The 550,008-nt window shown below is 38.7% G+C and overlaps 4 protein-coding genes, 1 long non-coding RNA gene, 6 other non-coding genes and 6 pseudogenes across 17 annotated transcripts; 8 read left to right on the top strand and 9 right to left on the bottom strand.

Moving 5' to 3' along the window:
* Positions 1-39,525: 39,525 nt before the first annotated feature.
* LOC143686796 (josephin-1 pseudogene) lies at positions 39,526-40,118 on the bottom strand (annotated as a pseudogene).
* A 71,111-nt stretch (positions 40,119-111,229) lies between these two features.
* LOC143686278 (uncharacterized) lies at positions 111,230-150,934 on the top strand. Its single transcript, XR_013176998.1, has 6 exons — positions 111,230-111,347; positions 112,911-113,029; positions 116,024-116,125; positions 148,134-148,253; positions 148,362-148,444; positions 150,784-150,934. It is a non-coding gene; the product is annotated as an uncharacterized LOC143686278 (long non-coding RNA).
* An 88,680-nt stretch (positions 150,935-239,614) lies between these two features.
* CRH (corticotropin releasing hormone) lies at positions 239,615-241,610 on the top strand. Its single transcript, XM_077163205.1, has 2 exons — positions 239,615-239,860; positions 240,582-241,610. The coding sequence occupies exon 2, from the start codon at positions 240,596-240,598 to the stop codon at positions 241,130-241,132; it is 537 nt and encodes a 178-aa protein (XP_077019320.1). The 5' UTR covers positions 239,615-239,860; positions 240,582-240,595; the 3' UTR covers positions 241,133-241,610.
* An 894-nt stretch (positions 241,611-242,504) lies between these two features.
* TRIM55 (tripartite motif containing 55) lies at positions 242,505-284,816 on the bottom strand. 3 transcript variants are annotated; one of them, XM_077166902.1, is made up of 10 exons: positions 284,492-284,816; positions 283,738-283,910; positions 277,971-278,136; positions 275,231-275,326; positions 263,847-264,080; positions 263,463-263,485; positions 263,246-263,370; positions 261,775-262,004; positions 260,068-260,352; positions 242,505-243,541 (listed from the first exon to the last, which is right to left on the bottom strand). In XM_077166902.1, exons 1-10 carry the CDS (start codon positions 284,657-284,659, stop codon positions 243,419-243,421), a joined length of 1,623 nt encoding a protein of 540 aa, XP_077023017.1. In that variant the 5' UTR covers positions 284,660-284,816; the 3' UTR covers positions 242,505-243,418. The 3 variants fall into 3 exon arrangements, with proteins under 3 accessions (XP_077023017.1, XP_077023016.1, XP_077023018.1); XM_077166903.1 differs by lacking the exon at positions 242,505-243,541 and adding an exon at positions 256,171-258,785; XM_077166901.1 differs by lacking the exon at positions 260,068-260,352 and having other exon boundaries at positions 242,506-243,541.
* Positions 284,817-299,542: 14,726 nt separating this feature from the next.
* On the bottom strand, positions 299,543-299,615 carry TRNAA-AGC (transfer RNA alanine (anticodon AGC)). Its single transcript has one exon. It is a non-coding gene; the product is annotated as a tRNA-Ala (tRNA).
* Positions 299,616-299,744: 129 nt separating this feature from the next.
* TRNAY-GUA (transfer RNA tyrosine (anticodon GUA)) lies at positions 299,745-299,829 on the bottom strand. The gene is given in 2 exon segments: positions 299,745-299,780; positions 299,793-299,829. It is a non-coding gene; the product is annotated as a tRNA-Tyr (tRNA).
* Positions 299,830-300,545: 716 nt separating this feature from the next.
* LOC143688686 (uncharacterized) lies at positions 300,546-537,970 on the top strand. Of its 2 annotated transcripts, XM_077166900.1 has the most exons (4): positions 300,546-301,070; positions 339,586-339,659; positions 534,444-534,577; positions 537,809-537,970. In XM_077166900.1, exons 1-3 carry the CDS (start codon positions 300,830-300,832, stop codon positions 534,546-534,548), a joined length of 420 nt encoding a protein of 139 aa, XP_077023015.1. In that variant the 5' UTR covers positions 300,546-300,829; the 3' UTR covers positions 534,549-534,577; positions 537,809-537,970. The 2 variants fall into 2 exon arrangements, with proteins under 2 accessions (XP_077023015.1, XP_077023014.1); XM_077166899.1 differs by lacking the exons at positions 534,444-534,577; positions 537,809-537,970 and adding an exon at positions 366,509-367,579.
* Positions 300,675-300,747, top strand: TRNAR-ACG (transfer RNA arginine (anticodon ACG)). The gene has a single exon. It is a non-coding gene; the product is annotated as a tRNA-Arg (tRNA).
* Positions 323,913-456,920, bottom strand: DNAJC5B (DnaJ heat shock protein family (Hsp40) member C5 beta). Of its 4 annotated transcripts, none has more exons than XM_077166898.1 (7): positions 456,683-456,920; positions 448,604-448,659; positions 416,365-416,483; positions 411,160-411,287; positions 365,976-366,189; positions 353,081-353,252; positions 323,913-324,243 (listed from the first exon to the last, which is right to left on the bottom strand). In XM_077166898.1, the coding sequence occupies exons 4-7, from the start codon at positions 411,276-411,278 to the stop codon at positions 324,149-324,151; spliced, it is 600 nt and encodes a 199-aa protein (XP_077023013.1). In that variant the 5' UTR covers positions 411,279-411,287; positions 416,365-416,483; positions 448,604-448,659; positions 456,683-456,920; the 3' UTR covers positions 323,913-324,148. The 4 variants fall into 4 exon arrangements, with proteins under 4 accessions (XP_077023013.1, XP_077023011.1, XP_077023012.1 ...); XM_077166896.1 differs by lacking the exon at positions 448,604-448,659 and adding an exon at positions 430,086-430,181; XM_077166897.1 differs by lacking the exon at positions 448,604-448,659 and adding an exon at positions 418,876-419,042.
* Positions 338,380-338,570, bottom strand: LOC143689327 (U2 spliceosomal RNA). The gene has a single exon (XR_013178768.1). It is a non-coding gene; the product is annotated as a U2 spliceosomal RNA (small nuclear RNA).
* On the bottom strand, positions 340,013-345,134 carry LOC143686276 (rho GTPase-activating protein 5-like; annotated as a pseudogene).
* LOC143686275 (protein-L-histidine N-pros-methyltransferase pseudogene) lies at positions 442,782-444,193 on the top strand (annotated as a pseudogene).
* LOC143689202 (U6 spliceosomal RNA) lies at positions 458,484-458,590 on the top strand. The gene has a single exon (XR_013178663.1). It is a non-coding gene; the product is annotated as a U6 spliceosomal RNA (small nuclear RNA).
* LOC143689153 (U6 spliceosomal RNA) lies at positions 490,008-490,114 on the bottom strand. The gene has a single exon (XR_013178618.1). It is a non-coding gene; the product is annotated as a U6 spliceosomal RNA (small nuclear RNA).
* On the bottom strand, positions 496,753-497,463 carry LOC143686274 (prefoldin subunit 5 pseudogene; annotated as a pseudogene).
* On the top strand, positions 501,551-502,404 carry LOC143686273 (RRP15-like protein pseudogene; annotated as a pseudogene).
* Positions 534,758-537,761, top strand: LOC143686795 (TSSK6-activating co-chaperone protein pseudogene; annotated as a pseudogene).
* Positions 537,971-550,008: the final 12,038 nt, after the last annotated feature.

Genomic DNA, 550,008 nt, shown 5'->3' with positions numbered 1-550,008 from the left:
CTTTTGATTAGGTTGTTGCCATGGTGATGGAACCCACCCAATTCAAGGTGGGTCTTAATCCTTTTACTGGAGCCCTGAATGAAGAGAATAAAAGCTAGAAAACATAGAGCTCAGAGCCAACACAGCAGAGAGATGAAATTAAGTGACACAGGCATTTGGGGATGCTAAGCTAAGAGATGAAATCCATAGTTTGCCACCAGAAAAGCTAATTGAGGGCACCCAGACTTTTAAAGAGAAAGCCACCAGAATCAGAAGCTGAAAGCAATGAACTAGGAGCAAGGACCACCAGCCACCAGTCACATGCTGTCCCAACTGACAGAGGTGTTCCAGATGTTGGTGGCCTTCCTTCAAAGTCAAGGTATCCTTCTGTGGATGCCTTAATTTGGACATTTTCACAGCCTTAGAACTTTAAATTTGTAACCTAGTAAATCCCCTTCGTAAAAGCCAATCCATTTCTGGTATATTGTACCCTGGCAGTGTTAGCAAACCAAAACACCTTGTAATAGTGTCATCCATTTGTTTAATTCATGGAAAAACATTCTTATATTTATCCTGTTAATCACCTTCATCATCCACATCAGGATTCACTATATTAAATAGTCTCTTTCTCTTCAGTCCTAGGAAGGCAGGCTATTTTTTTTCCCTTTGTGAGTTCCAACTCGGATGTTGTAGAAACAATGGCGTGGCAGCATGTGACCATGATGGGCCAGAACAGTGGGATCCAGTGGTCTAAATTCACTTGCAAATAACTGGGCCAGTACTGGGCTGTCACCTCCTCTGTACTTGGGGTGGAGGACTCCGATGGTCATCCAAGGTGGGGATCTGACCGCCTGAAGCTGCTTGCCTAGAGGCTGGTGGCTTGGCGCCAGGAGCCATGGCTGGAATTGGTTTCTCAGTCTCTTCATCTCACATTTCCCTAAATGCTGCAAAGAACTCCCCAGAACAATTGATTTGGACAGTTTCTGCCTGTTTGTTCATGGCTTTTGGGAGAGAATTGAGTCCTGCATCTCCCTTTCTATTCTGCCATTTTTCCAGAAGTCTCCTGCCATTTTTTAAAGATATGTTGTTTTGATTCAACTCTCATCCAGTTACTGCTACCCTTTAAGTTTTCCCCCCAGATTTCTGAGGAAAATGATTTTGTCACTTTTTGCTAGTTGTTCAAGGATTCTGTAAGGGCATTGCACTCTGCAGTGTTTTAAACCACCATTTCGGTTGGCTGGAAACCTGATTTCATTTTTTTTTTTGCATGGGCAGGCATCAGGAATCAAACCCAAGTCTCTAGTATGGCAGGTGAGAATTCCACCACCGAGCCACCGTTGCGCTGCCCCTGATTTGATTTTGATTGAGATGTTCTGCCTTGAATAATTTCCTCAGAAAAGGTGCATGGGTAGGTGGTAAAATTCTGAGTCCTCTTATATTTGAAATGCTCTTCTTTTGACTTCTTTTCTGGTCTAACCTGACCTACTGTAGGGCATACTGATCCTTCTGTTCCTTTCCTTTGCAGACACACCACATAGGTGATTGTACATTCATCAGGCATACACAAAGTGAGGGAAGTCCTGGGGAAGGGGTCTGCTAATTAGTGAGCTTTCAGACTCCCATATAAATGATATTCTGGCCAGGTATAGAATTCTTGGATCTCAATCCTCTTCAGAAAGACTTTAAATAGTATTACATTTTTTTCTGGATGCTAGTATTATCAATGAGAAATATGATAATACTTTGGATTCTTTTTTCTTTTAAGTAGAAAAAAAGAATTTAAGTAAACTGATCTCTTTTTGGGAGATTGTACAAATTTTTCTTCATCTTTGGAATTCAGAAATTTCCAGAATATGCCTAAATATGTGTCATTTTTTTCATCAATCCTGTATGGCACTTGGTGTGCCCCTGCCGTTTGAAATGTCAAGTCTCTTTTTAGCTGAGGAAAATTTTATTTTTATTTGATTGTGGGTTCTTCTCTAGTCCTCTTGTTCCTTCTGGAATACCTATTTATTTTCATTGTGCATTATGTTTCTTGAAACTGTCTTCCGTATTTTTTTCATAATATTTCCTTTTATTTGTATTTTTTCTTTCTCTTGTAACATATATTCTCATTTGATCTTGTAGATCTTCTAGATGGTTATTCCTGATTACTAGTTTAGTTTTCAGCAGTACTCACTATATTTTTTTGATCTTCTCTTGGGTTTTTAAATTCAGAAGTAATGTTTATCTTTTAATTTGCCAAAATGTGTTTCTTCTCTCTAAATAATTCTACCCAAGAATAGTTATTACATTTTTATTGACGTTCTCCTCAGTCTTTTTTCCCTATTAAATTAGCCTCAACCGGAGCCACTTGTTCAAGATTTTTTTCTGTGATCTTTGTTTGCCTGCTCAAGTCAGTTTGTGTGGGTCCCTTGGGTTCCTTTATGGAGTGGGATTTGGTGTTTGAGTACTACTGTTATTCTACTGCTGGAGAAGTGCCTTGTCTCTGGCTTCTGGTTACCCCTCAGGTAATCTCAGCATTGCCCCAGGCTTGGTGGGAGAATCCTGTTATCTCCGCAGCAGCTGAACCTTTCTGGAGTTGCAGACAAGATGCCAGAAGCCTCCCTCACTGGCTGTTCTAATTCAATTTCCCTGTGAACTCCGAGTCTCTAATGTGGGTAGGATTGCCTCTGACTTTACCCGTGAGCCCCTGACCCCTACACACGTGTGCGCACACACACACACACACCCTCATACACACCCTCTTCTTCCTTATTACTACTTATTTTCCTTTTAAAATGGTATTGCATGAAGCATGAAGCAGAGCAGCATTAGTAATTTGGCCCAGACCTATCTTTCTTGCCCTTTTTCCTGCTCTTCCTCCATAATGAAGTATTTCCTAAGTCCTGAATTACTCTTCTGTTCCCTGAACACATGATATACTTACTCATTTCCAGAGGTTATGTCAGTGAGAGAAGCACAGACCCAGGCTGACATAACCCCCAAATCTGTCTTCCAATTACGTTTTTAAAAAGTGAAAAAGGAAAATGAGTCTTGGTCAGGATCATGTAGCTAATTTTAGTTATTAATGTGATGAATATGAATCTTGACAGGAAGGAGTGAGAATGGGAGAATGGTGTTGACAGGAAAGTTCTTCCAATGAGATGCAGGAGTAGAGGCAAGACACTTCAGTGGCGTTGTCAGTTCATTCATTCATTTGGTCACCCAATGTGATGGATTTGAATTGGGAGGTGGCAGAATAGAAATGGGGGAGGAATATTTAAATAGGGAGAGTAGCTTCATAAGATCAGGAAATGTGAAAGTGTATGATGTGTTTAGAGCTGCTGAAACATTTGGTAGGCGGAGGGATAGCAGGAAATGAGGCTACGAAGATTAGGTGGTATGTTATGAAGGAATTTGTATGTCATGCTCTGTTCTATACTTTATTCAACCTGCTGTGCTGTAACAGCCATGCCAGGTTCTGGGCATACGGGAATGTGTGATGCAGCACTTCTGTTCTCTGGGGCCTTGAACTTTTTTCTACAGGCACTAAGGAGCTGATAGAATGAAGTGATTTAAGCCCATAGATTGATAGAAAATTCACTCTAACAGTAGATGGGGAAGAGACTAGAAGCATGAAAACCAGATAGGAGATGGCTGCCATGGCTCAAGTGAGAAATGATGGGAACTTGGACAATGGAGTTGGTTGGTGGTTGTCAGGAGGAAATATATATTTGGGGGATAAAATGCACAGGATGAGGAGAAAGTCATGGAGGCTTCTAGGTCTGCCTTCTTCCTGACCTGTGGGCTAGACCTAGGTAGGGAGGCATACCAATCATCTCTAGCCACATGTCCTTCCTTGTCTGGCCTCAGTTCTTGCTTCTGTTTCTTGTGGGTTCTTGGAGAGAGTCTAGCCACCCTTCCCTGCTCCCCATGGCTCGAAGTATTCATAACTGTTTGCAGGAAATATGAGTATGCCAGGGCCTGTTGCCCCATACTCTGCCAGGTGAGAGTTTACAGTCAACTAGTTAATCATAGTTGATTTATTGGTAACCTTCTGCAGAGGAATTCAATTATTTTCTAAGTTTTTATTAGAGCAGTTAGAGATCCCTTTGAGGCAATTCTTGAATTTATCTCATTTAGCCATCATAAAAAGAATTGCTAAATAAGGCAATCTTGTGATCTATGTTAAAACACTAAAAGATATATATAGTTTGAAATATTGAAATATTTGGAGACTATTGGTTTTATTGTTTTATGATTTTCAAGGACTATGCCTTTTAAAAGCTATAAACATAAAGAGGAGATGGTAACTGCCATTATAACACAGGATATTTTAACAAGTATCTTTTCCCTTTTCTTCCTCTCCTTTTGGCATCTTGTTTAAAGTTGTTTTCTTACGATATGAAACAAAAGGTTTTATTCCCTTGACAATGTATTTAATAGCAGGCAATTTAGCAGACATTATTGATATCTTCCAAATTGTTTCTCAGTTACTTCCAAGCAAATAAGTGTTGAGAACATTTTGTTACATTATATTTTCTAGTCTGTTTACAGCTCCCAGGTTAGCCATAGACTTCAACAGCACATTGCTGATTTTCTGTTGAGCTTCTGGAACAATGTTGTATGCTATTTGCAGCCTCAGAAATGGATACATGATATGATATCTTTATTTCACACCCATTTTGAGCTAGTATCAAACATGAGTCAATAAATATGTGCTGAGTGCCTGATGCAACAGAACGTCAAGTCCACAGAAAAGATTTGAGAGAAAAATGACAAGATGCCTATATTCTGGGGACATTTAATATGACTGAAAAGACAAAATGCCATCACGAGAAAACTCATGGAAAGTGTGGCAGAACTTTCCAGGCATTGTAACATACCTTGGGATGTGCATTTGCACTCTTCCCATCATAGCATGTATGGGTCCCATTGCTTTTTACTGGGCATGTGCATCGTACTTACAATTTGCAGAAAAAGAGTAGGAAGTTAGCTGCCTTGATATTTTGGGAATCAGACCCAGGGCCTCCAAGGAAGAAACAAGGTCTGGGTGAAGTATCATCTAAATAAATAGGGAGGACACAGGTTGAAAGGATTTCTCAGTACTTATGATGTCCTTCCTGACATGCTTAGTAGCAACAGTGGGAGATTAAAAAGGGATATAGCTTTAAAACTTGCCTGTCAAGGAGTCATACATAAGCCCATGCTTTTCGATTAGAAAAATTCAATTTTCTGCTCTTTGATGATGCTGCCTCTTTCTGGCTTATGCTTGGAGAAGAGGAACAATCTCCATAGTGACCCATGGGCTGAGATTAACGTCTTTGGATTGGCTCCCTGGCTGTGCTCTTTTCCCAAAAGCACCAGAGTCAAGGCCAGAGTGGATATTTTGGGTGTCCCAGAGAGTCCTCAGGTGAATCTGTGCCATTTGCCCAAGGTAGATTGAATTATGTGCTCTCCAAAAACACAAGTTCTTAATCTTGAACCACATCTTGTGTGAGCCCATTGCAAATCTTATGTCTTGAAGATGTTACTTTAGTTAAGGTGTGGCTCAACTGAATGAGGTTGGCCTTTAACCTGGATCCCGAGAGCCCTTTATAAGTGGAAGAAATTCAGACAAAGAGAAAGAAAACCATGGAAAGGAGCTAGAAGTCAGTGGAACCCAGAAGAGAAAGGAAAGGGTATTGCCATGGGATGGGAGAGATAAAGAACCCAAGGATTGTCAGCCTTCCAGAATGCTGCCATCCCCAGGAGGAAGCCAGTCTTCAAGCCTCTGAAACTAAGCTAATGAATTTCCATTGCCAAGCTAACCTATGGTATGCTATTTGTGAAAGCAGCTGAGAAACTGAGACACTGTCTTTGGGGCCTGAGTTCTTGGGTTACACTTTTAGAGCTCAGGAAGGACAGACTAGGGCTTTCTCAGAGCCACACAGTCCTAGTTCCTTAAGATCACTCATTTCCCTATCCTTGTCCTCTCTTGCTGAATTCACATGCAACCTATACATCAAGCTTAATGTTTGTACAACTAACTTATACAAATATAATGTGATATTGTAGAATTTGAGACAAAAAGTGTGTATTACAGTTTAAAAGGTAAACCTTTTGTTCATCAGAACTGAGGTGAGAAATACATAGAATTTTGGGGAAAAAGCTAGAAATACCACAAGTTTGGGCTCTGTGATTTAAAAATGGCCCAAATGTTTCCTAATGATCCTCTTACACAAAATCTTCCACTATGTGCTGAATCAGGAGGCTTCTGATGTAGTAGATTGGAAATGTAGCTACAGGGGCTTGAACCAATGAGAACCATTGGTTTAGGTTAGAAATGGTAATTTGAGTTCTGAAAGGGTCAGATAGGTAATGGATGTGAATGAAGCCAAATGGGAGCTAATGGGGATGTACAGGTGACCCTCTCCTGAGCGTCTTGCTGAGATCCCAGCCCAGAGTTGCCAGAAGTTCTGACAAACTATTTGCAGAGATCTCTGGGTTTACTGCTTCCTTACTCTAGATATTTCAGAAATGTACCACAGGTTAATCTGGGCCTAAGTATAACTACTTAAAACCTGTTAGGTGTCTTACAGGATCTCCTGGAACTCAGCATTTCTCTGTTGAGAACCTGGGTGATTCTTTCAACTGTCTGATAATTTTTTTTTCTGAGTAACCACTTACTTCATAAGGATTTCCCAGTTTATCAGTCTTTAATATGGTCTCCTATACTCTTAAACCTCATTAGCAAGTAAAGAACAGTAAAATAGAAAAAAAGATCAAGATCAGAAGGAACTGAAAAATTGTCACGGGAATACAGATTTTTAAATGTTGACACCAGTGAATCAAATATGGCTCATAAACAGCAGCGTCTTTCCTGAAACATCACGCTCATCTGAATCAAAGTTGTTATAACTCATAGGAGAGATCCATCATAAAAGAGAATGATCAGAGTTGCTATGGAGATGGTGCAGGATTTGCTTCAGAAGATTGCCCAGAAAAATACTTCCTTGAACATGGGTAAATCCCATGCAATACATATCAGTTTATGGCTCTTATAAAATGAATTGGGTATCAGGGATTTCTAGGCCTCTGTCCTTTGGCTGTGTCCATCATGTGTAGCCAGAGTAAGTCCATTAGAGATATGAAAGTAGAAACTTCCAAATTTCACTCCATGCCACGGGAGGGTGGATGGTTTTCAGACTTGAGTACACATGAGATTAGCAGAGGGTGCTTATTATCAAAGTCAGTTTTATTCTGATTGAGGGGGTCTGTAGTAGACCATGTTTTGAGAGACATTGCTTTAAAATGAAAGAATGGAAAGCATCTTAGGGTTTGGGGCTTGTTTTCTGTGTAAATGGTCCTTTTCACACTCTTTGGGAGTCATTCCTTCAGCTACAAAATGTTAAGATTTCTTGGAGAAAGAAAAAATAGGCTTTCTCACTGTTTAGAGCTCTTTGTTTATTAGTGATGACTCCAAAGTTTGTACTTCCAACCTAAAATTTTATCTGAATTCCAAATGTGTATATCTAGCTGCCTCCTGCACTTCTCTACATGAATGATTAATAAATAACTCCCACATCACATAGCTACCCTAAAATCTTCCTTGTAACAGCAACTCCATTTTTCCAGCTGCCCAGATAAAAAATTAGTAATCCTTAATTGCTTTCTTTCTCTCATATCCCACATCCAATTGGCCAACAAATCCAATTGCCTCTGTCTTCAAACTATATCCAGAATCTGATATAGTTCTCCCACTTCCACTTGATACTTGGTCCAAACTTTCAGCATCTCTCACTGGGATTATTGCAAGCCTCCTAACTGCTCCATATTTTCAGTCTTGTTCCTCTATAGTCTGTTCTTACCACAGTATCCAGAGTGATCCTTCTAAAATTAAAGTCACATCCTATCACTTTCCTACTCAAAGCTTTGCAGTGACTCCCCATGTCACTCAGAGTAACAGCCAAAGAACTGAGGCTGTTCTCTAACAAGGTTAGAGATCTCTATGACCTCTTCTTATACCTCCTTCCTACTTGCTTATTCTCTCTAGGATCAGTGCCCTCCTCATGATTCCTTGAAGTCACAGGACCTTTACACTAGCTGTTCCTTATTGCACTAGCTGCCTGAAACAGTCTTCCCTGAGATATCTGAATGGTTGCCTTCCTTACCATCTTCAACTCTTTGCTCAAACATTACCTTCTCAAAGGTCAGTCCTTACTCTTTTATTTAAAATTGTGACCCCACTCCCCTCTTGTCTTTCTTCTCTACTGTGAATCTCCCAATCCCCTTTTCCCTGCTCTGATTTTCCATAGTACCTCTCCCCTGTAGCATATAGATTATCTGTTTATTTGTTTATTGCTTATTTTTCTTTGTCTCATTAGAATATAAGTGTCACAAGGGAAGGTATTTTTGTCTATTTTGTTCACTGATGTGTCCCTGGGGCTTAGAAAGGTGCTTAACACACAATAAATGCTCAATAAATATTTGCAGAGTGAACTGGATAAAATAAATATTCATGAAGTACTTACTAAGAGTTAAGAACTGTTACAAGTTCTTGACAAGTTATAAAAATTTAACAGTGATTTAGCCTACCCCTAACCACTTGGAGCTGTAAAAGAACAGAACTGAAATGTGCAACACTTCATGCAGGGGACTGAAGTACAATGGGCTGATAAAGCAGCCACAGCAGTCAGAGACAGAATAGGAAGCGGGCAGCTTCCCTAATCAAATGACAGAGTGAATCACAAAAGGTGCTATGTGCAAGAAAGCCAAAGTTTCCAGAAAAAGTATATCATAGTGTACAAAAGTACAGGAATTACAGAAAAGTGAGCCTGAAGAAGAAAGAATAGGCAGAGGAAGGAGGAAGAAGACTTATATAAACAGCAAAGAATAGGAGCTTCCAGTAACAGTGGCTTAAACACACAATAGTTTATTCTCCTACGTAAAAGAAATCCACAGTAGGAAGCCAGGCCGTGGAAGGAAGCATCATGACCCCCTCAGGGACTCAGCCTGATATCTTTTCTTTCAGTATCCTCAGCACATGCCTTCTATCTTAAAAATCATCTCCTGGAAGGAGGCAGAGGGAACGATGAAAGGGGTACATCTCCCAGCTGAAGGGTCTTCCAGAAAGTGACATGACGCTTCTCATTGGCCAGAACTTATCACATGACCGCATCTAGCTGCAAAGAAGTCTAGGAAACCGGTCTTTCAATATGGGGAACATGTCTCTGACACAGGAAGAAATGGATAAATCTGTTTTTAAGAAGAGGAACCAGGATTAAAATACAGAGGATCAAAGAGCCTGACGAAGGCCCTGCCTTAATCATGCCTGGGAAGAAAGATTGGTTTTTAAAATGATACTATATTCATAATTTGATATCCTTAGTTCTTTGTATTTAACTGTTTAATAAGTGTGTCAGTTATTTCATCCCTAGTTTGGTTGTGTTTTTCAGTTTTTCTGTTTCAAGCCTCAGTATAAAGAGCATCAGCTGTGGAATAGCAGTACCCAAATCTGGTTCTTGGACTGAGGGGCAGTAAATGTTTGTGTGGTGAAGGGTAATTAGCAGGGAGGGTGATTTCATATTTACAAAATTCATGTCCCAAAAGGGATGTTAGAATTTAAAATTGAAAAGGAGCATTGGTAATTAATTAAAATACCTATTAATGCTTTTGATATGGAACAGTTGTCTTTATATCCTTTGAATAAAAGAAGTACAAAAGAAATCAGGAGAATTGACATATTGTTTAGACTACATTTCAGGAATCTTTGTACAGAGGAATAAGCATCATTTGTTTATAAGTTTATTTTCATATTACTATCTTAAGTAAAAAAATGAATAAATGAACAAGATTTTTAAAAATGAAGATGGCACTAAGGAATATGCAGTGAAAAGTAAGACATTTCCCGTCTGAAACCATCAGACCCCTGAACTTCAGACTTCCAGTGCCTCTCCCCAGAAGCAACCATTCTTACCAGTTTCTTGCATAAGGAAAGGTCCTATAAAACCTGTGAACCAGATTTCATGGAAAAGGAATGTTTGCTTCTTATTGTTACTCAGTGAAAACTTGGATTTGTAAGTATTGAAAGAAAGTGAGCTAAAATAATACTCCCTTTTAGGAACCCTAAGGGCAGAGAGTCTCTTGGCCTCCCAAACTCCTTTGGGTGTTTGTATAACATATTATTTGTTGTGGCTGATGCATGGGTAACTAGATGCTTTAAATTCCCTATTAGAAACTTTTTTTATTTTTCATTTTAGCATTTTTTAAATTGTGAAAAATAACATATATACAAGAAAAGTAATATGTTTCCAAGCGCATTTTTTGGGCATTTTTTAAAATAATTTTTTTATTAATGAAACAGCATATAAACACAAACATTCTTACCATACAAATGTTCCATACATGGTGTACACAATCAGTGGCTCACAATATCATCATATAGTTGTGTGTTCATCACCATCATCATTTTTTAGAACATTTGCATCACTCCAGAAAAAGAAATAAAAAGAAAAAAGAAAAAACTCATACATATTTTCCCCCTTACCCCTCCTTCTGATGAACCACTAGTATTTCCATCCACCTGATTCATTTAACCTTTGTTCCCCCCATTATTTGTTTATTTTTTTATACATATTTTTTACTCATCTGTCCATACCCTGGATAAATGGAGCATTAGACACAAGGTTTTCAGAATCACACAGTCACGTTGTTAAAGCTATTTATCATTATACAATCATCTTCAGTAAACAAGGCTACTGGAACACAGCTCTATAGTTTCAGGTACTCCCCTTTAGTCACTCAAATACACCATAAACTGAAAAGGGATATGTATATAATGTATAAGAATAACCTCCAGGATAACCTCTTGACTCTGTTTGAAATCTCTCAGCCACTGACACTTTATTTTGTCTCATTTCTCTCTTCCCCCTTTTGGTCAAGAAGGTTTTCCCAATCCCTTGAAGTCAGGTCCCAGCTCACCCCTGTTTGGGTGGTGACTCTTAGGCCTAATTTTAAGTAGGCTTAGCTTATGCTTTACAGGAATAAGTTCCACAGGGGCAAACCCCAAGATCAAGGGCTTGGCCTATTGATTTGGTTGTCCCTACTGCTTCCTATTAGATTTGTAAACTGCTTGAGAGCAGGCCCCCTGATTTTTTTGTTCTTAACACCCTCGTTTGCCAATTCAACAAATATATATCCAGCACCTGCAACATAGCAGTCACTGTGCTGGACTCTGGGATGATAGAAGTTACAGTTATGGAACATGTCCTCTAACCTTTTGCAGCATTATGGTCTGGTGAGAGACATTTGTATTTCTCACCACATCTCATAATTGCCTTCTGCTTATAAATAATAAATATGTATTGACTTGGGTGATGTATTGACTTCGTGTGTCCTCAGTGGTTTCAGACAGTGTCATTTGGGTTACTGGATAGCAATAAATATATTATGAACAAATGTAAGCTCCATGAGATCAGGAATAATGCCTGTCTTGTTTGCTATTGCATTTCTAGCCAACAGGCTGGTGTCTAGCATATAGTGTGTGCTCAATAGTTTTTAAAAGAATGTTGATGGCATAGTTTGTTCTTAAAGGGCAAGCGTTAATACTGATACATTAATGAACGGAAAAACTGAGGCATTTAAGAAAAGCCAGAAAAGTAGTGACAGAGGGATAGAACTGGGATCTCCTGACCTCTAGTCCGGTGCTTTATGCCCTTGATCACACTAATATATAAAATTAGAACTGTTGTTCCACCTTTCTTTCTGCGAAAGATGTGAACTTTAAATAGGTGTAATCACACATAGTGTGGGAAAGGCCTAAAGCATTTAAATTTCCTAAAAATGATAATTAATCAGATTCTAAAATAATCTTGTTATATGCTATTCTTAAATAAGTAAGATAGTAGCATATGATGATGAATTGTTATTTCTGCTGTGAGGGGTGAGGTATTACAGTGCTGCCTGCTTGGGAAAGCCTCGCCAAGCTGTATCTAACTTTTAAAGACTATTTCTCTGCTAATTCAACTCAACCCCGTTCTTAGGGTTTGATGATATTCACCTCTTGACTGCCAGTAAATTATTTAGGCTTTTATATCTTTTTGAGCACCAGGTTTGGAAACATTTAATGCCATGTTATATGAGTTAAAGTTCAAATCACTTTATTTTATTAGGAATTCTGGCTAAATTTTTCATAAGGGAGAATGTTGAGGCCTTTATTAAAACATTTTTAGATTATTTGTGGATCTTATAGCGAAGCTATTTAAAAAATTTCAGATATTTCATTTCCAAAACACTTCCAGTATAAATTCAAGAAGCACAGACTGAACACCCAGGGAGATCAAACTCTAAATTTACAACCAACCTTAACTAATCAATTACTGAAACTATCATGGGTCCATTGATGGCAAGAGATTAGATTACCTTAATTTTTAAGGTAACCCAATGTATGAATAGGTAAAAGGAATTTGATATTTTAAGAAGAATGAATTGAACTTAAAGAGTACACAGTGGACCCTTCCCAATGTTATCAGTGCTGGCTCCAAAGTTATAAAGGACTTAGATAATGTTGGAAAGAGAATAAGCCTGAAGGTCAGACCCTAATCCACCTTGGCCCTTGTTGATACACAAACCTTCTAGGTGATGAAATGTGTTTTTGTTTTTATGGCAATAGAAACTTCCCAGAAGCCTTCAGACTTACCATAATTTGTCATAAGAATGCTGGTATTCCATCAGTTTTTGTTTTTTTATTTGGTTGTGGTTGCTTGTGCATTTTTCCAGCATTCTTTTTGCTAGAGTTAGGAGCAGGAAGGTAAGATAGCCAAGAAGTGGCCCTTAATGTTTACTTCTTCACTACCAAACAGATGTGGTCTGGGTGAAATATATGGATGTGAGTGTTGTGGTAGGGTCAAGGCAATAAGCAGGGATCAAATTGTCAAAGAAAGGCAGGTGAATTTTGGCCAAAAATTTTTTTGGTAACTAACTCAGGTTCTTTTTTTTTTAATTTTTAAAAATATTTTTTATTGAGAAATCTTCACACATATATATTGCATATATGATGTACTATCAATGGCTCACAATATCATCACATAGTTTGTATTTATCACTATGATCATTTTTTAGAACATTTGCATCACTCCAGAAAAAGAAAAAGAAAAAAACTCATGCATACCATACACCTAACCCCTCCCTCTCATTGACCACTAGTATTTCCATCTGCCCAATTTATTTTACCCTTTGTACCCCCATTATTTATTAATTTATTTAATCTATATCTTTTTGCTCCTCTGTCCATACCCTGGATAAAAGGGGCATTAGACACAATCATATTGTAAACATTATACCTTTATACAATCATATTCAAGAATCAAGGCTACTGGAATATAGCTCAAGTGTTTCAGGTACTTGCCTCCATCCACTCCAATGCAAAATAAACTAAAATGGGATATTTATGTAATGCATAAGAATAGCCTCCAGGATAACTTCTTGACTCTATTTGAAATCTCTCAGCCACTGAAACTTTATTTTGTCTCATTTCTTTCTTCCTCCTTTTGGTGAAGAAGTTTTTCTCAGTCCCTTGATACTTAGTTCCAGGTCATTCCAGAATTTCTGTCCCATGTGGCCAGGGAGATTTATACCCCTGGGAGTCATGTCTCATGTAGGAGGGAGGGCAGTGAGTTCACCTGCTGAGTTGGCTTAGAGAGAGAGAGGCCACATCTGAGCAACAAGAGTTTCTCTGGGGGTGACTCTTAGGCCTATCTTTTTTTTTAAATTTTTTTTTATTGTTTCATATAATATCTATATATATATATACATAAAGCAAAAAAATAAAAAAGCATAGTTTTCAAAGTACTCTTCAACAAGTAGTTACAGGACAGATCCCAGAGTTTATCATGGGTTACCATATGATCGTCTCATATTTTTTGTTCTAGCTGCTCTAGAATATAGGAGGCAAGAGGGCTTAATATTTTTTTATCATCACAATTGATTTTTTCCTTTTTTTTTGTGGAAAATGACATATATACAAGAAAGCTATATGTTTCAAAGCACAGCACCACAACATATTTCAAACTTTGACATGGGTTACAATTTCACAATTTTAGGTTTTTACTTCTAACAGCTCTAAAATACTGGAGGCTAAAACAGATATCAAGGTAATGTTTCAACATTCATATTAATTTGTTAAATCCTATCTTCTCTGTATAACTCCACCATTACCTTTGATCTCTCCATCCCTCTCTTTAGGGCTAGGTTTTTGGTCTATGGCAATTCTAAATTTTTCATATGAAAGAGTCTGTCGCTAATATGGGGTAGGGAGATGGAACTATTTGATGTTCTGGAGAGGCTGGGCTAGGTTTCAGGACTCATCTGGACAAGGGACCCATCTGGAGGTTGTAGGTTTCTGGAAAGTTACTCTAGTGCATGGAACCCTTGTGGAATTTTATATATTGCCCTAGGTGCTCTTTAGGATTGGCTGGAATGTCCTGGTTGGGGATTAGCAAGTTATGATAGGTAGCAAGATCTAACTGAAGCTTACGTAAGAACAACCTCCAGAGTAGCCTCCCAACACCATTTGATCTCTCGCTGCCACTGATACTTTATTAATTTCACTTCTCTTCCCCCTTTTGGTCAAGATGGAGTTGTTGATCCTACGGTGCCAAGGCTGTATTCATCCCTGGGAGTCATCTCCCACATTGCCAGGGAGACTTTCATCCCTGTATGTCATGTCCCACATAAGGGGGAAGGCAATGATTTCACTTGCAGAGTTGGCCTTAGAGAGACTGAGTAGGCCTACTTTTAAGTAGGCTTAGCCTATTCTTTGCAGGAATAAGTTTCATAGGGGTGAACCCCTAGATCGAAGACTTGGCCAATTGATTTGGGTGTCCACACTGCTTGTGAGAATATCAGAAATTCTCCAAATAGGGAAGTTGAATATTTTCTCCTTTTTCCCCATTCCCTCAAGGGGACTTTGCAAGTTACTTCTTTATTCACTGCCCAGATTACTCTGGGATATATTGGGGCACCACACTAATCTGGAAAAACCGACAAAATCTCACACCCTATTAAAGATTCCATGTATTTATGGTGTTCAACTAAACTGACCATACATGTTAAATTAGGAAATGTACTACCCAACATGTAAATTTAGCACCAAATAAATGCCTCTCCCTTTATTATCACACAGAAATTGAGGTTTTAAAATATGGATGCTATCATCCATTACCCTGTATTCTCATCTACCTTAGTCCCATCCGGATCAGCTTCAATCATATCTCTACTCAAAGTTTGACCACTTTTTCAACTTTTTAAATAGTTCCTGACTTTCATAGCTTCAGAGCTCTAACTCTGCATCTCAGGTGCCACATAAATACCTGAAGTTTCTGGGAATGAACATGTTATATACAAACAGCTCAGTATCTCAGAATTTAGAATTAACAGTTACACCTCCTGAATAAATGTGACTGCTATAAGAGCTTACAATCTAGGACCCTTTACAATAGGCCCCAACCTGATAACCTATGCCCTCGACTTCAGTTCACTGAACTTTTATAGTATAGTTAGTCCATATGATTGAGGCATGATAATATTTGTCTTTTTTTTCCTGACAGTTCATTCAACAAACTGGCCTTAAGATTCATTCACCTAGTTGCGTATCTCACAACTTCATTCATTCTTGTGGCCACTCAGTAGTCCATTGTATTATATACCACAGTTCACCCTTCCATTTCTCAATTGTTATACACTTAGGCCACCTCCGTTCATTATGGATCAGAAACACTGCTGCCATAAACACCAGTGCACAAATGTCCATTCATGGCCCCACACTCAGTTCCTCCAGGTATATACTGAGCAATGGGGCTTTAGGATCATATTTCACCCCCACCCCTAGCTTCCTGTGGAACTACCACACTGCCCTCCAAGGGGTTGCACCTCTCAGTTTCCCTACAGACAGTGACTAGGTACATCTCTTTACCTGCATTTTCTCTAGCACTTGTTTCTCTCTGTTGATTTTTAAACAGTTTTATTCCCACATCATATAATTTAACCAAGTATATAGACATGCCTTTGCCACCACTCTTTATTTGAAGACATTTCCTTTTCTTCCAGAAAGACTCCATATCCCTTTCCTGTGCCACCCACCTGTTGACATTTAATTTTGGTATAATGCCTTTGTTATATTCAGTGAAAGCATATTACAGTGTTACTGTTGACTATAGACCCTAGCTTGCATTGATTGTGCTTTTCCCCATATACCATATATTTTCAACACCCTGCAATATTGACATTTGTTTGTTCTCCCTCATGTAAGATGTTTTTTAATTTGTGCAGTTAATCCTCATAACTGTCCACTCTAGGCATTCCTAAATTATACCATCTCAGTCTTTGTTCTCTGTCTTCCCTTCTGGTTTCAGGTACAGCTAAAGCCGTACCTGAAAGAGAATAAACACTCACTCAATTGTGGAAAAGAAAAGAATTTATTCACTATCTTGCGTGAACGGGTGTGCAACGGAAATGTGGTGGCCGGTGTGTGGAGGGACTGAAAGCTGCAGCATTTATTCCCTAAACCGAGCATGCAGTTCCCTTGCCTGTTTCTCTGTTGATTGGATACTTCAGAGGTTACAGTCTATCTGAGCAGTCTAACTAGTTCAAATCTCCCACTGAACATTCGTACTTTTGATTATGCTTTATATTCCAGTGACCCTGGCCGTTGCTTGTTTTTACCCATATAAGAATCTGGCGACAATTCTAGGTTTGTGTCAGAGGACCTCTCCTTCCCTTGCCTACAAAACCTGCCTGAGCTATTTTTGCAGCCTTTTATTTCATTAGTTCTGTATCTCTCATCCTGTGCCATTTTGTGTGAAAGGTAAACTTAACTTTATTCTTACAAATCTGCCCCCAGCCCTTCTCCCTCTATCATACTCTGAATACTCACATTCAGCTTCATTGAGTGCACTTACAATATTATGCTACAATCAGGTAGTATTGTGCTATCCATTTTGGAATTTTTATAGTCAGTCCTGCTGCACAGTCTGTATTTCTTCAGCACCAATTGCACAATTGCGACCCTATTTCTGTCTCCTGATAACCTATGTTCTTAACTTTAATTCTCCAAGTTCACATGTTAATGTTAGTTCATGTTAGTGAGACCATATAGTATTTGTCCTTTTGTCTCTGGCTAATTTCACTCAGCTTTATGCCCTCAATGTCCATCCATGTTGTTACATGCTTCACAACTTTATTCTGTCTTACAGCTGTGTAATGTTCCATTGCATGTATATACCATAATTTGTTTAGCCATTCATCCACTGATGGGTATTTGGGCTGTTTCCATCTCTTGGCCATTGTAAATAATGCCCCTGTAAACACTGCTGTTCAAATGTCCATTTATATCCTTGCCCTCATGTCTCTGAATATATACCTAGCAATGGGATTGCTGGATCACATGGCAATTCTATTCTTATCTTCCCAAGGAACCACCAAACTGCCTTCCAGAGTGGTTGTACTATTTATATTCCCACCAACAGTGGATAAGTGTGCCTCTTTCTCCATATCCTCTCCAGCACTTGTGCTTTCTGTTTTTTTAATAATGGCTATTCTAGTGTGTGAGATGATATCTAATTGTGACTTTGATTTACATTTCCCTAATAGTGAGTGAAGTTGAGCATCTTTTCATGTGCCTTTTAGTCATTTGTATTTCCTCTTCTGAGAAGCATCTGTTCATGTCTTTTGCCCATTTTTAATTGTGTTGTTTGTCTTTTTGTTGTTGAGTTGAAGAATCTCTTTATATATTCTGGATACTAAACCCTTATCTGATACTTGGTGTTCTAGTTTGCTAGCTGCCAGAATGCAACACACCAGAGATGGATTGGCTTTTAATAAAAGGGGATTTATTTCATTAGTTCTTCAGAGGAAAGGCAGCTAACTTTCATTTGAAGTTCTTTCTTATGTGGGAAGGCTCAGGGTGATCTCTGCTGGCCTTCTCTCCAGGCCTCTGGGTTCCAACAACTTTCCCCGGGGTGTTTTCTTTCTGCATCTCCAAAGGCGTGGGCTGAGCTGTGAGTGCTGAGGTGAGGTATGCTGAGCTGCTTGGGCTGTACTACGTTGACCTCTCTCATTTAAGCACCAACCAATTAAATCAAATATCATTCATTGCAGCAGGCATGCCTCCTAGCTGACTGCAGATGCAATGAGCAACAGATGAGGTTCACATATCATTGGCTCATGTCCATAGCAACATAACTAGGCACCTTCACCTGGGCAAGTTGACAACTGAATCTAACTACCACACTTGGTTTCCAAATATTGTCTCCCATTGCATAGTCTGCCTTTTTACCTTCTTGACAAAGTGCTTTGATGCATAAAAGTGTGTAATTTAGAGGAGTTCCCATGTTTCTATTTCTTTTTTACAATACTTGTGCTTTGAGTGTATGGTTTAGGAAACTGCTTACTATTATAAGTTTTATAAAATATTTCCCTACATTTTATTCTAAAAGTTTTATGGTCTTACCTCTAATGCTTAGGTCTTTGGTCCACTTTGAGTTAATTTTTATATAGGGTGTGAGATTTGTATCCTCTTTCATTCTTTTGCATATGGATATCCAGTTCTCCAAGCACCATTTATTGAAGATTCTACCCTGTCCCAAGTGGGTTAACTTGACCACCTTATCAAAGACAAATTATCTATAGATGAGAAGGTCTACTTCTGAACACTCTAATTGACTCCATTGGTCAGTATATCTATCTTTATGCCAGTGCCATGCTGTTTTGACCACTGTATCTTCATAATATGTTTTACAGTCTGGTAATATGAGACCTCCCACTTTATTTTTCTTTCTCAAGATATTTTTAGCTATTTGGGGTACCCTTCCTTTCCAAATAAATTTGGATATTGGTTTTTCTATTTGTGTAAAGTAAGTTTTTGGGATTTTAATTGGTATTGCATTGAATTTATATATGAATTTGGATAGAATTGACATCGTAACTATATTTAGTCTTCTAGTTCATGAACACAGTATGCCCTTTCATTTATTTAGGTCTTCCATGGTTTCTTTTAGTAATTTCTTATAGTTTTCTGTGAATAGGTCTTTTGTATCCTTAGTTAATTTTATTCCTAAATATTTGATTATTTTGGTTGCTATTGTAAATGGAATTTTTTTCTTGACTTCCTCCTCAGATTGCTCATTACTAGCATATAGAAACACTACTGATTTTGGGGTGTTGATCTTGTACCCTGCCTCTTTGCTGTACTCATTTATTAGCTCTAGTAGCTTTGCTGTAGATTGTTTGGAATTTTTGACATGTAGTATCGTATCATCTGCAAACAGGGCTTTACTTCTTCCATTCTAATTTGGATGCCTTTTATTTCTTTTTCTTGTCTAATTTCTATGGCTAGCACTTTCAGTACAATGTTGAATAACAATGCTGAAAGTGGGCATCATTATCTGTTCCTAGAGGCAGAGCTTTCAGTCTTTCCCCATTAAGGATAATGTTAGCTGTGGGTTTTTCATATATTCCTTCCATCATGTGGAGGAAGTTCCCTTCTATTCTCCTTTGAAGTGTTTTCATCAAGAAAGAATGTTGAATTTTGTCATGTACCTTTTCTGCATCAGTCGAGATGATCATGTGGTTTTCTGCTTTGATTTGTTGAAATGATATATTACAATAATTGATTTTCTTATGACGAACCATCCTTGCATATCTGGAATAAATCCTACCTAGTCATGGTTTATAATTCTTTTAATGTGCTACTGGATTTGGTTTGGAAGTATTTGTGAGAATTTTTGCATCTATATTCATTAAAGAGATTGGTCTGTAATTTTCTTTTTTTGTAGAATCTTTGTCTGGCTTTGATATTGGGGTGATGTTGGCTGCCTAGAATGATTTGGGTAGTTTTTCCTTTCTCTTTAATTTTTTTGAAGAATTTGAGCAGGATTGGTACTAATTCTTTCTTGAATGCTTGGTAGAATTCAAAAGTGAAGCTACCTGATCCTGGACTTTTCTTTTTGGGGAGCTTTTTAATGACTGATTCGATCTCTTTACTTATGCTTGGTTTGTTGTGGTCATCTGTTTCTTCTTGAGTTAATGTTGGTTGTTCATGCCTTTCTGGAAAGTTATCCATTTCATCTACATTGTCTAGTTTATTAGCATTGCTCATTGTAGCCTCTCATTACCTCCTTTATTTCTGCAGGGTTGGTGGTTAAGTCTCCTATTCCATTTCTGATTTTATTTGCAAATTCCCTTTTTTTCCTGTCAACTAGCTAGTGCTCTATCAATTTTATTGATTTTCTCAAAGAACCAACTTCTGGTTTTGTTGATTTTTTCGATTATTTTCATGTTCTCAATTTCATTTATTTGTGCTCTAATCTTCATTATTTCTTTCCTTTTGTTTGCTTTGGGATTAGTTTGCTGTTCTTTCTCTATTTCATCCAAGTGAACAGTTACTTCCTCAATTTTTGCTCTTTCTTCTTTTTTAATATAGGCATTTAAGGTGATAAATTTCCCTTTTAGCACTGCCTTTGCTGCATCCCATAAATTTTGATATGTTGTGTTTTCATTTTCACTTGCCTTGAGATATTTACTGATTCCTCTTGTAATTTATTCCTTGACCCACTGGTTGTTTAAAGTATGTTCTTCAGGCTTCATTTTGAATTTATGAATTTTCTGGTCTTCTGCCTGTTATTTATGTCCAACTTCATTCCGTTATGATCTGAGAAATTGTTTTGTATGATTTCAGTCTTTTTAAATTTATTGAGACTTAGCGTGCAACCCAGAATATGGTCTATCCTTGTGAATGATCCATGAGCACTTAAGAAAAATGTATATCCTGCTGTTGTGGGGTGTAATGTTCTATAAATATCTGTTAAGTCTAGTTAATTTATTGTATTATTCAAATTCTCTGTTTCTTTATTGATCATCTGCTAGATTTTCTATCCATTGATGAGAACAGGAAGTTGAAGTCTCTAACTATTATGGTAAAAGTTTGTTTCTCCTTTCCGTGCTGTCAGTTTTGCCTCATGTACTTTGGAGCACTCTGGCTTTGTGCATAAATATTTATGATTGTTATGTCTTCTTGTTGAATTGTTCCTTTTATTAATACATAGTGTCCTTCTTTGTTTCTTTTAGTTGTTTTACATTTGAAGTGTAATTTGTTGGATATTAGTGTAGCAACTTCTGCTCTTTTCTGATTGCTGTTTGCACAAAATATGTTTTCCTAGCCTTTCACTTTCAACCGATTTTTGTTCTTGGGTCTAAAATATAGATGGGTCCTGTTTTTTTTTTTTTTTTTTTTTTTTCTAAGAAGATGCTGTAAAAAGAGACATTTGGAGATGCAGAAAGAAAATGCCCCCAGGGAAGCTGTTTGAAACTAGAACCCAAAGGACCAGCAGATGCCAGTCATGTACCTTCCCAGCTGACAGAGGTGTTCCAGACAGTTTCTTGAGTCAAAGGATCTTTTTCTGGATGCCTTAATTTGGAAACTTTTATGACTTTAGAACTATAAACTTGTAACTTAATAAATTCCCTTTATAACCCCCCCCCATTGCTGTTCTTAATATTTTTCCCTCCTACCATCCCGTTCCCTCTCCTCACCAAAGACATTCCCCTACAGAGTAGGGGCCATGCCACACCCTTCCCTTAAGGCAGATGGTGCTTTCTTATTTTTTAAAAATTTTTTTGAAGGGGTTTCATGGTCCGGGAATTGAACCTGGGTCTCCCACATGAAAGGTGAGCATTTTACCACTGAACCACTCATGCACCCATTGGGTCCTGTTTTTTAATCTGTTCTGCCAGTCTATGTGTTTTGATTGGGGAGTTTCATCCATTACCATTTAGTGTTATTACTGTAAAGGCATTACTTTTTCCCACCATTTCGTCTTTTGGATTTTGTATGTCATATCTATTTTTTTTTTCTTTTTACCTTTACTGGTAGTCTTCATTTCTATATTCTCTTCCAGACCTCTCTCCTGCTGTGCTGGTTTGAATCTGTTTTGGACCCCAGAAAAGCCATGTCCTTTAATCCTCATTCAATATTGATGGGTGGGAGCATTTTGATTGTTCCCATAGAGATGTGATCTACACAACTGTGAGTGGTAACTTTTGATTAGATGATTTCCATGGAGGTGTGTCTCTACCCATTGAAGGTGGAGTTGCTCACTGGAATCCTTTAAAAGAGGAAACATTTTGGAGACAGTCCCTTTTGTAGAGCCACAAGAAAGCCAGCAGATGCTGCCATTTCATGATGTGTCCTTCCCGCTGAGAGAGAAATGTTGAATGTCATCGGCCTTCTTGAACCAAGGTATCTTTCCCTGGATACTTAGATTGGACATTTCTATAGACTTGTTTTAATTGGAACATTTTCTCGGCCTTAGAACTGTAAACTAGCCACTTATTAAATTCCGCTTTGTAAAACCCATTCCGTTTCTGGTATATTGCATTTTGGCATCTGGAAAACTAGAACATCTGCCTTTTCCTGTCTCCCTGTAGTGCATCTGTTAGTATTTCTTACAGAGTCGATATTTTGGTCACATATCCTCTGTGATTGTCTGATAATATTCTAATCTCTCCCTCGTTTTTGAAGGGCAATTTTGCTGTATATAGAACTCTTGGTTGGAAGTTTTTCTCTTTTAGAATCTTAAATATATTATACCACTGCTTTCTTACCTCCATGGTTTCTGCTGAGAAATCCACACATGGTCTTATTGGGCTTCCTTTGTAGTAATAGATTGCTTTTCTCCTGCTGCTTTCAAAATTCTCTCTTTCTCTTTGACATCTGACAATCTGATTAGTAAGTGTCTAAGAGTGTGTCTATTTGCCTCTATTCTGTTTAGAGTATGCTGCACTTCTAGGAACTGTAATTTTTATGTCTTTCATAACAGAAGGGAAATCTTCAGTGATTATTTCCTCCACTAGTCTTTCTCCTCCTGCCTGGGACACCCATAACACATATATTTGTACGCTTCATGTTGTCATTCAATTCCCTGAGACCCTGCTCTTATTTTTCCATTCTTTTCTTTTGCGTGTTGAATTTCAGATGTTTATTCCTCTAGTTCACTAATCCCTTCTTCTGCCTCTTCAAATCTGTTGTTGTAGGCTTCCATTATTTTTTTTTTTATCTCTTCTATTGTGCCTTTCATTCCCATAAGTTCTGTGATTTGTTTCTCAGACTTTCGATTTCTTCTTCTTGTTTGCTCAATGTCTTCTTTATATCCTCCCCAACTCATTGATTTGATTTTTGATGAGATTTTCTATGTCTGTTCAAACATCCTGAATTAGTTGTTTCAGCTGCTGTATCTCATTTGAATCATTGGGTTGTTCCTTTGACTGGGCCATATCTTCAATTTTCATCATATGACTTATTTTTTACTGGTGCCTAGGCATTTGATTTCATTAACTAGTTTATTTTGGAGGCTGTTTTCACTCTTTTACCTAGGATTTTCTTTCTGGATGGCTTTTTTCTCTATCTGTTCTTTGACATTCGGTTCAACTTATTCTAGATCTCTAGCATAGGTTCTGTTGAACTGATCAGAATTTTTCAGTTCTTGTTTTTCTGTTTCTTGTCCTGCCTATATGGAGTCTTTATTTGTTTGTTTATTTGTTTGTTTGTTTACTTATTTATTTATTTGTTGAGCAGGGTCTCCTCAGATATTATAGGCCCCAATTAGATTTTTCCAGACTGAACTGGCCTCCTTTTAGGAGGAAAGAGTTGCCAGCATCAGGTTTCCCTGAGTGTGAGACCCAGCACATTGTCAGATTTTCCTATGAAGCCTCTAGACTCTGCTTTTCCTATCTTGCCCACTATGTGGTTCTTGTCTGCCCATGTCTTGCCACCAGGGTAGAGTGAGGTGGTGCCTTTAATTTCAGCAGACTCTCCCTGCTGGCATAGGTTCCTGCTGGGGGTGTGGTAGAGACAGAGGTGAGGTTGAGGTTATAGGTTGGCATTAATTGCTTTTTGCAGTTCCTGGGACCTGAATTCCTTGCAGGAGGAAGTATTCCACTTAAGTTGGGCACCCCCCCTTCTCTTGGGGAAGGTACAGCCTTTAAGGTATTAACTCCTTTAACCTGACTAGTTACTTTGTCTTTCAAACAAGCTTAATTCTGCCTTTGTCTGGGGCAGTACTGGAGCCTGAGAAGGCTTCCAGTTTTATCTAATGAGCTGTTAAGGAGTAGAAAAACAGCAAAAACAAACAAAAAATCGCTATTGCAGTTTTGTCAATTAAGAGCTTAAGTTGGTGCATGGCTCTATGTATCTCCAGGCTCTATGTGTCCCCTTTTCTCGGGGCCCAGACCTTTTCCTGTCTTTTATGATATCAAACTAAAAAAGCCTCTGTTGTTTGGTTTGTTGTTTTTTTTTTTTTCCTGTCAGCCCTGCCCTCTCTCTGACGAGGCTTATTCCAGGTTTATCTGTGCTGGGAGCCTATTTTCAGTAGTCAGAATTTGTTAATTAATCCTGCAGTTGGAACTTGGTTGAGCTAAACCCTTGCTGCTAGTAAAATCTATTTCCTTTCCCCTCAGGAAACCATCCTGCGGTGCCTGGGGGAGGAACACTGGCCTCTGAGGCTTGGGAGACTTACAATTCTGTATGGGGTCTCATCTGGTCCACCTGGTCCAAACTGGTGTACACTGTGTATCTGGTTATTGATGTAGCTCCATCTATACTGTTCCTGGCTATTTACTAGCTGCTCTAGAGGATGAGCTAAATTCTACATCTCACTAAGCCACCATTTTGCCCTGCCTTTCCTGACTCAGTTTTGATGTGTGGGTGGCCTTAGTGCTGCCCCAGTATGTATCCCAGAGAGTTCCTGGGGTCCTTCCTACAGAATGTCATCTTTTCTCCCCACCCAATCATGTGTGATGAAAGACCAGGAGCTGAAGTGGGAGAACCTCTTTGTTAATAAGCTCCTCCCCTCTGCCCACCAGATTATTGTCAGTGCTCTTGAGAGGGAGGTCAGTGATTCCCATCATTTTGGAAGTTCACATGTACTGGCATCCTTCAGAAGAGGGTATGACATTTTGCAGTGTAGGTGGGAAGAAGCAATCAGAATGGGGAGAGCTGAGGCTGGAGGTGGGAGGAAAATATAGAAGGGGAAATCTAGGGTCATATATTTTCCCTAACATCTAAAATAGCAAATGGAAAGTAAATACCTCTGACAGTCCTAGCCTCTGTTAACATGAACAATTTATTGAGAGTCTGCGATGGTTGAGTGCTAAGTTACTTTCAGGTAGAACCTTGTTAAATTCTTACAACACCCTACAAAGTAGGCATTATTCTTCATCTCCACTTTACAGATAAGAAACAAAGGCTTACAGGGAGGTAAGTAACTTTTCTAGGGTTATACGTCAAGAAAAGAGTAGAAACCAGAATTCAAACTCAGGTATGGTTTGATTCCCAAACCACTCTGCCATTCTGCATCTCCAGAATAAAGTATAGCCTTTACCTAACTACAGGACAGCTCTAGAAAAGGTCCCCCATGTAATTTGAAGACCACCTCCATAAGATTAGTCAATTGGCCAGCTGGAACCCAGGCCACTAAACCTTTTCTCTTGTGCACCAGAGAAGTATGGTAAAATGATGATTAGGTATAGATTCTGAATATCTGTACTTTCTTCACATCGTAGGATTTGCTTACAGAGTATGGATTCTTATTGTCCAGCAGGCATCGAGCCATGATTAAAAGGGAGAAGACTCCCAGCCTCTATTTTCACAGTTCCAAATATTCTTATGCAGTTGTCATCAAGTTGTTACTTTAATATCACAGTCAATCATATATAGCCTTACAGCAAAACACACCTGACATGCTCATTAAATAAATATCACATTTGCATAATCACTGTCAATAGAAAGATACACACTCAGAGGCAGCTGTAAAATAATGAGGCTTGTTTAAGCAGCAGCCACCCTCCTTGGAGCACATGTTCCAGGGAATTTCACGGGACACCACAGACTCCTCCTGGGCTCCCTACCCTCACTTCTTAGAAGAAGAGTCTAAACAAGTGTTTTTTAACTGAAAAATTATAGAGGGGGTGGAAGGGAGCAATCTGCTGAAAACTTAAGCTAGTAGAGATAGAAAGTGACATTATGGAGAAAAGGATATTTAAGAGGGAATGTTACTAAATAAGAGTATCAGTGAGGGTTCTTCAGAGAAGTAGAACCAACAGGACATGTGTATTTTATTATGAAGGGTAATCTTCTTAAGGTCAACTGATTGTAGACACTAATCCCATCTACAAAATACCTCCTCAGTGACAACTAGGCAAATGTTTCTCCAACAACTGGACACCATAACCTAGTCAAGTTGCCACATAAAATCAACCACACAAGGAATGAGGCTAAAGGAGGCCTTCACACATGGCTATCATTTCATTTGGCAGCTGGCTGCATGTATTCGAAGGGGGTCAGTTTACTCAGTGCTGCTTCTGAGAGCAGAACAAGGCCTGCTGACCCAAGGACCATCCATGAGGGGAAAGGCTGGAATGACCAGGGTCCGCAGTCTGACTGATGTCCTGGGGAGGAGAGTGCAGGAAGGCTAGGGTAGGCCTGGTGCTCCACAATGTACAGGGTTCTTTCACTACATCATCTCATTTGATCATCCCAATCACATCATGAGATAAGTGTCATGACCCCTGTTTTGCAGATGAAGACACCAAGGCTTCAAATGTTAAAGCAACCTGCCCAAGGACGCATGGCCAGCAAGTGTCAAAATGGGGTCTGGAACTAATGACTCCTGGTTCTAAGATTAAAAAGGTGTGCAGAGCATTTCCCTGCTTTGGGTGAGGGTGAGGAGTGGTGGGGTGCATGGGAAGTCTAGCAGCAGAAAGCAGAAGCCCAGCTATGGAACTAGGATTTGGTTCTAGGACCTCTGGCATCAAATGAGAATCTCAGAACCCTATTACCAGAGGAACCTGGGGATGAGGCATGAGGTTGGGAAACAAGACAGCAGCTAGTTTAATAATACACCATGCTGGGTGTCTTTTTAAACAAAATCCTGCTTGGTGAAAGCAGGATTATGATATCCATTTAAAGGATGAATTCAGCACTGGAGCATTCCTGGATCTACTGTAGGCAGAAATGAAGTGGCCTCTGCCACAGGGATAAGGAGATAAATAGATCTCATAGAACCAAGGAGAGGGGTGAGGGTGGGGTAAAACACCACACCAACACTGCCTAACAATGAAACCCACTGCCTTATAAATAGGCTGAATGACCTTCAGGAAGGCAGTGTTGGGAGATAATAAGGTTATATGACATGGAAGTCCCTTCCAAATCGCAGCATCTATAACTCTAAATATGGAAGTGCTACTGGTATGATCTTCATTATCAGTGGATTTATTGTATGATGTACCTCATCATACCCTTGCCATCCCCTCCCCCCCCCAACCACCCATGGCTCCTCAGAGGCTCTGTTACTGTTCCTCCAAATAGTTCCTATAATGGGCCCAGAGGGAACCCAATCCTAAGTACAGCCATCTGTGAAAGGCTGATAGCCCTATCCCATCAATCATGGCTGTTAACCACTAAGCTTTCTGCAGACCAAATACATCTTGAACAGTGGAATATTCTCTATCTGATAAGTTTCACAAGGGCAAAGACCTGTCTTGTTCACCACCAAATTCCTAGTGCCAGTCCCAGAGCCTGGTTCATAGTTGATTGATTGTAGGTGAATAAATGAATGAATGAATGAACAAGGAGAGCAATAAGCACAGCAGCCAAAGAAGACTTGGGAGAAAAAGGTGATATTATCTGCAAGATCATTTTATCCTATTCAAGTTGCTGCTTGAGCTAAAACCCAGATGCCTCCAAGGAACATGATCATCTCCACTTTGGCCCATGTTGTGAAATGGTGAAAATAAGAATGAAGTCATACGTAGTAGGGCTCCCTGGAGTAGTTCCTCCTCAGGTTTAAACTATCTACAGACTTTCTTTGTGCACTCGCACCTAGCATAATCCCTTGAATGTAGAATGTGCTCTACAAATGTCTCTGATGATGACTAAGTGCTACAAGTCCTTGCAGAATGGCAGTTTTGTGTATTCAGTGTGTGAATATACCCTGAGCACACAGCATGATGTAGTTTTAGGGTTTGCTGAGATTGTGAATCATGAAGGCTTGTCTTATGCTCTAGTGTAATATACATTCTCAACTGATGGGTAGTGCCCCTGAAACTGGGGATGGGCATGCAGAAATGCTTTTGACAATATTTATGAAGTAGTTTCAGCTTTAACAGAACCATACTCAGGATCCAATTTTTTTTTTTTTAAACATAGATTCATTCAAGTGACCTTTTTGTGACTCCACTTTATCTGAGATTCCTTTAGGGTAAGTTTCTATGTACAAATTTGGGATAGCTTTTAAAAACTAAGAAAAACCTCATTCTAATCTTGCTTGTGAGCCCACCACCCCATGAAACAGTTTCTCTGAGTTCATCAATGACCTCATGTCACTAAATTTAGTGTTAAACTCTCCCACCAAGAAATAGTTCCCTCTTGACTTGTGTAAAATTACTTTCTGGTTTTCCTTTCATTCCTGTGGTTTTTCCCTTCTGTTTCCTTTCACAGCTCCTCTTTCTATACTCAGATATTTTTTAAAAAATATTTTCATTGAGATATATTCACACACATACAGTCTATCCAAAGTGTTCTAGTTTGCTAGTTGCTGGTATACCAGAAATGGAATGGCTTTTAAAAAGGGGAATTTAATAAGTTGCTAGTTTGCAGTTCTAAGGCTGAGAAAATGTCCCAGTTAAATCAAGTCTATAGAAATGTCCAACCTAAGGCATCCAGAGAAAGATACTTGATTCAAGAAGGCTGGTGAAATTCAGGGTTTCTCTCTCAAGTGGAAAGGCACATGGTGAACACAGTCAGGGTTTCATCTCGGCTGGAAGGGCACATGGCAAACACGGCATCATCTGCTAGCTTCCTCTCCAGCTCCCTGGGAGGTATTTTCCTTCTTCACCTCCAAAAGTTGCTGGCTGGTGTTCTCTGCTTCTGTGGCTGCATCATTCTGCTCTCTCTGAATTTCTTCTTTTCTTCAAAATGTTTCCTCTTTTTATAGGATTCCAATAAACAAATCAAGACCCACCTGAATGGGTGGAGACACGTCTCCACCTAATCCATTTTAACAACCACTTTTGATCACTCAAGATCACATCAAGATGTGACTCCCTAAGTCACATCTTCAGGGAGATGATCTAATCACAGTTTAAAACATACATTACTGAATAGAGATTAGAAGAAACAGTTGCCTTTACAAAATGGAATTAGGATTAAAACATGGCTTTTCTAGGGTACATACATCCTTTCAAACCGGCACATCAGTGGCTCACAATACAATCAGTGTAAACAATCAGTGGCTTACAATATCATCACATAGTTGTGTATTCATCACCATGATCATTTTAGAACATTTACATCACTCCAGAAAAAGAAATAAAAAGAAAAATGAAAAACTCATACATCCCATACCCCTTACCCCTCCCTCTCACTGACCACTATTAATGCAATCTACCCATTTTTTACCCCTATACCCCCTATTATTTATTTATTTTTGTCCTTATTTTTTTACTCCTCTGTCCCTACAGGGATAAAAGGAGCATCATACACAAGGTTTTCATAATCACATAGTCACATTGTAAAAGCTCTATAGTTATACTCTTCTTCCAAGAATCAAGGCTACTGGCCCAAACAGCCCTACAGAGAGGTATGCAAAGATCAAACATGGTGGTGGAATTATACATAGAAGATATGAATATGAATATGAATCGTGGATCATTAAATTGCTATCTCTTTTAGTCTCCAGTATTTTAGATAAGCTAGAAGTAAAAACCTAAAATTGTGAAATTGTAACCCATGTGAAAGTCTGAAATACGTTCTACAACTAATTGTGGTGCTATGCTTTGAAATTTATAGCTTTTTTGTGTATATGTTATTTTCGCACACAAAAAAGATTAAAAGTCGATTGTGATGATAAAAAAAGTAGTTAAGCCCTCTAGTCTCCTATGTTCTGGAGCAGCTAGAAGGAAAAATATGAGAGGATCGTATGGTAGCCCATGACAAACTCTGGGATCTATCCTGTAACCACTTTTTGAAGAGTGCTTTGAAAGCTATTGCTTTTTTATTTCTTTGCTTTGTATATATGTTATACTACACAATAAAAAAAGTTAAAAAAAAAAAGAATCAAGGCTACTGGATTACAGTTCAACAGTTCCAGTGCTTCTCTCTAGCCACTCCAATACACCATAAACTAAAAAGGACTATCTATATGATACATAATTATAGCCTCCAGGATAACTTCTTGACCCTGTTTGAAATCTCCCAGCCACTGAAACTTTATTTTGTCTTATTTCTTTCTTCCTTCTTTTGGTTCATTAGGCTTTCTCAATCCCATGATGCCATATCCTGGCTCATTCACTGGAGTCCTGTCCCACTTTGCCAGGGAGATTTATAACCCTGGGAGTCATGTCCCATGTAGTGGGGAAAACATAAGTTCACCTGCTGAGTTGGCTTAGAGAGGCCACATCTGATTAACAAAAGGGGTTCTCTGAGGGTGACCCTTTGGCATAGTTATAAGTAGGCTTAGCTTCTCTCTTGCAGGAATAACTTTCATAGGGGCGTATACTCAGCTATTAAATGTTGGAGCTTATATCTAGGGCCTCTTTTTTTTTTATTTATGTATGGAGCTTTCCATTTTTAATATTTGGTTAAACAAAATCTTTTGTAAACAAACCCAGCACAAGGCCAATAAAAAATGGAAAAAACTGATTATATATATAGAACGGAATGATCAAAAGTTACGAATGTTTGCATTTGTTTGGTGTTTTTTGGTATTTAAAAAAAATTTTAAAATTAAAAGAAAAAAAAGGAATAAAAGCCAGGAAAACAAAGCCTAGGATTGTCCCTTACTGGGTATAAGGTCAGGCATGCTCCCTTCCTTAAAGGTGGGGCTTTTTGCCCTTGGGCACTGGCATGGGTCCCTGTTCCTAAGCACCAGAATTGGATTTGAACAGAGAAACCAGCCCTGAAACCTTTAAGCACTTTTGCATAGCTCATTGATTCCAAGTGCATGGGAAATCCTTTGAAGTGCCATTTGCACAGGCCAAAAAGACCTGTAGATTGGGGTTTCCTTTTCCCAAGAAATGGCTTATGATCACTGACAGTGCCAGTGGACTGAAGGTCCTGCTTATGATGGTCAGTAAGATTGGCTGTAACTTCTTGCTGGTGGTGGTTGGAACGTCATTGTCAGGGGTAAGCAACTCCCTTTGATGCCAAGTAGATCTGGTGTAGAAAATGGTGCAGAAGAGATTATGGCCAGTTGCTAGGAGGGTATAACACAGAAGCCACTTGATGGCCTCTGTTTCTCAGCATAAAAAAATAGCCTTGCTGGATTGAAGATGCATGTGCAGAAAAAGTGCTGATGTAAAATGCACTCCAGTCGCAGTGCGAAGAAACCCTCAGCTTCATCCCACTAAACTTGCTCAGGCTTGCCATGCAGTCCTTGGCTTGTCAAAGCAATCCAAAGTCTTGCTTTGCTGCTGGAGTGAAATCTGGCCAGTGGGGCAGCTCTCAGACCTACCATGACCATTGATCTGTAAGGGCTAGCCAGGTCATCCCTGCCACCCATGGGCCTTGAGGCAACCACAACCACTCTGGTGACCTTTAGTATGGTATGATAACTTATTTCCCCTCTTTTTTCTTTTTCCCCAAAGTTACAGGATAAAAGGGGCCAACTATTTAATAGAGGTAGGGGGTGGGTCAATTCTCAGTTGATTTGTAAAGGAAATTTCAGAAAGATGATAAACCCAGACCTTATAACATAATGTATATAACCATCTGTTCTAGTTTGCTAGCTGCCATAATGCAATATACCAGAAAGAGAATGGCTTTTAAAAGAGGGAATTTAATAAATTGCTAGTTTACAGTTCTAAGGCCGAGAAAATGTCCCAATTAAAACAAGTCTATAGAAATGTCCAATCAAAGGCATCCATCCAGGGAAAGATACCTTGGTTCAAGAAGACCTATGAAGTTCAGAGTTTCTTTCTCAAGTGGAAGGGCACATGGCAAACACAGTCAGAGTCTCTCTCTCATCTGGAAAGGCACATGGTGAACATGGTCAGGGTTCCTCTCTCATCTGGAAGGGCCCTTGGCGAGCATGGCATCATCTGCTAGCTTCTTCTCCTGGCTTCCTGTTTCATGAAGTTCCCTGGGAGGCATGTTCTTTCTTCATCCCCAAAGGTCACTGGCTGGTGGGCTCTGCTTCTCGTGGCTTTGTCGTTCTGCTCTGCTCTCTCCAAATCTCTCATTCTCCAAAACGTTTCCTCTTTTATAGGACTTCAGAAACTTATCAAGACCCACCCAAGTGGGAGGAGACATGTCATCACCTAATCCAGTTTAACAACCACACTTGATTAAATCACACCTCTAGGGAGATGATCTAATTACAGTTTCAAGCATACAGTATTGAATAGGGATTATTCTGCCTTTACGAAATGGGATTTAGATTAAAACATGGCTTTTCTAGGGGACATACATCCTTTCAAACCAGCACCCCTTCTAACTTGAAGGCTCTGCTCCTTATAACTATATGACTCAGAGCCTCCAAGGTAGGACTTTTACTGACTGATTCCAGCTTCTTTGAAACTCAGAGAATCTTATCTTCACAATACTTTCTTCACCCAACTCAGTCTCGCCCAAATGGAATTTGATCTTGGAGGCAGACTTATTTTTTTTTCTGATTTTGCCAATGGGCTAACTGAGAAAACTGCCCTTTTGCCTTGCCTTTTGTCTCTGAGCCTTCTAAATCAATGTAGTGAAATGATAGGAATAAATAGAGTAAGAGCTATTGAAAATGAGTCACCCCATGTCTGTTCCAGTTTGGTTTTAGCAATGTCCTCTTAGGTATCTCACCTGTCACATTAGAATACTGCAGGACTCAACCACATGGCTTAGAATATTACAGAGCTTTTCTTTATAAAACTCGAGGATGGCTTTTAAAAATGGGGCTGGTGTGGTGGCAATGAGGGTTGGAGACATGCCATACCACTGTTGGGGCTTTGGAGGTGGTTTCCTGAGAGACCTTATGCTCTGGGTCCTTCAAGTTAGTCATATGGGCTTTGTGTGTTCTGTCTTTGGACCCACCGATTTGACAGGAAACAGCATGTAGAGGCAGCACCTCCAGGTGAGTCTGGAGCAACAGTGACTAATTAACTTCAGCTGAATATGTGTCAAGTCCTCATAGGAGAGGAAAAAAATAGGCTAAGACCCATCTCTCTTTCTCCACTCTCTTTTTTTTTTTTTAGTATTGTGCTGTCCTTTTTTTTTTTTTTTAGAAATCATACCATTCTACATATGCAATCAGTAATTCTTAACATCATCACATAGATGCATGATCATCGTTTCTTAGTACATTTGCATCGGTTTAGACGAACTAGCAATACAACCGAAAAAGATATAGAATGTTAATATAGAGAAAAAAAAATAAAAGTAATAATAGTAAGAACAAAACAAAACAAAAACCTATAGCTCAGATGCAGCTTCATTCAGTGTTTTAACATGATTACTTTACAATTAGGTATTATTGTGCAGTCCATTTTTGAGTTTTTGTATCTAGTCCTGTTGCACAGTCTGTATCCCTTCAGATTCAATTACCCATTATCTTACCCTGTTTCTAACTACTGCTGGACTCTGTTACCAATGACATATTTCAAGTTTATTCTTGAATGTCCGTTCACATCAGTGGGACCATACAGTATTTGTCCTTTAGTTTTTGGCTGGACTCACTCAGCATGTTGTTCTCTAGGTCAATCCATGTTATTACATGCTTCATAAGTTTATCCTGCCTTAAAGCTGCATAATATTCCATCGTATGTATATACCACAGGTTATTTAGCCACTCGTCTGTTGATGGACATTTTGGCTGTTTCCATCTCTTTGCAAATGTAAATAACGCTGCTATAAACATTGGTGTGCAAATGTCCGTTTGAGTTTTTGCCCTTAATTCCTTTGAGTAGATTCCCAGCAATGGTATTGCTGGGTCGTATGGCAATTCTATATTCAGTTTTTTGAGGAACCGCCAAACTGCCTTCCACAGTGGTTGCACCATTTGACATTCCCACCGACAGTGGATAAGTGTGCCTCTTTCACCGCATCCTCTCCAGCACTTGTCATTTTCTGTTTTGTTGATAATGGCCATTCTGGTGGGTGTGAGATGATATCTCATTGTGGTTTTGATTTGCATTTCTCTAATGGCCAGGGACCTTGAGCATCTCTTCATGTGCCTTTTGGCCATTTGTATTTCCTCTTCTGAGAGGTGTCTGTTCAAGTCTTTTTCCCATTTTGTAATTGGATTGGCTGCCTTTTTGTTGTTGAGTTGAACAATCTCTTTATAAATTCTGTATACTAGACCTTTATCTGATATGTCGTTTCCAAATATTGTCTCCCATTGTGTAGGCTGTCTTTCTACTTTCTTGATGAAGTTCTTTGATGCACAAAAGTGTTTAATTTTGAGGAGTTCCCATTTATTTATTTCCTTCTTCAGTGCTCTTGCTTTAGGTTTAAGGTCCATAAAACTGCCTCCAATTGTAAGTTTCATAAGATATCTCCCTACATTTTCCTCTAACTGTTTTATGGTCTTAGACCTAATGTTTAGATCTTTGATCCATTTTGAGTTAACTTTTGTGTAGGGTGTGAGATATGGGTCTTCTTTCATTCTTTTGCATATGGATATCCAGTTCTCTAGGCACCATTTATTGAAGAGACTGTTCTTGTCCCAGGTGAGTTGGCTTGACTGCCTTATCAAAGATCAAATGTCCATAGATGAGAGGGTCTATATCTGAGCACTCTATTCGATTCCATTGGTCGATATATCTTTCTTTATGCCAATACCATGCTGTTTTGACCACTGTGGCTTCATAATATGCCTTAAAGTCAGGCAGTGCAAGACCTCCAGCTTCGTTTTTTTTCCTCAAGATGTTTTTAGCAATTTGGGGCACCCTACCCTTCCAGATAAATTTGCTTATTGGTTTTTCTATTTCTGAAAAATAAGTTGTTGGGATTTTGATTGGTATTGCATTGAATCTGTAAATCAATTTAAGTAGGATTGACATCTTAACTATATTTAGTCTTCTAATCCATGAACACGGTATGCCCTTCCATCTATTTAGGTCTTCTGTGATTTTGTTTAGCAGTTTTTTGTAGTTTTCTTTATATAAGTTTTTTGTCTCTTTAGTTAAATTTATTCCTAGGTATTTTATTCTTTTAGTTGCAATTGTAAATGGGATTCGTTTCTTGATTTCCCCCTCCACTTGTTCATTGCTAGTGTATAGAAATGCTATACACTAGCAATGTTTTGAATGTTGATCTTGTAACCTGGTACTTTGCTGTACTCATTTATTAGCTCTAGTAGTTTTGTCGTGGATTTTTCCGGGTTTTTGACATATAGTATCATATCGTCTGCAAACAGTGATAGTTTACTTCTTCCTTTCCAATTTTGATGCCTTGTATTTCTTTTTCTTGTCTAATTGCTCTGGCTAGAACCTCCAACACAATGTTGAATAATAGTGGTGATAGTGGACATCCTTGTCTTGTTCCTGATCTTAGGGGGAAAGTTTTCAATTTTTCCCCATTAAGAATGATATTAGCTGTGGGTTTTTCATATATTCCCTCTATCATTTTAAGGAAGTTCCCTTGTATTCCTATCCTTTGAAGTGTTTTCAACAGGAAAGGATGTTGAATCTTGTCAAATGCCTTCTCTGCATCAATTGAGATGATCATGTGATTTTCCTGCTTTGATTTGTTGATATGGTGTATTACATTAATTGATTTTCTTATGTTGAACCATCCTTGCATACCTGAGATGAATCCTACTTGGTCATGATGTATAATTCTTTTAATGTGTTATTGGATACGATTTGCTAGAATTTTATTGAGGATTTTTGCATCTATATTCATTAGAGAGATTGGCCTGTAGTTTTCTTTTTTTGTAATATCTTTGCCTGGTTTTGGTATGAGGGTGATGTTGGCTTCATAGAATGAATTAGGTAGTTTTCCTTCCGCTTCGATTTTTTTGAAGAGTTTGAGGAGAGTTGGTACTAATTATTTCTGGAATGTTTGATAGAATTCGCATGTGAAGCCGTCTGGTCCTGGACTTTTCTTTTTAGGAAGCTTTTGAACGACTGATTCAATTTCTTTACTTGTGATTGGTTTGTTGAGGTCATCTATGTCTTCCTGAGTCAAAGTTGGTTGTTCATGTCTTTCCAGGAACCCGTCCATTTCATCTAAATTGTTGTATTTATTAGCGTAAAGTTGTTCATAGTATCCTGTTATTACCTCCTTTATTTCTGTGAGGTCAGTAGTTATGTCTCCTCTTCCATTTCTGATCTTATTTATTTGCATCCTCTCTCTTCTTCTTTTTGTCAATCTTGATAAGGGCCCATCAATCTTATTGATTTTCTCATAGAACCAACTTCTGGCCTTATTGATTTTCTCTATTGTTTTCATGTTTTCAATTTCATTTATTTCTGCTCTAATCTTTGTCATTTCTTTCCTTTTGCTTGCTTTGGGATTAGTTTGCTGTTCTTTCTCCAGTTCTTCCAAGTGGACAGTTAATTCCTGCATTTTTGCCTTTTCTTCTTTTCTGATATAGGCATTTAGGGCAATAAATTTCCCTCTTAGCACTGCCTTTGCTGCGTCCCATAAGTTTTGATATGTTGTGTTTTCATTTTCATTTGCCTCTAGGTATTTGCTAATTTCTCTAGCAATTTCTTCTTTGACCCACTCGTTGTTTAGGAGTGTGTTGTTGAGCCTCCACGTATTTGTGAATTTTCTGGCACTCTGCCTATTATTGATTTCCAACTTCATTCCTTTATGATCCGAGAAAGTGTTGTGTATGATTTCAATCTTTTTAAATTTGTTAAGACTTGCTTTGTGACCCAGCATATGGTCTATCTTTGAGAATGATCCATGAGCACTTGAGAAAAAGGTGTATCCTGCTGTTGTGGGATGTAATGTCCTATAAATGTCTGTTAAGTCTAGCTCATTTAAGTAATATTCAGATTCTCTATTTCTTTATTGATCCTCTGTCTAGATGTTCTGTCCATTGATGAGAGTGGTGAATTGAAGTCACCAACTATTATGGTATATGAGTCTATTTCCCTTTTCAGTGTTTGCAGTGTATTCCTCACATATTTTGGGGCATTCTGGTTCGGTGCATAAATATTTATGATTGTTATGTCTTCTTGTTTAATTGTTCCTTTTATTAGTATATAATGTCCTTCTTTGTCTCTTTTAACTGTTTCACATTTGAAGTCTAAGTTGTTGGATATTAGTATAGCCACTCCTGCTCTTTTCTGGTTGTTATTTGCATGAAATATCTTTTCCCAACCTTTCACTTTCAACCTATGTTTATCTTTGGGTCTAAGATGTGTTTCCTGTAGACAGCATATAGAAGGATCCTGTTTTTTAATCCGTTCTGCCAATCTATGTCTTTTGATTGGGGAATTCAGTCCGTTGACATTTAGTGTTATTACTGTTTGGATAATATTTTCCTCTAACATTTTGCCTTTTGTATTATATATATCATATCTGATTTTCCTTCTTTCTACACTCTTCTCCATACCTCTCTCTTCTGTCTTTTTGTATCTGACTCTAGTGCTCCCTTTAGTATTTCTGGCAGAGCTGGTCTCTTGGTCACAAATTCTCTCAGTGACTTTTTGTCTGAGAATGTTTTAATTTCTCCCTCATTTTTGAAGGATAATTTTTCTGGATATAGGAGTCTTGGTTGGCAGTTTTTCTCTTTTAGTAATTTAAATATATCATCCCACTGTCTTCTAGCTTCCATGGTTTCTGCTGAGAAATCTACACAAAGTCTTATTGGGTTTCCCTTGTATGTGATGGATTGTTTTTCTCTTGCTGCTTTCAAGATCCTCTCTTTCTCTTTGACCTCTGACATTCTAACTAGTAAGTGTCTTGGAGAACGCCTATTTGGGTCTAATCTCTTTGGGGTGCGCTGCACTTCTTGGATCTGTAATTTTAGGTCTTTCATAAGAGTTGGGAAATTTTCAGTGATAATTTCTTCCATTAGCTTTTCTCCTCCTTTTCCCTTCTCTTCTCCTTCTGGGACACCCACAACACGTATATTTGTGCGGTTCATATTGTCCTTGAGTTCCCTGATACCCTGTTCAAATTTTTCCATTCTTTTCCTGATAGTTTCTGTTTCTTTTTGGAATTCAGATGTTCCATCCTCCAAATCACTAATTCTATCTTCTGTCTCTTTAAATCTATCCTTGTAGGTATCAATTGTTTTTTCCATCTTTTCTACTTTATCCTTCACTTCCATAAGTTCTGTGATTTGTTTTTTCAGTTTTTCTATTTCTTCTTTATGTTCAGCCCATGTCCTCTTCATGTCCTCCCTCAATTTATCGATTTCATTTTTGAAGAGGTTTTCCATTTCTGTTCGTATATTCAGCATTAGTTGTCTCAGCTCTTGTATCTCATTTGAACTATTGGTTTATTCCTTTGACTGGGCCATATTCTCAGTCTTCTGAGCGTGGACCGTTATCTTCTGCTGCTGGCGTCTGGGCATTTAGTCAGATTTCCCTGGGTGTCGGACCCAACAAGGTTGTAAGATTTTTCTGTGAAATCTCAGGGTTCTGTTTTTCTTATCCTGCCCAGTAGGTGGCGCTCGTGGCACACGTTTGTCTCAAGTGTTTGGAATGGATCCCCCCGGTCACCGATCTCCGCGGCCTGGGGATTTCCGATCCAATTCTCTCCGTTGGTTCAGGGAGCCACGCGAGGTGGGGGCGTCAGCCGCCGTGGCTTGAGGAGACACTGTGGCTGGTCGCCGGCCACAGTGGGCCCAGGGAATTCGCCACCGGGCCAGGAAGTTGCCCGCAGGGGAGGGGCCTCGGTCACCGGCGGCCGCAGCCTGGGGAATTCCCCACCGGACCAGGAATCCACCCGCGGGGGAGGGCCACCGCGGCTTGGATAGCCCTCTGATCCGAGACTCGTAGCCGCGGACTCGAAGCCGAGACTCGAAGCCGCCCGCAAAAGAGGGGCGCCGGCTGCCTCGGCTTGGGAAACTTGCCTCTCTGAGACTCTCAGCCGGCCCAGGAAGGAGGGAGGGAGTAGCTCTGGCGCCGCAGCTGCCGCTGCTTGGGAAATCACGCGCCACTTGGGGATCTCACCGCAGCCGAGTCTCGCAGTCAGACTAGCCAGTCCAGACTGGGGTACGCTGTGTGTCCATTCCCTGCCGTAGCCCTGGGAGCTGTTCCGCACTGTTTCAGTTCACCTAGTAGTTGCTTTGGAGGAGGAACTAAGATGCACGTACCTTACTAAGCCGCCATCTTCTCCTCTCCTCTCTCTTAAAGGGTCTTCTATTGCTTGCCCTAAGCACAGAGCCCCTACCTTCCTTCCCCCTACTTCAAAGCAAAAAAAAATTGGTTATTGTAACAGTTCCCGCATCTGTCCTATTGCACTGTCAAATCTATGGAGGGAACCTGATGGATGTTTGGTGTGGTGGTAAGGATAGACCCACTGTATAGGCCACAGCACATCACAGAGGCTGAAGGGGTGAGGTGAGTGGGAAGTTGGGTAGAACTGCATCACGTATCATCCCTCCATCTCTGGTGGGCTTCCACCTCTTCTGGTACCGCCAGCAGGGATTTATAGTTCTTTTCTTCCAAGTGATGTTTTAAAAATTTCCCAAGCTCACCCTTGCCTCCAGTCTACTTGGGTACCTTCAATCTGGATTCAAGATTGAAGTAGGCACCTCCCACTTCTCAATGGAGATCCAGTGCTGCCTTTTGAGAGGGAACTTCAGTGGACCCCAGTACAGGCTGAAGGGCAGATTCAAGATGAAGCCCATGTCATTAGTGAGAGCAGTGGTACTGACACCCTTGCGCCTGTCCCACCAAACACTTCAATACCCTTTGGTTTGAAGTGCTGCCACAATGACACTCATGTCATAGTTCCCATTTCCCAACATGCTTTTCTTCTGGGGTGTCACCATGGTATAGAAAATCTCTTGCAGCGTTTCTTGGGTGAAGGCGTTGCTGTCCTGGGAGATGTTATTGAGGGCATGGAGGACACAATGCTCCCTGCTCTGTTTCTCATAGTGAATTTGGGGGGGTGTTGCCCGGGGCAGCTCCACTGATTCAGATTTGGTTTTGTCTCCTTTCCCTGGCATGCAACTCATGTTTTTCGTCTTAGGTTCCAGACAGGGCTAGAAACACCCCACCCTTCCTTCCTGAGGAAGAATGTAATCTTAGTCTTTTCCAGGGTTCATAAGGTCCACCATACTGTCTGGTATCCATGATTTATGCTTTGTCACTGGGAGGAAAGATTGTAATCAAAAGGAAAAAAAATCCACCTCTTGTTTCTTCTCAATAGAAAAGTAACTTTTGAATTAGTTTATTTCGCTATCACTGCCAAAGTGCAGAGTGAAAAAAAAAAACCATAAAAAAATCTAAGATCTTGTTTCCTTTTCCATATCCTCCCTACCCACCCTCCTCCCAAACCCACAATTTTCTTGCTGTATTTTCTGCTCTGCAAATGCCAAGCAAGCCTTAAAGAGAGAAGATGGAACCCAACCATTCACATTACTCCTTTTTTTCCATATCTTTCCAACCACACACCACTGTCCTGGAGACAAGGTCCGGGTGGTTATTAAAATGCAAAGTCCAAGCAGCTCAGCAGGGCTGGCCAGCATGGGATCGCTGGCTCTGCTGCGACCTTGGGTATGTTCTCTATCCCCTTTAGTGCGGTGGGACCCTGCAGAGCGTGGACCCAGATGGGCATGACTCCCTTGAAAGCATGAACTCTCTTCCCCCTGCTGCAACTCTGAACCAGACGCTGGGAGCCCTCGCTCAGTGTGTGCTCTGGAAATGTCCTCCTTCAAGTTGCATGAAAAGCAACATGATGTTGACCACTTAATTTATAGGCTCGGCTACGTGGACAACACAGACTTCAGTGATATTAAAACAGAATATTAGGAAAGTAATTAAGAGAGTTTTAAAAATAAGGCATAGTTATATCACCAGATAAGATAGCACCAACACCTGAAGATAAGTACTGGAAGTCTTGGAGACAGCATACAGGGTCTGATTAGTACAAATCCACAGCACAGAATTCTTTTCTGGGATAAAATTCTGATGAGTTCCTCTCTCTCTTTCTCTTAAGATTCTCCTCCTTCTTTATCTCCTCCTTCTTCTTCTTCCTCTAACTGCTTGCATACAGTTTATATGGTATTTTTACAATAGGGGCCAAATTCCAATTAGCTTACGTGACTTGCCACAGGTGGTCCGCTGGGAACTGGTTAGGGACCAAGAGGAGCTTCCTGGGACCTAGATAACTTTATCAAAATATGTCTTCTTCTGGGAGGATAGCCAGTCCTCCCAGCTGGAGGGCACATTTCAACAATTTATTACCAAGGTCACGCAATGGCAGCATCAGTTGAACAGAACAGACTCTACAAATTTAGTTTTCCCTTTCACTGCATTGTCCCCCAGCCTCTTCTTTCTTAACACTATAATCACTCCATACCCGTGACTTCAATTGGCTTCTATATGCCGATGACTTTAAATTTGTATCTTCAGCTCAGATCTCTTCTCTAAGCTGCAGACCCATCCACTGTCCTGACATCCTCATTTGTATATTTTAGAAGCGCCTCTAGCTCAGAATGTCCAGAATTGAACTTGGAACCTTTCTCCCAAACCTGGTGCTCTTTCAGTGTTTTGTGCTCCAACCAATGGGAGCACCAACCAGCTGTTGCATGAACTGTAAACTTCGGAGCCGTTTTTGACAAGGCCCTCTCCCTAACCACCATCACCAAGTCCTGTTGATTTCACCTCCTAAATTCCTCTCAAAGCCCTCTCAGTATTTCCATCTTCATTGCTGTCATCTTAGTCTAAGCATTTATCATCTATCACTAGGGCTATTGAAGCAGTCACAGTCTCTCCTATTTAGTTCAGTCCTCATATATTACAGATGAGGCAAAAGACTAAGGGATATTAAGTGGCCTGTCCCAGGTTAAACTATATTCTTGTTGCCCAAGTCAGTGCTCTTTCTACCACACAACCTGCACTGCTTTAGTTTGAGCATGTTATCCTATTATGATGCAGTCAAGAGAACGCCACAGAAAAGAAGGAAGCAAATAGCCTGTGACTTCAGTGAAATTCAACTTTAGTGAAACCATTAATTTTACATAAATTCTTTCAAAAGCATCTAGCTTATAGTCAGAGTCTGGTAAAGCTAATAATAGTGTCATTCTTTGGATGAAAAGTCTTTAGAACATCTTAATTCCTTGAAATCATACTTGAAAAAGGCTTGTGTAGTCTCCTTGGCTGTGATAGGATGATAATGTGAAAGAAAGATTAAAGGTCAGTTGTCAAATGTAGCTATTAGCCAAAAATTCTTCCAGACAATGTTTCCTGAAACCTTTTGAGCCTTGACATGGTTGACGAGCTGAGTGAGTTAGAGCTGTGAATCATTAGATTCTCCTATCGGACAATGGTTTCCTTGAATAACCGTGAGGATGCGTTCAGGTCCTGAATTGTCTGATATTCCTTTGTTAAATTGCTTCAGAGTGTACTTCATCACCTTTTTTTTGAGAGAAGGCCAAAATGACAGTGCTCAATTTTGAAAAGCTTTGGGAATAATTAGGGGAAAGTGCTTATTTCATGAGTTAATTCCCTTCACTGCCATAGAAATCTGAATTAATGCTTTCACTCAGTTGGGTAGATATGAACAGTCTATAAGAATGATCTTGAGATGGGAAATGATGAAGTGATCATTGTCAGAAGTATAATTGATGTCATATTGTGAAGAGCTATGTTAAATTCTATGGGTCTATGGTTAGGTATTGAAGAGAAAGCAGTTTCAGTCTCTTTATCCTCCAGGACTATGTAGAGTTATAGAATTTTAGAAACAAGCCTTAGAAATGACCCCTTCAAAGTACTTTTCAAGTTTACCAGAGATTTCCATGGCAACTAAATTACCGCATGACTAAAGGAACTGTGTGTAATGACATTTTTCAGCTCTTGTACGAGTTGCCTGTTTATTAAAGAGGAAGTGCCAGGGGTTGCGATTATCATGCTTTTATAAACATTTTCATTCTCAGGAGGGAGTATATTCTCTTAAGGAGATGAAGGAAGTATGTCACAAGCCTCCATGTTCATCTTGATGTAAATACCTAGAGTCATTGAGAGAATGAAATTGTTGAATGGGACATTGTTGCTGCTTGCACTATAAAGTCAGAAAGGCAGGGTTTTAACTGGGTTACCAAGGAACTGTCTTGGGATGACCTGGAAGTAGTGTCTTTTTTACATTTATTTTTTCAGTCCATCTATGTTCCATTCATTGAATTTCGGGCCCTACTGGGTGATTTTTTTCATGATCTGACAGTGGAAGCAGAACCAAAGTCAGCCTTGTTACACATTTTTAGAGCATGTTATATTATCAGCGCCCTGGGATTTCACTTGAAGTTTTATAAACTAAACTTCCTATTTGTCACTTATGTGTTTATTCTTAGAAAACTCCTTGTTTCTTTGTAATGTATTATAACCATTGATCTTTAAAACATACAAATCTTTAGTGAAGAAAATAGTAACAAAGCCATTTGAAATGAAAGTTTTTGTTTTATTTTGCTTTCTAAATTAAAGTGTTTTATAGCAAGTGCAGGTATGTATCATTTCAGTCTGGATTCATTTACTTGTGCATCCAGGTGGTTTTTCTTTCTTGCAATTACCATTTGCAATCTCCATTTGCAATGACCACACTACTATATATTTAGAACTACAGATTTGTTTGCTGGTTTGAAAGTATTATGTACCCCAGAAAAGCCTTTTTTTTTCTTTGCATGGGCAGGCACTGGGAATTGAACCCGGATCTCTGGCATAGCAGGTGAGAACTCTACCTGCTGAGCCTCCGTGGCCCATCCAAAAGCCATGTTTTAATCCTGACTCAATCTTGTGGACGCAGCTGTTTTTTTTTTTTTTTTTTTTTTTTTACTTTTTTTTCCCAGCCGTTTATTTTAATCCTAGTTTAATACTGTAGGGCAGTAACTTTTGATGAATTTATCTCCACAGAGATATGACATGTCCAAATGTGGATGTGACCCTTTTGATTAGATGGAGATGTGACTCCACCCATTCCAGGTAGGTCTTGATTGGTTTACTGGAATCCTTTGAAAGAGGAAACGTTTTGGAGAAAGGCAGAAACGATGGAAACCTCACAGCTGAGAGAGAGAGAGCCAACAGAAACTTCAGAGCTGGCACAGATGCCGACATTTGGAGAACAGAGACACTGATGTTTGAAGATGTGTAGAGCCCAGAAGACATTGCCATGAAATGTTAAGTAGGCCAGAACCTGGAGAGAGCCAAGGGAAGCCAAGAGATGAAAGCCAGCTCTGGAAAAGTCCCGGAGAAGCAAAGTAAGTAACCCTCACAGGAACAGAGGCTGAAGGCAATGGAGCCCAGGAGCAAGCGGATGCCAGCCATGTGACTACCTAGCTGACAGAGGTGTTCCTGACTCATCGGCCTTTCCTGAGAGGAGGTAGCCTATTGTTGGTGCCTTGGTTTGGCTAATTTTATAGGCTAAGAGCTATAAACTTGTAACTTGTTAGATTCTTCTTTTTGGGGGCCATTCCAGTAACTCGCAGCTTGCAAACTAGAGCAATTTGTATTGTATGTTTGGAAGGGACTTTAAGGATCCCTTTAAGAATAAATTACTTTAAGGGTAATCTAATATGACCACTGTTTAAGTTTGCTAATGACACAGTTTGCATATCTGTGTCTAGGCATCTGCTTTCTATATTGACTTTCTCCAGGCTCTAGCTATTTCTGTGAGTCCTTGCTTAGACACTTGGGGTATTTTTGTCTGATTTTCAAATGCATGCATCCTGGTTTCATTTCTCTGCTCTGTGTCGGTTCTGAGTTCTTTCTCTCCATGAACTCCTTTAAGGACTCCAGTAAACTAATTAAGACTTACCTTGAATGGGTGGTGTGTTGGTTTGAAAGGAGTACGTACCCTAGAACAGCCATGTTTTAATCCTGATCCATCTTGTAGAGGCAGCCATTTCTTTTAATCCCTATTCAGCACTGTAGGTTGGGAACTTGATTAGATTATCTCCATGGAGATGTGGCATGCCTAATTGTGGGTATTAACTTTTGATTAGAGGAAGATGTGACTCTACCCATTCCAGGTGGGTCTTGATCAGTTTACTGGAATCCTTTAAAAGGGGAAACATTTTAGAAAATGCTTCAGAGTCATGAGAGGCAGAAGAGCCCACAGAGCCAGAGACCTTTGGAGATGAAGAAGGAAAATGCCCCCAGGGAGGCTTCATGAAACAAGAAACCTGAAGAGAAAGCTAGCATATGTCCTTATATCGCCATGTACCTTTCCAATTGAGCAAGAAACCCTGAATATCGTCAGCTTTCTTGAACCAAGGTATATTTCCCTGGATGCCTTAGATTGGACATTTGTATAGCCTTGCTTTAATTTGGACATTTTCATGGCTTTAGAACGGTAAACTTGCAACTTAATACATTTCCCTTTTTAAAAGCTGATCTGTTTCTGGTATATCACATTCTGGCAGCTTGCAAAGTAGAACAGGCAGTATCACATCTCCATCTAATCAAAAGGTCCCACCCACAATTGGGTATGTGACATCTCCATAGAAAAAACCTAATAAAAAGGTCCCACCTAGGTGTAGGTCTGCTCCTACAAGATTGGATTAGGGTTAATGAAACATGGTTTTTGTGGGGTACATAACAGTTTCCAACCAATCCCAGTTCTAATCTTTCACTGACAAACCACTACTACCCCTAGAGGCAGACCATTCCATTACTGAACAGCAATAATGGTTACAAAATTCTTTCTTTTATTAAACTAAGTTTTAATAAAATTAGCATAAAACTTCCACCATCTTACCTTGCTTCATTTTCTGGCTCAATGAAAGAAAGTACAATATGCCAATGACAGAAAGAATGATAGACTTCTAGTGGATTATTTAAATGTTGCTGGGCCAAAGGTTAAAGACTTGTGCAGAATGGGGTGAGATTAATCTAGAAGGAAGTTGGACTTTGAAGTGCTGATAACCTTATTTTGGGTTCATGACTTCCTTCCAGTTTCCTCTAAATGAGATGCATCTTTGGTTATTTTGAGAGAGAAGAGGGCAACTGGCCTAGAGAAGATGGGTTGAGGGGTTAAACACTAAGACAACCTTGGGATTTGGGGATACAGGATTTTAGTCTTAAGAGTTTTGCAACCCTGAAGCTTAAGTTGTTAAGTTGGTGACACATTCAAACAGAGATTCCACAGAGTGGAGGAATATTAGGGAATCTTCATAGATTCTTAGACTCTCAGGGTAGTTATGGAAATTCCTACTGCTGTGAAATTCACCAATTCCTGTGACAGCCATTTAGATTTTGTACCACTTATTGAAAACTTCTTCCTATACTGAGTAAAAAAAAATCTGTCTCCCTGTAATTTTGATGTGGTCTTGGTTCTTTCATCTGTATGACATCCTCAAATATTTGAACAGAGCAATCTCATGTTCTTTTCAAGATGATTCTTCTCACAGCTGTATCTTCCTAGTTATGGTAATCATTTGAAATTAATTTAAAGAAAATTCATTTTCCTGTGTTCTTCCTTTGGACTTCAAAAATTTTGAACTATTTTCTGAGAATATTCCTTTTCCTGGCCACTGTGCTAAACACTTTATTTTTAGAATCCAGTAAGTATTTCTAGGTATTTTCTCATTCAATTCTCACAATATTCCCATGAGCTAGGTATTATTAATATCTCCATTTTGCAGATAAGGAAACTAAAGTCCACAGTGGTAAACCAACATGCCTGAGGTGGTAGAAGCTGATATTCAATTTCCTCTTCTCTGATCCAAATTCCATGATCTTAATTACCATAACGGACTGGTTCTAATTTATCTATAAGCCTATTAAGGGCCTCATCTGGAACTAAATATATGACTCTAGGTATGATCCTATGCATGGAGTAGAGTAGAACTCCATTTTTGTGTGTGTGTGCGTGTGTGTGAAATATAGCATATATACAAAAAAGCAATAAATTTCAAAGTACATTGTAACAAGTAGTTATAGAACAGATTTCAGAGTTTGGTATTGGTTACAGTTTCACATAGAACTCTATTTTGGAGACTCTGCTTCTGGTACTGAATTTAAGATTTCATTGCACTGTTGGAAAGTACATTGTGTTATTGACAACTCAATTCCTTGGTTTTAAAATAGGTGCTAATATCAGGGTATGTAATACCAATTGTGCTTGTATGCTTTATATTTTTGGACATGAATGTCAGAGTTCATTGCTGTATTTATTAACTTTCATCTTGTTATAAATGGATCATCATTTAGCTCTAAACTTTGCCCCCCAAACCATTAACTTTCTTCCTGGCTTCCCATCAGAGGCCAGTGTTTCTTAAAAGTTTCACTGGTAGGCTCTCTATTGTGTTTTCATTTTGTTGACAATTTAAGGAATATCATGAAAGTATTTTCTGCGTAATCTGGATAACCATATGATTACTGAAAAGGATGCCTTTATTCTGATAATTTAATTTTTAAAAGCTTATATGAATAGGCCCACTTACACCACTGTAATTCAATATTGTACTAGAAGTTCTAGCCAGAGCAATTAGACAAGAAAAAGAAACAAAAGGCATGGAAATTGAAAAGGAAGAAGTAAAACTACCTGCTAGAACTAATAAATGAATGAATTCAGCAAAGTTGCAAGGCACATGGTCAACATACAAAAATCAGTTATGTTTCTATACCCTAGCAAGAACAACCTGAAAAGGAAAATAAGACAATTCCATTTAAAACAGTATCTAAAATAATAAAATATCTATGAATAAAATTTAACAAATAGGTGAAAAACTTGTACAGCGAAAGCTGCAAAACACTGCTGATGCAAAGTGTTTTGTGGACTGGAAGACTTAATATATTGCTAAGCTGTCAATATTACCCAAGATGATCTGCAGATTAATTATAATCCCTATCAAAATTCTGGCAGCATTTTTTTCAGAAATAGAAAAGCTCACCCTCAAATTTATGTGGAATTGCAAGGGGCTCCAAAAAGCCAAAAGAATTTTGAAAAAGAAGAGTACTTTTGAAAGACTCACACTCCCCAATTTCAAAACTCACTACAAAACTAAGATAATTTAACACTGTTGTACTGACATAAGGTGTGTTAGTCAGGGTTCTCTAGAGAAACAGAACCAACAGGAGAGCTCTGTAAATATGAGATTTATAAAGGTGTCTCATGCAACCGTGGGAATGGAAGAGTCCAAAATCCATAGGGCAGGCTGTGAAGCTGGTGGCTCCAATGAAGGGTCTGGACAAATTCCATAGGAGAGGCTCCCTGGCTGAAGAAGCAGTGGAAGGGTCTCTCTTCTTCCTTAAAGCCTTCAGCTGATTGGATTATCCAATTATGAGAGACATGGCTTAGTTGATGGCAGATGTAATCATGACAGATGCAATCAAGTGACTGAAGATTTAATACACCAGCCTTACAGTTTATCAACCAGCCACAAATATCCTTGCAGTAATGGTTAGACTGGTGCTCACCTAACCAGACAACTGGGCATAATCACTTGGCCAATCATATGTCTATATCTATATTTCTATAAACCAATGGAATAATAGAATTGAAAGTCCAGAAATTGAACAACAAATCTATGGCCAATTGATTTTTTAAAAACTTTTTAAATTGTATAATGTAACATACATATACAGCAAAGAAAGAAAAAAGCAATAGCTTTCAAAGCACTCTTCAACAAGTAGTCTTTTTCAGATCCCGGAGTTTGTCATGGGTTCCCATACCATCATCTCAGATTTTTCCTTCTAGCTGTGCTAGAACATTGGAAGCTAGAAGGAATATATATATATATATATATATATATATATATATATATATATATATATGATGATTTTTTTTTTCTTTTTTATGATAAATAACATATACTGAAAAGCAATAAATTTGAAAGCATAGCACTACAATTAGTTGTAGTACAGATTTCCAAGTTTGGTGTGGGTTACGATTCCACAATTTTAGGTTTTTACTTCTAGCTGCTCTAAGATACTGGGGAGTAAAAGAAATACCAATTTAATGATTCAGCAATCATATTCGTTTGTTAAACCCTACCTTCTCTGTATAACACCACCATCATGTTTGATCTTTTTAGCCCACTTTTTATAGGTATTTGAGCTATGGCCACTCCAACTTTTTCATATTGGAAGGGGCTGTCAGTAATATGGGGTAGGGAAATGGAACTAGCTGATGTTCAGGAGAGGCTGGGCCCTCTAGGTTTCAGAACTTATCTGGTCCAGGGACCCAGTTGTAAGTTTCCGGAAGGTTATTCTAGTGCATGGAACCTTTGTAGAATCTTATATATTGTCCTAGGTGTTCTTTAGGATTGGCTGGAATGGTTTTGATTGGAGTTTGGCAAGTTATGATAGGTAGCAATGTCTAACTGAAGCTTCCATAAGAGTGGTCTCCAGAGTTGCCTCTCGACTCTATTTGAACTCTCTCAGCCAATGATACTTTATTTGTTACACTTATTTTCCCCCTTTTGGTCAGGATGGAATTGTTGATCCCACAGTGCTATGGCCTGACTCATCCCTGGGAGTCATCTCCCACACTGCCAGGGAGACTTTTACCCCTGGATGTCATGTCTCATGTAGGGGGCAGGGGAATGATTTCACTTACAGGGTTGGGCTTAGAGAAAATGAGGCCACTGAGCAACAAAAGAGGTCCTCCAGAAGTAACTCTTAGGCATGCCTATAGGTAGGCTAAGTTTTTCCGCTACCTACATACACTTCACAAGAGTAAGCCTCAAGATCAAGGGCTTGGCCAATTGATTTATTTTTTTATTTTTTTATTTTTTAACATGGGCAGGCTCTGGGAATCTAACTTGGGTTTCCAGCATGGTAGGCGAGAACTCTGCCACTGAGCCACCATTGCACTGATTGATTTTTAACAAGGGTGCCAAGTACATGCAATGGAAAGAGAATAGTCTGTTCAACAAATATTTCTGGGAAAACTGGATATCCATATATAAAGAATGAAGTTAGACCCCTATCTCACATCATATACAATAATTATCTCAAAATGGATCAACAACCAAAATATAAGTGCTAAAACTATAAAACTCTAGAAGAAAACATAAGGGAAAATCTTCAGGACCTTGTATTTGGCAATGGATTCTTAGAAATGGCACCAAAGACATGAGCAACAAAAGAAAAAAATAGATAAATAGTACTTCAACAAAATTAAAAACTTTTGTAAATCAAAGAACATTAACAGGAAAGTGAAAAGACAACCTACAGAATGAGAGAAAATATTTGGAAACCATATATCTGATAAGGGCTTAATATCCAGAACATATGAAGAACTCTTTAACAATTCAATAACAAAGGGACAAACAACCCCATTGAAAATGGGCCAAGGACTTACGTAGACATTTCTCCAAAGAAGATATATAAATGACAGATAAATACATGGAAAGATGCTCAACTTGATTAGCAATTAGGGAAATGCAAATCAAAATCACAGATACCATTTCATACTTACTAGATCAGCTATTATCTAAGAAATGGAAAATAAATGTTTGACAAGTATATGGAGAAATAGAAACCTTCATGCATTGCTGGTGGAATTGGAAAATGGATACAGACACTGGGGAAAGCAGTATGAGGGTTCCTCAAAAAGTAAAATAAAGAATTATCATATTACCTGGCAATTCCACTTCTGTGGTATAAACAAAGAAATTGAAAACAGGAACTCAAATCTACTTGTATTCCAGTGTTCACAGCAACATTATTTTTTCTGCCAAAATAACCAGGCAGAAACAACCCAGTTGTCCATCAACAGATGAATGGCTGAACAAAATGTGGTACATATACACAGTGGAACATTAATCATCCATGAGAAGAAATGAACTTCTGAGATGTGCTGCAAATAGATGAATGATGAAAACCTTATGCTGAGTGAAATAAGCAAGTCACGTAAGGACAAAAACTGTGAGACTGTATCTAGAAATAGCAAATTTATAGGGACAGAATATAGATAAGAAGACACCAGAGTGTGTTGGGGCGGGGGAAAGGGGAAGTTGTTGTTGGTGGGTATAGATTGTAAATTCTAGAAAATTTTAAATAATATTACTAGAAAAGAAAAAAATGATGAGAATAGAGAGCAATGATGCACAAATGATGCATTTTACTCCAGGAGAAGGTCATATGGCATCATGGTATACTGAGCAAATACAGTTTTACAGTAGTTGGAATTTGATAGGTAAGTTAAGTCATGATGGAGCAGAAGGTAGTATAGGTATGTGAGACACAAAAGAACCTGTGCTGTACATAGCTCAGGACCATATTCATATATTTTGTTTCAGTAAAATATCATGTATTATGTTACATTAATTCAATTTACATGTTATTTGGTTTTGTAATAATAAAATAAAATAATGGTTAACATTTACTGATTTTTTATGTGGATTATTTCATTTAATCCTCAAGGAATGTGTATAATAGGGATTCTTATCATGCCTGTTTTACAGATGAAGAAATCAAGGCCTGGAGAATTAAAGTAATGTTCAAAAAACATAATTAATAAAATGATGGAACTAGTGTTTGCGCTAAGACATTCTGATTCTAGTGCCCAAACCCTTAACTATTATGCTTATAGATTTAGTAAATTTATTTTGTTTTTAGAGCTGTATAAGATCTAGAAACATAGGGTATATATATATCTAGTTATGTATTTTTATATATTTCTTCAATCAAAACAATGTAATTTAAATTCAGATGTTTACAAGCATTTTTCTTTCCAAAAGAGGTCATTACATTATTTGTATTTGACAGACTCTGTCAAAGGCATATTTAACCAATATTCTCTCTATGGCAAGTAGAGCTCAGGATGTTAGGCTTGGGTGGGGGGTGGAGTTGGAGTCTCACAAGTGCTTTTGAGAAGCGTAGCACCAGAAGAGTTCCAAGTTTCCTTCCAAAGGAAGCATGCTGTAAAGTAGGACACAGATTTTTCTAGCATTTTGGTAAACCAAGTTGTTTTACATATGTAAATTTTACTTTATCAATATTAGCGTTCTAAAATGTTTATTAAACCTTTCTAAAATATATTTTCATGTCTCCAAACTATTAGAGAAAACCTTTGTTTAGGGACTTCAAATCATCTTTCAGTCAACAAATGAGCAAAGCCACCTACTACCTGCAGACGATATGTAGCATGAGCAAAAAGTACACCTTTGTGGTTTTTAGCCATACAGGATAAAATAAGCCAATTCTGACTGATAGAGCATAGTATTTTTTTATATAACATTAAATTTTACTTTATTGAAGTAGTCTGTGTATAATTAAATAATAAGCCAATTCTGACTGGTAGAGCATAGTATTTTCTTATATCACATTAAATTTTACTTTATTGAAGTAGTCTATGTATAATTAAATAACACTAAAATGCTCTGTTTTGAAAAAGTTCTTTCCTCATCCCCTAGTCTGCTTTGTAGAGGCCATTATTTTTAATCTTTCACCTCATTATATCTGTGTCTTTGTGTGCGGGCATGCCTTCATATTTATATTGCAGTTTCGTTTTTCTATTTTTTTATTAGAGCAGTTGTAGGTTATAATGTTCTTTCTTGATTTATATAGTTTAGATGTTATCCTCTTTTCTTTGCAGTTGACTACTTAGCTCTCCATACCATGATCACCTCAGTTCTTAGCTTCTAACCTTCCAGTTTACTCTATTTTTTGGTTAAATAGAGAGTAATTTTTTCCCTAGAGGTGATAATTGCCTAGATTTTTCAGTTTGTATTTTTTCATTTCTTTAAATTTCTGTATATTTACAGTTATCCTCTCCTCCTCTCCTCCCCATATCTGGTGGATGATTACCAATAGTTTTCTCCAGATCCAACATATCAAATAATATACGAGTTCTGCTTCCCCTCACTAAAGCCCTTCTTCCACAGCCATCTGTTCTGCTGCTACAATTAGGAAGACTGAACGTTCTCTAGGCTTGGGAATTCCTCTGTAATTTTCTCATGTGGGATGCCATATCTTCGTTTTTCTTGGAACTCCCTTAGCTTGAAGAAGACTCTACTACAGTTGCTTCCTAAAAATGGATGCACAACAGGTAACTTTTTGCGTACTTGTTTGAGTACTTTATTCTATCCTCACATTTATATTATAGTTTGGCTAGATATAAGAGTATAGGTTGGAAATGATTTTCTCTCAGAACTCTGAAGCCACTTTTCCCATTTTCTTCTAGAATTCAGTGTTGTTATTGAGTAGCTAATGATATTTTGATTTCTAGTCCTTTGAATATGACTTTTCTGGGAACACTTATCTATCCATTATGTTCTGAAATTTCATCATGATGATCCTTACTATAGTTTTTTTTTTTAATTCATCATGCTGTTCACTCCGTGGGAGACTTGTACTCTGTGGTAGACTTATGTCCTTCCATTCTGGGAATTATTTGATAATTTCCTCACCATTATTTTATTTTACAGTAATTTCTATTAGTTGATTGTGGAACTTCTGGACTAATCCTCTAATTCTTATCTTTTTTTGTCTTCATTTCCAACTCATTCTCTTTTGGTCCCATTTTTTTATTTTCTGTGAACTTTTTTCTTTCAATACTTCTACTTGATTTTTCATTTTGGTTATAATTTTAACGTCTAGGAGCTCTTTTTTTCCTCCAATTCTTCTGTTTTCATAGCATTCCAGTTTTGCTTTATGAATTTAATGAATTCTCTTATTCTTCTAAAGACGATTATAGATTTTGAAGGCACTTGTTTAGTTTTTCTATATTGTTGTGTTTTCTCTACTCTCTTTCTTTTCTTTTGTTTATTTTGGTCTTTCATGTTGGAAGTGTTCCTTAAATGTTCTATTTAAGGCTGTCTATTCTTATGTAAAACGGAAGCTCTGAAATGCTGATCGGGAACTCAGGGTGATTGTGGGAGTCTTGCCAACTAGTGGGTTTCACTGCAGAGTGATCTCCAAATGCATTATCAGGGAGGTGTTTTGCGGGGAGAACTTCAGTAACCTTATAAAAGAATAACCAATATCGCCATCTCTGGGTATGTGCACCTGTGGGTATTCTGGGAGCTGGGTGGAGGAAGGGGCTGAGGTCCTCACAGTTCATTAGCGGACTTTCATTATCCGCACCCCCATCCATACTTTTAGCTCCATGCCACGCCATTGTAGTTGGTGTACCCAAGATTAGACTTTAGATCTTCTCTGGCTTACTTTCTCCAGACGCTAATCCTCCTGTTTTCTGTGGGGGAATAATCCTCACTTAGCTGTCTATGCAGTGTAGATGAGGGAAGCAGGAGCGCAACCACTCCATATTGGGTTTAAAAAAAAATTATTTATTTTTAACACAGTAAAATATACATAATATAAAAATCATTGTCACCACCTTAAGTGGTCAGTTCTTTGACATTAAGGCATTAACTATCACCACTATCTATTTTCAGAATATTTTCATCTAAAACACACTCATTTAGCAATATATTCCCATTTGCTTCCCTACCCCCCCACTCCTAGTAATACTTATTCTACCACCTGTCTCTAACAATTTGCTTATGTATTTCATATAAGAGAAATCATACATTATTTGTCCCTTTGTGTCTAACTTATTTTACTCAACATGATGTCTTCAAGGTTCATCCATGTTGTAGCATGTACTAGTACTTCACTTCTTTTGGCAGCTGAGTAATATTCCATTGTATGTATATACCACATTTCATTTATCCATTCATCTGTTGATGCGCTTGAATTGTTTCTGTCTTTTGGCTATTGTGAATAATCCTGTGATGAACATTTGTGTACAAATATCTGTCTGAGTCCTTGGTTATAATTCTTTTGGGGTATATATCTAGGAATGGAATTACTATATTGTAATTCTGTGTTTAACTTTCTGAGGAATTACCAGATTGTTTTCCATAGCGGCTACACTGTTTTACATTCTTACCAGTAAATGTATGAGGGTTCCCATTTTTCTGCATCCTCACCAATGCTTGTTATTTTCCTTTTTTTTTTAGTAAATACCATCCTAGAGTGTGTGACGTGGTGTCTCATTGTAGTTTTAATTTGCATTTCTCTAATGGCTGATGGTGTTGAGCATCTTTTCATATACTTATTGGCAATTTATATATCTTCATTGGAGAAATATCTATTCAAATCCTTGGCCTATTTAAAAACGTGTACTTTTGTTGTTGAGGCATAGGAGTTCTTTATATAGTCTAGATATTAAACCCTTATCAGATATATGATTTGAAACTATTTTCTTCCATTCTATAGACTGTATTTTCACTTTAGTAGGAAGGATTCACTTCTGCCATTTAGCTATTTGATTTCTATAGTCTTGTATGTTTTTTGTTCCTCAATTACTCTATTGCTGTCTTTATTTTGTATTTAGCTACTTTTTTCAGTGTACCATTTTGATCCCCTTCATCTTTTTTTCCCTCTATTTTCTATAGTTATTCTCTTAGTGGTTACTTTCATAATTACATAATTATAATAAACATCTTAAACAATTACAGCCTAATTTGCTAGTACCAACCTAGTTTCAGTAGTATACAACTCTCTACTCCTGTATATATCTCTGTCCCTCTCCTCTTTATATTGTTCTTAATTCAGACAACTTTATACATTGTATGCTCATTGACATAGAGTTTAAATGCTGTTTTACACATTTGCCTGTTAAGTTGTTTGGGGGAAAGAAGCAATTACAAACCAAGAGTACAAGAATACAGGATATCATATTTACCCATGTGGTTACTTTTACCAATGTTCTTTATTTCTTCTTATGGCTTCAAGTTATTTCATCCTGAAGGAGTCCTTTAGGCATTTCTTGTAGGGCATGTCTTCCAGCAATGAACTGTTTATGCTTTTATCTGTAAGTGTCTTAATTTCTCCTTTATTTTTGGAAGATAATTTTGCCATATATAGAATTCCTGGTTGACATGTTTTAAGGACTTTAAATATGTAAACCCACTGTCTTCTGGCTTCCATGGTTTTTGATGAGAAATCTTTTGTTAATCTTATTGGGGACCCCTTGTATGTGACAAGTTCTTCTCTCTTGCTGCTTTCAGAATCCTCTTTGTCTTTGGACTATGGCAAACTCATTATAACATGTCTTGATGTAGCTCTCTTATTTAGAATCTATCTTACTTGGAGTTTGTTGTGTTTCCTATATGTATATATTCATGTTTTTCACTGGATTTGGGAGATTTTCAAACATTATTTCTCCAAATGCTTTTTCTGCCCCTTTTCTCTCTCTCTTGTTCTTCTGAGATCCTGATGATGTGTATGCTGGTATGCTTGATGGTGTCCCTCAAGTCCCTCAGGCTCTGTTCACTTTTACTCATTATTTTTTCTTTCTGCTCCTCATACTGGATGATTTCACTTGTCTTACCTTCATGCTCGCTGATCCTTTCTTCTGCCTGTTCAACTCTGCTGTTGGATCCATCTAATGAAATTTTTAAATTTCAATTACTGTACTTCGAAGCTCCAGAACATCTATTTGGTGCCTTTTTATAATTTCCATCTCTTTGTTTTGCTCAGACAATGTTTTCCTAATTTCCTTTAGTTCTTTGTATCTGATTCATTTAGCTCATTGAACATATTTAAGACAATTGTTTTAAAGTGTTTAACTAATACTTCCAATGTCTGAGTTTCTGAAGGGATGGGTTTCTGGAGAATTCTTCTTTTTTCCATGAATGGACCAAACTTTCCTTTTTATTGGTGTGTTTTGTAAATTTTTGTTGAGAATTGCACATTCTGAGTATTGTGTCGTTATGACTCTAGAAATCTATTTCTTCTACTCTTCTGGTATTGCTGTTTTTTGGTGGTTGTTGAGGTCTGGAGCTATCAATCTGTGACTTTTCTCAACAATTTTTGTTCCCAAATGGGGAATGGAAAGAGAAAAGAGAAAAAAAAATACGTACTGCCTATTCAAGACTCCTCTGCTGCTTTTGCTTCCAATGGGGGTTGGAAGGAAGACTGCCTTCAGAGCTGGCTCTCTAGTGACCTGAAATAACTGCTCTAAAGCAGTGATCAATGATCAGACCACACCCACATGGATTTTGGAGGACTAGGTCCTTATAATCCACCCTGGCTCCTGCAAGCTGCACCAGGAGTCCAGGCTGTAGTCCTCACTACTGCCTGTCATGAAGTTGGGGTATGGGGGATAGTAACCACAGCAGAGGGTGAAGTTTGCTAATATTTACCACAATTTACTAGCTCTTCCTCTAGCTCTTCCCTGGATGCTGCATAATGTTCTCCTCAACTCCAGGGTCTCAACATTGTTGATTCAGACAGCACAATAGTTGGTTTGGTGGAAGGACTGATTCCTGGGGCTTCCTACTCTAACATCTTTTCACAATCTCCCTCCTCAGTTCAGGTTTTTAATCCATCTGCCTGCTTTTAACCTCACTTTCCACCTTGTCTTCAAATGCTGAGTTTCTCAGGGATTCTGCAAGGTACATTGGCTCTTTTCTGGCCAGAAAATTCCCTTTCTGCAGGCACCAAGATTGGAACACACACCATTCATTCTTTTAAGATGGCTGCCTTAAACTTGATTTACATCTTCCAAAAATATGTTGCATCTCTCATTTGCTGGTAACTTCTATTCTCTTTTTCTTTCTGTTTGGATACCATTTTAATTCCTTTTTTTAGATTATATTTTGGGAGGAAGAAGAGATAAATTACAACCCTTCATCTTTAGCTGGAAGTCTCCTACTGCCTTACTATTCAGAGGAAGAAACCAAAGCTCTGAGAAGTTGGTGGACTTCCTCAAGGTCACACTCCATAGCCAGAGTTCAGAGCACTCTGGAGTCAGACAGCCAGACTTTTATTATTTGATCATGGACAACTCATTTAACTGTTATAAGCTGAGTTTCCTCATCTATAAATTAGGGATAATAATAGTCCTCCCTGTTAGGGTTGCTATGAAAATTAAATGAACTACTTCATAAAAACAGTGCCTGACTGAATAATATGTACTGAATACATGCTAGCTGCTATTATTGTTATTATTATTTGGCCCAACCTTACTCAGCTCCATGTAAACACAAACACTACTGTTAGGAATATAGAATCCATTGGTCATCAATGATCTTTTGCTATTCCTAGTATATGTGCTATCCATTTTGAACATCTTTTTGATGGTGTATTTTCTCTCCTTGTCACATGTATAACAGAGCCAGAGTTATTCTTTTTTGTTGAGCCCATCATAATTAATTTCAAACTTTGGTCTTGTGAATGTGTTTGGATGTGAATGGATAAATTTATCTTCATAATGCTACCCAAACCAAGTATGATACAAGAAAACACCAGACTTAGCCTAGAAGAGGTTGAGTTTAAACTATCTCTGGCTATTAGGTGACAGCAAACAAGTTGAGAGATCTTTCTGCCCTCCTAACAGAGTTCTGAGGGAAAGAAAGGGCGTTTTGTGTCTTAGCAAGAGTTATCCAGCACTGAGACGTCCTTTCCAAGAAGGCCTGAGGGTGGCGCTGTTGTACTTCTCCGAAGGTGCTAGGGAGCGTGCTCTAGTTTTGGGTGTTTGATCTTTGAGGAGCCAGCTGAGGTTGCAGGAGATCATGGATACCTGGCCAGGAGGGTCTATTCAATATTAGTCAAAGCTGTTACTGTCCCTCATTAGTAGATCTCAGACCTGTTCTATGAAACACTCAGAAGAACAACCTCCTAGGGAATGGATGTGCTTTGGAAGAGGGAAGAAGAGGGCATATATATATATATTTATCTAATATATATATATATAATATAATATATAAATATATATATATATTTAATATATATATATTAAAAGACTTATTATAGGAAATGGCTCACGTGACTATGGGGATTGGCAAGTTCAAATTCCACAGGACAGGCCTCATGTTGGAAACACCGATGAAGGTTTTGATGAATTCCCCAGGAGATGCTGACTAGCTGAAATAGAGATAGAAATTCTTCTTTCTGACTGCTGAAATCATCAGTTCTCCCTTTAAGGCCTTCAACTGTTTGGATAAGTCTTCTCTCATTGCTGAAGGCAATCTTCTTTGCTGATTGTAGATGTAATCAGCCACAGATGCAATTACCTGACTAATGATGTAAATCCACTAAATATTATTACAGTAACAATCAGGCTATAGCTTGTTGACCAAACAACTAAGCATCATAGCCTAGCCCGGTTGACAAATGAACTCAGCCATCATTTTGGGATATGGGTGAGATACTTTTCACTTCTTTTTTCTGTTTACATTTGCTGCCACAGCCTGTGCTTCATTCATCTCCCCACTGCAAACACACACACACACACACACACACACACACACACACACACACAAGAAGAGTCAAAGCAAGGAAGAGAAAACTGAGGATGCAAGATGTATTTGGAAGAACAAGAACATAGATTCCACATCACTACTATTCAAAGAGATGATTGCTTTTACTTTTTTTAAATTTATTTTAACCTCATGGTTCTTTTAGTATTATTATGACCATCTCAATGTAGGAATGATTCCATGTTCCCTTTAAGTAGAATATCTAAACCCTTTCCCTTTCCAGAACATTTGCTAAAATCAATGATAAATTTTAACAAATTTAGAACTGATGTGTTATCCATTTTCTATATCATTGTGTATTATCTCTAGTGCTAATATTTGATTCTTGATCCTTGAGGTCAAGACATTAAGCACTGACCCAATTTTGGTAAAAAAGCTTCTGTGGGCATGGACTCCTTGTCGGTTACAGGATAGAAAGTAGAAGTGGTTTGTTTAAATTTTCCTGGGGAACCATTAAGAACAGATACCAGCACTTCCAACAGTTACTTCCTTATTTGAATTATTAGCATAAATATTAGAAATATAGAATTCAAAAATTCAAATGCATTAGGATGAGTATTTTTGAGGCTCTCACCAATATCCTCCACCTTAAGCATAAAACAATGCCCAACTTACAATTCCATTAGAATTTGGGAGGCCATCTTGGTGCTCCACCAACATAAGGGCTTGTTACGTTGGGAAAACTCTCTGGAAACTTTTGAGTCTTCACTTGTCCTTTTAGATTTGGTTTCTAAGTTGTGCCATTAATTTATTGCAAGAAAGCCAAATGAGAGAAATTTATTGTTGTTTCCTTTGTGCATTAGCATTTTCCCAGAGAAAGATTTAAAGTTTAAAGTTACTTAGGTAGACATTGAGTGTGAAACCAGCTATTTAGAGTTAATGGAAACCTTTATATTTGTCAGTATGGCCTGTATTTAGTTCACACTTTAAAGCGGTGCATAGTGTAAGATAAACAGAAGAAGAGAAAAGCACATGGATTGGTAAATTGATTATAGAATTAAGAATAATGAGTGGTTATATCTCCTAGTATTCAACCTGTATTTTGGGGGCTCATCTTGGTGTAGATATTAACCAAGATCTTAGTTATTATATTTTCCTCCTTCTAGAATTCAGGCCCAACCATGACACAATGTTGCTTATGTTTAACCATTTTAACAAATGTTTGATATAAACAGAAGAAGAAGTTATTACCCATGATGAGACTGTAGAATGATTTGTGGACTTCTTTCTGCCTTTCATTCTACCTGGGAAGATAGTGAAAAGTTGGGAGTGAGGGCTGTGGAGTCCTTGGTCTTGGTTCAAACGGTGTTGTGGGTTGGGTTTCCTGGACATAGTTCTGCAAGCAGGGTATTTGTAGGCATCAACCCCTTGGGCAGGAGAGCGAGGAAGCAGGCTTGGGCAGAGGGAGAAATGGAACCATAATGCATGTTCAACAAAACCTCAGCCATTCTCCAGTGGGTCCTAGGGTCTATCTGGCCCCTCACAGTTGTTCCTCAGAGATCCAAAAGGGCCATACTTCTACCCTAATTGGCCATTGGGTGTGAATCATCCTGGGAAGAACATGCACCTGGGCAAGGAGCTCTCTGCAGCCCAGGCAAACTCTGAAGGCAGACAGCTTGAGGTGGGCACAGACAGCCCTGCCCATAGCTGGGACAGTGTGTCCTTGATCATGGGGATCTGAGTGGCACATCTCTGTGTCCAAAACACCTGGATTCCTTTTTAGAAGCTATGCAATCTTGGACATGTTACTTAACTTCAGTGGCCCTCAGTTTCCTCCTCTGTAATATGGGGCTAATCATAGTACCCAACTCATAGAGTTTTTGTAAGGATTCAGTAAATGATTATAAAACCTCAGAACTGTGGCTGGCACATAGTAAGCATTTAAGAAAATGTTAGCTATTATTCTATTTAGATGCTTTTTACCCCAGCCCCCATCGTAGCCCATTTAATGGAGAATGGTGTAGCATTTTCGGATTTTGCAAAATGTAGCCCATACTCGGGAGAAGGTCATGACAGCCCTTTTCAAAAGGAATTGTAATTGGGATACTTCATGTTCTCCCCTTGTCACTTGATATTATGCCATATATACTGCTAGTAGAATGTGCTAATGACCTCTGAGTAATAGAATATTAACAACCCCTCATAGCTGAATATCATATTCAGAGAGCTATTTAGAAGAGATTTGGAAATTACATGATTCCGTTCTTAATGATTGTGCATTCCCCTCATAAAATAATATTTTAGAATTGATAATTAAGGAACTTGGTCTTTAACATTCCAGTGATTCATAAATGCACATTCCTACTGTGTTGTAAGAGCCTCGATGGAAGTTTAGGGACTGCTGGAGTTTTCAGTTTTTATAGCTTTGATTTTTTTCAAGTTTTTTTGAAAACCATCGAATATATCAAATAAAGGCTTTTAAATTCCATTCATGACTGAATTTGAAAAGATTATGTTCTCATCTGAGAAGTGGTAAATTACCAGTGATGATGATTCAATTGAATTAAAAGCTAGGGAGGAATACTGAAAAGGGGTGGTGGTGGCAGTTAGGAAAATGAGAACCTGATAGAAACAAAGGCGAGTTACTTCTTTCTTTGTTTTTTTGGTTCACTAGTAAATTATTAATCTAACACCCACTGCATCCTAGGCAGGAAGCTGGGTGCTGAAGTGACCAGAATATGAATCCTTTTGAGGAGCTTATGGTCTATTAGGGGTGTTTGGGGGAGATGCACATAATATTAAGGATAACGTAATAAAGGTACGAGGTGACATTGTCTGAATTTAGGATCTGGGCTTGGGAATGGAAAAGAACAAAATGATGTAAGAGATAGTGTGGATGAAGAATAAGCAGTACTTATCCAACAATTCAGCAAAGAAACAGACAGAGGAATGTTCAATAAGTTAGAATTTAAAGCCTGAGTGCAGGGAAGAATAGTAATATCCTTAGAAGAAATAGGATATTTGGACACTATGATAGAATTGGTTTTAGACAGGTTAGTTTTAAGTGCTTTGGAACTTCCAGGTGCAAATACTTATAAACCAGCTATTCAGGCTTGTGAGGCAATTCACGGATCAGAAAAGAAAATGAACTGAGATTATATTTATAAAGTTAAAGTATATATTTGCTAATATTTATTAAGTTAAGCAGTTTGAGAGCAAATGTGTATTACAAATCCCAAAGAAAGATTTTCATAATTCTATCATAATATTGAATTTTACTCAATTGAAATGACTGAAATGAGCCATATAATTACCTGCTTAATGCTTCATTTACTAGTATGCCTTTGTCTGATTGGCTTATAAGAACAAGTGTACAGATGGACATGCAAGGATGTTCACTGGCATTCCGTGAACAATGGCAAGTCTCTAAAAGTGGCAAGTCTCAAAAGTATGAGGACTGCTAGTCTTTTAAAAAATGTAAAATATCACATGCTTGTCAAAATTCAGCTAATAGAGAACTAAATGTAGTGAAGAGCGAAAAGCCCTCAGTCCCAGCTGCATCCCACTCCCCAGAGTTCAGGACCACTAGCATCATTCTTGCCTTTTAAATGTAAATATAAACACATATATGCATATTTTATGAAAATGAGACCATGCTCTGTGTGCTGCCTTGCATTCGACTTCTTTTTGCAAAGAATAATATATTACAGAGTTTTTTCCTTATTGAAACATGTATATCTATCTTATCCTTTTTACTTAGTGCATAATATTTAACATTGTATTGATGATTCATAATACATTTAACCATTCTTTATTTATATATGTTTACTTTGCTATTTTTCAAATTACAGACGGAATGCCAGTGAACATCCTTGCATGTCCATCTGTACACTTGTTCTTATAAGTATCCTAGAAGTGAAATCACTAGGTCAAATGGAATCAGCATTATATTTTTTGATGTGTTTTGTCAAATGGCACCCAAAGAGGTTATACTAATTTATACTCCCTTACAGAATCCTTTGAAATCAGATTGTTATCCTTTTGTGCCTATAGCTCCCCATTGCATCTCATCTCATCCATTATTTGAGAGAAACTACAGCAAAGGCCCTTTATTGTGCTACTTCCCCCCAAAACAAGTTTCTGAGGGGTCAAGAGCTCAGGTCAACGCTTGCCATTTGTTCTGTGACTATCCCCAGTGTCTGCTGGCAGTGCCACAGCTGAAGCTCATTATTCTGATGCCAACAGGTTACTTGGGGAAGGGGGCAGAAGAGAGGAACATGGCAAGGACCTGCCACTTTCAGTGTGAATATTTAAAAGCCATTTAAATAGATTTCCTTTGATCCCCTAATTTCCTATTGATGACAGCACTGAAACTACTTGTCTCATTTTTCAAATCAAAGCTTCCCAAAGCAAATGGCTTGGAGACTGAACAGCTCTTGAAGCCTATTAATCACAAGGGTGGGGGTAGGGGAAGTGGAAAAGTGCTTAAGACAGCCTCCCCCTTCAGCCAGACTCTTCACTGCTGCTTCTTTGAGGCTGGTTTCTGGCGAAGAAGCTTTTTACTTTTCCTTGAGAAATGAGTTGATAAATATCTCCTTGTGGTGCCCATGTGCTGCTTTCTCTCGAAGGCCTTTGCTGGAGCCTGAACTTGTCTGAGGCTCCGTCGTCAGAAGATGCAGCTCTGAGAGGCCTTTGTAACGCCCAGAGGCTTAGCCCACACTGGCAGCCACTGCCAAGCTGAGCTTTAGGAACCAGAGGAATGTGGCTTTGAATCCTGTCTTGGCCTGGTCTATATGGTCTCAGTGTCCACACTGGGAGAATAATACCATCTTACAGGGTTTTTTTTTAGGGTGAGTGATAATTGTCTTTCTGTTTGTTATTGGAAAATTCATACCCCAGCCCTGCTGTGTTGGCTCCAGAATTTTCACAGAGCAGTGACTGAGTGAATCATCGAGTAGGTTGTGTTGGGCTGATAGGTCTCGGCTTTGTGGAGGCACCTCCAGGGCCCTTTACATAAGATAGTAGAAACATCAATAACTCCCTTCAAAGCTTGGGGTGGGTCCTGTTGGAGATTATGGCCCCTTGAAGCAGCCATTGATCCTCTGCTTTAGAGGAGCCCTATGATACTTGAGCAAGTTACTTGACCTTTCTTTCCCTCAGTTTTCTTTTTAGTAGTGAAAAGATCACATATAATTGCTGTGAGGATTAAGGAGAACTTTATATCCTGCTTTCCTACTATGCACCTCTCATTACCTCACTTACTTGACATTTTACTTCTTTATCTTTGTTATTGTATGTTTGCTATTGCTTGTAAGCTCCATGAAGCCAGGGATTTTGTCTGTTTTGTTCCCTGCTCTATCACCTAGAATGGTGCCTGGTACATAGTAGATACTAATTAAATATTTTTTTTAATGAATAATATGGAATGCATAGAACAGAGTACACAAGCTATAAATGTGAGCTACTCGTATTTTTTTTTAATTAGCTATTATTTGTAAAATGAGCATATTAAAATACCTACCTCATACAATAGGATAAGAGCTCATATAAATAATAATGCCTGCCACAGCACACACAGGCCCTCATTTAAAGGTAGTAGATCATGTAGGAGTGACTGTCATTCTGTTTCAGCTGATGTATTTTGTGAAGGAAGTTCTTGTAGTGTTATCCTCTCCAACTCTATGCTTGTGCTCACTGCTTTTTTTAGATTCTGGCTTCATCTGTGGGTTGGAGGATAAGAAAGAGAGGTACAGGGAGAGGTTTGAACATGGAGTGGATGTTAGAAAGTGGTAGCCATTTTAAAGTGAATTCAGTTCATGAATTCTCATAGTTTGCCTGAGCTGCAATCACAAATACCACAAAATGATCGGTTTAAACAACAGGAATTTATTGCCTTATGGTTTGAGGTTATGAGAAGTCCAAAATCCAGTTCTGGCACTGGCTGCAGCAATCCTAGGGGTTCCTTGGCTTTCTTCCATATAGCAATGGTCTGTTTTTTCCCTTCTGGTTTCCTGCCGACTTTTGGCTTTTCCCTGTGGTCTCCTCTGACCCTGGCTCTTTTTCTTCTCTTCATAAATCCTCCGGTCATCAAGAGTAAGGCCCACCCTGTTTCTGTTGCCCACAGCCTAACTAAAAGTTATACCTTCAAGAAGTCCTATTTACAAATGGGTTCATACTCACAGGGTTGTGGTTTAAGATTAAGAACATGCCTAACTTAGGGTATATAGGTTCGACTTACTACATGCTTCCAAAAACGTATTTAGTGAGTTCTTAATGATTTTCTTGGCACTGTGTAAAGCAAAGAAAGATGACAATGGTTTCCTCTTATGGCCAGTTAGGAATCAGCAGCTTTTCAAAACCAAAGTGCCAGTTCTCATAAGTGCCCTTTATGGAAGCCTTGAATTGACCTAGCAGTTCCCATCTGCGAATAAATTCTCTAGATATTATCACTGATACATACAAAGATATACACATACTCATGGACATTTATCGCAGCATTAAAAAATTTTAAAACCAATCTAAATGTCCTCCAAGAAGGGATCAGTTAAAAAATCTTATGTTCAAATAATAGAATATTATTTGGCTATTAAAGATAATGTGTGGAAGTATCTTTATTGATATGGAAAGATACTCACATTATATATATTTTTACAGAGGTTATATAGTATGTTCTAAATTTTGAAAGATGATATATGTAAACGATCACTATACATAGATATTAATGCAAAATATAGAAATCTGGAATGATACATATCCAAATGTTAACAGCATCAGAGGGATAACTCTACTGTCTTCCTAGAGGTTATTTGTATTTTCTAAAGTAAGAATTTATTCATTATGTAATTCATTTGAAATATGCTTAATTTTAAAAAGTGTTGCTCCATAATTTATCTCAAGAAGGTGACACAAGAAAGTGGCAATATTTCCCAGGAGAGGAACCTGGACAGTTTAGGGCTTGAGAGGTAATTCAGATCAGATGCTGGGGGTCTGGAAGGCCAGCTTAAAGTGTTTAGATAATTCATCTGACAAAAGAAACCCCTCTCTAATAAGGTAGCAAAATGACTGCAACCACAGGAAGATAAATTGGCCTATAGTTCCCCTGTGGTCAACAGTGGAGATGGATGAAAAGGAAGGAATGGATGTAAGGATAATCCTAAGGAAACTAGAAACAGGAATGGATGACTGATAAAAAGAAACTGAGTATGAGAGGAGGGAGCAAAAGCAGACTTGAGTTTGGATGATTCAAGAAGTGGTAGTACCAGTAATAGAAATAGACAATCATGAAAAGAGAATCAGTCTGGTTTGAAACCTGTTAGATTTATGGTATCAGTAGAACATAACAGAATTTGAGACTAGAGGCAGGATAAGATATAGTTCTCACTCACTCATTCATTCATGCAGTGAATATTTATTGAGCACGTAGCATATGCCAGACACCATAGTAGGCATTGAGGATACAAATATGAAAAGCATAAATCCTGCCCCTATGAATTCTCTTTTGCTATATCCAACTGTTTTGATCCAAATCCAAGAGGAGAACATTCATCTAGTGATACATAATTATAAGGATCAAGGTCAATATTATAACTACTTTAACAGGAATGTGTATGTATTCACATTAAAATATCCCTACTATGATTACAGACTTGTACTAAAAGGAGTTTCATCATATAAACATAATTGCTTACCACTTATGACCCAGAGGAAGGAAATACTGACTTGATCATCAGAAGAAACAGTTTGAAGATGTGTGTCTTCGACTTTTTGTCCCTGTAAGGTCATCTCATCTACATATTTATGACTGTGAAATGGCACTGAAAGAAAAGCCAAAAGTGCCAACCCCAATGTGCTAGAATTTGGAAGCTTCATGCTTTTCACTGGGGATCATGAAAGGGTGTAAATTTTGTAGAGTTTTAGCTGGAGTGGCAATCTGGAGCTATCTTCAAAAGGGAAACAATACCGCCTACACTCAGCCTCAGATGAAGCAGGGATGACTGTTTAATGAAATTCTTCTTATTTTTCTGTTAGAAGAAGCCAGGCAAGTGGGGAGAAGAGTCTTGTGAAAGGGGACATAAGCTTAATTATACTCATGCACTTCAGCTTCCTCATTTTCCTTATGCACACAGTAGCCCTGAGAAATTGAACTGGAATTATCTTCCCTACTTTGCAGTAGGAAATTGAAGCTTGGCACAGTTAAGTGACTAAGATTTCATTACCTGAACTAGCAAAGCTGAGGTTTGACCCATAGCTTTATTACAAATCTAGTATTTTTTTCACTCTACTAAACTGTTAGGAGATACCAGTGTCCTGTCCCACCTCTGTGCCTTTGCTCAGGCCTCCAGTTGAGCTTAGATGCCCTTCCCTCCCTCCAAGGAAGGTGTCCTTGGATGCTACCTTCTCTATGAAACTTTCTCAGACACCGTCAGCTAGTACTACTCGACAGCTTTTTGTCTTTCTCTCTTATGGAGGCCCCCTTTCTTTATGGGCTGTCACATTTCCCCTGGCAATATAGTAGCTATTTAGGTAGATGTTTTATCTCTGTGGATAGACAGTAAACCTCTTCAGGATTGGCCCCAGGCCTGAATCATCTTTATTTCCCCATAATATAATGCCTTATAGGCATTTAATAAATTACATTGAATGAATGAGTGAGTGTATGAATGAGTCTTCCACTCTTTCAACAGGAATCATCTAAATAGCTGTTAGGAACCCCCCCTTGTCTTTCAAATTCAGGACAGGACTGATGCCACCTGGGGGTTATGAATGGGGATAATCAGATGAAAAAAAGAGGACAATAGTGTGCAGATAAGACATAGGAAGATGTATTTGTAGTATTTGTGCTTAGCAGTAGTATTGGGGTGAAAACTGAGGCTCAATGTATGAGATTTCCTGAAGCATTCATAGAAGAACCTCCGGTCTTTTAGCTCATGTAAATTGGAATAATTAACACTCTGGGCTGTGTAGTTGTATTATTTGGCTTAAAGAGAAGAAACAATGCATTATGTCAAGTGTATTACCGGGAGGTCAAAAAAGGCCAAGGATAAATTGAGACGTGGCCATTTCCAGTTATTTTCCCTCTGGGCGCTCACCATAACAGGCTGATGTCCTGAATTATCTGTTTTGCAGTCACATGATTCTGTCTGCTGCCAGACTGCCCAGCGTGTTAGAACGGGGCAATTAATTCAATAGCTTGGCAGCTCACTTCCCACAGACTCACTGTTCAGCAGAGGAGTGAGAGAGAGAACTGAAAATTAAGGATGAGGAAGCAACCGGAACTGTCACCATGTCCCTGGATGAAATCATCCTTGTGCCAAAGAGGTATTAATCACTCTCTCAAATGTCAGGGGACAAGGCAAGGGGAACAATTCCACCTAAACTTCTTCTGCAACTGCCTCAAAGGGCACATAAAGACTATTCAGCTTTTAAGCTTGGAACCAAGTAATGTGGGTTTTAACTAGCATTGGTCATAAAGAATCTGCATGTGTGTTGTACGGTGCCTCTTTTGGCATTCTCTTGCACTAACAGTTTCCCTGAGAACCAATAATTAGTTCCCTTATTGTGATCAATGTAAAAAGTCGGAATCAGGAAAAATCAGGCTAAAGTACATTAACAATATTTTGAACCAGGTAAATTAAAGCAACAGGGCTTTAGAATTGAAAAAGCTAATCATTTGAAGGCAGTTTTTATTTTTTTGCAGGAAAACATTCTTGAAAAAGGCATCATAGACAGATTATTATAAATCAGATAGTATTTTCTAATAGGAACAATATGATACCCAGGGATTTTATAACAATATCATAAAAACAAAAGTTAAAAAAAAGGGGAGGGAGCATTGATAATATTAATTCCTCCATAGTAATTAAATATATAAAACTCTGATCCAGGTCAGATCTACTAGAGTAAGCAAGTGGGATTATACATTTTTTTTCTTTTTCTTTTTCATGGGCGGCACCGGGAATCAAACCTGGGTCTCTGGCATGACAGGCAAGAACTCTGCCTGCTGAGCCACTGTGGCCCGCCCAGGATTATACATTTTAAAACACTTTATAAAATATAAAATACTATACAAATTCTAGATATTGTTAATAAACAATGGAAACAAGGGTGCACCAACTTATATTCAAAAGTGTTGCTTTAAACTGAACATAAAGCCTACCCAAAATAGAGCTTTATTAGGTCAAATTTTTGACCTGTGGCTAATATCACTTTAGAATAAACAACAATTAAACATATAATTAGTTATAATTTTTCTTGGCTTCTTAGAAAATTCTGAACTTGCTTTCATTTTTTTGTTAAGGGGAGTAATTTGAATGATTTTGGTCCTTTCCATAAATTCCTTTCTTTCTTACTATGTTTCTGCAGGGGAATTAGGTAGTTAAAATAATTCAATTGGGGCTATACTTCAGTTACTGGATACTAGTTCAGCTGACTACTTCTGATGATTGTTCCTCCTATTTTCAGGAGTAAAAGGCTGACTCACCTCCTGCTTGCCTGCAGTTTATTCAAATGTACAGGTGTTCTCCAGGCTAGTGTATTAGTTTCTTATTGCTGCTGTAATAAATTACACAAACTTAGTGGCTTAAAACACGCGTATTTATCTATAGTTCTAGAGGTCAGAAGTGCTAAATGGGTCTTACTGGGTTAAAATCAAGTGTCAGAAGGGCTCTGTGCCTTTTGAGGCTTCAGGGCAGAGTCTGTTCCGTTGCCCTTTCCAGTTTCTAGACGTGGCCTACATCTTCAGAGTTTAACACTCTATCCTCTGCTTCCATCATCACATCTCTTTTTCTGACTTTGTCCCTCTTGTCACTCTCTCATAAGGAATCTTATGATTACATTGGGCCCACCTGGATAATCCAGGATGAACCCATTCCCCCATCTCAAGATTCTTAATAAATCACATCTGCAAAGTCCTTTTTCCATGTACATTAACATATTCATAGATTCTCTGGGAATGAGGACATGATTATCTTTGGGAAGGTAGTACTCTGTCTACAATAGGAGACATTAAGTACATACTATTTACTGGACACTGTTCAAGTTAATGAGGATACACATAGTCAACAAGACAGATAAGATTTCTGCCTTAATGGAGCATATATATATATATATATATACATATTTTTTTTTGGGGGGGGGGTGCATGGTCCAGGAAGTGAACCCGGGTCTCCCACATGGAAGGTGGGCATTCTAACCACTGAACTACCCATATATATTTTTTAATTATGAGAAATAACATATACAAAAAGCACATCATAGCAATTTGTTGTGGAACAGATTTTAGAGTTTGGTATGGGTAACAATTCCACAATTTTACATTTTTGCTTCTCTAAGACCCTGCAGACTAAGATAAATATCAATATAATGATTCAGCAATCATACTTACTTATTAAATCCTATCTTTTCTAATTCCACCTTCTTCTTTAATCTTTCTCCCAATTTTTAGGGGTATTTAACATTTTCATCTTGGAAAGAGCTGTCAATAATATGGAATAGGTGGATGGAACTAGTTGATATTCTGGAGAGGTTGGCCTCTCTGAGTTTCAGGACTCCTCTGGTCTGGGAACCCAACTGGAGGTTATAGGTTTCTGGAGAGTAATCATAGTGTTTGGTACCTTTATAGAATCTCAGATAAAGCTGTAGGTGTTTTTTAGGGTTGGCAGGAATAATTTTGGTTGGGGTTTGGCCAACCATGATAAGTAACAATGTTAGCTGATGCTGTCATGAGAGTAGCCTCCAGATTAGCTTCTTGATTTGATTTGAACTCTCTCAGCCACTGCTATCTTATTTCTTACAATTCTTTTCCCCCTTTTGGTCAGGAAGGCATTGTCGATCCCATGGTGCCAGGGCCAGGCTCATCCCTGGGAATCATCTCCCACATTGCCAGGGAAACTTTCACCCCTGGATGTCATGTCCCACATAGTGGGGAGGGTAATGATTTCACTTACAGAACTGAGCTTAGAGAGGGAGAGGTTACTTCTGAGCAACAAAAGAGTTCCTCTGTAAGTAACTCTTAGCATAACTATAGATAGGCTTAGCTTCTTCACTTTATAAGTAAGCTTCACAATAGCAAGCCTCAAGATCAAGGGCTTGGCCTACTGACTTGGGAGTCCCTAATGTTTGAGACAGTTTCAGGGGTTTCCCTGGTGGTAAAGTTTAATAGTTCTGTATTTTTCTTCTGTCCCTCAGGGGACTCTGCCAATACTTTTTTAATGAGCTTATATTTTAAGAAGGAAAAAAAATAAGATAATGTGATAGAGAGTGACTAGGTCAGGGAGAGGTGTGTGTTGGAAGCCATGTAGGTTGAGTAACCAGAGAATACTTTTCTTAGGTGATATTTTCTCTGTGACTTTAATGACAAAGTCAGTTATACGAAAATGATCTGGGAAAAGAGGGCTCCAGGCAGAGGGAACAATGGCAAGTACAAAGGTGCTAGGACAGCAGTGAGCCTTGCCAGGTAGAATGCAGGATGTCCAGTTACACTTGAATTTCAGATAAACAATGAGGAATTCTTTTTAGTATAAGTATGTCCCAAATGTTGCAGGGGTCATACATACACTAAAGAATATTTAGTATTTATCTGAAATTCAAATTTAAATGGCCATCCTGCATTTTTACTTGCTAGATCTGACAACCCTAACTTGGGGTGTTCAAGCAACAGAAAGAAGGTCAGTGCTGCTAAAAAACAGTAAGGGAGGCTGGTGGGTGGTACGTTTGAAGATATTGGTAAGGCCTGGATTGTTTAGGGTCTTAGAAGCCAAAGAATTTGGATTTATTTTGAGTGAAATATGGAGCCATAGGATAATTTTCAGCAGGGAATTAACCTGGCCTGAATTGCATTTTAACAGCAGCCCTTTTGCTCCTATGTGAAGAATGAATTGTAGGAAGGCCAGAGTGGAAGCAGGTAGTTAAGAGATAGATGTAGAGAGATGATCGTGGCTTGAAACAGGGGTGGTAGCAGTGGAGACAGAGTTAAGTACATGGATTTGGAAGAGAAGTAAACCTCCCAGGACTTTAGAATTGAAGATGATTCTTAGCATTTTGGCTTGAGCAACTAGAGGGTGTTAAGCATGGAGTCGTTAAGGATTCTACATGGGGCAGTGAGCCAAAGCTTTATAGGTTTATTGAGGGGAGAAAGCAGGGAGAAAGCAGGCAGGTGGGAGCCAGCAAAACCTGCCAGGGAAAAGAAAGGAAATGGCTCCAGCTCTCTTTCTGAGAGCTTGTGGTTTTAAAGGAAAAACTGCACCAGGAGGGGAGAGTTATCAAGTAGGGACAGGTCTTGTCCGCATGGCTATTTATCATCTCCTGATGGGTGCAGAGCCTTCTGATGGGTGTGGTACCGGTATGCCTGGGGATCTTGGTTCTGCAAAAGAAGCCGAGGGGTCCCCTGGCAAAAAAAAAATCCCTTTTGTATGTGAAGTTCTTTTTCTGACACCTGACAGAAGGAAGGAGCTCACATTAAATAATTTGGGGAAGACTGTGAGAAAACAGGTTTATGGGAAGGAAAAACATTGAAACATTGATTACACATCTAAGTAAAGATATCAAATAGGGAGTAGCATATGTTAAGTCTGTTCTTCAGCAATTTGTTAGAGTCAAGATATAAATTTGGCCATTTTTAGCATATACGTGATTTTAAAGCCATGGGACTAGGTAACATAGTGTAGATATGGAGGGACAAAGGACCCAGGTACCAGACATTGTACATCACTTTCACTATATCCCTGAACAAAAGTGATATACCTGCTGACCTTTTACTTTCTATTACCTGCAATATTTACTGTTCTGAATGTACATAATAAAATAAAGTAGGAAAGCTTAGCACATAAAACAGTATCATTCAGTATTGCAGTAATTCATTTGTTTATTTTACAAATATTTATTGGGCATCTCTTCCTCTTTTTTTAAAAATACTTTTTCTTTTGAAATAATTTCAAACTTACAGTTGCAAAAATAATACAAAACAAATACATAAAACTCCGAAATAGTCTTTAGACAGATGCCTAGAATTACCAGCTTTTAATATTTAGCTACATTTATCATTCTACTTATACCTATGTTTATTTATCTCTAACTGTCTATATTTGAAATTACAGTGATGCACGTTTTAAAATAAAATAGTATGCAACCATTGTAAAGGGTGATTGTGAAGCTTTAACAGCAACACAAACATTTTATGAAATAATATGCTGTAAAGAATATCAGAACACACAAATTTATACTTACACTGCTAGGAAAACATATTTGTGTGTATCTAATAACTTGAAGGAAATGGAGGAGTAAACAGTTGCTAGGGTACAAAATCTCATCAAAGTAGGTTATAGGCATGGTCTGTCCTAAAGCAGGGTGAGCAGAGGAGTGAATATTTTCTTCTTAATATCCCTGTCATGAAGGAATTCAATTGAAGCAATATAAAAGCTCAAGGATCATACACTTCTGTTTTTCATAATTCTAGGATTGTTCCAGGATGTGCCCTGTAAGTTACTTATTTTTGTATCAGCTTGTTTCTCTTTCATAAAAATTTCCACTGAAGAAGGGGAAGGGGACTGGGAAACTACCGCTTTATGGGTGTAAAATTTCTGTCTGAAAAAGTCATGAAAAAGTTTTGGTAACGGATGGGGGTGATGGTAGCACAACATTGTGAATGTAATTTACACCACTGAATTGTACTCTTGAAAATGGCTAAAATGGCAAATTTATGGCATATATATATATGTTACCACAATAAAAACAAACAAATAGTAGGATCAAAGGAGAAGGAGGAGTTATAACGGAGCAGATGGGATTTAACAAATGTGTATGACTGCTGAATCATGGTAATATTTCTTTTAGCTTTCAGTGTTTTGAAGCAGCTAGAAGGAAAAATTTGAAAATGTGGGACTATAACCCATTCCAAACTTTGAAATCCATTTGGTAACTACTTGTTAAAATGTACTTTGAAAATTAATGTTTTTTTGTATAAATGTTTTATTTCACAATAAAATATATTTTAAAAAAATAAGTAAATAAAATAAATTCCCATGGAATGTTCTAATTAGTAAAAATCCTGAGTTGATAAATGTTCTGGTTTGCAAGCTGCCAGAATGCAGTATACCAGAAACAGAACAGCTTTTAAAAAAGAGAATTTATTAAGTTGCAAGTTTATAGTTCTAAGGCCATGAAAATGTCCAAATTAAAGCACCAACAAGAAGTTACCTTCACTCAAGAAAGGTCGATGAAGTTCGGGGTTTCTCTCTCAGCTGGAAGGGCACATGGTGAAGTTTGCTAGTTTTCTCTCCTGGCTTCTTGTTTCATGATGCTCCCCCATGGGTATTTTCTTTCTTCATCAGCAAAGGTCTCTGGCTGCATAGGTCTGTAGCTTTTTCCAAAATGGTTCCCTCTTAAAGGGCTCCAGTAAGCAACCCCACCTTGAATGGGTGGAGACACAGCTTCATGGAAACCATCTAATCAAAACTTACCACCCACAACTGGGTGGGTCACATCTCCATGGAACGATCAAAAATCTCCCACCCAGCAATATTGAATGAGGATTAAAGGACACGGCTTTTAATCAACACAATAGATTCAAACCACACATTTCCACCCTTTGGACCCCCAAAAGACAGGTTCTTTCCAAATGCAAAATACATTCATTTTATAACAATACCAGAAAGCCTTAAACCATTTTCAGTAACAATGCAAATACAATACAAAGTCAGAAACTACAAAATCTCATCAAAGTTAGTTATAGGCATGGTCTGTCCTAAAGCAAAATTGTCCTCTGGCTCTGGACCTGGAAAACTCAGAACAAGTTATTTGCTGTCAACATACAAAGGAGGGACAGTCATAGGATAAATACCCCCATTTCTATAGGGAGAAATTGGAAGGAACACAGGGGTCACTGGACCCAAGCAGTTTCTAGATTTCAAAATCTGAGAGTCATTCATCTTTGGGGCTTTAGATAGCGGCAGTCTCACCCTTCCCAAGGGCCTATGCAGCGCCCACGTCTTTCTGAATGAAATCTTGGGGGACATTGGGGATCCACCTTTTTCTTGGTTCCATCCTCTCGAAGCATTAGGGCCACATCCCGGCTCTCTGCCATCTCTGGGGCACATGCTCAACCCCTTCATGTAGTGGCAGCCAGGCTCTACCCAATCCCCAAGGAATGTGCTCCACCCTCTCCAAAGCCTTCTCTGTCAAGCTCCTCACAACTCTTCCAGAATCTCCCCCTTATCCATTTAAAAAAGTGTTCTAGTTTGGAAGCTGTCAGAATGCAATATACCCTGAGATAGAATGACTTTTAAAAAGGGGAATTTATTAAGTTGGAAGTTTACAGTTCTATGGACATGAAAATGTCCAAATTAAGGTTACCTTCATTCAAGAAAGGACAATGACGTTCACGGTTTCTCTCTCAGCTGGAAGGGCATGTGATGAAGTCTGCTAGCTTTCTGTCTTAGCTTCTTGTTTCATGAAGCTCCCCCAGGGGTGTTTTCCTTCTTCATCTGTAAAGACCTCTGGCTGTGTGGATGCTGGGCATCTCTTCTCTATTAGACATAGGCTATATACACTTTAGATATGGTCCTGTTCTCAAGGGGCACCCACTGTAGTGGGAGAAACAGACATATAAACAAATAACGAAAGGAGGTCCCAGTGAAAGATGGAACAATCTAGTTATGTGTACTCTCCTCCTTTCTTTAAAATCAATCATATTGGGTGTAAATAATATAAAAAATGAATATTTCATCTATAATGAAACTAGGAAAGAATGCCAAACAGATTATAAAACATTTCTATTAAGTATCGTGAAATGTCTAGCCAATGGAAGAGGATTCTAGAAAAACAATACATTACTCTTTAGATTTCCTAACTTGGAGTAACTGCTTGAATGGAGACAAGGGAAACTACAATAGACTTTGCAGCTCACTTGCCAGAGTCTCTTGAGCAGCCCAATCACTAAGCAAAGGTCTTGTGATCTACTAGATTTCATTGACCTTGCTCCTGGGCTCATAACGAAGGGGCAACCCTGAAAACTGAAGGGAGACCTTCGCCCCAAACAGACCTGATTGGAAAATGTTAAGAGAAAATGTACAAAAATTTAAGTGGCCAACTGTCTAAGATTGCTTATCCACACAAGTTTTTACATTGCTGATTAGAATTATACTTGCTCAATGGTGAGTAATAAGCCAAGAGGATTCAACATGAGACCAATTCACAGATGCTACAGATAAGAGAAATAACAAAATTTAGGAAAGGTAGGTAAAGATTATATGTTAGCTAAATTATCCCAGTAATCAGAAGAAAATTACGGAGAAATTAATGGAAAAATGGACCCTGTAACAAAGAGCTCCAAGAAACATTACAAAAACTTTACAAACGAACTGGCAGAGCTCTGGAAAGATTGAAAATAAAAATAAATCCACTAAAAATATGAAAACAATCCTCAGATTCAGCGAGAAATAAGATACTACTGAGAAAAACAAGGTCATATAGGATGGGCTTGAGAAAATCTCACAAAATATGAAGAAAAAGAACATCCACAAAAATAACATGGAATAGAAAGATGGTAGCAATGAAAGACAGAAAAAAATGATCCAACAGAGGCATAATTTATTTGAATAAATGGAGAAAGAAAATTGTCCAAAGGAGTAATAGAAGAAAAAAATCCTGAAATTAAGCATCAGGTATACAGAAAAAATGAATTATTAATGAATAACACTGAAACTATCCTGGTGAAGCTATTACATTTCAAAGTCAAGACAAGTTTCCAATGCTCACCTCAGCAAAAAAAAAAAAAAGACGTCACCTACAAGGAAGAAAATATAGGTCTTTTCTCAGATTTGTCTATAGCAACATTAAATGCCAGAAAAGGCTGAAAAAATTTCTACGAAGAATTTAGAGCTAAAACATTATGAACCAAGAATTTTATATTCAACCGCAAATAAATAAAATAGAACGGCATCCCCAAATATTTCTTGTCTCAAGCATTAATGAGTCTTTCTTGGTAAAAAAAAAATTGTGGTATTCTTCCCCCAAATCCATAATCTCAGTTTAATCGTGAGAGCATTCAGACAAATCCTAATTGACAAATAGTCTACAAAATATTGATCTGCATTCTTCAGAAGTGCCAAGATCACAAAAAAAATAAGAAAAGACTACGAAACTGTCTTGGATTGGAGTTGTCTAAGAAGACATGACTATATGCAACGTTATATAATCCTGGCACAGAAAAAGGACAACAGTGGAAAAGCTGATGAAATCTGAATAAAATCTACAATTTAGTTAATAGGATTATACCAATGCTTTTTGTGATGGTTAGGTTCTGGTGTCAACTTGGCCAAATGATTATGCCCTGTTGTCTGGTCAAGCGAACACTGGCCTCCCTGTTGCGGCAGGGACATTTTGTGGCTGGTTGGTAAACTGGAAGGCTGGCGTATTAAGTCATCAGTCAGTGAATTGCATCTGTGGCTGATCACATCTGTGATCAATTAAGGTGTGTCTCCCCCCCCCCCCAAGAACAAGATAATCCAATCAGTTGAAGGCTTTTAAAGAAGGAAGACTCTTTCACTGCTCCTTCAGTCAGGAAGCCTCTCCTGTGGAATGTGTCCAGATTCTTCATCAGAGCCACCAGCTTCACAGCCTGCCCTACGGATTTCGGGCTCTTCCATACCCAAGGTTATGTGAGACACCTTTATGAATCTCATATTTACAGATCTCTCCTGTTGGCTCTGTTTCTCTAAAGAACCCTGACAAACACACTATTTTTTAGCTTTGTAAATATGTCATTGTTATATAAGTTGTTAAAATTAGGGGAACCTGGATGGAGGGTATGTAGGAACTCTGTATTTTTATCTTTGCAACCCTTCTACATGCTTACAATTTTCAAATAAAATAAAAAGTTGTAAAGCATTTCAGTTGTTAGAAAGAAAGGAATAATTATTTTTAACACATCTCATGGCTAATCATGGTACTCCAGTGTCCCATGATGCCTCATTTGGTTGAGAGCAACAGCTTCTTTTGTTTGCTCAACACATATTTATTAGGCAGCTACTATGTGCCAGGCAGGATGCTAGGCAGGAATAACAATGGTAAACTGAAAAGACACTTTCCCTGTCCTTTTGCAATTCACAGAGGTTATTTTTCCCACCCAGTATAGTAGTGATTTGCAGGAATTCACCTTTTAAAGGTTTTAAAATGAGCTATATCCTATATTCAGATTTTTTACATTAAAAATTTGCCTCCAGTTTTACTAAATGTGGGAAAACTATGCTACTTAATTCTAAATGCTCATAAGTAAAGTTAGGATTTTAAAAATTTTTAAAAGGATGAGTTAGAAGTTTTCTTATGCTGGAACATAATATTTGGCTCTTTTGCCTGAGATCAAACATGGACCATTTCAGTTAAAGAATTCTTTAGGTTTACTAGTGACTGAGGACAGTGTTGGGAGAGATTTTGATGACAACCCGTATATTATTTGACTTACTGCATTGGCAAATCTAAATGTAATATATGTAAGGATGAGTTCTAAAAATGTAAACATTGAATTTAATAAAAAAGAGCATAGTAAAATACTTTGAGTACAAAATATAAGAGGAAACTGAAGTTAGTTTAAAGGGAACCCAGGAATTCATGGCTTTATGATAGCACTTTGCCTCATGCTTGCTGAGTTTTTCTTGCAATCACCTGAATAAAGGATGATCTTAAAATAAATGAACAGGACATTGTACTTTCCCAATGCAGAGCTGCAGCTATATCAGGAGATGTGTAGGAGGTTGTAAGAAGACTGCTGGGTGAATTTTAATTCAAAATTATTTAAAACTATCATGTTAATTCTCCATAAACAACAACTAGGATAATATAAAGCTATTTTCAGGTTTTGGTTCTAGATATTTAAGAAAACTGTAAGAGTCAGATGCATTAAAAAAATAAAATCACTGAAGATCTATTTGTTTAGAAAAATTACTTACAGTCAGGATTAGTCCTATAGCATACAGAATATACTTTCTGGAACTAAATAAAATGGAAACGTTTCATTTCAGTCAATCTTGAGTAACATTGCTTCAGTCAGTGAGATGTGTGACTTTTGTGTCTACTTTGATTTCCCTTCATCATTAGATTGTTTTTCAAGGTGAATTTTTACAGCTTTCACTTGGCCGTATTTCTTCCTCCTTCTCTTGATGATATTACCCCAATATTTTTCATTTAGATAATCTGACAAACAGTGAATTATGCAGATCTTAAGCATATAGCTCAATGAATTTTGACAAATGCATATATTTGTATAACCACCATTCCAGTGATAGAACATGTCCATTGCCCGATATACTTCCCCGTTCTTGCAATGAGTCATTTCCCAATCCCCATAGGCAACCAGTGTTCTGATTTCTACCACTAAGCATTACTTTAGCTATGTTTGAACTTTCTGTATTGAATCACATAATAAGTATTTCTGTGTGTCTGGCTCCTTTGCTCAACATAATACTTTTGAGATTCATTCCATTTTCATGTGCATCTATAGTTTTTTCTTTTTTTTATTGCTAGTAGTATTCTACTGTATGTGTTGTTTGTTTGTTTGTTTGGTATGCTGTATGGTGGGGTCACATTTCATTCTTTTTCCATGTGACTATCCTGTTATTGCAGCACTATTTGTTGAATTTTTGTTTGTTATTGTTTTTGTTTGTTTGCTTGTTTGTTTGTTCTGGGAAGTGCATGGGCTGGGAATTGAACCCAGGTCTCCAGCATGGCAGGCGAGAATTCTATCACTGAACTACCCTTGCACCCTGTGCTGGTTTGAAAGGAAGTATGCCCCCTAGAAAAAGCCATGTTTTAATCAAAATATAATTTCATAAAGATAGAATAATCTCTAGTCAATACTGTATGTTTGAAACTGTAATCAGATCATCTCCCTGGATGATGGGATTTAGTCAAGAGTGGTTGTTAAACTGGATTAGGGAATGACATGTCTCCACCCATTTGGGTAGATCTTGACTGGTTTATTGGAGTCCTATAAAAGAGGAAATATTTTGGAGAATGAGAGATTCGAAGAGAGCAGAGAATGCTGCAGCACTACGAAGCAGAGTCCACAAGCCAGCGACCTTTGGAGATGAAGAATGAAAATGCCTCCCAGGGAGCTTCATGAAACAGGAAGCCAGGAGAGAAAGTAGCAGATGACACCATATTCACCATGTGCCCTTCCAACCGAGAGAGAAGCCCTGACTGTGTTCGCCATGTGCCTTCTCACTTGAGAGAGAAACCCTGAACTTCATCGGCCTTTTTTTTTTTTTTCTGGTGTTCAGTAATTTTTATTTTAGTGAATTATTTCCTATTGGCCTTCTTGAACCAAGGTAACTTTCCCCGGATGCCTTAAATTGGACATTTCTAAAGACTTGTTTTGATTGGGACATTTTCTCGGCCTTAGAACTGTAAACTAGCAACTCATTAAATTCCCCTTTTTGAAAGCCATTCCATTTCTGGTATATTGCATTCCGGCAACTAGCAAACTAGAATACACCCCCTTTCCTATATGTTTAAACCTTAATTAGCTTATCCACTCTTATTCTGCTGGGCTTTGAATTATTTCCAGTTTATTGCCTATTATGAATAACCTTGTTATAAATATTCTCGTACTTATCTTTTCATGGACATATGTTCCATTTGTCTTGGGTAGATATGTAGGCGTTGAATTGCTGGGCCATAGGTGGATATATATTTAACTGTATAAGAAAATGACAATTTTCTGAAGTGCTTGTGTCATTTTACAGTTCTGCCATTAATACATGATACTTTCAGTTGCTCCCATCTTTGTTAACATTTGCTATTAATTTTAACCATTTGGATATGAAATGGCACTACATTGTGATTTTAATTTGCATTTCCCTAATGGCTAAAGACATTGAGAACATTTTCGAGGCTTGTTGGTCATTTGTTTATAGTCTTTTGTGACCTGTCTATTCAAGTCTTTTACTTCATTTTACATTTTTTTTTGTCTTTTTGTTATTAATTTACAGTTCTTTATGTAGTCTGAGTTTAGACCTTCTTTGGATTTTTGTATTGTAAATTTTTTCTCCCAGTGTTTCATTTATATGACATCTTTTTTTTTTTTTTTTTTTACCACCTAATGATGCAAACCTTTATTCTGCATAAAGGTCTCTGGAAAGTGAAGCTGTGTTGGGGAACATTAGAGATGAGGAATAATCCATACATTATACAAAACTCAAATACAGAATTGTTTTCTAGCTATTACCAGATACTTCAAATTACTAAGGCTTAATTGGAAGTAAACCATAATTTGCCATGCTAAAAGGCTAGAAGTGAAATATGACAGAATTTAAACCAGTAGGTATAAACATAACATCTGTGTGTATTAAAAAAATCAAACATTGGAAAAATCAATTACTGAGGAAGAGCTCTGGCCTCAAATACATCTCACTTGAAGTCCAACCATGGAAAGCTTGTCATGATTTTTTACCAATTTTAATTCATTGTATGAGAATAAATTATGAATGACAGATGCATTCAGTGACAAAAAAGGGGCACTTTTTGGCTAAAACTACAAAACAAACTGGTTTTCTGAAAATATGTAGGAAAACATTTCAAACCATTTTCAAAATATCTAATTGGTGCTCTGATCTTCAAAAAAACTTACCTACTCTGTAAAAATTTATCTTGAAATACAAATGAAGCAAAACAAATTTTATAAAAGGAAGGGTTATTGTATCTGCCGTTCAAGTCAGTGTAACAAGACTGTGATCATCTCATGAACCAAAGTGACACAAACAATTTGGAAAACACATGGCCACAGAGACCACCCATACAACTGTCCTCACCAGGCTTTGCCATCAGATGATGGCCTGGGCAAACCAGGTTCAGTATCAGAAGTCAAAGTTTTACCAGTCTTTCAAATATATTCCAAAAGTTGTTTTCCTGTATTCACTACCTTTTGATTTATTTTCAAATGAGTGGTTGCTGAATACTCAGAAATGTTCCTTCACTACATATAAAATATCTTAGATGGACTTTCTTTTTTCTTGATTTTTTATCATTGTTTAAAAATCTTCAACATAGATTGAGACCCATGACAGTGCCTATCACACATAGATATATCCTACTGCTACCCCTGAAAACACTGACATTTTTATGACGTCTTTTGATGAGCAGAAATTTGCAAGTTTAATGAAGTGCAAATTTTAAACCTTTTTTTTTAGTAGGTAGTAATTTCTGTGTCCTAAAAGTCTATGCTTACTCTTAGACCACAAAGATAGTCTCCCATATTTACTTTTTAAAAAATTAATTCTTTTAAGTGTCTTCCTAATATATGTATTTCTATATCTAAGCATTCATATATAACACAGAAGCAGATATGTAATATGTATATCATAGGGGATTTTGTTCATAATATGTTTTTTGGCCGGGTTAGGAGGAGGAAGGGAGAAGTGAGGGGTGGGGCACACGGGCTGGGAATCAAACCCAGGTCTCCCTCATGGTGGGTGAGAATTCTTTACTCAAGCATCCACTCCCATGTTTACTTTTTTTTTGCCTTTTGGATTTTTTTTTTATTTTATTTTTTTAAATACCAAAAAAACACCAAACAAATGCAAACATTCCCATTTTGATCATTCCATTCTACATATATAATCAGTAATTCACAATATCATCACATTGTTGCGTATTCATCATCATGATCTTTTCTTGGAACATTTGCATCTATTCGGAAAAAGAAATAAAACGAAAACAGAAAAAAAATTCGTGCATACCATACCCCTTACCCCTCCCTTTCATTGATCACTAGCATTTCAAACTAAATTTATTTTAACATTTGTTCCCCCTAGTATTTATTTTTATTCCATATGTTCTACTCATCTTTTGACAAAGTAGATAAAAGGAGCATCGGACACAAGGTTTTCACAATCACACAGTCACATTGTGAAAGTTATATCATTATACAATCATCTTCAAGAAACATGACTACTGGAACACAGCTCTACAGTTTCAGGCAGTTCCCTCCAGCCTCTCCATTACATCTTGAATAACGAGATGATATCTACTTAATGCATAAGAATAACCTTCAGGATAACCTCTTGACTCTGTTTGAAATCTCTCAGCCATTGCCACTTTGTCTCATTTCACTCTTCCCCCTTTTGGTTGAGAAGGTTTTCTCAATCCCTTGATGCTGAGTCTCAGCTCATTCTAGGGTTTTTCTCAATCCCTTGATGCTGAGTCTCAGGTCATTCTAGGATTTCTGTCCCATGTTGCCAGGAAAGTCCACACCCCTGGGAGTCATGTCCCACGCAGACAGGGGGAGGGTGGTGAGTTTGCTTGTTGTGTTGAAAGGAGAGAGAGGCCACATCTGAGCAACAAAAGAGGTTCTCTTGGGGCTGACTTTTAGGCCTAATTTTAGGTAGGCTTGACCTATCCTTTGTGGGGTTAAGTTTCATATGAACAAACCCCAAGACTGGGGGCTCAGCCTATAGCTTTGATTGTCCACACTGCTTGTGAGACTATCAAGAATTCAACTTGGGGAAGTTGAATTTTCCCCTGTTCTCACCATTCCCTATGGGGACTTTGCAAGTACTTTTTTATTCACTGCTCAAATCGTCTGGGATTTATTGGGGCATCACTGTGGACAAACCAACAAAATCTCATGTCCTACTCAAGGTTCCATGAACTTATGGTGTTCAGTTAAGCTGTCTATATAAGTTATATTAGGAAATGCACTAATCAAAATATGAATTTTGTACAAAATAAATATTTTTTGCTTTAGTCTCGCACTAAAGTTGATACTTTAAAATATTAATTACATATATTTTCAGCACCCTGCAGTAATGACATTCCTTTGTTCTTCCTCATCCCATGTTTAATTTTTTTTTTTTTTTACATGGGCAGGCACTGGGAAATGAACCCGGGTCCTCTGGCATGGCAGGTAAGCATTCTTGCCTGCTGAGCCACTGTGGCCCACCCCCCATGTTTACTTTTAAGAGATTTATAGTTTTAGATTTTATGATTAGGTCTATGGTCCATCTTGAATTGTTATATGTGCTCTAAGTTATGGATTGAGTTTTATTTCTTTTTCAAATATTTATCTATTTGTTCCAACATCACTTGTTGAAAAGACTTTCCTTCCCAATTGAGAAACTTTGGCCCCTATTGAAAAGTAAATTTTGAAATCAGATTGTGTGACTCCGACTTTGCTCTTTGTCAAGATTATTTGGCTTTACTAGGAATTTTTCATTTTCATATAAATTTTAGAATCAACTTGGGTACTTGTACAAAAAATTATTTGGGGATTTTGATTGGGATTGCATTGACTCAGTAGACTGATTTGGGGAGAATTGGCATCTTAATAATGTTATGTCTTCTAGCCCATGAACATGAGCTATGTCTGCATTTATTTATATCTTCTTTCATTTCTCTTAGTGGCATTTTGTACTTTTCTATACAGTGGTCTTACATATATTTTATTAAATTTGTCCTAAGCATTTCAAATTTCTTGGTGCTATTATAAATTCAGTTACTTATTTAATTTCATTTTCCTATAGTTTAATATGAGCATATAGAAATAAAATTTATTTTTGCAACCTGAGTCTGTATCCTGTGACCTTGCTAAATTTATTTATTAATTCTAAAGTTATTTTGTAGATTGCTTAGGATTTTCTGCATATGCATTCTATCATCCATGAAAAAAGAAAATTTTACTTTTACCTTCTCAATCTTTATGCCTTCTATTTCTTTTTCTTGTCTTCTTGAACTGACTTGGTCCTGTTAATATAATACTGAAAAGAGGTAATGAGAAAAGACGTGCTTTCTTTGTCCCGGTGTTTAGTCTTTACTTTGAAATATGTTAGCTGTAGGCTTTACTTTGGTGCTTTTCATTAGACTGAGGAATTTCCCTTTTTTCTCTAGTTAGATGAAAGTTTTAACATAAGTGTGTATTAATTTTCTTAAATGCTTTTTCTGCATCTATTGAAGTGATTGTTTTTTCTGCTTTATTCTATGACCCACATTGACTGATTTTCAAACATCCAACAAATTTGTTCTACAATGTAAAGTAATAATTCATTGTTGTTTTATTTTGCATTTCTCTGATTGCCTATGAGTTGGAATATCTCTTCTATACACTTTAGATATTTCAGTTTCCTTTTTTGTAAAATGCCTGTGCATATCTTTTGTTCATTTTTCTATTGGGCTTGCTGCCTTTTTCTTATTGAATTGCAGGAATTATTATAATTCTATATATTAATCACTTATCACCTTAAGAAGCTTCAAATATCTTATTTGTAATTTGCTAGCTTTATCCATGGTCTCCTCTGTTGGAAAATAATATTTAGTTTTGAGGTAATAAAAGTTATCATTTATTTTGTTAGATTACTAAAATATTTTCTTCTATTAACTTTGCATTTTATCTTTCACATGTAGGTCTTTAATCTATTTGGAGTCTATGTTTGATTATGGTAGTATGTAGGAATCATTTTTATTTCTCTTCAAAAAATTAGCTGTAAGCATATGATACTTTCTAAAAAGTTATCCTTTTGTTACTGTTTAAAAATTTTATTGGATTATGGCCTGAGAGCTGAGTATACAAGATATTGGTTATTTAGAATTTATTGTTCTTGATAGTGCCTCTCACATGGTCAATTTTCAAAGTATGCAAAAAGAATAATCACTATCCCATAGATCTAAATTTTTCTATTTTTCCTTTCAATGCTGATTTTGGAGTGGGGAGTCAGTAGCTGATGAAAATTCAAAATTTTGGAATAGGTTATTTTGATTTTTATACATTTAAATTTATATCCAATTAGTGACCTGATTTTGGACCATTACATAAAGATGTTTTCAGTGGAGTCAACATATAGATTTAGACATCTCTTTCTTTGCCATAGAAATAGTGTACTTTGTTTCCTTAATTATCCTAAAGAGTGTGATCTTTGGAAAACGTAAAAATCCTGAGACAACAAATTAATGCTCTAACCACAAGATTTAGTTTATTGGGTCCATCTTTTGGGGAAGACTTAGTCTCTTTCACATCTCGAAACTCTGCTTCTCACCTCTCTTCACCAGACACACAGCAGAACTGAGACTGAGTTTAAATGGCTTATCTTATTTTAACTTTGAGGGCTTATGCAAGTAATAAATATGTGAGTAAATTACTTTCCAAGAGGAATGGGTTCTGTTAACTGGAAGACGTTTTTTTCACCTGAGTTGAGGTATGCAAATTTGAAAAGGAATGAGTTCAGCTAAATTGTTTTTTGGAGGAAAGAGGATCAGAGAGGAAATGCAGAGAGAGAGAGAGAGAGATTAAGAGAGAGAGAATTGCCAGGGAAGAGATATTTTGGGAAAATTGAGATATCAAATGGAATATTTTTAAGTTGACTCCCACAGGGTATATGATATAACCTCTTTTCTCAGTTTCTCCTATGAATTTTTGAGTAAAATCTACATTAAAGAGGAGAGGAAGAGGGGACAAATGATAATGTTATTGTATCATCAATAGAGTTTACAATTAATAACGCTCTGGGTATCTTGCAAGTGCTCTATTGGCAATAATCCCTAGATTTCCTCTCTTCAGGTTTTAGATCATTACTTTTTTTTTTTTTATGTTCAAGGAAATCTGCTGCTTGAAGTTGTCCTAGTTTCTCTCTACCCTCCCACCCCCCACCAGTTCTTCTAAGGAGTTAGTTTTAAAAACAAAAGAATGAAATGATTAAAAAGTATTTCATTAATCTGTGGAACCTAATTATAGAAATTTAATGTCTTTTAGGAAAATTACTGAATTATCTCAAAATCAGTTTCTAAATCCAAGTCATATTCACTGCCCATCATCATTCCTTTCCCTCCCCTCCCAACACTTCTCCATTTGATTAGATTCCTTTGTAGGATCTGAGTCAGGACACCATACATATCATCTTAGTTCCTCCTCAACAGTCACAGTTGCTTCACTGCACCAGAGAAACCATGGCATCCTGCGACCTAAAAGAGATATTTTGAGTCCTTGAGCTCTTGTACCAACTAATAATCAGAGAAGTACTTGGAGAAAGAGACCCAGCTCATTTGGTTCATTGATCTGCACTATCCCATCCCCTCCCCGCAGGCCTGTGCAGCAGATGGAAAGTTTCCACTAAAGGCCTGGGACTCTAGGAAGGCTTCCCTGTTGGTCAAGAGCTGGAACAGGAAACATGACAGGACTGAGACCTCTGGTTAACAAAGGAGAGGTCCCATCACCTCCCACAGTGTAGAAGCAGACAGAACCCAACATTAATACAGCATTTCCTTTCTGTCCTTAAAACTTCTTTCAGTGTTTTTTTGTGGTATACATCACTTCACCTACCAGCTGTGAGAGCAGGAGGAAATGCAATTAAGAGCATTATTAATCACCAAGTTCCCACTGAGAAGGGTCAAACTGCAGCAGAATTTGACAAAGCAGCAACAATGCTATCATCAATGGAGTTATAAAAGTAGATAACTCAATGATCTTGGAGCTATATTTGGGCTTATTCTTTCTTAGCCTTAAATATCCTCATTGAAAGTGAACATCCCAGAGGTGATTAAAACCTTGCTTCCTTTGAATTGTTTGAGTTCTAACAATATTTGAGTTTGACAAGCTTTGAGCCTCCTTTGGGAGGCTGTGGCAAAGATGAACTAGAAAATGTATCAGTGCTTTTATAGAAGAGGAAAGATCTCATTGCCTTTTATTATAATGTCTATACTAGAATTTCCTCTTCACTGAAATCCATGGAAAATTAGAGAAACATTTGGAGAGTCAATTGAGTATGTGCATTAAAAATATGTATGGAAATTATGTTCATTTTATAGAATTATTACAGTTCAAAAAGTTTGAAGTGGATGATGTTTCTTCTGGTAACCGCACTTCATCCCAAACCAATAGTCATGCAAGGAACCACTGACCACTGCCCTGAGCGTTCTGACTTCCCTGAAGGCCACACTTTTCTCTCTATGGTTCTTACTTATTAATTCATTCACTTGCTCAATCAGTCAAGAATATTTATTGAGCATGTATTATGGGCTGTACAGAATAAAGCAGATATATTTTCCTCCCTTATGAAGCCTATAATCTAGCAGAGAAAAATATTGGACAAGTACAATAAAACAAGGGTTAAAAGGTATACCTGATGTATCCCACTGATTAAATCAACAATTATAAATTAGTTCTCACAGAACTATTTCAGAGGTTTGATAATGGACAAAGAGTCAATAGTAGAGGGGTATAGGGGGAAAATGAAAAATGCTTGCTATAGCCAGTAGTTAACAGAAAGATATCAACAGTACCACAGCACTGCCAGGGGCAACTAGTTTGGGGGTGGGGATGAGAGGCAAGTGATAAGGGGTAGTTTTGATTTGATAGTTGGTGACATTGTGTTTCTTGGGTCTTTGTCATATGGACCAATAAAATTTGTCTAAAATTGAGGGTGCTGCTGATTGTACAACCAAGTAAGGATACTGTAAGACCTGGTTTGTTTACTTTGGACATTATCCACGATGCCCAATAGACGAGACAGCTGAAGGGCACAAAGACTGAGAAGCACAATGGTGAACCGTGATACATTTATATGATGGGGGCTACAAAAAGGATGTCGAGAGGCACACAACAAACTGAATAAACCTTGGAGACAATGTGTTGTGCAAAATAAGCCAGAAACAAAAGAACAAATATGCTAAGGTCACTTTCCGAAAATACTTATAAGAAAATTGGAGCCTAGATTATAGCAGCCACACTTAGCTGGAAGTTGTAAATGTATTCTAGATTCTGAGACACCGAGCTATATGTGTTTCAGCTGGTATTTCCCTGGAATTTTGAATAACTCTGTGACACCTAAGACCCAGAAATGGGGTGCCACAACCCTGGCAGTTAGCATAGCTATATATAATAACAGTTAAAATAACTGAAGAAGAGATGAGACTTCAGTTAGAGTTAAAAACAAAGTCAATCTGGCTGAGTCTAAAGTAAATCAGAATACAGGATAAAAGATGATAGTGTATATACTCTAGAGCTTCACAGCTATATGAAACCAAAGGTAGAGAGGTTTGTTATGTCTAGAAACTAAATTTTCTGTAACACATAATCTAAATCAACCTGTCTGAATAACTCATTTAAACAACCCAAACTCCTAATGTTCAGAATGGGAACAAGGCGTTGTAATTCTGTATAGTTTATTGTAATACCAGGAAACATCTCATCTCATATTATGGTGGGCTGATAATTAATAAGTATTGATAGAGTCCCTTGAGGGTCAGAAGGGGTTGGAATATATATATGTGTGTGTGTGTGTGTGTGTGTGTGTGTGTGTGTGTGTGTGTGTATATTTAATAGTTCCATATATTTCCCATCTGAGAGACCCCAGATACCCTCTCAGTCACTGGGAACTCCCAAGAAAATAGGCCAACTCCTTGATTTTGAAGCTTGCCCTTATGAAACTTATTTCTGTAGGGGAGAAGCTAAGACTACCCGTAATGAAGCCTAAGTGCTGCTTCCAGGAAACCTCTTTTATGGCTCAGATGTGGCCATAAAAAGCTCTCTCTCTCTAAGCCCAACTCTGCAAGGAAATTCATTACCCTCCCCCTTTGTGGTACATGACATTCAGGGGTGAAATTCTCCTTGACAACATGGGGTATGACTTCCAGGGATGAGTCTGGTCCTGGCACTGTGGGATCAACAATGCCTTCTGGACCAAAAGGAGAAAAGAAGTGTAATAAAATAAGGCCTCAATGGCCAAGAGAGATAAATAGAGTCAGGAGACTATTCTGGAGGCAAATCCTATGCAAACTTCAGTTAGGTAGTACTAATGGCCATGGTTTGCTAATCCCCAACCAACATCACTCCTGTTGACTCTTTTTTTTTTTTTTTTTTTTTTCTTGTTTTATTGTATTCTGTTTCTCCGTTTTTTTGTTACATGGGCTGGGGCCGGGAATCGAACCGAGGTCCTCCGGCATAGCAGGCAAGCACTTTGCCCGCTGAGCCACCGCGGCCCGCCCTCCTGTTGACTCTTAAGAACACCTAGAGCATGAGCTGAGACTCTATAAAGGTTTCACACACTAAATTTGCTTTTCTGGAACCTATAATTCCCAGAGGGTTCTGAGGTCAGATAAATCCTGAAATCCAAAGGGATCAGCCTTTCCAAACTTATCAGTTAATTACATCTGCCTGACCTTTTAGTATTGATACCTATGCCAGTTTGAATCTGTTGTGTACCATAGAAAATCCATGTCCTTTAATCCTCATTCAATATTGCTGGGTAGGATCATTTTGATTGTTTCTATGGAGATGTGACCCACCCAATTGTGGGTGGTAACTTTTGATTAGATGGTTTCCATGGAGATGTGTTTTCACCCATTCAAGGTGGGGTTGCTTACTGGAGCCTTTTTAGAGGGAGCCATTTTGGAAAAAGCTAGAGAGCCACCAGAGCGAACAGAGCCCACACAGTCAGAGACCATTAGAGATGAAGAAAGAAAACACCCCTGGGAAGCCATTGAAGAAGCCTTAAGCTAGCAGACATTGCCATGTGCCTTTCCAGCTGAGAGAGAAACCCTGAATATTATTGACCTTCTTGAACCAAGATATCATTCCCTGGATGCCTTGGCCTGGACAATTTTATAGGCTTAGAACTATAAACTTGTAACATTAAATTCCCCTTTTTAGAAGCCATTCCATTTCTAGCATATCACATTCCAGCAGCTTTCAAACTAGAAAACCCCTTTTCAATATGAAAAAGCCAGAATGAGCATTGCCTAAAAATCCCTTTAGATTGGGAGGAGGATAGGAAGGAGAAAGAGGAGTTACAACAGAGAAAATGGGATTAACAAAGAAATATGACTGCTGAATCACTATATTAATATTCCTTCTAGCCTTCAGTGTTTTGGAGCAGCTAGAAGGAAAAATCTGAGACAGTGGAATGATAGCCCATGACAAACTCTAGGATCTGTTCTGTAACTACTTGTGTGCTTCGAAAATTATTGCTTTTTTTCCTTTGCGTTGTACATATGCTATATTTTAAACTAAAAAATGTTTTAAAAAAGAGTTCCTGGTGCAGCGAGAATACATAAAGGGAAGTGCTAACTAGTCCTCCTATCAAAATACCTGTACTGCCTTCCCTTACTTGTTAGCTTCTTTTTATTATCACACTACTAGGTGCTGGTGGTCCTGTGATGCTAACAACTGACATTTTTTGAGGGATATATATATATTAGACACTGTTCTAAGCATCTTCAAGAAGTTTGTTCATTGGGATTTGAAACCAGACACTCAGAATCCATGATTAACTATATGCTATAATGCCCCCTGTTATTTGTTTATATTAACACGTACACCTAGTGGGTTCTCAGTAAATATTTGCTGAATGGATAAATAATTGAATGAATGAATTAATAAAATTACCCTACCAGATGACAGTCACATTATTGAATTGCTGTCATGTTAGTGGCTGACAGAGGCTTAAATATCATTTTCCCAAATTACTCTTGTAAGTTCAATGTGTGCCATATTATACAGGCTGTAACCCTTTTGGCCTTTCCCATTTCTACTTGTTATCTGTTATAGTGGCTTCCTATTGTACAATTCCAGGATGGTACATATGCAGTCTCTGGCCCTTCTTCTCATCCTGGATCCATGACAGTTATCACTAATCAATCATATCTCTCATTCCCAAGTCCCAGTGGCATCTCCAAATCCTCCATCTTGCACTTCTGACTGCTAACATCATGTCAGTGTTTAAGAGGAAACCTATTCAAATACACCTGGCCCTAATCTCAAGGCAAAGGGCCCATTCAATGACAATTTTGCCTGGCCCATGAGCACCTCTGTAGCTCAGCTCTGGGTGAAAGCCCAAGAGCCCTCCCACTGGCTGTCAACAGACCAATTTGGACATTTCAATTAAGGCTGAAACGCAGACAAGCTTGCCTTGTCCATGAATGACAGTAAACTTTGCTAAAGTGTGGAGACCTGTGTGGACAGGTATAGTTTGGGATTTATCAAGGAATGAAATATATTAACTTGGCTCAATAGTGAAAGGCAGGATTTGGAAACTGAGAGAAAGGATGATGGTATTCAGGGTAAGGGAACAGCTCTTACTTGTTCTTACCCAGCTCTTCACCTAAAGGCAGTGTGAAGAGCAGCCTGCCAGGGTGGCCTTTGCAAGGCACTATTAACACCCAGCAGCTTTGAGGCCATCCAACCCCTCCTGACTCTTAGGCCAGTGCACAGGGGAGATGCTCAATGTACAGAAAGTCTCTACCTTGGGGTCCCAAGGTTTCCAACTTTGGGGCTGTAATTGATTGAGATCTCCAAAAGGCACCTAAAGAGGGAATCTGATAGTCTGCAGACCATTAAATATAATGAACGGAAGAATGTGGCATGTTTTGGTTTTGCCAAGGTAAATGAGATTCAAAATGAAGCTTTTGGAAAAGACACCAACAAATCTGGAGATATGAATTCAAGGTAGAGTCATATGATTCATGATGTCAGAAAAAATTCTCTATTGCAATAGTTCTCTTTTTTCTCTCCACATTTTCTTTATTCTTTTTCCCTTTTTGTAAAAAAATCAAATATAATAAAAAGGAAAGGAAACAGTATAATGAACATCCAGTATAGCCATCTCTTAGCCTTTTTTTGCATGCTGTATGGCAGGGTCACAGTTCATTCTTTTTCCATGTGAATATCCCGTTATTGCAGCACCATTTGTTGAATTTTGTCTGTTTGTTTTTTGTTGGTTTCTTTTTTTTGGGAAGTACATGGGCTGGGAATCAAACCCTCTCCTAGACTTTTAATTAACATTGCATATTTACTTCCATTTTTTTTACTGAATTATTCAAACATAAATTATAGCTCTCACATCATTTCACCCCTAAACCCATGAATATGTATGTCTGAAAATAATCTTCTCATGTTTTCTTACATGAGCTGCTAATTATATTACCTGTGATATGGTAGGAGGTGGTTGACTTAGATGCAAAGGACCAACCACCTCCCAAATTACATTACTGACTCTAAAATGCTGCATCCTTTGGGGTAGAAGCTTTGCAGCATGTTTTGCCATATAAGAAAAATTTTGGTTAAGGTCTTTTTAGAGACTTTTTTGGGAATACTTCTGCTGAGATGATAGAATGGGGAGAGGGGTGAAGGAAAAAAAGTAAGTTTAAAAATCTTTAATCTTACAGTCTCCACTGAAATACCCTGACAGCAGATGAACATGAGGAAACACAGGAAGAGAGAGAAGGGAGATTTCAGGCAGGGCCAAAAAACAAACAAACAAACAAACAAACAAAAAAATGTTCACCGAACAGTAAATAGAGACCCGGTCCCAGACAGAAGGAGGCTGAAATTACCCTGTTCCCATGATATTTGCTTTCATTTACACCCAAAATTCTTCTTCTCCGGTCTCCAAGGTGATCTCCTTCATAGAAGACTATGAGAAATAATCAGTGTTTAATCTCTTGAGATCTCCCTGAGAGAAGTGCAAAGTAGAACATGATGGTTTAGGGATGAGATGAACTAACAATTTAGCTGTGTTCACTAGAGCAGCCACTGAAAAACAAAATAACCAGTTACCCAGCAAGGAAAAAGTGTTAACAGAATGCGTAGATAGAAAGCCAGGAAAAGGAGATAAAAGTGGATATTTTTAAGAACCAGATCTATGCTTGGATTAATATTTCCTTTTTTTTAGTATCCCAACATTTCCCTCTTTGCATGATGCCCAAGTAGACTAAGACCATGTAGAAAAAATCAGCCAAAAAGTATTTCTTTATGTTCATCCTAAAATGATTCTAAAAGGTATATTAAAAAGTTTCAAACTTAGTGTAACAGCTAAGTAAGATCAGTTAAGCCTGTCCTACATGAAGTAGTTCTCATTTTTCTGAGATTTGGCTCTGTCAAAAGCACTGCTACTGCAAAAAGAAAGTAGCATTATTCATAGTATAACAATTCCCAAATTGGGCAACACCAAGTAAGGGCTGATGTTACAAAGTTTGGGGAGCACTAGGAACTTATAGCCTCCCCCCCTTCAAGAAATAGGGAAATAGTGGTTGTCAGGCGAGTTCTGTTCTAGCGACTTATTGGTAATGGGTTATTGCGACATGAAGGCAACAGGAAAATTATCAGAAGCAGATTGACCAGAGTTTAGGTTGCTTTTTCTCCTATTTCCTGTTTCATTCTCCATGCTGTCTGGCCTAAAGCTGGGTTGCATCAGCACAGGGCATCCATCCTGTATTACTCCTTTGTCGGAACCGTGTTGTAACCCAGGGTCTGAAAATCAATTTAGAGTTACTTTCGCAGCTACTTTAGATCATTCAAAACCAATCAGTACTTGCCTATTTCCTAGTCAGGGGTAAGGGCTTTTGAGGTGGGGTTCATCAGGTTTAAATGGCATATTATGGCATTAAATACAGTATATTGTGGTCATTAAGAGCAGGAACCTCAGGGACTGACTTCTACTACATGCCCTACCTCCACTATGTACTGGCTTTTGATCCTGGCCACATTACTTAACCTCTGTGTTCCTCGTTTTATTCATCTGTAAAATGGGGAGAGTCTCTCCCTACATGGCTTAGAGCAATGCCCAGCATATGGCAAGTGCCCTATCAGGGTTAAGTATTTGAGTTGTTCACCATAATTTTTCTGCTCCAGGGTACAGGCTGGCAGCTGTGACTCACTTCTGTCAGTTGCACTCATGGAAGAGTTGTGAACAGGTGGAAGAATCTTTCCTTAAGAACCATTTGTCTTGTTCATAATTAAGTAAATGTAACCCGTGGGTCCCTCCCTTGAAGGATGCAGGTTGTATGATAATAAAAACACTTGTTAAAGACTTATGTGCAAGGCACTTTATCTGCATTATGTCAGTAAATCTTCATGAGGATTTGGTGGGGAAGCTCTATGATTTTTTCCATTTTACAGCTAAGAGGACAGAGGCACAGAGAGGTTAATGAAGTGCCCATGGTCTAATAGCCAGTAAGTGGAGAGTTTTCAAACGCAGGAACTCTGACTCCAGAGCTTGTGTTCTTAAGCATGATACCAGCCTGGCTTCACCTCTTCTTATTCTAGTTAGAAAAAGATGGACTATATGAGAAGATACCTTCCACGGGTCCTCTGTGAAGACAATAGCAAGATTTCTACTTGCAAACAGATTGTCACAAAGAAGTTTTACCTTTCCAATGATCCTTTACTGAAGTAGTTCCCTTTGTAATTCTTAAGCAATTCCACGGCACCCCGTTGAAGTCATCATGGTGGCAGCCATCAACATTGCAGCCACAGATTGAGAAGTCCCCAGCATATCTTTAACAGTTCCAGAAAGTTCTCTGGCAAAAGATCAGTGCCACATCTGTCAAGCAATATTGACAATCTCAACAAAAATGTTATTTCCACTGTGCCTAATGCTTGTCTTCTTCTTTCTGTCTCTGGATGGTTCCTGGAGGGCTTTGATGATCAGGGCAGGTGCAGAAGTTATCACCTCAATCTGGGCCTCTCTGTCTTTAGACCCTTGGCAATGTCACCGACCCAGGGGGACAATCTTGGGGCCATGGCAGATGTGGCACCAGCTTCCTCAGCAGTGCACCTCAGGTGTATGACTTTGATCTCACTGGGGTCAAACTTGGGCAGCAGAGTGGGGGTGGCCGGGGTTGGATAAACCCAGATATAAGACAACTAAAGAAATTTCCACCTTGGCCTCCTCTGAACCAAAAGCTGATGGAGAGGAATCATGCATGGGGCAGTCATAAGGACTACCTGATTCTCAAAATCACTTAAAAATTTGATGCAAACCTGTAGTAGCAGACTACAGTAGCAGAATGGGGAGATTTCAGTAATCCCCATTCAGTGAGTATTCTTTGACATCAGTTCCTCGCGGGCTTGGGGTGGCTGACCATAGAGCTCCCAGCCAAGTCTCCTGCAGTGTCTCCTGCTGTCTGGAGTCCTTTGATTCAGCTGCTCCAGAGGTATCCTTTCACTCTGTGTTCTACTGGTCCCTATTATTACATGTAATTCTCCAGCTAGTATCTCATGGGGAAGTAGGAATTCCCTTTGAACCAGGCACTGATTGATAATTGTTTTAGTTTCCTATCACTACTGTAGCTACTTACCACAAAATTAGCACCTTCAACAACAAATTTATTATCTTACAGTATGGAGGTCAGAAGTCCAATGTGGGTTTCACTGGGCTAAAATCAGGGTGTCCGTAGGGCTGAAGGCTCTAAAAGAGAATTCATTTTCTTGTCATTCCTAGCTTCTAGAGATAGCTTGCATTCCTTGGCTCATTGCCCCTTCCTCCATCTTCAAAGCCAGCAATGGCAGGTTGAGTCCTCATGTTGCATCAGTCCAATTACTTCCCTTGTTCCAACTAATTCTGGCTGTAGTCAGGGAAGTCTCTCTGCTAAAGGTCTCATGTGAATAGATAGGTCCCATTCAGATGATCTAGGATTGTCTCCCCATCCAAAGGTCCTTAACCTTAATCACATCTACAAATTCCCTTTTGCTACAATACACATATTCACAGGTTCTGAGCATTAGTGCAAGATATCTTTGGGATCTGTTATTCCATCTATACAGTATGAAACTAAAACTGGAGTATCTGGCATCAACAGTTTAGAGTCTAAACAATGTCATCTCATAGTGGTTTTCCAAATAATTACACATGAGCCCCAACTTGCCTTAATTAGCTGGAGGTCCTGGATCCGAGGTGAGGGTAAGAAGGGGTTCTCCTACTATCAGTTCAGGAACCCTAGGAAATTAATCCTTACAGTTAGCCTTGTTTAATACTGCCTTGCAGAGAGGAAAATGGCCAGTACCCTTAAAAGCACTACTTCTGACTGTTACTGCTGTTTTCAGTCTCTGCTGTCTTCGCTGCCCAAACTGGTCACCCAGTAGGACCATTGAAGGGCTGTCTGTCATGGAAAGCACAGCAGTATTGAGGTTGCCAAAAGAGAGCTCCCTGCCACTGTCACTCTGTGGCATAATAACTGGGGCAGGGTAGGGGAGGATGATACCTTTTTAGCCTGTGGGAGCTCTGAGCCCATACAACCCTAGGTTCTCAATGATAACTTTTCTTTAATGATGTGGCTTTTTCAGTCTGTTCATGGATCAAGAGCTAGTCTCTGGAGCTAGTTGCCTCCAAGGCCTGCTGAGATCCAGGCTTTCTTTTGACCTCCTCTTTGCCTAACCCCAGAACTCAGGGTAACCCTGAGGGGCACTCATTGAGCTTACCTGCCTCCCAACACTGATGAAGTGACAGTTATGGAAACTTTTAAACAGGAAGAAAAGGAGTCGGGATTCTCAATTCCTTTCTGTTGACCCCCACTCTAAGCCTCTGGACTACCTGCCCCTCTTGGATGATCTTTTAAGTTTGGTTTTTCAAGGTGGGTTGAGTGGGGCAAACCAGAGTTGGGTTCTAATACCAGCATAGTTTGTTGAGTGACTCAAGGGTTGTTATGGTTGTAACGGTATACTTGGTGCCTTGTCATCCTCCTGGCTTAATCATAAGTTTCCCTTTGAGCAACCATCCCAGTTAGCTCTGCCCTGGGTAAAACCGTGACTAGCACCTCTATATGGTTTGGATTATCACAGCCACCTCGAGCTTCTCTAAACAGTCCCTGCCATTTCTGCCCTTTTGTGCCAGATAGTTTACTGGCAAGGTCAGTACTTCCATATGGTTTGGATGATAAGAAGCTGCCCTTAGCTTCTCAAAATGGCCCTTGCTACTTCTGCTTTTCACGTCATGTGGTTTAAAGTTGCTGGTGCCTAGTATCTGTGGGAAAGCCCTATCCCTCCCCTTGGGTCACAATAAAGGCATGAGCCTGAAACTCACATGTATGCTTCTTCCCTCCTCCCAACTTCACAACCCTCACAGGAGCCTAGGTTAGGTCAGCCCAGTGGAACCCTCTGCTACTGTCATTATCCCCACTTTCTTTTCAGGGCCTTTATTTTAGCAAAGCTGTCCTTTCATGTGTTCTTGGCTGGCTGGCTATCTGTGTTTGGGCCTCATCACCCTAGAACTTTCTTTATGACACCCAAAACAATGGTGGCTTGCCCGGAAAAAGAGAGGTTGCTACCATTAGAAACCAGGCAACGATTAGCAATTTCCAAATGGTAATTTTTTCACTAAAATATATTTTTTCTAGTTTGCTAGTTGCCAGAATGCAACACACCAGAAACGGATTGGCTTTTAATAAAAGGGGATTTATTTTGTTAGTTCTTCAGAGGAAAGGCAGCTAACTTTCCACTGAGGTTCTTTCTTATGTGGGAAGGCACAGGATGGTCTCTGCTGGCCTTCTCTCTAGGCCCCTGGGTTCCAACAACTTTCCCCAGGCTGACTTCTTTCTGTGTCTCCAAAGGCCTGGGCTGAGCTGTGAGTGCTGAGATGAGGAATACCGAGCTGCTTAGGCTGTGCTACATTGTGCTCTCTCATTTAAGCACCAGCCAATTAAATCAAATGTCATTCATTGCAGCAGACACACCTCCTAGCCGACTGCAGATGTAATTAGAAACAGATGAGGTTCATGTACCATTGGCTCAAGTCCACAGCATCAGAACTAGGTGCCTTCACCTGGCCAAGCTGACAACTGAATCTAACTACCACAATATTTAAAATTACATTTCCCTGGGTTCTGGGGAATGAATCATATCCCGCACAAAAGGCATGTTCAGGTCCCAACCCCTAGTCCCATTTGTAAGTAGGACCTTTGAAGATGTGATGAGTTAAGGTGTGCCTAAACTTAATGAGGGTGAGCCTTAATTCTATATGGTTGAAGTCCTTAAAAACAAAGGAAATTGTTTAAAAAAAAAAAAGGAAGGTGAAGCCGCAGGGGGAAGCCAAAAGTCAATGGAATCTAGAAGAGAAAGAAGAGGCTGCTATGTACATTGTCATGTGACAGAAAAGTCAAGGAACAGGGATTGCTGGCAGCCAGCCCCAGAATACCAGTCTTCAGAGAGAAAGCGTCCCCTGGTTACCTTGTCAACATTTCAGTTTTGGACTTCTCCTACCATCAGAACCATGAGCCGATATATTCCCATTGTTTAAGCCAACCCATTATGTGGTACTTGTTTAGCAGCTGGGAAAATAAGACCCTGGGCATTACCATAGGGCAGAAGTTTTCAAATATTTTTGTCTCAGGACTCTTTTCCTCTCTTAAAAATTTTTCAGGCTCCCAACTTTTGTCGATGTGGGTTGAATCTTTTGACATTTATCATATTAGAAATTAAAACAGGAATTTTTAAAAATGTGTATTAGTTCATTTGAAAATAACTATAGTAGGGTAGACCACGGTGGCTCAGCAGGCAGAGTTCTCGCCTGCCATGCTAGAGATCCGGGTTCAATTCCTGGTGTCTGCCCATGCGAAAAAAAATAACTATAGTAAACCATTTACATATTAATATAACACATTTTTGAAAACTATATTTTTCCAAACCAAAAATAACTGTGAGAAAAGTTACTTTGTTTTACTTTTTTGCCAAGTTCTTTAATGCCTTGTTTAATAGAAGACAGTTGGATTTTTCATATCTGCTTTTGCATTCAATCTTATCGTGATGTCATGCTTTGGAACCACTATTCTGGTGCAGATTCAAAGCATTTTGTTTGTGGGAATGCACCATGAAAATGCAAAGTGTTTGCTCTTTCTGTACAGGGCTGCTAAAACAGGAAGTAATTCATCACAACTGACTGAAACACACCCAGGACTCAGCGCCACCCAGAGATAAAATGTTTGTTCCCACATCCAAAGTTTTGGAAATTACTTTCCCACAGAAACTTGTAGGAAAAAAAATTCATAATTTCACCAAATACCAAAACAAATATGACTCCTTGCTAGACAAACTTCTGTCATCTCCAGAATTCTCTGAGACACACCTGGGAAAATGGAATATGGCACTATATTAAAAGTTTTTACATACACTCTTTCAATCTAATAAGTTTATCTTTGAGAGGTAGGTATTCTGAGGCTGAGAGAGATTGGACAAATGATTTGCCAAATATGGCACAGATCTGTTGAGGTGCAAAACTGGGAATCCATCCCAGGTTTTACGATTTTTCAATTCTTTTCGTTTCTTTTTTCAGTACATTATAGTGCCTCTGGATAGTTTTATCGCATGCCCATCAGGCTCTAAAGAAGGCATGTTTGATGGGGGTGGAGGGAGGGAAGAATATAGGGAAAAGTTTTAAACCTTGGCTGCAGTACTTACTCTCCCTGGTCAATGCATCTACTCTTATAGCTTCTATATCCACCACTTGCTGTTAACTGTAAAGTCGCTTTCTCTAATCCACATCAGTCTCTAGCTTCAGATCTATCTATTTGCATTTTGTTAATTTAGTTTCCTAGGCTTCTGAAAACAGACACCATAAAATGAATTGGCTTTTAACAATGGGAATTTATTAGCTTTCAGTTTTGAGGCTCAGATAAATGTCCAAATCAAGGTATCATCAAGGCAATGCTTTCTTCCCAAAGACTAGTTGCTGGTGGCCCTTAGGTCCTCTGCCAGGTGACAAGGCACATGGAAGCATCTGCTGGTCTCTCCCTTCTTTTCCAGATTTCATTGCTTTCGGCTTCTTGCTTCCATGGCATGCTCCTTCTCCCTCTCACCTCCCTATCCACCTTCCCCTCCTCCTCCCTCTCTTCCTCTCTCTCTCTTCTCTCCATTCCGTTTATAATGGACTCCAGTAAGAGGATGAAGACCCATCTGGAATGAGGTGGGTCATACCTCAACTGAAGTAGCTACATTGAAAGATCTAACTTCCAAAGGGTCCATGCCCACAGGTACAGATTTACTTTAAGAACATGCTTTTCTGGAGTATATACAGTTTCAAACCATTACAAGGGTCCTACAGGCTCTTAAAACCAAGCTTGCCCAAAATAAAACTCATTTCTACTGCTATCCCAACTTACTTCTCCTCTGGTGTCCCACTTCAGCAAATAGCACGACCTTTATCTAATTGTACAAATCAGAGTCTTAAGAGTCATGCTAGATGCTTCCTTCTCCTTATCCCTTATAGACAATCAATTATCAAGTTAATTTCTTACCACTGTCGTATTAAATTGGGATTGTTGCAGTGACTCCAGGGTCTCTCTGCCTCCAGTCTTCCTCTCACCAATCCATGCTCTACGATCTTTGTCTTTTGAAATGTTGATCTAATTGTATCATTCTACCTCTTAAAACCAGTGGGTCCTCATTGTTCTTTGAGTATAACGTTATTTTCCACCTCACCTCTTGCCACCCCTTTCCTTGCATTCTACCCACCAAATCATACCAAATTTCTCTTAGTTCCTAAAATGATAAATGCCCTTTATCTTGTTTTCTGATTTTACAAGTGCAATATCCTCTCCTAGAACAAGTTCCCCCATTCTCCATCTCTGTGCCTATCTAACTCAGTTTTTAGGTTTAAATCAGACTACCACTCTTGGAGGAAGTTTTTCAATATCCAAAGGGATGGTTAAATACTGCCTCTAGGTGCTCTCATGGCGCATGAAACCTTACCTTGGCACTCACCACAGTATGTTGCAATTGCCTTTTTTGCTTGTCTGTGCCCCCATTTGTGGTATAAACTCAGGGCAGTACAGTTATCAAATTTCAGAAATTTGACATTGATATAAAGTTTACAGTCTATATTCCAACTTTTTCAAATGTGCCAACAATTTCCTTTGAGCCCTTTCTCCTCCCTTGTTAGATCCCATCAAGGATCATGTATTGCATTTAATTATCATGATCTCTTTAGTTACTCTTTTTTAAAAAATGTGGTAATATATATACAACTTAAACTTTCACATCTCAGCCACTTCCAAGCCTACCATTCAGGAGGATAAATCGCATTCACTGTGTTGTGATATTCTTCCAATACGAAAACATTCCCATCTCCCCAAACAGAAACCCTATACCCAATTTGCATTAACTCCCCATTTCCCCTGTCCCCTGCTTCTGGCAATCTTAACTCTTAATTTCTGTCTCTATGAGCTAACATAAGAACTTCAATATCTTCATTGTAGTTACCACAGGGTTTAAACTTAACATCCTAAATCATTAACAATCTCTTTTGCTTTAATACCCACTTAATTTTAATGTATATACAAACTATTTTCCTATACCCTTCTGCCTTCCCGCCATGTTTATGTAGTTCTTGTCACAAATTACATGTTTTTTCATTTTGAGCCCCAAACCACTAATTTCCATTAACATTTTGTGGATTTGTCTTTTAGATCCTGTAGGCAGTAAAAAGTGGAGGTACAAACCAAAATCACAATAGTATTGGTACTTATATTTACCTATATTTTCACCCCTACCAAAGATCTTTATTTCTTCATGTGGCTTCAGTCTATTGTCCTTTCCTTTCAACCTTCAGAACTCTCTTTAGCATCTCCTATAGTGCCAGCCTAGTAGTGACAAACTCCTTCAGCTTTTGTATACTGCAAATGTCTTAATCTCTCCCTCATTTTGAAAGACAGTTTTATCAGTTATAGAATTCTTGGTTGGTAGCTCTTTAAAAAATATTTTTATTGTAAAAACAACGTACAGACATACTAACATTCTTGACATACAAACATTCTATACATGGTGTGCAATCAATGGCTCAAAATATCATCACGTAGTTGTGTATTCAACCCCATGATCATTTTTTTTGAATATTTGCATCACTCCAGAAAAAGAAATTAAAAAGAAAAATAGAAAAATTCATACATACCATGCCCTTTACCTGCCATCTCATTGACCACTAGTATTTCAATCTACTCACTTTATTTTAACTTTTGTTCCCTCTATTATTTGTTTATTTTTATCCATATTTTTTTTACTCATCTGTCCATATCCTAGATAAAAGGAGCATCAGACACAAGGTTTTCACAATCTCACAGTCACATTGTAAAAGCTATATCATTATACAATCATCTTCAAGAAATATGGCTACTGGAACACAGCTCTACAGTGTCAGGTACTTCCCTCTAGCCACTCCAATACACTATAAACTAAAAAGGGGATATCTATATAATGCATAAGAATAACCTCTAGGATAACCTCTTGACTCTGAAATCTCTCACCACTGACACTTTATTTTGTCTCATTTCTCTCTTCCCCCTTGTGCTAGTTTGAAAGGATGTATGTACCCTAAGAAAGCCATGTTTTAATCCTAATCCCATTTTGTAAAGGCAGCCATTTCTTCTAATCCCTATTCAGTATTGTATGTTTGAAACTGTAATTAGATCATCCCCCTGGTGATGCGATTTAATCAAGAGTGATTGTTAAACTGGATTAGGTGGAGGCATGTCTCCACCCATTTGGGTGGGTCTTGATTAGTTTACTGGAATCCTATAAAAGAGGAAACATTTTGGAGAAAAAGAGATTCAGAGAGAACTGAGCAGAACGACATAGCCACGAGAAGCAGAGTCCACCAGCCAGTGATCTTTGGAGATGAAGAAGGAAAATGCCTCCCGGGAAGCTTCATGAAACAGGAAGCCAGGAGAAGAAGCTAGGAGATGATGCTTTGTTCACCATGTGCCCTTCCAGATGAGAGAGGAACCCTGACCATGTTCACCATATGCCTTTCCAGATGAGAGAGAAACTCTGACTGTGTTTACCATGTGCCCTTCCACTTGAGAGAAACTGTGAACTTTGTTGGCCTTCTTGAACCAAGGTACGTTTCCCTGGATGCCTTTGATTGGCATTTCTATAGACTTGTTTTAATTGGGACATTTTCTCGGCCTTAGAACTGTAAACTAGCAACTTATTAAATCTCCCTTTTTTAAAGCCATTCCGTTTCTGGTATATTGTAGCTAGCAGCTAGCAAACTAGAATACCTCTTTTGGTTGGGAAGATTTTCTCAATCCCTTGATGCCAGGTCCCAGCTCATCCTTGGATTTCTATCCCACGTTGCCAGGGAGATTTACACACCTGGGAGTCATGTCCCACATTGAGTTTGCTTGCCATTTCGGCTTAGAGAGAGGCCACATCTGAGCAACAAAAGAGTGTCTCTGAGGGTGGCTCTTAGGCCTATTTTTAAGTAGGCTTAGCCTATCTTGTGCAGAGACAAGTTTTATAGTGGTGAACCCCAAAACAAGGGCTTGGCCTATTGATTTGGATGTCTCCATTGCTTGTGAGAATATCAGAAATTCTCCAAATGGGGAAGTTGACTATTCCCCCTTTCTCTCATTCCCCTTAGGAATTTGCAAAAACTTCTTTATACATTGTCCACATCACACTGGGATTTATCGGGACATCACACTAACCTAGACAAACCAGTAAAATCTTATGAGTTGGCAGTTTTTTGCTTTTAGCACTTTAAATATGTCATCCTACTGCCTTCTTACCTCCATAGTTTCTGATGAGAAATTGGCATTTGATCTTATTGAGGCTCCCTTGGACCTGGCACATTGCTTCTTTCTTGCTGCTTTCAGAATTCTCCCTTTATCTTTAGCATTCACCAGTTTGATTATAATATGTCATGTTGTGGATCTTTTTGAGTTTAGCCTGTTTGGAGTTCGTTGAGCATCTTGGATGTTGGATATATCATACCTTTTGTTAAATTTGGGAAATTGTCAGCCATATTTTGAATATTCTTTCTGCCCCTTTCTCTCTTCTCCTTCTGTGATTCCCAAGATACATATATTAGTATGCTGGATGGTGTGCACAAATTTCTCAGATTCTGTCACTTTTTTTCATTCTTTCTTCTCCCTGCTCATTAGACTGGATGATTTCAATTGTCATCTTCAAGTATACTAATTCTTTCTTATACTAGCTCCAATCTGCTTTTTATCCCCTGGAATTTAAAATTTCTGTTACTGTGGCCTTTACCTCTGTTTGGTTACTTTTCATAATTTCCATCTCGATGGATATTCTCTGTTCATCTGTTTTCCTGATTTCCTTTAGTTCTTTGTTCATGCTTTCTTTATGCTCTTTGAACATAATTAGGGCCAGTTTTTAAAAGTCTTTGTTTTAAATATCCCAAGTCTGATCCTCCTCATTGATCACTTCTAATGTTTTAATCTTCTCCTTTGCCTGGGCCATCTCTTCCTGTTTCTTTGCATGTTTTGTACTCTTTTGTTGAAACCTGGACAGTTTTATGTTTTCATGTGTTATTTCTGAAACCTAGACCCTGAGGTGTCAATTCCTTATGCTTGTATACAGCTTGTGTTATGAAGCTTTCCGTGAATAGTAGGAGCTAATACAAAATTTGAAAGGACAAAAGAGAATAATTTTCCCAGTTTTTGCAAATTGACTTGTGTGAATGTTCTTCTTCAGAGGTCATCCATACAGTGAGTTTAGGGAATTGTTCTGGGCCACAGCACAGTGGACTCCCTGATCCTTTCTGTGCATGTTTGTTCTTGGGCAGTGTTCTAGTTTGCTGGCTGCCAGAATGTGATATACCTGAACTAACATGGCTTTTTTTTTTTTTTATTAACGGAAAGAAAAAAAAAAAGAAATTAACACAACATTTAGAAATCATATAACATGGCTTTTAAAAAGGAGAATTTATTAAGTTGCAAGTTTACAGTTCTAAGGTTGTGAAAATGTCCCAATTAAAGCAAGTCTCTAAAAATGTCTAAATTAAGGCACCAACAAGAGGTTACCTTCACTCAAGAAAGGCTGATGAAGTTCAGGATTTCTCTCTCAACTGGAAAGGCATATGGCAATATCTGCTAGCTTTCTCTCCAGGCTTCTTATTTCAAGAAGCTCCCTCAGGGGCATTTTCTTTCTTCATCTCCAAAGGTCTCTGGCTGCATGGCTCTCATGTCTTGTCACACTCTCTCTCTCTCCAAAGATGCTTCCTCTTTTAAAGGATTCCAGTAAACTAATCAAGACCCACTTGTAATGGGTGATGTCACAACTCCATGGAAACCATCTAATCAAAACTTACCCCCCACAATTAGGTGGGTCAGATCTCCAGGGGAATAATAAAAAAGCTCCAAGCTAGCAATATTGAATGAGGATTAAAGGACATGGCTTTTCATGGGTCCATCACAGATTCAAACAGCACAGGCAGGTACACGCGGCCTTAGGAATTCCTACATTTACATGGGTATGAATGTATCCTCTTCCTGAGGAAATGGTTTCCTCATAGTTCCAGGCACTAAACTGTCAATAGGCCATAATACAATTTGTTATTTACATCAAACATTGTACAGACATGTTAACATTACTATATTTTTCATTAAATAACAGAGTTATGCATTTGATATAAAACATTGTGTTTCTCAGAATCAGGATCCATGATTGGGGGAAATGATACACATTATAATATTTTGAGTGTATCACTTTTTATCATTTTCATAGTGGTTGCTCTGGGTATTTAAATATACATATGTGCAACACCATCTACTAGTATCAACTCAACACTGAGTGAAGTGCAAACCTTACTTTTCCTACTCCTCTTGAGTATCAGATTGTGATATAATTTTTGTTTCAATTACCAAATATTTAGAAAACTCAAGAGAATGATGGTCTATTGTGGTTAAACATATTTCTGTTCTTTCTATTGTTTATTTTTTCCTTCCTGATAGTCTAAGAGTCCTTCTTTATTTCTTTTCTGCTTGAAGTACTGCCTTTAACCATTCTTTAAGGATAGGTCCACTAACAATAGGATCTCTTAGTTTTCCTTTGTCTGAGAATCTACTAATTTCCTCTTCATTCCTGAGGGATTGAATTCATGGTTGACAGTTCTTTTCCTTCAGCACTTGAAAAAATGTTTCACTTCTTCTGATCTCCGCGATTCCAGATGATAAATCTGCTGTCATTGTATTGGTGTTCCTCTATAAGTAATGTATCATTTTTCTCTGGCTGCTTTCAAGAGTTTTTCTTTGTCTTTAGTTTTCAGAAGTTTAAGTATGATATGTCCTGGTGTGGATTTATTTGTTTACCCTATTTGGGGTTTGTTCAGCTTCTTGAATCTGTGGGCTTATGTCTTTTGCCAAATTTTGTAAGTTTATAGCTTTTATTTCTTTGACTGTTCTTCAGTCACCCTCTTTCTCCTCTTTTTCTAGGACATTAATGATATTAATATTGGATATTTTATTATTGTCCTACAGATCTTCTCATTCTTTTTTTTTTAGTCTGTTTTCTCTCTGTTGTTCAGACTGAGTAATTCTACTCATCTGTCTTCAAGTTGACTGAGTCTATCCTCTGTCATCTCCACTCTATTATTGAGCCTATCCATTGAGCTTTTAAATTATGAATACTGTATTTCTTGATTCTATAATTTCCATTTAGTTCTTTCTAATGCTTTTATCTCATTGCTGAAATTTTAATTTTTTCCATTTGTTTCAAGAACATTTTTAATAGCCCCTTGAAGCATTTTTATGTTGGATACTTTAAAATCACCATCAGATAATTCCAACATCTGATTCATTTTAGTTGGTTGTCTTTTACTCATTCAAGTTGTGATTTTCCTGTTTCTTGTTAGGACAGTTGATTATGTTTGTATCCTGGACAATTTGGCTATTATGCTATGAGACACTGGGTTCTATTTAAATCTTTTGTTTTAGTAGGGAGTCATCTTGTTTAAGGTTAATGTGCAGGTATTGAACTACTTTTGTGGACTGGGGTTTCAATAACAATTTAATTTTCTGAGTTTTTGCTGTGCTACTTTGGTTTGCTCAATTTATCTGGTAATTTTGAAATTTTAATTGCTGCCTGAGAGAGCAGAAGGAGCTGGCTTGGCGGCACTCAAACTGGCATAGTGGTCTCATGGAACTAGCTGGGAGAGAAAAGTCTCAGACCTGGTGGATGAAGAATGTTTCCTGGTCGGGCAGTTGTGTCAGTAGCCTGTACCCTTTAGCTACCTGGTATATCTCAGGTAGAGATAGAGGGGAATCTATGGCCAGCATGGAAGGAGGGTGCTTTCCCTAGCCACACATTGTTAGTGGGACTCAGATTGATCTGGACTCATCAGACCTAGAAATTTTTTATCCCAGTGTCTTAGTTTGCCAGGGCTGCTATAACAAGGTACCAGAGACTGGTTGGCTCAGAAAATAGAAATCTCTTGCCTCACAGTTTTAGAGATGAGTAGTCCAAAATTAAGGCATTGGCAGGATCATGCTTTCTCCAAAATCTATGGTATCCTAGTGGTGGCTTGCTGATAATCCATGATCCTTAACTCATGTCTGATTCTGTCACAAAGCTACCTCTATTCCCATCTGTCTCCTCTGTTTCTTACCACTGTGTCCAAATTTCCTCTGCTTCTAAGGACTCCAGTCATACTGGATTAAACCCCACCATGATTCAGTTTAGCCTCATCTTAACTAATAGGATCTTTTAAGATTCTCTTTACAAGGAGGTTCACATCTCCAGGACCAGGGGTTAGAACTTGACCATGTCTTTATGGGGGATGTGACTCAATCTGCAACACTGAGAATCTTGATAACTTTCTTCATAGCTCTAATCATTATTTGAAATTATAGTTATTCATTGTTTCAGATGTTTATTGTCTGTTTCTTACACTGGAATATAAGCTCTATGAGGCAGTGATTATTGTCATTTTTAAATTACAGCTGTATTTCCAGCACCTAGAACAGTACCTGCACAATTAAGGTCTCAATAAATATTTGTTGAAGCAATGTATGTATCCCAAGAGATAGAAAAGATTAATGAGGAGGTGAGAGAAAACTAAGTTCTTAAACATCTATTGTCTATTTGAGCAATAGGCCTGTAATTTATTTCCCTTTAATTTCCTAATATCATTTTGTTCTCTTCTAAGTCACATGCCATTTTATGCATTGTGAATTCAAAGTATGACTCAGATTTTGTCTACAAGGAAACTGTGGTCTAGTTGAGTAGACAGAAAGGTTGATCTAGAGAAGCTGTTATGTATTCTCTAACATTGGCAAGGTTGCTGTAAGAAACATTTAAAAGATACCTGGTCCAGGGAAGTCTGTCCCATCTCCTCAGCTTCTCATTTATCCAAAGAGTTCCAAGTGGAATAAGAATAGCCAGTGCTTCCTAAACTTCGAGTAACGATTCCTCTTGAACAATTATTTTCAAAAGGAGTTTATGACCTTAAAGCTTTTTACTTGAGTGGAAAAAATGATAACCAGGATATATAGAGTCCAGTAGAAGAAGGAAGTGAATGGATTTCTTTCTCCTTGCCACATTTTCACAAATATTTGTTTCCTATCAATCAGGTACACTAGGCTAGAGATAACAGGATAAGAAAAGACAGTCATTGCTCATAGTCTTGTGTTGGGGGAGGTGTGAAAACTGTTACAAAACAGCAAAGTGGTTGCTGCACTGCAGGTAGGGATAAAGTGCTGGGAGAGCATGGATGAAGAAACTCTACCTTCAAAGGAGTCAGGGAAGGTTTTCCAGAGAATCTGGGCTTTGAGATGAGCTGGAAGAATGACAACTTTGCAGATGACTAACCAGAAGGAAGCAGGCTTGCTGGAAGGATGAACCCATGAGGATGGTCAAGGGGTGCATAGTGTATTTGAGGATCTAGAAGTTTAGTATTGTTGGCTCAAAAAAGTAAGATGATTGTGGTAGTTAGGTTCAGGTGTCAACTTGGTCAGGTGATACCGCCCCATAGTTCTGTTGCTGTGAACTTGAAACATTAGCATATGAAACGTATCTAGAGCTGATTACATCTGCAGTTGGCTAAGGGGAGTGCCTTCCTCAATGAGTGATGTTTAGTTTAGCTAATTAGCTGGAGGCTTGAAAGAGAGAGTTCAACACAGTATAGCCAAGCTGCTCAGCATACTTCATCTCAGCACTTGTAGCTCAGCCCAGACATTTGGAGATGCTGAAAGGAATCACCCCGGGAAAGCCATTGAAACCCAAAAGCCAGGAATAAAGGCCAGCAGACGGCCCTGTGTGCCTTCCCATGTAACAGAGAACCTCAGATGAAAGTTAGTCTGCTTTTCCTCTGAACACCATAAATTTTTAACTAAATAAATCCCCTTTCATTAAAGGCCAATCATCTCTGGTGTACTGCATTCTGGCAGCTTTGGCATGCTAAAACAATGGTCAAGAGGTGGAATAGAAGAAGAAAAGAAAGCCAAGGACCAGATGATGGAGGGTCTGCTGTGCTCTGCAAACATTTGGCAAAGTGTTTGTCCTTTATTGCCTAGCTGGTTTTCTGGCCTCAATTAGAATCATGTTGGGAACTCTTATGAAAAACAAATGCCTAGTCCCACCTGAGAGATTCTGAATCTTAAGCTGTGGGGTGAGGTCTAAGCATCAGATTTGTTTTAAAACTTTTTGTTGGGATAAAATATACATAGAGGTATTCAACCTCTATGCTAGTCCTACCCAGCCATTGGCTGGTTTCCAAATGTGCTGTTTTTTTCCCATGTCTTTTTTTCTTTTGCACATCCTGAGCCGAGAATGTCCTTATTCTAGACCCTATTTCTCTAATTCTTTATTGTCTATCATGACTCAAATCTAGTGTCACTTCCTCCAGGAAGCCTTCCCTAAACTTTCCTGGCAGAGTTATGTATCCCTCCCTTGTATTTCCATAGTACCTTGTACATAATTCTCAGTGATTATACTGATTGTCTGATTGGTTTAGTTTGGGTCTTGGCTAGAGAAAAGCAGGGTATCATGACTGATCTATTCCACCCAGATTGATTCCAATGGGGAGACAAAACTGGGTGTAACTATCAAAAGAGGGAATGGATACTGGGTATCAAAACAGCAAATGTGCTTTCCAGTATACTGCACAGATTTGTATTATTCTTGAAAATACTTAAGATGGTTGCCTTTCCTACCAGACTGTGAATTTCTTAGGGCTAATACTATGAGGTATTCAGCTTTTAATAATTAGTTATAGTCAGGTTCCTGGCTCAATAAGTAATTGTAGAGTCAAGGGTCTTTTCCCTCAGTCTTAAAGACAGGAGTCAGTTCAAAATCTATTCTGAATATCATTCAAACTTTCTAAAGTGTCTCTACTTTATTCTCTCTGAACCCCACCAGAACAATAAGGATGAAAAAATCCATATCATGACTTTTAAATCACGATCAACCAGAAACCCCCTGAGAATCTAAATTAGGTTCCTTTCCATTTGGTCTCCTGAGGAAGGGATTCTAGAATGTAGGGATCAAAAAATGGAAGGAAGGGAGAATGCAACTGGGATTCAGAATCCACTGATTCCATGAACAAGCTCTCTGTCACTTCACTGTCTGAGCTCACACAGGTGATAAGGAAGAAAGCAGAAGTTTCTGGAATATGGGTAAGATGCTCAGAGCATATTCATGGATTGAGGTGACGGGCCTTCTTTTGGAAGTCAAATATGTTGCTTTGACTCTTTCCAATCTAGTGAACATTTTCTAAGGCTCTGCTTTTAACTTACACTCTTTTTATTTAAAAATTAGAGGGAGGAAAAAACTGTCAGTCAAGGAGGTTTACATTTAGATACTAATTTATATACAATTTTATCTAAGTTCTAGATCATTTCAAAGTTATTATTTAATGAGTATCATATCAGTCCCTGGAGAAAGGAATGTGTTCCATCAAACTCACTCCTTCAGGGGCAGGCATGGATTTGGCTCTATGAGCAGTGATGTTTTTCATAAGGTGCACTTTGCCTCCATATAGGGAGGCATAACTCATAAAATAAGGCTCTTATGCCTTAAGTACCTGTTCCAGGAATAAACCCTGTTTTCTGTGGTTAAAATTTCTATTGTAAGCCAGCTAGGTCCTTGTACACAATATGGTACAATTAATTATTATGTTGTCTGGTCATATTAAATGTTATAAAATGCTTTAGAATAGAAGATGAGAGAGAAAAAGAAAAAGGAGAAGGAGGAGGAATGAATACATGGCATAATAACACCTAATAGGTCTTAACTTCTTTCTGACTCAAAAAGAGAATGCCTCCCTTAATGCAGATTCCCACTGGTGCTCCAGGTAGGAAGATGGAGGAGATAGCTGCACTATGGTTTTCCTTGAACTGACCATCTCTGTTGATGTTTTCTCTGAGTGATCAAAGCACTTTTCAGTGCTGAAGATCAATGAACTTAACTTCGACTTACTCTCCTTCTTTCCTTCCTTCCTTTATCCATCAAACTCATCTAGGCAGCTTGGACTACTGGATTCTAATCCAGTACTGACCAACAATCCCTCCTACTGCATTTCTCCCATCTGAGAACTCATGGCTGGCTTACAGTCTAAGTTCTTTGGCCTGGTATACAAATAGACAATGTAAGGAAAGTCATGTTTTAGGAATAATAATCTGGCAGCAGAAACTAAAGGCAGTGAATAAATTAGTTATTTTGTCAATTAAAATAGCTTGGTATGATGTGGACCGCGAACAGGAAGACATTGTGCTAGAACTATTATTCTGGGAGAATATGACCATAGAATATCAAGTCTATTAAGAACCAAGCCTTATGCTAAATACTTCACATACATTACTTCATTTGTGATAAAAGTAATTCCCCCTGTCAAAGCCTTTCAGAGCACCCAAACTCTTCTGCCATGGCACTTTTCAAAACTGGTAACTATGCATTTATTTCTGTAGTTTTTTAAATGGTTGCTTCTCCATGCTAAGTCCTAAATCATGTACCTGGCCTGTGGTAGATACTCAAGAACTTTGTTGAATGAATATGTGATTATATCTTAATTATAACTCTGGTAGAGTCTAGCTAGATGCATGAAAAGAAAAGCTGTGGAATTCTAGGAAAAAGTGAATAACCAAAGTGCACAATAGAATAAGGGAGGGCAGCTCTGGGATATACAACTGTGACTCTAGAACTTGGTTTTTAGAGTGATTCAACTCCCAATGCTTTGACAGGATGGCTTGCAGTTTAAATTGTTGAGAGAAAGAGACACTGATCGGTTCAGCTTGATCCAGGGAACCACTAATGATCCAATCGTCTATGACCAGAAGGATGGAGTCACATACCATTGAAGGTAATGGGGGAGGCAATGCTCAGGGAAATAGGTTACTAGGCTTGAGAAGATTATTCAAATGGTGTTTGCCAGACTGCTGGGCTTGGAGAAGAATATGACACTATGTATACAGATAGATGCTTTGAAAACACATCCTGTTATGGCATGATGTGTGGACGTCATGGTTCAAGTTCCACACTTAATACTTTCTTCCTCTGTGACCCCGGGCAAATTACTTAAACCTTCCCTGTTTCAGTGTCCTCACCTACACAGTGAGCATCATAACAGTACTGAACACTTAGATTTGTAGTGAGTTTTTAAAGAGATAATGCATGTAAAACATTTGTTCTTGGTTGCTAGCTGCCAGAATGCAATATACCAAAAATGGAATGCTTTTAAAAAGGGGAATTTAACAAGTTGCTAGTTTACAGTTCTAAGGCCAAGAAAATGTCCCAATTAAAACAAGTCTATAGAAATGTCCAATCTAAGTTATCCAGGGAAAGATACCTTGGTTCAAGGAAGCTGATGGTGCTCAGCTTTTCTCTCTCAGCTGGAAGGGCACATGGTGAACATCTTGGCATCTGCTGGTTTTTTCTCCAGGTTTCTTGCTTCATGAAGCTCTCTGGGGGGAGTTTTCCTTCTTCATCTCCCAAAGTTGCTGGCTAGTGGACTCTCTGCTTTGTAGTTCTACAGTGTTCTGAAGCTTTCTCCAAAATACTTCTTCTTTTGTAGGATTCCAGTAAACTAATCAAGTCACACGTAGGATGGGTGGAGGCACGTCTTCATCTAATCAAGTTTAATACCCACAATTGATTGAGTCACATCTTCGTGGAGATAACCTAATCAAGTTTCCAACCTATAGTACTGGATAGGGTTGCTCCCACAAAATTGATTAGAATTAAAATATGGCTTTTCTAGGGCACATAAATCCTTTCAAGCTGGCACAACACTTAACACAATGGCTGGCATTAGCTTCATCACTGCAGTGGAAGATGAGGAAGTTCAATCTAGAGTATCTCTTTCTTCAATAAAATAAGTGTCCTGACCCGCAGGACAGTCAACGGGGTCCGCCACCTGCTGAGGGAAGAATGGCTATGGGACAGAGAGACGCAAAAAGGACAGCAAGACAGGATTCTGATCAAGCTGCAAATTTTATTAAGCAAGCCAGGTGTATATATACCGGCTTGGGGAGGGAGTAGGGTATGTGGGGCATTATGATAGGAGGGAGTTCGCACCAGCGGGAAGGGCTGGTTAGATAATTGGTGGGGAGTTCGCGCCGGCGGGAAGGTCCCGGCGGGAACCTATTTCCGTGAAGAACCTTGTTGTACTATATAGATGCCATTGCATTAGCCGGGGTGGCCATGTTGGCTCAATCGCTATCTTAGGTTAGCCTCTGGTCCCCGACAAATAAGAAATAAAGTAAGGAATCCCATCAGGACTCTGCTAGGATTATTCGTTTCTGGGAGTATGAAGGGCTTGATGTGATGAAGAATTTCATATTTGGGAAGATGTGATTTGAGCAAATCCAAACTGGATCATTTGATACCCAATTTTAATAGTTTATTAAAACAGCATAGTAGATTTAAGCATCATCACACATCCCATTAAAATATCAGTTCTTCAGTACTTGCGAGTTCCACAGGTTGTGAAGGCTAGAAACTCCATCTTAAAGTCAGGATCTTCCTACTCAGACCCAATGTTGAAGAGCCAGGCAGGTCCCACAGGCTGGTGCTAATAAGAAATAAGGAGGTAAAGCATCTAGTCTTCAAGGTTCCTGACTAATCACTCAGCTATTGAGTTTGAACAGATAAGGTGAAAATCTTTATCTCTAGCCATTGTAGCAGGCAGCACATGTGATTGGATATGTTTATGTATCTATTTAAATGAAAGGTCGTTGATTTAATTTCTTCACATTTAGTGAACTCATAGTAACCTGAAACTCGTTTTACAAATGTCAACCTGTGCTTCTCAAGGCCAGATGACTTCCTCTGTGAAGTGTCAGAAGGGATAGCAAGAAGCAGTTTGGAAAAGGGCCATTCAGAAACTTGGAGAAATGTGACTATACTATCAAATGAGCAGTTTCCTTTCAATTTAATTGTGTCCCTCTTTTGGACCCCTGAGGTCTGAGTTGTTATTGCATTACATCCCAAGGGATATGTTGATAACCTCCATTTTTTCAATTTACATAGGTTAATAGTATATTCTTATTATAATAATGATTTTAATAATTCCTTTGAGTTTATGTTTACCTTTTTGAGCCTACTTTTCTCCTTGGTTGTCAGGGTGTTTTTGTTCGGTTGTTTTTATTTAAATACACGCCACACTGCATTTCTTTTCAAAATATGTGTCTTCAGGTTGAGAGATACAGTGAAAGGGTCTTCTCTTTTATAGACATCTCGTAGATTTCAGATGTTCTTAGTTTTGGAAGTTATTTAGAGATCTGCTGGCCCACACCCTTTTTATTATGACAGAAAACTAGAGGCCAGAAAAGTTATATGATTATCCTAAGTCACTCATCTCATTTAGGGGAAAAGATGAGAGAGACAGAGGGGAAAAAAAAACCAAAGTCAGTAGATCCAGAGGGTAATAAGTGTGATGAAGGAAGTAATTATGTAATAGATAGTGTGGGTGAGAGGGAGGTGGCTGGTGGCAGTGATGCAGGGGCCTGGCCCCTGAGAGGGACGCAGTCCATCCAACTCTTGCTATAGGCCCGCCCCACCCCTATTTCCCACAGCCATCACTGATCACTTCAGACCAATGGGACATTACTTCTCTCTGGACTTAATTTATTCTACTTCTATGGCATCTGTCTCATACTGCCTTCTGTTCTCATTTTTTTTAATCTTGCTTTTCGATTATAAGTTCCTTGGGGCTAGGGCCTGGATTTTTTTCATGTTTTTCCCACATTGTAGCAAAATGCCTTGAAGCACATCACTCTTAATTTTTAAATTGAATACCATTGTTGAAAAACTTAGCAAATTACATTTTCTGTTTTTCTTTTCCCTTGACTCTCAGGTCATTTGCATGAAACATGATCTGTGCTGCAGAGGAATCCTTGGGCTCCTGCTGAGTAACTCAGGCCTGCTTCTTTAATCCTTGATGGTAGGAGGCACAGCGGTATGTTTAGGATAAGATGAAGGGTGTCTGGTATTGTGTCCTGACCTCAAAATGAGAATTAACAGCGGGTCTGGATAGATTCCCAAGTAACATGAGCTTGTTCTTGTGTAAATGTCTTTAATAATAAACGATGAGAAATGCAGACGGTACAATAGATTTATTTTTTCATTATGGAAAGTCCCTGTGGGTTTTCAGTACCCAAATGTTAAACAAAAAGAAAGGAAAGCTATGATTTCAGGCCTTTGATAGCACATCATAAAACAATTTCAGTTTCATGTGAGATAATGACTTCTTTGGGATTTCTGGAGGCTGTGAACGCACCTGGTTTTTTGGTTTAATTGCAGACAGTTTTGATAAGTGTGATGTTAGATTCTCTGTGGTTGGTGTACCGAAATGGAATATAGATTATGGTTAGAAATATGAATTAGAGTGACCCTGAAAACCTTCAGAAAATCATAACTTTAGGTCTTCATATGAAAAGTTAACTTTAAAAAATTTTTTTTAACTTTTTTTATTGTGTAGTATAACATATATACAAGCAAAGAAATAAAAAAACAATAGTTTTCAAAGCACTCTTCAACAAGTAGTTACAAGACAGATCTCAGAGTTTGTCATGGGCTACCATGTGATCCTCTCGTTTTTTCCTTCTAGCTGCTGCAGAATATAGGAGGCTAGAGGGCTTAAATATTTTTTTATCATCACAATCGACTTTTTTTAATGGAAAAAATATATATACAAAAAAACTATAAATTTCAAAGCATAGCACCACAATTAATTGTAGAACATATTTCAGAGTTTGACATGAGTTACAGTTCCACAATTTTAAGTTTTTACTTCCAGCTGCTCTTAAATACTGGAGGCTGAAAGAGATATCAGTTTAATGTTTCAGCATTCATATTCATTTGTTAAATCCTATCTTCTTTGTATAACTCCACCATCACCTTTGATCTTTCCATCCCTCTCTTTAGGGTTGTTTGGGCTGTGGAAATTCTAAATGTTTTATATTGAGAGGGTCTGTCACTATTACGGGGTAGGGAGATGGAATCATCTGATGTTCTGGAGAGACTGGGCTAGTTTTCAGGGCTTTTCTGGACCAGGGACCCATCTGAAGGCTGTAGGTTTCTGGAAAGTAATCATAGTGCATGGAACCCTTGTGGAATCTTATATATTGCCCTAGGTGTTCTATTGGATTGACTGGAATGGTCCTGGTTGGGGGTTGGCTGGTTATGATAGGTAGAAGGTCTAACTGAAGCTTACAAAAGAGCAACCTCCAGAGTAGCCTCTTGATTCTATTTGAACTCTCTCTGCCACTGATACTTTATTAATTGCACTTCTTTTCCCCTTTTCGGTCAGGACGGAATTGTTGATCCCATGGTGTCAGGTCTACATTCATCCCTGGGAGTCATCTCCCACTTTGCCAGAGAGACTTTCATCCCTGGATGTCATGTCCCACATAGAGGGGAAGGCAATGACTTCATTTGTAGAGTTGGGCTTAGAGAGACTGAGTAGGCCCTACTTTTAATTTTTCCTCTTAGCTACTCCAGAACATTAGAGACGAGAAGGAATATATATATATATATATATTTTATATCATCACTTTTTTTTTCTTTTTTGTGAAAAATAACATATATAATTAAAAACTAATAAATTTCAAAGCACAGGACAACAATTAGTTGTAGAACAGATTTCAGAGTTTGGATGGGTTACAATTCCACAATTTTAGGTTTTTATTCTTAGCTACTATAAGATACTGGAGATTAAAGGAAATATCAATACAATGATTTAGCAATCATACTTGTTTGTTAAACCCTTCCTTCTCTGTATAACTCCATCATCAGCTTTGATTTTTCTATCCCATTCTTTAGGGGCCTTTGGGCTATGGCCATTCTAAATTTTACATGTTGGAACAGGATGTCAATAATATGGAGTGGGGAGATGGACTAATTGATATTTTGGAGAGGCTGGGCCCTCTAGATTTCAGGACTTATCTGGTCCAGACACCTATCTAGGGGTTGTACGTTTCTGGAAAGTTACCCTACCTCATGCAGCCTTTGTAGAATCTTATGTATTGCCCTAGGTGTTCTTTAGGATTGGCTGGAATGGTTTTGGTTGGGATTTGGCAAGTTGTGATAGGTAGCAATGTCTAACTGAAGCTTGCATAACAGTGACCTCCAGAGTAGTCTCTTGACTCTTTTTGAAGTCTCCCAGTCACTGATACTTTATTAGTTACCCTTCTTTTCACCTTTATGATCAGGATGGAATTGTTGATCCCATGGTGCCAGGGCCAGATTCATCTCCCCATGCCACCAGGGAGACTTTCACCCCTGGATGTCATGTCCCATGTAGGGGGCAGGGCAATGCTTTTACTTGCAGTGTTGGCAGCCTCTTCATTTTATAGATGTAAAAGTGAGAGCTAGAAGGATAAAGGAATGTAGTTGAAGGCCTCATAGCCAAGCCACGATTGAAACATGCTTACAACTTAGAACTTTAGACTTTTTCATGTTGCCTTACATTATTGAAATGTGGTGAAAGTTTGGTAAACTGCAGTGTTATACACACATAAGCTTATCATTCCCATCATCTTATTGTGCTGCCTCTTGTCCCAGCCTGCCACTAGTATGACATTATACAAGTCAGTTGATCTCCTTGGTCCTTGGCTTCCTTGCCTATAAAACACGTGGAGTTAGCTGATATTCAAGTTCTCTTCTATTTCTAAAACTCCACTCCTCCATGACTTTTTTTTTCTTTTAAAGATTATAGAGATAGTAGTTGAAAAAACCTTGGAATTTACCAAGAACCTCTTCACTTTTGTCTCCTTCGATTCTCCTTCTTCAGTCTCATCTCTTGTTACTTCCTCCCCATCCCCTCCTCTGACCTACTACCTAAAATGAACTTATGGCTCCCCAGTGCCCAGGCACTGTTGCAGTCTCAGAGCTTCTGCACATGATGTGCTTTCTGCTGTCTTTGACCCCCTTCATCTACTATTTGTTCTCTAAGCCCCAGTTTGAGTGTCACTTTCTCCAGGAAGTTTTTCTCGATGTCCCTTTCTAAGGACCCCCAACATCATTGCCTCGGGCTGTTGGTGGTCACTGTACCATGTTATAACTCTACTTAGCTAGGCTCTGAACCCCTCAACTCCGTATCTCAATGCCTGTACTTGCCTGAAGCATAGGAGAGGCTCAATAAATGCTTTTTTGAATGATTGCTGATTAGCTGTCTCTAAGAGGTGACCTGCTGTTCCACACTGCTCTCTGTGTCGTCTTTCAGTGAACTTTGACATCTAGGCACTGCCTGGTGGGCACATTCAGCTCTGTCTTGGATGGAATAATGAGGGTGTTGAGAAGACCCTTGGGACCATTCTGCTAATGGAGGGAGCTCATTGTCTATGACTTCTGAGTCGGTGTCATCAATAATGTCTTGGGGCTAGCTGTCTGCCACACGTGGGGTACCAAACCTTGTTTCAATGAGGAAGCTCCTGAAAGATATGTAGGCGTGGCTCCCTGTGAGTTTACATGATTTGGTGTGGGGAGGGAGCCTTTTTGGAGTTCTGGGGAAGTAGGTGTGATGCTTCTTCCGTAGCTGGAGGATGGGAGGAAGTAAGCCAGTCTCTAAAATTTTCAGTTCTTTTTTCCCTCTTTGTTTTCTGAGTGATTTCTAGGTGAACTCAGGCTGCTGTAATTACTGCTGATTTCTGGTACATTGCTGGCAAAAACAAAATGGCTGCCCTGGTAGCATCAAAGGCTCCAGGAGTGGGGAAAAAATGGTGCAAGTGGCAGTTTTGCTGGCTTAGGTGCCTAGAAGCCCAGCTTACCTAGATAGTCCAAGAAGATACTTAGCAGGGGTGGGGGTGCTCAGAGAGGAAAACCTCACTTGGGAGCTCAAGACCAAGGAAATGACATGGAAAGAGTGGGCGTGGTCCCAGTGAGAACCTGGATTCTGCTGTGAGAAACTTCCTGCTGAAGGATGAATGCGAGTTGACCACCAAGCTTGAGGAAAATGACCTCTTACCACCTCAATGTGTCAGAATTCTGAAGAAATCCAAGGTGAAATAAGATGAAGAACACCAAACAGAAATAAGAAAAGTCAAGATTTTAGTAACCTGGTCAAAATTAATGAAGGGTATACACACAGCAGGCTACTGGATTCTCTAGGCTCTTCTCTTTTCTCCGGCTTTCCCTCTCCACACCTCCCTCTACCTGTTCTCTTGCCCTGGGGCTGAGAAACAAATAGGGGTATTCCTTTCTATCATTCATTTATTTAGAAATGTTTACTGAGCTCAATGACTGCACTGTAGGAGTCTTACAGATACAACATGAAACTAGGTGGGGTTCTTGCCCTCCTGGAGCTTAAAGTGTTTTAATCCTTCCTCCTTCTTTATTCTACTGAAAGCTTAATCTTCCCATCAGCCCTGTGTGGATACTTCTGTCTTTTCTTTGGATGCAGTGGGGTGGATGAGGTGGGGTATCCTCAAGGCAGGTCCCCACAGGGAGACCAAGGTAGGTTCTTGGCAACTAGGAATTAGATAGCAGACATGAAGGGGAGGTAAGGGTTCAGCTCAGCAGCTTTTGGATCAAAGAGGGCCTCTGAGGCTTGGTGAGACTGGTTACTCTTGGTTGGAGCAGTCACCACAGAAAAGCATCTGTTTGAGTAGTTGTTTTAATTGAGACTCTAGCAGGAAATAGATGACACACTGAAATGGCTAATTGAGAAGAGTTTAATGAATGGACTTTTTACTGGGATCTGGGGAAGGTCAAGGAATTCAGCAATGGGTGAGAAAGTGCCCAGGGACTAGCCACAGTGGGAAACATCTTCCATTTTATGATTAAGTGTGGTAGTTCATGGAGCTGGCTGACTTGGGATAATTTGCCAGCTGGAAGACTTAAGCATGTGGCTTTCATGTTGTGCCATTTCCTTCTTTATTGAAGCATCTATAGGCATTATTAAACCTACTTTACATGAGGCATGTTAAGCATACCACACATACAATAAGTGAGGGAACTGAGATTTGAACTCACATCTGCCTGATTCTAAACACCATGTTCCTTCTGGCTTTAGCCATTACACATGTCATTCTGTAGGCTGTGAGAAATGGGGGAAGGGATAGCACCATCATTACCTGTTCCTTTAATCAGGAAAGCAAAATCGACTTTGGATGCCCCAAGCAGACTTCCACTTACTTCTCATTCCACATGGCTTCCTTACAAGACGTCCCCAGCTGTAAGGTAGGTTAAGAAGGCAAGTGTTTAGCTTTTCCAAGCGACCAGGAAGCATGGAATTGGAAATGAATCTTGGGTCAGTCACCTCATGGCTGACTTCTTTTTCATACAGTTTTTGTGGCATAGTCTGTCTTTAAGTAGGTTTATACAATGTATCTAGTTACAATTACATAATGAAAGACCACTTGCTTTCTGGGTATTTAAGGTGGCAGCATATCTCTGATCTATCATGCATTGATTGTGCAATTTAACTCTGAAAGCATTTTTACTTTCTATGTCTCTGGATTCTTGAGGGACATGTCTTTCTGTGGCTGCAGGTGCTAACAATAGTGCCAACAGTGACAGAATTTGAGATGAGTGGAAAATCCCTGAACACACTCCCTGGCACAAAGCAGCATTCAGTAAATGGTGACTCTTATCATTGCTCATCATTTCTACCTTCAGATAGGACTTGGATGACAGAGGAAGATCTTGGAGGGAAGCAGCTGGCTATGCAGATGGTGTTGACAAATGGCGTTTGGATGTGTGAACCCTGGCTTAAGACACCCTGGCTAAGGGTGGAGAATGGATGGAGTGCAGAATACATTTGCTCAGAAGGTAGCAGAGAGAATGCTTTAAGCTGATAAGGAAGGAGAGGGAAAGAAGACAACAGTTAGATAAATCAGTAAAATCTTATCTGCAAAGAAGAGGAATAATGAATTAAAAGGATGAAAGTGAGAAGCAATTTGGTAAGTCATACAAAAGACAGCTAGGGAGGGAACTGGGGATTGTAGTAGCCCATGAGTTGACCTTTCATTGGACTGATCTCACTGTATTGCAGTTGTGTCATATTTGTATTTACTTTGCCTTGTAAACACAATCTGAGATAAAATAAGCACCATTTTAATTTTCTGAAAGGGGAGAGAAGTAGATTCCAGACCTGCAGATAGCATCAAGTCTAACTGAGGGGCTTAGATGAAGAAGAAATGTTCTGAGTCACCTGCATGAGGGGTCTAGAGATAAAAATAGTATCATTTATAATGTACTTCCCTGTGCTGGGCACTGTTCCAGGAAGCTTACTTAGATTACTCCATTTAATCTTCACAATAGCCCTATTGGGTAGTGTTCTAGTTTGCTAGCTGCCGGAATGCAATATACCAGAAATTTGATGGCTTTTAAAAGGGGGGATTTAATAAGTTGCTAGTTTACAGTTCTAAGGCTGAGCAAATGCCCCAATTAAAACAGGTCTATAGATATGTCCAATCTAAGGGCATCCGGGGAAAGATACCTTGGTTCAAGAACATCGATGACGTTCAGGGTTTCTCTCTCAAGTAGGAAGGCACATGGAGAACACGGTCAGGGTTTCTCTCTCAGCTGGAAGGGCACATGAGGAATACGGTGTCATTTGCTAGCTTCCTCTCTATCTCCGCAGGAGGCATTTTCCTTCTTCATCTCCAAAGGTTGCTGGCTGGTGGACTCTCTGCTTCATGGTTCTGCAGCATTCTCTGTTATGGATTTCTCATAGCTCTGTCATTTTTCTCTGCTGTCTCTGAATCTCCAGCTTTGTCCAAAATTTTTCCTGTTAAATAGAATTCCAGTCAACTAATCAAGACCCACCTGAATTGTTAGAGTCACATCTCCACCTAATTCAGTTTAACAACCACTCTTGATTGGGTCACATCTCCAGGGAGATAATCTAATAAAGTTTCAAACATACAGTACTGAATAGAGATTAGAAGAAATGGCTGCCTTTACAAAATGGAGTTAGGATTAAAACATGGCTTTTCTAGGGTACATACATCCTTTCAAACCAGCACAGGTAGTTACCATTATCATTCCCATTTTACAGTTGAGGAAACTGAAGCACAGGGAGATTAAATGACTTGCCCAAGATCACTTAGCTCATAAGTGGTTTAAACCCAACCATGCTGGCTCTGGAGGCCAGGCTGATTCCCTATTCTATGTAGATAAATTATGTAGGTTTAACTAACCTTTTTCTTTGATGGGCTTACTAGACTAGAAATTTGGGGAAATGTTGAAATGTGCACTTCCTTTTGAGAATGTTAGATTCTATTGTAGAACATTGGTGTAACATTTTAAGATGTATGTGTGTCAACAAGCAAACTCACTGCCCTCCCCCTGTCTATGTGGGACATGACTCCCAGGGGTGTGGATCTTCCTGGCAACATGCGACAGAAATCCTAGAATGAGCTGAGACTCAGCATCAAGGAACTGAGAAAACCCCTAGAATGAGCTGAGACTCAGCATCAAGGGATTGAGAAAACCTTCTCCACAAAAAGGGGGAAGAGCGAAATGAGACAAAATAAAGTGTCAATGGCTGAGAGATTCCAAACAGAGTCGAGAGGTTATCCTGGAGGTTATTCTTACACATTAAATAGATATCACTTTGTTAGTCAAGATGTAATGGAGAGGCTGGAGGAAACTGCCTGAAACTATAGAGCTGTGTTCCAGTAGCCATGTTTCTCAAAGATGATTGTATAATGATATAGCTTTGGCAATATGACTCTGTGATTGTGAAAACCTTGTGTCTGATGCTCCTTTTATCTACTTTATCAACAGACGAGTAAAACATATGGAACAAAAATAAATAGGGGGAACAAATGGTAAAATAAATTTAGATTGAAATGCTGGTGATTGATGAGGGGGAGGGGTGGAGGGTATGGTATGTATGAATTTTTTTCTGTTGTCTTTTTATTTCTTTTTCTGAATTGATGCAAATGTTCTAAGAAATGATCATGATGATGAATATGCAACAATGTGATGATATTGTGAATTACTGATTATATATGTAGAACAGAACAATCAAAAGTTAAGAATGTTTGCGTTTGTTGTTATATATATATTTTTTAATTTTAAAATTAATAATTAAGGAAAAGAATTAAGAAAAAGATGTATGTGTGTGTTAAACACAGATAGGAAGGGATGGAAGGATAAAAAGATACCTAATATTCATAAGATCCTGGCTATTAAATATTCATTATATACTAAATATGCATGGCATATATGAGATACTAAAAGAGGCATGAAATATTCAGGAGACACTAAATATCCATGAGCACATAATATTTATGAGCCCCTAACTGGGCTACCTGTTGGTAATACCATTCTGGCCACGTGTACTCTGCTTAAGAAATAAAAGTAAAACCTATGGCTATTTATCAGGTTCACTGGAGAGCTGTAGCTGTCACCAGAGGTACTTCTCTCTCTGTCTCCCAATGGAGCAGATATGTGTCATATGTCCAAGGAACCTTCTGTCCATGGGCCTCCAGCTCATATTTCAACTCTGGTCCTTGTAACTACATAATACGCATAATCTCACACAATGATCAAGTGGGATTCTGCCCTTATTGTTTCAATCAGTTCCAATCCCATTCCCTCCAACTCTTGAATTATTGTGCTATAAACCTTTGGACTGGGACTTTGAAACTTGACTTTCTGTAAAAAAGTCGTTTCCACAATTATTTTTACTTCAATCTATAGTAAGAAGTGCATTTTGCATTACAGTCCAGTAAACACATACTAAAATGTACATTTATTGAAACTGAAACAAGAGTTTCACTAAATTTGTCCTAACCATATTTGATGAACTCTGAAGTATTCCATTTCTTCCATTAAAAAGTGAGATGTATTGTGTGTAGAATTAAAAGCATTAAAAAAAAAAGCGAGATGTACACTAAACTGAATTACATCTCACTAATGGCCATGACCCAGAGTTGGAAGAAATAATGTTAGAAGGATTTGGGCTTGACCTCTGCACTTTTTTGCTGTCAATGCCCTGTGCTAACTTGGAGAGAAGCCTCTGTCTAAACTGATCCCGTGGAGCCCAACCCCTGACATCAACCAGTTGCTTTAATTTCCTCCGCACAGATGGGCCAGAGAAAAATGAACAATTACTAGGGGAACTAAAACTCATGACCCAGATAATTTGCATCTATTTCTTCATGTAATTCTCACAATCACCCTATCCATTGGCATATTTTTATTCTCCTTTCACAAAAGAAGAAAATAAGGATCAAAAAATTTGCATGATTTATCAGTGGTTACAAAGGTAATAAGTGGGATGATTGGAACTTGAATCCAGGACTGTTTGATTAACAGCCTTAAGACAAGATGCCTCTCTCCACTGTTCCAACCAGATTCTCACCCACAAATCTCTCCTATATGGAAATCCTGGGGTCCTGGTTCTCTTCCATTTTCCTTCTTGATCTCAAACCCTCTCTTTGCTTATATGCCACTGGAAAATCTAGAATGTAAAGATTTCAGGTAGCAAGGGCCTTTGCCTTGTACAGGAATGTCTGGTGACTATCCTCAGCCCTGTGGGTAACATTAAATATAACCTAGCTTTATTCTCAGAAGTGTTTCTCAAGCAACATTTTGACTGATGCAAGAACTGACATTGCAGAAGCAGCTGCCTGTTATATTCTCTACAGGAACATATGACAATCTTCCTCCTCAATTAGGAACAGAATGTATGTATGATTTATATCCCTAAGCAATGTCTCTCCAACAGGTGATGTCTCAGTAGTTAGCATTTGAAATACACCTTTAAAAAGCCTAAAGTTAGCAAAATAGAATATGAAGGGCAATGTGGCAGACACACCAATTCCTGGTAAAATTCCTTATTTTCAATGTTTTCTTTATGTATGAAATAAATATGTAAGTGTATATACACAGATGTCTAGAATTATAGCATTTCAAAGCTTCAATTGTCTTTGTTCTGTTTAGGGGTCAATGTGTTTGCATCTGAAGGATATTTTGAAATGGGCTATAGGTAGTTTTGTTGTTGAAAAGGGCACAAATAATGCAAGAATAAGTAGAAAAGATCCTAGAATTATTCTATAAGGAATGGAAGCCTGGTCACTTTGAAAACGCAACATTTTTTTTTCTAATCACAAAATGAATACACATTTATTGTAGATAATTTTGAAACAAAAAAATGTATAAAGAAGAAAATATCATACTCTTAATACACAGAATTAAGCACTGTTAACATTTGAGTATATGTCCCTCCCATTTTTTTCAATGTTTCTGTAAACATGTGTTCATATGTTTACAAAATTAGGATCAAGCTCATTATACTGCAGCTGAAAATATACTTTTATATCTTCTGATTTTTTTACTTAACGTTGTGTCAAGAACTTTTCCCCATACCATTAAATATTCTTTGGAAAGATGTATTTTTCAATTTATTTATTCTTTTCTTGGACTTTCTGGTTTGTTTTTAGAATATGAAAAGTTATGGTTAAATATTGCTGTTTTTAAAATGCAAATTGTGAAATTCCTACATACATGAAAAGCAATGTGTAAAGTTGGGAAACTGTTAAGAACATAAACAGTTCATGAAAAAGCAATGTAACATGAACCTTTGCCTATTTGCAACAGGTTAGTTATGAGAGCTCATCACAAGCAGTGAGCCTTATTTTTATAGACAACAAAGATATTGTTTACTCTCTATATTTGAGTTTCAAAACACACTTCCTCCCGACACCCCTTTCTCTGTGCTTTTATTGAAACGCTACCCAAGTTCCAGCGGAGATTGAGGTTAGTCATGTTGCTGATCAGTTAGAAGATTATTGGTGTCAGCTTCAGAAAGAACACCCTTTATTAATGGCATTCCTTGACTAATAGATTTCGCTTTAAATGTCAAGTTTCCACAGTAAGATGTTTTAATAAACCTTGTAGTTTCTATTTTAAAAAAGTTATTTCATAAAGAAAAAGTTTGAAAGGGAAAAAACACCAGCATTTCCTATATTTCCATTCACTTTGTAATGTGATGAAGCAAAAGCTACCAGAAATTACACTGGCCTGGGCTTGGTCTTGGGGATACAGAGGCCTGATTTTTACCCCAGGAGACACTTCCTGTGGTGGCTGCTTTTTAATTGTTCACCCTGGACTGGAGGTCTTGGATTTTCTGGGTCTGCTTAATATTCCCCATAAAGGTCTGATTTTTGTTCTTATAAAAATATTATTTTTAATATTATATATTATTATAAAAATAACAATGTTTATTATTAAACTAACTTTGTAAAGCAGTGATTTTTATGTTCCACACGGCTCTCAGTTGGTATTCTTCAAAATTACCTGGAAGTTTGCTGACCATGTTGCATCTGGGCCTTAATTCTAGAGATTCTAACTCAGTAGGTCTGGGATGGGGGTCTACATTTTGAGAAGAGCTCCTCCCCCTCTTATACCAGATTAGAAGTTTTTAAAAGTCCACAAATAGCCTTTCTAAAGAATGCTGTGTTTCCTTCATCCTAATAACAGTGTTAGAACAGCAGTGACTTTCAGAAGTTTGCAGGAAATGAGGTGCTTACAAGAGGTAGCTCTGTAACCCAGGGCAGCTATCAGCAGCCCCACTTATATAAAAAATGTAAAAGTTTTTGTGCATTACTTCTGCCTTCTTCCTGCCTTTTACTCCTCAGTGATTGAATTGGCATTCTCTGTGACGTGCAGGGAGGTGCCAGAGGATGTTTCATGAAAAATGAGCAAAGGGGAAGAGATACTTACTTGGTTCTTGCAAAAACATCACAACACAAATTGTGCTTCACAATTTGTGGAGTGGAGGGGCCATGTGAATCATTCTGGACATCAACAGGTGAATATGCTGTTCATTGTGAGCGGGGTGTTGGAAATAGGGATAACAAGTTATTTACACCAATGTGTGTGTTATATGGTCAATACTCAGGCTTTTAAAAATATTTGAGCACAGTGTGATCTAAGTGTATGTGTATATAGTGTTTGGGAAGTCAGTTGGAGTAAGTAGAATGTACCTTTCTGGGGATAGTCAGTTAATATTTAACCAAATGGCATGCTCTACAGGCAGCCCTTCACTGCTCCAGCCATCTTTCTTTCTGAGCAACCCCATTTTTCCCTTCATCTGTTGGACCGGTGCCTGATACTCAAATGCAATATGGTCCTCTCTAACCAGGTCCTGATTTGGGGGGATTCTGGTTACTTGACACTTCCTGAGAGAATAACTGGATTTTGCTCTGGAATTCATGTTTTTCTTGAATATATATATGCGTGGTATGGTCAGAGCACTTAAAAAGACAGAGCCTGTGACATCATCTAGCTTACAAAACAACTACTTTTGTGTCAGCTTGCTAATAAATGCTTTTATTTGTGGAAGAATTTAATCTGAGAACTGTTTTATTTATAACTGGCCACAAAGACAAGCATTTATTATTAAGCTGGTACAAACGTGCTTTCATATAACAACATTCATGATATCAACATTACAATTTAACAGTCTTCTGAATTGTTAAAACAAACCATTCAACATTACCAGAAAGTTCTTTGCTCCTCTTTGCCTTAAAAAGAAACCCAATTTTCTGATAAGAATCTGAGTACAGAGTGGATTTAAATGTAATAGTAACTAGTATGTATTTATCTGGCAAGTTGAGTGCTTTGTCTTCTGAAAACACCTGTGTCAATACTTCATATTGTTTGAAGAGTCTTCATTAAATAGCTGAAGAAGGAGGACTCTTCTGTTTCTGGCAAAAGAAGTCTCCAAAGTGTGGAGTAGACACATGTTTCCTTCTTTCTCCTGCTAAGTACAACTAAGAACCCTGGACAGTACATATAAAACAAATATAAGAAGAATCTAAGGTGTAAAGAAAATGATAGATATGCTAGGAACCGTAGGACCCAAGAAACAACACAATGGTTCATTTCCTGAGTTTTATTTTTGCCTCATCAATCCCAGAGTTAGAGCTTAATAAGCTGGCAACCTGAAAATACCAACAAGCACAGACCAAAAACAAAAACAAAAACAAACTAATACAAGCCTGATCTATCAGCCAAAGCACAAGGAAAAGGGCAGCCTAGCAAGACAAAGCTTTTAGATGATAGCACACAATGAAATTTAAAATACAATACCATTTACAATTGTTCAAATAAAAAAAAAAGAAACAGGTAGAAAGCTAAAAAACATTACATGACATGTTTTCTACTAACTACAAACACTGATGAAAAAAATCAAGGATCCAAATAAATGGAAGACATTGCAATCATGGATAAATTGCCACAACTATAGGCATTTATTAGCAAACTGTACAAATGTACTTTCACATAGCATTATTCACAAAACCCAACATATGTGGGAATACCCATTATAGTAGATAGCAACTCTTTCCAAATTGATGCGCATGTTTAACACAATTCTTATCAAAATCCCCCTAAATTTTTTATGGATATAGACAAGATAGTCTAAAATGTATATGGATAGGCATAGGAAATAGGATAGCTAAAACAGTTTTGAAAAGAATAATAAAGTAGGAGGAATCAGTCCACCCAATTTCAAGACTTAATAAATAGCAAAAGAAATCAAGATTGTGTGATATTGTTGGAGGGATAGAAACATAGATCAGTGGAACAGAATAGAGAAGCCAGAAATAAACTCACACAAATAGGTTCCAGCTGATTTTTGACAAACATGCAAAAGCAAGTCAATACAGGAAGGAGAGATAGTCTTTATAACAAATGTTCCTGGAGCAGATAGATGGACATCCATTGGCAAAAAAATAATCCTGGGCATAACTCTTACACCTTACACAAAAATTAATTCAAAATGGATCGCAGATTTAAATGTAAAATGTAAAACTATAAAACTTTTAGAAAAAAATGTGAGAAAATCTTTGGGATCTAGGGCTAGGCAAAGAATACTTAGGTTTGACACCTAAAGCAAAATTAATAAAAGGCAAAAAAATGATAAATTGGACTTCATCAAAATTAAAAATTCTTGCTTTACAAAAGACCATATTGAGAGGAAAGAAGAAAAGCTATAAACTCAGAGAACATATTTGCAAACTGCATATCTGATGGACTAGTAGCTAGAATATATAAAGAACTCTCAAAATTCAACAGTAGGGCCTGCTCATTCAAGATGGCAGAGTAAGACACTTCAGGGCTCTGTTCACCCCAAAGAATCTTTGAGAAACCAGCAAAAACTGGCAGAAACATCTTACTCAAAGCTCCAAAACACCCAGTTAAAGGATTGCAGGATAGTGTGAGCATTAACTCAAGAAAAGGGCTACTTAAAGTGGTAGTATCTCCTGGTGCTTTGGCTGGTCCCTTCCACACCCCTCAGTGGCTCAGTGTGGAACCAGCCCACACTCTCAGTCTGGTTCTAGAGCATAGTAACTCTGTGCACATACTGGCTGCATGCATGTCTCATCCAATCATCTGGTGGTGGCCTGAGGGATTTGATGGGTCAGAACTTGCCCTATGAGTAGAGAGCAGCTCATGGAACTCTCCTACAGAATGCTGGGGGAGAACAGTCAAGTTATGCTTCCTGGAGTAAGGGATTGCTGGCTGTAGGACTTATTGTGTGATGCCTAGGACCCTGAGGAAACTATTTCCTAGGGACAAGGGGACAATCAAAATTGTATAAACAGAGGGATTCCTAGGGTAGGTACACATGTCTGAGATCAGAGAAAGGATCAGGGAGGTCCCTATGCTTTGGTCTAAAGTTATTTTCTTAACTTTTTGAATGAAGAAGTCCTGACAGAGAGTACTCACACAGGGCAATCTGCAAAGAGTGGGAAAGGTGTTTTTTCCTTCCCCCTCCTTCTGCTCCTCCTCCTTCTGACAATCAGGGAAAGCTCTGCCATAAAACTAGCTGGATGCAAGCTTAAGGAACAGACACCTCGGTCTAAATTCCAGCATTAACACATGAAAATATCAAAATGTCCAGGTTTCAACAAAAGATTACAAAACATACAAAGAAATAAGAAGTGATGGCCAAGGCAAAGAAGAAAATTAAAGCCTTGGAAATCATCAGTGAAGAGAACCAAATCTGGGAAATACCAGAAAAAGACTTTAAAGGATGGTCCTAAAAATGCTCAAAGATCTAAAGGAAAAACATGGACAAAGAACTAAAGAAAATCAGGAAAGCAGCAGATGAACCCAAAGAGAATATCAGTAGAGAAATGGAAATTGTAAAAAGGAACTAAACAGCACTGAAGACCACAGTAACAGAAATTTGAAATTCCCTATAGGGATTTGACAACAGAATGGATCTGGCAGAAGAAAGAATCAGAGAACTTAAAGATAAAACAATTGAAATCATCCAGTCTGAGGAGCAGAAAGAAGAAAGAATGAAAAAAAGTTAACAGACCCTGAGGAACCTGTAGGTCACCATCAAACATACCAATACACAGATTATAGGAATTCCAGAAGGAGAAGAAAGGGAGAAAGGGAGAGAGAATATTCAAATAAATAATGGCTGAAAACTGCCCAAATTTAACAAAAGGCATGAATATACACATCTAAGATGCTCAACAGACTCCAAACAGGATAAACTCAAATAAACCCATTCCACAGTGTGCTAGTTTGAAATGATGTATGTAGCCTAGAAAAGCCATGTTTTAATCCTAATCCCATTTTGTAAAGGCAGCCATTTCTTCTAATCCCTGTTAAGTATTATATGTTTGAAACTGTAATTAGATCATCTCCCTGGAGATGTGATTTAATCAAGAGTGGTTATTAAGCTGGTTAGGTGGGTCTCCACCCATTTGAGTGGGTCTTGTTTAGTTTACTGAAATCCTATAAAAGAGGAAACATTTTGGAGAATGAGAGAGATTCGGAGAGAATCTTTCCCAGGGAGCTTCATGAAACCGGAAGCCAAGAGAGAAAGCTAGCAGATGACTCCATACTTGCCATGTGCCCTTCCAGCTGAGAGAGAAACTGTGACTGTGTTCACCATGTGCCTTCTCACTTGAGAGAGAAACCCTGAACTTCATCGGCCTTCTTGAACCAAGGTATCTCTCCCTAGATGCCTTTGATTGGACATTGCTATAGACTTGTTTTAATTGGGACATTTTCTTGGCCTTAGAACTGTAAACCAACAACTCAGTAAATTCCCCTTTTTAAAAGCCATTTTGTTTCTCATATATTGCATTCCAGCAGCTAGCAAACTAGAACACACAGTTATAATTGAACTGATGAATGCCAAAGATAAAGAGAAAATTCTGAAAACCGTAGAAGAGATGCAATGTGTCTTGCACAAGGAAACCTCAGTAAGATTCAATACTGATTTCTCATTGGAAACCATGGAGGCAAGAAGGCAATGGATTGACATATAGATATAAGAATTCTATATCTGGCAAAACTGTTTTGCAAAAATGAGGGCAAGATTAACACGTGCCCAGTTAAAAAGAGCTGAAGGAGTTTGTCACCACTAGTCCAGCCCTATAGGAGATGATAAAAAGAGTTCTGAAGATTGAAAGGTAAGGACAATAGACAATAGACTGAAGCCGCATGAAGAAATAAAGATCTCTATGAGGGTGAATACATGGGTGAATATAAATGCCAGTCTATTTTATTTTTGGTTTGTAACTTCACTTTTTACTTCCTACAGCATCTATAAGACAAATCATAAATGTAATGAGAAATTCATGGTTTTGGACACCATAGTTTAGTATATAAACATAATTTGTGACAAGAACTATATAAAGGTGGGGGCACAGAGGGGTATAGAAATGTAATTTATGTATACTATTGAAGTTAAGTTGGTATCAATGCAAATGAAATTGTTACTGATTTAGGTTGTTAAATTTAAGCCCCATGGTGACTACAAAGAAATAACTGGAGAATATGCAATCTCATAGAGAAAGAAAGTAAAGTACAGGTTGCCGGAGCTGGGGGCAGGAGTAATGGGGAATTAATGTATAAAGGATTAGGGTTTCTAACTGGGGAGATGGGAAGTTTTAGTAATGGAAGGTGGTGAGGGTACCAAAATATTGTGAATGGTGATTATTCCATTTAGTAGTATGCTTGGGAGTGGTTGAGATGGGAAAGTTTATGTTGTATATATGTTCTCACAATTAAGAAAAAAATTGAAAGAGTGATTAAAAAGACAATGACAATTAAATATACTATACGATTCTGATTGGTACCTTTTTTTCCATTGGAAAAAAAATGAAATATGTCCTGTAAGCCTTATATGTATGTTAAATGTATTTAACTTGATAACTGTACTTAAAGCAGTTACATAAGAATATTCTTGTTTTAGGAAATATACAAGGCATATTAAGTGTTCACGGAGCATGATGTATACAACCTACCCTCAAGTGTTTAGAAACTGGAGTGATAAATAGACAGACATGCAGAGAGAGCAATAGAATGATATGGCAAATGTGGCAAAAATGTTAAAATTGGCAGATCTGGGTATCTGGAAGGATGGGGGTATGTTGGAGTTCTCTGTTTGGCATTTGTATTATTTTGTAACTATCCTGTAAGTTTGAGAGTATTTCAAAATGAAAGTTTTTTTTTTTAAGTCATTTGTAAATAATCCAGTTAGAAAATGGTCAAAAGATATGAAGAGATGTTTCTCCTAAGAGGACATACAGATGGGAAGTAACGCCTGAAAAAGTAGTTCAACATCATTAGCCATTAGGGAAGTGCAAATTAAAATTGCAATGAGTTATCACTGCACAATAAATTGTTAATAACACCAAGGTAAGGATATATAGAAACTGGATCACTTACACATCGATGGTGGGAATGTAAAATGGTACAGCCCCTCTGGGTAACAGAGGGGTTTTCTTAAATGTGCAACTACCATATGGCCCAGCAACTGTATACCTGGGTCCTTGTCCCAGAGAAATGAAATCTTATATTCATACAAAAACCTATCATGAATGCTCAAAGAAGTTTTATTAGTAACATTCCCGTATAACCAATAACTAAATTATCCTTCCATTGGTGAATGGTTAAACAAACTATGGTATATCCACCCATACCACGGTATAGAACTCAACAATAAGAAGAAATGAACTATTGATACACATAACCTGGATGAACCTATCCTGATTGTGATATTATACTCTATTTTTGTATATTGTACTATAGTTTTGCAAGATGTTACTATTGGAGGAAACTGCCTCACAAGGTCCATAAGATCTCTATTATTTCTTACAATTACATGTGAATCTACACATACAATTGTGTAGATTAACAAAAAAGTTTAATTAAAAAATTTTAAAATAACTAAGGAAAGATTGAAGCCTCTGTCTTCGGTTATGTTTTCTAGCCAAGGTTAGTTTTAAAAACCTGGGGTTTTTATGTTTCATGATGTCTATCTATGCAGCTATGAAGTATTTTTGATAAATATCAATACCTAATAGCCATAAGAGTTTCCACAGCTGACCAAACTTTCATTTGTTTGATCTGGACTTTTTTTAGACAGCGTTGTTTTCAATCAAGCTATAATTAAAAGTGGTTAGGAGCCATTTTCGTCTCAGAAGCTTTTGCATTTCTTTCCCTCTTGTGCACTGTGAATAAGCTGTTATTCATGTTATTTCTAAGATCTTGGATTAATGTCATTATAACTCCCAATTTCTAGGAACATTTATTACTGTTGTAATAGTTACTATTTCCTCCAGGACATTGATTTTGAAAAACCATTTGGGTCCTTTAGTGGAGTTTCCCATGTTTGGCCCTGAGCAAAATTGGACAAAAGGTGCAATTGGCTCTCAGTTTCCTCTCTGCCCCTCCATTTCCCATGCCGTAAAGTGAAGCCAAAGAAAATGTGCTGGAAAGGCCTACATGCAGTTGTGGCTGTGAAGTATCTTTGTAAGCCCCTCTGGGTTCTCAGCCACATGCCCAGGAAAAAGGACTTGAGTGTCCCTCATTACTCCTTGTTGTGAGACAAGGTAGAGGATGGAATAGAGAAAACTAAAATCCCCCAGGGTCTTATTAAAATGTCTAGGTCCAGAGAGGTGAACCCTTCAGGTTCTGCCTGCCTTGCTGACCTCCAAACCCAGTGATGGTCTCAGGGCATTATGAATTGAATTGTGTCTTCTAAAAACATACATATAAGTCATGGTCTGTGACTATTTGGCTATAGAGTCTTTGAAGTTGTTATTAGTGAAGAAAAAGCCGAATTGGATTAGGGTGGGCTCTAATCCAATATGACTGGTCTTCTTATAAGAAGAGGAAATCTGGACACAGAGTGAAGACAGCCATGTCTTCCTTCATGATGGAGGAAGAGATTGAGTTATGTCACAAGCCAAAGAACACAATGGGTTGCGAGTAAGCCATCATTAGAGCCCTGCTGTGTTCACAGGAAGTGTGGCCCTGCTGATACCTTAATTTCAGACTTCTAGTATCCAGAAAGGTGAGACAATAAATTTTTGTTGTTTTAAGCTATCCAGTTTATGGGATTTTGTTACAGCACATATTTTGAGGTGACTAATCTGAGTGGTCCCTCCTCTCTGGAACCCATACTGTCATCTTAATGGGGCAAACCTCCTTTGGGTTTAATCAGACTTTGGTCCAGATCAAGCCTGTAGCATTCAAAGCCCCAAATAATGCTACCTTGCATGTTCACAGAACATTTCTAACAGGAGGGGAATGGTGTTTTTTAGAGGCATTTGGGGGGTATTTAGTTTGTACCCTGTGTCCAATTGCTTTTCAATCCTCGAGGTCTGTGCTTCTGCTAATGTGTCTAACTGCAAGGGTAAGAGTACTACTATGTACTGCATTGGAAAGGTCAGCCTTGCCAGAAAGAGATTCTCTTCTTGTCAACCTGATTTATCTTTGCTGTTTCTATTTTTACCTCCAGTTTTTGCTCACTGGATCTATTAGAATTAGTTCACTAATTCTATTATTTACTGAAATTTGGAAGGTGGAGGCAGAAGAGGAAAATATTTTAAATTTGAATTCCCACTGTTGGACTCAATTGCAAGATATCTTTCTAGTTGGAAATATTTGAATAAGACTACATTTTTATTTTATCTTTAGCAGATTATCCTTGTATTTTAGTTATTCTATGATCTTTCAAATCCTCAGTTAGTTTGTATGTATCAAGATTGTTTTGTAGCATAGGATTCTTCTAGGAACTTATTTAGCTAGTTATATTCAGCATTCGTAATGTATTATGTGCATATAGATGTTGTTTTTGATAATAAAAGTTTCTTAGGATGTGGGTTGACATAACTGTTCATAACAGAAGTTTTGGTTGATAGAAAAGAAATTTCATTTGTGAGAAAATAAAACTTCAAAAACAATAACTACTTACAATATGTATTTATAAATTACAGCCCCTTGTAGGGTTCTGTATTAAACAACACCTGAAAGAAGAAGGGAGGCAAAATGAGGACTTGCCCCCTGGAGAACGTATGTTTTTCTTTGCTTTCCCAGGCTGGAAGCTGCAATTTCTTTAATTGTGAGTTTTTAGAAGAGTATTATTATGCATTTCCTGGACAATATATCACCTGGTGACTCACAGGGCTGGGGTGTGTAGGGCAGGCACATTAGGTTGCTCTAACTGAGAACAAGACAACATGATGTCACAAAGTCAGCTCCATGTAATGCGTCATCCACAAAATATTTCCTAGCTGCACTTGCCTTGATTCTAAGTCTCAGAAGATGCTGCAGAACGCTAGAGGAAGAATCTGTCTTATGGGATTGCCTACCACAGGCATTAAATGAAAACCAATTTGATCCTTTGGAGGCACCTTTACTCCCTAAGGATCCCAATGTACTCAGCTCCCTGCCTCAGGAGTATTAGTCATACTTTCTGAAATGTTGCCTCCTCTGGGTTCAAAAAGCAGCTCCCCCTACAGCAGGTTTTCTTCTGATGCGGATATTAAATAGTATTTCTAAATTAAAACAACAGGAGGGCAGGCAACGGTGGCTCAGTGGCAGAGTTCTCATCTGCCATGTCGGTGACCCGGGTTCGTTTCCCAGTCCCTGCCCATGTTAAAAAAAAAAAAAGAACAGGAGAATTCTAAGAAAGCAAAATTTAATTTCCCACATGGGAATTTGATAAAGATACAGAAATTAAACTCCATAGATATAAAGAGAAAAAAACCCTACTTTAGTGCTGAGTATCTAGTGCGAATTCAAAGGGATTGAGTAGGATAAAGGAGTCAGAGGAAACAGATTAGAGCCTCAGTTGGAGAAAGGGTGATCGGTATCAATAACTAGAAGAAGAAACCAATCAGTAGGTTGAAATGAATGAGAAAGCCATTAAGTCATCATCCATTTTAGAATGCATGCCTGGTATTTTAGAAATGCTTACTAGAATTGCATCGGTCATCAATGCAGTTGGCTGACAAGGGGCAGTTTCCTCTCAAAGCTCTTTATGTCCAAATCTTAAAGATGGAGTTGTCCTTGAAACAGCATCTGCTCCATCTTCTGAATCCAAGATGAATTGTCTAAAAACATCTCTGAAAGATGAGGATCTATCCTACTAAAAAAAATTCCAAAGAAGGAAATAGCATAGAACCAAAGGTAACATGTTATCTAATTTAAATCCCTCAAATTTCAACTGAACTCTTGAGTTTTCTTGTTTTTCCTTTAGAGAAGCTGAGAAATTGCTGGTCACTGCCCTTTGTGTGGAAGCCATTCCCACACTTGAAAAACCTTATTACACTGTTCTTTACTAGGGTCATTGTTTGAAACTGTTGTGCACCCCAGAAAAGCCCTGCTCTTTTAATCCTAATCCTAATCTGATCTTGTGGGGGCAGACCTATTGTTTAGGATGGAGATGTGGCACACCCAACTGCGGGCAGGACCTCCATGGAGGTTATCTCCATGGAGGCATGACCCCCACCCATTTAAGATGTAATCTTAATTAGTTTGTTGGAGTCCTTAAAAGAGCCAACACAGGGAAACACTTGGTAGAAGGCTCAGACACAAATGTTTGGAGATACTTGGAGAGTAGACATAGAAAGCCACTGGAATCAGAAGCTGGAAGCAATGCAAACCAGAAGCAGAGAACCAGGAGATGCCAGCCTAGTGCCTTCCCATGTAACAGACATCGGCCTTTCTTCAGAGTCAAGGTATCTGTGCTGGTTTGAAACTGCTTTGTACCTCAGAAAAGCCATGTTCTTTAATCCTGATTCAATATTGTTGAATGGGATATTTTTGATTAAGCTGTTTCCATGGAGATATGACTGACCCATTTGTGGGTGGGACCTTTAGATTGGGTGGTTTCCATGGAGATGTGTCTCTACCAATTCAAGGTGGGGTTGATTACTGGAGCCCTTTAAGAGGGAACCATTTTGGAAAAAGCTTCAGAGTAACAGAGCTGACACAAGACCCAGATGTTTGAAGATGCAGAAAGTAAATGCCACTGGGGAGCTGTTTGAAATCAGAAGACAAAGATCCCAGCAAACAATAGTCACACAGAGGTGTTCTCCACATATTGGTATTTCCTGAGAGAAGGTATATTTCTCTGGATGTCTTGGTTTGGTTTTTTTGTGGCCTTAGAATTGTTAAGTTGTAACTTAATAAATCTCCTTTAAAAATCCAATCCATTTCTGGTATATTGCATTCTGGCAGCTTTAACAAACCAATACAGTATCTTTTTCTGAATACCTTAGTTTGGACATTTTTGTGGCCTTAGATCTGTAAAATTATAACAATAAATCCCCTTTAAAATCCAATCCACTTCTGGTATATTGCATTCCAGCAGTATTAGCAAACCAAAATAGTCATTAATCTCATTTTGTTAAAGGTTTTTCTAGGTTTCATTTCCCAACTCTCACCTTATGAAGGTTAATGTGAGGGTCTAATATTGAATGATATCATTCAATATCAATATATGGGAAAGCATTTGAAACCTGTCAGAACTTTGTATATTTACAGCATTATTAATGTTTCTTATTTTATTATTTATATTAATTTATTATTATAATATATAACTATACTAATAATATATATTATTATTTACATTAATTTATTATTATTTCTTATTTGTACTGAAGAATCTACAGAGCCCTTCACTGAGGAGATGGCAGAGAGCTGAAAAAGTTTGCAAAATTTTTTAATTTACCGTGTGCCATAAGAGCCAGTGACTTGTTGTAGACTGATAACAAAATACAGCAGAAAAGCAAGTTTGATTGAGTTGGGTTTATGAGCATCACCTGTGGGAAGTGCCCCCAGGCATGGCATCTTGAGAGAGTTTTGCTGGGTGCCTGCGTTCCTGGTCCACTCACAGTCTGTGAGGTTTAAACACAGCTACTTCTGTTTTTCTGGGAGTGCTTAGGATTAACTCCTCTTTAGAATCTTTGTTTTAATTATGTCATAATATTCTATTAAGTGGAGTCACCTTATTTTGTTTATGTTCTCTCATATATGAATTTATTTTAAATCTAGAGCTAATAAGTTACCATTCATACCATTGATGAAATGAATTCATCAAATATTCTTCAACAAGACACAGGGCTTTAGAACAGAACTGTAAGGGTGCTCACTGATGAAACTTTCCTACCACCCCATTATAAGCCCCTCTCAGGTCTGCTGCTCCCCTCTATACAGGAAGAGAGCCCTGCTGCTCATATAGGTTTCTCCTTTCTTCAACCAGCTATGACATTTTTCCCATCCAGTCTTACCAGAATCATGCCCTCATCAGCTAGGTTTTCAAGTGACCAGACTGTGTTTTTTTTTTTTTAAATGGTTCAGTCAGCCCATGTTTTTCTGCCTCTAAATAAAGTGTGGGCTTTGGTAACTGTCTGTTAAATTTATATCAAGCTTCCTAAAAATAACTGAGGTCTGACTTACTGAGTTTAGTTGGTGTCAGGGGCATTGTAATTGGTGATAGCAGATATGTTTTTTCAGGAGAGGTGACCAGGCCCTGTATGTGATGGATGATGGAGGAACTGCAGTGAGTGGAGGAATGTCAGGATGGCAGGAGAATGGCCGTGGTAGCACTGAGGGGTGGTGGCTTAGCAGTGGAGGACAGAGCCTGGGAACAGGTCACATGATGAACAGCACAGGGACTGGCTGATCTGAACAGTGGGTCAAGTGAAGTCAACTTGCAGTGTGATCATGAAGGATGGAATTTAGATCTGCTCATGTGCTAGGTTAAATGTTTAGGAGATGAGATGAACTGGAAAGGGAGTCCCTAGTACAGTTGATATTTCTGAAGATGGACAAATTGGAACAGTAAGCATTTTAAGATCCAATCCAATGGCATATAATTCATATGATCTACTGAAACGGAAAGTGTTATTATCTAGTACATGTTAGATAATTTTCTCATCCAGTCATGAGATTTATATGCATTTTGAACTCGAGTATGTAAGCAACAGCCAAGACCAATGAGCAAGAGGAGATAAAACATCACCGTCATCCCACCCACTTGCATGCACCCAGGGGTTCTTTGTATGCACACATACAGGGGCTGCTCCCAGAGAGAGGCAAGAACAATGTGTGTGTTTACTGTGTGCACACTTGCATTAATGAAATGTGAGCTCTCAGTGGCAAGACCCTCTTGTAGACTCTTAGAATAGATGTGCTAGTTTGAAAGGATATACATACCCTGGAAAAGCCATGTCTTAATCCTAATCCCATTTTATAAAGGCAGCCATTTCTTCTAATCCCTGTTCAATACTGTGTATTTGAAACTGTAATTAGATCATCTCTCTGGAGATGTGACTTAATGAAGAGTGGTTGTTAAACTGGATTAGGTGGATATGTGTCTCCACCCATTTGGGTGGGTCTTGATTAGTTTACTGGAATCCTATAAAAGAGAATGGCAAGAGAGAAAGCTGGGAGTTTCAGAGAAAGCAGAACAACATAGCCAGGAGAAGCAGAGAGTCCACCAGCCAGCGACCTTTGGAGATGAAGAAGGAAAACTCCTCCTGGGGAGTTTTGTGAAGGGAAGCCAGGAGAGAAGGCTAGCAGATGATGCCACGTTCACCACATGTCTTTCCAGATGAGAGAGAAACCCTGACTGTGTTTGCCATGTGCCTTCTCACTTGAGAGAGAAACCCTGAACTTCATCAGCTTTCTTGAATCAAGGTATCTTTCCCTGGATGCCTTAAATTGAACATTTCTATAGACTTACTCTAATTGAGACATTTTCTTGGCCTTCAAACTGTAACCTAGCAACTTATTAAATTCCCCTTCTTAAAAGCCTTTCCATTTCTGGTATATTGCATTCTGGCAGCTAGCAAACTAGAACAATAGGTTATTCCTACTGTTTTACCTGCTCTCATGCAAATGGTGTGCCTATGGTCATCAGAGCTTTCTTGGATCTACCTGGGTTTGGCCCTATGGAAACTGTCACCATCATCAATCAGGGCCTCCTTGGGGGAAAATGTCTTCTTTTTCCCATATGTACATGTCCCCTTGATCAGGAACTAGAGGGTGGCAGTTGGGAACCAAAGAACCTCATTCTCAAATGTCAACCCATTTTAACTCTCCTTTTTACTGGTCATGCTAGGGAAAACATGTGCAGTTACCCCTGGCCTGCCAGGCTGGGCCTGTGAGGCTTCTTCCTCTGCAGCCTCTGATGTAGGCAGTACTGTAGGATGAAGCTTTCCAGGCCTAATTTCTCCTCACATGCCTAACTCTCAGGTTATGCAGGGATTAAGAAATGAAAGGGATTTGAAGAGAGGTAAAGGCAACTGCACATGTGCATAATTGTAGTTTTCCTTGCAGCACTTCTACCCATAGGTGATTAATTGATCATAGGTGTTTGAACCACATCAAGTCAATCAAATCTTAAAAGAGAGACAATCACCCTCCCAATCCATCTTTATTATTCCCAAAGCACATTTTTTTTTTCTCCAGGCTTTGAAAAGTAGTAAGAAGGGGATAAGTAGATGCTGTCATTCTGTCCTGGGGTAGGTGTAGAAAATAAGAAATCCAGGGTATTATTCCTGGTACTAAATGAGTTCTTGCCCAAGAAATATGTTAACAGCTGTAATGGTCACCCTATTCAATTTTAATGAGAAACTAAGGCTTCCCACCATGTCTGAACACATATTATTAAAGGAGAAGAACCTTTACTCCAAAGGTGACTTTTCCACTTTGGCTGATTACATGAGCCAAGCTCATCAGAATGGACTCATTTCTTCCTTTTCTTGGCATATCTCATTCCAGCGATTACCTTAAGACCAAGTCTATTGGATATATCACAAGGATATTCCCAAATAGTTCCATAAAGTGGATTCTTTTAATCCCTAAGGAGAAATTGATAAGTAGATGAAATCAAACCATAGGCTGGTGAGGGTCTGTGTTTGGATAAAGAGGTGACTGTGATTTGGAAAAGGAGGCTGAGATGGGTGGATATCTGCATTGTCTCAAACCTCAGAGCGGGACTAGTTGAATTTTTGTTTGTGCATATTTGTCTTTATAATGTAAGAGGAAGAGTGATGTCTAGAAGCCTCAGTGGGGACCAGAAAGAATGTCACCTACCTTCTTGGTCTGTGGGAAACAAGTGAATGAACAGTTTCCGCTTGTGAGACCTTCAAGGAAAATGATATCAGTAGTCATTCAATGAATACTTATTGATCAATATCTTATGCACAAAATCCTGGCCCAGGTGCTGGGAAAGCAATATTTCCATACATGTGATCTGGGCCAATAGCATGACTCAGTCCTGAAATAAGGGCCGTTTGAAGTCAGGTTTCATCAAGCCAATGAATCTCAACTAGGTGAAGGCAGAATTTATGGAGTTTGAGGATGTCAAGTAATTTGCTTGCAATAGATAGGGTCCAGGTGTCAGAAGGGAAAGGGTTGTCAGGGAGGGAACAGTAAGAATTTCTCTCTCTTCATTTTTTGTCTGTACTTCTCTCTGCAGCTGCTTCCTACTTCTTTTCTACACACCAGCTTTCTCTACCTCCTTTGGTAGAAAATGGCTGCCTCAGCGCTCCCCAGTTTTTGTTTCTTCTCTATTCAAGGAACCACCCCACATTTCTTAGCTCTGATTCCAAATTCCCAACTCTGGTACAACTTAAGCTAGGTGTCTTGACCCTGATGCTATCTCTCATTGCTAGGAATGTGGGTCATGGAGCACAGATATGTTTGGAATGCTTAGCTTGGACAGTAGATTTCCCATAAAAAGGATATTGTTCTGAACTGATTGAACATACTGAAAGGTGTTGTCTACAGGCCATTTTTCAAAACTCTAAGGGTTGAAGAGGAGTATATATGGGGTATGAGTCCTCCAGTGCAGAGTTTGTATTGGGGGTGGGTGGGTATCTCAACCAGAGAAGCTTGATAGCTATGATATTCTTGTTTCACCATGTGCAGAAATCCTCTTTGTTTCTTAGACACGCTCCCTGAGCATCCCAAGGCAATCTGTCAAAACACGGGCGGCTGCTGGTGCCTATGCGTTGCTAGACCTGCATCCCTCTCCTTACTTCTTATTACTGACAGCAATATCAGCCTCATTATTGATGATGGCAGCTTTAACCTTTGGTGTCTGATGGATGGAGCCTCAGCCCTATTTATGGATTATATTTAAATGGAATGCAGTTAAAACCAAAAGAACCTGTGTGGATCCTTGGCTTGGCATTTCTGCTTGGACAGAAGAAAGGAGAGGGTTATTTTTAGAGCAACTGGAAGTAGCCTGGAGGGGGGCTGTGAAAATGAAATAAATCAAAGCTTATTACATTATTCCATTATTCATTTGTTCCATTTATTTATTAATGCACTTTTCAACATAATATTGTCTACTCTTTGCCCAATAATGATACAGTGATCTGGTTGCTACTCTCAAGGAGATTTCCATCTAGTTATAAGCAATTTCCATCAAAGTGGAAATTGAGTACTTTGATAGGGGAGTAGAACTAGTAGGAGGGACCATGGAAAATGTACCAGCTTGGGCCTCAGGGGACATGATACAGCCTCTAGAAGGAGATGATGGGTCACTGAACACCTATAGGATGCAAGGACAGGGTGGAGAAATTGTCCTAGGATGCCATCCCTTTGAAGACAAGAGTTCATGGTGTGTTAGAGGATTTCTGGAAGCACAGGAGCACAGGCATGGGCTCCAGAGCTATAATTTGGAGGCCTTGTAAGCCTGGCTGAGATGGTTAATGCACTCTTGACTAGTCTATGATGTCCTACTGTTGGTCAAACAGTGGCCTAGTGTATCTAAAGATATGTTGTTGATTTTATTAACATCTACAGTTGAGTTTAAGTAAAGGAGATTACCCTTGATAAAAGGGTGGGCCTCATCCATTCAGTTGAAGGCCTTAAAAGTAAGAACTGAGGGTTCCCAAAGAAGAAATTCTGCCTCTAGACTGCAACATCAACTCCTCTCTGCATTCTCAGCTTGCTGGCCTGCCCTTTGGACTTGCCATTCCCCACAATCATGAGGGCCAATTCCTTGAAATAAATCTTTCATTATAAATACATTTAACTGTATACCCTGTTGGTTCTGTTTCTCTGGAGAATCCTGACTGATACCCCTGATAAGGAGGTTGGGCTTTTTCTCCCAAGGCCAATGGAACCTCTGAAAGCCTTTAGCGGTAGAGAGGTGTGCAAATGTCCTTGACCTCCTGACCACCCATGGCTCCTCTTATAGCGCTTCAGGGTTAACCAACACTTTGTAAATGCCACAAAGCCAGCTTTATAAACATTCCCAGCCCCATTCCTATTTTACCCATGGGTATGAATTAGAAGTGAATTACTATGAAAAAATTCATGCTTTTGGTCATGTCTTTGGGATCAGCTGAGGCCATTTCTCAACTAACTCTCTCTCGCTCTCTCTCTCTCTCTCTCTCTCTCTATCTATACTGAGTTTCTGGAAACCCTTGAGATTAAAGCCTTGGATGCCTGTCCAGCATGTCCTCTCTCTCTTTGGCATGGGGAGTGACTTTTGGAGGAGCCCATGGAATATTTTTGTCTCTGATCTCCCTGTAGGAGCTGAGTTACTTTCTCTGTGAGGCATGTGGGAACAAGTGTCTTTCTGCAGAGTCTATAGATCATATAGATCATGTGGAGATCAGATCCCAGGCACAGCTGTTCTGGTGGCTGTGTAAGGATCCCCACAGGGCCCAGTCTGCTGGAGGATTACTCAGGTACAAGAAGGTTATTTTCTTTTCGTTATTCTGTGCTTCCACTCAAGTATCTTTCTTCTTGCCTCATCCTCCCATTTGCTTCAACAAATGAGGGGAGGTAGGAGACCTGGGAGAAAATTGAGGAAGATTCTAATTCTGTTAGTAAGATCAGTTTATGTTGTCTATCTTGGAATTGCAGAGAACAAAGTCAAATCTCTTTCAATTCACATTTTGATTTTTGATTTTTATTTTTCAAGGTCTGAAGGTGCTGGAGGTGATTTAGCTAAGAAATGAGGCCTTGATAGTGGTGGTGGTAGCACAACATTGTGACTGTAATTAACACTACTGAATTACATATTTGAATGTGGTAAATATATGTTACTAGAATAAAAATTAACAAAAAGAAAGAAAGAAATGGGTCCTGGAGTTGGGCCAACCTAGGCTGGAATCCTGCATCTACCAGGCACTGAGCATATAAGTGTTTGGCAAATAACCTCAGATTCTTCTCCAATAAAGTGGAAATGAGGGTGCCTGGTTCAGAGGGTGGCTGTGAAGTTTCAGTGGGACTCAGTAGGTTCTCAATAAATGGTAGCTATTATTGTTAATAAAATTATCTAAATAAAAACCTAGCTATGAGAACTATTATAAAGAACAGTGGTAGAAAGCCAAAGCTCTAATTCTCATATCCTTGAGAATATTGAAGAATCTCTGCAGAATGGAAGTGGCACAGTCCTTCCTAAGTGAGCACATTACCCTCTGTGCCAGCACTTTTCCTCTCAATCCGAGAATCACGCTGTCACCATGAAGGATCTTAGGGATCTTAGCACATCAAAAGGATATGTATAACACAATCCACCACAGCACATTGGGAACAAAAGAGTGACATAAACACTGTAGACATCACCGTTGCCCGCTGAGTGAGAAGCGCTGGGTTGGAAATGAAAGTGTCAACACAGGCACAATGTTGGGTGCGCCAGTTATTGAAGGACAGAGAGTGACCAAGGCTTCCAACTGATCTTTGGCATTATTACCAAAGTTGAGTGGAAAGAGAGTGGCTTAAAAAAACCTTTTTTTTTTAAACCCTATTATTAACATCTTGCATTAGGATGATATATTTGTTAGGATTGATGAAAGCACATTTAATAATTGTATTAATAACTATAGTCCATGGTTTACCTTAGGGCCCACTGTTTGTGCTGCACAGTCCCATGGATTTTTTTAAAAATTTAATTTAGTAACATATACGATCTAAAATTTTCCCTTTTAACATTCAAATATATTCATAACTCAGTGCTGTTAATTACACTCACAATGCTGTGCTAGCACCACCACCATCCATTGCAAAAACTTCATCATCCCAAACAGATGGTAGCTTTAATTTCAAAATCTGAACAGCCCAAAAGAAGTGATGCTCCTTGATGCTCCAGTAGACTACAGGGGCAAGGCCCAGCCCCAGTTGGCAGGCACCTCAGGGGGGTGTCCTTTGAGCTACAATGACTGCCATGCCTCACAACTACCTGTGTGTCCAAAGGGAAATGAACTGCAATAGCTCTGAGTCTTCTGCTGTCATCCCACCTCCAGGGCCCTCAACTACAATAGCAGTTTCTTGGAGTCAGAGAAAGATTAGTGAGGAAAACAATCAGAGCAATTTTCCTTCGTTTTGGCAACAATTACCGACCAGAGCTTGAAGGATTACATTTAGGGTGATGTTTTGCCATTTCTGAGTTTTCACTCTGTGGGTTCCCATCTTTGTCAATATTTCCAGCTGTCAGGACCAGGCTGGTTTGCGACAAACTAAGTTTTCTGGCTAATCTAGTTGTCCTTGAGGCCAGAGCCCAGACAGAGGTCCCTGCTGTCCATGTGTTCCTTTATAATCCTGTGGGAAAGGTAGGGCCAGCACCACAGCTTGCAAAGCCCCTCACCGTCTGCATTCATTCATCTACCCATATTTGCTGTGCAGAATATAACTGGCACTGTACTAAGTAGTATTGGGGGTGATAAAGGAAAGCCTACTTCTCTCAGAGCCATAGCCAAGTGGGGGCAGAGACAAGTACACTCTACAAGATGGTGTGATAAGGACCAGGCACAGGTCTCCGTGGAAGTACAAGGAAGTCCACCCAGCCCAGCTCGGCGAGGAGGCAAAGGTGGCATCGTGGCTCTAAGAACTCAAGGTTATCCAGGAGGAGAAAAGGAAGGAGGGTGCCCCGGGCCCAGGCATGGAAACAGGGAACATGGCGGGTGTGCATTGGTATAACTGGAGCACAGGAACAGGCAGGAGTGGGGCTGTGAGGGTAGTTGAGGCTGGAGAGGAGGGTACTGCTCAGATCATGAAGATCTTGGCCTAGATGTCATATCAAGGAATTCAGATTTTATCCTAAAAGCAGTGGGGTGCCCCAAAGTGTCTTCAGCACAATCTGACTTGCCCCTTTGACGAGACCAGCCTGTGAGATGTGAGAGACTGCAGCGGGGAAGGAAATGGTGCTCTTTGGAGACCACTGTAGTGACTCTGGCAAGAAGAGATGAGACTCTGAATCAAGGTGGTGGCTAAGAGAATAGAGATCCCCCATGAGTCCCATAAGCACTGGATTCCAATCCAGGAAGTAGAGCCTGCCGGGCAAGAACCCGCAACGTATGTATTTGAGGAGTCACCCCAAAGAGATACAGGGGCATGTCTAAATTTGGGGACTGCTGTGATGCTCCCGAGGGGCACTCATGGACTGCAGAATATGGGACTGGAGGAATTTGGTTGCCTTCATCCATCTTCCTTTGACACTCACTTTCATTTAGCAAGTATTTTGTTGGGGGTTGATTATGAGTCTGACACTGGCCATGCAGACTGTGCTCCCCTGATCCAGCAATCTCTGCTTAACTGTCTCCCCAGAATCAGCTGCATAGTAGGAGGCCCAGGACTCTGGAGAAGGGGATTAGAGTCTAAGTGGCAGGGGGTGTGGCAAGGACAGATGTTAGGGGAAAAATCATGCAACTCCACCCTTCTGTCCTTTTTGCTCTTTGTTTTATTTTTGCCACAAATATTTATGGAGGCAGCACTTTATCATGATCCAGAAGCCTGGCCCTTCCCTCTGTGACCTGGGGCCTTCCGGCACTGAGAACATGGCACGGGTGAATGGATGCATCATGGGCCTGCACCCAGGAAGCACTTAGGAGGTAAGCTCCCTCATTATCATTGCCTCTTTCAACCACCCTTTGTCCTAGACACTGGGACACAGTGGTGGAGAAGAGGGACAAAGCTCACTCTGGTGGATTCATTTTCAGGCAGAAGGGACAGCGTAAATAAGAAAGCAATGAAGACGAAACAAGTTCAGATGGGGGTCCCCGCTATGAAGAACTGAAACAAGGTGAGGAGGTGAACAGCACCTCCCTGGGTGTGTGTCAGAGGTGCTGCTGGTTCGACTGGGTGGAACTGGGCCGTGCAAAATCAGGGAGGCGCTGCATCGCGGGCCCAGGAAACAGCCTGGTGTGCTGGCGGCTGGAGTGCAGTGAGCCAGGGGAGAGGATGGGAGGTCATGGACGAGAGGCAGAGGGGCCAACCCCATAGAGCGTGGTAGACTATAACCAGGACTTGAGTCTTATTTTAAATTAAATGGAGAACCATCAGAGGGTTTTAGGCAAGGGAGATAGATGATTTAACTTATGTCCTAAAAATAGGCCCTGTCCAATTCAAAGATCACCAGCATCCACTCAAACCTGGAGCTGGGTTGGTTTCAGACAAAATTTGAGGTTTAGCTGGGTACTGTGGAGTATGAGACTGGAGAATGCAGCAAGATAGAAGGCAGACTCTTTCTCTTCATCATCTGAAAACATTGCCTAAATCTCTTTCCCTGCTACATGGCAATAGGTACAAGAGTCCTCTATCCCCTCCTCTCTCCTGCCTGGATGGATGTGGGCAGCTGTCAGACCTGAGTTCTCTTGGACATCCTTTCTGGCCCACATTCTGTCCCTGACACACTGGTGCTATCTTCCTTCCCCAACAGTGCTTTTTTACTAGGTGGGGCTTCTTCGCTCCCTTGTGTCGGTTCACCTGAAGACAGAGGCCAGCACAGCCGTCAGCTTGTTCACACTTCTCAGGGCTCAGCGAGGCTGGGTGGTGCAGACTGGTTTTACAGATGCCCTGCCTTCCTGCGTGACTCCCCTGGCAGGGCCCAGGCTAGTGCAGCTTCTATCGGAGAGGGAGGGCAGCTTCTCCTTGGGCGTATTTTTATTTTCCTGGGCATTCAAGCAAATTCTCCCCCCCACCTCCCCGTGGAGTTTGTCAGCTTCCTTGTGATATCCTTACCTTATTCCTTAATGTTCTAAGATATCTAACAAGTATACATAAAATATAGATTAGAAAAAGTTGAGAAAGAAGTAGGGAAACCAAGAATGGAGACAAAATGGTAATTCAAATTGAGACCAATTCAAAATGCAGGTTGTATGATCTTTATATTTGCTTGTGGGTGGACGACAAATTTGCCTCTCTCACAAACAACATAAAGGGTCACCCCTGTCCCTGCCTGCTATGGAGTTAACATTGGTCCCCGTGGCTGGTAGATTCCTGGGAGCAGGGGCAGCAGAGGTGTTCTGGGTCCTAGCTTCAGGGGGCCAGGTAAGACTGCACTTCAAATGCACATCCCTCCTGGGGCTGCGGCTGGGCAGGTGTCCATGAGGCAGGGTTTCCAGAAGTGGCAGGACTGGCGTGGTGAAAAGATTATTGCCTTAGTTTCCTAGAGCTGCTGTAACAAAGTACCACAAACTGGGTGGCTTAAAATAACATAAATGTATTGTCTCATAGTTCTGGAGAACAGTAGTCCAAAAATTAAGGTGTTAGCAGGGACACACTCTTTTCAGTACTCTGGGGAGGAATTGTACTTACCTTCTCCTGGCTTCTGGCCGTGGCCTGTATTCCTGAGCTTGTGGTTGCATAGCTCTAGTCTCTGCACAGTCTGCCTTCACCTGGCCTTCTCCCCCATGTGTATCTGTCTCAGTGTTTCTTCTTTTTTAATAAAGATGCCAATCATATTGGATTAAGGGCCCACCCTAGTCCAGTATGATCTTAATTCAATTCCATCTGCAGTAACCTTATTTCCAAATAGGGCCACATTCTGAGGTACTGGGGGTTAGGATTGCAACATATATTTTGGGGGGACACAATTTAACCTATAACAATCATGTACTTTGGGGTGAGGTATCTCCCAGCTTTAATCCCACTCCTCTACGTACTCACTGTACAATGCTAACCAAGTTTCTTAAGCTTTCTGAGCCTCAGTTCGTGCATGATAAAATGGCTTGCAAGAAACTGAAAGGTAAACGTACTCATAGAATTGCTCCATGAGTGAAGCTAAGCATGTCAACTGGCAATCAGGTAACATTTATGAAAGCCTACTCTGCTACATGGAGATCTATGCTATCTTATTTATCACAACAAGCCTGGAAGGAAGGCATTACTACTCTCCTTTTAGAGTTATGAACTACAGACTCAGAGAAGTTAAGGAATTTGCTGAGCAGCCTGCCTTTAAGAGGAGAAAACTGTGCTTTGAGGAAGAAGTTAAATCCTGCCCATGGAATAATCATAGTAATACTAATTATAAAAATGACAGGTGGCGCCAGACACCATTTTTCGGCTAAGCGCCCGTTCTTGCAAGATCGTGGATAAATTCTTTTCTTCTCCACAATCGGGTGAGCATTTATTCTCTTTCAGGTATGGCGTTCTTTCTAACAATTTGGAGGCTTGTCAGGGATCGGACGCTTCAGAGGAGGACCTCCAGGGAGGACAAAGGGAAGGCGTGCCCCGCTGGCAGCCAGAAGGATCCGAGACGGGATGCTTGGATCCACTGATTGTAAAGGACAAAAGGGGAAAGGAAAATAAAAGAAAAATAAAAAATAAATTATAAAATAATACGTAACCCTTATTGGACGCCTTCTTGCATTAGGCTTTATGCATAAGCATTTAACATGAATCATCTTATTTGATCCTTACAATGACTCTCTGACACAGGTATTGTTATTATGCTTGTTTTTAAGTGAAGACATTGAAACTTAGAGAGGTTATCTCAGCAAGGCGGGAATCCACAATTCCAGGGACAAGGACAGGAACCTTGGTTCCTCTGCTTTTCAATAACTAGTTATTGAGTGACTTATATCTCCCAGATACCAAACCAGGCCCTGAGGATTTGATGGTATACAAGACAGAGGTGCTACCCTCATGGAGCCTGGCAATCTAGCAGGGGAGGCAAAGACTTTTAAATACAGTTAGACAGGACTGGGATGCTGATCTCCTGTCTCTAATTCTGGGCTCCTTCTCTTACACACAGTCCTAGTTAAGCCCTTCTTATTTCTGTAATAGCCAGATGGAATTTCTTCAGAGAAAATGGTCTCATTTTCTGGAGTAGTGGGATTTGTTGTTGTTTTTATTTGCCCATCTTAGATATAGAACCCTTCATTCTATTAGAATCTTCCTCACAAGCTCAACTTTGACTGAGAAAAAAAGCTGTTCCTTTCTGGTTGAAGGTGAGTGCTGGGTAGCCTCCTCTTATCCCCAAATGATGCTGGGAGGTACTTCCCAAGATGCAGGGTAATGCATGTCCTTTGAAGGGGGAAACAGAAGTGGGGCATTTTGATTTAAAAAAAAAAAAAGGCTGTTGAAAGCCTTGTCATTTAGCTTCTCTTTCTCCCTTTGGTTTCACCCTCTATTACATTATTGTTGCTTGCCAGCATCTTTACATGAAGGGAGATAGGCAAAATCGATGCTGCTAGATAATAGTTTTTTAAAAAGGTTCATTTGGGAGGATGCTGTAGGAAAATAAAGCATGGGGATTTTCCATTGATTCAGTTTATCTGAGCACTGTCATTCCGATAACCAGTGAGAACCAGGAACTGTTAAAAGGGCTAGGCAGTTTTCCCTATCTGATCACTTTTTGTTGTTTTCCAAAATTGTTTTTAGTTTTCAATCCACCTATCCTGAGATCCGGTCACTTGAAAACTTGAAGCTAATAGAAGAGAGGGGCTCCAAATAGAGAATATCTTCCTCCCCTGTTCTATATGTGTCTTGATGCTTCCATGAGCCTAATGAGAGGGGACCTGCAAATGAGGTCATCTTCAGGTTTCTTTCCATAGTCAGGAATTTAAGCCTGCTCTGAGGAGAGAGCATCCATCTTCATAAAGGTGAGATTCACATGCTCCTATGTGCAGGGAGAGCTGGAAAATTCATACCTATCACATTTACATCACCTTTTCCTGTTCTATCCATTTCATAAAGATTTTTTGATTACTTGCCAGATGCCAGGCATGCTGCCAGCAGTTGAGGATGCAAGAATGAAAACACTTACACTTCTAAGGAGCTCACAGCCTTGTAGGGGAGATAGCTGTGTGGCATGTAGTTACAATATTGTGTGAAAATATGAGGATAAAGAAGCGGCCAAGGTGATATGGGAATCAGAGGAGAGAATCTCAACTCTGCCCAGGACTGGGGAGAGCAGTCAGAGAAGGCTTTGCAAAGGAGATAACTCTGGGACTGAGGGGTAGGAGATCCCCTGGGGTTCAAGGACACTGCAGGCAGAGGGAACGCACAGGCATGGGGGCACAAGGCACCACCATGTGTTTTGGAATTGTGTGTGATTCCATGATTGAGCATAGGGATGTTACTGGGGGGGATGCTGGGGAAACATGGATCGGGAACCTGGAGAGGCTGCCTGACCAGGGAATGAAGTTGCCTGAGCACCCTAGCAAGAGAGTGGAGAGTGGCCAGGAGGGAAAGGGGCCCAGTAGCAGAAGTTGGAAATGGAATTGGAGGACTGGATTATGATTAATTTAGAAGACAAGACTTGGTTACTAGCTGGTTGTGGGAGGTAAGGGAAAGGGGAGAGTATAGGATGGCATGCAGGTTTCTGCCTTCATCACACACACACAAGAAGAAGTGAAGTCAGGGGACAGGACAACAGAACAGGAAGTTAGTGAGTTCAGCTTTGATTTCAGTTGTAATGACTGTTGGAAACTGGGTGGAGATACTTGGTGGGTTTTTGGAAACACAGAGTTCAAAAGGTTGGCAGAAATTTGGGGATTATATGTGTGTAAATCGTTGTTGATGATAATGGAAGTGAGTGTCAAGTGAGAACAGAAGATGGCTGAAAATACAACTCAATATTTAAAGAATAAGTAGGGAAAACGAGATAGATGAAAGAACTGAGAGGAGGTGGTCAAAGAGGTTGGCCAGTAGAAAATAGGTCATGGAAGGCAAGAAAAGCAAGAGTTCCTTAGAAGGAAAGAATGGGCAACCTAGCAAAAAGTCTCCTTTGGGTCTAGCAAGAAATGATTGGGGCTACAATAATGATTACATATTATTGGCTCATATATATTATATATATATATATATATATACAAAATAAAGGTCTTGATGGAATTATGGGATTAGAAACCATTTTGCAGTTGGCTAAAGAGTGAATAGATACAGAGAAAGTATTGACAATTCTTTGAAGAATTTGGATGAGAGATAAAGGATAGAGAATGGCAACCAAGGCAGTAATTGGGTTGAAATCTTTTTTTTTTTTTTTTAAAGATGGGGCAGGCTTAAAGGGTGGAATAGATGGGAAAGGGAGAGAGTAAATGTAAAATGAGGTAGGGGGATAATTTATGGAACTATCTAGGGTAGAAATGGTTCTAGAATATTGGGGGAAGGATTAACCTTGTAGAAGGAAAGGTATTTACTTTTCCCCTGGGGAGAAGAACAGGAGGTAAGCATGGAAACACCATCAGTAAGTTTGTTGGCAGAATAATCAGAAGTTGAAGGAAGTCCTACTTGATGACTTCTATTGTCATTCTGTGATGGGAGTTTGTATCTACAAGAGGAGCAAATGAGTTTTGGGATATCACATATCTATTGGAAAGAACTTTCTGAGGAAGTGAAGTCCATAAAAAGAAGAAAACAAATAGGGCCACTGTAGCATGGGTTGCTTTGGAGGGTTGCTGCTGCTGAGAAGGATGGCTGCTCCATTGTTCTGTGGGTCCTCAGGTTGGGATCCCTCCTGTGGACAGGCTGCATTTGAATAGAGGTACCTTTACTGTCTACTTGGCTGAATCAAATGGATGGCTGGAAGTTAAACGGCCTCCAACAGTAAGATGGGAAAAGCTGAGCATCTTCTGGAATATCTTCTTTGGCCTTCTTGCTTTGATTATTATTTCAGCACATGCATAGACAGGAAGAAATTATACATATGTATTTCCCAGTGGCTACTGCTAAGCCAAAGGGAAAAGAACATTTACATTTCTTAAAGAATTGATTAAGATTCTAAAGCCACACTGAAAAGTTAATAGTAAAAATGCACAGCTTGACAGACTTTGCTTTTTGGCATGAGAGTACAGACCAGATTGACTCTAACTGTGATGCAGTTTTAGATTAAGTGTTTGTAATGAGACATTCATAGCCACTCATGAGGCCTTTTTGATCCTTTGGGGAATTAGACACAAAGGAGGACACGTTTGTGATTCTAGCAGAAATTAGTATATAAACAGACCTCAACCTGTATTTAGAAAAAAGTTCAAATAGGAGGATGCATTTTGTGAGGTGAAACTTGTTACATAAATTAAAACTGAATACAGAGGGGAGAACTCTGGGGAAGTATACATAGGCTAAGTGTTATTTTTCACTACAAAGCATTTGCTACTGGAAACCAGCATTAATATTGATTAGGTTTCAAGTTAATTAATTCACCTTTGATTTTGATTTAATAAGCATCATGTTAAGTAAATACCAACTGTGTTCTTCAAACAATAGAACAGGAGTTTAGCTGCCGTGAAATAGATGGATACATATTTCTAATTGAGTCATTAAACTCAATCATTGGCTTGAATACTTGAAACCACAGTGACAGGCCAGGCCAGTCAGGTAGGGATTTGGATAAAATTAGATTCCATTATGCTATTAATAGCAGGAGTGGACTATAAAGTAGTAGCTAAATTTCCCTTCTCTCTTCATACCTTTGTTCAGACCTTTCATACTTTTGTCCATATATTGTTCAAAACTCTACTCTTTCTGTGATTCATAGCTATGTCTCACTTAAACCCGTCTGTGTCTCTGAGAGGGATTTATACTTGGTATTTATATTTCACTATTTACAAATCTGTGGGATACTTCGTGGTGTCAGCTCCATTTTTTCCAACTATTGGTCTGCCTTTATGAAATCTATAAGTTAAAAACAAAAATGCAAAAGGAAAGGTGTTATTAAGGAAAATAGCTAGAATTGAGTGGATCCAACTGATCAGTTGATGTTGGTAGTCATTACACTGCTGCTGCTTTGGGACAGAGCAAAATATATATATATTCTTTTCAAAATTGTACGGACTCTGGCTGTTGTTCCTTCCTTCCCTTGTCTTTCTAGAAGCAGCTTGTCTCGAGGGCTCTCAAGGCCTCTCTGTGGTTTTCAAGGGATTGAAGCTTCTCATTTGCCCTAAATGTCCCTTTCTCTCCCCTCAGCATAGGGATAGATCAGGACTCAACAGCAAGTGGGAAATGATCAGTGGTTTTGTTTGTTTTCTCTTTTTTACCACTCAGAAGTGAATAGAACCCATTTAGGGCTATACAAAAGTCCTTCCACCCAGGTTTCTGAGTAGAGCCCAGCAATAAGGGGAGCTGCCTCCCTGTAACTCTGAACATACAGCATGGGAGTAGCTAGTCAGAAGCACACTAAATAGGACTGGGACATTTAAAAAGGCTGCATTTCTCTCTATTCCTTCCATTCTACCATTAGGCAGCAGGTACCACTCTATGCTCAGATGGACCCATTCAGAGATGTTCCTGCTGGATCTCTGGAGAAAAGATCTGTTCAATTGATACTTCACCAATAAGGCTACTTACCACAGCATTGTCTGTTAAACTTTGGATTGAATGAAAGGACCTGACAGATGGAAATGAGGGTGGAATCTCTACGGAATCTCCTTGGTGGAAAAAAATCTAGGTAGTGTTTCTGACTGTTGACTGGGGCACAGGGAAATGAGCTTCTCCCAAAGGGAGTAGGCCCTTCCCTAGATGATGAGGTCCCAGGACTGGACAGAAAGCCTTGTGGCAGAGTGGATGAGCAGTGCAGTGGTTGCAATACATGCTCTACCTCCACTGGGACTAGGGCTCAATAATCTTAATTTTGTTACTGGATTCTCCTTTCATAATTCAGGAGAAGTTTCAATTAGTTTAGAATCCTTATCAAGTGGTAGTATATTTTAAGTTACAACTGCAGTGAGATTGTACTTTTTAATATATTTTTGCATTCCTGAATTAAGGGTCATAGACGTTGACTATATAGCTCAAAGATTACTGTTTCTTAAATAAGAGTTTTGAGGTCTCTGACCTCATCTCTTACTGCTCCCTCAAGCCCCCAGCTCTGTCCTCTCTCCTGCAGGCACACTGGTTTCTTTGTAATGCCCGGGGGCCCAGATACTGACTGTCCCCTCTGTTCAAAATACGCCTTCATCTAATGAATTAGAGCATGCCTATAGTTCCTTCAACTTTTTCAGGTCACTGGTCTACTTTTTCTTCTTAGGGAGGTCTTCTCCAATCACTCAGTCTCAAATTGCAGCCACCCACACTCTCGTTCTCCCTTAGCCTATTGCATCTTTTCTTCTTCTACATAGTTAGTACTATGGCCCTCTAACATACTATATGATTTCCTTAGTATACCTATTCTTTATAATCTGTCTTCCTAACCCTGAATCCTGCTTTTTCCGTGAGAGCAGGGAGCTCTCTCTTTTTTTTTTTCCCACCGATGATCACAAGCACCTACAACAGACTGGCACACTAGGTACTTAAAATATTATTTTGGCAAATTATACACCAGTGTGACCACCACGTCAGTTAAGATGCAGAACATTTCCTTCTATGCCCAGAAAGTTCCAGTTCATCTAGAGGGAATTAACGCCACATCAGAACCATACTGTCTTGTGGTAGTTTATAAAAAGTATCAAAGTCGAGTAGTATGAGCCCTTTAACATTGTCCTTCTTCAGGATTGTATTGGTGATTCTACATCATTTGTGGGACCACATACATTTTAGACTCAAGTTGTTGATTTCTACAAAAAAAGCTTGTTTGGATTTTGATTAGGAATTATGTTAAATCTATAGATCAGTTTGGGAATTATTGACATCTTAATGACACTGAGTCTTCTAATTCATGAACACAGCACATTTTCCCATTTATTTAGGACTTCCTTAATATCTCTCGGCAATATTTTATAGTTTCAAGATGAGGTCTTTACACAGCCTTTGTCAGATTTATTCCTAATTATTTTATGTTTCTGATACTACTGGAAAGAATTTTCGTTTAATTTTCCAATTTTTCTTGCTGCTATATAAAATACAATTAATTTTTATATATAGACTTTGGTAAATTAATTAATTCTACTTTTGGTTTGTTTTTTTTAGTTTCTTTAGGGTTTCCATCTACAAATTATGTCATCTATGAAAAAAGATAATTTTACTTCTTCCTTTCCAATCTTGGCTTTTATTTCTCTGACCTTTGTTTAATTGTACTTATTGCAGTACTGAACAGAAATGGTAAGAGTGGATATTCTTGCTTTATTCTTAAGCTTATTAACGGTTTCTACTTCCTCAGCTGTGTGTTCACCCCACAAAATCCTTCTTACTTTGTATTCATGCCTCTCTATTGGTGCTTTCAATGTTTGCTATTGATTACTAGTATTTCTAATTCAAATGTAATAAAAATTCAACTGCATCATTCAGGAATTTCTGCTAATCCTACAAAACTGAGCCCATATATTTGTAGAGCCTCCCCTGACTTCCCCAAACATACTTAGAAGCCCCCTTCTCTGTGGTCCCTCATAGTTCTTCACAACATCCCTGCTTTATAACAGCAATCATATTGCATTGTAATTGTTCATCTCTCTGTTTCTCCCACTAGACAGCCATCTCTAGGGATTTTGCCTATTTTATCTTGGGTTCCCAGAACTGTGCTTAGTGCCCCCCAAAGGCCCATAGAATGAATATATGTTGAAATGAACGTAAAAGCTTAATGGGTAGACACATTCTCACCTTCCTTTTTGCAATGGAATTTTCCTCCTTCCCTTTTTGATGATACCCGTGTATATGCGTGCATGCATGTGTGTATGTGTGTGTGTGCCCAGCCATATTGCTAAGGATTTCTTGTCATATCTTCCCCTTTTACCTTTACATGGTGCCTCTGTTGTCAGTTCTTGTAATTACTGTGGAAGAAAAGGTTCTATGTAGAAAAGAGTGGGGATTTCTTACAAGGGGTATGAAGGTAAAGGGTCCGCAGGTGCTGACTATCTGAATTAATAGAAGAGGTGCTTATCCAAAACTCAATTTGCTTCGTTTGGCTGTTGTTACGGAGTGTCATGTGACAATAAGATTATTTTAAGTTGAAACACACTAACGAATGCCCCCCAGACTTAGGATACTGTGATAGATTAAGCTATGTACCCCAGTTCATACATGTTCTTAAATTTAATCTGTGTCCCTGTGGTGAACCCATTGTAAAAAGAACCTCTTGGAGATGTTATTTTTAGATAAGGTGTGGCCCAACTGAATGAGCACAGGCCTTAATCCTGATTACTGGAATCCTTTATAAGCAGAAGAAATTCAGACACAGTAGGAGAGGAAGCCACAGGCGTGGGGGGAGGAACCAGAAGACAGAAGCCTTGAAGTCAGTGCAACGCGGAAGACAAAGGAGAGGGGATTGCCATGTGACGCCAGGTGGCAAGGCATCCCTAATGTTGCCGGCGGCCAGTACCGGAATGTTACAGAAGGAAGCATCACTTTGCTGATGCCTCAATTTTGGACTTTTCCTAGGCTTTAAATCATGAGCCAGAAAATTCCCATGGTTTAAACCAACCCACTGTGTGGCATTTGTCATAGCAGTCGGGAAATTAAGACAATACAAATTGTGTTTGGATTCCAAGGGACTGGGTAGCTAATGAAGGTAAACTTTTTGTTGATAAACCCGCATACTCTTTTTCTCTCTTCCAGCTTTCACACCAAAGTAGTGATCATTTGGGGAAAGTCTGGATGAATTAATTAGGTGCTTTTACATGAAAATATTTTTTCCTTCTCAAATATGTTTCTCTCTATACCTTAAAAAAACGAGAGCATATTCTCTTAAAGATTTCAGTTGAAGTGACTTTTTGTTTTCTATCATAAACACTCTCTGTACTGTCTTCTGGAAAATCACCTGGTGTTTTCTCATGGAGATTTTACATTTTGCCATTTTCTTTTCCCAGATTTATGGATTTGAGCTGAGGGAAAGATCTTAGAAAACCCAGAATCTTTCAGTACAGTCAAATTTGTCATGTCGTCCCAACCAGAACAATTGTGTGATTCACATTTTGTATTTCCTTATAAAATCCATTGGCTATGTAGCAATTCTGGTAAGATATAGAACTAAACTGAGCATTGTATCACTTTAAGTACAACAGCATATAACTGCTCTCTTGGCGGATGAAATTCACTTCTTTAGGCAAAAAAAATTTATTATTTATTATTACACTGGTAATGTGCCTATAAGATTGGTGTGCTAATAGGCGAATGTAAATTAAAAATAAAATACAAAAATAGCAAAATGAAAATTATTCAAATTATACTTTATAGGCTCATAGAAATTTAAAGTTTATTGGAGAAATCAGAGAAAATCTAACTTCAAATCCTCATTTTATAGCTAAGTTTAAGAGGCACAACTGATATGTTCTAGGGCTTGCTTTTTATACTATTGTTTTACTCCCAAAAGGAGATAAAATTTTGGTTGTTTACATATTGTTATTTATTAATTATAAACTACTACATGACTATATTCTTATAAAAGATTATTATAAAAGATTCAAGCAATATGTAAGGATATGGAATAAAATACATTTAAGCCCCTGCTGTTTTATATATATATATAAATATATACATATATATATACACTCATTACACTCATACACATTCTCCTCTAGTGACAGTTAATAATATACTTTTCTAGTCATTTCACTACTCATTTACATACATCTATGTACATATACGCATATATACGTATCAGGATAGTGGTTATTTTGTTTTGTTTTGTTTTGTAAAGAAGCATCTGTGACTTGTTCTTTTCCACTTGATTTATCCTCAACATCTTTTGTGCCAGTAAAATTGGTCTGCTTTATTCTTTCAAATGGCTATATAGTATTCCATAGTGTGGATTATTATAACCACTCTTCTATTGATAGACTATTTTAGGCACACACCCCCCCTCAAAGTTCTAACTACTAAAAATAGTGTTGAAATAAACTATCTTCTACGTACAAGTTTGTGCGTGTTGTGTAAGTATTTCTTTGGAACAACAAACGCCTAGACCTGGAATAGCGAGGTTAAAGTTGGAATGATTGTCCCAAATTGCCCTCTAAAGAAGGCTTTGTTGCTTACATTGTCACAAAAAGTGTATGAAATATTGTTACTGTTTAAAATTTTTTGGTCAATTTTATGGCAAAAAATATCTTGCTTAATTTGCATTTCCATCTCTGTTTGTGAGGTTCGTCATTTTTCACATAGTTATTGGACATTGCACTTCATCTGTAAATACTGGTTCATATGATTTGTCCATAATTTTGTGTGCTACTTTTCTTTTTTCTGAATAGGTAGGAGCTCCTTATGTATTCTGGGTATGATCCTTTATCTGTTATATATATTGTAGTTATTTTTTAACTGTCCATTTCTTGTCTTTTAATCTTGTTTGTGGTAGTTTTTTTGCCATGCAGAATTAAACTGTGGGTTTTTAAAATTTTTTTAGTCATATCTCTTAATCTTTTCCTTAATATGATATTTGGGTTTTATAGCTTGTTCAGATATGGTTGCCCCATCATAAGATTATGTATAATCAAAAATGTTTAAAAAAACGTTTTGCTTTAAATATCACCTTTTACGCCATCTGGAATTTAGTTTTATGTGGTGAAATTAGGCATAAAATTTAATGCTTTTCTTCAAATGGATAGCTAATAATCTCCAAACTACTGAATATTCCATTTTGCTCTCCCTCACTCCCTGTGATATGAAATGTCATATCTAACATAAACTAAATTCACGTATTTGGAGGAGCATGTATGTATGTGTGTGGAGAGAGACAAGGAGAATTTGAGAGATTGAAATGGTGAAAAGGAGAATTATTTTTGGGTTCTGAATTATATTCCATAGGTAAATTTTTCTATTTCTGAACCTATGCTATACTACTTTAATTGTATGTTTTGATATCTTATGGGAAAAGTTCTTGTTCTTCTGTTTCAAAATGTATTGTTTACCCTTGTTTGTTTGTTTTTTTTCTTCTTCAGAGCGAATTTTTGAATCATCTTGTAAAGTTCCCTAAAAATATTTTTTCAGATTTTCCTGGGGATTACAAATCTGAATTTGTAGTCAAATTGATCTGGGGAAAAACGACAACTCTAAAATAGTGGCTTTTCTCCTTTTTTATTCTAATCTTCTGTTATGTTGTCGAACCAATTTTGATAGATTCTATGTATTTCTTGTAAGATTTATTACTATGTTGGTTTCTTTGTTTATTTATTAGTTGCTAGTTGGAATAGAATCCTTTTTTAAACAACATTAAAATATGGATTATTGCTGATATATAGATTTTGAAGGTTTGTTTATATCCTGAGACTTTATTGGTCTCTTTTAATTCAAATAGTTTTCCACTTGATTCTCTTGGAATATCCAATCCTATTTTCTACAAATAATGAGAGTTTCATCTCTTGTTTCATTTTGTCCTTTTAATTAATTGGATAAGAGCTCCAACACAACTTTGCTTAGCAGTCTGTATCCTTGCTTTCTGACATTAACAAGAATTTTTTAAACATCATCTTTAAATGTAATATTCGTTTTAAGTTTCAGGAACATAAACTTTAACTTCAGAAATACTCTCCTCCTATTCTTAGGGTATTAATTTTTTTATTCAGAAAATGGTTTCAAATTTTATCAAAGGTCACTTTTTTTTTTTTTTGGCATGTCATCTGTTAATCTAGTGAATTACACCAATAGACTTTCTGCCAGTGAATCCTTGCAATCCTGGGGTAAACACATTTTGTTCGTGATAATATTTAATCACTATATTGGTGGATTCCATTTTCTGATATTTCCCATGAGATTTTTTATAATTATGCTTATTAGTGAGAAAGACACATAGTTGTGTGTATATATTTGTGTGTGTGTGTGTGTGTGTGCATGCATTTCTGTATCAGGGTTAGGCTAAACAGTAGAAAGTTGAGGTTTCTCATTTACGTTTTGAAATAGGGCAAATATCATAAAATTGACATGTTTATTGAATATTTTATAGAATTAACTCCAAGTTTGGTGATATTAGTGCCTTTTTCAAAGTCTTTTGTTTTGTTTTGACATGGGCAGTTACCAGGAATCAAACCTGGGTCTCTGGTGTGGCAAGTGAGAACTCTGCTATTGAGTCATTGTTGCCTGCTTTTTTTTTTTTTTTCACATTTTGCATGGTTTTTTTTAGTGCCTTTTTATTAGGCCTAGATCTGGGACTAAATAACAGAGGAGAACACCTACATTGTTATCTCTTTTTGAATCAATTTTGATAATCTCCTTTTCCTTGAAAGTGATTTCATTTAGGCATTAAAATTTATTTCCACAAAATTTTACATATTATTTCCTTATAATTCCAACATCTTCCTGTGTATTTCTATTTGTAATCGTTCTCTTTCTAATTTTTAATATTTAAATTTATGTCTTCTTTTTTGTCATCAGAATTGTCATCTATTTCATTTGTGTTTTGAAAGAACAAGCTTTTGATTTTATCTTTTCTATGATTCTATAAAGTTTTCCATTAATTTTTCCTACATTGTACTTCTTTATTCCCTCTTTCCAATTCTGTTGAAGTTTAGTTTGTTGTTCTGTTTCTAGCTTGTGAGTTTCATGCTTAGTTGATTTATTTTCTAATATCTAGAAGTTTTAAAAGAATATGTACTATATTTTATGATACATAAAGATTTTATCTATTACAGTAAGCTTGTCAATTGTTCTATTAAAATACACTCCATTCTTATTTTTGTCTGCACAGTTTGTCAACCCCTGAGAAAGATAGGTTGAGTTTTTCCACTATGATTATGATTTTGCTATTATTTTCTTCGATTATTTATTATATGTTGATATTTTAGTGAAAAGTTGGCAGAGGTTATGATAGTATCTAATAGCCAGGTGCTATAATAATTCGGTTTGGCAGGGTATTTCTTCATAAGGCCACAAACATTGATTTCTACTAAACGACATGAATTGTTTAGATTTAATAAATCAGAGTAGTGACATATTGCTTAATAACTTTATCTCTATATTGACATTCCACCCTGTGGTTATGATAATTTTTTATATTGTCTTTACTTCTACCTAGATTGCATATTCTTTGAGGGAACAACTTTTAAAAACTTAGTTGAATCTTTAGACCCAGAGCATTGCACTAAAAAATGTAGACTCTCTATTCTCTCTTATAATCAGTCCTTTAAGAGCTGATGAAAGACATTTCACTTTTACTTTTCTCCCTTCCTCCTCTCCTCTTTCCCAGTCCTTCTTTCTTTCTTATTTTAGGATTATGGGGATTTAATTAATACCATGATAGTTTTATTTAGTTCAGCATATCTTTTTAATTATCGTTGGTTTTGATGCTTTATTTTCAGGCTTTTGATTTTCCTTTTTTAATTTTTATTTTCTATCATCTTCTACTTAAGAATTTATAATGCAGTCATTTTAGTGAGAATAAAGAATATATTCTCATTATTATTTATAGAAAATGAGCTAGAATCTGCCACAGCATTTATTATAAGCAATTACCCAATTAATATTTAGTGACTATTTTATTGAAATTACTTTGTGACAGACACCCTTATGTTATGTTAGTTCTTATATAAAAAATTACCTCATATTTCCCAAATTAAGGAATTTAATATTCTCATGGCAGTGAAAGGGACTGTGTTAGTTAGAGTCAGTTGTCAACTTGGCCAGGTGAGCATACCTAGTCTTGTTGCTGCAGACATAAGCCAACGGTACGTGAACCTCATCTGTTGCCAATTACATCTGCAGTCAGCTAGGAGGCATGTGTGCTGCAATGAGTGATGTTTGACTTAACTGGCTGGTGCTTAAATGAGAGATTGCAATGTAGCACTGCTAAGCAGCTCAGCATTCCTCATCTCAGCACTAGCAGCTCAGCCCAGGCCTTTGGAGATGCAGAAAGAAGTCACCCCGGGGAAAGCTGTTGGAACCCAGGGGCCTGGAGAGAAGACCAGCAGAGACCATCTTGTGCCTTCCACGTAAGAAAGAACCTCAGTGGAAAGTTAGCTGCCTTTCCTCTGAAGAACCAACAAAATAAATCTCCTTTTATTAAAAGCCAATCAGCTAGCAAACTAGAACAGGGACAATCAGTATGAAATAGAACCTGAAAAGAATTTAACCCAAAATTCCTCTCGTTCCTTTCCCAAATCACTATTTTCAACACATTCTCTCCCACTTGAGAATTTACATTCAAGGTAGACAACAGCTTTGAAGGGCACAAAGCTTATATAATTTTAATATTTCTCATTAATAATAAGAATACAAAACTAGATACAGAATTATGTATGGCAAGAAATCACAAGAGAACAAAATTTTAAAAGCTAATAAATATGACAAATATCACAAAATTAAATTCCCAACACAATGATTTTGTATTTCTCATCTTCATTTTAACTGCAAATTCTTTATCATCCTTTCATAGGAAAACAACTTTGTAATATTTTCTAGGCCAAGAATAGAAAGACAAAGCAGTCTTTCTATTCCTGGTGATCAAAACATATTATTACCATTAGTTTAGAAAAGTTCTTTCGGCTTTGCAACTAATTATTGTCATATCATGTAAATTTTTAGAACTGTTGGCAAATATTGGAAACTTCTATCAAGTTTCTTTCATCTATGAGTTGTTACAGTTGTGCTCTGCTCTAGTTTGTAAATAGCTGCTGTTACAAAATAGGATTAGGATTAAAACATGGCTTTTCTAGGGTACATACATCATTTCAAACCAGCACATTCCAACGTCTGGACCCTAAAAAAGACATGTTTTTCCTATATATAAAATGCATTAATTCCATCACAATATCAGAAAACTTTAAAGCATTTCAGTAACAATCAAATGCAATATAAGATTAAAACCAGTACAAAGTCTCATCAAAGTTAGGTACAAACGTGGTCAGTGCTCAGGCAAATTCTCCTCTGTCTCTGGACCTTTGAAAACTCATAACAAGTTATTTGCTGCCAACATACAAAGGAGGAACAGTCATGGGATACATATATGCATTTCCATAGGGAAGAAATAACACAGGGATCACTGGACCCATACAGTTTCGAAAACCTGCAGGGTAAAATCCATTAGATTTCAAAGACTGAGAGTCATTTATCTTTGGGGCTTCTGAGAGTGGCAGTCCCACCCTTTCCAAGGGCCTACGCAGAGGCCTGCCTCTCTCAAATGCAACCTTGGGGGACACTGGGGAGACCACCTTTTTCTTGGCTCTAACCTCTCCAAGCATTGGGGCCACAACCAGGCTCTCTGCCATCTCTGGGACACACGCTCAACCCCTCCATTGGGTGGCAGCCAGGCTCTCCCCAAACTCCAAAGAACGCGCCTCACCATCTCCAAGGCCTGAGGCGGCATGATTCTTTCACTGGTAGAAGGCCCACCTTTGGGGCAAACTCACCCTCTCCACAGGCTTGAGTGGGTCTGCTCTCCTGGCCCAAGGCTTTTTAATTAACGGAAAAAAAGAAATTAACCCAACATTTAGAGATATACCATTCTACACATGCAATCATTAATTCTTAACTCATCATCACATAGATGCTTGATCATTTCTTAGTACATTTGCATTGGTTTAGAAGAACTAGCAACATAACCGAAAAAGATATAGAATGTTAATATAGAGAAAAAAATAAAGGTAATAATAGTAAAATCAAAACAAAACAACACAAAACAAAACAAAAACCTATAGTCAGATGCAGCTTCATTCAGTGTTTAACATGATTACTTTACAATTAGGTATTATTGTGCTGTCCATTTTGAGTTTTGTATCTAGTCCTGTTGCACAGTCTGTATCCCTTCAGCTTCAATTACCCATTGTCTTACCTGTTTCTAACTCCTGCTGAACTCTGTTACCAATGACATATTTCAAGTTTATTCTCGAATGTCCGTTCACATCAGTGGGACCATACAGTATTTGTCCTTTAGTTTTTGGCTGGATTCACTCAGCATAAATTCTCTAGGTCCATCCATGTTATACATGGTTCATAAGTTTTATCTTGTCTTAAAGCTGCATATATTCCATCTATGTTATATTACCACAGTTTGTTTAGCCACTTTGTTGATGGAGATTTTGGCTGTTTCCATCTCTTTGCAATTGTAAATAATGCTGCTATAAACATTGGTGTGCAATGTCCGTTTGTGTCTTTGCCCTTAAGTCCTTTGAGTAGATACTAGCAATGGTATTGCTGGGTCGTATGGCAGTTTATATTCAGCTTTTGAGGAACCGCCAAACTGCCTTCCACAGTGGTTTGCACCCTTTGACATTCCCACCAACAGTGGATAAGTGTGCCTCTTTCTCCGCATCCTCTCCAGCACTTGTCATTTTCTGTTTTGTTGATAATGGCATTCTGGTGGGTGTGAGATGATATCCATTGTGGTTTTGATTTGCATTTCTCTAATGGCCAGGACATTGTGCATCTTTCATGTGCCTCTTGGCCATCCGTATTTCCTCTTCTGAGAGTGTCTGTTCAAGTCTTTTTCCCTTTTGTAATTGGTTGGCTGTCTTTTTGTTGTTGAGATGAACAATCTCTTTATAAATTCTGGATACTAGACCTTTATCTGATATATCATTTCCAAATATTGTCTCCCATTGGAAGGCTGTCTTCTACTTTCTTGATGAAGTTCTTTGATGCACAAATAGTGTTTAATTTTGAGGAGTTCCCATTTATTTATTTCCTTCTTCAGTGCTCTTGCTTTAGGTTTAAGGTCCATAAAACGCCTCCAGTTGTAAGATACCATAAATATCTCCCAACATTTTCCTCTAACTGTTTTATGGTCTTAGACCTAATGTTTAGATCTTTGATCCATTTTGAGTTAACTTTTGTATAGGGGTGAGAGATGGGTTTACTGTTCTTCTTTTGCATATGGATATCCAGTTCTCTAGGCACCATTTATTGAAGAGACTGCTCTGTCCCAGGTGAGTTGGCTTGACTGCCTTAATCAAAGATCAAATGTCCATAGCTGAGAGGGTCTATATCTGAGCACTCTATTCGATTCCATTGGTCGATATATCTATCTTTATGCCAATACCATGCTGTTTTGACCACTGTGGCTTCATAAATATGCCTTAAAGTCAGGCAGCGCGAGACCTCCAGCTTCGTTTTTTTTCCTCAAGATGTTTTTAGCAATCGGGGCACCCTGCCCTTCCAGATAAATTTGCTTATTGGTTTTTCTATTTCTGAAAATAAGTTGTTGGGATTTTGATTGGTATTGCATTGATCTGTAAATCAATTTAGGTAGGATTGACATCTTAACTATATTTAGTCTTCCAATCCATGAACACGGTATGCCCTTCCATCTATTAGGTCTTCTGTGATTTCTTTTAGCAGTTTTTTGTAGTTTTCTTTATATAGGTTTTTTGTCTCTTTAGTTAAATTTATTCCTAGGTATTTTATTCTTTTAGTTGCAATTGTAAATGGGATTCGTTTCTTGATTTCCCCCTCAGCTTGTTCATTACTAGTGTATAGAAATGCTACAGATTTTTGAATGTTGATCTTGTAACCTGCTACTTTGCTGTACTCATTTATTAGCTCTAGTAGTTTTGTTGTGGATTTTTCTGGGTTTCGACGTATAGTATCATATCGTCTGCAAACAGTGATAGTTTTACTTCTTCCTTTCCAATTTTGATGCCTTGTATTTCTTTTTCTTGTCTAATTGCTCTGGCTAGAACCTCCAACACAATGTTGAATAATAGTGGTGATAGTGGACATCCTTGTCTTGTTCCTGATCTTAGGGGGAAAGTTTTCAATTTTTCCCCATTGAGGATGATATTAGCTGTGGGTTTTTCATATATTCCCTCTATCATTTTAAGGAAGTTCCCTTGTATTCCTATCTTTTGAAGTGTTTTCAACAGGAAAGGATGTTGAATCTTGTCGAATGCCTTCTCTGCATCAATTGAGATGATCATGTGATTTTTCTGCTTTGATTTGTTGATATGGTGTATTACATTAATTGATTTTCTTATGTTGAACCATCCTTGCATACCTGGGATGAATCCTACTTGGTCATGATGTATAATTCTTTTAATGTGTTGTTGGATACGATTTGCTAGAATTTTATTGAGGATTTTTGCATCTGTATTCATTAGAGAGATTGGTCTGTAGTTTTCTTTTTTTGTAATATCTTTGCCTGGTTTTGGTATGAGGGTGATGTTGGCTTCATAGAATGAATTAGGTAGTTTTCCCTCCACTTCGATTTTTTTGAAGAGTTTGAAGAGAATTGGTACTAATTCTTTCTGGAACGTTTGGTAGAATTCACATGTGAAGCCATCTGGTCCTGGACTTTTCTTTTTAGGAAGCTTTTGAATGACTAATTCAATTTCTTTACTTGTGATTGGTTTGTTGAGGTCATCTATGTCTTCTTGAGTCAAAGTTGGTTGTTCATGTCTTTCCAGGAACCCGTCCATTTCCTCTAAATTGTTGTATTTATTAGCGTAAAGTTGTTCATAGTATCCTGTTATTACCTCCTTTATTTCTGTGAGGTCAGTAGTTATGTCTCCTCTTCCATTTCTGATCTTATTTATTTGCATCCTCTCTCTTCTTCTTTTTGTCAATCTTGCTAAGGGCCCATCAATCTTATTGATTTTCTCATAGAACCAACTTCTGGCCTTATTGATTTCTCTATTGTTTTCATGTTTTCAATTTCATTTATTTGTGCTCTAATCTTTGTTATTTCTTTCCTTTTGCTTGCTTTGGGGTTAGCTTGCTGTTCTTTCTCCAGTTCTTCCAAATGGATAGTTAATTCCTGAATTTTGCCTTTTCTTCTTTTCTGATATAGGCATTTAGAGCAATAAATTTCCCTCTTAGCACTGCCTTTGCTGCGTCCCATAAGTTTTGATATGTTGTGTTTTCATTTTCATTCGCCTCGAGGTATTTGCTAATTTCTCTTGCAATTTCTTCTTTGACCCAGTCGTTGTTTAGGAGTGTGTTGTTGAGCCTCCACATATTTCTTGATTTCAGACCCCAGCCTCCATGGTTTTGCCTCTGAAGTTATTTTCCTCCAATGTATCCCTCCTCTGTCCCTCTCAGTCTTGGCTGGCAGTGGTTCTCCTTATACAGGTCCTGCAACACTCTCGTTGGCTTTCTATGCAGTAGCCTTGGATCATGCCCATCAGATATAAGGAGTTTCCACAAATCCTTCCTGGATAACTACATGTTCAATCCCGGCTTTCTCTGAAATGGCTGGCCGGTTACACATTTGGCCAAGACCTCATGTGGGGCACTATTCTCTGGGGTCTCCCTTCCTGGAAGCCCAGAATTTTCCAGAACATCAATTTCTGGTTTCTTTGTACCCAAGAGTTCAGTTCTCATTTTATCTCTTTCCTGTCGTATTTCACTAGAAGCTGTGAGGAGAAACCAGGCTGCACTTTCCACATTTAATTTGGAGATCTCTTCTGCTAAATATCCAAGTTCATGGCTTTTAAACTCTGCCTTCCAGCCAAAGCCACTAGTCAACTTTGCCAGATTATCTGCAATTTCAAAACTAGGCTCACTTTCCTTCCAGTCTGCAATAACACATGCCTCATCTCTGTCTAAAGCCCGGTCAGAAGTATCTTTAGAGTACATATCTCTACCAACAGTCTCTTCAAAGCATTCTAGGCCTTCTCTATCAAGCTTCTCACAACTCCTCCAAAATCTTCCCCTTATCCATTTAAAAAAACCATTCCAACATGTTTGGTATTTGCAAACCACAGCAGAACCCCAATCTGGGTACCAAAATCTGTTCTAGTTTGCTAGCTGCTGGAATGCAATATACCAGAAACAGAATGGCTTTTAAAAGGGGAAAATTATGGTTCTAAGGCTGAGGAAATGTCCCAATTAAAACAAGTCTATAGAAATGTCCAATCAAAGGCATCCAGGGAAAGATACTTTGGTTCAAGAAGGCTGATGAAGTTCAGGGTCTCTCTCTCAAATGAGAAGGCACATGGTGAACTCAGTCAGGGTTTCTCTCTCAGCTGGAAGGGCACATGGCGAACACGGTGTCATCTGCTAGCTTTCTCTCCTGGCTTCCTTTCACGAAGCTCCCCGGGAGGCATTTTCTTTCTTCATTTCCAAAGGTCGCTGGCTGGTAGACTCTCTGCTTCTCGTGGCTGTGTCATTTTGCTCTCTCAGAATCTCTCATTCTCCAAAATGTTTCCTCTTTTATAGGACTCCAGAAACTAATGAAGACCCACTCAAATGGATGGAGTCATGCCTCCACCTAATCCAGTTTAACAACTACTCTTGATTAAAACACATCTCCAGGGAGATTATGTAATTACAGTTTCAAACATACAATGCTGAATAGGGATTAGAAGAAATGGCTGCCTTTACAAAATGGGGTAGGATTAAAACATGGCTTTTCTAGGGTATATACATCATTTCAAACCAGGACATGCTCCTTCTTTATAGTACAGATCCGTGCCCTGTACATAGGGATTTGATTAATTGTTTTAAGAAATAAACAATGAGAAAAGGGAGCTGGGAGAGCGGAGCTGTTCAGAGTACGGCATTGGAGTTGGATGACACTGTGTTTGAATCCAGCACTACTATTTACTGGATGATCTCATCTCTTGGTTATTAAACTGTGTTCGGATAAAGATTAAACTCTCCCCCTGTAGTGGTGTGACAAAAATAATAACTAACACATGAACAGTACTTTTAAGCCACATTTAAAAAAATTTAAACACATTTTTAAATTTAGAATAGTTTTAGATGTACAGTTTACAGCCTCTTTTCACACGTATTATCTCATTCAGTCCTCTTAATATTGAGGCAAGCATAATGAGATTTAAATGTGTAAGAGTAGTTTATCTAATATGTGGCTGCACATTTTAGGTTGTGAGCCTGAGGCTTAAAGACAGCTCCATGCTAAGGAGCAATGTCTGTGATAACAGTTTGTGCTAGTTTGCTGGGGCTGTTGCACCACAACCTGGGTGGCTTCAAACAATGGAAATCTATTGTCTCACAGTTCTGGAGGCTGAAAGTCTACAATCAGGGTGTCAGCCATGCTTCCTTTTAAACTGCAGGGGGTATCCTTTCTTCCCTCTTCCTAGATTCTGGGGGTTTGACGGCAGTCCATGATGTTCTCCACCTCAGGGGTCATACGGCGTTCTCCCAGTGTCCATCTGTGTCTAAATTTCCTTTTTTTAATAAGGACACCAGGGCCTGCCTTACTCCAGAATGACCTAATTTTACTTGCCTAATTCCATCTGTAATGAACTTATTTCCAAATAAAGTCACATTCTCAGGTACTGGAGATGAGCATTTCAATACATGTTTTTGGTGGATACGATTCGATTCTTGGCACAAGCTTTTAAACAAACAACATAGAACGAACTTAATGCAAGTGTCTTTAAAAATGTCCCTTTTCTTTTTATCAATCCATTATCATTGGACCAACTTCTCTTTATGAGTTCAGCACATTTCCTTGACAATTCATTTCTCTAATCTAGATTTTTAAATGTCTTATCAAGTCCTCACAGGACAACTGACTCCAGTTCTCTCAGGGCGGGTCTCATGGAACTCAACAAAGCACTGAAAAGCTGGGTGACCTCAGAGACCAATTTCATTAAATGACTTCTGAGGACAAGAACATGACTTTGAAGCTGACCATGTCACATCTATCTTTTCATACATTCTCCATAACTAGTTCGTGAAGGAAGATTAGTTTGAAAGTAGGAAAATTATTATTAGAATAAATCATTACATACAGGGAACTGTGGATGTCTGTTTGCTCTGTTACATAAAATATTAAATACTAATAGAATGAAGAGTAAGAAGGCAGTAAAGAATAGAAATATTGGCAAAGCCATTTGTTCAAACTTTTAAAAATTTCCTATCATGTTTTAAAATAAGACAGAACTCAATTTGAATCCTGGTTTGGTTGCAACTCACTATATGATTCTGGGCAAGTTATTAAAATTGTGAAATCATAGTTTTCTCACCAGAAAATCGTGGATAATGGCAAGCTGGCTGGGTGGTGACTGTTATCAAGGAGAAGGAGTATAAAGAGACTAGTATATCATTTGGTACATTGTACGCATGTAACAATGTTAGCTTTGTTGTTATTCCTAGTAAATTAGAGGGCTTGTGCTTGTCAAAAGAAAAAAAAGATTAGAAGGTCCTGTTGGCGCTTTCTAGTAGTTGCAATGGAAAAGCAGAACACAGCAATCCACTGGTTTATCTGGAAAAATCTGGCATATGGGGTAGAGAAGACAAAGTTATAATAAAATTTGTATTGAGCAGGCAGTTATGGGTGGCTGAGGGAAAGAGCAGGGGTTGGGGTTTAATTCTAGCTGGGTGACTTTGGGTAAAACATAGCCAGTCTGACTTTCAAGCTTCCCATTTGTAAAATGGGAAAATGTATCTTCCTCTCCATGTTATTGTGAGGAGTCTGTGAGATAATATGTGAAAACACAGGGTGGAGTGTGGCAGGGTGATGATTAAATCATTTTTAAAAAATCTTAAAATTGAAACAGTCTGAAGGGTGCCCAGGTGGTTCAGTGGTAGAATGCTTGCCTTTCATGCAGGAGACCTGGGTTAGAGTCCCAGACCATGCACCCCCCCCCCACACACACACAAATTGAAGCAGTCTAGCTATGAAATGTGCTAGCTCAAGAACCAATAAATTCCCTGTCACTGAAGGTATGCAAGCCAAGGATAATTAACAGCATGGGAATTGGGGATGAGAAATTTGCATGGGGGTTTACTGCCAGATGGGAGATTTGTATACACTGAAAATGATTAATAAAATTTCATCCAGTTTTAAGATTATGTGCAGGCTAGCATCACTGCTCTCTCCCTAGCCATTAAAAATGCAGATGGAAAAATTGCTTCATTTAGTTGTGACACTATTCCCAGCCTAAGATAGGAAGTCATATCATTCCCTATCCCCCTTGAGTTCTAAAATAGTACCTGTATTAAAATTCCCTAGAAATGGAATGTCTTTTTAAAAGGGAATTTAATAAGTTACAGGTTTACAGTTCTAATGCTGAGAAGATGTCCAAACTAAGGCACCAACAAAAGGTTTCCTTCACTCCTTGAGTGAAAGGCTGATGCCATGTGGAACACCCTGTCAGGTGGGAAGGCACGTGACTGGCATCTGCTGTTCTCTTGCTCCTGGGCTCCATTGCTTTCAGCCTCTGTTTCCTGTGGGGGTTCCTCACTTGGTGTCTATGGGTCTTCACTTAGCTCCTCCAGGATACAACTCTGGGTTTTGGCTTGCTTAGCATCTGCCAGGGCCAGAGATTTCTTCTTTTCAGGTTCTGGCTATTTCTGTGAGTTCTTGCTTAGCACCTGGGTTTTTTCTGTCTTGACCTCCAAATGTCTACATCAGCTCTGTCTTTTGTCCAAAATGATTCCTCTTTTAAAGGATTCCAGTAAACTAATCAAGACCCACCCTGAATGGGTGGAGTCACATATCAGCTAATTAAAAGGTCGCACCCACAATTGGACACATCACACTTTTGTGGAGATAATCTAATCCAAAGTTTCCACCCTATGATATTGAATCAGAATTAAAAGAAACAGCTACTCCCACAAGATTGAATCAGGATTAAAGCATGGCTTTTCTGGGGTGCATTATACTTTCAAACTGGCACAGTACCATTTACATTTTATAGATCATATGTTTCTGAAAAAATGGTACTATATGAGATAGTTTCTTATGTAGTATGATTTGAGAGGGACAAAAGAAGACTCAAGGACATCAAATTACTTTTCCATTGGTCCTGCTACCCTTAAAATCCTCTATTATTGTCATTCCTCTATAGAGAGCTATCAAACCATGAATGTTATTTAGTGTAACACCTTAAATGTTATTTAGTGTAACTAATACCTTAAGCCATTATCAGCCATTACTATTATGTACTAAAGGAGCTTTAAGAATTAATTAGCAGGTGGACCAGGGTGGCTCAGCAGGCAGAGTTCTCTCCTGCCATGCCAGAGACTCCCGTTTGATTCCTGGTGCCTGCCCATGCAAAAAAAAGAAAAGAATTAATTAGCATGTACTTGTAGTCAGGTAGCCCTGGAACTAAATTTTAAGGGTGCTTGACCAAGAGGGCTGAAATATACAATTAGATAAACAGAATTCCTTTTTTGGGGGACACTTTCTTGGGGCATGGGGTTTAACACTCTGGCAAGGACCCCAAGGGATGAGGCAAACTTGCTGCTAGTGAGGCTCATAGAAGCCTGGAAAAAGTAATGTCCCTTGCAGAGCAGAGGGCAAATGCATGAGTTGCCTTGGCCGATAGGAGAGGAAGGAGTATAAATGCTCAGAGAGGTAGGAATGCTGGATTGAATGTATTATCTGAGGCCAGATGACCCAGGAGATGATTATGTTTCACAAGAGGGCCCAGAGGACATGCTATTTGCCAAGACCATCAGGAATGTGCTAGTGAGAGGGGCACCAGCATCAAGAATTTCAGTGTGGCCTCCTCTGCAGTTCAGGGATGATGATATGGTAGGAGAGGTAATCACAGAACTAGTTTTGTTAATACCCATGAAGATGATAGGGCCCCAGAGTGACAGAGGCTGGGTGGCAGTGCTCAACTGCTAGATGTCAGGACGTCACACCTACTGTATTGACCGGCAAGGATAGAGGACCATCCAAGGGGACTTGGTCCCCAGGAACGTTGGTGTCAGTCAATAGAGCATGGCATCCCGAGGGGTGAAACAAATTGGCAGCCTGCTGGTTAATGTTCTCATCCAAAAAACAGTCAAGAATGGAGGAGCAAAATGCTGAGGGTAGTACTCCAATACTCAATTTCCAGACTTGAACCAGTTTTATATCCAGAACCCTATTGACTGAGGGTTGTAGTCGTCAGTAGTGACAAAAGGTGCAGTATGGAGTTTATGGCAAACCCTAGTTGTGGAATCACAAGGCATTTTCCTGAAATTGTAGGATTTTGTAGCAAATAATTGAAATACATTTTGAGAAACTGTTCCTGAGTCCTGGTCAAAACAAAACATCAAGTGATCATGCATCTTGAACTTCCCATTAGAAGCTGGGTTCATTAGGAGCAAAGTCATAAAGTCAGATGGGTCCGGTAGCAGTTCATCAAAATATGCAAATAGTACAACATGATCAAGCATAAGCAGCACCAGAGTGCACAAGTCAGCTTCATGAATATGTAATCCAATCCATGTCACCTACCATATTTACATTAGTACCTTCTTTCTGCTTCCATCTGCGACCCTATGGGGATCTCCCATATTACCACTTGAAGGAGAGAAATTGCCCAAGCTTGGTTCACAGATGAGTCAGTTTGGTTTATTGGTGAAAACTAAAATAGACAGTGGATGAATTATAACCACATTCAGGAATGGTTCTAAAAAACAATGGAGATGAAAAATTTTACCAATGGGTGGGGCTGCAAACAGTGCACCTACACTTCCATTTTGTGTGAAAGAAGCGGCCCAAGGTGAGAATATAGATTGTTGGGCAGAGGCCAGTGGTCTGGATGTCTGGTCAGGGGTCTGAAAGGAAAAGGACTGGAAGATTGGAGACAAGGAGGTCTGGGATCAAGACATGTGAATGGGCATATGGAAGTGGGCTAAAGTGTAAAGATTTCAGTGTCACATTAACACCCAACAGAAAGCATCTAACATGGAAGAGACATTGTGTAACCAAGTAGCCAAATGACTCAGCTGGTTGAGTTTAGCAGTCTTTATCATCAGCTACCTCAGAACTGGCATGGCAGCTGCAAGAAGGTGTGGGCCAAGTGGCAGTGATGGAGGCTTACTTTGGACTCCAAAGCATGACCTATCTACCTACTGCTGCCTCGGAATGTCCAACTTGCCTGCAAAAGAGATCAATGCTGATCCCTGCTATGGAACTACTTCTTGAGGGTACAATTGACCACTTGGTGGCAGGTCAACTACCTTGAGCCCCTTCCATCCTGGAAAGACCAGCAATTTATTATCACAGGATTAGATACCTATTCCAGGCATGGGCTTGCCTTTCCTGAAGACCCTCAGCCTGTTCCAGTACCCAGGGGTTTACAGAACAGCTGAGCCACAGGCATGGTCTTCCACATGATATAGCATGTGACCAGGGGGCTCACTTACATGACAGAAAGTGCAGGAGTGGGCCCAGAACCATGGGAGCTATTGGATATATCACATACTAAATCCAGAAATGGATGGCTTCATAGAGAGCTAGAATGCCTGGTAAAGGCACAGCTGAAGAGCCAGCTTGGAGGCAATATCTGAAAGGATGGAGTGTTATCCTTCAGGTTGTATTGTCTACATTAAATCAGAAACCTATATATACCACTGTGTCCCATAGGAAGGATACATGGTTCTGGGAACCAAAGAGTAGAAGAAGTGGCCATACTTACCATCATTTCCAATGATCCACTGGACAATTTTATGCCTCTCATCCCCACAAGAGGAATCCCTGGTCCCCACTGGGGTTGTACTATTCCCAGAGGCTGCAGCAAGGGTCCCAGTGAACTATAAGCAAAGGCCACCAAGGTCCTTTGGACCCTTGTCCAAGAACCAGTAGGCAAGTTATCATCTTGGTAGGGGGAATTGTCCCTATTCAGCAGGCAGAGCTCAAGCTGCTTCTACACAATAGAGCTGAGAGGAATATGTATGGAACCCAGGCAATTCATTTGATGCCTCCTAATGCTCCCTAGCCCCATTTTAGCTATTAATGGACACATGCAGCAACCCTATCCTGATAAGAATATATAATTGCTGAGACCTCAAAACCTTCAGGAATGAAGGTTTGCATCAGACTGCCAAGCAAGCCACCAAGCCCTGTTGAGGTGGGAGCTGAGGATAAAGGAGATTTGAATGGATAGTGGAGGTGAGAGATCATGAGAACCAGTTGTGGTCCCAAGACCAATTGCAGCAGTAGGCACTGTAGTTTCTATTCCAAACTTCTTTTTCAAATTTTCCCTTGGGAAGCAAGATCCATGAATCTTCCTGAATCTATGTGGTGATGTAGAGTTTCACAATGGGGTAAAATGTGCAATTCAGATCCCTGCCGTGGTGGGGTTCTCTAGGAGGCCACACTACCTCCCTCCCCAAGCTATTCACCACCCATGTCTGAACACGGTGGAGGTATTAATATGGGCCTGTCCCTGAAAGCTGCAGGTCTCCTGTAATCACTTTGACTCAAGAATTCTTCAGCTGAATGTTTCTAGAAACCATGCCACCATCCAGGACTTCCTACCCACTCCCCTCCCAAACCCTCTCCTTCACTGGAGTCAGACCTGCATTGCGGTCTGAAGGTACTCCCTGCCTTCTCCTCTTCCCTCCTTCCCTCCTATTCTTCAGTCATATTTTCCCCAATAAACATGTCTGTCTTGCTGTCTGCTTCTCAGAGGACTCAGTAACACATAGGTGGTAGAAAATGAGTAGCTTTTGATTCAAATCTTGTCTTTGCCACTTGCTAACTAAATGCTCTTCTATCCTTCAACCTCTCATTTTCTTCATCAATAAAAATACCTTGTTTCTAAAATTAGACTGAATATTAAACAACTTAACGTTTGAGGAGCACCTATCACATGCTTCCTATATCTATTACACAACAAACAATTAGTTCCTTTCTCATCACTGAGCAGGGCAGTGAGGGGATGGGATACTATACTAGTACATTTCAATAAACGATTGCAAGAAAGTGAGAGTGGAATAAATACCAGCAATTGCCCATTATGAGCCTGGCTCCCTGGGTTAGGCACCACGGAAAGCTCTGAGTACCTGGGAGCATAAAGATGTCAGGGGCCAAAGATGGGAGGAATGGGGCACAGAGGTGAGACCAAACTTGATTGTGTTAAGGCCAGTCCCCAGATCTATGAAAATGTTAGTGTAGTGTTTCAAAAGAACTTTAAAAGCAAACACGAGAAAGAGAAGTGGTTCCTGCCTGTTTAAGCAGTGTTCCAGCCTGACCTCCACCTCCCACCCTTAGGAGCACAAGCCTTCATCTCAGGGTCCTCCAGTGCCTCCCACAAAGGATGCTGCACATCTGATTCATGCTCGGACAAGAGTGCGCAAATGGATCCAAACAATGTGATTATGACCGTGGAACTTTCTGAAGAGCCCCTGAGCATTTAATCAGCATGAAAAATTTAGTCCATTTCAAGTGAAATGTTCTTAAGTCCCACATACTTCTGGATTTGCCTGGTAATATGAAATAAAGTTTCCTATAGTGTTTGCCAGGTGACTAGTTCTCTGATTATGCTGGGGCCCACGATAAGAAGCAACTGGATCTTTCTACAGAGGATACACTCTTCGTGAATTTACTCACTAGGGTGGCATTGGGAACAAGAGATAAGGGAGGGAAAAAATTGAAATAGGGAGAAAGTGACTTCAAAATTAAGGCAAAATCTGTCTTTGAGTTCTAGGCCTCATTGGGGGGATGTGAAGATTGAAGTGAGTGCAAGAACACATCTAAACACATAGAAGGTGCCAGGCCTTTAAGTGCTTGATAAATGCTTATCTTTGATAATAAGGGCAACATCATCTTTTTCATGCCACTCTTTCTCCCTATAATACCCTCCCTTCCTCTTCCCTCCTACCTAAATCTTCCTATCTTCCTCACTCCCTCCTCACAGCCTACTGACTCAGGTTCAAACAACACTAATACTTGCTTTGATTAATGCCTTTAGAAGTTAGGTTTTACCCTCATTAGACACAGACCATATTTTGTCTTGTATTCTGTTCCAAGTGCATGTCTTCCTTAGGGATGGCTTTAGAAATGGGATGGGAAGACAGTATCCCTGGGATTCCATTCTTTACTAGCTATGTAGCCTTTCTGAGCCTCAGTTTCCATATCTATAAAATGGGGATCTACTACTTACTTGTACATTTGTTGTGAAGATTTAGAGATGTGTATATAAAGCATCTGGCACATAGGAAGGAAATTATGTTATTGCTTTTTTTATTTATAATTTATCTTTGTATCTGCCAGAGAATCAAGCAGGAATGGCATAGTATTTACTTCATAAATCCTTGCAATAAAATTGAATTGTGTTCTTGCAACCATGTTATGGATAAAAATTGTTATGAAACCAGTATTTCCCATAATTTCCTGGGCATAAGAATCCCCTGGAAAATCTGATTTTTTTTAGGTTTGGAGTAGGGTATTTAATATGCATCTCAGGGAATTCTTCTTTAAACTCTAATAATGCATAAACCCCTCAATTATTAGGTAGGGTATCTGTTTCATAAAAGGAACAGATTTCTATTGGCCTCTCAATAGTTGACTCACACTGCTGCCCAATTAACTTGGACAAAGTGATCCCTGTGAAGAGGGTGGATTTGTTGTGGATAAGTCTTATTGCCATCTAGCTACATTTGGGTCAGGGCCATTAACGCCTATAGTGGGTGTTGTGTCTCTAAACAGGTATGAAGAAGCATTTTCTTAATTGAAGGAAATCTAAAATTTCAATTTATTTCAAAGTGGCATAATGTGGTGATTAGAAGCCTGGTTACCTCCAATGTCTGAGTGGAGATCTCTGTTGGCTCACAACAGTCAAGAGGTTTCATAGTCGAGACAATTATGAGTAGTTCACTGTGATAATGTTGGCAGTTAGAGATTAGAGAGCGCTAAGGAGAGAATACCCATGGAATGAATGGCTTAGAAAAGGCAAGGTGCTACTCCAACACCAGGCATTATTATCAATAAAGAGATTGTGTCTTTTATGAAGCAGAGGTTTTTAGAAAGGAGGTTATTTTACATAGCCTTGGTTTTCTTTCCATTCATAAGTGCATAGGAAAATGTTTTTAATGAGGCAAGGAGTTGACTAAGAGCAGGAAGAAAGATTTAAAAGCATATTACAAAGCTATACTGGTGAAAACAGCATGGTAATGGCATAAAGATAGACATATTGACCAATAAAGTAGAATTGAGAATTCAGAAATAGACCCTCACATCTATGGCCAATTGAAATTTGACAGGGTTGCCAAGTTCATGCAACTGGGAAAGAATAGTTTCTTCAACAAATGATGCTGGGAGAACTGGATATCTATATGCAAAAGAATGAAAGAGGACCCTGTTTGGGTTTGCTAAAGCTGCTAGAATACAATATACGAGAAATGAATGGACTTTTATAGAGGGGATTTATTAAGTCACAAGTTACAATTGTAAGGCCATGAAAATTTCAAAATTAAGGCACCAAAATGAGAATATTTTCTCAGTGGAAAGGCAGCATCTGGGTACCTCTGTTCCATAGGAAGGCATATGGCAACATCTGCCAGCCCTCCTGGCTTGGTTTCAAAAAGGCTCTCTCAGTTCTGGTGGGCCCTTCTGTATCTCTAAACATCTATATTTGCTCTCTGTGTCAGCTCTTTTTAGGACTCCAGTAAACTAATTAAGATGCACCTTGAATGGGCAGGGTGACATCTTTATCTAATCAAAAGGTCACAATCACAATTGGGTGTGTCACATCTCCATGGAAATAATTTAATCAAAAGGTCCCACTCACACGGGGGGGGGGGGGGGTGTTACAGCTCTATGAAAACAATCTAAGCAAAAGTCTCACCCAGGGCGGCCATGGTGGCATATCTGCCATGCCGGAGACCCGTGTTCAATTCCTGGTGCCTGCCCATGCAAAAAAAAAAAAGTCATACCCAAACAATAGGTCTGCCCCAAGATTGGATGAGGATTAAAAGAACATGGCTTTTCTGGGACACATAGCAGTTTCAAACCAGCATGGATGCTTATCTCAGACCTTATGCAAAAATTAACTCAAAATAGATCAAAGACATAAATATAAGAAACAGAACAATAAAACTCCTAGAAGAAAACTGCAGGGAAGCATCTTTAAAATTTTGTGGTGGGAAATGGTTTCTTGGACTTTATACCCAAAGCGTGAACAACAAAAGAAAAAATTGATAAATGGGACCTCCTCAAAACTTCAAAAGAGTTTGTCAAAAAAGTGAAAAGGCAGCTGTTCTAGTTTGGCAGCTGCCAGAATGTGATATACCAGAAACAGAATGGCTTTTTAGAAAAGGGAATTTAAGAAGTTGCTAGTTTACAGTTCTGAGGTCAAGAAAATGTCCCAATGAAAGCAAGTCTATAAAAATGTCCAATCTAAGGCATCAGGGAAAGATATCTTTCTTCAAGAAGGCCGATGAAGTTCAGGGTTTCTCTCTCAACTGGAAAGGCACATGGCGAACATGGTGACATCTGCTAGCTTTCTCTCCAGGTTTCTTGTTTCATGAAGCTCTCCCAGGGGTGTATTCCTTCTATGAACTGATGTTCATGGTGGCATCATTCACAATTGCCAAAAGATGAAAGCAACCTAAGTGTCCACCAACTGATGAATGGATAAACAAAATGTGTTACGTACATACAATGAAATATTATTCAGCTGTAAGATGGAATGAAGTCCTGATACATGCAATGACATGAGTGAGCCTTGAGGACATCACACTGAGTGAAATAAACTAGACACAAACGGACAAATATTGTATGATCTCACTGATATGAAACAATTATAATAAACTCAAAGAGTTAGGATCTAGAATATAGGTTAAGAGATAAAATGGAGGTAGAGATATTTAAGTGCAGAATTTCGATTTAGGTTGTTTGTAAATATTTGGAAATGGATAATGGTGATGGTAGCCCAGTATTATGAGTGTACCTAACAGCACTGAATTATGTTTGTGAATGTGGTTGAAAGGGGAAGTTTTGGGTCATGTATGTTAATAGAAGGAAAGTTAGAAGATAAAACCTGGGACTGTATGATACAGCAGTGAACTCTTGTGGAGCATGGATTGTGGTTAAAAGTATAAGGATGAGCGACCCTCCCCACGTTTGGAACCCCGGGCCGGCTGGCATTCTTCCAAGATGCTTAGGTTGCCGAACCTCCCCTACGGCGAGAGTTTTCCAGAGTTGAGGGACCCACAGCAACTTTCGCTGGTGGAACCCACAGACAGGCGTGTGCCACGAGCGCCACCTACTGGGCAGGATAGGAAGAACAGAACCCAGAGATTGCGCAGAAAAATCTTTCAAGCTGTGGGGTCGAACACCCGGGGAAATCTGACTAAATGCCCAGACGCCAGCAGAAGATAACGGATCACGCTCAGAAAATTAAACATATGGCCCAGTCAAACGAAGAAACCAATAGTTCAAATGAGATACAGGAGCTGAAACAACTAATGCTGAATATACGAACAGAAATGGAAAACCTCTTCAAAAATGAAATCGATAAATTGAGGGAGGACATGAAGAAGACATGGGCTGAACATAAAGAAGAAATAGAAAAACTGAAAAAACAAATCACAGAACTTATGGAAGTGAAAGATAAAGTAGAAAAGATGGAAAAAACAATGGATACCTACAATGACAGATTTAAAGAAACAGAAGATAGAATTAGTGATTTGGAGGATGAAACATCTGAATTCCAAAAAGAAACAGAAACTATCCGGAAAAGAATGGAAAAATTTGAACAAGGTATCAGGGAACTCAAGGACAATGTGAACCGTACAAATATACGTGTAGTGGGTATCCCAGAAGGAGAAGAGAAGGGAAAAGGAGGAGAAAAACTAATGGAAGAAATTATCACTGAAAATTTCCCAACTCTTATGAAAGACCTAAAATTACAGATCCAAGAAGTGCAGCGCACCCCAAAGAGATTAGACACAAATAGGCGTTCCCCAAGACACTTACTAGTTAGAATGTCAGAGGTCAAAGAGAAAGAGAGGATCTTGAAGGCAGCGAGAGAAAAACAATCCGTCACATACAAGGGAAACCCAATAAGACTATGTGTAGATTTCTCAGCAGAAACCATGGAAGCTAGAAGACAGTGGGATGATATATTTAAGTTACTAAAAGAGAAAAACTGCCAGCCAAGACTCCTATATCCAGCAAAATTGTCCTTCAAAAATGAGGGAGAAATTAAAACATTCTCAGACAAAAAGTCACTAAGAGAATTTGTGACCAAGAGACCAGCTCTGCAAGAAATACTAAAGGAAGCACTAGAGTCAGATACAAAAAGACAGAAGAGAGAGACATGGAGAAAAGTGTAGAAAGAAGGAAAGTCAGATATGATATATATAATACAAAAGGCAAAATGGTAGAGGAAAATATTATCCAAACAGTAATAACTCTAAATGTCAATGGACTGAATTCCCCAATTAAAAGACATAGACTGGCAGAATGGATTAAAAAACAGGATCCTTCTATATGCTGTCTACAGGAAACACATCTTAGACCCAAAGATAAATATAGGTTGAAAGTGAAAGGTTGGGAAAAGATATTTCATGCAAACAACAACCAGAAAAGAGCAGGAGTGGCTATACTAATATCCAACAAATTAGACTTCAAATGTAAAACAGTTAAAAGAGACAAAGAAGGACACTATATACTATTAAAAGGAACAATTAAGCAAGAAGACATAACAATCATAAATATTTACGCACCGAACCAGAATGCCCCAAAATACGTGAGGAATACACTGCAAACACTGAAGAGGGAAATAGACACATATACCATAATAGTTGGAGACTTCAATTCACCACTCTCATCAATGGACAGAACATCTACACAGAGGATCAATAAAGAAATAGAGAACCTGAATATTACTATAAATGAACTTGACTTAACAGACATTTATAGGACATTACATCCCACAACAGCAGGATACACCTTTTTTTCAAGTGCTCATGGATCATTCTCAAAGATAGACCATACGCTGGGTCACAAAGCAAGTCTTAACAAATTTAAAAATATTGAAATCATACACAACACTTTCTCGGATCATAAAGGAATGAAGTTGGAAATCAATAATAGGCGGAGGGCCAGAAAATTCATAAATACATGGAGGCTCAACAACACACTCTTAAACAACAAGTGGGTCAAAGAAGAAATTGCAAGAGAAATTAGTAAATACCTAGAGGCAAATGAAAATGAAGATACAACATATCAAAACTTATGGGACGCAGCAAAGGCAGTGCTAAGAGGGAAATTTATTGCCCTAAATGCCTTTATCAGAAAAGAAGAAAAGGCAAAAATGCAGGAATTAACTGTCCACTTGGAAGAACTGGAGAAAGAACAGCAAACTAATCCCAAAGCAAGCAAAAGGAAAGAAATAACAAAGTTAGAGCAGAAATAAATGAAATTGAAAACATGAAAACAATAGAGAAAATCAATAAGACCAGAAGTTGGTTCTATGAGAAAATCAACAAGATTGATGGGCCCTTAGCAAGATTGACAAAAAGAAGAAGAGAGAGGATGCAAATAAATAAGATTAGAAATGAAAGAGGAGACATAACTACTGACCTCACAGAAATAAAGGAGGTAATAACAGGATACTATGAACAACTTTACGCTAATAAATACAACAATTTAGAAGAAATGGACAGGTTCCTGGAAAGACATGAACAACCAACTTTGACTCAAGAAGAAATAGACGACCTCAACAAACCAATCACAAGTAAAGAGATTGAATTAGTTATTCAAAAGCTCCCTAAAAAGAAAAGTCCAGGACCAGACGGCTTCACATGTGAATTCTATCAAACATTCCAGAAAGAATTAGTACCTACTCTCCTCAAACTCTTCAACATAATCGAAGTGGAGGGAAAACTACCTAATTCATTCTATGAAGCCAACATCACCCTCATACCAAAACCAGGCAAAGATATTACAAAAAAAGAAAACTACAGCCAATCTCTCTAATGAATACAGATGCAAAAATCCTCAATAAAATTCTAGCAAATCGTATCCAACAACACATTAAAAGAATTATACATCATGACCAAGTAGGATTCATCCCAGGTATGCAAGGATGGTTCAACATAAGAAAATCAATTAATGTAATACACCATATCAACAAATCAAAGCAGAAAAATCACATGATCATCTCAATTGATGCAGAGAAGGCATTTGACAAGATTCAACATCCTTTCCTGCTGAAAACACTTCAAAAGATAGGAATACAAGGGAACTTCCTTAAAATGATAGAGGGAATATATGAAAAACCCACAGCTAATATCATCCTCAATGGGGAAAAATTGAAAACTTTCCCCCTAAGATCAGGAACAAGACAAGGATGTCCACTATCACCACTATTATTCAACATTGTGTTGGAAGTTCTAGCCAGAGCAATTAGGCAAGAAAAAGAAATACAAGGCATCAAAATTGGAAAGGAAGAAGTAAAACTATCACTGTTTGCAGACGATATGATTATATGTAGAAAACCCAGAAAAATCCACAACAAAATTACTAGAGCTAATAAATGAGTACAGCAAAGTAGCAGGCTACAAGATCAACATTCAAAAATCTGTAGCTTTTCTATACACTAGTAATGCAAGCTGAGGCGGAAATCAAGAAACGAATCCCATTTACAATCGCAACTAAAAGAATAAAATACCTAGGAATAAATTTAACCAAAGAGACAAAAAACCTATATAAAGAAAACTACAAAAAACTGCTAAAAGAAATCACAGAAGACCTAAATAGATGGAAGGGCATACCGTGTTCATGGATTGGAAGACTAAATATAGTTAAGATGTCAATCCTACCTAAATTGATTTACAGATTCAATGCAATACCAATCAAAATCCCAACAACTTATTTTTCAGAAATAGAAAAACCAATAAGCAAATTTATCTGGAAGGGCAGGGTGCCCCGAATTGCTAAAAACATCTTGAGGAAAAAAAACGAAGCTGGAGGTCTCGCGCTGCCTGACTTTAAGGCATACTATGAAGCCACAGTGGTCAAAACAGCATGGTATTGGCATAAAGATAGATATATCGACCAATGGAATCGAATAGAGTGCTCAGATATAGACCCTCTCATCTATGGACATTTGATCTTTGATAAGGCAGTCAAGCCAACTCACCTGGGACAGAGCAGTCTCTTCAATAAATGGTGCCTAGAGAACTGGATATCCATATGCAAAAGAATGAAAAAAGACCCATCTCACACCCTATACAAAAGTTAACTCAAAATGGATCAAAGATCTAAACATTAGGTCTAAGACCATAAAACAGATAGAGGAAAATGTTGGGAGATATCTTATGGATCTTACAACTGGAGGTGGTTTTATGGACCTTAAACCTAAAGCAAGAACACTGAAGAAGGAAATAAATAAATGGGAGCTCCTCAAAATTAAACACTTTTGTGCATCAGAGAACTTCATCAAGAAAGTAGAAAGACAGCCTACACAATGGGAGACAATATTTGGAAACGACATATCAGATAAAGGTCTAGTATCCAGAATTTATAAAGAGATTGTTCATCTCAACAACAAAAAGACAGCCAACCCAATTACAAAATGGGAAAAAGACTTGAACAGACACCTCAGAACAGAAATACGGATGGCCAAGAGGCACATGAAGAGATGCTCAATGTCCCTGGCCATTAGAGAAATGCAAATCAAAACCACAATGAGATATCATCTCACACCCACCAGAATGGCCATTATCAACAAAACAGAAAATGACAAGTGCTGGAGAGGATGCGGAGAAAGAGGCACACTTATCCACTGTTGGTGGGAATGTCAAAGGGTGCAACCACTGTGGAAGGCAGTTTGGCGGTTCCTCAAAAAGCTGAATATAGAATTGCCATACGACCCAGCAATACCATTGCTAGGTATCTACTCAAAGGACTTAAGGGCAAAGACACAAACGGACATTTACACACCAATGTTTATAGCAGCGTTGTTTGCAATTGCAAAGAGATGGAAACAGCCAAAATCTCCATCAACAGAAGAGTGGCTAAACAAACTGTGGTATATACATACGATGGAATATTATGCAGCTTTAAGACAAGATAAACTTATGAACCATGTAATAACATGGATGGACCTAGAGAATATTATGCTGAGTGAATCCAGCCAAAAACTAAAGGACAAATACTGTATGGTCCCACTGATGTGAACAGACATTCGAGAATAAACTTGAAATATGTCATTGGTAACAGAGTTCAGCAGGAGTTAGAAACAGGGTAAGACAATGGGTAATTGAAGCTGAAGGGATACAGACTGTGCAACAGGACTAGATACAAAAACTCAAAAATGGACAGCACAATAATACCTAATTGTAAAGTAATCATGTTCAAATACTGAATGAAGCTGCATCTGAGCTATAGGGTTTTTTTTTGTTTTTGTTTGCTTGTTGGTTTGTTTGTTGTTGTTTTTTTTTACTATTACTACTACTTTTATTTCTTTTCCTTATATTAGCATTTTATATCTTTTTCTGTTGTGTTGCTAGTTCCTCTAAACTGATGCAAATGTACTAAGAAACAATGATCATGCATCTATGTGATGATGTTAAGGATTATTGAGTGCATATGTAGAAATATTCTTTCATGAATTGCAACAAATGTATGAGACTATTACAAAGTATTAATGACAGGACGGTATATGGGAATAAATACACCTAAATGTAAACTATGAACTATAGTTAACAGTAATATTTTAATATTCTTTTATCAATTGTAACAAAGGTACCACACTAATACAATGCAAAAAAATAGTGGGGTATATGGGGTTGTTGTATGTTTTTAACAACTTTTCTATAAACCTACAATTACAAATAATTTTTAAAAATATGTTAAATGAAAGAAACCAGACAAAATATCACATAATACTCAATAAAACTGCTTAAAAAAAGAGAGAGATGGAATTAGAGCAAGGAACAATGGCAGAAAAAAAGAATCTTAGCCCAGGAGCATTTTCCATTATGCAAGGTTAATTCTGGAGGAAATATTTGTAGGTTTAATTACTGTCTTGAAATTTAAGCAGAGTCTATTTCCTGTCAGCAAAAAAGTATCAGCATATCTTAATATTCAGATAGATTCAAAACTGATAGACTCTGGCACCTGGACTGTTTCACAGGGTGAAGCCCTAAGTAATCCCAGAAACGCAAGTAGTACTTTATCTTGTTCAGCCTCAAAATCAAGTTCAGAAATCCAAGAGGCTTTTTTTTTTAAACTTGGATTTGTACCTGAAAAGCTAGCCCACAAAGCAACGATATGTGTAGTGAGTTGCACATAGCTTATAGCATGTATGACTTCGCATCACTCCTTATTAAAAATATTTCTTCATCTCTTTAAGTCTTAAAGTGAATGGTGTTTTACAGTTTGAAGCAATTACAGAAGTCAGATCATAGGTTCAAATTCCCTTAAGTTTAAGGGGAGTTAAAAATTACTGAGGGGAAAATGAGATAGGGTCAAAATTATGGTGGTGGTTTGATTGAGCAATGGACAAATTCCCAGAAGCCTTCAGACCTCAAGGAGAACGATATTTCTGAGGAGAACAGTAATAAACAGCACCTGGAGCCAAAGAAAGTGTTGGGCCAAGTATGTTAATAGGAGGAAAGTTAGGAGATAAAACATGGGACTGTATGACACAACAGCGAACTCTGTTGTGGAGCACGAACTGTGGTTAAAGGTCTAAGGATGAGAGTCATCTATGAAGATGGGTGGAGCCAACCAATCCACCCAAATGCACCGTCTTCCACCAGACACTTGCCCTGGAGAGAAGGGTGGGTAGGAGGAAGGGTCCTGGACAAGGAAGGGGGAGGAGGGAGTAAGTAAAGCTCATCTATAAAAGCCCAGACTTCTGCCTCTCAGAGTGGCAGAAAGAAATGGAAATATTAAAAAAAAAAAAAAAAAAAGAAGAAGAAGAAGAAAAGAAAAAAGTAAGAAATGGATTTCTCTGTAATTAAAAAAAAAAAGATTTGAAAATAAAGGTGTCCTAGGATCACTGAGAGAAATCAAGAGAAAGTTGAGGTCAAAGACAGAATTCTTAATTAGAAAACAGAAATTTGGGGTAAAAAAGTGAAATGTGAAATTCAGCAGTGGTTTGATTTTTATGAACACAAGCAATTCACCATATACTCTCCGAAAAAGTAAGGAAAAAATACTTTGTGAAGCAGTTTCAGCTGGTGTCTCAGCTAGTACAAAAATTGCTCATCAAGTGAAATATAAAACGTTAGTAGAAATTGAAATGACAATTTGTGGTATAATGATATACACAAGAAGCATATGCATGTACAGAAAACTGATTTGGTGAAATAAAAAAATTTCCATAATTAAGACTTGGGGATTTGTAAAAATCTAGATACTTCTCTTTCAAAAGGATTAAATGTTTGAAGAAATTTACATCCCTCTCTATCATCCATCCATCCATCCACTTAGACATTCTCTTTTTTTTAAGCGAGGAGTGTTGCCTGCCAGGAGAAGGACTATAAACCCTCAGGAGCCCCTACCTAACAGTGGAGGTCTAAAATAGAATACATGGAAGAACTCTTATTATGGAAAAGGGCCAATCTGGTACAGGATTAGAAAGAACATAGCCCTTTTGGTTTACCTCTTCTTATCCATTTTCCACTCTACTCTACTTTTCTGCACTAGCTATTTGACTAAGTAGGCAAATCCTCCCTTAATATTTCCTTCAAATATTTTTCAAATAGTCCTTGATTAATTGGTCCTATAATTATAAATCATAGCGCAGCTTGTCAACAAAATAGACAGACCTTATGTAGGGATGAAAGCATTAGTTCTCACCCTGGTTTTCTGTGACTGCCCACAGCTTTCATAAACGGAGAACAAGTATAAAGCACTTTTTCTTGTTGCTGAATGTGCCGTTAGCACAGATGGGAGTTAAACTGGTTTCATGTAGTTAAAATAGTTTAAGCTGATGACTAAAGTGGTTTAAGCTGTAGCTAATGTGCTTTCAGGAAGATCAAAGTCTGCAATTAGCTTTCTATCTTTCAGGGTCTCAATATGAACACATTGCCTCCCCTGATTCCACTCTAGCTTCTCTTCCTATAGGACTAACAATAGCAAACACATGATAGCGCATTTATAAGGCCTTTCCTATATTAACTCATTTATTGGTTACAACTACCCTACGAGGTAGATGTTATTACAGCCCCATTTCTCAGACAAGAAAAAGGGCCCAGAGGGCCTAAGTAATTGTTCAACATTGCACAGCTAGTGAATAGAGTTCAGATTCAAACCTACACTGTGTGGCCCAAGGTCTGCCCCTAATCACCAACTACACTGCCCCTTGCATCAAAGGTAACCAAAAAGCTGTGCCATCTTCTCTTACTATTGCATGCGAGGAGAGACTCAAGGTGGTCTTTCTTCCAGTGGAACTTCTATTGATTATCCATCTCCATCTCATTTGATGAACTTGTATGGAAAAAGACATATTTCATTAGGATTTTTAGAGTGTATCTCAGTAGAGGTAAGAGAATTCTGTGACACCATTTCTATGTACTGCTTCAGTTGTGGTCCTGGCTCCGTGTCCATAGGATGCAATAAAGATAATTGAGATATTAAAAGGTCCTCAAAGGCAAATACTGTTCTTCTAGAAAAATGTGTCCCTTACTCAGAAACCAGTGGGTACATAATTGCTGCCTGATGAACAGAAACCAGGAAAGCTGCTTAACTTTCAGGATTCCAATCTCCCTCAGTTCTCACAGGGAAATAGTGGCTACTGAGAGGATGGAGGTTCTGGGAAAATCCTGGGCTGGTGCCAGGCTGCTCCTTCCCTGAGTGAACATTCTGAAATGCCTTTCACTCTCTCCTTCTAAAGCAGTGACAAAATACATCAAAAATGAGATCAAAGTTCTCATCCCAAGCTCACAAAATGGTGGAGCCACTTCCATATAACCTTGACATTTTCTCTTTTCTTTGAAATATTTTTTGACACCAAGTTATTGGAGGAATATTCCACTAGAAAAAAAGGTTAAGGCAGTCATGACTGGCTGGGGAGAAAAAAACAGGAGGGTAAGGTAAGGTTCCAAGTGCTCAGTTGACCCATTTCCGCCAGTTTTGTGGAATAGCACAACACCCTCACATTGGTGTGGTTGGATGGTGCCAAGCGTCTGTGGCTGGTGTCTCCTCCTGGGGCTTGGGATTTATTTCTCTGCCTATCTGTTCAAGTGCCCACTCTGAGGGAACATTGTTGATCATGCTCTTGAGCATCAGAAAAGAAAGAGAACGCCATCCTCCCCTGAACACATTATCTTTGCCTTTTCCTCCTTTTTCCTTTCTGTTGGGACCGGCAGGGGTACATTTTAATTGGGTGAAAAAGGAATGCAAGAAGGGACTCATCCGGGTGTGGCTGCAGTATCTTTGTCTCGGCCATGTATCTGATCTATCAAACGTTTGGGGTGGGAGCTGAGAGGGCATGGTGAGTTACTTTAGCATTTGTAGAACCAAGTCACTGCTAAATTTCACATTCCACCTCTTGACTTACCCCTAACTTCTTTTTTCTAAATAAGAACTACCACTTTTTTTGTCCTTATTATACTTTTTGGCTTTAATCGGCAAAGGAACCCTTTTCCTTATTTGCTTTATTCTCTCTCATTTTCCTCATTACAACAGTTTCTTTTGAAGAAATTCAACCTTGGGCTGAACTTAAAAGAAATCTGACTATCAACATGCCTTCCCTGAGGGCAGGGTCCCCAGGTGTCCAGTGTTTAACACAGTTTCTGGCACAGAGAGGGGCTCAGTCATGTTCCCTAAGTAAACAAATAAACATCTGGCCACTGTCCTCCACTGGAAACACGTTATCTCACACCCAGGCTTTTCAATCACCAGTGGCAAACTTCTTGATTCTAGGTGTCAACTCCATCAGTTTGAATCCTATACTTGATCCACATAGGCTGGGTGACTTTGGGTAGGTCTCTTAACTCCTTAGGGCCTCAGTGTCTTCATTTCTCATGTAGCCATAATAGGTCTTATTTCAGTGGGCTGTTGGAAAGATTGAATAAAGTAATCCATGTAATATCCTTATAGCATTGAGTAAATGCCCAATAAATGTTACATATTCTTTCTAGGTCAATGCCCAGCTTTCCCCCAGGACACCCAGCTGTATTCCTCTCTTCTGTTGAAGGGCACCTCTACTGCTCAGCGCCTCTCAGACACCAAGGTATCTGTGGCTCAGGCAGCCAGTCCAAAACTGTGATGGCTCTTGCTTCAGCTGCTACTAAAGTGTGACAACCTACCTCAAAGTGAAAGGCATGAAATAACCATATTATTATACTCATGGATTTTGTGGGGCAGGAATTCAAACTGAGCATTGTGGGACAGCTCATCTCTGTTCTAATGTGTCTGGGTCCTCAGTTGGGAGAACTGAATTGGCCACGGGTAACTCAAAGGGCAGAGATGGAATCACCCACTCTTGTCACTCATGGGGTTGGCACCTGGGCTAGATTATTCAAAGTCTGGACTTAGCTGAGACTGTTGACTAAAGCACCTACACCTGCCTCTCCAGGGATCTTAGACTTTTCACAGCATGGTGGGTAGATTCTGAGAGGTAGCGCATTCTGATAGCAAGCAATCCAAGAGAACCAGGCGGAAGCTGCTTGGCCATTTATGAACTAGCCTTGAAAGTCATGTAGCATCACTCCTGCTAGATTTGACTCATCACCCAGATGTGAGGGACCCACTTCTTTTCTTTTATTTTTTTTAATACAAAAAAACCCCCCAAATAAACGCCAACATTCCTATTTTGATCATTCCATTCTACATATATAATCAGTAATTCACAATATCATCACATTGTTGCATATTCATCATCATGATAATTTCTCGAAACATTTGCATCTATTCAGAAAAAGAAATAAAAAGACAACAGAAAAAAAACAGTATACATACCATAACCCTTACCCCTCCCTTTCATTGATCACTAGCATTTGAAACTAAATTTATTTTAACCTTTGTTCCTCCTATTATTTATTTTTATTCCATATGTTCTATTCATCTGTTGACAAGATAGATAAAAGGAGAATCGGACACAAGGTTTTCACAATCACACAGTCACATTGTGAAAGCTGTATCATTATACAATCATCTTCGAGAGACATGGCTACTGGAACACAGCTCTACATTTTCAGGCAGTTTGCTCCAGCCTCTCCATTACATCTTGACTAACAAGGTGATATCTACTTAATGCGTGAGAATAATCTCCAGGATAACCTCTTGACTCTGTTTGGAATCTCTCAGCCATTGACACTTTGGGACCCACTTCTTGATGGGAGGAATGCTGAAGAATTGGGGGGCTGTATTTAAACCCCCACACACACAGAGCCTGAGAATAGTTTTCCTGAATTTGATAATTTTGGTTTCCATATTAAAACACAGGCTTTCCTTCCTTTAAAGAAATAGAAAGTCTATTCATTTCCACATTCCAGAAAACAATTTTCAGTGTCATTTTAAAGACAGGCTACTAAGATAAACTAGTTTATAGCTAATACAGTAATGTATCTTTATATTTAAAAATCACCAGAAAATTTTAAAGAGGAGAAAATTAGATGGGAAAAATAGTTTTTTTTAAGCAAAGACTTTTATATAAGCTGAAAATAGACAAAATGACTGCGGTGATTACGAGTATTTGCCATGAGGAGGGAAGAAGTTGTCAGGTGAGAGCACGGTGATGCTACAGCTCAAGAATCAGTGCATATAGCTGCTGCTGCTGCTTGATTTTAGGGAACAGGCTGCCAAAATATTGTGGGGAGACAATGTGAATGCCAAATCATCCTATTTTTTTCCTAATAGATTCATAAACACACTATGCACACATTTTCTTCCAGAGCTTCCATGGTAGGACCTGGAAAAGCAGATAAATACAACCATCCGCCATGCTGCCAGATAGTACTTTAAAAAATACTACTTACTACTTATGTTTGTGAAGATACTATCAAACATTTGATAGCATCAAAATGTTCATAGCAAACAGTACTTGAAATGGCCCCCAACTGGAAGCTACCAAAATGCCCAATGACAGCAAAATGGATATACAGGTATAGTCCCATATTGTACAGTGATGGGAATAATCTACAGTGATGGCAACGATTTGGATGAATTTCACCAACAATGTTGAGGGAAATAAGACAGATTCAAAAGAGAAAGTACTACATGACTTCAGTTATATAAAGTATAAACCCCAGCAATATTAATCTATTATTAATTTGCAAGGCTGGGCATAGTTACTCTTAGTTGAAAGAGTGAGTGAAAAGGAGAATGAGAGGGTCTTCTGGGGGGGTTGGCGATTTTCTTGCTGAGTCCAGCTCGAGCAGCGGTTCAAACAGGGTCAGATGGGGCAGTGGGAGATTTACGAAAAACAGAGTTTAAGAGAAAGCGGGGGCTAGGTGGTTCGTTGCCTAACTGATGGCAACCAACCCGGAGAAGCCAGCGCAAGTTTATTTTATACTGTTTAACACTAGAATTCTAGATAAGGCAGTGCAGTACGTGAGAATGTGCTTGACGTAATGAGTAGGGATGAAGAATTTTCTTGAGAACAGAGGGAACGTGAATTAGCCTGCTTGAAATTGCAGAGGCAGAACTTTCCCACAGTAAGACCGGATTAGATAAGGCACAGCCCAGGCCAGACCTCATTCCACAGGAGACCAAGGGACCATGCCTCCAAGGTTATTCTGATGTGGCTTTGCCAGGAGTCAGAGGCCTGCCTGCTTTATGAAAAACCTGACCTGGGCCCCAACATCTCCCCCTTTTTTATTCTTTAAGAAGAGTCCTAAGTATTCTCCTGATGGCCCCTTTGCGGCTGTGCCTGTCTTAGGTTGCTCCTCCCCTGAGGAATGTTACCCATCTTTGGCTAACCAGTCATCTTCTGGGGCCAAGCAGGGTGATAAGAGGTGTGCAAGTGAGAGAGGGGCAATGCCCCCTAAGAGGGTCTGACCTGCTTCCTTGACAGCCTATGTCCCCGGCCTCCAAGTTGAACCACTGCAGATTCCAATGCATTTAGTTTAGCATCAAATTTAGTGTCTATATCCAGTTGAGTTTGAAAGGCTCAAAAATATTGTGGATCAAATCATTAATACTATTAGCATTTTGAATACTTTGACTTAAGGCCAGGGCAGATACAGTAGCAGTGGTTATCAATAGCTACTAAAGATAATATCCCAGCTATAATTAACCTACTACTCTTTTTGAATGAGTGAGTTCAGAATGTATTTCCTTTAATACTTGTAGTCCCGCACTATAGTACCAGGGACCACTAAAATTAATTGGCAGCATCTTGGGTAAGTTTTTTATTTGTCCCCATATCATAACAGGTACAAAAGAGGTATTAGTCGTCAGCTGGCGGTGGCTTTTCCTCTGGTCCTGGGTGGTTGCGTCAACTCCTTCATCCGTGTTATCAATGGCTCTGTCTGCTGCTCCGGAATCATGCCTCACACAGTGTTCCGGGACCCAAAACGGTTGCTTTGCACCTTCTGGAAAAAACACAGACATCACCTCTTCCCCGCATTAAAGCAGGATCAGGTCACTTCCATTGACCTGTTTGTAAATCTTTCCACCGTACTGATGCTGTGGGACGTGTGAGTGTTCTTCTGGAAATGAGTTTCAGCTGATGTGAGGGAGTTTTTAAGATTTAACAAATTTAAAGTATAAAAGGCTAAAGCTAATCTTTGTTGAGGGGAGGTAAGGTATTCTCCCCCTTTTTTATTTTTTATAGCACTAGCATGCTAGAGATCAAGGCAGCAGTCTTTAATTTGGATTTATGTTGTTTTCTTTGGAAGCATTTCTAGATTATGCATAAAAGACAAAAGAGAAGAATTAACATTACTATTAAGCTAATAGTAAATCCTTCTGATGTTTCAGCCACGTTAGTGGATTTAGAGATTGCAGCCCTTGAGCAAACCCATTTATAACATCAGTGCCTTCTAATAATTTTGGAACATTCTTTTGCATTTTTATTATTTTTGTTTGAAGTTCATTAATATTTAGAATTATTTTGATGCCCTAAAAATGTCTTAATTTTTTCCCATTTATGTTCACTTTCATTATACAAGAATGGAGAGGTACAGAAAGATGTGATATTTCAGTCACACAAGTGCTGTTGCATTGTAAGCAATTGAATTTTATTTTTTAACATAATTACAGTTTGTTTTAAGTTATCTAAATACAGATTAATTTCCTTATCCATTTTGACCTGTTGAGTCCATATGTTATTTGCATTTTTATGCCATTTTTGTATATAATGTGCAGTTTGAATTTTTTGTGTTAAAGCCACTCTAGCTACTGCAGCTGTAGTAGTGAGAGCTATGATTCCCAAGATTATCATAATTAAAGTACCAATAAATCTATTGTAAAGTTTTGAATATAATGTGTGTATCAGGTGAAGATTCCCATGGTCGAGTTTGGTTCACAGGAAGCCATACTCTAAGGCGCCTTCTTAAAAGAAGAAAGAGAAACAGAAAAATTAAGACAGGTAAATAATTGACCATCAGAACATTGTATTTTTGACGAGGATGAATTAAAAGCAATTGTTCCTGCTAAAATAATAAAAAGATTAATCAGACAAGCTTGAATATAATCAGTTTGATTAATTTTTTTAATTAAAAAAATTTTTTTTAAATACCAAAAAATACCAAGCAAACACAAACACTCCTAACTTTTGATCATTCCGTTCTACATATATAATCAGTAATTCACAATATCATCACATAGTTGCATATTCATCATCATGATCATTTCTTGGAACATTTGCATCTATTTAGAAAAAGAAATAAAAAGACAACAGAAAAAAATTCATACATACCATACCCTCCACCCCTCCCCCTCATCGATCACCAGCATTTCAATCTAAATTTATTTTAACATTTGTTCCCCCTATTATTCATCTTTATTCCATATGTTTTACTCGTCTGTTGATAAGGTAGATAAAAGGAGCATCAGACACAAGCTTTTCACAATCACACAGTCACATTGTGACAGCTGTATCATTATTCAATCATCTTCAAGAAACATGGCTACTGGAACACAGCTCTATATTTTCAGGCAGTTCCCTTCAGCCTCTCCATTACATCTTGACTAACAAGGTGATATCTATTTAATGTGCGAGAATAACCTCCAGGATAACCTCTCGACTCTGTTTGGAATCTCTCAGCCATTGACGCTTTATTTTTGTCTCATTTCACTCTTTCTGCTTTTGGTCGAGAAGGTTTTCTCAATCCCTTGATGCTGAATCTCAGCTCATTCCAGGATTTCTGTCCCAGGCTGCCAGGAAGATCCACACCCCTGGGAGTCATGTCCCACGTAGACAGGGGGAGGGTGGTGACTTTGCTTGTTGTGCTGGCTGGAGAGAGAGGCCACATCGGAGCAACAAAAAAAATGACTCTTAGGCCTAATTTTAAGTAGGCTTGACCTATCCTTTGGGGGGTTAAGTTTCATATGAACAAACCCCAAGATTGGGGGTTCAGCCTATAGCTTTGGTTGTCCACACTGCTTGTGAGAATATCAAGAATTCAACTTGGGCAAGTTGAATTTTCCCCCTTCCTCACCATTCCCCAAAGGAGACTTTGCAAATACTTTTTATTCACTGTTCAAATCACTCTGAGATTTATCAGGGTGTCACTCTGAACAAACCAGCAAAATCTCATGTCCTGCTCAAGGTTCCATGTACTTATGGTGTTCAATTAAGCTGTCTACATAAGTTATATTATGAAATGCACTAGTCAAAATATAAATTTTGTACCAAACAAACATTTTTTGCTTTAGTCTCACACATAAGGTAAAATTTTAAAATATTAATTACCATCTATTTTCAGCACCCTGCAGTAATGACATTACTTTGTTCTTCCTCATGCAAAAACATTTTTTAAATTTGTGTTTTAGTCACTATCATTATACACTCTAGGATTCCTAGATTATAACAAGTTTGATTAATTTTAAATTTAAGAGAGCATGCATTTTTTATGATATCTTTACATAATAGTGGCCAAATTCCAATTAGCTTACAGGACCGGGCCCAGTTTGGTCCTCTGGAAACTGGCTAAGGATGGAGAGGAGCTTCCTGGAACTTAGGTATTTTTATTAAAGTATTTCTTTCTTTATACTTTAATAAAAGTATAAAGTATAAAGGACTTTATATAAAGTAGCCAGTCCTCCCAGCTAGAGTGCACATTTTAACTTTTTTTTTTTTTTACCAAGCTCACACAATAGCAACATCAGTTGCAAGCAATGGCAACTTCAGGTGAACAGAATAGACTCCACGAATGCACTTTTCCCTTGCATTCGGGAATCTGATCTGCTCAGGATGCAGGCCATGGTTATTTTGGGGAGTAAATTTAGTTTATACATATATTTTTATATAAATGCAGGGCAAAGCATTAAAATATTTCGGCTTAAAGAAATTTAGGAATTTATATGATTTGAACATCATTTAGCCAATTACAGATTCACTTACAGCGGTATTACTCTAGATTAATAGATTAAGCCTCCTGGTTTGGGGCAAGAAAAGAAATATTTTCCAGCCAGTATAACGATACCCAGGAGAAAATCAGTAAATTTTTTTTCAAACAGCATGATGATTCGTTTTTTTTACACAGACAAGGACACGATAAAAGTTAACATAAGTTATTGTGATAAAACAGACTCTCTCCTTTTTACACTGATTACTTAGAAAAGACTTTTATATCTTTTCACTAGAACAGGTCAACAGTCCAAGATAACTTTTGTCACTTTAACAGAGAGAGCACTGAACTTCAGTCTTGCATCACTTTATTATTTGATATTAAAGTTAAAAAAAAGATTTTATAGATAGACCCATTAAATCTTTTTTGACTTTGACTATAATTTCCATTTCCACAAACCTTTAGCAACTTACTTTATCAGTTCAGGTTTTGTCTTACATTTTCCTCATTCTGTAACAGCTATTCATTTTTATCTTAGGGCAAAACTGCTCTCTTTTTCCTATTAATAAAAACCCATCTTTTATATTCTTCATACTTAAGTCATTACTTCAAGCAAACATTTCACCACATGCAATTGCCATCAAAATTAAATTTGTTAGAATAATGTTAAATACTTAAAATACTTTATTAATGCATATTTGGAACATCGATATACAATTTTTAACAAGAATTTTCACTATTTAAAAGTTTTAAAAATATATTTCTTTTTCAAATATGAATAGGAGCTAAACTCATGGCCAGTTTCCAAACTGCTGTTTGTCGAGGACCTGAGTTAACAAAAGGAGATGGGGCTACCCACTCCCATCCCTTGCCACAAGATTCTATTTGTAGCATTGGTATAAATTTCAGTAGAATAATTATTTAGAGTAAACCAAGGTAACTTAACCAAACACTTAGAGTCAGAACTACAATTCTGAATTGCATACCCCTTAGGGGACCAATCCGTTAAAATTTCATAGGAACCATTAATGAGTACTGACTTTTGCTTGGCATGGCATATTCTCTGACTCAGGTGTATATGGATTTTTTATATAAAGGCAGCTCATTAGGAACAGGCTCAGAAATTAATTTTTCTTTATCTTGCTCTGCTAAAGATATGGTAAAGAAGCATAAATCTATCACAATAACAAACCAGTTTTTAGGAATTATAACTGGTATGGGCAAGCCAAGTTGTAATGCCTCCATAGGTTGAATTATAGCATTAATTTTTCTTAAATCAATTAACATTCTCCATTTTCCTTTTTTTATAGTAAATACTGGAGATTTCCAAGGACTATGAGAGCCTTCTATATGTCCTGCTTTAAATTGTTTTGAACTGAGTTAGAGTCTCTAATTTTTCTTTAGATAAGGGCCACTGCTCAACCCACACAGGCTCATTTGTTTTCCAAGTTAAAGGTATAGGTTGGGGTGTAATGTCAGCAGCAGCCCCAATTAAAAATTTGGATAGCTGAGGCCTTTGCAAGAACTTTGCCCTTGAATATTAAAATTTTGTGAGGAGCACTGAAGTGAATTGTAACCCATATTTTTTCATCATGTCCTTTATAGCAGGAGCTAAGAATGAAATGTTAACATATGCTCCCCATTGCTCTAAGTCTCTACCCCAGAGATTTATTGCTATTCTGGAACATAAGCCTGAATGGTTCCTGTTTGACCATCTGGCCCTTTACAAGATAGTATATTAATACTTTATTGGACAGTGTTAACCGTGCCAATTGTATGTAAAGGCTGGCTCAGTGTTTGCAGAGGCCAGCTTAATGGTCAGTATTTTAAAGCCATGATAGTAATGTCTGCTTCTGTGTCTACAAATCCTTCAAAAGATTCACCTTCAATCTGTATAATGCCTTCGGGTCTTTCTCTTGTTAATAATTCTTGCCAATATACTTCTTGTTTTTCAGTATTGCTAAATTTTCTTATTCTTCTCTTTCCTGAATGTCCCATTTTATAATATGTAAAATTAATGATTGAACAATCCGGTCTCCTTTTCTACAATTTCAGTAGTATCTTTGTTTCCCGGGTCGCCACGGCCTCATGTGCGGTGAACCTGCCTTCGTGGGAGCAGTGTCATAACATCGACTAGGCGAGGTTTCCTTTATAGAAAGTGTGGTCAAATCAGGATATGTTATTAAAGGTGGACAAAGAGATGCCAGGGGAAGGGCATCATCTATTCCTGGCTTATCATCCTTCCCTTTTTCATCATTTGTTGTAGAATTAGGAGGGTCAATAATGGCAACAGAGGTTGAAGATTCTTGTACTGACTGCACTATTTTGACACATTCATGATCTAGAGAAAGCAGATCATGAATCAACATTCACAAAGTAAGCATACATATTGGAGTATGTTTACGACCAAGAGTGTCATATCTGTGCTTTAGTTGTTCTACTTTTGCCCAAATTTGAGGATTAACTGTACCTTCTTCTGGAAACCATGGGCAGCAGTTCTGTACATGACTAAGAAAAGTTCCTGAGACTGAGAAAATTTAGTGCCTCTAGTGGACGTCATAGATTTATAGAGTTTCCTTTCTGCTGAACCAGAATACTCCATGCTTTACACCTAGCATATCCAATCTGCTGCTTACCTTTTTGTAGTATTTATAGCAGACGTCCCCGGAGCATCTCCTCACTTTACACTTTAAAGGTTGCCCTATCTGTCCCTGTTCAGGCGCCACTTGCCAAGTCCAACTCGAGCAACGGCTCAAACAGGATTAGATGGGGCAGTGGGAGATTTATGAAAAGCACAGCACAGAGTTTAAGAGAAAGCGGGGGCTAGGTGGTTCATTGCCTGACTGATGGCAACTGACCCCGAGAAGCCAGCTCAGGTTTATCTTATACTGTTTAACACTAGAATTCTAGATAAGGCAGTTGCAGTGCATAAGAATGCGCTTGATGTAACGAATAGGGATACAGAATTTTCTTGAGAACAGAGTGAACATGAATTAGCCTGCTTGAAGCTGCAGAGGCAGAACTTTCCCACAGTAAAACTGGATTAGATCAGGCACAGCCCAGGCCAGACCTCATTCCACAGGAGACCAAGGGACCGTGCCTCCAAGGTTATTCTGACGTGGCTTTGCCAGCAGTCAGAGGTCTGCTTCATGAAAAACCTGATCTGGACCCCAACATTTCTGTTCTTTTTCTGGGTGCTGGTGGGCAAGGGGGGTTCAGTTTGTGAGGCTATACACTTATTTTATTATTTTTTTGAAATGATCTCTCTGTATTGGTTACTTTATTTTTTTTTAATTTTTTATTGCAATATCTTCACATACATACAATCCATACAAAATATACAACCAATGGCTCACAGTATCATCACATAGTTGTGTATTCAACACCATGATCACTTTTTGAACATTTGCATCACTCCAGAAAGAGAGGCTATGTACTTATGATAGTGCACTTTTCTGAAATATATTTTACTTCAGTAAAAACATTAAAAGTAAAGTACTTATGCTCAGATGCTCATAGGCTATGACAAAGAATGAGTATTTTAATGAGAGCACACCAGAAAAACTTACCATGCTTACCATGCTCATACCTAAATGTTGAAACTTACCATACTCATACCTAAATGACTGGCTTTATTAGTCTTTCTGGTTTTCATTCAGCAAAATACTTTTATTGGTATTACAGTAAAACGGGTACTGTCACTTACATCTCTAAAAGGGTCATTCAACTCTGCTCCCTGCTTAAGGGGAAAATCAAGGAATACAGGGGCTTTTGGAGGCAGTGAATTGCTCCCTCATACCTTTGAGGGAACCAAGACTCCAAAAGAGGAGAACATTGGCTGCATCAGCCAGGGACAGGGAAAGGATGAGGAAAAGAACACTGTGATACCTACATTAAACAGATATCCCCTGCAGGATCCCCCATCCACTCCTTTTCCTTCAGATGTAGAACATTCTTTGGCTGGGAACTTTCAGGGTTCCAGAATTTTCACTTCACTTTCCATCCCTCACTTTTATTACTCATATCCTACTTCCCTGGGATATTTCACATGGAATTCTGTGGGAATTCTGTCTCCTTTCAATGTCCTCCCTGTCATATTTCCTCCACTGGGACCGATGGTCATCTCTCTTGGCAGTTCCTAGTCCTTTATAACAAGCCCCTGTCGGAAGGTCTCCTTCAGGCCCATTTGCTCAAGGGCCTTGAGCTTTTGGGGGATGCAGCCCAAGTTCCCAGACAGGCTCCCTTTCGCTGCAATAAACTTGAGTCAAAGGTTAGGATGCACCTAATTCATGGCTCGTTTCCCATGCAAAGGCAGGAAAGTAATTGCATTCGCTGGCTGGTTTGTCAAGTTGTCAGCAGTTTCCTAGGGAAGACTGCAATGCTCATGCTGATTCAAGAGTGCCGAAGTGCGGGGTAAAAGCAGCCATAGGCTAAGGCTCAAGTGGAGCAATACCTCAAGTGCAACCTTAGAAAATGTTCTGCAACTCTTTGTTTACCCATCACTGACCAGAAAAATTTCCCTTTAGCATTAAGCAGCATTTTGCTTCCTTGGCTTTGGTGAATGGAATGGCACTTTGAATGTCAGCTTCTGAGGTCTTCTGCAAACTGCCTGGCTCTATTCCACTCCTCAGCTGTGTTTGCTCCTCTCTTCTCAGAGAACAGCATTTTTCCTTTGGTATAAACTGTGAGACACTGTCTGAGCAGGCAGATTGATTACTAATAAGAAAACTGGCACTGTCAGCTTTCTAGACTCTGTTGAGAGGAAAAGATGTTTTCACATAGGAATGGCTTATTTCTTAGTATAGCACATCCAGTGGTTGAAGTTTATTGAGAGGAAGAGAAAATTTTAATTGTCAGGCTGTGGTGAGTCATGTCAAAGATACTTAGATTATGAGAAATATTATTTTTTCAACAGCCACATCTCTCTCTCTCTTTTTTTTTTCTGACACGGGCAGCTTAAATGGAATGCAGAACCCCCAGCCTGCGACTCCTGGTTCCAGCAAGCACTCAACAGAGGAAACAAGAAATATTTGTCTGTAGTATTGGCTACAGATCATTCATTATTAATCATATGACTTCGTTAGTTCAACTCATTTCTATTAGAGTTACAGAAATATCAAATGTACCTAGAATTAGAAGGGTGTGTAGGGATAAGCACTCCCATGATCTTGCATTAAAAAAAATGTTTTTTAGTTTAACAAAGAAAAAAACAAAACCTGGAGGCCCAGAAATCTTAAATAACTTGTCCAAAGTAATTCTATCAATGGTATTCTATCAGTGACAGAGCTAGAACTGGAGCTCAATCTCTTAGCTCCCATCCACGGAAGCTTTTTCCTTGTACCACTCTGATAACCCACTTCCTTTAGAAGTCTTTGAGAGTCAATGATTTCTAGCCTGTGAAGTACATGACTCTTAGATAAGGAAAATTTGGGAAATCATCAGGGAAGAAATAAGATGAGTCAAAGATCTTTTGCCCCATGCTCACTTTTATCCATGAATCCAGGATGTTGAGTCATCCTCAGCCTCCATTGTGGGGCTGAGACTGAACACCAAGGACTTTTAAGGAGCCTGCTCCAAGCTGAGATGACTCTGGGGAAGCTGACCATACCCTGAGGCATTCTTGATATAGGGAGCTCTAGAGGGCCTTAGGGGACATCGATAGGTTAGGGGCTGTTCTGATTTAGGCCAACACATCAGTTCTTCATGGGAACTGCGCCATGATTCCCAAATACCCAAAAGGCTCAGAATGTCCCTTTCTCCCTGAAGTTCCTCTGATGTTAGAAGATTAAGAGGGAGGCATATTTTTCAGAACTTCTCTGCTACCCTCTAAATGTTTGTCCAGTAGGCTTTGGACATCAAAAGGCTATAGCATTTGCTTCAGTAAATCTCTTTTCCCATGAGTTCAAAGAAGATTCTGGTGTCTTACAAACTGTAGATAGAGTTTGCTGGGAAGTGTTTGCAGAAAACAGTGATGGGGGTGGAGCAAGTCACACTGAATATGCCACGCACAACCCTGAAGGTCATGGCACAGATAAGCAAGCTGACAATTCCAAGTTTCCAAGCCTCCCTCTGTGATTAATTCAGCCTTCAGAACTCAGGGGGCTCCTGGGAGGCCTGGGGATGCTTTAGAAAGATGTGCTAGTTCAGACATCCAAGCTTTTCCGTTTGCTTACAAATATTTTCAATGTCTGTATCATTCTATAATTTGTTCAACAAATATTTCTTTATACTCACTGGAGACTTCTAGAATAAGCTGATAAATAAGCTTTTACTAAGGACCTATTCTGTGCCAAGTATTTACATATACATTGTCTCAGTTGCACTCAAAATACCATTGTGTGTTAGGTTCTCTTTCTTACAGATACTAAAATTTTGACTCAGAGAAGTCAGGTGAATTCTTCAAAATACGCAAACCCAGAGCTGTGACTTGATGCTGGGTCATCTGAATTTTGGTTCTGAGTGTTTGCCTACTCAAATAGTGTAACTTCAACCACTTAAATTGTTGATAGGAAAAAATCTGTGACAATTTTACCCAAAATAACTCATGAACCCAAAATCTTTAGCCAACATTCGATCTTAACTATACCCAATATGTAAAAAAAAGGTGATTTGAAATAGCAGATGATAGAAGCAGTGTCGTTTATAGTCTACCTAGAAATGGACTACACATCTTTTTGACAACAGATTTCCCTTCATTGCTTGGCCCAGATTAAGATTAAAATTATTTTTTGTCGCCTGAGCTCACAATTTACAGAAAAAGCAGACTGGAAGCAGATAGAAGTCAGCTGGGAATTACTGTGGATCAAAACCCTAAGGCGACAAATGTGGGCAACATCAAAGCAAGTGCAACAATATCGATGACTAAAATGAACTAAATGACTAAGATTACAAGTAAGCAGAAGGCATGGGCTGACCACCCTGCAGAAACAAGTAAGCTCTTTAAGAGTTACGGGGTCCTAATCCTAGGAACCATCACACCTATGAGAATAAATCTTAGAATCAGAGAAAGCTGGTTCAAGACTCAGCCCCACCTGCCAAGTACAAGCTACAAGCAACTGGGAAGTGAATTAAACCTGAACTAAACCGCACTTTCTCCCCTGTGAAGGGGGGCGGTCAGTATATTTGTTCCCCCCTCACAGGATTGTTAGGAGGCAAAAGTGATGCCCAGCATAGGATTGGGCACATGACAAATGCACCAAAAATAACAGCTTTTGCTATTATTTGTAAATATGATGTAGGACAATAAGCAAAATAACAGGGCTTTACACAATTTCACTTAATAAATTAAATTTGCATCAGGCAAGCTAAGGAGCTTTCTGAATAAGGCATCAGATGAGAGCTTAGACAGGTTGACCTTTACAGTTCACTCCGCCCTGAGGGTTGATGATTTTATAAGCCCTTTTAGGGGCTGACTGCAAATTCTAAGCAAGATCCTGGTGTCAGATTAGTTTCAATTAGGTGAAACATTAATGAATAGATAAAATACAACTGAAAAAAAAAAAAAGACCATAGCTCAAACACATGCATTCGTCTAAATTCTTGTCCAAAAGCTCACGATAAAGGAATTTAAAATATGCAAGCCTGTAAGAACAAGAGAATGGGAGATGATGAGAAAAAACCAAAATGTTGGAAGCTGGAAAGCAAAAGGAAGGGTAGTCTACTGATCAACAGATTCAGAGACGCCTGTGTTCTTTTAATCCAGCCCTGTGGATGAAGACCTATTGTCCAGTGGGACCTGTTGGTTAGGTTATTTCCATGAAGATGTGACCCAGCCCATTCAAGGTGGGTCTTAATCCCCTTGCTGGGGTCCTTTATGAGCAAATAAAAGGCAGAGATATTTTAAAGAGTGCTCAGAGAAAGAAATGCCCGGGAGAAACAAGCAAGGACCCACAGAAGCCCAGAGACATTTCAGAGAGAAGGACCAGCAGATATTGTCATGTGCCTTCCTATGTGACAGAAGAACCCTGGATGGTAGCAGCCTTTCTTCACAGAAAGTATTCATTTTCATGGCCTTAGGACTGTTAATTTGTAAACTACTAAATTTCTTATTGAAAAGCCAACCTATTTCTGGTAGATTGCATTCCAGCAGCTTTAGCAAACCAAAACAGGTGGTAACCTACTTAGCAGACTAAATACTCTTAAAATCTGCAAAACTGCAGAGAGGAGATGCCAGCAAAAGGGAATGAAAGAAAAGCAAGCCAATTTTGATATGGAACTTGGAAAGCCTTAGGAATAGGAAACACCAGGAATCTTTGAAGACAAGTGTGCTGAGAAAGGCTGAAAGCAAGAGGCTTGGCTGAGAGTTTGTAAAAGGAGCACTGAAACCCCACATTTCCCCTTGCCAATCGGCTGGGGGCTGCCCTACCCCCCACCTCAAAACCTGGAGTGTTCCTTTTTGTAGAGCTTCCAGTTTAACAGAGCTTCACATGTTAGTGTTTCACACTTACATATACATGGATGGCCAAGGATCACAAGACATGGATGGAAAACCTCTGATAGGAAAGATGGAAACCCAAACCTACCCATCAACCAATAGAAAAGGAGCTCAGGGGAAATGGATCTAATGCAGAGAACAGAAGAAAACCTTAAAATATATAAGTGCTATCTGTAAAGAAGACATTGTACCAATGGGGAAAATAAGACTATTTTAAAAGAATCGTAGAGAAAACATAAAAAGATCTTTCTAAAATAAGATACCATTTTTAAAAGAATTGTTTAGAGAACACAAAAAGGTCTTTCAGAAGCTAATTATGATAGCCAAAAGACAAAATTTAATCAAAGGATTGGATATGAAGTTGAAAGTATCTTCCAGAAAGTCAAATAAAACAAACAGACAAAAAACAAAGATAGAAAATAGTTAAGACAGAAAAATTAGAGTCCCAATTCTGGTGCTCTCAATATAGAAATTATGGGAGTTGCAGAAATAGAGAAAATAGAGAAGAGAAAATTACCAAAGAATTAATACCAGAAAATTTCCAAGAATGAAAGGACATAAATTTCCAAACTGCAAAGGCCCACCAACTATGAGAAAAATACATTTTTAAATCCCCCACCTAACTCCATGTTAATGTAAAATTTTGAAACACTAAAGATAGAGTATTTCTTAAAACAGAAAAACCAGGTAACATAAAAAGGTTCTGGAATTAAATTTTATCCTGGAATTTAATTGGATGCTGAAAGCTGGAAGAATATGGAGCAACATCTTCAAATTCTGGGGGAAGTTTTTTTCCAACATAGAATTCTACACCCAAATTATCAACTCAACTGTGAAAGGAGAATAAACCTGTTTCAAACCTCCCATGCATCTCTTATCAGGAAGTTACTTAAGGAACTACTCTGCCAAAATAAGAGTAAAGCAAGAAAGAGGAAGATATGAGATGTAGGGGATCCAACAGAGTAGCGAAATGGAGGAGATTCCCAGGACGGGGGGAAACCAAGTCCCTGGATTACAACTGCACAGACGGGCTGAGAGCAGTCAGTCTAGGTTGGAGTAGGAGGATGGAGAATATAGAAAGGATATCTTGACAAAGAAAGAAGAAAAAAGGTCCTCAGGGAGTATCAGACTGGTTTGACTCTGTGTAAAATTTGACTGGAGAAGATTAACTGAAAAATTGACAGTGTGGGAAGGTTCAAAAATAGGAAAACAAATTTTTTTAAAGCAAAAAGTTAATAATAGAAAAGAAATGTAATCATAAGATACTGCCACACTAAGCAGTTTTTACATAGTAATAATAATAAAAACACTGAATAAATTGGCTTAAAAACTTCTGTTGACTCCCTACAATTATAGATTCAGTCCAAACTCCTCAACGCAGCATACAGGCAGTAAAGAGAAGCTCCTGGACCCAGCCTGCCTTTGGCAGCCTCCTCTCCAGGTCTTTCCCCTACCCCGAACCCTATTCTCCAATCCCCAGTTTCCAATACTCACTGTTTTTGGTCATGACAGATGATATGCGCTTCCAAGGGCCTTTTGGATATGTGAAATTCTGCCCTTTTGTTCTCACTTAAGAAAGTGAGAGAGCATGCAAGTGAATGATAGTATTGTTATTTTAGGGATACTTTTGTATTCACAAAAAAAAAATCACTTCCCAACTTTAATTAATATTTGTAATTAATTGCATAGACCAGCTATACGAGTCATGATGCCATGTTTGAGGATGTGTACTCAAGTCATGCTAGTGTATTCTGGCTTTTTCCTAAAGGAAAATTAAGACATTTGTTCTTTTTTCTCTTCTGCACAATGAACTTCTACTTAGTCTTCAAAACCCAGAACTATTGTTGTTTCTTGAAAAAAACAAATACCAAAGTTCTTCTAGCCTTTGGAGTGTGAATGTGTATGGGTGAGTGAGGGGAGACCATGCGCCTTTCTTTTAATACCTAATTAATTGAACCCTGTTCCTCCTTCTGTGTGACTGGAGCAAGTCCAGGATTACCCCCAGAAATATATAAATATTTCTCAGAATGCTCAGAGAGTGCTCAGACGTCCCCCAAGTCCATTTGTGTTATCACTTGTGCCCTTGTGCTCTGGCCTGTGCCTCTCAACTTCTGCACGATCTCCTCTGACCTTCTCATAAAAACTTTTTTTGTGTTTCCACAGCCTTTTGTAGTCCACTTTGCCCCACGGCATGGATACCCAAAACTACTTATATAAAAAAGTGAGATGATAGTGTTTAACAAACTTCATAATGGAGAAAGAGAAAACAGGATAGCATGTAATCACTGTTCCTATATTCCTTGACTATATCCCATTTGAAGGGGGCCCCCTACTGGTTTGTTCCACACCCCAGCCCTCGCTATCTGTCCTTAGAACACGGGCCCACTCTCTCCATGTTTGGAAGTTCCCTTCATCTTGTCCTCCCCAGACCTACAGTCCAAGAAAGAAATAATCTGTTGACAACATAATAGATATAATAACTGCAATTATAATATATGCACCTTGCCCAATATGAAGATAGAATTTGTCACTGTTAAACAGCGTAATGAATGTTCTCCATCTACAGTTGGAACAGTCCTTGTGCTCAGGGCTTCTGCAAGACCAATGAATAGGGACTTGTCTTCCATTTATCTGCAAGATTGAAAGAGATTCATCAAAGTGAATTGCAAGAGCAAATGGTGGAGAACTACCCGCAACAATAAATGCTCAATTCTATCCAAGAAACAGACGCTTCTAACAAGTCTCTCAAACCAGTTTTTTCCCAACTCCAGATATGTTAAGATCAAGACCACAATCTCCAAGCTGTAAGAAATTGTTGGGATCTAGCTCTAAAATATCATTTGGTTTTCTGTTACCTTTCCTTTCTGACTTCCCCAGACAGTATTTTTTGCTCCCTTATTCAAGTTTCCCTCTGTCATATGTTTCAACAAATAAAATAAGATTATAACTCTAATCACAGTGTACTATAATTGTTTATGGGACTGTCTGTCCCAGTAGACTGTGCTATTTGAGGACAAAGAATATTTTATTCCTCTTTATATTCCTGGCACTTAGTAGGTTACTGAACTGAGGTGCTTGAGGTAAAAGAACAAAATGCGTCTCCTCAGTCAGCATTTCATTTCCAGAATGCATTCCAGTGTATTTCCAACTCTAAAATATGAGTTAAAAGATAGACAGCCAGTGAACTGAATTGGATGTTTTACAAAAACACCTTGTCTTTAAAGGCGGAAAAAAAAAATCAACCACCTTCCCAAGATAGCTATTCCATTTCACATATTCTTGAAGCAATGGAATGATGAAGGCTGCAATCTGAGGAGACCCTCAGAAAATAAATAAAAATCCAGCTCTAGTAATGCAGTCATAAGCTGAGAGGGGAATGACGAAGGATATCATTATCATCCTGATATTTTTAGAAGTTCTTTGGTGACAGGTCAGATTTTTGAGATTTGGAAAATGATAAAAATAATCTTGCTATTCCACAAAGACGGTTCTATATATATCAGGGCGATTTTGAGACTGCCTGTGAATGTTGAGAAAATATTCTTAAGTGTTAGTGAAATGATGGGCTTTGGGGGCAGACCCAACTTGCTTTATAAGCTTTGCTTGAGAAGTTGAGAGATTTTAGCGATGTGGGTGTTGTAAAGATTCAGCAGCGGATGCTTGTTTTTGTTTCCCAGATTTTTAGATTCAGCAGTGAATGCTTGTTTTCATTTCCCAGATTTTCAAGAGAAGTCCGCATAGAATAATTTCATGAGATATGGAGAAAACGGAAAGTTGCTTTTTAAGCTATTAAAGATGTTGACGTGTCCTTCTCACCTCTACCAGTTGAGCATGCTGTCTAGATCTTAGGAACCCTTTGCTTTCCTGCTTTTAGACTGGAGGATTCTGGAGGATTCCTTTTGCAGCTTTCGTTTGTTGCTATTGCCAAGTGGCCAATGGCCATGTAACTAAAAGAGTTTAGGGCTTCAGATTTTAGGTAGAAATTACCGTCTGTTTATTTGGGATGCTTGCTTCTTTAAATATTCAGCCATCTGACTCTAATTGCTTAGGATTAGTCATAAGTTAAGTAGGACAGAGAAAATGTTATAAATAGTTTATTGCATATCCATTCAAGAAATTTAGGTTAAGTTTATATATCTTAGCCTCTAAAAGGAGAATGCCTATGTGTTTAAAACATTGCAGTTTCTTTTCATTTAGAATAAACCAATCTAATACAAAAATTGGTTCCATAAGATTTATATGTAAGTTGCTCTTTTCTTTGTAATTATTTCACTACTTTTTTGTTTATTTCACTTGTCTGAATTTGAGTCCTTATAATTTTTCCTTTTATATCTTAAAATTTATTTTAAAAACATGTAAATTAAAAATATAAATTCATGCATCTAGGAAATTTCATACATTTATTTCTTTGGAGTAGGAATGTGATCACTTTATCAATAGCCTGCATTAACTTTACTAATTAGTAAAATCTTTATAAGTTAGGTCTTACTGTGACCAAAGAAACCTGACTATAAAACTTAAATAATATTAAATGTAACATTGAGAAATATATAGGTACCCAAAGTAAAATATTCTCTATTGCCACAGCAGGGCACAGTTAACAATAGGACTTCTAAGTGGTCCATGTCAGTCACAGTATATCCTGGGACAATTCCGGCTCTGTGTATGAATGACATGGGGTGTTGCTTTCCAGGAGTGATTGCAGGAGTTCTGGGTCATTTGTTCTCAAATGGCCACCACATCAATCTACCTGCCCCAGAGTTCAGCTATCTACTATGCCCTAAGATTTAGGCACTGAAGGCCTCTTGCAAAATGCAAATGTGTTATTGAGGGATGACACATCAACATATAGTGTGATGGTTAATTTCATGTACCAGCTTGGCTAGGTTATGGTGTCCAGTTGTTTGGTCTAGTAAGCAATCACTGGCCTGGTTGTTACTGTGAGGGTATTTCATAGATGGATTTATATCATTAATCAGTTGATTGCATTTATGGCTAGTTGCATCTACAAACAACAAAGGAGATTGCCCTATAATCTTAAAGTGAGAATGGAGGATTTAAGAAGTCAGGAAAAAGAATTTCTGCCTTTTTTTCAGCTAACCACCTTTTCTTGGAGAATATGACTTCACCTTTATAGGAGTTCCTAACTTGTGACCTGCCTTATAGAATTTGGACTTGCCAACCCCTGTGGTAGCATGAGCCAATTCCTATTAAGAGATCAAGAAATCTCTTAATATATATGTATATATTTACACAATACATATATATTTACACACACATATCTCATTGGTTCTATTCTCTGGAGAACCCTGATACACATACTATGTTGTGTCATTTTCATCCTAATTAATTATCAGGTTGACTGGCTGTTTTAGTTTCCTAGGCTGCTCAAACAAATGCCACGAAATGGGTTAGGTTAAACAATGGGAATCTATTCACTCATGGTTTGGGCCAGAAGAAAGTCCAGATCAAGTCATCATCAAGACTGTACTTTCTCCCCAGTGAAGAGCTGTCGGTGATCCTTGGCTCCTCTTTCACATGGCAAGGCACACATGGTGTCTCCTGGTCTCTCCCTTCTCTTCTATGTCCTGTTGATATCCAGCCTCTTGCTTTCTTTGGTTTCTTTCCTTCTGGCTGCTGCTTCTGTGGCTTTCTCTCTCTCTAATTTTTTTTTTTTTTTTTTTTTTTTTTTGGGAAAAGATATTTCATGCAAATAACAACCAGAAAAGAGCAGGAGTATCTCGCTCTGATTTTCATTCTCTTATAAAAGACTCCAGGAATAGGAGTAAGACCTGTCCTGCTTGAGTAATCTCATTGAAAGGTCCTACTTATAGTGGATTCATACCCACAGGAATGGATTAAATTTGAGAACATGTCTCTCTGGGCTACATACAGCTTCAAATAACCACACTGGCCTATCTCCAGAGAATGGCTCAGGGAAAAGGGGGGAGGAGGAGGAAATCTGGAGCAGGCATTGTTCTAGCCACGGAGGTCATCCCTGGGTAGTCAGGAGAGTGAAGAGGGAAAGGGATAACACTTAGAAAGGAAGGCAGAGGAACCAAGGGGGAAAGGAGATATGTTGGCAGCCACACCAATACATAAGTTTGCCATGTGGTTGCAATTTCCAGTTTGGCAAAGTCCCTTGGAATAAGTAACATTTTCAGTGGAAATTTGCATAAGCTCTCCCCAATTTCTCAAGGAGTTTCTGTAGGTCAAAGACTCTGTTATTTTATTAACAGGAAACATAACATCTCTAGAAACGCTGCAGTCCAGCAGAAACAAGCATGAGTTGGTATAACAGTCTGATTATACAAACTTGAGATTGGTATAACAACTGATTATAGTAACTTGAGAGGCCTGGCATTCCCATAGAAGAAAGATCCCCACTCCTGATACCTACTTGTCCTGGAAACATTCTCATTTCAGTAAAATAGAAAAATTCAGGAGTACCACACTATGACTTGGGACTTGCAAAGGATGTCAGGAATGTAGGTGGGTCAAACATAAAAGTGTGCTGCAGTTGGGGAGGAGGCAGCAAGTAGTCATATCTACTGCCCTTTGGATGCTGCATACTGCGTGCTGCATTGGCACCTATCATTTAGGGTAGCTTGTGGGTGTTTCCCTTGCTGCCTTGGTTTCCTTGGTGCCTTTCCATCTGCATGAACCCAAATGCAAAAGGAAAGTATTGTTTGCTAACCTTTTCTATCAGATTCCCAAAGGAGCTAATCTGCAACCTCAGAGCAGTGTATTTATATAGACATCTCACCAGGGCCTTGGCTGTTGGGCAGATAATTTTTCTGACATTTCTCTTTCTGCCCCGCAGAGGCATGATAGGGTAGGAGAGAAAAGAACTTAGCATGATAAAGTCATGCATTCAATCACCATCCTATCAATTTAAAGCTTATGTCATTCAGGACAATTAATTACTCTCACTCAATCTCATATCTAAAAAAGAGATGATCATAACAATTGCTTCATACAGTTGTTGAGAAGATAAAGGTCAGAAGTAAAGATGCGACATTTATCAAAATCATTTTCACAAGGTTCCCATTGGCATGGACTGGCTCCTGATCACATAGTTTGGATCTATATCAGCCTTTCTAAAGGGAAAAATTCCAGAGTTCCTCTCAGAGTGGACTAAGCTTTGGGAACGCATTGCATGGATTTTAAAAATTAAAGGAATCTTAGAAATCACCAAGTCCAGTCATATATTGGGCTTTATTTTGTATTTAAAATTAAATTTTATTAAGGAAATAACTGTATATAGTTTAAAAATCAAATATTTATAATGAAATTGGAATAGTTTCCTACCCTGCTCCACCCCAAATCCCACTTCCTAGAAGATAATATCTCAATGAATTCAATTTTAGACATTATCCCAAGTATCTACTACTCTGAGAGTGAGTATTTAGTTCATTATGTCCACCATCTCCCCATCCATCCTCCCAATATAGTCACATTGTTATTTTTAGTTTCTTCATTGGATAAATCTGTGTTCCAGTTGCTAGCTGCCAGAATGCAATGGCTTTTGCATTCTGAAATGGAATGGCTTTTAATGGAATTTATGAAGTTGCAAGTTTACAGTTCTAAGACCATGAAAATATCCCAATTAAAGAAAATCTATAAAAAGTCCAAATTAAGGCACCAACAAGAAGTTACATTCACTCAAGAATGGTTGATGAAGTTTAGAGTTTCTGTAACAACTGGCACATGGCAAACATGGTGATGTCTGCTAGCTTTCTCTCCGGGCTTCTTGTTTCATGAAGTTCTCCCACGGGAGTAATTCCTTATTCATCTCCAAAGATCTCTGACTGCGTGGGCTCTCTGCTTCTCATGACTCTGTCACTCTCATCATTCTCAAGCCTCTTCCAAGATGCTGCCTCTTTTAAAGGATTCCAGCAGTATAATCAAGATCCACTTGGAATGGGTAGAGTTGCATCTCCCTCTAATGAAAGGTTAATACCCACAATTGGGTGAGTCACTTCTCTATGAAGATAATCTAATCATGTTTCAGCATTTAGTACTGAATAGGGTTTAAAAGAAGCAGTTGCTTCCATGAGATCGGATTAGGATTAAAGCATGGCTTTTCTTTATGGTACATAAATCATTTCAAACCAGCACACACTGTAACTTCAAAAAACATCCAATCAATTTTATTTTTAATCCATCAATTTTAGACTCTCATCCTTGACTCCACACTTTATGAGTCCATTAGCATCCCACCCTTCCCTTATCCATCTTCACTGCCTCCCACTTCCCAATTTCTGTCATCTGCATTTTCACCTCTGCATTATTAAAGTTGATGGTATTTACATCATCTTTTATGACTCTTTTATGACTATAATTAAGTTTCCCATCGTTTGTTTATAGATTGTTTCTAAAAACTTAAAATCAATAAATAGTGTTTATCTAAGTGGTTAAGTAAACGTAGTTTTCTACAGCACCAAGGGGAAGACAGTGATTACATTGCCTCACTTGTATAGCACTTTGTTTTTCCAGGAGTTTCTTATTGTCTTTCTTTCACTTTTTACAATTTTTTTCTTGTCATTTGCTCATTTCAAATTTTTAAAATTATATTAGCTATTTTTATCAAGTTTTCACTTTGTCCAGGAGCCTTCCATTTTCCTCTTCTGGTCTAGACTGAGTGATTTTTAGATTTTTTTGTTTGTAGTTTTATTATACTGGGATTTATCTTTTTTACTTTTCTGTTTAGATCTCTCATTTTCTATATGAGAGACCAAGACCAAGACCACTGTTTTCTTGATTTATGTCCTTATGTTGCTAGAGCATATCCTCAAATAATTTCCGTTACACAGGACCACTCTTAGGGAATGTGGCGCACCAGACAAATGTTTTTGTGAGGTTCCTCTCTACATATATAATTTGATTTTTAAAGTATTAAAAAATCCATGAGCCCAGGGTGGGCCACAGTGGCTCAGCAGGTAGAGTTCTTGCCTGCCATGCTGGAGACCTAGGTTTGATTCCCGGTGCCTGCCCATGCAAAAAATAAGAATAATAATAATAATTCATGAGCCCATGTTGAGTACAGTACTTTACTGAAAGAAATTTAGAGTTAGTTTATGTATTTGTTTATTATCCAATCAGTGTACATGAAGATTCTTCAGAGTTTCCAGGTATCATGTCTTCAGCTTCTTTATTGTCAAAAGCACCATATCTGTCTAATTTCTTATCTCCTCCATGAGAAAAAGTAGCAACACTGATATTACCCACAATTCCAAGCTAAGTTTCATCAAAACCTGTTTGAATTGAAACAATATAGATCTTTTGGCTTCTGTAATCTGTAATACCATTTATTTAGTGCTAGTCATACAATTACTTCTGATGTTACATCATCCATCACGCCACTTATGAATACTGGCTTTCAGTGACTCAAAGATTTCTGTTATGCTTCATGGGTGATGACAACAAATATAAGTTTTATCTAGAGTATACAAGGAAAATGTGAAGAATAAATTGTGCTTTGGTCATGATGAATTTACCATTCGAGATCTTATAACATAAACATAGAACAACACATCTTCCAACAATGTCTTCTTTGCACACTGTACACTGTAATCACTTGTGTTAGTCTTCAATTGCTGCTGTAACAAACTTTCCCAAGCTTAATGGCTTAAAACAATGCAAATTTATTCTGTTACAGTTCTGGATGTATAAGTTGCAAATCAGTTTCATTGGGCCCAAAACAATGTTTCAACAGGACCATGCTCCAGGGAAGAATCCATTTCTTTGCCTTTTCCATCTCTAAAGTTGCATGCATTGCATTCTTTGGCTCATGGCTCTTTCCTCATCTACATAGCCAGCAGTGTAACATTTTCGAATCTCTCACTGCTTCATTGCCTCCTTCTCACATGCCTCCTTCTTCTTCTGTCTCCAGTTAAATCTCCTTTTTCTTCCCTCTTTACAAGGATACTTGTGATTACAAGTGATTTAGAGCCCACCTGAATAATCAGGATAATCTCCCCTTCTCAAGATCCTTAACTTAATCACATTGCAAAGACTCTTTTTTCCATTTAAGATGACATTTACATGTCATGTACATGTTCTAGGATTAATTTGTGGATATCTTTGGGGTCCATTAGTCAGCCTACCACATCACTGCATTCTTAGGAAGAGACTCTTCTAGTGTTAACCTGCACCACTGCTTTTAACTCATTGCCACTACCAGAGCGGATCATAGGCAGAATAAGAAGAGCAGTCTCATTGGCCAAAGAAATATCCAACCCGCATCAGGCATGGCTTAAGCCAACCCAGGAAAGCAGGACATTACTGTCTCAGTGGAAGTAAGAAATGACATGGTATTAACTAGGGTTCTCTAGAAAAACAAAATCAACAGGAAAATCCATAAATATAAAAATTATAAAAGTGTCTCACATAACCATGGGAATGTAAAGTCCAAAATCCATAGGGCAGGCTGTGAAGCTGATGATTCCGATGGAGGGTCTGGATGAACTCCACAGGAGAGGCTCGCCAGCTGAAGCAGGAAGAGAAGAGAGCCTGTCTCTTCTGAATCCTCCTTAAAAGCTTCCAGTGATGAGATTAAGCATCACTCATTGCAGAAGACACTCCCCTTGGCTGATTACGAATGGAATCAACTGTGGATGCAACCAACATGATCATGATTTAATTCTATGAAATGTCCTCATAGCAACAGACAGGCCAGCACTTGCCCAACCAGACAAACAGGTACCACCACCTGGCCAGGTTGACACAAGAACTGGACCATGACAGACATCAATTGGAAGAGCACTGCAGAGCAGAGATCTGGGAAGCACCTGGAAAGGATAGGTGTGGCAACCCTCAGAAGACTGTCTGACATCTGGTGTGGATCCTGAGGGGCGGTGCAGTGATTAGACTGGGTGCCAGCTGTGGGTGCTGTCGATCAAAGGTGGCACTTTGAGTCAAAGAAGCGTAAAAGTAGACATGCAGACCAAACCTAAAAGTTGGCAATGGACCATCAGTAATCCAGATCCCTGAATGTGTCCTGTGTCCGATGTGTGTGAAAGCCACTTAAAAGCATCAGGTCACCACGATTCTGGAAGTTCAATGACGTATGATTCTGTGAAAGAAATATGGCAGGAGAATCCATATTTCTTGGATTGAGTGTTCCTAGAACCAGGGCCTGACCACAGGACCCAAGGACAACCCTGCAGGCACAAGTTCCAGAACTCCTTTGAGCATCTGGTCAATTTCATGTACAGAGTAGATGATTGGAGGGCACTCAGAAAAGTATAAAAGGGCTTGGAGCCCTCATGGTTCCTGGCCTAAGCTTAGGATATTCCCACCCTTTCCTGACTCCATGAGGATGCTGCTGGCCTTGGCTGGTCCTAGGCACTAGAGGAGGACTTAGGAAATTTTAAAGAAGATGCTTCTGGAGACTAGATCTCTTGCAAGACAGATCAAGCATGGGTCATTCTATTCAGTACTGCTAAGTCCCAGGCACTGAAGGGGACTTAGAATTTTACAGAAGTTATTCCTGAAGTGCCGGGCCTGAGTCAAAGGGTAGAATTGCCTTTACATGAGAAATGTAAAATTTCTCAATGTATGCATTGCTAAAAAGGGTTTTTTTACTCTCATTCTTGATTGTTTGATTGAATATAGGTTGAATATTATTATAGGTTGAGGATCATTTAGTTTCAGAATTTTGAAGGCCTTGCTCTACTGTCTTCTAAGACCCATTGTGGTTAATAAGAATGTGGTTGATGCCTGATCATCATTCTTGTTTTCTTATAGTTATCCTTTTCATTTCTTTCTTTCTTGAAGAAGTTTCTCTTTCTCATTGATGTACTAACCTTTTATAATAATGTGACTAGGTGTGATGCACACACATGCACATACACATGTGAGTTGCTGAACTCATTGCCTTGGACACTTGGTGAGCATCTGAATTTGAAAGCTCATGTCCTTTGACTCTGGGAGAAGCCCTTGTGATGACTCTTTGATGATTTCTTCCTGTTTATTTTCTTTATACCGCTCCTAAGGGCAGATGTGGGGCCTCTTGGATGGATCCTCTGTATATCTTTTCTCTCATTCTTTGCATCTCTTACCTTTTTGTTCACTATCTAATGGTTTCATTAGACTTCATTCACTATTTATTTGAATTTCAGAGTTAAATTTTTGTTTTACAATAGATTTTTCTTGTTAGCTATTTGCATTTTATTGATGTAAAAACATTTTCCTCTTATTTTAGGAATATTAACTAGAGTTTTTAAAGATTGGGTTGTATATCTAAATTATTTCTGCTCCCTCCAGAGTTACATGGTCTAATTAGTTATCTTGGTACTGTTGGTTTTCTTCAAAAGTCCAGTGATCCTTGGCTGTTCTATCATAATTAAGAACTAGGAAATAAGTTGATCTTGAGCTCTGGTGCATTTATGAAGTGTGTGTGTGTGTGTGTGTGTGTGTGTGTAGCAGGAGACACTTATAGGCTGACGGTTCCCTTTAATGTGAGCTGGGAAAGTAAACAATAATCTTGGAGGCCCATAATTACCAGATTGAAGGTTTCTTCTCTGTAATCATGCCATTCCTTTATAGAAGAATCCTTTCATTGCTTACAGAGTGGGATAGCCTGCAAATGAGGAGAGGGTTAGAAAGTAGGAGATCAGTTTTTGGGTTTAGAACAGGTTTTATCAACTTTGGCATTTTTGACATTTTGAACCAGATGATTCTTTGTTGTAGGGGCTGCCTTGTGCAATGAAAGGTATTTAGCATCATCCCTGGTCTCTGTCCACTAAATACCAGTAGTCCCTCCCCAGTTGTGACAGTAAAAAATGTCTCCAGATATTGACAAATGTCTCCTGGAGTGGAGGGGCAAAATTGAGAATTATCCTATCTGCATCCCTTTGGTTTTCTCTGATCCTTCATTGTATCTGGTGTTCCAGAATCCCAAGACTCTCCAAGATTCTACTGGTCAGATGGCATATTTCTTTCTCTGTCACTATACTCTTTGACTTCCTTCATTCTGTTCATCAGTCACCACCCCACACCATGTTTTTCATCTTCTGGAAATTTGTCGATGGCCACCATTAGAGTTTAAACTTTTTTTTTCTTAAATATTTTACAAGGATCTTTAGAGGGGATGAAGATAAATGTGGGTAGGTAGTCAATCCACTGTATTTAACTGATGATTCCCTCCCCATCCCAAAATTATAGAAGAGAAAACTGAGACCTAGAAGGAATAAATAATTTGCATAAGGATGCTAACAATAATAGTAAAAGGGCAGGACTGGAATCCAGTTCAGCCGACTCATAATCCAGTGTCTTTTCCACTAACTCAACTTTGTTGCCTCAGCATAGTTTATTGCCAGCCACACTGCTAATAACTGAGAGATTACTTCTCCTTAAAGGAAAAAAGTCCCTGCAGAAAATTGTTTTGGATTGCCCAGAAAAAAACATATTCTTACTCTTAATGCCTTCCTACGGGTGTGAACCCATTGTAAATAGGACATTTTGAAGGTGCTATTTTTAGTCAAGCTGTGGCCAGTGAATCAGGATTGGTTTTAATTTTGTTGTTGGAGGCCTAACAGAGAAGTCCCCAGGGAGCAACCAGAAGCTGGAAGTCAACAGAACCCAGAAGAGAAAGCAGACGATGTTGCCACGTGCATTGCCACCTGATGGAAAAGCCAAGGAACGCCAAAGATTGCTGCCAGCCAGAAGACATCAAGTCCCAGAAGAAACAAGCCTTCTAGACTCCGAAACTGTAAGCCAATAAATTCCTGTGCTTAAGCCAACCCTTTTTATTGTATTTGTTTTAGTAGCTGGGAAACTAATACAGTCCCCAAAGAGTTATTAAACTTTTAAAAGTAATAAACACTAGTAACAGCAAGAGCTTTGGGGAGGAACCCATTACCCCAAACATTTGAATTTCTTTAAAAAATAAGTTAAACTACAATTTTAGTAAATTTTACAATTTTAGTAAATAGCTTTGTTTAAGACTTGTAGGGTAGAGTGTGGATAGCTATGCTCCATCTACTATTAAAGGATTACAGATAAATAATGATTTTTCATTCTTCTGTCCTTCATTCTTGTTATCTCCCCAAACCCTCTGCATGAGAACAAGCCTTACAGTTTGTGTGTGTGTGTGTGTGTGTGAGAGAGAGAGAGAGAGAGATCTCATTTCTGTGTGTTATGTGTACATATGCATGTGTATTGGGTACGCTCTTTGGGGTTTGCTCAAACAAAAATAAACAGAATTTTCTTAGAATCATCCAGAGCTTAAAGAAGTGCTGGGCACTAGGCTGCAGGGAAAAGCACAGCCTGGGGAGAAGAAGAGAGGGAATCCGTCATTTTTTTTTTTCTCATAGGATAATTAGTTTCATCTCTTCAAACAGATTATAAATTCTCTAACAGAGGGGACCCTTTATCATCTTTTTCAATACCTACCCATAGTGCCCAGCAGATAGTTTACAAATGATCTTTGACCGAGTATTCTGTGTGTCACTGGCACGTAAATGATGATTTCATCCATTGATGTGTTCAACAAGCATGTATTGAGTGTCTACTTTGTGTTAAGTGGTGCTTTAACTCTGGTTTCAAACAATAAACACAACTGACCAATATCCATGCCATCAGGGAGCTTATACTCTGGTGGGGAGACAACAGTGAATCAGATAATTAAATAAAACTGTAAGTGCTCAGAAAAAGACAGAGAAGAAAAGGAAGGTTCAAGTATATGCCTTGTGGGTTAACATTTTAAGAAGGGCAGTTAGGCAAGGTCCCACTGAGAAGACCTGAGCTAGCCATGAGGGGTGCTTTCTGTGTGAATCACTTTGTTTTATGCCCAACACATCACACCTACGAAGTGGGTGTTTTTTGTTACCCTTTTGCAGTACCTTGTCCTTCACTTCCCAGAGGACTCAGTGTTCTTGCTCCTGTCCCAGACTTATCCCTACCCCTACGTGCTGGATTCCATCTGTTCCCATCTCCTTGAGTCACTTTCAGTCATCAATATGCAATCTCATCTTTCTGCAGGTGCAAGTGGAACTGGTTTTAGGGTCTTCTTTCTTAACACGCAATTAAATGCCCTTCCTGGAGCCTGCATCTACCTCTCCTACCACCTTATTCTCTTCTCTTCATTACAGCCAAACTTTTTTTTCTTTTGGAGGAAATTGTATTTACTGCCTCTACCTAGTCCTAGGTAGGGGAGGTGGTTGCTTTCTGCAGTTACTAATCTCTATGCTTTCTCAATGTTCTCTTTTGCTTTTCAGTTCTCCAGCCCTGTATTACCCAATTCCTTATAGCAAATTTTCTCTGTTAAAATATCTAGTGTGGTTTCTATTTGCCTAACTTAACCCTGATTGACACAATCTCCTAAAGCCTCTATGGTGCTAAATTCAATGGATATCTCTCAGTCCTTATATCATGATACTACTTCTTCAGACTGCACTCTCCTTCAGGAAACATTCCTCTCCCTGGCCTCATTACACCATTCTATCTTAGTTCTCCTCTCTCTCGAATGAATCCTTCTCAGTTTCCCTGTGATCTTCTCTTCCTCCAGCTAAGCCTTAAATCTTGGCTTTCCCCAGGCTCCCTTCTGGCCCCTTCTTTCTCATCCTACCCAGCCTGGGTACTTCAATTCATTCAGAGCCATGGTTTCAGCCTCTTGCTGGGGGTTCCCAATTCTCTAACCCTGCCCAGACTGCTCTCCAGAGCTCACACTCCTGAATGTGCCCCAGGCTCTTCAGTCTCAATATTTCCCAAACAAAACTTGTAATCTTCCAACCCAAACTGCTCTCCTCTTTTGTTCACCATCTGCCCCATTGCCCAAGAGAAAAATACAAGATTTGTTTAAACTTCTCCCTTTCCTCCATCTTGCCTTTCCTTGTTCTCAAATGTCTTGAGGCACCTGTCTCCATTCCACTGCTGTAATTCAGATAACATCAGCTGATACTTAGAAAGCACTTAAGTATTCCAGAAACTATACTGAGGACTTTATGTACATCAACTCATTTAACCTTCTCAACAACAACTCCATGAGGGAGTACCTATATTATTCCCATTTCACAGATGGAGAAACTGAGGCACAGAGCGCAAACTTGACCTACCAGACACATAACTATTAAGTCACAGATCTGGGATGTGAATTCAGGAAGGTGGGGTCTTATCCATTCTATTTTACAGTCCCTCAAGTGGCTGGGGCTGAGCCCAGATTGCCTGGATCGGTTTGATGATTTCAGATGGGTATCTCTGCTCTTATCTTCTGTAGCACGGTAACTGGCACACAGGATGCATTCAGGAACATCTATCATCATCTTCACTTTACAGGTTATCTAACTAGCCCATCTAAGCTAGCAACATTTGCTAAAACACAAATCATCTCATATTATTTTCCTGCCTGAAATCCTCATTGATGCCCCATCACCCACAGGCACACTTTTCAGATTAGCATTTGAGGTCCTCCAAGATCTGCACCTTACAGACCTCTATGCCTTTCTCTCTGAGGACTCTGAAGTGTGTAGATCTTAGGTCACTACCGGAAACACATATACTGTGAACTTTCCACATGATGCCACCCTCTCTGGAAAGATCACCCGTCCATGCTTGTTGGCCAACTCCTGTTCATCCTACCAGTCTAAGCTCACGTCCTGCCTCCTCTGTGAAGCTTTTCCCACTTCTTCCCTTTCTCCCTCAACAGAGGCAGATTCCCCTTCTCTGTCCCCACAGCATGCTTGCCATATGGTAACATGTCTTCTCTGGTGGGTGGTGGATAACTCCCGGCATCTAGTGCATCATCTGAGTCAAAATAGATGCTCAGTAAATATTTGGGGGGATGAGTAAGAATTATCTTCTGTACCTCTGGCCAGTTGGAGTTCAGAAGTTAAAAGTCTGAATTGCTGCCTTTCTGTAGACACAGGTGCACCAGCTGCCAAGGGACACACCTTGTGGACAGTCAGAGAAATTGCAATCACCTGTGTCAGGGTTGAATTTGCACAGATGATCTCGGTGGCCTGGCAGTCCCTAAGATCATATAAGAAACCTTTGGGAGAACAGTGCCTGTTTTTGGCTTTCAGAGTTGTACTAAATGGAAGGGAAATAAGAAGCAAAATCATAGCGAAGGCAGCATGCTAATCAGCTGCCTGTGCCTTATTGTAAGGAAAAAGAACCATGCAAATATTGTATAATTGTTTCTGTCTTCATTATGTGAGCTTGTTCCTCACTTCATTATGCACAGAATTTGCAAGTTGCTTTCTGCCTTCCTCCAAATTCAAAAAGCTCATTTGAAATTTCAGCAAAGGTGCATAGTAATAGCAGGCTCCCATGTAGCAAATATTAATTTAGAAACTAGGGTGAGGCAGAAACATCAATTTATAATGTCCATAATTGAATAAGAAACTGTACAGATGTTTCCAAGGTCCAGAGATGTGGGCAGGCTAAAATCTATTCTGAGGATCCGGATAAGAATGTTTCTTAAGAGATAGTCCTCGAGGCTGCTGGGAAAGGTCAAGAAAGACAGAAGAATGGTTTATATAGGAGAAGTCTAAGGATTAAAATTAAAGGGAAAAAAAAACAGTAGCAGAGAGCAGAATGACTACGGATAATGTTCAGATGAGTTTCCAAACATGTTCCCACCGGGGCTGTTTAAGTTAGTGATCTCTTGAATGATGTGAACATAAACAGTGTGGGCTTCACACGATTACAGTCTGAGTAGAGACATGCCAAGAGCGTGGCACACATATGGGGTCTGTTCCTTCAAAGCATGTGGTGCTGCCCACCCCTCCCAGGAGTTTGCCAGAGACCTGGGTGGGAGGAGGGGAGGAAGAGAAAGGATGAGCTCTTGGAGATCCTGGCAGCCTTCCACATAGTGACTTGGAGTCATTGACTAAGTTACTTACCTGTTCTAAGCCTCCAGTTCTTCATCTATGGAATGTGAATATTACCTACTTCCTAGCAGGGGTTCCGGTGAGGATTAGAGATAGGGAAAGGAGAGCTCCTGGAAGAAGAACAAACAAGGGAAGCTATTTTTATGCTTTTCATGACCCAAAAGGGAGTCCCAAAGTACCAAAATGCCCAGAGGAGAGGTTTCGGTGGCTAGGTCCTGAGAAACCTGCACAGTCTCCTGTAATTTTCCCCCAGAAGATTTCTGATAAAACCCCAACAGATACAAACATGGGTTAGCAAAAACCCCAAACCTTAGTCTTCAGCCATTGCTTATGTTCCACAGACAGTTTATTCTTAGTTCTTAGTTTAGTACTTGGCCCAAGGAAGGTACTTGGTGTTGGAGAGAACTGAGATGGTTTCAGGGAGCCCTACATTGCTCTGGGGATGTGATTGATACAGTGACTGTGTTTTGAGTCATCTCCTTCTTGGTGTTCCCAGCCTCATCCTCACCAGTCTCAGCACCCTCCTTCTGCATCAGGGAGTGAACCCATGTGCCCAGGAATGGGTGTCCCAGGGGCCACCTCCGTGACTAGATAGACAAAAGAGAGCAGGAGGAAAGCGATAGCCATTGTGAAGGAATCCTCATCACCCAGTTTGAGAGTTCTATGGTCCAGGAAGATGATTTTCAAGAAAGCATTGAAGCCTTCTAGACTGAAAGAGATAAGAGAGAAACGAGGCAAAAAAAAAAAAAGTGTCAGTGGCTGAGAGATTTCAGAGTTAAGAGGCTATCCTGGAAGTTATTGTTATGCATTATATAGCTATCCTTTTTTAGTTTATGGTGCATTGGAGTGGCTAGAGGGAAGTACCTGAAACTGTGTTCCAGTAGCCTTGATTCATGAAGATGATTGTATAACTATATAGCTTTTACTATATGATCGTGTGATTGAGAAAATCTTATGTCTGATGCTCCTTTTATCCAGGGTATGGACAGATGAGTAAAAAAATAAGAACAATAAATAAATAATAAGGGGTGGCGATAAGGGGTAAAAAAAATTAGGGAGCTTGCAATATTAGTGTTCAATGAGCAGGAAGGGTAAGGGGTATGGGATACATAGGTTTTTTTCTTTTTTCATATTTCTATTTCTGGAGTCATGCAAATATTCTAAAGATGATCATGGCAATGAATATACAACTATGTAATGATATTGTGAACCATTGATTGTATACTGTGGATGGACTGTATGTGTGTGAAGTGTCTCAATAAAAATTTTTTTAAAAAAGAAAGCATTGAAAGAGCTACATAATTATATTTATGCATTTTCTAAATTAAGACTAATGGAGAGACATACTGTTTATAAGCACTTGAAAGGTGCAAACATGGCTGAAGGGCTGCAGGAGAAATTGTGTCTCAGAGTATCTAGTGGAACAGGATGAAAACAAAATTATCAAGAACATTTAGTCTGGAAAAGGACTGCATCATCTGGGGCCTGGGCTCCCAAAGGCATGAGAACAGTTGCACCTACACTGTTCCCACTTCCTCTGACTGGAGAAGTGCAGGATTCTCCAGGGACTGATTCAGGAAGATAGATGAGTAAAAGGGGAGTATTTTTTGTATTTTGTATTTACGATATATGATTATTTTCTGTTACCTTGACCTCCTAGGAAGAGTAGAGATTAAGAATGATAACAAGGTCATCCAGCAGCAATTAGGGTGTGGATAAAAAAATAACTTCTCAGAGTTCTGCAGGTTGAAAGGAAAGGATGCTTGATAATAGATTAAAGCCATGAAGGAACAAAGATCTCTGGTGAGGGTAATGACAGGGGTAAGTATAAATGCCAGTACCCTTGTGTTTGTTTTGTTTGTAACTCTATTCTTTACTCCCTACAGGATTTAAGAGGCAGATACAAAAAGTATAATGATAAATCAATGGTTTTGGACTCGAAATACATAAATGGTAATTTGTGACAAGAGCTACATAATGGTAAGAGGAGAGAGATAGAGGAACAGTTTGTGTACACTACTGAAGTTAAGTTGGTATGAAAGCACACAAGATTTTATTGGTTTAGAAGGTTAAATTTAAGATTCAACTACAAAGAAAATATCAGAGAATGTGTAAGCACATAGAGACAGAAATTGAGTACAGGTGCCAGAGGCATGAGGCAGCAGGAATGGGGTGTTTATGTAAAATGGGTGTAGGGTTTCGCTTTGGTAAGATGGGGAAGTTAAGCAAAGATGGTGAGGATATTACAACATAATGAATGTGATTGATTCCACTGAATGGTATGCTTTGGAGTGGTTGAGTTGGTAAAGCTTATGCTGTATGTATGTACCCACAATAAAAAAAAAAAGGAAAGAGTAATTAAAGAGACAATAACAATTAGAGGCAATGATCCTAGATGAGATCCGACAAGGAGAAGAGAAGGTTCAAAAGGACATTATCAGAATACATATATAAAAAATTGGAATGTAGAGTATAAGCTTTATATCAATGTTAAATTTCTTGAACTTGATAACTACTTTTGAGGTAGATGACAAGGATAAGTGAATATCCTTGTTCCCAAGAAATGTACATGGCAGTATTAAGTGTACAAGGAATATGATGTATTTAACCTATATTCAACAGTTCCAAAAATGGATTGATAAATAGATGAATGGATGGATAAATAGACGAATTGATAGGTTGATGGATGTATTAGCTAGTGTTCTCTAGAGAAACAGAATCAGCAGGAGATATCTGTAAATATAAAATTTATAAAAGTGTCTCATAACCGTGGAGATGTAGAGTCCAAGGTCTGTAGGGCAGGCCACAAGCTGGTGACTCCAATGAAGATCCTCAGCAAACTCTCAGGAGAGGCTGGCTGGCTGAAGCAGGAAGTGTGATTGTCTCTTCTGAGTCCTCCTTAAAAGCCTTCTGGTGATTAGGTGAAGTGTCACTCATGGCAGAGGACACTTCGATTAGCTGATTGCAAATACAATCAGCTGTGGATGCTGCCAACATCATGGTCATAACTTAAGTCCATAAAATGTCCTCATAGTAATAGGCCAGTGCTTGCCTGATCAGACAACAGGGCACCACCATCGGCCAAGTTGACACATGAACCTCACCATGACAATGGATATATATATAGATGGAGTGACATGGCAAAATGTTAAAATTGGTGTATCTGGGTATCTGGGAGGATAGGGGCATACTGCAGTTCTATATGGGGTGTATATTTTGGTTTGCTCTGTATTATTCTTGTAACTGTACTGTAAGTTTGAAAGTATGTCAAAATAAAAAGATTAAAATAAAAAAAAACACATCTCAACTTGGTGTGAGTGGTTAATCCATGTTCATTTCAGGGAATTTGATTTGTTTGTGAAAGGCATTGTGGGACAATGGAGGCTCCACCAAGAAGTCGATGGATTTATTGATCTTGGAATGGAAAAGATATATATTTTGCATGTATTTTATTTTTACTGAGCAATGCTAACTGTTGTCATTAATCTTTTCTTTTTAAATATATTTTTATTAGAGAAGTTGTAGGCTTACAGAAAAATCACGCAGAAAATACAGTGTTCTCACATACCTCCCTCACATGCACAGGTATCAATCTCTTCTTAATATGCAAAATTCCCCCTTGAGGGAACCTGCGTTAGTTAAATCAATACAGGCTTAGATTGAGGATAGAAGTTGCAACACTGATGTAAACCTCAAGTAGCAGACATTGACTAAGCGGTCAGCCCAAGCCAGATAACCCCCCAAGTCAAATCACATGATTCCAAGTAAAAAAGATATCTTTGCTTGAAAAACAGCTGGATGTCAGAAAAGCCTCTAGTCTTAGAAGAAAAGCTTACTGATTGCATTTATTCTATTCTTTTATTTCATTAACAAACATTTAATGAGCACCTAAGAAGTATACCAGCATAGTACTAGGCTCTCAGGGACAACAATTATATAAAATTGCTACCTTCAATGATAATATCCACTGTACCACTGTCTCAGCATCAACAGTGGTTTATGTTTACTTAGTGCTTACTAGGTGTTACGCGCTGAATGCACTAACTCATTTAATTGTATAACCACAGAGGAACAAACAAAGAAACATATTTTATATTGATTTTGCAAATTAGGAAATATGTTTGAAAAATGTAAATAATTTGCCCAAGATCACCCCAATAGGAAGTACAAGAGTCAGAATCTGTTCTGAGGTAGCCTCATTTGACTGCCATACTCAGAATCTAGTGTGAGCAGAAAGGGGTTGCCTGGTAAAATTCTTTATTCTTATTTGCAAACCTACTTTAGAGTTTTGTTCTTCCTAGTGAAATCTTTAAGTAGAGACATTAGAATAAATCCATTCTAAAGAAGAAGCAGATATGCTTTTCTACCTTAAAGAGCTGAATAAACTCTTTTAACAGAAGAAATCTATCAGCTTATATAATTGTATTTCAAACATTCAAATTAAGAAATCCCTTTAATACAATTATGGTTGTTGCTGGGAAGATAAAAAGTACATTAGTACACTGGAGAACTTTGGAGCTATTAAGAATTAAAATACAAAGAAAACAAGTTGGAAAATGAGCTGAAGCTCAAATATGCCTCTATATTTAACTTGATATGAATAGGAGCATTAGACTTCACTGCTTCTTGAGGCAGTTAAATCCTTTCCATTTTCCTGGGAACATTTGCTCAAATCACTCCTAAAATTTGGGCAAAGAGGAGGAGTGAATGTGGCAAATCAAGCAGATCCCTCCATCATCACATACTAGCTTTCATATAACTGTCCTTCCAAGCATTCATTGCTTCACTTATGAGACCACCATTAGATGTAGCCTTTTTTTTTAAGTAGGACATTCACAGTCAAACTCCAATGACCAACAAATACTAAGTGTAAGCTTTGTGTTAAGAGTTATGGATTACAAAGATGTGGGAGGTAAGCTTTCAGTCAAGAAATGGGTGGTAAGATCTCTGTCAAATAAACATACATGCATGAAAAAATAAGTGTAAATCTCATACTCGAGGCTCATATCACATTTTCCACAGATGGATAACAGAAATCTCAGAGATTAATAACCTTGCTCCAAGGTTCACAAAAGATCAACCCCCCCCCCTCCAATCGATAACTACATCTTTGAAATGCACAGCTCCTGTAAGTTGGCTGGTTACAATCTCTGTTCACACCTGTTGACCCCATTCCCTACTGTCTCCTGAAAAACATTCCTTTATGAAAGACTCAGCTTCCCCATTGCAATCAGTTTTGTCCGGGACTCTTCTGTCTTTTGACCCCTGCTTTAGTTCCCTTGGCTGCTTCAGTAAATACCATGAAATGGGTCAGCTTAAACAATGGGAATTTATTTGTTCACAGTTTTGAGGTTGGAGAAATGTCCAAATCAAGCCATCATCAAGGTGATACTTTCTTCCCCAAGACTGGCTGCTGGCAATCCTTGGCTCCTGCTTCACATGGCAAGGCACTTGGCGGCATTTGCTGGTCTCTCTCTTCTCTTCAGGTTTTATTGATTTCAGCTTCTTGCTTCCATGGCCTTCTCACTCTTTGTCTGAATTTCATTCTCTTATAAAGAACTTCTGTAATAGGATTAAGACTCATTACTGATTGAGGTGGGTCACACTTAACTGAAGTAACCTCATCAAAAGGTCCTACTAACACGGCTTCATACACACAGGAACAGATTAACTTTAACAAAATGGTTTTTTTGGGGGGTACACACAGTTCCAAATCATTACAACCACTAAATCGGGTCCTTTGCAAGGCAGGCACCCAGGTTTCCTCTGGCTAAATTACTATAGAGACCAGTACAGTTCCCTGACCAGAAATTGTGCAATCAAATAAACTGTCTCATGGGTAGTGAGCAAAAGCTGCTTGCTCCATAGCAACTTGCTGTAAGACATTCCCCAGGTAGGTAACTCAGAAACACTGAAAATAGGTGCTCCTCCATACCCTGAGACCCTCTCTTCAAAGGCTTAAAGTATTGTTTTCAATTTTATCCCAGGAACGCTGAAAAATTATTCAGTAGCTCTAATGATGGACTTAAATGTTGGAGAGCAAAGAAAGAAATTGTGGCTGGATTGCTTGTGAAATGCCTCTGGAATTATTGTACTTCCCAGCCAGTCCTATGATAAAAGAGGTCTCTGGTCAAATTAATCTGGGAAACACTGAAGACTTGGGGATGTACAATGCAGAATAATTTTTTTAAAAATCTAGAAAATTCTGCAACAAAAGTTTCTTTTACTTTTCTTTCACTCTACTTTTTTTTCTTCTTGGTAATACCAGTAGCATTTCTAGAAGGGCTCTTTGAGAAATCTTTCTTTAGAGTCAAGAAATGTTCATGAATATAAATACCTATTCAGGATACTTGGTTGATGGATTTCTTTCTTATGACCAATTATTGTAAGATGATTAGTTCCTGCAAATTACCCTTCATGACAGAAAGTTCACATATATCCTCTCATTGCCAACCATCCATTATCCTGAGTCTAAAACAGAAAATTTGATGTAGTGTGTTGTAAACAGAAAGGTCAGTCATCTGTATCCAGACAGGGGTTTGTTAGAGAAGCAGAAACATGCTCCTTTACCGATTCTCTGAATCATCTCTCCAGGGTCAGTTGCTTCTTAACTTCCGGAAAAATAGAAGGACAGGTAAGAAAGTTCTTCCCATTTTATGAGAAAAGAGACAGGGTACCCATTGATGATTTCTGGATGTTGAGAGAATTGATAACCAATAGGGAACTGAAAGGTACCCTGCACCCAACAATCCCAGAACAGTGGTGTGGCTGCCCACACATAAAATGTCCTTGGGCTTCTTGGAGAAATTCACTGGAGAGGATTGTGTTGCCTTGTACAGCTCCCCTCATTACTGGGCATATGTAGCTTGTTCTACAAAGTGTTAGTGACCCAGAGATCATAGCTAACTTTCCTGCCTCTTTGGCTCTCTAATCTACTCTCTACGCTACTTTCAGAGGGATATTTCAAAAATGCATGTGTGTTTATCTCCCTCTCCCCCACCCCTGAGGCCACTTTAAAACCATAGTATAAAACCACATTGATGAAGAGAACAGAATCAAGACCTTAAACAGGTGAGAGGGTTTAACAAACTTCTGAAATAAGAAAAGTAGAAAAGATGAAGGTAGTATTTAGGAATGAAAGTGGAAGAAGTAGCTGTTAAGAGGCCCAGAAAAGAGCAGGTAGGAAGAAAGAGTGCAAAGATGGAGTGGTTACTGAGGAAAAAGAGGAAGGGGCTGTAGAAAGCATGCAAAGGAGCAGGAAGCCTAGGCAAGAGCCTATCTTCAAAACCTAAGAGAGGCTCAGGGCTTGGAATCATAAGAGGAAAAAAAATAGGAGGAATTCTTGAAAATCTGTATATGGAGGGATCAACCCTTCTACCAAACTTCTTCATCTCATGTGGAGAATGTTTGGAATCCAAATGTCTGTTAGGCAACAAGCTACTAAATAGGATCAAGATGGCAGAGTAAGACACCTCAGGCCTCCACCCCACCCCCACCCCAACACAGGAGCTCTGAACAATGAGCAAGAACTGACAGAAATCTCTCTCTCAAAACTCCAAAAAACACTTCAAGGCCTGAAGTACCAGGTTGAGCAATGAATCAAGAAAAGACTACCTAAAAGTAGTAGGATCTTTGGGCAGGCCACGGTGGTTTAGCAGGCAGCGTTCTTGCCTGCCAGGCTGGAGACCTGGGTTTGATTCCATGCAACACACACAAAAAAAGTAGTAGGATCTTCGTGGTGCCCTGGCTGGCCCCTTTCCTATCCCTCTCCAGTTCAATGAGGAATGCTGGCTGTAGGGACCAGGAGGCAACTGTTTCCTAGGGGACATTAGTTTCCATGTAAACAAAGAAATTAGGGCACACATCCCTGCCCAAGACAAGGTGTACATACAGAAAGGATTAGGGAGGTCCCTATACTTTGACCTATTTAGAGTTATTCTCTAAACATTTTGTAAAGATAAGCTCTGAAGTTGAGCCCTCGCTCAGGTCAATCTCCAAAGACTGGACACTATCAAGCATACTAATATACACATTGTGAGAATCCCAGAAAAGAAAGAGAGAACATTAAAGAAATGATGTTTGGAAACTTCCCAAATCTAATGAGAGACATAAATACATTCAAGATGCTTAATGAACTCCAAACTGGATAAACCCAAATAGACCAATGCCACAACATATTATAGCCAACTGGTGAATGCCAAAGATAGAGTATTCTGAAAGTCACAAGAGGCTCCCAGGGGGCCTCAATATGATTAAGTGCCAGTTTCTCATTGGAAACCATGGAAGCAAGAAGGCTGTGGGAAGACATACAGTACTGAAAGCAAAAAATGCTCAACCCAAAATTCTATACCTGGCAAAACCATTTTTCAAAAATGAGGGAGGGAAGAATCTCTATCTGGCGCTTGGTATGGCACCCCTCAGGGACAGATTCTTTGGTAATCACACGTGACTATAATATGTTTAGTATTTATATGTTTAGTATTTATACGTTTAGTATTCCGGGTTTATTATTTGTTGGAATCACACTTCTCCCTTCAGAGAAGTCAAGGTAGACTCGGGTATTTAGGAAATTACCATTTTACTGCAGTGAAAGAGCAATGCCTTGTCCCAGGCTCCCAAAAAGTGTCCTTACTTTTACAGCGCAGCATTTCCACTTTGATGGGGTAAAAAACTCAATACCTCTAGGTAATTTAAATAAAGTTATCTAGGGCGGGCCACGGTGGCTCAACAGGCAGAGTTCTCACCTGCCATGCTGGAGACCCGGGTTGGATTCCTGGTGCCTGCCCATGCAAAATAAATAAATAAATAAAATTATCTAGACCTGACAGAGAACAGAAGTACAAAAAACTTTATCTTTACTGGACTTTGTGGTAAGCCCATTAAAAAAAAATGAGGAAGGGATTTAAGAAATTCCCAAATTAAAAAAAAAAACAAACAAACGCTGAGGGAGTTCTTCATCACTAGACCAGCTCTACAAGAGATGCTGAAGAAAGTTCTGCAGGCTGAAAGGAAAGAACACTAGACAATAGATCAAAGCTGCATGAAGAAATAAAGAGCACCGGTGAGGATAATAACATGGGTAAATACAAATGCCAGTATTATTTATTTTTGGTTTGTAACTCAACTTCTTATTTCCTGAAGGATCTAAAAGGCAAATGCCTAAAATGTAGTGAGAAGGCAATAGTTTTGTACTCATAATGTATAAACATGGAATTTGTGACAAGAACCTACATAAAGGTGGGGGGAGGGGTTTGTGTATACCAGTGAGGTTATGTTGGTAACAAAGCCAACAAGATTGTTATAGATTTAGTGTGTTAAATTGAAGCCCTAGGGTGACTATTAAAAAAATATCGGAGAATATGCAAGCTCAGAGGGACAAATCAGACAACAGGTTTCTAGGGACAGGAGCCCTGGGAATGGGGAATTAATGCATAATGGGTATAGGGTTTCTATTTGGGTTGATGGGAAAATTTTAGTAATGGAAGGTGGAGAGTGCCACAATATTCTAACTGTGATTAATCCCATTGAGTAGCATGCTTAGGAGTGTTTGAGATGGAAAAGTTTATGCTGTACATATATTCCCACAATTTATTAAAAAGAAAGAACAACTATGAAGATGATGACAATCAAAATCAATAGATGATCCTGGATGAGACCTACCAAGGGAGGAAAGAAGGCTTTAAGGGACATTATTGGGACATAAGAAAAAATAAGAATTTGGTCTGTAAGTTTTATATCACTGTTCAATTTCTTGTACTGATAATTGCACTTAAGATAGTTACATAAATGAATATCCTTTTTCTTAGAAAATGTACGTGACAGTATTAAGTGTTCAAAAAGCATTATGGATACAATCTACACTTGTGTTCAGAAAATGGATAGGAAAATAAAGGGGCAGACGGATAGATATATGAATAGTTAGAATGATCCAGCAAATGTGGCAAAATGTGAAAATTTGTAGATCTGGGTATCTGGGGGTTACGGGTGTATAGGAGTTTTCTGAATGGAGCTTGTATTATTTCTGTAACTGCACTCTTCAGTTGACTTCTGGCTTCTGGTTCCTCCCCATGGCTTTCCATTTATAAAGCCCCTAGTAACAGAATTAAGACCTATCCTGATTCAGTTGGCCATTACTTAACTAAAAATAATGCCTTTAAAAGGTTTTATGTAATGTGTTCACACCAATAGGAATGGGATTAAGACTAAGAACATATTTTTCTGGGGTACGTAACTCAATTTACCATAATAATGACAAACCCTCCCCTAATTACTTGACATTATTGAAAATCTGAAAAAAAAATGGCAATAAAATTAATATAGCAATTCTGGGGAAAACTAAACTAAAAATATAAAAGGTGATTGGTAATTGTAGAAAAAAACAAAAACAAGGAAGGAAAATATAATCAGATCTTGTGATCTTTGCAGTGAACAGTTTTTACAGAGTCAATAATTAAATACTGTACTGAGTGTCAAATTTAAGAATCAATTTACAATCAAAGTACAGAAAACTGACCTATGGTTGTAATAAAGAATGTGATAGTTATTAACACTGTAAATCTAGAAGTAAAAGAGGTAGAGAGATTGAGCTATTAAGATGCAGGAGGGTTGGTAAAAAGCGGAAGAGTTGCTAATATTCTTATCTGACAAATTGGGGAGTTAGGAGAGCATTGTTCATTTTTGAAAGATCAAATACTAATTCTGTGAGTGTATTGCTTAAAGGGCAAGGGCTAGGTGTAGAAGAAGAATTTTAAAAAGCTGGTCATTAGGAGGCTGATTGACAATGAGGAATCAATAGATATTGTGATACATCTCCTTGATGGAATACCAGGCAGTCAATAGATAGAAGAAAATGTCTGAGGCATCATTTTAAGGGGAAAGAGGTAGATTATAAAATTTTAGGTATAAGATGCTATTTGTATAGTTATTTCTGAATGGTAATCTTGTAGGTGATTTTTCTATACTTCATTTATTCAACAGATTTTCTGTAGTTCATTCATTCAACAGATTCTGATTTTGTGGGGAATCTACCTTGTTTGGGGTAAAGGGATATGGCAGTTCACAAAGACAAGTCCCTGCCACACAGAATTTATTGTACATCCAGGAAGACACATATTGTACCTCAAGGAAGTCAGAAAATGTGAGCTTCATGATGGAGGACGCATTCATGAAGTTAGGAGAACATAGGAACATAGGAACATAGGAAGTTAGGAGAACATAGGTCCTCAACATAATCTAAGAATGTGAGAAAGATTCCTTCAACAAATTACTCTTGAATTTTAAATAAGAAGTATTTGGGTTTTTTTTGGTAAGCAGATTCAAAATTAGGAACACAAGATTATCTCAATTACATAAAATGTATGAGCTCAGGAAAAATACCCAGGAGAAAAATTAAAATATTAACTATAATTATTTTTAGATTCTAGTATTCTGAGTATTTTTATACTTTTCTGATTTTTCCAAGTTTTCATAATGAGGATGCTTGGCTTTAACAATTAGAAGAGATTAACAAAAGTTACTGTTACTAGTGAAGAATTAGGTATCAGTGCTCTTTGAGACCCTTTCCCCAGCTCTGCCTATGGAAGCAGAAGATAATTACTAGTACATGTAAAACACAGTTACAGCTAATTACCAACCCAACCTCCTCCCAGGCATTTTTAAAGGCTTTCATTAGAGATGGTGAATTAATTTCAACAAATGTCTCAGTTAGCAAACTTGGGGATTCTATTTGTTTGCTATGAGATTTTCTAAGAGAAGCATATGTTGGGATACTCCTCAAAAGTATAAGTTGATGCAGATAACAGTAAGGAGCCAAGCAATTATTATGATTTCTGGTATTTTTTATTCATTATAATGTTCAACAATGTTCATTTTAATTCAGCTATACTTTACATTATATTGTTGTTTAAAAATATGGTGTAAAACATGAAGTAGTCAGTTTATGTGCACATGTTTCTTGGATTGTGCTTCTAAGCTCTTGAACACATTTAAATTGCTTCTGTAATGACTTCCTTTGAGAAATTATCATCCCTATCAGTGGTGATATTTATGGATTTGGATATTTCATTTACTGCACAATATAAGTCACCTACATCATGTTATTTCTCCAATCACACATCTGTATCATAATTTTAAGAACGCTTCTCATTCTCTATGCTTTATCAAAAGATCTGTTCTTTCCAAAGTGAAAGAAGGTGAAAAAATCAAATTAACATAGTTAGCAAAGCATTTAGAAACCTCTTGTCATGATTATAAGATTCAGCCAGAAGATATTGCAGTGTGAACACCCAGAAATTTAAAATAGGTGCTAAGGGCAGCAGCATGCACAAAGAATCTTTGCATTCTTGTATCTTAAGAGATCTATCAATATGAGGTAATTCTAAGTAAATGTACCTAGAATGGGTGTGTGAATATATTGCTTTATCTAAATTCATCTTCTCACCTCAATTTGCTCAAGTATCTCTGCTGTAAAATGAAGCCCAAAGGGTATTATGTTATGGAAAGAATACAAGATAGAACCCAGTAAAAAAAAAAAAAAAAAAAAAAAAAAAAAAAAACTGGATTCTAATTCTGACTTTATGAGTAACTAGCTAAGTAATTCAGGTAAATCATTTAACCTCTCTCATCCTTATTTAAGCCAAATGAGCTCTCCAAGTTATCTCTACTGATAACATACAGTGATTTGACAAAATCCAACTTTATAAATTGTAATGAGTAGGGGCTGCTCCACATAGCCCCCTCCTCCTCTGGTGTCCAGGGTTTTTGCTCCTCGCCCCTAGCCAAAGCCACTTTCACCCCCATCAATGACCTACTCCAGGAAAATCTCACAGCAAGGACTCAATAGTGATGAGAGAGTTACACGAAACAACATCCTCACCTGTCCACCCTCAGAACCCAGAGCAGAGCCCACCTGCCTGCACCCTGAGCAGAGCCTACCTGTCCATGCCCTGCGTCCTGATGGCCCAGTGGGAGAAAGAAATGAAGAATGGGGCTGGATGGGGTTATTCAGCGCCCTAAACATGTGTGTCTTCTCTGGAGGACTTCCCCAGCTAAACTCATGGATCTTAACCCTTATCCCTTTCCTGGTTCCTTTTATGTATCTGTTTTGCTTGCAACTTCCCCTTCTAAGTTTGCTATTCACCTCAAGGTTGCCATCCAAGCTGAAATCTGCCACTGGGGACTAAGAAATTGTCATAAATGAAAGTAAGACAAAAAAATTGAGATCTGTTCAACCGTTTTTTCTTTTTTAATGCCTGCAATTAGGAAAATTAAGATTCTGTATGCACCCTACCTTACCAACATAAAACACAACTTTCCTTCAAAAGCTCAACTGCTTTCCATAATCATGATCTAACACTAACTACTCACATCTTTCCCAGTTGACACATTTCTCTTTCTGTTCTTTTATGTCAAAATCACTTTCCATAGTGCAATGGTCCCACTATAGACTGACTTTTCTGGAAACTACTAGCATTCCTCTCTCTACCTTTCTTTCATTTTCAAGAGCAATTATAGGTATTACAGACCCAAATAGAAGTTGAAATTGCATTGCATGATTTATCACATTAACTACAAAGGGAACAGCAGAGGTAACCAGAAATGAGGATCACAAAAAATTCTGATAAACAACTCCAGTGGTTATTTGTAAACTCAATTGAATCACAGACATGAGAGTTTGGAATTGCATTTTGAATTGCAGATTTAGAGGCAACTGCCTCCCAGCAGTTAGTGTCAATTCAGTTCAAAAATCTGAGTGTGGTTTTATATGCTTAGCATCCTATTCTGTGATAGTACTAGAGAGCTTTCATTTATTTATCAGGCTTGTGTGGAGCACATTTGAGTTTGGAAAAGGAAATGACTAAAAAAAAAAAACACCTAGGTACACGTCATATGGATACCATCATGGCTGTTATTAGTATTTAGAGGTGTAAAGAATTAAGAATCAATTTTTATCAGTGAACATATTCAATTGGTGGATGGCCCTGTTATCAAGCAGTTTAAGCATTTTCCAAAATTGAACAAAAAATTAGAATGTATGCTTCTCTTGTTGGGCTTGCGTTGAGTGGACTAAATAAAGCTCTTTAACTCATACATCTTTAACTGGCTCTCTCTCTCTTTAAATTTTCAGGAATAGATAAGCCTACAGTTAATTTTAGATACTGAGAAGAGATAAAAAGGAAGAGCAGTGAAATTCTGGGAGAAATTTAAACTTTGCTGTACCCCTGACTGACCTTGGTTTGTGCCCCTCATCTTGAAAATAGTTCTTGTCATTATTTCAAAAACTTGGGCTGTATTCCAAGAGGCTTATTGGTCCCGTCTCTGCAGACTCATAAATTCCTTCATCTGCTCTTGGGAGGAAAAGGCAGATGGAGGCTTCAAAGCTGGATGTCCCTGCAAGCCCATCTCCTAGCTCTTCATTCTTCTTGAGGCAGAACGATTATGGGAATCTGGCTCTGGGTGAAGGGATTTTTTATTTTATTTTTTTCAGATTCTGAGGGGCTACTTAAGACAATTGTTTAGAGAGGTTAGGAGGGATAGAGAAGAGGGAAATTTAGATCCAACTCCTAGAATTGGTTTCCTCGCAGGACTTTACATTGATTGACCACCCTTTCTTCTCACTTTCCCTTCCTCTCCTCTCCCACGCTCTGTCTCCTTTTCGACCCTCATTTTGGTCTTTCATAGTAAGAGGTCAGTATGTTTTTACACTTGGGAAATCTCATTCAAGAATTTTTGTCAATGGACAAGTCATAAGGAACCCTTCCATTTTAGGGCTCGTTGACGTCACTAAGGAGGCGATAAATATCTGTTGATATAATTGGATGTGTTGAGATAGAAAAACTCTGCCCCTGGCTCCCTGGCAGGGCCCTATGATTTATGCAGGAGCAGAGGCAGCACGCAATCGAGCTGTCAAGAGAGCGTCAGCTTATTAGGCAAATGCTGCGTGGTTTCTGAAGAGGGTCGATGCTATAAAATCCCACTCCAGGCTTTGGTGTGGCCAAACTCAGAGCCCAAGTCCGGAGAGAGACTGAAGAGAAAGAAAAGAGAGAAAGAAATAGAGAGAGGGATCAGAAAGGAGAAGGAAAGAAACCCTCCTGAAGAAGCTCGGGGACATTCCTCTGCAGAGAGGCGGAAGCCCCTCTCACCTGCCGAAGCACCGGGGAAGGTAGGGAGCTCTGAGCCCCAAACGCCCCACCAACTTTGCGCTGCCTGCGCCGCCGCGGTGTGTGCCAGAGCCGACTGTCCCTGTGCGGTGTGTGTGTGTGTGTGTGTGTGTGTGTTCACTGAGTGTGCCTCCAGAATTCCGATAGTGGTTGTGATGTGTCTAAAGCAAACTTAGACGGCTGCTCATAGTTACCTGAACTGCCGGGTGCTCCTTGCTTGCTGTATAGATGAGCCCCAGATCAACCGCGACCCCGAGGCAAGGAAACAAGGGCAGGGATAAAAGAGAGAAGAAGGAAACAATTCTCAGTTTGGAGGAGAATACTGAAACATTCAGAAAGGGGGAGTCAGAGCGAGTGAAATCTTAAATTTTAGAGAGCTCTTCTCTAGTGAGCGAGGGGACCAATCTCGGGATCGTTAGGGAGAAGATTCAGGGACCGTCCCTTTGGGAATCTCTGAAGGAATCCAGCCTGGTGAGGGGGTGAAGTTTGGTGACGAGCCGTACTGGCGTTCCCTTTTCTGCTCTCTCCACCACCTCAACTCCAGAAGTCCCAGACCGGGCGCTTCAGCACCGCGGACAGCGCCCGCCCGAACCTGGCAGGTCTCTGGGTGTAGGGCAGGAAGAGAACCCCGAGTGCACCTCCTGACTAAGCTAAACTCTGACCAATTCTTTCTTTCTCTCTTCCCTTCTCTCATTCCGCCCTCCTCCCACCTCCGTGCTGCAGCAAGCGCCCCTAACATGCGGCTGCCGTTGTTAATGTCCGCGGGAGTCTTGCTGGTGGCTCTCCTGCCCTGCCCGCCATGCAGGGCCTCCCTCAGTCGAGCACCCACCCGGGGTGCCTCGCAGGCACCGCCGCAGCCCGGGCAGCCCCAGCAGCAGCCTCTACCCATCCTGCTCCGCATGGGGGAGGAATACTTCCGCCGCCTGAGGAGTCTCAACAAAAGGTCCGCTCCCGCCCTCTCGCCTGCCTCCTCGCCCCTCGCTGCGGGCAGCAGCAGCCGCCCCACTCCGGAGGAGGCTGTAGCCAACTTTTTCCGCGAGCTGCTGCCCAGGCACACTTTCTACAGCCAGGCTGGTCTCGCGGAGCGCCGCGCAGAGAACGCCCCCGGTGACCACGAGGAGGCGCAGGAGATGGACCGGCGATCCGAGGAGTCTCCCATCTCGCTAGATCTCACTTTCCACCTCCTCCGAGAAGTCTTGGAAATCGCCATGGCCGAGGAATTAGCTCAGCAAGCTCACAGCAACAGGAAACTGATGGAGATTGCTGGGAAATGAAACAGTGCGTTTGGCCAAAGAGATTCTGCATTTATCATATACCCAAAAATTAAAAAATTGAAAAATATTGTATTCTGTACCATAACTCTGCTCTGATACCATGTTTATTTTTATATAGCTTGACACAGTGAGAGAGCATATACCCCTTAATTAGCATGCACAAAGTGTATTCACATGCAGTAACACACAAAAAAAGTTATTGGTATCGTCTTCTTTTATTTTCTACTTTCAGGTGTCTTTATTTAAAGAGTATAGACCAATCAGGAACGTTTTAAAGACGCAGAAGTCACACAATTGTTTTCTGTTGTGGTCTGAACCAGAGAATGACATTCTCTTAGGTGGGTGGGTGAGGTAAAGCCTGTAAGCTCTTTGAATCAATTTTTTCTTGTAAACCTTTCAGTAATAAAACATCTTTCCAATACCTGGTCAATTTGGTTGTTTAAGAGGATGTTGAATATTTGTATTTTTAATAAAAGCTGCAAAGGTAAGCATGACTTTATTTTTCCTCTTAAATGCTCACACATGAGAAGAACTCTCAGCTCTTAGTTTTTTCCAAACTGTTCTCAGCACAAGAAAAATAAGCACTCCTTGCGTTTTCTTTTTTACTAAAACAAACAAACATGTCAGTGGCTTACCCAGACTTTTTATAGACTCTGGCTCATCTCTGTACCGCAAGTTATACCTCTGAGATTGAGTTGAATAAATTAGGAAGTTGCTTCCAGCTCCAAAGACTTGGTAATTCTACAAATTAAAGATCAATTCATAATGGAAATAACATTTAAATCTGATTACCTAGAAGATGTAAAAAAAAAATTAAGGGGAGTGGGAAAGGATGGAGAGAAGAAAGGAGAAATGTTGATGCAGGGCATACCTCCAAATTTACTGCCATGATGTTCCATTTTTTCTATGAGATAGGCTCACTTTATCAAGATACTACTTTGGTACCACAGTTTTTTTTTCTTCTGAGCTATTTTTCAGTGCCTATTTCTAATATGAGAAACTTGCTAGCATCTCCATTTAAAACAACTAAATTTAGTTACTGAAAATGGCACTTGTGAAAATTTTTCCTATAAAGAACATTCAACTTTTATAACTTCACAAATTTCCTCCACATTTATGTCTGTATCAATCCTGGTTACTTTAATTCTTAGAAATATAAACTATCTTTATTACTTCTAAAATTGAATAGAATTAATTTTACAATGCACTCACTTTTGGTATTTAGCTATAGCTTAAACACTTACAATTGAATGTTTAAACACTTCAAAACTAATTTGGATGTATGAAGACACTGCTTTCCAGGGGACCCGTTAAATACATTTGACTAATGTTTCATAAGAAAAAATGAAATGCTGAATAAGCTATTATAAGACTATGTTTTTAAAAACATCATTTATTTAAGAGTTCATACAGAATAAAATCATGTTTAAATTCTGAAGGAGGCATTGTGGTGGGACAAAGCGTGATTTAAATACATACATATTTTAAATATCTGGTGTGTGTGTATATAAGTATAGATAGATAAATATATTTAATACATGCAGTTGTACTACAGTTCACTACATTGATGCCTCAGTGGATACAAGAGAAAGTAGACAGCTCCTGCTAGAAGATCTTTTCCAGTTAAAATGCCTGATATTTGAATATCTAAAACTAAAATTAGAAAAATATTACAAGAGATATCCCAGGGCTTCAGCCTTCTGGACTATGAAAGTATCACCAAATGCAAAGAACATTTCTGGCTATACATCCGTGGCATCAGTATGGAAAAAGAGGAAACCTTTGTGAAACATTTCATACATTTGGTCAATGATTTGTCTTTTGTCCATATATTGATGAATCAGTCACTTCTGCGTTAACATGAATTTCACTGACCTCCTGTATCATTATAAAGGAAAGGAAATAACAGCTACTATGATACACTAACAAAAAGCCAGTGCCTGTTAGAGACAAGAGTTGTAGTGGCCACTGTTTTCAATACTTGCCACTGGTTATTAACAAACACATATACATACCATTCCTGCACACCCTTCATGATGTTTCCCACATAATAAAAGATTTGCATAAGATCAAGTTTCTTTTTCTCAATGCTTTCTGCTGCTATTTTATCAAAGAATTGTTTTCCTTCAATGTGTTGGATAAGTCATCTGGAATTAAAGATTTTTTTGCAGAAATCCTTTTCAGAAGTCCCTTTCTTCATCCACATCATATTAATTTCATCGAGATTCCCTGCTGTTCTTATGTATACCAGCCAGGCAGACAGAGAGGCAGCAGTTGGAATGAACATCATTCACTCAGGGAGTTCAACCAGGAAAAGGAGAAGACATGGCGAGCTGTCTCAGAATCAGCTGCATTCCCATTCCCTGAAGCTGCAGCCTGCGCCTGGGGTGTAGGGGCCTCAAATCCAATCTGCAACAAAGGAAAATGTGAATCAGAAGAAGGAGCTAGTCCTTTTTTGGTTGTCCCAGCCACTTTTCTACTGCGGAGAAAAGATAATAATAATTATATGGAACATAATTATTATTAGGTATGAAAAGCAAGCTTGGGTTATCTTGGCTATGGGCAAAGAGTCATGAAAATAATTAACACTCATAATCCAAAATGGGGCAACAGTAATGCATGCAGTGGAGGGAAGTTCTTTGAGAAGAGTCCAGGTTATTCTATTTTTTTTTCCTTTTAAAAGTCTACTTGTGCAATGATTTATTGAGATGAAAGTCACATTAAAACTATTAGGAATTTGGGCTTAGAAAGCCTGCAAGGAAAAAAAAAATCTAATTTTAGATGATATTGCCATACCCACAATATTCTGAGACATTTTAATAGAATCTCTCCACTGCTAAAGGAAGAAGTTTCTACCAAGTAACTAAATAAGAAAATAAATAAATAAATATAATTTATCCTATAGTATAGGATAAAGTTTTTGAAAACTGCAGGCTTATTTTTTAGCAAATCATGGAGGGAATGTTTCCTCCAGATAATAAAATCAAATAACATCAAAATTTCTCAGAGACAGCTATCTTTTACAAATATCTGACAGAAACAGACTTTGATTTTGGAGTAATGGACACTTATTAATGTTGTTTTCAATTTTAAAAATGTATGGAATGAGGGACAATCTTCAAGAGGTCTCACTGTAATGCAATAATTGAATGCATAATTTAAAGGTACCATAACAAGCACAGTTCTTCCTAGGAGAATTACCGAAAATGGACAAACATATTCTAACGTCACTGATCAATCTGCCTTGCCGTATTAGAATGCTGCTGACTGCAAAGCAATGAGACGGCTACATGCATTCAGCTCCGAAGCCCAGAGTGATTTTGTGAAGCTGTGATGTGAATGGACAATATGTGGCACAAACATAGCAGAGCTTTGTTAAGTACGTTGTTTTGTTGCCACTCAAAATAGTTTAGAGTGAAAAATGAGTGCTTAGCCTGCATTTTACCAGATTTTGCCCTAAATATATATTTGGGGATGAAGTTTCAAGGTTAATAAAATTATCCAAGTGTTTATAGCTTTGAGAACATTATCCTTCTCTGGGTCGTATATGCTCCCTGACAGAAAGTTTAGAATGGCCAGAAAATCATACCAGCCATAGTGGAATAAAACTGAACCAAGTAGTTTTCTATGAAGGAATAGTTTAGAATTTGAGTGAAATATGGCTTCCAAAAAATTCTGTTGGTTAGGGGGTTAGATACCTCAATATCCTTAAAACTAAGGTGGAATAAACATCCTGACAGAATCCTATATATATATATTCACAAACTTCAAATTCGTCTTTTCCTTATCATAGTCATTTTACTCTCACTAACCCTTAAAAAACAAATTTGGGCATATTATTGATGCATAGGACTTTTTATAAGCATTCTATATGAGTGACTAATGAATTCTGCCTAGATGACCAGACCATGAGATTCTTTTTCTTGAAAGTAACTCCTAATTGAGAGGAAACTTCCGTGACAGCTATTTTGAAATATCTACAATGGTGAAATAGTTTAGTGAGATATTTTCTGTAGGGGATATAATCCTTGGGAACTATTTGGATTGCTTTTGGAATTTGTATATATTGTTGTGCTTTTCTAGACAATAAAATTTATCTTCCGTTCAAATATTTTTTGCCGGTAATATCCTACAGCCTTTAAATTTGGGGACTAAATAGTTTGAATTTGCTGCTTTTATACTCTTAAATTTCTAGGCAATTGTTAGATTTTCCTCCAAATAATACAGAGTGATGTTATCTTTCAGAGAAGAAAGGCCAGTGCCAGGGTGGGGGCCAGAGGAACTGGGTCCACTGGGGCCTGTGAAACAGAGCTGAAGTTATCCTGAGCTTCTTTAGGTGATTATACCATCTCACTGACCTTGTTTATATAAACTTGAAGACCCACCAACCATCTTGGCAAGAATGTTCTGGGCAAGGAAGCTTAGCCTGGTTTTGAATCCCAGACGGACCACTTATTAGCTGTATGACTTAGACAAGTTTCTTAACCTCTCTAAACTGTAATTTTCTCCATAAAACAAATGAGACCCGACTTCACAAGGTTGTTGTAAGAACTGGATAAGAGAATATGTGTAACACTTTGCACATGCTTCGTATTAGTGCTTTATAAATGTGTTTCCTTTCTCACTTTTCTTACATCAGTGAAGAGACTCTTCCAGGCAGAGCCCCTTGGGGACTGTTTTTGATGAGCTATTAAGAAACCAAGTATTTTGTATATTTACACTTCTATCAACAATTTTCTTTTACCTGACCTCCAGGAAGGAAAGACAACTTATTTGTCATGCTCACCTTTCTAAAAACTGAACATCATTTATATGATTTTAGCTTTTAGTTTGTTGTCATCATGGTCATCCATGACCCTGTTCAGTGTATCTCTAAGTAACTCAAATTTGCATATGGCTACATCAAAACGGAAGAATGAGCTTAAGATTTAGAAACCTCCTTACTATCAGCACAGGTCATTAAATCAAAGGTAGGCTTCTTTCCTACAGCTTTTTCAAGTGGAATTTTATGTATGTGATCCTTCAAATATTAACCCAAATTATTTTGGGAAACTGCTGGCTCTCCTTCATCATGGGAAGTGCTATTTTAGGGAGGAATATTGAGGTACCATGAAGCTAAACAAAGGACAGAGAATGATGAGCACTGATCTATTCTTCTTGCTTTTGAGTTTGTCCTGCATTCTTGTTTAATTTCAGATGAATTTAAAAAGTGAACAAAAACGGTTAATCTCATGTTATTTCTAAATGTTACACAGTTTCCTCAAGTGACAAAACAGACAAAAAATCTACACCCATCATTTAATGCTGTGTATCACTATGGAGCTTTAGATAATTTGAAAAATCTGATGTTCAGTCATACAATGAAACGAGGAAATGGAATATGGAGGAAAAAATTTCTCTCTGTCTCAGTTGTTAGAGAGACTCACTTTGGTTGAGACCCACTAAAGACCAGCAGAGATGAGTGATATACATTTGCTTAGAGAAAAAACTTTTTTTTTTTAAATGAACCCTGGGTATTCATGAACCAGAATTTTCTTTCCCCTTGATTTTTCATCCTGTTATTTTGAAAATGTCCTTTGAGAGAAAAAAAAATACCATCAAATTCTGTTACTCAGGTATTGTTTCACACTGCAGAAGAGCAGGAGGTACCCGGTGCTCTCACCCAGAGCCAGCTCTTCTTGACATGGGACATTGTCTAGAAGCTCTCCTGTTGATGGGTAGTAAAAGGTGTGTGTTCCACCAGAAGGCATGGACATTTGCCTGCGTGCAGGACAGCTCTGGGTTATAGACAAGGTTTGTTTGGGCTGTACGTGCAGCTGCATAGCATTTTGAAAGAAAAAAACTTGAATTAATGGCCAACCAGGAGACTTCTCTTGACAAAGTAGAAAATGTAGCAGCACAGCATTTCCTGGAGAGCTGGGCAGTGGCAGCCCCTTTGAGCAGGTTTGCTCCCGCCTGCTGTCCACAGTGCGCACTGCTCCCTTTCAGTTCCCTGCTGCAAGGGTGGTTTTGGCTGCTATTTATTCTTGTGCATGTGCAGCTGCTATATTCAGAACAGAATTAAGAAACCAAGTATTTTGTATATTTACACTTCTATCAACAGTTTTCTTTTACCTGGACTGTTTGTTTCTTTTTTAAATGTTACCTTTCTAGTTCCTAAAGGAACATAAGTTTGTTGCTTCCCATGGAAGGCCACTTTTTCATTGAAAGGTGTCAAAGAAAAGAAAGTAAAATGCTCAACAGTGTCTTTGACTTGCCTTTATGTAAAATGTGATGTACTTTTTTAAAAAGCCTTGGGCGGGCCACAGGGGCTCAGCAGGCAAGAATGCTTGCCTGCCATGCCAGAGGACCCGGGTTCGATTCCTGGTGCCTGCCCATGTCAAAAAAAAAAAAAAAAGCCTTGAAGTTCTTGTGGCACAATTCATGACAACAAAAGCATGAAACTCCCTTCAAATTCCATTGAAGGCACATGTGTTCCTGTGTGTTCCTACGGCACACTTTGTAGAGGGTATATGATGGTGTGCAGATTGGTGAACATGTTCTTGCTTTGGCTTGGAGACAATATCAGAAGCTCCCTTACCTAAACACATCTTATCTGCATGGTCCACAGACTGAACAGAAAGAAACTTCCCAGACATTCACTTTGACACAAGGGTGGGTGATGGCATGTAGGAGAGGATTTTTTTAAAGCTGGCCCGAAGTGATATAGTAAGCTCTGCCAGCTCATCTTTGTTAGTAGCCAGTGACCTCCGGCTGTCCCTAAGCCTCCCAGAGCCTCCACTGGGTACAACATCTGCTTTTCCCCAAATGCTCATTTTCTGCCCTTCATTGGTGGCTCTGATTCACTGAAATTTACCTCTCTGTGTTTCATTTCCATATGCTTATCCAATTGATAATGACCAATTTTATAAAATGAATGGAAAGTCAGACTTTCCTTCAGGATGATGATGGTTTAAAGTTCACCCCTGCCAGATGACATTTTACCTAGAAATGTCCATGCTTTTTCTTAAAAGGATGACTGTTGTGGCTGACTTAAGCGCTATGCCAGGACATCTGGAGGGATATTGGGGACAGCAAGGTCATCGATGTTCAGCCCCCTCACTCAGGCCACTGTCTCCTCCTTCTCTGGGTGCCTCTGTGACTGCCAATCACAGATTCAACCTGACAGAAGGATCTGGTTACCATCGTATGTTAAATGCCAGTCTTCCCATGCCAATTCAAAGGAACCTTGCTCATCTACAATGGAATCTGTTTGTCTAAAAGGAATGTGGATAGGAGGTAAGATTAAACATGAAGCCGCCAAGTGGGCAATAACCCAGGAACCATCTAGCACCTGCTACGGGTCAGAGGATCAAAGCCAGATGCTGGAAACAGGTGTGAGGAGGAACATGGAGGGCATGTGTAGAATGCTTGATTCAGAAAGACCAAATTCAATCCTTGGCCTGGTCCCCTACTTAACATTCCTGAACACCAGGCCCTTGGATAGTGTTAGCATTATGGATTCCAGACAGTAAAAGAGGAGTGCAGCAAGAGCCAGGGCCAGTCAGGTGAGGGGGAGGGTAATGAGATGACAGCAATGCCCGAGAAGTGACTCTGGCCTGGTCTGTGGCTCACAGCCAAGGGTCTAAGCCCTCAAAACTGTACTGGGCAGCCTCACCATCATGGGCATTTCTGGAACAGGAATGCAGACATCTCCGTTTGGTGGCCGAGCAACCAAGATGAGTTAGGAATGAAGCACAGAGCAGTGAAAAACAGCAAGCTGTCCATGAGTGTCAGAGGAAGAAGAAAATAGGCACCTCCCAAGAGAGTTCTGAAAGGAAAGCACTCCCTCAAAGGCAGTTTGTCTTGGAGGATTTACATCCATACACCTCGAGGGGCTGAGGGGATGGGTGAAGGGAACAGGTTTGGGGGCTTTGTAGCCATTAGCTACTTCCCTCTTGCTGAGTAATTCCCTCAGGCCTACGAAACAAGAAGGAATTCAACTCACTTTTTCTTAAACTGGATGTCTGGTGTTAGGTTTGTTTCCAACATGGTGTCTAGGAATTGACAGGGCCAGGGTAGTGAGCAGACTCTAGCTAAAGCACTGATCTCACAGCCTGGCACAAACTTAATGCCAGGCTCCTCAGTGACCGGCCTGACAACCGTATCTGTTCAGAGGCTTTGTGCGCTCTGGTTCTCTCTGAAAGGAAAACTAAATTATGAAAATTGCTAATTGCATCCTTACTTCCTCACAGACAGGTGATTCTTTTACCTTCTGTTAGGCAAATAGGCCAAACAGATTCTCCTCAAGAACCGTGTAAGTAAAGCTGAAGTAGGATATGTAGTATTTGCAAATGCTTTAACAGCTGATAAAATTTTACATTTGTAAAATTAATGTATTGTATTGGTACAAAATAGTTTTAAATTATATTTACGAAAGTCCTCCTCCCCCCCCAAAAAGAACGATGTGAGGTAGACAGCATTATGATGCCCAATGAAGGCTGAGGAACTTGCCCAAAGTAACTCTAAGGATAAAGCGCTGAGAGTTGTTAGGAGTGACCACAAATCCAAAGGGAAAAAAAGGACAGCTGGTGCTGCTGCAGATGTGAGTCCCCGGGCATGAGGGCATACCCCACTCCCAGAAGTCCAATAGGGAGGGACAAGATGATCAGAGTGCTGGGGGCTGCAACAGGATTGGATTGCTCTCCTTCGGAATGGACAGCCACATCCCTGCAAGCTGTGGAGGACTGACCACCACCCAGCTGTACTTTGTGAGGCTGCAGGGGGGCCTGAAAACCACCCATTTATACTCTGCGAAGCTGGGGGGCCCAAAAACCACCTGCTTGTGCTTTGTGAACCTGGGGCAGCCCGAAAATGACTCATCTGTGCTCTTTGAGGCTGGGGAATATGTCCTGAGGGCTGAGGCAAAGCAGAGGAACCATTTGCTTATACTGATTTTTGTCTCAGTCTATCAATTCAGGTGACGTGAGGATTCTCTCACTTTCTTTAGACTCTAGCTTGGCCTCTGTTAGCACACACGCACACACACTCACACACTCCAAGGTGGAGGACAAGGAATCAGGAGGTGTCATGCCCTCAGTTACTCTGTGATCTTGAGTAAATTACATAATCTGTGATCCTCAATTTCGTCTACTATAAAATGGGTAACCTGCCCAATTCGTTCTATACAGGGTTGTCCTGAAATTTAAATGACAGAATCTTTATAAAAGTGCTTTGTAAATCTTAAACAATGTGTGCACAATAGTGATTGCTGAATGACATCCATTTTTCAGATGCAGTAACACAATGAGGGATTAACTCTTCTTGGGCTATATAGTAAGGGGGGAAGGGGATATTTCATGGGAATTACTGAAATACACAAAGAGAAAAAAATCACAGGGTATATAACACTAATGAGGGTCTTGTGTTAAGTTAGAATAATAATAAATAATTTTAAAATACAGGAAACAAAATCCAACAAGCTATGTCATAACAACTTCCCCAGAGAGTTTTCCCTGGCACCTCCATTACTGTCTTTGTGGAACTGTCGTGCTGTAGGCGCATGTTGCCAGACGAAGTGAATTTATTACATTGCTCACACACAATTTACATTATATTTCCCTCTTTAAAATGGATACATCCATTTTAACTTCCTATTAAAGTGACATTTATTTAGTATGCTATCTAATCCTCAAAAATGTAGTCAACCATATCATTATTGGTATTTTTTTGCCCTCTAGTAAGGCCCCAAATTGGCAGATATTAAGATGTCACTTTTCCCGGCAGGAAAAAAAAAAGTCCAGAAAAAGAAAATTTAAGACACAATAGAAAATAACATTAATAATATTAACATAATGACCTCATTAAAACATGCTAATAAAACCCTACTCTCTCTTATAATTTTTTTTTCTATGTGACTGATAATGTAATGCCTGCATTTCACTCTCATAACTTCTTATAAGTTCTAAGATTATTACGTCCTGGGCAATGCTATGCAGTAAATGTAGTCCGGTCCTAAGCACTGATTAGTGTTCTATTTTCATCAAGCTGAAATTCCAGGACAGTCAGGGGGGCTGGCAGCCATTCGTAAACTTGAACTTCCTAATTTCTAAACCATAAAATGATCACTCTCAATAGGGATTTCTGTTTGATAATAATTTTGACACCCTGAAACCTTCAATTAAATTTAGAGAACATAGTTAAATTTTCATTCATTTCACTTTGTTTTGAAAAATTAAATAGATCATTTCAAAGAATACAGACTCTATAGTCACACTAGTGGGAAATCATGTTCTTGGGCTCCTGTTTTATTTTTTAAAATGTTCTTAATACTTGTGAAATTAAACTAGCTCAGGAAGGAAGCTTTTCAGCCCTCTTGCCTGAGGCAGCCGGAGTTCATGTTTGTACTTGGAATGGGTGTGGAAGGTTTGGTCTGAAAGGTCATTTGCATGAATATGATTTTATCCCTTTGCATGTGGCATCTTGTGGAGATGTCAGGCTGCACTCTGGCTGCTTATCCTTTGCACTTTGGCCCATTATTCATCGTGGCTTATGAAAAATATAATATTTCCAAGGGGATTGAATTTCGGGGTGATGAGAAATTTGATAAGGTCTCAGGTCTGGGGAAATATGCATTGGTTTCTGAGAGTCTAGGAAATAAATCCTGGGCTTTAAGAAGGGAAAAGAAGCTTTGCTAACCATGGCTGCCCCTCATCATTCCCCGACACCCCTCTTTTTAACCATTTAAACCATGAGTCTTTCTTTTCTTTTTTTAATGAAGTGGTTTTTATTTTCCACTGAGATCACCTTTATAACCTCATGGGAAAATTTTTATAGAGATTGGTTCAGTGACAAAGACGGCTATGTGCTGGTTTTTTGGTGACATTCTTCCCATCGCTACTGCCTAAAAAAAGCCACTGCTCTTGGCCTCCACATATCCCCTTTGCTATCTTAGAGCAAAGAGCTCTGGGGGCTGGGTGAGCCACATTGTTCCTGAGGCTCTGTCTCTGAGCTAATGATATGCTAGTTGGAAAGGATCTAGAAAACATTCAGGACAAGGGAAGGGACCATTCTGAATCTTTGTGTCAACACTTGGGTTGGGAACCATGGGACCTTCTCAGCCAAGAGGAAAAGGGCTGGTGTTGGAAGTTACTGGCACCACGGACAGGGTGGCGTCTACAGTTCTGTGAAGACTGGTTTAGACGTGACAAGGGGTGAGCTAGGGCAAAGACGTGTCATGAAAATGTATAGAGATATTAGCTCATAGAGCAATTTACTTCAGAATTAAAAATAGTGGCCCCACAGGGCAGTGGCAAGTAATCAAGCAATCATAAAGTGTAACCTCTTACTTGAAAGCACCAGGCCTGTGGCCATATGTCCCTCATTCTGCTTGGATGTGTGCATGGCTGAAGGAGGAAGGGGAGACAGGCTGGCAGGATTTAGCCATGATGTCTGCCCTGTGGCATGCAATTGGAATGCCTTAAGGACTGCCAGCTCCTTCCTCCCCTAGGCCTCTCCCCACAGGCCCCCTACCTCTTCTAAGCTACTATTAGGGCTCCTATTAAAAGATAGCATATGAGGATGAGAGGCCTCTCTATAACCATTCAAGCAGACAGTCACAAAACAGAAGAGATAAGAAGTTAAACACAAAATACACTTATCCTGGGATCAACTCTTCAAGAAAATATAACAATGCTCAATGTGAATTATCCAAACTGAGTTTCAAAATAGGAGGTAAAAATTGATAGAATTTTAAGGAGAAATAGATAAATTTACACTTATAGTCAGAAATTTAAAAATTCCTCTCTCTGTAATTATAGGTAATCTGAAAATCAGTAAGGACACAGTAGGCAGTAGATACAGTAGACAGTAGAACAGCACTGTTGACGTTGTTCTATAAGGACTAATGACATTTATGCCACATGGCAACAACATCAGGATGCTCAGTCTTTTCAAGTGTACATGGAACTTTCATATGGGCCATATTCAGGGCCATAAAACAAATCTTAATAAATTTAAAGGGTTGGAATTACATAAAGCATGTTCTCTGTCCACAGAAAGTCAGAAGTTAAACAGAAAGGTAACTGGAAAATCTCTAAATATCTGGAAATTAAACTCATCTAAGTAAGCCATGGGTCAAAGAAGAAACCACAAAAGGAATTAGAAAACACTTATGAATTAAATGAAAAGGAAAATGCCATCTATCAAAATTGTGGGGTACAGCTAAAGCAGTGATTAGAAGAAAATGTATGGCATTAAATGCTTATATTAGAAAAAACGAAAAGTCTCAAATCTATAATCCAAGCTTCCACCTCAAGAAACTAGAAAAAGAAGAGAAAATTAAACCCAAAATCAGCATAAGGAAGAAAATAAGAAAGATAAGAGCAGAAATCAGTGAAATGGAAAATAGACCAAGAAAAAAAAAAAAAAAAGAAAGAAATAATAAAGCCAAAAGCTGGCACTTTGAAAAGGTCATGAAATTGATAAAACAATTTGGAAAACAGAAGAACAAAGTTGGAGGACTTGACGTTACCTGATTGCAATACTTATTATAAAGCTATAACAATCAAGACTGTGTGGTAGTAGGGGTCAGGACAAACATATAGATTAATGGTTCAAAACAGAGACCTCTTTCACACATATGTGGCCAACTGAATTTCAAAAATCATCAAGCTTATTCACTGAGCAAAAGTATAGTTTTTTCCAACAATTGATGCTGAAACAATGGATTTCATAAGGGGAGGGGTGTGAATTAGTCCTTGGTCCTTACCTCACATACACAAAAATTAACTTAAAATGGGTCACAGACCTAATGTAAGAAGTAAAACTATAAAAATTCTAGAGGAAAACATATGAGAAATCTCTGTGGTCTTGAGTTAAGAAAAGATTTCTTCAACAGACAAAAAGTGCAAACCATAAAAGAAAAAAATGATATATTGGACTGCCTCAAAACTAGAAGTCAACGCTCATCAAAATAAACTGTTAAGAAAATGAAACGGTGAGCTACAGACTGGGAGAAAATGTTTGTAAAACATCTTTCTGTTAAAGGAGTTTAATCAAGAAAATGTAAACAACTCTAAGACAATAAAAGCGGCAGAATTTTGAACAGGTACTTCACCAAAAGGAAATGTAAAAAAGGCTAAGAAGCACCTGAAGGGATGCTTCACATCAGTAACCACCAGAAAAATGCAAATTAGGACCACACTCCCATTAGAAAGAGTGAACTTTAAAGACTGACACTATACCAAGTGCTGGCTACGACTGTAGAGTACTTAGAACTTGCTTCTATTCTGGTGGAAATCTAAAATTAAATAGCTGCCATGGAAAACAGTTTGTTGGCAGTTTCTTATGAAGTTAACTGTAAACTTACTATACAATTAAGTGACTCCATTCCTAGATATTCACTCAAGAGAAATACTTACTCAACATACATTCACACACAGACCTACACGTGAATGTTCATAGTAGCTTTATTTATAATAGCCAAAGCTGTAACTACTCAAGTATCCACTAACCGATGAAAAGATAAAACTGTAGTATATCCATACAATGGAAAATTACTCAGGTCTAAAAAGAAATGAGATACCGATACTTGCTACAACATGGATGAACCTCAAAAGCATTATGCTAGTCGAAAGACACCAGTCTCTTGATTAAGTGCAATGGCACATGAGGGAATTCTTGGGGCTAATGAAAATATTCTTTATCGTAATTGTGGTAGTGGCTACACAACTCTACACATTTGTCAAAATTCATTGAACTGTACATTTAAAATGGGTACATTTTAGTGTATGTATACTGCAAAAAAAATTTATTTAAAAAATCACTTATCTTCCATTACTTCATTCATCCCATATTCTGAGATTATCTCCAAGGTGTACATCATAAATCTTTGCTCTACTGGGCAATAAAGGCCATGAGTACTTTTAGGTGGAATTCTGAGGTATGCCATTATGGATTTCATGGGATTTATGGCATGTTACAGGGTAATAGCAGCTGTGAAAACATTCAGCTAAATGGGTGCGTAGGAAGAGATCTGGAAGCAGTTTGGGACATGGAGATTAGTGTATGAACTTCAAGACAAGAAATATATTTTAAGAAAGACAATCTATTTCACTGTCAGAATGGCTTATATTCATAACTCTCCCAATGAAAATGACCTGAACGAAATGATAAAATTCTTCATACTAGAATTTGTACTTCCAAATGCTGATGTAACTGATGAATCTATCCATTGAATAGACCCTTCATCCTTTCATTTTACTGATGAGAAAACAGGCTCAAAGCAATTAAATGCCCAAGTCAGATACAGAAGGGGGCCAGGACTAGAACTTAAATTCTTTCTCCTAATTTCATTGATCTGTCCACTGCCCCAGGTTTTGGCAGAATTTGTACCTTATTTATTTTCAGGTTTGAAGAATGGAATGTGAAAAGTGGCTATTTTGCTCTTATAATAATAAACAGCTATAAATGGTAATGCTTTCAGTGTCTTTTACAACTATACTTCATGCTCCAGTGAAACACATGAGCTTAGACTTGTGGTTTTTTTTTTATAGAGGGCAGCAGTTGCAGAGATTTCAGTGCCAAAGTTGGGTAGATGGGGTCCTCTGACCTCAGGCAGCTGCCACGTCCAACTCGAGAATCAGCCCAAGCAGCTGCTGAGTTAATCCCACTGAATAGGAAGAGACATCTCTGGATACCTCTGCTCTCTGCACAGCTCCCATCATGTGGCTTGGGCAAATTCTTCAGTACAAGGCCATTACACTGCATTTGAAAGGGAGGAAGGGAAATAGGAAGGGCGTACTCATTGCTGCTGTTCCAACCTCAGGAAAAATTTAACTACCATACAAAGAGTTAATAAGGTGTCCACTTATCCACCAGGGCAGGGGAGACCCTGTGGTAACAACCAGGTGTAATCTGCAGGTAAGGAGTTCAGGAAGAAGAAGGGCAGTGGATGTAAGCAGACTGGACTGAGAAAATGGCCACAACATGGCATGGCCTCACAGAGACTGCTTTTCAAAGGTAATAAACCTGTCTCACAATGTTCTTCTCCCAACTTATTACTGCCTTGTATTCTGAGGTGAGCTAGGGCATGGGGTAGCTTTTTAAAAATAAATTTAAATATTAATACATGAAGCAGAGCAAATGTAATTTCCACCAAATTCTCTCTCAATCGGTTGTTTATCCAGCAGGCATTGCCTAACAACTAGAGGATGACTCTCCAGTAAAACACCAATTCATGCCTAGGGGCTTACACATTGGGGCCTTCTGGAAGTAAGGGGTGTGGCAAACTTCAAAGTGCATTCTGCAGAAGGAAGAATGGGAAACAAAGCCTTTGATTATATTTAAACTTGCCCTCGGGCTAAATCTGGATCTTGTTGAGAAATTTTTCCTTAGAGAATGAGATAAGTGGGAGCAACAATGCTCCATGGATCTAACAAAAAGTGGGAGCCCCAATCACCACTGATGGAGATATCTGCTGTCTGATTCTGCCTGTTTCTAACATAATGTACATGTGTGGATAGTTAAAGAAAGTTGGTACTTACTCATAAAGCAGACAAGGCAGTAGTAAAAGCAGGAAATGTGAGGATGGATATGGGGAAGCAATAGAAAATAGAATATTTGACTTTTTCAAAGACTTGTGGTTCAGTTGATGGGAGCCAAAGTTAGTTCCCAGATCAGAGCTGGGATGAAGGCATCATCACCCCTTAAGACCACTAGTGAATCAAGGAGAACGTTTTTATTACACCTAAATGTTCAAGGGGAGAACTAGTGGTGAATTTTGAAACTCCAACAAACTAACTTTGTTCTGGACAAGTATTAATCTAATGAGCTAGGTTCTGAGATGGCAAAAGTGAATCAGGTGTGAGAAAAATTCACACAGAGACTGGACACTGTTATCCTGGTGAGGGCTCTATCAATCTGCCCGTATCCCATTTTGGAAACAAAGAAGGATACTTCAACATGAAAAGTTTAGCTTCTCTGTGTGAAAGGGTATTTCTCAAACCCTGAGAACTACCCAACCAATGCTTTTGCAATCTGGAATGTCACTTTAGCACACCCCATCTCATCCCCATGCTGCCTCACCTTCATCTTGTCAAACAGGCATATGAATGTCAGTTCACATGAAATGAGATAAGTGGTCAGCAGCCACAAAGCTTGATGCTTCCTTGTAGCCTCAGAAAAGTTGCAGGAAGGATTTATTAGGACAAAGCCCCAAACCCTTAGTTTCAGAATGTAAATTGAACTCTTCAGACAATTATTCAGACCCACAATTAGATCCTTGTTCCAAAAAAGCACGGAATTTTCTCTCTTTCCATTTACCTCACTGAGCCTATGGCCAAGTCTTCCTCCTACTGCTCTTCATGACAAATAAAGACTGGAGGAGGAGCTGTGCTCTAGGCAGACTATAGGAAGGACAATCAGAATGTTCTAGGGTACAGAGATTGCCAGATGACCACTGGACATTGGGGCAAGCTCTGCTCACACATTGCTGCAGATACAATAGGAACCCATGGAAATCCCATCGCCATTGCAGAGGAGACAAAGGACACAAATGAAGAAGAAAGGAACTGCATAATGGGGACTTCAGATGAATCAATGTCAACACAAGGAAAAGTCAGTGAACCAGAAAGAGCTGAGGGCTTTCAGCCAGTAACCCTCAATTGTTTCTGAGCTACAGCATAGGAACCTGGATCTCAGGTGCAGGAGAGTCATTTACTCACAAGTACACAGGGTTTGAATCTTTAAATGTTATTAATTAAAGTAAAAACATTCAAGAAGATATAAAAAGAGTGATATGTTAGCCTCAAAGCAAACCTCATAACAGTAATCAACAAAAGGCTTAACTATGAGAAAAGTGACTCAAAAATAATACGCAGGAACTGTTTGAAGGCTTTATTACTTATCTTTGGTTCTAGTTCTTTATGGCTGATGGATAAACATTTATCTTCTGGCTCCTTACTCATTCAGTTCACACCTGGCTGTGATCCCCTGATGTTGCTGCACTCTGGGCACTTTTCTCACAGAGTCTTCCTCTTCCAGGAGAGACACTGTAGAGTCTGAGGGTCCAAAGAGAACTGAGAAGTCACCTAGTCCTTCTTCCCGCCAGAGCAGGAATTGCCAATGATAGGAGTCTCTGGTTACCTCCCAGGAATCTCTAATGTAAGCAGATGAAAGCCTACTACTTCATCTTACGAGTCCTGGACCACCATTCAAGCGTGAGCCCTCTGCTACCCCTCCCTCCACTTTAAGAACACGAACTCCTCACAGCATTATTGACACCTTTGGACTTTAGCCTCCTTTGGATGGATTACTGAATAATTGCCCACTGAATCACTGTCTGAGTCAGGGCTCCCCTCCAAGCAGGATTAGATAACGGAGCATTTCTCCTCAAGAAGGTGCTTGAGGCAACTGCTTTGTAGGGAGCTTGAGGCTACCAGTATTGGCTAATTCCTAATGTCTGATTCCTTTTGCATGGCTGAGCCTCAGGGTTTGGGGAGAAATTCATCTCTGGGCTTCAGAAGAGGAACTTTATGGTAGAAACTCGATAAGATGTTAGTCAAGGGAAAAGAAAATATTTCCTACCCATTAAAGTAAAAATCAAGCACAGAATCTGACTCCAGATGTAGTGAAGTACAAGAAAAGCCAAAAGGGCTAGGTAGATTGCTAACTCCTGTGAGAAAACAAGAAGAAAGCTTCACTGACATGATCACAAATAATTTTTACAACATCGTTTAGATGGACTTTTCATTTTGGTTCATGGCACTACTATGTGTTTTTCACAGGTTATTATACTACTGTTTACAGAAAATAATTCCTCCTCACTTGATGTCCATTAAACATGTAAGAATTCCCATAAACTTTCTCAAAATAATCAAAATCAACTCCATTATTTTACCAGTCATTAAAACACCTCAAAAGTTTCCCTCACAGCAAACATTTATTTCATTTTTCATCTATGAAAATAAGTATCCAGCACCAAAGCATGTTATTTAAAATTTTCCAAAAAATCATTTCCTTTTATTACTTTTTCAAATTGAAGTTCTCTTGAGCCAGTCAAATAATAAGTAATTTTCTGATTTTTGAAAAAATGACATTCATTGTTCAAAATCACCTGATAACCCAGGAGCCTGGAAGTAGAGAGTGTTCCTTTAGCAGCCCCTTGGCTGGGCAGCCTCGCATCCACACGCTTCATGGATGAATGCCCATGAGGAGACAGTAACTACAAGCATTCTTCCCTCTGAAGAAATGGGAGATTTCTTCTCTGGGATCTGGAGCCATGCAAACATCTAACCCAGTGTTAGGGAGACCTCAAACAGTCATCATAAAAAGAAAAACAAAAAAGATATTGTGTCCCTTAAAAAAAAAAAAAAGAATGGAGGAAAATGTGTGCTTTTCCCAGGAGCACATGCTTAGGAAGCACGGGTTTAATCATGCCAAGCCTATCTTTGCTAGCCATATCCAGCACATTCCCAGAATTCATGTGCCAGAGGTTTTATTTTACAGAGCAGATTTAAAAATCAATTCAAACGTACTCCTCAGGGGCTTCAGGGAATGAAAGCAGGTGATTAGTTTTTTTTGAAGCCCAAAGATGACACAGAAAAGGCTGAGCAGGGACAAGTAAGTGGCCGTTTCAAAGGAGCGCCAAAGACACCAGCCAGTCACCACAGGCCAAGCAGCTCCCACCCACGGGCCTAATGCCCACAAGGCTCACTTTGCCCCGTCCCCCTGGGAAGCCAGGTGTGACCTCACCAGGCAGAGTCAAGCCAAATCTGTGCTCCTTCTATATAATGCTTAGAAGACAAATCAGTACTGGGGTGAGTTGTTTCTGTATTTTCCCCAAGGCAACCATTGCTCTCAGCCCCTTTGAAAGCCCTTCTGTCTTGAGGGGGCCTCTTCCCTGGGGCCCTGAGAGGCACAGAAAGGCATCACGACACAAGAGCGTGGACACTAACCTGAGTAGTAGCTGCAGGTGCACTAGTTTCCTTACCACTCACTGCTGCCCTCTCATTGGCTGCGGCTTCTGCCCCTTTTGCCTTCTGCACACTGGAAGCCTCAGAACCTGGTGGCCCTATTTGCCCCAGACCTTCGCTCCCCGGGCTGGAAGGTGGGTTGGGGGCTTTCCGGGTTTGGCCTTTATACCAACTAGGGTAAAACAAGGGATCCGTAGTTTCCGACGCTGCAGGGACTGGAGTGTCAGACTCTGCGGTCTGCTGAGGGCCTCTGGGTACAACCTTCCCCTTCATCGGGGCAGATACAGTCAAAGATCAAAACAAAAAAAGAAGAAGAAGAAAGAAAGAAAAAGGAGAAGAAAGCAGTTGGTTTTAGTTCCCTTTGAGCCCTCTGTTTGCAGGGCCCAACTTAGTGCCTGTTTTAGCTCATCCCCACCCCGACCCCCCAAAGTGCTAGGGATGATTGCTGACAGCAGCTCCCCTTTGTCTTGGAATCTGAAGGTGGCCCCCCTTCTTTTCTGTGCGTCTCTTTCATTAAATGGTAGTCAGGGCAGGCAGAAAGCAAAAGCCTAAAATGAAAGTTGTTTATTAAATATCAGATGGGGGAGAAGGCTCAAGCTGTTAACCAAAATGAATTCGGTTGGTATTACATGTAGGCCCCCAAGTCTCTTTTCTAAACCCAAAAATCTACCTTATGTTCAAATCCAGCCCTCATTTAATTACCACACCACTTTTAATTTCAGTGCAATTAGTATACCCAGAATGCCATTATTCCAAGAACTATAAATAGTTTTTTTCTTAGCCTGGTTTCCTAAGGAGACAGAGCATAAAATATAATTCCATCTGTAAGTTCCTGCTCTGAAGTTTTGATTCTGTAGATAATTTCAATCCTCTCTGAAAGCAGCTGCAAAGCCGAGTCCCCCTTTGCTGTGTCTGCATTGTCCACAAACTTAATAGGCTGGGATCCTGTCTGCTGAAGGTGTCAGGGAGTCTGCACAAAGGTTTGAAAATTGGACAGTGACAACTCAGAAACATATGGCCAGCCAATCAGGTGAACCATTTGTGGTGAGCTAATTTCATAAGAAAAAATTTAAACAATTCTATCAACATGTAATCTCATCAAATGACAAACACAGGAAACCAGATTTCATTTGTTTCCCCCTTGCATGGGAGATGTAGATGTATTTCAGGGCAAGCAACAGGGACAAAAACTGGTGTGGCTTCTCTTTTTACTTCTTTGATTCTCTATAAAAAAAAAATCAAAGTTCTGAAAGTATAATCATTGTATATTTTTTCTAATATGCTAATCATCCTTTATTACTCTTCCTCCTCTACCGTGTATAGGTATTCACTAAGCAACAAAGAGCAGACCAAATCCTCAAGATCTTGTCTCTCTAGGAATAAACATATTTCACGCAGGTAACAAATGCGCACACATGCACCATTTCTAGACAAAGATTGCCTCAGATTTGAAAACGGTATTGATGGGAAAATCACATTACACTAAGTCTTGCCAGCCAGCTGGCTGCACTGAACCTGGTGGGTCCTCTAGAGGACTTTTCTTTCTGACACCAGATCTGCCCTGAAATCTCTTGTTCTCCAGTGCAATAGGCATAGGTATCTTTTTCTTAAATTAGAATAAGTCGCTTAAGATTTCAGCAAAGAGACACACCTGTGTATCCTGGGAGAAGGCGCTCATGAAGAGTTTACCTGTGCCACTGAGGCATTGGCAGCAGATGCCGCAGGGAGCTCTGAGGCAGAAACTGGAAGTGCTCCTGGGGTAGCCTGGAGCTCCAAAGCAGGTGGAGAGGGCTGCAAAGCTTGCTCTGGGCTCTCATCTTCTCCTGATGACTCTGTTCGAACATTTTCTACCTCTTCCACTTCTGCTACTTCCTCTTCGTCTTCTCCTTCGCCTTGTCCTTCTTCTTCATCTTCATCTTCTGGTCAGATAAGGAAAGCGATCTTTTTATTTGCTATAATTAACCACTACAGCCATAAAAACAATTACTGGCCAGTACTTACAGCCCAGGCTAAGGATGGACTGAGGAAAACCTCTCCAACAGACATTTGAAGATGCACCAGATATGCCATGCTCAGGCCTTAGGTTCTAGTTAAGTGTGGGCAGGACAGACGTGAAGGGACACCCAAATATTGGCCACTCCTTGCTCTCCTCCCCAGTACTAAGTGCAGTCTGCACTGTCACCACCCATCGTCCACCTTACCCACCACAGCCAGGTCACATTTTTATCATAACCTGTCACATCCACAAGCTTCCAGGGGGCTGGAATTGTCATCTATTTATCTCTGTCAAATTACACTGAGATGTAACTCTCTTATTTTAGAAAACATACAAAAACCTCATTTCTTTTTAATTTCTTACTTCTTTTGTTCAGGGAATACTAACTTGTGCCACAATTAATGCCAGGACTCCTTTCCTAGCCTACTGATATTAATTAACCTCAGATAATAATACACAATCAACAAAAAAGATATATCCTAAAGATCTGATTCTAAAATTAAGCCTGAACACTGGTGCAGCCTCAAGACACTGTTCTTGGCATGGCTGAGAAGTCTCTTCACTGAGCTTGGGCTAGGATGAATCAAGGTGATCACTTCTGGCCAGCTCCAAAGTTCTTCTTTACAGTGACTTGATCAGGATAAAGTTCCAGGAGTGGGATTTCTGGGCCAAAGGGTAAGGATGTGTTTATGTGTCTGGAGTAGCTCTCCAGCTTTATTTCCAGATTATGACTTATTCTATGATTTGTAACTCTTCTTACCCTGTAAAGTTTGATTATAAGTGGATGTGCTACCATGTCTAGCCCAGATGTCTTCTATGCTTTATTTTTATCTCATCCTTAATCTTGAACCTGATCACATTTTACAGCATTGTGGCTAACATTTTGTGTATAGTTGAAGTTGGGATGTCATCATTACCATCAGTTATTATTTGTCAAATGTTCCATAATATGGCATTATAATAGGCACTGTGATATGCAAAGCTAAATAAACACTGTCAACAAGTTACATGAGTCTATAATGGAAAAGAGCTTCACTTAGGATTAGTAAAGTTGTCGACATCCATTCTGGAGGTGATTTTGAATTGCCCCCTTCCTTCCCACTAAATCCCCTGCAGCTTTCACACACCTGCAATTTTGGCCAAATGGTCAAGAGAATAACAAACCTCTATAAAAATCAATTTCTCGTATTATTTTTTCTTCTCTATTAAGGTTGACTGTGAAGTGGTTCATATTTTCATAGCCATGTTCTATTTTCTCCATCTGAAATGCCTTTGATGCTTCAGAAATTCTGCAAAAAAGACAAGTTGTCACTGTTTAAAGTTTGATAGCCTTTAGTGAAATGGAAAAACACATTTTTCAAAAAAATGAAAATGAACTTACTTTTGTAACAGTGTTTTTGCATTCTGTGAAGAAAAAAAGATAAGCCTATTAAGTTTTTTTTATCAAAGTTGGTATTGAGACTTCATTTTTTCCTTTGCTGACTCTCAGAATCTCATAGCTTAATTTCTAAAAGCTATATAAATAATTGCTTTCTAATATCAAAACTCTCATATCTATGCAATGCTATGATCTTTTAAATATGTTTATTAAGCCACTTTAACCATATAAAGATATAAGCAGATAGTGGGCTTATAGATCAAATGAGATGGACATAAAATAATGAAATTCCTCAAAGGAAAATCTTTTTCAATTTGTGGTAACAACTAATTCTCCAGCAACCTACTTTTTTTGTTTTGTTTCTTCTGGTGCTGAAAAGAAAGTTACCTGCAGAAACACTGCCATTTCTGGCTCGTCCATGAACTGGATTCCTGATTCCACCAACTTTGATACATTCTCCAAATGATCCGAATATTTTTTGATCAGTGCACGGACATGTTCCAGTTTCTCCTCTTGGGTTCGAGTAATAACCTGTGTCATTTCATTCTTCCTTTCCTCCAGGATGCCATACAGGTAATCAAACTTCTCACAAAGCTCCTGTTTCTGTTTTCTGCAGCGATCCTATTAGTTGGGTTAACTAATGTTAGGAAGTATTTGACAGAGGGTCTATTTAGAGAAACACCTGAACATTTTGAGAGACAAGGAAATATGCTTACGGACAATATTTTGTTTATTTTTTTCCCTTAAGCTGCCCCTTTGGGTGTAGATACCCATGTTGGATGCCTTTAAAAACCCTCTTTATCAATTTGTTATCCAGACAATTTAAACTTCAATCAAATTGGATAAATGGATCAATGATTTTCAAACTTCAGTCCTTTATAAATGGAGAATTTAATAGAAACTAGAACATGTTTGTTTTATTTTGCTTTAGTGTGCATGAATAAAGAAAAAGCTATGGTACTTCCTGATTTGTACCCTTCAGTCTCTCTCTGCTCCAGCTCAATCACTACTGTCCTCTCATATACATTCCATAGCTTCGTAGTGTCTTCTGCATCTAGGAATCCCCTCTCCAAACCACCTCACACACAGCAGCCATATTCATTTTCAACTATAATTCTAACCACTTTTTTCTATTATGACTCCCATTGCCTAAAGAATCACATTCAAACCTCAAAACTGGCTTTCAAGACCCTCCATGAACTAACTTGCCAAACCTTGATCAAAACCAATCCTGCCAATCCTAAAGAATACCTAGGGCATTATATAAGAGTCTACAAAGGTTCCATACACTAGTTAACTCTCCAAAACCTACAACCCCCAGATGGGTCCCTGGACCAGGTAAGTCCTGAAATGCAGAGGGGCCAGCCTCTCCAGAACATCAACTGGTTCCATCCCTGTATCCCATATTATCGACAGCCCCTATCAGTATGAAATGTTAGAATGGGCATAGCCCAGATACCCCTAAAGAGTGGGAGAAAGATCAAAGGTGATGGTGGAGTTATACAGAGAAGATAGGATTTAACAAATGAGTATGAGTGCTGAATCATGATGCTGATATTTCTTTTAGCCTCTAGTACCTTAAAACAGCTATAAGTAAAAACCTAATTGTGGAATTGTAACCCATACCAAACTCTGAAATCTGTTCTACAACTAATTGTTGTAATGTACTTGGAGATTTATTGCTTTTTCGTATATATGTCATATTTTACAACCCCCCAAAAAGTTTACAAAAAAAAAAAACCCCTCCATCTTCTGATTCCAGCTTTCCCAACTAATATTCTTCTATTCTTCACATACTTGGTATTCCAGAAAAATAGAACAGCTCAATTTCTTTGCTCATGCTTTCCCCTATGCCTAGAATGTTCTTTTCCCCCAACACACACTTGCAATCTCCAAGAAATCTTAAAGACACTATTGAAATAGTACTTCTTCCATAAAGCTTTCTTTTATTTCTATGGTTGAATCCATCTTTCCATCCTCTTAAATCCCATAAGAGTTACCACTTAAGTATATGGCATATACTTGTATCCACTACGTTCTGTATTCATCCAAAACTGATATAGGGAAATATATCTCCTGCCTATGTTTCTTGGAGAGAAGGATTGTATTGAGGCCAGGCTTGTGCATGTGCAGTATATGCTGGAGCATCCCCAATACAATCCAGCTCCCTTTATTCTGAGTCCATGCTTTAATTACAATTCACTTTCCAATTGCTGTTTTCACTGGCCTTTTGGTTTTTCAAGCTCCAGTAAGTGTGGGGTGTGTGTATGTCAGTATCTTGGATCTGATCATCTCTGGATCCAGGACCTTTTCAGTCAAAGGCAGATCCTGAGTGATCGTGATCCAATCCAGTTCTCCTGCCCTGCAGTGGGTACCTGGAAATCCAACCAATTTATCTAGGACATCTCTGATACCTGTAGGACCCTTATTACATATTCTTTCATTTTAGTAAACAACAACCTCTTTTATATCATGTATTGCTTTCTTCCTTTACATGAGTTTCCTTAAATATCTAAAACCTATTCTCCTTGAAAATAGAATCTGGGTTGTATTTATTTGTCTAGGACATACACCACCTTGCACGTAGTAGTTATTTGGTAATATCTGTTGAATGGATTTTTTTTTTAAATTATGTTTCATGGTTCCCCAATTTCCCTATTATTCTCAGAATAAGGGAAAAAACACTGACCTAAACCAAACTGTTGATTATGAAGATACCCCACCAATGTGTAAAAACTGCATATCTCAATCCACTACTTCCCTTGAAACACAGTCGATTCTCACCACAGGTTTTTACCAAAGTATATCCAATAGTTCAAACCATTTTAACAGTAAATACCAATTACCATTGTCATTGTCTTTCCATTCACTTATTTAACATACAATTATTATACATGTCATTTGTGTCAAGCACTATGCAAGACTCCAGGGATCTAAAATGAATTAAACATAGTTTTGTTTTCAAGGAGCTCAGAGTTCACTGGAAAAGAAAGACTAGGCCAACAATGTAATACAATACAGTAGGCTGAATCATGGAAATATGTTAGAGATTTTTAGCACGTTTTATAGAAGCACAGAGATGGAGTTGTAATCCAACCCTTTGTGTGGATGGGGGACATTTAAGGAGAATATTCAATGTTGCATCAGGAAAAGCTTCTTAGAGGAAATAATGCCTGAATTTGGCCTTAGAGGATGAGTAGGAGTAGAGGAGGTGAAATGAGAGATAAAAATGTGTGAAGTGTAGGCAGCCATCAGACTAATACAAAGATCCAAGCAGTATGTCAATACATTGGAAACTGCTGGGCTTCACAAATTTCATCCACTTCCAGCACTTTAGCTTGGAAATTGGACTACTATAATAAGCTCTAAGAACTGAAGCCTGTTAGTAGCTTCCCAATCAAACTTTCTTTCACTGTGTTATCTTCTGAAGTTTATTGGAACCATGTACCCATTGCATTTCTGAAATATTCCTCTATGAAGTTTAGAAAATTTTGCTGCTTACACTAAACATACAAGGAATTTCTAGCAAATTTTTTCGAACATGATTTGTGCACCTGAAACACTTATATTGAGTATTATATTAAGATGTGATTCTGGTAGTATGATTTGGTTTCATAAAATGCTTCCTTGGGATTTAAGATGTATGGGAAAATTCAGGTTTATGAGTACCAAATTATTTATGATGCAACTGATATGAAGTCATATCTCATGGTTAGTATATTCTCTTAAGATTGGGTCGTTTATTTTGGATATATGAATTTTATTTAATAGTTTAAGTGGACTCACTAGTTCCATTCCTAATATTATTTTCAACTCTAAGTATTATTTTATTTTCATTCAGGTTTAGAAATGATTTTAACTATATCAAATTTAAATAAAATTACTCTCAAATTAATAGCAACTATTATTTGCTTATACTTTACAGTTTAGGAAATGCTTCCTCATGCAGGGTATCTGCCTTTTGATTATTATGATGTAAGTACACACTTTGTAAAGCACTTAGGATAGTATTTGCCCACACAGAAGGTGCTATATTGGTGTTTATTAAATTTAGATCCAATTTCCCATAATTTGAATTATTCATTGGTATAATTTTGATTCATTTTGATTCATTTGAATCATTTTGATTCAGATTCATTTTGATGATGAATCGAATCTTAAACCAATCATTTCACTCATGTGGAAAGTGACACCCAGCAGAATTAAGCCACTTTCTCAAGATATGATGTCAGTTAGTGGTGATAGCTGGCCTAGAGCCTAGACCTCTGAACTCCTAGATCTTTGCTGTTCCTACCACACCTAGTTGTGCCCATACTTTAAAATAACTTGAAGAAAATTGTATCTGAGCAGTTGAGAACTCAATGGATGCCTTTCAACACATCTGCTATGCTGAATGTAGGCTTTAAAGACAGGAAAACTCAAATTATTTCAGAATTATATTCATTTGTTCATTCCTTCAACAAAATTCACTAAGTGCTTACAATGTGTCATGCATTGTAAGACTGAAGACCATGCTGTAATTTTCCAGCATTCAGGGGAATGGTAGAAGAATTACTGTGCTTTCTGATTTCTAACATAAAATAAATCCACTTTTCTTTCTCTTGCTTTATGTGTCTCTAGAATAATTCTATACAAACTATGGTAACAGTTAGACACATCTGTTTCTGAATTAGGAAAAATGCATGTTTCATGACTGGAATTATGAAAGTGGTATTTTATAAACTTTTAAAAATTAACTCAAGATACTCAGGTTAACCTAATGTCCGATTCAGATGTGAAATACTCCATGAAAAGGAAATTCTATTTTTTCATTCATTCTGAGATAGAAGCGACATGTAAGCAGTTGTATTTGATTGCCCTTGAATTTTGGATACAAAACCTACAAAGTGCTATGAAAGACAGTGTACCACAAACACCTCAGTTGATGAATTCTCTCTCTAAACTAATTGGGTAACAGGTACATGATATGAAGGGAAGAAAATACTCTCAAAGGCCACCACTACCTGCTGATAGTGCTTACTCTGAATTTCAGTGCCCACTATGCTTTGTGAATGTGAATCTGAAGCACTTTCAATATTGATATTCTAGTAATTTGCAAAATTGAATGTGAAAAAAGTGGACTTCCGCATTATCAAAATGTCTGGAGCTAGCCCCCTTTGAAAGGTGACTGCTACCAGGAAAAGGATGAGAACCACCAAGTTTATCTCTTCTCCACAAAAACTTCATCACCTTAAAGATTTCTCTTTGCTTTTAACATAATTTTTCATTTATCTGAGTAAAAAGGTATATATCTTTAAGTCCAATCAAGATACCTATTTGGGAGCAGGCCACGGTGGCTCAGCAGGCAAGAATGCTTGCCTGCCATGCCAGAGGACCCGGGTTTGGTTCCCGGTGCCTGCCCATGTTAAAAAAAAAAGAGATACATATTTGGGGACCCTCAAGTTAATTTTTCCAAATGTTTTCCATTTTCTTCACCCTAAGGTCTGTGGTTCTATGTTCTGTGTATGTGTGCATGCATGCATGGGTTTAAGTATACGTGCATTTGCATGAATGTGTTTTAGCAGTGAAATAACTTCCATCACAAATACACTAGAGTTAGCTTCCAAGTATATGCTTGTGCAAAGCCTCCAGCAGCAACACGACCTTCCTCCTCTGTCTGCCCGGAGAGTTATATTTACTGTATACTTGTATACTTGAGTTACTTGGCAAAACTAAAATAAATTTGCCTACAATACTTTAATGAAAATAAAATCCTTCCCATCTGTGGAGAGAACTTGGTAAAAATCAACTGGGGTGATTTTATAAAGGGAAGTCCATTATGCCCATATTGAAAAGATAAAATATTACTGTAGAATACTTGTTGCTTTCCATTGCCAACATATCTGGATAAAAAGAGAAAAATCAAATAGTCAGTTGATTAATTCCTTAGAAGAAGTGAGCAGGTAACCTTGCTTCATTTAACACTCAAATGAAGACTGCACAAGATGTCCATGCAACCCTAGGAGAGTCATAGAACCTCACTGGACAGTTTTTTAAAAATCTTTAAAATAAGGGCTCATATGAGATGACGTGTAACATCCTTCTGATGTTATAGTTCCAATACACTACACCTTCAGGTAAACTTGAAGACATTTCAGAGTGTTCAAGCTACATGATGCCTCTCTCTATTCCAGCCAGTTTCAGAGTGGTCTTCTACAGTGCCAGGACATAAATTACCTACAGTGTCAGCAGTTAGAATGTGCACCATGGCTAAGACAGGGAAGCCTCAGACAATTATGGCCATCGCCTTTACCATGTAAGGACCACAGCTCTGTGACCAAAATAGAGCTGAAGAGAAGCATTTAGATTAGCCCCTGACACTTGTCACTGAGCAGCTGCAATTTTACAGGGACCCTTCATATGGATGCCACATTCCTCTAACAGTCAAGACAGGCTTGTTTGGAGCTGCGACTCTGGGTCTGGACGTATCCACTCAGCTTCATTTGAAATATAAAGTTCAAAATTCCCCTTGGTGAGTCAGACAGGTTTTCTTTTCCCAGGAGGTGGGGGGTGGGGGGTGGGGTGGGATTGAGCAGACAGCAGAATAATAATACTGGAAGAGAGAACTATGTTAAAGTAGGATATTTCTCCTGGGGAAATCAAGTCTGACCTTTCATTTGGAGAGCCCCCATTACAGGTACCTGGGATCCCAGGAGGGCAGACTAGACCTAGCACACAGGTCTTACCTGGCTCAGCCAGCCTGCCTGGGCATCTGCACTAGAGAAGTGCCTCCTCCAGGGCAGACAAATCAGAGAAACAGGGTCACTCTGGTAGACACAGCCCAAGAAGCACTCCCCCAGGCTTTGTGCGGTGCACCACAGGGCAGCTCTGCTCATCGGTTTTGGGACTCAAAAGCTCACCGCTCTCTTCCACCATATTATCTTGCTTGTGTCAGAAGGCTAATTATGTCATCATTTTGTAATTTCTAATGCTTATCCTTGAGGCAACTGGCATTAGGGGTTCCTTAGGATACTCCAGATCATTTGGAATCTCCTAGAATAAACCCTCTGAGAACTGAGGACCAAGTGGGCTGTCCTGACTTGAACCTTGGGGATCGGCAAACACCACAGAACCACAGCAAGCCGAGCAGTGAGCTACCCCAGTGTTCTCTGCCTTGGGCGGTTAGCATGTTTCCTGGAAGATGTTCTGTCTCCCTCAGGGGCCAAGATCTCGAGTTACCACAAAGCCTCTTAATAAGGAATATATTCATTTTCAATTTTTCTCCTTGAGAGAGGTATTCAGCCCTGCTGCCAGAATTGGCCATGATTCTGATATTCTTTATTCTGACATCATTCAAAAGGTGCTTCATATTCTTCAGTGGTTCAAAACTATCATTAGCATCATCATCAGAAGTGTGTGTTTTCCAAGCTGACTTTGAAGCTAATATGAGGGGACACATGTCAGACCCTTGGTATGTGCTTCTTAACTCAAATTAATCATCACAGCAGGTATTATCATCCCCCACTTTACTGTTGAGGAAACAGAGGGACAGGGAGCATAAGGTCATATGACTAAGTGACAGACTAAATTTCAAATTCTGAAATCTGTCCTCTTATGCACACATTATGTTGTCTTAGAAACACTGCCTTAAACAATCTGGCATGTTTAGTTAAATGATTCTTATTAGCTTATGTTCGTACTTCATATTTTCAACTGTATGGATAGTGTTTTAGAGATGAGGAAAAGGTATTTGGGTAAAATGACTGTTTTGAAAAACAATGGATTTATCCTCATTGCAAAACCACTGGAGGATTTTACAAAAGTTGTAATTTTTCACATATTGGAAATGTTCAATATCAAATAATTATTATTCAACATGTAGCAGTTTCCTCTAGACAGATGTTCATTTGAAAGAGGGTTATTTCTAGGTGGCCTGCCTGCCAGCCTGCCTTTGAGACAGTCAGTATTTATAGCCTGCCCTTTTGAATATCCAGGGACATAGGATAAGTGCTGTTTGTAAAGACTTCCAGAGGGAAGGAGGTTATGTTTTCTAGGGATAAGAAAGGACTGTCAAGTGGTTTTCTGGAAGCAGGGTGCTGTTGAAGTAGTGGACAACTCCACTCCCACCAGCAGCCTCCCAACTCAGTCCCAGACCCTCTCAGAGCATGGAAAGGCAGGTGTAGCTCCAGCCCAGGCTAGGCCAATCTAGAACAGCTCAGAAGGCCCTCCAACAGAACAAACAACCTGCAATCCAGAGCTCAGGGGACACCCCAGGCTGAGCTGCTTTCAATCAGGACTATAAACACTCAAGTCTCGTTTCAAGGGCGCAGAGGGAAAAATGCCACTCTCTCTTTTAACAAAGCTCAGACAGCCCTATTATCCTCTCAAAGCTGCCCCCAACCTAAACTAATATCCACTACATTCATTATTGGTAAAAGTTATCAAGGAGACTACAGTGTGATTTACCCTAAGCTCAGCAAGTCTCCAGGCCAGCCCTACAAAACTTGATTACATAATTAGGGACAAAATTAGACATGTGCAAGGTATGGGCAGTGCTCCAAAGGGCAGGTATCAGGGCCCCAAGTGGTAAAGGGATGTAATTAAGGAAGGATGGTGCCCACCTTAGGGGCTACTCCATTTCCCATCCCCGAGAGGTTCTTCACCAATCAGAAAAGAGAAATATTTAACAAGAGCTCCCACCCCCTGGTCAGGAGCCAACAATGGCTTCTCAAGACAGGTGGTGAGCAAAGCCAGAAAGGGAAACAGTCCCAGGCAGAAAAGGAGACACAGGAGATCTGTGACCCTGATCTCTTTTCTCACTCAAGGGCCTGGCTTGCTCCACAGTGTCTGGCCTTAGGCTGGAGGACATCCTCGCTGGGCTGATGTGAAGCTGAGCTTCGGGTGCTTTGCCCACTGTTATGCCTTGGCTCCATGGCGGACCACCATGTCACTGCACGTGCATGGCATGGCACCTTAAATGGGAGACACTGCTCCAAGCAGGTATCATAAAATAAGGAGCTATGTGGGGCTCTGAACAATTCCTATACTTCCAGGTGAGCTACTCTACTATTCCAAACAAAACAGTGTCTATACAACTCACATTAATTCATTCATTTCATCCTACTGTTTATCAAAAATGTTATGCTCACTTTAGAAAATATGTGATTCAGGAATATATGAAGAAGGGATTGAAAATCACCTGCAGTCCCACTAATTACTGCTCTTCACCTTTTAGGTTTTCTCCTTCCTGGGGTTTCCTCCCATGAAACTATGGTGGAGATACTTATGAATATTTTATTCTGTTTTTATACTGTTTTTTTCTTATCTAATGATATATAAGAAGCATTTCCCATGTCTTTAAATTTCTTTACAAACACATTTTTAACTAATTGGATTTTATTCTATTCAATGGATACTATAAGTTACTTAACCATTCCTTTCCTTCATTGCTTTAGATTTATGTTCAGTTTTTTTGTTTGGAATAACTACTTGTTGATAAGCTTTGAATGTAAAGCACTATTTGTGTCTTAGATTATTTCCTTGACATAAAATCCCAGAAGTGAAATAAATGGGTCAAAGGAGATGGACACTTTTAAGACACCTGGACTCAAACCCAGGTGTCTCCCTGAAGCCCTGCAGGATACACTTCTAATATGTTAGCTGTTTTGTTACCCCCTGCCAGTAATTGTGAAAATCTTGACAGAAGTATGTCAGGCTTGATCAATGTTATTATCAGGAATAACAGGAGTAGCAATCCAGGAAGTTCTTCCTGATAGTGGCACTAAATCCTTTCTGCTGAATTAAGTTCAAACCTGTTTCTTCTTGTCTTGTTCTCAGTAAAGAAAAACAACAGCTGCTTCCTATTGCGTCTATGACCTACCCCCTTTAAGAAAACCTGTTGCATCTTCCTCGCCCTCCCAGTCTCCTCTGCTGCTTGCTCGTCAGAGCCCAAACATGAGCCAGTGGCTTCTCTTGTTTATGTGTCCCAGCTTCTCCCTCCCACATGGAAAGAGCCCAATAGAGGGCTCAGATAAAGGCCTGGCCAGAGACACACAGAGATCGCCTCACTGGCCCACGAGCAGCACGCTCCTATTTATACACATGGGATTCCCCGTGGTACACTCTGAGGTACTAACTGGTGGCTTGATGATTAAATTGTATTGGGCCTTTACTGGAAATAAGTAAAGAGAAAAAAAGTTTATATCATCCATTTTGAATCTCTTTGGACTCGTCACCAAGGGAAAAACTTTCCTTCTCTACATGGATCCCAGATTTATCATGGGTCTTTTCAGGAGTAGGAATGTGGAGAATCATTATACTTTAAGAACATGTAAATCTAAAAAGAAATGCTTATGGCTTGAGGCCATCATCGAGGAACTGGTCTTTGGCTTTTTAAATAACATTTGCCTGTTTCATAATAAAATAATAAGACTAGCTAGTATTTATTGGGCACTTATCACATGCCAGGTACTGTGATAAGCATTTTGCATGTGTTTATTTAAGTCCTCACAGGAATTGTATACAGTGGGTACCATAATAATCCTATTTTTACAGAGGAGAAAACTGAGAAATTGAAAAGAATGGAGTAGATAAATGTGTGGCAATATGAACAGATCTTATAAACATGTTTGGTTAAAAAAATAGTAAGAAACAATGAGAAATACAACACAATAACATTTGCAAAATTTAAATCCATGCATATAAAATAAAAATATACATTTTATAAGACTGTAGACAGACAAAACAGCCAACATGTAGAAGTGTTATCTATAGGAAGGAGAACAGGGATAGGCAATGGGATAGGAGGAAATAAACAGCTAACAAGAAGGGGCTTTGCACACAGCAATGAGGACAATGCATCATGTACCGAGTTGTGCCCTACCTGAACCCTCTTACCTGAGGCCCAACTTAAACAAACAAACAAACACACACAAAAAAACTTTGCTCCTTAGAACGGGTGGATATGAATACACTGCTCTAAGTTACAGAACCAGAGACCTGGCGTCAGACCTAGGAGGTCTGGCACCTGACCACTCTGTGGCATAGCTATAACTAGTCAGTGAAACTTCAATTCTTGCAAAGCCACTTGCTACATAGCTAAATCTCTTTAGGTATCAGCACTTTACCTTCAGCAATTATACTGTTTACATTTGACTTTTTTAAAAAGTGGATTCCCATTATTTCTTATAAAATAAGAACTAACAGCCTGCCATTCATCCATTGATTCAATGAGTTCTTATTGAGTACCTATATATTACAGGCCCCGGGGTGGCAAAGGGGAAAGGGAGATGAACCAATTTAAACTCAGGTCTCAATGAGTTCCTAGCACCTGAACCATCCTTTAAACATAGACAGGCAGGATGAACCCTCCTGCTGGCCCTCTGCAGTGCCAGACACACAGCTTACATTTTCTAACCTGCAAGGGCCTTCTAAAGCATTTCTTAAGACTGTTTGGATTTCCACAAAGACATTTTGATATAAGCATGGACAACACTCTTTTTCACTACTAGAAACTGATTTTTCTTACAGCTAATCTTCCAAAGTGAGTTGACCAGGAAAGACCAGCGCAGGCAATATAAACTCTAGCAATGGTGGTAAAATCTGCGTGTGGACTCATGTGGTAACTTCTCTTTCTGTGCCAGGAGGTGACAATTTCAGAGACGAATCTGAAAGGAGGCCATTCTACAAGGAAGGAATGAAATGCTAGGGGTTTCTAGAATGTTGTTGAGAAAGCATCAAACCCCCAGGAGTTGCAGGCTTGGTTCAGACGTCCTTGGAGTCACTTGACTTACCTCAATAGTTTTACAGGTGTCCTCCAGCTGGCTGATTGCTCCCTGGACTCTATCGTTGCTTCCCACAAGGACGGCAATGCCATCACTGAGTTCAGACTAATGAACAGACAAGAGGGATACAAGTCTTAAGGGACTTTAGTTACCGCTGATGATGGCTTAGTGGTAGTATTGTCCTCACTTGTTCTTAAGTAAGGTTCTACACAATCCCTAAGGAGTAAAAAGGCGGCTTCTGAGGCCTGTGGCCTCATAATACTGTATGCAACTTGAGTACTATGTGTATAAATGAAGAGGTTTCATCAAATTCTCCAGGGAGAATGTGACCCTGCTAAAACCACTACAGATGATGAATTATAGGCCATAGCTAGAGAACAGCATATGCAAACTAAAGAACTGCAGGAACTGTTTATAAATTGAATGGTGTCCAATGTGTAATTTTAGGGACCAAAAATGAATTACTTGCCTAGTATAGCTCAGTACTTAGCCAGTGTATATATAGTAAATACCCATTCATTTATACTTATTTACCCATATACTTACTTGAGCCTATTATGTACAGAGCCTACAATGAATATATAAAACTAAGTCATTACAAACTTTAAACTGTAACATTTAACTGGTTCTAAAGGAGAAATCAAATTTTGAAATTCTTTTCCTCTTTTGACTTGAGAAGGGATTTCATTGTTCCTACTGAGTGGTTTCCCAAAGTTGGCTGATGGAGCAACCCTGAGCACTGAATGAGAACTCAGGGGAACCACAAGAAGCTTGGTTCAAATCTACCCTTAATTTCTTTATGATGTTGGGCAAGTAATGTAATCAATTCAGAACCTAATTTTCTCATATTTAAAGTGAGAAGATTGGACTAAATCCACGGTTGTAAAAAATTTTCACATTATAGAACTATTTCTTCAAATAGAAGCTAACCCAGAATCCCAATAAGTAAAAGTGAAGCTACTTAGGCTGAACAGCATTTGGAGTGGGATCCCTCTAGTCTGTCCTCTCTGTCCTGCCACATCCATGAGGCTTCAGGGCTCCCAGGAAATTAGCCTAAAAACATGTACCATTAACTTCTAGCATACTATGATTTGGGGGAAACGGGGAAATAAATCATAAGAGAATTGAAAACTAAATAAATGTTATGGATATCTTGCTAAATCCTGCTTCTTTAGGGTAGTAGTTATTAGTTGTAACTGGTGTTGTTCTAGAGTTTGGCTTCCAATTGGATTCCAACTCAGATGCTCACAGTAAACTATGCTTACTGTGCTGATTTGAAAGGATTTAAGTACCCTAGAAAAGTCATGTTTTAATCCTAATCCCATTTTGTAAAAACAGTAATTTCTTCTAATCCCTATTCAGTACTGTATGTTGGAAACTTTAATTAGATTATCTCCATGGAGATGTAACTCAATCAAATGTGGGTACTAAACTTGATTAGGTAGAGACTGTCTCCACCCATTCCAGTGGGTCTTAATTAGTTGACTGGAATTCTATAAAAGAAGAAATATTTTGGAGAAAGCTTCAGAATGCTGCAGAATGACGAAGCAGAGAGTCCACCAGTCAGTGACCTTTTGAGAACAACTAGAAAGCCACAACAGAGCCGAGCAGAGCTATGAGGCTGAGAGAACCACAGAGTCCACCACCCAGTGACTTTTGCAGATTCTGAGAGAGCAGAAAAGAACAGAATGGAGAGCTATGCAGCAGACTCCACCAGCCAATGACCTTTGGAGATGAGGAGAATGCCCCTGGGGGAGCTTCATGAGGTCTGGTGAGGAAGATAGCAGATGATGCCGTGTCCTCCATGTGCCTTTCCAGATGAGAGAGAAACCTTTACCCATGTTCACCATGTGCCTTTCCACTTGAGAGAGAAACCCTGAACTTCATTGGCCTTCTTGAATCAAGGTATCTTTCCCTGGATGCCTTAGATTGGACATTTCTATAGACTTGCTTTAATTGAGACATTTTCACAGTCTTAGAACTGTAAACTTGTAACTTATTAAATTCCCCTTCTTAAAAAACCATTCCATTTCTGGTATATTGCATTCTTGCAGCTAGCAAACTAGAACACTTACCAAATGTGGAGTCCACGATTCTAATAGAAAGAAGCTGATGTATGGAGCCCTTCAGATTCTCTGTGGTTACATCTATGTGAGCACACAACATCCCTTATTGGCATCAAAGAGATAAATTCCTATCTGCTCCTGCCTGAAACCAGATTGGCAACAGAGTGTGGGGGTGGTGGGGGTAGAGTAGAGATTGCTGAATTGGACAGAATGAGGGGGTTGAGGTGGGACTGTGGGTGTAGGAGGCAGGCCCTGCCTTCAGGAGAGGCCTTGCACACCTGGCCTAGGTGAGCTGAGCAGCAGCACAAGGCAAATATTTTAAAGTTGTTCTTTAAAAGTCATTCATCATAATCTCCCTCGCTAGGAGTAGGGGAAGGACTTGAGCGACACTTCACTGGTGAATGAAGAAAAGTTATCCTTTTATAAATCTATAGTCTGACCTACAAATAACACTTAAGCAGCTTGAGCCTGGGCAAAGATTCTTCAGCAACCTTCTAGTAACACAAAACCAGTGATCCTTTGCCTGGCTACTTATCCTGAATGTCTCCATCCTCTCCCTCTGTGGCCTTGCCCACCACCCTCTGGGGCATGCGCCCCCCAGATCAGCATCCTTCACAGCTCCCCCATAATGCACCCACCCAGCATAAGGCACCTCTTGAAAGGGGATACAGCGCCTTGGTTACCTTCTGCCTCTGGAATACGTGAGTGAGGGGAGCCACCTGGCAATCCTTATGTGCCCCAAAGACCTTGCAGAGGGAGCAGGTGGGCACTTCACAGTTGAGACAGTAGATATTGATGCGCTCCTCTTCGTGCTCCTCACACATGGGCTGGTCAGACTTCTTTTCTGGTCTGGGAAAACGTAGGCAGAGAAATCTCTGTCACCTCCCATGGGACAGGGTGGAGGGAACAATTGGAATGGCAAAGCTACCTTACCCCTGTGCCTCCAGTCTTCTATTCCAGAAGACCCTCACTTCTCTCCCCCCCACAAAGCCCACTTCCCCACAGGCTTCACCTTGTTGCACTGGTAGATTTTTAATAACTAGCTAGGTGTGGGGGTGGAAACCCTGGCTGGCAGCATTGGTGGATTTCCAAGGTCTGAGTATTCCCTCCAAGGCCAATGTCAAGCCTGGGAAGTTTTTAACAGATTGGCTGGTAAAATTCCTGAAAATTAACACAGGGCTCTTACCAGCTAGTGGGAACCAGATCCAGCAACATCTCTACCCACTCACAAATTTCTCTAGGAGATACTTCCCCATTATGGGTAAAGAAAGGAAAGTTACTGATAAAGTAACTTTCCAGATGGTACCAGTTTTGCAGAGCTGGATCCTAACCCCTCAGCAAACCCACTTCCAACCAAAAGGAGTGAGAATGGGGGTGGCTTAGGGGGACATAAATATCTGAATATTAAATCTAGGCCCTGGTTGGAAATAGCTGTGGGTAAGAGGAAAAATGCCAACATGTGTGTGCTTTGTAAATTCTTTTGGATCTCCCCCTGCCATTTGCATGGAAGATTAAGTGTAAAAATGTCCTGAGGACCTGGTGATGGTTAAAGGTTCAGTAAATGTGCTCAATAAATATGAAAACTGTACTCAACACTCTGGCAATAAGAAAAGTGCAAAGTGCTACTCTGGGAGAGTGTGGAGCCCTAGAAGCGTGGATCTCACAGATAATTCCAAATCTTAGTATTTCCAACAGGAAAACATACCAAACAAAACTTCTTCAGAGCTGCAACAGGTTGATATAGAGCATTGAGTTTATATATACTGGTGAGGACAATGACCAAGCAATGAAGAATCTAAAAGCATGAAGGAGGGAGTGACAGCCCACTGCCAGTTAAGGAGAACCTAATAGCAGTATAACTGCCTGCAGTAGTCTAGAAGTTTGTAACACGTAGGAGGTGCTCTGACTATTCTCTTGATGATCAGTGTAACTTGGGTGTTATGGACAGGAACAAATTAGGCCTAATTGTAATGCTTTAGGCACCCAGGAAGAGCTTGGTAGGAGGTGTAGGTATAGCCTACTTATACGACAACCTGGAATTCTGATATATCTTATCTAAAAAACAAGGCTTCAAAAATTTGAAAAATTCTAACGCAAATCCAAAAGCTTTTCATATATTCCCAAACACACAGTTTTTTAGTTGTTATCTAGATCCACCTTTTTTAAAAAACTGCAAGCTGTAAGTTATCATGGAACATGAAATCACGTTAGGGAGTCATGACCAGCATTTTCTAAAAGTAAATGGCCACTGGATAACTATAAAATGTATTTCTTACTCTGAGTTGTGAGCAAGGAACATTCTATAAAACATTGAATGGATGTCTGGCATCATGCAGCTATGGCCCCAAACTCAGAGAAGAGTAGAGAGTTCAGTGGAAGTCAAAAACTTAGATTTAGGCTATTAAGAGACCCCTGGGTCTGGTAAGAAAATTGTGTGGACTTTCAATTTCAAGGTTTCTGAATCTTATTTTTGCAAAAGGAATTTCTGCCTGGTTTTTGTAGCAGTATGTTTTCTATGAAGTCTGTGATCTCCTGACTTGATTTCTGCCATATGTTTGGAATCCAGTTGAGAAAAGTAAATTCCCAAACTGAGAAAATTATCCCCCTCCCAGGTTCGTCTATTTTCTCCACTTGAATTTGAGCTCCATGAGTGCAGGGGCCATGGTCTGTGATCTTTTTTTAGCTTGATTGGCAGAGCCCAGAACAGTGTCTCACATATAGTGTGTGTTCAGTAAATATCCATTGAATTAATGAGTGAGAAAATGAAAGGGAAGTTGTCAGGTGAGTGCACAGTTTTCCTGGGCTCAAATATAAAGCTACTATCTGGAGAAGGCATGGGAAATATCAGGAAAGCCCCAGGACACTTGGTAGTACTGAATGGCAAATGCAGAGACCAGAAAATATCCTGAATAGTTAATTTATAAATGAACCCCACCCTGGGGTTATCTAGAGACCAGGAGTGGCTAGTTGGTGGCTGCCTGGCCAAAGGCTTCTTCACCTCTAAAATCTTCCCTTCCATGTAAGGAAATAAAAAAGTATAAATCAAAAGGAACAAAACTGATCAAGATGACAGCAAATGAGAGATGTCAACCAAATGCTAGACATTAGAAGAAGTGACATACTTGAGTTTTTCAGTTTAGCTTTGCTAAATGATTATAAGAGAGAAGACTACAAGAAACAAACTGATTTGAGCTGTGGAATCCTGGACAGACTGTGAAACTCTGAAGGTACTCTGAAGTGAGTAAGGCTGAAAATAGGAAGACATTTTGCATATTTTAGGAGATGATTTGAGGATGTGCTCCACAAAAGCAAGAGAGTAAACTGACAAAGAAGAAGACAAGGATCCAGGAAAGAAGGTATTCAACACAAGGGAGAGTGAAGGGAATTCACAAGTGGAGGGTAAAGGGAAGTCCCAGACAAGAGAGGACTCAGTCTTAATCTTCTACGGTAGAGAGTCAATAGATAACATCTAAAATTGAAAAACCAAGAAATGGGAGTGTGCTAGTAGTATGAGGATGTCATTGGTGACACAGAGGAGAAAAACAGTTAAAAGAATTGAGAGTGGTTGACCCTGGGGAATGAGACTTTGGAGTGAGAAGAGAGTGGGGCAGGGACTGACTTTCTCACTGGAAGTCTTACAGTCCTACATGAATTTAAAAAAATAAGTATATGAATTTCTTTGATTAAAACATTAAAAACACTTCGTAGGGTAATAATTATAATGATCATAGCCTCAGAGGACTGTTGCAAGAATTAAAGAAATTACATGTGATTCATGTGTCAAGTATGCTGAAGAGCAAATATTAGTTTTAATCATTATATTCTAATTAAATTTAATTGTCATTATTAATACTAAAAAATTAGTTCCTTCTCTCCACCTTCCTCCTCCATCCTGCCCCCTCCCCACACCTGACACACACATACAAATGGGCTAGTACAGTGCCGTAGAAAATTTTTTATAAGAAGGCCAGGTTTTGTCCAGCCCTACATTTCTAGCCTTTCTGTAGGAGGTCAGAGTGGACCAGACTCTTACAGGGTTGTCTGGGGTCAGGGCCATCCATTACAGACCACCCTTTCCTTCCTGTCCCCACTCCCCAGTGAGTGTGAGTGAGAGCTGGGCTCATCTCAACTCTGCACACCCAAGATTATCCCAGGGATGCCTGATGTACCCTGCAGGGTCTGGTCTCAAAAGACTGCCAGCCTCCAGTGAACAACTGGGTTTATCCCTGGACATGTGCCCATGACCCTCTGGGCAACATATGGTTTTGCTACTAAGTAAAAATGTCCCAAAGGCAAGTTTCAAGTTCAAGAAACAGTGGCTTAAGAAGAATCTGATAATCACCAAAACACCACTAGTCCACTCAGCTATAAGCTTCCTTGTTGGAAATTTAGTACGCTGTTTTTTGCGATTTCCTTTCCTTGGGTACTATTTTTGGCAGATACACCAAGTGGACTTCCCAGTTAAAGTAAGGCTATTTCCTGTAGTTTTACTTATGCTGCAAATTTTAACTTCTCATCTCTGGATTTCTTAACGATTACTGTTTTTATTTCATATTTCAAGCTCTCGTTGTGGCAAACTGCAAAACAGAAAATTATTGTCATAAACAGAACCTGTAAGAATATTTGTGGTATTGCTTAATCAGCTGGCACTTATGAAGCAGCTATTCTGAGCAAAGCACTGTACTAGATACTGAAACGGTTGCTATATAAACTCCTTTATTAATTAATTATCAATCGTTGTCTTAATTTTCTTAAGAGGCAGTGTGCATATTTACATTTTTTTAAGTACTAAAATACAATGTGCTCAGATTCAGAGAACACAAGAAACACAACAATATGTTCCTTCTTCTTGAGAGACTCTGGATGCAAAGGAAACAACCATCTCCATATCTCTATAATATGTCATCAGCAATTCTTTTTTTTCCCCTATTCTATCTTTGGGGACAGAATCACATCCTCCACAAAAGGTATGTTCAGACCCCAGACCCTGGTCCCTTGGGCATGAACCTATTTGTAGGTAAGAACTTTGAAGATGCTATTAGTTAAGGTGTGCCCAAACTGAATGAGGGTGGGCCTTAACCATTTTCGCTGAAATCCTTATAAGCAAAGGAAATTGGACACAGAGAGAGAAGTCATAGGGAGCAGCTGAAATCTGGAAGTCAACAGAACTAAGAAAAGAGAAGATGCCACCATATGTATTGTCATGTGATGGAAAAGCCAAGGACCAAGGATTGTTGGCAGCCAGTCCAAGAATGCTACAGTCTTCAGAGAGAAAGCATCACCTTACTGATATCTCAATTTTGGACTTCTCCTAGCCTTAAAACCTTGAGCAAATAAATTTCCACTGTTTAGCCAGCCCATTGGATGATTATTTGTTTTAGCAGCAGGGAAATTAAAATACCATCTGTATCCTGGTACTATCTAATTTAGTTTTGAATCATAAGCAGGGACTAATAGCCATGATAATGATAATAATTATATGTTGGATTTATAGACCAGCTTTCCTTCTGAGAGGGCCAAGCTCTTAGAATCCTGCAAATGTTCCATAAATACATGTCCCCTAATAAGAATCATTATTTCTAGATGATCTCAATGTTGCTATCAAGCTATGTGGACTGGACTGTCCTGTGTACAACTGAAAAAATAGCTCTTCATACCATGCCTTCTAGGAATAAACTCCTGCAGAATTGTCTCTAGGAAATAAATTCTATAGACATTGTGGGTCAATGAATAGGAAGCTTTTTTTTTTAATGAATGGATGTATCTACTGCATATCAATTAATCAAGTGAATGCACAAAAGATGAATCATATTTAGTGTTGTAAATACGATTAAGAGAACAGGGAAGAATAAACCTGGGCTTCATCTTTTTTTTTTTCTACTATATCTCTAAACTTTAAGTCTCTTAAAACCCAGGACTTTGCCTTGCTTTGTAACTTCCAATAGAGTCATATGGTCACTAAGTATGTTAAAGGATTTAGTTTTTATTATTGTCTATTAAGGCAAGGTTGTCTGAAATAGGGGCTGAGCCATTTCCGTTGATTTTCTTTAAGTTTTTGTACTAGAATTTTCCTGCTATTTAGGAACTGGAGCTATAACAGAACTTTAAAATCTAAAAATGTATAAATTGTATGTAATACAAGGCTTTAAGGGGGAGGATGTGTTTGTGTCTTTCAATGTTGCCATCTGGAATGATGGCATTAATTCATTAGTGTTAATGAGTCATTTCATTCTTAAATTGATACAAAAGCTTGGGCACCAGCTCCCTACCCTCTTCCCATGAGTAATGCTCACTCCCATTGGGGAAGGACTGACTTGGAAAAACATTTTCTTATAAAACAATTAGCCTGTGATGGATAAATAAGCACTCAGTCTAGCAACCAATTAAAGCAAGCAATCAAATAAAACAAAAGCAACCTTCAAATGGATTTAATACATGGAAGAATGTTACCTGGTGGACTCCTGCTTGTAAATGTCAATGATATTTTCCACCAACAGATTCCTCTGAAGTCCATAAACCCCATGTCTGTCCAAGACCACTTCATGCCTACAGGATGGGCAGCGGAATCGGCCTCCCGATGCCACTGTGGTGCCTCCTCTTGTGGGCAAGTAGGGGTTAGAGGCCTGTTCTTGCCAAGCAAGAAAAGAGGGATTGAGTAATGGCACAGGTAGCTTTTCTGAGACTTTTTCTCACTCTCTGCTACTGCAAACGACATCGACTTCCACTTTCAGCTTGGTCATAAAATAATCCCTCAGGGCCTTATCAGCAAATGGTCCTGAAACAAAGGGCCAGCATTTGTCCACAGTAAACTGCAATACATCATTTTCAACATGATGCGCTTTTCCACCCAAGGCTTTCAGAATCAAAAGTAACAGCCAAACACCAAAATCCCTATGTTATTGTCTTAGATGGTATTTCATTTACAACTTTGAAACAGATTCAATGGCCTCTTTTTTGTTGTTGTTGTTTGTTTTTTAAACAAATACGATTCTTGGTATTGAAATAAAACTATATTTGGGAGTAAGGAGGAGGGTAACAACAAAGCGCAAGGCAAATCATTTTAAAACAACAACTACCACCGTAACACTAGTTGTTCTTGAAAATGAATGTAGCCTTATAAAGTTTTCTAAAGGAGATCAATGTTAAGTACTTGATTCAGAGAGAAAGGAGTCTTTTCCACTCCCCAAATTCCAAATAAACCTACCTGGAAAATATCACTGGCACACTTCCTACACAGGTTATGCTGACAGGGGAGAATGACCACGGGTTTCGTGAACATCTCTAGGCAGATGGGACAGATGAGCTGCTTCTCTAGGTTATCCATGGTTTGCTGCTCTTTGGAAAAAGACTTGTAATTCACAGATGTGCTCATCTCCTGGCCGTCCAGTGTGCACTGCCAGGGAAAGGCGGCTCCGAATGGGTTTCTGCAAGTGTTTTCCTTGAAATAATTCCAAGGATTGTGTGCTCAAGTGTCCTTTGGATTTCTTTCGGTGGAGGACATTGTTTCAGGCCCTGGTTCAGAGTGGGTGTGGAGCTGTTTTTAGCAGCCCAGGGTCACGTGAGAGGAGGCTGAGTTGTCCATATAAGCTGGTGACAGGAGGATGGATTCTGACAGGTGACAGAGAACAGGAGTCAGCATTGCGGCCCCAGGGAGAGGGGAGAGTGGGTGGGAGGGAAGATTACCAACCCCATTTAGACAGAGGCTGTGAGGAGAAGGAGGTCAAAGCCGACAGTTGTCAACAACGAATGCAAATATGCAGGCCTAGTAACTGAGCCATGGCCTCTGTGAGCACTCAATGGGTCTCTCCAGGAAGGGGGCAGAATTGCAGCCCAGGGGGCTCACTGTATAGTGGTTGCCATTTCTGTCTTGAGAGTTTAGAAAAGGAATCACCAAAAGTAAGATGACACCTCCTTAGGAGAAAACAACTGAAATGTATCTTGAAAATCATCATTCTGGCTTCATGAGGGTAATTATCTAAAAAATCTTACTTAACATTATATATTTGCCAGGGCTGTGGTCTGGGGAAAAATTCCAATTTAAAAGTTGACTTCAAATCCCTCCACCATACAGGTCTCTACAAATTTATATAAATAAATATATATATATCAACATCAGTTGATGAGTCAGTTTTTTTTTTAACTATATGATAAAACATTCTGGTATATTCCCTTCTTTTCCACATTATTCTCTCTCCTCCCTAACCTTCTTTCATCCATTCCCCACCACCACCCCTACACAGACACACACAGAAAATTTGACAGTCTTTTAAAATTTTAATTTAGTTTGCAGCAACAATCAGTAACAAGGTAGTATCTGGCACATGAAGTAGCAGATTCATATTTTTTGTTTTGCCATACAGTGCCAAACAGATATTAGTCCTGCTCCCATACCTGTATTTTATCTCCTTCCTACCCACATCCCTTTGAATTTGCCTCTTCCTCCAAGTTGATTTTCTTAAATGATAGTTTCCCTTGTCATTATTGTTATTTTTGGTTTGTTCTTGGTTCATCAACATCATTTGCCAGGATTTTGTGAAACGGCTGTTTAATTAATATGTGTTTTAAAGTTTAAAACCAAACTACAATGAAAAAGAAATCCCTGCCTGTTTATAGGTGATAAGTTTGCGGCTTTATTTCTCCTTGATTTTAAAATCTTTAAACAACGAACACATTAACATGTGCAAAACACATGTGCACATGTTTTGCACAATCCCTGTTGTGCACTTAATTACCAAAGGTAGGTCAATGTGACTGGTTATGTGTGGTCTTAGTGCTGTGTGCAATGAGAGTTTATCAAGGATCTAACAAGCTCTATTAACTAATAATAAGTTATGTGTATTCATAAACATTTCAGAGATCTTTGGAGAATTCTGTTATTCCTTTCAATATCTATTTAGAAACTACAGTGAAGAAGGGAACTGGTGAAATTTTTTTTTGCTGAGTTCATTCAATTCACCTGGTCCAGGCAGTTAGTTCATTGTGTTTATCACAATTGTATTTATGGAGGGCTAAGCACAATATGTGAGATATTTTCTAGGAAAGATGAAGTTTCTACTGTAAAAGAGCTTGCAGTCTAAGGAAAATCCCTCAAACTAATAATGTTACACATTTCTGCATAGGCTGTTCTTAAAAGAGGAATTCAGAAAACATTCACTGAGTATTATGTGCCAACATTGTACTAGACTCTGGGGATTAAAATATGAACAAGATATAGATCTTGTTCTCAAAGAGCTCAGTCTAATAGTAAAGAAAAAATATGCATATAGAGAACCACAATACAAAGCAAAGCAATAAGGAGCTGCAGAATTTCAGAGTTGGAGGAATTGGGACAACTTCTGGGTGAGGGTAGCATTTGAATTGCTCCACTGATGAACTCAGATGATAGACATATCGTAAGCTGGGGCACAGCTTGGACTTTGCAAGAGAAGGCACAGAAGCAAACACTTAGAGGCAGAGTGTGGAGTGTTTAAGGCATATGGTGCTTTGGGCTGTAATGCAGGGTACGCTGTTGGTGTATTGGCAGGTTATGAATATTGGGCTAAGGGGTTTTATTTTCACATTTTTTATTGTGAAATATAAGATACATGCAGAAAAGTGACAGATTTCAAAGTACATTTTAACAAACAGTTATAGAACGAACTTCAAAGTATGGTATGGGTTACAGTTCCACAATTTCAGGTATTGAAATTTCTTTCTAGCTGCTCTAATACACTGGAGACTGAAAAGAAGTATCATATAATGATTCAGTAGTCACACTCATTTCTTAAGTCCTATCTTCTCTGTTAGAACTCCTCCCTCTCATCTGATCCTTCTCTCAATCTTTAGGGATATTTGGGCAATGACCATTCTAACTTCTTCATGTTGAGAAGGGGTGTTAATATCATGGGGTAAGGGAATGCAAGTGGTTGATGTTCTTGGAGAGACTGGTACCTCTGGGTCTCAGGACTTAACTGGCCTAAGAACAATCTGGAGGTTTTGAGTTTCTGAAAATAAACTGAGTGAAACTATTATAGAGTTTCAGATAGTGGGCTAAGGGCTTTTGACACTTAATAAATTAGGCAATGGGAAGTCGTTAAAAGTTTCTCACAGGGACATTTCCATTAGAGCCTTGTGCTAGTTAGATTAATCTAGCAGTGGTGGTTGAGCAAGTTTAGGATGGGGGTGACTTGGCTAAAGACCTGAGTAGATGCTGATGCCAATAGTCCAGATGAGAGATCATAAAACCCTGGCCAGGGCTATGGCAATGGGAGAGGAAAGGAGGGAGTGGACTCGGGGCTGCTGTGAAAGAGTAAGCCACAGAGATGGCTCAGATGCCTCGTATCTGAGCAACCAATGATGAAGCACTGAGAGGTTGCACCATGAATCAGCAGACAGGCCTTCTATCCTGATTCTACATCTACCTCGCTTGGTGGTCTTGGGAAAGTGATTTCACCTGTATGGATTTTAGTTCTTGCATCTATAAGTGAGCGGGGTTCATAACCTAGCTTAGCAACGTTTATTGGAAAAAAAGATTAAATAAATAAAACAACCCAAATATCTGAAAAGGTATTAATTTTGACATTAAGAATCCCTAATTTGGGAGAAGTGCCGACCTATGCAGCTGGGTCATATCTGTCCCCAATCCACGAAGGCATAACGCTGACCTGCTGCCACAGCTCTATGCATGTTCACAAAGGGCTCCATGCCTTAAACCAGTGCACACCAGGGTTGTGCCCCCCAGACTGGTGCAGCTGCATAGCTACATCCTTTCTGGCCACTTGTTGACAAATTCTTTCAGGACTTCTTTGCCTGTGAAAATTTTAATCTCTACCTCATTTTGAAGGACAATTTGGCTCAGTACAGAATTCTTGGCTGGAAGTCTTTCTCTTTCAGGGTCTTGATTATATTATACCACTGCCTTCTCACCTCCAGGGTGAGAAGGCAGTGGTATGTTCACAAGCATAAATGTAACATCCCCAACCTGCACCCATACCTGCCCTGAAACAAATCACCATATTAAGTGTTCCACCCTGTGCCCTGCTCCCTGCTATAAACCATTCCACAAACAGAAGGCCTTAGACTACTGAAAGAGATCAACACCCAAAGTAAATCAATAAAATATTTACATGCCATGAAGACAGCAGAAGATCACTAACATATCGCAATGCAGACAGATATAGCCTTGCCTAATGACCAAATTAAAACACTGGGGAGACACAAACATTGGAGCAAATAATCAAAGATGCTCATACAACTCTATTTAATAAAATAAGTGGGATGGAAAATGACATAAAGAAGATTAAGAAGATGAAAGAAGAGCACAAAGAGGAATTTGAAAGAATAAATAGAAAAATAACAGAGATTAAAGACTCTGTGGAACAAATAAAAAACATACTAGAGGCACACAACACCAGATGTGAAGAGACAGTGGAAAGAATAAGTGATATAGAGGACAGGATAATTGACTTTGAAGACTCAAGACAGCAAATGTCAAAAAAGATGGAAAAAATTGAATTAGAACTCAGGGAAATGACAGACAAAATAAAGTGCAGAAATATAAGAATCACTGGTGTTCCAGAAGGAGAAGAGAGGGTAAAGGGCTAGGAAGAGTAGTTGAGGATATAATAGGGGAAAACTTCCCAACTCTCATAAAGGACATAAATACACAAGTCAAAGAAGCCCAAAGAACTCCAAACAGAATAAATCCAAATAGGTCTTCCCCAAGGCACATACTAATCAGTCTGTCAAATGTTGAAGAGAAGCAGAAAATCCTGAAAGCAACAAGAGAAAAACAATCTACTACATACAAGGAAAATCAAATAAGACTGAGTTCATACTACTTAACTAGCACCCTGGAGGTGAGAAGGCAGTGATATGATATAATCAAGACCCTGAAAGAGAAAGACTTCCAGCCAAGAATTCTGTACTGAGCCAAATCGTCCTTCAAAATGAGGTAGAGATTAAAATTTTCACAGACAAAGGAGTCCTGAAAGAATCTGTCAACAAGAGACTGGCCCTACAAGAAATACTAAAGGGAGTTCTGCTGGCTGAAAAAAAATAAAACAGGAGAGGGAGGTCAGGAGGAGGGCACAGAACTGAAGAGTACCACTAAGGGTAATTTAAAGAATACAAAGAGAAAGAGGGAAAAGAATATATAGATCTGACAAATACAATAAAAAAGATAAGATGGTGGAATCAAGAAACACCTTTTCAGTAATAACTTTGAATGCTAATGGAGTTAATTTACTAATTAAAAGATACAGATTGGCAGAATGGATTAAGAAACATAATCCAACTATATGCTACATAAAAGAGACTCATTGACGACACAAGCCCCAAATAGATTAAAGTGAAAGGATGGAAAAAGATTTTCCACATAAATCGTAACCAAAAGTAAGCTAGAGTAGCTATACTAATATCAGACAAAATAGATTTTAAATGTAAAGACATCATAAGAGACAAAGAAGCCTGCTACAAAAAAAGGAACAATGTCATGAGGCATGCAATAATGTGAATGCACATGTGGGACATTTGGTGAGACAAAATAAGCCAGAAACAAAAAAACAACAATGGTATGGTCACCTTTAGAAAATGCTTATAAGAAAACAGGGGCCTAGACTGTAAGCTTTTAGAGCAGAAACATTAAGTCTGGAGTGTTGATTATTATTTCTGGATTTTGAGAGGCTGTTTTATATATATAACCTGATATTTAGAGATAGGAACTAAGCTGATCAGGTTGGGGTTAAAGTAATTCAGAACATAGGGGTAAGGAAGACAGTGTCTACATTTTAGAACCACACATACTCTTTGAGACCAATGGAAGAAAGATTTATTTGGTCTGGAACTGAAATTTTCTGTAGTGCATAATCTAATTCAACCTATCTGTATAGCTTATTTGAACAACTGAAACACAGGAAGCACAGGATAAGAAAGATGTCCTTTAACCCTGCATGGATTATTGTAAGGCCTGGAAACATACTAGAGTATATTAAGCAGATAACCAAAAAGTATTGGCAAAGTCCCCAGAGGAGGCGGGAGAAAGACTATGGAACTATTAAACCTTACCATCACGGAATCCCCTGATACTGTGTCAAACTTTAGGGACACCCAAATCAATAGGCCATGCCCTTGATCATGAGACTTGTGAAGCTTATGTAGGTAGCAGAGAAGCTTAGACTATCTACGGGCATACCTAAGAGTTACTTCTGGAGGACCTCTGTTGTTGCTCAGATGTGGCCTCAGTCTCTCTAAGCCCAACTCTGCAAGTGAAATCATTGCCCTCCCCTCTACGTGGGACATGACATCCAGGCGTAAAAATCTCCCTGACAACATGGTAGAGGATGAATCCAGACCTGGCACCATGGGATCAACAATTACATCCTGACCAAAAGGGGGAAAAGAAGTGTAATTAATAAAGTATTAGTGGCAGAGAGAGTTCAAACAGAATCGAGAGGCTACTCTGGAGGTTGCTCTTACACAAGCTTCAGGTAGACCTTGCTACCTATCAAAACCTGCCAACCCCCAACCAGGACCATTCCATCCAATCCTAAAGGCTGGGCAATATATAAGATTCTACAAGGGTTCCAGGCACTAGAGTAAGTTTCCAGAAACCTACAACCTCCAGATGGGTCCCTGGTCCAGATAAGTCCTGAAACCTAACCCAGGCTCTCCAGGACATCAGATAGTTCCATCTCCCTACTCCATACTAGTGACAGATCCTTCCAATATCAAAAATTTAGAATTGCCATAGCCCAAATAACCCTAAAGAGAGGTATGGAAAGATCAAACATGATGGTGGAATTATACACAGAAGATAGATAGGACTTAACAAATGAATATGAATGCTGAATCATTAAATTGAGATCTCTTTTAGTCTCCAGTATTTTAGAGTAGCTAGAAATAAAAACCTAAAATTGTGAAATTGTAACCTATATCAAACTCTGAAATATGTTCTACAACTAATTGTGGTGCTGTGCTTTGAAATTTATGGTTTTGTATATATGCTATTGTTCACAGAAAAAAAGGAGATTGTGATGATAAAAAACTATTTAAGCCCTCTAGCCTCCTGTATTCTGAAGCAGCTAGAAGGAAAAATATGAAAGGATCGTATAGTAGCCCATGACAAAGTCTGGGATCTATCCTATAACCATTTTTTGAAGAGTGCTTTGAAAACTATTGCCTTTTAATTTCTTTGCTTTGTATATATGTTATACTATACAATAAAAAAAGTTACAAAAAAAAGTTAGAAAGTTAAAAACCTACAGGGTGTTAGAAAGATCAGAGTTGATGGTAGAGCTATACAGAGAAAGTTGAGTTTAACAAATGAGTGCTGAATCATTTTACTGATATTTCTTTTAGCCTCCAATACCTCTGAGCAGCTAGAAATAAAAATCTAATATTGAAAAATTGTAACTCACACCAAACTGTGAAATTTGATCTACAACTGTTTGTTGCAATATACTTTGAAATGTATTGCTTTTAGGTATATATATGTTATTTAAAGAGAAGGAATATAACAGGGAAGATAGGATTTAACAAATGAGTATAACTGCTGAATCAATATATTGACATTTCTGTTGGTCTCCAGTATCTTGGAGGTGTTAGGAGGAAAAACCTGAAATTGTGAAACTGTAACCCATACCAAACTGTGAAATCTGTTTCATAACTACTTGTTAAAATATAAACTGAAATTTATTGCTTTTTTGTATATATTTCACAAAAAAACTAAAAAAAAAAAAAAAAAAAAGAATCCCTAATTTGATATTTTACGTACAGTTGGTCCCAGTCTTCTCTTCTCTTCTCTGTTCCTTCCTGATTTCTGCTTTCCAGTTTTTCATGGAACTGCCCCTGGAGGCTGCATAGGAAGCCAGGAAGAATGACATAGGAATAAGGATCAAGGTAATGAATAACATCCAACATCCCTTCTTCACCCTCTTCTCCATCCCTTGCACCTCTCCCCTCTCAGAGACAAGCCATCTATGGGGCAGCTGTGTGAGAATGTGTGTGAAAGCAGCTATCTGCTCTAAAGAGGAACCAGAAAAGTTTAGTCTACTCCAAAACCACTCACAGTATCTAGGACAGAGGGAAAATTCTGTAGTTGAGTCAGAATTTAAGTCATATTCAAGGCTCTGGGATTTTGGAGTGAATGCAAGCCCCTACGATGACATGGAAGTTAGCTCGGTCTCCTGCAGGAATCTGGACTGTACTAGGAGTGGTGCATGACTTAAGCCCTTCTACTACCGCTACCTCACCATACTCACTCAGATAGAGGTTCAAAACCAAGCAGTTACACAGATTTGAAGCCCCAGTTGGCCCTTTCCTGAGTCCCACCACATTGGGGCAGAACTATGTTAGATACATTGAAAAACTGGATCAAAACTACCACTCTTACTTCCTGTAGTAGTTTCCCAATCCCACCAATAAGTCAGTTAAGGCAAGATGGGTCCAGAAGAACCTGAGTATGCACTCAGTCATGGATTTAGCACCAAGGGTTGACAACAGAAAGAGAAGACTTTTGACTTCTGGCAGCCTCTGGCAGCCAAGCCAAATGGAGCCAGGCTTCAAGGGCTAGGGTATGGGAATAAAATGTAGACCTCAAGGGATCTTCATCTGAGGAAGGAAGATGAAAGGATTCTAAACTCCATTTCTTTAACTACTATACTCACACAACCACAATAAATGTAATAAATATGTACCAAGTCCCAATCACTTCTTATAATAGCTCTCAGTAATAGGTATTATTCTCTTCACTGAGCTAACTGTGTTTTAGCAAAATTAATTAATTATAGTCAGATGGCTGCTAAGTTGTGAATCAGATTCAGAGGCACATATTTTGCCTACAGAGCCCATGACCTTGCCCACTGAACTATACCACATCTATGCTCTAGGGAAGCACTATTATAATTTTTGCTATGATGGAATGCTCCATATTTGTGCTGCCCAACTTCTAGCTACATGTAGCTATTGAGTATTTATAGTATGCACAGTAAAATTCAGGAATTGGATCTTTAAATTTTATATTATATAGCCACATGTGCCTAGTGGTTGCCATATTGGACAAGTAACCCTAGATGATGAGACATAAAAAAAAATATCAGGGAAGGATGGGAATGTATATGAAGGACTCTCTGGCAGGAGCTGGGTCTTTCCCTTTGGTGGATTTGTACTCCCTGGCTAGGGAGATGTGAAGCCCTGTGGCCCAGAATGGTTAGAAGAGCAACATCAATACTTCATCCCAACTTACAAAGCAGGACAGAGTATTCTAGGAGCAGGAGACATTAGAAAAGTCCCAGGGAATCAGCATCAGGAGTGCTACCCTTCCTGAGGATTCCAGAATGTCATAAGCACTTCTCTTACCTGTGTTGTCATTGTCTCTTGAGCACAGAGACTCATAAGTCCTGGCTTAGCTCAAGGAACTTTTCATTCATCAGACAAAACAGAGTTATGGTCAGATGGAGAGAGGAGCTGAAGGGAAATAAGAAACAGAGTGTGAAGCAAATTATTGAGGCAGATAAGGGTTGCAGACCCAGTAGGAGAGGTAACAGGAGGAAATGGAGGGCTGATCTTACTTCTGGCTCAACCTCCAAGGTATGGAATAAGGAAAATTCTTGCTTCCTTTTGCCCAGAGAGTGTGGCTGACTACATTATGACAACAGGGAGGAATGCCAGATGATGTAGATGTGGAGGCAAAGAGTTGGGGAATGCTGAAGAGGAGTTTATTTGGACTGGAGCATGAATGCATGAGTGGACTGAGACTTTCAGGTCAGCTCCAGCACTAGATAATCCTCCTGAGAATTGTTTAATCCCCTGCCAAAACAAAGGACAAGGCTTAACCTTGTGCAAACCAGGCCCCTGCAGACTAAGACAAGGTTTTAATTATTCCTTGCAATATCATCCATCTGTCTGCCCATCTATCCATCCCTAGATTAGTGAGAGCACCATATATGAGTGGTTAAGAAATGGCAGCACTTCTTTTGAGATTTGGATGAGTCATGGTGTCCTCAGTGCCTGATATAACCCATCTGACCACAGGAGACATACGTAGGATATAATGTCATTCATTTTCTTTGGTGTTCTGAAGCTCAGGGTGTGGTCCAAAAAAGCTCTTTCTAACCATTACTTGGCTTAAGAATTTGCCTCTATATAACAACTTTAAAAGTGTATATAGAGTGGGCCACGGTGGCTCAGAAGGCAGAGTTCAATTCCTGGTGCCTGTCCATGTTAAGAAAAAAAAAAAATCCCAGAACTCTTTCCAGTAAAGCAATTCTCCCCATTCCTTTTCAAAGAGAACTTGGCAGATAACATCTACAAAATAATGAACATTTTCTTTTTGTCTACATTGTCAATCTTTTCAATTTAGCTATCCATCTGTAATTGGGAAGCTTGGGTATGTGGTTTACAATGTTTTATAAAAAGAAGCATTTTTAAAAATCTAAAATAAAAGAGGCATGAACTTACGTGAAAAGCCACCTAACAGAAACAAACACTGTGGCATTTCTTTCATTAGTTTGCAAACTTCTGGGTAAAAGCTTTTATTCATCTCAATAATTACTCCTCCAAATCTGTTGTTTATAAATTTTACTTCATCATAAAGCTCTCTGAGGAAACGATAGAAAACTAACATACTGTACCTTCCTTTGAGAATTTCTTGGCATAATTCACATGCCAGAAATAAACAGTGACAGTCTCAACAGCAAATACTTTAGCCTAAGACCTCCCAATTCCCCAACTCTGAACTGGTTACCATGGTTCCAGGTCCTCCCTGACTCCATCCTCATCACACACAATCTCACCCTCCTCTTCCCCCAGCCTCCTAAATGTTATGTCTGAATTGGCTCTTGCCCTCTGTGTTCTATTTCCCACATGTCACTCCCTATTTAAACCTCATTACCTCTAGGATAAAGACATTAATCTTTACTGTGGTCCCTAAGGCCTGACTTGATCTGGCCCCTGACTATCCCTCCTCAGCCTACACTGTCCCATAGGAATGTGATGTCCCATAGGAATGTGATGGGAGCCACAAGGATGAGCCATATATATAATTTTACATTTTCTAATAAGCACATTAAAAAAAAAAATGAACAAATGAAATTAATTTGATTCACATATTTTATTTAACCCCCAAATATCTAAAATATTACCATTTCAACATGTAACCAATATAAAAAATGTCAAATTATTAATGAGATATTTTTGAATAGAGATCATTTAACTTCTTCCTTTCCAATCTGGTAGTCTTTTACTTCTTTTTTTTTTTTTTTTTGCCTTATGGCACTGGCCAGAAATCCCAGTACAATGCTGAAAAGAAGTGGGGAGAGTGGACCTCCTCACTTTGTTCCTGATCTTAGGAGGAAAACAAAGTCTTTTACTATTAAGTAAACATTAGCTCTGCTTTTCACTAATGTCCTTTATTTGGTTGAAGAAGTTTCCTTCTATTCCAAATTTGCTGTCAGTATTTAAAATCAGGAATGGATAATGTATGTTGTCAAGGGCTCTTTCTGTACCTATTAAGATGATCATATTCTGTTTCTGCTTTTATCTGTTAATGTTGTGAATTGTATGAACTGATTTTTTGAATGCTGAACCAGTCTTATATTCCTGGGATAAACTCTACTTGGTCATAATGTATTTTCCTTTTTAGAAATTATTGGGTTCAATTTGCTAGAGTTTTGTGGAGAATTTTTGCATTTATGTTCATGAGGTATAATGGCCTGTAGTTTTTTTCTCTTTGGCTTTGCCTGGTTTTGATGTCAGGGTAATGGTGGCCTCATAGAATGAGGTGGGAAGTAATCCCTCCTTTACAGTTTTCTGGAAGAGTCTGTTTATAATTGGCATTCCTTCTTCCTTAAATGTTTGCCAGAATTCAGTATTGAAACATCTGGGCCTGCTGTTTTCTTTAAGAGAGATGAATTAACATGCATAAAGCATGTGTGCTTGGAGTATAATAAGTGCGCAATAAATCTTAGCTGTTAATTTTTTTAAAATCATCTATATTTCCAATTCAGTAATTAACATTCCCCATGTCAATAGAAGTTCTTAATAAATAAATATAATTTCAATGGTAGTACGTATTCCATTATACGGTCATACCATAATTTAACCTTCTTGTATTTTTAGGCTCATTCTACCTTCCCTGCACAATAGATCCAAGCACCTGTTTCCTGCACTTCCAAATATCTTTAGATAAGCACGCATACAAGCCTTCAGAATATTCCCTGTAGGCTTTCACTGTCAGATATTGCCTGACAGGCCTGTAGGTGCTGAAATGTGTCCCAGTCTCTGCAGTTTGCCAGGAAAATGACACTGTATGTTTAGTGATGAGAGGAAAAGGGAAAAAAAAAAAAACTGGGGTGAAAGGGTGGTGACTAATGTTCTTGGGTTATAATAGTGGACCTGAAAAGTAAATTGTAGGGACAGATTGCAGCAATTGTTGCTGGAGGCCTTTCCTCCCTGACAAAATGGCCTTTCTCTCACCTCTTCAGCATAAGCTTGCCTCCCCCAGATGCAGCCAGCTTCTGAAATAGCCTACCCTTGATAGTGTCCAAGTGGTCAGGCCACTCAGCTCTGCAGAAGGGATTCTGTAACCTCCGAAACAAGCCTTCAGTCTCTGCATCACTTTCCCAGGGAGAAGATCCTCAGGCCTCTCACAAAAGCTGACTTCAATCTTGTTTCTCATGGTTATTTCTCCTTCTTTTTCAAATGGTAGTTTCTGCTCACATGGGAATCTCTCCCACCTAATTGCCTCTACTCAGGGAACTCCTAGAAGATTCTACACCCTTTTCTTAAAACCCCCAAATAAAGCCAACTACAATCTAATTTTGATTGAATACAATCATGTTTCCATGCAAAAATAGCCATGCTTTATTTTTAATATCACGCTAAATGTAGCCTATTAGCATACCCTTTTAATAGGCTATTCCATCATGTTCCCATACTTACTATACAGTAGCACAAATTTAGCTCATTCTTATTGTTCATCAGAAGATCAGAAGCCTTCAAAAAGCACCCCACTTCCTTCCTTTCTTTTCTCCTCCCTTCATTTATTCAGGAAGTAGTTGCTGAGCACTTACTTTGTGCCAGCACTAGTCTTGGCACTGGGACATAATGGCCTTGTCTTTACAGACCTCATGGTCTTGGACAGTGGTTCTTAAACTTGAGCTCACATCAGGATCACTTGGAGGCCTTGTTAAAGCACAGATTTCTAGGCCTTAGCCCCAGAGCTTTTTATCCAGTAGTTCTGAGTTGTCCACTGAGAATTTTGGCACCTTGCTAACAAGTTCCCAGGGGAAGCTGAGGCCACTGCTGCAGGACATCCCTTTGAGAAACATTAGATGGCAATGACTAGGAAACACGCAATAGAGTCTGAGAACCTCACAGAGGTTGGGACAGGGTGCTTGGGGGCTCCTAAGCATGGAGAAAATGGCTACTAGACTAAGGCTGGAAATAGCCGAGAGTCAGTGGAGGTTGTGGGTGGGTCAGGGGGGAGGCAATGTCCCAGGAAGACATCATAGCACATGTGAAAGTTTTGGAAAGGAGAGAACCCTGATAATTAATGCCAATAACACTATGGGTTTATCATGTAGTTGCACTTACAGGTTCCAGCTGCTTCCACACTGACAGCTAATGTTTGTGTTTCCTGTGTCCAGATACTATGTTTCAAGGGCCTAACCTGCCACATCTTAAAGTAGGTACTATTATTATTATCCCTGTTTTACAAATGAGGAAACTAAAGCACAGAGATGTCAAATAACTCTCCCAAGGTCATACTGCTGCAGCGTGCCAAAGCCAACAAAAAGAGTCATAGGTTTCATAGTCCACATGATTAACCACTATGCAATACTGCCTCCTGGTTTGTACCTTTATTTTCTTATAAGAAGTCCATTTCCTACCTGGATTGATGACCCTGAGATGTTGCCTGACCCACCTCACCTGCTACAAGCAAGTATCCTCCACTTGCGTTTCTACTTTCCATTCTACTTGCTTTGACTATTGCCCATACCCTACTCTTTCGTTCACTCAGTTTCACTGCCAGCACCTCTCCTCCGCCAACTGGACACTCATTCCCAACCTGGAAATTGGGACCTGTCACCTGATAAAACGTTTCTTTTACCTACTTCATGAATTTGTTTTCACAAAAAATTATGATATATATTTTAAGTGTCACAATACATTCAATTAAGATTTTATTGCAAAGAATAAAATGAGATAGAAATGGAGACTTATAATAGAAAACAAAAGATAAACCAATAGACCATAGCAGGTTGTACACACTGGTAAAGAAAATTAAAATGTACAGGTTGCCTAGCATTCTAAAACGGACCTGGGGGAAAAGGATTGTCACTTATTTACCCTAACCCTCAAAAAAGGTAGTATTTCTGCCTTTTTCTGGAAGACTTGTGTCTTGTGTTGTGAGACCTGCAGTATAGCTTCACTAGCTTCATTGTGGTTGTATTCCAGGATATTAGTCTCTGAAGAATTTATTATCAGAAAAGCCTTTTTGTGTATTCTGCTCAATCTCTGAATCTTTCCGTGAGTGTTGTTTAGTTTTATTTTGTCTTTTTTTAATAGACTATATTACACTCAAAAGAACTTTTCTCCAAATCATTTCCCCTCTGCTGGTCTCTAGCTAATGCTCTACAGGAAAATGGCCTTAGAACCTTCCTTCAACAGCAAGTGGATGGGTCCAGGACCTTTCTCCATTTCCCCAGAGGTGCCCGTTCCTCCTCCTCAGCCATGACAGCCCTGCCCAGAGCTAGACTCTCCACTCAGCCGAAGTTCAAGGGTGCGTCCTTTTTCAAGTTTTCTATTTCTTTCTGTTTTCCATCTGTCGGTTTCCTTTAGCTATGCCTCAGACCGATCACCGTAACTGTGACCATCAAGCCACAAAGGGGTCGGAGCAGTTATAGGTTTAACAATTTGTGTGTGAAAGTTTCCCAACTTTTGAGGAAAGGGGGAAAAAGCTTTTAGAACTTCTCAAAATAACCGGGACTAAAATCGTAAAACCTGAAGAGTAAATACTAGTAGCACTCTTTATTTCCCGTCAGAGAAATTTTCAGAACCGTAGTTTTATGCCCGTTCGAAGCTCTTTGGTTTTCACTTCACGAATATTGAGAATGGAAAGAGAAACAAACTAAATACTAGTAGCACTCTTTATCTCCCGTCAGAGAAATTTTCAGAACCGTAATTTTATGCCCGTTCGAAGCTCTTTGGTTTTCACTTCACGAATATTGAGAATGGAAAGAGAAACAAACTACCGTTTGGGGGAACAAAGAAAAGCTGGAGGATGCGGGCATCGATCCCGCTACCTCTCGCATGCTAAGCGAGCGCTCTACCATTTGAGCTAATCCCCCGTCCCTGGGAGCAGCTTCTTATCTCTCCCCCTAGAGAGGGATGAGAGAATTTAAAATACGAAAAAAATTCGAGACGACGTTTGAGCTTCTCTCACAACTAAGGCAGCAAGACAAAAAAGTTTCCATCTCTCCTTCGAGCCGGAATCGAACCAGCGACCTAAGGATGTCAGCAGCGACCTACAGTCCTCCGCTCTACCAGCTGAGCTATCGAAGGGAGCTGTTAAGGTGGTGGGGACTTCTATTCATAACTTGAATGCAGTGTCGGAGTTTCCCGTAATTTTTATCACGTTTTCTTCCCGGTACCAGGTTCCGGAGGCACACGACCCCCGCCCTCGCGATAGCCAGAGAGGGCGCCGGCCGACCCGCCTGGGGCCCTGAGGGAACGCGCCGGCGGGCTCCAGGCCTGGCCCCGGGCTGCGGCGTGCAGGCGTTCACCCTATTCTGTGTGATTCAGGGTCTTAGACGCTTTAGAAACGAGCAGAAAGTCCCGGGCCAGGGCCGTAGATTCGGTTCCGCGTTGGAAACCCGCACAGGAACTCCCAAAAGATTTCAGTTGGAGGCCTCCAGAGGCCCAAGCCGGAGATAGCATGCAAGATCGTCTCCTTGTTTGCTCCGGGTCCAAAAACTACCCGTGTTTCTTTTGAGCCGGAGCGGAACCAGCGCCCTAAGGGTATCTTCTCTGTGGGTACGAAGCTATAATTCGCCGCGTTACCAGCTGAGCTATCGAAAAGGACAGGATATAAGTCTGGACACACCGAGAACCAGAATGAGCGCAACTATTAGGTTTACCTTTGGGATCAAACCGAGCACGCGTAATCCGAGGAGGGAGTAGTTGGGGTGAGGGGAAGGGCTCAGTTTACACGTGCACAAAAAGACACCCCACCCCTCCCCGCCCGCGCTACCGTGTCTGTCCTCGCGAAGGGCCCTTAACCCGGGTAGTGCGACCCCGACACCAATGCGTCCATGCACTTTGTCTTTAGCAGCTGGGCGGGTTGGTTGTTGGCTGAGGCGTGGCCTTAGACCGCCGTAATCCAATGGCGCCACCTGCTTTTCCACGAGGGGCCAGTGGCGCAATGGATAACGCGTCTGACTACGGATCAGAAGATTGTAGGTTCGACTCCTGCCTGGCTCGTGCTTTTGCCACTTTAGGTTTTTAATCAGGGCTTCTGTTCTCGCCTCAATTCTCCAAACCGGGAAGGTCAAGGGTAATTTAAATGTCTGCAATCTCCCTCCACACTCGGAGCTCGAGAAAGTCTCAGTGCACCTTTTCCTTTGCCGCCGCTGCACCGCAATATTTCTCAGTCCCGCCCTGTCGAACTTTCGAGGTGTTTCGAGAAGGCCCCGAAGCAGACAGGCCACCGTTGGCTGTGCAGATCTCTCCGCCTCGTGGCAGCGTTGGTGGACTGGCTCCAGGGTGGGCTGAAGGAGATTCGAAGGCGTCTTCGCGATTCGAAGGTAAGAAAGTCGGGTTAGGAAAACTCAAGGTGGAGCCTGCAATTCCTGCGGATAAAGCTGCTCAAAATTCCAGGACTACATTTTCTGAAGTTTGGTTCGTCAGGTCTTGTAAATTATTTTATGATTTTACACCAGAGAAACTTAAACCGCAACCCTCCATACCTACACCATGATTATGAGTAAACATTTTTTAAATTAATTTAAAAACTTTTTAATCTGGTTCCTGTTTTGCATTTAACGTTGACAAAAGTATTCATCCCTAGATAAACCTAAAATCCTGCTTCATCGGGCTGTTTCTGTGATCCCAGATTCCTAGAGGGTTAATCAGTTGTTAATGATCTGTTACCATTTTACTCCACTAAGCACTGCATAAAAACCATCTACTTAAAGGCTGGGTATCTGCCCTTCCGGATCTTTTTTGACTAAGAGGGTGTAATGTTGGTTTGAGCAAGCTGAGATTTCATTTTGAAGTCATTATCTTATTTGTGGAGGGGAGTTTACAGTTATTTCTTAAATATCTTCGAGTAAGATAGCAAGTCCCAAATGGAAAAGCTTTAATAAAATGCGAAGTTAGGGAAGAGGAAGGGTGAAGTAGTTTAAGCAGGAAAGCGGCTTCATTAAGGTTAAAAAGAAGCTAAAATTTGGAGGAAGGTCATGGACAAGCACAGACTATTTGAACAAAATGATGGTGCATGTGGGAACCCACGGGGCAGCTATTCCCTGAGCCTTTGTGAAACCAGAGCACGCAGCTGCTTGCATGACCTGGGTCCTACTGAAGGAGGAATGTGTGGATGGTCAATGTACGCGAGAAACCAGACCTCCCTTTGCGTAGGATGTTAATCTATACCCTACCTCCTTCCTGGAATCCTTGAAATATTATCATGTTTACTGTTATCTACAAAGTAGCCTGTAATTTTTAACCTACATCCACAAACTATAGTCAGTCTGACCCTCATGTCACAAGACCCCTGTGCTGTGCTTAAATCCTACTCAGTGGAATGTCTTTGTCTTAAGCCTCTGTAACTGGCCCTGTTGATTCCTGCCTAATTGCAGAGTGCTTTCACCTGGGCTCTCCATCAACCGCCTTCAGAGCAGCTTGGTTCCCTCAGTAGCTCCTTTCTTTTACTCCTTGAAGTAAATTCCTGTAATAAAGTTTATGTCTCAGTCATGCCTGGTGCTTTCTTCAGTCACTTGGTTGTAAAGCCTCTGCTGGCCAGGGCAGTATGCTTTTTTTTGTTTCCTATTGCATGGTTTGCCATTTTTGCAAATAGCAAGCTGATTTATGTTTAAATTTATATATTGTTTCTGAGAGTTAAGAAAATAGTATAGACATGGGAAGTTGGGGAGTTGTGGTGAACACTCCTTCACAGGTTTATAGACAGAGCTATGTTAATTAGGCTAAGAGGAAAGAGCCAGCCTCCATATATTTTAAGGGTGGCAAGCAAGGCTCTTGTCTGTAGAGTTCAAGCCATGGCCACATTGTTCTCTGGCAGGGAGCCTCCTGGCCTTGTGGCGGCCCCTTCCCCGACAGCCAACCCAACAGTCAGAAGAGGCAAAGACCTGCTTTAGTTTGGCCTCTTCTCCCTGCAAGTGGAAGAAATTCAAATGAGCAAGTGTAACAAGAGAAAATTTATTCTAAAGTACATGGGTGTTCCAGGGAAACAAATGTTGATAATGTGACTAGACCTCTGGGACCAAGACGCTTAAAGTTTTTTCAGCCTGTCTCAGTTCCTCTCTATGCTTCTCCAGTGCACAGTTAAAAACATAGTGCTGTCTTCCCACCCTAAAGGCTCCTAAGCTTTAATCTCTGTGTCCGTCTTATAGAGACTAATGTCTCTTTCAGAGACCTGATTGCAAAACTCTCCATTGTTCTGGTGTCAGTTATGAGTCCATCCGTGACTTCCAAACTGTGTCTGGGGTTTAGAGTTACATGCTTCCGTCATGGCAGGCTCACCTCTAGCTATGTGTCTGGACAGCAGAAGTACCCATCACAAATAATGGCATCCCCACCTCCCAGGAGCCTGTTGTAAAGAGAATAAAGATATACAAAAAGAAGTAAATCAATTGCAGCAGCTTAAATAGCGGTAGGTACAATCAGTAGATAAGAGATTTTAAGTGATTACTAGAAGGTGGGAAGCAAATGGGGTTGCATGGACAGATAACCTAGATTAGAGCAAACCACACAGCCTGGAACACACATTCTAGAAGCTAGCAGAGACAGAGCCATTCTCCCTATGGCGGCTCCCATGAGGGTTCCGGCACAGAGACTGCTGTTGCATTCACCTGCAGCTGTACTAGACAACCGCTTCAGCAGAATAGCTTTACCTGGGCAGAGCCCATGGTGTGGGTATAGAGCTGGAGAGAAAGGCTGAGTAAAGCCTAACAATTGATGTGAAGAAAAATGGAAGCCCCAACCCAGGAGTAAGATACGTTAAGAATTCTATTCTGGGGTGGAGATCTTACTTGAATTGTCAGTTTGGGAGATCTCAGCCCTGCATGGCTGCTTCCTACCCTTGTACCATAAATGAACAATCTTCTTGTCCCCAGAACCAATCCATTTATATAGAGGTGAGTCACGCTAGTCCTTTCATGAATATGAACAACCAAATGTCTTACCAGGCATTCAAGAGAAAACAACAACTCAAGAAAGAAAGCACAAGATGAAAAACAAAACAGTTGTCCAAAGAGGAAACAGGTAAAGTAAGGAATGGAACAGACCTATTTTTAAAAATGCTAATATTCTCAGGGACATCCAAGAGGATACTGTACCAATTAAAAACCAGAACAAGATTATATTAAAAGGCAGAACTAGAGAATAATAGATTTCCTGATAACTAAAAACGTGATTGCTAATGTGAAGAATAACAAATTATCTTTAACAAATAACGCTAAAGATAAAATTTGGTGATGTGGAAAATAGCAGCGCACAGGATGCAAAATATATTAAAGTGAAAGTATGGAGAATAGACCCAGAAGGCCCAACAGCTATCTAATAAGCATTCCAGAAAAAGAAAGCAGAAGCAATAGACGAGAAGGAATAATCAAACAATGAAAAAAGACATTAGCCATCACATTGAAAGGACCTTGCAGTCCCAATTTCGATGAATGAAAAGCAGCATACCTGGACACAGCACTGGGACTAAAGATGAAACCTTCAAAACTTTCAGAGATGGGAGCAAAACAAAAGAAGCTATAAAGAAATGAGAATTGTATTACCAGGCTTCTCATCAGCAAAACTGGATTCTAGAGAATAATAGAGTAAGGCCCACCAAGTCCTTGCGGTTAATGGGAGGGGAATTGGGGAGGGAAAGCCATCTGACAGTGACGCAGATTTGACAGTTTCTGCCAGCCCCCTTTATAGCTCCAGAGCAAAAATTTCCTTAGTTGGGCAAAAATGACTTGGTCCTTGTACGTCTGCCTTGCTCCATCTTTTGCCAGAGGTGGCTCTAAGAATATAATCTTGATTGGGAAGTTAAGGTGAACCCTGAAGGAGCTAGCCATCTTGCATGCATAGAATGGAAAGTAAAAATGGTACAGGTGGGTGGTATGATGGTGGCTTAGTGGTAGAATTCTTACCTGCCATGCTGGAGACCCGGGATTGATTCTCGGCGCTTGCCCATGTTAAAAAAAAATGGCGCTGGTGAGAAAGAAGACTTTTGCTTTCCCTTGTACATTCTTTGGTATAGTTTGTGTTTTTGTTTATTTTATATAACATGTATAGGACAAACAGTCCCATAGTTGTCATCTAACATAGACAGCATCTAATAAAAATCACTTACAAATGAAGAAACTGAGGCACTAAGATGTGAAGAGACTTGCCCAACATAACAGAGTTGACCAGTAACAGAACAAGGCCTCACATCTGAGCCAAAAGCAGGACCCTTTCCCTGGCACTGCCTGATTTTCCTGTTCCCAGTCTCACTTGGGTTGAAGAGGCCGAACTGCGGAATGGCACTCTGAGAGGAATGATGTTGAAAGGTAGCTTCTGACATCAGTCAAGATCAGACAGCAATCAGGAAATTCTAGGACTATGAACGAGTGTTCTATTTATATTAAAGGGAACTTTTTTATCCTTCTAAAACCCAAAGGGCAAATCTCCAAAATTGGTTAATAGTGGTTCTCCTAGGAGCTTATGTCAAGACACCGTGTGACATGAAGGAAGAAAAGCCATTATTCAACCTGAAAAATAATCTCTTATACTTACTCTTGTTAAAGGCCTTTTGAGACTTTCCTTTCCAAAGAAAACCATTCTACAGAGCAGGAAACGCTACTCAGAAAGATTAAATGATTTGTTCGAAATGACCTAGATGTGAGGAGCAGGTCTGATTACAAGTTAACAGACGTATCCGTGGCATTCTCTGTATATGTGCTCTCTTTTCCAGGAAGAATATTTATGAAAAATCACAAAAATAATGTTTCCAAGGGAACCGTTCTCAAGAACTTCAGGGGAAATATTTGGCAAAACTAGATCCTGAATTATAAGCCATATTACTACATCAGCAGATTTTAGTGGCACCAACTCCCTCCTGTCCCTTTAAAGAGATTAACGGGAGCCTTTTGTGCTATAAAGAGCTGGTAAAACTGATTCATCCAATTCCCAGGGCTCCATAGCCTCTACAAGCTCACTTGAAGTGTTTTAAACATAGGGAAAGTGGGACCATCATCTTGTTCATACTGCTTTATTCTCAATGATATGAATAGAAGAAAAAGAAAAAGATGTATCAGGGAGATTTTCTTCAAAAGTTCTATTTATTCCTTTAACAAACATTTATGTAGTCCCTGCTATGTGCTAAGCAATGTTTAATGCTGCAGATAAAGCAGCAAGCAAAACATGGAGCTCCTATTCTTAAGAACAAACAATAAATAGCATATATAATATAGCTTGAGAGTGAGTGCCAAAGAGAAAAATGAGCACATGTCCCAGAGAATGAGGGTATACATGTTTCTAACAGTGGCAAATGACATAGGTGACCAGAAGCTAATTAAATTGCTAGTGTTTTACACATACTTCCTTTTTTTTAACATTTTTATTGTGAAATATACATATATATGTGTGTGTGTGTGATATATTTCAGCATACATTTTAATGTGTAGTTTTAGAACAAATTTCAAAGTATGGTATGGGTCACAATTCTACCATTTGAGGTGTTCCCTTCTAGCTGTTCTAAGACACTGGAGACTAAAAAGAAATATCGATGTAATGATTCAGTAGTCATACTCATTTGTTGAATCCTGTCTTCTCTGATACAACTCCCCCTTCTCCTTTGATCCTTCTCCCAATCTTTAGGGATATTTGGGCAATGGCCATTCTAAAATGCTCCATATTGAATAGAGGATACAAACATTCTTTATTTTAAATGAAAGGAGGTATTAAAGTTCCTTTAGAAAAAGTTAAAGTTTACAAAGTTCTACTTCCTTTGTACTGTAGAGAAATAATAAAAGATTGCTAATTTAATAGTCTGACATAATTAACAGTATATTTTTACTAAAAGAAATGTCAGCATTCCTTTTTTTTAATGGCGAAATTGGGTATAATTTTACTTTTATTATGAATAGATAACATTTAAAGTTAAAAATTATGTAACTCATTGTATAAGTGGTATTGAAATACCTTATTTTTATATATAATAGCAAATCTTCTCATCTCAATTCTATAGAATCAGAATAATGAAACAAGATATGTTAATTTGGTTTTATGTACTGTAATGTTCACTTTAAGTGGGGGAGGAGCAAATTACTATATACTGAATGTAAACACTATTTTGATATTAAATAGGCATTTTGTATCCTGACTTTAAAGAATTCAGATATTTCTTAGGGTGCCAGAGTGGTGTAGTAGTAAAGCAGACAGACTAAAGCCAAACTACCTGAGTTCAAATGCTGATTCTCCTATTATTAGAGGCATGGGTTAATTAAACACTCTCTGCGTCTCAATTTTCCCATCTTTGAAATGAGAAATAATAATAATGACTATCTTGTATGGTTGCTGTAAGGATTTAAAAATTAACCTGTAATAAGCACTTAGAAAAGTGTCTGGCACATAATAAGCACCATATGTATGTTTGATATTAGAAAATATACTTTTCTTAGCATTATATAAATATCCTAGGATATTATGGAGGAACTTTATTGACAAGATTTTTAAAACCACAATTGTTTAATGATATCAGCTACTCTAGAATATATATTTAAAAATTTTTAGAACCCAGTTTTCATTTATTTGCGTGTTGCTGCTGTAGATTAGTCAAACGAGAAAATGGCAAAGACATAGCTACAGCCCAGAGACTTCCCAAGTAAGGCTTCCCAAAGTTGCAGAGGGTCAAGGGGTAGGTGGCCAGGAGACAGAAGTCATGATAACTTAAGTGATCTGGTTTGCTAGCTGCTGGAATGCAATATACCAGAAACAGAATGGCTTTTAAAATGGGGAATTTTAATAAGTTGCTAGTTTACAGTTCTAAGGCCAAGAAAATGTCCCAATTAAAACAAGTCTATAGGAATGTCCAATCTAAAGCATCCATAACAATAGACCTTGATTCAAGAAAGCTGATGAAGTTTAGAGTTTCTCTCTCTGGAAAGGCACGTGAAGAACACAGTCAGGGTTTCTCTCCCATCTGAAAAGGCGCATGGAGAACTCGGTGTCATCTCTAGCTTTCTCTCCTGGCTTCCTGTTTCATAACGCTCCCTGGGAGGCATTTTCCTTCTTCATCTTCAAGGTCACTGGCTGGTGGACTTTCTGCTTCTCGTGGCTGTCATTCTGCCGCATTCTTAAAATACTTCTTCTTTTATAGAATTCCAGTAAACTAATTAAGACCCACCTGGAATGGGTGGAGACAATCTCCACCTAATCCAGTCTAACACCCACTCTTGAGTGAGTCACATCTCCATGGAGATAATCTAATTAAAGTTTTCAACATACAGTACTCAGTAGGGATTAGAAGAAGTGGCTGCCTTTTCAAAATGGGATTAGGATTAAAACATGGCTTTTCTAGGGTACATACATCCTTTCAAACCAACACATTAAGTAATGGAGATTCTTTGAGAAATCTCCAAGATTCAGTTTTTAAGAAACCTGCAAAATTGAAGAGTTGAAGAGAAAGGGCAGGGAGTAGGGATGTTTGGGAGCGCTCATTTTCAATAAGGGGAAATATATATAGAAATATAAGATCATTCACTTTTTCAAGGGAAGTCAATATAGTCCAGTAATGCCGTGGACTCAAGGGCTAGCCTGTTTACTCCTTACTAGCTGGGTAATCTTTACAAAGTTACTTGTCCTCTTTGTGTTTCAGTATTTTAGTCTGGAAAAGGGAAAATAATGCTGAGAAATGGTATTGTCTCATAGGTTGTTGTGAGGATAAAATGAGCAAATATAAAGCACGTAGGACAATGTCTGGTACTAACCACTAATGACTATTGGTAATTATTGTTCGTTCACAGACTTTTAAATATATTTATATTTCTTTTTTGAAGACAAATGCTTCTGTGTTCCTAGAAGTCAATACTCCCCACTTCTTCTCAAATGATTTATTTTATGGAGTGGGATGTGGTGGGAAGAGGTAAGAATGAGCTAAGAAATGCAGAAAGTAGACAGAGAAATAAATTGTATTTAGTTTCTATAAAAACTTCACCCACTTACTGAGAATACCATGTATATATCAGGTTTTGGTAACTAAAATTTAATTTCCTAGTATGCTATACATTGATTTTCTTTAACTTTTTTATTGTATAATATAACATATACAAAGCAAAGAAAGAAAAAAACCAATAGTTTTCAAAGCACTCTTCAAAAAGTAGTTACAGGACAGATCCCAGAATTTGCCATGGGCTACCATACCATCCTCAGATTTTTCCTTCTAGCTGCTCCAGAATATAGGAGCTATATTCTGCTTTTTTTTTCTTTTTGTGACAAATAGCATGTATACAAAAAAGCAATACATTTCAAAGCACAGCACAACGATTAGTTGTAGACCAGATTTTGGAGTTTGATATGGGTTACAATTCCACAATTTTAGGTTTTTACTTCTAGCTGCTCTAAGATACTGGAGACTAAAAGAAATATCAGTTTAGCGATTCAGCAGTCATATTCATTTGTTAAACCTTACCTTCTTTGGTGACTCCACCATTACCTTTGGTTTTTCTATCCCACTCTTTAGGGGTATTTGGCTATGGTCATTCTACCTTTTTCATGTTGCAAGGGGCTATCAGTAATATGGGGTAGGGAGATGAAAGTAGCTGATGTTCTGGAGAGGCTGGCCTCTCTAGGTTTCAGGACTTACCTGGTCCAGGTCCTATCTAGAGGTTGTAGGTTTCTGGAAAGTTATCCTAGTGCATGGAACCTTTGTAGAATCTTATATGTTGCCCTAGGTGTTCTTTAGGACTGGCTGGGAAGGTTTTGGTTGGGTACATTGATTTTTAAAACTAAATTTCACACTGAGAACTATAAAACTTTTTAATGAAGACATCTTATATAAAACTGTTAGGCATCTAAGTTAATCGGCATAGTCTTGATTTCTTTCATTGCTTTATGACTTTCATTTCTTTTTAAACCTAAATTAGTAAGAAAATACTGCTTTCTACAATTGTAATAATCCTAGAAAATGTCAGTTTAATAACTAATATATGCCTATCTATAATTTTTATTACAATTTTATTAAGATGTAGTCACATACCATATAATCATCTAAAGTATACAATCAGTGGTTCACAGTAGCATCATTTAGCATCACAGTTGATTTTTGAACATTTTCATTACTCCAAAAACAATAAAATAAAAGTAAAAAAAACACCAAAAACCCAAAACATCCCATAGCCCATGCACACCCCTATTATTTTTTATTTTTTGTCTTTAATTTCTTACCCATCTGTCCATATACTGAATAAAGGGAGTACTTACAGTACACTTTAAATGCTATATAGTTACCCAATCATCTTCAACAATCAAGGCTATTTGCTACTGGGTCACAATTTCAGGCATTTCTCTCTAGGTACTACAATTCACCAAAAACTGAAAAGGGATATCTATATAATACATAAGAATAACCTCCAGAATGACCTCTCAACTCTATTTGAAATCTCTCAGCTACCAAAACTTTATTTTGTTTCATTTCTGTTCCCCCTTTTGGTCGAGAAGTCCTTCTCAGTCCCACAATGCCAGGGCCAGACTCATCCCCAGGAGTTAGGTCCCACGTTGCCAGAGAGATTTACAGCCCTGGAAGTCATGTCCCATGTACCGGAGAAGACAGTGAGTTTACCTGCAGAGCTGTCTTAGATAGAGAGGCCACATCTAAGCAACAAAAGAGGTTCGCTGGAGGTGGCTCTTAGGTATAATCGTAGGCTTAGCTTCTCTTTTGCAGTTACAAGTTTCATTAGGGCAAGCCCCAAGATCGAGGGCCTGGCCCATTAACTTGGCAGTCCCTAATGCTTGGGAGACTATCAGATCTTCCCCAGGCGGGGAAGTTTAATATTTGCATCTTTTCCCCCAGTCTTTCCAGGAGACTTTACAAATATTTTTAAATATTTTGCCCAGATTACTCTGGGATGTATCAGGGCATTACATGATATCCAGTGCTCTCGAATTCAATTCTCAGAGTTTGCACATTATAGGTAGTCTACATTAAAGAGGTATTATACTGTCTATCTTTTTGTTTCTGACTTATTTCACTCAACATAATACCTCAAGGTTCATCCACATTGTTGCAGGTGTCATGATGTTATTCTGATATATGCTGTTTTATTGTTTTCTCTTTTTACTCTTACTGGTAGTCTTCATTTCTACACTCTATACCAGATCTCTCTCACTCTCCTGTCTTTTCCTATCGGCCTGGGGTGCTCCCATTAGTATTTCTTGTAGAGCAGGTCTCTTGGTTACAGACTGTCTCAGTGTCTGTCTGTCTGAAAATAGTTTAAACTCTTACTCATTTTTTTTTTACATGAATCAAACCCAGGTCTCCAGAATGGCAGGCGAGAACTCTGCCACTGAGCCACTGTTGCCCACCCTCTTACTCTTTTTTTTCACTCTTACTCATTCTTGAAGGGCAGTTTTACCAAAAATAAAATTCTTGGTTGACAGTTTTTCTCTTTTAGTATCTGAAATATATCATCCCACTGCCTTTTCACTTCTATGATTTCTGCTGAGAAACCTGTACACAGTCTTATCAATCTTCCCTTGTATGTAATGAGTAACTTTTTGTTTCCTTTTGAAATTCTCTCTTTATCTTTGACATTGACAATCTGTTTACTAAGTGTCTTGGAATAGGTCTCTTTGGATCTGTTCTGTTTGGGGTATGCTGTACTTCTTGAATCTGTAATTTTATTTCTTTCATAAGAAATGGGAAATTTTCAGTGATTATTTCCTCAATTATTCTTTCTACCCCTTTTCCCTTCTCTTCTCCTTCTCAGACACTCATAAATGTATGTTTGTATGCTTCATGTTGTCATTCAGTTCCCTGAGAACCTCCTGTATAGTTTTCCATTCTTTTCCCTATCTATTCTTTTGTGTGTAGGGTTTCAAATATCCTGTCGTCTAGTTCATGAACCCTTTCTTCTGCTTCTTTAAATCTGCTGTTGCAAGTCTCTGTTGTGTTTTTCCTCTCTTGTGCCTTTCATCCCCATAAGTTCTGCCATTTGTTTCTTCAAGCTTTTAAGTTCTTCTTTGTGGTTGCCCACTGTCTTCTTAATAGGCTTCATCTCTTTTCTTATATCTGCCCTCAATTTGATTTGATTTTTGAATTGATCTAGCATGCTTATTTGAACATACTTAGTGGGTTGCTTCAACTCTTGTATCTCATTCAAAATGTTAATTTGTTCCTTTAACTGGGCCATATCTTTGTTTTTCCTAGTATGACTCATAATTTTTTGCTGATGTCTAGGCATCTTATTTCCTTGATTAGTTTATTCTGGATGTTGTTTTCCTTCTTTTATGTAGGGTTTTCTTGTGGTTGGCTTTGTTCTCTATCTGTTCTTTGGCATTCAGTTCAACTTATTCTAGACTCCTAGCATAGCTTCTGTTTAACTGATTAAGACATTTCACCTCTTGTTTTTCAGGTTCTTGCCCTGCCTATATGGAGGTTTTTTTTTTTTGAGAAGGGTCTCCCCAGATTTGATCAACCACCATCAGATTTTCCAAGACAGGGCAGCCCCAGGTCTCAGGAGGAGGGTGTAATCAGTATCAATTTTCCCTGAGGATGAGAACCCAGCAGGTTGTTTGACTTCCCTGTGGAGCCTGTAGACTCCATGCTTTTCTTGTTCTTCCTAGCAGGTGGTGATTGTCTGCCCACAGGTTCCCACTGGCATAAAATGGTTTGGAGCCTTTAATTCTCAGCTTGTCAGGGGTGTGGTTGAGACAAAGGCTGAGATGGAAGGTAGACTTAGGCTGTTTCTGATTCCCAACCCCTGGGATTTGAAGTCTCTAAAGAAAGGTCCCATGTAAGCTGGGTCCTATTCTCCCTTTTCTTGAGAAAGATATGCCCTTTAGAGACTTACCTCCCTCACTTGACTAAGTTACTGTGTCTCTCAGACCTATCTTAACTCTGTCCTTTCCTGGATCAGTGCTGATGATAGAAAATGGCTGAGGCTTTCTCTAATGAGCTGCTTAGAATACTTTCAAAGAGAGAGAGACAGAGAGAATAAAATAAAATCCCTTGTTAGGGTCAGTCTCCAGCCCCCAAGGTTTGCCAATCAAGAGTGGGGGTTTGGTACCCAACTCTGTATGTCCCTTTTCTTGGGGCATAGTGCTTTCCCAGTAGTCTGAGTTCAGCCAACTCCAGAAACCTCCATTTTCTTTTTTTTTTTATTAATTAAAGAAAAAAAGAAATTAACACATTTAGAAATCATTCCATTCTACATATGCAATCAGTAATTCTTAACATCATCAGATAGATGCATGATCATTATTTCTTAGTACATTTGCATTGATTTAGGAAAAGAACTAGCAAAACAACAGCAAAAGATATAGAATGTTAAAATAGAGAAAAAAATAAAAATAATAACAATAATAATAAAAGACACAAACAAACAACAAAAAAAACTATAGCTCAGCTGCAGCTTCATTCAGTGTGTTAACATAATTACATTACAATTAGGTATTATTGTGCTGTCCATTTTTGAGTTTTTGTATCTAGTCCTGTTGCACAGTCTGTATCCCTTCAGCTCCAATTACCCATTATCTTACCCTGTTACTAACTCCTGCTGGTCTCTGTTACCAATGACATATTCCAAGTTTATTCTCAAATGTCGGTTCACATCAGTGGGACCATACAGTATTTGTCCTTTAGTTTTTGGCTAGACTCACTCAGCATAATGTTCTCTAGGTCCATCCATGTTATTACATGCTTCATAAGTTTATTCTGTCTTAAAGCTGCATAATATTCCATCGTATGTATATACCACAGTTTGTTTAGCCACTCTTCTGTTGATGGACATTTTGGCTGTTTCCATCTCTTTGCAATTGTAAATAATGCTGCTATAAACATTGGTGTGCAAATGTCTGTTTGTGTCTTTGCCCTTAAGTCTTTTGAGTAGATACCTAGCAATGGTATTGCTGGGTCGTATGGCAATTCTATATTCAGTTTTTTGAGGAACCGCCAAACTGGCTTCCACAGTGGTTGCACCATTTGACATTCCCACCCACAGTGGATAAGTGTGCCTCTTTCTCCGCATCCTCTCCAGCACTTGTCATTTTCTGTTTTGTTGATAATGGCCATTCTGGTGGGTGTGAGATGATATCTCATTGTGGTTTTGATTTGCATTTCTCTAATGGCCAGGGACATTGAACATCTCTTCATGTGCCTTTTGGCCATTTGTATTTCCTCTTCTGAGAGGTGTCTGTTCAAGTCTTTTTCCCATTTTGTAATTGGGTTGGCTGTCTTTTTGTTGTTGAGTTGGACAATCTCTTTATAAATTCTGGATACTAGACGTTTATCTGATATGTCGTTTCCAAATATTGTCTCCCATTGTGTAGGCTGTCTTTCTACTTTCTTGATGAAGTTCTTTGATGCACAAAAGTGTTTAATTTTGAGGAGCTCCCATTTATTTCTTTCTTTCTTCAGTGCTCTTGCTTTAGGTTTAAGGTCCATAAAACCTCCTCCAATTGTAAGTTTCATAAGATATCTCCCAACATTTTCCTCTAACTGTTTTATGGTCTTAGACCTAATGTTTAGATCTTTGATCCATTTGGAGTTAACTTTTGTATAGGGTGTGAGATACAGGTCCTCTTTCATTCTTTTACATATGGATATCCAGTTCTCTAGGCACCATTTACTGAAGAGACTGTTCTGTCCCAGGTGAGTTGGCTTGACTGCCTTATCAAAGATCAAATGTCCATAGATGAGAGGGTCTATATCTGAGCACTCTATTCGATTCCATTGGTCGATATATCTATCTTTATGCCAATACCATGCTGTTTTGACCACTGTGGCTTCATAATATGCCTTAAAATCCGGCAGCATGAGACCTCCAGCTTCGTTTTTTTCCTCAAGATACTTTTAGCAATTCGGGGCACCCTGCCCTTCCAGATAAATTTACTTATTGGTTTTTCTATTTCTGAAAAATAAGTTGTTGGGATTTTGATTGGTATTGCATTGAATCTGTAAATCAATTTAGGTAGGATTGACATCTTAACTATATTTAGTCTTCCAATCCATGAACACGGTATGCCCTTCCATCTAGTTAGGTCTTCTGTGATTTCTTTTAACAGTTTTTTGTAGTTTTCTTTGTATAGGTTTTTTGTCTCTTTAGTTAAATTTATTCCTAGGTGTTTTATTCTTTTAGTTGCAATTGTAAATGGGATTCGTTTCTTGATTTCCCCCTCAGCTTGTTCATTGCTAGTGTATAGAAATGCTACAGATTTTTGAATGTTGATCTTGTAACCTGCTACTTTGCTGTACTCATTTATTAGCTCTAGTAGTTTTGTTGTGGATTTTTCCGGGTTTTCGACGTATAGTATCATATCGTCTGCAAACAGTGATAGTTTTACTTCTTCCTTTCCAATTTTGATGCCTTGTATTTCTTTTTCTTGTCTAATTGCTCTGGCTAGAACCTCCAACACAATGTTGAATAATAGTGGTGATAATGGACATCCTTGTCTTGTTCCTGATCTTAGGGGGAAAGTTTTCAATTTTTCCCCATTGAGGATGATATTAGCTGTGGGTTTTTCGTATATTCCCTCTATTATTTTAAGGAAGTTCCCTTGTATTCCTATCTTTTGAAGTGTTTTCAAGAGGAAAGGATGTTGAATCTTGTCAAATGCCTTCTCTGCATCAATTGAGATGATCATGTAATTTTTCTGCTTTGATTTGTTGATATGGTGTATTACATTAATTGATTTTCTTATGTTGAACCATCCTTGCATACCTGGGATGAATCCTACTTGGTCATGATGTATAATTCTTTTAATGTGTTGTTGGATTCGATTTGCTAGAATTTTGTTGAGGATTTTTGCATCAATATTCATTAGAGAGATTGGTCTGTAGTTTTCTTTTTTTGTAATATCTTTGCCTGGTTTTGGTATGAGGGTGATGTTGGCTTCATAGAATGAATTAGGTAGCTTTCCCTCCACTTTGATTTTTTTGAAGAGTTTGAGGAGAGTTGGTACTAATTCTTTCTGGAATGTTTGGTAGAATTCACATGTGAAGCTGTCTGGTCCTGGACTTTTGTTTTGGGAAGCTTTTGAATGACTGATTCAATTTCTTTACTTGTGATTGGTTTGTTGAGGTCATCTATTTCTTCTTGAGTCAAAGTTGGTTGTTCATGTCTTTCCAGGAACCCGTCCATTTCATCTAAATTGTTGTATTTATTAGCGTAAAGTTGTTCATAGTATCCTGTTATTACCTCCTTTATTTCTGTGAGGTCAGTGGTTATGTCTCCTCTTCCATTTCTGATCTTATTTATTTGCATCCTCTCTCTTCTTCTTTTTGTCAATCTTGATAGGGGCCCATCAATCTTATTGATTTTCTCATAGAACCAACTTCTGGTCTTATTGATTTTCTCTATTGTTTTCATGTTTTCAATTTCATTTATTTCTGCTCTAATCTTTGTTATTTCTTTCCTTTTGCTTGCTTTGGGGTTAGTTTGCTGTTCTTTCTCCAGTTCTTCCAAGTGGACAGTTAATTCCTGAATTTTTGCCTTTTCTTCTTTTCTGATATAGGCATTTAGGGCAATAACTTTCCCTCTTAGCACTGCCTTTGCTGCATCCCATAGGTTTTGGTATGTTGTGTTTTCATTTTCATTCGCCTCGAGGTATTTACTAATTTCTCTTGCAATTTCTCCCTTGACCCACTCGTTGTTTAAGAGTGTGTTGTTGAGCCTCCATGTATTTGTGAATTTTCTGGCACTCCGCCTATTATTGATTTCCAACTTCATTCCTTTATGATCCGAGAAAGTGTTGTGTATGATTTCAATCTTTTTGAATTTGTTAAGACTTGCTTTGTGACCCAGCATATGGTCTGTTTTTGAGAATGATCCATGAGCACTTGAGAAAAAGGTGTATCCTGCTGTTGTGGGATGTAATGTCCTATAAATGTCTGTTAAGTCTAGCTCATTTATAGTAATATTCAGATTCTCTATTTCTTTATTGATCCTCTGTCTAGATGTTCTGTCCATTGATGAGAGTGGTGAATTGAAGTCTCCAACTATTATGGTATATGTGTCTATTTCCCTTTTCAGTGTTTGCAGTGTATTCCTCACGTATTTTGGGACATTCTGGTTCGGTGCATAAATATTTATGGTTATTATGTCTTCTTGTTTAATTGTTCCTTTTATTAGTAGATAGTGTCCTTCTTTGTCTCTTTTAACTGTTTTACATTTGAAGTCTAATTTGTTGGATATTAGTATAGCTACTCCTGCTCTTTTCTGGTTGTTATTTGCATGAAATATCTTTTCCCAACCTTTCACTTTCAATTTATGTTTATCTTTGGGTCTAAGATGTGTTTCCTGTAGACAGCGTATAGAAGGATCCTGTTTTTTAATCCATTCTGCCAGTCTATGACTTTTGATTGGGGAATTCAATCCATTAACATTTAGTGTTATTACCGTTTGGATAATATTTTCCTCTACCATTTTGCCTTTTGTATTATATATATCATATCTGATTTTCCTTCTTTCTACACTCTTCTCCATACCTCTCTCTTCTGTCTTTTCGTATCTGACTCTAGTGTTCCCTTTAGTATTTCTTGCAGAGCTGGTCTCTTGGTCACAGATTCTCTCAGTGACTTTTTGTCTGAAAATGTTCTAATATCTCCCTCATTTTTGAAGGACAATTTTGCTGGATATAAAAGTCTTGGCTGGCAATTTTTCTCTTTTAGTAATTTAAATATATCATCCCACTGTCTTCTAGCTTCCATGGTTTCTGCTGAGAAATCTACACATAGTCTTATTGGGTTTCCCTTGTATGTGATGGATTGTTTTTCTCTTGCTGCTTTCAAGATCCTCTCTTTCTCTTTGACTTCTGACATTCTAACTAGTAAGTGTCTTGGAGAACACCTATTTGGGTCTATTCTCTTTGGGGTGCGCTACACTTCTTGGATCTGTAATTTTAGGTCTTTCATAAGAGTTGGGAAATTTTCAGTGATAATTTCTTCCATTAGTTTTTCTCCTTCTTTTCCCTTCTCTTCTCCTTCTGGGACACCCACAACACGTATATTTGTGCGGTTCATATTGTCCTTGAGTTCCCTGATACCTTGTTCAAATTTTTCCATTCTTTTCCCGATAGTTTCTGTTTCTTTTTGGAATTCAGATGTTCCATCCTCCAAATCACTAATTCTATCTTCTGTCTCTTTATATCTACCATTGTAGGTATCCATTGTTTTTTCCATCTTTTCTACTTTGTCCTTCTCTCCCATAAGTTCTGTGATTTGTTTTTTCAGTTTTTCTATTTCTTCTTTTTGTTCAGCCCATGTCTTCTTCATGTCCTCCCTCAGTTTATTGATTTGGTTTTTGAAGAGGTTTTCCATTTCTGTTCGTATATTCAGCATTAGTTGTCTCAGCTCCTGTATCTCATTTGAAGTATTGGTTTGTTCCTTTGGACCATATCTTCAATTTTCCGAGTGTGATCTGTTATTTTCTGCTGGCGTCTGGGCATTTAATCAGATTTCCCTGGGTGTGGGACCCACCTCCATTTAATTTTTACGTTTTGATTCATCAGCCCCTTTTCCTCTCTACTGCGAGAAACCTCAGGGTTACTTTCCTGCTTTTCTGGGTTTATCTGTGCTCAGAGCTTATATTCAATCATCCAGATTTGCAATTAAAGCCACAGTTGGAGCTGTGTCGAGCTACCTTGCTTCTAGTAGTGACTGCTTCTTTTCCCACAGGACAGTGTCTCCAACAGCCTGCCATGCCAGTTGGGGAGGATGCTGGTTTCCACAGTTTGGGGGCTTGAATTACAGTTCGGTGCTGTGATTTTAGCCCTTCCACCCATTCCAGACTCATGTACGATGTGTGTCCGGTCATGGATGTCCCCTCAAACAGTTGTTCCAGACAATTCCTAGGTATTTACCAGCTGTTCTAGAGCACTAATTCAATTCTATACCTCCCTATGCCACATCTTGCCCTGCCTCTCCATAATTCATTTTTTAATTTAAGAAAATGTTGGTGTTTCATTCCAAAAGTGAAAATTCGCTTTTATTCTTCACCAGGAAATAAAATGCACAGTAGATAAAAACTTTGGTATGACAAGATGAATTTGATCAACATATTGAGAGATATTTGAGTACCATCGCAGATTACACAGAAGTAAAAGAATAAAAAAAACAAATTTTTCTCTTCCAGACACTGGGAAGGAAGAGGTACCTAGTGGACTCTGTCAGGAGTTCTCTTCAGGAGAAGGTGATTGATTTTCAGCTATTAGAAAGCTCAGTTTGCAGCCCACTGGTGTGTAGAATGTGTTAACAACTGTCCTGTGACTGCTGATTTGAGTCTAGAAATTTAGTCTTGCCTTTTGGGGACAGCCCTGGAACAGCATTAAAATTCCAAAAGGTTATATCACACTTTACCCCAATCATTTGGCACTAAACATGTTTAGTTTTCCTTTTGAAGAAAGGCATTTCTCAGAATTGTCACATGTTGTGAGAATTGATCAATCGACAGATTTTATTAGTTTACCACTTGGTTTTTGGCAGAGTGGAAAATACTTTGGCTGTTAAGATGTTCCATGAATCACTAATTAGAGCCATCTAGAACTTGGAAATGACTTTGTTTTACAGAACCCAGTTATGCATGATTTAATCTAAATGTCTAGCCATTTGTATGGACTGCTCAGAAATTATATGTGATAATGTACTTAGGTGCTTAGGAAGGCTACAGTATGGAAAAAGAGTTTTTTTGGAGGGGTGAATTTGTGTTTCTCAAATCAAGGATTTTCTGTTTGGAGAAGGGCTTGTGCTCTGATAATGGACATTTGCCTTCATGGAGATGAGGCTGCCAAAAAGTTTAAAATGAATAACTTTGTAATCAGGCCAGGCTCAGTTGGGTGCCAAGCTAACAGGAATAAAGGACAATGGGCATTTTTTCCCATCTTTTGTCTTCATTTCAGGAGTATTTCATATAAAATATTAATATGTTAAGCCTCCCCCCAAAAGAAGGTCTCTAGAAGCTTTAGTTTTTCTAACAGGTAGGAATTTCTCAGTTTTGCAACATGGCCTAAACATTTATTGTTTCAACAAGTATTCCCTAATGGTCTACTTATATGTTAGACACTGTTTTAAGTTGGGAAACAAGACAGGCAAAAATCCTTGCCTTTATAATGTGGAACACAGACAATTATCAAGATACTCTTGTTTTTTCAGATTTGAGTCAGGTACCATTCTTCTGTGCCTCCCAACTCTAGGTACCCTTAAAAACTCATCACTTGGATTGGGGTGAAATAGGTGCCTCTCTAAATTCCTTCCCCATGGTGGTGGGAGAGGTGGACTTACAGCCCAGGAAGGGGTCTTTTGATATTCTGACCCCTGTGTTGTGTGAGAGGTCCAGAGTTGTATAATCAGTTCTCCAAAATTTGCTTTGAAAACTCTGCATTTGGTGATCCACCTATACACAAGATCTACTATCTTTGTATCTTGGTGTTTCAGGCAGAACTTCAATTTTACCATCCTGTTACACATAAATTTTCCTTTAAAATGGTCAGAAGTGAGAGGGAGAACAGAGGGAGATTTTAGCCTGAAGTTTTTAGGCTAAAGTCACATGCCATCTTCTTCACCACAACCGTTAATTTATCATGGCTTTATGGGTAGAGCTATGTATTTACATTCTAATGCCTAGCTCTTCCTCAATTAAAAGGGCTTACAAATACAATGGTTTTCAAGATCTTCTTGAAATATTTTCAGAATTCTTCAAAGGTGCTGCAGATGTTTGATCATAATAAAATTACAAAACATGCTAAAAAATTATACCAAATTTTTGGAATTTTTTTGGGGGGCGCACAGCCTGAGAATTGAACCTGGGTCTCCCGCATGAAAGGCGAGCATTCTACCACTGATCCACCTGTGCACCCAATTTTTGAAATTTTTAAGTAGATTGGTTTTATAATTGATAAATGTAAACCTAGAAAATGAATTCATATTAATAAAACACAACTTTTGCCTATTTTATATGTCAGTGTTCCATTTAAGATTTTATCTAGGAAAAAGGATTCTACTTAACTTAAAAAGAAAATGCAAGATATAAGAGCTGTGCATTACCTTACCTATTTTTCACGAATACATTTTAACTTAAAAAGATAAAGGCAGTATATTAAAAAAAAAGTATGAAGGCAAAAGGAGTTTTTGTCATTGTTTTTGGTTAATCATAATACACTTCAGGTATCTTTTCAACAAGTGGAAGACTTAACACTATCACAAATGTGACAAATTGTGCTTTTATTCTGCAGTCATTTCATCTGGGCTCAGCTATTGCTTGGATTTAGCTGGTACATCACTACCTTAGTTGCAGCCACTCTTCCACTCTTCCACCCAGAGAGGCTCAGCCATGTGACCTCCCATGTGGCCCCCCACCCCCCCCCCCCCCCAGGGAGAGGGCAGTCTTCCTTTATAACTTAAGGGAATGGGGAGCTGTTTTGGCATCTCCTGCATAGAAATTGCATCCTCAGTAGTTGTCCAGAGCTCATTGACTTATGGAGACCATGGTAGTTTCCTATATCTGCTCTAACAAATTACCACGAACTTTGTGGCTTAAAACAACACAAATACATTATCTTACAGTTCTGAAGGTCAGAAGTCTGACAAAGGTCTCACGGGACTAAATGAAGGAGTCATCGGGGCTATGCTCCTTTCTGGAGGCTCTAGGGGAGAATCCATTTCCTTGCCTTTTCCAGCTTCTAGAAATCACCCATATTCTTTGGCTTATGGCCCCCTTATTCCACCTTCAAATATAACAGTATTGCATCACTATGACCATGCCTCCATAATTGCATCTTCCTCGGAGCACAGCCAGTAAGGTTCTTTAGTTTTAAGAACTCAAATGACTAGATTGGGCCCACCTGGATAATCCAGCATAGTCTCCCAATTTCAGAGTTCTTAATTTAATCATACTTCAATGTCCATTTTGCCATGAAAGTTAATATACAGGTTCCAGGGATCAGGACAAGGACATGTGGAGAATGGGGGAGGCGTTATTGTGCCCACCACAGAGATTGTATAGCCTTAATTGGAAACCTCTCTGTAAATCAGAGAATCAGGCAGTTCATCACTAGGTGAGTATATTTCCAGACTAGGCCAGGTCAAATGTGTTTTACCCAAATTACTATTTGAAATATAGAAATAGAATGTCATTTAATCTCAAAGAATTAAGATGTGTTATCTTGGAAAAGAAAAATACATTTATATATATGTATTTTCTATTGTGTTCTAATATAAGACCGTAAGAATAGAAAAAGATGCCCTGTAAAATCTTATATGAAATCCACCCCTCTGACAGTTCACCCTGATTCTGGATGGCAGCTTCTGCTCACCCTCACAAGTTGCTTACACAGCTTCTCTCAGATGAGGACTCAGTCCTTGTTTCTGTATAGCTAAGGACTGTTCTGTATTTATACATTCCCTCATTCATATACGCTTATGTGCTTGCATTTACCACACATAACTGTAACCAGAGACTAGCACTTTGCGGGAAACATTGGCCAGAATCCCTTGTAATTTGATTCCATCATCTGATTCTGGGCTGTGCAGATAACCTGTTCTCAGTGTAACAACTCTTATGCCATTTCATTGGGTTATTTGGACGTGAAGGCAAATACTTCCATATGAAAGAGAAAAATGAGGACTGGGAGAGAATGAGAAGATGAGCTTTGTAGTTTGTAGGTTGCTATTCAAAAACAGGCCTAACCTTTTCCTTAGCAAGACTGCAAGAAGGAAATATAGTGACTTAGATTATCCACAGATGTAGGGCTGTTCATCTTCCTGTTTGTTCCAAATAGAAAAATAGCATTTGTTTGGATACAGACTGCAGAGTACTTGCTGGTCACAGGGGCTGCTAGTACTCAGTATCTTTGTGAATCTTGTTGGGTGAGATAGTTTACATGAATAAAAAGTCACATTACATTTGTCTATGTGTATCAACATATACAAATTCATGTAAAACCACCTAATAGTTGTTAAACACTTGACTTTTCAGAGTTCCTTCAGCACACCTATTTATCTGTCCTTACAGTGACTCAGAAGTTGGTCAAGGCAAATATAAAAACAGTCAGAGGGATTAGCCATCTTATGCTTATCTAATTTGGTCACAGGGCTTGTTAGCAAGAGCTTAGGGTAAAACTATGTTGCCTAACTTGCAAATCAGGGCTATCTCTACTTGATGATTTTAAATTAAAAAAAAAAGTCCACTAACCCATGAATTAGAACAGAGTTTTAATGACTTCAAAACTGTCAGAGTGATGACACCAGTTCTCACAATACATATTTAATAGCAATTGATGATAATTTGGTGATAGTGGAAATGAGAAACAAAGAAAAAAGGGAAAGGATATTTCATGCAATATTATATAAAAATATAGCAAAATCTTGAAAAATGCAATAATATATAGAACCAAGCAAAAGCATGAAAAAAACACTTTTGCTGCTTTAGTATTTTAGAAATACACATGATACTGTGAAATGATGACTATAAGGATCAAACAAAGCAAATGTAAAGATGACCTCTGAGCTTAAATTGCCCAAGATGTACAGAGCTACCTATTTTCTGGTTAGTGTGATCTATCCCATCCAAAACTAGGTAAGTGAAATGCACACACTGCTTTTAAATTTGGAGTTTCATCCCTTGCCTCATGTTTCTTTTCCTTAGTCTGGCTACTCTAGGCTGGTTATACAAAATTTTTTACTGTTTGGGACTCGGCTCAGGATCACTTATAAGATTTAACCTTATTGAAGTTTGAGATGTGTTGTTTTATTTGGTTTTGGGTCTGCACAGGCTGGGAAATGAACCCAGATCTCCTGCATGACAGGTGAGAATTCTATCGCTGAATTACTTGTGCCCCATAAGGTTGGTTTTGTTGGGTTTTTTTTTAAGCCAATCCAAAAGTACACATAAAACCTATTTTTTCTGGTTTCACATGCCAGTTTTAGTTATTTGCCAATCATTAATCTTAGAAAAATATACATTAAAATAATAGGATTTGTCTGGGTTTTTTTGCCCCTTCTAATACTGAGTATAATGGAGAAAAGACTCCATAAGAAAAAAAACTTTCTGAATTCCCACTTTATTTTGCTGATGATATTTGGGACAGATGTGCTTTCGTTAAGTAGATGAAAAATGGCTTCTGTATTGGAATAATACTTTAATTCTATGGTGAATGTGGCCTGGCTCATATAAAGGGCATGCTCAAAGCCTGCCTGGTGCCACTGTGCACTCATGCAAGGGGCATAAAACAACTCTTCAGGCCTTTATTCATCATAACTTCATTAGGAATTCTACTCAAAGAGAGAGTCTGCATACTGAGAAAATTATGTTGCAATCACTTTCCCTAACCTAAAAATAAATACAAATGTGGAAAAGTTCACAACATTTCATGTCCCCTGCCCTTCCCATGACCATTTCTTCATAACTGGAGAAATGGCTGAACCAAGAGGAGGTACTGTGAATCTTCAGCAGGCTCAGTATCAAGAGTCTGTACAATAACTTCGAGGTCCTTCTCTGATTAGCTGTGTTTTCTCATTTGCATTTGTAGGCTGGAGAACAACTGGAAAGTCCACATCTAAAAATAAACAAAGCAAAGCAATAAACACCCTTTATTATATTACATTTCCTTTAACAGGACAATTGGTATTTTTGCTAAAATGATGATTGGCAAATCATTTCGTAAGACATTGTTTTAAGGACTTCTGAAGGAGAGACCCTATCTTTACTTTTCATTCAAGTTCTGTCATTTCTGGAATTATAAAACTGAAACATTGAATCCACTTTTGACTTTGAAGGCACTTGCTGAACCTGGTGAACTTGAGTTTTAGTTTTCAACATCTTGTGGGTTTGTGGACAGGGTTATTATAGAATTGTTGTGCAGATTGTATAATGTACAACTCCAGGGGGCACCATTCATATGAACTATAGTGTATAGCCTAATGAAAGGTATATACTGTATGAAAGATGCTCCTTAGAGTTGTGCAGTACACAGTTGCATCCATGGCCCTCAGAGTCAAAACCCAAGGCCTGTTTAGGGGCCAATCTAATAAGAAGCTCCCCACATAAAGCTAGTGCCCAGAACAGTTATGCCCTTCATATACCTGCTGTGTGTTAAAAGATAGAATTATAGCTACTCTGTCTAAATACCATACCCCTAAATCTGAAAGGAAATTTATCAGTTTTGAATTTTCATGCTGAGTTGAGGGAGAAACCTGTAACCAAAAGCCATTGAGCACACAGCTGACGTATCAAATTTACACTACCAGGACTATTTTAAAGTGTCCAGGGCATGATGTGGTTCCAGGCACCAAGCAGAAGTGAATTACCCCCCTCCCCCCTTTAACCTGGGCCTCAAAAAATCACCACAAGCTTGCAAGTAGTATGAGTTTATAGCAAAACAAATACATGTATACACATACACACACACACACACTGTCTATCTATCTATCTATCTATCTATCTATCTATCTATCTATCTATCTATCTTATCTATTTATCTATCTATCTATATCTATATATATATATATATAGTGAGAAACATTGATTATGCACAGAAACAGGTACACTTAATGAGAACTAGTGTAAGCAATAGAGGTCAAATCCAACCCAGAAAGACTTCAGATACTGCATTTATCAACACCAAATAGAAAAGAATTACATTTGTTTTAAGCAGAATCAAATGGCTTTTAAAATTAATAAAAAACAACTTCTGAAATGAAAAATAAAACATTTAAATAAAAAACTGGATGAATGGGTTTAACAACAAAGAGAGAATTAGGAGGGTGGAAAACAGCTTTGAAAATATTATCTAAAATGCAGCACAGAGAGACAAACAGATAAAATATGAAAGTGATTTAGAGACATCAATAATGGAATGATGTTAACAACTGGCTGGACTTTCAAAAAGAGCAGTGGCAGTATTTTAAGATTTAATGGCTGACAATTTTCTAGAATTGATGAAAGACACCACTCCACAGATTCAAGAACCAAGTAGGAGAAATTTGGATCTAAAACACCTAAGTAACATTGTAGAATACCTACGACAGGGTTTAAAAAGCAATCTTACTTTTCGATAGTAAACATGGAAGCCAGAAAACTATGAAAGACATCTCCAGTATACTAAAAGAAGATATCTATAAACCTGAATTTGTTGACATACCCTCTAATTAAACTCCATTTCCTTTTAAAACAAGCAGGAAATAAAAAATATTTTCACATGTAACAACAGAAATTTCGCCACCAGCATAATCCAATTAAAAGATGTACTTCAAGCAGAAGGAAAATGTTACCAAAGGGTAGGTTTGAGCTGTAAGAAAGAATGATTAGCAAAAAAAATGGTAAATATGTGAAAAAAATAAACATTGAATATATAAAGCAATAATAAGTTATGAGGCCTAAAATTGAGATAAAAGTCAAATACAACAATATGTGTAAGTCAGAAATGAGGCAGAGTTAAAATGTTCTAAGGTCCTTGTTTTGCTCAGGAGAGGGGTAAAGATAAAAATTAGCCATGAGCTTTGATAACTAAAGCATGCTTGATAATTTCTAGTATAATTCTAAAAGAATATTTAACGGAGAACATAATTTCCAAACCAAAGGAGGGAAAGAAATGGCATAAAAATATACTGTTATCAATCCAGATGAAAGGAAGAAAGGAAAGAAAAGAGAAACAGAAAAATGAATCAATTTAAATTGGTAATTATAACAACAAAAATATTAATAGCAGAACACTTATATGCCCAGCACTGCTCTCCACAGTCTTAGCTATAAAGATTCTAACCTTGTATGCGTTAGTAACATGGCCTCAAAATATATGAAGCAAAAATGGACAGAACTATATAGAGAAATAGAAAAATTCACCATTATAGCGGAAGATTTGAACACTTCTCTCATTAACTGGTTAAGCAAGCAAAAAATATTTAAGGATATAAAGAATTTGAAAAGTACAATAAACCAGTTTATTTAATAGCCATATGTGGAACACTGAACCCAGTAAATGCAGCATGCATTGTTTGAAGTAATGTGAAACAATTATAAAAATGACTCAAGGTCTAAAGCTTTAATAAAGTAAGTCTTAAGACATTTCAAAGCATTGACACCATACTGTCCACATTCTCTAATCGCAGTGAAATTAAAGAAAAACAAAAAAGTAACTAGAAAAACTCCTGTATTAGTTTCATAGAATTGTTATAACAAATTACCACAAATTTAGTGACTTGAAACAACAGAAATTTATTCTCTCACAGTTCTGCCAGTCAGAAGTCTGGAATCAAGGAGTTGGCAGGGTGTCACTCCCTCCAGGATTCTATAGAGACTCCATTCCTTATGAGTCTTCCTGCTTTTGGTGGCTTCACATGTCCCTTGGCTTGTGACCACAGAACTCTAATCTTTACCTTCATCTTCATATTACTTTTTCTCTGTGCTTTTTAATCTAAAATCCCACTGCCTGTCTCTCACAAGAATACATGATTGTACTTAGGGCCCACCCAGAAGTCCATGATAAGCTTTTCCTCTCATGATCTATGATGTAATCATCTTTTATTTTATAGGTAATATTTGCTCTGATCCTCTATAAGATAATATTAACAAGTTCTAGGGATTAAGATGTGAACATATCTTTCGGAAGCTACCATTTAGCCCACTAAATTCCATCTTTTTGGCCCCTCCAAATTCATATCTATCCCATGTGCAAAATATATTCATCCCATCCCAAAATCCCCGGATTTCTCAGTCCATTTCAGCATCAATCTATGATAAAATCTCTTATCATCTAAATATCATCAAGTCAGAAGTCCAAAATCTCATCATCTAAATCCTCTAGATCAAATATGGGTGAGACTCTGGCTATGATCCATTCTGGGGCAAAATTTTTCTCCATCTGTAGACCTGTGAAACTAGAAAACAAGTTATTTACTACCAAGATACACTGGTAGGATAGACATAGGATAACAGTTATAGACATTCCCATTCCAAAAGAGAGAAAATTGAAGATATAAAGAGGTCCAACTTTGAAATCCAGCAGGGCAAATTCTAATTGGTTTTAAACCCTGGGTTAATGCATGGTGATTGAGGTTCTGCCTTCTGGGCCTGTGGCTCTGCTCTCTGGGCCAATGGCTCCACTCGTCTGAGGCTCTGGGGTCTGGGCCTGCAACTCTACCTTCAAAATCATTCTTCCTTTTTCTTAAAAAGGTTGCACGTTTGCAACTGAGTAGTTTTCTCAGACTGTTTCTGTCTCACAATTTTGAGTATCTCTCATTTCATCAAGTCTGTATTCCTTTCAACAAGATGGCAGTGTTTCTGCTGTTACAACATTCTGAAAACATATGTATCTCCCATGTATGTCAGAGAAATTCATACTGCTACCCAAGGTCTTTCCTGGATAACCCCATTTCTATTCCAGGCTTTTGTCAAGATGGTTGAGTTGATCCATGAATCACTTGCCTAACATCTTCAGTAAGTAGTTATCTTGCCACACGTTTGGTATTCTCTCCTAAGCCCATTTCCTAACAGGGAGTCTCCTAATTTTAACATCTTTTACAGTTTGGATAGGCTGAGAACTTCCCAAATCATCAAGTGCTGGTTCCTTTTTACTTAGCCATTCCTTCTTCAATTGAGTCTTTTCTCTCTAGCATTTTACTGTGAGCAGCAAGAAGAAACCAGGTCACACCTTCCAGATGTTGCTTGGAAATCTCACCTAAATACCCAAGTTTATCACTTAAAAGTTCTGCTTTCTGTATGATACAATTCAGCCAAATTTGTCTGCCATCATATAAAAAGGATCACATCTTCCTTCTATGTTTCCAATATCATGTTCCTCTTTTCTTTCTGAGCCCTCACCAGAAGCATCTTTAATACTCATTTTCTACCAACAGTCTCTTCAAGGTGGTCTAGACTTTCTCTATCATGCTTCTCAAAATTCTTCTAGCATCTATCCCATTACCCAGTTCCAGAGCTACTTCCACACATTTTTAGGATATGTTACAGCAGCACCCCACTTCCTGGTACTAAAATCTGTATTAGTTTCCTGTGGTTGCTCTAACAAATTTCCACAAATTTAATAATATATTTTGCATTGTAAGGTAATATTCACTAGTTTTGGGGATTTGGGTATGGGTACATTTTGGGGGGGACCACCATTCAGCTTGCTACATTCCCACGTGTTTGTAAGTTAAGACAAATATAGGTCTAATTCATAAGATAAAAAAAGAAGTCATAATGGAAGTGATGATTTCTCATCAGATGATAAAATTACATCTGAAACTAGATGATTGAAAACTCAGTTAATAAAACTAAATCAAGAGTCAGTATGTCTTCCAGGAAGATGGCTGAATACAGTAGGTCGAGTTCAGCACTGCTCCACAGAAAAATTAGAGAAGGGACAGGAGGGTTACTGAGACAGTGATTCAAGCATGCAGCTGATCTGAGAAAGCCTTCTACACCACATAGATCGGCCCTGATTGCAGAGGCCGAGGGACTGAGAAGCACAATGCTGGAGCCTGGTGCAGAGGCACGGAGCCTGCAAGAGAACACACATGGGAGCCAGGGACTAGGAAGTAAGCCAGGCCACATTCCTTGAATGCACTACACCCTTATCAGTGCAGCCCCGTGACCCGCAACTCACCCCTCACACCCAAATCCTGTCACCCACTCTCATTCCCTGCACTCCAAGCACCCCCGCTCAACCAGCCACTAGCACCCATACCCACCACACTCGCCCATACCAAGTGCAGCACAATCCATCTCTCCTGTACTCCTCCCAAGCACTACCTCTCCCTCCCTGTTCCCTGCAGGCTGTTGGCCAGCGCATAAAGGCTATGCTAACCTCCATATCCAGGCTACCCCCACCCCCTACCCATAGTGTCACACAGGCCCACCCTGCCCCCCAACCCCCGAGCTCTGCACATCAGTTTATGGCACTCCTAAACCTGCATATGTGCATGGGCCCCCAGTCATATCCTTCAGCTCTGGGAACTTTAGTTTATAAACTCCTAGACCCAATGTGCATGGCCCCCAATCACGTCATTCAGCTCTGGGGATGTCAGTTTACAGCAGTCCTAGAACCATGCATGTGCACAGCCCTCAGTCATAGTTCCCAGGTTTGAGAAAGTACTGATCTGTGCAGCTGGGTCACATTTGCCCCCAACAAATGAAGGCATAAGACCAACCTGCTGCCACAGCTCTGTGCATGTGCACAAAGGGCCCTATGCCCTAGACCAGTGCATGGCAGGGTTACACGCCCCCCCCCAGACTAGTGCACCCACGCAGCTACATCCTCCCTGGTTGCTGGGCACCCACATTCACAAGCACCAGCATAACATCCCCAGCCTGTGCTCATACCTGCCCTGAAATGAATCACTGCACTGTTGTGCCCCACCCTGTACCCTGATGCATATCCACCCTGCAAACACAAGGCCTTAGACTACTGAAAGAAATCAGCTCCCAGAGTAAATCAATTAAGGTATTTACATGTGACAAAAACAACAGAAAATCACTAAGCACATCACAATGCAGATGGATATAGCCCTGCCTAACAACCAAATGAAAACACCAGAGGAGACATAGATGTTGGAACTAATCAAAGATGTTCATGTAACTCTACTTAATAAAATAAGTGGGATGGCAAATGACATAAGAAGATAGTAGAAGAGCATAAAGAGGGATTTGAAAGAATGCATAGAAAATTAGCAGATATCACAGAGATTCAAGACTCTGTTGACCAAATAAAAAACATACTAGAGGCATATAACACAACATTTAAAGAGAAAGAAAGAATAAGCAATATAGAGGACAGGATAACTGATTTTGAAGACTCAAAACAGCAAATGGCAAAAAAAGATGGAAAAATTTGAATTGGATCTCAGGGAACTGATAGTCAAAACAAAGTGCACAAATATAAGAACTATTGGTATCCCAGAAGGAGAAGAGAGGAGTAAAGGACTAGGAAGAGTAGTTGAGGATATAGTGGGGGAAAACTTCCCAACCCTTATCAAGGACATAAATATACAAGTGAAAGAAGCCCAGTGAGCTCCAAACAGAATAAATCCAAGTAGGCCTTCCCCAGGACACATGCTAATCAATCTGTCAAATGTTGAAGAGAAGCAGAAAGTTCTGAAAGTGGAAAGAGTAAAACAATGTACGTACAAAGGAAACCACATAAAACTGAGTAAAGACTACTCAACTAGCACTATGGATCTGAGAAGGCAGTGGTATACTGTATTTAAGATCCTGAAAGAGAAAGACTTCCAGCCAAGAATTCTGTACCAAGTCAAGTTGTCCTTCAAAACTGAGGGAGAGATTAATGTTTTCACAGATGAACAAGTTCTGAAAGAATTTGTCAACAAGAGAGTGGCCCTACAAGAAATACTAAAAGGAATTCTGCTGGCTGAAAAAGAAAGACAGGAGAAAGGAGGCCTGGAGGAGAGCACAGAATTGAAAAGTACCAGTAGGGGTAATTTAAAGGATAAAAAGAGAAAGAGGGAAAAGAATATATAGATTTGACAAATAAAATAAAAAAGATAAGATGGTAGATTCAAGAAACACCTTCTCAGTAATAACTTTGAATGTTAACGGACTAAATTTACCAATTAAAAGATACAGATTGGCAGAATGGATTAAGGAATGTAATCCACCTATATGCTGCTTACAAGAGACTCATTTTAGACACAAGGATACAAATAGATTGAAAGTGAAAGGATGGAAAAAGATTTTCCACACAAATTGTAACCAAGAGAAAGCAAGAGTAGCTATACTAATATCAGACAAAGTAGACTTTAAATGTAAAGACATCATAAGGACCAAAGAAGGACACCGTATACTGACAATCATAAATGTATTTGCTCCCAATCAAGGAGTTCCAAAGTACATGAGACAAACATTGGCAAAATGAAGGGAGCAATAGATGTTTCAACGATAATACTAGGAGACTTTAATACACCATTCTTTATATATAGAACAACCAGACAGAAGATCAACAAGGAAATAGAGAAGTTAAATAACCTGATAAATGATTTAGACCTAACAAACATATATAGGTCACTGTAACTCAAAACACAAGGATATACATTCTTCTCTAGTACTCATGGAACATTCTCCAGGATAGATCATATGCTGGGCCGTAATACAAGTCTTTATAAATGTAAAAACAGTGAAATTGTTCAAAACATTCTGATCCCAATGGGATGAAGCTGGATATCAATAACCACCAAAGAACGAGAACTTTCACAAATATATGGAGATTAAATAACACACTCTTAAACAACCAGTGTGTCAAGAAGAAATTGCTAGAGAAATCAGTAGCTATCTGGAGATGAATGAAAATGAGAATACAACTTATCAGAACTTATGGGATATGGCAAAGGCTGTGCTGAGAGGGAAATTTATTGCCCTAAATCCCTATATTAAAAAACGAGAATGCTAAAATCAAGGACATAACAGTACACCTGGAGGAACTTGAGACAGAATGGCAAACTAACCCTAATGCAAATAGAATAGAAATAAAGATTAAGGTAGAGATAGATAAATGGGCAAACAAAAGAAAAATAGAAAGAAAGAATCTGTAAGACCAAAAGTTGGTTCTATGAGAAAATCAATAAAATTGATGGGCCACTAGCAAGACTGACATAGAAAAAAAGAGAGAGGATGCAAATAAAATCAGAAATCAGAAGGGGTTATGCACCCCCACAGACGCTGAAGAAATTGTAAGAGGATACTATGAACAACTATATGCCAACAAACTAGACAACTTAGATAAGATGGACATATTCCTAGAGACACACAAACAAGCTACACTGACTCAGGAATAAATAGAAGATCTCAACAACCCAATCACAAGTAAAGAGATTCAATCAGCCATCAAAACTCTTCTTACAAAGAAAAGCCCAGGGCCAGATGGTTTCATAGGGGAATTTTATCAAATATTCCAAAAAAAAAAAAAACAACTAACACCAATCCTTCTCAAACTTCTCAGAAAATTGAGAGAAAAAGAACTCTAACTAACTCATTTTATGAAGCTAATATCATTTTAATACCAAAACCGGGTAATAATGAATGTGAGCACACAAGAGATAAGCAAAATGTTGTCATGGGGTGTGGTCTGAGCATCTGTATGAGGGCAACCATCCTCCATGAATAAGGGATAGGTGGCCAAGGAGTATACTTGATGGGAATCGAATGAGATTTTGGTGGGAAAAGTAACACTTTATAAGACCATATGGCACGAGATTAGAAATAGCACATGCTCAATATGATAGAAGTAGATTGGGTACAGAGTGATCCAGGGACCCCGAACATGTGATGAGTCATCACTCAGTGAGATGATACTAACACTACAGACTTCTAAGTCCTGGAGAGATTGCAGTGGTGAAAATAGTGAATCAACTTCTTGTCCAGTAATGTTTATGCTTTCCCATCATCAAAGACACTTGCCCCTAATGGAGTGCCCAGCTGGTTTACCCTGGTTCGAACTTGAGTTTGCCTGAATCCTCTCTCCAGTCCCTTTCTCCACCATGAGGAAGAACAGGTTTCAGAAGTGCTTTCACCATCATAAAAAAATATTAAGTTAATAAAGAATTAGAAGTACTAAATATTTTAATGGTCCTGGTTATAATGACATCCATCTGGCATGGCTGCTACCTCCATCTCACAAGCACATATGATTGCTCACAGCCAAACATCATGCACAGTTGTCTCCATAATATCCAAGCTTTGTGCTATGGACAAACAATGACACTGTCCAAACATGGCTATAAGATAAAATACCCATGTGCTAGAGAGGTAGAGAAGTATGCCACTTAAATACAGAAAGACACACAAAAACAAAGGCCCTGTCGACCCACAGCATCTTTTCAGCTGTTTCCCCTTTGTATCAATAAGAATGGGCAAGCAGGAACATGTGATCTATGAGGAAAGAGGTAGAATGAACGATGGAGAGCAAAGTATGTGCTGGATCAGGAATGTGATTGAGGAAAATATGAAAGAAACAGAGTGGATATAGGGGAAAAAATGGGTAAAGATGTTTTAAGAAAGGGAAACAACAGGTGAATCTCCCTAGTGAACATGGATGCAAAAATTCTCAACAAAATATTAGCAAATCAAATGCAACAACATATTAAAATAATTATACACCACGACCAAGTGGGGTTTATGCCAGGAATGCAAGGATGGTTCAATACAAGGAAATCAATTAATGTAATACAGCACATTAACAAATTGAAAGAGAAAAATCATAGGATCATCTTGCTTGATGCTGAAAAAACATTCGACAAAATTCAACATGCTTTTCTGATAAAAAATACTCCAAAAGATAGGAATCAGAGGTAACTGCCTCAATGTGATAAAGGGAATATAGGAAAAACTGATAGCAAGCATTGTACTCAATGAAGAGAGAGTGAAAGCAATCAGAGGTAACTACCTCAATATGATAAAGGGAATATAGGAAAAACTGATAGCAAGCATTGTACTCAATGAAGAGAGAGTGAAAGCTTTCCCCCTAAGATCAGGAATGAGACAAGGATTCCCACTGTCACCACCATTATTCAACATTGTGCTAGAAGTTCTAACTAGAGCAGCCAGGCAGGACAAAGAAATAAAAGGCATTCAAATTGGAAAGGAAGATGTAAAGCTCACGTTATTTGCAGATGATATGATACTATACTTGGAAGATCCTGAGACTACAGCAAAGTTACTTGAGCTAATAAATTCAGAAAGGTGGCAGGATATAAAATTAATATGCAGAAATCAGTAATGTTTCTATACACAAGCAATGACCTAACTGAGGAGTCAGTTAAGGAAAAAATCCATTTAAAATAGCAGCTAAAAGAATCAAGTACTTAGGAATGAACTTAACTAGGGACATAAAGGACTTGTACACAGAAAACTATATAACTTTGCTAAATGAAATCAAAAGAGATCTAAATAGGTGGAAAGATATTCCCTGTTCATGGATAGGAAGGTTAAATATAGTTAAGATGTCCATTCTCCCCAAATTGATCTACAGATTCAACACAGTACCAATCAAAATTCCAACAACCTACTTTGAAGGCTTGGGAGAGCTAATTTCCAAATTCATCTGGAAGGGAAAGAGACCCTAAATAGCTAAAAGCATCCTACAAAAGAAGAACAAAGTGGGAGGATTAACATTCCCTGACTTTAAAACCTGTTATAAAGTCACTGGAGTCAGAACAGCATGGTACTGGCACAAAGATAGAAGCATTAACCAGTGGAATCGAATTGAGAGTGCAGAAATAGACCACCAAACCTATGGTCAACTGATTTTTGACAAGGCCCCCAAATCCTCTGAACTGGGACAAAATAGCCTTTTAAATAAATGGGCATGGGAGAACTGGATATCAATAGCCAAAAGAATGAAAGAGGACCCCTATCTTATACCCTACACAAAAATTAACTCAAAGTGGTTCAGACACCTAAATATAAGAACTAGCACCATGAAGTTTCTAGAAGAAAATATAGAGAAACACTTCAACACCTAGTAATAGGTGGTAGCTTCCTAAGCTTTATACCAAAAGCACAAGCAACAATAGAAAAAATAGATAATTGGGAACTCCTCAAAATCAAGTGCTAATGCACTTCAAAAGACTTTGTCAAAAAAGATGAAGAGGTAGCCAACTCAATGGGAGAAAATATTTGGAGATCACATATTGGACAAAGGTGTGATTTCCTGTATGTACAAAGAAATCATACAACTCAACAACAGAAGAACAAACAACCCAATTGTAAAACAGGCTAAATAAATGAATAGGCATTTTTCTGAAGAGCAAATACAGATGACTCAAAAGCACATGAAGAGATGCTCATTTTCATTAGCTATAAGGGAAATGCAGATCAAGACTACAATAAGATACCACCTCACATCTATAAGAATGGCTGCTATTAAACAAACAGGAAACTATAAATGTTGGAGAGAATGTGGAGAAACTGGGACACTTATGCGCTGCTGGTGGGAATATGGAATGGTGCAGCCACTATGGAAGACTGTTTGGCAGTTTCTAAGGAATTTAAATATTGAGTTGCCCTATGACCCATCAATAGCATTACTTGTATATACCCAGAAGAGCTGAAAGCAACAACACAAACTGACATTGACATTTGCACACTGATGTTCATAGTAGCATTATCCACAATTGTCAGAAGATGGAAACAAACCAAATGCCCATCAATAGATGCTCAACAAAATGTGGTATATACATACAATGGAATATTATGCAGTGGTAAGATGAAATGATATCCTGAAGCACATGACAAGATGGATGAGCCTTGAGGACATAATGCTGAGTGAGATAAGCCAGAAACAAAAGGATAGATACTGTATGATTCCACTTTTATGACCATGGTAAAAGCAAAGGTGATGGTGATGTTATACAGTGAAGATAGGATTTAATAAATTATTATGAATGCTGAATCATTAAATTGATATATCTTTTAGTTTCCATTATCTTAGAGCAGCTAGAAGTAAAAACCTAAAATTGTGGAATTATAACCCATGTCAAACTCTGAAATATGTTCTACAGTTGATTGTGGTGCTACACTTTGAAATTTATTGCTTTTTTTTGTATACATGTTATTCTTCACAGAAAAGGAAACAAAGGTCAATTGTGATGATAAAATATTTAAGCCTTCTAACCTCCTATATGCTGGAGCAGCCAGAAGGAAAAATCTCAAGAGGATCTTATGGTACCCCATGATAAACTCTGGGATCTGTCCTGTACTACTTATTCAAGAGTGCTTTGAAAACTATTGCTCTTTTATTTTTTTGCTTGGTATATATGTTATACTATATAATAAAAAGTTTTAAAAAATCAGTATAATTTGCCATATTAATAGTATTAACATGATCATATCAACTGAGGCAGAAAAGACATTTGATAAAATTCAGTAACCAGTAATGAAAAAACTCTTAGCAAACCAAGATGCAAAGGGAATTTCTTCAATCTGATAAAGGAAAGCTGCCAAAACCCCAGAGCTAGCACAAAGTGTGAACCCTAATGTTAACTATGGACTAGAGTTAATGTTATTATTACAATACTGTTTTATCAATTGTAACAAAGGTTTCATTGGTACAAATTTTAATAATAAAGAAACTGCTGTCTGTATGGGGAGCATATATGGTAACTGTACCTTCTGCATATTTTTCCTGTGAACCTACAGCTGCTCTAATTTTGTGAGTGTGTATATATAGTAAAAAACAAAGCAGCACACATATTCAATGATGAAAGACTGAATGGTTTCCCCCTAATATTGGGAACAAAGCAAATTACCACTTCTAATACCATGCATCATTGTATTGGAGATCCTACCCTGTGCAGTAGGCAAGAAAAAGAAATAAAAGGCATGCAGCCTGGAAAGAAAATATAAAACTTTTCTCATGTGCATATAACATGAATGCAGAAAATCCCAAAGAATCTATCTTATTTCTATATATTAGGAATGAACAATTGGGAACCACAATTAAATTTTAGAAGATATCATTTAGAATAGTTCAAAAAAGTTAAATATTTAGCTATAAAAGCTAATAAAACATGTACAGGATCTATATGCTGGACATGTTGGGTTAAATAAAATATATTAAAATAAAAACTAAATATTTAGTTTTTTAAAATTTTAATGTATTTTATTTAACCCAATTAAAGTGCAATATATAGGGAAATTTTAAACTTAAATGCTTCATATAAAGAGAAGGGTTGACAGTTAAGAAGATAAGCATACAACGTAAGTTAGAAAATGAATAACAGGATACATTAAGAGAAGTAGAGAGCAGGAATTAGGTAGAAACCAATATACAAAAGAATCAACAAAACCAAAAGTTGATTATTTGAGAATACTAATAAAATTGCCACACACCTCATGAAAATGGTCACAGAAAGAAAGCAGTAATAGTCAAATACAAGGAATGAAAAAGGGGACAACAAAATTCAGGTACTATAGATGTGTAAAAGATAAGAGGAAATTTTGAAGAACTCAAATTTTTTAATAAAAAAGAAAAAAACCTAAATAATCTGTAAACATTAAGTAAATTGAATCAATAATTTAAAATCTATAATCACGCAATAGCCCAGAGTGTTCCCCAAACATTTTCTTTTTTTGTATGCTGTATGGTAGAGGTCACATTTCCATGTGAGTAAACCATTATTGCAGCACCATTTGTTGAATTTTTGTTGCTTGTTTGTTTTTCTTTCTTGATTTCTTTGTTTTTGGGAAGTGCATGGGCCTGGAATCAAGCCCAGCTCTCCTACATGGCAGGTGAGAATTCTACCACTGAACTACCCTGACACCTCTTTCCCCAAACATTTTATTAACACATAATTCCAGTATTTTACAGACTCTTCAAGAGAAGTAAAAAAAGAAGAAATAATTCCTAAGTTATTTCATGAGGCATGCAAAACCCAATAAGGAAATTATGGGCCAATCTCATTAACATAGATCCAGACATATAAAACAAAGTATTAGCAAACCCATTTCATCAAAGGATAAAATAGATATCATGAAACTGCGTGGCGTTCATCTCAAGAATGCAAAGTTGTTGTTTTTTTCTCGAAATGATCTTTTTCCTATAAAACAACCTTAATTATGAATGAAGATTTTAACATTGAGCAAAGAATCTTTACTATACAAAATATAGCAGTGGCAAACAAACCATTTTTTCCTTTCCAGAAAAATATGTTGTGGTTTGATAATGAAAGAATTTTTTTTTTTTTTTTTTTGGTGCATTGTTCCTGGAGGTACTGCAATACCAGGTCGTTGCGCAGAGTGGACAGAGCAAGCTTCTACTCCAACTCCTTACCCCAAAAACCCGTCTAATATGTTGCCCTCGGATAGAGGCTGTATCAGATATTAAACTGATCAGAACAGATACTACACTTGATCTTAGCCAAAAGGCCGAGAAGCGATAATGAAAGAATTTTGAATAAAGCCTCACAAAACAATTTACCTATGCCACCTATTCTGAAAATTTTGTCCATAATTTAGTGTTCTGTTTGCATCTTCACTCACAAAATGTTTAACCCCAGAAGCAGCAGTCATTTATAGCAAATCTAGTACCAACATCAAAGGAAAAAAGTGTTTAAAAAATGGTACAAGAGCCATTTTGGATTTTAGTACACTTCATAGAAAGGAATATGAATACAAGTTTGTAATTTTGTATACACACATTGAAAAGAGGCTGTCAGTACCTAAAGTATTTTTATTGCTACACTAACAATGGATTTTTAGATATGTTCTTTAAGAGCCCCATAAAAATAGATTGAAGGAACAGATTAAATTGAAGTCCTTGATTAAATGTTTGGGTTAAAGAATTTTCTACAATAGATTTCATTTTTATGTATGAAAAGTTATATAGCTCTGTATGAAAATGTCATGAACTGTTTTTCTATACTATACTAAATGTATTCCCCAAGAGGGAGAAAATTAAAATATCTAAAATAGATTAAGATTACAGACCATCAGAGATCTTTTGACCATTTATCTGTTTACAGAATTAATAGTATATAAAATGTTCATTTCATCATGGGCCATGAAGAAATGAACTGGTGAGAACTGTCTTTTGCACAACATTATCAACTCACTTTAGCCACAAGCATCTCCTTGATATGTATGTCTGATAAGAAATATGTTAATTTTTCTCTCATTAAATCATCCACAGTTTACTTAGATGATGAAGATACAGAAATGTGAAATATGTTAACTGGCTTTTTTTTTTTCTTTCTTTTAAACAACAGTCCAAGCATGGCTGAAATTATAAAATACTTACCTGGGCTTTTTGTTCTCTATACAGACTGCTAAAATGTAAATTAAATTACTCAAATTAGCACATTAAATAACAAAACCAACCATAAAGCAGGCAGAAAAGTATTAAAGGTCTATATATGTGAGGTTTTCTTTCTTTTTTTTTTTTCCACATGGGCAGGCACCGGGAATCGAATCCAGGTCTCCGGCACGGCAGGCAAGAATTCTGCCACTGAGCCACCTTTGCACTGTCCTGTGAGTTTTTAAATTATTTAATTTCTATAGAAAAATTTTATTCACAATAATATGTGACAGAAATTGCCACAGAAGTGATACGCTAATTGCAGTAACGTTTCATACAGCAGCAGATTTGTATTTTATAGCTATTTTTATTTATAAAAATTAAATCTCTCCAGTCATGCTTATCACATGATCTTAAACCTGTAATGTAAATGGATAAGGAATACCATGTAGTTCAAGGAGATAACACCTCATCATTTTGAATTGAATCATCTGTAAGAAGCCTGAAGTATACTACTGAACCCTGAAACATGCATGTTTAGATTTGCTTTTTGTCCAGTTTTAGGCTGTCTGCAATCACTTCCTACTTATATAATACGAAGAGGATCAATTTGCAATTGTGGTTGTATCAACTGAGGTTGCAATGGTGGTGGCAACTGAAGTGGTCGCATCGGTTCCACCAAATGTCCTGGGTTTGAAGGTGGTGGAGAAGCCACAGTGTTCATACTTCCTAGAATTTCTCCATTGTAAAAGAAAAACTGATACTGTTGATTGAGTGTTTCAGTGACAGATTGACGGATCTTAGTGGTAGATAGATACTCTCAATTTTCAAAATCAGGTCTCGTCAAGGTTGGCCAAAAACTGATGGATAAGTTGTCTGCTGTCATTAGGTTGATTTTATTTTGCTGACTAACCCTATTTAGATGTGTTACTACTATATCTGAATACATCATAGTTTACAAGATGGAATTTCTCTCAATACATGAAGATGTTCTGTTTTACCTGGGGTTTTTGCTGCTTCCAGTAGCTCTGGGTGAAGAGAATATGGAATTAAAGAATCAGGTAGATCTGCAAAGAAAGCTTTAAGTGCTCTGGCTACAGCATTTACTGTTACTTGCATTGATACTAGATTGGTATTATGATCTTTTTCAAACAGCTTTTGAATGTTGTCTTAATCAGTTTTATTTCCACTAACACAATAGAGTCCTTTGGTATATAACCTTGTATCTTCAATAAGTTCAACACATTTCTCAACAAGTGGTCTGGGCTTCTCAACTATAATCAGATCCTGGAGGGACGTTGTAATTACTTTCCCAATTTCTATGTGTTAGTGGATTGAAGTTCTTAATTTTCTTTTTCTGCTTTTTATCTTTTTACTTTGTGGGTTTTCTTCTTCATTTTCTTATCATCTAACTCTTGGTCTGAAGTGATTGCAGGATTGTCAATGATACCTTTCCAAGTTTTAGTTGGAGAAAGAAGAGGAACTTCTTTACTTCCATGATGTCTTCCTTTTCTTTCTGTTTTAGAAGTGGTAAAAGCCTCATCATCACCTGCATCTGAAGATGTTTCTCTGTAATGTGACTTGGCTTTACTAAACAAGGTTTTTGACTTGTACTTGAATTTTGAAGGCCTCTGTTCCTCATGACCTTTTGAGGTTCTATCAGAAAATCCATTTTCTTCATCTCTTTGGGTGTTATTTACAAATGAGTTTCGAATTTTAGTATTGCTATTTTCAACTATCATCTGGGACAACATGAATCTCATCAGAATAGCCCTTCTGCTTGAAAAATGTGTCAGTCAGTTCTACATAGTTATCAGAAGGATCCATACTTCTGGATGTACCAAAGGCACCCGGGAAGTCTGTTTCCTTCTATTTTTACCAGTACTAGCTTTGATTGTTTTTTTTTTTGGAGGGGTGCATAGTCCAGGAATTGAACCGGGGTCTCCCACATGAAAGGCTAACCACTGAACTACCTGTGCACCTAGCTTTAATTGTTTTTAAAAGGTTTGGATCTAGTTTCTTCATAATTTGTAGTAGGCACAACTGGTTTAGGTTTAGTAGGTGGAGGCACTTTACAGTTGCATTCATGGTCATGACAGTTTGGGGTGCTATGAGTAGACAATTCATTTCCTTTCAAATAAAATCTCTATTTGGAATGATCACTAGGTGTTGGAAGTAATTGTACATCATCCCCCACTGGATTATAAGGAGGTGGTGCTTCTGTATCATCTTCTGAATCAGGGTAGTTGTTATAGGGAAAACAGTTTCTGGGAGATGGTAGAAAAAGATCTTCACTTTGATGTGTTGATTCCCTTGTATTATCAGATAAGTAGGAATTCTCTATCATATATTTTTTTTCCTAGAACTAAAAAACAGTAGTTTGGCAAAAACTCAGTTTGCCAATGAAACTGAGATAAAGAATACAATGCTGTAAATTTAGCAGTGATCTCAGTTGCTATGTATTCTCCTTAAGTCATTAACTCCTTAATGGCCTCATTTTCAAAAAAAATCTACTTGGCTGTCAGTAACTGCTACCAACTATATAGGAATGGTATCCTGAACTTCAGATAGAAGCATTCCCATTGATGGTTTCCATTTGCCAGAGTAAACTAATATATACCCATGAAGTATTTCATCTTTTGTTACTCCAATTGAGGAATGATATAATATTGTAATCTGTATTTGCCTCTTCTTTTCACCAATGATTTTTTCAAGCATTAAAGAATTACTCTGTAAAGCTTGAGCAGTACTGAAAAGAAATAAGAATCAAGGGAAGGTGAAAGTATAAGATCAAGACACTAAATGGGTCACCACACATGACAATTCTCAAGTCAGCCTCTGATATGCCTTAATGGAGGGAACTGGGCTCACAACTTCTAAACTGTATTTAACTGAATCCAATACTGCTCTTAGAGCTTGCTTTACTTGGGTTTCATTAAATTTATGAGGGTAAGTACCAGCAGGTAACATTTACAAGAGGACTTGTGTGCTAATTGCTACCCTTGGTGCCTGAGGATTGGTTGATTCTTGGTATTTTTCTGATTATCCAGAATTAATGTAAATGGAAGATTAGCCATATATATATATTTTTTTTTATCTGAGAAGCTTCTGTTCTTATTTTTCTAGTAAATTTCCCAATAAAATTCAGTGACTCAGTGAAGTTAAAAACACAGAAGCACCCATGTGGTTTAAAGGTGGCAGTTTATAACTGGCTAAAAAAGTAAGGCAATTTGGCATTCACTGGCTGAAGAACAAGTTCATAAATTTTCCTGTCTAAGGCATACTTATCATCAGTGGACTGTGCCCTTATCTCATTTGCTAACTCTTGGGCAAGGCCGTCTTTCTCTAAAATGAAAAGGTTAACTTTATCTATATTAGTATGTCTTAATACAACCTTAAGCAGCCATGATCCAACTGCAAAAGACTACTGTGAAGTAACTGCTCCACTTTAATGTCTGTGCAATTTTGGCCACTAAGATATGTTTCTTTAGTAGGGTGATAAACCCTATGTGCTTAAGTAGAAGCATATAGGTGCAAGTTTCTTTAAAGCTTTATACCTAGTTTCTTCACTTAGAACTGTATGAATTTCACTCATTTTATCTGAACTAGGTGTTACATTAAGATCTAAATCATAAAAAATTTCAGAATGCTCAAAAAGCATTTCCTAAACTTTTGCTTTTTCAACTATTTCTAGCTGATGCCTACTGTATCCTTCTTTGTTGTCAGTCTCAGTGATATATTTGAAGGCTTCATCCTCCATAACAAAGCACATAGCTTCCTCCCGCAGCTGCCCAGGTGAAGTGAACTGTTTTCCAAAGTTTTTTGAATTTTTCCTTCATTTCTGCCCTCCTCTTCTCTGATATTTCATGTTGTACATGGTTCTGATAGACTTTCTCAGCTTCTAAAGTGCTTAGGAGAGCAAACAGAATCCATCTATCATTAACTTTGTCTTTGTGGTTAGTTTCATCCATCCCAAGGGATTTTCTCTAGGACCACAAAACATAATTAGAAATCTGCTCCTTTTCATTAACTTCAAAGCCTCTGACCAATCCAAACGTTCAGTCCCTTCTAGATTTGGCAAAAGAGTACGAAAAGCTCTTGGTAAAAAATTTATGTTTTCTTCTCCTTTTTCTTATGTGTTCCTGTTTAACTTAAGTTGTTCAATATGTTTTGAGAATGTATTTCTGGCCTTTCTTGTTCCCTCTAAATTCATGTATTCTTCATAATCAGGATGATTTCTTATTTAATTACTAACAGTTTCCAAGTTGCATGATAATCTCTTACAGACTGCACAGGTTTTTCAGACTTATCTGTTGCTGTCATAACAAGTTGTCTCTGTGTTTTATAAGCATCCAGATAGGGAATGATTTTAGGCTTACCACTAATTTTATCCAAATTTGTACCAGTACAGTGAAACATGTCTCAATGTTGACATTAAATCAGGCTGATGCTTCCACTACAAGAAGGTGAAAGGGAAAACTAAATTTGTAGCATATGTTATGCCTAGCTGATGTTGCCATTGCATGACCTTGGTAATAAATTGTTGAAATGTGCACTCCAGTTGGGAGGACTGGCTATCCTCCCAGAAGGAGACATACTTTGATAAAGTTATCTAGGTCCCAAGAAGCTCCTCTCAATTCCTAGCCAGTTTCCAGAAGACCACCTAAGCCCAGTCAATGTAAGCTAATTCGAATCCGGCCACTATTGTGTAAAAACTTCATATAAACTGCATATAAGCAGCTAGAAAGAAGAAGAAGAAGGAGATAGAGAGACTCTTATCTGAGAGGAGAGGAGGATGCTTTGCTTGGGACTCTTCCAGTCAGACCCTGAAAATGCTGTCTCTAGGGTTCCCCAGCGTTCCTCTTTGAGTGGTGGTGCTATGCCACCTGGTGATGTAACTATATCTCATTTCTAATAATCTCTTAACTACTTTCCTAATAAATTCTATTTTTATATCACTGAAGTCTATGTTGTTTGCAAATCCCAGCCTCTAATTTAAGTGGCCACAAACATCACGTTGTCTTTTGTACAACAGAAGGTTCTTTGTGTTGAAGCAAATGCTTGGACTTCTCTAAGATAATGATCCACCCATTCATCACATTTAGTTGTTGCTATTATTAGGTTTTTTTATTTCGAAAGCTTGACAGAAAGATTATTCACAAGTTTAAGTTGATCATAAAACTTCCTATTGCATCCTTGACTTACATCAATGCACAGTAAAAACCCATCTACAGATAGCTTTCCTTCAGACATTTGCTTCTGTTCAAAGTTTCGTTCCAAGCCTTGTTGATCAGTGCAAATGTACATTAGGTTTTCTGCTGACTGCAATTTAGAGGCAGCTGCACATTTTATATATGGTTGCAAATTTGTACTACAATGAGGCAAGAAAGTCTGGTCATTAATGAATTTTGTCTGCTCAATGACATGAAATTTTGCATTCTTCACCATCTTTACCATTTTGTGTTATGTTACCCCAGTATAAAAAGTGATCATTGTTTACTACATGTCCTCCAAAGTCCTCCAGAGTCTATCATACTAAGCACAGAAGTATGCTCTGAATAATATTCATCTCTTTTGAGTGTACAAATCTATTGCAAAATCAAGATTTTCCAGTTCCACAGTTACCCTTGTCTTTTTCAGTCCCAGAGAGTCCAACTACACTGATAGTATAGGATGAGGGCATGAGGCTCTTTGTTTTCTGCCATCATAACTCTCTTCTCGTGTCTCTATATTCATAAAGGTAACCAGATACACTTCTCATTCTGAAAATAAGATAATTTCAAAACAGATCCCAAATTTCAAAACTATATTTGGTCATTGCATTTCCCTCATTTCCATGCAGAAAGGTCTTCAAGAGCATATGGATCATCTTCTTAACACTGTCTTCGCCAGTTTGAAACTATTGTGTACCCCAGAAAAGTCATGTCCTTTAATCCTCATTCAGTATTGCTGGATTTTATCATTTTTATTGTTTCCATGGAGATGTGACCCATCCAGTTATGGGTGGTAACTTTTGATTAGATGGTTTCTACGGAGAGGTGTCTCCGCTCATTCACTGTGGGATTGCTTACTGGAGCCCTTTAAGAGGGAATCGTTTTGGAAAAAGCTTTATAGCTACCAGGGCCACTGGAGCCCACACAGCCAAAGACCATTGGAGATTAAGAAAGAAAACACCCCCTAGGAAGCCATTGACGATCCTAGAGAGAAAGCTAGCAGACTTTATGTGCCTTTCCAGCTGAGACAGAAACCAAAAGTCAAAGAAATCATAGGTCCACTTAATTTAAACTGCTTTTCAGGCAACATTCTGAGCTGACTCACATGTCTTCTTGTGGGAACTCTGTGTCTTAATGGTGCTAGCTTGATATTTTTGTATGAGGTGAAGGTAAAGAGTTTTGGACTATTTGCAAGCACTATCTTCCGTGAATTATTTTTAGAAATTGGTTTCTTTTGATTGGAGGGAGAAGAGAGGAATGGGATTGAGTGGGGCATGGTGAATAAAGGAAGTTTGTTTTATTTAATGTCTTCCTCATAACATTTTCCAGGCCAGTAAGATAAGGTGAATGCTGAACAGCAAATGTAATAAATGTCTCAATATCTTGGCCAAGAGCAAGAGTCTAATTACAAGCCATATGGCCTCTCCAACTCAGTGGTTGTGAATTTATTTGGTCCAGGTGAGTGGCAAGAGCAGTTAAACAAGCAACAGATTTTTCTGCGCATTGAATCTCACATTTTAGATCCAAGGTTAACACTATAAATCTCTTCTTTAGATACATTATTCCCCTCTCCTCCAAAGAATGGGGGAAATTACGATTTCACAAGATTTGGGAGTGGTGGTGATAGTTGAACTGGGAATTTTGGTTGGATTTTAGTCTACTGTCCATCAACTTGAGGAAAAAAAATGAATTTAGCTCTTGTGTTTTGGTTTGTTTTGCTTTACCAGGGTATACCCAGATAACTCATTCCCATTGGCCTTTCTTCCCCTTCCCTCCCACCCCATGCCCTGCCCCTCACACACAGCCTCAGGGAACAAGGTCCTATCTCAAGATGCTCAGTAAAGCCCTCATAGCTCATAGAATTTTGATTTCATTGTGGCTATTGTCTAGCAGAGGAACAAAAGATTTAAATGATCTTGTTTTGAATGTACCACTTAAAACCTCACAATGTGAGCATTTGAAAGTAAGAGATATAATTTGGTATTCATTACATTTATTTACCTTTTACTTTTCAGTTTTCCAGAAAATAAAGGGGAGAATTTCCCCCAAGACACCAGTTTTCTTCCATTTGATCCTGACTGGTCCATAAGCATTATAGAATCCCCTTGTGGTTCCTAGGATCCCAAAGGGGCTGTGTTTTAATTTTGAAATAGAGATGGTAATCAGCTTACAAATTCAGTACTTTATAGTAAATATTGAATAATTTTGAATTTCTGCTTTCTTTATTTAGTGTGGAAACTGGATTATATCCTTCGACATAATTGAAAAAGACAGTAATCCAAATGAATCCCTCCTCTCTGCTTCAGTCCTACCCTGTGCCACTACTCTTGAACAGAGACTAGTACAATGTTAAAGCATCAAAGGGTATCTTAGACTTTAGCTAGTGCTTGAGATATGTACATATTATATGTGCATTTAGGTATGTTTGAAATATATTGATATTACCAGGAATGCAAGAAAAATTATAAGCCTCAGATATGGTTAGAATCATTAAGTTATCTCAAGGTAAGTGAAAAAAAGTTCTAATTGTTTAATGTAAGTCAATGTTTTAGTTTGCTAAGGCTGCTGGAATGCAATACACCAGAGATGGACTGGCTTTTATAAAGGGGGTTTATTTAGTTACAAATTTACTAATTTGTGAAGGCATATGGTAACATCTGTTGGGCTTCTTTTGCCAGTTTCTGTGTTCAAACACCTTTCCCCTGGGGATGTCCCTTCTGCGTCTCCAAACACCAGGGTCTGAGGTGGCTGTGAACTCTGAGCTGCATTGTGCTGCACTGTGCTAAGCTCCTTGGAGCTGTGCTGAGCGTCTGACCTCTTTCTTTTACGCCTACAGCTAATTAAATTAAACAACACTTATTGCCAAAGGCAATCCAATGAGTGAATTTAGCTGACACATGATACAAGGTCAACCCAAAATCAAGTATAAAAACTTGCAATCAGGCAAGCAACAGTGACTCAGTGGCAGAATTCTCACCTGCCATTCCAGAGACCCGGGTTCAATTCCAGCAGCCTGCCCATGCCAAAAAAAGGACTTGCAGTGAACAATTGGAAACTGAAATTTAAAACTGGTAGCTTTTATAATAGTTCCAGAAAAATAAAGTACTTAGGTATACATCTAACAAAACCTGTACCAGATCTGTGTGCTGAAAACTACAAAATTCTCATGAAAGAAATCAAATGAAACCTACATAAATGGAGAAGCATACCATTTTAATGGATTGGAAGAATCAACATAGTAAAGATGTCAAGTCTTCCCAAACTGATCTACACATTTAATGCAATCCCAATACAAATCTCAGCAAGATTTTTCTTCCCAAACTGATCTACACATTTAACGCAATCCCGATACAAATCTCAGCAAGATTTTTCTGTATATATCAACAAGCTGTTTCTAAAATTTATATGGAAAGGCAAATAAACTAAAATAGCCACAACAATTAAAAAAAAGTTGGCAGAATCACACTACCTGATTTTATAACTTGTTTTTAAATTATGGAAAGCAAGACAGTGTGGTATTGGTGAAAGGAAAAAGACATAGATCAGTGGAGCAGAATAGAGAGTCCAAATAGCCATCTGATTTTTAACAAAGATGTAAAGGCAATTCAGTGGACAAGGAAAATCTTTTCAACATGGTCTCTTCAAAATGGTGCTTAAACTGTTGGAAATTTGTGTATATGAACTTTCACCTAAACCTCGAACCTTACATAAAAGTGAACACAAAATAGATCATAGAGCTAAATTTAAAACATAAAACAAAATACTTTTGGAAAATATTGAAGAGAATCTTCAGGACATAGCACTAGGCAGAGAGTTACTAGACATGACACTGAAAGCACAATCCATTAAAAAATCAATACATTTGATTTCATTATAAGTTTTGCTCTTTAAAGAGAAAAAAAAAACCCCTAACAATATGTAGGTTTTTCTGTTTTGTTTTACAAAAATATTTACGCAAATATTTTTTAAAGTGTTGTTATCCTTGGGGAGCTGGAGCTTGGGGGTGGAGTGTAGATTACCTTTGATTATATATTTTTTTGAAGTGGTTGTTTTATATGAGTATCATTACTTCATATAAGGTCTAAAACCTCATCATCACTGGCAGCTTTCAAAAGAGGTTAAGCAGAAATCTGCTAAAAAAAGCTGTGGTGAGGTGAAGGTTGACTCCTCAGATTCCTTCCAACTCTAAAATCCTAGGATTTTATGATTAGGTCCAACCTAAGATAATTAAAAATATCCTAAATGAAAAAATGTTTGCCATTTTTTTAAGCTTTCAGCATCATTGAAATAAAATTCTCAAAGCCCCAGTGTCTCACAAGTGCTGTGGAATGGACTCTAATCTTGAAGTATGATTTGTCAGGAATAACTTGATTTCTGAGAGAGTAGTAGCCTCTCTCAAGTGTATTTTCTTAAATAACTTTGAGTTGCCTTTTTGTCAGAATGGGTGAGACCATAGTCTATCACTGTGCCATCTCTTAGAAAACTGTCCAGAAAACAGTCTTCAGTTGGATCTGGTTTTTTTTCATTATGAGACTTAACTTGCAATAGTTTCACTTGCAAACTATATTAGTGGAGTACAAATCTGAAATAAACTTATTAAACTAATTGCAAATAAGTCATAGGTTCTCATAATGAAATGTTAGACTGAGGAGCAGTGGTGGATTTACTGTGATATTAATGAAACTTAAGCTTCAGGGACCCTCACTTGCACAGGCCCTCACTAGGCCCTGATGGGGCCCCTCACAGTGTGTGCACATTTTTGCAGATTTGGAAAAAGAAGATATTTTAACCATAGTCGCTCAAACCACTGTCTCTGTCCACTTTGATTTTTCCTCCATCACACTTTTCTTGACAAGTGGTGCTGGAATAACCGTTGGCATTTTGGGGTTGCGTTAAGGGAAACAGAGTTGAGAAAAGGTTTCTTAGTTTGAGTTTTGGGATATGTTTTTGTGGTTTGCAGCAACTCTGTGCATTGTTCATTATTGCTAGCCATACTGGTGTAGGAATGGCTTTCAGGAATATTCCTACAGCTCACTATGCCGATTCAGACATCAAGGGGATGTAAATATCCGGGCTAAAGTTGTTGTCATAAAATATGTATATGTCCAGTGGGCCTTGCAATGACTGGAAGTAGTGTCTGGGCAATAAGGTTTGAAATATACAGTAAAAGGTGGTCTGTGTGATTGTATGATACAGCTTTTGTGATATGAATGTGTGATTGTGAATGCGATATGAATGTGTGATTGTGAAAACCTTGTGTCTGATGCTCCTTTTATCTATGGAATGGATGGATGAGTAAAAAATATGGATAAGAAATAAATAATAGAGAGAAGAAAGGTTAAAATAAATTGAGTAGATTGAAATCCAGTGGTCAGTGACAGAGAGGGGTAAGGGTATTGCATGTATGAGTGTTTTCTTTTTTATTTCTTTTGCTAGAGAGATGCAAATGTTCAAAAAAGTGATCATGGTGATGAATACACAATTATGTAAGGATATTGTGAGCCATTGATTGTAACCATGTCAAGAATGTTTGTATGTTTGTTGTTTATAATAAATATATTTTTAAAAAAACGAAAAAAAAGGTGGTCTGTGGAAAATTCTTCCAAATCTTACATCTTGTATATGAAATAAACTAGATAGGAATTTTTCTGATTTGACCACACTCCCTACACATTTACACACTAACTCCTAAATTGAGTTGTGAAGCTGAAAGAAACTTTTATAATCTGTCAATAATAAAAAATAACTTTGATCAAGCATACTAGAGGAAAGAATTGTTTTTTATATCCTTTCTATATAGAAATGATACTATAAAGTACTGTTATATGGGTAGGCAATCAAAGAATATGCAACAACAAAACATAGGGACAAGTGTTATAGAGATGTGCCAGACAGCTAATGAACTATTGCTATTTTTCTAGATTCTGTGATGTTTATGGTATTTGTCAGGTTTTTAAGTTTTGTAATCTATTGTTACTTCTTTTCTCATCCTATATAAGCATTCACTTTCAGACCTAGTTTTGTATTCTTTTTTTTTCATAGGCAGGCACCAGGAATTGAACCCAGTCTCTGGTATGGCAGGCGAGAACTCTGCCTGCTGAGCCACCATGGCCTGCCCTAGTTTTGTATTCTTTTTCTGGAAGAGCATTGCCCAAATTGTACAAGTTTCAAGCCCCATAAAACCTGGATCCATCCCTGCACAGGAGCTTTCCAATATTTAGAAATAGGAAAAAATATTTTCCTTTTGGTTTAGGATATATTTTTTTTAATTTGCATATGGGCAGGAGGCACCAAGAATGGAACTCCAGAACCTCCAGTATGGCAGGCAAGAGCTCTGCCTACTGAGCCACGGCAGCCTGCCCAAGGTTTAGGATTCTTAATAACAAATGGGATTTGTGGTTTACTCAGTCCAGAATCTGACCTCTGCAATGGAATTGGTAGCTCTGGGGTGTCAGAACTGAGAACAGTGAGAAGCACATAGATTTATCACAGTCACCCTATAGGAAGGAAAGCTCGGTGGAATTTGGCACCTTGCATGAATTTCTGTTCTAAAAAAAAAAAAAGAAATCTTCCACAAACAACTTAGCACAGGGTCTACTTACATGACCTGGAGGAGCTTTTATCTAATTAAAAAAGAGGAAAGACAGTAAAATAAAAGACAATAAAAGAAAAAAATAAAAAAGAGGAAAGACGGTGATGCCTTTCAGAGAAGTGTGAACCCTGGATCTTGGATATCTAGGTTTGATTACCTAGTTACTTTACTTTAAAGTAGGGAAACTATCTTCACTTTTCACTGTCCTTTCCTGTCCTCAGAGACCAAGGACTGGACTGGATTGATTAGTGTTATGGGAGATCCTACAGAAAGTGGCGCCAGCAACCCCTGATGTGATCTTATAACACTTTATCCCTCTCACAAGAGCAGCTGGGATTACTCCACTGGGATCATCATTCATCAGCAAGTTATGTGGAGGTTGCCGGCCTTCCCTGAAGAGAAGGAATTTATATGCATATCTCCATTTAACTCATTTATTAGGAATCCTCCTTGCTTGCTCTAATATGTATATCTCCATTAAAATATTATTTTGCCATTTTATTTCCCAAATAAAGCAAAAGACAATTATAATTATATTTCACCATAGCTTCACAATTTGGCCCCAGGGACAGATAAAAATTGTCAGGACACCCCCTCTGTTTGCTGGATTGGTCACCCTGTAGTCCATATAAGAAGGGTCACAGATTGCAGGAAAACCTCTTGTGTCCTCTCTGCCTACCCCCACCCCCATCTGCACTGAAACTGGGACTCAGTACAGTTTACATAATTAAATACTTCCTTCAAGCTGGAATCTGGGTGCCATAACTGGCTATTATTTAGTATCATATTTGATGGAGAAAAAAGGTGTGATAGCATTCAAACACTATGGTGCTTGATGTCATGATATTTCTGTTTCATTGGGATCAAAAGAGTCTGAGTATGTTATAGTTCATGGAAGTACACCTTTCCTAATTTTAGCAGTTCCAACAACAATGGGCCACTGGTCTGAATTATCAAGTTATTATTTTATTGACTGCCAGGGTTCTTTGGGATTTGGTAATAAAGGCTATTATTCAGAATAATGATGCATTCTACCAGAGAAAATGAATTATGGCTACAAGATGAAGTAGAAATAGTGCCCCAGTTTGTTTAATTGGAGGCATTTTCCTGAGAACATGAAGCATTCCTGGTGTTGTAAATTCTGTGAGATTCTATCTTTCTTTACATCCTCTCTTTAACATTTCTGGGTAGAACGAACTTGAAGAATCAAGAAGTACATCATGGTGATGCGTGCACACACATACACATGTGTGTGTGCTTTAGTAAAGCAAATAGTCACATTTACATGGGACAGTATTCTTGATGTTAGTTTGATGCTATGAGTATATGGACTTAGAAAGAACCAGAATCTCAGGGGAAGAAAGGGCATCCTTTCCACAGTTCCACAACTCATGATCAAATATTCAAATAGAAGGAAAGTCAAGGGTTGATGACTTTTCTTGCTCTCCATTTCCTTCTGTTTCAATAGAGATCCTAGAGTAACAGGCTGAAATGTTTTTTTCTGGGAGAAATTTCTAACCTTGGTTCTCCTGCCTCAGAACACCATAACTAGAGCTCCCTGACCTCAGGACTCATTCTCCTTTAATTAGACCATGGACTACTGCCCTCACCTTGATTTGGGAGCAGCATGTACCATGCTATCTTTCAAAAGGTGTCAGATTCTGCTTTTTTGGTAATAGAATATTTCCTTTCATCCTCCCCAAGGAGGTACCACAGCTGACAGTTTGTGGGTGTCCCCCCATGTGGATGTTGAGTCTCTTGCATTGCATTGGTAAACGTCATTGTGGGACGAGGTACTTGGTCAGGCCTATGAGGGGAACCCACTACCTCTGCTGTCATCTTACTCCACCTTTCTCCATGTCAGTCCTGATCTGCTCCTCGAGGTCCTCTGGGGACACATAAAAGTCCTCTTCAGACACTGATGACTTGGGCCGGCAGTGTCCACAGCAACAGTTACAACAGCAGCACAGGCAGCAGCAAAAATAGCAGCCTGTCAAGAGTCCGATGATGACAAACAGGGTCTAGGGGGAAAAAAAGGCAAATAAAAATAGGGGTGAGGGTTGGAAGGGTGGGGGAGAACTATGTACCACCAGAGACCTGAAGAAATCCACAATTTACCCTTCAGACCCATAGTCCCCCATATCCTTACTCCAGAAGAAACTATCCTTTTAGATTCCTTAGAAAAAATTATTCATAGAGATCTGTTGTTGCTGTTTTTTTTAACTTATTTAAAAATAATTTCTAATTTACAGGACAGCTGCACAAATAATATAAAATCTATATAAAGAAAACCCAATATACACTCTACCAAGGTATCTCAATTTTTAACAATTTTTAACATTTTATCGCTTTTGCTGTATCATTTTATCATCCATCCATCTATTTATCAATCTGTCTATCTCTGTCTGTTCCTCCTAAAGTTTTGCCTCACAAGTTAAATCCAGGGGAAATGAATTATAGCAAAAATGATGAAGTATGTCATTATCTTCCACATGTTTCAGTTGCTGCTATCATTATTAAGATAGCATTATTAAGAGCAAAACAAAACTCTCCACAGCTCCAGTGAGCTAACCAAGCTACCCTGCCAAGGGATCTGAGTCATTCTCACCAAATAAGAGCTGTGTTACCTCCCCTTCTCACCTCCACATATCTGTTAGTCACCAAGTCCTGTAGTTTCTTTCCTCAACAGCTCTTGCACTTTCTTCCTCCCTATCCTGGCCCATAGGGCTATAGAACAGATCCTCATTATCTCTGGTCTGGTCACTTCTGTGGCCTCCTAACAGGACTTCCTGCCTGACTGGATTCCCTGCCTCCACTCTTAACTCTCCTCATCCACCCTGCACATTGCTGCTGAAGTGAGCTTTCTGAAGTACCTATTTTACTTAAAACCATTCAGGGGCTCTTCTGCATCTAAGATAAGAACTAAGCCCTTCATCACAGCACACAAGGCCTCAGTAACCTGTCCTTTCAAACACAACACTTCTCCTTTGCCAGCTTTGCTCTCTCTGTGGTTTCAGCTGCTAAGGTGTCTCCCTGGCCCCTATTCTCAGTCACCTAACAAATACCTACTCAGTGTTTAAGATTCATCTCAAAGTTCCCCTCTATGATATCTTTGCTACCCCCCCCAATTAAGCAATTACTCCCTCCTTTGTGCCCCAGTTGTCCTCCGTACAAACTTCTGCAGTGGCACTCTGTTAACACCTTAGACTACTGATCAGTTTATCGGTCCGTCTCACTATATCAGACTGTGAGCTTCTTGAAGCATAGCATTCAATGCTATTCATCTGTGAATCTCTCCTGTCTAAAGATTTAGTACCTTGCATGTGGCAGACCTATGAAGTAATGAACATATGAATGAAATCATAGATCAGCAAATGATTTGTTCCTCTGAGTGAATAGTACCAGGATTTCCCCACAAACATATAGTTTGCTCTCTAAGTATGCCATAGCTAAAAATTAAAAGAAACTCTCCGGGAGAGGGGGTGGACTTCCGGAGCAAATGACAGAGTAGGGAGCTCCAGGACTCAGTCCTTCCACCAAAGCACCTACTGAACAGGCAGGAAAAGTCTGAAACAACTGTTCTGGGACTCCAAAGCCCAGGAGAACAGCATCCAGGGAGCAGGAAGAGGCTAATGAACTGCAGTAAAGGACAGTGAGTGGCTCTCTCCACATGGCAGCTGCTGGTGCCCAACCCCCGCTCTTGTGGCACGCTGCCTTGGGATCTAGTCCTGGCTGGCTGCTGTTGTCAAAAAGGGACATAAAAATCCTCTTCCCCAAGAACAGAGGTGGGCAGGGCCGAGCACTGATCATGGCTTTTGATTAGTGAGTTTGGATGCTGGGTCTGGCTCTGAGCAACTGTTTCAAATCACCCTGGAAAAAGGTAATAACAGCCCTTGTTTCAACAACCTCTGATAGAGGCAGAGATAGTGGAGAGTTAAAGACCCAGCGCCTTCTTAGAGCTGTGGGGAACAATTTGCTGAAGCATGGGCAGGCCAGGAAAGTAGAGCTTCAGGGAGCTGTCAGACAGGCTTCTGGCATCCCCTGATCCCTTCCCCAAGGAACTCTGGAGGAGGTCTGTACTCCCTTCCCTTCGTGGGTACCTCGCCCTGTTTTGGCTGGAGATTCTGACTTGGAAGGGTCCTCTTTGAGGTGACCTTCCACCCAGAATTTGCCCTCCAGGCAAGAGCAGCTAGACACTAGGAAAGGGGTGTGAAAAAAATACAGAGGGAAAAAAAAAGGAAACAACAGATCAAGTTTCCCAGAGAAGGAACAGAGGAAAGAATTCGCTCTCTTCTCTCTCTTGGAGATGAAACAATTGCACAAAAAGTTCAATTTTAGAAATTGTACTGCATATCCAGGACAAACATCAAATGAACAGGAGCTGAAAAAATCTTATCTTTTAAACACAGGCCCTTCTAATGGCCTAGAATTAGTTGAACCAGGCATCAAAGAAGAGCCTTAATACAAAGCCAATCAACAATAAAACCCTAGACAAGAGGAAGAAACTGAGCTTCAGAATAAAATTCATCATGATAATCACATCCCTAGATAACAGCAAAAATTAATAAGCCATGCAAAGAAATGGGAAACTGGCCCAATCAAGGGAACAAATTAAAACTTCAGAGAAGACATAGAATCTGGAATAATTAATCAAAAAGATTCAAACTAATCTCCTAAAATCAACTCAAGGAGATGAAGCAAAATATGGCTAAAGAGATAACGGATGTGAAGAAGACGGTCTATGAGTGTAAAGAAGAATTTGAAAGTATTAAAGAAGCATAACAGAAATTATGGGGATGAAAGTCATAATACTAGATATTAAAACTACACTAGAGGCATACAACAGCAGATTTGAACAGGCAAAGAATCAGCAAGTTAGAAGACAGGGCAACTGAAATCATACAGTCGGAAGAACATATATAGAAAATACTAGAAAAATTTGAGCAGTGTCTCGGGGATTTCAGTGACAGCACAAAACATGCAAACATACATGTCAGGGAAGAAAGAATATTTGAGGATATAATGACTGAAAAATTCCCAACTCTTACTAAATACATAAATATATATGTCCATGAAGCCCAATGTATAGCAAATTGAATAAATCATAATACTAATCAGAATATCACATACCAAAGATAAAGGCAAAATTAGGAAAGCAGCAGGGGAAAAGAAATTCATCATATATAAGGGGTCCTCGATAAGACCAAATGTTTCTCCTCAGTAACCATGGAGGTGACAAGGCAGTGTCACCTTAAATGATATATTTAAGGTACTGAAAGAGAAGACTTGCCAGCCAAAAATTCTTTATCTGGAAAAACTGTCCTTAAAAGTGAGGGAAAGCTTAAAACAATAATAGATAAATAGAAACTGAGAGAGTTCATTAACAAGAGATCTGTCCTACAGGAAATACCAAGGGGAGCTCTGCTGACTGAAAGGAATAGAGGAGAGGCTTGGAGTACAATGAAGAAATGAAGATTATAAATAAGGGTAACTGTCATCATCAGGTTCATGTGTCAAGTTGGCCAGGTGATGGTGCCTGATGGTCTGGTCAGGCAAGCACTGGCCTGTCTGTTGCTATTAGGAAATTTCAAGGACTTTAATCATAACCACGTTGGCTGCATCCACAGCTGATTGGACTTGCTGTTAATCTGCTCTAATCACTGGAAGGCTTTTAAGGAGGATTCAGAAGAGAAAATCACTCTTCCTGCTTCAGCCAGCCAGCCTCTCCTGAGAGTTCCTTGAGGACCTTCATTGGAGCTGCCAGGTCATGGTCTGCCCTACAGACCTTGGATTCAACATCCCCATGGTTATGTGAGACACTTTCATAATTTTATACTTACAGATATCTCCTGCTGATTCTGTTTCTCTTGAGAACCCTAGCTAATACAGTAACTAAAAGGTAAAAAGAGACATAAAAAATATGATATATAAAAACCAAAGGACAAAATGGCTGAACAAAGTCTTGCCTTTAGAGTAATAAAATTGAATACTAATGAATTAAATCATCAATCAAAAGACACAGATTGGCAGAATGGATAAAAAGCGTGATCCAACTATATTCTGTTTACAACAGACTGATCTTTGACCCAAAGACACAAATAGTTTGAAAGTGGAACGTTGGAAAAGATATTCCTTGCAAACAGTAACCAAAACAAAAAAGAGCTGGTGTACCTATACTAATAACAGAAAAAAAAAAAAAAGATTTTAAGTGTGAAACTGTAATAAGAGACAGAGAAGGATATTGTATATTAATAAAAGGGGCAATCTACCAAGAAGAAACAACAATCATAAATATTGATGCACCTAACCATCGTGCCCCAAAATACATGAAGTGAACACTGACAAAAATGAAGGGAGACAGAAACTTCGGTTATTTATTGACAACTTAGACTCAGAGTTAGAGCTCTGAAGCCTTAAAAGTTAGTATTACCCCATACAAGAACTACTTAAAAAGTTGAAAAAGCGATCATACTTCAACTAGAGATATGAATGAAGCTTATCTGGATAGGACTAAGATAAATCAGAATACAGGGTAAAAGATGATGTCGACCATATTTTAAAACTTCAACATCTGTGTGAGACCAAAGGGGGAGATGTTTATTTGGCACAAAATTTATATTTTGGGTAATGCATTACCTAATTTAACTTGTAGTTTAGTTGAACACCATAAGTACATGGAATCTTGAATAGGGAGTGAGATTTTGTTTGTTTGTACATGTTAATGGGATGCCCCAGGGTAATTTGGGCAGTGAATAAAGAAAGATTTGCCCAATCCCCTTCAGGAACTGGGGAGAAAGGAGGGAATATTCAACTTCTCGTTTGGAGAATTTCTGATACTCTCACAAGCAGTGGGTACCACCAAATCAACAGGCCAAGCCCTCAATCTTGGCGTACAACCCTATGAAACTTACTCCTGCAAAGGATAGGCTAAACCTACTTAAAATTAGACCTAAGAGTCACCTCTAGTTAACCTCTTTTGTTGCTCAGATGTGGCCCCTCTCTCTCTCTCTCTCTAAGCCAAGGCAGCAGGTGAATTCACTGCCTTCCCCTCTATGTGGATCATGAGTCCCAGGGGTGTAAAGCTCTCTGGAAATGTGGGACAGAACTCCCAGAATGATCTGGGACCCAGAATCAGGGGATTGAGAAAGTCTTCTTGACCAAAAGGGGAAAGAGAGAAATAAGACAAATAAAGTTTCAGTGACTCATAGATTTCAAACAGAGTTGAGAGGTTATCCTGGAGATTATTTTTATGTTTTATATAGATATCCCTTTTAAGTTTATGGTGTATTGGAGTGGTTGGAGGTAAGTACCTGAAATTGTTGAACTGTGTTCCAGTAGCTTTGATTCTTGAAGATATTGTATAAAGATATATCTTTTATATCGTGACTTTGTGATTGTGAAAACCTTGCATCTGATGCTTCTTTTATCCAGGGTATGGACAGATGAGTAAAAAAAAATAGATAAAAAATAAACAAATAATAGAGAGGATAAGAGGTAAAATAAATTGGGTAGATGGCAATATTAGTGGTCAGTGAGAGGGAGGGGTAAGGGGTATGGGATGTATGCATTTTTTTCTTTTTATTTCTATTTCTGGAGTGATGCAAATGTTCCCCCCAAAATGATCATGGTGATGAATGCACAACTATTGATGATATTGTGAGCCAGTGATTGAGTACCATGTACTGGACTGCATGTGTGTGAAAATATATCAATTAAACAAAAACAAAAACATCCAGCATCCTGCTGGAGTAGTGCCAGGTGGGGGAGTAGAGAGAGGAAGGCATTCCCTTCCAGGGCAGAAACCAGACTATAGGTTCTTGGAGGCCTGGGCCATTGTCTTTGTTAAAATTCAGGAAAAAAGTATAGATAAAAGTAAATAAATAATGGGGGGGGGGTAAGGGGTAAAATAAATTGGATAGATTAACACAAGTGGTCAATGAGAGGGAGGGGTTAAGGGTATGATATGTATTTTTTCTTTTTTCTTTTTATTTCTTTTTCTGGAGTGATGCAAATGTTCTAAAAAATGATCATGGTGACAAATACAGAACTATGCGTTGATATTATGAGCCACTGATTTTACACCATGTATGGAATGTATGTGTGTGAAGATTTATCAATAAAAATATTTTTTAAAATGAAGTAAGGGTAGTTCAGTGGTAGAATTCTCGCCTGCCATGTGGGAGACCCAGGTTCAATTCCTTCCTTGCCCCCCCAAAACAAACAAGCAAACAAAAAAAAATTTCAACAAGTGGTGCTGTAATAATGGGATACTCACATGGAAAAAGAATGAAATGTGACCCCCACCAGACAGGATAGAAAAAAAAAATGAAGGAAGAAATAGACATCTCTACAATAATAGTTGCACACTCTAATATTCTCATCGATAGAACATCTAGACAGAAGGTCAGTAAGGAAACAGGTAACTTGAATAATGTGATAAATGAACTAGACCTAACAAACATATGCAGAATACTGCATCCTAAAACAGCAGGATATATGTTCTTCTCAAGTGCATATGGATTATTCTCTGGGATAGACAACATGTAGGGTCACAAAACAAGTCTAAATAAATTTTAATAGACTGTAATTATACAAAGAATCATCTCTGATCATAATGGAATGAAGCTGGGAATCAATAACAGGTGGGAAACTGGAAAATTCACAGATATATGGAAGTTAAATAACACAGTAAAACAATCAGTGGGTCAAAGAAGAAATTGCAAGAGCAATCAGTAAATATCTTGAAATGAATGAAAAGGAAAACATGGCATATCAAAACTTATGGGATATAGCAAAGGCAGTGCTGAAAGGGCAATGTATAGCCCTAAATGCTTACATTAAAAAAGAAGAAAGAGCTAAAATCAAAGACCTAACAGTATATCTGGAGGAACGAGAGAAAGAACAGCAAGCTAATAACAAAGCAAGCAGAAGGAAAGAAATAACTATTAGAGCAGAAATAAATGGAATTGAGAATTTAAAAAAGAGAGAATGAACAAAACCAGAAGTTGGTCCTTTGAAAAGATCAATAAAATTGACAAACCTTTATCGAGAATGACAAAGTTAAAAAGGAGAGCTGATGCAAATAAATAGAATCGGAAATGAGAGGGGGACATTGTTACTGACCACACAGAAATAAAAAGAATCATAAGAAGATAAACAACTCTATGCCAACAAATCAGATAGCTTAGAATAAATTGAGAAATTTCTAGAAATACACAAACAACCTATACACACTCTAGAAGTAATGGAGAACCCAACAGACCAGTTGCAATTAAAAAGAATAAGTCATCAAAAACCTCCAAAGAAAAGCCCAGGACCAGATGATTTCACAGCTGAATTCTACCAGTTATTCCAAGAAGAGTTAATACTAATCCTGCTCAAACTCTTCCAAAAATAAGTTGAACCGGAGGGAACACTGCCTAACTCATTCTATGAGACCAACATCCCCCCAATACCAAACCCAGAAAAAAATGCTCCAGGTAAAGAAAATTAGAGACCAATCTCCCTCATGAATATAGATGCAAAAATCCTCAACAAAAATGCTTGCAATTCAAGTCCAATAGCACATTAAAAGAATTATACACCATGACCAAGTGGGTTTTTATCCCAGGTATGTAAGGATGTTTAAACACGAGAAGATTAGTTACTACATTAAAATTAACAGAATGAAGGGGAGAAAAACATATGACCATCTTGATTGACATAGAAAAAGCATTTGACAAAATTCATCATAATTTCTTGATAAAAACACTTTGAAATATAGGAATAGAAAGAAACTGCATCAACATGATAGAGTATTTGTGCCAGTTTGAAGCTGTTACGTACCCCAGAAAAGCCGTGTTCTTTAATCCTGATTTAATACTGTAGGGTGGGATCTTTTTTATTGGATTGTTCCCATAAAGATGTAACATACCCAGTTGTGGATAAGACCTTTTGATTAGATTACTTCCGTGGAGATCTGACAGACCCAATTGTGGTATGGCCTTTTGATAGATGTGACTGCTCCCATTCAAGGTGGGTCTTGATTAGTTTACTGGAGTCTTTTAAAAGGGAAAATATTTTGCTGCTGCTTTAGAGCATACAGAGACATAGACATTTGAAAATGCAGAAACTCCAGGAGATGCCAGGAGGTGAGAGAGAATTGGCAGAAGTTAGACAGTTGCTTCAGAGCTGACAGAGATTCAGACTTTTGAAGATGCTTGGAGTGTTGACAGAGAGAGCAAACACCTAGACATGGATGTTTGGAGATGCAGAATCCAGCAGACAGCACCATGTACCTTTCTGTGAGATGCTAAGTAAGCCAGAATCCAGAGTTTTGTCCAGAGGAGCTAAGTGAAGACCCACAGATACTTAGAGAGGAAGCCACTGGCATCAGAAACTGGAAGCAGCAGAACCAGGAACAAGGACCAGCAGCCACCAGCCACATGCCTTCCCATGTAACAGACATTGGCCTTCCTTGAGTCAAGGCATCTGTCTCTGGATGCCTTAGTTTGGGCATTTTTATGGCCTTAGAACTGTAAACTTGTAATAAATTCCCTTTTTAAAAGCCATTCTATTTCTGGTATATTGCATTCTGGCAGCATTTAAGAACTCAAAACAGGCATATATGAAAAGCCCCCAGCTAACATTGTACTCAGTGGTGAAAGTTTGAAAACTTTCCCTCTAATATCTGGAGCAAGACAAGGATTCCACTGTTGCCCTTGTTATTCTACGTTGTATTACAAGTTCTAGCCAGAGGTGTTAGACAAGAAAAATAAATAAAGACATCCCAATTTGAAAGAAAGAAGTAAAACTTTTATTATTTGCAAATGCCATCATCTTATATAGAGAAAGACATGAAAACTCTACAACAAAGCTACTAGACCTATTAAATGAGTTCAGCAAAGTTGTGAAATGTAAGATCAACAGGCAAAAATCAGTAGTGTTTCTATACACTAGTGATGAACAATGTGAGGAGGAATTGAAGAAAAAATTCCATTTACAATCTCAGATATCTAGGAATAAATTTAACCAAGGATGTAAAGGACTTGGACACAGAAAACTACAAAACATTCATGGAAGAAAGCAAAGAAGACCTAAATGAATAGAAGAAAATTCTGTATTCATGGATTCAAAGACTCAATATTGTTAAGAGGCCAATTCTACCCAACACGATTTGCAGAATCCCAATCAAAATTCTAACAGCCTACTTTGCAGAAATGGAAAAACCAATTACTAAATGTATTTGGAAGGATAAGGGCCCCTGAATAGCCAAAAACATCTTGAAAAAGAACAAAATTTGAGGTCTCACACTTACTTATTTAAAACATATTACAAAACTACAACAGTTAAAACTGCATGGCACCAGTACAAAGCTATATTGACCAATTGAATCTAACTGAGAGTTCAGAAATTGATTCTCACATCTATGGTCACAGGATTTCTGACAATGCAGCAAAGTATACGCAACTGGGAATGAATATTCTTTTCAGTCAATGATGCTTGGAGAACTGAACATTCATATGTATAGTAGTTAGGGTCAGGCGTCAACTTGACTAGGTGATAGTGTTCAGTTGTGTTGCTGTGGACTTTAAACATTAGCATGTGGAATTCATCTATGGCTGATTACATCTGCAGTTAGCTAAGAGAAGTCCCTTCCACAATGAGTGATTTTTAATTTAATTAACTGGAGACTTAAAAGAAGAGGTCAGAAGAGAGAGAAACTGCACAGCACAGCACAGCACAGCACAGATCAGCTAACAACTCAGAGCCAACAAAGAGCCAAGCTTTTGGAGATGCAGAAGGAACATACCCTGAAGAAAGCCTTTTGAACCCAGAAGCCAGGAAAGAGAGAGCCAGCAGATGTCGCCTTGTGCCTTCCCAAGTGACAGAGAAACCCAGATGAAAGCCAAGCTGCCCTTCCTCCAAGGATCTGTAAATTTGTGACTAAATAAATCCCCTTTATAAAAGCCAATCCATCTCTGGTGTATTGCATTCTGGCAGCCTTAGCGAATTCAAACAATATGTGAAAGAATGAAAGTGGACCACTGTTTCATGCCATATATAAAAATTAACTCAAAATGTATCAAAAACCTAAATATAAGAATTAGGACTATAAAATTCCTAGAAGAAAATGTAGGGAAGCAACCTCAAGATCTATGGCAAGTAATGGTTCCTAGACTTTATACCCAAAGCACAAGCAATGAAAGGAAAAATAGGTAAGTGGCACCTCTTCAAAACTGAAAAGTTTGTGCCTCAAAGGTCTTTGTCATAAAAGTGAAAAGGCAGACTACTTTATGGGAAAAACTATTTGGAAACCACATATCCAATAAGTTTTAATATCCAGAATAAAGGAATCCTATTGTAACCCATACCAAACTCTGAAATCTGTTCTATAGCTACTTGTGACAATGTACTTTAAAATTTATTGCTTTTTTTGTATATATGTTATATTTCACAAAAAAAAATTTTTTGTAAAAAAATGCTATCATTAATAGTAGCAAATGTTATACACTGATGCAAGGTGTTGGTGGGTGGGGGTAATGTACAGTAATTCTGTATTTTATGCATGATTTTCTATAAACTCAAAACTTCTCTAATAAAAGCAAAGGAGAAAAAAAACTCTCCTGCTTCCCCCAATCTCAAGTTATAAAAATCCAGTTTTTGTGTATATAACTAAATCAATTATGATTTGATTAAAAATATATTATTTTAAATACAAAGGAAGAGGCTTATGAGTATCAGTCTGTGGATTTTGTCTAGTCAAGGGGATAAAAATCACCTGCATGTGTATGCAGCCCTTCAATAATTTTTGGTAGAAATCTTTAATGTTGACATACCTCACTTGCCTCATTCCTGCTTCTAGCCCAGGAGTCCGTCTGTCTGTGGCTAGCCCTAGTTGCGGGGTGAAGCTAGGGGTGGCTTGGGGTGGGGGAGTTTAGTGTGACTATATCTATAATCTTTTAGCAATGGGTACTCTGTATTTTCATAGCCTTAGGAAAATTACTCTAAGATGTTCCTCTTCATTTCCTGCTTCCAGGAAGCTCCTCTCTTTTCTGCCTACTTTTATTCTTTTTGTTTTTAGTATGCAATTCCCACATTTTCTTCTCTGAAATATTCCTTTTCATTCATTTACTGTTTTGTTATTTAATTATTTGAACTAGATTGTTTGTTTTTTTGTCGGAAAATAACCTTGCTTTTTATCCCTTACAATGGTTATCACAGCACTAGCCACAAATGGTGTCTGATAGTTTTTATAATACATGTTTTTGATGGTACACTGATTTCATGAAATGTGATCCCTATATGCCAGGCCACTATAATGGGGGAAGGCCTTATTTTATGTGGTCTTCTTTTTTAAAAGCCATATTGGGAATCACTCTGCATATCTCTCACACTATTAGATGCTGCTTGTTTATATGAATTTTGTTCCATTTGCCAACTTCCTGGGCAAATAAATCTATTCTCATTTTTATGTGGACAGGCCTCAATATTCAATCAGGTGCTAGTGGTAAATTATCTGGAATTCTAAATGTACCTTCTCCTGGAAAGAGTGTCCTACCTGGTAGATAAGTTCCTAGGCAAGCCCACAAAAACTTGTATTATTATATGAACATTCAATCTGTTGCCTGAACGTCATTGTCAGTATGTGCAGTCTCATTCCAAGTTCCAACTCTGCTCAACAAGAGCTCATCACCCGCCCCCGCCCCCCAAGTCTTGAATAACTGAGGATGGGGTAGGAGAAAGGGAAGAAGATTTCAGAGGGAATCCTGGGGATTGCGGAAGGCAAATGAGTCTTTAGGTTTTACACACTCTGTGTTTATGTATAAGAATAATTCTTTCTCTTCCTTTATCTATAAAACTTTTAAACTCAGCAAAGTTATTTTAGTCAGAGAAAATAGTAATTAAAATACTATTGTTATGAAACTTGCCTTTTTGGAGATTTGTGGTTTTTAAAATTATTAATTACAGCTCATATGAATGTGGAGTGAACTGTCCACAAAATATGCTGATGGATTTTATGTATGGTGTATATGTAGAGATGCTTGTATCAAAAGACAAGAATATGAAAACTCAGACTCATAAAACCTTTACCAAACATACTTATATATACTAGAGATTCTTAAGAAACCAAACAAAATTTACTATACAAAAGTCAATTCTGATTTCACTAAGCCCTTAAAAAAATATTACCTTTTTCTCGACCAGATATTCCCCCTGCCCCCGTCTCTCTCCAACTGCCCATCTCCAGTACTTATTCTCAGCTTTTCCCCTTCATTTCCTTCTCTACCACCTCACAGCAGGCCTCACAAGAGCCTATGACACAGTTACCACACATTCTCCCAAGTATTGTTATTGCTGGTGTAGCCTATGCTATAGATAGTAAGGTACATGACTAAATTTGTCTGACACTAATTTATTAAACAGTTGTCACATAATAAAATATTCTTGGTTTTGAGCAATGAGTCAGCTTTTAATTAGTCATTACCGGGGGAAGGGAGGGCAGTCTAAATTAACCTGAAGCTCCAAATTCAACTATAATTAATGTCTAGAAGTATTTTAAGTCATGCTGTATTTTATAATTATTTGATGGGCTAAAGCAGTAATGATTCTAAAATAATAGCTTTTAGTGGATGCAGTCTCCTTTTACTTGTAAGAATTTAATGATAGTAAGGGTAAGCTCTCTTTAAGATGGAGTCTAAACGAATGAGTAATTTCATGGTCTTCCAGGAAATTGTTTTGGAAGGAAAAAAATTCTGACCCACCTTTGCCCACCAGCTTGACAACATGAAGTAGGTGTTAACATTTTCATCTCCAAATTGCTCAGCCACATAGAGCCCCAGGGATCCATATTTGTCATATATGTTTCTCTTTGACACATCAGTAAGTATTGTGTGGGCATTGTTGATCTCTTTAAACTTTTCTGCAGCAGCTGGATCATCTGGATTCTTGTCTGGATGGTGTTTCAAGGCCAATTTCCTTTTAAGTTAAAAAAAAGCAAGGAAAAATTTTGACGAGAATTATGGCAACATTTTAGAAAAGCACTGTTCATTTGCACATCCTTTATTTATGCAAAGGCTGTGAAGTGATAAGTTTCATGCTAGTGTTGACCAACCAAGCAATTATGTTTTCATTAAATAGTATCTGATTTCTAATATGCAGACATAATAGTAATGTTTCTCCCTTCACACCCTCAAAGGAATTCTCCATACCTGTACAGCTGTTCAGTCTTAGGCAATTTGCCCTTGACTGTGCAGTTTATCTCTACCTGAAACTGCATTTACCTCTGCCTCACCAGGACTCAAATAGAAGACCATCAGCAGTTGACCCCAACATGAAGAGGTCTTTGAGAGTTCCAGCAACAGACGCAGTTTACACCAAAATTCTACTAAGAACCTGGAGATGATGGGAAATCAAGCTTTCCAGAATTAACGGGACTTCATGTCACATCTGAAAGTTAAAAACTCAACTATCAAATGAAAATTTCTAATTTGTAACCCCTTGAACAAGCATTATTATCCTTCACAAATCTTCTATGTCATACTCCCTTTCGTTTTTCTGAACAAATACATGCATGTCTTGTATCTACTTCATAGATATTGTATTTTTTACAAATTTGAAGGTTTGTGGCAACCCTGAGCCAAGCAAGTCTATCGGCATTATTTTTCCAACAGCATGTGCTCACTTTGTGTCTGTGTCACATTTTGGTAATTATCACAGTATTTCAAACTTTTTCATTATTATTATATCTGCTTTGTGATCTAAGATCAATGATCTTCGATATTACTATTGCAGTTGTTTTGGGGCACACCCAGATAAGATGACAAACTTAATTGATAAATGTTGTGTGTATTCTAACTGCTTCACTGACTGGCCGTCCTCCATCTCGGTCCCTTTCTTAAAGCCTCCCTGTTCCCTGAGATGTAACAATATTGAAATTAAGCCAATTAATAACCCTACAATGGCCTCTAAGTGTTCAAGTGAAAGGAAAAGTAACGCATCTCTCACTTTAAATCAAAAGTTAAAAATGTTTAAGCATGTCAAAAGCTGAGATAGGCCAAAAACTAGGCCTCTCCCACCAAACAGTTAGCCAAGTTATGAATGCAAAGAAAAAGTTCCTAAAGGAAATTAAAAGTGCTATTCCAGTGAACATAGAATGATAAGAAAGTAGGACAGTTTTTATTTTCAGTTTGGAGAAAGTTTTAATGGTCTAGGTAGAAGATCACACCAGCCATAACAGTCCTTATCCAGACCAAGGCCCTCAATCTTCAATTTAGATTGAATTGAATCCCTAAATCTCTTCAATTCTATGGTTTATGGATATACACATTTTGCAAAACTCCTCAAACTATGTACTTAAGGTCTGTGCCTTTTACTGAATGCAATTATACTTCAAATTAAAAATTTTTAAATCACAAACAAATGGAAAATATTATTTAAAAAAGAGAGAAACATACATGTAATTTATGTTTGAATACTGATGATGTCTATTCTTAAGCTGGACAAACCTAGAACTTCCCAGGATTTGAGATTGAGGTTGGATCTGCTGTGGCATTCACTGTCTGTCCCACCTTGAGCAAATTTTAACCTCTCTGGATCTCATTTCCTCACTGTAGCATGGGGATAATATTGATACTTACAGGGTTATTATGAGGATCCTATTAGATAATAATTATTAATATCTTATGACAATAACTAAGTGAATGCTGGGTGTTCAACATTAAAAAAACTTATATAGTGTTTACTATACGTTAGCACTGTTCAGGCATTTATAAATATTCATTAATCCTCACAACAACTCTATGAGGTAGGTATTCTTATTATCCAATTTTATTAATGAGGAAATTTAGACCCAGAGAGGTTAAGTCACTCACCAAGGTCACACGGCTAATAATGAGAACCAGGTTTTGAAGGCAGGCTCACTGACCCTAAGCACTACTCTAAGCACCACTATGCTGCTTCCTATATTTATATTTTTAAGTAAAATAAGTAAGGCACAGAGCAGAATGCATAATAAACCATTGTAAGATCTTCGGATTTTAGTCTGGGTGACATGGAAAGTCATTGGAGTGTTTTGAGAAAAATGATATGACCTGACTTTAAAAAGGTTTGATAGGATTTGAGAATTCTATTTTGGATAACTTTGAGGTGCCTATTAGATTTCCAAATAGAAATGTATGTCAGGAGACATATGAGTTTGGAATTCAGGCAAGAATCACTGTAGGAAATATACATTTGGGAGTTCTCAGCATGCTGATGGGATACTATAGAAGAGATTATCAAGTGGATGGTTCCAAGAGAAAAAGTCCAAGGACTGAGCTTTGGAAAGAAAGAACAAGAAAAGGAGACTAAGAAGAAAGGGTCATTGAGGCAAAAGGAAATATCCAGAGAGTATGGGGTCTTTTGATCCAAGTGAACAAAGGGTTTCAAGGAGGAGAGTGATCACCTATATCAAATGATTGCTGGAAGGTCTTGTCAAAGTAAGAATTGACCACTGAATTTAGTAATGTGGAAATCCTTTGTGTCTTTTGACACAAATCCAAGCATATGCAATTACATATATATTTAAACATTTTTATTGTAAAATATAACATATATACAAAGCAAAAAGAAAAGCAATAATTTTCAAAGCTGAATCACTGTATATGTGTTTTTATAGAGAGAAGAATAACTAGAAAATAAACAGGTTAATGGAAGGTTATAATAAAAATTAACAGCACTTATAGTTGCACATTGGGATTACAGGTGATTCTCAATTTGTTGTATTTTTGCCTTTTATAAAAAAAAATACCTATTACTTGGTATTTTTTTCCCTAAGGATTTTAGATTCAGTTATAAATTTTGCTTTATTTGAATAGCTGAAAGTTTAGTTTCTTCCTTTTTAATGATCCACTACAAAATAAGGATTTAAAAAAAGAAAAAAGAAATCTTCAAAATGCAAGAACACAAGTATCATTATCAGAAAAGTCTCAAGTGGATTCTTTAGCACATTCATTTTAATGGCACAGTATTCCTAGAATTCTCTGCCCTGTGCCCTAAAATGCTAATTACAGCACTTTTTGCTAATAGTTCCAAAGGGATCATGTCCAAGAGAATCAAATGTAGGAATTGATACCTCTGCCTTGAAAGGAATAAATTCCTGGAAAATGGCCCTTTCCATGTCTTTCCTCATTTCTAGAGCTCAATCATAGACTGCTACATGCTACTTAAGACTTAGCCAAATATACCTGGCTTCCTGTCATTTTATAAGCTTTTTGGATTTTTGTCAAATTACAAGGGCTGATGCACTCAATCCATTTATCACAGTCCTCTAGCAAAGGAGCTGGTAAAATTGAAGGGCTGGAACACCTCCATTTGTAACTAATTCAGTTCCTGAACATCAGTTCAGGACTCCTCTTGGCAGATACTCTTGACTCTGAGGAATTCTCAAGAACTATGGCTAGCAGACGCAACTGCCAAAATCACACAATTGCTCACGAAGGTGAATGATCAGTGTTACATGCCTTTATTATGCTTTGTCTAGACCGCAAGGAAACCATATAGAATTTAGGATTAAAGGAAGTGCTTGAGGTATATTTAAATTTAATATTCATATATTAGCTATAAATAGCCTTTTTTAATACCAAAATTTATTCTTAAAAGTAGATGATATTCATCCAGAATGTAAGTCTTGAATTAATTCCACATTTCTATGCTCTTAGTCACCTGTTAATCTGGCATGGCTATAACTGAAAGCAAAAATAGCAAGTAATCCCTTTAATTTACACTTAACCCAATGATAAAGTGAGTTATCAACATGGTAACATAAAACATCCCCTGAAAAAACCTCCCCAGAGATTCAGTGAATATAAGGACAACATCCACTTGCTTAGAGCTCTGGAGGATGATGAAGACTAGAGAAAGAATCCACAAATGAAGAAAGAGAAAAATATCAGGTAGAAAATTTCCATCCCAGACCAGCCGGTTCTCTTCCCTTTTCACTTTGCCTGGAAGCTCTCCTGAGGCAGCAGCCCAGGTCTGACCACAGACTGTAGAAGAATTCACAGTAGTTAGAACCCAATGTATATCCAAGAACAGAGACCAAATCTGCAGAAACCCAGGACAGAGACCCAGCATGGAATACAAGTCCCTGAGGAATACTGCATACAAAAGGACTCCTCAGGAGGTGAGGGGGGTGGGAGAGAGAAAAACTATGGCAGAATGGTGGCAGCCAAGTGGTGCACTCACTGAAACCAGTTACTATTTATGAGGCTTCCTAAATGCAAAATGGAATTTTCTGGAGTGACCGCCTTTCTGGATTAACCCCATGTGGCTTCCTGGGATGGGATACTCTTAACAGGAAAGAAACCGGAGGCAGAAAAGCCTCACTGAAACCAAAAATGGGGGGTGGAGGTGGGGAGGTGGGGGGTGGGGAGTGTTGTGAACTGAACTGCTCTAAGACTGGAGAGTGTTGGATTGAAAAGTGTAAAGAAAACAGGGCACTGAATGAGGGAAAGAATTTAAACAAATAATAGGAGCTGGGAAGAAAATTCTACAGAAAAACAAAACAGATCAGTATTCCCTGAGAGATATCAGAGGAAAGGACACTTTCTCCTAAAGATGAAACAGTTACATAAAGAGTGCAATCTTAAAAATTGTACCACATATCCAGGGCAAGAATCAGGTGAAGAAGAGCTGAAAATATCTGATCAGTTATATTAGGCTACTTTAAATGTCCACAATAGGTGGGACCAAGCATCAAAGAAAAGCTTTAACACAAAGCCAATCAACAGTAAAACCCTACACAACAGAGAGAAACTGACCTTCAGAGTTGACTCATCAAGATAATCAGATACCTAGAGATCAGCAAAAAATTACAAGCCCTACTAAGAAACAAGAAGGTATGGCTTAGTCAAGGGAAAAAATTAAAAAGTCAGAGGAGACATAGAATTTGGAACAAATAATCAAAGAGATTCAGTCAAATCTCCTAAATCAATTCAAGGAGATGAAGCAAAATATGCATAAAGAAATAAAGGATATTAAAAAGGCAATATGTGAGCATAAGGAGAATTTGAAAGCATAAAAAGAAGCATAACAGAAATTACGGGGATGAAAGGCACAATGCTAGAGATTAAAAATAAACTAGAGGCATACAAAGTGGATGAAAAGACAGAAGAAAGAATCCGTGAACTAGAATACAGGACAAATGAAATCATACAGTCAGAAAAGAGAACAAATGAAATCTTATAGTCAGAAAAGAAAAAAATTGAGCAGTGTCTCAGGGATTTGAGTGACAGCATGAAGCACACAAACATATGCTTCTGTCCCAGAAGGAGAAAAGAAGGGAAAGGGGCAGAATATTTGAGGAAAAAATGGTTGGAAATTTCCCAACTCGTATGAAAGTCATAAATATACATGTTCGAGTGGTGCCAAATACTCTACACAGAATAAATTTTAATAGACCTTATCCAAGACACATACTAAAAGAATGTCAAATGACATATAAAAAAAGATAAAGAGAATTCTGAAAGCAGCAGGAGAAAAGAAATTCATCACATACAGGGAATCCTCAATAAGGCTAAGTTTGATTTCTCATCATGGGGGCGATTTCTCTTCATGGGGGCGAAACCATGGGGGCGGAAAGGCAGTGGTATGATATAGTTAAGATACTGAAAGAGAAAAACTCCCAGCCAAATTTTCTTTATCCAGAAAAACTATCCTTTAAAAATGAGAGAGAGTTTAAAATATTCACAGTAAATGGAAACTTAAAAGAGTATCAACAAAAGAGCTTCCTTACAAGGATTCCTAAAGGGAATTCTGTAGGTTGAAAGAAAAAGACGAGAGAGAGTGACTTAGAATAGTGTGAAGAAAGGAAGATTCATAGAATTTATATGCTACTTAAACTACTAAAGTTATATGTATCTTTTCAAATTAGAAAGTTATAGGCTGTGCAATATAACCCCAGGGTAACTTAATGAAAGTATTAAGAAAAAATGAAACTAAAAAAAAAAACCAGAACAGCTGAGGAAGAGATCAGTCAGATACATGACAAAAGATCAACTATACAGAAAAGGAGGTTTAATAAAGGAAAAGAGAGACCCTAAAAAGGATATGACATATAAAAAAATAAAGGACAAAATGGATGACGTACTTCCTTCACAGTATTAACAGTGAATTCTAATGGCTTAAACTCCCCATCAAAAGACACAGATTGGCAGAATGGATTTAAAAAAACATGATCCAACTATATGTTGTTGACAGGAGACTCATCTTTGAGTCAAAGACATGAATAGGTTGGAAGCAATAGGTTAGAAAAAGAAATTCCATGCAAATAGTAACCAAAAAAGAGCTGAGGTTGCTATACTAATTTTGGACAAAATAAACTTTAAGTCAAAAGCTATTATAAGAGACAAACAAGAACACTATATATTAACAAAAGGGGCAATTCACCAAGAAGAAATAGCAATCATAAAGGTCTATGCATCTAACCATCATGCCCTAAAATACATGAGGCAAAAACTTGCAAAACTTCAGGGAGAAATAAATGTCTCTACAATAATAGTTGCAGGCTTCAGTACAGCACTCTCATGAATAGATAGAACAACTAGATGGAAAATCAGTAAAAGAACAGAGAACTTTAATATGATAAATGAACCAGACCTGACAGATACATAACACTCACCCCAAAACAGCAGGATATACATTCTTTTCAAGCGCACATGGATCATTCTTCAGACTAGACCACATGTTGGGTCACAAAAGAAGTCTAAATAAATTTTAAAAGATTGAAATTATACCATCTTCTCGAATCATAGTGGAATAAAGCTGGAAATCAATAACAGGTGAAGAATTGGAAAATCCACAAATATGTGGAAGTTAAATAATACACTCTTGGGTCAAAGAAAAAATTGCAAGGGAAATCAGTAAGCATCTTAAGGAGAGTGAATACGAGAACACAACATGTCACAACTGGTGAGAAACAGTAAAAGTAGTGCTGACATGGTAATTTATAGCCCTAAATTCTTACATTAAAAAAGAAGAAAGAGCTAAAATCAAAGACCTAGCTGCACACCTGAAGGAAATAGAAAAAGAGCAGCAAACTGATGCTGAAGCAAACAGAAAGAAAGAAATAACAAATATTAGAGCAGAAATCAATGGAATTGAAAATTTAAAAAAAGAAAACAATAAAGGGAATGAACAAAATCAAAAGTTGGCTCATTGAAAATATCAATAAAATTGACAAACTCTTGGCTCAAATGACAAAGGGGAAAAGGAGAGATGATGCAAATAAATAGAATCAGAAATGAGAAGGGAACATTGCTACTGACCCCACAGAAATAAAAAGAATCATAAGAAGATTCCATGAACAACAGTATGCCAACAAATTAGATAGCTTAGATGAAATGGGCAAATTTCTAAAAATACACAAACAACCTATACACACTCTAGAAGGAATGGAAGACCCCAACAGACCAATTGCAATAAAAAAAAAAAAAACAGAATCAGTCATCAAAAACCTCCAAAGAAAAGTCCAGTACCCAATGGTTTCAAAGATGAATTCTATCAATCATTCCAAGAATAATTAATATCAGTACTGCTAAAACTTTTCTAAAATATTGAACAGGAGGAAACACCACTTAATTCATTCTATGAGGCCAATACCCCCCACATTACAAAGCCAGAAGAAAATGCTCCCCCAAAAGAAAATTAGAGACCAATCTCTCTAATGAATACAGATGCAAAATTCCTCAACAAAATGCTTGCAAATGAAGTCCAGCAGCACAGGGCTGCACGGTAGTTCAATAGTAGAATGCTTGCCTTCCATGCAGTAGACCCGGGTTCGATTCCTGGACCATGCAGCCCCCCACCAAAAAAAAAAAAATCCACCAGCACAATAAAATAATTAGACACCATGATCAAGTGAGTTTTATCCCAGGTATGGAAGGATGTTTCAACACAAGAAAATCAATGGCATACACCACGTTAACAAAATGAAGGGAGAAACCACATGAACATACTGATTGACACAAAAAAACACTTTGAAAAAAAAAAAGGAATAGAAGGAAACTCCTCAACATAATAACAGGTATACATGAACAACCTACAGCTAACATCATACTCAATGGTGAAAGAGTGGAAGCTTTCCCTCTAACATCTTGAATAAGTCAAGGATGTGCACTGTTGCCCATTATTAAACATTTTACTGAAAGTTCTAGCCAGTGGTATTAGCCAAGAAAAATAAATAAAAGGCAACCAAATTGAAAGGAAGAAGTAAAACTTTCACTGTTTGCAGATGACATGACATTATATATAGAAAGACATGAAAAATCTGCAACAAAGCTACTAAACCTAATAAATGAATTCAGCAATGTGGCAGGTACAAGATCAACAGGCAAAAATCAGTAGTGTTTCTATACACTAGTGTGAGCAATCTGAGGAGGAAATCAAGGAAAAATTTCATTTACATTAGCAACTATACGAATCAATATTTAGTAATAAATTTAACCAAGGATGTATAGGACTTGAATACAGAAAAGTACAAAAAATTGCTAAAAGAAATCAAAGAAGACTTAAATAGATGGAAGGACATCTATGTTCATGGATTCAAAGACTAAATATCATTATGATGTCAGTTCTACCCAAAAAGATTTACAGATTTAATGCAATCCCAATCAAAACTCCAACAGCATCAAAGATGGTGGGGCAAGATATGAGGTGTGGAATTTAAGTCATCCTCTAGAGCAGCTAGTAAATAACCAGGAACTGTATGAAACAACTGCTGGGGGGACATCCATGACCAGACACACAGCATACACCAGCCTGGAATGGGTGGACATCTGAGATCCTATACAGAACTCTAAATTTTCCAAACCACAAAGGCTGAGTCCCATGAGGGGAAAAGAAACAGGCTTTACTAGCAGAAATTCTGAGTTCGCTAAATCAAGCTTCAAATCCAGAATTAATTAACAAATTCTAACTACTGAAAATAGGCTCTCCAAGCACAGATAAACCTGGAGTAAACAATAAAGGAATCAGGAGTTTTTGCCCTGGCAAAGAGGGGGCAGGGATGACAGAAAAACAAACAAACAATCTTTTGGAGTTGGACAGTACAAAATACTAGAAAAGGGATGATCCCCAAGAAAAGGGGGTCAAACAGAGCCTGGGAACATATAGAGTCACATACCAACTACAGCTCTTGTTTGGCAAACCAGGGAGCAGGGGTTCAGCTCTGAAAAGGCTTTTTTTCCCCAACTACTTAACAGCTTATTAGATAGAACTGCTCTAGCACTCTTAGGCTCCAGCAGTGCCCCAGGCAAGGGCATAATTAAGGCATGTCTGCGGGACAGAGTAAATAGTCAGGCGGACTATTCCCTAATGAGTGTATGTTCCCCCCGTGAAAAGGTGGTGTACCATTGAAAGGATGTATGTACCCTAGAAAAGCCATGTTTTAATCCTAATTCCATTTTGTAAAGGCAGCTGTTTCTTCTAATCCCTATTCAGTACTGTATGCTTGAAACTGTAATTAGATCATCTCCTTGGACATGTGACTCAATCAAGAGTGGTTGTGAAGCTGGATTAGGTAGAGATACATCTCCACCCATTTGGGTGGGTCTTGATTAGTTTACTAGAATCCTATAAAAGAGGAAACATTTTGGAGAATGGGAGAGATTCAGAGAGAGCAGAGCAGAATGACATAGCCACGAGAAGCAGAGAGTCCACCAGCCAGTGACCTTTGGAAATGAAGAAGGAAAATGCCTGCTGGGGAGCTTCATGAAACAGGAAGCCAGGAGAGAAAGCTAGCAGATAATGCCATGTTCACCATGTGCTTTCCAGATGAAAGAGAAACCCTGACTGTGTTCACCATGTACCTTCTCACTTGAGAGAGAAACCCTGAACTTCATCGGCCTTCTTGAACCAAGGTATCTTTCCATGGATGCCTTTGATTGGACATTTCTATAGACTTGATTTAATTGGGACATTATCTCAGCCTTCAAACTATAAACTAGCAACTTACTAAATTCCCCTTTTTAAAAGCCATTCCTTTTCTGGTATATTGCATTCCGGCAGCTAGCAAACTAGAACGGGGGTGGGGGGGTGGCAGGGACAAGCTCAAATGGCAGCCATCCTCCAGGGAATTCAGGTCCCAGAGGTTGGAAAACAGAAGAAATCAAAACCCATTTACCACCTGAGCCTAAGTCAACCATGCCCCTGGCAGGGAGAAGTGGCTGAAATTAAAAGCACCATATCACTTTACACTGGTGGGAGGCTGCAGGCAGATAGGCACCACATGCTGGGCAAGATAGGAAAAGTACAAAGTCTAGCAGCTTCTTAGGAAAGTCTGACAACCTGCTGGGTTTCACTCTCAAGGAAACTTGATACTGGCTACTCTCTCCTCCTGAGATGTGGGTCTGTCTTGTCTGAGAAAATTTGACTGGGGTTGATCATATCTGAGGAGACCATCTTCAAAAAGAGAGGCTCCATATAGGCAGAGCAAGACACAGAAAAACAAGAGCTGAAAAATTTTGATCAGCTAAACAGAACCTATGTTAGAGGACTAGAATAAATCAAGCTGAAATCCAAAGAACAGATAGAAAACAAAGCCATCCAAGAAGAAAACCCTAGGTAAAAGAGTGAAACAACCTTCATAATAAACTAAGTAGGGAAATCAAATGCCTATATACTAGCAAAAAGTTGAATCATACTAGGAAAATCAAAGATATGGCCCAATCAAAGGAACAAATCAACAGTTCAAACAAGATTCAGGAGTTAAAAGAATTAATTCAAGATGTTCAAACAGACATGCAAAATCTTAACAAAAATCAAATAAACAAGTTGAGGGAGAATATAAAGACATTGAGTGAACATAAAGAAGAACTCAAAAGTTTGAAAAAACAAATTGCAGAACTTATGGGAATAAAAGGCACAATGGAAGGGATGAAAAACAAAACAAAACAATGGAGACCTACAACAATAGATTTGAAGAGGCAGAAGAAAGGATTAGTGAGCTAGAGGGTGGGATATCTGAACTCCAACACATAAAATATAAGGAAAAGAATGGAAAAATATGAGCAGGGTCTCAGGGAATTGAATAACAGCATGGAGTGCATGAATGTACATGTTATGGATGTCCCAGAAGGAGAAGAGAAGGAAAAAGCAGCAGAAAGACTAATGGAGGAAATAATCACTGAAAATTTAACATCTCTTATGCAAGACATAAAATTACAAATTCAAGAAGTGCAGCATACCTCAAATAAATCCAAATAAACCTACTCCAAGATACTTATTAATCATATTGTCAAATATCAAAGACAGAGAGAGAATCTTGAAAGCAGCAAGAGAAAAGCAATCCATCACATACAAGGGAAGTTTGATAAGATTATGTGTGGATTTCTCAGCAGAAACCATGGAGGTGAGGTGGCAGTGGTATAATATATTTAAGATTCTGAAAGAGAAAAACTGCCAACCAAGAATTCTATACCAAGCAAAACTGTCCTTCAAACATGAAGGGGAGAGGGTACATGGGTGGTTTAGTGGTAGAATGTAGACCTTCCATGTGGGAGACCTGGGTTCAATTCCTGGACCATGCACTTCCCTCCTCCCCCCCCCAAAAAAAAAGAAGAGGAAATTAAAATATTCTCAGACAGTCACTGAGAGAATTTGTGATTAGGAGACAGGCTCTTCAGGAAATACTAAAGGGAGCACTGCAGGCAGATAAGAAAAGATAGGAGAGAGAGAGAGGTCTGGAGAAGAGTATACAACTGAAGACTATCAGTAAGAGAAAGAAAAGTGGATATGACTTAAAAAATCTAAAAGACAAAATGATAGGAAAAAGTACTGCCTTTACAGTAATAACATTAAATATCAATGGATTAAACTCCCTAATTAAAATATGTTACTTGCAGAATGGATTAAAAAACAGGACCCATTTATATGCTGTCTACAGGAGACTCACTTTAGATCCAAGAGAAAAAAATAAGTTAAAATGAAAGGTTGGGAAAAGATATTTCATGCAAACAACAATCAGAAAAGAGCAGGGGTAGCTATACTAATACTTCAAATGTCAAACATATTGACAATTGACATACTTCAAATGTCAAACAATTAAAAGAGATAAAGAAGGAACAATTCAACAAGAAGACATAACAATCATAAATATTTATGCATCAAGGCAGAGTGCTCCAAAATACATGAGGCAAACACTGACAATGCTGAAGGGAGAACTAGACACCTCTATGATAATAGTTGGAGATTTCAATTCCCCATTCTCATCAATGCATAGAACATCTAGACAGAGGACAAATAAGGAAACAGATTTTGAATAATATGATAAATGAACTAGACTTAACAGACATTTACAGAACATTACACCCACAACAGCAGGATACACATTTTCTCAAGTATTCATGGGTCATTCTCAAGGGTAGATCATATTCTGGGCCACAAAGCAAGTCTCAATAAATTTAGGAAGATTGAATTTGTACAAAACACTTTCTCAGATCATAATGGAATGAAATTAGAAGTCAATTACAGGCAGGGGGTCAGAATATCTCACATCCTACAAAAAATTAACTCAAAATGGATCAAAGAACTAAACATTAGAGCTAAGAGCATAAAACTATTAGAATAAAATGTAGGGAAATATCTTATAAATCTTGTGATAGGAGGTAGTTTCCTAGACCTTACACCCAAAGCATGAGCAATGAAAAGAGAAACAGATAAATGGGAGCTCTTCAAAATTAAACACTTCTGTGCATCAAATAACTTTGTCAGGAAAGTAAAATAGCAGCCTACGCAGTGAAGACAATATTTGGAAATCATATATTAGGTAAGAGTTTAATATCCAGAATATATAAAGAGATTATACAACTCAACAACAAAAAGAGAAGCAACCCAATTAAAAAATGGATGAAAGACATGAGTACCAGGAATCGACCCCTGATCTCCGGCATGGCAGGCAAGAATTCTACCACTGAACTATCCTTGCAACCCTTCTGTTTGTTTTTTAAAGAGTTTTTTTGCACATCATACAATCCAACCTAAGTAAATAGCCATGCCGTGGCCACCATAACCTATATGAAGACATTTCCTTTTCTTCTGCAAATAATCCATACCCCTCGTCCATATCCCCTGCTTGTTGACATTTAGTTTGGCATAATGCCTTTGTTACATTCAGTGGAAGCATATTACAATGTTACTGTTGACTATAGACCCTAGCTTGCATTTGTTGTACTTTTTCCTTGTACACCATCCTTTTTTATAGCTTGCAAAGTTGACATTCATTTGTTCTTCCCCATGCAAAAACATTTTTATATCTGCACATTTAATCACCATCATTGTTCATTCTAGACATTCCTAAGTTACACTGTCTCAGTTCTTATACTCTGTTTTTCATTCTGGTGTCATACGAGCCCCCATCCCTTCTCCCTCAAGCATAGTCATGTTCAGTTTCATGCAGTGTACTTATAGTATTGTGCTACCATCAGATAGCATTGTGCTATCCAATTGCCAAGAGATGCAAACAGCCCAAATGTCCATCAGTGGATGAGTGGCTAAACAAGCTGTGGTATATACATATGATGTAATATTATGCAGTTGTAAGACAGAATAAAATCATGAAGCATGTAACAATTTGGATGAAACTTTGAGGACATCATGCTGAGTGAAATTAGCCAGAAACAAAAGGACAAATGGTCTCACTGATATGAACTAACATTAATGAGACCCAGGTTCGATTCCTGGCCCATGCACTTCCCAAACAAACAGACAAGCAAACAAACAAAGGAAAAACTAAATAAATAAAAATTCAGCAAATGGTGCTGTAATAAGGGGATACTCAAATGGAAAAAAAATGAAATGTGACCCCTGCCATATAGCATACAAAAAAAAAAAAAGAACAGAGAGAAACAAGTACTAGAGAAAATGTGGAGAAGGAGATGGACTTATTCACTGTTGGTAGGGAAGCTGAGAGGTGCAGCCACTTGGGAGGGCAGAGTGGTAGTTCCACAGGAAGCTAGGGTGGGGTTGCCATATGATCCTGCAACCCCATTTCTAGGTATGTACCTGGAGGAACTGAGAGCCGGGACACTAGTGAGCATTTGCACATTTGTGCTTATGGCAGCAGTGCTCATGGTTAGCAATGATGGAGGTGGCCTAATGGTACAATGCTTGAGGAATGGAAGGGGGAACTGTGGCGTATGCACACAATGGACTAATGAGTGGCTGCAAGAGAGAATGAAGTTATGAGGCTTACAACTAGGTGAATGAACCTTGAGGATAGTGTATTGAATGAAATGTCAGAAACAAAAAGACAAATATTATCATGCCTCACTTGTATGGACTAATTATAATATACAAACTCAGATCATTGAACTTGAGAGCATGCATTATCAGGTTGAGTCCTATTGTAAAGAGTCCTAGACTGTAAGCTCTTAGAGCAGTCACATCTATTCTGGAGTTGTAACTGTTATTTCTAAATTCTAGATACTGAGGTACTTGTGTATAACCTGGTCATTCCCTGAAATTTCAGGTATTTATGTAACAACTGAGACCCAGAGTTAAAGCTGTGAAGCTCTGAGAGTCAGCATTACCCCATACAGCAACATTTATAAAGTTGAAAAAGTGATCATACTTTAACTAGAGTCATAAATGAAGCTGACCTGGATAGGACTAAGGTAAATCTGAATGCAGGGTAAAGGATGTGGCTTATATTTTTAAATTACAACTTCTGTGTGAGTCCGAAGGAAGAGATTTTTATTTGGTACAAATTTAATATTTTGGGTAGTGCATTATCTAACTTAATTTGTATGGTCAGTTTATTTGAACACATGATTACATAGGGTCTTGAGTAGGGCATGAGATCCTGGTGATTTGTACAGGTTAGTGTGATGCCCCAATACATTTAGAGTAACTTGGGCAGAGAATAAAAAAGTATTTGCAGAGTCCCTTGGGAGACTGGGAAGAAAGGAGGAACTGTTATATTTCCCCACCAGTTCCTGATATTCTCACAAGCACTGGGGACAACCAATTCAATAGGCTGTCTTTGATTTTGGGGTTTGTCCCTATGAAACTTAGTCCTGTAAAGACAAGCTAAACCTATTTATAGTTATGCCTAGGAGTCACCCCCAGAGAACCTCTTTTGTTGCTCAGATGTGGCCTCTCTCTCTAAGCCAATTCGGCAGGTGAACTCACTTCCCTCCCCACTGTGTAGGATAGGACTCCCAGGGGTATAAATCTCCCTGGCAAAAATGGGACAGTGGCTGAGAGATTTCAAACAGAGTCAAGAGGTTATCCTAGAGGTTATTCTTATGCTTTATATAAATATCCCTTTTTAGTTTATGATGCATTGGAGTGGCTAGAGGAAAGTACCTGAAACTGTTGAACTGTGCTCATGTGATTGTGAAAACCTTGTGTCTGATGCTCCTTTTATCCCGGGTATGGGAGATGAGTAAAAAAAAAAAAGTAAATAGCTAAATAATAGGGGGGATAAGAGGTTAAAAAATGGGTAGATTGAAATACCAGTGGCCAATGTGGGTATGGGATGTATGAGTTTTTTCTTTTTATTTCTTTTTCTGGAGTGATACAGATCTAAAAATGATCATGGTGATGAACACACAACTAGGTGATTATATTGTGAGCCACTGATTGTATACTGTGGATGGACTATACATGTCTGAAGATTTCTCAATAAAAATATTTTTTAAAAAAACTCCAACAGCCTACTTTGCAGAAACGGAAAACCCAATTATCAAATTTAACTGGAAGAGTAAGGGGCCCTGAATAACCACAAAACATCTTGAAAAAGAAGAGTGTAGTTAGAGGACTTACATTTCCTGAATTTAAAGCATATTATAGGTGTAAGGGACATTTAGTGGTAGACTCTCACCTGCCATATGGGAGACCCAGGTTCAGTTTACAGCCTACGCACCCCCCCCCCCGCCCCAAAAAAGATGTTGTGAACAAAATTCCCTATTATATACATGTCATATATTTGCCTTTGTGTGTGTATATGTATAGATATAGAAATACACATATGTAAGGAGACACATAAAAATAAAATCATGTTATAATGCTACAATGGTCTAAACAACATGTTATTGGCCCAAGGACAGATATATTGACCAATGGAATAGAACTGAAAGTTCAGAAATAGACCTGCACATCTATGGCCAATTGATTTTTGACAAGCCTGCCATCTCTACTCGATTGATTTTTGACAAGCCTGCCATCTCTACTCAATTGGGAAAGAATAGTCTCTTTAATAAATAGTGCTGGGAGCATTAGATATCATATGCAAATGAATGAAAGAGGGCCTCTATCTCACTCCATATACAAAAATTAACTCAGAATGGATCAAAGACTTAAATATAACAACCAGGACTATAAAACTCCTAGAAGAAAATGTAGGGGAGCATCTTCAGGATCTTATGACAGGCAATGGTTTCTTAAACTTTACACCCAGAAACAAGCCACAAAAAGAAAAAATAGATAAATGGACTGCTTCAAAATTGAAAACTTTTGCTCCTCAAAGGATTTTGTCATGAAAGTGAAAAAATAACCTACTCTATGGAAGAAAATATTTGGAAACCCACATCTGATAAGCATTTAATATCCAGGATATGTGAAGAAATCCTACAGCTCAACAATTAAAAAAAAAAAAAAACAGCCCAATTTAAAATTGGACAAACGACTTGAATAGACATTTCTCCAAAGGGGAATACAAATGGCTAAAAAGCACATGAAAAGATGCTCAATATCTCTAGCCATTAGGAGGGAAAGGCAAATCAAAACCATAATGGGATATCATTTCACACTCATTAGAATGGCCACTATTAAACAAGCAGAATACTACGCGTGTTGGAGAGGATGTGGAGAAATAGAAACATTCATTCTGGCGCAGCTGCTTGTGAAGACAATTTGGCAGTTCTTTAGAAAGCTAAGTAGAGAATTACCATATGACCCAGCACAGACTTGTATAGGTGAATTAGATTAAAAGAGGAAACTTTATGTCGCCTATGTTACCAGAATAAAAATTAAAAGATAAAACAGGACTGTATAACACAGTGAACCTTATTATAGATGATAGACCATAGTTAATGGTACAAGAATGTTCTTTTATGAATTATAACAAATATATAACACTGATACAAGGTGTTAATAATAGATTGGAATATGGGAATAAATATACTAATGTAAACTATGGATGATAGTTAATGGTACTATTTTAATAATCTTTCCTCAATTGTAACAGAGATAACTACTGTTAATAAGATAGTACAATGATTAAAAAGTACTAATCACTGTAACAAATGTTCCCAATGCAAGGTTTTTGGTGGGGCAGTGGGAATCTTGTATTTTATGCATGTTTGCTGTGTAAACCCACAACTTCTCTAATTAAAAAAAAAAAATCCAATGACAGCTGTCAACTAAATTGAATTCAGTGAGTGGCAGATAAGATAAACATGGAATTTATAGTTTACCATAATTATCTAAATCCTCCAAGATTCACATATTTTGAAGCAGTGGAATAATTCTAAGAACTGTAATGGAATCTCCTACTATTATTCTCTACCAGTCTCTGGGTCACCTCAGGCCTGAATCTATAGGGCTCTGTCATAAACCAAGTGTTCATACAAGTGTAGATTCATTTTGGGGCTCTCTGTTTTGCTCCTTTGGTTTATTTGGCTATTTCTGGCCCAATAACAATCTTAAATGCCATAGCTTTAAAATGTGTTAGTATCTTAAAGAACAAGTTCTTCTATATCTTTGTTTTTCAAGAGTTTTGTGGCTATCCTGGGTCCTCTGCATTTGCACGTAAGTTTTGAAATTGGCTTATTAATTTCCATATACACACACATATTCAAAGACCCTATTATGATTTTTATTGCAATTGTATTGATTCCATAGATTAATTTTGAAATTGACATTTGTACAATATGTCCATTTATTTAGATCCATTTAATGACTCTCCAAAGTTTCATAATTTTTCCTTATTTAAGTCCTGCATAAATTTTATTAAATTTTTTCCTAGGAGGCTAAGTTTTTTCATGTAAGTTTGGCTTTTTCAAATGATTTTTTCCTAATGACTCTTTGTAGACATAAAGAATTTTCATATGTTGATAAAGTTTTATCCCATAAACTTCTTAAATTCATTTCTTAAGTTCAATTGATTCTTTTGGACTTTCTACATACAAAATCATATAATTTGCAAATAATGATTGCTTTTATCCTTTCCAGTCATTATATCATTTACATTTTTTCCCTTATTTTACTGTCCTGGATAAGATTTCTAATACAATTTCAAATAGAGTGGCAATAATCTTTCTTTTACTTACTCATTAAGAGTGAATGGATGTTGAATTTAATTAATGCCTTTTTCTGCATCTGTTGAAAAGATGTTTTTTCTCTTTTAATCTGTTAATAAGGTTATATATTTTTTAAATGATAAATGAAACTTCTCTCCCTGGGCTAAACTCAGTTTGGTCATTATATATTATTTTTTAGTTATTATTGAACATAGTTTTCTAATATAAACATGTAAATCTATAAAATTCCCTGTAAGTACCACTTTAACTGCATTTCACAAGTGTTAATATGTAGCATTCCTTTCTAGATATTTAAAAATTTTAATCATTGTTTATTTTACCCATGGATTATTTTAAATTTTGCTTCCTAATTTTCAAACATAAGGGAATTTTCAAGTTGACTTTGTATTATTGATCACTAGCTTAATTTAACTACAAAGAACATTTTATCATTGAAATCCTTTAAAATTTGCTGTGACTTTATGTCTTATTGTATGATTGATTTTTATAAATGCCCCACATATTCTTTATACTATATATTCTGTACTTTCTAGGTTCTTTGTTCTTATATAAGAGCATTAAGTTTTGTTCAAATCTATATCCTGAGCCATTGTATTGCCTGCTTGATCTATTAACTACTGAGAAATGTGTGCTAAAATCTCCCACTGACTGTGGGTTTATGTATTTATCTTTATAGTTCTATAGCTCTTTGTATTTAACTCCATTATTTTAGATGCATGCAAATTTATTGTATAACAATTATACATTGTATAACAATTACATTCTGAATGAATTGAGATTTTATCATTATGAAATACCCCTCTGTCGCTAGTAATGTGGTTTACCTTTACTTGGATATTAATAAAGCTATACTAGCCAATTATTGGTTGGCATCTGCATAATATATCATTTTACCTCCTTTTTTTTCAAAATTTCTGTATCCTTATATATTAGAGATGTCTTTGGTAAGCACCATATAATTATTTAAATTCATAATCAGGAACTTTTTATTTTAATTGAAGCATTTATATATATTAATGTAATTATTGATATTTGTTGGGTTAAATCTACCACTGCATTATGTTCTGTTTGACCCATCTACTATATAGTTCTTTTTCTCTTCTCTCTTACCAGTTTTGAATTGATTCTTTTACTTTTTTCCATTGTTGTAGAAATTATATATTCTTTTTTCATTCTTTTGGGGGTCATGCTGAAGATTACAACATCTTTGATTTATCAAAGTCTAATGTGAATGTACTTTTGTTTTCCTTCAAGACTATATAAAAATCTTAGAATACTAATACAGGTACTCCCCTCCTTATTTAGGTGTTGTTGATAGCATGTACTTTAATTCTCTGCATCTTTTAAACCCCAAGAATTATTCATAAAATTAACATTTAATAATATTTAATATTTTATACAATTAGTATTTATGTATATTTAGTCATGTTTTTGCCATTTTTATTGCCATTAGTGCTTTTGTGGATCTCTGACCATCCATCTGGGATCATTTTCCTTCTGCTTAAGAACACCCTTTAAAATCTTTAGTGCAGATCTGCTGATGATTAATCCTTACAGTTCTTGTTTATCTTAAAATGTCATGACTTTACCTTCATTTTTTGAAGGATATATTCCCTGGATATAAAATTCTAGGTTATATTGTTTTCTTTTATTACTTTGAAGATTTCTGTCCATTGTCTTCTGGATTACATTATCTGTTTTGAATAATCAGCTACAAGTGTAATTGTTGTTCTTTGAAGGCAGTCTTTGTTTTTTCTCTGGATGCCATAAAGGCTTTCCATCTGTGGTTTTCAAGTTTTTCTTTGATATGCCTGGGATTTTTCTTTTTTTTTGCCTGGCTTTTGTTAGGTTTCAGTATCTGTGGATTGATACCTTTCATCAACCTAGGAAATTCACATATATTATCTTTTCAAATGACTTTCCCTCCCATTCTCTTTCTATCCTGCTTTTCGGGCTCTGATCACATATATCTAAGACCTTCTTACTGAGTCCTTTATGTGTTTTGCCTTCTCTTTGTGTTCTGTTCTTTTGTAATTCTTTCTGGCTGTTTTCTTCTGACCTATCTTATGGTCAGCTTTCTAACCCGCATTAAACCATTCCCTTGAGTTCTTAATTTTGGTTGCTGTATTTTTTAATTGTAGAATTATTTCTTTTTCAAATCTGAAATGCTTTTCATAATTTTCAGTTTCCTGTGAAAATTATCAATCTTACATTTTATATTATTGATCATAGTAATCATAGTTATTTTTAAGCCAGTGTCTCATAATGCTAATATTGAAATTCCCACGGCTCTGTTCCGATTGTCTTGTTTCTGCTGTTTCTTGTTCATATTGTCTTGATGTGTATGCTTGACTATTTCTGTATGCTAGGTATTATATTTTAAAAACTTTTTATAGAGGAGGGTTCCCAGATGGTGGCTTAGTGAGGTGTGGAATTTAGTTTGTCCTCCATAGCAGCTAGTAAATAGCCAAGAACAGTACAGAACAACTGCTGGGGCCACATCAGTGACCAGACACACAGCATATACCAGTCTGGATAAGCCGGACCAGCTGTGTAGTCTGGATAAGCCGGACCAGCTGTGTTCACACACAGACCTGAGTACCCCAAGCCACAGAGGCCGACGCCCCTCCTCCACAGGCTGGTTCCTGGAGGAGAAAGAAAGGACTTGACTAGCAGCAGGGGCTGAGCTCAACCAAGCTCCACTTGTGGAATTAATTAACAAATTCTGACTACAGTAAATGGCCCCCAGCTCAGATGAACCTCAAATAAAAGCTAAAGGTACTAGTTTTTGCCCCGGTGCAGAGGGGGCCAGGGTGATGGTAAAAAACAAAAAAAACATGTTTTTAGGATCGGACAGCACAAAGTACTTGAAAAGTTCTGGACCCTAAAAACTTTTTATAGCAATAATCTGAGAACTAGGAAGATGTTATTTTTATTTTTATTTTTATTTCCTCCTCCCAAATGCATTGAGGCAATTGCCAAACTGGGATCACCTTAATTCAATATTAGGTATCAAGATTTTCTGAGCCACTCAAATGACTTAAAATTGAGTTTCAGGCTCTACGAGTCAGGGTTTTTTGTTATCTATTGCTTTGTAACAAGTTGCAGTACAGTTTAGCAGTTAAAACAAGGATTTTACTTATTTGCTCACAATTTTGTGATTGAGCAGTACTTGATGAGGACAGTTTTCTCTGTTCTACTTGGCATCAGCTAGGGCTCAATTGGAGCTGAAGGATGTACTTCCAAGATGGTTTCACTCACATACACTTGTAAGTTTTGGTTGGGCTAGGTACTCAGCTTGGGCTATTGACAGGGGGGCTCTGTTCTCCTCCATGTGCATATCCATATTGGGTAGATGAGGCTTTTCACAATTTGGTGGTCTTAGGGTCATGAGATTTCTTAAATGCTGGTTATCTGAGACCAGATTTCAAAAGCAGAAACTGCCAAGCCTTTTTAAGAGTAAAGTACAGCATCACTTCTGCCACAGTCTACTGATTAAAGCAAGTCAGAGAGCCAGCCCAGATATGAAAAGACTACAAAGAGGCATAAATACAAGGAGATGTGGTTCATTGGAGACCACCAAACTTACAGTCAACCACAGCTGGTTTACTTCCAAGTTTACCAAAGGGTGCAACCCTTTGGAGTCTCAATGAAATTTTGAGACCACAGTCCTTGCTGGACCAGTGTCCAAATCCCACCCCCACCTTTCTCTGTACAACTGTCTGAAATCCTGCCCAGCCTTGCGACTTCTCTTCTTCCATATCTTGGTCCAGTCAGCATTGTCTTTATTCTCAAATGTAATATATATATCTAAAATTTTGCTTTCATTTTTTCTAGCTGTTCTCAATAGCAAAATTGTTAAAAAGTACTGAGTTAACAACAACCAGAAACTCCTGATTATCTTTTTATGTCTCTGTTCTCTTCTTTCAATTGCTTGTTAATTCCATCAAGACATCCCCCCCCACCCCACCCCCCACACACACTTTTTACATTTATACCCATACAGTTATCCTCCACGGAAGAAGCTTTAATATATAATGCTGCTGAGAGAAAGCAGGAACGAGAGTGCCAGTGGGACTCAGGGAAGCAGGAAGTCACAGGGCTGACATTGAAATTAGTGTTGAGGCCCTAGTCGGGGGCAGAAAGCAAGATCAGGGTACCATTTGGCTTCAAATTGCAAATAATGATGCCAATACTACTTGTTGTGTAATTATTTCTGAAGTTCCTGGTGATATATTGTATGATTACAGTACTTTGAAGACCAAAGGTCCCACCAGTGGGCACTATAAAGGCACATTACACAGTCCTATGATTTCATCACATTTGCAGATAGTCTGTAAGCAGTGCAGCCAGCAAGGGTTTAGGGTCTTTTCTGATTTTCTGGAATGCAACATCACATTCATAATATTTCATAAAATTTGTCTTTTCCCTCGTATAGAGTCAAGTACTGACCTCTAGTGGCAGTCAAGATGGCAAATAATCTTCCCAAATTTTTACTATGATATGTATTAATTTGACTTGATAAAGCCTTATGCATTAATGTATATATTTTAATATGTTAAAAATACAAAATATCTTAAACTTTTGAAGAGTTCAAATGCTAGTTGATAGAACTTTGCTTTAGATAGTTTTCTGGCACTACAGTTCTTTTCTATGGCTAATTGAGACCAAGTTCTATACCCTCCTCAATTAGCTAAAATTATGGATATTGTGCAAACATTGCAGCAAAAGTATGTTTGTAAAACTGGGAGTACTTGCCTAAGTCAATTATAAAAGTATTACTTTAGGGAATGAGAACCTGAAGGTCTGACAACAATAGGCCACTGATGGCCTTCCGCAGCCACTAAGATCTCTGTGCATATATTACGATCCTTTATCTTCCAGGCCCGTGGCTTTACTCAGAATCTGAGGGCAGCATACAATTTAGGATCTATGTATCTGGCAGAGGCTCCCTAAAAAATTTTCTGGGCTCTGACTTTGTTACATTTCCTGAAGAGAAATGCACATTCTAAGTTTTTCAAGGCTAACAACTTTGATTGAGCTCAAGGTTGAGATTAAGACTGGGATGTGGGCAAAATGGCTATGCAGATCCACTCAGTCTGATACCATGTCTCCTACTTACAACAGAAGCTCCCACTAGAAGTTCTAGTCAGAGCCCTCAGCAGGCTCTCACTCTTTGTAGGCCTTACTCCTGCTGGCTCCTGGCTCAAGCCCCAGTAATGGTAGTTGGTGGCAAAGCTCCTGACAGATCCAGTAATTTCCTGGCTGGTAGCTCTTGTGGAGCTGCAAGTGTCTCTAGTCTTCTAGGTTTCCCAATGCAAAGACATGCAGCATTACCATCTGAAACATGGTTCTCACTTTCTTGTCTCCCTAAATCGATATTTTTACTAAACCCAATTTTTAAACCTACCAAGAACTATTCACTCAGACAGTGAGTCTCACTGGCATATTTCCTTAACTATGCATCATCTGGATCCTGTTCCATCATCAATCCCCACCCTTACCTCCAGTATCTTCAACAATGTCTCCACTAGCTCCTTTCCTCAACAATCACACATGTGCAAGTCATTTTTTAGAAAGGAAAAGTTTTTTGGCCTTCTCTTCTCTTCAAACTATTGAAAATCTCTTCATTTTCTTTACCATAACACATCTTCAAAGCATAGTTTAAACAAAAAGGTTACTCTCCTCAATACTCATTTACTCATCAGCCCATTATAATCTGATTTAGTCTTCCAGTTCCCTACTGAGTTTGCTCTCTGTTCTGTGATGTCCTAACTGAAAAAACCCAATGGGCAATTTTCAGCCTTTATTCTACTTGACTTTTCACCAAGATCTGTTAACTACTTTTCCCTTCCCTGGCCTTCCTGAACATCCTCCTGTCTGAGAGGCTAGGTTAGATAGTACAGGGATTAATCTATGTGAGTACCTTGGAGCCAAGGTGTGTGTCATATCCAAAGTGGCCAGTGAACCGAAAGCAGGCAAGTATTGGCAACCGAAGAACCCAGAAGCCAGGAACAGGAATTTCAGAGTAGAGTGGACTCATCAGACACAATTTAAAGGAGAGCTACTTCTCATAAATGGAATAAAACCAGAGTAGACCATCTTTGAGTTTGTTCCTACAGTCTTCAAAGTTTATTATCCTTCCTCTACTGCCCAATTGTTAAACCATGGTGCATACTGCTTTCTTTCTATATGTGTTGTAGTGAATTATCTGCATTATACATCCCTAAATGAAAGGTCATATCTTATTATGTGACCCTAACACTAGTCTAAGCCTGCCACAAAATAAATGTTCATGCATATTTGTGAAATGAATGAATATATAAAGGAACTGGAAAAAAACAATATTCATCATATTTTTATCTGTACCCTTAGTTCTCTTTTGCGATATCTTGAGGCAGACCATAGATCCACCATTATGTCTTTTGCACAGGAAGAGCTCCCATATTCCCTAAGTTCTAGAATTACTTGAACTGAACAAGCAGAATCTCAAATGAGCTTTTATGTTTTCCCTACTCCAACAGAAGAAAATAGGAGCATCAATGTAGGTCTATTCTTGGCCATCTAACATTTTCTAATACCAACTCTGACTGGCACTACAGAATTCTTTGAACTGTGTCTTACCTAAGAGTGAAAAGACACATAGTTCTCACTGAGCAGTATTTTCATATAGATGGCTTTTAAAATCTGTAGTGAATGTTCTAATCTAGGTACTATAAAATCATTTGTTTAAAACCATGATCTGAAACAAATAATTTTTCCATAGTCTCCCCCCATAAAAGTCATGATATAATGGTCACAATTTTAACCATTTCAAAGTGTATGCTTCATAGCTTTTAGTATATTCAATGTTGTGAAACCACTGCCATGATATAATGGTCACAATTTTAAACATTTCAAAGTGTGTACACTTTATGGCTTTTAGTATATTCACAATGTTGTGAAACAACTGCCACAATCTCATTCCAGAACATTTCCATCAAAGAAATCCTGTACCTCCCTATTCTCCCTTTCTTCATCCTCTGACAACCACTAACCCATGTTCTATTGCGATAAATTTGCTTATTTTGGACATTTTGTACAGATGGAACCATACCATAGGTGACCTTTTGTGTCTGGCATACTTCACTTAGCATAATATTTTCAAAGTTCATGCATTTTGTAGCATGTATAAGTACCTCATTTTTTATGGCTGAAAATAGATTGCTACATTTTATCTGTTTATCATTTGATGGACATTTGGGCTGTTTCTAACTTCTCAGAAATTATGACTAATACTGCTATGAACATTTATATACAAGTTTTTATATAATCATACATTTTCAGTTCTCTTGAGTATATACCTAGAAGTGGAGTCGCAAGGTCATATAGTAACTCTGTTTAGCATTTTGAGAAGCTGCCATACTGTTTTCCACAGTGACTGCATCATTTTACATCTCTGCAGCAGTGTGTGAGAGTTCCGATTTGTCTACATCCTCACAAACATTTGCCATCTTGTATTTTTTTATTATAGCCAACCTAGTGGCTGTAACAAGTGAAGTGGTATTTCATTGTGGTTTTGATTTGTATTTCTCTAACTAATGATACTAAACATTGTGTTGGCTTGCTAGCTGCTGGAATGCGCTATACCTGAACTGGAATTGCCCCCAAAAAGGAGAATCTAAAAAGGTACAAGTTTACAGCTCTAAGCCTATAAAATTGTCTAAACCAAGGCACCAACAATAGGCTACCTCCACTCAGGAGAGGCCAATGGGTCAGGAACACCTCTGTCAGATGGGTAGTCATATGGCTGGCATCTGCTGGTCCCTTCCCCTAGGCTCCATTGCCTTCAGCTTCTGTTCCTGTGGTGGTTCCTCACTTGCTTCTCCAGGGCTGCTTTCATCTCGTGCTTCCCTAGGCTCTCTCTGGGTTCTGGCTTGCTTAACATCTCATGGGAAGGCACATGGCAGCATCTGCTCGGCCCCAGGCATCTCCAAACATCCATGTCTCTGCTTTCTGTCGGCTCTCTGTCTGTTGGCTCTGTCATTTCTGTCTCTCTCCAAAATGTTTCCTCTTTTAAAGGATTCCAGTAATCTAATCAAGACCCACTTGGAATGGGTGGAGTCACATTTCCATCTAATCAAAGGTCACACCCATAATTGGGTGAGTCACATCTTTGTGGAAATTATCTAATCAAAACTTCTACAGACAATATTGAATCAGTATTAAAAGAAATGGTTGACTCCACAAGATTGACTCAGAATTAAAAGATGGCTTTTTTAGGGTACGTAATACTTTCAAACATGCACAAACAACTTTTCATGTGATTACTGGCCTTTTGTATATATTTCTTGAGAAAATATCTGTTGAAATCCTTCACCCATTTTTTTCATTTTTAAAAATTGGGTTATTTTTTATTGGTAAGTTATAAGAACACATTTCTGGATACTAGAAACATCAGATATATGAGCTGCAAAGTTTTTCTGCCAGTCTGTGAGTTGTCTTTTCACTTTATTGATAGTATCCTTTGAAGCACAAAAGTTTTTTATTTTGACGAAGTCCAACTTACCTATTTTGTCTTTGTTGCTTGTGCTTTTGAAGTAATATTTAAGGAGCCATTGCCCAATCAAAGATCATGGTGGTCCTTTTAAGAAATTTATAGTTTCAGTTCTCACAATTATGTCTTTAATACAATTTGATTTAATTTTTGTATATAATCTGAGTTAGAGATCCAAATTATCATTTTGTATGTGGATATCCTGCTGTTCCAGATAAACCATCTGATGAAAAGACTGCCCCCACATCCACTGAATGTACCCTTCAATCTCGGTACCCTTTTAAAAAATTGTTTGAGCCCGTGGATGTTAGAGGTTTATTTCTGGACTCTGAATTCTATTCCACTAATCTATATGACCATCCTTATGCCAATACCACACTGTTTTGATTATTGTAGCTGTGCTGGTTTGAAGTTATTATGTATCTTAGAAAAGCCATGGTTTAATCCTGACTCGATATTGTGGGGAAAGCCATTTCTTTTAATCCTGACTCAATACTATAGGGCAGAAACTTTTGATTCGATTATCTCCACAGAGCTGTGGTGCACACAATTGTGGGTATGGCCTTTTGGTTAAATGGAGATGTGACTCCACCCTTTCAAGGTAGGTCTTGATTGGTTTACTGGATTCCTTTAAAAGAGGGAACATTTTGGAGAAGGTTAGAGCCAATGTAGAGGTTTGGAGATCAAGAAGAAATAGCCCGAGTGCTAAGCAAGGACTCAAAGAAATAGCCAGAACCTGAAGAGAAGACGCTAAGATAAGAGATGAAACTTAGAGTTTTGTCTCAGAGCAGCTAAGTAAAGGCCCACAGATACTTAGAGAGGAAACCACCGGCATCAGAAGCTGGTAGCAAAGGAACTGGAAATGGACCAACAGATGTCAACCACGTGCCATCCCAGATCATCATTCCTTGAGCCAAAGTATCTTTCTCTGGATGTCTTAGTTAAGAATATTTATGCCTGAAGAACTGTAAACTTGTAACCTACTAAATTCCCTTCTTAAAAGCCATTCCATTTCTGGTATATTGCATTCTGGCAGCTTAACAAATTAATACAGTAGCTTTATGGTGAATTTTGAAATCGGAAATTGTGAGTCCTCCAACTTTGTTCTTCTTTTCAAGATTGTTCTGGCTGTTCAGAATCCCTTGCATTTTCATATGAGTTATAGGATCAGCTTGTATATTTCATTAAACAGGTAGTTGGGATTTTGATAGGGTTTGCATTGAATCTGTAGATTAAGTTGAGTAATAAAGTTGTCTTACAATCCATCACAGTGGACATCTTTCTGTTACTTAAGTCGTCTTCAGTTTATTTCCGCAATGTTTTGTAGTTTTCAGTGTACAAGTCTTGTGCTTCCTTGATTAAATTTATTCCTAATTATTTTATTATTTTTGATGGTATTGTAAATGGACTTGTTCTCTTAATTTCATTTTCAGATTATTTGTTGCTAACATATAGAATACAACTGCCTTTTTTGTATATTGACCTTGTATCCTGTTAATATTGCTGAACTCATTATGGCCCTAATGTTTTTTGGGATTCTTTAAAGTTTTCTATAGGTCACCTGTGAATATAGTTTTATTTCTTCCTTTACACTTTGGATATCTTTTATTCTGTTTCTTGCATAATTTTTCTGTCTAGAACTTCCAGTAGAATGTTGAATAGAAATTGACAAGAGCAGGCATCCTTGCTTTGTTTCTGATCTAAGATGGAATGCTTTCAGTCTTTTACCATTAAGTATAATGTCAGCTTTGGCTTTTTCCTAGATGCCATTTACCAGGTTGAGTTGTAGGGTTTTTACATAAAAGAATATTGGATTTTGTCAGATAATTCTGATGCATCTATTGAGATGATCGTGGTTTTTTTTTCTTTTATTCTATTGATATAGTATATTATATTTTCATATATTGAACCAATCTTTCATTCCTGGATAAATGACACTTCATCATGGTATATAATCCTTTTAATATGAGGTTGGATTTGATTTGATAGTATTTTCTTGAGGATTGTTACATCCATATTCATAAGGATTATTGGTCTCTAAACTCTTTTTTGTGATGTCTTTGTCTAGCTTTAGTGGCAGGATAGTACTGGTCCCATAGAATAAGTTGGAAATATTCTCTCCTCTATTTTTGGAGGGGAGGGTGTTTAATTCACCAGAGTTGGAATTGAATCATATCCCCCACAAAAGGTATGTTCAGGTCCCAAACCATGGTTCTGAAGTGTGAACCCATCTGTAAATAGGAGTTTGAAGATGTTATTAGATAACTTGTGTCCAGACTGAATTGAGGTGGGCTTGAACCCTGTATAGCTAAATTCCTTATAAGTAAAGGAAATTGGATGTGAAAGGAGCAACCAGATGCTAGAAGTCAAATGGAACCCAGAAGAGAAAAGAAAAGACACAGCAATGTACATTGCCACGTGACAACAAAGCGTAGGCACCCCAAAGATTTCCAGCCAACCAGAAGATACCTACCCCATGAGGAAGCAAGCCATCTAGCTGCTAAAACTATTGTTAAGACGACCAACTGTATGGTATTTGTTTTAGCTGCTGGGACACTAATCCATAAGCATTTCATAAATGTTGACTATTTTTATTCTTGCTTTTAATGATTCATTGTGGCTATTGGGCTTATCCTTGTTTTCTTTTTCTTTTTGTTTTGTTTACCCCAATGTAAATTTATGTTAATTGTATCAAAATTAAGAATGCATTCACTACCTTGGGAAGACTTCTATAACTCCTCATCTAGATCAAGTTCCTTTGTTATACACTGTGATGGAACCATGCTCTTTCCTTCAGAACACTTATCTCATTTGTAAATATACTATCATTTTTGTGATGATTTGATTTCTGTCTCCACCAGATCTTAAGCTGCATGAGGACAGGGACCATAGTTTGCTTATCACTGTATCTCCAGCTGCTAGCAGAGTGCCTGGGAGAGGAATGAATGATAGAATGAAGCATTTTCCTTCATTTAAATAATTAATATAAAATAGGCTCAAGTTAATTCATGCTGCTCAACACAATCTTTGTTTTGCTTATCTTTAAGTATCCTTTAAACCTTAATAAGTTTAAATCTCTCAAATGAAGTCTTTAAATGGTAGGAATTGTGTGTTTTATATGTTTGCATCTCTCACAGTATAACATTATAAGTATCCAAACTGAATATATATTGAACAAATGAGTGAGTGAGTGATGGTAATGATTCTAGTGCTCAGAACAATGGAGGTTAAAGCTGTCTGAAGAGCCAAGAGACAAGTGGAGGATTTGAGATAGGAGAAGAAAGGTTATGACATCTAACTTGGACAGCAACTCTCATATGGTCTCTATACACTTCTTTTCAGTGGAAGGTTTTAGGCTTCAAAAAACAAATTAGTCATTGATAGAGATTAATTTCAATTAATCTTGTGAGCTTGATTCATCACTTGGCCTTATAAATATTTACATTTCTTCCATTAACTATGAATTCCCCTGACATTTCTACTTTATTCATAAGCAGTCTCTGTTTTTATCTGTAATTGCTAATAAAAATGGATAAAAGCACCACAGATTGGGGTTGCCATATATCACTATGGAAATGACACTTTTTCCTACTCCTTGTAAAACAGCATTTGCCTTGCTTTTTACTGCATCAAGGCAACTGACTTCAGAGATGAAAGATAACTTCCAGAAAGTTTCTTGTAAAATTGAGTGAAATGAACAGTTGAGTCCCTCAGTGTCCTGTGAAACAGAAAGTTTGTTGCCTTGTTGCCAAGGAGAAATTATGCTTATCTGTGAGGTACAGAAACCCATTCACTGATTTATAAAACTAATTCACTCTGATTTGGGGGTTCTCTGATGACCTAACAAACAGGTAGATCTTTGTAGTATTTCTTGTCCATTGAGCCAGCATTTTGCTAGACTCTGGTACCAACAATGCCAGGGAAAACGCTTAGCCTCCTCTGTAGATATATTAATCTTGTTTCTATCTAACTTCAAAAATATAAAATAAATACAAATGTAAACCAATATTTACATTACATATGAGATTGTTGAATACCAAAGACTCACATTCCCTAAATTGCACAACTAACTCCATTTTCTGAAGTTTTCCCTTCCTTATTCCCTAACTACTTCTCATTTGAAAAGTCCCCATAACCACACCAAATGCAATGTGTCCCATCTGTCATCTTTCCTTACCAATCTGTCCCTTCTGTTTCCTGGGTTAGTGACTGACTCCCATTCAGCTAAGTGATCAAAGGAACCATTTGGGAAACAGTCCTTAAGAGGCTGAGAATATAATCAAGGAGGAAACAGATATTCACCCACATCCAGAATCTATTGGCTAATCAATTCATTTTTGCATTCAGCAAATATTAGCAAAGCCCTAGGACTGGAAGTACAATGGAAGACGAGACACTGTGCCTGCTCCCAATAAACTGATAGTGTGGAAGAGACAGAGGGAATTACTACTTGCTGTAATTAATAGCTCTGTCAGGACAGCACATTGGCCATAGCACATTTAGAAATCCTCAAGGACAGTGCTCTTTCATAGCCTTCCATAGGCCACCCCTCTCCAAATCCTACCCAAATGTCTACTTGTAATAGTTTTGAGTATGATATTTGGGTTTCTTTCGTCTCTTTTGCTTTTTATGTACCTTTAAAATAATTTTGAGAAACTGTCCCTCGATTTTTTTTATCTTGGTATCTAAAATTTTTTTAACATAAGATTAAACAGATGCAAAGGGTATACTTTCCAGAATATTACAAACATTGACATATTAAAATAAAACATTTGTAACACTCTTTTAAGTGTATTCAATGGAATCTAAACATCACAGAACTCAAACATTCCCCCATGTACACACAGTCACACATGTACACACAAACACAACACGCTCACAGCCACTCATACATGCACTCACAGACACACACATTCATTTACACGCATATACACAAACTCATTCCTTGGGTGGTCTCCCTGTACCTGCAGCCTAGTCAAATTAGAAGACTGCCATTCTATAGGGCTGTTATCCTAGTACTCCAGTCTCCTCTGTGGTGCTCAGTATCCATGTGCCACACTGGGCTAAGCACTTTACAGGTATCATCTCATTTAACCTACAACAATCCTCTTCTGATGGGTTAGTACTGTTATTTTTGCTTATGAAGAAAAAGAGGCTGAGAAATGGGGTTTGAATCCAGGTCTTTCTGCCCTCATATTCTGCACTCTTTAACTGCTCCCTTCTACTTAGAATACACTCCAGCTGAGGGATTTTTGCAGCTGAGGGGTTCTATGCAGAACACATTAGAGAGAATGTGTAATTTTCAGTGCCACTCCTGACTCCCTACCCTTGTACTGCCTTTTGCTTTTAGCAGCAGCACATGACATCTGATATATTGTGTTTTACTTAATTTGTTTATTATCAACCACTCCCCTACCCCTACCCACACAGACTATAGGCTTCAGGAGTGCAGAGATTTTATCTCTTGTTCACTGTTATTTTCTTAGTGTCTAGAACAGTGCCCACCACATAATAGGTGTTCAATAAATATTTATTGAATGATGAACAAGACTTTCTGCTATAAAACCATTAAAACTGTCAGAGACTCCAGATATACTCATGGTTGCTAAGTGCTTAGATCAGCCTTCCTAGCTCCTGCCATAATTAGGTAGCAATGTAAGGTATAGATCAACAAGCTACTTGGTTTGGAGTGGGAGCAGAGCAGTGAAAGATCTTTATGTGCCAGTATTAAGAAGGGAGGGAATCTAATCACAGACTCAAGTGCTTGCTGAGTGGCAATGAAATGGCAAACTATATTTATTTCATTCAAGTCATGAAGGAGAACATGGAATTAGATAGCCTTGTTGTAGAACTATGGTGGGAACACTTTGAGCCGTCACAGCCCACAGTTCACTGCTAGGGTTTGGGCATATCAGGGCATGCTTACAACTTTGGAAAGGCCTCTCAGAAGTCCTGTAGGGCTGAAGAGTCTTCTGGGAAAGAATCCAACTGTTGAGGCAGTCCCAGCTAAGTAAGTCTGATTGATTAGTGGGATGGTCTGACAGAAGTCTGTCTGGGGTGGGAACTTCAGAGCATCCTGGAAAAGAATATAGCCTTAGGGAAGAAAGAGTCAGTTGTGATCATCTTGACCCAGGAGTAAAGCTTAATCTAGTCTCTGGTTTAGCCCCTGAGCATGTGGTGTGAATTGAATCCTGTCCCCAACAAAGACATATTTAAGTCCTAAGCTTGGTCCTGTGGATGTGAAACCATATGCAAATAGGATCTTTGAAGATGTTATCAGTTAAGGTGAGGCCAAAGTGAATCAAGGTAAGCCTTAATCCTGTATGACTGACATCCTATAAGCAGAAGAAATTTGGACAGTCTGTGGTAGGAGTGAGGAGGAAACAGAAGGTGATACATGGGACCATGTAACAGAAGCAAAGATTGAGTTATGGATTTTCTGGCAAGCCACCACCTGAAGTCTACAGACTTTGGAGAAAGCACTGTCTTCCAACACCTTGATTTTGGATTTCTAGCTTCCAAAACTGGGTCAATAAATTCCTATTGTTTAAGCCAACCAGTTTGTGATATATAGCAGCCTTGACAAAGACAGCATGATACTGGGTCCTAGGGAAAGAGAGAGCTGCAAGAAAAAATGGAGGGGCTTTGATATCAAACTTTGAACTTCACTGGGGCCTCTAACAGAAGGTATCACAGAAAGGAGAGAGCCATTCCCAAACCCATCCCTCCCATTTCCTAATGGTATAGCCCAGCAGGCATTGGTGACTCCTTCAGGTTTCAAGATAAACAGCAGAGGAAGCTTCTGGGCTTGGAAAAACAGCCAGAAGGACTTGGGCACCACGGAGTTAGCTATACCTATTAGGCCTGGTAAGGTAGCAAAGAGAGCAGCCAAGTAGTTGTACCCAGCTGTGCAGCAGTGAACTGTCGGCAGCAGAGTCTAGTACACCCAGAGTTGTACTGCTAAGTGTGGCCATGCCCACTGGGCTACTGACAGACAGATATCATCAAAAGGGTGGACACTTGGCTTGGTGGAACAATGTAGCTACATGGGAAGGAACTGGCTTCTGGGCCTTGGAAGACTTTCCCAGTGGAGACCCCTAGAAAGACTTGGATGGGAGATACTTTGCAGGGAACCTAAGTTCTTAAGTCACTTGAAAGGGCCCATAGCCACAGTATTGAGGGGTTATGTAAAGAACTATCTTTTGAGTCCCTGATTTCAAAAAAATCTATCATCTCCTCAGTTGTTTCATCATTCACTAATGTCTCTCTTTTTCCTTCACTAGTTTCCTAGTTCAAAATTCCTATTAGTTCAGAAAGACAATTTAAATTAGGTGGAAGGGGGAAAACATTCCAGTTTAAAGTTAAGGCGAATGTGTGAAAGATGGGTTAAATCTTAGCCATTCTAGGGGTATCTAATTTTTAAAAGATTAAGTGAAATGAACCTCCTTCAGACAGCATGATAAGGGGGAGGAAAGACTTAGGCAGTGAGACAAACAGGGAAAAAATATTTGCTCATCTCATGCAAACACTGGGAAGATTAAATGTCATGGCCTGGCAATGATTAAATTGGATTAAATGAGCCTTGGACTTCAAGTTCCTCAGGAATATTATGCTCCACAATGCCAAAGGAATATTTATATTATAGCGAAGGATCCTGCATGAGACTTATACCACCAGTCTCAGTCCAAAGTGATACAGCACTTTGGACATGGAGCACAAACTCATCTTAAGCTAGATAAATGTTTTTTTCAATAGCAGTGTGTTAGTTAGATTCAGTTGTCAACTTGGCCAGGTGAGCATACCTAGTCTTGTTGCTGCGGGCATAAGCCAATGGTAGGTGAATCTCATCTGTTGCTAATTACATCTGCAGTCGGCTAGGAGGCATGTCTGCTGCAATGAGTGACGTTTTGACTTAATTGGCTGGTGCTTAAATGAGAGAACGCAATGTAGCACAGCCAAGCAGCTTGGCATTCCTCATCTCAGCACTAGCAGCTCAGCCCAGGCCTTTGGAGATGCAGAAAGTCACCCCGGGGAAAGTTGTTCGAACCCAGGGGCCTGGAGAGAAGACCAGCAGAGACCATCTTGTGCCTTCCACGTAAGAAAGAACCTCAGTGGAAAGTTAGCTGCCTTTCCTCTGAAGAACCAACAAAATAAATCCCCTTTTATTAAAAGCCAATCCGTCTCTGGTGTGTTGCATTACGGCAGCTAGCAAACTAGAACAAGCAGCAACAAATGGCAGTATAATTTTAGATATAGAAGAATCATGAGAATGTATATTCATTTGCAACAGCACTTGGTACTTTTGTTGTGTTTTCCATAAAAGGCTTTACACACTTTATAAAAATGATATCATTTCTCTTTACAAAACCACAGTGAGTCGAGATCTTCTCTTTTGATGGATTATCAAAATAGAAGCCTTCCTTGTGTCACCCTTCCTAACTATCCTTGAGGTAGCTGGGGTTTCAGTTTATCAGATGACTGATGAAATATTGTTGAGTTTCAGATGTTGTGGGAAACAAGAAGCTATGATAAAGATTTGTAAATAGAGGAAAGGATTCAGATAGGGGCTCAGTTGGGGCTACTATTTATGCTAGTTTCCTGAAGAAATAAGGAGCTAGAAATGCTGATAATTTCCTTCTCTCTCTTATATATCCTCTTAGTTAACTTTGTTTCTTTGCCTTTTCATAGCGAGTTGGAGCCCAAGTCCTTGTGGTACTGGGGGATTGTGATTCCAGACCTCTGGTCAGAGCTGTTTGGACTTAGGTTCACACCTGACCTAGCTGAGCCTATTAGATCCTTGCTCCATTAATTTAGAATGTGTCATAGTGCCTCTAACAAGAACTGGAAAGAGGACAGGAACTAAGATCGCTTCCCTCTCCCCATTACTATCTACATTTTGGGAGCCATATGAGAAACAAAATTGGTTTTAAAAGGCAGCCTTGATGGGAAACAATCTAAATATCCATCAACAGGAGACTGATTAAATATGGGACATCTATGTCATGGAATACTACACAGCAGTATGAAAAGAATAAGGAAATTCTTTATGAATTGATAATTCTAGAATGATTTCCAAAATATATTGTTAAGAATGCAAACTATAGGATAGAAGGAAAGCACACCACCATTTGTACAAAAAGAAAGAAAAACTATAATATATGTACTTAGACTATTTACATTTAAAGTAATTATTGAGATGTCAGGGCTTAGGTCTGCCATTTTATTATTTTTATTTATTTCCTCTGCTTCTGTTTTCTTGTCTTCCTGTGGGTTACTTGAACAATTTTTAGGGTTTGATCTTGATTTACTTATAATGTTTTTGATGGTGTCACTTTGTATAGTTTTCTTAGTGGTTGCTCTGGTGTGCTGGTTTGAAATGATGTATGTACCCTAGAAAAGCCATGTTTTAATCCTAATCCCATATTGTAAAGGCAGCCATTTCTTCTAATCCCTATTCAGTATTGTATGTTTGAAACTGTAATTAGATCATCCCCCTGGAAATGTGATTTAATCAAGAGTGGTTGTTAAGCTGAATTAGGTGGAGGCATGTCTCCACCCATTTGGGTGGGTCTTGATTAGTTTACTGGAATCCTATAAAAGAAGAAACATTTTGGAGAAAGTAAGAGATTCAGAGAGAGCAGAGAATGCTGCAGCACCACGAAGCAGAGTCCACTAGCCAGTGGCCTTTGGAGATGAAGAAGGAAAAAGCCTCCCAGGGAGCTTTATGAAACAGAAAGCTAGCAGATGATGCCATGTTCTCCCTTCCAGCTGAGAGAAAAGCCCTATGTTCGCCATGTGCCTTCTCACTTGAGAGAGAAATCCTGAATTTCATCAGCCTTCTTGAACTGAGGTATCTTTCTCTGGATGCCTTTGATAGGACATTTCTATAGATTTGCTTTAATTCGGACATTTTCTCGGCCTTAGAACTGTAAGCTAGCAACTTATTAAACTTCCCTTTTAAAAAGCCATTCCATTCCTGGTATATTGCATTCTGGCAGCTAACAAACCAGAACATCTGGGTATTACAGTACATGTTTGTGACTTTCACAGTCCACTGGTATTAACCTTTTTCCAATTCAAATGAAGAGGGGAACCTTATTTCCATATAGGTCACTTTATCTCCCTCACTTTTAAATATCACTGCCTTGAGTATCAGATGGTATTATAATTTGTGTTCTGATCATCATATGTAATTTAGAAAACTTGTGAGAAAATGATAGTCTATTGTGTGTGCCCATATTTTGGTGCCCATATTTTTGCTTGCTTTCTCCATTGTTCTTTCTTCTTTCCTGATGCTCCAAGATTCCTTTCTTTTGAAGAACTTCCTTTCGCCATTTAGTGAGTATAGAACTGTTATGTGACAAATTATGTTAGTTCTTCTTCATCTGAGTATGTCTTTATTCCCCTTAATTCTTGAAGAATAGTTTTACCACAGTCTTGGAATTCTCAGTTAAAAGTTCTTTTCTTTCAGCACTTGAAAAATGTTTAACGTCTTTCTGGACTCCATGGTTTCAGATGAGAAATCTACTGTTATTCAGATTGATGTTTCCTATAATTTGTCATTTCCCTCTAGTTAGTTTCAAGATTTTTTTCTTGTCTTTAGTTATCAGAAGTTTAGTTATGATGTGTTTTGTGGCATGGATTTCTTTGGGTTTATCCTATTTGGGGGTTGCTAAACTTCTTGAATCTGTGGGTTTATGTCTTTTGCCAAATTTGGGAAGTTTACATAATTATTTCTTTCAGCCCAGATCTCCTTCTCCTGTCCTTCTACGACTTCAATGATATAAATGTTGGATTTTTTTGTTATTGTCCCTGCGGTCCCTGAGGCCCTATTCCCTTTTTTTTCCCCAATCTATTTTTCTCTCTCAGATTGAATAAATTCTATTGCTCTACTAGAAAGTTCACTGAGTATCCTGTCTCATCTTCATTCTACTATTAAGTCTACCCAGCAAGATTTTTTTTAATTTCTCTTATTTTTTTGGTTCTATAATTTCCATTTGGTTCTTGTTTATAACTTTTATTTCTTTACTGAGATTTTCCATTTTTCACTTGTTTCAAGAGGATTTATAATTGCTTACTGAATAATTTTTTTAATAGCTACTTTAAAATCCCTGTCGCAGGTAGGTACAGGATGGTAGCTTAGTGAGGTGTGGAATTTAGTGTGTCCTGCAATGCAGCTAATAAATAGCCAGGATCAGTTCTGAACAACTGCTGGGGCCACATCAGTGTCTGGACACGCAGCATACACCAGTCTGGACAAGCTGGACCAGCTGCAATTCCATCCAGAACCATGAGTTCCCCAAGCCATGGAGGCTAGTGCCCTTCACCTACAGGCTGGTTCCCAGAGGGAAAAGGAAAGAGACTTTACTAACAGCAAGGGGCTGAGCGCAACCAAGCTCCAATTGTGGAATTAATTAACAAATTCTGACTGCTGAAGATAGACCCCCAGGCTCAGCTGAACCTTGAGTAAAAGCTGAAGTTGCTGGTTTTCGCCCCAGTGCAGGGGGGCAGATGGAAAAAGAAAAAGAAAAAGAAGTTTTTTGGATCAGACAGCACAAAATACTTGAAAGGGTGGGCCCTGAAGGAAAAGAGGAGACACATAAGACCTGGAAGTACACAGGGCAACATACCAACTTAAGCTCTTGATTGGAAAACCCAAGGTCCAAGGGTCCTGCTCTGAAAAGGATTTTCTTTCTTTCATTTTTTTTTTTTTTTTTTTTTTGTGGCTTTGTTTCTATGGCTTGACTACTCTTTGGCCTCTTAGGCTCCAACTGCCCCAGGCAAGGGTGGAATTAAGCTTGTCTGAGAGGCAAAGAGGCTGGTCAGGTGAAAGGAAGTAATTTCCTAAAGGCTGTGCCTTCCCCAGGAGAGGGGTGAGGCCCAGCTCAGATGGAATCCCTCCCTCAAGGAATTCAGACCCCAGGGACAGAAAAACTGAAGCAATTAAAAACAGCATACAAGTGCTCCTCTGTCTCAGCCATACTCCCAGCAGGGAGAATCTGCTGAAGTTAAAGGTACTGTATCACTTTATGCTGGTGGGACCCGCAGGCAGACAAAGCCACATACTGGGCAGGACAGGAAAAACATGGAGTCTAGAGGCTTCATAGGAAAGTCTTTCAACCTAGTGGGTGTTACCCTCAGGGAAAACTGATGCAGGTGACTCTTTCCTCCTGAGAGGAGGCCAGTTTGGTCTAGGAAAATCTGACTTGAGTCTGTAATACCTAAGTAGACCCTCCTAAGAAAAAAAAAAAAAAGGCACCATACAGGCAGGGCAAGAAACAAGAAAACAAGAACTGAAAAATTCTGATCTGTTAAACGAAACCTATGCTAGAGCTCTAGAATAAGATGAACTGAATGTCAAAGGACAGAGAGGCAACAAAGTCATCCAGCAAGAAAAGAAAATCCTAGGTAAAAAAGTGAAAATTTCCAGAAATAAACTAAGGAAATTAAATGTCTAGATGCCAGCAAAATATAACAAATCATACTAGTAACACTGAAGATATGGCCCAGTCAAAGGAACAAACCAACAATTCAAATAAGATACAGGAGTTCAAGCAATTCAGGAAATTTGAACAGACATAGAAAATCTCATCCAAATCAAATCAGTGAATTGAGGGAGGATATAAAGGCAAGGGACAAACAGAAAGAAGAAATCAAAAGTCTGAAAACACAAATCACAGAACTTATGGGAATGAAAGGCACAGTAGAAGAGATGAAAAAACAATGGAAACCTACAATGTTAGATTTCAAGAGGGAGAAGATAGGATTAGTGAACTGGAGGATGGGACATCTGAAACCCGACAAGCAAAAGAAAATGTAGGGAAAATATGAACAGGAGTAAGGAACTGAATGACAACATGAAGCACATGAATATATGTGTTGAGGGTGTCCTAGAAGGAGAAGGGAAAAGGAGAAGAAAAACTAATGGAGGAAATTACCTCTAAAAATTTCCCAACTCTTGTGAAAGACTTAAAGTTATAGATCCAAGAAGTGCAGTTTACCTCAAACAGAATAGAACCAAATAGATGTACTCCAAGACACTTACTAATCAGAATGTCAGACAAACAAGCTGTGGTATATACATACAATGGCATATTAAGCAGCTGTAAGACAGAATAAAGTCATGAAGCATGTAGCAACATGGATGGACCTTGACAGCATTATGCTGAGTGAGATTAGCCAGAAACAAAAGGACAAATACTGTATGGTTTCACTGATATGAACTAACATTAATGAATGAACTCAGAGAATTTCAGTTAAGAACTGAGGCCATCAGGAGATAGAAATGGTAGATATTGGGTAATGGCAACTGAAGGGATACAGATTGTGCCACCAGGACTGATTATAAAAATTCAGAAATGTATAGCACAATACTTCCTAATGGTAGCACAATAATGTTAGTATACCGAATGAAGCTGAATGTGGGCACAGATGAAACCAGAAGAAAAGATAGATGATAAAGACTGAGATGGTATAATCTAGGATGGCATAATCTAGGAGTGTACAATGATAGTGACTAAATGTACAAATTAAAAAGTGTTTTTGCATGAGGAGGAACAAAGGAATGTCAATATTGCAGGGTGTTGAAAATAGATGGCAATTCATGTTTTAAAACCTTAATTTATGTGTGAGACTAAAGCAAAAAAATATTTTATTTGGTACAAAATTTATATTTTGACTAGTGCATTTCCTAATATAATTTATATGGACAGTTTAATTGAACACCATGAGTACATGGAATCTTGAGTAGGGCATGAGATTTTGTAAGTTTGTCCAGAGCGATGCCCCAGTAAATCCCAGAGAGGTGCCCCAATAAATCCCAGAGTGATTTGAACAGTGAATAAAGAAGTATTTGCAAAGTCCCCTTGAGGGAATGGCAAGAAAGGAGGAAAATTCAACTTCTTCATTTGGAGAACTTCTGATATCCTTGCAAGCAGTGGGGAGAACCAGATCAATAGGCCGAGCCCTCAATCTTGGGGTTTGTTCCTATGAAACTTATCCCCGCGAAGGACAGACTAAGCCAACTTAAAATTAGGCCTAAGAGTCACCCCCAGAGAACCTCTTTTGTTGCTCAGATGTGGCCTATCTCTCTCTCAGCCAGCATGGCAAGCAAGCTTGCCACCCTCCCCCTGTCTGCGTGGGACATGACTCCCAGGAGTATAAACCTTCCTGGCAATGTGGGACAGAAATCCTAGAATGAGCTGGGACTCAGCATCAAGGGATTGAGAAAGCCTTCTCTACTGAAGGGGGGAAGAGAGAAATGAGACAAAATAGTGTCTGTGACTGAGAGATTTCAAACAAAGTCTAGAGGTTATCCTGGAGGTTATTCTTACACATTATACAGATATTCCCTTTTTAGTTTATAGTGTATTAGAGTGGCTAGAGGAAAGTGCCTGAAACTGTAGAGCTGTGTTCCAGTAGCCACATTTCTTGAAGATGATTGTATAATGATATAGCTTTTGCATTGTGACTGTGTGATTGTGAAAACCTTGTATCTGATGCACCTTTTATCTATGGTCTGGACAGATGAGTAAAACATATGGATTAAAAATAAATAAATAATAGGGTGAACAAATGTTAAAATTAAAAAATATATATTGGATAGATGGAAAATCTAGTGGTCAATGAGAGGGAGGGGTAAGGGGTTTGGTGTATATGAGTTTCTTCTTTTTTCTTTTTATTTCTTTTTCTGGAGTGATGCACATGTTCTAAAAAATGATCATGGCGATGAATATACAACTATGTGATGATATTCGTGAGCCACTGATTGTATACCATGTATGGAATGTTTGTATGTTAAGAATGTATGTGCTTGTATGTTGTTGTAGCAATCAAAAATTTAAAAAATCCTTATCACATAATTCCAACATCTGAATTTTCTTCAGTTGTGATTTTCTTGGTTCTTTGTATAATGGGTGATTTCAACTGTATCTGGATGTTTTTGCTATTATGTTTGGAGACACTGGAGACTAATTTTTTTATTTTAACAAGCAGTCATACTGTTTAGGTTTCACTTGCAGGTCCTAGCCTACTTTTGTGGACCAATGGCAATCTCATGTTCAGAGCCCTTGTGGTGCTTGATTTATCTCCTGCCTCTGGGACTCCCGCTGGTACTGCTTGAGGGGTGAAAGGAGTTTTTCCAGTCTAGGTTGCATGATGCTTCTAGGTGGAGTAATGAATCTCCAACCTGCAGGGATAAAGAGCACTTTCTGGACCAGTGCTTACTGTGGCAAAATCTCACTTGCCAGTGCCCCCTACCAAGTGGTATCTTTGGGTGAGAGAAGAGAGTCTTAAGATAATGGAAAAGGAGAGTGTTTCTTCTGTCTATTTATTGTCAAGAGGGTTCTGATCCATCCTCCTTTCTGTTTCTGCCATGCTTGCCTAGCATTGTTGGCAGGACTCACGTTTTGATCTGGAGGAAAAATAAGCGTATCTGGGCTGCCTTCTATTGCTAGGTTGGGTGTCGGGAAAGGTTAGACCTGGATCATCTTCTGGTGGATGGAAAGCTGTAAGATGCCTTACTGTTGTGTTGTTTCTGTGTTGTGTCTTTGAGTTCCTAACCAATTTGCCTTCTTATTTCTATCTTCAGGAGTTCTCTTTTGGTTGTCTTGTACTATTTCCAGGGTTTTTAGTTCTACTTGACAGAGAGAGCTGGGAGAGACAAGTCTATGCTATTTTGTCCAGACCAGAATTCCTCTGTAATGCTCATGTAGATAGAGAAATCTCTCCAGAGGGTACACAAGGAATTGGTAATATTGGTTGCCTTGCAGAGGGGACCTAGGAGATAAGGGATTGGAGGGAGACTTTTTTGTATACTTGTTTGTATACCTGTATGTTCTCATTTTGAATGAAATATGTTAGCTATTCAAAAAAAGGAAAAGAAGAAAAAAGGTTTCCAACTCAGCCTTGTTTTGGGAGCACAAGCAAGGTATAACAATGATATTACAAATATGTCAAGCAGTATATGGCCCCAATAATTGGAAATTTTATTAAATTTCACAGACTTTCAGTTTCACTATGTCGTGACTGCTTTAATCCAGATCCCAGGCATAAGAATAATATTCTCAGTAGATTTTCAGCTTGCTCATACAGTTTGAATAACTTGGAGAATACAAATGTGTAATTTAGCTAGAAGTAGATGCCTTGGGCAGCATACGAGAACCCTAATCAGCTGAAAAAATATTTGTGTGATATTAAAACAAAATTAGTAGCAAGACACTGATTACATGAGAAGACGTTATATTGTAATTACTGATTTTGTGAGCAACTCAGAATAATTAAATGCCTTAATTAGGATATGATCTGAAATTTTAGCTTACAAAATTAAAAAGATAATTAAAAGTACCATTTGTAAAGTAAAGTGGATTTTAGGAAATACAAGATAGTTAGATATCACTTTTTTTCTCATTTGGGGAGCATCTTTATAGGTATTAAGGCTTATGATGCAATTAATTTAATTCCCAACTCGGCCCCAGTACAATGTCTAAGCCTAATGCTTAAGAGTCAAATTTAGTTGTTTTCAGCCAAAGAGGGTCTGCTAGGTCATCCACCTCAGGAGACAGAACCACTGTCAGGCACACTATTGGAGAGCTTGAGGGCACAATCAAACAACAGAACAATGAAAAAGACTTTATTCTCCCTAGCACCATAAGTGAAATCTAAACTAGAAGATTAATACTGACTTTGATCGTTTGCACAGAATTACTTGGATCCAAATGGGAATTTTCACCACAGCCATTTAGTCTTCAATATATGCTACTTGAAGGCATTTTGGGTCCCCTAGTTTACGGCAGACTGGAGGTTGGAATTCAATCCAAAGAATTTCCAATCAGTAGATAAAAAATGGAGAATTTAATAAATATAGTGAGCTAGTCATTTGGAAAAAAAAAGGCTGGCAGTCTACCTTATTCCTTATGACAAAAAATAAGCTCCGAAAGAATCAGATATTTAATTCTGATTAATATAAAAGCAAATCATAAATGTTCTAGAAGAAGATATAGGTTAATATTTCTATAATATTGTAACTGAGAGAGCCTTTCCAGCCATGGCACACAAAACATATGCCATAAAGGAAATTACTAACACTATTTAAAATTTTTTAATTTGCAACATCAAAAAAAATCATTAAGTTTAAAAAACTGAATTCAAGACCAAATCAAGGAGTAACTGATTAAAATCTTAAGCTTTCATATATATTTTGATGCATTTTTCCCATAGAGGCATAGCTGTATTCATCAATAAGGAAATAACGAGATATGCATAATGATTTATGTGTAAGGATATTCATTACATTAAAAAAATTTAAAAGAATCTATATGTTAAAAAAATAGCTTATAAAGTTGTTAGATTTATAGCATAGCCATAGGCTGTAGCCATTAAAAATCAGAATATTTAACCACACAAAGATATTTTCATAATAGGATACTGTTAAAAAAAAGATATTTAGAGACTATAGATGAATTCAATTTATTTAAAAATGTCATCCCTATATAAACAGAAAAAAAGACTAGAAGGAAACATAAAATATCAATGCTAATTATCACTGGAGGTAGAATTATGGTTGAATGTTATTTTCTTCATTTTTGGTAATTTCCAAATAATCTATAATAAGTAATTTTTTTATATTCATTACTTTTTTATCTCTGGGAGTTTTGAAGAAAAGAGTATTTCAGATATGAAAGATCAAAATTGAGGGTTTGAAGAGTATAGCTTACAATACAGCAATTGTGACAAACCTCATTTATTTAAAGAAGAAAAAAAATCCCCCTACCAGACCACTACCAGTTTTAGTGATGTTATATCATACGTGCTAAATCACAACTCTTGGGCATTCACAATGATCTATCTCTTTCTCTGACCCTGCAGGTCTCAAATGCAGGCTACCTACCTTTCCCAAGGCCCAGCATAATGAAAGAGTTCTGTCATAAAATCACTGTTATGTCTGTCTACTCCTAACTGCGTATATTTTAGAACAGGGAACATGAGGCCCAAAATTCAGATTACCTTAGCTTCTTATCAAGAAGCTTATGTCTTTAATTGGAGGTATTTGCCATTCACAAAATAGCTATCCCTAGTAGTACAGGAATGGTCATCATTGAACTTCCTCTGTACCTGTAGGTTTTCTTAATTTCTTCGTTTGATGCTCCCTTAGGCAGACCAAGAATTTCATACAGAGCTTCTCCAGATGTTGACAAAGCCCGCTGTCTTTGGTTAGGTATGTTACATTCCATTTTCTCAGGCTGCAAAACCAAAGGGGGTGGGGGTGGGGAGTGGATAGACATGAACGTTATGCATACATACTGGATCCATTTTGTAAGAGGGGGAGGCAGTTCATTTTTGACCTTTTGCAAAATGACCATCTGAAATACACTTCTATGACAGCTATGAAAGAAGGGGAGGAAAGGGTTAGGAGAGTCCAAAATAGAGCTTTGAGTCAGGGAGTTAAAGGCAGCAAATGGAACAAGAATTTCCCCATGGTTAAATGGAAGCAAAATGTTCTTTAAATACTCAGGTAATTAAGAATTGTTGAGAATTAATTCTCATAGGTCAGGCAAATGTAGATTTTTTTTTTTTTTTACCAGAACTTGCCTAACTCTTTTCTCTTTTTTTCCAGATTTAGCCAGCAATAAAAGTAAGCATCCAGTTTACCGTGGCTTTCTTGGTCCAGCCATAATTAGAGCAAGAATTTTAAAAACAAAACAAAATAAACTCTTTTTAAGTATCAGGGGTAAAAATTTCTGGACCATCTGGGAGCCAGGTTAAAACTTGTGGGCAGCTGTGAGATCCCAGATTCCCAGACTATGCGCATGGGTTCTGTGCCTGAGATAGTTCCTTTCTCTATTTGTCTACCCAGAAAGAGCTAGGCTTTCCCAGGTTCCAAGAAGCCATCTGTTGCTGCATTCATGCTCTTTCAAGGTTTCCAAATTTTTGTTTCCTTTAGTCCTTGAGGAGTGCTTACTCCAGGCTGGGCCAGAATGTTACAATGGAGGAAGCAGAGGCAGAGAACATAGCTGAGCAGGCAGGGGATGCTGATGTCCAACCCTGGCCTCAAGAAAGAGCAGCCCAACTCAGAAGACTGAGAATCATTCCTCAGAAGATTTGGCATAGCCCAGGGTGGGGGCAGCACTCAGAAATGTTTGGAGTTATCAGAAGCTCCAGAATCACAGTGTAGGAAAGATTTAGAGTTGACAATGAGCCAAAAATATGATGGTGGGGTTGCTTTGAAGATATTTTAGATAGGATTAAGAAAGCATCAATTGCCCTAATAAAATATGGGAGTGGTGTGGACTAACATAAGGGAGAATGGGGGTTTAGGCAAGTCACTTCTGAGCACTGGAAGAGCTTTGGGAGGACTTTGCAAGGGGTAGGGCCCTGAGGTTATGCAGGTGAGGCCTATCAACACAGCAGAATGCCACTGAAACCATACTTATCCGAACATCTTATAAGGTTAATGTCTCTTTTGCCACCATGCTCTGAGCTCCTTAGGGCCAGAACCCTGTTCTTTATTAATCTGTGTAACCCCAGTGGCATTGTGTTGTACTATGGCCCATAAAGGTTTTTAAGAGCAGTTATACTGAATGAAAGGGAAGGAGGACAGGGTACTATACTGAGCACCTTCTATTGCCAGAAGCATGTCTTTACATATGTCATGTCATTTAATCCTATTGTCATCACTTGGGGACATCAGAGAGGCATCTTTAAGAGCTCTGGGGTAAAAGAAATAAAATTGCTTTCTTGGAGTTAAACTAGGAAATCAGTGCATACTAGATCAGTGAAGAGATATGGGAAATCATCTTACAGAGATAACTGGTTGCCAGGCCTACATAACATGACCCTAGAACCTGATCAAATGCGTGAGCATTACTAATAATGGGCTATCAGGTTCTTGTGCTACATTCAGAGAAGACTAATCAGACTTGATCATACCGAGAAAAAGAAATGCAGAGGCAAATGCTAGCTGGGCCATTTGAAGTACTATCAAGGGGAAAGAATCTAAACAAAGGATTTAGTCCAATGTCATTAAACATTTGATTCATGTAACTCTATGCTCATCAAGCCATCTTCTGATTATGATTTGGCAACCTATGTAGGTCTTCCTTAAGGAAAAGACTACACTTGACATTTGGATTCAAGTGCCTCTGCCCACATAACAATGATTTCTCATGGTAAATGAATAAATTATCATTCTAGTGATAATTTAGCTTTTCCCAAGGTGTGCCCACTGGAAAAGCATGGACTGGTCATGCTGACATAAGCAGTCTGGTTCCAGGATAGCAGTTTTTCTTTATAAAACAATAAAATGGCATTCAGAGTTTATACATCATCCTAGAGAACATGGCTTTAGGTTGTCTAGCCTTAAATGATGGGCCTGTTCTCCAGATGGTCCCCAAGTCAGCTGGTTGAGCCCATAAAGTTGAGGATTAGAAAACTTCCCCATATGGCAATAAATGTCACATTATGAAGCTTTTTAGAAGAATCTGACTGGTAGCCCCCAAGTGGTAACAAGCATATACTCCTGTAATTTGATATTGCATCTTATAAATGGGGAAACTGAGTCTGGGGGAAGTAAAGTAACTGGCCTAGGTCCACATAGCTGAGTCTTGAATTCAGATTGATCTGATTCTAAAGCTCATGTTCTTACAAGTGTGCTGTATTGAATACTAGATTTTTATAGACTGCTTTACAATTTACAATGAATTTTCACACTCAGAATCTCATTTAACCATTATAAGAACGCCATACAGTGGTGACACTAAACTGACATGCCTACATGCTATATCAGGACCCAGCCATGAAGGGCCTGTGCAGCTGTGTCCAGAGTGAGAGCCACCAGCCACGGGAGGGTACAATGGGTTTTAAGGCCATGCTGGCAGTAAAGTAAAGCCTATCTGTGGACTGAGAGAGTTCCCAGAGGAGGGAGTTGGAAAGGATGGGCAGGAGAATACATAGGTTATACAGGAAGAACTTCTGCTAGGAGCTCAGTTTATAAACTTATATAGGAAAGAAGATTCCTGGCCACTGGCAGCCCAAGCCCCAATCAAACCTATGAGGCCTCTCCAGAAAGAAAGCTCTGTGGCTACTCTTAGAACTCTAGAAACAATATTACCCATAGCTCTGAGGTATTTGCTTTCTGGTCTCACTAAACTTGATCCTACTACCTGTGGGGAGAAACAACAACAAAAAACACTTTCCCCTCTCCACTCCAAAATTCCTGCTCCATACTTAGTCAAACCAACAAATTTTCCCTGCTGACTGGGTGGTGGTAGAGGGGCACATCAAATTTGGCAAGGAGCTCATTTTTACTATGTGCACCAATGTCTGTGAATAAAGCCACCTAGCCATTATCACCCCTGTTTCTCACTGATAAGAACACTGAGGTTCAGAGAAGTTAGAGATTTGTTGGAGAACTGGTCCAGCATCCTTTCCAACGTCAGGGGAAAAGTCCCAGGAAACCTAGCATGCTCTCTGGCATGGCACCCTCTGTGAATGTTTTTTTCCAAGACTGCTTCCTTCAAAATCATCCCATGCATGGAACAAAGAAGGTCGGTCAGTCAATAGATCCCCTAACCCTTTCTAGAGAATAGCCTTGGGGGACAGCTGGGATTTGTCACTCCCAGGCCACATTCATCCCTCCCCAAACTCCTCTTCTAGATGGAAAAAAAGGAAGGCAGATTCCATTTCTCAAATGGTTTCATACATAGAAACTCATACCCAAGAAGACACAGTAAGTAGCTATTTCTTTGACTTACATATTTTTCAAAATCATCTCTTCAGTTAGAAATCCAATCACATTATAATCTATTCCTGCTAAATGAAATCCAGTTGCTGACTGATGCTTTAAGGTATGGATTGGTCAGTATTCAGAGAATGGGTTGTTACAGGGTTTGGAAATTGTTTCACCTTCTTTTCCCTGTTCCCTAAGGAAATTTTCCTTTTAGACAGATAATGGCTTCTAATTAAGGTACCCAGAAAAACCCATTTGCATCAATATTGGGAGGCAAGAAAAAGAGAATTGGTCAATATGGTCAGACATAAATGAACCAAGGGACTGCAAACCTGCTTTGTGTCTCAAACAGGGCCAACACTTTTTCTGTTTCCTTGCTGAGCTAGAAACCAGACTCTTCATATATTATTGATTTAGATGACATTTAGTTTCAGATTCAATAGAGTAATACATTGAAACCCCTAGTTACTTTAATATGTGAAAAATAAAGATATTATGTCTCTGAGAACATTCTAATTACAGAGGTAGTAGTCAAAGCATCCCATAAAAACTCCCCATAAATAACCTTAAACTAAATAATGAAGCTGTATTCTTGTTTAACAGCTTATATAAAATATAGTTTTAATAAATTCTTTTTCTGTAGTCTTTTGAATTCTAATATTCTTATACAAATTCAAGTCTTTATTATTTATTCATAGTCTTCATCTGTAAGTTATCTAATTGTAAAAGAATATTGTCATGCAAAGTCACTAAGTAATTTAATTTTGGTCACCTAGTACATGATACTTAATCTTCTGAATGCAAAATAATTTTCTAACTACATTATTACAGTGCTACCAACAGCATAATTTCCTAAAGTACAGACCAATCTACAGTGATTATCAAACCTCACAATTCAGATATACTTAAGTGAAGGTATAGCACCCTGATAATGCTGTGCATCTGATTCAAAATAAACATTTAAAAGGTTTCAAATCATGGGAGTCCTAAGAGTGCTATTCTAAATTTTTCATCATAAAATGAAAGTTCCCTTTCAAGGCAAAAGAAATTACATGTATATATATTATGTGAATTCTGAAAGAGGAAAAAAAAAATCTAAATGTGCCTTTCTTGGCAGGGCCCTTCCTTGACAGAGAAAATGAATGACAATGGAGGATCTTAGGTCATTAAACAAAGCAAAAAAAAAAAAACACTGTCATTGAGGAAGCCAATACTCTTCTCATTTCATTACTTTTGTGATTTCTCCATGAAATTTACTTAGTGAAGCAAAACTACCACATTCAAATAGCATTGTATTTTAAGACTAAGCACACATCCGAAATGCTAATCTTATGTTAAAGAACAATAATTATCCTTAGCATGACTACTTTATGCTATTTGAAAACAATTATCTCTTAATGTCCCTAGTATTTATATGAATAGCAGCTGGAAAGCAAAGGCAACTTGGAAATCTTAAAAATAACCCATGGTACCTGTTCCTAGAACTCCACTTCTGTGTTCTCAAACAGGAACTACTTGCTGTTTTCAACTGGTCTGGAAATAGACATGCAAGGAAATAAAGGGAGGCAATAATGGAAGGAGTTGTCCCATACCTTTACACTGTTTCAAAGCAAGCGGCTGCTCCTTTCCATCCTGCCCAGGCGGGGTTAAGCGGGTCAATGGAGTCAAGTTACTTTTCATTTGTTACTCTGTCAGCCAATCGGTTATCCCTCTGGAAAATATAACAAAGTGAGAATAAATCATGCATGACCATAAAGGTTGCTATTACAAGGCATCCAGTGATACCAAAATATAGGCCACATCCACTTTTGATCATTAGTCAACTAGTCCTTGGCTCAACCATGGAACTGGTTGCAGTGTTTCTATCAGGGCTTTCAATTAAGAAAATATGCTAATCTTCTGAGATACAGAGCTGGTTCTTTTAATTTTTAAAAATTAAATTTAAAAAAAATTTTAATTTTTAAATTAAATATTAAAAATTAAATTAAAAAAATTGTTTGGACTTAGGCCAAACAATTGTTTCTAAATTATTGAAAAGATAATATAACATTAATATGGAGGAAGGATGATATAACATTAATTGTTCACTACATGAATCCAATTATTTTCACGTCTACTTATTTTACCCTAGTCCTTGTTGAGAGGCAGAGTCACAGTGGTGACTGAAATGTTTTAAAAATAGGGTATCTTTTGTCAAAACAATACCCAAACTCTCACATCCAATTAAAAGGTCATGTGAGAACACAGTTCCTATGATTTCAAGTAAGATCCTATACTGAAAATGTTTAAGAAATCTAATGGGACAGGTGTTGTTCCTAAATTTGGCACAAGAGATCTGACGCCTGAGGGTTTAAGCGTGCCTCTTAGCATGACTGGTAGCAATGCCTAAAGCTATTGTGTGTGTGATTATTTCAGAGCACTCTCACCTCTAGAGGGCTTTTTTTTTATTTTAATGCAAAGGAATAAAAAGCTATTTCTCAAAGCCTGACTTTCAGTCAGAGTTTAGGAAACAGCCTGTCATCATGCAGAGAAATATATAGAGAGAAACACTAAGGAGATTTAGAACTAAATACCCAAGTTTCAACATTGCTTAAGATAGTGTCTGTCCTGTGGTGAAATGGAAATAGTTGCTATATTAGTATGGTGAGCTTATGAGGGACTTAGCAATTATAGTTAATGTTTCAAAGTTGGTTTAACAGATATTTTTAGTAAAATTAAATTTTTAACAATCACTTTTTAAAGTTTAAAAATAAACTATTTCAATAAAGTATTACATAAAATATTTACTATAAAATTTAAATTTTTTTTCAAAAGTCTTGGGTAAAATGGAACTATAGCTATGTTTCAAAGAAAAAAGTTTCTTATTCATCAATCCATTTGACAATTTATTAATCACTTCCTAGGCACTGGGCTACATGCTCGAAATATACTGGTGAACAAAACAAATACAGACCTGGGTTTGTGTGTCACAGAATTATGGTCTACCAAGAGAGAGAGATTAATCAAATGTTCACTAAAATAAGTAGAAAAATGAAAATTTGGAGGGATTCTACAAGATCATATAAATCAGTGAAACAGAAGGAGGCCAAGAAAGCTAGCTTCTTTGAGCAAGAACAACTGAGCTGAGATCTGCCAAGTACTAGATTAAGAGGGTGCCAATAGAAGAAACACATTCCAAGCAGGCAGAAAACCATGGGCAAAGGCACTGGGCACTTAATTGGGAGAAATAAGAGACATTCTGACATGTGCTCTCATATGTAGGAGGGCATGCCTATACATCTACGGCTTCTGATACTTCATTAAAAGATATAGCCAGAGGAGATTTGTGGGACCATAATCTGCTTAATCAAATGAGTCTTCCTTGAAGTGGTGAATTTCAAATGATGTTTGTAAAAGGAAATAACTCATGATAAACACATAAACATTTCCTTGGGGCAAAATGAAAAAGTATTTTGTAAAAGCATTGCCAATTGAATCATTCAAGTTTTGAAGAGGAGAACTTAAAAGATATTCCACGACTAAATGAAAGTGGCCTTTCTGTGAAATAGGAGATTGGAGAGAAATCATGTTGGGTGGAATACATGCTAATTTTCCTGTGTGTTGTACTTATGGGGTCCTCATTATCAACTTAGGAGCACCTAGTGACTTTTTATAGATCACTCTCGTTACCTCATACAGTCAGGATTATTGCAAGATACCTAGTATATCAGCACAGAATCTGCAGTAGGTACTAAATGAATTGAATGTTCAACCAAAATAACCCAACAACCGTAAACATTAGGGTGTATAGTCAGTCTTTCATTTATTTTTTTCCTTATTTTTTTACTCATCTGTCCATACCCTAGATAAAAGGAGCATCAGACACAAGGTTTTCACAATCACATGGTCACATTTTAAAATCTATATAGTTATACAATCATCTTCAAGAATCAAGGCTATTAGAATACAGTTCAACTGTTTCAGGTACTTTCCTCTAGCCACTCCAGTACACATAAGCTAAAAATGGATGTCTCTATAATATATGAGAAAAAAATCCAGGATAATCTCTTGACTCTGAAATCTCTCAGCTACTGAAACCTCATTTTGTCACATTTCATTCTTGCCTCTTTTGGTCAGGCAGGCTTTCTCAATCCCATGATGGTGGGTTCCAGTTCATCCAAGGAGTCCTGTCCCACGTTGCCAGAGAGTTTTACACTGCTGGGATCATGTCCCACATAAGGGAGAGGGCAGTGAGTTCACCTGCCAATTGGCTTCGAGAGAGAGGCCACATCTGAGGAACAAAAGAGGTTCTCTCAGGGTGACTCTTAGGCATAATTATAAGTAGGCTTAGCTTGGCTTTGTAGGAATAAGTTTCATAGGGGCAAACCCAAAATTGAGGGCTCAGTCTATTGAATTGGTTGTCCCCACCACTTGCAAGAATATCAGGAATGCCCCAGATGGGGAAGTTGAGTATTTCTTCCTTTCTTCCCAGTCCCCTAAGGAGACTTTGCAAGTACATTTTTATTCTCTGCCCAAATTACTCTGGGATGTTTATCAGGGCATCACACTGACCTGTATAAACCAAGAAGATCTCACAGCCTTTTCAGGATTCCATGTAATTATTATGTTCAAATAAACTGACCATACAAGTTAAATTAGATGATGCACTACCCAAAATATAAATTTTGCACCAAATAAACATCTGTTCCTTTGTCTCACACAGAAATTGAAGCTTTGAAATATAGGCCATATCATCCTTTACCCTGTATTCTGATTTACCTTAGTCTTATCCAGATCAGCTTCATTCATCTCTGTCATCAAAGTCTGATCACTTTTTCAACTTTTTAGGCAGTTGCTGTATGGGATTGCTAACTTTCATAGCTTTGGAGCCTGAACTCTGAGTCCCAGGTGTCACATAAATACCCAGTTTCAGGGAATGACCAGATTATACACAAATAGCTCAGTATCTCAGAATTTAGAAATAACAGTTACTCCAGAATAGATGTAACTCCTGTAAGAGCTTACAATCTAGGACTCTTTAAAATAGGACTCAACCTGATAACCATGCTCTTGAATTCAGTTATCTGAGTTTGTATGTTACGGTTAGTCCATATGAGTGCAGCATAATATTTGTCTTTTTGTTTCTGACGTTGCATCCAACATACTGTCCTCAAGACTCATTCACCTAGTTGCATGCCTCACAACTTCATTCTCTCTAGCAGCCGCTCAGTAGTCCGTGTATGTATACACCACAGTTCCCCTTCTGTTTCTCAGTCGTTGTACCTTTAGGCCACCTCCATCCATTGCTAATCACTGAACACTGCCACCAAAAATACCAGTGTGGGAAATGTCTATTCCTGTCCCCACTCTCAGTTCCTCCAGGCATATACCTAGCAATGGGGTTGCAGGATCGTATGGCAACCCCACCACTAGCCTCCTGTGGAATCACCACACCGCCCTCCAGAGGGGCTGTACTTCTCAGCTTCCCTACCAACAGTGAATAGGTACATCTTTTCCACATTATCTTTAGCACTTGTTTCTTTCTGTTCATTTCTAAAGTTTTATTTGCACGTCATACAATCCAACCAAAGTAAAAAATCAATGGTTCCTGGTGTAATCACCTAGCCATGCCTTTACCATCTTAATCTATATGAAGACATTTTTTTTTCTTCTGCAAACAATCCCATACCCCTCCCCCAAATCCCTCACTTATTGAAATTTTGTTTTGGCTTAATGCCTTTGCACATTCAGTAGAAGCATATCACAGTGTTACTGTTGTCTGTAGACCCCAGTTTGTATTGATTATATTTTTCCCCTGTGTACCATCTGTGTTAGTTAGTTGCTAGAATGTAATATACTAGAAGTGGAATGACTTTTAAAAAGGGGAATTTAATATGCTACGAGTTTACAGTACTAAGTCTATGAAAATGTCCAAACTAAAGCATCAGGGAAAGATACTTAACTCAAGGAAGGAACACCTCAGCTGGGAGGTTACATGGCTGGCATCTGTTGGTCCCTTGCTACTGGGTTCCCTTGCTTTCAGCCTCTGTTCCTGTGGGTGATTCCTCACCTTGCTTTTCTAGGGCTGGCTTTCATCTCTTGGCTTCCCTTGGCTTTCTCCAGGTTCTGGCTTGCTTAATATCTCATGGCAGTTGGGCTTCAAACATCTCCAAACATCCATGTCTGTGTTCTCTAAAGTTTCTGTTCTCCATGTATTTGCATCTGTTCTCTCTGTCAGCTCTGAAGCTACTGTCATTTCTGACTCTCTCTAAAATGCTTTCTCTTTTAAAGGACTCCATTAAACTAATCAAGACCTGCCAGGAATGGGTGGAGTCACGTCTCCATCTAAATAAAGGTCACACCCACAATTGGGCATATCACAGCTCTGTGGAGATTCTCTGATCAAAAGTTTCCAACCAGAAGTATTGAAGTAGGATTAAAAGAAACAGCTGCCCTCATATATTGAATCAGGTTTAAAACACAACTTTTCTGGGATACATAATATTTTCAAACCAGCGCAACATCCTATTTTTAGTACGTTGCAATGTTGACATTCATTTTTTCCCTCCCATGCAAAAACATTCTTATATTTGTTTAATTCCATCATTGTCTAGTCTAGGCATTCCTAAATTTTATATATATTTGTATATATCTCAGTCTTTATCCCCTATCTTTCCCCCTGGTGTCATACGTGCCCCCAGCCCTTCTCCCTCAAATGTACTCACATTCAGCCTCATTTATTGTACTTATATTATTGTGCTACCATCAGATGGTATTGTACTATTTCTGAATTTTTTACAATCAGTCCTGTTGCACATCCTGTACTCCTTCAGCATCAAATGCCCAATCTCTGCCCTCTCTCTACCTCCTGATAACCTATGTTCTTAACTTTAACTCTCAAAGTTCACTCATTAATGTTAGTTCATATTAGTGAGAACATACATTATTTGTCCTTTTATTTCTGGTTAATTTCGCTGAACATAATGTCCTTAAATTTCATCCACATTGTTAGATGCTTCATGACTTTATTCTGTCTTACAAATGTGTAGTATTACATCGTGTATATATATACACATACAGCTTGTTTAACTACCCATCTGTTGATGGACATCTGGGCTGATTCCACCTCTTGACAATCATACATATTCCCACCTACAGTGGGTAAGTGTACTTCTTTCTCCACATCCTCTTCAGCACTTGTCATTCCTGCTTTTTTTATAACGGCCATTCTCATGGGTGTGAGATGATATCTCATTGTGGTTTTGATTTGTATTTCCCTAATACCACTGAAACTGAGTATCTTTTCATATGCCTTTTAGCCATTTATATTTTCTCTTCTGAGAAGTATCTGTTCATGTCTTTTGCCCATTTTTTAACTGGGTTATTTCTCTTTTTCTTGTTGAGTTGTAGAATCTCTTTATATAATCTGAATATTAAAGCCTTATCTGAATATGGCTGCCAAATATTGTCTCCCATTGTGTAGGCTGCCTTTTTACTTTCTTGACAAAGTTTTTTGATGCACAGAGTGTTTAATTTTGAGGAGGTCCCATTTATCCATTTCTTTTTTCACTACTCATGTAAGGTCTAGGAAACCACTTCTTATCACAAGATTTATATTTCCCTACATTTTCTTCTAAAAGTTTTAAGGTATTAGTTCTAATGTTTAGGTCTTTGCTCCATTTTGAATTAATTTTATATAGGGTATGAGATATGGATCCTCTTTCATTCTTTTACATATGGATATCCAGTTCTCCAGACACCATTTATTGAAAAGGCTGCTCTGTCCCAATTGGAATGGCTTAACTGTCTTATCAAAGATCAATTGTTCGTAGATAAGAGGGTCTATTTATGAACACTCAGTTTGATTACATTGGTCAATGTCATGGTCAGGTTCATGTGTCAACTTGGCCAGGTGGTGGTGCCTGGTCATCTGGTCGTGCAAGCACTGGCCTGTCTTTTACTATAAGGACATTTCATGGACTTAAATTAAGATTACATCAGCTGCATCCACAGCTGATTGCGTTTGTAATCAGCTAAGGGGGGTGTCTTCTGCAATGAGTGATGCTTAATCTAATTACCAGAAGGCTTTTAAGGAGGATTCAGAAGAGACAAGTCACACTTTCTACTTCAGCCAGTGAGCCTCTCCTATGAAGTTCATCCAGACCGTTCATTGGAGTCACCAGCTTCACAGCCTGACCTACAAATCTTGGACCCTTAGATTCCACAGTTGCCCAGCAGCCTCTCCTGAGAGTTCAGTCAGAACCTTCATCAGTTACCAGCTTGCAGCCTGCCTGACAGACCTTGAACTCTACATTCCCATGGTTATGTGAGACACTTTTGTAAATTTTATATCTACAGATATCTCCTGCTTATTCTGTTTCTCTTGAGAACCCTAGCTAATACAGTCAGTATATATCTATCTTAATGCCAGTACCATGCTGTTTTGACCATTGTAATTTCATAATATGTTTTAAATTAGAACTCCCATTTCATTTTTCTTTCTCAAGATATTTTTAGCTCTTTGTGGCATCCTGATTTTCTAATATGAATTTGGTTATTGTTTTTTTCTATTTCTGCAAAGTAATTTTTGGGATTTTAATTGGTATTGTATTGAATCTATTAATCAATTTGGGTAGAATTGATATCTTAACTATATTTAGTCTTCCAATCCATGAACATGGTATGCCCTTCCATTTATTTAGATATTCTATTATTTCTTTTAGCTATTTCTTGTAATTTTCTGTGTATGGGTCTTTTGTACCCATTTAACATAAAGAGTTAAATTTATTTAAATAAATAGTTAAATTTATTCCCAAATATATGATATTTTTGGTTGCTACTGTAAATGGAATTTTCTTCTTGATTTATTCCTCAGGTTCCTTTTTACCAGTGTATGGAAACATAACTGATTTGGGGGTGTTGATCTTCTATCCTGCCATTTGCTGTACTCATTTATTAGCTCTAGTTGCTTTGCTGTTGATTTTTCAGGATTTTCAGCATAGTATAATATCACCTGCAAATAGTGAGAGTTTTACTTCTTCCTTTCCAATTTGGATGCCTTTTATTTCTTTTTCTTGTCTAATTGCTCTGGCTAGAACTTCCAGCATGGTGTTGAGTATCAACAGTGACAGTGGGCATTCTTGTCTTGTTCCTGCTCTTAGAAGGAAAGCTTTCAGTCATTGAGGATGATGTTAGCTTTGGGTTTTTCTTATATTCCTTTTATCATGTTGGGGAAGTTCCCGTCTATTCCTATCCTTTGAAGTGTTTTTATCAAGAAAGGATGTTTAATTTTGTCAAAATTTTTTTTTCTGCACCAATTGAGATGATCATGTGGTTTTTTCTCTGTGACTTACTGATACGGTGTATTACATTGATTGATTTTCTTGTGTTTCTGGAATAAATACCTGGAATAAATCCCACTTGGTCATGATGTATAATTCTTTTAATGTGCTACTGGATTTGATTTGCAGGTTTTTTATTGAGGATTTTTGCATGTATATACATTAAAGAAGTTGGTCTGTAATTTTCTTTTTTTTGTAATATCTTTGTCTTACTTTGGTATTCGGGTGATGTTGCCTTGATAGAATAAGTTAGATAATTTTCCTCTTCAGTTTTTTTTAAAAATACTTTTATTGATAAACAACATACAAACACAAACATTCTTAACATACAAACATTCAATACATGGTGTAAAATCAGTGGCTCATAGTATCATCACCATGATAATTTCTTAGAACATTTGCATCACTCCAGAAAAAGAAAAAAAAAACATACCCCTTACCCCTCCCTCTCATTGACCACTAGTATTTCCATCTGCCCAATTATTTTAACCTTTGTTCCCCCATTATTTGTTTATTATTTTTTAATCCATATTTTTTACTCATCTGAAGGAATTGCTTTTTAAAATTTTTTATTAATTTTAAATTAAAAAAATATGACAACAAAGAAACACAAATATTCTTAATATATAATCATTCCATTCTACATATATAATCAGTAATTCACAATATCATCACATAGTTGCATATTCATCATCATGATCATTTCTTAGAACATTTGCATCAATTCAGAAAAAGAAATAAAATGAAAACAGAAAAAAAAATTATACATACCATATCCCTTACCCCTCCCTTTCATTGATCACTAGCATTTCAAACTAAATTTATTTAACATTTGTTCCCCTTATTATTTAATTTTATTCCATATGTTCTACTCATTTGTTGACAAAATAGATAAAAGGAGCATCAGACACAAGGTTTTCACAATCTCCTCTTCAGTTTTTTTGAAGAGTTTGATCAGGATTCATAGTAATTCTTTCTTGGATGCTTGGTAGAATTCACATATGAAGCCATCTGATTCTGGACTTTTCTTTTGGGGGAGCTTTTTTATTTCTAAGTTTTTATTGAGAAAAATCTTCACACACATACTTTCTATACATGGTACACAATCAGTGGCTCACAATATCATCACATAGCTATGTATTCATCACCATGATCATTTTTTACATTTGCATCACTCCAGGAAAAAAAACTAAAAAGAAATAGAAAAACTTATACTTACCATACACCTTACCCCTCCCTCTCATTGACTGCTAGTGTTTCCATCTACCCAATTTATTTTATCATTTCCCCCATTATTATTTATTTTTATCCATATTTTTTTTTTGCTCATCTCTCCAAACACTAGATATAAGGAGCATCAGACTCAAGGTTCTCACAATTACACAGTCACATTGTAAATGTTATATCTTTATACAATCATCTTCAAGAATCTAGGGTACTGGAGCACAGCTCAACAGTTTCAAGTAATTCCCTCTAGCCACTCCAATAAACTAGAAACTAAAAAGGAATATCTATATAATGCATGAGAATAACTTCCATGATAACCTCTTGATTCTGTTTGAAACCTCTCAGCCACTGAAACCTTTGTCTCATTTCTCTCTTCCCCCTTTTGGTCTAGAAGGTTTTCTCAATCTCTTGATGCCAGGTCCTGACTTATTCCAGGCTTTCTGTCCCATGGGCAGGGAGATTTACACCCCTTGGAGGCATGTCCCATGTAGGAGGGAAGGCAGTGAGTTCACATGGTAACTTGGCTTAAAGAGAGGTCACTCCTGAGAAACAAAATAGGTTCTTTGGGGGTGACTCTTAGGCATAATTTTAAGTAGGCTTAGCCTGTCCTTCACAGGAATAAGCTTCATAGGGCAAACCCCAAGATCGAGGACTTGGCCTACTGATTTGGTTGTCCCTACTGCTTGTGAGAATATCAGAAATTTTCCAAATGGGGAAGTTGAACACCTTTCCCCTTCTCCCTTTCCCCCAATGGGACCCCACAAATATGTCTTTATTCACTGCCCACATATCTCTGGTATTTATTGGGGTATCACACTAGCCTGGACAAACCAACAAAATCTCATTTCCTATTCAAAATTCCATGTACTTATGGTGTTCAATTAAACTTATTACAAAAGTTAAATTAAGATATACACTGCCCAAAATAAGAATTTTTATATTATAGTTAGTCTATATGATTGAGGCATATATTCTGTCTTTGAGAATGATCCCTGAGCACTTGAGAAAAATGTATATCCTGTTGTTGTGGGGTGTAATGTTCTTTAATTGTCTGTTAAGTCAAGTTCCTTTATTGTTCTATTCAAAATCTGTTTCCTTTTTTGATCCTCTTTCTAGATGTTCTATCTGTGATGAAAGTGGTAAATTAAAGTCTACAATTGTTGTGGTAGAGGTGTCCACTTCTCCCTTTGGTGTTGTCAGTGTTTGCTTCATGTATTTTGGAGCGCTCTGACGTAGTACATAAATATTTATGATTGTTATATCTTCTTGTTAAATTGTTCCTTTTATTAATACATAGTGTCCTTCTTTGTCTCTTTTAATGTTTTATATTTGAACTTTAATTTGTCAGATATTAGTATAGCTACTCTTGTTCTTTTCTGATTGTTGTTTGCATGATATATCTTTTTCAAGCCTTTCACTTTCAATCTGTTTTTGTCTTTGGGTCTAAAGTGAGTGTCCTGTAGACAGCATAGAGATGGATCCTATTTTTAATCCATTCAGGCAGTCTATTTCTTTTGATTGGGGAATTTAATCCATTAACATTTAATGTTATTACTGTAAAGGCAGTACTTTCTTCTTCCATTTTGTCTTTTAGATTTTATATGTGATATCTGTTTTTTTTTCTCTCTTTTTACCCTTATGGATAGTCTTCATTTCTACACTCTTCTCCAGACCTCTCTCTCCTATCTTTTCCAATCTCCCTATAGTGCTCCCATTAATTTTTCTTGTAGAGCCACTCTCTTAGTCACAAATTCTCTCAGTGACTGAAAATAATTTAATCTTGCCCTCATTTTTTTTTATTAATTAAAGAAAAAAAGAAATTAACACAACATTTAGAAATCATTCCATTCTACATATGCAATCAGTAATTCTTAACATCATCACATAGATGCCCTCATTTTTAAAGGGTAGTTTTGCTGGGTATGGAATTCCTGGTTGGCAGTTTTTCTCTTTCAGAATCTTAAGTATATCGTACCACTTCCTTCTTGTCTCCATGGTTTTGACTGAGAAATTCACACATAGTCTTACCGAGCTTTCCTTGTATGTTATGGATTGTTCTTCTTTGCTGCTTTCAAAGTTCTCTCTTTGTCTTTGACATTTGACAATCTGATTAATAAGTGTCTTGGAGTAGGTCTATTTATATCTATTCTGTTTGGGGTGTGCGCTATGCTTCTTGGATCTGTAATTTTATGTCTTTCATAAGATATGGGAAATTTTCAGTGATTATTTCCTCCATTAGTTTTTCTGCTCCTTTTCCTTTCTGTTCTCCTTCTGGGACACCCATAACACAATTTATTTGTCTGCTACATGTTATCATTCAATTCCCTAGACCCTACTTAAATTTTTTCATTCTTTCCCCTATCTTTGTGTGTGTGTGTGTGTGTGTGTGTGTGTAGGATTTCAAATGTCCTGTCTTCTGGTTCACTGATCCTTTCTTCTGCCTCTTCAGATCTGCTGTTGTAGGTCTCTATTGTTTTTTCATCTTTTCTTTTGTGACTTTCATAAGTTCTGTGATTTTTTTTCAAACTTTCAAGTTCTTCTTTATGTTCACCCAATGTCTTTTTATAGCCTTTATCTCTTTTGCTATATCTTCTCTCCACTCTTTGATTTGATTTTTGATGAGATTTTTCATGTCTGTTCGAACATCCTGAATTAGATGTTTCAACTCCTTATCTCATTTGAAATGTTGATCTGTTCCTTTGACTGGACCATATCTTCAATTTTTCCTAGAATGACTCTTTGATTTCCTTTATTAGTTTGCTCTGGAAGTCATTTTCACTCTTTTACTAAGGGTTTTTGTGTTGGATAGCTTTGTTCTCTATCCGTTCTTTGGTATTCAGTTCAACTTATTCTAGACCTCTAGCATAGGTTCTGTTTAGCTGATAGAATTTTTCAGCTCTTGTTTTTCTATTTCTTGCCATTCCTGTATGAAACCTTTATTTTGAGTAGGATCTCTGCAGATATGATTGACCCCAGTCAGATTTTCCCAGATGAGACAGGCCAGCATCTTTGGAGGAGAGAGTAGCCAGTATCAAGTTTCCCTGAGGGTGATACCAGCAGGTTGTCAGACTTTCCTGTGAAGCCTTTAGACTCTGTGCTTTTCCTAACCTACCCAGCATGTGGCACTTGTCTGCCTGTAGCTTCCCACTCACATAAATTCATGTGGTGCCTTTAATTTCAGCACCCTGTCCCTGCCAGTGGTATAGTTGAGACAGAGGTTGAAGTGGTAGGTGGGCTTAGGTTACTTCTGTTTTCCAGGGAATCCCCTGGAACCTGGATTCCCTCAAGGAGGGCTGCCACTTAAGCTGGGCTCTACCCCCTTTTCTTGGAGAAGGTATACCCTTTAGGGAATTAACCCCATTCACCCACCTAATTACTTTGTCTCTTAGACATGCCTTAATTCTGCTCTTGCCTGGGGCAGTGCTGGAGCCTAAGAGTGCTGGCAGTTCTGTTTGATGATACAATAACCCGTTATGAAATTTAAAATTAATAACCTCTTCAGAGCTGGACCCCAGCTCCCTGGGTTTGCCAGTCAGTACCTGGAGTTGGCATGTAGCTCTATGTGTCCCCAGGCTCTATCTTCCCCCTTTTTGGGGGGTCCAGCCCTTTTCCAGTATTTTGTGCTGTACAAGTAAAAAAAATCCTCTGTTTTTTGTGTTTTATTTTTCTCATCAGCCCCACCCACTCTTTGCCAGGGTGAAAACTCCTGGTTCCATTAGTGCTTGCTCCAGGTTTACCTGTGCTCAGGGTCTGTTTTCAGTAGCTAGAATTTGTTAATTCTACACTTGGAGCTTGGTTGAACTAATTCCTCACTCCTAGTAAAGTCTGTTTTCTTTCCACTAGGGGAAACCAGCCTGTCATGCCCATGGAGGAGGGCCACCAGCTTCTGCGGCTTGGTTGATTTATAGTTCTGTGTGGGATCTCAGCCATTCCACCTGTTCCAGACTGGTCACTGATGTCCCCCCAACAGTTGTTCTATACAATTCCTGGCTACTATTTAGTAGCTGCTATGGAGGACAGACTACATTCCACATCTCAGTGTGCTGCCATCTTGCCCCATCCTCCAGTCTTTCATTTACAGTTCACATTTCAGCAGACTCAAATAACACTCATGTTGGACATGCAATGTGCAAGCGTATGTAGCCCCAACAAATGGATTGGCTTCCAAAATCTCCCCACACAGTGAAGAAAGGTATTACTGTTATCATCATTGGTATGATTTTTATTACATTTCTCCATCTCTTATGCTATATTATCATAGCTTACGGAATTCCTGCCATCACTTTGTAAATTTCAAAGGGAAAAGTCACCTGGGTGAACTTCATTGTGCCAAATGACTAGAAAGGAAAAAGCCAGATGATTTCTTTGTATGTGAGGCTGTCGGCTCCCTCTCCAGAGGAATCTCAGATGTAACTACAGAACAATCGTGGCAGTTCTTCCTGTGAAATCCAGTTTTTATCTGTTTCATAAGAGCAAATAGGTTCAGTCCTGTTATGTTTCATAATTTTCAGAAGTTAAAAAAAAACATTTAAAAATAAGCTGGGAAGGGGATGGAATTTTAAAGTCCTTAAGTCTATAAATATGTAGAAGGATGGGGGGAAGTACTAGACAGGAACTTTCTCTAGAATCATTTGGAAAACTTCTTAAATTCTGATGCCTGGGCCCTACACAGATTGACTTGGCCCCTAGCACGTTTGATGGCTGCATAGGTAATTCCGAAGGGCTACCAGGCTAAGAACCACTGTTCTCCCATCTCCTTTATTTACCAGAAGGGACAGGCAGAGAGCTCTTCAATTAAGTAACATGGAAAACACTTGTTGACCCGGCGGATCTCTGGAGAAATTTTGCAATGCTTGGGTTTCCTAAGAAAACATTTAATTGAAGACAAAATAAAGGTCGGTTTACACAGATGATCCAAAAACAACATTCCTGTTTCTTAGACTTTGGGCAAGTCTTTACTTTTTTTAAGCCTGTGTCTCCTCTATAAAACAGTAATAAAATTGAAACCCTTTTTATCTCCCAGATCATTTACCAAGTATCAACTACAATATGCCAAGACCTACACTAGGAATTTTTATATACATAAAATTTTTGATTTCCAAAGTTGAAATCTAGGCAATTGTTAAGAAATTACTTCCTTACTGTCCCTCCCCGCCAAAAAAAATCAGAAACGGATACATTAGAAGTACTTTAAGAATTTGAACATTCATTCTTAATAGATTTCACACAAAATCTATAATGCAGCAATTGATTGGATGAGTTATATAACAAATGGCACTTGAATCCCTGTTATGTACAATTCACTATACTCTGTATTGGGGATTCAGATTTAGTGGTTGTGGTGGTGATGGTGACGACGATGATAGTAACTAACACTTTAACTAGAGTATCTCTTTTAAGCCCAATGAAAGGATAATGTACTTTTATGTTCTCATTTTACAGAGGAGGGATGTAAGATTGAGGTTAAATGATTTGGCTAAGTTCATCAGTAAGCTTTGAAGCCAAGCTTCTATAACCCAAGCTCTTAACCACTATAGAGTTTTGCCTCAGGAATTTACAGCCTAAATCCAGGATATGGCTGCCTACTTATTCCCTTGCTTATCAATCCATGACTGAGCCAGGTGATATATTTGTTGAAGCTCAAGAAAAAAATTGGAGTAATGACTTTCAACAAGGAAGTACCATAAGCACGTTCACTAATGAGATCTAATGTATATTTCTGGTGTAAAGGACAGTGTCTATTTGATTAAGTAATGCTTTGAATTTGAGAACTGTTTTACTGGAAGAATATTGACTGAATCTTATCCCCTACTAGGAAACATAGTATGTATTTCACAGATGTGAAATTGAAACACCTTATGACTTACTGACAGTAAGCAATTGCTGTAATAAACCAAGGAAGCCTCAGATACAACAGATGTGTTTATTTGACAATAAGTCTGTAAACAGGACCTTAATCCATGGATTTGCCAATTGTTGCTCCCTGTTCTGTTAGCCCACATGTCTCTTATGTTGAACACCTAAATAAGAAGACAAAAGCAACGAAGGTATTGACAGCTCAGGGCAAAAATCCTTTCTAACAGGGTTTCCAATACAAACAGTGATTGCTCTGCAAATTGTCATCTGAATGTGGCTAGGTAGTTTATATAGCATGCAGAAACCAAAATAGTGTTAAATTCTATGTGTTGGCATTTAAGTAGCAGTTTAATAGGACAGGCCTAAAGGTATATTTTTATTTCAGCACTTTGGAGGAAGCCTTATCTGGTCCAGATGACAGACGCATGTATTTGAAATTTAAGGAAATACTAAGGATTCCTTTTTGAGATGAATAATAGCACTTATACCACATTGATAGTTTCTTAAGTGTTTTCATACATTATAGACCTCAATTTGATACTTAAATGCTCATTTTAAAAGAGATAATCATCTAAGTGTGCTCATGTGACTCTCTCCAAGAAAGAACATCAGTGGGGAGTTGGAACTGGAACCCAAATGCCCTGCTTCCAAGTTGTGTTCTTTTACATCCTTGTTAAATAAAAAGGCTAGATTGAGCAGAGTTGTAAAAGACAAAAAGAATGCTCTTTTAATTGGTGCACGTGACCTGGCAGCCCTCTATTGAGCTAAGGAGATCTTGGGGTTTTGAACGAATTTTTAGTATCCTCAGGGACTGCTTACTCATTAGGGTAAAGGCAATTACTTTGTGTCCTCTATCATAGATACACATTCTCCCCGATTTTGTCAATGTTTACTTTTTCTTTGCTTTGCTTCTATTGGATTAAGCCACTTTCCTTAGCCATTTTGGACTAAGGCCCACCCTCATTCATACTTTAACTAGCAACATCTTCAAAGGTCTTACTAATAAATGGGTTCACAGGACCAGGGATTAAGACCTAAACATGCCTTTTGTGGGGGTCATGAGTCAATCTCCAACAGTGCTCTTGCTGAAAAACTCTCTAAGGAGTATAATTGGAAGCTGCCCACAAGTAAATGGCTTAAGTTGAACTGCCTCTCCCACAGGGTGAGAATGGAAAGGTCTCTTTCTGAATGAGACCCTCCTAAAATCACACACACACACACAAAACCTTGGGTTCAGGACCTACAAGATTAGATAGCCTCTGATATAAGTAGTGTCTCACCTGCTGCCCATCTCAGGCTGGGGAACTTTTCCACATCTGTCCTCATGAATTTGGGGGATCCAAAGCCAAGCCTTACCCCAGAGTTCAGCCCAGCTGCCCCTTCTTAGGACCTTCCCCACCACTATCAAACCCACTCAACACTTCTTCTGCTCCTTTCAGGGTCTTCCATGAGCCTTATTAAGTTTGTCATTTTGCTCCAGAGACCATAAATGTTCTCCCAGAAGGAGACCACAGACACACAGACTGGTCAGCTGATCATGCCCCAGAGTGCTCAGTGATGTCATTAATGTTTGAACAAAATCTATTATAAAGACTCCTGCAAACCCTCAAAACCACCCTCATTTTAGTCTTTGCTCTCAGTTCTTGCCATTCTCTGAAGGCCAGGCCTAACTTCCAGATTCTAAGTTGATCAACCTCATAAAACCAGTTTAAAAGACTTGGCTGGAAGTAAAAATCTGTGTCCTTCCGCAAGGTATCTGTTACCTGGGACACAGCAAACCCTCCCACAGAACCAACTAGAACGGGATTAAGTCTCAGGTGGGAGAGTGAGTGGCATGTGCTTCCTCTCAGTGGTTCCAAAAGCCTTCTCTGTAAATTTCTTAGAAACTTGAGCAAAATGTTTGAATGAACAAACATTCAATTTAGCACTTGTTCTCAAGTTAAACAAACAAAATCGTTTGTTCCCAGGATTTCAGTCCTAAAGCAGAGTAAACCTGTTCAGTATGACTGTATCGCCCTCTGGTGTTCAAAAATAAAATAACACTAAATAGGAGTATCAAGTTTCAAGTAATTCTTCACCCCAAATCACCCTTTGATTTTCTGTTTCCTGGGTTCCTCTCCCTCAGTCACCTGAGATTACAAGAATTGGCAAGAAAAACACATATGGAAAAATCAAGGTTGAGCTGACCATGTCTAGAGGACACTGCCCCTGCACTGCATTCCTCTGAAACTAGAGTTCTGCAACATGAACTGATCAAATAAACTGGTCGGTTGGGGGGTTTAAATTATAACTTTACAGAAATCTATTTTTGAAATTTCTGTCTGAAGAGAGAAACTTTGGGGCAATTGTTGAATTTCTGAGGGCTCTGCTTCAACACAGACCCCTATGAGATCTCAGCAGCAAATTACAGCAAATGACCAGGGGCAGTCAGAAACTCCCAGCTGATTGCTAGGTGCTTTGGAGGGATGCAAAGGATAAGAGACATCCCTTCCCTATCAGAAGGGCATATCTCAGACCTCAGCCAGGTTTTGTTTGACCAGTGCAGTTGGGCAGGTGTTTGATTTAGACAGGATGCCTTTACATTGTGTGTATAGTTTTCAGTTTGAAACGGTTGCCTTGACTCTATCAGACTTGGGAGGTTTGCACATTTAATTGACTGCCTGACCTCTGTTGGCATCTGAGTTTACCACCCTTGGTTACCACCTACAAAGGGAGACAATATGTCTGCACATAAAGTATCTCCAATCCACAATACAAGGCAGCTTGCAACAAGGACATGTATGAGGCAGGGTTGTCTAGGGAAACAGAACCGACAGGAGACACCTGTAAATATGATATATTATAAAAGTGTCTCACACAACCGTGGAGATGCACGAGTCCGAATTCCATAGGGCAGGCCACAGACTGGTAATGTTGAAGGTGCTCAATGAATTCCGCTGGAGAGGCTGGCTGGCTGAAGTACAGAGGAAACTTCTCTCTTCTGACTGCTGAAATCATCACCTCTCCATTAAAAGTCTTCAACTAATTGGATTAAATCCAACTGATTGAATTATCTCATTTGTAGAAGACGCTCCCCTTAGTTAATCGCAGATGTTATCAGCCATAGATGCAGTCAGCTGACTAATGATTTAATAAACCAGTCCTGTGGTTCATTAAGCAACCACAAAACATCCTTGCAGTAATGGTTAGGCCAATGCTGGCTTGAGCAACTAGCTCAACTATCACAGACCACATGATGGTAAAGAAAATAAGTGCTGGAGAAGATAGGAGGTAGGAAGGCTCCCTGGGGCACAGAGAAAGGGCAAAACCATTTTCCCTCTGTGATTCACACTGCAAAACTTCCACTTGCCTCATTCTCAAACTTGAGAGTATGACATGGTTACAAAATTGGGCAGATTTGGTGGCTATTTTTATAAGGCCTATTCAGTGATATGTGGAAGAATGTTTAACAATCAGATATCCGGGGAGAAAAAGTCCTGGTTTGTCAGATTTTCAGACAGGTTCCCCCAGGCCTATTTCAAACTACTGATATGACATCCAGTTTGCAACATTCCTGAAAACTTAATAATGTGCCGGTTGGTAATAGCCAGTTCCAGCACAGTTTGAGCCCATTATATTAAAAATGTCAGTGGCTAAAGGAGTTGTCCATTATAATTTTTATGTTTATTTACAACTTGAGTCCAAGATGTTCTGGACAGCTTTAGATTATCTAAATTCCAAGTGACTGATTTTTTTATGTCATATCAAAATTTAAATCTGAGCATGCCTCCAGGTCATTCTGTTTTCTGGACCTCCCTTAGTTCATCCAGTGTTAGCATCCTCCTCCCATCCCTTCTAGACCATCTTCCCCCCTCCAACTTTGAGGTCCTACTGTCCATAGGCTCCACATACTCCCTGTGGTCACCATCCCCCAAAACTTGCCCATATTCTCTGAGGACCCTGGCACCCAGAGCTCAATCTCTCTACACTCAATCCTGTCCCCCACCTGGGGCCATTCATCAAAATGTGGCCAGGCCAGCCAGAACCTTCTCCCTCACGATATCTCGTCCTGGAGGTCCTCCACTTCTAAAATCTTAAACTCCAACTTCTTATTTTCTACCCACAATTGCCTACTTTTCCAGCTAACTCCTTATACAAATTGTACCTGTGTACATGACACTCTGTCAGCTTTGTCCCTTTCTTTAACCCTGTCCCTGTTCAGCTTAGGCTCCAAGATCACCATTTTAACGATTCCCTTGTCAATGCCCCTAATTCCTTTGCCCCACTGTCCTTCCACCACCAGAGCCAACATTCAATTATATATTTTCTGGGGCTGCACCCTGAACTCTGCTGGTGAGGAAACCATAAACCCGGGTCTTCATTCCCAGCTGCAGCTGCCACAATCCTATCCAACACCCTCTGTGTGACCCAATAGGACCCCAGTCCTTTCACCATTTGCCACCACTCTTCTCAAATCTCCTAACCTACTTTCAACCAAAGACATAACCCCTATGTCACAGGAAAACCCATGTGACTACTCCGGTTTACAAAGAATTTTCACATGGGTTTGTTTGACTCATACAACAACTGTGTGGGTAGGCAGGGTAAGTTATTATTTTATAGATAAAGAACCTGAGGCTCAGAGGGGTTTCAAGTAAATGCCAGTTATTTACAGAGCCTGGATAAGAACATGGCTCACGATTCTGAGACTCTCAGATGAAGCAGTGAAGTGGGTGATTTGTCTAAGGTCATCAGTCCTGTTCACGGCAGCCAGGATGAGCCCCCAAGTCTCTAGGGCACCTTCCAAGTTCTTTCCCCATCTCTGGAGGGTGTTGCTTTCTTTTAACAATGACTCTTTTGCTCTCAGGGCACCTAAAGTTCATTTATCCTTTATGTTGAAAAAGAAAAATGGAATGATTTTGAAATCCATAAACAAACAAAAAATGTTTCCCTTTCTTTTGAGAATTGTTAACACCATCGTACAGTGTTTATCTGGTATAGTAGTCTCAGTGTCTTAAGCTGAAACAAGACCTTTCACTCCCCTCTCCAATAATCTAGTTCATAGGCACTGAAAACAGTAACAGAGGTGCAATGGATTAGGCCAGGCCAGAGGTTTGATCAGGAAACATCGTCCAGCAGATCCCAAGTGCTCACATATTGATTTACAAAGGTGTTACAGAGGAGGATCCACCAGGTGGATCCATCACTGCAGATTTTGAATAAACTAAATTTCTGTAAACACAGGATGTGAGCCAAAGCCACTTCCTCTGGGAAATGGGGCTCCAAGTGAGTCACTTGCTGCAATTCCAGACAGAGGAATCTCAGCCTTTTCTGGGCCTTCCAGTTTAGCATGTTGACAACAGAGGCATTAAGCTTTTATCTGCAAGAAAGCACCACTATATTCCAGGTTCATTATTGTCTTAGTTTCCTTGATACTTGCCAATAAGAAGTATCACAAACTGAAAAAGATTGTCTCAGAAATCAAGGTGTTGGCAGGGCCATGTCCTCTTTGAGGTCTCTAAGGAAAAATCTGCTCCTTGCCTCCTTCCTGACTTCTGGCAGTGGCCAGCAATCCTTGGCATTCCTTGGATTGTGGCAAAACTCAATTTCTGCTGCTGTGTCATGGCTGTCTTCTCTCTTCATATTTCTCTCATTTTCCTCTCCTCTTATAAGAACACCACATTCATATTGACTTATGCACCTTCCCACTCCAATATGACCTCATTTGAACTTTCCTAATTCCAACTGTAACAACGTTATTTCCAAAAAAGGTCACATTCTGAATTACTGGGGATTATGACTTCAATAGATCTTTATGGATATAGATATACAAATAGATACAGATATCATTAAAGAAGTTGTAAATTCACAGAAAAATCATTCAGTTAATAGAGTTTCCATGTACTCCTCCTCCCATACACAGTTTTCCCTATTATTAACACTGCATTAGTGTGGGATCTTTGTTATAAGTCATGAAACACTATTATTATAATTCTCCTACAAACTATATATAGCCCATAGTTTACATTAGCATTCACTATTTGTGTTGACAGTCCTTTAGGTTTTTGTTTTTTAAATTTCTGTTCTAGTAACATATATAGAACCTAAAATTTCCCTTTTAAACTACATTCAAATATACAATTCAGCTGGTGCTGATTACATTCATAATGTTGTGCTACCATCATCGCTACCCATTTCCAAAACTTTTCCATCACCCCAAACAGAAACTCTAAACCAGTTAAACATTAACTCTCCATTCCCGTTGCCCAGTGCCAATACCTTGATTGTTTTGTTCTACTCCTACACGGTTGTACTCCTACATGTGGAGGTGGAAGTGAGGAAAAGGTATGACATCCAGTGGTCACTTGGACAGCCTGTGCACCTTCCCCACAAATACTACCTCAGAGATGTCCTGTTATTTGTCCTGAGTTGGGCTAGAAGACTATTTCTATCTCAAACCCAATTAGAACTGATATTTACAGGTGCACCAGAAGCACTGGACAGGATGACTGATGTCTTGGGTTCTAACTATGTGGACTTGGATAAGACACACACCCTCCTGAGTCCCAAATCCCTCCTCTGTAAAATGAGAGGTTTGCAGTGGTCAAAGTGAACTGAGCAATGCTGAGAACTGTTTATATGGTCATGAGGAATGAGACTCCTGGGGTGCAATCGAGAGAGTTCTGCAGGAAACCAGGACAGATTGGGGTCACCGCCAGTCAACTTTTTCTTAAAATACTAGTGGAAATGGAAAATAAGGAGTAGCAACATGTCAGGCAATGAGGAGCAAACAAAATAAAGGGAAAGCCCAGGCGTGTTCCAGAGGTGAATCAGCAGACAGCACACACCTGCAGAATCACTGATTCATGAAAGTTTTAAGCTGACTTTATGAGAAGATTTCGGGGATGGGTAGAGCAGGATTGAACTAGCCCACACAGGCATCCTGAGGCAACCTAGGACACTTTGGTGGCTCTGAAGACTGCAGTTTAGGAGGGATATCTCAGTCCCTGCACTTGGCAGCCTCATGATGACCCTGTTTCATCTTTCCCCTACCAAAGCAGAAGGGGTAATGGAAAGAACACAGTATTGTGGGGGACATTAAACAACATTATCCATGTAAAGCAAAAATGCATGGCTTTCAATAAATGGTGCCCATAGGATCGCTCAGTGGATTGCCTCAAAGGCAGAGGAAAGTGGAATGCTCCTAGTAAGCTCCAAATGGCATTCAGGTACAACACGTTCAGACATGTGACAAGAGTGAGCCCCAAACACCACTGCTGCCGCTGAGCTTTGATCAGTGGCTACTCTATTGGGCCTTCTTCCACCCCAAGAGGGAGAGCCCCAGGAGCTGTTGGAAGCACTGCACCCATGGAGGGACGGCAAGGGCCACATAGGTTAAGAGCATCCAGCTGTCATTTAGATTGCCTTAGACAAGTTACTTCAGCTTTCTGAACCTCAGCTTACTGTCTCTAAAATGCACAAACATTTGTTGAATAGGAATTTGTTGAGAAAATGGTAATAATACTACCTTCCACATTGACAATTAAATGAGATAATTACTAAAGCCTACCTGGGACAGCATAGATGCTAGAAAGATGGTATTTTTTGGATTTCTGTTTGTTATCACAAAAATTTAGCAAGAAATGTCTACATTTAAAAAGCTGATTATATTGTTCAAGAGGCAGGGAGAAATGCCAATAGTGATCAAATGGTATTATTTGTGTGCAATTCACAGGTTGCATTTCATCATCTAAAACCAGCATTTATAACAACTTTTGCATAATATAGATAATAGATATCAATTTTGGCAATATTGTCTTAAACTTTGGGAAGGACGCTTTAGATTTGTATTGATAATTCCCTTCTATTTGTATAATTATTTGTACTAAGATTTTACCATTCCTTAACTATGATGCAATCATTAAAATGCAAACCTGACTCTAAAGTGAGTAAAGAGGGGCTCAAAGGTTTCCTCTCTCTGCAGCCTGTAGAGGTGGTCAAGAGCTCCCCACACAATGTCAAGCCTGAACCCATGGAGAAACTCATCCCAGGGAGACTCCAGGCACAAGGGAGGAGGGCTGTGATTGCCTCAAGAGGTTGGTGAAGGAACAGCATGTCATCAAGGGCAGATAGAAGTTGCCCTCCCCAAAGAAGGAGGAAGAGTGTACCTCCTACATAATCAGGTGGAGGTATCCATTAATCAGCTGGGAAAAGAGAGGCAGTGGGGTGGGGGATGTACAGAGGCATGCCCCTTGACCAGTCAGTCTGGAGATGGGCCAATTCCTGATGACATGATGGTGCTTTAAAATCACTTTGTGGATTCATAAGGAAAGAAAAATGTATCAAAAGAAACTTCAGTTACTTCAAAGTTCTAGATAAGAATAAAAGATATGAGGCTCCAGGAGGTAATTTGTCATTTCTTGTCCATGACTTTGAAAGAGAAAAAAAAATGTAACAATGGAACAGCTGGCTCTGGATGGTGTCAAATGACACCACTTGACTTTCTGGTGACAACTATGGGCACCAGACCACAGACATCTGGCAAGGAGGACATGATACCTCTGAATATCGCCACTGACCGTCTAGCAGAAGACTCATCTCCTAATCAAGGCTTTCAGCTGAAATCTAAGTTGGGGAGGCAAAAAGAGTCCAATTAAAATTTATACTATGAAGGGCAACAGAGGATAAGGATAAAGTGCCCAATAATTCTTAGATAAAAATAGGAGGAAGACTTTCAGGAACAAAACTTACAGGCACAGAGGTTTATTCGTCAAGGCTTACTGAATACCTCAGTGCCCTGGGGACTATAATGACTAAGATGCAGCCTCTGTATCAAATGGAAGTACCTTCCAAAAGCTAAGGTCTGAGAAATGCTTGACTAGCCTTGCTGAAAGTTTCATCTCTGAGAAGAAAGAAAATTCTGTCACTGGGAGCTTAATTCTGACTCACAAAGAACTAGTTGCTGATGGGCAGGGATAGCAAGCCCAAGAAATGGGATGTGGAAATTTAAGGATATAATGTCCTTCGTGTGTTGGATAAGTGCAGGACTTTTGAAAGTATATTTCACAAATTTGTAGACAAGACTGATTTGAGTTCTGGTTGAAGGAATATGGATCTGCTAAGCCTAATTGACTCTACAATCACAGATGATTTCATGAAGGAAGAAAAGTGGAGAGGTGTGCTAAATTTGCATGGCTAAAGAGGGAGTTCTCTCACATCTCATTGAGAGATGAGTGGAAAAGATAAGAGTTTGTGACCCAGTTTGAGACCAGCGAGTGATAAAAAACAGAAAGAACCTCAGGAACTGAGATTGTGGGCAGGGATAAGGACTGGCAAAAGTGATATAAAATGGTATAACAGGACTTCCAGGAAGACGATGGAATAGGATAGGCTATTATATATTCACCCCTGCTCCAAAGAACTAGAGAAGTGACAGAAAAGTGACCAGGACAGCAGTTCTAGGATATGAGTGACCTGAGGTCTTCTAAACTGCATAGGGAGGTCCTAGATGAAAAAGCTGAGGAATTAAGATGCAGAGAAAGGGGTGAGTGGGCTTTATTGGGACTCCACTGGGGACAAAAGGCCACTCCCAGCAAAGTGCCTACTTCCACAGCTAGCTTGGGATATCAGCCCCCTCAGCTCTGCAGCCAGGAGCTCCCTTGGGGAACCCAGAAGCCAGTAAACCTGTTTTCCCTACCCAAAGAGACCATCCAGCTGATGTGCAGAGCCTACTGCTCCCCTTCAATATGGAGGCCTGGAGCCCTCAGGAGTGCACAGACAGGGAAACAGCGATGAAGAAGCAAGCCACATTGAGCCTCTAGTCCCTGTATCCCACACACCCACATACTCATATACCTCATACTCTGGCCCTCACACACCTGTGCACCCATGCTCCATGCCCCACCCTCATGACCCCTGCAGCATGCGCCACCCTGTGCTGCACTCTGCTTCTGCAACCCCACACCCTACTCTGTACTTGCCCTGTGCCATACCCTACCTCTGCACCTGCCCCACACCCACCCCATGCCATGCCACACCCATGCCCATACCCCTGAACCCTGAACCCTAAGCCACACCCCATGTTCCTGCTTACTACATCCCATACCCCCACACCATGCTCCCCTCCACACCCCACACCATGCCTAGCCAGCAGGCATTTCCAAATAAGTGACAGCTGGCATACCTCATCCCACAACCCAAGGTCATTTCAAGGGGGAGTCTGGGTACCACCAGCCCCATCAGGCCCACAAACAGAATCTCCTCTGGGGTACACACTACCCACTCCCCAGCTCTGAGGTTGGTGTCTTTCAGTGCACACTGGCACAGCACATCTGGCTAGAACTGCACAGGATCTCCATGCAGCTCACCCAGCTGCTGCAGTGTGGGAGAGGTGGACCTGAGGGGCAGAGGAAGTCCAGGAGCAACCTCCTTTGGGAATAAATGAAAAGTGCGGTCTGGCAAACTGCCTATCTGTCTAGCTTCAAACAGATCCTCAAGTAGAGCTGCATCCCGTGCATGAGGACCAGGCCTAGGTTTGGTGGGGAATTACTGAAGAACCAAGTGCAAAAGGTGACCTTCAATGCAAATCCAAGCAAATTCAAAACCTTAGATGACTGAAGGAAATCAAGTTTCAAAAATAAACCTATTAAGATAATCAAATGCCTCAAAGCCAACAAAAAATCAAAAAGCATATGAAGATGCATACAACTCTTAAGTAAATTAAGTGGGTTGGCTAATGACAAAAATGATGTAAAGAAGATAACAGAAGAGCATAGAGAAGAATTTGAAAGAGTAAGCAGAAAATTAGCAGATATCACAGAGATGAAAGATAACGCAGACAGACCAAATTAAAAATGTACTAGAAATACACAACATCAGATTTTAAGAGGCAGAAGAAAGAATAAGCAAACTAGAGGAAAGGACAATTGAATTCGAACACACAAAAGAACAAATGGTAAAAACGATGGATAAAATTTGATTGGATCTCAGGGAAATGAAGGACAACATGAAGCACACAAATATAAGAATCTCTTCTCCCAGAAGGAGAAGAGAAGAGTAAAAGGCTAAGGAGATAAGTTGAGGAGATAATGCTGGAAAACTTCCCAACCCTTATAAATATGCAAATCAAAGAAGCCCAATGAATCCCAAATAGAATAAACCCAAATAGGCCTACTTCAAGAAACATACTAATCAGTCTGTCAAATGTTGAAGAGAGGCAGAAAGGTCCTGAAAGTGACAAGAGAAAAGCATCTCACCACATACAAGGGAAACCACCTAAGACTGCATTCAGAATACTCAATAGGCACCATGGAGGCAAGAAGGCAGTGATATGATGTGTTTACGATTCTGAAAGAGAAAGACTTCCAGCCAAGAATTCTTTATCAGCCAACTTGTCCTTCAAAAGGAGAGAAAGTAAAATTTTCACAAACAGAGAAAGGCTGAGAGAATTTGTCAACAAGAGACATGCCCTATAAGAAATACTAAAGTGGCCTCGGCCCGAAGGGGCTGGATGGGCAAGTTGGGCGCGATGGCTCGAGCAACCACAGCAGTGGTGGCGGCCGGAGGCGGCGGCGCCTCCTCCTCGCCCCGGTGCGGGCGGTGATCTGAGCGAGCCGCTGCGGCCCACGATGAGACTGTTGGCAGGCTGGCTGTGCCTGAGCCTGGCGTCCGTGTGGCTGGCGCGGAGGATGTGGACGCTGCGGAGCCCGCTCACCCGCTCCCTGTATGTGAACATGACGAGCAGCCCGGGCGGGTGGCAGGAAGGAGAACCACCAGTGGTATGTGTGCAACAGAGAGAAATTATGTGAATCACTCCAGGCTGTCTTTGTTCAGAGTTACCTTGATCAAGGAACACAGATCTTCTTAAACAACAGCATTGAGAAATCAGGCTGGCTATTTATCCAATTATATCATTCTTTTGTGTCATCTGTTTTTAGCCTGTTTATGTCTAGGACATCTATCAATGGGTTGCTAGGAAGAGGCTCAATGTTTGTATTTTCACCAGATCAATTTCAGAGACTGCTTAAAATTAATCCAGACTGGAAAACCCATAGACTTCTTGATTTAGGTGCTGGAGATGGAGAAGTCACAAAAATCATGAGCCCTCATTTTGAAGAAATCTATGCCACTGAGCTATCTGAAACTATGATCTGGCAGCTTCAGAAAAAGAAGTACAGAGTGCTTGGTGTAAATGAATGGCAGAATACTGGGTTCCAGTATGATGTCATCAGCTGCTTGAATTTGCTGGACTGCTGTGATCAGCCCCTGACTTTGTTAAAAGATATCAGAAATGTCTTGGAGCCAACAAGAGGCAGGGTTATCTTGGCCTTGGTCTTGCCCTTTCATCCCTATGTGGAAAACGTAGGTGGCAAGTGGGAGAAACCATCAGAAATTTTGTAAATCAAGGGACAGAATTGGGAAGAACAAGTGAATAGTCTGCCTGAAGTTTTCAGAAAAGCTGGTTTTGTTATCGAGGCTTTCACCAGACTGCCATGCCTGTGTGAGGGCGACATGTACAATGACTACTACGTTCTGGATGATGCAGTCTTTGTTCTCAAGCCAGTATAAGCACGTGGAGTCCACCCCAAGAATGAACCCTCCAGAAGAGGGTCTGTGTTCGCAATTATGTGAGGGGGGGCCTCTGGGGACTGCCATCCTAAATATCATGTAGGAATTTAAAAAGCCAAAATACTAATTATTTCTTTGTAGTGTGTAAAAGGAATGTTTTTAAAAAACAAAAATCCAGCTCTTTGAGGATTTTTATCAACTCTTTACTCAATAATGCAGGTCACACTCCAAATATGATGGAAGATATTTTTTATACTTAATTGCGTAGGGACTCATCCCAGACAAAGCAATAGTCATGACTCCACATGGAACCAATAAATGATTTTTAATAAAATGAGATTGTCGATTCGGTTCCAAATATTGGTTATAAGGAATTGCCACTGATATTCTTCCATGTTTAGAAATTCTTTCTCTCTGTCATTATTCAAGAAAATGTTTTTAATCATGCTAATAAACTTTTTTTGAGATGAAAAAAAAAGAAATACTAAAGTGAGTTCTGTCAGCTGGAAAAAAAAAAAAGATAGGAGAAGGAGGTCTGGAGGAGAGCACAGAATTGAAGAGTACCAGTAAGGGTAATTTAAAGGTTAAAAAGAAAAAAAGGGAAAAGAATATATGGATCTGACATATAAAAACCAAAGGATATGATGGTAGATTCAAGAAATGCTTTTACAGTGATAACTTTGAATGTTAATGAACTAAACCCACCAACTGAAAGATACAGATTTGAAGAATGAATTAAGAAACATGATCCATCATATACTGCTTACAAGAGACTCCTCTTAGACCCAAGGATACAAGTAGATTGAAAGTGAAAGGATAGAAAAAAAGGATGTTCCATGCAAGCTGTAACCAAAAGAAAGCAGGAGTAGTTATGTTAATGTCAGACAAAAGACTTTAAATGTAAAGATAACATAAGAAACAAAGAAGGACACTATGTTTAATAAAAGGGACAATTCACCAAGAAGAAATAACAATCAAGGAGCTCCAAAGTACATGAAGCAAGCATTGGCAAAACTAAAGGGAGCAATAGATATTCAACAATAATAGTGGGAGGCTTCAATACACCACTCTCCACCATAGATAGATCAGACCAAGGATCAACAAGAAAATAGAGAACTTAAAAAAAATTGATAAATAAATTAGACCTAGCAGACATATATAGATCGTTCCACCCCAGAACACCAGGATATACATTATTCTCTAGTGCTCATGAACATTCTCCCAAACAGATCGTATGCTGGGACACAAAACATGTCTTTATAAATTAAAAAAATTGAAATTATTCAAGCACTTTCTCTGATCACAACAAAATGAACCTGGAAATCAGTAACCACCAAAGAACCCAGAATTTTCACAGATATATGGAGATTAAATAGTATAGTCTTAATCAGTGGGCCAAAGAGGAAATTGCTAGAGAAATCAGTAACTCTCTAGCAACAAATGAAAATGAGACTATGACATATCAGAACTTATGGGATGCAGCAAAGGCAGTGCTGAAAGGGAAATTTATTGCCCTATATATTAAAAAAGTAGAAAGAGAAAAAATTGAGGACTTAACAGCTCACCTGGAGGGACCAGAAAAAGAACAAAGGCAACAGAAGAAAGGAAATAACAAAGATGAAAGCAGAAATAAATGAATTGGAGAACAAAAAAAACAATAGAAAGAATCCCTAAAATCAAAAGTTGGTTCTTTGAGAAAATCAATAAAATCAATGGACCCCTAGCTAGGTTGACAAAGAAAAAAGAGAGGATGCCAATAAACAAAATCAGAAGTGAGAGAGGGGTTGTTACCACAGACCTTAAAGAAATAAAAAAAATCATAAGAGGATGCTACAAACAACTATGCACCAACAAACTAGACAACTTAGATAAAATGGACAAATTCCTAGAAACACATGAACAACCTACGCTGACTCAAGAAGAAACAGAGGATCTCAACAAACCAATAACAAATAAAGAGATTCAATGAGTCATCAAAAATCTTCCTACAAAGAAAGCCCAGGGTCAGATGATTTCACAGGGAAATTTTATGAAATGTTCTAAAAAGAACTAACACAAATCCTGCACATTAATAAATCAAAAGGGGAAAATCACATGATCATCTCAAGTAATGCTGAAAAAGCATTTGACAAAATTCAGCATCCTTTTCTAATAAAAACACTTCAAAAGGTAGAAACCGAAGGAAAATTCCTCAATATGATAAAGGGTATATGTGAAAAACCCATAACCAGCATTGTACTTAATGGAGAAAGACTAAAAGCCTTCTCTGTAAGATCAGAAATGAGACAAGGGTGCCCTCTGTCACCACTATTATTCAATATTGTACTAGAAGTTCTAGCTAGAACAGTCAGTCAGGAAAAAGAAATAAAAGGCATTCAAATCAGAAAGGAAGAAATGAAAATTTCATTATTTGAAGATGACATGACACTATACTTAGAAAATCCTGAGAAATCTATGACAAAGTTTCTTGAGCTAATAAATTCAGCAAAGTGATGGGATACAAGATTAACGTGAAAAAAATCAGTAATGTTTCCATACACAAGCAATGATCTAATTTGGAGACAATTAATGAAAAATTCCATTCAAAATAACAAAAGAATTAAGCATCTCAGAATAAACTTAACCAGGCATGTAGAAGACCTGTACACAGAAAATTACATTAAATTGCTAAGAGAAATCAACGAAGATTTAAATAGGTGAGAAGACATTCCCTACTCATGGATAGGAAGGTTAAATATAGTTAAGATATCAGTTCTACCCAAATTGATCCACAGATTGATCGCAACAAGAACCTTCTTTGAGGACATGGAAGAGCTAGTTATCAAATTCATTTGGAAGGGAAAGAGACCTCGAATAGTTAAAAATATCCTAAAAAAAGAGTAAAGTGGGAGGATTAATACTTCCTGAATTTAAAGTTTATTACAAAGCTACAGTGGTCAAAACGCATGCTGCTGGCACAAAATAGACCAGTGGAATTGAATCAAGAGTGTGAAGATAGACCACCAAATCTATGATCAATTGATCATCAACAAAGTCCCCATATCCACTGAACTGAATAGTCTTTTCAATAAATGGGCATGGGAGACCTGGATATCAATAGCCAAAAGAATGGAAGAGGACGCTTACCTTACATCCTATACAAAATTTAACTCAAAATGGATCAAAGACCTAAATATAAGAGCCAGTACCATAAAACTCCTAGAAGAAAATATAGGGAAACATCTTCAGGGCCTAGTAATAGGAAGTAGCTTCCTAAACTTTACACCCAAAACACAAGCAACAAAAGATAAAATAATAAGTGGGAAATCCTCAAAATTAATGCTTCTGTGCCTCAAAAGACTTTCTTAGAAAGATGAAGAGGCAGCAAATTCAATGGGAGAAAATATTTGGAAATCACATATTAGATAAAAGTTTGATATCCTGTATAGATAAAGAAATCATACAACTCAACCTTAAAGTACAAACAACTCATTAATAAAATGGGCTAAAGAAATGAATAGATGCTTTTCCAAAGAGCAAATACAGATAGCTAAAAAGTGCGTGAAGAGATGCTCATTTTTATTAGCTATAAGGGAAATGCAGATCAAGACTATAATGAGATACTACTTCACACCCATAAGGTTGCCTTACAACCCTGACAATACCACTACTTGGTATATACCCAGAAGAGCTGAAAGCAGTGACACAAACAGACAGTTGCACACCAATGTTTATAGCAGTATTAGTCACAATTGCCACAAGAGGACTGGAAAGACAAAATGTGATATATATGTATGATGGAATATTATGCAGCAGTAAAACAAAGTAAGGTCTTTAAGCATATGACAACATGGATGAACCTTGAGGACTTAATGCTAAGTGAAGTAAGCCAGACACAAAATAATAGATACTGTGTGACTGCTATTATGACCTTGGTAAAGGTAAACTCAGAGGCTTATAATACAGAATATAGGGGACTTTGAAATTCATAGAAGCTAGAGATGGGTGAACAGTTAGCTAAAGAGGTTGAACTTAAATGTAAGGGAATGGACATAAGTGAAGGCAGTTCGTTAGTGGGTCTATAAATAATATTGTCATATTGAAGGTAAACATGATTGAAAAGAGTTGTATAGAGCCATGTATCCCACTGATTAACACAACAAATATAAGTTCTTGCATGAACTACTTCAAAGGTATGAACCTTGAATGAAGAGTAAATACTAGAGGGATATGGGGGGGGGACTACTATTACACACTATGGTCTATATTTAACAGAAGACATCAACATGACCACAGCAATACCAGGGGTAAATAATGGGAGGAAGATGTAAATAATGGGTGGGGAGGGAGAGGACAAGAGTTGTGGGGAGGGAGAGGACAAGATTTAAGGGGAGGTTTGGATTTTCTGTTTGGTGGGGGTGTGTTTATCATTTTTTTCTCCTTGGGAACAATGAAAATTGTCTAAAATTGAGAGTGTTGATTATTATGCCGCTTAGTGAGGATAATATGAAACATGGATAATTGACTGTGGACATTATACATGATGCCCAGTGGAAGGAGGTGGCTGAAGGATACTTTGAGAAGAAGAGTGGCGAACTATGGTATATACAGATGATAGAATATTATGCAGCTATAGAAAAGAACAAAGTTATGAGTCCTGCAACGAGATGATTGAACCTTGGGGACATTATGTGGTACAAAATAAAAGAAACAAAAGAACAAATATTGTATGGTCTCTTTTAGAAAATACTTAGAAGGAAATTGGGGCTTAGATTGTAAGCTCTTATAGCAGTCACATTTAGTCTGGAGTTGTAAATGTTATTCCTAGGTTTTGAGATGTTCTGTATGTATAACCTGGTATCTCCTTGGAACTGTGGCTACCCATGTTACACCTAAGACTCACAGCTGGAGTTCTGAAGCTCTGAAAGTCAGCATTGCCACATACAACTAATAAAGGACCTGAAAAAGAGATCAGACTTCAATTAGAGATAAGAACAAAGCTGATTGGGTCAGGACTAAGGTAAATCAGAATCCAGGGGGTAAGAATGACGTTGTCAGTATTTTAGAATTTCACCTATTATGTGAGACCAAAGGAAGAGAGGTTTAGATTTTCCAAAACCCAAATTTTCTGTAGCACATAATCTAACTCAGTTTGTCTGGATAGCTCATTTAAACAATCCAAATACCTGGAGCCCAGAATGGGAATGAGGGCTTTTAATTCTGTATAGCTTAATGCAATACTGGGATACATCCCAGAGTATGTTGAGCAGATAATTAAAAAGCATTAGCAAAGTTCTTTGAGGAACATGAGAAAAAATATGAAACTATTAATTTTGATATTGTAAAGGTTAACCTGATACTGTCTCAAACATTCGGGACTTCTAATTCAATAGGCCATTGATCTTGAAGCTTGGTCTTCTGAAGCTTATGTCTGTAGTGGAGAAGCTAAGTTTACCTATAGTTATGCCTAAGAGTTATTTGCAGAAAACCTCTTATGTTGCACAGATATGGCTTCTCTCTAGGCCCAATTCTGCAAATAAAGTCATAAACCACCCCCCCACACACACACATGAGATATGACATCCAAGGGTTAAAGTCTCCCTGGCAATGGGGGACACAACTCCCAGGGATGAGCCTGGCCCTAGCTACACGGAATTGACAATGCCTTCCTGACCAAAATGGGGTAAAGGAATGTAACAAAATAATGTATCAGTGGCTAAGAGAGTTCAGATAGTTATAGAGGCTATTCTGGAGTCTACTCTTAAACTAGGCTTCAGCTAGATATCGCTGGTTACCAGGGTTTGCCAAATCTCAACCAAAACCTAAAGGGCACTTAGGGATTTATCTGAGATTCTACAAAAGTTTCCTACACAAAGATTACTTTCCAGAAAACTACAACCTCCAGATGGGTTCCTAGGCCAGATGGGTCCTGAAATCCAGAGGGGCAAGCCTCTCAAAAACCATCAACTAGTTCTATCCCCTATCCCATGTTATCAACACCCCTTTCCAATATGAAGAAGTTAGAATGGGCATAGCCCTAAAGATTGGGAGAAGGATCAAAAGAGAAGGACTTATAACAGAGAAGATAGGATTTAATACATGAGTACGACTGCTGAATCATTCTATTGATACTTCTTTAAGTCTCCAGTGTCTTGGAGCAGCTAGAACAAAAACTAAAATTGTGGAACTGTAACCCACACCAAACTCCGAAATCTGTTCTAGAATTAATTCTTACAATATACTTTGAAATTTATCGCTTTTTTGTATATATGTTATATTTCACAATAAAACATGCTTTTAAAATGGAATAACAAAGTACACTTTCAATATTTTTAAAAAGCAAGGTATAGGAGCATATGTATAGTTATCTCCTAGGTAAAAAGAAAACAGATTTATGTATATACACAAACATATTTATGTATATATATATATATATATATATATATATATATATATATATTACACATATATACAGAGAGCGCATGGGTGCAATGCATACAAAGACTTTGTTGTGAAGAGAAAATTTCTGAAGGATTGCTGTGGACCAAAGGGATTGGGTCTGGGATGGGAAGGGGCATTATTCAGAGAATAATGTTTTATACTATGTAAATTTTTTTACTGTGTGCACATATAACTTTTTATCTTTTTCTCCATTAAACTACATTTAGGGCAGGATAATTAGTGCTGAGATGGGCTCCTACTTTGAGTAGGCTGTGCACTGTTCACATTTACTATCCTGCCTCACCGCCCACTGCCTTCAAGTCTATCTGCAACCAGTCTTTCCCCTTTCCAGGCCATCATTCTCACTACTTCAAGAGTTCTCTTTCAAAATGTATTTTTACCTAAGCAAAGAAATTATTGTTGCCTCCTGTTTCCTATAGGATAAAGTCCAGACTACTTAGCAGGGTATAAGTAGCAAGTGATTCCATGCTCAGCTGTGCACTCTGAGCCCAGCCAGACATCTAGGCATCATCTCTACCCTGTCTATCTAATCCACGCCTTCCGGGTCAATCACCCAGACCTAACCAATTCTGTTTCTAAAGCTCTCTAAAGTGCATCACCTTCCTCCCTTATTGTCATTACCCAGGTCCATATTCAGCATCTGCTAGGTTTACAATGACAGCCTCCTCACTGATACCCTTCTCCAATCTTTCTCCCCTCTAACGTGTTCATTCTGTTCTCCACACCGCATTCTTTTAAAATACATGTTTTATTCTATCACTTCTTGGCTTATAACCCTTCAAAGCTACCCACTGATCTTAAACTAAAATCCAAACTCCTTAACAGGACCAGCCTCTCTGACTTGGTCCTCACCTCTTTCTTCTGTGCCATCTCTTGCCAATTCCTTTCCCTCCAGCCTCCACTTCTAACTGTGCTGCTCAGTTCCTTCAACATACCAATCTCTTCTGTGAGCCTTTGAACATGCCCCATCTTAAAACATTCTTCTACTCCGTCTCCCTAGGTCTTCTAACCTCACCTGACTCACTCCTTTTGGATAAACAGTCATAAATAATAAAAACACCATAAATAATGGTAGAAAGCAGAGAGATGAAAGTAATCACCTTTTTGAGACAGGAAACCTGGAGAAGGCTGTTTTTAGGAGTTCAGCTATCAGAATAGCTGGAGAAACCTCCATGGAGGCAAAATGTGCTCAGCAAGCTAGAGAATGGAAAGTGGAGGAACCCATCTGGAGGATGAAGTTTAGATAGGAAAGGATGGGTAGGCAGAGGGGAGAAAAGGGGCAGAGCAAAGCTCAAAGAGGAGAAGTCCTCATTTTGTAGGCAGCTGGGGAAGATTTGAACTGTTTTTAAACAGGGGAGTGACAGTCTCTAATCTGTACTTTAGAAAGGTGTGCCTGATGGAATGCAGAGGAATGAAATTGGGTAAACAAGTGATCTTAGGGAAAGATGATTAGAGTTTGAACCATGGTGGCTACAGGCAGAACTGAAGGAGGTAATGGAGTCAGAAGACATCTAGAGATATAACCCACTGGGCTTGATGACAAAATGCAGGCGGAGGACAAGAGACCCAGGAATCAGAGATTAACTGGAAATATGGTGAAGTCATTGGCTGAAGTGGAAATCATCAAAAGGGGAACAGATTTGTGGGAAAATGATGAATTTGATTAAGAGTATGTTGACTTAGGACTCAGGAAGCCAATGTCCATAATAAAAATCAGGCTCAAACCTTTCTACACTCTGTAGGACCTTCTACAGAAACCACCTCTTAGCGTTTGTTTCATCCTTCTTGGGGCTAATATGTTCCCATGACTTCTGTTTTCCATTTCCCAATGAAGCCCAGTGAATTGTTTACTTTACATGCAAAGTGTGAGGTTGTAAAAGCACAGAGAGCATGGAGGAAAGGCCCATGAGTGGGAGAAGACCTGTTTTGCTGGTGCCAAAATTTGCGCTAGAAAATTGTTTCTCTCCTCAGGCTTCATGTCATTTGCAGTTTTCTTTCTCTTCCTGAAAGTCCTTTCAAGTCCCAACTTTGCCTTGAAGAGCAACCTGAACACTCCAGAGAACAGCCTTTTCTCTTATCTGAATCTATGACAAAGTCTACCATGCTTACATTTTTACATAGCTGTGCATTTCTTTCTTTGTTAGTCAACTCTTTGCAGGCATGTTATCTTGTCTCTTTAATCTCCTCAAATAAATTATTAATTCCTAAAGTGCAGGTGCATAGTAAGTATTCAAAAAGTATGAATTGGGTTGGAATTGACACTGAATTCGTTTGGCCTAGAAAGGAGAATGGTAAAATCCACTTTGAGAGGACATGGTAGAACAGGAGTTAATATGTTGATTCTGGAAGTAGGACATTATCAGTTCCCAATACACACAGGAGCATATTCTAACATAAAAAAGAATGCTTTCTTCCTCTTTTAATGACTTTGTGTTCTAAATATACTTGAAAAGAGAAGGAGAATACTGGTCTTTTGATTGTCAAATGAGTTGTCTTCTTAACTGGCTTTTGTATATAAACAATATTGGTAAAATAAATTAAGGGACTTGCCATTTACAGTTAATTATACTCAATAGTACTAAACAGTGATCAAATGGCAAGACAGTGGATAAATCTTTCACTTTCTTTTGATTTCAAATTTGCATGACCATCATAATATTTGGGCAACTTAAAAGGAGAGTGTTCACGGCTCAGCTTGTTACATTATTTCCCAGACTAAAGAGATGAGACAACCCCAATATTGCAGTGGCCAGTTTGAGCATTTGCCAGGATGGAGAGAGATTTCTGTGGGTGAGCTTTGGAGTGGGATAGGAAGCTGGTTGGTTATGTGTTGTGAGCTGATGATGACCAATAGGCCTTTGACCACAAAGACCTCTTCTGCTGCCTGCACCCTATACCTGACTCTGTAACATCAACCTGACTGGTTAATATGGAACCCCCAACTGAAGATCCAGCACCATGTACATGGCCCTGGGAAGTATGGGACCCAGGAATCATAGCTTTTAATAAGGGATGCACTTAGGAACAGGAAAGAGAGTGGCTCCAATGTGAATGGGGTCTAACTCTTGGGAGCAGCCTGAAGTACTTCTGGAGGTCAACAAAGATAAGGGAAAGAGCACTGGAGTGCTTGCTTCACAATTCTGCCAAGAGCTCAGCTCCCCAGTTCATTATAGAGCATACCTTTCCCCTTCAAAGTTCCCGGGAGGCACCTTCACAGCCCTGGTGACATCAACCCCCCACCCCCACCCCCACTGGCTCTGGGTCACATTCCTTTCTTGTGAAGGCCTTGGGTTGCAAAGGCCCTTGCTCAATTCTGCTCAGTTCTTAAGAGAGTGGGCATGGGGCTGGGCTGGTATGAAAGGGAGTGGACCTGATATGTCGAAGATCCAGGTGATGGCCAAATGTCAAGGCCTTCCCCAGTGGTGGCAACAAGAGACAGAACTAAGTGCCCTGGGGTCTCTGAGGAGATAGCTTTGTTTTACTTTTTTTTTTTTTTTGGTTTTGTTTTCCTCCATAACTGTTAAATAAGACATGTCAAGCTACATCTTCTCAGTGAATTTGAGGAAAAACGTTTCAAAAGTTCACTTGGCATACCTATGCTTCAGTTTACCTGAGAGTTTGAGCCTCAAAATCACAACAAAGAATCTGAAACTAAAACTGTTTTTGTCCCTCCATTTGTCACAATCAATGCTTTCTGGCACTTTTATGTTGTAGTATGTGTGAAATTACTCATATATTACACAACTTTTGAAATTAATTTGGAAGTTCAAAGATGTTACCATAGCACTTTAAACCCTATTCCATGATGTAATATTCTTTCTTGATGGCAACCATTTCATAATTCTCTTTTATTAAAGACAATCTGCATCGAAAACCAGAAGCACATAAAGAACCCTTCTAGGGAGAACATATTTAGTTGCCTAAAAAACAATTGAGTAGCCTAGAAAATATTTAAAAGACCTCTCTAAAGTCAAATGATAAAACTGAAGGCTTTGAAAAGTAGATCTATATTCAACATTTCTTAACTTTATTCCAATTTCATTCAGAATTTCAGTCTCTGGGCTGATGTCAATATATTAGCAATGGATTCAATCAGAGAAGGCTCCTGTCCAGGGAGTGCCTGGCTCAGACCTGCAGATTAGTTGGGGATGTGAGGCATACACAGCTCTGTGTGAAACAAACCCTGGACGAATCTAAGCCTGTTCCTATGATCAAGAAAATTCCAAATAAAATATTAATTCATGAGATGAATTCAGGGAAGGTTTATGTTAGGAGATATGTTAGGTAATAAGGTATGGCCAATTATTGCAGATAGGTGTAACAGCCCCACACTGGCCAGATGAACTGTCTACTTATGTTCATTCATGAAGTGTGCATATAATATTACAAAGTATAAGCATGCACACACACCACAAGTGTTATCTACTTAAACTAAAGCAGGACCACAGGGAAGACTATATAATTATTATAAACACAAAGCTTGTTAATTGTATATTTGTGTGTGTGTGTTTTTTACGGGATTACTTACAATCAGGCCTCAAAGCACAGTAGCCTGTCAGTTTCTCTTGATTTATTTTTGTTGTTATCTTGGACTTTTCAGTGAGGTCTTGGGTATTTTATTGACCTGGCCCAAAACTTATTTTGTTTGGCACTGTACAGGCTAGGAGGGCTTTGGTGAATAGTGTAATTTATACAGAGTACCTGCATTTACCAGTAACCACACCAAGGTAATAAAATGAGTATTACTCATATTAGAATATTCTAATTTGGAAATTAAAGGAGTTCAAATATGAATCAATAAATCCATTCAACATGAATTAGGGACACAGAGTAGTGAAGAGACCACCAGGCTGAGTGAGAGAACTTCAGTTTTAACCCTCAAACTAGCACTAACTAACTCTATGACCTTAGCCAAAACAGCTATTCTTTCTATGCGGGTTTCCTCTTCTGCAGATGAGGTCTCTTTGGAATGGATGATCCTTTAATCCTGCCCCCCGACCCCAACTCTCAAATTCTGTGATTTGTGACTGATACAACCAGCAGAGAACATTATAGTCAATAAATGTAAACACAGATGAGTTAGGAAATTCTGTGTTTATGAATATTATTTTAGGTTAATTGAGTATCCAATGACCATCAGATGAACTAAGTCTAAAAATTTGACCAATGAGGTTTCAATTTTTAAGGACCTAAGAAAGAGACTAGATCATAATCTGATTATGAAAATCACAGTGACCTCTCAAAATGGAAGCTGAATGTGTGCTGTAAATTAATGTGCAAGTACATTTTACTTTTATCGGGAACCCTTGCTTGATTTACATACTTTGAGGGATTACTAACTCTTATAGAGTATTAAAGTATTGGCCTTATTGCTGTGTTATATTTATTCATGATATATTGGAGGACAAAAGGCATTTCAAATGTGTATTGTGGCTAGAAATTCAGTCTCTCTCCAACCCCCCTTGTCTGTTTATCTGTTTGCTGCTGGGATCCACTATGGACAGCTAATACACCTGTCAGAGCATTGGCTGCCACCTCCACTGAGGAAACCCCTGCTCTTGTTGGCAAATCTCAGCATGCCTGCCTGTGCTGTCCTGTACTCAGGCTCTGGGGTCACAGTGTGCTGACACCCAGAGGGAGTCCAAGTGGAGATGAGTCAGGGCCTGGCACCTGCCCCATTCTCCGCCATCGCAGTAAACAGAACAGCTATTTGCCATCACTCTGAGCCTCCCAGGGCGCAAGACTCCAGGAAGAAATAAATACATAAGAAGCCAAAACCCCAAGGCAAGGTAAAGAAAACAGAACTCCCGCATCCCGAGAGATGATTTCATTGGCAGAAGTCCCTTGGAGGAGGTGGAGAGGTGGATGATTCCAGCTAAACTGCTGTTTTACTTCTCAACCATAAGGCTCTTCTCTCTCACTGTTTATAAAGGGTGGCTTTTCACCTTTTCAGCCTTGAAATCTCAAGACTAGATTTTCAAGCCCGGTTGCTGACCCATAACACATTTTCCTCTTCCTTTTATTACTTTTGTTTATTTTTTTTTTGTACTAACTTCTATTAAAATACTGCTTTCAGTTAACTTATTTTGTCTAGTTTATTCTTCTCTGTCATTCTGGGAGAAGCTATTAAAAGAAAAACACCCAAAGAGAAGAATAAATTACACCACATAACAAATGTGGATTACTTTAGAAAGTAATTTGGCACCAACGTTTTGAGTTACCTGTGCTGTTTGCTCTTTCCCAGAGGCTGGGGACTTCTCCCTACTTAGAGGCTAATAGGCTTGGAAATGTCCGTCTGTTGCAGCTTCAGGACCATGAGCCTGGCTGCTGGGGACACATCCCAACGCTGCCTCTGGAGGTCCTACCTTTAACCTTTCTTCTGCTCACTCTGAGCATTTTCCTGACCAATTTGGTGCTTATACTGTTATTCTTAAGCCTGGAAACTGAGTCACGAAGTCCTCCTTGCCTTTTCCTTTAGACGTCAACAATTTCTGTTCTGAACTTAGCAAATGTCACATACCTGAATATATAGCATAACTGGCTGTTTCCTTCGATCTCCTTCTGGTAGTGTCCCACCTCTGGTATATCAATAGCTGAACCTCCTGCTATCTTCTCCTTCTAAGGAGTAGAGGCTAAACCAGCTGCTGGATATTGTGACATCACAATGTAGAACACTTGCTTCTCTAGAAGGCCCAGCTGAGACCCTCTAGGGGCAATGTTTCTTGCCCCCCCATGACAGAAGGTCAATAAGGATGACCCTCAGTTTCTATTTAGTTTCTTACTCAAAACCCTCATAGCGATCTCAATGAAGAATGCCCTTGCATGTCACAAACCAACTCACACAATTATGGAAACTTAACATTGGAAATCATCTAATGACTAGATTCTAGTTTTAACTCTTTCATTATACAGATGAGGAAATTGAGGCCCTGTACGGTTAAGGCACAAAGATAAATCTAGAACCCAAGTGCTCTAAGTGCTTCACACGCTGCCTTCCAATCACTCTGCATTTCTGCGCTGTTCTACTCTTTGGATTTTGTCAACATCTGGTTTTCTGGTAGGCAGCTTTTCTGATGTAATTTATTTGAATCTTCCCGTGACGAGAGACCATTTGGATAATTTCCATCATAGAAAGAGAACCAGGTCTCAGTAAGCATCATCAATTTTCCAGCCACTTATAAGTGCCAGGAATAGCTGGCTCTAGCCCAAAACCAGGCATAGAAATCCCCCACCAGGCCAATTCTAGATTAACAAGTAATATGACTTATGAGTAACTGACATTTTCACTGAGATTTGAAGATAAGCAACAAAGCACACATAAAAGCCTAGAATAAAATTGATTATGATGCCGTATCAGGTCCAGTGTTTGTTGAAGAGGAAGCCAGAAAGGGACAATCTGTAAAGAAATAGATTCTCAACGAAATTCTTTTCTCTTCCATACCCTTCACTTTTTTTAGACTCCGCTACCATCTGGTACTAAAAAATTATCTACATTGCATGAGACCACTTGTATCTGTGAAGCCACAGAATTGTGTTTTCAGAATCTCTCTTTTTATAACAATTAGCATTTTATATTGTGTTTTAGCACTTACAAGTCATTTTCACAGAAATCATTTCATTTAATCTTCAGAATTTGGTGAGGTAAATAGTGTATCATTTTTAGTACAATTGTATGGATGAGAAAATTATAGCTTAGAGAGGTTGTGACTTACACAAGATCACAAAGCAAATGAAATGGAAAGACTACCATGAAGGAGCATATCTTCTATGCAAGCATTGTCCCCACTCCAGGGCTTCCCTAAGGCAGGGGGACTTGTCATTTGGCCCCAGAACACACTTGAAGCCAAGTGCTTTAAGCAACCCTTTGAGAAACAAAAAAGAATTTATTCCCATGGGTCATAAATTCCACTTTACTAACCTCCTAAATGTCTTCATAAAAACTTAAGAGAAATGGTTAATGAGCAGTTATTTCAAACTTTAAATAAATTTATTTATTGCCATTCTACCAACAATTCCACATCTATGAATTCTCCAGGGAACCATAATGGATATGAACAAGTATTTAGCTACATGAATGTTCTTTGAAGCATTCCTTATAATAGAAAACCAACCAAAGTCCGAAGTCCAACATTAGAAAAGCAATTAAATAGATTATGCTCAACTCATGGAAATAACATTGTAGGTCAGCAGGATTTCCCAAACTTTGGTCATTCATGAGTCACTTTCAGAATACAGACACCTGCATTAATATTCACTTAATATTTTTCTTTAAATTAATTCACAAGTCTTACTGAAATAATTGTATTTAAAGGTAATTTTTTGTGCTCACTTCGGCGACACATGTACTAGAATTGGAATGATACACAGAAGATTAGCATGAGCCCTGCACAAAGATGACACACAAATTCGTGAATTGTTTCATATTTTTGCATAATATGTAAAAACCAACTGATGTTATTTATGTGTTACATTGGCCTTTATACCTAGCAGAAAATATAGGACTGATTTAATCAAATCACAATATTCTTTATTCTCATCACAAACTTCACCTCTCTACATTAAAAATCTCCTTTTTAATTATTGAGCTATGAAAGGTCTATAAAGGAAAGGAAACACAGGTTTTATTCCAAAGGACCATACTAAATCATCACCAGCTTCCAAAAGTCAAAGGAACACAGCTGTATACACAAACAGCCTATCAAAATCCACACTGGTCCTCTCTACAATTTTCACCATTGGTTCTCAGGAACTATACAACTGCCTAGGAAGCACTTTAGAAATTTTTTACTGTTTTCAGTTGTTGAAATTATTGGGAGTTTTTTGGTTGTTGAAATTATTGGGGCTTTGATGATCAGGAACCAGAGAGGTTATTCTGCAATGTGAGGCATGATCCCATACAACCAAGAACTGATCGGTTGTTCCAAATGACTTTAAATGTGTCACAGAGAATTCACATAGCTGAGAAACCTATTCATCATTTTCTGAGCCAGACCTAAATCTATTTGACAGATAAACACAACACTTTTTTGCACAGCTGTAATATATATCAATATTTCCTAAAATGTAACTTCTCTGTACATAGGGAAAATCATACTTTATTTTGTTAAGAACTTTAACAAAAGTTGTTCGTAATTTTGAAATATCACATCACAAATGGCCAGACTATGGTATATTTGGTTAGCAGTAAAACATACTGGTATTTGGTTATCAGTAATCACACCTGTTATCAGTCTGCACTTGCAGCTTTACATACACCAAAACCTGACTACTTCATTATGTCATCCAGTTTAGTCCAGCCCAAGCATTTAACGCACTGAAATGCTTGTTATTTCATGTAAGTTATTTTCTTTTATTTCTACTTTTTATCCAGGTCAGGGCATTTTATTTATTTTTATTAGATTATGTACATAGGTAGGCATCTATAAATATAATTTCAGGATTGAATGGGGGAGTTAAAAAATTATCATTGATATAATGGGGGAAGATGGCTGACTAGAGTAGCTCGAGATTAGCCCTGCTCCATGGAAAAGTTAGAGAAGAGACAGGAGGGCAACAGAGGCAGTGATTTGGGAGCATGGCTGACCTGGGAGAGCCTTCTGCACCACATGCAGCAGCCCTGGTTGCAGAGGCCTAGGAAGTGAAAGGAAGAAAGCTGGAGCCTGGGGTGGAGGCTGGGAGCTGTAGAGCCCATGGGACTGCATGGACGGGAATGCGGGACCAGGAAATAAGCTAGGCCGTGTTCCTTGAGAGCACTACCCTCTCCGGCACAGTCCCGTGACCGGCGACTCACCCCACACCCCACACACCTGAACCCTGTCACCTACTCTTTCCCTGTGCTCCAGGTGCCCCCATCCACCCGGCCCTAGTACACGTACCCCCATCCCAAGTGCGGCCCAACCCACCTCTCCTACACCCCTCCCAAGCACCACCTCCCTTCTCTGTTCCCTGTAGGCTGTTGCCAGCGCATAAAGGTTGTGGCACTAACCTCCATATCTAGGCTACCTCTGCCCCCCCACCCCATCGTGTCATACAGCCACATCTCGCCCTCCCTGAGCTCAGTGCATACGTTCACAGCACTCCCCGGCCCGCGCATGTGCGTGGGCCCCCAATCATGTCATTCAGCTTTGGGAACCTAGAACTGCGCATGGACACAGCCCTCAGCCTCACTTCCCAGGTCTGAGACAGTGACGATATACACAGCCAGGTCACATCTGCTCCCAGTCCACGAAGGCAAAATGCCGACCTGCTGCCACAGCTCTATGTATGCGCACAAAGGGCTCCATGCCTTACACAAGGGCACACCAGGGTTACGCCCCCCAGACCAGTGTACCTGCACAGCTACATCTTCCCTGGCCACTGTGCGCCCACATTCACAAGCATCAGCATAACATCCCTAACCTGCGTCCATACCTTTCCTGGAACAAATCACCATACTGAGTACTCCACCCTGTGCCCTGCTACCTGCTGTACAACCATCCTGCAAACACAAGGCCTTAGACTACTGAAAGAAAGAAACTCCCAAAGTAAATCAATCAAGATATTTACATGCCACAAAGACCATAGAAGATCACTAAGCATATGACAATGCAGACAGATATAGCCCTGCCTAATGATCAAATCAAAACACCAAAGGAGACACAGACATTGGAACAACTATTCAAAGAATTCCATACAACTCTATTTAATAAAATAAATGGGATAGCAAATGACATAAAGGAGATCAAGAAGACAATAGAAGAACATAAAGAGGAATTTGAAAGAATAAATAGAAAATAGCAGATATCACAGAGATTAAATATTCTGTAGCCAAATAAAAAACGTACTAGAGGCATACAACGCCAGATATGAAGAGACAGAAGAAAGAATAAGTGATATAGAGGACAGGATAATTGACTTCGAAGACTCAGAACAGCAAATGCAAAAAAAGGTGAAAAAAATTGAATTGGAATTCAGGGAAATGATAGACAAAACAAAGTGCACAAGTGTAAGAATCATTGGTGTCCCAGAAGGAGAAGAGAGGAGTAAAGGGCTAGGAAGAGTAGTTGAGGATATAATGGGGGAAAACTTCCCAATCCTCATAAAGAACATAAATATACAAGTCAAAGAAGCCCAATGAACTCCAAACAGAATAAATCCAAATAGGCCTTTGCCGAGGCACATACTAATCAGTCTGTCAAATGTTGAAGAAAAGCAGAAAATCCTGAAAGTGGCAAGAGAAAATCAATGTACTACTACAAGGAAAACCAAACAAGACTGAGTTCAGACTACTCAACTATCACCCAGGAGGCAGAAAGGCAGTGGTATGATATATTCAAGATCCTGAAAGAGAAAGACTTCCAGCCAAGAATTCTGTACCCAGCAAAACTGTCCTTCAAAATTGAGGGGGAGATTAAAGTTTTCACAGACAAATAAGTCCTGAGAGAATTTGTCAACAAGAGACCAGCCCTACAAAAAATACTAAAAGGAGTTCTACCAGCTGAAAAAAAAAAAAGACAGGCGAAGGAGGTCTGGAGGAGGGCACAGAATTGAAGAGCACCACTAAAGGTAATTTAAAAATACAAAGAGAAAGAGAGAAAAGAGTATATAGATCTGACAAATAAAATTAAAAAGATAAGGTGATGGAATCAAGAAATGCCTTTTTAGTAAAAACTGAATATTAACAGGCTAAACACCAATTAAAAGATACAGATTGGCAGAATGGATTGAGAAACATAATCCAGCTATATGCTGCTTACGAGAGACTCATCTTTGACAGAAGGATGCAAATAGATTGAAAGTGAAAGGATGGAAAAAGATTTTCTATGCAGGTTGTAACCAAAAGGAAGCAGGAGTAGGTATACTAATATCGGATAAAATAGACTTTAAATGTAAAGACATTATAAGAGACAAAGAAGGACACTATATCCTAATTAATGGGTCAATTCACCATTTTTTTTGTAGGTAGCAGAAAAGCTTAGACTACTGTAAGCATGCCTAAGAGTTACTCTTTTGTTGCTCAGATGTGGCTTCAGCCTCTCTAAGCCCAACTCTGCAAGTGAAATCATTGCCCACCCCCCTACATGAGACATGACATCCAGGGGTGAAAGTCTCCCTGGCAACGTGGGAGATGTCTCCCAGGAATGAATCCAGACCTGGCACCATGGAATCAACTACTCCATCCTGTCCGAAAGGGGGAAAAGAAGTGTAATTAATAAAGTATCAGTGGCAGAGAGAGTTCAAATAGAGTCGAGAGGCTACTCTGGAGGTTACTCTTATGCAAGCGTCAGTTAGACCTTGTTATCTATCATATCCTTCCAACCTCCAACCAGGACCATTCCAGCCAATCCTAAAGAACACCTAGGGCAATATATAAGATTCTACAACGGTTCCACACACTAGAGTAACTTTCCAGAAACCTACAACCTCCAGATGGGTCCCTGGTCCAGATAAGCCCTGAAACCTAGCTCAGCCTCTCTAGAACATCAGATAGTTCCAACTCCCTACCCCGCATTAGTGATAGACCCTTTCAATATGAGAAATTTAGAATTGCCATAGCCCAAACACTCCTAAAGAGAGGGATGGAAAGATCAAAGGTAATGGTGGAATTATACAGAGAAGATAGCATTTAACAAGTGAATATGAATGCCGAATCATTAAATTGATATCTCTTTTAGTCTCCAGTATTTCAGAGCAGCTAGAAGTAAAAACCTAAAATTGTGAAATTGTAACCCATGTCAAACTCTGAAATATGTTCTACAACTAATTGTGAAGCTGTGCTTTGAAATTTATAGCTTTTTTATATGTATGTTGTTTTTCACACACACAAAAAAAGTCCATTGTCACGATAAAAAAAATTTTAAGCCCTCTAACCTCCTATATTCTGGAGCAGCAATAAGGAAAAATATGAGAAGATTGTATGGTAGCCCATGCCAAACTCTGGGATCTGTCCTATAACTACTTGTTCAAGAATGCTTTGGAAACTATTGCTTTTTTGTTTCTTTGCTTTGTATGTATGTTATACTAATAAAAAAAAAGTTTAAAAGAAGGTGATCGAGGAGTTATACAGAGAAGCTCGAGTTTAACAAATGAATATGAGGACTGAATCAGTATATTGATATATCTTTTAGTCTCCAGTACCTTAGAACACCTAGAAATAAAAATCTAAAATTGTGGAATTATAACCGATACCAGACTCTGAAATCTGTTTTACAACTAATTGTTGCAATGTACTCTGAAATTTATTGTTTTTCTGTATATATATATTTTTCACAATAAAAAAATTATCATTAAAAGTGAGCATTGGGTCTGATAGGGTTGAGTATGACTGATCAATTCCAAGCAATTATTCAAATATTCATCAGTGTAACTAAGTGTAATTCACACTTTATTCTTAAAGTTGACCCTTTTCAAGCACTTTCTTCTTTAGTTTTGTTCCAAGCAATGCTCTCTGCAAAAATGTCCTATGTACTAGTTATATTTTTTCACTTGCTCACAAATGAAAATATGTAAAACATTAGATATTTTTAAAATATGTTCATGAAACACAAAAAATCATCTCATACTGTAACTGTGTATGACACATATTCTGTATCACACTTCAAGAAATAAAAGATTTTCCATTTTGATGATGTAAAAGAATAGTCACATGATATTATTGAGCAGAAAGATAAGTTGCCAAAAAGTACTTGTTTTAGTTTCCCAGCTGCTAAAACAGATACCATACAAGGGATTGGCTCTTCCACAAGAATTTATTGGCTCACAGATTCAGAGGCTAAAGGTTTGTTTCCTACCAGGGTTAGTATCTCCTGGCTGGCCAATAATCTTTGGTGTTCCTTGGCTTTTCCAACATACGGCAATGCATATGGCAGGGTCTTCTTTCTCTTCCTGGTTCCATTGACTTCCAGCTTCTGGCAGCTCCCTGTGGCTTTTGTGGAGGATAGAATTCAATCCCCGAAAGTACCTATCTTTTTTTTCCCTTTAATTTTTATTTTGGTAACATGTACACAACATACACTTTCCCATTTTAACAACTTTCAAGTCTCAGCAGTATGGGTCACATTTACAATGCTGTGCTACCATCACCAAAATGTTTCCATCACCCCAAACAGAAACTGTCCCCATTGACTCCTCATTCCCCCTCCTGCTGCCCCTGGTATCCTTTCTGTCTGTACAAATTTGCATGTTATAGTTATTTCATATTAGTGAAATCATCTAATTCTATCCCTCATGTTTGGCTTTTTTCACTCAACATGATGTCTTCATGTTATAGCATGTATCAAACTTCTTTCCTTTCTATAGCCAAATAATATTCCATTGTATGTATATACCACATTTTGGCTTATCCATTCATCTGCTGATGCACACTTGGGTTGCTTTGGCTATTGTGACTAATGCTGCTATGAATACTGGTGTATAAATATCTGTTCAAGTCCCTGCTTTCAATTCTCATATCATTTTAAATAAATGCATCTACTGAGAAAAAAATGAGACATACACCAAAATATTAACAATGTTTATATCAGGAAGGGAAACTGTGTAATTCACTTATTTTGCTTTTCTGTGTTTTCTAAATATTTTGAAATTGCATGTATTATTCTTGAATTAAGAAAAAGTTGTTTGAAATATTTATACTTAGGGTGTGAAACTGAAGGAAGGTATGGGACATTTATATTCATATATATTTCTGCATTGTTCGACTTCTTTTATAAGCATTATTACTTTTGCAATTAAAAAATCTAAATAGAAAATACAAAAATGTTAAAATGAATATACTTGTAAATATAATGCATGAGCATTGGTTTGTTCTCAGTTACACCATAAATATCATATTAATAGATTTTTACGTCATGACTAACTAAACAGCGTAGTGTGAGAACAATATACAGCATGCATCTTTATTTTTATTTATTTGGTTTCCAAAAATATTTACTACTATATTCCTCCTACCACACAAAGTGGAAAGACCTACAAAGAAGGCCTAGATTCATTAGAAGAAACATAAAACCAGCCAACAATTTCCCTACTTTTATTAATTTTTTATTAATGTACACAGATTAAATAAATAATTCCTAAAACTTGCTTTAAAGGTTGCTTAGCTTACATGAGGTATTCCCATGGCAGGCTATGCAAGGACTAAATCCCCTCTCCCAGAAGTGTGCTTCCTCTAGGTGTTATCTCTGGAAAAAAAAGAAATTAGATCCTCATTTAGGTTTAGCTTGGTTGAACATTTACTTAATGCTCTACATTCTATGTAGGTATGTATTACTACTGTTCCTTCTCCTCCAGCAGGTGCTTCTGTAATGAAATACCACAAATCTGCAAAATAGATTGGGGCTGAGTCACTTGGAACAGATAATTGCCAGGGTCCCCGTGGGCAGGGGTTCAGGGAAGCCTGCATGTGCAGTTATTCTTTAGAATAAATTAAAGTTATATATATTTAGCAGTCAGAGTTCAAAGGTTTTTGCTCAACTGTGAATAGGGATTTTGTGGAGAATAGCACCTGAATTTTGTCAATACTTTAATTCCACTCTAAGCCAGAATTTCTCAAACTATGTCCACAGATCACCTATCTCAGAATCTTCTAGTTTTTTGTTGTTGTTTTAAATTAATGCAGAGTCCCATTAAACTCTAGATTTACTGCTTCCTGAATCTTTGGGGCTAGATTTGGGATTCTGGTTTGAGCAAGTACTCCAGAGGATTCGAATGTACATTAATGTCTGAGAACAATTGCTGTAGACCAAAGGTTCTCAAAATTGCTGTAGACCAAAGGTTCTGTAAACCAAAGGTTCTCAATATCAGAGTGCCTGAGGGCTTGTTAAAATGCATATTGCTAGCCCCATCTCTCAAGTTTCTGATACTGGAGATTAACAAGCTCCTAGGTAGTCATGGTGGAGGCTACAAGGTCTGATGAGACTTTGAAAACTATTGCACCAGGTTCCCAAGTCAAGGAAGATTATAAAGACATAACCAAAGTTCTAATGAAGCCTGAAAGCCCTGGGAATTCTCAGAGAAATCGAGACCTCAAGCAAGGGCTGGCACTGTGAGGGTTCTTGACTCAGTCACAGGAAAGAATTCAAGGACTAGTCACTGTGTACAGCCAAATAATACATAATTTAAGAAGCTCAATGCCAATGAGCCCCAGGAATTCTCTGTCAGATGCCACAGAGCTCTGGGAATTCTTGGCTGCATACTGGAGAGCCCCAGGAATTCCCGGAGAAGTTAAGACCTTGACCAGTGGCTGCAGCTGTGAAGGTTCTTGACTCAGCAGCAGGAAAGAACTCCAAGACTAGCCAGTGAATACAGCCAAAGAATCCAAAGTTTAGCCAGTGTGTACAGCTCAAAACTTTAATGCATAGCATAAGTACACCCATGAAGGGAGTGAGCATGGGTGTTTTCCAACGGAGGAGAAGCTCTCTGAGCTCAGAATCTTTGCATTATAAGCACTTGGAGGAGCCCTTCCCCATCTGGCTATATTAATAAGGGATTGGTAAGATGCATTTTTCATTGGTTCTTTTCAGGTGCTGACCTGAGTGAGGGCTAGGTGTGCAGGGCCTAAGTAGGTCTGCACACGCCAAAGGAAACTTTTTGTTATGGGTTTTAGGGTCTCTTCTCCCTCCCTCCTTCCCTATCTAACCTACCTCACTAGGAAATACAGTTTTGGACCCCAATGACTTATTTTGGACTCAGAAAAGAATACATGTAATCAGGAATTTTGTTTTTGTTTTTAAAAGGAATTTTTTCACAAATAGTTTGTACACTCCCACTAAAATGCTTATGTTTATGTCTATCCTTTTAGGACTCTCTAAGGTTACATTTCCTTCATATTGTGCCTTTTATATTTGAGGATGTTGATGAAGACCATTCAGGTCTAACTAGTCAGATGCCTCTGTTAATTTGATTTCAGTGACCTATTGAACAATGTGTTAGCACTCCACCAGTTACCAGGTATTAAATCTACCAAGTGAATAAGGGATATGAACTTTATGTACCAGAGGTTTTAATTATTCATAGTGACTCTGAAATATGATTCTCTTTTAAAGGATGAAATGAGAATTTCAATGTAATCCTGAAAAGTAAACCTAAATCCAGGCCTTTTTCCAAACCAAATTACTTATACTTAATAGAAACGTAAGCATGCCTATAGAATCACACACACACACACACACATATATATATATGACAAATGTTTGTTTGTAGGAAATCCACCCCATATATTCATAAAATTTTTTCCTGAAACAAAGGCAGCACTGCACACCTTAATGCAATCCATTTTAAATAGTGCTAATGACATTATTAAAAGAAAATGTCAGTCAAGCAGCAATAAAACAGTTCCTGTCCAATAAAAGTAGTTTGAGTTGAATGTTTTAAAATTGTTGGCTTTGAAAGGTTGAAATAATAAGTGATCACAGATCTAAGAAACCTAACACTCAAGTCATTAACAGAGACATTCTACCCTGTATCATAATTTAAATCTAAGGGCCTTCTTGGCTGAGATCTTGTAAGGAGATCCCTTTGTTCTGTGACTCTTTGAAGAATAGTAAGTTGTATATATGGGGCCAATAACCCAAACGTTTAAGGAAATTAAAAATATGTATTTATATTTGGCTTTGTAGTACAATTTTGTGATTCCATTTGGACATGATTATCACCTCTTTTGTAAAGACTTTAAAACAAACATAAACCACACCAAGAAGACTTACATTCCCAAAGACAGAAAGTGATATTGGTCTGACTCTCTCACAAAAACAACTTCTCAGACATAGAAATTGTTCTACTTCTCACACCATGACAAAACAAGACAGAATTACCTCTCAGGATTTGGGGGATATACCCTTATTTGAACTTTGAGAATTATGTACTTTACATGCATTATACTGTCCTCACCACTCTCCTGTGAAGTAAGTGTATTAATATTGATTGCCATTTAACCCATGTGGACAGAGTTCAAAGAAATTAAAATTTGACTTTGAGGTCCATAGCTGTGAGGACTGCAGCCAAGATTGAATCTGAGGACTGTCTGATTCCAAAGGTTGTGCTGTCTTCTCACAGACTGAATCATCCTAGAACAAGCTGTGTCATTTACACCTTCCCCTACATCAGAGAAAGTTAATATGTTTTGGTTTAAAAACTGGACTAGAGCTTCTGGGAGGAGTACAAATAAACAAGAGACAGTGAACGGTCTGAACAAAAGCTTTTAGTATTGACTCTTTCTGTTAACAAGAACTTAAAGGCAAAATTTGCTTCAAATAATCCAAAGTAAGAGGCTGCATACCTGTAGTTGAATTTTTGCAAAGGAACTGGTCCTCAGTCAGTTGAAATTTTGTAAATTATATATTGGGTGCATTAGCAAAAACATGTCAGTGCCTTTGTTATAGGAAAAGATGTTTACCTCCTCTGTAAAACTGGGGTTTTCACTTCATAATTCATTCACTTCCACGAATATTTATTGCGAACCTACTCTGTGCAAAGCACTCTGCCAGGTGTTATGGAGAATGAATGGAACAAAGGCATTGCCCTAGAACAGTATAGAGCATAGCAGAAAGCAGGGGATAAGGATAATTTTAAAAAGTTACCATCAAACTGCTGTGATAAATTGAGAGAGAAGTGACATTTAGATATAGCAATCAGGAAAAGCTTCATGAAGTTGAAGGCATCTGGGGTGAGTGGAATGATGGATACTTCTTTGACAAGTGAAGATGAGACTGAGAGATAAAAAGGAATGTCTAGGCACAGTTGGGTTAGAGTTTATTGTTAATCATTCTAATCAAATAAAAATCTTATTGTTAACGTTATAAAATACAATTAGGAAATCCATTAATTTGCAATCTATACTCCATTTGCTTTGAAAGAGTGTATAATAATATCACACATATAATAGTGATATGGTTAAGATAAAGGTATATTACGTTATATTTCAATCAAACATTTTTAGGAATTAAGGTAAAGCCATCCTCAACACCCTGATGCCCTAATGCCTGCCATTGACACAGGTAGCTTAGTTTTCTTATGGTCAATTCCATCCAATAATTCCATCTTCCTTAACTTCAGAGTCCTTCAACTCAACTTTGCTTCTCCATTCACATCTGTGGGGTCTTGTTAGCATCATTTCTAAATTTGTTAATGCCAGTTGCTCTATGACTCTATCTTCCTGTCCTTCCAAACCCAACATTTCCTCACTCCTATTAAACTGCTCTTTGAAACATTCCTACATTCCACAGACCATACCATTTTCCTCCAGTCATTCTATGGCTGAGGATGCCACAATCCTATCAATCACCATCTCCCAAAGGAACACCTTAGATGTCTTGGTCTTGAACTCTTCCAAAAATAGCTGAGCTCTAGATCAGTGTGACTCTCTACCTCTTTCTTTACCCCAAATAGTTATCACTGCTGAAGAAATTCATAATGCCTTGCAGACTTATAACCCCTTGCAGATTGTTTTAGTTTGTTAAAGCTGCCGGAATACAACATACCAGAAACAGAATGATTTTAAAAAGGAGACTTTATTAAGTTGCAAGTTAACAATTCTAAGGCCATGAAATCATGTCCAAACTAAGGCATCCAGGGAAAGATACCATGATTCAAGAAAGGCTGATGGGTCCAGAACACCCCTGCCAACTGGAAAGGCTCACAATGACGTCTGCTAGCTTTCTCTTCTTATTTCATAAGGCTTCCTTGGGGGTGTTTTCCTTCTGAATCTCCTAAGATCTCTGGCTGTGTGGGCTCTGTGCTTTTTTCCAAAATGGTCCCTCTTAAAGGGCTCCAGTAAGCAACCCTGCCTTGAATGGTTGGAGACACACCTCCATGGAAACCATCTAATCAAAAGTTACCCCCACACTTGGGTAGGTCACATGTCCATGGAAACAATCATAAAGATCCCACCCAGCAATATTGAATGAGGATTAAAGAGCATGGCTTTTCTTGAGTACAGGACAGTTTCAAACCCGCACAAACCTCAATTACGTCTTCAACCCAAGGCAGCTCTTCCATTGTCCACTGTAGTTATTTTAAACTTTATCTCCTGAAGCATTCTTTCTTACCTGTTGCCCTCTCACTCTTAGAAGTGAGCCTTATCTCCTTTGCAAAGAACTCAGAAACCATTGTTTTATCTCTCCCACCTCCTACCCCATATTACTGTAAATCGTACCACATTTGCACCCACTCTGAGCTCATTCATTCAACCCTTTAGAATAGGCATCCATTCTCTAGACCAGTGCTGATACCTCCCTTTGTGCCCTGAGTCCCCTTCAATTGCTACTTGAGGGAAGTGTCTCCTTCAGTTATCCCCTTTATTTTCTACCACTGTCTGTCTCAGCTGGCTCTCTCTTCTCAGCATAAACACATTCTCATTCTACTTTAGAAAAATGCAAAACCTCTCTTAGTCCCAGACCCAATGTGATTTTCCTCTTATATTGCCATTCCTATAAGTTGCCAGGACATATGGGAATGGAGGCTGTGTAGTCAGTGTCAGGTGGGCCCTGAGCTCCTTCTGTTCACCCACCAGCCATGTTCCTGCCTGCTCTTGGTTTTGTGATCACAAAGATGTAAGTGTTCAGCAGTTTTCCCCTCCTCATGAGGTCTTACTATGACCTGAATGTTCTTCTGAAACCCCTGACCTCAAAACATACTTTTTTCTACTAAACTACCTCTAATTACCTTCCCTTTCATTTTCAAATGAATTCCTATCTGGATTCTTCCTCTGCTTAATACTTCCAGAGCATTATAAAATTTAAAGAACTTGTTTACACAGTGACCTGATCTTTTCTTTTTGTTTCGAATTCTTATTCCTTGATTCTAAAATTGCATTTATTAGGAGACACCAAAGGGCTAATAAAAGTTTTTTATAAAAAGACAGAAGAAAAAGACTACCGTGTAAATGAAAACCTCAGTTGAACATGTTCCAATTTAAGAGACAGTTCAATGTGGAGGAAGGGGTAGCTTTTTTTGAATATAGGAAATGTGGTGTTTATTGGCTACTTACTAGTAAGATGCTGTGATAGGTAGAAAGTGACACAGAAATGATCACATAATGGTACCCACCTGGAAGGAACTCCCCAGCAGAGCAGGAAGACAAACACATGCACACAACTCAAATGCAAATCAAGTATTAAAGCAGTATTGTATATGTGTTGAGACTACCTTTTTTTTTTTAGTTAAATCCTGAGTTCTCATCCTTGCCCAGTTTCTTCATCTATGAAGTAGAAATAACGATACCTGCTTCGTAGAAGTGCTGCAATGAATAAATGAGATGCTGAATATAGAGAGCTTAGCATGACAGAAGCACTTTGGAAATTCTCAAACAAAAGTCAATGTGATTTTTATCATTATAAGACAAACCAGCTACTAGATGGATTGAAGGAAGAAGAAATCATATCTACTAGAGAAACTCAAGAAGGAATTCATTCAGGTGGCTTTTGTGAAGAGCCTTGAAGGGTGAGTGATATTTTGAGGAGGGGGAGGGAGGGAGGCAAGCTGAGAGCCCACCTCTCTCCATAATTCTGGACCTTGAGCTGCCAGTGTAACCACCCTGAGCAGTGTAGATAGAATAGAAACTTTGTACATGTTACAATTTGCAATTTGCAATACTTATTTATTATACCTGATAAATTCATTTACTCAATAAATTTCTATTTACTCTTTGATTTGAAACAGGCAATCCTTGTTGAGGTGCTATAATGTTCATAAAATAATAAAAAAAAAAAAAGGATATTTTGAATGTGTTATTGCGAAATTATTTCAAAAGAGTGTGCTTGTTAATAATGACAGGCAGTGTATTATGTATTTCTTGGCTTGTCATCTTGTCTATGGAGTACATCTTGTAAAGGAAGAAAAGTGGGTAATTATATTTCACATGAACATCAAATAGAGTGTTCCTTCCTTGTTTTGTAAAGTAGAATTGTGGTGAGATTGTCCCCAGTTAATGCCAGGAAAAATGAAAAATAAATGTCTTTTTTAAAATGTCTTTTTTAAAAAACAAGTAAAACCTGTTAAAGTAGTTTGGAGTCATTGAACATGGGTCAATGCCCATAAAACAAACTCCATGAATAAGTCAGAATTATTTTATTCTATTGGTATTTTATTGTATCAAATATTATTCACTGTGGAATTAAATATATACAGTTTTTAGCAGAGTAAAATAAATATTATTAATTAGGCTGTTGTTGGCAGATTCAAGTAATTTTTATAAAAAGAATTTTAATTCTGCTTATATTCATCTTAAGAGTTGCAAACTTATGTACAGTGGTCAAAACGGCATGGTGCTGGCATAAAGATACATGTACTGACCAATGTACTCAAACAGAATGTTCAGATATAGACCCTCTCATGTATGGACAATTGATCTTTGATAAGGCAGTCAAGCCAACTCACCTGGGACAGAACAGTCTGTACAATAAATGGTGCTTGGAGAACTGGCTATCCACATGCAAAAGAATGAAAGAGGATCCATATCTCACACCCTATACAAAAATTAACTCAAAATGGATCAAAGACCTAAACATTATATCTAAGACCATAAAACTTTTAGAAGAAAATGTAGGGAAATATTTTATAAAACTTATAATAGGAGGCAATTTCCTAGATCTTACACCCAAAGCATGAGCATTGAAGAAAGAAATAGATAAATGGGAACTCCTCAAAGTTAAACACTTTTGTGCTTCAAAGAACTTTGTCAAGAAAGTAAAAAGACAGCCTACACAATGGGAGACAATATTTGGAAATGATATATCAGTAAGGGTCTAGTATCCAGAATGTATAAAGAGATTGTTCAACTCAACAACAAAAAGACAAACAACCCAATTATAAGATGGGCAAAAGACATGAACAGACACTTCTTAGAAGAGGAAATACAAATGGCTAAAAGGCACATGAAAAAATGCTCAACTTCCCTGGCTATTAGGGAAATGCAAATCAAAACCATAACGAGATATCATCTCAGGCTCACCAGAATTCCATTTTCAATAAAACAGAAAATGACAAGTGTTGGAGAGAATGTGAAGAAAGAGGCACACTTATCCACTATTGGTGGGAATGTAAAATGGTACAACCACTGTGAAAGGCAGTTTGGCGGTTCCTCAGGAAGTTAAGTATAGAATTGCCATATGATCTGGCAATACCATTGCTGAATATCTATTCAGAGAACATGAGGGCAGGAACACAAATGAACATTTGCACACCAATGTTTATAGCAGCATTATTTACAATTGCCAAGAGATGGAAACAGCCCAAATGTCCATCAACAGATGAGTAGCTAAACAAGCTGTGGTATATACATACGATGAAATATTATGCAACTGTAAGACAGAATAAAGTCATGAAGCATGTAACAACATGGATGGACCTTCAGGACATTATGCTGAATGAGGTTAGCCAGAAACAAAAGGACAACTACTGTATGGTCTTACTGATATGAACTAAAATTAATGAATGAACTCAGAGAATTTCAATTAAGAACAGAGACTATCAGGAGATAGAAATAGGGTAGATTTTGGGTGATTGGAGCTGAAGGGAAACAGATTGTGCAACAGGACTGATTGTAAAAATTCAGAAATGAATAGCACAATATAACCTAATTGTAGCATAATAATGTTAGTATACTTAATGAAGCTGAATGTGAGGATGATAGAAGGAGGGCTGGGGGCACAAATGAAACCATAAGGAAAGATAGATGATTGATTTGAACAGTGAATAAAGAAGTATTTGCAAAGTCCCCTTGGGGGAATGGCGAGAAAGGGGGAAAATTAAACTTCCCCATTTGAAGAATTCCTGGTATTCTCTCAAGCAGTGTGGGGACAACCAGATCAATAGGCTGAGCCCTCAATCTTGGGATTTGTCCTATGAAACTTATCCCTGCAAAGGATAGACTAAGCCTACTTAAAATTAGGCCTAAGATCTCTCTCTCTCAGCCAACAGGGCAAGCAAACTCATAGCCCTCCCCCTCTCTACGAGGGACATGATTCCCAGGGGTGTAAACCTCCTTGGCAATGTGGGACAGAAATCCTAGAATGAGCTGGGACTCAGCATCAAGGGATTGAGAAAACACTTCTCGACTGAAAAGGGGGAGAGAGAAATGAGACAAAATAAAGTGTCTGTGGCTGAGAGATTTCAAACAGAGTCGAGAGGTTATCCTGGAGGTTATTCCTACACATTTTATAGATAACCCCTTTTTAGTTTAAGGTGTATTAGAAAGGTTAGAAGGAAGTGCCTGAAACTGTAGAGCTGTGTTCCAGTGGCCATGTTTCTTGAAGATGAATATATATTGATATAGCTTTTGCAATGTGACTATGTGATTGTGAAAATCTTATGTCTGATGCATCTTTTATCTATGATATTGACAGATAAGTAAAAAATATGGATTAAAAATAAATAATAGGAGGAACAAATGTTAAAATAAATTGAGTAGATTGAAATATTAGTGAACAGTGAAAGGGAGTGGTAAGGAGAATAGGAAAAAAATAGGGGGAACAAAGTTTAAAATATATTGAGTAGATAGAAATACTAGTGGTCAATGAGAGGGTAAGGGGTATGGTATGTATGAATTTTTCTTTCTTTTTATTTTGTTTTCTGGAGTGATGCAAATGTTCTAAAAAATGATCATGGTGATGAATATACTACTGTGTGCTGATACTGTGAGCCATTGATTTTACACCATGTACAGAATGTTTGTAAAGAATGTTCACGTTATATGTAGTTTTGGCTTGACAATAAAAAATAAATTAAAAAAAAAGATTTACAAGCTTATGGCTCAAAAAATGAGCAAATATTAGAGCACAGTTGAACAGGGCCAGGGATGGAGTTAGGGAATAGGGAGTTAATGCTTAATTGGCACAGAGTTTCTGTTTGGGATCATGGAAGAGTTTTGGTAATGGATGGTGATGAATGGAAGAACAACTTTGTGAATGTAATTAACACCAATGAATTGTGTACTTGAAAGTGGGCTATAAAGATTAATTTTAGGTTATACGTATGTTGCATGAATAGAACTATACAACCCTGGCAAAATAAAAACTTGAGCAAAATTTGGTTAGATCGCAGAGAGTTTTATTGAATCAATTCATGGATTGAGATGATTACAGTCACTGCAAGGTAGAGAGGAACCCCATTGAACAAAAGAGAGCCACCGGCTTTTATAGACAGAAAAAGGGAGGACATTGGAAGGAAACCTTCTTTGGTTAAAGCAGTTTAATTACATTTCCTAATATCGTTAGTGCGGGCGGTTGCTTAGCAATGAGGAATTTAGCTAGTTAGCCATAGCTGATTGGTTGATTTAAATTCTGTTTTCTAGGTGAGCCAGACATTTAAGGGAATAGGAACTTATTTAGAATTTGGTTTTGCTGTTAAAGGACTTAGCACAAGCGCCTCCATGTTGGGCCTACTAAATTTTATTTTTCAACACAAAGTGGAACCCTAATGTAAATAATGAGCTATAGTTAATTATATCATTATAATACTATTGTTCCACCAATCGTAACAAAAATACCACACTATTGGAAAGTTTTGATAATAAGGAAAATTGTGTCTGGGAACAGGGGTATATGAGAACTCTGTCCTTCCTGCCTGATTTTTCTGTTCACATTTTTTGTGACTCCAGTTAGTTCCGGAGACAATAGCCATATCCACAATAATTTTTAATTTTGTGCTTCCCCTCTCCCTAGACTTAATTAAAGGTATTTTGAGCTTATCCACACTTTGTGGAGCTAGGTGCTTATTTACTTTTTATGAACTGTTTTGTCCAGCTAAAATAATTTACTGATGCTCCCTTAACGCATTAAAAAGTTTTAACATAGGGTATGATGATTTTTAATTGATCTTTGCCCTGATGCTGGGTTTTAATTAACATTTTAACCAGCCTTTGTAGCCCAAAGCATTTCTCAGTATATATATTTTTTATTTAAGAATGAGCAACAGATCTATTTTTCCAACCTGCAAGTCCAGGAATTTCTGAAGTCAGTATTTTTTTTTTCAGGCCTATTTGCAAGTAGGCCAATTCTTTTTGGTACTTCTTTCTTCCTTGAAAGACCTTATAAAATGCAGCAACCAACTCATGCTAGTTGTAACAATCTATCTTGAAACCTCTTCACCTAAAGTCATAAATTCATTAGATATATTTTCTATCTTCAAATTATCACAAGTGACAGTTTTACCAAAGATTTGATATTACATAATAAGGTTTATCATTTTTTCCAGTCTTCAATAACAGTTTCTTGCTGCCTGGTGTTCAACCTCTAGGCCAGTGACACATATTTTAAGTTTTTATTACAGCAGCACCATCTTTTTTAGAACTAATTCCTACACGAGTCAGCTTTTGTTACAATAATGCTGTGTAATAAACAACCCCCAAATCTCAGTGACTTATAAGAACAAGTATCTCTAGCTCATGGGTTGAGATTGCCTGCAATGCTTCTGCTCCAGCCTTCAGGTTAGTTTCAGGTCTGCTTCTTTCTCTCATTCCAGAGGCTGAAGGAGAGGGCTCTTTTTTTTTTTTTTTTTAGCAGAGGGCAGAAATGCAAAAGCCCAAACCAAGTCACACAAGCATATTTTAAGTCTCAGCTCACAGTTCATTGGCCAAAGCAAGTTGCATAGTCAAGCTTAATCTCACTAGAGGGAGGACAAAGGAGGACAAATACACAGAGCAATAATAAAACCTTCCTCACCAGACAGATTCAGTCCCTGATATCCCTTGTGAATTACAGACAACACTGGTTTTCCTTTGAATGCCTGCCTTCTTACAGCAGCACAATGTGAACTCAGGGTGGGGGTGGGGCAGGAAGGGATAAGATTGAATTGTGATTAGGGAAAAATAAAAAGAAAGATGCGGCCACTCAGAATTCTAATGCAATTTTCTTTCTCACTAAATAGCTCCTTTCCCTTAAAGACCAATGGGGTTTACATTGAAACAATACCTGATTTCTGAGGAATACTAAGACTTTTCAACTCCTTGCTGAATGTGCCTCTCAGCCTGGCAGTGCTAACTTTCAGAGAGCTGCTTTCCTGCTCTTCATCCGATGTGCCCAGCTCCAGAGGACCTGGAGGTTTCTCCTTCCAGCCTGCTGCCTCTGCTGCACAAAAGCATTCTATTTTACCCACTCTTTGCCTTTTTAAGGAGTCTGTATCCTGATAGGTGTCCAGTTCTTCCAGCATTGGGCAGAGAGGAAAACTGAGTACAAAGTCTTTCCATTCCCGACTTTTCAACTCCATTCCTCAACTCCAAAACCAAGAGTCTGCACCACATATATGCACCTGAACTCTCTTCTTTTAGATAGCAAGCTCCAGCCACACTGCTAACACCCACATTTTTCTCTCTGCACGCTTCTTCTCCTTACAATGGCATTGATACTTTATTGCATTCTGGCCACCATCACCCCCAGCCTGGCATCCTTCAGTAGCCTTCTAACCGGGCATAGTCTCCTTCCTGCTCACCTCCAAACTGCTCTCCATCCAAAGTGATACACAGCGAAAATTCTAGAATGAAAATTTAGTCTTAAGGCCCTCCTATTTAAAACTTTCAATGTTTTTTGATCTGTCTCTAGTAAGGAAAAGGTGGCTTTATATGTGACCCGAAAATATTCAGGGTAATATTAAGGGTACGCTTCTCCAAGTTACCTCTCACTCAGACTACAACAACTCCAGGCACCTTGATGCAAGGGAAGAACCCTGGGCAATTCTCCTGGGGGTTCCTACTTGGACAGAAGAGTCGGGCTGAAAGCCTAAGAGCTGGCCCAAACCCCCAGACTAACTCCTCCTAGCCCAAACTCTTCAAAGGGGAAAATTACTATGGACAGGAATACAATCAACTGTCCAACACATGCTGTCAGCTTCACAAGTTATTAAACCTAAATCCTGTGCCCATTTGAGCTTTTGTCTCTGTGATACTAGAAGGAAGTAAAGAAAGAGCTGCCTGGAAGTTAGAGGAACAGTAGAAAATAAATATATGAGTAAGTGAACATTTCAGAAAATTTGGAACAATTCTCTTCTTTAAGGTTCAAGAAACTAAAAAAAAAAAATCAATTCCTCCCTGAGATAGGAGTACATGACCTCTTAAAGTACCTTCTTGAGGTTCTCTGGCAACATTTCTAGGCAATAGAGGACGTTATTCATTATTCCTATTTTACAGATTATACATGAAGAGAGGAAGTGACTCAAGCATAGTCATAAAGTTGGTGGCACATAAAACTCATGTTTACTCATAAACAGATTCCTCCTCCCTGGACAAATTTGCTTTTCTTTTTTGGAACTATTTTAATGAAAGCTTTTTTGTTTTAAAGTAACATAACCTTACATTCAGCTAAATCAAGCAAAAGAGAGTGTTTATGGTAATGATTCTGGGGTCCCTCATAAAAATCAAGATCACTGAAGTGGGCCTTGTGAGTAACTGGAATCTAGAATTGGCTATGACAATAAAAATTGAAGTCAATCTGAGCCATATGTGCAGATATTGATGCTTTTGTGTAGTGATGTCACTTGCCCAGGAGACCAAATGCTGGACTTGTCAGTCATTGTGTGTCCAGCATCTGTTTCTAGCTGAAACGGACCCTTTTCCCACTTTCCATACAGGGAAATAGTATGGTATTGTTCCTTGTGCATGGTAGCCACTGGTGGAACTGCAAGTGGGCATATGACCTAGAGGCAACTCATCCATTGTTGGCCAGAAACCCAGAAAGTAGGTCAGTGCAAAAGTCTCACTCCAATAGTATTGATGGTTGTTAGCCAAAGTTATTGACTGAATTGTGCACCCCCCCTCCAAAAATATATGTTCAAGTCTGAATCTCCATTCTCGTGAATCTGATTCTATCTAGAAATAAGATCTTTGAAGATGTTATTAGTTAAGAGGAGGCCAAACTGGATAAGGGTGGACCCTAATCCAGTATGACTAATGCTCTAGTAAGTAGAGGAAATCAGGACACAGACAAACAAAGAAGGCAGCTATCTGACAGGCAGAAATTGAGTTATGCCACAAACCAAAGAACACCACAGATTGCCAGAAAGTCATCTCCAGATCCCTACAGACTTCAGAGGAAGCATGGCCCTGCCAAAACTTTGAGTCAGACTTCTAGCCGCCAGAACTGTGTGAGACAATAAATTTTTGTTGTTTTAAGCCACCCAGTTTGTGGTACTTTATTATGGCAGCCCTAGTAAAATAAGGCAGCCAAGCCAATTAGTTAAGTACCTTTGGACTAGAGAATATGGAAGGATTGGTCAGTCAGTGGCAAGGAAAAATGGAGCCAACTTACTGAGAAACATAAATGCCACAGGTGAGAGACTTTGCAGGCTGGGGGAACTGGAGAGTAGCAGGCTTCTAGGATTGTCTCCCAAGGCAGCTGGAGGACAGGTGGCCTCTGGAACTGTCTTCCCCAGTTCTGGTCCATAAGTGCCTTTTAAAATATATATAGATGTCTTGTGTGAGTCCATTTTAAAAACCTAACAATCTGTATTAGGACTCTGTTGTAGATGAGAGAAAACCCAATTCAAACAACCTTAAGGAAAAAGGGAGTTTTACTGGCTCATGTAACTGAAGAGCCCAGGATTAATACTATCTTTAAGTATGACAAGGTCCAGAACTCAAATAATGCCATGTTATCTGTCACGGACCTGGCAGACAATAGATGACACAAACTGGTTTTAAACAGAGGACTACTTACAAAAGTGAGGGCAGGATTTGGGAAAATTACCAAAAAAAAAATTGGGAGTTACCAGAACAAGTAATAATAGGACATTGTTACTACTTCTAGGCCTGAAGAAGCAAAGCAATAGTGGTTACTGGGACTTGAAGGCAGAGCTGTGTGGAGACAGATCCCTGACGCAGCTATAGCTGTCTCTAGAGAGATGTAGACAGCTTGAGGAGACCCCACAGGGAGGACCAGGAGGAATAAAGAACCCAACTTGACTCTGATCTCCTGCCAGTGCTCTTATCTGGAAGCCAGCAGGCTCTTCTAGTCCACATACAGAAAAGGGAGAGAGTAGATCTAAGGGCAAGTCGAAGAAACCCAGCACCTCTTTAAAACTTCGTCTCTTTCCATCTCTGGGCTCTACATGCCTTCCTGTTACTGTCTTTTGAAACAGGGTCTCAAGCTCATGGCAGCCCACAGCTGCTTATTACCCTTATGGCTTGCAAGGCTTGCAAACTTCTCTTGCCCAAGTTTTTCCAACAAAACCCAGAATTTAGTTTCATTGGCCCAACTTATAGCACCATTCCCATCTGTGGTGGCTAGTTTCAGGTGTCAACTTGGCCAGGTGGAGGTGCCAAGTTCTGTTGCTGTGGACATGAGCCGATGGCATGTGAAGCTCATCGGTCACTGAATTCATTTGCAGTCGGCTAGGGGGCGTGCCTGCTGCAATGAATGATGTTTGATTTAATTGGCTGGATGCTTAAATGAGAGAGCTCAATGCAGCACAGCCCAAACTGCTCAGCATACCTAATCTCAGCACTTGCAGCTCAGCCCAGGCCATGGAGACACAGAAAGGATCACTCCAGGGAAAGCTTTGGAACCCAGAGGCCTGGAGAGAAGGCCAGCAGAGATTGCCCTGTGCCTTCCCATGTAAGAAAGAACCTCAGATGAAAGTTAGCTGTCTTTCCTCTGAAGAACTATACATTTTTAACTAAATAAATCCCCTTTTATTAAAAGCCAATCCCTCTCTGGTGTGTTGCATTCTGGCAGCTTTGGCAGACTAAAACACCATCTCTATTTCAATGTATGTTTATGCCCATCTCTAAATCAGTCACTATATCCAAAGGATGATTCAGGAGGACATAATTTCCATAAGCCTTGATGCTAGGAGGTAAATCTATGAAGTGAATCCCATAAAAACACAAGGCATAGAGTAGGGGATGGTGACTCACCAAAGGAAAATTCAGGTGTTAAGAGAAGAAGGGGAAAATACATAGAAGTTGGTCAGGCCAAAACAGCATATGTACACTGTATTACTCTCCCCATAGTACAGCCCTTGCTAAAAATGTGGCTACTGATGCCATTGATTGGATAAAGTGTGTTTGAGAACTATTCATTGCACATAGTTGGCTCTCAGTGAACAATTGTGAAATAATTGTTTGGCTATAAATATTAATAATCATCAAGTTGGAACTTCATGGACAGAATTATTTTGCAGTTGGCTAGTAGATGTTTCTGAATCCAGAGGATGTTTTTTCCATTTCCAGTCTCTATAGTGATCTTTATGCATGTTGATCTGGGATTATTGACTTCTTGTTTGTAAAAATCTATATTTACACCCCAAACACTGACTCTTTCAGTATTCTGAATTATTTTGTAAACCTTGTTTATTTGCTTTCATTAGACCACAGTCTTGAGAATTTCTGGTTTGTTTACAAACATCACCAAGTATGGTTTTAAACTCATTTAGCAAAAGATGATGATGAAAGAGGCAATAAACTAAAGTAATATTAGTGAATGATTTAAATTTAAATGTTAATAAGACTTCTTTGTTTCTGCCCATTAAAGATGATTATCAATATTGCTTAAGAGCTGTTTATTAAATTGGCAAAAATGAATATCATCTTTAAAAAGTCAAGTTGCCTTTATCTGATCACAAAGGTGAACTTGTAAAATTAATCCTTCTGATATTTGCTTGTCATTCAAGCATAAATTTTCTTCTATTCACACCCACCCGTTTTTTTGTTCAGCTCCAGCAAGTTTTTGGAAGCAGTTCTATCAGTGGCTCTCTGAATAAGAAGCTTTGCCATGGGACTTGAACAACATTTTGCAGGGAGTGGAGACAGCGGACTGATAGGGCTGACACTGAAAATTAAAGAATCTCAAAAACATAAAAAAAAAACCACTCTTATTAGGGTTTAACTGTCCTTGAGAGTTTCACATGGGAAACTTCCCCTTTTTGTCTCTCACATTTTGGGAAGCAGTGAGCCTTCCCCTTGCTTTCATTTATTTATTTCTTAAATGTCTATTGAAGGCCTATTTTGTGTGAGGTGTGTAGGTGTACAGTGGACAAGAGAAACAAAGACTCTGCCTTAAGGAAATTAAATGGTCTGAGGGAGTCCCCACATTCATGGATGGTCGTCTGTGGGTGTGCATAGGTAAATGTGTGTGATTTGGTGGACCGACTTTCCACACTCTTCCTTGTGCAGAACAAGTCCGGATGGTGTCCATGTCAGGGAGAATAACAGAGGAAGCCTGAAATTAGGAGGTATTCATTTCTCAATCATCTGTGGCAAGAAAGGGAGTAACAATGCAAACAGTTTTAAAAAAATCTCATCCATTTGATTTTGGTATACATGTTGCACATTTGAGCACTGATGATTTAACATCTTTCTCTTCTTACATAGCCATTTCACTTAACAAAAGTCTTACCTCTTCTATTAAGCCTTTCTGATCAGTCCAACTCAGAATGATCTTATTGTCTTCTTTCTCTCAATTCCTTCAGTGTTCAGACTTAATTATATACTCCTTCATAGTAGCATCTAATTTTGAGGTGTCTCCCTGCATTCCTTAAGGGCAGGAACCAGGATTAATACTTTTTTTATATCCCCAAACCCCAGAGTCTGGTGCAGAGCAGGAGTTCTGTAATCATTGACTGAATTGACATGAGTGCTTTGTTCAATTAATATTAAACTTAGCTTACATTCCCAAGCCATGAACCACCCAGCAATGAGAGGGACATTTCTATAGAAGCCCTGAAGTACCGGTAATAGAATAGAACTTGTCTGGTGGCTGGAGGAAGTAGACAAGACCTAATAAAAATCTAATAAATTAGGCCAAAACTGTCCCAGAAAACATCAGAACTGGAAGAGTTTATGCAAAAATCATTCAGGGTCATGTTAGTAACTCCCATTTCTCCAACGCTTTTTAATGTGCCTGACTCTGAGTCAGTGCTTCCCATACAATAACACATAACATCATTTAATCTTCACAACACATCTAAGAACTACCATAGCAGTCAGCGTTCCTCCTGAGAAACAGAACCAGTGGACAGACAGATTTCTTGCAAGGAGTTGACTTATGTGATTGTGGAGCTGTCTAGGCAAGTCCCAAATCCAAAAGGCAGGCTGAAACTCTTGGGCCTGGGGGTAAAGCTGCTGTTCATAGAAAATCCTTCTTCAGGAAAGCCTCGCCTCTGCTCTCAAGGCCTTTCAACTGATTGAATTAGGTTTACCCAGATTGTCTAAATAAATCTCCCTTGCCTAAAGTAAACCGATTATAGACTAAACACATCTACAAAATACTTTTCCTGCAATACCTGGAATAGTATTTGGTTAAATAACTGAGGACAGTATCCTGGCCAAGTTGACACATAAAATTGACCGTCACAGGTCATTATCATCATGATTAAGTACCTTCCCAAGTCACAGGGCTGGGTAGCAGCAGAATGAAGAACCAAGGCATTTCTGTCCTTCTCCACAGTCCATGTCTGAACTGCACATATAAACTTGGGCAGGGTCTCTCACAGCTCTGAGCCCCAGTTTCTTTCCCTTATCGAATGAAGAAAGCCATATCTTTGGTAGAGGGTTGATATGTGAATTAAATGAGAAAAAGTGAGTTACTAGCACATAGTAGGAACCTACCTGTCTTAGATTCCAGGCTGCTGTGACAAATACTACACAATGGTTTGGTTTAACCAATGGGAATTTATGGGCTCATTATTTCTAGACTTCCTCCTGGGGTCAGTAGCAATCTGGCTGACTGGCAATCCTTAGTTCCTTGGCTTCACCATCACATAGTTGTGTCCTCTCCTTTCTCTTCTGGTTCTTTTGATTTACAGCTTCTGGCTCCTCCCTGTGGCTCTCTTTATTAGGTCTCTAGTAATAGGATTAAGAACAATCATGATTCAGTTGGCCATACCACATCTTCCAAAGGTCCTATTTACAATGGGTTTACACCCTTAGGAATGGGATTAAGTTTAAGAACATGTTTTGGGGAGATACATAATTCAACACTCCACACCAACAAATATTAGTTTCCTTTCCTTCCCTTTGCACTATCTCACCCTCACATGCACATCTGAGTGACTCCTAGTCAAATTAAGATTAATCCTACAAGATCAACCCTGGTTCAGATATGGGTTTATTTTTTAACTCTTACCTAAGCCCTATTGCAGTTTCAAGGAGTAGCATATTTGGGAACGTCGCCATGTATCCTTGAACATTTTTTACCAAATCAACCCTTCTTCCTTACCTATGTTGACTCCTATCTGCCAGGAGATAAGTTTGCTTTTTTGGTCCAGTAAAAGAGGATAAATTGGTTGCCTGTGGCTCTTGCTGTCTTGCTTTGCTTCTACCTTATCTGAATTCAGATGATTCTAAGAAAAAGAAGAAAGAAAACAAAAGATAGTCTGCTTTCATGCAGAGTTGTAAGAAATGGTGTCATTTCTTACACTGTGAGCAAGTTCCTAAAATTTGCTTCCACGACTTCTAGGAATGTTGGAGGTTGACTGCAAGGGCAAGAGGATTGGATCTGTTGAAAACTCTTTCATCTCCCTTGACTTGGGAAGGGCTGAAAGGGAGTTGATTGCTCCTGTTGTGTTCTCAAGATAAGAGCAGTCACAGCCCCAGGAACAATAAGCAAGTGGCACCATCTGATATTTTGCAGTTTATCTGCCCAAACTTTAAGCCAACAATTTTAGAAGACCTTTATGACCTTGACCTTAACTTCCCATTTCTTCCTGCCTGAAAGTCATAATTGCATGTTTTTCTATACTACCTAACCTGCCAATTCCTAGTGGGGGAACCTGCATTTATTGAATGACTCATCTGCCTCAACTAGCCATTTTGAATGCATCTCATGATAGCATCTCTGTACCATCATCCTGGTGCTGCTGGAGAAAATAGAAAGGTATCTAAAACATGAGGTCCCTCTGTGCCATTCATCTTGTCCCCTCTTCTAATCTGTACTGTGGCTATTCTAAATTGTCACTGCTTTCCCTAAGTCCTCTTACCCAACTACTGCCTCCTTACTTCACTCTCAACAGATGAACTTACCACCCCCTTCTTCCAGGGAACCTGGAAGCAGAAACTCCCTCAACTTTCTGATTTATCACTGCCTGTTTTCCCATTAAAACATCCTTGTATCTTCTACTCCCCTATTTCCTTCACTACAGTCTCAGAAGAAGGGATATCCCTGCTCTTGTTTAAGGTGAATTCTCCATTTATGTTCCTCCCTCTGTAATTTCCATTCTGAAAGTTTAGACTCTTCACCTATAGAGCATACCCAACAACCTTAAAAGAGGTTCAATTCTTACCCATCAGAATGAAAGGAGGAAGGGAGGAAGTGAGGGAAGGAAGGAGGAAGAGGAAAGGGAAGGGAAGGGGAGGGAAGAGAAGAAGTGGATATACTTCTCTAGTTATTGTCCTATCTCATTGGTCTCCTCAAACAAGCTTCTCAAGAGAGCTTTTGTCATGTCTCAAGTTTCTCATCTTTCATTCTCCTTTAAGACACTGCAATCTGCCTTTTGATACCACCATTCAACTAAAGATGCTTTTGCTAAGGTCACAGTGATCTCCTAATTGCCAAATCCAATGGATACTTTCCATTCTTTATCAAATGTGACCATTACGAGATATTTGACATGATCTCCTTGAACATATTATCCTAACTTCCAGGACACCACAAACTCTCAGTTCCCTTCTACCACTCTGACCATTTCTTATCAGACTCCTTTGTTGACACTCTCTTTCAACTTGTTCCCTAAGTTTGTATCCTGACTCTTGTTTGCTTCTCATTCTATACTTTCTTCCAATGATGTCCAGTTCTTACCAACACCTTTAATTGTTCCTTCTCCCCATGTTGGAGATCACAAGAACCTAAAACTCCACTGCTGCAGTTCCCTGCAGCTTAGGACTTTCTTGAGGGAACACCTTTCACCCACTGCCTACAACTTTCTTCTCTGGTTTCCATCCCACTCCCTGGTGCTATGATCCTTATTCTCTACTAAGCCTCTTTGCATGCATGCCTTATTTAGATAATCAGCCTGGCTTTTTTATTCTACTGACACAGGGGAAAAAAATCATTAATGCATGAGTACTCCCAACCTCCATTCTCCTCCTCCAGGCTCTAAAAGGATTCTGACTTTGCTAGCTTCACTTTTTCCCTCTGTCTGTCCCCCTCTAGAGAAGTCTCTTCCTGTCTTACCCAGCTGATTCTTGGGAGATTTTGTGATGGCGAATAAGGAGAAAGTTGGAGGAAGACAGGAACAGTTGATAAGGGAGAAGGCTTTTCAGGAACTTGAGTATTGGAAGAGTAGTATGTGATGAAAGAATGAGGTTTGTTTTTTTCTGTTTTGTTTTGTTTTGTTTTTTTTTTGCATGGGTAGGCACCAGGAAGAGAAACAGAAGTTTTAAGAAGTACTTCTGTGATGTATGTATTCATTTAAAATGTCAAAGAGATGCAAGCTAATAATTTGAATTATTTTGACAGTAATTTCTGGCTTATGGAAGGTTTTCTTTGATGGCAATTCTTTTCTAAGGGTGGACAACAGGGTTTGTCAAGCACATCGCTTCTCTCCCCAAGGCTGAACCATGGATTCCCCCTTTGATACGACCCACTGCCATCACAGGAACAGTGTGCTTTCTTTGCTGCAGCCCACCTCCTCACATTGCCTTGAGACCAGTCTGTCAGGGAGAAAAGACCCAAGTGCTCCTTTGGTCCCACATAAAAGGCCCTGTGTCTGAATCTAAATCTTCAGTTCAATTCTCTTTCCCAAGTTCCATCAAACTGATCCACTCCATCAAACTGCTCACAAGACATTTTCATTTAGAGGTTTCACAGAACCTTCATATTCAACTTCTCCCAGAGTGATCTCATTATCTTCCCCCATCCCCTCCTCTCAATGTCTGTCAGTAGTATGTCCTTTAGTAGACATCACCCTCGACTGAACCACTCAATGCAGAAAACTGGATGTCATCCTTCCCTTTGCTAACCCTTTTCATCCCGGATAAGAAGTCTTCTTCTACTTTTTAAATATAGAGAGTTACTGAACCGATGGAGGTTTCATGAACTCTCTTGAAGTTTTCACAATGTCATGCATTGGCCAATTTGTTGCTTTTGCATTTGGTGTCCTTCCATTTCTCACTTCTGTTCATATGCTAAACATGAATGGTGCTTGAACTTCCTGTCTTCTTCAAAGGACTTTTTTTTTTTTTTTTTTTTTTTGCATAGACAGGCTCTAGGAATCAAACCTGGTCTCCAGCATGGTAGGCGAGGATTCTGCCACTGAGCCACTGACGCACCACTCTGGAAGGCTTTTGATTTACCCAAGTAGGCTGGATCACTTTCTCCTTTCTATTACCCTAGTACCTTAAAGTTAATGGTATTAAGGCATTTATCACAATGCACTGAACTTATTTTATTTATTCAACTGTCTCTGCTGTTGTATAAATAATGGAATCCTTGAGGGAGAATATCATACCTTATTTTTTAATCTCTAGCACCCACCATGGTATCTGGTTGCTAGTAATTTCTCAGTAAATTGATATTTATTAATTGAATGAATGAACAATGAATTTATTAAGTAGCCAGAAATTCAAATTTAGAGATAGGAAAGATAAGCATCAGGAATGAAGTAATTTGCTCAGGTTACATAGCTGCTAAGTGATGAAGCAGTAATCTAGTCTGTTACTGCTATGCTTCCTCTCCACCCCACCCCCACCCAACCCCTCCCCACTACCAGCATTTGCCCCACCTTCCAGTTGGTCAAAGCTCTTCTTACACTTGAAAAGTTTATGTAAATTTTCCTTGGTGAAACTGATAATGTTGTCTCTCTCCATGGTGGCATTTTTATGACATTATCTTGGAGGTGTCTGAGGAATGCAACAAACTCATTCCCTTAAAGCATGAAGCCATTTTAACAATTTTGGATTTGGTGCATAATTTTATGCTCATCTTTGAAGTTTTCCCAGAAAATTCAAGCTTTTAAGCCTTTTCTTAGTATTTATTTGACTAGGTGATGATATTGTTGGAAATTGGATATTTTAGTTTGCTAGGCTACTCAAGCAAATACCATGAAGTGGATTGGCTTGACAAGTGGGAATTTATTAGTTTGTGGTTTTAAGGCTAAAATCAGGGTGATTTTTCTACATAAAGGCTATTATGTTCTGGAGCTGGCTGCCAGCAATCCGGTCCTTAGCTTTTCACATGGCGAGGCACATGGTGGCATCTCCTGATCTCTCCCTTCTCTTCTAGGTTCCACTGATTGAAGCTTCTTGCTGCTTCCTCTGTGGTATTTTCTTTCTCTGTCTGAATTTCATTCTGTTTATAAAGGACTCCAGTAATAGGAAGAAGACCTATCATAAATATGTTGGACCACAACTTAACTGAAGTGTTCTCATCCAAAGGTCCTACTTAAAATGGTCCTACCTACAGAAATGGATTAGATTTAAGAGCATGTCTTTCTGGGGCACAAGCAGATTCAAACCATTGCAGTGGAATTCCCAGCTCCACCCAGCATCATAGGTAGAAGTCCTCACAGTCAGTGAAACCAGAAGCAAATGGAGGTGGAAGAGTTTATTTTGAAAAAAATTAAGGGAAGGGGTTCAAGGATAGTTCAGTGGTAGAATTCTTGTCTGCCATGCAGGAGACCAGGATTTGACTCCTGGTTCATGCACTTCCCCAAAAACAAACAAGCAAGCAAAACAAACAAAATACAAGAAACAAAAATTCAACAAATGGTGCTGCAATAACAGGATGCTCACATGGAAAAATAATGAAATGTGACCCCACTATACAGCATACAAAAAGAAAATTAAGGGACACAATAGAGCTAGTTGTTGGGGGAGAGGGAGAGATTTGTGTTCAACAGATTCTCACAATTACACAGAAGGACTTTCCTATGGATTTCTGAGGGGCCAAGTAAAGCAACCACTGAGGCCCAATGAATATTCTTTTTCTTGGCTTCATTTCTGAACCTTTGTCCTACTCACCTTCTGTAACTGCTGGCAATGGCAATATGCCATGTGATATCTGTTTATTTTATCTCAGGAAAGGAAAAAAAAGTTTTGGCAATCTATGTGCTTTCAAAAAAGTAAACAAACAAACAAAACAACAGTACCTTAGTGAAGAGTACAGTGAATCAATGTTGTTTTGTTCAGTCAGAATATTATTTTTATTTCATCTGACAAGAAAATGGCATAGTATGTTGTGGAATTTTTGTCATTTTTAAAAACTGTACCACTTTCCCAAGCAGTGAAGGGCACCTATATTCTCTGTAAGCCAAGTACAAGAAGAGATGCTGCAATAAACATGGACCAGAGTTATTATTGTGTTCTTAAATATGCACGGTCCCTTTCCTCCAAGGAGGTTAAGTCTCCTTACAAAACCGTCATTGCCCAATAAGCATTAATTGTTTCAACACCCAGGGAGGCAGGTAAAAGTGTACACTTTTTCAACACCATTTTATTGAATTGGGGGGAGAGCAGTCAGCAGCTCACTAGCAAATGGGGTATGTAGAGAGTAAAGGAATGGAGATTTTTATTAGTTTATTCTACAAACATTTACTATGCACTTTCTATACATCAGACACTGTATGTTAGAGAAACAATGATTAAATGAATAAGCACTGTCACTACTCTCAAGGAACCCACACAAGAGTGGGAAGTCATGGCAATTACTTTCTGTTCTTTTTTTTTCTTTTACCAATGAACAGCCATTTATTAAATGAATATTATCAACATCCATTTATTAAATGCATAAATATGCAGAATAATCCATTAAACACCATGGTGAGAAACTTTTACAAGAAACTTTTAACCTAAAGAAGCTCTCCAGTTTAATATCCACATTTCTTTTTTTTAAACATTTTTATTGAGATATCGTCACACACCATACAGTTCATCCAAAGTATACAATTAATGACTCACAATATCATCACATACTTGTTATAGTTGTGTATTCATCACTATAATTATTATTTTTTGAAATATGAAACACTTCACGAATTTGCATGTCATCCTTGTGCAGGGGCCATGCTAATCTTCACTGTATCATTCCAGTTTTAGTATATGTGCTGCCGAAGTGAGCACATCACTATAATTATTTTACAACAGTGTGGGAATTAATTTCTGACTGATAAGGGCTGTGGCGGCAAAAGGCACAGAGGCCACTGGAGGGCACCTTATTGTACAGATGAGGGTGGGAAAAAAATTTCCCAGAAGTGGCGTCATGCTGGATATTGAGGATAAGCAGGAGATACACCAAGAAGACTATTCTGGGCAGAGGAAACTGGAATGGAAACTTGGAGACTGAGAGTGGTTGCAGGGAGCAGTGAGGGGTGGGGAGCAGAGCATGCAGGACAAAGGCAGGGAAAGAACAGACAGGAGGGTCCATGAAACCAGCTTTCCCAGCTCCCTTTCTAGCTATAGTAGAGCCATATGCCTCTGAATGGGACTCAACCATTTCCTAGGTATGCCCCCTTCTCAGAAACAGCCCTCAGAGAATCAAAGCATCTGCAACACTGGAGTTCAGGGACTTCACAAGGCAGGGCAGCTAAGTCTTCCCCACTTCCCATCCCAGGTAGCCCTCATCCAGGGGCCTCTTAGTCCCAGATGGAAACAGGCCTTCCAAGAATCCAAACCCTACAGGGCTTGAGTCTCCTAAGGCCAGCCACCATTAGTCATTTAAACTCATGCTGCCCCATGCTGTAGAATAAAAATGCACATGGCACCATGGCATGATTGCATGCTGAGTGAGCAGAGACCAAAGACAATTGCTGACCTCTATCTCCCAGCTTCTCTTAATTGCTGAGTAAATCCTCACAGGCATATTGATTCTTATGAACTATTGTTTAATGATGATTGATAGATGCTCAATAAATATTTACATGCAAATATCACAACTGGACTCTAGGATGAGGTAAAAAAGAAGCAAAGCCATATAGAGAAGATAGGATTTAACAAATGAGTATTACTGCTGAATCATTATATTCATATTTTGTTGCTCAGATGTGGCCTCTCTCTCTAAGCCAGCTCAGCAGGTGAACTCGCTGTCCTCCCCACTATGTGGGACATGACTCCCAGGGGTATAAATCTCCCTGGCATCATGGGATAGAACTCCTAGAGATGATCTTGGACCTGGCATCATGGAAATGAGAACACCTTCTTGACCAAAAAGAGGAAGAGGGAAATGAGACAAAATAAATTCTCAGAGTCTAAGAGATTTCAAACAGAGCTGAGAGATTATCCTGGAAGTTATTCTTACACATTATATAGATATCCCTTTTTGGTTTATGGTGTATTGAAGTGACTAGAGGGAAGTACCTGAAACTGTTGAATTATGTTCCAGTAGCCTTGATTCTTGAAGACTATATAAGTATATAGCTTTTACAATGTGATTGTGTGTGATTTTGAAAACCTTGTGCCTGATGCTCCTTTTACCCAAGGTATGGACAGATGAGTAAATCAAAAAACAAAAATAAGGATGAAAAATAAATAAATAATAGGGGGAGATAAAGGGTTAAAATTGGGTAGATTGAAATACTGTGGGTCAATGAAAGGAAGTGTTAAGGGACATAGGATATATAAAATTTCTTTCTTTTTATTTCTTTTTTCTGGAATGATGCAAATGTTCTAAAAATGATCATGGTGAAGAATACACACTATTTGATGATATTGTGAACCATTGATTGTATAATATGGTTGGACAGTATGTGTGTGGGGATTTCCATAAAAATGTATTTTTTTAATTTTATGTCTTTCTTGGAAGGTTTAAAAAATTCTCTTCTAAGACCTGCACGATTTTTCCTGGACAATGCCATCTCCCCTGCCTTGCTCCCCCATCTCCAACTCCCTCTTTAGTTTGATGGATGACAGGGGACGGAGGTAGGGTCACTTTATTGGCCTTCTGAAGAGAATGTTAAAGTGCTTTCTTTTACCTCTTAGAATAAATAAAGGATAGTAATTTTTTTAGTGCCTAGAAGTTAAATTTAAATTAAATTAAGTTGATTACTATGGCCTGACACAGATGTGGGATTAATGAGTTGTTATGACTCGAGACATTTTGTTCCTTGTATTTCAGCAGATCTCTTCACAGAGATGTACAGTTACTTTTTTTTCCAAATGTGCTTAGGGGGTTACCAAGTCAAATTGTCCAGCCCACAAACTGTTGAACTTTAGTCCACAAGAGTAGCTATAGAAACCAAAAAGTTCATTTTGAAAGCCTTTGTACAACTAAAGACACCTGTGGTTAACACCAAAAAAGAAAGAGGGAAGCCCACTAGCTTTCCATTCACTTTGTTAACAGTTTTACTTCTGTTTCTTAACAGTTACATGTTTACCAATTTCAGTATAAAATGCCTCTGAACAAAAGAAGTTCTAATGCAGCAACCCCTGCAGAGGTCAGGTGAGGCTTTCAGTTTGGCTAGGCAAATGATGTCTGATACCTTGGCAAATTTGACCAATTTGGTTTAGTAATCAATACTTTTCTCAGTGTTCTTATGAAAATATCATTCCCAGCAAGATTTCACTTCTGGCACTTATGAATAACATCAGTTTCTAAAGGGAAGCACAGTTCTATCTGCTTCACAACCCTCATCACATGTTTAACCACAGTAGGGTTGTAAGTTGATGTTTTCAGTACATGTTTTTAAAAGCCAAACTGCAATCTTCATGACCATATTTATAACTAACTGATGAAGAACAAGGTACAGAAACAGAGCCTAGGAGAAAGGAGGAAGCAATTGGGGGTATGTGAAGTCAGGGAGGGAGGGGTGCCAAACAGAGGTCCAATCCTTATTCCTTTGGCAGCACCCAGGGTTCTTTCAATAATTTGAAAATACACACCGCACCAGGCAGTTGAGGGTGTTTATGTGTTTGGGACCCTTTTGCCTTAGGATCTCACAGTCTGGTGAAGGAGGCAAACAACTGTGCAAAGAAATCTGTGAAGCCACCTTGATAAATGTTTAATGACTTCTGACATGTAGAACAGGGTCCAGAAAGCTTGATTCCCACTGGTGGGAGTAGGGATGTTTGGTTGCAGATGGTAAGATGTGAGCAGGGCATCAAAAAGAAGAAGGGTTATGGCAAAAGGAGGTGTAAGAAAAGGAGCCAGAGACCCCATGTAGGTTATTCCTAAGGAATGGGAAATAAATGGGTGCTTCTAGAACCCCATTTGCTTGGGGAATGTTCAAACCCAGTACAGCCCCAAGACCAAAGAACACATAGGGCAAAGAATTACCCATGAGTTTTAATTAGGGACTTATCAATAGAAGATTCTTCCCATGGTGGTAGGTCAGGAATGGAAGTCAGATCTCTTGTAAATGGAAGTCAGTGCTCATCAGTGATCAGAGGGGGAGGCAGGGTTTTGTAGTGGGCATAGACAAAGGAGGTACAGAGCCACAGAGCCAAGGGAGTGTATGCACATGTTGTTAACAAAGTTAACTGTTTTATTAGGTAAGAGTAACATTTCAAGGTTTCCTGAAACATGCAAGATATAGATTCAGCATTGATACACATAAGGAAAACAGAATAGATAATCATTCAAAGAAGTTTCAGAAAGTCTATTTAAGTGGCTTGACCATTCTCTCCCCTTCCAGAGAGGTGGTTTTCCTTCTGTCCTGTACTCTGGTCATGCAGGCTGCTCTGTGGTTTTTTTTTTTCTCTCTCTCTCTTCCCCTAAGGGAGAGGATCCCCACCCTTGGGTTGCCACAGGGAGCAATGACAATTGAATGGGAAAGCCAGATTTAGGTCTGCCCCACAGAGCCTTGAACACCAAACAGAATTTTGCCCTTTTTGTCCACCTGAAGGTAGTCAGCAACATGTCTACAATAGCAGTGGGAAAGAGAATGATGAACAAAGCTCACGGCTTCTGGGCAAAGCCCAATCCTACCCTTTCTCCATGTATCTCAGCCAGAGACTGAAACTTGACAAAGAACACAGAGTCATCCTTCACCTCTTCCCCATCCTTAGCCCCTCTTCCAAGTTCTTTCTGGGGCAGACACCTATTCTCTTTTTCTGCCCAGCACTCCTCCTTTTTTCTGGGTTTGGAAACTTCCTTATTTGGGAAATTTCCTCCCTCCCCACCAGGCGCCAATCCTGAAGCCCCAACAACAGTATCTTTGTAGAACCTAGTGGTCCTGAGCCTCAGGCAGGCCTGAGATTTTTCAAACTAGGCATAGGCAAAAGGATTTAGTCCTTCTCTGGTGCTGATAGTGAGAGCTGCTGATGGAGGAAACCAACGTAAGAGAATAAAACTGAAATAAAGAAAACAGCAGAGATGAGAACCAAGACATTTACATCACTGGCTATGTTTTCCTGAGGTTCAAATGAACTTCTGCCCTTTCCACTGAGTCTTCCAATGATATCCCTTATTTATTTTGTCTATTTAGTTTGGAATAGGGTTCTGTCACTTGCAATCAGAAGGATCTTGACTAAAATACCCCTGTGCTGATTATCTATCATTAGCTCAGCTCTCTATTCACTGATCCCTGTACCCCCAAAGGCTGGCCTGGATGGACATAATCCACAACTCTCTTGCCTTCCTGCTTCTGGTTGGGTCAAACAAATGGGAGTCAATGACAGGAAGGGAAGGTGGTAGTAGTGCAAGGGTGGGTATTTCTTCTGCTGGTCCTGTTATGCCAGGCCAGTGGAGTTTAGCTATAAACTAATATAGCTAATGTCACAGCTCCTATCAGGCAGTCCTGTCCACACAGTTCTCCCTCCCATTTTGGGGTGACTGCCCACTCCCCTTGACCCCACAGACATAGGTGTGGACAGAGGTCCCTGCTCTGACTGGTCTGGCAAAAAAATAAATACAAATTTTATTAACATTTTCTCAATTGCTCAGCTAATGTGTGCCATTTCCTTTCTTCCAGCACTTGGAGTACTGTAAGATCTCAGGAAACTGGCACAGGTTGTCTCTTTCCCAGGCCAGGACTCTTGGAATCTAAATCATAGCATAACCTGCTAAATATCTGGAGAATTCTGTTTTGAAACAGTAATTCTCAATGTAGCATCATCGACTGAATTTGGCTTATAGGAGGCCTACCTTAGCCCAGGTCAGCAAATCCCTGGCAGAGGTGTCCACATTCCCCACTCCTACACCCTAATGTGAGTTCATTACTGAGAGTTCATTGATATATCTCCATCCACTGGGCCCAGGGTGATATCATGATCTTTGTCCATACAGCTTCAGCTCTCAGCGGACCCAGCAGGCCACTGTGTGCCCTTTCAGCTCTATCCTCAAATCAGAACCAATCTTGTGTCCCAATATCTGCCATGCCCAGGGCACATCCTCACAGCACAGGAACAGCCAAGAATTCCAAAGCTCCTCAAATTCAGATCTGTTCCAAACCATACCTGGGTACTACTTCTGATTGAGAATTCTTAGAGAAAAGCTAAGACCGGGGATAATTTGCTCTGTGAATGGCCTAATATGTGGTTTTCTGGGTATACTTCTTTAAAGTAGACTCCTGGCCCAGACCCTTGGTCACCTGGATCATCGATGCCATCTTGCTTTTTTTTCCCCCTACCTAGCTGACATATTCAGTATTCTAAGGCCTTGTGTTTGTGGGATGGTCGTACAGCAGGTAGCAGGGCACGGGGTGGAGGACTCAGTATGGTGATTTGTTTCAGGGCAGCTATGCATGCAGGCTGGGGATGTTACGCTGATGCTTGTGAACATGGGTGCCCAGCAGCCAGGGAGGATGTAGCTGTGCGGGTGCTCCGGTCTGGGGGGTGTAACTCTGGTGTGTGCTGGTCTAAGGCATGGGGCCCTTTTTGTGCATGCATAGAGCTGAGGCAGCAGGTTGGCATTACACCTTCATAGATTGGGAGCAGATGTGACCCTGCTGTGCAGGTCAGCACTTATAGCTGGGAGGTGAGGCTGAGGGCTGTGCAAATGCGTGGTTCTAGGACTGCTGTAAAGTGCAGTTCCCAGAGCTGAATGACGTGATTGGGGGCCCGTGCACATGGTGTGGGCCTGGGAATGCCATAAACGGATGTGCACTGATCTCAGGGAGGGCGGGGTGAGGTTGTGCGACACTATGCATGTAGTGCGGGGGTAGCTTAGGTATGGAGGTTACTGCCCACAACCTTTATGCACTGGCAACAGCCTGCAGGGAACAGGGAGGGGGAGGTAGTGCTCAGGAGGGGTGCAGGAGAGGTGGGTTGGGCTGCACTTGTGGTGGGGGTAGGGGTGGGGTGTGGGGCAGGGACTGGATGGGAGGGGGGCACCTGGAGTATGGGGAATGGGAGTGGGTGATGGGGTTCAGGTGTGTGGGGTGTGGGGTGAGTCACCAGTCACGGGGCTGTGCTGGTGAGGGTAGCACGCCCAAGGAACACGGCCTGGCTTACTTCCTAGTCCCCTGTTCCCATCCATGCACTCCCACGGACTCCATGGCTCCGCACCTCTGCACCAGACTCCAGCTCTCTGCCTTTCAGTTCCTCGGCCTCTGCAACCAGGGCTGCCGCATGTGGTGCAGAAGGCTCTCCCAGGTTAGCCACACTCCCGAATCACTGCCTCAGTCGCCCTCCTGTCCTTTCTCTAACTTTTCCATGAAGCAGGCCTAATCTCGAGCTACTCTAGTCAGCCATCTTCCCAGAAGTCCTAGCTGACACATTCATTAGCATTCAACACAAGACCTTTGTCTTCCCCACATCAGTAAGCCATACCCACAAAGTCCCAGGCCCTGTGGCAGGATACCCTCTGTCCCATTTCTGCAACAGGGTCAGGCCTTGACAGTAGCCTGCATTGCTCCCAGGGCTGTGAGTTGCTGAATTTTTTGGCTCATCATCTCCATGACAGCCTGTTTCGTGGTATGCTTCTCCTGCTGAGCTGGCTGGATTTTCTCCACCTGCTTGGTAAGGAAGTCTAGCTTCCTCTTGAAGAAGTCATTCTCATCCTCAACTGTCTTCTCTACAGAGTAGCCATTTCCCACATCTGTGGCACATGTTCTACATAATGTAGATTCCTTGTCAAAGGAATGAGTAATTCTTTCCCCTCATTGCTCTTGTACAGCACGTTCAGACAGTCCTTGGCTTCTACGTACTTGGTCTGTACCTTGAGCTGGGCAGTGGATGTGGACGAGTTTCACTTTCTGGTCCAAGTGACTCTTGAGCACTTCTAGCTGTGTCAGAGTCAACTCCATGATTTTAACTGACTGCGCTATGTTTGGAAGGTAGACTAATGAGGGGGAGGATACCATCCTAATTGAGGAATTACATGAGTGAGACATCAGAGAAATTCAGTGAACATTAGGGAACCTAGCAATGAACTTTGCAGCTATCTAGCCAGTCACAAAAATTCATAGTAGCAACCCTACACTTCTATAAGGCTTTGAAAACTAGTTTTTATCTCAATTTTCTTCTGCGGAAGAGGTATCTTATACACAATAATGAATGGTGCTCACCCAAGCACAGCAGATCTCCATGGGGTAGCAAGGTGGCCACAACCACATAGAATGTTAGCCAAAAGCCCACAACTTTGTCTCCAACTCTAATTTTTTTTTAAAGGAAAAATTATGTCTTGCTTAATGCACAACTGACAGTTACCATCTGTTGTGATAGAAAAAGATACTACCCAGAGACCTGTTTTCAAGACCTGGTCCCATCCATTGCCAGCACTTGGCTTTTTTTTTTTTTTTTTAACTTTTTTTATTGTATAGTATAACATATAACAAAGCAAAGAAATAAAAAAGCAATACTTTTCAAAGTCTTCTTCAACAAGTGCTTACAGGACAGATCCCAGAGTTTGTCATGGGCTACCATGTAATCCTCTCATATTTTTCCTTCTAGCTGCTCCAGATGATAGGAGCTAGAGGTCTTAAATACTTATCAACACAATCAACCTTTTTTCCTTCTTTTTTTTTTTGTGAAAAGTAACATATATACAAAAAGCTATAAATTTCAAAGCACAGCTTCACAATTAGTTGTAGAACATATTTCAGAGTTTGACAAGGGTTACAATTTCACAATTTTAGGTTTTTACTTCTAGCTGCTCTAAAGTACTGGAGACTAAAAGAGATATCAATTTAATGATTTAGCATTCATAGTCATCTGTTAAATCCTATCTTCCATGTATAACTCCACCATCACCTTTGATCTTTCCATACCTCTCTTTAGGGTTGTTTGGGCTTTGGCAATTCTTAATTTTTTATATTGGGAGGGCCTATCACTAATATGGGGTAGGGAGATGGAACTATCTGATGTTCTGGAGAGGCTGGGCTAGGTTTTAGGACTTATCTGGACCAAGGACCCATCTGGATGTTGTAGGTTTCTGGAAAGTTACTCTAGTGCAAGATTACCCTTCTGTAATCTTATGTATTTCCCTAGGTGTTCTTTAGGATTGGCTGGAATGGTCCTGGTTGGAGGTTGGCAGGTTATGATAGATAACAAGGTCTACCTGAAGCTTGCATAAGAGCAACCAACCTCCAGAGTAGCCTCTTGACTCTATTTGAACTCTCTCTGCCACTGATACTTTAATTACGCTTCTTTTCCCCCATTTGGTCAGGATGGAATAGTTGATCCCATGGTGCCAGGTCTGGATTCATCCCTGGGAGTCATCTCCCACGTTGCCAGGGAGACTTTCACCCCTGGATGTCATGTCCCATGTAGTGGAGAGGACAATGATTTCACTTGCAGAGTTGGGCTTAAAAAGACTGAAGTCACATCTAAGCAACAGCACAGGTCCTCCAGAAGTAACTCTTAAGCATTCCTATAGGTAGTCTAAGGTTCTCCGGTACCTACGTAAGCTTCACAACAATAAACCTCATGATCGAGGGCATGGCCTATTGATTTTGGTGCCCCTAAAGTTTGACACAGTATCAGAGGATTCCCTGATGGATAGTTCCATATTCTTTCTCCCCTCCTTCAGGGGACTTTGCCAATACTTTTTTGATTATCTGCTTAATATACTCTAGGATGTATCCAGGCATTACAATAATCTATACAGGATTAAAGGACCTCTTTCCTATTCTGTGCTCCCTGTGTTTCAGTTGTTCAAATGAGCTATACAGATAGGTCGAATTAGATTATCCACTACAGAAAAATTCAGTGCCAGATCAAATAAACCTTTCTTCCATTGGTGTCAAAGAGTATGTGTGGTTCTGAAATATAGACACTGTCTTTCTTACCCCTAAATTCTGAATTACTTTAACCCTAACCTTTTCGACTTCATTCTTATCTCTAAATATCAGGTTGTACGTATAAAACAGTCTCTCAAAATCCAGAAATATTAATCACCACTCCAGACTAATGTGTCTACTCTAAAAGCTTACACTCTAGGCCCCTGTTTTCTTATAAGCATTTTCTAAAGGTGACATACTGTTCTTGTTCTTTTGTTTCTGACTTATCTTGTCTCATCAGATGTCCCACATGTTCGCTCATATCATTGTATGCCTCACGACTTTGTTCCTTTTTGTAGAACCACAAACTTTGTTCATAAGTATACACCATTGTTCACCAATCTACTTCTCTGTCAGCAGCACTTGATTTTTGAGAAAAATTCTTGGTGCCTCAGGTTCTGTTTTCTCATCTATTTTAAAAAAAGAAGATTAATACCTAGCTTGCTTACGTTGTAGAACTCTGAGATGATAAATACAGATAAAGAGAAATAACAGCACTTGGCAACCTACAGCTTATACAAAGACAAATAGTTGTCATCATTAATGTTAACTGTTTATTAATTATAACTAATTAATTAATTCTTTTTCAGCTAATATACATAAATTCAGGTGCATGCTTTTGAAAAGTGTATGTGACCTAAATGTTATGCTCTGAGTTAAAACAGAAACAGACATGTTATAATATAGACATTTTCTTTTTTCACAAAAAAGACTACAATTATTTCCTTGTCATCAAAAGATAAATAACTGCACTGTAAAGTAACACATTAAAATTTTAAAATACGAAGTATTCAATTGGCATTTTGATTCCTGGATTCAAGGAATTATTTCTCAATGTAAAACAATCAAGTGAATTTGAGGTCAAAATTAGTCTTTTAGGAGAAAACAAGCAGTCTTACAAAATATATCATACTTTAAAACATGGATGGTGCAATGGTGACTCAGTGGCAGAATTCTTACCTGCCATGCTGGAGACTCAGTTTCAATTCCAGAGCCTGCTCATGCAAAAAGAAAAAAAAGAAAAGAAAAAAAAACATATATATATATATATATATATATATATATATATATATATATATCATACTCTATATTTTAAGCTATTTGTCAATTCTGATTTGCTTATTCAGTAAGATACTGTATGATCATAGTATACTTATTTTCGTACTCTATCAGTGCTCTGAATTCAATACACTTGAAACATCTAGTTTTTCTTTCAAAGTTGAATTATATCTCAGAAGAAGAATATCAAGGGAAAAGTATAAACAGGGCATGCAGCTACTCACAGTTTAAAGAATTGGAGATTGTGGTACCTAATCTAGATAGTTAAAAATGTATTTTAAAATAAAGAAAAATGAATGTTACTGTACTGATGCATGAAAGATTTAGACTTCTCAATTATGAGTCTAAAAATTATAAAAACTGGACTCAAGATGTGGAGTGGAAAGCTTCAGAGCTTCAAACCTCCCTCCACAGAAGCTTTGAACAACCAGCAAGAATTGGCAGAAACGTCTTTCTAAAAGCTCCAGAAAACATTTAAAGAACTGTAGTAACAGTGCGAGCTTCAAATCAAGAAAAAGTCCACTGAAAAGTTCAGTCCAGAGCCAGTCCATGTTCCCAGAGCAGATTCCTGGTCCTGTTTCAGAGTGAGTAGAGTATACCTTTTGTACACATATGGAGCATATAAGTCTAACAGTCTGTCTGGTGGTGGCCTGAGGGACTCCTGATCCCGCAACTTGTCCTGCAAATAGGAAAGAGCTCACAAAACTCTCCTACAGAATGCTGTGGGAGAGAAGTCAAGTTGTGCTGCCTAGGGCAAGGATTGTTGAGGTCATACATTCAGTGCTTGAGAAAACTGTTTCCTAGATCTTGAGAAAACTGTTTCCTAGGGAAGAGGGGCCATTCATGGCCATGTAAAGAGGAGAATTTCTCGGGCCAAGCACACATGCTCAAGACAAGATGCTGGGAGGCCCTTGTGTTTTGGCCCATTTGGAGTATTCTCTAAATTCATTGTATAGATAAGCTCTGAAGGAGAACACTCACACGGGTCAACCAACAAAGACAGGAAAGGTGTCTTCTTTGTTACCTTTTAGTTTTGTTACTCTAGTCATAACACTAGCTGGATACAAGCTTAAGGAACAGATGCCTCAGAGTCTAAACTCCAGCAATAACACACTAAAAATATCAAAATGTCAAGGTTTCAACAAAAGTTTCCACACAGCATATAAAGAAAAAAGAAGGCAAAGAAGAATTGTAAAGCATTAAAATCTATCAATGAGGGGGATCAGACCTGGGACATTCCAGACAAGACTTAAAACATGATCCTAACTATGCTCAAATTACTAAAGGAAATAGAACTAAAGGAGGACACGGACAAAAGAATAGATTGAGTTTCCAGTGAGCAGGAATGGCCATGGCTGTTCAGGAATCACATGTGACTCCGAGGAAAAAGCTGAAAAATTCCCTAGCAAAGAAAAACAAGATGAAAACAGCAGCCAGGGTTGCAGCGTCAGAGCTGGAAGATGAATACAAAGACACTGCAGACAGCGGAGGTTCTGCAGGAAGCTGTGGATCAGAAAAGGATAGGTTTTCTTCTGATGCTGAAGCAATGGAAGCTGGCAAAGAGGATGATGTTGAACTCTGTGACAAAGAAAATTAGAATACTGCCGAATCTGGTGTTGGAACTAATACAGGCTGGGCAAATGCCATGGCTAAGACCCTTAATAAAAAAACTCCCAAGAGTAAACCCATCATTTTGGTCAAAAACAGAGAGCTGGAAAAGAAAAATTAAAGCAAAAGAGACTAGAGAAAAGAAAATAGCTTGATAAGAAATGGGAATGGGAAATGATAGAGTAAAGCCAGATGTTGTCAAAGACAAAGAAACAGAGAGAAATCTTCAGAGAATTACTGTGAGGGGTGTGGTGCAGTTATTTAATGCTGTTCAGAAGCATCAAAAGACTGTTGATAAAAAGGTTGAAGAAGTTGAAAGCTGTATTGGAAAGCATGCTGAATTGATATCAGCAGTTTCCAAGAAAGATTTCATCAGTATTCTTGGAGGAATGAATGGAAGTACAAATGAAAAAAAGTTCTACTGGGAGGAACCCAAAAGCCAAACAAGCTGAAATGAAATCAGAACAGGACCCAGGATAGACTATTCTAAATGATGCTTTCATGATGGGACCATCTATGAAAGACTGGGACAAAGAAAGTGATGGACCAGATAACAGTAGACCAGGATATGGAAGTAACTCTAACACATGAGTTACATAGGAAGCAAAAATCTTCACTTTATTTTTCCTGGAGAAATTCTGGGTGGTATAAAAGATGGGGAATTATAAGGATACCATTTATAAGAAAGCCAAAAGACTTTTACTTTTACGAATTTTGATGTTTCCTTTTTTCACATTAGACTTTATTAAACTATATTTTCAAGCCTTGTAAAATTTTTAGAATTGTTTCTCAAAACATTTCATAAAAGTAAATATTTCTGCTTGGCCAGTAAGATATACAATTGCCAGTATCCTTACAAGTTTACTATTAGTCATGAATATTGGTGCATTGATAGAGTATCATTAATGTTTCTAAAAATAGCAATACCAATTCATAATTAAAATGAACTGTTTGAAGTTAATACTCCTCTGCCTTCCAATTGATAGATCCGTGTATTTATGCATTTGGGGGAAGAGGGTTGGTGTCTGTTTGTTTTGATGAGCTATTGAGTGAAATAGTTTTTACTGTAAATTTTATTGCAGTAAAATTTAAAGTTATAGTGTTTCTGATTTTGGGTGGTGATTTTATTTTTAGATAATCTGGAAAATATTTTGGTTTAAGAAATATTCCAAATTCCTACTTTTATAATATTTCCTTTTATATACTAAGTACTATAAATAACAACTTAGATTTATTTTAAATTTCAGATCATTTTTGCATGAGAGATTTAATGAGATGAAACTCTTATGTTTGAGTTATGCAATGAAACATGATTTCTTAGGAAGTGTATTTGAAATGTTTTAGTTTCTTTTTTTGCCTAAATATTTGAGTTGGCTTAAATTATGTTTATGGGCTGGCTAATGAGATGGTGGAGTCAGACAGCAGATAGTCTATATCAGAATGATGCATCTGATTTGAAACTTGATTCCTTAGTTTTGCACTACAAGTTATTAAATTGGGAGACTTTTAGTATCTACCTGTTAAACAAAAAGGAAGAGAAATGTTTAATATCATTCCAAGATTTCTTTGAAACTGGGTCTAAGATCTAAAGTTTATAAAGTAATTATTTAACAAAAGTGAACAGTTTCTTTAAAAAAATGTCAAAGAACTAAAGGAAATCAGAGAAAAAGTAGATGAATACAAGGATAATATCAATAGAAAAATGGAAATTATGAAAAAGAGCCAAACAGAGCTGAAGACCACAATAATTGAAAATTTAAAATCTCTCAGGAGTTGGGCTAGCCATGGCAGCTCAGCAGGCAAAAAGTTCTTGCCAGCCATTCTGGAAATCCAGATTCGATTCCTGGTGACTGCCTATGCAAAAAAAAAAAAAGAAAAAAAAAAAAAACAGAAAAGAAACTCTCTAAGGGGTTCAGCAGAAGATTGGAGTTTTGGAGTTGACGGAAGAAAGAATTAGTGAACTTTAAGAAAGGCAATTGAAATCATCCAGTTTGACACCATCAAGCATACTATCTACACATTGTGAATATCCCAGAAGGAAAAGAAAGAGAGAAAGGGGCAGATAAAATATTTAAAGAAACAGTGGCAAAATTTCCCAAATTTAGCAAAATACACTAGCACACATGTTCAACGAACTCCAAGCAGTATAAACCCAAATAGACCCACACTGTGCCATGTTAAAATTAAACTGTCAAATGCCAATTAAAGAGAGAATTCTGAAAGCTGCAAAAGAGAAATAATGTGTCACATACAAGGAAATTTCAATAAGATTAAGTGCCAATTTCTCACCAGAAACCATAGAGGCAAGAAGCAATGGGAGGACATACTGAAAATGCTGAAAGAAAAAAAAAGAAAAAAAAGAAATAATGCCAACCAAGAATTCTATATCTGGCAAAACTGCCCTTCAAAAATGAGGGCAGGATTAATACATTCCAAGATAAACAAAAGCTGGAGGACTTCATCACCACTAGGCTACAGAGAAGTGCTAAAGGGAATTTTGCACATTGAAAGGAAAGGACACTAGACAATTGATTGACGCCATATGAAGAAATGATAATAATGAGATAATGGCAAGAGTAAATATAAATGCCAACACTATTATATTTTTTATTTGTGATTCTACTTTGTACTTCTTACAAGATCTAAAAGGCAAATGCATATAATGTAAAGATAGATCAATAGTTTTGTACTTATAATGTATAAATGCATGATTTGTGACAAGAACTACTTAAAAGTGGGAGATGGAGGAGTATAGGAACATAGTTTATGTATGCTATTGAAGTTAAGTTGTATCAAGTCAAGATTGTTATAGATTTAGGATGTTAAATTTATGGCTCATGGTAACCTCAAAAAAAAATCAGAGAATATATAAACTTATAGAGACATAAAATAGAGTGCAGGTTACCAGGGGTGTAGTGCATGGTCAGAAGAGAATTATTGCAAAATGAGTGTAGGTTTTTGTCTGGGGTAAAGGGAAAGATTGTGAGGGTACCTCAGCATAGTGAATGGGATTAATCCCCCTGAATGGTGTGCTTGGGAGAGGTTGAGATGGGAAGATTTATATTGTATATATGTTCCACAATTCAACAAAAAAGAAAGAGAAACTAAAGAGATAATGGCAACTAAATGCAATACCTGAGACTAGATAGGGTCTAAGAATGGAGAAGAAAAGGCTCAAAATGATGTTATTGGTACAACAGAAAAAAATTATAATGTAGAATGTAAACTTTATAGCTATGTTAAATTTTTTAAACTTGATAACTGTACTTAAAGTGATTGCATAAGTGAATAAATATCCTTGCTCATAGAAATGTACATGGTGGTATCATGTGTTCAAAAGTGTGATGTGTGCAACCTTCTTTCAAATATTCAAAAAATGATAGATCAATGATCAACAGACAAATATATTAAATGGATCATAGATAGATATAGATACACAGATGTAGATAGATGAGAAATTGAGAAATGGCAAAGGTGGCAAAATGTTAGAATTGGTAGAGCTGGGTATCTGGGGGTTGGAGTGTGTTGGAATTATCTGAATGGGGTTTGTATTATTTTTGCAACTACACTGTAAGTTTGAAATTATTTTTTTAAGTTAGAAAAATAAATAATAAAAGTTATAATAAGTGCGATTTTCTAGAATGCATTATGATGGCCAGCTCCTGAAGTTGATGATGTGAGGAGTCAGTTAGCTATTGAAAGGCTTCTTGTCCAAATGCCTGCATAAAATTATCTAAATCTATTATTCTTTTGGATTCAATGACCATGTCTCAGATGAACCCTGTTAATGCACAGCATATACCAGAGGAAAAGTAAACTGTTAGTATGTCAGTCTTTTAATACTGTACCATTGTAGTCACTCTCGACACTTCAACTGATGTCCATGTCCTCAAGATTGTAACATTTAGATATATTCAGAATTTGTCCATTTCTGTCCTTACCCTACTGTCTATAGCTCAACCCAAGCCAGTATCATCTCTCACCTGAACCACTGTATTATCATAACAAGCCATGCCTCCAATCTTTCCCCTTGCCATCCGTTGTCCGTATGCAGCTAGGATGTCTAAAGCATGTCATTTTCCTAAGTCATAATTTTCCAGTGGTTTCCACCAACCTTATGGAAGTTATGACTTATGACTTAAGTCCAAACTAAGAAGCCATACCTTTCATGATCTGGCTCCAGCTTACCTCTATATCTCTTGACACTCTACTCCCTGCTCCTCACCTCATATTTATCTCAACCATATAGAAATAATAAAACAGCACCAGGAACAATAGCCACTAGAGTGACAGTATCATTCCAGCTTTGACACTTACTACCTTGGGATTCTAAGGCCTGGTCTGTCTGACTCTCATCCACTCCCTAATCACATTGCCGCATAAACTCTCGAGTAGCTTTTGTTTGTTACTATTGATGAAAATTTATTAGTAATAATATTTATTTTTATTTAAAAAATACTCCACTGAAAGGAATTAAACCCAGTATGCATAGTCACATACTTAAGAATTGTGCCACAAAACTTACATTAAAGAGGAGGGATTCTTCAAGTATATATCTAATAAAGAAAATATGAAAAACAATTTTATTTTTTCTTCTCCTGAGGGCAGTCTTTGGAATACTTCATTAATAGATTTTATGCAGAATTAAAGCTAAGACAAAAAGACAATCTGAGGGCAAGGGAATACTTTTTAGAGGACAAAATGATAAAATTATTTTATTTAACCAGTAATTATTTATTGGGGACTTGAAACGTTGCAGAAAATTAAAATTAAACATTTTGAGAATTGGTGCCAGTCCTTTCAGTCTTTAGAGAAGCAGGAACCTGAGAACAACCTATAACGGCTTTTTGTTTTCATGAGTCACTCTTTGAGGAAGGCAAATCTCAGACCTGTCATAAAGAACAATTTTCCCCATAAGAATGGGTGACAACTCCATTAGCACACAGGCAATCTGGCATGAGGCTGCCTTCTCCATTATAGATTGTGCTCAGCTAATTGCTCCTAGAGTAAGAAACAAAACAAAACAAAAGCCCCACCTGCTTTAATCATTAGGGCAAAGTTCTTTGTGATGTGTTTATTCTATACCTGGAAGGTGTGAATTAAACCAAAAGGTATTAAGAGTATCCAGTAGCTTCCAATTTGTGCCAACCTGACTCTCCCTTTTGTCCTTCTCAACTGATAAATTTGTACTAGTAGAACATTGCGCCGCTCTGCACTTTCCTTTGATATGATCTCTAGTGGCCATGGGGTAACCATGGCTGGCTTGTTTGCACTTGTCTTCGGGACTAGGTGGAGGAAATTGGACACAATAATTAATTCAGATTCAATGCCCAGGTGCGTCAAGAAACCTGAACTTGAATCTCAGGTTGCAAAAATGTAATTCAAAGAGAACATGATATTCTTTCTCCCCTGGTGTTTTGCTGATAGAATTGTAAAGTTCACTGGAAGATTTACCCCCTACTGTATTACATTCATTTTAAATATCCTCCACTCTAAGAAGCAGCAAACTACAAGTAAAATTATATCACCAATGCACTTCCTTGATTTAAAACACTACCAGTGCAAATCCATTTTCAACTTTTTAAATGATCTTGGGGGAAAAAAAAGGATCCTCGTTCAATGATTGCTCTACATTAAAAACACACTTTATCGTGGAAATGCAGATTTCTTTCCTCAGAGTAGTTTTATAGTGGAAAAATCTGAGACCCTAACCTTATAAAGTGTTGGAAAACAGACACACTTTATGTTGTGCATAGACAAAAACACCTAACTACCAGGCTTATTTGCTGACCAGGAAGGGTTTGATGTATTTATGAATCCTCATAAAGTGTCACAGCAGCTATGACTGTATGGAAAGTCTCCTTGGGCAGGTTGCTGCATGAACTCAGACTCTCTCAGAGCTGTCATCAGCTCCTAGTAAGATACTGGCTTTTTCCAGAGGTCTACAACCTTCCAGTTATACTTTCCAGAGTGAGTCACCAGAATCTATATGATTTTAGGGACTTTTGGTGATGCTTATTAAAAAGTTGTATAGAAACAGACTACTGTTGTAACATCATATGTCCTCTTTCTTTTTCCTTATTTTTTTAATATAATGGCAATACGTGTTATTTGCTAACTTGAAAAAATAGAGAAAAATTTTTTAAATTATTTATCATCCCATCACTTTTTACATCCACTGTTAATATTCTGGTGTATAATCTCACTGCTTATTGACTCTTGTGTGACAAAGTTGTATAATTACATAGTGTATACAATTTTGTTTTTTACTTCAACGTTGTTTCATCTATTTATAAAGTTATTTTGATTGTGTCATACTACTTTAAAAGTGTTGGCTCCATAGTTTACTTAACCATTAGATAGTTTGTGTGCTGCTTCGCCTAACATAGACACTCTTTTCTGCTATTATAAACAAGTTTGTAATGATCATTTTGGTGCAAAAAGAATAGAGAATTCCAAATGCATAATGGATCAAAGAGCATTGACATTTAATGGCTCTTGGATAAACATGCCAAATTACTTTCCAGAAAGGTTCTGTTCTTTCATACTGACATTAGCCATGGGCAGAGTATCCAGTTAGTTACCACACCCTTCGTTGCCACTGGGTATTGTAATATGTTAAATGACTTTTCTAATTTAACAGATTCAAATTAATGACGAATAAATTATTTATAAATTAGATAGATGGCTATGATACCTCAGAATTATGAGTTTCATTTATTTAACTACTAGCAAAGTTATTTTTTCCATATATTTGTTTCACCATTTGCATTTCTTCTCTTATAAGCTATCTTTTTGTACTTTTCCCTCAGACCTACCAGTGTCTTATTAGAGTTTTTTCTTATTAATTTGCATGGACTCTTTCTATAATATTTAATACTTTCATTTCTTATTTGCTGTAAATGTGTGCTTTTCCTTTAAACTCATGCTTTTAAATTTCTCTGAAATCAGGACTGTGGGAAGATGATGAAGTAGGTAGCTCCAGGATTTAGTCCTTTACCAGAACAACTATTAAACAGGCAAGAACTGTTTGAAATAACGGTTTTGAAACTCTGGATGCCCTGCCAATACCTTTATTTCAGAATTCCGGCTTCCAAAAGTGTGAAGGAATAAATTTCTGTTGTTTTCAGTCACCAAGTTGATGGGAATTTGTTACAGCAACCCTAGAAAACCAATGCAGATGCTCAGCTGAAGTGATTGTTGTGCAGGCAGAACCCATTTTTCTGCCCAGGTAACAATTTCCCATTAATAATGCCTTTTGGATTTTATTGCATATTTACTGCTATGTTCATTGAGGAAACTTATCTTTCAGTACAACATTTTTCACCACTTTTTATGTAAAAAAAAATTGTTTTTCTCTAAAACCCCATACCAAAATTTTAAAACTAAGTCACATGATACATTTCAAACAAAATTGATAGAATATCATAATCCTATCAATATCATAATGTGTAGACCATTTGGAAAAGCCAACTCTAAGTGGCAAAGAAGGGGATTATGTCTGGGATATTGCATACGAAGCAATAGTTTATTAACAATCATGTTAATTGTTTGGGGATCAGAAAATCATGTTTTTTTTTGTTGTTTTCAATTTTTTTATTTTTTAATTTTTAAAAAAATGTAACAATAAACACAAACATTCTCAACATAGGATCATTTTGTTCTACATATATAATCAGTAATTCACAATATCATCACATAGTTGCATATTCATCATCATGATCATTTCTTAGAACATTTGCATCAATTCAGAAAAAGAAATAAAAAGACAACAGAAAAAAATTCATACATACCATACCCCTTGCCCCCCTTTCATTGATCATGAGCACTTCAATCTAAGTTTATTCTAACATTTGTTCCCCTTAGTATTTATTGTTATTCCGTATGTTTTATTCACCTGTTGATAAGGTAGATAAAAGGAGCATCAGATACAAGGTTTTTACAATCAAACAGTCACATTGTGAAGGTATATCATTATACAATCATCCTCAAGAAACATGTCTACTGGAACACAGCTCTACATTTTCAGGCAGTTCCCTCTAGCCTCTCCATTACATCTTGACTAACAAGGTGATACCTATTTAATGCATAAGAATAACCCCCAGGATAGCCTCTTGACTCTGTTTGGAATCTCTCAGCCATTGACGCTTTATTTTGTCTCATTTCACTCTTCCCCCTTTTGGTCAAGTAGGTTTTCTCAGTCCCTTGATGCTGAGTCCCATCTCATTCTAGGATTTTTGTCCCATGTTGCCAGGAAGGTCCACACCCCTGGGAGTCATGTCCTACATAGACAGGGGAAGGGCAGTGAGTTTGTTTGTTGTGTTGGCTGGAGAGAGAGGCTGCATCTGAGCAACAAAAGAGGTTCTCTTGGGGGTGACTCTTAGGCCTAATTTTAAGTAGGCTTGACCTATCCTTTGTGAGATTAAGAGAAAATGATGTTTTAAACTTTTTACATCCTAGCATGATGTTTCTGATATTGCTATGTTTTAGTAACATTTTAGGGAAATTGGTTGGGCATCGTGGATTGATATGCTAACCATATAATTTTCTCATTTAAAATAATGGGAAATGGTCTCATTATCATTTTTTTGTGCAGTGAGACTGATTATAAAGAACAAATTATTGACCTATGAGTGTGATGCCTGTTTTTTATTGTCTTATGGAGCCCATACTCTCCTACCATTAATATTGTTTTCTATATTTCTTTTGAACTTTTTTTAACTGAACCAGTTGAGAACAAATTATCTTTATTATGCCCCAAAACCTCCCAAGACTTTAGTATAAAAGTCCTATAAACAAGGATAGACGCCTACAGTACCACAATACAACAATCAAAATTGATAAATTAACATTGATTCATTACTACAGTCTAATCCAGAATCAGTCCAGAATCACTACATTTTGTTGTCATGCCTCTTTAGTCTCCTTCAATCTGGAATGATTCCTCAGTCTTTCCTTGACTTTTATCACCTTGATACTTTTCTTTGAAGTCTTATCTGTCAGTTTGAGTTTGTCAATATTTTCTTATGATTACATTCAGGTTTTACATTTTTGGCAAGTATATTACAGAAAAGTTACTGTATTCTTCTCATTGGCTCCAACCTCATAGAGATATATTTGAAGTAGTGCTTTGGTTTCAAACTTAAAGACATAAGGAAATAAAAATAAGTTATTAAAACTGGACAGACCAACCAATATTGCTTGGTTGATCAAGAACTTTGTTCTTGATCAGAAGTAAATCAAATAGAAGCGTGCTGTACTGGTTAGCTATTGCTGTTTAAGAAATATATGGCTTAAAACAAAACTATGACCACTTTTTAGTTCATGGTTTTGGGGGTTGACAATTTAGACTAGGTCCAACTGGATTGTTCTTCTGAAGAACATGTTAATAAGAGCAACTGGGCTTATTAATAAATTTGTGGTCACCTAGGATGTCAGATGGAATGACTCGTTTCTTCAGGTTCAGAGGCCTAAAGAGAAGAGAGAAAGAGCAGAAGCATGCAAGCCTCTTAAAACCCAGACACTGAATTGAGACATTGACACTTCTACCATATTCTATTGTCCAAAAGTCACAGGGGCATAGGGATTCAAAGGGCAGAGAAGTTGACTTCACTTCTTAATGGGAGGAATTTCAAAGTCACATTTGAAAGAGATAGATATAAGAATAGGAATAATTAGAAATTTTTTTACAATTAATCTACCTCAACTATAATCTTAAAATAACCTTAGGATGTTAATGAATTTGTGCAATTAATAATTTCTATGAATGACAAAAGCAAGTGATTTTGATTTAACTTGTGAATTCAAACTAGAAAATGTTCTCATTATTTACCGTTGTGCAATAAACTACCCCAAACTTAGTGACTTTAAACATCCAGATTATTTTGCTCATGATTTTTATAGACATTGAATTCTGGAAGGGTTTGTTTCTGAATCATGAGGTATCGGCTGGGGTGGCTAGGACTGGGAGATCTACTTCCAAGATGCTTCTTTCACTCATATACCTGATACATCATTCACTTTGCCCTTTCTTTCTCACCCATTCTCCACGTGACTTGGGCTTCACACAGTGTGGTGGAATCAGTTTAGTTGTTCTAGTTTGCTAGCTGCCAGAATGCAATATCCAGAAATGGAACGGCTTTTAACAAGGGGAATTTAATACGTTGCTGTTTTACAGTTCTAAGGCACAGAAAATGTCCCAATTACAAGTCTATGGAAATGTCCAGTCACAGGCATCCAGGAAAAGATACCTTGATTCAAGAAGACCGATGAAGTTCAGGGTTTCTCTCTCAAGTGAGAAGGCATGTGGCGAACACAGTCAGGGCTTCTCTCTCAGCTGGAAAGGCACATGGCGAACATGGCATCGCCATCTGCTGATGTTCTCGCCTAGCTTCTGGTTTCATGAAACTCCCCGGGAGGCGTTTTCCTTCTTCATCTCCAAAGGTTGCTGGCTCGTGGATTCTCTGCATCTCATTGCTCCATTGTTCTGCTCTCTCTGAATCTCATTCTCCAAAATATTTCCTCTTTTATAGGACTCCAATAAACCAATCAAGACCCACCCAAATGGGTGGAGACATGTAGTCCCCTAATCCAGTTTAACAACCACTCTGGACTAAATCACATCATCCAGGGAGATGATCTGATTACAGTTTCAAACATACAATATTGAATACAAATTATTCTACCTTTATGAAATGGGATTTAAAGTAAAACATAACTTTTCTTAGGGGGCATACTTCCTTTCAAACCAGCACAATAGTCATACTTCTTAAGTGTAGCTGGCTTCCAAGACTAAGGATTTCAAAACACAAGAAGGGAAAGTTGCCCATCTCTTAACACTTGGATCCAAAAACTGGCACAACTTCACTTTTGTCATATTTCACTGATCAAAACAGTCACAGAACCTGACCAGTTTCAAGCAGAGGCCCACAGACTGCCACTTATCAATGGGAGGAGAATCAAAGAATTTGTGACCATCTTTAATCTGTTACTGTTTTTCCCATGGTCACAAGTTATTTGTATTTTGCCCACATGCAAAATGTACTAATCCCTTGCACAGGCCCATGTCTCATCCCATTGTGGCACTGAGCTTAGGTTCCAGGCTCCAGATCTCAGATCCAGGCACAGACAGCCCTCTTAGGTTTCATTCCTTGGGTATACATCCTCTCAATCTAAAATACTACAAAAAGGGTGGGCCACGGTGGCTCAGCAGGCAAGAATGCTCGTCTGCCATGCCAGGGGACCCAGGTTCGATTCCCGGTGCCTGCCCATGTAAAAAAAAAAAAAAAGTACTACAAAAAAATAAATAAACAAACAAAGCACATGCTCCTCACACATACACACAGACAAACACACAATGCTGAGGCAGGCATAGGAAAATCTGTATAGACAGTCCTTTTTACAAGGAGGGAAACAGGAAGCACACAGCAGTCACTGTTCCATAACAACTCTGACATCCAGCCAGTAGCATGTTGCCTGTTCTTTGATAGGGCATGGTTCTCACCTTTGGTTCTGCAATGATCATTGCTGGCTCTTGATTCTGAATTTTGATCTCTTGGTTCTTCCCTCTGAGTCGTTCTTCCTTTGCCATAATAAATAGTCTGGGTTTTCAGCAGAGTAATTTTATCAGCCTGACTCCTTACTGTATTAGTTTGGGAGTCCAAAGCCTTCTTTTTAATTGCTATTTTTTCTGACCCTTTCAGCCCAAAGTGGTATAGTTCCTTCACAAGACCAATGGGATTCCAGTGTATCCAATGATAATCTATTCCATCAGACAAAACTGATGCCCACAAATCTTTTTGAGGTGCTCTACTCTTCCTTAGGCCCTCTGGAAAGCTGATAATCCATTCCATTAGACAAAACTTGTACCCACAAATCTTTTTGAGATGGTCTTCTCTTCCTTAGGCCCTATGCAAAGCTGCCATTGGACAATAGCAGATTCTAATAATAAGATTCTAGATTATTAAATAAGATTACTAGAATCCCTGTTGTTTAGTAGAAAGGGTCTATGACACACACTCTTAAAATCCTTATCAAATCTTATAGAATCTTTAGAAAACTTTTGTGTAGCTGAAAGGGTCATTTTAACTTTTTCTGAGTTTCATCAAAGGTATTTATAATTTTAAGGCTTTGTTTTACTACCCTGGATTTGACCTTTACTTGGAGGCTTATTTCTTAATTTAAAGACATTCTGTTGACTGGAAAACAGATGAGAAATTGTTTTGTATTCAAACCCAGAAAGTGCTGTCTCTTACATATTTCCTCTAAATTCTACTCAAAGTTAAACAGTTTCTTTTTTTAGCTCATTTCTCCCTTCCATATTTTATCCTATGCAGATACAAGAACCAGTTGGCATTTTTAACATTCTTAGCCAGATCCAACAGTTTATTAAGTACATTTTTACATTTTCCACAATGCCTCAGGTGACTATTTTGCCACTATACAACATGGGTCTCCCTCCTACAACCCCCTAATAATAACTTCCTGTCTTTCCAGCCTCCATCAACACTCTCTTTGAGGCCTTTTTTTGTCTCAGCCACTAACCAGTCTTAAAACTAATGCCATGTACTTTAAGTTTTTGTAATGGCAATACCCCACTTCTAGGTACCTATTTCTGTTCTGTTGCATAGCAAACTACCTCAAAGTTTAGTGTCCCCAAACAGCTATTTTATTTTGCTGAAAATTTGGGAGTCAGGAATTCTGTATGGCTTCAGCTGGATAGTTTACATTTGATCCACTTGTTGTCAGCTGGGGTCACTGGGCCTGGCTATCTATGTCTAAACTAGCTTTGCCACTCTTATGCCTAACTAGCATCTTGCCTCTCTCTTACTCCACATGGTGTCTCATCCTCCATGGTCTCTTCACATGACTTTGGCTTCTCACAAAGTAGTGTTCTCAAGTAGTCAGACTGCATACATGGAGGCTGGCTTCTCAGAGTAAATATTCCAAGAAACAGGAAGTGGAACCTGTCAGTTTCTTAAGGACAGGACCCAGAAACTGGCACAATGTCATTTCCACCATATTCTGTCTATCGAAATGCTCATAGAGCCCACCCAGTTGCAAGCAGAGGAGACATACGCTCTGCCTCTTGAGGAAAGGAATGTCAAAGAGCTTGTGACCATCTTTAATCCACCATAGAGTTGAACTATTGTTCTCTGTACTTTAAAAGACAAGGGACTTAGAATCAGAAAAACAGTCATTATGGTTTGAATTCCAAGTCAAGCCTCCTTTGCTGAAGTATTTATTATCTTGATGTCAGTTTCCATCTCTGATTCTTATTTTCCTTATCTGTAAATACAATAGGCCACGACTATTCTATAATTGAACATTTGTGACTAAATTTATATTAGAATCATCCCAAAGGCCCATGACATGAAATAATTTGTCATTTGGGTGAGGTATCCATTTGAATCATGTTTATTGTGAGTCTAAGTGAGCCTCGTCAACTTACCACCATCCACGTACATTTCAATAGAGTTATTTCCTCTTTGATGTCACTTAAGCAGTAATTTTCAGGAAGCTCTTTAGTAGTTTTGCTTCTTAGGAAAACTAACCTTCCAAGAAAGCTATCTGCTATTATTGGTGATGGAAGAAAAATGAAAGAAAAAAAATATATAGCTCTTAAAAATTGCGGGTAAATAAAATAGACAAAATGCCTAATTTGATAATGTCTCTGATACTGTGACAGGAATGAGTACACCCTCAATTCCAATATTCCGCTTGTTAATGTAAAGCCTACAGTGAAGGGTCTACTTTTCCACTATACCTTCAACTTTGAAATTCTCAAAGTTTTCTTCATGTATCTATTAGGAATATCTTGGATCTACTACAATGCTAAATTTATTTAATGGAGTTTCTAAAATAATAAATAGGATAATATATGTAAAAGTAATCATTCACCTTAAAACATTATTGTTAAATTGGGTAGATGGAAATACTAGTGGTCAATGAGAGGGAGGGGTAAGGGATATGGGATATATGAGTTTTTTCCTTTTTTCTTTTTCTGTAGTAATGCCAATGTTCTAAAAAATGATCAAGCTGATAAATACACAACAATGTGATGATATTGAGAGCCACTGATTGCACACCATGTATGGACTGTATGTGCGTGAAGATCTGTCAATACAATTTTTTTAAAAAAACAATATTGTTGCACTAGAATGTAAAATACTTAGGACAGGGGCCTTAATAAATTTTTCTCTGCGCCACTAGCACAAAGTTCAGCACCTGACACATATTAGTTTAGATTTTTCTGATAGCAGTCTGCAGAAATCCAATTCAAATAAGCAGAAGAAAAACTGAAATTTGTTGTCTCACTATATGCAACAAATTGTGTTCACACCATGGGGAGAGTAGTTGACTTGAAGGAAGAGCTCAAAGTGGGGACTCAAATCTGCCAAGAGCTATGTCTCTCATTTCTTCTCTCTTTCCAAGTTGGTTTCATTCTCTCTCAGAAATATCTGGATTTCTTCAAGTCTTACATCTTACAACTTTCAATCTTTCTTTACCAAGTCAAATAATACTGTGTTTTGCTTGTCAATTTAGGGTTAGGTGACAGTCTCTGTACCATTAAGTGTGATTTGGAGTTGAGTTTTGTGGTCGGTCCATCTGGGTTCATGAGCCACTCAAGCAACTCCACTTTGGGCAAGGGTCACATAGTAGGATACTGAGGTAGCCACAGAGAAGAGATAATGCATGTTACAAGAGAAGAAGAAGAGTGCGGAGATGGTTAATGTGGTTATGGACAATCCCATAACTTTCTAATTACCTTGATAAAAAAACATCTGTTATTTCACAGCATAGTCCAAAAATACACTCTAAGGATCATCACTTGTGTCAAGGCCCATTAAGGTGTTAGTCATGGTTACACAATCAGGCAGGATATTATCACAATTACCACATATCCAGTCCCCCATGACCTCCACCCCAGGAACTACTGCCTTAGTTTCTATTCTGTCTCACAGCAATTTGTCCAAACTAGGAAAGTAAACAAGCTATGGTAAAAGATCAGGCATTTGGATTCTGTTCTCATATGCTGGCATGGAAAAACTGACTAGCTTATACTATCAGAATTCAGGTGGCCTATCAGATGGAAAATTAGAGATTCTGGTAATTAAAACCCATCATTGGCACAGACATATTCCTACCATGATGGTTAGGGTGTAAACCATAGTCACATTCTGCCATTTCTGACTGCGCAATTGCCGCTTATTCGAGAAATATTTTTAAGTGTCTACTAATCCTGCTCTGTGGGGAGGGTTCCCTAGTCCATTCTTCTCTGAGATACCTGAGTCCGTCTTCCAGAAACTTTTATTCAAGAAACATTTATTAAACATCAATAAATAACTTTATTGCAATAAACAAAATGATAAACATAATGATCTATCTAATGATAAATGTGTAAGGTCTTAGAGTAAGGGGGTTCAAAGCCAGTACTTTTACTCACCCTGTCAGTCAGCACAGACTTCTTTGAGATGACACTGGAAATAAGTCTTAAACACTTAGTTGGAGTTAACCAGGAAAAAAGGAGGAGGAAGGGTATTCCAGGAAAGTATGAATAAGGAGAAGCAACAGAGTCTGAGCAAGAAACTCTAAATACTTTGGTGTTCTAAAGCATAAAGCATAAGAAGTTAGTAGCAAGAAATGGGGCTGCAGAAAAAAACAGGGATCTTATGAAGAGCCTTGTAAACCATATTAAACGAGCTTAGATTTTATCTTGGCGGGAATGGGGATCCACTGAAGGTGTTTGATGTGGGCCAACATTGTCTAATTTACATTTATGGAGATAAGTGAGGGAGGATATGGCAGATCCTACATGCCAGGCTTGATTTGTTTTAATGTAGACTAAATTATGCCATGCTTCCACAGAAAGCAGTATCACTAAGTGGTGATGTCCTAGAAAAATAGCCCAGCAACTAATGCTCTTAAATGTAATTCCAATCTTTATTACTAGAAATAATTCCAAAGACAATCTAATTATTCATAATTTTTCCTCCTTTTGTTCCCAATATCTCTACCAACCCTCAGCCAACCCATTGTTTCCTCTTCATGAATTAAGATAATCTCCCCATTAAAACTTTGGAAAGAATGGTAGACACACAACAGTTACTGGTTCTTAGAATTCTGAAATCCCATTAGGTAAATGTAAGGTCCCCCAGTTAGGAGTAGAGAGTGTGCTTTGATTGGGCCCCTTTTCTGCCCCTGGGAAGGACTCCCCAGTCCATTCTTCTCTATGACACTGACTCTGTTCTGCGGGAGCTTCCTCCTATTCCATTACCCTCTTTGACCATATCTGAAGCAAGCATTGGAGAATACAACTTCCTTGGGGACTAACTCCTACACATCAAAAGGAGAGATCCCAGGGGTCTTCTTAATCGTGAAAATAACAAACTTTTTAAGTCGTGGCTCATGGGGGTTTTTGCATGCGTTACAATTGTTAAATTTAGTAAGATTTTAATCTGTTTTATTATAGTTCATTCTTTGTGCCTCCACTCATTGCTACAGTTCTTTTCTAGACATAGTCCTTAGATTTGTGACATTTCTTTGCTTTCTCACCTCCCTATTTTGATAGTTAGTTGATAGACAGATAGATAATAGTAGATAGATTATTGTGGATACTTGGGTCTAACGGTCTTTGGTGAGGAATCATGCTTTTAGTGTCTTTCCCTACTTTTAGTGTCTTTCCCTAATGCATTATATCTAATTAAAATGATTTATTTAATCCATTCAGATATTTTCACAATGTTTGTACTTTGATTTGATACTGATACTAAGGCCGAGTTTGAATCTGTCTTAGTCCTTCAAAATCATTCCCTAATTTTATTTCTTACTATTTGGGGTGAAAAAGCAGTTGTCTCTGTCCTGTAAGTTCCCCAACTTCTGGACGATCTCTATTCTCTTTTATTCCTAATAAAAGCAGTTTATTAGGAATATAAAAGCAGTTCTTTTCTGAGTCTGTCTCCCTTGTAATACCTTGACAATTGCAAGCAATAGCCATAAACAATGCTACTAATACCTTGTCATCCAGCCTTTTTACCTAAAACTACAATTGTGCTATGTTCATGATTAGAACTCTAAAGTTTTCAAAATCGAAATCTTTATCAAATGTTTTGCCGTTACATAAAATGAATTACTACCCTTCTAGTGATAAAAATTTCTTTGCTACCTTTTACTTGAGCCCTGAGCTAATATCATGTTTTGTAGCTTATGGTTACATCAGCACTTCACACCTTATTCTAATTTCTATATAAAGCAGGGTAAGCTAGGTTATGTAGACAACCAACTCCAGTCTCAGTGACTTAAAACAGCAAAGACTTCTCACTCTCACCTACATATCCATTGCAGTGCCCTTTGCTCTATGTCATCCTCCCTGGGGAGCTTGGCGAAGAGGAGCTTTGTATGTGTGACTCCATAATTGCTGATGTACACACTATCCAGAATTGTAGTCACCAGCCATATCTGGCTATTGAGTACTTGAAATGTGACTAGTCCAAATTGAGATGTGCTGGTAAGGGTAAAATACACACCAGATTTCAAAGACCTAAAAATGGAAGGAAATATTAAATATCTTACAAATAATGTTTAATATTAATTACCTATGGAAATTATATTTGTGATACATTGGATCAAATAAAATATATTATTAAATTAAATTCAGCTTTTCTTTTAACTTTATGTGACAACTAAAACATTTGCAACTTCGTATTTGGCTGACATTATAAATCTATTGAAAGTGGCCTTTCAAAAAAGGAAATGTGCCAAAATACATACTGGTTCTTAAAGTTTCCACCCAGGGGTAACACATATAACTTCTGTTCTTTCTTCTTTTTCCAAAACAAGTCACGCAGCTATGCCTAACTTTTTTAGGGGAAAGGAAGTATAATTCAACCATGTGCCCCAAAAGGCAGAAACCCAAAATAATTTAGTCTACATCACTAATGACTACCACACATCCTTTCCTCAAATGGTTTCATTAATGCCACCTATGAGATAGGCTTAAAATTAAATATTGAAGAAGGCTGGAACCCCACTGGTTTTTCATCCCAACCACTGCCCCACTCTTCAGACATGCCGGCAGAAAACAGGTCCCACAAGTGGCTCTGAAGGATGAACGAACAAGAAGTAGACATTCCCAGGACAAGAAGAAGGATCAATGGAGACATTGCTTAAGACCACCAAGACCCATAAATCCTGAATACCAGGGAAAATCTACAGTGAGCAGACCCTCTTGGTGGGGAGCAGAGATGGAATAGTTTTGGTGAGCCAAAATACCATGAAATATACAAATTAGAAGCCACAGCATCCAGATATTTAAAACAGTCGTGAAACAAAAAGCAGTCCTTGCATGTGTGCATTACATGTCAGCAAGAGTAACTGTGAGGGGGTGGCTGCTGAGAATAAAGACAGCAGGAAGCCGGGTCTGGAAGAGCAGAGAGCATGCAGCAGTGATAGATCTGAGCTGCTCAGCAGGTCTGTAACCCAACAGGGAGCCAGGGGGCCCAGATATACCTACAAATCCAACATCAGGGCAAAGCTGTGAATCAGGCCAGCAGGCAGGGAAAGCGATGGGGTAAGAGGCAGTTTACGAGGATAACAAACAAGAGGTCTGAAGCACTGCAGATTAAAGCTAGAAAAGAGGTCTGAAGCCACACCGGAAGGAAAGGGGCTGAGCAAAATGAACAGGAGCAGAGGATGCAAAACACTGAAATGAAACCTCAATGTTGTGGGTAACCTGCTGCCACAATGAGGACACTTCCTGTTTGCTTCTTTCTGGTACAGGAGTTTGTTCCTGGCTTAGTCTCGGAGTATTGCTGGGAGCAGGTAAGAGGGTAAACCTGCCAGGAGTAGGTAGGATTCACACAAAAAAGAGCAGATCCTGGCCATTTAACATAAAATGAATGGGCAATTACACAGTGGGGTCTTTGAAGGCATGTGCACCATATGGAAGATTACATGGTATCTTTACAGGTGCAAGTAGGCTTCATGATCTATTTTCAGTGGAGTATATGCTTGTCCAGGAGTGGTTGTGGTTGGCCCAGAGCCAGGCAAATTATGTTGTTTTAGCCTCCCATGTGATCAGTGGTACTCCCTGATAAACTGACAACTAAGCAAAAGTAGAGCAGACTGGACACATGATTCACACAAAGGCCAATAGCGTTATAGCAAATGATCTTCCATGGTTTGGTCAGCAGGGTAATCTCCTTTCTGAGAGCCCACTTTGGAGTTTTGTTGGTTGATGTGGTTGCTTGTTAGGGTGGTGCTGAGCGAGATGTTTGGGTTTCTTCCTTCCTTCCTTTTCTCTTAGCATAAAGATCTTGGTCTATCTTGAGGGGAGGGGAGGGCAAATCCTTTGAAAGAAGTAAAAGCAGAGGTGTAGAGACAGGCTTAAGGTCTGGGCTCCTGAGAAGATAAAAAGCCTAAAGGACCACCCAGCTCTCTTGTGAGAGTGACAAAAGGAAATGAATGTTTTTGCACATAAAGTCCTAAAGGAGAAAGGACTAAATTCTGTGGAGAAGATTTGAAGAGAAGCAGTGAGGGAAAGGGGCCTCTGCCCTTCTATTTTCCTACACACACTCTCCTGGTGACCTCAGCCATTCCCATGGCCTTAAATACCATCCATATGCTAACGACTCCCAAATCCCTACCTCTAGATCAGACTCCTCTTCCAGATTAGAAGCACATACTAGTTTGCCACTGGCCACCCCGCCTTGTCTGTCTCACAGATATCTGAAACCTAATTCCAAAACTGAACTGATTTCCCACTTACTGCCCCAAATATCTTCTCTCCATAGATTTCCCCATTTTAGTTAATTACATCACCATAGACCCGTCTCTCAAACCAGAAACCTAAGGGTCAAATGCTTCCTCTTTTTCTGTCTGACCCCTCACATCAAATCCAACAGGAAGTCCAGTGGATTTAATCTCTGAAAGGATGGAGAAATCCACCATTCCTCCCCACAGCTGCTGCTCTGCTACTCTTGCAGCAACCTCTTTACTGGTTTCTCCACTTCCTCTTTGGTCTCCTGCAGTTCATTCTTCATACCCTTCAAAGCATGAATGTCAATTATTTGTTATTCTTCCACTTTATAGTCTTTCCATTTCACACAAAATTCCATCCGAACTCTCTAAGGCCCTACCTCCTTCCACTCATGCCTCAATTCTTATCGTGTTCACTTTCTACCTTGCTCACCACCCTTCAATTACACTGATATTCTTTCCAATTCATTAGGATACCTAGCTCTTTAGCTCTTTAGTATCTCAGGGAATTTACACATGCTGTTCTTTTGGGCTGTAACATCCCTCTTTAACTGTTTGCATGGTCACAGCCTTTTCATTCTTTTTGTCCTACCTTACATGCCTCCTCCTCAGAAAGCCCTCCCATAAATAGTCATTTCACCCTATTATCCTGTCTGTGCCTCTTGTTCATTTCTTTCAAAGCACATTTCATAATTTGGAATAGTGTTTTTTTAATTTTTTATTAACTAAAAAAAACAGAACACAAACATTCTTAATATATGCTTATTCCGTTCTACATATATAATCAGTAATTCACAATATCACCACATAGTTGCATATTCATCATCATGATCATTTCTTAGAACGTTTGCATCAATTCAGAAAAATAAAATGAAAACAGAAAAAAAAATTTTTACATACCATACCCCTTACCCCTTCCTTTCATTGATCACTAGCATTTCAAACTAAATTTATTTTAACATTTGTTCCCCCCATTATTTATTTTTATTCCATATATTCTACTCGTCTGTTGGCAAGATAGATAAAAGGAGCATCAGACACAAGGTTTTCACAATCACACAGTCACATTGTGAAAGCTATATCATTACACAATCATCATCAAGAAACATGGTTACTGGAACACAGCTCTATATTTTCAGGCAATTCCCTCCAGCCTCTCTATTACATCTTGGATAACAACGTGATATCTACTTAATGCGTAAGAATAACCTCCAGGATAAGCTCTCGACTCTGGAAACTCTCAGCCATTGACACTTTGTCTCATTTCACTTTTCCCCCTTTTGGTTGAGAAGGTTTTCTCAATCCCTTGATGCTGGGTTGCAGCTCATTCTAGAGTTTTTCTCAATCCTTTGATGCTGAATCTCAGCTCATTCTGGGATTTCTGTCCCACGTTGCCAGGAAGGTCCACACTCCTGGGAGTCATGTCCCACATAGACAGGGGGAGGGTGGTGAGTTTGCTTGTTGTGTTGACTGGAGAGAGAGGCCACATCTGAGAAACAAAAGAGGTTCTCTTGGGGGTGACTCTTAGGCCTAATTTTAAGTAGGTTTGACCTATCCTTTGTGGGGTTAAGTTTCATATGAACAAACCCCAAGCCTGGGGGCTCAGCCTATAGCTTTGGTTGTCTACACTGCTTGTGAGAATATCAAGAATTCAACTTGGGGAGGCTGAATTTTCCCCTGTTCTCACCATTTCCCAAAGGGGACTTTGAAATTACTTTTCCACTCACTGATCAAATCACTCTGGAATTCATCAGGGCACCACTCTGGACAAACCAACAAAATCCCATGTCCAACCCAAGGTTCCATGTATTTATGTTGTTCAACCAACTGTCTACATAAGTTATATTAGGAGAAGCACTAGTCAAAATATAAATTTTGTACCAAATAAACATTTTTTGCTTTAGTCTCACACATAAGTTGAAATTTTAAAATATTAATTACCATCTATTTTCAGCACCCTGCAATAATGACATTCCTTTGTTCTTCCTTATGCAAAAACATTTTTTAAATTTGTACATTTAGTCACTCTCATTATACACTCTAGGCATTCCTAGATTATACCATCTCAATCTTTATTGTCTATCTTTCTTTGTGATTTCATTTATGCCCCCAGCCCTCCTCCCTCTATCATTCTCACATTCAGCTTCATTCAGTGTTTTAACATAATTGTATTACATTTAGGTAATATTGTGCTGTCCACTTCTGAGTTTTTATATTCAGTCCTGTTCCACAATCTGTATACCTCCAGCTCCAATTACCCAATATCTTACCCTATTTCTATGTTCTGATGGTCTCTGTTACCAACGAAATATTCCAAGTTTATTCACTAATGTCAGTTCATATCAGTGAGACCATACAGTATTTGTCCTTTTGTTTTTGGCTAATCTCACTCAGCATAATGTCCTTAAGGTCCATCCATGTTGTTACATACTTCATAACTTTATTCTGTCTTACAGCTGCATAATATTCCATCATATGTACATGCCACAGTTTGTTTAAGCACCCATCTGTTGATGGATATTTTGGCTGTTTCCATCTCTTGGTAATTGTAAATAATGCTGGTATAAACATTGGTGTGCAAATGTTTATTTGTGTCCTTGCCCTCATGTCCTTTGAGTAGAGACAGCATATAGATGGGTCCTGTTCTCTAATCCATTCTGCCAGTCTATGTCTCCCAACTGGTGAGTTCAATCCATCAACATTCAGTGTCACCACTGCATGGTAGCACTCTCTTCCACCATCCCGCCTTCTGGATCTTATATGTCATATCTGATTTTCCTTCTTTTTACCTTTATTCATAGTCTTCCTTTCTACACTCTTCTCCACACCTCTCTCTTCTGTCCTTTCATATCTGTCTCTAGTGCTCCCTTTAGTATTTCTTGCAGAACTGGTCTCTTGATCACAAATTCACTCAGTGATCTTTTTGTCTGAAAATGTTTCAATTTCTTCCTCATTTTTGAAGGACACTTTTGCTGGATATAGAATTCTTGGTTGGCAGTTTTTCTCTTTTAATAGTTTAAATATATCATCCCACTGTCTTCTCACCTCCATGGTTTCTGCTGAGAAATCTATGCATAGTCTTATTGGGCTTCCCTTGTATGTGATGGATTGCTTTTCTCTTGCTGCTTTCAACATTCTCTCTTTCTCTTTGACCTCTGACATTCTGATTAGTAAATGTCTTGGAGTACATTTATTTGGATCTATTCTCTTTGGGGTAGGCTGCACTTCTTGGATCTATAATTTTAAGTCTTTCATAAGAGTTGGAAAATTTTCAGTGATAATTTCCTCCATTAGTTTTTCTCCTCCTTTTCCCTTCTCTTCACCTTCTGGGACACCCACAACATGTATATTCGTGTGCTTCATATTGTCTTTCAATTCCCTGAGTCCCTGTTCATATTTTTCCATTTTTTTCCCTATATTTTCTTTTTCTTGCTGGATTTCAGATGTTCCGTCCTCCAGTTCACTAATCCTATGTTCTGTCTCTCGAAATCTACCATTGTAGGTTTCCATTGTGTTTTTCATCCCTTTTACCGTGCCTTTCATTCCCATAAGTTCTGTGATTTGTTTTTTCAGACTTTCAATTTCTTCTTTTTGTTCATTCCTTGCCTTCTTTATATCCTCCCTCAATTCATTGATTTGGTTTTTGATGAGGTTTTCCATATCTGTTCGTATATTCTGAATTGTTTCAGCTCCTGTATCTCATTTGAATTGTTGGTTTGTTCCTTTGACTGGGCCATATCTTCAATTTTCCTAGTGTGACTTGTTATTTTTGCTGGCATCTAGGCATTTAATTACCTTAATTAGTTTATTCTGGAGATTGCTTGCACTTCTTTTACCTAGGGTTTTCTTTCTGGATGAATTTGTTGTCTGTCTATTCTTTGACATTCAGTTCAGCTTTATCTGGACCTCTAGCTTAGGTTTTGTTAAACAGAGGAGAATTTTTCAGTTCTTGTTTTCTTGTTTCTTGCCCTGCTTGTATGGCGCCTTTTCCCCCCCACATTTAAGAGGGTCTACTTAGATATTATAGACCCCAGCCAGATTTTCCCAGACCAAACTGGCCTCCTATCAGGAGGAAAGAGTCACCTGCATCGTTTTTTCCCTGAGGGTGAGACCCAGCAGGTTGAAAGACTTTCCTGTGAAGTCTCTGGGCTCTGTTTTTCATATCCTAACCAGTATGTGGTGCTTGTCTGCCTGCAGGTCCCACCAGCATGAGATGATGCAGTACCTTTAACTTTGGCAGACTCTCCCTACTGGGGGCATGGTGGAGACAGAGGAGAGGTTGTAGGCCGGTTTTAATGGCTTCAAATTACCAAGCCCTGGTGTCTGAATTCCTTGAGGGAAGAATTCCACCTCAGTTGGTCTTCACTCATCCCCTGGGGAAGGTACAGGCTCCAGACAAGCCCTCAAACGAGCTTCTTTCTGCCTATGCCCGGGGCAGTTGCAGCCCTGAGAGGCCCTGCCACAGTATCCAAAGGCAGTCAAGGCTTTGTAGAAACACAGCCACAAAAACCTCTGTTTCCTTCTTTTTTTTTTTTCTTTTTGCATCAGCCCTGCCCCCTTTGCACCAGGGCAAAAATGAGCGACCCCCACTTTGACCAGGTTCACCTGAGCTGGGGGCCTATTTTTAGTAGTCAGAATTTGTTAATTAATTCCACAATTGGTGTTTGGTTGGGCTCAGGCCCTGCTGCTGGTAAAGTCTCTTTCCTTTCCCCTCTGGGAAGCAGCCTGTGGAGGAGGGGCGCTGGCCACCACAGTTTGGGGAATTCACGGTTCTGAGGGGGCTTGCAGCCGTACTTGCAGTCCAGACTGGGGTATGCTGTGTGTCCAGTCATTGACGTGGCCCCAGGAGCTGTTCTGTATTGTTTCTGGTTATTTAGTAGTTGTTCTGGAGGACAAACTAAAATGCACACATTGTTTCTTGGTCCAGAAGTCCTGCAATGATTTTTTAATGTGATGTTTTGTTGTTTGAACCACTAACACCTAGCCCAGTGCCTTATGTATAGAAGGTGCTTAGTGTGTTTTGCCATTATTGTTTGGTCCATGTATCTTACACCAATTCCACCTAAAAGTCAACTGATTGCCTAAGAAAGTGTCTGTTCAATTGACTAGGAAGATGACTGCTATGAGGGTCACCAAGCAAAGGTCCAGATGTGCTGGAATGAAGGGGCTAGCAATCAATCAGATAAATTGCTCCATTGCATGAGTTGGAATATTTTTTAGTCTGTGCCCCCTACACATGCTTGCCCTATAAACATCTCATCATTACATGAGGACACTCCTCTGAGAGCACAGCAGGATACATAAGCTCTAGAGGTCTACTGAACACCTGGCAGGGTAGAAGAAGAGCTCCCAAGTTGTCCTGGGACACTCTGGAATACCCTAGGCTTGGGTCAGAGTGTAGTAAATAGCTCTGTTACACAGCAGTTAGACTATACCGTATCCTGGTCCCATGAATAAGGCTGGAGCAGAACTGGTAAGAGCTATCTTCTGGGAAACTTAAAGGAAAGAGAAGGATCCAAAGGGGCTAGGGAAGTTGAAATAATACTACCCAGGGCACTATGAGTGTGTGGAGTCAAAATGTAGACATTAAACTGCATTGAGGGTAGACAAATCAAGAGCTAGAAGAGACTGGAATATAAGTCAAGTCGAAGTGACAAGCAGGAACCAAGCATAGAAAGCACAGGTGGTCAGGCTGGAAAGTTCTTCTGAAAGCTGTCCCCACATCTTGCAGGAGGAAAACTGCTTTTTGCCTTCCAGTCTGAGAAGGTGCCAGAAATTCCACCCGATCAGCTCTACTTCAGAATTGTGTGCCTAAGTGACCATAAAATTTCCCTGCAGTATAAAGAATTTAAGCAGTTGAATCATATTGCTGGCAAGGCACTCAGATAGGTCAGGAGAGAAAAAAAAAGAGGCAAGATGGGACAAGACAAGAAAATATCTGTGGAATGGCTACTTGAGCACCAGGTGTGGAGTATGCCCTTGGGGGCCAGTAACCAAAGCCTTGTCTCCACCAAATGACTCATTTAAGCTCATCTCTCAACACCATAGTGGAAAGGTAGAGAGATCACAAAGTTCTAGGGAGCTCTTCTCTTGTATTACACTGGGTACGCTAGGTTTTTATGTTAATGCCCAGGATGCTGGGATCTAAGGAGAAAAAAAGCCAAATTAGTTTGTATACCTTCAGCTGCAGGGACAGAAAGCCAATCCATTTGGCTAAAAAATAAAAAAAATTTATTTTTTGCCTGGTCTAAGCAAAAAATAAATTTTATTTACACACAAAATCGAAAGGCCAGAGGATAGAAAATTTTTGGCATGAATGAATCCAGTGCCTCAGACCTCATCATAAAAAGCTAGTCTCTTTCTTTGTCCCTGGGATCTGGCTTCATTCTCAGGCTGACTCTCTCCATGCCCAGGTTCATTTCCTTTCTTCTGCAAAGATAAAGAATTTTTATTTCCTAGTAGTTCAATAGAGATCTCAAGATTGGCTCTGCTTGGATTGATTTAGTCAGGTGCCTGTCTCCAAACCAATCACTCTGTCTAGGGGTATGAAATATACTGACTTGCTGAGATATGGAAGATGTAAAAGTAAATCTTAGCCCCACCTGAACCACATGACTATGGATAACAGAAGAATAATTGCCCCAAAGAAAAATCAAAGTATTATCAACCACAAGAAGGAATGGAGGCTGGAAAAGCCAATGCAAGATATAAGGGGACTGGAAAATATAAAAATCATGCATTCTTTTCCACCCATAACTTTTTTCTCTCTCTTTTGTACAGAGTAAAAAGTGAAAATCTTCCCCTCCCCCTTGGGTCCAACTCCATCTCCAAGAGGTAGCCACCGTCATCTGCAGTACGGTGTACGTGCTGCCAGACTTTCCTGCTTCTACACACAGAAGTAGATTGGGGGGTTAAAAACTTGTTTATATTTAATTTTGTTTTCCAAAATAAGTATATGCTATACATATTACTCTGAAACTTGCTTTTTTTCTTTTAGGCAGGCACTGGAAATCAAACCCGGGTCTCTGGCATGACAGACAAGAACTCTGCCACTGAGCCACTGTTGCACCGCCCTGCAACTTGCTTTTTCACTTAATAAATATACCTTGGGTATAAAAAAAAAAAAAAGATAGGGGGCTGGGATAAACACAGGAGGGTATGAATATATGGTGTCAAAATAGAGACATAATCAGAAAAGTGGTGGTCCTGCTGAGCTGAGTAAAATTAAAATGTGAGTTGACTCAAAGGGACAAGCAGAAGACCTATGGAACAACACGCAGAAAGGTTGATAACTGGGATGGGGATGGGCCCATAAGTAAGGCATAAAAACTCTTGCCCCAGATTCCCCAGAAAACAAAGCCTAGGCAAAACTTAATTGCTACTGCCTTATTGAGAGGTGTAGTTCCAGGGCAACAAAAGTGAGGGACAAAGGAAGAAAGACAGGAAGGATGGGAAGCAAACACAAGGTGCTGTCACCCCCTCATGAAGAGATACGGCAGTCCTCTTGTACAAGGGGGCCATCTCCAGACAGATTTCCTGGGTCACCACAGCTCAGAACAGTACATGGAAGGGAGAGAGGGAGAAAAAAATTGATCTGCCATCTCTTTCCTGTAGCTATCTCCCGCAGATCAGAATTTTCTCCCACAAATTTAACTCCTCCAAACCTCTGTGATGTCACCTGGCACTTTCAGTACGTGAAATTAGACTTCCACATGTTTTCATCCAAGTCCAAATGTGGAAGAAGTGGGAGGAATCAAAGACCGTGTGAGGCTGGCAGGGAGCTGAGTGCTGCAGCAATGGCCTGGGAGAAGCAAGTGGCGGAGGGCTCAGGAGACGAGTGAGGCCCAGAGAATCTGAGGTGGCCTTAGAATATATTCAATCCCGGGTTCATCTTTTCAATTGGGATTTTTAAAAATAACTACAAACCTGGTGCCACATTGAGGCCCTTGATAAATGTGGATAAATGGACGAATGAAAATGTGCCAGACATTATGCTAGGTGCTTGTGATACAATAGCAAACAAAGAAAACATCACCCCATACATTTCAGGCAGATAAATTCAATAATGAGGAGAAGGATCAATTAGTTCATTGTGGAAGGGGACTCAGCTTGTGCTTTATGGGCAGTTCTGACTCAGAAAATGGGTTCCATACTATAATCACTTAAACATTTCCATACAGTGGAATTTGGGGGGGGGGAGGTTCTCTGAGGAGCACTAAATTATGTGCAAGGCAATATGTAATGAATATGTATGTTATTACTATATAGATATACAGATATATATTGATCTGACATTGCAGGTGGCATATCGTGCGTATTATATTTTGAGATATAATTATTAAATTGCTAAACCATAACCATCAGTTTTACAACAATTTTAACAATTACATAGGACTTACATGTCCCAGGCCCTGTTCTGAGTGCTTTGCCTCTGTGAACTCATTTAATTCTCACAACAGTTCTAAGAGATAGCTCATTGTCTACCAGGAGGTCTACTTAGGCTCAGCCAAGCGTTCAATACAAAATGACCATAGGTGCATCTGCCTTGTGTACCCCCACATAGACATGCTCTTCATTTCAATCTGCATTCCTGTCGGTGAATCCATTGTAAATAAAACCTCTTGAAGATGTCAGTTTTAGTCAAGGTGTGACCCAACTGAATGAGGGTGGGACTTAATCCAGATTACTGGGGCCCTTATAAGGAGAAAGCCACTTGAAGGAGACAGAACCTGGAAGTCAGTGGGAACCTGGAAAAGAAATAAGGAGACATCGCCTTGTGATGGGAAAGCTAAGGAACCCCAAGGATTGCTTACCGTCAGCACCAGAACCCTACAGCCTTTGGGGAGAAAGTGTGCCCTTACCAATATCTAGATTTTGAACTTTTCCTAGTGTCAAAACTGTGAGCCAGTAAATTTCCCGTGTTTAAGCCAACCCATTGTGTGATATTTGTGATAGCAACTCTGGCAAACTAAGACAGGCCCCAGCACATTCTGAAAGATATAGGGCAGGAGCCACAGCTTACCTGCATGGCAGTTTCAGACATTTCTCTTCAGTGGAAGTTCTTAAAGCAGGCCAATATAGCTCAGATTCAGAAAACAAGATCCAGATTGGGTAAGTATGGGATCTGCCCTGGGCTAGGAGCCTCATTTTCTCACGAAGCCAATATCTTCCATAGGAAAAGCATTACTTGCTTTTTTTTTTTTTTAAATAGAGGTAGTGTTTATGTAAATAGGTCATGGGTTTGTGTCCCTAGAATATTAGATTATAAACCTGTGACCACTAACTTTACCATAATACTGATTTTAACTAGGGGCCTCTTTGTTTCTGAATTCTGGGGAAATTTCCTCAAAGTCCCTAATTTCCATAGGTTGGGGAAGTCCCCAGGATTTCTGGGAACTCTCACCAATTCAGGCTTCCAGCTCTCTTCTGACTCAGGCCCCTGCACCAGTGCTTCCTATTTCTATTTTGTCGTCTCCCCTCCCCTCCCCAACAAGGAAAAAACAGAGGCAGAACTCAGGGCATCTTGTTCATTTTCATAAGAAATCCAATCTCCTTAAGTTTTTGTAATTTCTGTAAAATTTCCCAAACATGAATGAGGTTGTGGAGACAGTCACCTTGCCATCTCCCTTGGCTGCCTTTTCCTCTCTCTCCTTTCTCCCCCCTCCCTGCCCCAGCTGTAAATAAATTTCTCTTTGTCTCTCTATCCTTTTAAGCCTTAAAGCCTGCGGACATCAGTAATCTGCAGGGACTTATTCACTCCTTATAGGCTTCTCAAGTTTTTATCCCTAAATATTTTTATCCCTAAATAAAAAAGGTACATCCCCCGCAAGAAGAATCTGTATACTATTTGCTAATAATACAATTTTTTCCATTTCATTATATTGTAATAGTTAACTAACCAGCAGCCAGCACAAATATGCCCTCAGTGACTATATTTGATGACCATGCTATAATGACAGATGTTCTAGTTTGCTAGCTGCCGGAATGCAATATACCAGAAACAGAATGGCTTTTAAAAGGGGAATTTAAAATGTTGCTCATTTACAGTTCTGAGGCCGAGAAAATGTCCCAATTGAAACAAGTCTATAGAAATGTCCAGTCAAAGGCATTCAGGGAAAGATACCTTGGTTCAAGAAGGCCGATGAAGTTCATGGTTTCTCTCTCAAGTGAGAAGGCACATGGCGGACACAGTCAGGGCTACTCTCTCGGCTGGAAGGGCACATGGCAAACACGGCATCATCTGCTAGCTTCTTCTCCTGGCTTCCTGTTTCATGAAGCTCCCCGGGAGGTGTTTTCATTCTTCATCTCCAGTTGCTGGCTGGTGGACTCTCTGCTTCGTGGTGCTGCAGCATTCTCTGCTCTCTCTGAATCTCCCCTTCTCCAAAATATTTCCTCTTTTATAGGACTCCAATAAACCAATCAAGACCCACCCAAATGGGTGGAGACATGTCGTCCCTTAATCCAGTTTAACAACCACTTTTGACTAAATCACATCATCTCATTACAGTTTCAAACATACAGTATTGAATAGAGATTATTCTACCTTTATGAAATGGGATTTATATGAAAACATGGCTTTTCTTAGGGGGCATACTTCCTTTCAAACCAGCACAACAGAAAAAAAAAAATTACCAGAGAAGTATCACTAAAGATCTTGTTCAGTCTATTACATTATAATTTTCTACTTTTCCTTTCATTATAGCCAGCCAAATGGTCAGAGAGAGCAGCAGCAACTTTTTGCTTCACAATTCTCATTTAGCTGGCATTGCACTTTTCTCATAAAACTCAAACAAATTCCCTGAAACCAAAAAATCATTTTATCCAGTTGTTCTACTCAGTGTCATCAGTTGTTCACTTCATTTTAATTTAAAGGGGTTTTATTTACAATACATGTCTTTGTTAATGTTTGGCCAAAGCTGTAGTTGGCAAATTAACAACAGACTGAAACATTTCATCTCTTGACCTTGAACTAATATTTTCAGATTTGCCATGTGGAATAAAGGTCAGAATTATCAGTTTCTGTAAGATCTTAAATTCACTTTTTAGTTCAACTCAACTTTACAAATATTTTGAAAGCCTGCTATGTGCAAGGCACCATGCCAGGTGATGGGGAGATTCTACTCTAAGGATGATCCTAACTCTAAGCTCAAGAAGGGGTAGTAGGACAGATATGACACAAATCCAAATAGCTTTAATATAAGGTTGACTATAAATGCCATCAGAAAAAGAAAGGACTAAGTATGTTGCTACGGGATTGTAAGAGGAGGTGGCACCATCACATCCAGCTGTGAGGATTGGGAAGGGGCTTCATGATGGAGCTGGCAGTATCTTTTAAAGATAGCTAAAATCCAATGAAGTAACCCAGCTGCAAAATTGAAGATGCACAGAATTTTGACAGATTGGATTGGTGGAAAGAGTATTCAAGATGGGAGGACCACAAAACTAAGTGCCTGCAAAAAAAGAAAAAGAGAGAGAGAACTATATAATAAAGACAGGATTTAACAAATGAATATGACTGTTGAATCAATATATTGAGATTCCTTTTGGTCTCCAGTGTCTTGGAGAAGCTAGAAGAAAAAATCAAAAATTGTGAAACTGTAATTCATACCAAACTTTAAAATCTGTTGTATAACTACTGTTAAAATGTACTTGGAAATGTATTGCTTTTTTGTACATATGTTACCTTTGTTTGGCAGGAACACGGGATATTGAGAGCAGATTTTAGGTGATAAGGCTGGAAATATGGGGCCTATTTGAAGGAAAATATTCTCTAACCAGGTGCAGTATGGAAAATTTGCCTTAAAAATAATTGAAGCTGGAAAACCTTCTAGTCTCAGAGTTACAGACAGTTTCACCCCTCTAGGGTGGAGACTGGAATTTACCTTTAGGGTCAAACTGCTAAGTCAGATTCTGTAAACATCACTTCAGTGAACCTTTTAATTGTTTAGATGTGAAAGCAAATATTCTATTTATTCTTAAAGAAAGCTAAAATCCAATGAAATAACCCAACTGCAAACACTTTAAATCGATCATGCTCCTACAGCGTTATTTTATTTTATTTTTTGCTCAATCTAAATTTAGATTTTCTTCTGTCTCAGAGTGGCTGGTTGTTCTTGGGAGATGTGTTTAAGGGTTCTTGCCAAGCATTTGTTTACAAGAGATCAGGAATGAAAATGCAACTGGAGCAGAGGTGTCTGTGAAGGACCATTCTTCTCTTTACCACATGGTGGAGAAAAGGCTGTAAAGGAATTGCATTTGGTTTGGGATGGGGCTTCCTTGTTGGATTCTTGGTGTCCCACGTGGAGTGTTAACTGTAGTTGAATGGACACTCTAAGTTTAGTAAATGTGGTCTGGAAAAATGTGACTTACTGAGCCATAGAGACTTAGAGGTGGGGTTCCCAGGGGATGAATGTCCTTATTAACAATCATCCTAGGATGACAGCACCTCTCAGTTAGGAGTCAGGTGGGGGTAGAGAAATAGGTTTTTGTGTCTTCAGGCCTGGGGACTCCATGGGATCTGGGCTCCCCAACATGGATGTTATGGGAGTGTCAGTGGTAGAGTGAACTGGCTCCTTATATGGAGGTCGGCCAGTATTTAGGCAGGAACCACTTTATTTAGATTTTGAGCTCATGTTTTGGGTTGTGGGCTCTAAACATAGAAGTTTTAAGTAATTCTCTGTATTATACTTGTGCTATCCTCAAGTATTCAGTGAAGTTTTGTTAAAAAGCCTGATGGGGCAGATGGCAGCATAACGCTGTAAATGTAACTGATGTCACTAAGTTGTACACTTAAAAATGGTTAAAACAGCAAATTTTATATTTTATACATATATATATACGTACATGACCACAATACTTTTTTTTTTTTTAATTAGGAGAAAAAAGCTGTGGTCTGGCCTCAGGTGTGTTGTGGGGAATTAAAGAGCATTCAACCAGGTTTTGGAAGGAGAAGCCACGGGGGTACAATGAATTTACTCTAAGGCCTGAGGGAGGATTTAAAAAAAAAGAGGTAAGTAGGCACAGCTAGTGTGGGTTTTAGCAAGGCACCCTGAAGTCTCTGCTATGGCTCTACTGCGGTAGGCGTGTGGGAATCCTGTGGTCCGGGCAGTGGCGCAGCTAGGAGGGCCTGCCTGTGAGTGGTTGCTGTTACCAAAGGGTGAGGGAAAGCTGGAGAGAAGCGCCTTAGGACATGGTCCTGCCCCTCCAGTTCAACAATTTTATGAACAAATCCAAAAAGCACTACGGGTAGTCTGGTAAAATGCGGCTTCTCATTAGAAAGGATAAGTTCAAGGTCCTCAAGGAACTTCTCTACAGATCAGAAAAACAGACCTAGTCCTCTTGAGTTATTGTTTTTCTATTTGTAATCTTCCAAATAGGTTGTGATTATTACACACTATATGGGGGCTGAATTCACAGAGGGAGATAAAGCTGTATGTGCTCTATTCTAGACTAAAAGCAAGGAAAATGTTAAACTGCTCATCTAATGATACATAGGGATGTATTTATTCTGTAATAACTGAGACAAAACACTGTAAATTACATAGTATGTCATTTTGTTATGCTAAATATGCATATGAGATAAAAAAGAATTAAACTCAGTAGCTTGAAATTCCAGTTTTATCATTTTGGTAAATGCCTGAAACTGACTTAACATGTCAAAACATAAGCTTTCTCTTGATTTTCTGAAAATCATCCAAATCATATACAGATTTTGGCCTCAAAATTAAAATAATTTCTCCTCTCTGAAACAATTGACTACTCAAACTTCTTTAGCAGTTTTATAAACTTGGCATGGATATTTGCATAAGCATTATGCCTTCAACAACGATAATTTATTTGGGCTTCTGTTTCAGTGGACCTTATAGGTTAGCTTGAGTCAAAAATGCTAAATCAATAGAGAATATAGGATGTGCTTACATGGGGCAGATGTTTGTGGCAATCTTTCTACTCCTTGGAACCTCAATAACAGCCTTTGCATTTATGAAAAAGCCAAATGAATCTATACAATAAACTAGGCATAAACGACCAAAGGGAACATATTCCTGAAATATGTAGTCCCTCCTTGCACTAGGGTTAACTTTGTGAAGGAAAATAACTGGTGAAGCAGTGTCTAGTGCCTCCTGGTTCAGCATCAGGGATCAGGGATGATCAGCTGTAATAGGCTGCCATGAAACCTCAGGTGCCTAAGGAGAATGAATGTATCTTAGGGAGAGGTGAAAACACAAACGCAGGGGCGCCTCAGGGGTTCCATGCTGTTCTGATAAGCCTTCACAGAACATCAGATAGAGCCTCCTAACTCACCTCCATTCACCCGGCTGGTCTTGACCCCTACAAACTGTTCTCCATTTGGCAGCCAGGGTGATCTTTCATAAGACCAGGGTGTCATTATTCTCCTGCATAAAACACTTGTTTTTCTCATTGCCTGCAGGATAATCCCCACTTCCCAATTTGGGGTCTTCCTGATCTGTCACCAGCTTACTTTTTGGTAACCCTCTGCCCTATAACTTTTTCCCCAGCTACCCTGAAGGGCTGTACATTTCCAGGCACCCTCCACCTGGCTTTGCATCTACATTCCTTCCCCCTGCTCCTCCTCTTCCCCTGGTGCATCCCAACACCCCTACTCCTGGCTAATGTTCCTCATTCTTGGCTTAGACACCTCTTGCCAAGAGGCCCTGTCTGCCCCTTTGAAGCACTCTTTGGGCACTTTATACTTCCTTCAACATTATTCATCACTCTGTGTTGTAACTGCAGGCTTATTTATGTAGCAAGCAAGAATTTTTCTCTGTGGTACTTAGGGGCAAGAAATGTCACATTCCATTATTTCTAAAATTAAAACTAAATATGTTCCTAGTTCTCATCCTCTTGACCCGTAAGAATTCATTATGTGGGCTCCCTCCCGGCCCCACACTCCCATAGAATTACCTAAGAATTCTGAATTCATGCAACACCAGGAAATGGTTTCTCCAGCTCTGCAACATGGCAGTTGCATGTGGACCTGTCCTGTGCTGATTCTCTGGCCAGCTCAGGGATGACCACCTTCCACACCCCTGCCCCCAGCAATCCTCTTTATCAGCCAAAGGAGGCCCACAGAGCCTCACGTCCACTCAAAGCCTCAGCATGTACTGGCCAGTCTAGATTGACTTCTCACTGAGGCTGAGTCACCCTGCCTGGAAGATGGCCACTGTATACAACAATCCCTAAAACCTCTTACCTTCCTTCCCTCTGCCCCCTGCAGCTAGACACTCCTGTCTTTCCCACTTAAGTCTTCATCCCCTGCCCTAAGTCAAACTAGAGTACCCCTCCTCAACCCACTGGAAGCAGAAAACCTGTTACTATCACCCAGGATAGGGCAGGTACAAGGGTATCAGACTGTATAAAGAGGGCATAGGGCTCTCCGTCTCTGATGAGAAAGGAGAAAAGTCTTGATTCTTGTGACTCCACTTTCCCCACCCCTGTCATCCACCTGACCCCACTCCCATCAACTGCCCCACCCTCCTCATGTGAGTGACAGCAGAAAAACAGAAGCAATACAAAAAGCAAGGTACTATTTAATTTTTCAAAACCACTCAACCTTTTACACTGTCTCTCTTGAAGATAGGGAGGACCATGACACAGTACTTGCCATAGAATAGATATTTCTAACCATTACACTACACTGGTAGATAGCAAACTATCTTCAGAAAATGGGCAAACTTGCTAATAATTAGGCAATACAGAATAGAAGCAAAAAGCATAGACCTAGGCCATTTCACTGCACGTGTGCATCAACCACAGCAGTGGGAGCTGGGGTGGTGGCCTTCATTTAACACCGCAGGCACCACACCTGTTGGTGTTCAGATAGTGCACCACACTTGTCATCCTACTAACAGAAAAGCCCAAGAAGAAGGTAGTGCTGTGCCTCTTTGCCCAGGCAAACCCTCCTGTAGGTGTATTAATCGTCAAGCAAATTCCCCATCTGCTTTCCTGAACATCCAGACAGGAGTTGACCACAAGCCCAAGGAATGCTTGGGACTCCTAGAGTGTATATATGCAGTCTTCAACTTCAGACCCAGCTTGCCCAGCAACAGATGGCCATTTTGGAAAATTTACAAGCATCCATGACACAACTGGCTCCTCTAAGGGGAAGCAATAACTCTCTCCCAGCTGTATCTCATAATCTATTGTTAAATCATTTCCCCCGGTTCAGTAAATAAAATATGAATCAAAATTATTGTGCCTGCTTTTTCCTCTCTCTTCCCAGTAAACTCTTGGTGGAATCTGGGCATGGAAAAAGAAAAGAAAAAGACGCATAAAATTTGACAAGTTTGGATTCGAACACATGCCCTACTTTTTACAAGCTTGTGGTTTTGAGGTAACTCGAGTATTTGACAACCAGAGCAGATAAGTTTTTAACACTCTCTCAACTCTATACAATAAAATTATTTTCAGTAATAGTCATGTAATAGTCACTAAATATCATTATTCTCTTGATTTATCCTTTGGTTCTAAAACAAGTCACAATTTTAAAAGAAATGCATTTAAAATTGAAAGATATTCAAACTAAGAAAAAAATTTCATGAATGAACTAAAATGTGTACTTACTAAACAAAGTATTACAACTCACAGTTCACAGTCTGTTTTACTGCTTTAAAGTTTCAACAAAAATAAAGCTGCAAATTGGCCAGCTAGAGTGATGAGTGACTCAAGTTCTGTTCTTTGTCTTTACAATCATTGTGCTATCATTGCTTATTTTGAACTCAATGTTTAAACACAGGAATATATAATACCACAGGGGTTGAAGATATGACTTGCACCTAGAGCAAGCTCAAACAATTCCAAAACATTACAAACGTATTCTCTAAATGAATCATTATTCTCTAAAGGAACTCGATAACTGAGAGTTCTTTGAATTAATGTCCATGAAGAATCCAATGTCTGTTAAAGATAATGTAGTTTTTTTTAAAAAAATTTAAATGTGCTAATCTTGAAGCATATACTATATTATTAAAGTTCCATAGAACTCACAACAATTGCTTAAAACTTAGACCTACAAAACTTTTTGGGGGGAGGAGTATCTTATCATTGATATTATTTAGTATTCCTGGTACGTAATGATTTAAAAAAAAAAAAAAGAAAGCAGCCTAGCTTTTAGTCAGTTTTATTAGTGAGTTTAAATTCTCCAGGGCAGACCATGCCCACACCCACCTCCATGGTGTTCTCCTGGACTTTGGGCAAGTTACCTAACTGTATGGAGTCTCGGTCTACTTGTTTGCAAAATGGAGATAATAATTTCTTCGAAAGTTGTTTTATTTGTATTTAAATGATGTCCAGATGCCATGATATCAATTAAACCCAGGAAGTGATAAAACATAATGCAGGTACTAGAAGCAGACAGCATGATACATGAGTCATCTTTTAGGTGAGGAATCTGGCAGTGCTAACAAACCCTGGTGCACTATTTTGACCGACTCTTTCACCATAGAGACTATTGACTCCTATGAGGGGGCAGGCCATCCTAAGGCCTCTTACTTCTCACCCAACTTAAGCAACCAAAGTGGTAAATTCTTTTGCCCAATGCACTCGTATGACCAATTCCTGAGACACAAGGGTTTCAAAGAGAGGAAAAGTTTATTACTAGGCACATAGCAGGAGAACAGTTGGCCTATAGACCCAAAATCTGTCTCCTCAAACTGCAGCAGTTCTGATGGTTTTATTGGATTAAAAGATGGGCAAGGTTTAGAATAATGAGCACAGAGGGCTCCACTGATATAGAGGTGATCTAAGTACTGAGCATGTGCAGATTGATTATATGTAGTCACAGGACATATGTAAGAAAATAGTTGTCTTAATATTATGATAAGCATGATTTTTAGTATGATAATGAGGTATAGGTGACTTGTAGGTTAAAGTCTAAGCTACTGGGCATGTCAGGTGGGCCCAGTTTGGTTAAATTCCAGTCTCGGTTATCAAGATAACTTTGAACTTGGGGTGTGTTAGTTCTGGGCTGACCCAAGATCCTTCATTAATAAACTGCCTTTAGTGATCACAAGACTCTAACGTTGAAAAACTGGGTAAATGGGTACAAATGAAAGTTATCACAAGATTTTTACAATCACAGGGGAAGAAGATATGGGCCATACAATCATAATTAGAGGTCAAGCCAGCTGGATTACAGTCCAGAGATTTCAGGTATTTCCCTCTGTCTACTCTAATATACCAGAAAGCAAAAAGGAAAATCTATATAATGATTCAGAAATCAAATTGTCCCTTAAATCCTGATTTCTTGGTTACAGTCCTGCCCATCTGTTCTGGTTTGCTAGCTGCCGGAATGCAACACACCAGAGACGGATTGGCTTTTAATAAAAGGGGATTTATTTTGTTGGTTCTTCAGAGGAAAGGCAGCTAACTTTCCACTGAGGTTCTTTCTTATGTGGAAGGCACAGGATGGTCTCTGCTGGTCTTCTCTCCAGGCCCCTGGGTTCCAACAACTTTGCCCGGGGTGATTTCTTTCTCCATCTCCAAGGGCCCAAGCTGAGCTGCAAGTGCTGAGATGAGGAATGCCAAGCTGCTAGACTGTGCTACATTGCGTTCTCTCATTTAAGCACAAGCCAATTAAGTTAAACGTCACTCATTGCAGCAGACACACCTCCTAGCCGACTGCGGATGTAATTAGCAACAGATGAGATTCACCTACAATTGGCTCATGTCCACAGCAACAGAACTAGGTGCTTTCACCTGGCCAAGTTGACAACTGAATCTAACTACCACACCATCCTTGAAATCAGTAGAAGTCAGCCTAGCAGATTTAAGGCACTCCTTTCGGCCAAAAAGCACCTGGGGACCACAGCTCCTGAATGGTATGAGCCCCCAGACCCTGCAACATTATCAGCCTCCTTTGGAAGGGAACATGGAGTGATATAGACAACCACTAATTACCATGACGGTTTCCTCTCCTGCAAAGTAAAGTTATAATGATCATTTTTAGACTGCCTTTCCAAATGGAATCTATTAATTCTCAAAGGTGGCTTATGCTTTTGTGGAAAGAAGCAGAAGGAAGGTGTGCTTGTTCCTGCAGATACAGGGTATCATTAGTCCCATCTGATTTGACGACACTGTGAGAAAACAGAACACCTTGGGTAAGTGCAAAAGTTAAAAAAAAAAAGTAAGAACAAATAGCACATGCCATGCAAAATAATCATTGCAGTGTTTTTAGTTCCATGATTAAAGACTAGAAACCATTATCTTTTTTATTTTGCTATTTTTATTAGTTATGGAAAACATTTTTTCCATCCCAGCATAATAGGCAAACTAGTCAAAACATATTTTATTATAAAAGACAACTACCAATGGGACTTCTAAGATCCAATAGCAATATCACCAGAATTTAATATGAAAGGAATAATGGAAAATTACTTTTTAAAAACTAAAAAAAAAATCCTGAGCCTTATTAATCAAAAGGAAGTTAAGATAAGTGGTATAAAGAAAATTCTCTTCAGAGTTTTATTTGAAAAACTCTAAACAAATAATCCATAGCGAAGCTAGGGAGACATTTTTGAACTGAAGGACATTTTAAAAGGTTGTCCCTAATGGCTAATGTGAGTTTTTTTAGGACACACCACCACCACCACAAGCACATTTTTCTTGAATCCTTGTGTACATGTAGAAAGAGACCTTTTGAAGTATAACTCAAGTGTAGGAAAGAGACAGAAATCATACAACTTTGAAGAGGCACAGGGGCCTAACTTACAAGAGGGAAAGCTTGAAAGAGAGAGAGAGAGAAGAAACAAAAAAAGCCAAGAGGGAAGGGAGGGAGATAGGGAAGGAGAGAGGAAAGCATCTAAAACACCTCCAGGGCCATTGCTCTTAAGTGTGGTTGGAGGATCACAGCATCAGCATCACTCTGGAGCTTGGTAGAAATGCAGACTCTCATTTTTCACCCAAGACTTATTAAATCAGAACCTGTATTTCCACAAGATCCCCCAGGTGCTTTGTAGCACATTAATGTGTGAGCAGCACATTTTCCAGAACCATGCCAAAGCCAGACAGTGGCAGGGCCTCAGCCACAGTCTCCTGCACACTCGATCTGGTGCCCTGGCTAGAGAAAGCCAGGCTGAGAGGTGGTACTGTCTGGGCACAGGCCCAGGGATGTAGCTGGAAACCTGTCCCACAGCTCTGCTGCTCTCAAGATTCTGTTGGGGTTAAAAACCACCTCAGGAACCCAAAGGACTGAGTGAAATAGCTCTGTGGTTGTCTGGCTGTCAGGGAAGACAATTTGCTGTGAATTCCACCATACCTTTCTGACACACTAGAGCTGTGGAACAGAGGTTATCCTTGAAATCCTCAGGTAAAATGTTTTAATTAAAATAAAACCAGTTGACAAGTAGAGACTTAAGGAAGGAAAGCACTAGAGGGCTCCTGTCTAGAGGGAAGCAGATTGTAATAGAAAAACAGGCAACACATCATCAAAGACTGAGCCACTTCAGGCTGCTCTGAGAGACACATATATCCACAAATAAACTCATGAAAACCCATTAGTGAGTGCCTTCTCTAGCCTCATATAACAGAAACGCCAGTAAGAGCAAACACGTAAACTCTACTCGTCCCATGACAAAAACAGGACCCTACTAATAATCCATTTAGACACATAAAAAGGAAATACTTTATAGAGGAAGGTGACTTGAATAAGATTTTAGCAGGTGAATTCTTAATCCTGCAACTTTGGCATAGCCAAGATAAAATGAAGTTCTGTTGGACAAGGAAGGGACATCAACACAACCTAACATCATTTATTCTACAGAAAATATTAAATCCTCCCTTTTCTGAAGGGTGATCTGGGAGTACTCACCAAGAGAATACAGGCCCAAAGGCAAGGGGTCAGGAATCCTCCAGGCAATGCATGTTGAGCTCCATTATTCAAGAAACCAGACCTGCTAAATGGGACATGCTTTATTTGCCTTAGTCTAAGACCAGACGTCTCCTTTTATTTAGAAAAAATGTTTTTAACTAAGAATGTTATGCAAGGGGACCAAGGACCTTAGAGAAATATCACTTCCAATAACCACAGTATACCACGAGTTCTTGGAACCTGCTGCTCCCTTCATATTTGGCATTAACCAGCTTATTGTCCTTGTCTAGACAAGGGCTATGGGCTGAAGCAACAGTGAATTGCTACACAAAGCCTGTATTCATCCAGAATGAAAACGTGTCAGTGTGCAGCCTTTTAAGGTCCAAGTGGTCCTTTGTGCAGAGAAAGAACTATTTACAGTTATTATGGTTGTAAATTAATACATTATTAAAGTTACAATTTTTAAAGCCTAGTTACCTTACATTTTAAGTGCAATTTAAAAATCATATTATTCTATTTATGTCTAAGAAAATATGAATCATTTTGACTTATTCTTTATAAATATTTTATTAACTCAAGCTGACCAGCTAAATCCCTATTAATAATCATTCCTGTTTATAAACTTGGTTAATTCCCTCAGTTATGTAGTCACTTTAAATATTTTAACTACATTTCCAAATTTCATATATTTGATGTTCTCTTTTAGGACTTCAAGTACCTGACAGAATAAGTCAAACAATTCTCATAAGGAAAACAACTCCATAAATCTAATAAATTTAATGCATTTAAAAATGTTTTTATTGTGGTAATAATATATAACCATGTGTGTTAGTTAGATTCAGTTGTCAACTTGGCCAGGTGAGCATACCTAGTTCTGTTGCTGTGGACACAAGCCAATGGTACGTGAACTTCATCTGTTGCTAATTACATCTGCAGTCGGCTATAGAGGCGTGTCTGCTGCAATGAGTGACATTTGACTTAATTGGCTGGTGCTTAAACGGGAGAACGCAATGTAGTACAGCCTAGCAGCTCCGCATTCCTCATCTCAGCACTTGCAGCTCAGCCCAGGCCTTTGGAGATGCAGAAAGAAAGTCACCCCGGAGAAAGTTGTTGGAACCCAGGGGCCTGGAGAGAAGACCAGCAGAGACCATCTTGTGCCTCCCACGTAAAAAGGAACCTCAGTGGAATGTTAGCTGCCTTTCCTCTGAAGAACCAACAAAATAAATCCCCTTTTATTAAAAGCCAATCCGTCTCTGGTGTGTTGCATTCCGGCAGCTAGCAAACTAGAACACCACGTGTAGACTATTTGAACACTTCCTCTTCACCCCACTGGTGAAATTAGGTACCTACCTTAAGGGTCTGGGGGTGGTGAACGTACAACACCCAACACTAAACAGACAGATTTACAGATGGAAGAGTAGCCACATATACTCACAGTCGGAGGAACAGATCCTGACTGTTGGACAGGGCCGTGCAGGGGTTACACTCTAGAGAAAAGTGAACAGGCAGGGGCTGTGAGAAGTAAGATTTGCAGTAACAAAAGGGTGAGGTGACCCTGGTTCCCACAGGAGAATGTAATTGGCATGTTAGAATAATTTCATGGGCTGGGAGGGAACTGGAGCCTGCTCCTCGGGATTAGCAGGCACTTTGCTCGTGCCCATGATAAGGAGAGTTACTTGGCTAGAGGCCCTTATCTGCAGGAGCAGAGGAGGACCAGAACTTGTGTTTGGGCCATTTGAGGCCCTCCTGATTTTGCCAGATATTGAGGCAGCACTTAATATTGAATTTTAATGTCAAGCATGACACCATAATATAAATTAATGACTCTCAAGTTATTCTAAACATTTAAGAACTATTGATAAAATTAGCCAAATTCTTCTGCCTTTGAACTTAAAAATACTAGTCTGAAATCCTTATAAGGGTAAAACTGGAATCCCAAGGATAATCTGTTAAATTCTCTTAAACATTATACTTCAAATATCAGATATAACAGATTACTCCAACAAGTACCCAACAAGTCCCTAGGCTTTACACAAAAGTAATATTTAAGGGTGGGTTAATTTCATTATATCTGCATGTAATTCTGAAACTTCACATGGTTGGAAATATATTGGCCCGGACAGACGTACTGTAACATTGCAGACAGGTGAAAGTTGCAGCGCTATGACTCGTGACCCTGAAAGGGTGGCTTATCAATCAGAGACTGAAGGCGGCAACACAGGCCCTGAGATGTTTACTTGCACAGTGAACAACTCTTACAAGAGGGAATTCTAAGTCTATATCCTTCAGGCAGGTTTGGTTTTATAATGCTTGTTCTCTCACATTATTCTTTCAGCTTTATTTTTTCTTTCCACGGTTCTAACTTGATTTAGGTAGATGGAATTCTACAAACCACCCTCTAATCTCTCTGTCTTAACCTTGGCTGACTTAAACTAATCCCTTTATTGCGTGGTTGAGTCTAAATGTTTCAGCCAGTGTTAATCAGGTTTTCTGTTACTTGTCTCCTAACATGTTCCTAATTGAAACAGGCAAGCCACGTGGCCTATCTATACCACAGCTTTCTTGTCTATGAAATAAAAATAAAAATAGTATCTACCGCATAAGGTTGTGAGGATTGTATCAGATAATATAGGAAAAGAGTCGGGCCCCTTGTGAGTGCTCAGAATTGCCTGTCATCATCGTTGTTGACGTTGTAATTTCATTATCATCCTCGTCCTCGTTGTCATCGTTATTCAGGCAAGAAACTGAGAAAGACAACATATGGAAGGAATGTGAGTTGTAATTATGCTTCCCTAGGGCCCAAATCAGACCAAATTTGGGTTCCTGTAATTTCATTCATACACATTTATTAGTGACTTATGTGATTATAATGAACTGGTACGTCTACCAATACATAAATGAATTGTGCAAACTCTTTTCCAACATTTCTGATCCCCCAATAATCCTGTATTCTGCTAGGAGAGACTATCAGAAAAAAACATGCTTAAGCTAAACTATTGAGATAATGTGTTTTATATTAATTTTGTGTTTGTATCAATAATATATTTATTAAGGGTAATAGTCAGTTGATAAGACATTATTTTTATCCAGTCTGTTCTCTTTTAATACATCAGATATTTGTATTCAAAACTTATACATGTACATTTTATACAAAATTGGGATCATACTGAAAATGTTTTTAAATTACACTTCTGTCAGTTATTGTGTCATGACTATTTTCTCATATAATCGGATATTCTTCAAAAAATGTACTGATTGCCAAAAAAAAAAAGGTACTGATTGCAACAGTAAAAAGACAAACCATCTATGTTAGTTTGTAAGCTGCTGGAATGTGATATACCAGAACTGGAATGGCTTTTAAAAAGAGGAATTTAATCAGTTACAAGTTTACAGTCTTAAGCCTGTGAAAATGTCCAAACTAAGGCATCCAGGGAAAGATACTTTAATTCAAGTAATTCTGATATGTCTGTGACACCTCTGTCAGCTGGGAAGGTACACAGGTCCCTTGCTCCTGGCCTCCCTTGCTTTCTGCCTCTGTTTCTGTGGAGGTACCTCACTTGATTTCTCCAGGGCTGACTTTCATCTCTTGGCTTTCCTTGGCTCTCTCCAGGTTCTGGCCTGCTTAACATCTCATGGTGACGTCTGCTGGGCTCCAAGCATCTCCCAATATCCATATTTCTGTTCTCCGCATGTCTTCATCTGTGTGAGCTCTGCTGTGAAGTTTCTATTCACTCTGAGGCTTCTGTCATTTCTCTTGTTTCTGTTGTTTCTGTAAGCTCTGAAGTTTCTCTCAGAAATATTTCCCCTAAAGGATTCCAGTAAGCTAATCAAGACCCATCTGAATGGGTGGAATTACATCTCCATCTAATCAAAGTTAACACCCACAATTGGGTGTGTCACATCTACCTGGAGAAAATCTAATCAAAAGAATCCAACCTATAGTATTGAAACAGAACTAAAAGAAATGGCTGCTCCTACAAGATTGGATCAAGATTAAAGCATGGCTTTTGGGGGGTACATGACAGGTTCAAACCAGCACACCACCCAATTAAAACACGGGCAAAGGAAAATAGGCATTTCACCAAGGAAGATATTCCAAGGCCAACAAGCACATGAAAAGATGCTCAGCATGGGTTGGAAGGGTGGTAGAGAAGTTGTAATGGTCATATATTGCTGGTGGAAATCTAAAATGTTGAAGTCACTGTGGAAAAGAGTTATGCAGTTTCTCAATAAAAATAAAACATAGAATTACCATATGACACAGCAATTTCACTCCTAGCTATATAGCCAAAATAATTTAAAACAGGTATTCAAGCAAATACTTGTACAGGAATTTCATAGCAGCACTATTGATAATAGCCAAAAGGTGAAAACAACCCAAATGTCCATCAACAGATGATAGAGAAATTAAATGTGTTATATACATACAAAGGAATACTTCAGTCTCAAAAGGCATGAAGTACAGTGAAGTGCTATATCAATACACTTTGAAATTATTGTGCTCAGTGATAACTAGTCACAAAAGACCATTTATTGGAAATGTCCAGAACAAACAAATCTGTAGAGAAAGAAAGTATATTAGTGATTGCATAAGGCTGAGGGTAGGGGGGTAGGGGAAAATAAGGAACAATTGCTAAGAAATAAATAGCTCCTTTTGGGGATCATGAAATGTTCAAAATTGATTATGGTGATGTTTGCACAACTCTGAATACATACTAAAATCCTTAAATTGTACACTTTACATGTACATGAGTGACTTTATATCTCAATAAAGCTGTTATGAAAATGTAAATATTGCAGTGACTTACAATGATTGCAAAATAATCTCCAGGTGAATATGGTAATGTTAATGTATTTAACCATTCCTTTCAGGATTGGGTTGCTTTTAATATATATATATATTTTTTTGCATGGGCAGGCACTGCAAATTGAACCTGGGTCTCCAGCATGGCAGGCGAGAAATCTGCCACTGAGCCACTGATGCACTGCCCTACCTTTAATTTTTACACATTATTAATAATATTATAGCAAGTATCCTTGCACATAAATCAGCTCATCTTCAGTTATTTTCTTGGATAAATATTCTTGTAGATAAAAACCTGGAGCAATATTTCAAAATATTAACAATTCTCCTAGCAACTTTCCTCTATTTTTTTTATATTGTATTACTTTTATAATCTAAAAAATATTAAAGTGATAATTTTTACATTATTTAAAATTACATGAACAAATTTGGGAAGAATTAACTGGTTGAAAAGAGGATATATCCCTAATAAATTATTCTGCTAAGTAAAGGAATATTGAGACCTTCCATTAATGATACCAATACGAAATCTACCTTAACTCTAGAGGCTATTAAAGGAAAGATCATAGAAATTGCAAGTTGCAAATAAAAAATTGAATCAACAATGCTTGAGTTCCTATTATGACACCAGCACTGTGCTAAGATTTTGAAAGCATTTAAAGGTGCCTGATAAAAGGACCCAGCTATAGCAGGATTTTTTTCCAGTAACATATAATCTAGATGTGAAAAAAACTTTAATATCTTAGTTCATTATAGTATGGATATGGATATATGTATCTATTCCCCTTTTAATCATCTCATATTACTAGACTATTTAATCCGGTCTGGTTATAAAATGAGAAATTTCCCCACATGCTAAGCAAATATTTTATCAGCATATAAACTCTCCTGTAAAATATTTATCTAGCTTTTGGAAAGTCTTCTGGTTCTTCCAGAGAAAATCAGCAGAAGTCTGATCAGGGACCTATGTGCTGAGAGCATCAGCAGGATTTAAAGAGGGGTGTTGGGGCCTTGTCATTTGGTGGATGGGAGCTATGGAGCAAAAGGATTTAGAGATAAACTGTTAGCATGACCTTACCTAGGTTCCATAGGCTGGTGAATTCTAGAAATAAGCAGATTGCACATTGTTTATGAGACAAAATCCAAATTCCTTCGCCTGTTATACAAAACTCCTTAAGAAACTGGCGCCAAACTTCCTCACCAGTCCCGTCTTCCCAACATTTGTAAACCTCGGTAGAAATATTCTCACAGAGTTAGGTTTATTGTGGTCATGAAGAGCATACTCTGGAGCCACGCTGCTGGTCTCAGTCCTGTCTCTCACTAGCTGAGGGGCCTTGGATGAGTTGCTAAACCTCTTTATGCCTCAGGTTTTCCTCATTTGTATAATGGGGGCCATGATATTCATTGTGTCCTTCCACACAGTATTAACGTGAAGATTAGATGAGTTTTACTTGTTCTACATGAATAAAAATCAGCCATTACTATTTCTCCAAAAGTCCTTTAATAACTTTTTTTTTCAAAAGTCTTCACTTATTTTTTTTTTCACAAGTAGTTTTTCTGTCTAGAATTCTCTCCTTCTTGGTTCCTCTATTCGTTTTCCCCTTCTTTGACTGCCAAATGCCTACTTAGCCTTTAATTTTCAACGAAAAGACCCAACTCTCTCAAACCCATATCAGGTTCTCCCAAAGTTATCAGTTCTCTTGTCCTCCAAATGGCATTTATTCATTAAATTTGCCCTCCTGAAATAAAGAATAGCTGGGAATACAGCTTTGATGGAGACATGAGACCTCAGAAAAGAGAAGCTCAAAGAGCCTCTGCCAGCAGATTGCAAAGAAACGCAAACTGCTTAAATTGTGAACTTCAAGCAGCTAAAGACAAAGAGAATAAGAGTTTTCTGAAATTTGGAATTAAAGTACTGATTACCTCCTTTTTAAAGACATTTCCAATACCTTCTCCTCTCAAGGAGAACAAGAAACTGAAACTTAAATTCCATCTTTGATGACTCTAGGAAACAACTTAACCCACAACAAACCACAATATGTTAAGAGGGAAATCAGATGGCAGAATGGTAAATGACTTAGCAAGACAGAGGAAGGTCAAATCTAAATGCCTGCAGAAGTGACACAGACCAGAAGCAAGCTGAGCTGACCCACAAGACCCTAGAATGGCTCAGAAACTGGAGACTGAAGCACTCTGAAAGGTAAGGCTGAATAGGTATATATAACAAGGAGATTGTAAGTCTATAAAAGGAAACACTGGGCAGTCACTACTTCATTCTCACCTCTAGAAACCTGGTAACCTCTATCTGAAGACATTTGAGCCAGAGGGGTTAGTTAACAAAGAGAATGGTGGAATGAAGTGCTGGAATGAAAACAGGATGTTAAGCAAAAGTCTGCCTATTCAATCTCAAGACCCCTCCCAGTCCTCTTGCCTTGTCCAGCTCTGAAACATGAACAGACAGGTTTATACCTGCCAGCAGGCGACTAGTAGACTCTTCCCTGGAGAAACTGGCCACATCAAAGAAAAGTCCTTTTGGTTAGATCCACAGTGAGAAAGCAGGCTGCCTACCTCTTCTCCTTTGGCAGGGTTTTCCAGCCTAAGCACGAATGACATTTTGGACCAGGTAACTGTTGCTCGTGGCGGGCTTCTGTGAGCACTGTAACCTGTTTAGCAACATCCCTGGCCTCGACCTACTGAACACCAGCAGCACCCCTGCCCCCAGCAGTTTTGACAACTGAAAATACCTGCAGATATTACCAAATGTCCCCTGGGAGAGGAGGCCAAAATCATCCCCCGTTGAGAACCATTATCG

This window comes from Tamandua tetradactyla, chromosome 6, assembly GCF_023851605.1.
Source record: "Tamandua tetradactyla isolate mTamTet1 chromosome 6, mTamTet1.pri, whole genome shotgun sequence".
Taxonomy (NCBI): domain Eukaryota; kingdom Metazoa; phylum Chordata; class Mammalia; order Pilosa; family Myrmecophagidae; genus Tamandua; species Tamandua tetradactyla.
This window is presented reverse-complemented; position numbering and strand designations above follow the sequence as displayed.

Bases quoted from the DNA above. Each gene is read 5' to 3' on its own strand.
- LOC143688686 (XM_077166899.1), top strand. From the start codon at position 300,830: ATGTCTGCAATCTCCCTCCACACTCGGAGCTCGAGAAAGTCTCAGTGC. The intron at 301,071-339,585 runs GTAAGAAAGTCG...CCACATGGGCAG, and splicing joins GGCGTCTTCGCGATTCGAAG to GCACCGGGAATCGAATCCAG. The intron at 339,660-366,508 runs GTGAGTTTTTAA...CTGCCTCACCAG, and splicing joins AGCCACCTTTGCACTGTCCT to GACTCAAATAGAAGACCATC.
- CRH (XM_077163205.1), top strand. From the start codon at position 240,596: ATGCGGCTGCCGTTGTTAATGTCCGCGGGAGTCTTGCTGGTGGCTCTC.
- TRIM55 (XM_077166902.1), bottom strand. From the start codon at position 284,659: ATGAGCACATCTGTGAATTACAAGTCTTTTTCCAAAGAGCAGCAAACC. The intron at 263,371-263,462 runs GTAAGTTCATTT...TCTTTTTTGCAG, and splicing joins GCAAAAACACTGTTACAAAA to AATTTCTGAAGCATCAAAGG. The intron at 260,353-261,774 runs GTAAACTCTTCA...GCCCCGATGAAG, and splicing joins CCAATGCCTCAGTGGCACAG to GGGAAGGTTGTACCCAGAGG.
- DNAJC5B (XM_077166898.1), bottom strand. From the start codon at position 411,278: ATGGAATGTAACATACCTAACCAAAGACAGCGGGCTTTGTCAACATCT. The intron at 353,253-365,975 runs GTGGGTCAGAAT...TTTTCCCCCTAG, and splicing joins TGTCAAGCTGGTGGGCAAAG to ACCCTGTTTGTCATCATCGG. The intron at 324,244-353,080 runs GTGGAGTAAGAT...GTTTATTTTTAG, and splicing joins CAGGACTGACATGGAGAAAG to ATGTGGACTTTCCAGTTGTT.